At 42.2% G+C, this 576,716-nt stretch overlaps 13 protein-coding genes, 1 long non-coding RNA gene and 3 pseudogenes across 46 annotated transcripts in view; 9 read left to right on the top strand and 8 right to left on the bottom strand.

Moving 5' to 3' along the window:
- Positions 1-3,997, top strand: part of Vit (vitrin) — a 119,664-nt gene extending 115,667 nt beyond the window's left edge. For both annotated transcript variants that reach the window (XM_008764427.4, XM_039113076.2), the window contains 2 exons: positions 1,269-1,782; positions 3,323-3,997. In XM_008764427.4, the coding sequence (XP_008762649.1) occupies positions 1,269-1,782; positions 3,323-3,501 (693 nt within the window). In that variant the 3' untranslated portion in view covers positions 3,502-3,997. The remainder of the gene's footprint in view (positions 1-1,268; positions 1,783-3,322) is intronic.
- A 23,810-nt stretch (positions 3,998-27,807) lies between these two features.
- On the bottom strand, positions 27,808-114,673 carry Strn (striatin). 3 transcript variants are annotated; one of them, XM_006239622.5, is made up of 19 exons: positions 114,306-114,673; positions 79,189-79,292; positions 70,975-71,048; positions 66,202-66,280; positions 62,594-62,761; positions 61,041-61,176; positions 54,691-54,826; positions 50,380-50,490; positions 48,106-48,192; positions 47,500-47,643; positions 44,334-44,470; positions 41,878-42,053; positions 40,182-40,229; positions 38,905-39,026; positions 37,506-37,673; positions 35,865-36,005; positions 34,818-34,925; positions 33,738-33,824; positions 27,808-33,649 (listed from the first exon to the last, which is right to left on the bottom strand). In XM_006239622.5, exons 1-19 carry the CDS (start codon positions 114,537-114,539, stop codon positions 33,480-33,482), a joined length of 2,430 nt encoding a protein of 809 aa, XP_006239684.1. In that variant the 5' UTR covers positions 114,540-114,673; the 3' UTR covers positions 27,808-33,479. The 3 variants fall into 3 exon arrangements, with proteins under 3 accessions (XP_006239684.1, XP_038967753.1, NP_062021.2); NM_019148.3 differs by lacking the exon at positions 48,106-48,192 and having other exon boundaries at positions 32,886-33,649; positions 114,306-114,583; XM_039111825.2 differs by lacking the exons at positions 66,202-66,280; positions 70,975-71,048; positions 79,189-79,292; positions 114,306-114,673 and adding an exon at positions 62,851-66,156.
- An 11,836-nt stretch (positions 114,674-126,509) lies between these two features.
- Heatr5b (HEAT repeat containing 5B) lies at positions 126,510-206,534 on the bottom strand. Of its 4 annotated transcripts, none has more exons than NM_001191064.3 (36): positions 206,435-206,490; positions 205,210-205,357; positions 201,929-202,140; positions 201,117-201,225; positions 200,018-200,167; positions 196,737-196,908; positions 194,948-195,105; positions 193,131-193,380; positions 190,080-190,235; positions 189,319-189,569; positions 187,685-187,796; positions 186,985-187,137; positions 185,937-186,036; positions 185,203-185,312; positions 184,895-184,941; positions 181,661-181,836; positions 178,996-179,101; positions 177,101-177,291; positions 175,840-175,999; positions 173,464-173,653; positions 172,030-172,199; positions 161,218-161,362; positions 160,667-160,906; positions 159,989-160,240; positions 155,573-155,754; positions 152,606-152,674; positions 148,280-148,459; positions 141,447-141,684; positions 140,242-140,496; positions 138,513-138,640; positions 136,572-136,716; positions 135,607-135,873; positions 134,204-134,428; positions 131,019-131,170; positions 129,337-129,550; positions 126,510-127,386 (listed from the first exon to the last, which is right to left on the bottom strand). In NM_001191064.3, the coding sequence occupies exons 2-36, from the start codon at positions 205,333-205,335 to the stop codon at positions 127,082-127,084; spliced, it is 6,096 nt and encodes a 2,031-aa protein (NP_001177993.2). In that variant the 5' UTR covers positions 205,336-205,357; positions 206,435-206,490; the 3' UTR covers positions 126,510-127,081. The 4 variants fall into 4 exon arrangements, with proteins under 4 accessions (NP_001177993.2, NP_001401882.1, XP_038968376.1 ...); NM_001414953.1 differs by lacking the exon at positions 184,895-184,941 and adding an exon at positions 183,653-183,816; XM_039112448.2 differs by lacking the exons at positions 126,510-127,386; positions 184,895-184,941 and adding exons at positions 127,421-128,536; positions 183,653-183,816 and having other exon boundaries at positions 206,435-206,534.
- Positions 206,530-220,018, top strand: Gpatch11 (G patch domain containing 11). Of its 5 annotated transcripts, none has more exons than XR_010052099.1 (10): positions 206,530-206,809; positions 207,947-208,070; positions 209,016-209,087; positions 210,137-210,363; positions 211,069-211,110; positions 211,924-212,044; positions 212,161-212,251; positions 213,062-213,245; positions 214,754-214,835; positions 216,219-216,320. XR_010052099.1 is itself a non-coding variant. In XM_039112453.2 (10 exons), the coding sequence occupies exons 3-10, from the start codon at positions 209,041-209,043 to the stop codon at positions 216,272-216,274; spliced, it is 783 nt and encodes a 260-aa protein (XP_038968381.1). In that variant the 5' UTR covers positions 206,615-206,723; positions 207,947-208,070; positions 209,016-209,040; the 3' UTR covers positions 216,275-220,018. The 5 variants fall into 5 exon arrangements, 4 of the variants coding, with proteins under 4 accessions (XP_063118114.1, XP_038968381.1, XP_006239698.1 ...); XM_039112453.2 differs by having other exon boundaries at positions 206,615-206,723; positions 213,062-213,178; positions 216,219-220,018; XM_006239636.5 differs by having other exon boundaries at positions 206,633-206,809; positions 207,774-208,070; positions 213,062-213,178; positions 216,219-220,018.
- A 4,958-nt stretch (positions 220,019-224,976) lies between these two features.
- On the bottom strand, positions 224,977-260,945 carry Eif2ak2 (eukaryotic translation initiation factor 2-alpha kinase 2). 3 transcript variants are annotated; one of them, XM_008764425.2, is made up of 16 exons: positions 260,806-260,941; positions 249,311-249,461; positions 247,613-247,733; positions 245,187-245,323; positions 243,667-243,790; positions 243,264-243,328; positions 243,101-243,146; positions 242,194-242,225; positions 240,997-241,047; positions 238,595-238,717; positions 237,615-237,743; positions 235,780-235,960; positions 230,758-230,892; positions 228,413-228,514; positions 227,296-227,352; positions 224,977-227,215 (listed from the first exon to the last, which is right to left on the bottom strand). In XM_008764425.2, the coding sequence occupies exons 2-16, from the start codon at positions 249,424-249,426 to the stop codon at positions 227,093-227,095; spliced, it is 1,542 nt and encodes a 513-aa protein (XP_008762647.2). In that variant the 5' UTR covers positions 249,427-249,461; positions 260,806-260,941; the 3' UTR covers positions 224,977-227,092. The 3 variants fall into 3 exon arrangements, with proteins under 3 accessions (XP_008762647.2, NP_062208.2, XP_038968708.1); NM_019335.2 differs by having other exon boundaries at positions 224,978-227,215; positions 249,311-249,443; positions 260,806-260,938; XM_039112780.2 differs by having other exon boundaries at positions 227,120-227,215; positions 228,366-228,514; positions 249,311-249,443; positions 260,806-260,945.
- Positions 230,888-235,718, top strand: LOC120103477 (uncharacterized). Its single transcript, XR_005505711.2, has 2 exons — positions 230,888-234,984; positions 235,113-235,718. It is a non-coding gene; the product is annotated as an uncharacterized LOC120103477 (long non-coding RNA).
- LOC134479106 (keratin-associated protein 5-1-like) lies at positions 260,361-270,441 on the top strand. Of its 6 annotated transcripts, XR_010052197.1 has the most exons (8): positions 260,361-260,449; positions 260,779-260,925; positions 261,226-261,332; positions 264,093-264,141; positions 265,202-265,757; positions 266,254-266,320; positions 266,568-266,714; positions 269,117-270,441. XR_010052197.1 is itself a non-coding variant. In XM_063262590.1 (6 exons), exon 6 carries the CDS (start codon positions 267,428-267,430, stop codon positions 268,487-268,489), a length of 1,062 nt encoding a protein of 353 aa, XP_063118660.1. In that variant the 5' UTR covers positions 260,787-260,925; positions 261,226-261,322; positions 264,093-264,141; positions 265,202-265,757; positions 266,254-266,320; positions 266,568-267,427; the 3' UTR covers positions 268,490-269,071. The 6 variants fall into 6 exon arrangements, 4 of the variants coding, with proteins under 4 accessions (XP_063118660.1, XP_063118661.1, XP_063118662.1 ...); XM_063262590.1 differs by lacking the exons at positions 260,361-260,449; positions 269,117-270,441 and having other exon boundaries at positions 260,787-260,925; positions 261,226-261,322; positions 266,568-269,071; XM_063262591.1 differs by lacking the exons at positions 260,361-260,449; positions 269,117-270,441 and having other exon boundaries at positions 260,787-260,925; positions 261,226-261,322; positions 265,176-265,757; positions 266,568-269,071.
- On the bottom strand, positions 262,828-287,557 carry Sult6b1 (sulfotransferase family 6B member 1). The gene is made up of 7 exons (NM_001192017.1): positions 287,359-287,557; positions 286,166-286,278; positions 275,808-275,897; positions 272,531-272,657; positions 269,108-269,202; positions 266,647-266,803; positions 262,828-263,158 (listed from the first exon to the last, which is right to left on the bottom strand). Exons 1-7 carry the CDS (start codon positions 287,555-287,557, stop codon positions 263,028-263,030), a joined length of 912 nt encoding a protein of 303 aa, NP_001178946.1. The 3' UTR covers positions 262,828-263,027.
- A 16,003-nt stretch (positions 287,558-303,560) lies between these two features.
- On the bottom strand, positions 303,561-305,728 carry Hnrnpf-ps4 (heterogeneous nuclear ribonucleoprotein F, pseudogene 4; annotated as a pseudogene).
- A 4,065-nt stretch (positions 305,729-309,793) lies between these two features.
- Positions 309,794-314,391, top strand: Cebpzos (CEBPZ opposite strand). Of its 8 annotated transcripts, none has more exons than NM_001398646.1 (5): positions 309,794-309,817; positions 311,690-311,805; positions 312,400-312,444; positions 313,069-313,153; positions 314,171-314,391. In NM_001398646.1, the coding sequence occupies exons 2-4, from the start codon at positions 311,691-311,693 to the stop codon at positions 313,149-313,151; spliced, it is 243 nt and encodes an 80-aa protein (NP_001385575.1). In that variant the 5' UTR covers positions 309,794-309,817; position 311,690; the 3' UTR covers positions 313,152-313,153; positions 314,171-314,391. The 8 variants fall into 8 exon arrangements, with proteins under 8 accessions (NP_001385575.1, NP_001385574.1, XP_063117465.1 ...); NM_001398645.1 differs by having other exon boundaries at positions 314,129-314,391; XM_017594391.2 differs by lacking the exon at positions 309,794-309,817 and adding an exon at positions 309,914-310,535 and having other exon boundaries at positions 314,129-314,391.
- Positions 312,337-330,021, bottom strand: Cebpz (CCAAT/enhancer binding protein zeta). Of its 2 annotated transcripts, NM_001108701.1 has the most exon segments (16): positions 312,337-313,325; positions 313,887-313,968; positions 314,064-314,122; positions 314,941-315,027; positions 315,785-315,969; positions 316,177-316,234; positions 316,897-316,997; positions 318,147-318,213; positions 319,432-319,500; positions 319,607-319,709; positions 320,460-320,513; positions 322,336-322,424; positions 324,286-324,472; positions 325,030-325,261; positions 327,495-328,969; positions 329,855-330,021. In NM_001108701.1, coding segments are annotated over 16 exon segments (3,138 nt in total). In that variant the 5' UTR covers positions 330,011-330,021; the 3' UTR covers positions 312,337-313,191.
- A 105-nt stretch (positions 330,022-330,126) lies between these two features.
- Positions 330,127-341,304, top strand: Ndufaf7 (NADH:ubiquinone oxidoreductase complex assembly factor 7). 2 transcript variants are annotated; one of them, NM_001008318.1, is made up of 10 exons: positions 330,127-330,181; positions 330,461-330,624; positions 331,764-331,844; positions 332,832-332,942; positions 334,931-335,144; positions 336,044-336,102; positions 336,567-336,677; positions 338,314-338,457; positions 339,473-339,646; positions 340,045-341,304. In NM_001008318.1, the coding sequence occupies exons 1-10, from the start codon at positions 330,145-330,147 to the stop codon at positions 340,258-340,260; spliced, it is 1,311 nt and encodes a 436-aa protein (NP_001008319.1). In that variant the 5' UTR covers positions 330,127-330,144; the 3' UTR covers positions 340,261-341,304. The 2 variants fall into 2 exon arrangements, with proteins under 2 accessions (NP_001008319.1, XP_038967822.1); XM_039111894.2 differs by lacking the exon at positions 330,127-330,181 and adding an exon at positions 330,188-330,367.
- A 187-nt stretch (positions 341,305-341,491) lies between these two features.
- On the bottom strand, positions 341,492-417,427 carry Prkd3 (protein kinase D3). Of its 6 annotated transcripts, none has more exons than XM_039112128.2 (19): positions 417,269-417,396; positions 409,152-409,963; positions 378,565-378,703; positions 376,828-376,959; positions 375,079-375,236; positions 369,881-370,073; positions 369,279-369,356; positions 366,914-367,097; positions 365,866-365,989; positions 362,362-362,439; positions 360,778-361,054; positions 357,073-357,125; positions 355,582-355,654; positions 353,524-353,630; positions 349,948-350,109; positions 349,093-349,191; positions 347,052-347,319; positions 344,753-344,838; positions 341,496-344,160 (listed from the first exon to the last, which is right to left on the bottom strand). In XM_039112128.2, exons 2-19 carry the CDS (start codon positions 409,437-409,439, stop codon positions 343,987-343,989), a joined length of 2,673 nt encoding a protein of 890 aa, XP_038968056.1. In that variant the 5' UTR covers positions 409,440-409,963; positions 417,269-417,396; the 3' UTR covers positions 341,496-343,986. The 6 variants fall into 6 exon arrangements, with proteins under 6 accessions (NP_001019434.2, XP_038968056.1, XP_006239691.1 ...); XM_006239629.5 differs by lacking the exon at positions 417,269-417,396 and adding an exon at positions 416,902-417,111 and having other exon boundaries at positions 409,152-410,067; XM_063261804.1 differs by lacking the exon at positions 417,269-417,396 and adding an exon at positions 416,902-417,104.
- A 5,493-nt stretch (positions 417,428-422,920) lies between these two features.
- Rps17-ps9 (ribosomal protein S17, pseudogene 9) lies at positions 422,921-426,293 on the bottom strand (annotated as a pseudogene).
- Positions 426,294-453,196: 26,903 nt separating this feature from the next.
- Qpct (glutaminyl-peptide cyclotransferase) lies at positions 453,197-485,268 on the top strand. 2 transcript variants are annotated; one of them, NM_001399516.1, is made up of 7 exons: positions 453,197-453,350; positions 464,136-464,282; positions 470,696-470,974; positions 477,421-477,597; positions 479,408-479,507; positions 481,021-481,137; positions 484,671-485,268. In NM_001399516.1, exons 1-7 carry the CDS (start codon positions 453,228-453,230, stop codon positions 484,814-484,816), a joined length of 1,089 nt encoding a protein of 362 aa, NP_001386445.1. In that variant the 5' UTR covers positions 453,197-453,227; the 3' UTR covers positions 484,817-485,268. The 2 variants fall into 2 exon arrangements, with proteins under 2 accessions (NP_001386445.1, NP_001128029.1); NM_001134557.3 differs by lacking the exon at positions 464,136-464,282.
- A 16,156-nt stretch (positions 485,269-501,424) lies between these two features.
- Positions 501,425-502,399, top strand: Morf4l1-ps1 (mortality factor 4 like 1, pseudogene 1; annotated as a pseudogene).
- Positions 502,400-504,299: 1,900 nt separating this feature from the next.
- Positions 504,300-504,611, top strand: Atp5mgl3 (ATP synthase membrane subunit G like 3). Its single transcript, XM_039078179.1, has one exon. It carries the CDS (start codon positions 504,300-504,302, stop codon positions 504,609-504,611), a length of 312 nt encoding a protein of 103 aa, XP_038934107.1.
- Positions 504,612-576,716: the final 72,105 nt, after the last annotated feature.

Genomic DNA, 576,716 nt, shown 5'->3' with positions numbered 1-576,716 from the left:
TCTCACCCTCTGCTATTAATCAGGCCTAAACCACCCGAGATCTGAGACAGCACTCTGTCACTGGTCCGTTCCCTTTTGGAGTCTCCCCAGTTTACTCCTGCCAGTACTCTGGGGTCCTTGATCCAAATCCTTCCCCATTACCTGTTATAGCTAAGGCACTCTGCAGTGAAGGCCAACCTCCCTTCCTGGTCAGCTTGCTGTGACCTCCACATACACACTGTGTTCCTGCCAAACCGTGTCCCACCCACAGTTGGCACCACCACCGTCTCGCTGTGACTTTAAACAGGTTATCTGTGGGACTCCTCTCCACCCACTAGTCAGAACTCAGCTCTGTCTACCTAGCATCCATCTACCTAGGCTGTGGAAAGTTTCACGAACCCCGTTTAGGTGTTTTCAATCAATAAAAAACATTTCCCGGGAAAAACGTGTTACTTCTTGCTTAAACTAATTTTGCCATTATCCAAGTTCATTTGTAGCCACCAAGTCTGACCCCACCAGGTCCCCAGAGATTAGTAGGATGAAGAGTGATGACCCGCTTTTGGGACATGAGCCTAATCACTTCTAAGAACATCTAACCAACTTGCTCGGGGTCTTTTGTTTTCTGGAACAAGCTTGGTCACAGATAAATAAACACTCATTTGCCTAGAGGCAGGGTTCTGTGGCAGGCAAAACGTTGAGTTTATTCTGGTGCTCCAGTTCTCGGGGACTCAGAGACGTCTCTTCACAGCTGGCCCTCTGCTCTGTGATGAGGGGCTCCTGTGGCAACCAATTAAGGGACTGTAGGGCCATCGAGTGTGACTCCAACACACGTGACCCCTCGGTGACTCTGAATGCCTTCTGGCAGAGTACAGGGCTGCCCTGGAAGCATCCTGTTTGTGTATGAGAACAATAGCTTCATTTAGCCATCCCCTGCGATGGTTGGTACCCACAAAGCTACAATACGGCTGGCTTCCAGTGCCAATGAGTCGAGAAGCCAGTGGAGGTATAAATATAAAACTAAAGCCAACACTGCACATCTCCACTGGACCATTTTTCGCTGAGACAGGGTCCCAGCTGAGGGGAGGAAGGGGGTGAGGCCAGATGTTCTGGAGGGGTCTTGACCTCAGTGGTACCCAGCCAGGAAACTGGAATATAGAAAGGGTGTTCTGAAGGGTGCTCTAATACCGGAAGTAGAGCCCTAAAAAGCCTGCCTGGTGGTGAAGGGTGTTGTTGGCAGGCTGAAGGACTTGACTTCTGATCTGGACTAGATCCTTCCTTCCTCTCTTCAGGCAGTGTGCAGAACAAATGGCTTCTACTCCTTCAACGTGCAGAGCTGGCTCAGCCTGCACAAGACCGTGCAGCCCCTGGTGAAGCGAGTCTGCGACACTGACCGCCTCGCCTGCAGCAAGACCTGTTTAAACTCTGCCGACATAGGCTTTGTCATTGATGGCTCAAGCAGCGTGGGGACAAGCAACTTCCGCACGGTCCTGCAGTTCGTGGCCAACCTCAGCAAGGAGTTTGAGATTTCAGACACCGACACTCGCATCGGGGCCGTGCAGTACACCTATGAGCAGCGGCTGGAATTCGGGTTCGACAAGTATAACAGCAAAGCCGACGTCCTCAGTGCCATCAGGAGGGTGGGGTACTGGAGCGGGGGCACCAGCACAGGGGCTGCCATCCAGTATGCCCTCGAACAACTCTTCAAGAAGTCCAAACCGAACAAGAGGAAGGTAATGATCCTTATCACCGACGGCAGGTCTTACGATGACGTGCGGATCCCAGCCATGGCTGCCTACCAGAAGGGTGAGCACTCCTGCTATAAACGCGGGCCCAGAGGCATCTCGGAAAAGGCGGGAGGACCAGTGTCCTTGGTGCACAGGGAGGAACCGCCCTTTTTTTTTTTTTTTTTTTGTTGTTGTTGTTGTTCTTTTTTTCGGAGCTGGGGACCGAACCCAGGACCTTGCGCTTCCTAGGTAAGCGCTCTACCACTGAGCTAAATCCCCAACCCCCCTGGAACCGCCCTTTTATGTATTGTTTTTGTCTGTGACTTAAGAAAACATCCCTGTGACTTAAGAAAACATCCACAGGGAACTGGAAGGGTAGCACACTGGTTAGAAACTCTTGCTGTTCTTTCAGAGAGCCTGACTTCCATCCCCAGCACCACACGGTGACTCGCAATCATCAGGAACTCCAGTTCCGGATTGGGCGCCCTCTTCTGATCTCTGTGGGCACCTTCCATGAATACATGTACATACAGACAAAACTCATACACATAAACAGATCTTTCTTCTTTCTTCTTTTCTTTTTTAGTGTTCACAACCACAGGAAGAGGTAGAAACAGCATAGGGTCTCTGAGAAGAGGACACAGAATCAAAAGGATTCTGCTTAGTGGCTCCTCAAGTACCCAGAGCCTGCAAGCGATGGAACAGTAACTCTTTCTTTTACACAGTGTCCGCTAACGCCCCTTCCACACCGGCAGAAAGCAGCAAAGGGGGAAGTTGATTCCTCGCTTTATGGAAGATGTCAAACCCCTAGCTTTGTTGACTCCAAATTGTGTTCGTAACTTTTATAGACCAATAATGCTTTTTAAAATGTAATATGGAAAGCGAATGTTCATTTTTGTTTTGATTTTTGTTTTCTGATTTTGTTTTTTTCAGGGAGATTTTTTCTATCTGACTCAGGCGTGCCTCAAACACAAAATCCTCCTGCCTCAGCCTTCCAAGCACTGGGATTATAAGTATGTGCCACAATACTTAGATGAAAAATACTATTTTTGTCATGACAGTCAGTCTATTGCTGTGAAGAGACACCATGACCATGGCTACTTTTATAAAGGACAACATTTAATTGGGGCTCGCTTACGGTCTCAGTCCAGTCCGTGATCATCATGGCGGGAAGCATGGCAGTGTGCAGGCAGACAGGGTGCTGGAGAGAAGGAGCTGGGAGTTCTATATCTTGAACCACAAGCAGCAGGAAAAGGTTGAGATGCTAGGCCTTTCTTGAGCTTCTGAGGACCCAGTGGCATTGAATTAGGAGTCCATTCTGAACCAGGATGGCCCTGTTGCCACCTCTCTCTTCATTATGGCTATAAAAGACCCTAGGTTAAAATAAGGCCAAAAGACTATAAACTCTTAGGACAACAGCTACATTCATTCGTGGTTGGTGCTACAGTGTGGATAGTCAAAGTGTTTGTCAAATAACTGGTCACACTGTTTATTTCTAGAAACTAGAGGACTCCTTGGGGTTCTTGAATTCGTTTTCCTTGGCACATTTCTGGTCTGGGGTGCCCAGAAGGAAACAATGCCTGGGGGCATTCGCTTCACGCCATCTTTCGTCTCCACAGGGGTGATCACCTACGCAATAGGCATCGCATGGGCTGCTCAGGACGAGCTGGAGGTAATTGCCACGCACCCTGCCAGGGACCACTCCTTCTTCGTGGATGAGTTTGACAACCTCTACAAATTCGTCCCCAGGATCATCCGGAATATCTGTACAGAGTTCAACTCGCAGCCTCGAAACTGAGTTGGGAGCAGACAGAACAGCAAATGCTGTCTCACTGATCCTTGGGACCATCCCCGGCATGGTCCGTATTTGGGGTTGGGGGGATGAGGGGGCGAGGGATGGCTCCGAGAGAGCTTGGGAAAATGCACTGGGTGTTATTACTCTGCCACTGGTGGTGTAAATGCTTCAGAACCTACCAGTCAAAAGGCTGACTGTCAGCTCTCAGGTTGGGTTCAAATCCTGCATCGCCTTGTGTGTGCTGAAGAGTCCACATTTCCACAGTTGTTTTCTAAATACGTATCCAGAGGAGAGTACAGCTCCTATGACAGCAGAGGAGGGAGGGTACAGCTCCTATGACAGGAAAGCATTGAGCGTTTATGGGAAGTTTGTTTACGTTTCTCATTAGAACTCTATAACTGTCCATAAGTTTCTTTTTATTGTGTTCTCCCTTTTTTTTTTCCTTTTTTCTTTTTTGTCCTGAGAATGTGGGAACTGCTTAAATAAATGTTTCAAAGAATTGCGTGGACATTTTCTAATCACGTGATGTTCGTCATGAGGCCATACTTCACTGTTCCTTTTCTTGCAAAACAAAACAGAACAAACCGGAAGTGAAGTGGGAGGAGCCTGATTGAGCTTCATGGTCACGTCCTCACCCAAGGACACATCTATTAGCTCGTAAAATACAGATGCAGAGCATGCAAGGGAGGATTCAGAGATGGACAGGAGAGTGCATGCCTCTAATCCCAGCTACTCAAGACTGGGACAGGAGGCTCACAAAGTTCGAGGCCTGACTAGTCGATTTAACGAGGCCCTGTCTCAGAATATAAAATAAACACAGAACCGGAAGGAGTAGGGTGTGGCTCAGTGATGGAATACTTGACCAACATGCAGAGGGTGCTTGCTTTTAACCCCAGAACTTTAAAAATATTCAGAAGGTTCCTTAAAAAAGATGACTACATTTTATTTTATTTTACGAAATTATGTATTGTGCTGGAGAAATGGCTCAGCCATCCTGAGCACGAGACACTCTTACAGACAACCTGGGTTTCATTGACAGCACCTCTGAGGCAACTCACAACCATCTGTAACTCCAGCCTGCAGAGGATCCATTGTCCTCTGTGACCTCCAAGGCTATCAGACCTGCCTGTAGTGAACAGATACACACATGCATACTTGTACATATAAAATAAAAACAAATGAATTTTTTTTTTTACAATATGTCGACTGATGCTCTGGCTAGAAGCAAGAAAGCAATTCCCATGTCAACACCTGGGCCAAATATTTGCATTAATATTTTTTTAATTTTGAATTCTTTATAAAGTAAGAAGTTTTGCAAATAAATAAAAACATCACATCAGACATTGGGTCTGGTTAATTTTGGTGTGCGACATTTTTATGTTATAAATTGAGGCTATTATCCAGCAAGTGGGACTTAGACTATGTTGTGGGTTTGGTCTATCAGTTATATTATGTTAACTGCGTTCCCAATTTACCCGAGAATCGCACACTGGCTTGTGAGACGCTGACAGTCCCTGTTCCCAGTAGATTCTAATTGGTAAAGAAAGTTGCTGGTGGCCAATGCTGGGCAAGGAAACAAAGGCAGGACTTGGAGGTTCCTGGGCAAGGGACACAAGGGAGAAAGAATCACCATTGCAGGGGAGGAGAAGTTCCCGGCCTGAGAAGCCTGAAAGCTTCGGGAGACGCATACAACCACATAAGAATCAGGGGAGAGCGGCCCAGGCCCACTCCCCTGACTGAGTCTGGGGTAACAGACATGAAGTATAGATTTTAGTAGGAATAATTGAGGGATATCGGAGGGGAGGCATTAGCAACCTGGAAGTTTGGGAGTGACCCGACTGTTGAGCTGTTTAGGGCATATTAAAAATGGGCTCTATGTGTGTGTGTGTGTGTGTGTGTGTGTGTGTGTGTGTGTGTGTGTGTGTGTGTGTGTCTTTCATTCACAAATACAAAACATTTTGGACTTTAGAGTGGATTAATCAATTTCCACTTCAACACTAAGCTTACCAAATGTCTTTACACCCACACACAATACAACACCAGTTAAACCTAATGTGGTCTGGGCTGGGAGATGGCTCAGTGGGTAAGGTACTTGCTGTGCACGTAGGAGGACCTGAGTTTGGCTTCCCAGCAACCACTGAAAAGGTGAATGGATGGTCACACATCTCTACCCTTAGCAGCAGAGTAGACACAGGCAGCTCCTAGGGGCTCACTCACCTGGTGGTCAAAACAGCTCCATATTCAGGGGGAGATGATCACAATAATATGTTAGCAAAGCCACTGAGGAAACATCCTGATATCAATTTCTGGCTTCTATATGTGCCTATGTGGCTGAGCACACAGTACACACACACACACACACACACACACACACACACACACACACCACTTAACTTCTGGGTCACAGTAAAGAATCTATTAAAAGGTATCAGCAATTTAAGTCTCCTAACCATAAAATTTGTTTTGAAAACCAATCGCAAACATTTTTGCTTCCAAATTTCAAAGTATGAAAACAGTTTTTTCTGGAGGAGTTTGCTCATGGAATTACATGGATGCTCTATAAGCGGCAGACTCAGCTAAGACTAATTAAACTACAGAAGGACGGGGAGCAATCACTCTGACTGTCTTTGTCCACGAAGAGAACATACACAAAGGTGCTGGCTTGGTGTTTGTAAAACTCTCCCCATGAGTTCCAAATGCTCAGATGTTTAAGGCCTTTATATTAAACACTATAGCATTTGCATATGATTTCTGCACATCCTCTCTCCCGTATACATTATATCTAGATTAGTTATGATACCTAATATGATGTAAATGCGTATTTCATGGAGCTGAGGAGATGGCTCAGTGGGTAAAGTACTTGTCACACAAGCATGAAGACCAGAGCTCAGATCCCCAGTCCTGAAATAAATGCCACTAAGTGTGGCATCAGGTTTCTAATCCCAGGACATGGGTTGTAGAGACAGGACACCTGTAAGAAGCAGAATAGACACTCTGGCTGAGTCGTTGAGGTCCAGGTCCACATGAGAGACTATCTCAATGTATACGGTATTGTGAAATTAAGGAAGACATCCACATCAGCTTCTGGCCTCTATGCACATACATATGCATGTACTCCTCTCCACATATATATCCTACATGTGTGAATACATATGCATGGGGCATAAAATTTTAAATTATATACTACTGTATTGTTGGAGAAAATAATGTCTTGCAAATATTCAGTGCTGACAGAATTTTTTTTTAATATTCTTATCCAAGATGGGTTGAATCCATGGATATAAAAAACCAATTATTTTCCAGGGGTCTTAACAAAAAAAGATTGTCACCAGTAAATGAGCATTTTTTTAAAAAAAATAATGTAATTTTAATGTTTCAGTACCTTCATTCATGCAGGAAAAAACTACCCCAGATTAGATGATCCTTCCTGGTTTAAATCTGCTTGGCCCAGGGAATGGCACTGTTGGAGGTGTGGCCTTGTTGGAGGAAGTGTGTCACTGTGGGGGTGGGCTTTGAAAGACCTTCCTCCTAGCTGCCTGGAATCCAGTCTTCTCCTGTTTGCAGTTGGATCAAGATGCAGAACTCTCAGCTCCTCCAGCACCATGCCTGCCTGGATACTGCCGTGCTCCCACCTTGATGATAATGGACTGAACCTCTGAACCTGTAAGGCTATTAAATGTTGTTCTTTATAAGACTTGCCTTGGGGGGTTGGGAATTTCACTCAGTGGTAGAGTGATTGCCTAGCAAGCACAAGGCCCTAGGTTCGGCCCTCAGCTCCGGAACAAAAAAAAAAAAAAAAGACTTGCCTTGGTCATGGTGTCTGCTCACAGCAGTAAAACACTAAGACAGCCATCGATATTTCTTTCCTTATTGCTGTGATAAATGCCTGTCAAAAGCTTCTTTGCTTTTGACAGAAAAGTTCACAAAGGGTTAATGAGAGGGTATGTGGCCCACTGTGGTGGGAAAGCAAGGCACCAGGAGTGTAAGGTGGCTACTCACACTGTGTCCTTAGAAAGGACGCAGAGAGAGGAGATCCTGCTTGCTTCCTCATTTTTCACCTTTACTCAGCCTGGGACCCCAAGCCAAGGGAGGATGCCACCCACACTCACGGTCTGTCTTCCCTCCAACTTAAACCCCTCCGGAAGTTCCCTCGAAGGGTGTCACCTCTTAGGGGATTCCAAGTCCAGTGAGGTGAAGATGAACCATGACAGTCACCTGAGTGGCAGGTGTATATGTGTGTATATGTATTTAGATGGAGAAATGACACTTCTTCTGAATGGGCCACTGACTATGTGGTGCCAACAATTACGGGTGTGTGCTGGATAGAGGAAAGAACTTCAGGACGTGAAGACGCTATGAAGCTCCGATGTCATCAGACTTGTCTGTGCATATGTTCAAATCAGCAGAAATGATGACAGGAGTCAGATTGAAAGGAAAATAGTGATAGTAGCTATGGTATTTTCAGCCATTGATAGAAGGTTCTGTGAGGGGACAGCACTCACAGAACAAGACTACAACCAAGAGAGCTAAAGGGAATGTCTTGGTCAGGGTTTTACTGTTGTGAAGAGTCACCAGGACCAAGGCAAGTCTTATTAAAGGACAACATTTAGTAGCCTTACAGGTTCAGAGGTTCAGTCCATTATCATCAAGGTAGGAGGGTGGCAGCGTCCAGACAGACATGGGGCTGGAGGAGCTGAGAGTTCCATCTCTTGTTCTGAAGGCAGCTAGCAGAAGACTGGCCTCCAGCAGCTAGGGTGAGGATCTTAAAGCCCACATCTACTCCAACAAGCCCACACCTTCTAATGATGCCACTCTGTGGGCCGAGCATATACAAACCATCACAGGGGATGAACGTTTGGAAGAAGCAGTGGGGACAAACGAAGTGAGGGGCTATGTCCTCTGCCAGCTTGGCCAAAGAGGAGTCTGATGGAGAGCGTGGTTGAGTGTGCACAGAGTAGTTGGGAGATCCAGATCTTGGGGGTGATGGAATTACATGGGTAGGGGTGGCAATGGAGAGAGATTGGCTTCAACACCACTATGGCAACCCAAGCCACACCCAGTGCCATAGAGACAGGATGACTTTGAAAACCCAAGAATCAGTCATTCAGACACAGTCAGAACCAAAGAAGCAAAGTGTGCAGATATGGAGAGAAGGTATGTTGGGGGTGGGGACTCATTTGGCAACGCTTTGCTGGGAGTTAAGACCTGCACACTCCTGCTGTTCTGGTCTGCATTTCGCCTCACTCTCTAGAGACCCCAGGCTCTCCAGCCAATCTCTTAAAGCAACTGTACCTTTCACAATGTGTTCTTAACAGGAAATATATATATATGCACACACATGTACATATACATATACATATACATCATATACATACACATACACATATACATATATACACACACATGTACATATACATATACATATATACACACACATGTACATATACATATACATATACATCATATACATATACATCATACACATACACATACACATGTATGCTGACCTTTTCTCTCAGAGAAATGAGCACAAGCTTCTCTGGTACCCATGCCATCTCAACTCCATTCCACCTAATTTTCCCACTTCTGAGAAACTGACAACCCCTGGCAGAAGTTTGTTTGCTAAGGTTGAAAGCTTTGCAGCAAGGAGCTGAAAAAAAAAAAGATTGGTTCATACTGAAAAAGTTCAGATACTTCTGTTTCGGTTGGCTCTTTAAATAACCCTTTTTGAACAGGGCAAGTCCATCATCCTCATCTGCTGTCTCGGGGACCAGTGCAAGTTTACAGAAAAGACAATCTTCCTGTGTCCGAGAAACTTTTTTCAGCTTAAAAGTTTTCAAATAATGTAATTTTCCAGTCAAAGTCCCATGAAGGTCTCCCATTAGATTACAATATCTACATGAGTAAGAAGGAAATATTCTTGAAAGGATGAGTTAAATCGCCTCGGGACGAGACATTTATTCAGCCGGTGTCTTTGGGGAAATTGTAGTCCAGTGCTAAGCACAGACAAATGAATTAAAAATCTATAATTACTATCATGGGGTTATGCCTTGAATGCGTGACTAGCCATTACAAAGAATTTCATTAGAAATAAAATGGTAGTTATGCCCAACAGTGACTGTCATAAACTAAGCATTGTGTCAGGACTGCACATATGAACTTGCCTCTACCATTCGCTGGGGAAGTCTTCTTATTTGGAATTAAAGACCATTCCTCTAAGGCAGTGGCTCTCAACCTTCCAAACGTTGCAACCCTTTATTATGGTTCCTCACAACCTATAAACCTATGACCCCACAACCATAAAATTATGTTCACTGCTTACTTCATAACTCTGAATTTGCTACTGTTTTGAATCATAATGTAAATATCTGATATGTAGGATATCTGACATGTGGCCCCCAAAGGGGTTCCTTGGGAACCACTCCTCTAGGGCATGGTGCTGTCCAAAGCCATGGACTCGGTGTATGATAATATGGCCTGGGTATGAACAGTCCCCACGGAGACTCCTGTGTGAGAGGCTTGGTCCCCAGCTCATGGCTCCAATCAAGGAGAGATGATTGGATCACAAGGCTCTGAACTAATCAGTAGGCTAATCTGATGACGGATCTATAATCTGGTGTCATGGTTGGGAAGTGGGGCCTAACTGGTAGAGGTAGGTCATGAGGTGTGCCTCTCTCTGTCTCTTTGCTTCCCAGGCTCCATGATGCTTTGCTCCACCGTGATGTTCAGCCTCACCACAGCCCAGAGACAGGAGAGATGACTGTTAGCTGAAACCTCTGAAACTAGGAAACAAAGAACGTCTAGTAACTAAGACTCCAGCCCACCGTGCTTCTAATGACAGTGACATAAGATGACCGAAGTGGCTGCATCAGACATTCTCCAGTCAGCTGGAAACTCCAGTAAGATGGCACCTATAATACCATCAGGTACACTCTCCGGACTATTACCAGGGACACTGAGAAGAGTGTGAAATGTCTGATACAAACACCCCTTTCTCCATCACTCTCCCTGGTTATCTGACCAGCCACCCTGCTCTCACTTCTTCAGGTTGACCACCCTGATCTGTTGCCCACAGTCCCACGAAGTCCCTGCAGGGTTGATAGAACTCTTACCCATCCTTCAAGTGTCAGTCTAAATGCCAGCTCCCCTTCAGAGCTTTCTCTGACTTGCTCAGAGAGACGCAGGCTCTCTCCTGACCTGCTACTCTCCACAGACTCCTGTGATCCCTTCTCATTAGAGGACACAAGCATTACCGTGGACACAAACTCAAGGAAATGAAACATTGGCATTTGGGTCACTTGAGAGAGACATCGGATGATGGTGCCCGACCCAATGGCACACGTAGAAGCAGAGGCAGGCGTTTCTAGAAGAAATAGGATGGATGAGAGAGAGTCTAATTCTTCTCTAGTTGCTTTCCTTTACTGTCCTCATGTCCTTCTCAGGTCCCTTACTACGTAGCACATTCACTGTGTTTCTAGGACAAAAGTCCTTTGCAGGGCTCTACCTCAGGGCTCCACTGGTCCTTCCATTTTCATCCCTGAGGACGAAAATCCTTCTTGTGTGATCAGATTTAATTTTCATTTAATAGACATTGCTAGCGCCCATGACATGCCAGGCAAAAGGATTGATAAGAGGAATGAGACCTAGACCTTGACCCAGGAGCTTACAGGGTCATACGAGAGACACTCAGCCACACAGACATGTCTTTGCTAATGTGACAGGAGGCTGGCAAACATGGAGAAAGTTTCTGGGCTGAACTTTATGGAAAGACCCCATTTCATTCAGGAGAAGGAAAAATGGAAAAGGTATCCAAGGAAGGAGGTAACAGGAGCAAAGAGGAGGCTGTGTGAGCTGTGAGACAATGGTGTGAGCTGTGAGACAATGGTGTGAGCTGTGAAACAATGGTGTGGGCTGTGAGACAATGGTGTGAGCTGTGAGACAATGGTGTGAGCTGTGAGACAATGGTGTGAGCTGTGAGACAATGGTGTGAGCTGTGAGACAATGGTGTGAGCTGTGAGACAATGGTGTGAGCTGTGAGACAATGGTGTGAGCTGTGAGACAATGGTGTGAGCTGTGAGGCACAGTGTGAGCTGTGAGACAATGGTGTGAGCTGTGAGGCACAGTGTGAGCTGTAAGACAATGGTGTGAGCTGTGAGACAATGGTGTGAGCTGTGAGACAATGGTGTGAGCTGTGAGACAATGGTGTGAGCTGTGAGACAATGGTGTGAGCTGTGAGACAATGGTGTGAGCTGTGAGACAATGGTGTGAGCTGTGAGGCACAGTGTGAGCTGTGAGACAATGGTGTGAGCTGTGAGACAATGGTGTGAGCTGTGAGACAATGGTGTGAGCTGTGAGACAATGGTGTGAGCTGTGAGACAATGGTGTGAGCTGTGAGGCACAGTGTGAGCTGTGAGACACAGTGTGAGCCGTTAGGCAAGGGTGCCGAGTGAGACTGGAGAGAAAAGTGGGGCTATGGTGTGTGAGACCCTGAGGACTAGGGGTCTCTCTGTTGCACAGAACAGAAATTCAGTTCACAGTAGCTCAAGTAAGAGGTGGGGAGGCTGAACCTGGAGTAACTTGTCATCTCCAAAGCCAGAGACATAGCCGAGTGTCAGAAACAGGATAAGGGACAGGAGTAAGATAGGTCACCTTCTTGTCATACCTCTCTCCACAACTTCTGGAAATAGACTCACAGCTCTGCTGAGAGACAACGGAAACTTCCGTCTACTGAGGGACCAACCTCAAGATTGAGCGCCCCAGCAGGACCACCCAGATTCCCAGCTGGTGCTCATTTTATACAACCATAAGTTTGTATTTATTCACTTGAGACGGGATCTCACAATGCACATCTGGCTGATCTAGAATGCCTACGGAGACCATGCTAGCTTTGAACTCATGGAGATCTGACTGCCTCTGTCTTCCAGGTGCCGAAATTAAATGAAAACCAAGCAACCATCACCCAGTGACCACTGTAATTCAACAAGCCTATTTTATCCACCCTGAGATGGTCTCATTATATAGTCCAGGTTGGCCTCAAATGTATGATTCTCCTGCCTCAGACTTTCAAGTGCTCAGCCTAGAGGCATGCACTGGCAGGCCCAGCTTAATTAAGAAGCTTTGGGAGTCCAGGAAGCATCAGGCTGAGTCTTGTTCTGCCTTGTGTATTAACCAAGAAAGCCAATGTCTGCCTCTCTAAAACGACACGTCACTACCCTTAGCCCCCCATGATGACAACCTCTTGCTTGTTGCATATTATTGATTCTGCAAAGCTCTTCCCATGACCAGGAGACAGACATCATTGTTCTAGGATCCACTTCTCTCTCTCTAGGAGGGCCCCACTAAGGAAAGTTATTGAGCCACCAGCACACAAAACAAAATCAAAAGATCACAATTTCAAGACAAAAATTCCTTCCTTCTTTCATTCCTTCATCCCTTCATTCCTGTCTGTCTGTCTATCTGTCTGTGCTCTAATTGAAAAATACTGAGCTGAACTTTCTCCCTGCCTTCCCTCTGACACAAACCAGGCCTGTCAGCAGAAGGTGCCCCAAGTAAGCCAACGCTGTACTTGGTTTGGTAGCCAAGACTCTGCTAACAAAGACATCTCTTTTGAATAGCTCCTTTCTGGGACCCCTCCAGCCTCACACTTGCTTGAGGTGAGTGGCGTGTATTCAGGATAATGGCAAACGGGAATCTGGATTCCCTACAAAGGCTGCCCTGGTGCATATACCCATAGGGGCCAAAAGCCACAGAAACCACACAGATGCTGTTCACAAGACCTGAGATCAATTTCATTGTTGTCCCACTGACATCCACGGGCATCTGCAAACCCACTTCCTGACATCACCCTATTGATTTTTACCCATTGCCTTTGTTCCCTTTGGAACTGATGAAAGGGAGTTCCTTTCCCACCTCAGCAGGAGAGTTGTGCCACATTTTTAAACCAACGGGGGAAGTGGCCCAGAGGTTTCAAACTGCTGTGGTAATCACAGGGTAAGGTATGCACCAGGCAGGGTTGGGGATTTAGCTCAGTGGTAGAGTGCTTGCCTAGCAAGCCCAAGGCCCTGGGTTCGGTCCCCAGCTCCGAAAAAAATAAATAAATAAATAAATAAATAAATAAATAAATAAAATAAAAAATAAATAAATAAAAAACACACCCTTGATCCTAGAGGACAGCTGCAGCATGGAATTCTCCAGGGTGGCCTCCCAGCCCTGTGGTCCAAGAGAACATCTACCTCCTTATTTGTGTTTTTGGAGTGGGCATTTTTTTTGCAGTAGAAGAGCTGCTTGACCTCCTGGAGACCTCAGAAGTCATCAAGGAGCACTTCCGGCAAAATATTGGTGGCCCAGTGTCAGCTTCCAGGGATGCTGCCGGTGTAGGCCGCAGCCAACACGGCAGGGTCAGCTGGGTTGTTCACAAGCAGATCTGGAGCCTGCCTGGATTCTGCAGTGTACTAGTGTCAAGTTAACACCACTGAGTGGTTACCGTCCATGTGACTTCCCGTCCACTGAGAGAGGCCTCTTCCGTCAGGGAGAGGCCTGACTAGAGTGCCCTGCCCACTACAGCACTGTTTCTGTCTCCCTCCCTGCCAGCCACCGCCAACCCACTCATTTGGGTGACAATGGCATCTAATCATCGGCTTCACTTACAAAGCTCGGCTGTGGGCCAATCAAGTGGCTTTCTCCTTGGCATGTCATTGAACACACACAACATCCCTGCTGTTGAAGAAATGCTTTTCAAAACCTCCTTTCACGCTTTTTCTAGAAGACGTGGATCTTGAGTGTCTACCTACTGTTGGGGTCCAGGAATGGCCACACAAACCACTCAGACGCCTCTCTCAGTCAAATAGGGATGGTTTATTGAATGCCACATCCCAAAACTGATGGTTTATTGAATGCCACATCCCAAAACTGATCAATCAGGGCCACAGGTCAGACCAAGGAGATGATTTGCTGTTAAGTCAAGATCCTATAGGGCTTCTAAAGCCTGAGATCTACAAACATCTGTGCCAAGACATTTCACCGATCAGGACTTAGCGAAAGAGGCTTCCTTAGGGGCACGTCTGTGTTGTGCACTCACTCATCCCATTCCCCTTCCTTGTGGTATCCAACTGTGGCAGGGGACTTGTCTAACATTTATGTCTTAACTTGCCAGCCAGGACGTCAGTTCCTAGGAACTTAAACTTACTCGACCCCCACCCAAAATGAAAGTCTAATTTCAAATCATTTCTTATATTGGGGCAGGTGTCTGTATTCTGTTCGGGTCCATCCCAGGGGCAGCTTATACAAGCAAATACCATAAAAGCTTACACAGGGTGTAGGAAGTGCTACTGGGTGGTTGGTTCAGGTCCATACTTATTGTGTCTAATTCTTCACAGCCGTTCTACTGACTTCTATAGTCATTGGTTTCCAAGAGCACAGAAAATAACAGAATATGTAATCAGCTTGGGCATGAGAAAGTTTCCTAGTAACAGCAGAAACAACCTATGAGAAAGTTTCCTTATAATATTAGTAATAGCACCAAATGCCAGGCTAGACCAAGTAACAGTCACCTAGACCTTAACATTCCGTCAAGGACTTGATATTTTACCTAGACCTTAACATTAACTACGGCTGGGAGTCTACCATGGGACAAATATTATTTTTCATAGCTCGTTATGTCTTCAGTGAGTGCCCCTTGCTTTCCAAGGAGGACATCGAGACACAGAGGGGGAGTTAACTGAGCTCACACAGGTAGGAAGGAAAACTGTCCACATTTCCTGACTGCAGGTTCAGTGCTGCCTGACTAGAGTGCCCTGCCCACTGCAGCACTGTTTCTGTCTCCCTCCCTGCCAGCCACCGCCAACCCACTCCTGCTCCTCTCCCTCCCCAGGTCTCCTCAGCTCCACACACACATCTGTGTCTCTTCAGATAGGTTCTTTTAAAGTTGCTCATAGAATAACCGCCAGTGTGTGTATGTGTGTGTGTGTGTGTGTGTGTGTGTGTGTGTGTGTGTGTGTGTGTGTGTGTGTGTACTCATGCGTGTGTGCTCTGAGTAGCTCAAAAGTCCTCAGGAAAATCACTCAGAGGGCCTCTCATCACTTTAAAGAAAACATAGCTCATTAATGAATACACGTCTTTGAATTTCAGGGGACGCTGAACATTTGCAAGAACAAGGCATATTAGAAGCAGGTAGCTCTGAGGAATTTTTTTTTTTAATTGACGTTAGCTTTTACAGGGACTTTGGCTAGTTTCCTTCAGTGTAAGACTCTTGGGGACCTTTCCCAAACCCAGCTCCCACCATAGAGCATGAGGGGAAATGGTTCTGTCTGCCTCAGAAGCCTGGAGACTCTGAACCTCTACATTGGTCACAGGAGCAGCTGGCCTCTGACTCTAGCCTTGAGGGACCAGCAGAGATGATCTGAGGAGCACAGCAGGGGAGACAGTCGGTGAAGAGGGGTCCCACAATCCCTTCTGCCTCACAAAGAACCCTCCTCAGTCTCCCTGGCTTCCATGAACCTGGGACTTCTCCCAGACCCCTTTCCAGCAGATGGCTTTGGGCTTACAGATGGAGCCTCCACCCTCTCCAACCGGATGGCCCCGTCACTCCTATGCCTGTCACCTGGCTCCTTTTGTTTCAGTGTTGTCCTAAGGGACATGGAGCTGGCATGCTTACTGTGAAAGGAAGAAGCTATCTGAGAGCCCTTGGGTGCACTGTCTCTTATCCTACCCAGCCTGCAGCAGTGTGGCAGGCCACCCAGTGACAGGGAGCTTGGCCACACAACAGCCACTGTGGTCTCTGTTGCCCTAGGAAGTGCTGGCAGCCACATGGTGTCTGGGAGGTTTCTGATGGCTGCCATTCCTATAGTGTTTCGCCCACGTCAACAGCAGGTGACCTGCCAGGGAGTGGCCATGTGCAATCAGAGTCTCTCCCTCAACCTGTGACTTGCCAACTGCACTCACTTATTAGGGGTGCCCGCTCTCTCTCTCTCTCTCTCTCTCTCTCTCTCTCTCTCTCTCTCTCTCTCACACACACACACACACACACACACACACACACACACACACACACACACACTGGTCTGGGACTGACTACAGCAAAATTTTACCTTAGGAGGTCAACGTGTTAGAGACTCTGAAGGACCAAGCAAAGATTCTGGGGACATAGCTCACTCTGAGAAGAGATGTGAAGTGGTCCACGAGGCAGCTCTCGCAGCCTGTGCTTCCCAACTCCTGTTTTCATGAACAGGCAGTGGATTGAAGAAGTGCACTGAGGGATTAAAAGAACTTTCTTAGCTTTCCCTGAGTGAGGCACTGTCCACAAACCGTCTTCATTTCCTGGAAAAATACTAGGGATGGAAAAAGTTAGTTTGCCTTTGGGTTGATTTCTTTTCCAGTGAGGTATCTAAATAAATCACCTGGAAGCAGCCCGGTCATGGGCGTTTCTGAACTAAGGAGTCTTTATAAGTGTAGCTTTCAGTCAGCTGGTTAAAGAAACTCCTCAGTGACGTTTCTCATCCAGGGCCAGCCCGTTAACAGCTCTCCTGGCCTTTGAGGGTCAAGGCCAGGAAAAAGAAACCGAGAGGTCAGCCCCCTCCTGCGTGCGACCCTCTCAACTGCTCTCACATATATTATCCCAATTAATTCCCACACCGATGCCCCCAGCAGTAATGGAAATTAGAGACTTAGAAAGGTTGTGTAACTTATCTCAGGGACATACACTTGTTAAATATTAGATTCAAAACCAAATCTACCTCAGGAATTATTCAAGTACCATGAAAATAAAACCGACCACCTTAGCAACGTTTAATTGAATGATGCGCAGTTTGAGAATCACGTGGCCCTGAAAGCCAGAACCGAGTCACAGAAACTTCTAGGCTGCGGTGTGGTCAGACACTAGGCAGAAAAGAGAGACCCAGGCACCAAGAATTCACATGTGGGCATTTCCTCAGACCAAATGGGTTAACAGTAAATACGGTAAAAGTCATTTTCCAGTATCTTGAGAAAAATGTCTAACGTTCCCCTTCCTTTAATAAATAAGCTAAAAAGTTATGAACAAAATGATAGAATGATCTGAGTGTTAATTTATACCTTCTGATTAGCAGAGTGAAATGAGCCTTACTTGGTTAGCTTCGAAGGGTAGAAAATATGAAACATATTTCGAAGTCCATTACAAAATGTTGCCAAATCACTAATTAGAAAGAACTTTCCTGGAAGGAGCCAGAAGCCCTGGGGTTCTTTCCTCACAGGAGAATGTTTGCTTCTGTTCGGTTCTGGAAGCAGACTGCTCTCAGAGCCTGGGGAAGGCCAAGGCGTTTCTCATCAGCCCCAGGTTCTTCCTGGGTGGGAGGAGGCACTGTCTCACCTCAGTCACCTTCTCCCCAGATGCTGAAGCCGCCAGACCACACCTCAGGACTCAGGACAGGGCAGAGAGCACAACAGCGCGTCTTGTCCACTTTAGTCCTTTTGGAAGCAGAAGCATCCAGTGTGTTTCTTCTCCTGCTCTATGTAGACTCTGAGACGCACCACTGCTCACATAAACAGAAAGTGCTCAATCTTGCTGCTGGGTATTTCGTGTTGAACAGACAGAGGGGTTGTTGTCCGTGCTGCAGCTGAGCTAAACACTGCTGCCATTCCAGAACATCTATCTCTCCTGGTAAATGTAGGTAGGCTTTTTAGGGGTGAACACCAGAAGCAGAATTTCTAGATCCCATGGGTGACTATGGAAGCTTTAGTCGATTATGCCAAATGGTTTGCTGTGTTTGAACCCTCTGGTTACTCCTATTAAATTGGGGAAGATATGAATCTCAGAACAGAACCAGGACCTCATGAGTGTTATTACACATACTGACACTGCCTATGTCCCCAGTCCTCAGGAAATGGCTAATGACTAATAGGGCTCATGAATATAGATATTAAAACCCAAGGGGCTGGAGAGCTGGTTCTGAGGGTAGCAGAACTTACTGCTCTTGTAGAAGATCTGAGTTCGGTTCCCGGCACCCAATGTCCCCTTACAACCATCCTTAGCTCCCGCTGCAGGGATCTGATGCCTTCTTCTGAGCACACACCAGGCATGCACTTGTATAGGTAAAACAATTCTGAGAAAACACATTGTGCTCAAGCGGGCTTTATCCCAAGGGGTGCTCTGGGGCCAGGACTTTATACGTATGTACCCCAGCTGGCCAACAACCTTTGTTTTAAGGTTTTTACCTTTAATTGTGTGTGTTTGTGTGCAGGTGCCTCAGGGGGCAGCAGGTCCCCTGCAGCTGGGGTTAAAGGCAAATGTGAGGAGTCACATGTGGGTGCTGTGAACCAAAACCAGATCTTCTGCAAGAGCAGTTCGAGCCACCACTTCAGCCCCAGGCTGTAACTTTTGCGGGGGAAGTGACCTGCAGTTACCTCAGAAGATGCTGAGAGGGCATCTGATAAGATTCAGGAGCTATTCTGAAGAAAAGTGGAGCTGTCTTCGTGAGTACTGTGGAGATGACTGAATGGCTAGCAGCATGAACATTCCAGTGCTGTGCTGAAGCCGTCTCCACTAGGTCAGTAGCAGATGGGGCCTCCCGTGATCGTTACTTAACACCAGATGGGAGTCATCAAACATAGAAAAAGAGTATTTTTATCAAGTATTAGTTCTAAATCCCCAAGGCACTCTCGGGAATAAACTACTAGAATTAATAAAATTTAATATGTATGTTTATTATAAACAATATATATTTATGTAGAAACAATTGTTTTGTTATAAAACCTTAAAAACAGAAATGGGGAGTTCATCATAATGACTAACAAAAGCATAGTAGTCATTTTTTAAAAAACTCAAATCTTATTAAAGTTATGAATAAGATAGAAAAAAAATGTTTTTCTTACCTAAAAAAAAAGGTATCCTTTGTCAAAATCTCCAAAATGCTTCCAGCCACTAATAAGGTAAAATTGGAATAAATAACAAATTTCAAATTCCTAAGAATATGCGGGAATGTACCGAAAATAGGGGTGTAAACTGTGGGGTAGATTGTGCTGTTACACACTAAAACCACTGTAAATAAACATAAAGCTGCTGTAGTTAGATCCATTCACCGCCCTCTATACAGAGAAATAAAAGGAAAAACAACAGCACACCGAGAAATGCCATTCTAGATAGAAACTTCACCACGCTGACATTTTCATTCATTGAGAAAACCTTATTTAATAAGGGGGTACTGGATCCACAACTAGAAAATAGATAAACTACTTTCATTCCTTATAAAGTTGGAGGGGCTGGGGATTTTGCTCAGTGGTAGAGCGCTTGCCTAGCAAGCACAAGGCCCTGGGTTCGGTCCTCAGCTCCGAAAAAAAGAAAAAAAAAGTTTAATTGAAGTTCACAGTTCAATGTAGGGACTGGAGAGATGGCTCAGTATGAACTATTCGGGGGGTCACCAGAATTTGGTTCCTATCACCCACACTGGGAAGCTCACGGCTGACTAATTCCAGCCGTAGGTAGATTAGACAGTTCTGACCCTAAGCAGAGGCACTGATGGATATCACCTCTCCCATAACTTGCTTGTAATTTAAAACAAAAATTTAAATGTTTAAATCATTAAAAGTAGAAGAAAAAGCTTCAACCCAATTCCCCAAAATAGAGGGTACTCTTTGGATGAGACAGGAGATGGTGGACGTAAGTACATAAGCGTGGGGCTGGCGAGATGGCTCAGTGGGTAAAGGTGCTTGCTGCCAAGCCTGATGACGCGAGTTCAATCCCCAGAACCCACAGGGTGATAGAGAATGGACTCCTACAAGTTATACCCTGGCCCCCACAGAAATGCCGAGTCGTGTGAGCATCAATAAAAGACTGAATAAATTTTATTTTTATAGGCTTTTTTCAAAATATCTACATTTCATAAAATAATATAGTCATATCCTGCAGGGCAGTGGTAGTGCATGCTTTTAATCTCAGCACTCAGGATGCAGAGGCACGTGTAGCTCTGTGAGTTCAAGGCCAGCCTGGTCTACAGAGCGAATTCCAGAACAGCCAAGGATACACAGTGGGATCCTTTTTTGAAAACATATGTATGTATATGCATATATATATTCATATCCTAGTATAAAGTTTTGAATGGCAATAGGGTATAGATATCAACAGAACTATCACAGACTGGGAGAAAAACATATAAAAACATATAAACATATAAAAAGATATTTACATAAATATGAAAGGAGAACTTAAAAGCTTAAAGAGATGTTAGAAACAAGGCCAACATTTTTTGTTCACAAATTAGATTACTGAAAAGGTAGAGATTTGAGATGTGACTCTGAAAGCCCAACAGAGCTTGAAGTGAAATCCAAATGGTTGTTTCCTAAGGGGCCGTTCGTTGTATGTGATCAAGCGGCAAGGGGATGTACTCCCCCTTGAAATGTATTCCAACCATGGGAAACGTTAGAAAATATTTAAAATTAGCTTTGATAAATCAGTTAAATAAATAGGCCATTGGGACAGGAACTTGTTTAGGAATAAAAAGGAAAATAACTGAAAAGCGTCGCTGTGGACACTTGTTATAGTGAGGATCGGAGAGGCAGAGAACTTTGCCCTGCAGCTGCTCCCGCGATGGAGGCAGAGGGATGAAGTTAAGGTTCATCCGCTGACCTTCCCAGAGATCTCTGAGTGCACCCAACAGGTCGCAAATGCCTTTAAGGAGAGCAGAACAAAGACAGCAGTATCAGAGGACGGGGAGCGCCCTGGCCAGAGCTGACACTAAGAAGACCACACAAGGGCAGCAAGCATGGGAAGCGATAACCAGCCAGGAGATGTGGACTCCGGCGAATGCTTCTGAAAGATGCCTCTTCAGTCCTCTTGGGCCCTGAGCTAAGAATCCACTGGAGTCAGCTTGGAATTCTAACGTGTAGAACTGTGAGATACTACATGTTTAAGCTATTAACTTTGTGGTAATTTGTTATGCAAATCACTAGCCATAAGAGGCAATTCAAACCATTGACAAACTCAAGAAACGATGTCTAGAGATATAGAGGTCAGTTAACTGGAAACTAACACAGAAAACTACTACTACTACTGCTACTAGTCTCTCACCTTCCCTCTGGCCTTTCCTCTTTCCTTCCCTTCCTCCCTCTCTTGCCAGTGGATATAAAGAAAGCATTTCTACACACTTGCTGATAGAAACAATCTGGCTCTTTTAGGCACAATCTGTCAACATGAATGAAAAACACTAAGTACATACATCCTTCTGTACATTGAAGCACTCCAGGGAACCTATACATAGACAGAAAGCCATCAAAATCACAAATACACACACAGGAATGTTTATTATAGCATTAATATAGCAAGGCGATTATCCACCAATATAGGGAGAGGGTTAGTAAGTGATTATAGGCCAACACCACAGAACAAGGCAGTCATTAAAAGAATGGAAAAGTGTGTGGTGTAAAAGGAGTCCCACCTGTTATTGGATAAAAAAGTGAGATGCATAGAATACTTAATTTCGTTTACTTAAAGCATACGGGCTTACCAAAAGATCTTTTCGTTTTACTTATAAAGGGATACACATACACGCTAAGAGATTTAGGGCTGGGCATAGCAGCGCACACCTTTAATCCCAACATCTGGGAAACAGAGGCAGGAGGAAGGAGCTCTGTGAATATGGGATTAGCCTGGTCTACAGTAAGTTCCAGGACAACCACTGCTACTATTGAGAACCTGTCTTTAAAGAAGCAAATTAAGCAAATAACAAAAAGAAAATTTCTAAGTGATCCATGTATGTATAGACTTTAAAGTGCCCATTATGTGCAAGAAGTTATAAGAGGCAAAGAGCAGAGGAACATACAGGCTAAGTCAATGCACGCCCTGCTGCACACACATTTGGATGAACCGTGAGAGCTCTATCAGACAAGCAGGAGTGAAGGAGCATTGCGGAAGAGGGCTACTTTTGAGTGCACATCTTTAAATAAACATCCATTTAATGGTTTCTGTTAATTATATAGTTCATTTGTGCCACATTTAGTCAGAGATCATCAGATGTGACTTTTCTCCAGCACTTACCTGTAACATTCCATGTATTTTTTTTTTAAGATTTATTACATCGTGTTCTGCCTGCATATGTGCCTGCACGTCAGAACAGAGCGCCAGAATCTCATTACAGATAGTTGTAAGCTACTCTGTGGTTGCTGGGAATTGACCTCAGGACCTCTGGAAGAACAGTCAGTGCTCTCAACCTCCGAGCCATCTCTCCAGCTCCATATTCCTTGTATTTTGCTCATCATTTGTGTCTCTGGCAGGAATGGATGGTGTGTCAGGTGAAGAGTTTGCCTGGTCACTGTCAGGCTCCCCGGATGGCACACAGCAGACACTCAACTACAGTGGAGTATGGACTGCAGGAATGTCCTTGACAGGGTTAGAGACAACTCCTCTCCCATATACATGGTTCAGCCCAAGATGGACAGGATGAGAAGGAAGGTATAGTCTTGCGTAGTCTGTTGCTACTCAGGAGCTAAGATCCAAATTCTTCCCAAGTCAGGGCACAGACCTCAATCTTAGGGTCACACCCACATACTTAAGTGATCCGAGCACTAGCACATGACTGGCAGGGTATGTGTCTATGCGCATACATGTGGAGCCCACCCAGCTGCTGTTCCTTTTTTCTTTTTTTTCTTTTTTTCGGAGCTGGGGACCGAACCCAGGGCCTTGCGCTTGCTAGGAAAGCGCCCTACCACTAAGCTAAATCCCCAACTCCCCAGCTGCTGTTCCTAAGGACCTATCTTAGAACAGTTTCTTACTGAACTAGAGCTTGTCGACTGCAAAATGGCTGCCAGCAAACACCCCTCCACCCGCCCCCCCCCACCATCAACCTGTTTCTGCCTCCCCACAACTGCACCCTAACATTTAATATGTGGGTTTGGGGATGGAATTCGGGTCTCCAGGCTTGCAAGGTAAAACACCTTACAGGATTAGCCATTTCTCAGCTACCCCACCTCCCACCATTTTGAAATTATGTGGCCAGAATAAGACTGCGCTTGAGCTGGACAGGCAGTTTTGAGTGGGTGACTGAGCTTTCTCGGGGTTTCAATGATTAATACAGATCAGGAATTTTGGAAATAGGTTCTTTACTCATCCAGCCAACGAACATCTGAATCCTTTCTGAATACTATGTCACTAAGCGAAGTACAGAGTGGGTAAAGAGGGGAAACAAATGTGGTGCATGCCCTAAGGAGCTCAGGAAGGCAGAAGCAAATCTTGTTTTAATGTATCAGCTGATAAATGAGCAGCTCGTGACACACAAGATGTGAGCTGAGGGCAGGAGACCATGACGTCGTACCATACCAAACACTTTCGTACTTACATGCACTGCTGCAGAAAGTTCCGAATGCTTTCTAAAGACGATGCATACATTTCATCACCAATTCCTTGTTAATCTTTGTGCTCTCAAAGTAAACTTTAAGACACACAAAATAAAACATGCAATGTGCTCATCAGAAGAGACAAAGTGTGTATAAACTACACAGAGTGCACAACACTGCTTGGAACCATAATCAAGTCCAAATATAAGACTAAACACCTGCAGTCAGGTGTGTACTCTTAAGTCATCTCCAGAAATAAAGAGCTCAGGGCTTTGTTTAAAATGCTCACCACTGGAGCGTGGGTGTCTCTTCAACACACACACTTCATTTCCCTGGGCTGTTTAGCCAGTACTGGGATTGCTGGAACTTGGTATTGACTTTTGTTGTATAATTAATGCACAAGGGTTGTACACCAATCCCACCAATAGTACTGAATTTCATTTACCTTTTCTTTCTCCACATTCTTGCCAGCACAATGGGATTGTATCCAATCACTAAAAAGGCATGAAATCCTGCCATCTGCAACAGCGTGTGCAGGCTGAAGGCCATGCCAGAAGGGCGGGCACGTAAAATACGGACACCGCACTATCTCACCTATGCAGAAAAAAATGTTCCCATGCAAGTACCAATGGAAGGTCTCATAGTTGTTATCAGACACTGATGGAGCAGTGAGAAATTCTGGTGTTCGAAAGAGGACTTCAGAAGTATTCACCATATAGAATTAAGTTTAAGGCGATTACTCTGAGTTTATGTAATTGCCCTGAGTTTATGTAATTGATAACTATTGGATGTATACATCAATCAAAACATCACATTGTGCTTCATGAATATGCACGAGTGAAAACTGGAAAAGATCAAGCTTGGAAGGGTTAAGAGGACATCCGGCTCTTCCACAGGACCCAGGTTTGATGCCCAGCACCCACATGGCAGCTCACGACTGCCTGTAACTCTAGTCCCGGGGATCTAATGCCCTCTTCTGTCCTCCATGGGTGCCAGGCCTGCTCAACATGCCCAGGTATCCCTACTGGCAGAACACTCATGCACAAAAATCTAAAAAGGACGACAGGAAAAGGAATGAAAGGTGACTTGACGTTTGCGTTAGATCCAAGCCGGACTCCTGAGATGCACCAGGAAACTGAGCAGGTGGTTTTACTGAAGAACATCTTCCCCTTAAATAAATTCAGATTAAATGCTGCTGCCGTTGACTCTGCGTTCTTTGTGAGCAGCAACTGGCTGAACCTAACTCTGAAGTGTTAGCCAATCAGAGTACTCCTGAGTATTACACATGGCGTAGGCTTCACATTCACTTTAATATATACCTGGTGGTCCTTTATTTATTTATTTATTTATTTATTTTGGTTCTTTTTTTCGGAGCTGGGGACCGAACCCAGGGCCTTACGCGTCCTAGGCAAGCGCTCTACCACTGAGCTAAATCCCCAACCCTACCGGTGGTCCTTTAATTACCCGAAGGTTTTAGAACACTTGGTGTGATTTTTAAAAAAATAACTAAATCGAGCCAATGTAAGACAAAATCTTTACTTTTTTGAATAGAGAGATCATCTTTTAGCCATTTAAGAAGGACTGGAAGGCACAATGCCCAGGTGACAGGCCTGGCAGTTTTTCTTTCTAGGTGTGGCATTTTCTTCCTGTTATCATCCAAGTTACTCTGCAAACAAACTGCTGTTGAAATTGCTTTAGCTCTAACTCATGTTTGTTTACACACGAGAAAACCCGCTTGGTCACACTCACACAGGGAGGAGGAAGATAACAATGGGTTAGCATCCCACACACTGCCTGCAAGGCTGCCTTTCTCTAACTCCTCACACAAGTTTGCTTCCTGGGAACTTTCTCACTTGGGGATGGTGGGGCTTTCTAACATGATCCTTATTTGATGATGCTGTTATGAAAATGTCAGACAGCCTATTTGCTTACTATTTGATCTGAGACTGGGAACCTGGAACACGGACGCTGTGGCCCACAGAGAGCGCTGAGTACTGTGTAGCAGACATCTTGCTGGGAGCTCCTTCTATCTGTGAGCTAATTAGCTTCCTGGAGAGGAGAAGGTAGAGTGAGCATCTGGACCCCTCTCTATGGAAGCTGCTGAGTGACTAAAGCCAAGTGAGGAAAAGCCAACTGCCTGTGAAACAGGAAGGAAGCAGCCTTCCCTAGGAGGACACTGCAGACTGTTCTCACCAACATCACCAGATCTTCATTCAGGTCGAACTGCAGCTACCGTGACCTTCCATTCATCTAGAATCAATGTAAGATACCAGCAGCCTTATGACTCTGTGGGCTTCTAAGTTGTCCGCTTTTAGTGGAGTTGTGTTACGGCTTTGAAGTCTTAAAGATACAGTTCAGTGACAGTGCTGGACTAGTACCCATGAAACGCTGGTTTGGGTTTAAAGCCTAGCACTGAAAACTATATAAAAAATACCACCTTTATCATCACCCCCCCCAAAAAAAAGCTGTCCCAGAAAAGTGAGGATTGAAAAATTTCAGAGCCTCGTGCAGTGTTGCTTTACCAAACTGAATGCCCTAGCACATGGGAACTGCGAAGTTGCCCCACGATTATGGCACGGCATTAAAGATGCCAGACTCCCCGGGGGAAGGTTGACATCATTATGCAGGTGAAGGCAGACAAAATGACGCCTGTCATTGGAGGAGAAGGAAGGAAGGTAGGAACAGAGGTTTTAGAAGGGAGGGAGAAGCAGGAGAGGAAGTCAGAGGGAGGAGCTGGGAGAACAAGGCAGCAGATGTTAAGATTCTTCTCTGTGCACAGATACAGGTTGTTATGACTGTTTTTAAGGGATGGGTGTGTACAGGGTTTTGTGCTATCTCGATGGGCAAATTATATCTTATCAATTGGATCAGAGGTTATTCTGTGATGTGCTCTTTCATGTGGTGACTTGAGTTCAAGAGAGGGTATGTACAGTGGTGGGACCCACCAAGAAATTGGGATGCGTATGCCTGGCATGGTGACAACCCCGCCAAGGGAACCATGAGTGAACGGCCCACGGGCTTCCTGGGTCAGAAGAGCCCGGGAGAGAAAGTGCAGAGTGTATGCAGTACTTGTGGGAAATGGTGGCTTGGGTTTTGTTTGTTTGTTTTTTGTTTGTTTTTTTCCTTTTTACCACAATACCCAGGTGTTTCTGAAAATACCTTAAGTTCAGGACAAGGCTTTTTTTTTTTTTTTTTTTTTTTTTGAGAAACCCCACTATAGGTCATACTATTACTCTGACCCTAGACTGACTCCAGGGTGTTCAGCAATTCCCCCAAAACTCTTGAGCTCATTCTCTTGACCTCCCAAGGTAGATTATTCCAAAATGATCCCAGCAAATGTCTTGGCTCATCATGTTCCTATTTAAAAAGACAGATGGGAATTTCTCCAGTGCTGAATTGATATGTACACACCAGAGATATATTTCTCATCACCATGCCAATATATAACAAAACAGACTCGATGGTGCTGGAAGAGGCCACTATTAGATTCTATTGCATTGTGAATCTGGATTGTAAGGAAGACATCTCAAGTCCTGGACAGGCAAAGCCCTTAAAAGGGATGTTGACTTGTGGGTCAGAGGACATAAATGATTCTTGGTTGTAAGCAGCCCAACCAAGGGGTAAGAACATTAAATTTACATGTGTCTACAATTAAAACAATTATCTGAACACCTGAAAACATGAGATACTAAGTAAGCACAGATGTCACGTGTCCTGGAACATAGGACTGAACTAATCTCATGAGGTATTTTAATTTCACTGGCTTTCCCAAGGTCCAAAGTGCTCAGTCATGAGCTATCCCACCCTTCGGTGTGCACCCCAGGACGCTGTTACCTTGCACGTGTATCTATGGAGCATCGAGTCTGTCTGCTCTTCCGTTTCTCTGCATCCTTCTATAAGCCCTCTAACAAAAGCGTCAGGTATTAATGTATTTTAACTGATTCACTGCAAAGTTATGGCTACATTCCAAAGTTCACACAGTCCAATTCACGACACACCTATGAGCACATTGACTATGTTTGTACACTTTATTTAAAAACAAATAATACACTTAGAGCCACCAAAACTGGATATCAGTTAGCTTATCCACACCCTGGATTTACAAAGACACTGCTTGCACCACACGAATCCGCATTTGGATTTACATTAATTGATATTGTAACTAAAGTTGAAGATACCTGAATATCAAACGATCTGGCTCAGGGCTCACCAGTTGGGGTTTGGGCTGGAGGGAACGGGTTATTTAGGAATCTGAACTGATGACACCCTGAGATCCGCTCCAGTAAACTGATACTGAGAAGACATAAGGTAAGTGGTAGGTTTTAGTATTACAAAGAAGTGGTTCTTCCTAAAACAGGCATTTGATCATATAGCCGGGGTGGGAATGGGGGACACTCCTCAATCGGGAATAAAAAAGAAAAAAAGTGTGAAGAGGGCTCTACTTGTTTTCTCACAAGGGCCAACACCAGCCAAACACTGAAGAGAAAGCAGGGGAGTGGACATGGCAGACCGAAGACCTCCTAATGCTGCGTTCCTAATCTCCGCAGCTCGCCACAGCCAGCTCGAAGCTCAGTCTGAGACCCTCAGAAAGACCTAACGCACAACGGGTAAATCACGCTACACTAACAAGGCACTCACTGGTTCACAGCCTGGTAAACACCCAGGCAGACATTAAAGTTAGTCTAAATCAACATGAACTCTCTAATTTGCACCAGAGGGATGATGAGCATGTGGTCCCAGTTAAATGACACCTAAACCTTGACTAGCCAAGATCCAGAAAAATCCAGAAAAAAAAAAATCTTCAGCACTGCTTCAGGAACATCGTTAGAATAAAGGGTGGGTCTAAAGCTCTCCTTTGGTCTGACGTAATCCTCTCAACATTAAACTCATAGCAATAAAACTGATGTAAAGGTTCTGTTAAACACTTGGTCAATGTGGGGTCCCTTCCATGGACACAGAGACCTAACTACAGGCCTGATGTGGACACTGATTCACATTGTTTACCTGCTAAACAGATATACTCATCCTCTGGCCTTCCACTGAAATGGACTTTAAGAAATAATGTATTTCACACACACATTCTCTCTCTCCCCCCATCTCACACTCTCCCCACCACCCCCCCCTCTCTCTCTCACACACACACACACACACACACACACACACACACACACACACACACACACACTTCATCTGATACTACTTTTGTGCAACCAGAATCCCAGTGTCAAACATTCTAAGTACTGAAATATAAACAAAGAAGTAGCAGGCTTAGAGAGGCATTTTCTAAGTCAGTAAGGTGAATAATTATATACCTAAGAGCGTTGAAATGCCTTTCAAGAATAAAGTAAGCCAAATAAAACTAGACTTCCCTTTCCAGGTACACTTCTTGTTGTATTGAGACAAGGGTTCGTGTAGTCCAGGCTGGCCTTGTGTAGCCCAGGCTGGCCTTGAGCTCCTTATACAGCTGAGGATGATCTTGAACTTGTGATTCTCTTGCCTTCACCTTTCAATTGGTTGGATTACATAAGAGTGTCTATGGCTGGAGTTTCAGGTAAATTCACTAACGATCTGATTCTTGGTTAAAAATATTTCACAAGGGGCTGGGGATTTAGCTCAGTGGTAGAGCGCTTGCCTAGGAAGCGCAAGGCCCTGGGTTCGGTCCCCAGCTCCGAAAAAAAGAACCAAAAAAAATATATATATATTTCACAGACATAACAACCGGGAACCAACTCCCTCCGAAAAAGTACACTGATAGTATTTTAAAGCCGTCCTTAGGAAAACAAAACAAAGGAAACAAGCGACAGACCTAAACTAGCCCGAATGTTACAAGCTGCTCTGTGGCGTGCAGCTGAGATGACACAGCCCGAGAAAAGCACCGACAGATGATTAAGCTGCATCGACTATTATCTGTAATGCAGACCGCTGTTCTACTTAGGATGGCAGCAATGACCATGAGGTAGATATGAGAGGCCGTTTCAGGTCTTCACGACTACTGTTAGGTGGAGTTGAGTTAGTTCAAGTGTTTCATCTAAGAGCGAGATTTACTAGACCAATCCTCATCATCTAACAACTTTATGCCATACTCTTGTGAACAGGGGAAACACACGAAGCACTAGAAAGTCAAGGTTTACAAAATTACAGTATCAGCGAGAAGCCCATAATTCCAGGGAACCAATAATTTGTTATCTGAGATTGATTTTTAAAAAAAGGAGCTATTTATTCTTTAGTGAATTTTCTAGGAGTTCACATTCAAAACTCTTGGAAAGCACAGAAAGTGCTCGAAGGAGTACGGCAACTATATGGAGATGACCCCTCAAGTCCTAGAAGTTGAACAGATATATTAAACGACACTGACAATCACAAATCAGGATCTTCACAGATTGGTGCGTCCGTGCGCGCATGCGCACACACACGCGCATACACACACACACACACACACACACACACACACACACACACACCATCTCTCACACACTCTCTTCCCCCTCCCACCCCCTGACACAGATTCAATCTTCACCCTCACTGTAAGGCTGCATTTGTAGGATTTTTTAAAGGCACCTCTCACTTTCTAGCTATTGCCTTCTCGATGACACATTTTGTCAAAAAGCTTGAATGTTCAGTTATATGGAAATAGTTCAGTTCTGAGAATGGAATTTTTTCAATTCACATTTGAATAGCCAGGTTTTCTTACATTCAGATTTTAATAAACTAGAATGACAGTCTTTAAAACAAGCATGCTAGCCTATAATGAATATAGTATATACAGTATTTAAACACTTGGAACTATATATTACACTGTAAAAGCAAACAGCACAACAGTCGCCAGACTCATCAACTTGTGAGCATACTACCTCCGAAAGTGAAGACGCAAACAGTACAATGCACCCATGGTTTAGATAGATATATATAGTCTATATATTATATATATCCCTATAATATATATAATATATATTTATAAAATATACATACATTTTAGACATCTTTCAAATAAAGAATCATTATCTCCAAAAGAAATTTATAGCAAGAATACTGAAGGAATGAAGTCAGATAAACAAATAATTTCTCACCAAGTTCATTATCAGTGGTACAGTTCAATCCCCCTCTCAGTTACAACTAAATGGTTACAAAAGCTAAATATTTTGCATAACTAATTATCTGTTTAATGGCAAAAATTGATAACTTTGTTCAATACAAAAATACTGAAGGTCATCCATCACCTACGTGTCTATGGTTTGAGTAGCGAATGAGCTCTGAGTCACAGCTGCACCTGGAGAAGCACTGGAAGCCCCGAGTCACATCCACAGCACAAGAGAGCGAGGCAGGGCCCTAGCCTACCTGCTGACTTCCAAGTCTCCATTCCAGAGCAGCTCGCCCGAGACGTTACAATCTGGTAAGTATTCATCAAAGTATTTCAAGGATTTTGAATCTTGAAATTGCTCGTCTTGTGACTTTTCAATAGGATGGGGAAAGTCAAACACGTGTCCATGCTACCATCCAGTTGGAAGACCGCTTTGGCTCATTTCTAGGATGACAGCGAACAGGGCGGGTTTGGAGGACTCTCTCTATGTGCAGTCTTCAGTGGCACAAAGCACACTTCCTAAAGCCTTACAGCAGTTCTGCCAGTTCATCACACTTTGCCTATCTTAGGACAATTTCCCACCCAGTAACAGGAGAACTTCAATCTCACGAGGCAGAGCGAACAGGGCAGATTCTCCTGGGTTCTGGAGCGCTGGGGACGAGAGTAAGACACACCGAAGACTGGAAAGTAACTGAAGCAGTTTCTGTGGTCAGCCATCATAACTATGCCAATTCTGACTGGAATCTTCTAATATTCTACACATGTTAACAAATCCTTCTGTTCATTTCACAAAGAATGGAAGAATTTACCCGTCACAACGTAAAACTCTATCTGCATGAGGATTTGCCTGGTAGTTAGGTGTAACTCAATTCACCTGCATATACCAATCCATCTCTTAAGTCTGCTTGTTAACCAAAGCACAAGGATAAACAGCAGTTGTGTTAACTACTACAGCTGTCTATACAATAATCAGGGAACTTCAACAGGAGTCTTACAATGTAGTAGTAAAAGTCTGCCTGCACTGGGGAATTCTAAAGACAGATGAGCAGAAAACTTTAAGAAGTCAATTATTAACCATATCACCATGAGAATCCACTTCAAAGAACAGATCACCAGAAAAGCCATGGCTATGGCAATGGAATTATTTTAATGGCTCATAATATTTATGGGTATAGTATTTTTAAGACAGAGAGCCCATGGTGTACACATTTTGATAAAAAGGATGGAGATTAATTTGAATGTATTATTTATAGTGGTCTCTGTCATTTAGGACAGAGGTAGAGAGGGTGTGAAGGGTATGAGGCTGCCTTTGGTTGAGTCAGCAGGATTCTGAGACTTCCACAAGCTGACCATTTTAGGACATGGTTTTCTCTGGATACAGTATTGATCAACTGTTCATTAAAATGTGTGTTCCAATTAAACAATGCAGAGAGGGGAGGAGAAAGAACCTTGAAGACATCACAGGTACTAACATCTCCATCTAGATCTCCACAGAGTTCTTTTTCGAGACACTACTGAGGACATGCTGGGGTGCACTGCTTTACCAAGTGCAGTTGCAAAAGCAGCTGCCTGAGGTGACCACGTGCTTTGGACTACATGACACAGTCATTATAAACTGTCTATGGTAAGCATCAGACAACATGAAGGTGAGGGGCAGGTTAGAAACAGTGAAGATCGGTTGAACCAGTTGTATGGGTGCTGGGAAACGGATGCTAATAAAGTTTTCTCCTTTGGCAGAGAGTCACTAGGAAGTAAATTTATCAATTGAAATGATCACTCTAGTACATTAATGAGGTGAAGTTTTAGACAAATTGTAGAAATATGCCCTGTTTGCCCTTAAAAATAAACAGGATCTCAAACCTGGATGAGTTAAACACCTTTAGTAAAAGCAGACTCCATTCACCATTCCTGACTGCGAGTGCCTCACAGCTAAACTTTAGAATGTTCCATATCTACTTTCAAAATTGTAATACAATATAGAAATTTGCTTGCAAATTAAGTATTTGTTTAGCATTTCTGAATATCATATAATTAACATATTATTGCATCTCTTCCTCCTAACAGGTGGAAGGAACACTCTTCCCTGTGCTTCATGAGAACGGCTGAGAGGACAGCAGCGGGAGGACCTCATGTGAACACTGACACACACTGTCTCCTTCTACACAGTGGGGTTAGTAGAGCACACACAGCCGCAGAGCTGACTACCTAGTGTGGTAGCAGATGTCTCGGGGTGGAAGGATAGTTAAGTTTCCATTCTACTCATTCCCGGCATTCACCTCTAATTATCCATTACAGCATGCCCTGCTTACTCAAAAGGGAGAACGAACGCTCGGGCCCGCCTAGCGAGTGAGAACAACCTCAGAAATAAAAGTGCCTCTTTGGGGGGATCTGAAAGTTTCGGGCTCACAGGTTCAGCTGAGCTTGCAGCAACCTGAACAAACCTTAATTTTAGAAAACTGTATAGGAACTGCAAAACTGTACTTTAACAGAGGTCTCTGTGCTCCCTCAGCCAAACAAAAGGGCAGGGCGAGCTGGCTCCCGCCCTGGTCTTCCGTTTCCTGTGTGCGGTTGACTTGTAAGAGCTGCAGGGTGAAGCTGAAGTACCCCATCATACAAAGACCTTAGCCAGGGCGTCGGCTCCAGCGCTGGCTATATAGCATTTAGAAGGGTGGAATGCTACATCATGGATCGACTCTTCAAACTTTTTCCGATGAGCTGTGAACTCCTGGATACACGTCTTACTTTCTAAATTCCACAAGCGTATTGAACAGTCATGACCTAATGCAAAAGAAAGGAGGGTGGAAGGAACAGTCACCTCAGCATGAAAACGGTAAGGACAGATATAACCCCCAGCCGGTGCACTTACTGCCAGACATCAGGTACAGGCCGTTGGGATCAACCGCCAAACTTGTAACGGCTTCCAGGTGGGCCACCATCGAGTGGATCAGTTTGCCTTTGGAAAGAGAAATCGTCACTCTTTACTGGTGACTTTCTTTAGTAAATCACAGGCCGATTTCCACACTACCCTGGTGTCCCCAGTCTTCCCTGTCTGTGCACTTCTTGGATCAACCTCCTGTACAGTTCAAACAGCAGACATCTCCCTGTCTTGCCTTTGGTCATGTTAATAACACGAAATAAAAACAGGTTAAATTTCAGATGAGACTCTGTCTCTTAAGCCACAACAAATTCAGCCCGTTTTACACGTTCACTAATCACGAGTTAGACATTTCTAATCTTCTTGTGCACCCTTTAGTTACAAACTACATGAGTATGTTAGGACAGAAAGTTCAAACTTGAAGGGACAAAAAAAGAGAAAGACAGAAATAACACAAAAAAGAATGTGAAAATTAAATTTCTAGCAACTCATGCAACGAGCAAAGAGACGTGGCTGCACACACAGGCTCTTCCCACGTGAGCTCTTTGTGCACTTCCGTAGATGCTGAAATGCAGTCCACTGAAATCTGGGAAAGCCCCGTGCCCCAGCTCAATCAGAATTCAAATTCTAGTGTAAGACAGAAAAGATCAGCCCATGGAAAAACACACAGAACAAATGACTGGAGGGTTTTCATATACAACGCTCAATCAAGCTATTTAATACTGAACAAAAGAACACAGCTGTGGATGAGAGAATAATTTAAAGTAAATGCAATCACCAGCCTCTGCCTCCACGTCTGTTAACACTCACTCCCCGTGGACTGTTACAGACCATTTCTGATGGCGCTTAGGTTTGTGGCTTTAGAATATGCTCTCTGCTTACCATTAAACAAACTGAAAAACACTTCATACTGTATGACATAGTCTGAGGAGACAGGAATGGGATGAAGGAAACGGCCTGAGGAGTGTTCAGTGACCACTCGGTGACGGTTAGCGCACTCAGGGGGTGCTTAGTTCCTGGTCGCTCTTGTGGGTGTTGTTTCAGCACGGCTCGCCCTCAGTGAGGTCTCACCTGTGTTGTTATCGTAGAACTTGATGTGCCTGTCCTCGTGAGCAGTGATGCTGATCGGGAGGGTGGGGTGACTGATGACTCTGTTTATTTGGCAGGAAGAACTGGCCGCTAAAAAGAAGAAAATGAAAATCAATACAAATTAGTCAAAGCAATTTTTTTCATACAAAGGCAGAAAAAACAATAAACAATTCAACTTTAGTCTGGCTGTGGGCAATTACCCTCCAAATGTGTGTGCAGCTTGAGTGTTGTAATATGAGTCACCTGACTAAGTCACACTCCACGGCACAGGTAACGAAGTCAGGAGCTCCTTCCCACCCTGCTACACACTGATAACACCTTACACTTGGACTAGAGACACTGATGACCTCAACTCTCCACGCCTGCTACCTCAATAAGGTTCTAATAGGTGGGCATGGTGGCGCAGAGGCAGGAGGAGCTCTGTGAGTTCAAGAGCAGCCTGACTCATCTACACAGAGAGTTCCGGGCCAGTCAGCGATTCAAAGTGGGACCCTGTCTCAAAACGAAACACAGCAACCAAGAAAGTTCTATCATCACTTGGACACAAGTAATCTTGTTAAACCTCAGTTCCTTCTACACACAGAGCCCTACTCATAGAGTTGTGATCAAAATATAGATACCATCGTTCCTTGTCCCTTCTTTGCAACATACTAGAAAGAAATCCATCATCTTTCAACCCATCAGATTTTGAATTTTTATGCAGCATACTGACAATTGTTGCTGTGTACTTTTTAAGAGTTTCCAAAGAGACTAATTACTATACCCTCTTTTTCATTTCCATATTCAACAGAAAATGTCACCTGGCCGTGTGGAGCAAGTTCTTCATGTGAGGTTTTCTCTGTTGTTTGGTTTGGTTGCTTACATTGTGTTGACATTGAAACAATAGCAACTGTTTTAAAATAAAGTGTCCTCAGGCTTGGGTGCTACCACGCTCTAGAATTCAAGCATTCCTTATGGTAACTACAGAAGTTATACTTTTGATTAAGTTTAAAAATGAATACGGAGACTTTGAAAAACTGGTATACATACTTGAATCGACATTGGATTCTAACGTGAGAATTCGCTGCTGTGTTTCCATGTTGAAGATGCTTGTATATCCCTTGCTGAACGATGCTACCATATGGCTCGGGTCACTGCTCACCAGATCCACAGAAGCAGGGATTCCCAGTTCTAAGTGTCAGAAATAGTCAAAGAGAATGACAACTTAAAGGTCTACTTCACAAAGTGCTCAACATGCAGCAAAACAAACCCAAGAATGACCTATTTAATAAAACTTAATGTTAAAAGTTATTTTATACCTTTCAGTGGAGAGTATCTCTTTCTGACTGATAGCCTTAGTCTAGTCTATGTCATTACTCTGACCTGTTCAATGCTTTCTCCCCATTACTGTTCTAATGCACACATGGGAGACAAACTCATTTATAAAGAAAATATAACCACACAGACTATAAGTTTTATAGCTTCCATTTCCATTTCAGACAGGCACAGAACAACACATTGGGAACTCTGTATTTTACAAACCCATCTTGAAGAAAACAACAAGAAATCCACCTTGGGCTGAGGTGCAGGTCAGGAGAACCACACTTGCCTAGCACAGAGTTAAGTCTTCAAGGACTAACTGCAAGTCATGACAGCTCAAGAAAAAAGGTATTCTGTGGCTGGGAGTGTAAGACAGTGCTAGAATATTTGTCTAGCATGCAAATCACCACACAAATATAAGACGGTATTGTCAAGGACTAAGCCTGGAACTCATTTATACAAAAAACAGAGTGATAAAGCCAGTATGGTAACATATGCCTTAAATCGAAGCACTTGGAAAGTTGAGGCCCAAAGATAATGAACCTGAGGTCAGCCTGGACTGCACAGTAAATTCAAGGTGGCCCCGGGCTACACAGCAAGGCACTGCCACAAGAAAACAAATAAATAAAATAAACATAAAAATAAAGGAATGTTTCATTTGGTTCAACACCTAACTACAGCAAGATAATAACTCAAAAGTGACTCTGTGCAGAAGATCTAGAAGTAGACAACGGCAAACAGCAGCGAACAGCACTGGGTCAACTGGGCTGTCACGGAGCCCAACACTAAAACATAGGTGAGACACCACCACATGCGCACAGAAGGCTAGCGTGAAGCTAACACAGAGGTGAGTGAGGGTGCAGAGCCAATGACTTCACACATGCTGCACTCCAGGCTGCCAAGCACCATGAGCACTTGAGAAAACATTAGTTAAGAAACTCCTACCACAAACCTTGCAATTCTACATGGTCCCTGTTCCCCACAGTGAAAAGTTATGGATATTCATAATAAATCATCCCTAAAAGACCCAGACTGGTACAATCTACCCAGGGAAGAGATGGTTCAGCTCCAGAGTGGGCCAGCTACAGGACTGCTGTTCACCACAGGCATCAGGACAATCTTTTCAGTATCTTCACTGACAGTAAGTTATATTTCAATATTAACATTTTAAACCTCACTTTCTCATCAAATGGTATGTTCTTAAGAAATATATATCCATTGAAATTTCAAACAAAAATACTGTTGCTGCTTAAAAAATTCGAACAGAACCTTAGAAATTTATACAATCAAGAGTTCATAGAATCATTCATTTGTTTGCTTTTTTAGAGTAGGAGTTCAAGATCTGGAAAGTTTCATTTTGAAGGAGGGTACCTTGGTTATCATTAAATACAGTCAGCGCTGGAGCAACCTCAGTGGTGGTCCATAGACGAAGAGTGCCGTCTGCTGAACAGGACAACAAGCGCTGGTGGGCCGCGCTGTAGGCCAGCCCCCACACCGCATCCGTGTGGCCCAACAGAGGGCCTCTTAGAACCGAAGGATCTGTGTACAAGAAAGAGCAAGACCAGGAAGAAAACTGTAAAGGCATTTAGGTTCCGATGTAAAACAGAAAACAGAGCACCAGGAAACAGTGTAATATAATCTTCCTACTTCACCTTCTTCTTCTGAAATGCTGTCAAAATTCCATTTTTGGAAGTATACAAATATAGAGTTTGAAGATTCTAAATTAGAATTAGAAGCACAGCATTGCTTGGAATGAAAGCTCTGGTTTAATGACTCTGATACAAATGTAAGAAGAGAAGTCTGTTTGCTGATTTTATGTTCACTTCTCTTTGGTAGTAAAATTAAAATAGTTTTAATGACAAACATGACATGTTAAAATCTGTTATTAAAACTAAAACAAGATATTAAACAAGTTATTAAAACTTCTAAAGAGTTTTGCAAGAGAGTTTATGGTGCTATCTGGAGACAGTATCACATGGACTCATGGCATAACAGCTCTGCTCTTCAAACCAAAGGGCCCATCCAACCCATGCATCCCCGATCTGCACGGGTGTACTGAGGGTAGAGGAAGGAAAGACAGAGCTCAGCTTGGCCCAGAATGCATTAAATACACTAGGCAAGTCTAAATTCATAGCAATTCTCCTGCTTCTCCCCGTCAAGTTCAAGATTTCAGGCCTACACCTCCAAACCTAGTCAAAAGGTCATTCTTTAACCTTTAAAATCCTTCATAACAGGGGCTGGGGATTTAGCTCAGTGGTAGAGCGCTTACCTAGGAAGCGCAAGGCCCTGGGTTCGGTCCCCAGCTCCGAAAAAAAGAACCAAAAAAAAAAAAAAAAAATCCTTCATAATAAATATTTTTGGAGGTGTGGACTTTAAAACTAATTAGCTTCCTTCATTTTCCTCTAACAATTGACCAAGAGAATAATGCCAGTATTCATTTACCTTCAGCATCGTTTGCCCAAAACCGTAATGAACTATGATTACAGACGAGTTACAGTTTTTCCAGTACTTGGCAGATATCTAGCATGAAGAAAGCAAGCGCCAATCAAACCGGTACTTCTGTGCAATAAGACTGCGGAGGTAAAGTCTTTCCTCAAGAACAGCATGGTTTTAGCATGTTTTTACTTTTAGCATTCTGTACCTAGCTGACTCCTGCATTTACAGGTGTCCTTTTGAATGAAATAAAGACATGCTTCTCCTCACTAATTTTAAACTTTACAATTTTAGCCTTAATAGAGACTTTGCTTTGGGACTCCAGTGAGCCACGTACCATAAGAATCGTAGGGGTCGACGTTGGGATTGGTGGTGCTCCAGCTCTGGATGAGGCCATCAGTGCCGCCGCTGTAGCACTGCTCACCATTGCTACTCATGACCACACACAGCACCGGACCTCTGCAACACCAAACAAACCACGTGTGGTACCTGCTCTCGCCAACATTAATGCTACAGTACAGCCTACACTTACAATGCTTAATGACTCAAGTGCCTTTCCACTCTCCAGTTTGCAACAATGAATACAAACACTCTTGAACATTATTCGTTTTCCTTTCTTTGCAACCCCGGAGGTTAGTAAATTTTAGCTTTGAGGTTAAAGTCACAGAGTAGGACTAGTACTGTCCTTAAGCTAAGAATGCTTTTGATTCTTTTAAACGTAAAGTTATAGCACACACAACAAAACTAAGAATGTTACAAGAATTAAGGCCCTTAGTTCAATCCCCACCAAAACCCAAACCAAACCAAAAAGCCAAAAGAGGACAAAAAAAGTTCAACAGACAGCATACGGCCTGCTACACCTGAAAAAATACTTACTTTCCTACTCTTTATATAAAAAGATATCAATTTGTATGACACATCAAGTGAAGACAATGCCCCTTATACATAAGTAGAAGCAAGAACATACGTGGTTACTATAGAAAAACTCTTGGTTAAAAATATAAGTGGCATAAAGAGGACACCTAGGCCTCATGCCCAATGGGCAAAGCCTTCTACTTTCAAGCTATGTTCCCAGACTTCGTGTCATTTCTATGTAGGCTATGCTAAGGGAAGAAAAAAAATGTGATGAGAACTCCTTTCAAAAATTACTTTTCTTTTTAAGTGTGTGCATCTGCATGCGTGCGTGCGTGCATGCGTGTATGTGGGATCTCTGCATGGATGCCCAGAGGCCTGAAAAGCACTGTCAGATCACCAGAAGCTGGAGTCACAAGCTGTTGCGGATCCTTCGCCTGGACTCTGGGAACCAAACTCCAGTTTTCTGAGAAGCAGTAAGCACCCTTAACCGCTGAAGCATCTTCTCAGGCCCAATGCTAGCATTTCTAATACACCTAAACGCCTTGACTTCACTTTACAATGTGCACGCATACCAGGATCCATACTGGTATTTATCTTATCTGCCAGGTTCTTTGACATTTACAAAAAAAGCCCAACACTAACAGAAAAAATATATTAAATTACATAAGTGAAAGAACGTATGATATTCCAATTACAACTGTGCCATAAAGATGTTGACTTAAGAAAAAGCCAAGCTAAAAGCACAACCCACATACTTACTTGTGAGCCCTGAAGGTGTAGATAGGCTCCACATCTAAAGAAGTACTCCTAAACGGGAAACAGAAGACGAGGCTGAGTGCTCCGCAGCTGAGAGAAGGGCATGACTGACTACGTCATATATGTAAGTAAGATCCCAGCCTCAGGATACAGAGGCTCACCTAATGCCAACTACACCTCAGTGGCACCACGGAACTAGCACCTTAGTACAGCACCTTGGAGCACAGCCTTCTCACTGTCACAACTCGCCCACTAGTGGGAGGAGCACCACTCCCACGAGAGACCATGGGCTGTTAGGTCATTTCAGTTCCAGTTACATCATTAACTAACTAACTCAGGGAAGTCTTTATTACTTCACAACTTCAGATTATACTACATTTAAAGTAAAGCAGAAAGTCTAGACAGTACCAGCTAGTCGATGATGAAAAATGAGAATCTGAATATAAAAATAGTCAAAGCCAGAACTACGCACATGGCAAATGGTACTTTTACCGTCTGTGTTTTCATGAAGGTTAATACGTCTATACTTGATTCTGTACACACTGCCCAAGTCAATGATCCAATGCTCATTCATTACTGAGAACTGGACTCGGGGTGTTTAAATAACTTAACAACCAAGGATTCGTCACAGACACTGGTTATAGGCAAGAACTCACTACTTCCTACATCGCTGCAGGGATTTGTAGGTATGCCTTACTTATCTCCCCTCAGTCACTCAGAAGCTTAAAGGTAACCAGGTTACTGTTCTTTGTATGTGCAGATACCTTTGCTAATTTGTTTTCTTCTTTTCCTAAACAGGCATTTCCATTTAGCTTTGGGTGACTGGGTGGGCGGCAGCCAGAGCTCGCATGCTGTGAGCTGAGACTCAGAAAGGCGAAGGCACAGCCCATGAAGGAGTGAGCCCTCTGTGACCCGATCGGCATTCTGCTCAGGCTGCATCCATCCTCTTCCTGCATGACTCACAGCACTGATGCTAATGGTGTCTTTAAAGTGGGCAGATTTCTTCTACATGTAGTTCAACTTCTGTGATGTCCTGTGTCACAGTGTATTGTATATGTCTCTGTGTCACAGCCAAAGAGGATCCCTGCTGGCAGATGCTGGTTCTGGATGATGGATGGACCAACGGAGGGTGAGCTCCAGAAGGACCTAGCCAAGTAGATCTGGTCTAGCTTAGGGGCTAATGAAGCACTTTAAAGGAAATCATGCCTGTTGTCACTCAGACAGCACCAAGCCAAGGACGAACACCTAAGGATACACAGCAATGTCCTTTGGGTCAGACAAACTGGTTAGTGTGGAAAACTTGTTGTCAACATAGAAAAGTACCAAAGTACTTCTTCATTTTGTAAATCCGAACTTGGAAAATGATGGGCCAGACTGAGGTCAAAGGTTTGATAACTCTAAGTGTTCCTACTTATATCTCTTTATGTAACTGTGATCTTCATTACAGACAAGAGGCCGCACCAATAAGACAGCCACGAGAAGCACTTATGCGTAAGGACTGCAATCAGCAGTTCCAAACCCTTGGGAAACATCAGGTAAAAACAACCCCTTTCCTAAATGTCAGACCTAACATTAGACTGTCTGAGGGATTTACCTATATTTGGGAAAAGTAACAATTATTTTTAAAATGTATCTTTTCCTGTTGATAAACAATTTAACTAAAATCTTAGAAAAACAAGTGCAGGTAGAATGTTCTCACTTTTTAGCTGGGGCTGTTTTCTGCAGATTCCACATTTTCAGCGTGTGGTCCTCTGACGCGGTTATTAACACAGGCTCGATGGGGTGGAAAGCAAGGGCTCGGATGCCATCAAAGTGACTCCTTAATGTAAACTTAGGGTTCCACGTCTTCCTCAAGGCGTCTTTGTTATTCGCTATCTATTAAGAAACAAAAGATCAGGCTGAGATCGCTGATTTGCTATTATACTACTACATGGTGCAATCCTCAAAATAATAAATATACTTTTAAAGAAAACAGCCAAGCCAATTAGCAAAACTAGCAACGTGTGGCAGCAGTTTTCATGGGAGAAATACAAAACGATCAAAGACAGTTAACATAATTCAGTCTAAAATGCAGTAAATAATAATCCCCAACAGTTCCTACTGTTGCTAGCCTGGATCCTGAACGTCCTCCAGCGCCCAGATGCTGAAGGCTTGGTCAGCAGCCTGTGGCCTTCCTGGAGCGGAGAGGCTTTAGCAGATGGAGCCTAGACAAGACAGTAGGAGACAGCAGAACCCTCCACCTCCTCCTCTGCTCCCCTAACACCATAAAGCAAGTAGCTTCTTCTGACAGTCTCACCACACTTCCAAACAGACATGGACTGAGACTCAAATAACATGCACTTACTGAAAATTATTATGTCACAGTGCCCGAGAGACTGAATAATTAGAACTAACTCAATTCAAACTGTAAGAGAGAAAGTAACTGGGGTAGGATTTTTCTCTTTATGCCTGTGTCCTAGCTAGTTTTATGTCAACTATGTCAATGACTAGAGTCGTTTTGGAAGAGGAAACCTCAGTAAAGAAACGCTCCCACCAGCCTGGCCTGTGGGCAAGTGTCAGGCATTTTCTTGATCGATGACTGATGTGAGAGAGCCCAGCTCACTGTGGGCAGTGCCATTCCAGGCTGGTGGTGCCGTGTGCTTAAAGAAAGCAGGTGAGCAGGCCAGTGTTCGTCCACAGCCAACGATGGGCTGCGATGTGCGACTGTAGGTCGCCCAAGCCCCTTCAGGTTGTATATTCCATCTCAGCAATGCAGCCCCAAACTAAAACAGCTCGTTAATCCAACGATGGTCACAGTTTTTGAGACTTAATACTTTCTTCACCAAGACGGAAACAAGATTTATAAACTGGACATGGAAAATGTAACAGTGGCTGAGAATGGCGTCACACACCTGCAACTCCAGCACCCAGAGCTGAGGAGGAAGACTTAGAATCCAGGGTCATCACTGAGCTGCAGACCTGCTGCATTTCCTCTTTTCACACGCACTCAAGTGTGGACACTAGATGCCAAGTGAAGCCAGGGTGGTCAAACACTGGGACAGAGCCTGGTCTTCTCCAAGCCAAGTCTTCAAGAGAGAACCCAGGCACTGGCAAAATCCTGACTGAAGCAATATAAGACCCCAGCCAGGTCTACACCCAGACTCTGGGTGCAGAGAGATCAGAAGATGATGCTTTTAAAACTCTTAATGAGATTTTTTTCATAGTATATTCTGACTACGGTTCCCCTTTACCATTTCTTCCAGGGCCTCCCCACTTTCCCCTCCTATCTGAATCCCCATCCTTCCCTCTCTGTTTCTCATGAGAAAACAGACATCTGAAGAATAACAACATAGAACAAAAACAACTGAAATGGGACAAAAAGGGAAAAAGAACCAAAGAAAAATTACAAGAAACATGTATGGACACAAGAGACATACATGATCACACACAGAAATACCACAAAGCTGGAAACCATAATATATAGTCAAAGAACCTACGAGGTCAAAAAAAAAAAAAATCTGACAAAGATATATGAGACAAAGAACCTCCAAAAATGCCAGAGTTCATTTTGTATTTTTAAAAATGATTAGATTAGCAACAGATTACTGGCATATTTAATAAAACAAAGAACTACCTTTGGAAATAGGGTAAAGATACAATATCAATTTTTCCTGAGAAGGAAAAAAGTGAGCTTGCATTAGGAGTCCAGTTCCATTAGCCACTGGGTAAAGTCTTCATGGTTTGGTGGGAAGACAGAGGTAGGCAGTGGGAAATCTGCCTGTAGCCATTATGGCCTAGGTCATCTGGAGGACGGCTGTGTGAGGGTAAGGAGACAAGAAGTGAGCATGCAGCAGTGAACGGGCAGTGCAGGGAGCGCACACTAGACAGGGTACTCAAGGGGCAGGACAGGGGCCATGAGGAAGAAAGACATTGGCTCATCACAGGTGCCTGCCTCAAACAATGCACATTTTAGAGTGACTGCAGATGAAGGCAGTCTCTAACTTTAATCGCCAGGTTATTTAGAAAATGTTAGCTTATTTTTATACCCATCTTTGCAAAGTTTGAGATTCAAAGATTCATACTTGTGAAAATTTTACCTCTGCCATCTTCTTCTATAAACTCAACTATTAAATTTTCAAACAAATTAAATGGTGTAAAAACAAAATTGCTACTTACATCATAAGCTAATGAGTCTGCTTCATTGGCCACTGTAAGGCCTGCTAATTCTCCAAGCCCCAGCTCGCTTTCAAGGGCTTCATCTGCTCCCATGATAAATGACTTCCCTGAAGAAGGCGGGAACGTCAATGCTTCCACTGAAGGAGACAAAGTCCAAGTTACACAGCTAAACAGTTCAGAGCTAGTCTCGCTGCCTGCATTACACTTCTGCGGAGTGAACGTGTGCATGTCAACTTGGTCTACTTGGGGTTTGTTTGTTTGTTGAGCCTAGGCTGGTCCAGAACAAGGGCAATCCTCTTGCCCTGGCCTCCTAAGTGCTGGAATTATAGGCTTCAGAGATTATATCTCTCTTATATTACTGTTAAGAAATTTTGTAAACAGTGAAATTCCATGAGCAAAAAAAAAAATCTTAGACTACCTTTTCATATATCATCCTGTCAACAGCATCATCTAACTAGAAAAGTAAAAGAGATACTGATTTAGTAATCTACTGTCCTTTCCTTAATCATTATACAGAAAATAGTAAGTCTAAAAGTAAGTTTTCTCTTGAGGATGGAGAGATGGCTGAGTGGTTAAGAGCACTAACTGCTCTTCCAGAGGTCCTGAGTTCAATTCCCAGCAACCACATGGTGGCTCACAATCATCTGTAATGGGATCCGATGTCCTCTTGTGGTGCGTCTGAAGACAGCTACACTATAGTCATAAATAAATAAATATTTTTTTAAAGTAAGTTTTCTTTCTATTTGATATTTCATGATAATTATTCAAATAACATCTACCAGTTACTAAGTATATTAACAATTGGTTCTTGCTGTACATTGAACACTGTTGATCTCATTCAAAATAAAACCAATCAATTCTATAACCTGGAATATTGTAGACATTTCAAAGTGAAAACTGTACAATGAGCCTATTTGAGAAAAATTAATATACAGTGCAAAAGCCAGAATAATCTCTTGAAGTGAGACAAGTGACTGGTAGTTAAAGGCCCACTGAGGACACTACCTTAGTAATGGAGAGAATTACTACCTTAGCAATGCTTTGTCCCTTGATCTGAGGGTGACGACAAGAACAGTCAGTGGCTACTTCTGATTTGTGATGATTCAACCAACTGTTCCCATTTGTATGCATGTTTTATTTCCTTTAAAGATGTTTTAAAGTCCATTTCGGAACTTTAATAGCTGTCAACTGTGCTACAAGAAGGAGTGTCACTGTGTAATCAACTTGAATATTCTTGCTTGGTACCTCTGAACACAGCAGTTCAACCTTTCAACAAGTACCAATGAAGAACCAGTGAAAAGCAAAATGCAACTAAGATCTTATGAAAGAAAACTATTCCAACAAGGCACCAGGACTCGCCTTTCCAGAGGAAGATACTCTGTTGATTAGAAACATTTCGGACGAATTTAATAATTCGAAGAATTTGCTAAAGAGAATTTATCTTTAAATAAGCAAGTTAAGTGAGTTGAGTGCACTGTAGATAAAAAAGTTGTTTGCAGTGCTGCAGTTATGTTTAATAACAGGTACTTGTTGAGCACAGTAAATAATGGTTATTTCCTTTCAAACCAGTAGTGGTATCTGGCTGTGTATAACTTTAACCCCAGCACTCTGGAGGCCCAGGGAGATAAACCTCAAGGCCAGACTGGTCTACAGAATGAACTCAGGCCAGCCAGGGGCAGTGACAAAACTTAAAATCTGTCAGAAAAAAGAAAATCACTCAGAATAAAATAGAATACAAATTAAGCCACTGTTAAGCTACATGTACACGAGAGCAGCACCAACCAATCAAAATAAGCTGTCCCTAGAATGCTGCATAGCCTCTGAAGGGGTCAGGTAACCCAGGTGTGGGCAGACTGAAACTGTCCAAACGTAATTTTCAGGCCAAAATTCTAAATAACAACTCATGTGCACCAAGGAGACTAGGTATGTATTCAGCATGTGTCTTTTGTTTGTCCTATTTTTCATTTCTAATACTTTTATACGTGAAATAAAAATGGCCTAGCCCTGGAAACAGTTCTGGAACTGAATACAGCATGGCTTAGTAGTAGCTAATGTTCTAGGAAGGTCTAGCCGGCAGTCAGAAGAAAAAGCAATATGGACACCACGCCTCTACATGGGTGGGCATCTTGTTCTCCGAGTCCTCAGAAATGAAGAAACAGGTTACAGTGCTTTGGGATAATTAGCTTTTAGAAAACTAACAAGGACTCAAATACTGCATGGAGACTGTGGAAGCTTTCCTGAATGCTGGGTGAGGACTCTTTAGTAACAGGAGATTAAATGTAAAGTCAGCAGTCCTTCCTTCCCTTCCCTCCACCCCATCTCATCTCTGTTCACGTCTCTTCTCCACTCATTCCTTTACCCAGTGCTGGGGATGGACTGAGCTCTGCGTGAGGCAGACGTCCTGTCACCAGGTGACATACACCTCCAACCCTAAACTATGCACTTGTATATCACAGAACTGCACTACGAAAAACTAGAAACAACCAAAATAGTTCAAAGAAAGAATTTTATTTCAAATCTAAAGTATAATATATAGCATTAAGGCTGAGCTTGAAAATCATCAATATGATTTAATACTAAACATAAAACAGAACAGAACTATTCTACATGATGGCTATAACTATGTTTTTAAAAAGTATATGCCCATGAATAGGGACTTTTTCAAGGGACCAAGGAAACATTGGAAACAGAAAATATGACAACAGGTGGCTTTCCTTCCATTTTGTTGTTACTTTGAGACAGGGTCTCACTTTACAGCCCTTGGCTGGTCTGGAACTTGCTATGTAGAGCAGGCTGGTCTCAAACTCATAAGGAGCTAGTTTCCTCTGTCCCTGAGTGCTAGGGTTAAAGCATGTGTCATCATGTCCAGTGTCTGCATTTTTAAAAATGTATTTATGCTGACTTTCAAAGTGAACTAAACTTAGTACCAACTTTTTGACTGAATGCTGGCAGGTAGTGTGCCTGTTAGCACCAGGCTGACAGAGGAGCTAGGGAATATTCAAAACCGGAAACTAAGAGTTGGTTCTTAAATGTATGCCCTTCCCTCCAGTTCACAGACCGATGCTAAACTCACCCCCCACCCCCCCACCCAACTGCCTCAAGAAAGCGATGTGTACAGACTGTGAGCTCTGGGCGACTCAGTCAAGCTCTAGGTCTGCACGCTCACCTTCATCTGCCCTACTGATGTCCTGCTCAGGAAGCCTGGAGCTGCTGGGTCTGGAAGGGGAGCCAACAGATGGCTGCAAGGAGGGAAGTTCATCAACGTCTCTCAAATTAGCAAGCATATCTTGTAGTTTTGACCTATTGGGCCCTAGCCAAAAAAGGGCGGAGGGCAGAGGAGGAAAAAGAGAAAACAGAATCACTTATTTCATAAAAACTGCACAATAAACTTTGTCACATCTGCCAACATTTACCTTTAAAAAAAGATTCTACTAGATTGATCAATAAGGAGTAGTTATTTTTGAAGTTTTCAAATTTTAAGAGTTTATTATTTCTGGAAAAGAATTATATTTAAATATCTACTTTGTGAATTAAGTTAATGGAATCACTACATGTGAAAGAATGTCCTGTCCAATATGTATCATTAAAGTCATACTTATCTACAATGAAGCCAATGACCAGTGGTCTAAATGAAGCCGATCACAGGTCATGAATCAAATGTGAACTCAGCTGAACAGTAACACCCCTGCTTGTTTAAATTAAGTTACAGTCACTGCCTACATCCTGAGCTATGGAACCCAGAGCGAAGTCTCATGCCCTGTTGATTACTTACCTGGGCTTTGCTTCTTCATTCTCCCACATCCCTGTTTTGACTGTTTTATATAGGATAGAGGCTGAAACAGATCTTCGGTAGTTTTTCCTGTTACAAGTTTAATTAAGAATGGGAAAATCTTACCCATAGTCCGTTATGGTATTTCCTATACCAGCAAAGAATACAACTATTTCTAAGCAGTTTTAACTAATACCTAGAAAAATTTAAGATAGTATGACTGGAGTACACAATTTGACTGGATATACTTACACTAGATCAATTAAAAACATCAAAAAGTTTACACTGGGTAACAGAGATTTGAAAGGTGTCCTTTGGTTGTTTATAAATTAGTGTTTTATGACCAATTCAAAGCTTTAATTCATTTCCCCTCATCGCGGATCTGCACTTGTCCTCACGCTGCTTTCCTCAGGAACAAGTGAGACTGACAGTCGACCTCAGTCTACACTCCTTATCCTCAGTGCAAGGCGCTCACTGTCCCCAGAGAGGGACGCTGCTTCACTTGAAGCCCACGTACTCTAAGTCTAAATATGCATCTTAACACCCAGTGCAGGGCCTCCAATTGCTTCTGTTACCGGGAGTACTGTTCCAGTCAAATGGTGCAGCTTTAGATCTTAAGGGCTAAATCCCAACTACAATGCAGAGTAGATGAGTCACAGCAGGGGTGGCTACATTTTCAATGAAAAGATCTTTACAATCCAAGATACTCATTTTATAACGTAAGACCCAAAGAAATATAACCTGGAAATGTTTCTAATGGGCAGTACACAAGTTTTCCTCAACACTTTAGTTTAACTGGCTCTGACTTAGTCCTAAAAAGCAATAGCAAGCCATGTCTCAATATATCTCTTAAGTTTAGTGCATTGGAATAAAGGAATGAAACAGCCTTGCTTTAATGGTACCTTTCTCACTCTGATTTGATCTACTCTAAGATAACAGTAAACTATCTTATCACTCAGTGATTCTTAAACCTGTGCTATCATCACTAACGGACACGGAATTCATCGATTCAGAATTTATAAATTCTGAGATTTTAGTATTTAAATGTCTTAAAAATAATTACCAGATTGTAACCCAATGTCTGAAGGAAAGACTGCTCTGGATGTCTTATCACAATTGAAAAGCAAGAAAGGAATGCAGCATTTTTATCCTTCCAGTCTTTTGCAATTTATAAATACATTTCACACTAAGTTTAGATTTTAATCTGTTTATACTACTTTCACATCTCAAAGGACAAAATTCCTATTGCCATCAAAAGGAAAGCTCATTATTTACCATGTCAGTGAGTAGACGCACAGAAGGTGGTTTAATCTTACTCTCCCAAAAAGATGGTTTTTGGTGTTTTGAGACAAGGTCTCATATATCCTGGGAAGGTCTCTAATTCCTCGTATAGCTAACTCTGACCCTGACCTCCTGGTCCTACAGCCTCTCCCTCCAGAGTACAGAGATTACAGACATGAGCCAGCACACTCAGTTTATGCTCTTCAGAGATGAGGCCAGGGCTTTGTGCATGCATGCTAGGGAAACACTTTACCATCTGAGGTACATCCCCAGTTCCTAAGAAGCTGCTTAATATTATTCCCATCAAGGTTTTGATAGGATTTGCATTTCCTTAGATACATACTAGATCTACTGACAAACTTTTCATTTGCATAATGAGTTATATGATCCACAGGGCTAAAATTTCATTTTGCCTTCTGTTTCTGATGTGGCATATACTTTACTGAAACGAGGAAAAAGTTAATTGGTAATACTGCTATAAATTAAAGTGGCCAAAACAGTTAATCAGAAAACAGATTCTTTTAAATTGAATGTTTGACCGTGTGCCCTGTATAGCATATACAGATGAGAGCAAATGAACTTTGTGTTGGGAACACACAAGACTACTCAGGGGTAGAAATTAACTTTTTCTTATCTCAAGATCTGAAAGTATAAGCAACCACTTTGGTGACTGCGAGCAAACTGGGTTAAGTAAAATTTATATGTTTCGACCAGAAGTAAACATCTTTGTGAGTGGGCTCTCCTGAAGCCAACCCATCACTGTTCAAACGCACTGGCCGACATTCTCCCAAACCTTTCCATGTTTGTGAAAATCCCATATTCATATGTGACTTCTGTTTAAGTTCACAGTCAAACAGCTGCCGACTAATTTCAACCCCTGAGAGACGGTGAGAAGGAAAGAGGTGAGGAGCAGAAATGAAACGCTAGGAGAGCACTGACAGCGAACCGAGATGGGAGATGCAGAGGTGAACGTGTTTAGACAATGTTCCCACTTACTCTTCACCCCTTTCTTCCCCTTCCTCTCCTTTTTGTACTGCTCCTTCAGTCTGGTGATCACTCCCTGGTCCACATTCCAGGCCTCCGGCGTCAGACACTGATCTTCCTTTTCTAAACAGAGTGAGACAAACAGCCTTTCTTCAGTAGACTATCACATACAAAGGCAATGTGTGGAAGATACTGATTTTCTTCATGACATCACTCGCTTACACAAGTCATGCTTATACTCACATATGTGCACACAAAGCACACCTAGCAAAGATCAAGTCAGTGTCCTAACTAACAGAACATCTCCACTGAAGACGACAGAAGAGGTAAACCTGGTATTCCCTTAACTCCGAGAACGTTACAGCATTGCCAGTGAATTCCGTATCGCACAGGTACAGTGATAGAAGATTCTTATTAAGAGACTAAAAATCTTAATGGTGTTTCCGAGTTTAAGACAGGCCACTCAGGCCAGGCAGATCATCCTCGGAGGCGTTTCTTCTGCAGCAGACGGGAACAAACAAGACCCACAGCCAGACGATGTGCAGAGTGAGAGACTGTGAACACTCAGCCCTGAGTGATGCCTCCGTCAAATCTCTCCCCTTAGGGAACTCACAGGAGGAGGCAGAAAGAGTGTAAAAGCCAGAGGACATGGAGGACACCAAGAAAACACAAGTCCTCCAATCAGCATGAGCAAAGCTCACATGAACTCAGAGACGTCGGCAGCAAGCGCAGGACCTGCATGGGTCTGCACCACGTGCTCCGAGGATATACTATGGCTTCCACTTAGTGTTTCTGTGGGATTCCCGAATGTTCAAGAGTAGGTCTGTGATTATTCTGCCTTCTCTTGGGTTCTTTTCCTTCTGTTCATTTGTCTTGGCCGATTCAGATGTATTAGTCTCTGTCTAACATTATTATATTTTATTACTAAAATAGACCTTTTTAAAAAAGAAAATTATCAAAAGCAAAGAAAGAAAAAAGGGAGGCTTGTGCTTTGAGCATGTGGTTCTGATTTTATGAACAATGCTAGATCCACCACTGAGTACCATAGGAGCAAGACTCTTCACCTACAGGAAGACCCAGTGCACGGAGAGCACTTGATCAATATATTTATTGAATTATCATTGGAATTACCAGAAATCTATTTTGAAAGCAATTTAAGTTTACTCCAATTTCAAAAAGCATCTGTTAGATCTCTGATATAACATCTATCAGTAGTAGGAATATCACATTCTACCAGAAGGACTAATTTTAGAAAATGTTAATTTTTACTGTCTTTTTTAAAATGTTTATTTTATTTATTCAGAGAGAGAGAGAGAGAGAGAGAGAGAGAGAGAGAGAGAGAGAGAGAGAGAGAGCGCGCGCAAGAGAGAGCGCACACACATGGCCACAGCACGCATGGTCAGATGACACTTGCTGGAGCACAACTCCCAGGGGGAGGCTCCAAGATCAGACTGCGCTGTCAGGCTTGGCAGCAGGCACTTTCACTTGCTAAGCCATCCTGGTAGCTGTAAAGACTTGTAATTCCAGTCTGTAGGCACTCGCACCAGCAGCAGCAGTGATGGTAGGTCACAGACAATGTCAATTCACCTGCCCCAAGACCACTAGGCTCTTGACCCAGTACAATCAACCAGCCAACCATCAGCCGACCCTCACAAGATTTATTATCTACTTCCCTGAACTTATGCAAAATTCTGTGCTTTGAATTTTAATTATAAATCTTTAAAAAGTTTATTTTTGAGACAGGTCTTACTATGCAGTCTTAGCTGTCCTAGAACTCACTATATAGCAATCTGGCCTCAAACTCAAGAAATCCACCTGCTTCTACTTCCCAAGCTCTAGGATTAAAGTTGTGCACCATCACACCTGGCAATTATAAAATTCTTTTAAAAACAAAATAAATAAAAGAAGAGCAGGGGCTGGAGTGATGGCTCAGAGCGGTTAAGAACACCGACTGCTCTTGCGGAGGACCTGAGTTTTACTCTAAGTGCATGATTTACCCACGCACCACACGAGTAGACCATAGCGATCTACAGCTCCAGTCTCCGGGGCCTGACGCCCTCCTCTCATCTCCTCAGGCACTAGGCATGGACATGGAACACAGACATAAAGCAGGGAAGACACTTATACTGGTAAAATAAAATAAAATAAAATAAATCTAAAGACAAAAAATCTAAATAAAACTTAAGGCCAGGCTCCTGGCAAACAGATATTCTACTTTGAGACTTCTATGCACTCACTCATAACAGATCTAGCACACGACCACCATCTATTTCGAGGCACACTGAACTTAAATGTACATGTACTGGTGTGCACCAAGTGGCACTGGGCTGTGGCTCTGTGGTTGAAGAGAACAAAGCTATACAAGGCAGGCAGAATTTAGCTGTCTTTGCAGAAAAGCCAGTACTAACTATGCCTGCAAGGAGACTAGCAATGAGAGAGTCTCATCTTCAGCGACATGGAATCTCTCAGCGAGAGAGCTCACTGGGGCACAGTGCAATGCCAGCTCAACTACCGTACTTGGGAAAGTGTCATCTAAATACCTAAAATAACGAGAAATAAGTAAGCTCAGTCAGAAAAAAGCAGAAGAGAGACCGATAGCACTGTCTACTTGGTTTTCAAATTTTGGTGTTTTGGGAAAAAAAAAACAAACTCTTCAGATACATGTTGTGTTTCTTATTGTAGTTGTCAGAAATAGTTCTAGATTTTGCTTTAGAAAAGGAAGGGGGCAGGCAACAGCAACAGTACCTGACTGTGTCCCTAAAGGTAAGGTCTTAAAGTTAACTATAAAAACCCACTAGAATACTAGTATTCACTGCTGGGCAAAGGCCAGCCAGCACTAAAACATTGCCCCAACCCAGAAGCTGTACAGATGGACAGACAGCAGAGCCTAGATCCAGAGGCTGTACAAACAGATGCACTACAGTGCCCTTCTCTCACGGGAGGTTTCAATACAAATAAAAAGTAGTGACTGGTGTCTTGTTGTGGGCATCCACAAATACCTCTAACATGACAGTAGGTTTTGAATAGGTGAGAAGGTGGAGTTTACCCTGAGTAGAAAGAATGGGTCAGATCACTGCCTCATGCAGACCTGTGCTACAGGGGTACACACAGTGTAAGAGAAGCATGTTTATGAAGTGATCCTTAATAAGATGTTCATTGTACAGAGTTTCAGACATAAGTTTTTAAAAAACTCTATGGCTTGTATTTAAAACGTATGAGGCAGCCTGTTTCCCAAGCTTGCCCAAAGAGCATCTCCACTTGCTATGGTGATCAGTAAGTGTAAAGAAAGAAAAGCTTTAGTGTAAATCAGGAAGGAAAAGGCACCTTGGTTTTTCCTTTTGTAACTTTAACATTTTCATTTCTTTTCTTCAGAGAATAAATGTATTTTAAAGTAGGACTTAAATTAGTATTTCTAACGTCTGTAGCTAAAAGTATAAAGTACGATTTTGCTGGATATAAGTAGTCACATGTTGTAGAACTATAGTCTTGGTTCCAGCTCTTGAATGTACTAGATCAATCCTTCAAGTAGCTGCCTGAACAAAAGCTAGGAAAAAGTTCATAATGAGGTACATCTACATCTAAATAGCAGTCAACAATTCTATAAAATAGTATTTGTGTCATTCATAGCAATCTTTATGAACAAAATACTGAGTATTTCAAACATGGGCTCACTGGCTCATCTTTGAGAACATGTAGAAGCTGTACAGAGGCACGCCTAAGGTAACATTACAGTAGCCAGCAGCATTACATCCTCTCTATAAGTAACTGAGCAAACGCCAGTCCCTTCTCGTCTCCTTTCTCCTCTACATACATATGCACACACCCAGCAGAACTGACCGTCTATGAAGGATTTATCTCGATTCTTTAAGTACTAGAATAATCTGTCACAGAAGTTCCCTTCAAATGTTGGTTACAATGCTTGTTAACAGTTCTGGCTGTTTAGAGCTTTTTAAAGCCATTTGTACACCCCGACTGTGCCTCTATATGTCAAATCCTATGGAATACAAAAGTTACAGTTCTCTAACATAATGCGATGTATGTAGATGATGTAAGATTTATGAAAACGCAAGTGTTCTACTACATCGCCATGCTCAAGCTTCCCAAAATCTAAACCAGCAGGTTCTGCTTGTCTAAACAGAAGACAAAACAGCCCGTGTTTTAATTCAGTACTGTTTCATACTTCATTCCTTACACATTAAGGAGGAGGAAACAGCTATACAAGCTTCCTTACAGGTACTCACACGACTAGACACCGCCCTCCAGGGGAAGCATTAGTTCCTATACTTATTCAGAGCCCTGACTGGATCCAGTGTGCTCCCTTACCCCAGTCCGTTCCGTCGCCTGCACTTCTGGACTCGTTGTCTCCTTCCTCTGAGGCGACAAGGAAGTCAAACTCCTTCAGAGCTTCTTTTGTGTCTCGATCTTCACTGGTATCAGGTAATGGTTTTTTCCTAACAATCTAATGGGGAAGGGAAAACATCAAACTAAAATAAAAACAAATATTATGCATTTAATTTAAATAAAGAGACTGGATCCTTTGTAACTGAGTAAGCAAAGAAACCATTTTTCAGAATATACATACTGGCTGTATTAAAGAACTACACCACCTAACTCAGCCAGACATATTGTGTTCTTAAAAACGAGCAGAGTACATCTTAAAGCAGTAATTTAAACTTTGTTCAAAGGTATGATAGTGTATTTAAACTAAAAGAAATATACATATATATTGCTGGATAAGTAAGATTTGTACTTAAATTACAGACAGGTTGCACTCTTGTTATGAGAACAGTGAAATCTTACGTTTTTTAGATGCAATGTGTACAGTCTGCAGACTCTGATCTGATTGAAACAGAACACATTCTGTAAACAGTGAACTGTTTCCAAAGTAGAGCCACGATACCTCCATATAACTATGTCGTACCCTCACAAGCCCAGCTACATCTATAACTGAATCAGAAATGAATGCCTCGGGAATCAAAAGACACCGCAGGGCTCCTACATTATTTCCACTTTCCTCAGGTTCTCTAACAACTATTTTATGTCCTGTCTTACTATGTAGCCCTTGCTAGTCTTGAGGCTGAGCTGTTTCTGACTCCAGAATGCTGGGATGAGAAACATGCACCATGTGTCTAGGTCAATGGCTCTCATGAATACAATTTCCCTCCCTAAAATATTGGTATTGTAGAGTGAGAAAACTCAGGCTTAATACATGAATTGTTATGACTCACTTTTATATATTTAAAAATACCTGTGGAGCCACCAATCCCGTAGTTCTTAAAGGTAACCTTGCCAGTGAGTGCTGAGCCCAACATGCCTTGCTCTCTGTGGGTCTTTGTTATGCATATAAAAACTAAACAGGAAAAGCTTATTTCTCTAATTCTGATTACTTGGAGTATTACCCTAACATAAGAAACACTGTTAAGCTTACAGACCTTCTTTTTTTTTTTTTTTTTTTTTTTTTTGGTTCTTTTTTTTTCGGAGCTGGGGACCGAACCCAGGGCCTTGCGCTTCCTAGGCAAGCGCTCTACCACTGAGCTAAATCCCCAACCCCGCTTACAGACCTTCTTAGCTTACCACCCCGCTTACAGACCTTCTTAGCTTACCGTCATAACAAACCCGGGAGACCATGGCTGGTTCTGAGCAGAGAACCCAGAGTAAATGGGCTCTCTAATTACTCACAAGCCATTTCCTGAGAACTTGTTCTAGTTTTGACTGAGCAACAAAACTCAGGTATGAAACAATGTCTCTGAAGACTGGCACCAGTCCTGAGATGGCTCAGGGGTGAGTTTGGGCTGCTGTTCCAGAGGACCTGAGTTCATCCCCCAGGCCCCACACCACAGCTCACAACTGTCTGCACCTCCAGGTGGAGGAGATCTAATGCCTTCTTCTGACCTCCATGGACACTAGGCACACAGATGGTGCACAGACAAACAGGCAAAGCATCCACAGGCTGCCCTATCCTCACAGTTCCACAGGTAAATGTACCATCTACTCCTAGGATAGGAATCCAGCTGAAATCAGAAAGGCCACCACTAGCCATCACAAGATGGAAAGTCTGTGTCCTCACTGTCAGACAAAAAGGACAAGGGAAAGCCAGGAATAGTACCTGGACCTCAAATTAAATGTCTCAGAGTATTCTGGGCTTTAGTTATTACTAAACATGGTATTAAGTAACAAAAGCAACTGCTAGGGCAAACTCATGTCTAGGTGACCATCAACAAAAGAGCCAGCCATGGGGTCCACTGCCGTCATTACAGTCCCACCACCTATCAAGGGTCTTGCACTTTAAATAAACTGACCAAAACCCTATGATCTTAAGCTTAGGCACCAAAGAAAAAAAGAGCTGTGGTTGCAAAAGAAATATGTGATCAGTAAATAGTTAGGGGTAAAATTTATAATAGTACTACTTTCCTTCCCCACACAGGAGATTTTCTACTTAAGAAATTAAGGAGAGAAGAACAGCAAATGGAGATCATCACAGAAACTACAATTAGACGCAATGGAGATCAACAAATGGAGGGGAGCTTAGTGACAACCAATCACCTATATCACCGTTCCTGCATCTATGGCTCGGGGAATACGGCATGACAACCAATCACCTATATCACAGTTCCTGCATCTATGGCTCGGGGAATACGGCAATAGGAGCGGGATCGTAGGGAATTCTATGTAAGAAGGATCCTAGGGACTTAGAAAGTCCACGGTAAAGCACGCCCAACAGTCTGTCCTAGAAATGGCTACAAACAAGACCGGAGCAACAGCAATGCCAATGAGCATGTTAACACGAAAGGAGACGTTCTGCAGAGTTCCACTCCTAGATAAGGACTGCAGCAACTAGTCTCTGCGGGGGAGGGGAGCCCTTACTGGCTGCTCAGTGCAGAATGGTCAGCCCTGAAACCATACACACGTAACAAAAACAGACTCAGCAAGTTGTGTTTATATGTGTCTGTCACATGTATACAGACAACCATGCATGCATTAACAATAATGACTTTTAAATGAGAGGACATGGGAGGGTTTCAAGAGTGGGTAGCTAGGAATGGCTGGAGGGAGGAAAGGGAAGGGGAAAGGGATATAGTCTATAGTCTATTTCAACTAAAAACATTTAAAAGGATTTTAAAAGAAATATGAGTTAACAGGCTAGGGAGTTTCAAGTGGGTCAGGAAAAAAAAAACTTTGAAATTACCCCCCCCAAAAGATAGTTTAAAAGGGCCTAGGACTCTGTTACTAAAACCACACCTAAAGATTCTTAATTTCAAAAAAAAAAAAAAAAAGATTCTTAATTTCATTTTTTCCTCCTAAGTTCTTGAAGAAGGCAAATGCTTCAGCAGAAGTTATCTTTCACACAGAAGAGGGTGCATTTCATGCATCTACAACTTCAGATCCTAACTATGTGAGGTGACAGGAACGATCCGTTGGTGGCAATAGTTAGGGAAGAAGATGAAGAAAAGACAGAAATGCTCTAGACCACAGTGGAACCACAACCGTCCTAACGCTGTGACCTTGTGCTGTGCTGACCCCCAACCATAAAAAGATTTCACTGATACTTCATAACTGTAGTTTTGCTACATTTACAAACTGTGATGTGAATATGTGATATGCAGAATATCTGACATGTGTGATGACCTCTGTGAAACGGTCATTCTACTCCCAAAGGGTCACAATCCACAGGCTGCTGCTCTAGACAGCAACACAAGGAACAAGCAAACTTTGAGGTCAGAGGAAAAAAAAAAAAAAAAGGACAGGGTGTGGCTGTGGAGAAACCATGCATATAACAGCCTAAATGTAACCAACAGTAGCCATATTCTCTTAGTTTAGATCTATGAACTTTTTATTAAAAAAACAAACAAACAAAAAAAAACCCAAAAAAACAAAAACAACTTTTTTTTTTTTTGAGACAAAGTCTTTCTGTACAGTCTTGGTTCACTGTGTGAACCAGGACGACCTCAATCCCATAGATATCCTCCTGCCTCTGTCTTCCAAGTGCTGGGATTAAAGATATACACCACCAACCCTAGTCTTAGAACAAGGTTTTAAAAACGCTATTTGTTCTGAGCATTTTTTTTTTTGCAAAAAGATAATAATATATTTTAACAAGAAGGTTCTACATTAACATGGCTTTTATAATAAATGAATACATCATATGTTCCTTCTAAATTTATATAGTAATGATTATAATACAAAAGATTCTGCTTACACAGTAGAAAAGTTATATAGAGCAAATTGTATAGAATGAAAATTTATCAGTTTTCCCCTTGAGTTTCCCACTTTGATTTGAGAGCCTTTCCATATGTCTATGAGCATTTTTAACAGGACACATTTCAACCGTTTTCTCTGTGTAGATCGGAATACATGCGACAAGTCATGCGTGCCATTCTACACACAGGACTCTAACAGTCCTTTAGCATGTGTCTATCAGGCTGCAGCTGGGTGTGAAATCTAAGGTGATACAAGGTGAAACTTAACAGAACTGTTAAGAAACCCAGTCATTTATTTTTCTTCTCGGGCTGGGGTGGTGCATGTGCTTATTTAACCAGACCTTGGATTCAATACCAAGCACATGGTGAAGATGAGGGACAAGAGCTCCCTGAGCCCAGTATTTAAATGTGGAGAACAGGCGAGTCTGTCCCATGCATACTCATAATATCCTGTAATCTGTGCCATCAACTGGAATGCTATCAAACTATGAATTTAATTACATAAAAAGAAATTAAATGGTTAAACAACACTAAGAAACCAAATGGTTGGGCTGTTAAGATTTTCCGATCTGATCATTTAACATAGTTTTAATAATCAATTTATAGATTTTTTAAAAAAGATTTATTCATTTATTATATATAAGTACACTGTAGCTGTCTTCAGGGGGGGCATCAGATCTCTTTACAGATGGTTGTGAGCCACCATGTGGTTGCTGGGAATTGAACTCAGGACCTTTGGAAGAACAGTCAGTGCTCTTAACCGCTGAGCCATCTCTCCAGCCCAATTTATAGATTTTTAAAATCATTAAACTGATATAATTACCAATAAAGAACTTACAGAGTTATTTGCCACTGGGCTATGAATAAAGTATCCTATTAAGAAAATGGTACCACCATCTACACAATGGAATATTATTCAGCTATCAAAAACAATGACTTTATGAAATTCACAGGCAAATGGAGGGAACTGGAAAATATCATCCTGAGTGAGGTAACCCAATCACAGAAAAACACACATGGTATGCACTCATTGATAAGTGGCTATTAGCTCAAATGCTTGAATTACACTAGATGCCTAGAACAAATGAAACTCAAGAAGGATGACCAAAATGTGAATGCTTCACTCCTTCTTTAAAAGGGGAACAAGAATACCCTTGGGAGGGAATAGGGAGGCAAAGTTTAGAACAGAGGCAGAAGGAACACCCATTCAGAGCCTGCCCCACATGTGGCCCATACATATACAGCCACCCAATTAGATAAGATGGATGAAGCAAAAAAGTGCAGGCCAACAGGAACCAGATGTAGATCTCTCCTGAGAGACACAGCCAGAATACAGCAAATACAGAGGCGAATGCCAGCAGCAAACCACTGAACTGAGAACAGGACCCTCGTTGAAGGAATCAGAGAAAGGACTGGAAGAGCTTGAAGGGACTTAACTAAGGTACTTATTATAGTCTTCACTTTACAAACTAATAAAATTGTGCCAGACACATTAAGAAAAATTATGCCAGGCAACTTTAATCCCAGCACTCAGGAGGCAGAGGCAGGCAGATCTCTGAGTTCGAGGCCACCCTGGTTTACATAGTGAGTTCCAGGACAGTCAGAGTTACATGGTGAGATCTTTTCTCAACCCCCACCTCTGCAAATAGAAAAAGAAAAAAATGTGATGCAGCATGAGCCTTAACTATGGCCTCTGACACTGGATCCCTCTGCTTCACATTTCAACTTTCCTTCTTCCTAGTCTTAAGTAAAAGACAAAATGCACAGACTTTGCTTAACAAGCGTTAAGCACATCTTCATTTCTTACTTCAAAAAGGAGAAAAAGGAAGCAAGGAAAGGAGAGAGAGAAATGAAGGAAAGAAGAAAGGAGAGGGAAAACACTAGAGAAGGAAGAGACACTAACTTGGAGACGCTTGAAGGAAATGTATGGGAAAGTCAGTACACTTAAAGGCCGAATAAACAGTAGAGACTTCTAAACAAGTGAAGGAGAGGTCTGAAACTCTGTAGGGAGTGCACTGCAGCTCTCCTGAGAGACAGAAGCTCGTCTGGGAGCTGCTGCTGTGTCTGCCAGTTTACTGTCCTCACAGACAATCCTGAGCACTGTTAGAGCCTGCAGGGTTCAGCACACTCTGCAGCTCGACTGAGAGTGGCCTTCACTAATGCATTGACAAAGTCTAAGCACACTGTGGAGAAAATGCTCTACTTAAAACACGACGGAGATTAAAATCAGTAATGAAAACTTCCTACTTACCCCAAATTCATGAAAGGGATTTAAGGTTTCAAGATGTTAAGGACACAGATTTCTTTCTTTTTTTTTTTTTTGGTTCTTTTTTTTCGGAGCTGGGGACCGAACCCCAGGGCCTTGCACTTCCTAGGCAAGCGCTCTATCACTGAGCTAAATCCCCAACCCCAGGACACAGATTTCTAATACATGCATTATGGCACCTAGAAACTGAAATGAGTTCTACAACTCACGGTTGAAGTATCAATGACACTTTTCTCTCTTCCATCAATGTCCTCATCCTCGTCTTCATCACTGAAATCTGCAGCTGCATTTTCAAGGAATTTGAAATTGTCCAGCACGGAGGCAGAATCCGTTAACTCAGATTTTCTGGTTTAAAATATGTACAATAATACTCAGGTAATCTTTAAAGCATCACCAAAAAAATGAACTGTTGATAGATTTCTGCACCTCATGTTTGTATTACAATATGATCATATTACAGGATCCCCTAAACTATCCCATGACCCACACCGAGTCCCATCTACTACAGTTCTGTGCATTAACTGAAAAGGCAGAACGGTGAGTGCTTAAGCCCTCAATCTCTAATGGACAAAAGAGTCCCCTTCTCATTCTGCACAGACTGACCTCATGCTAACCTTAATGTGTTCCTTTTAAAAAATCCTATTTTAAGTAGCCCTGCCTTGTTTCTCTATGTTTCTTCTCCACAACTCCTCCTTGGACCTCTCATGTAAGCTTCTACAACTCTGTAACAAACCTAATGGCTTTACTTACAAGGGAAAATACAGCTATTCACAGCATGCACACGTTGTGCTAAAGAGAATTATATTACATTTTTAAAAGGTCTAAGGGCATTTGTTTATAAAATTCTTACTTTGAACCTTTACCTAATTCTATAGTTTTATATTCCAAATAACTAAAACTATGTTTCCTCAAAAGGAATTTATGGAGCTCAATTGAAACAATTCTTTTAGACTAAATATGAGTTTAAAAAGTATACATCAAAAAAAAAAAAAGAGGGGTTGGGGATTTAGCTCAGTGGTTCAGAGCGCTTGCCTAGGAAGCGCAAGGCCCTGGGTTCGGTCCCCAGCTCCGAAAAAAAAAAAGAACCAAAAAAAAAAAAAAAAAAAAAAAAAAAAAAGATCAAGGCATTCATTCTGCCTGAGGGGGAAAAAAAAAAAAAAAAAAAGAACTTAAAAAGTACACATCAGACTTAATGACTTTTCTAATAAAGAATAATCTCTTTACTGAATTATGCTTGTTATGTTTAATTAAAATTATGTCTATGTCAATGATATGTGGTCAGAAACAAAACTCGAATAGTTCAAATAACTTCTGAATGTCATACTTAGTCTATTAATTCAATATGTATGTATATATATCTACATATACATATATTTAAAATAGATACTTTATATCAAAGGAAAGATGAGTAACAACATCATGATATAAAAGATACAATTAAGGAAAGATTTACTTTCTGATCTCCGGTTCATCAATAATATATCATTCTTATAGATTTGTATTTAATTTCAACATCTTTTATGAGATTCTAACAGTGGTTGATAGAGCTTCAAGATATTAAAATCTATATTAAATCCTTAAGTTTAAAGCAAAAATACCCTAAATAAAAATTATATTATTGAATTAAAATAATCTTAAGACCTTCTAACTAAATGAAACTTTTAAAACATTTAATTAACTAAAATTAACTAAAAATCATCATGTAAAAGTTCAATATCCTGTATACCAAAAATAATTCAGTAAGAACTGAAGTTTAGCTTACCCAATCATTGCTGTCTCTTTAACTTCAGCCTCTGTGCCATTTATCACCGAGTCCTGGTTTTTGTCATCCTCCCTGTCAGTGACATCACTTGAAAAGCCCAACAATGCCCGCACACGCTTGGACTTCACATCTAGAATAGTATCTGTGTAGCCGACCTCCTGGAGATACCTGCACGAAGAGGACCCTTACAGTTCAGTCACACAGGAATTAGCATTGTAAAATTTAAACTGTAAATAAAAGTATTTCTTCAAACTCACTGACTACATAAGGCTTAACAGAACACTAGCACGTCAGTAGACTTGTTAATAATATTCCAGCTGCAGATGGAGCTGTCTCTTGCAGTACCAGCCTCTACAGTCACAGAGAAAAACGAAAGAACTGTACAATAACACTATTCATCTATCCTAAGAAGAAACAGTTCTTCAATGTATTTCAGAGCACACTTTTTTGCTTTAGGAAGAATGGAACACTCTCCTCCAAACTCTACCATTGCTATTTTAGAATAATGGCTCCAGTTGTTTTAACATTTCTTATGTGAAGTGTCATTAACTAAAATCTGCAGAGAATGGTTGCAGTGTGAACGGTTTCTTTCCATGACACAGAAAAGGATAACATTTTTTTTTTCATAATGGTCAATTTAAAAAGAGATGTTTCTGGCCTGAAAAATTCCAAAACAAAAATGAACAATTAAGTGGTGGGACATGAGGTATACACACACATGTGAATTTGTGTGGTTCAAGAGAGTTGGAGGCACAGAAAAAGAGCACAGAGCACACAGTGACATCCACGGCTCAAGCCCAATTCTGCCACTTACTTGATACACAACTTTCTCTTAAACTTGTTTCTATTCTCCTCAAGAAGACCTAATGTCACCCATGATATATAGAAAGCACTCTATCCCCAGGAGCCCCAGTGTTAAATGCTGGTGATGATTTTTTTTTAAATAATGTTTTTTTTTTATTAATTCTTTGAGAATTTTATAGGAGGTATCTCAATTACATTCACCATCCCACTTCTCCTCCTCCCAGTTCTTCCCAGACCCACCCCTTTCTTCCTACCCCACTCCCGTGGCATGTTCTCTTTTTGTTTTCAAAGAGACTATTTCAGAGCAGATGTTCTGGTCCTCTGGCTCTCTTTTTTTTTTTCTTTTTCTTTTTTTCGGAGCTGGGGACCGAACCCAGGGCCTTGTGCTTCCTAGGCAAGTGCTCTACCACTGAGCTAAATCCCCAACCCGATGATTTGTTTTAATAGACCAAGCGTGGTAGTGGTGGGACCAGAACAAAGGAAATGACAGCGATATCACGGTACAATGATGACATGTGGCTATTTATATAGGAGGTCTACTGAAGGAACGAGGAACGCACAGGTTGACAAGGCAGCTAGTGTAAGTCCCGCTTACTTCAGGACTTCATTTGTATGGTTACTAGAGCTGAAAGAAACCTCACAAAGATAGGCAATCAAATGGGATAGGATGTTTTATTAAATCGGGGGCTCACTTTTCAAACCCACTTAGTGTCTACTCTTATTTTTAAGTATCTGAAATTATAAATTCCCACTTTCTTGAATTTAATCAGATATTTTTGAAGGCTACTATAATAAGATGTCCTAACACTTAAAAAATTTAGGCTTATTTATTTTATGGGTATGAATGTTTTGCATGCATGTGTGTGCGCACCACGTGACTACCTGATATCCATGGTGATCAGATAGTTATAGTCACCATGTGGGTCCTAGAAACCAAACCGAGGTCCTCTGCAAAAAGCAGCTAAGGCTTGAATCTGTTGAGCCATTTCTCTAGCTCGTTTTTCTACTTTTAGTAATTAATATTTGATTTGTACCTCGCTTTGGCAACAAAATTAAATTAGATATATGTGCTTTAAACTGCTCTACCAGAGATGCGACGTTAAGTCTTATTAAATGGCCGATGCATAGCCTACTGATAAAATGACACCTTTTTCAAAAAGTCTGCAATGACTTTTTAAAAACACCTTTATTTACTATGAAATCACTTCTCATTAACAAAAGCAAAAAACCAGTCAGCATTTAAAACTTATTATACGTACACGGGTGCTCTGCATGCATGGATGTCTGTGCTCCATTTGTGTGTCTAACTGCCCTCCTGGGCTAGCAGATGTCAGATCACCTGAATTAGTTACAGGTGGTTGTGAGCCACCCTGTGGGTGCTGGGAATTGAACCCAGTTCCTCTCTGCAAGAGCAGGAAAGTGCTCTTAACTGTCTAGCCATCTCTGTAGCCTCCTATGGCACTTTAAGAGCACTCAGCCATGTAAACTGAAAATGCATAGGACTGGTGGCACTCACCTGCTACGGAAGCTACTGAGGAGGCTCAGGGAGGACTACTGCAAATTCAAGGCTAGCCTAGCTAATTTAGTGAGACCACACGAGAGAGAAGTAAGTAAACCAGCAAACAGGAGGTCGGTGTGGTACAGGAGAACAACAAGGTCCTGTCGGTACAAGAAGTAGGGCACTTGCTTGGCACTTAAGGGCCTAGGTTCAACTCTGATTACCAAAAATAAACTTTTAAAGAGAAACACATGTTGTACTTAAGACTAAAGAGAGAACAGAAACAAAAATCCACCTAATGGTTTAAATCTTTTCTAACTTTGTCTAGATCAGCGATTCTCAACCTATGAGTCGAGACCCCTTTGGGGATTGAACAATCCTTTCATAGGAGTCACATATCAGAAATCCTGCTTATCAGATATTTACATTACAATTCATTACAGTAGCAAAATTACAGTTATGAAGTAGCAACAAAAATAATTTTTGGTTGGAAGGCACCACAACTAAGGAACTGTATTAAAAGTGTCACAGCTGTTGGGGAGATGGTTCAGCAGTTAGGAGCATTGACTGCTCTTCCAGAGGTCCTGAGTTCAATTCCCAGCAACCACGTGGTGGCTCACAGCTATTTGTAATAGGATCTGATCTCCTCTTCTGGTGTGTCTGAAGACAGCCACAGTGTAATCATACAAATAAAATAAATAAATAAATCTTTAAAAATAAAGTGTCACAGCATCAGGAAGGTTGAGAACCACTGCTCTAGACAAAAGACAGATATGGGATAGCGTAATAATCTCTTCCTCTAGTTAAAAGGAATGGACGGCATTAATATGCTTAGAAAAATCTTAGAAATAAACTACTAATAACCCACACCAAAAGACTACAGGTCTAGTCTCCTATTGACATCAGAACCCCTGTAGAGTCCTAATTATGCATTTAGGGAAAACGTATGTTAGTATATGCACAATCTGGGCATTCAGAGCTCTTCGGTGAACTGAACAGGCTGGTACCGAACTGTGTGCTGGGGTCCTTGCCGGCTCATAGTAAAATGTCTGTTCAGAGATTGAGGAAAAGAAAATAATTACACAGAAGTCTTTTAACTCCTAAACTCCAACAGAGGGGGAAAGTGTTCAATATGCAAGGTGACGAGTAAATCAATTAAGGTGTCTGCTTTAACTACCTTACTACTTACCTACCACTCGCAGCAGCAACACAAGAGAAACAGGAGTTAAAACGACAAAGAGAAGCATGAAGACTGCAGCATGAAGCATCTCACCCAGCAGGAAGGGAGACCTGACCTGGTACTTACTGTCTGAGGAGCTGCCGGCCTTGCTTCCACATGAACTGGCTGTTCTGCTGTGGCTGCACCTCCGTTTCATTGCCTTCATCTGGAGAACATTACATCACCATGAAATTGACTAATTTTACATGTTCGGACAACCCAGTCCATAAACAATGTCCAATAAACATTTATAAGGTTAAGAATAGGAAAATGCAGCTTTTAAAAGGTATGTTTCAGGACAATATGAGTTGTTTCTTGACAGTTTTGATAACAAAACTCTGTATGATTAAGTATCTCCACCTGATTCCCTTTACAGCACCAGAACTAAGACGACAGCTTTTCCTCCATTTTCACTAGCCTGAGAAGTTTCCTCTAAGACAAAGTCCTATTGAATCAAGTTACAGAGTGAGAACCACATAAAAATACTATAAAACCTAGAAATGGTAGTTAAAAAACAAAACAAACAAACAAAAACCAGAAACCCCAACAATCTGATACAAACACGTAAAGAACGTGTCTCAGCTGGGACACAACTCCGTTGGTAGACTGCTTGCCTGGCGGGCTTCAGGCCACGGACTCTACCCGAGCACTGCATGGAGCATGGAGCCAGGCACGTGGCACAACGTTGTACCCCACACTCAGGAGGGGGAGAGAGAAGGATCAAAAGCTGACAGCGAGCTGGGGCTACATTAGACCTTGTGTCAAAACCAACAAAATTAACAGCTAAACCATACCTCCAGCCTCCTAATAAAGTTTGTTTATGCACAGCAACTAGACCTGTGAACTCCTACATTGCTCTGTAAAACTTACGGGGCAGGTGATTAAAATAAGTATAGATATTATATATGTATAATTTACATACTGTGGTTAAACATTCTGTTGTGGTAAAAATTAATGAGGATCATTTGCTATCAGTTCCCTAGACCCAGACCTCTCCTGGCTGTCTCCCTCTTAGCACCCTCTCCACTTGTGAGGTCTGGTAGGTGGTAGTTACCATGCCAGACACACACACACACGCACACACACACCCTACCTCCTTCTGTGGGTCCTGCGTGTTCTCATTCCACGCAGGCAACAGAACCAGATCCCCATGCTCCAACTGTCTCTCTTTTCTCATTTCTTTCACACACAGTCCTGTTTAGCTGGGTAAAATCAAAGTTCCAGAAACTTGTAACTTAGCAATTAGATTTGCATGTTAAATTCTCAATTCACAATTCATCCTCACAATGAACTTACAACCAATTGATAAGGATATAAACACCCACCTAGATTAAGATACATTTGCCAACAGAGATCCACCCCAGCTACCTGGAGGATGGAGACAGGGAGGGGATGACTCCAATCCAGGTGGTCTAGGTCAGTTTCATCTTGTCTAGGTGGGTGCTTTCTATCTTTATTAACTGGCAGTGAATTTATTCTGTGGATGTAGTGTAGACTGAGAATTTAACACATAAATCTGGTTGTTGGGTTACAGTTTGTTGAGTCATGATTTTACTGGGTAGCTGGGACCAGAGAGTTCCTGGCTGGCCAAGGCTGGCCAGGGCAACCAGCCATGGGAGTGGAGAGACCGCTGGGGTAAGAAGACAGCTAGGCTAACGTGGTGTGGTGCCACACTGGAACCAGCCGCCACTGAGATAAATTAAGGTTAGTTCTATATGGCGCTCTGGTGCCAGAACTAAGCCAGGGAGCGACCACCTGGGTCTGAGAGTACCAGGGGACCAGCACGGAGCGGTCATGCAATTTCAATTTTTACCACAACATTGTTTTGAAACAGACAATATATAACTAGGATAGTCTTTTGAAAAAGTGCCTGTTTTGTTTTGTTTTTATATTTTTTTCCTGACTTACAGGGTCATGGTTTGAAGCTTTGAATTAAATACTATTACTCACATTTAAGAAACTAAAAAAAAATTTTTTTTTTGGTTCTTTTTTTTCGGAGCTAGGGACCGAACCCAGGGCCTTGTGCTTCCTAGGTAAGCGCTCTACCATTGAGCTAAATCCCCAGCCCCTAAGAAACTAAAAATTTTAAAGAAGAAATGAAAAAGGCCAGTGTGTACTCATAATCCCACCATCAGGAAGGTCAGAAGACAGAAGAGCACCTGAGGCTTACTGTCTGTCTGTCTAGATGGATCTGTGAGCTCTAGGTTTTTAAGAAGTATGAAGCACTCCGCCTCCAGGACCCGATGGTGAGCACACCCCAAGACACTGCCCTCACTTCGGACTCCCAAGCCACTCAGATCACCATCTGTCTTTGAGCCCTTCCAGCTGCTCACACTGCCTCGTAAGAGACTAACTCACCTGAGCTCTGCCCGCTCAGATTCTTCCAATCAAACAATTAAAAAAAAAGAAGAATGAATAGTCAAGACACCACAAGAAGACCAAATCTATAAATTATGAACATAAGACAAGAAAAAGAATTGGAGGCCAAAGGCATGTGACACATCTTCAATAAAATCCCAGCAAACAGATGCCCATTCTGGTCTAAAGAGCACACAGAACAAAGACAGGTACAGAGAAGAACTTCTACACCAACTTACAGCTAAAACACCAAGTATAGGGGGTGGAGGGGACAGTGTGATAGTCTGAATAGATGTGGCTCCTATAGGCTCATGTGTTTGAATGCTTGGCCATAGGAAGCAGTACTATTAGGAGGTGTGGCCTTGTTGGAGTAGGTGTGGCCTTGTTGAAGGAAGTGTGTCACCGTGGGGCAGGCTTTGGGGTCTCATATGCTCAATCTACACCCCGGGTGACACACTGTCTCCTTCTGTTGCCTTCGGATTAAGGCATAGAACTCTCAACTCCTCCAGCATCATGTTTGCCTGCATGCCACCATGCTTCCTGCCATGATGATAATAGACAGAACTCCTGAACCTGTAAGCCAGCCCCAATTACATGTTGTCCTTTATAAGACTTGCATTGGTCATGGTGTCTCTTCACAGCAGTAAAACCCTAAGACAACATCCAAGGCTATAATAAAAATATTAATGATGATAGGCTGACAGGTATGCAAAGTAAGACTACCACATACCACAAAAATCAACAAATGACAGCAATTAATATCCATCTTCCAGGAATACATTCACATGTTAATGGCCTCAAATCCTTAGTCAAAAGATATAACTGAATTAGAACCAACTGTATCAGAAAACAAGATCCATCTTTCTGTTGTCTACAAGACACACACCTCACTCTCAAGGACTGATAACACTTAAGAGTGAATGGATGGGGGGCTGGAGAGATGGCTCGGAGGTTAAGAGCACTGATTGCTCTTCCAGAGGTCCTGAGTTCAAATCCCAGCAACCACATGGTGGCTCACAACCGTCTGTAATATACACTAAATAAACATAAAAAAAAAATGGAAAGAAGGTCTACAGATTAACCACAACAAAGTAACAGTAGGTGACTTCAATTGCCCAGTTTTACAGACAGGTCATCCAGACAAAAGATGAAGAGAAACATTAAATGTCACCAAATACCAAATGGACTTAACAGATACCTACAGAATATTCTACCCAAACACTATAGAACATACATTCTTCTCAACAGGTCATAGAAGTTTCTCTAAAATAGACATGTAAGGGGACTCAAAGCAAATCTCAACAAATTTAGAAAAATTGAAATAACTGCATGTATTCTATCAGACCACAGCAGAATAAAGCTTGATATTAACTGCAAAGTAGAGTATAGGAAACCACACAAAGTGACAGAGATTAAAAGCACAGTGAGTATTGAGCTTGGTGTGCTGGCAGAGGCCCAGAGGCAGATAGATTTGTGCACGAGACCTGCCTGGTCTACAGAGAGAGTTCCAGGCCAGTGGAGGCTATATACTGAGACTCTGACTAAACAAAACTGTCCAAAACAAAATAGGATACAACAGTAATGAATGATGAATAGACCAATGAAGGAATCAAGAAAGAATGAAAAGCATTCGTGGAATTAACTGACATGAAAACACAACAATGCAAAGCCTCTGGAATAAATGAGAGCAAACCTAAAAGGGGAACTTACGTCTCTAAGAATCTACAAACATAAACAAGGGGGCAGAAAGAGGGGCTGGAGAGGCGGCTCCGCAGCGAGGAGTGTGGACTGTTCTTGCAGAGGATCCTGAGTTCAAGTCTCAACATGTGTATCATGGCTCACACCACATTACCTACAGCTCCAGGGACCTAATGACCCCTCTGCTGAGCTCCCCAGAACCCTGCCACGTATGCACACGAACATCTACACACACACAATGTAAAAATGAAAAAGTAAGAAAAAGAGATCTTAGATAAGTGACTGTAAAATGTACCTCTATGGTGTGATAAAACAAGAACAAACCAAACCCAAAAGCAATAGGTGGAAAGAAATTATCAAAACTAGAGCAGAAATAAATGAAGTGGAAAAATGCAAAGAATGAATGAACTGAGTTAATATTTTAAAAGATAAGCAGGATTAATGAAGTCTGACTTGAAGTAAAAGACATAGAAAACCCAAATTAATAACACTAGAGGTCAACAGAGAGATTACAACAAACATCAACACAGGCGCTAAGTGAGGCTAGTCCACGCTACCCCGGCCTACCTGAACCTTCTGCTGTGTCAGAACACAGGCAGACAACTGTGAATTAAAAAAGGATGCAGATAAAAAAAAAAAAAAAAAAGGTGGTACAAAATGGTCTCATGACACTAAGTGACTAGCACCCAAAAACAAGACAGCAAAATTAACTGCAAAAAGATATTAACTTATATTTTCAATGTTTCTACGAAATACTAGACATTAACTTTTTATTACTTAAAACTTCCTTTACCGCCAGCTTACCAGAATCATAGCTTGGAGGCTTCATGTCTCCCTGATTCAGTTCTGTCCCATATTTCAACTTGTGGTATTTGGCTCTAACAAAGAAATGAGAAAATACAAGCCATGTTAAGACACATTTAAATAAGCTTTAAGAAGTGTGTGGGGGGCTGGGGATTTAGCTCAGTGGTAGAGAGCTTGCCTAGGAAGCACAAGGCCCTGGGTTCGGTCCCCAGCTCCGAAAAAAAGAACCAAAAAAAAAAAAAAAAAAAAAAATTGATTAAAAAAAAAAAAAAAAAGTGTGTGGCAGTCCTGACTGAGCATGCCCAGAACTTTGAAAGTTCCTAAGATTTCCGTGGTGTCAAATACTTGCCTTTTTTGTTGTTGAATCACCAACTGTCATTACAGTGAAATTAAAGGAGAACACTAGGAATCACATAAATTTTCATTTTGTACCTATAACGAACTATATAAATTCTAATTTCTGTTGTATTCAATTATCTTAATGACTATAACTGAAGTTATCATCAATGAATAAAAGAGGTCTAACAATTTGTTTTGTTACACTAACCTTTCTCAATGTTTGAACTTATCCTACAAAGAAGCATTCCCTATCATGTTACAGGTCTTACTTGGTAACTCTCACTCGCATACTCTTTTAGGTGCTATCTAAGTCAAACCAACCAGTAAAACCATCAGTGCTGCATGACCGTCAATCTGTAATGACTCCCTTAGTCAGCATACGTTTGTCTTTAGTCAGGAAAACATCCCATGATTAGGTCTGTCCAATTTCTTTTTAAAATTAGCAAAGTATTATTATTTTCAGCAAACTGGACTAGCCATTTAATTTAAGTATCTCAGATCTAGGCAAATGATACAATAAAAATCTGGATAAGGAGGAAAAAAATTTTTAAAGATTAACTAAGAAATAACATCAGCCTAATATATTTGTATATTTTAACTTATTTTCTCTACTGAATGAAGTTTTTTAAAGTAAATATTCAATGAGTTAAGATAGACAATAAAAATATATAACTAAAAATGACAATTTTCAGAAACAAAAGTAAGTAATGAAGGAAAAGAAACATAAACAAATTGAAAGCTTTTCTTCCTTATAAAAAATTAACTGCAGGGGGGTTGGGTGTGTGTGTTCTAATGGCTCACAGTTAAGGTCCCTGGCTATTCTTCCTGAGGTACAACTCCAGCATAGAACCCACATGATGATTCATGATTATCTCTAATTGTATTCCATGGATCCGAATCCCTCCTCAGGCACCAGACACACGAGGTACATATACATAAATGCATGCATGCATACATGCACACACACACACACACACACACACACACACACACAGGCAAAAGACATACACAAAACAAAAATAAGTTAATTTTAAGAAATGGATGGGGGCTGGGGATTTAGCTCAGTGGTAGAGCGCTTGCCTAGGAAGCGCAAGGCCCTGGGTTCGGTCCCCAGCTCTGAAAAAAAGAACCAAAAAAAAAAAAAAGAAATGGATGGAACACTTGCCGTACCATTTTATATAATTTATAATTAGAATAGGAAAATTATTCGTCCCAAAATATAAACTACCAAAATTCTTCACTCAATAATCATTATGTAGTCACAGAGAGACGTCACATTTTTTAATTCACTAGTTTTTATATAGAGGGGGTCTTAAGACAATTTATAGATTATAAACACCAAATTGTCTAGAACATGTTTCTCTATACTCTCAATGTGTCTTAATCCAATGAGTTCATTATTGAACTAAGTTTTTCCAATCCTGTTGATGATCAGTACACGGTGAGGTGCAGACATTAGCTTGATTTACAGTTATAAGTAAACATTATCAGTCTTCTGATTTCCCAGAAATATTTCCTCTACCATAAGACAAAGTACCAGTATCTTGTTAAGTCAAAATAGTAAGTTAATATAACTGGTCTGAGAACAAATAATAACATTTTAAATAAAAGTAGCAACAAAATTCTCTGGACCTTAATTATATTCTATAAACACACAGAGAGAAAGCATTTTCTATAGAACACACTGCATTATACTGCATTCTAGTGGTCTCAGAATAAAACTGAATAAAATATTAGTTTTTTTAAATAATCAGAAAATATCATATACGATATATGTTACAAAACCAGTCCTACTCTCTACTACTATCTCACAAAAATTTAGAAAATTAGAAAATAAAATATGTGAGTAACTGTTGTATTTAGGGCAAGCTCTGGCTAAAATCTGTGTTTCCTTAATAAATTTTTTAAAAAATACATTACTATAATTAAAAATGCTCAAATGTTCCTCAAGAACTCATAGCTTCCAGTTGTTTTGATCCTTCAAGTCACTCTGTTAACAACGTTCTTCATTATTCTTTCTGTCTCACTTGAACTACAAGACAAGGAGATCTAAACAGACCTCCTACCTCAGATAAACCTACACTTCCACCCTCAACTGGCCTTTGCTGAATAAAATAACATGGAACATGTTTAATAATTGTAAAAGACTAGCAAGGGGTTAGGCAGATAGCTCAGTGTTTAAGAACACTGGCTGCTTTTCCAAAGGACCAGGGTTCAATTCCCAGCACCCACATGGCAGCTCACAACTGTCTCTAACTCTAGTTCTAGGGAGTCTGACATCCTCACACCAATGCACTTAAATTACTTAAAAGACTAAGGAGCTTCTATTCTGGCTTCATATCTCACAAGCAGTATGTTGGGATTTAAAACCATGTCCAAGCACATCTTAAATGTTAATGCTAAAAAGAAATGTCCTCTGTGTAAAGGCCCGAAGCCAGGTTAGGTGTCTTCCACTATTGTTTTGTATGCTACTTTTTGAGACAGGGTTTTTTTTTTTCACTGAACCCTGAGCCTGCCATCTCAGCTCTACTAGTGGGTCAGTAAAACTCTTAAGTGCATATCTCTGCCCCCTGCTGGGGTTACAGGTGAATGCTGCTGTGCCTGATTTGTATTTGAGGACTGGGGATCTGAACTTGGGTCCTTAAGCTTGCACGGCAAGCATTTTACCCACTGAGCTATCTCCCCATCCCAGAATGATTCGTTTCAACAAACTACTGAATTCTTATCATATGCAAAGTGGTGTGCTAACTGCTAAAAAGAGCCTGCAGGTTAGAGTGAAGAAAAGGAGGACTAGAAAGAGGAGGATGCCTAAGACACAGAAAATGTACAGCACTGACATAAGTGCTATAAGCATACATCCGAAGAACGTAGGCAAAGAAGTGTCTAACTCTGTAAAGCGCGGTGTCAAATAAAAGGAGAAAAGAAGGCACTATGAGATTTTAAGTAAACCTCAATTAGTAAGATGTACAGGGTATTCTGTCTGGATTTTCACAAATAACAGCTGTGTTTAGGGCAAGTTCTAGCTCTAAAATCAGAAACACCCAGTGGGTCAAAATACAGCAAACACTAGGTTTAACAGGCAACAGAATTACTAGGAATGAAGTCCAAAAAGGACACCAGAAAAGAAGTACCTACTTACATAGGATTTGCTGTGAAACTAACCAGGGATTTTAAAGCAGGGATACAACATGATTATTCTTTTGTGCTTTGAACATTAATTCTGTTACCTAGAAGATGAATTAGAATTTGGAAATAAAGAAGCAAGATGACACTGGGACTCTTACAGTAAAGGTAAAAGAGAGCAGGCAGGGAAATGTGAGGAGAGTTGATTTTATGTAGAGCTGAGCCTCATTAGAATGAAAATCAAACACTGTATTGTTCAAAGGAATGTGTAGTGCTTAGCCTGTAAACTTTATTGTGCTTTAAGGAATGCTTTGATAAATTCATTGCTAGGTGAGTAGTCATCTAAGGAGTCACTTGTATTTTATTTTGGCTCTTTGGAAAGGGAAGCTGAGATCTACAGGGATCATTACTTAGTGGTTTGTCGGTGAGGTGCCTCAATGCCTTTAAAACAGACCAGGGCTATACAAATGTCACTGACAGTGAAATCGTACAGCAGAGTGGTGCTCCGAGTTCAGAATGGCCATTCTACCTGTAAAGCTTGCCTGGGATGCATGGTGGGCAAGGCTTTGAGCAACTGCCTTCATCTTGCTGGATGATGTCTGTACTTGTGGCTTTACTGAAATAAACTCATGTAACAAATTAAACTTAAAAAGTTAAATTAGGCCAAAGCCTATCTCTCCATGTTTCTGTTTCAAATTTCCTCAATCCATTCTTTTTTTACATTCCTGGGATTAGAAAATTAATTCCAGTATATAAAACACTGGAGTATTCTAGAATTCAAAAATGTATTTGTAATACCTAGTATTAAACTACTAAAAAAATAATTTTTCACTAAAAAGAAATCAAATGCTCCATGCTACAAAGAACATGGTTTGTCTTTGTTAGTCCAACAGCCTCAGGAAGTGTCACTGCTAGAGAAATGACGTGCAGTGAGGAGCACTAGCTACTTCTTTAGAGGATCCAGGTTCAGTTCTCAGGCCCCACATGCAGCTCACAACTTTCCAGGGGATCCAACACCCTCCTCTGGCCTCTGTGGATACCGGACCACACATGTGGCACATATATACATAGAGGTAAAACACACATAAAATACTGCTACTACTAATGATGATGACAATAATGACTCGTCTTTACGTTTCCTTGCAAGAGTGCATGGTGAGGTATGCCTACAGTCCCAGCCCAGACAATACACTGATTCTACAGCAACGTGAACTCTAGGCCAGCCGCAGCTACACATCAAGATTCTATCCAAGGGAAAAAAACTAATCAAACTTAACCAAAGGGGTTGGGGGAGGTGTCACTAGAGCAGAACTTCCAAATCATCCTTAAGAACACCCAAAGAACCCAAATTAGTTTTAAATCTCTCTGTTAAAAAAAAAAAAAAAAAAAGAAGACTGCAGAGTAGAGAAGACAGCCTCCTTGACTTAGCTAGTTCACCATCTCTTCTGCTCTGCAACCATCTGGAGACAGCAAAGTCTCCAATCTCCCTTCCCTCTGCTGCTTCTTCCTGTGACCCGGCCCCTATTCTTGTCACCTCTTGGAAGCCTGGTCAAGGGCATTAGGGCATTAGCAGGCGCGGAGAGTGAACCCCATGACCCTGTCAGCCAACAGCTTGCTTACAGACTACCTCCCTCCTCATCCAAGCACAGCTCTCCTCTTCCTCCTCCTCAGGCCACGCCTGTTTTGGCTTTTCCTCCTTACCCCCTTCCTAAGCACCTGTTTCCCAGGGCTCCAGCCGCTCTCCTCCCCCATGCTGCCTGCCCAGCAGCAGCAGCACAACCCTCCTGTGAAGTTCACCTTGTTCCATGCCACGGCTCCTTCTCAAGACAGAAGCCTGGAAGTCCTTCTTGACTTTGCTTTGTCTCTCAGTATGCCAGCTTCACATGTTTACACCTCCAACTGTTAGAGTTTTTGAACTTAAATGTGTGTGGCAGGTACTGCTATATTCCAGCACGTGCTATGCTTGTCACTTCTCCTTTATTGTAACTTCCCTGCCCTGATAAGGAGGTCTTTCCAGTACTGTTCAGGGAGAACATGTATTTCAAGTTTAAAACCTTTCCCTAGCAGTATGACCCAACACTGGAAATGGGGATGGCCCACTATGAAGATCTCCATCAGGTCACCTGAACAACAAACAGAATTTTTTGTTTGTTTGTTTCTTTTTTTTTCGGAGCTGGGGACCGAACCCAGGGCCTTGAGCTTCCTAGGCAAGCGCTCTACCACTGAGCTAAATCCCCAGCCCCACAACTAACAGAATTATACCAGCATCAAGTTTCACTAACAATAACACTTGCTTGAATAAGTTAGTATATGCGTGAATATAGTTATGATATATGTGATATAGATATGATATTTAATGATATATATATGATAGATATAGTTAGTATATAAGTTGGACAGTACTTTGTTAGATAACAGAAGGTCCTTGTTCTAAAAATAATACAAAATAAATCAAAAAAGAAAAAATAAATTATATATTAAACTAGTTAGGGAAATTAAGTAAATAATTTAGGGGGAGAAAAACAGCAGGCTCAGATGGCATAATTAGGCAAAGATAAATGTGTAAATTGGTAAATCTGGGTAAACAGTATAAAAAATTCTTACAACTCTCCAATTAGTTCAAGATCTTTCATGATCTGACTGTACTTGTCTCCATTTCTGGTCATCAAATAACAACTAATGTGTACTACATTACACACACTTACACACACACACACACACACACACACACACACACACACACACACTCCTGTTTACTTTAATATCAGTGTTTCTCAGTTCTACTGCCTTGTAGGTAACAAATGGTGTCATGGTAAATGTGAAGAGGGCAGGCTTTAGACTCAGTCTGGAGAGATCTGACGTGTAACTACAATTACTTTTCAGTCTCTAGGTCTGGACACTGTGCTGGTTTGGTTTTGTGAACCTGACACAATTCTAGTTATCTAGGGAAGAGGAAACCACAAGTAAAGCATTGCCTCCATCAGGGTGGCCAGTGGGTTTGTCTGTGGTCATTTTCTTGATTGAAGATGAATGCTGTGGACACTGCTAGTCCTGGGCAGATGGCTCTGGGTTGCATAGGAAAGCAGATGAAGATGCTAAAAAGACGGCTGAGTTGAGAGTGCTAGCTGCTCTTCCAGAGGCCCTGGGTTCAAATCCCAGCACCCACATGGAAACTCACAACTGTCTGTAACTCCAACTCCAAGAAACCCAAAACCCTCGACTGGTCTCTACAGGTACTGGGCACACATGTGATACACAAACACTCATGCATGAAAAATAACCATACACATACAAATAAATAATTTTTTTAAAATGGAGAAGAAAAGTAAGCAAATAGAGCAAGTCAGTAAGCAGAATCCCTCCATGGTCTCTGCTTCAGTGCCTCCCATGATGCCTTGCCCTATGTACCTCAGTGATGGGTTGTGTCCTGGGAGTTCTAACATGAAATAAAGCCTTCCCTCACAAGTTAGTTGTGGTAGGCTGTCACAGCCACAGAAGGTAAGGTAGCATGCACGGCAGCTCCTGACAATAGGACTTCTGTTACTGTCCGTCTCTCCCCACCTCTGGGGAAGACTGCAGTGAAGACAGCCTGAGGCCTTAGGCACTTACACATTACCATTTCTCAGCTTTTTTTCTTCCACCTCCCTAATGCAGCTTTCACTCAACTTAAGGTGTGGGGAAATCCATTTATTATTCATCAACAAGAGAAACCCCTCGTGTATCAATCTCTCAACATTTAAAATGGTTTTGTTATTTTATGGTGGTTTTATAAACAGGCCATTTACAAACTTCAAAAATGAAAGAAAAGCAAGTGACTATCAAAAATAAGGCAAAACATTACCAAAACAGAGCATTCTGATATCATGTTATCACATGTTCAGATTACTAAAAATAATGAACCACTTCAGACTGCTGACAAAAAAACAAAAACAAAAGCTAAGAAAGTTAAGTTGAAGAAACTTAAACCATGTGATAATTTTCAAACTCTCACATGTGACCTAGTTTCCTTTACTTACGACCCAAATGTAACACTACCAAAGTAGGAAGGCTTTCCTCCTGGAAAGATGACGGCATCTAAACAACAACAAGAACCTAGTTTATGAAAAGACACTCTCAGAGCATTTTTTTTAAATAATCTATTGCATTATAAAAAAAGGGAGACATTACAGAATTTTCTTTACAAATTAAAATAGAATATTACTCTATAAGTAAATGGTTGAGTCCTAGGCATACAGTTTAATGGTAAAGTACTTGCACATATGCACATGACCATGGGCCCAATCCTCAAAACTATGGAAAGAAAAACTAAGAAACAAAAACCATATTAAAAGGAAAACACAAAACGAAACAAACAAACAAACAAAGGATCAGATGAGCTGGGTCCCACAAGCCTAGACTTGAGAAGGAAGAGGCAAAGGTTATGAAGAAGACTGTGGCTGGGGTTGGAGCCGAGGCTGTATAAAACACACAAAGCTCAGTAAATAATAATAAAAAGTGGGAGTGGAACAGAGAGGAGTGGGCGACAGTCTAAGCAGAGAAGACACAGCTTCCTGTAAGAAGCGGTGAGGAGAATGTGTGTAAAATGTTCTACATCATGTAACCCACCTTCCTGAATTAAGTTACTGTTATTCATGTAAGAGTAACATCGTAATCATATAAGGATGTCCACTTGATAGTCATGGTCTTACAGCATGATTTTAGTTTAGGAACATGAGAGCAACAGTGGTGGGACACAGGATTTTTATGAATTACCTTTCCTGCTTCAGAGCATATTCCAACATTTTGATCCTCCTCACAAGATCTTTCTTCAAGTTTTCTTGGCCTTTCCTCTCCCCCTGAAGGAAAGCAATCTGAGCCTGAAAAGGAGAGAAAGGCAAAACTCAGTTCAGAGCAACTGCATTATAAAGAGGTTTTAGGAAAGCAGACAAGGGACACAAGTCCTTTTCAAATCTGTCACAATGCAAACTAAAGGGGTGGGGGTCTTGATTTGAAAACCTGTCCAAGGGAGACATATGTGCAGTCTACTTCAGACGAGGGGCGTGATGGTGTGTGGTGCCCATCTTCCCTAAGAACCCAGAAAACACAAAGCACACAAGTAGTTTGTACAAGGATACCTCGGAAGAACTTTCATTTTTATAAAGAATGAAAACAGGAAAGCAAAATGACCAAAATTCTTATAAATTCTTCCAAATTCAGAGTTTCATTATCAAGATCAAGAGAGCTGAACACAGCACGGAAGGGAGGAGGGTTCCATGCCCACCCTTCAAGGAGAAGACAAAGGCAGCTGAGGGACGGCTGGTGAGGAGTACTACCTTGCCCTTCTTGGGGAGTACAGAGGACGATGCCAGTTACCTGGACTTCAGTGCATGAATATACATCGGCCTATGGCAACACTAACTGGACTCTGTAGTTATGAAATGAAAAGACATGAAGTTGAGAGGAAGACAAGAGACATGTTGGAGAAGACTGGAGGGATGGGGAAGTGGAAGGGAGGGCGTAGGAGATGGATATGACCGAGACGTACTGTATATGTCTATGAAAGTCTATGTTTCCTGATACATCTAAATTTTATAAGAGTCCTTAACTTAATTCTACACACCCTACAAACAGTGAATGGCTTTCTCATCTCCTTGAAGGAAACGTAATGGAAAAGACGACCAGAGGTCAGATTCTCAACACACTGTGCATTTCATCAGGAGACAAATGACAAGCAACTTCAGCTTCAGTAGGAAAGGGACCACAAAGAGCAGCTTTTCAGGAGCTAAGACACTGAGGGTAAAAATAACATCTGTACTTAAAGAATTGCTGGTGTTGGAATGCTAGCTTATCCAAGCAATTTGAAACCTCTATACAGGCAGGAAAGAGCTCTATCCAAGATGTGTCAAAGATAACCACTGATTTACTTGCCCATACTCCTCTCACCCATTTCTGCCATGCAACCCAGAGACAGACGGCAGCGTTATTTGGGTATGTGCACTGCTTTCCATTAAAAAAGATAAAAGAATGACTTTAAAACATCCCCAAGAACTCTAAATATTGTCCAACTATGGTTTAGTAAATAAACAAACTTAATTCTATTTAATTTAAATAGGACTCAATTCTACTTATTTAGTACCATAATTAATATAAAATCCAATTTGCCAGTCTTCTCATATCCTTCAAACTATAAATAGGTAATATGATGTGTTTATTTTTATTTCAAAAATCTCTTAAATTTGTATTTCAATTAAAAAGACATTTTCCTTACTAATTAAAAGACTGACATATAGCAACAGGCCTTCCCATTTAGATAAACAGAGGAAAAGGCCCTGAACATCCACAGAATCTGTTCACTCCCCAAAGATCCTATAACACTTTAAATGACATATATGTATTACATATTATATGTGTATGCATATAGAACATATATATTCTAAAATGATATAAGTAGAATAATGGTACATGCACTTCAAGCGACAAAAATGAAAGCTCATCGCAAGACAGCGTCAGCCTGACCCATCTCCCGAAGACACCAACTGCGTTGACAGAGAAATATACACACACACATATATATGTGTATATATATATTAATAATAACATAAACTACAAGCTTCATCCTCTGTATCTTTGGCTATTCTCAATTTCCAGCATGTCACTGATGCTGGATGATTTTACAATTTAACCTAAACATGGTCTATACTGCAACTGAGTCTCCAACCCACTGGCAGCTTACCCGTCTCCCTACAACTTGTTTCCCTATTCTATCAATTCAGAAATAGACCGGATAGTGCTTTATTAGCTCTAAATATTTAGTGCGACTGAGACAAGAACAAGAGCTGCTGAAAGGCACTGGGTTGTAGACAAAAACTGCTAAATTATATCAGCTGTGTAAAGATGTTTAACATCTGAATGAAGTCAGGCATGTGTTAAATTGGGGAAAGTTGTCAGCATTTCCACGGGTGATGAAAGGCTATGGGTCCATCACAACTGATAAAGATCCACCCACGTAAGAGAGGCTTCCACATCAAAGGCACAACTCAGAGAAGAGAAGCAGACGGACAGTAACTCAGAAGACACAGAAAGCTTGTCTCCCCCACATGGGACAGCTTAACAAACTAGCCAAAGAAGGACAGGTCATTCATCAGACTGGCAACCTGGATACTTGCTGAAGGACAGTTGACCAGGACTGAGCTTATAGGAAAAGGTTCATAGCATTAGCAGATCTTCCTAAGGACATCTGGACTGTTACCTTGATGGGATTGATCACAGTTTCTGTTGTAAAAGTTAAACTGTGTATTAGCTTCAACATAAAGGGGGAAGGCATAAAGGAATTTTAAGCCACCAACATGGCTGCTCTGGCAAAGCATCATGTCTAAAGATCTGAGTCCGGGTGATCTGGCTGGAATGCAGACACACCACACACCTTTACCCTCTGGCTGTAATAGACACACACCCTTAGTAGACACCTTTAAGGTAAAATTAGTTTGTAGAAGGAAGCAGTCCTATTTGAAAGTGATGTCTGGTTGAGGGGCAGACAAAGTGAAAAATTAGAGAAAGATCTGACAGAATGAGTCAGGGATAGGATACACCCAACTCTCACGAGAAGGGCAGAGAAAGAGAAGCGATTTAAGAGCAGCAGAGGGCGTCAGTGTGGAGTCAGTGCTGTAAGTGCAGTGCAGCAGAGTTGAGCACAGTTAATCAGCTCCATTCAGTCTGTGCAGTTGCAGCCAGAGGACGAGAAGCCAGATCAGAACAGACTGCCAGAGTCAGTCTGAGGCCAAGCAGAAATATTCAGTGAGAAGGCAAGAGAGGCCAGATTGAATCAGTCAGCTTGGAGAGGAATTTATGACAGAATGGTGCAGTTGAATCTGCCAGCCAAAATTCAGAAAGAACTAGAAAGGGGAGCTTATTCAACAGAAGTCTCCAAGATGACAATTACACCAGGTTAATAAAAGTTACTTTTACAACTCACAGGTATGAGACATTTTTATAAAGGATGAAGGAGACACTGAAGAAACTCAACATGAGAGTCCTTTCACATCAATTTTCTTGTGATCTTCGAAAGTGTTAACTTATAAAGCCACAGAAAAACTGTTCCAGGTAGAAGAACTAAAGAGACCAGAAACCAGATACAAGGCATGATTCCGAACTGTAATGGATTGTGCGGAGACATTAGTGAGACAGACGATAAAACAAGAGCCTGAAAAGGACAAATAGATCAGTGTTAACTTTCTGATGTTGAGAGTGAGTCTCACGGGGCAGCACTGTTCGGATCAAACACTGAGGTATTCAGTTGGAGCCAGCAGACTATCAGGTTAGCTGGCAACTAGCCCTATAGTTCAGAGAAAAACAAATTCTTTGAATGGTCCTCTCAACTTTTCTTTCAGCTTAAGATTCTTCTTGTTGGCTTTTTAAAGAAAATTTGATACAAAATACAAATCTTGAAAATAAAAGATTCCATCTCAATCCAAAAGCCAACAATATATACGGAGAAATCTAAGAGTACTGAAACTAAGTTAGAAGCAAAACAAAAATATCCATTTCAACATTATCATTAAAAATGTGCTTAAATACTGAGAAAAACATAAAAATAAAGAAAATATTTGCAAATCATTTACAAATAATATAGCTGAACACTATAAAACTCCAAGAAAACAGTCATTAAAAGCATTTGTTTTTGTTTTTTTAACTATAATTACTGTGGTAACAAAAAATTATATGGACTTATAAGAAACTTTCATATTCTTTTGTTTGTTTGTTTGTTTGTTTGTTTTTTTTTTTATTAACTTGAGTATTTCTTATATACATTTCGAGTGTTATTCCCTTTCCCGGTTTCCGGGCAAACATCCCCCTCCCGAAACTTTCATATTCTTAAACAAGCTCAATATTACAAGATTTTATTTCTTCCTAAATTCATATTTAAATATTTTACAAGCCACCAGCAAATTTAATGTAAATTTTAAAACGCCAGACATGGGAATTCTAAAGTTCACATAGACATAAAATGTAAGCAAGCAAAATTACTTAAAAACTCTAAAATGTTTAAAATTTTTATGGCTGTTTAACGTTATGTGTATGGGTGTTTGCTTGCATGTATGTATGTGCATGCATGCATGGCTGACGCCTGTGGATACCCTTAAAGGGAGTTACGACAATTGAGTTACTGTGTGAGTGCTGGGAACCAAACCCAAGTCCTTCCCAATCACAGTAACGTTCTGAACTGCTGAGCCGCCCTCCTTCCCAAAAGCTCTAAGTGCTTAAAACATTACAGTAACACAGTCATTTCAAAAACCACACCTATGACACAAGGCAACCGAAAACAAACACAAACACAGACTATTGGAACTGAGAAGTGGTCTAAATGTATCCAGCTCGATGGTAGAAAGAGCACATGCTTAACACATGCAAGATGCAGTTCCTAGGGCTAAAGGAAACCATATTGCTGCCCTCTTCGTTTATATTTATGTATATGTACATCTATGTGCTAGTGAGCATCTATAGAGCGTAGAGTGTAGAGACCAGTGGATAACATTGGCTGTTGTTCCTAAGGTGCATCCCGAGGCCATAAAACACTAGAGAACGTGCCCTAATTTTTTTAAACATTAATTAAAAAGTTGCTGAAGAACTATTTTGAAAAATAAGATACTTCTTGAGAAACATCAAAACAAAATTATGAATAGCACAAATCACAAGAGATTTTTTTCTTAATACACTCAGAATACCTACAACACCAAGAACTCAATAGAAAAACAAAGAACATGTGGACAGAAGGAAATCTAAGAGTCAAATATACTAAAATGGTGTTCAAAACAAACTTAAGTCTGAAAAATGTCAAAGTACCACGTTTTAGGGCTTCACTGCTATGAAGTGACACCGAGACCAAGGCAATTCTCATAAAGGACATTGAATTGGAGCTGGCTTACAGTTTCAGAGATTCAGTCCACTGCCATCATGGTAAGAAACATGGCAGTGTGCAGTCAGACAGAGTGCTAGAGAAGGACCAAAGGCAGCCAGGAGACTGTCTTCTGCAGGTAGCCAGGAGAAGAGTCCCTTCCACACTGGGCAGATCTTGAGCATGGGACCTCAAAGCCCAGCCATAGTGTCGCACTTCCTCCAATAGGGCCACACCTCCTAATGGTACACTGCCCATGGGCCAAGCATATTCAAACCACTAATCATAAATATGAGCTAGTGACAGTGGCACATGCTTGTCATCTCAGCACGAAGGAGGCTAAGGAAGGAGGATTCAAAGTTGGAGACTAGCCTGAGCTAAACAAGACACTATCTTGAGTAAATACATATCAATTAGTTAATTAATGTAAAATCCCATTGCTCTTTTTTTTTATTGTGACTTAGGCCCTAATCCACTAGTAGCCTAGATTATACAAATTCAAGATCAGCCTAGGGAAATAACAAGGTCCTGACTCAAACTAACAACAACAGTAATAATAAATGACAGGAAACGCATTTATTTCCATGATGGGGGAGTGGGGTGTTATGAATCAGCTTCGCCCTCTAATGGACAGCATCTATTAGTCTGCAAAGAGACATATTCTTTAAACCAGCCATTTTTTTTTTCTATTCTTTTTTTTTCGGAGCTGGGGACCAAACCCAGGGCCTTGCGCTTGCAAGTGCTCTACCACTGAGCCAAATCCCCAACCCCTAAACCAGCCATTTTAGAGTGGTATGTTTCACGTTGTAAAATGGCAAATTAAAAACCAGGCAAGACTATGTGTACAAGGCATTTTCCATCAGGTTAAAACGTATTAGCAGACCTGGAGAAATGAGTGTCTCAAACAAGGCCTCTGAGAACATAGATGGTCCTGTAACAGTAAAGTCAATCTTGTTGTCTTCCTCTGAAAACAGTCTTATGACATAGGTTGCTGCTTATGGAAACAACTTCCTGCTATAAAAGGCACAAGTCTAAAGCACAACTGGTATACATCTATTTTTTTCTGAAACATAAAATTACAAGTAAAGTTTTTTTAAAATATAAGTTACAAGTAAATATTGCCAACGTTTCACACCAGACTTTTGTCTGAGTTGGCTTATTTAACTGAAAAGGGGCAAAGAGGGACACAGAAGGAAGAAAGGACTGAAAAAAAAGAAGGGGCAAGTGGGGGAGAGAAAACATCTATCCAGAGTAATAAGTGGCTCTTAGCACAGCAGCTGTAAATACATTGGCAGAGAACTATATACAAGACAGAATAAAAGGAAAGGGGGAAGGAGAGGGGAGGAACGGATTGCAGACATTTGACTCCTTAGAAAGAAAAAAGGTAAACTCATCGCTGGGCTCTAGACTATTCAAGTACAGAGTAGCTGTAAATGTTTCCCCAGTGTAAGAGGACTGAGAGACAGAAGATGACTGAGAGACAGAAGACCAAGAGTTTAAATTACGCTCAAATTCCCTCTACACCTCTTAAAGGTTGTCCCCTAAGCATGCCAATATGCTTTTAGAGTGTTTTAATTAAAAGCTATTACTGCCAAACACACTCATTTACCAACTCTAGTTCCCAAGCCACCTATTTGTAGACTGTTTTGGGATGTTATAGTCAAAATTCATTTTTAAGAGAGAAATAAAAAGGTGCACCACGACATACAGTGGGGTGCATCCCAGGGAGCAGTGTACGCACAGATGAACCAAGGTGACGAGAAGAGAAAATGAACCTCCACTTACAACACTCAAGGTGCACACACACTGCAGTGCGAAAGGACAACACACAGCAGCTTGAGAAATGCCTTGAAACATTCCCTATGTGCCCTGGCAGGAGAGCCAGTCTGTAACGAGAGGCAGAGGTTCTCAGAGAGCAAGTGCACTCCCCTCCAACGGTCTCTGAGGTGATGCACTCAGCTGTTCCCACCATAGGAAAACTCCCCATTACCATAGTTACACGTGAACAACCTTGGAGCTCGCTGCACTTAAAGCACAGGCATTCTTAATCTTCTGACTTCACAGATTAGAAAAACAACAGCAACCATTCTTAAAAATTTGTGAAATTTGGAGAAATTAAATCTGATAAAAGATGAGGTATAAAGCTATCCTTTTAAGTCTTATAAATAGCTAAAAAATCAAAATTCAGCATATACTCATTTTCTATTCAAGGACATGCACCTGATAATGGTAGTTCTGAAAAAGTTATTTTTAAAAAAGATAAAGTTCTGAAAAAAAAACTATTAAAAAAAGGTAAAATTCCATGACATATTAAGGTTTTTGTTCTTAATATATTATATCTAAGTAGAACTTTCATTTTCTCATCTATACAAGTAAACAAAAAAGATAAAACAACACTGGATGAATATTGGACCACAGTCTACACGGCAAAGCCAAAGTCAGTTAAGTCTGTTTGGGTAAGGGTGGTGTTATGGATCCGACCTAAGGCTAGGTATGCTTTCAACTTACATACTTTGTACTATATATCGGGCTATATCCCCAGCCCAGGCTTATTTGTAAGTCATTTTCGATTTTAATTAGTTAAAATGAATATATCTAGGTTGAACATCATCTGTATCTAAAAATCTGAAGTCCAAACTGTTCCTATGCCTGAAACTGTGTGAACATCAGAACACATCGTGGATTTCAGACTTCCAGACTAGGGACGTTCAGCCAGTAAGGTCCATGTAAAGCTTCCAAAATTAAAATATGTATGAACACATCTGAGCCAAGTATTTCAGGGAAAGTTGAGCATGGAATACAAATCTTCTGTCCTAACCTGGTTTGTTTATTTATATGTGTAGTATTAGTAAACAATTAAAACATAGAAAATGTACCCCAACTTTAACACTATTCAGCACTCTAAACTTTAAAGGGTTAGAATTCAAAATTGAAGCCAAGCATGGTGTTGCACACCTTTAATCTCAGCATTTAGGAGCAGGCAGAGGTGGGAGGATCTCTGAGTTCGAGGTCAGCCTGGTCTATAGAGTGAGTTCCAGGACAGCCAGGGCTACACAGAAAAACCCTGTCTTTCGAAAACACTTTCCAACTGTCTTTTTTTGGGGGGTGGGGAAGTGGGGGTGGGGTCAGTTGTTGTGGGACATAAAGGCCGTTCATTTTCATAAAAATCTAAAACGAGGCATTAAAAAATATGACTAATTGGAGGTTCTCAACTTGTAAATGCAGGTAACAGGAAAACTTAAATGTCAGCACTATGGTTTATTAAATGCTAAGAAGTGAACATAACCAAGTTGGGTCTCATGCTGCGTATGTTAGCAGAAGACCTTCTTAGAATTACACTTGCTCCCTGGAGAGGTCGGGGTATACCTATGCTCTCTGATCTAGGTCAGTAGGCAGTCCTCCTGAGCACAGCATGGCTGCCAGCCCATCCTTAAAGTCACAACCTACTGCTGTCTGGAGCACTTGTTAAAGTAAGACAGCTGTTCTGACCGATGGGCTCTAGAGTGGGGCCTGGGAACCTGCATTTGTACCATGTACTGCAAGGCCGTGCTACTACAGAACTGAGAGGCTGGATTTGGAGCAGCTCTGACTTACACTGACACAGTTAGAAACCAAATAAGCAGGGCACTGTGGAGCAAGAGATGGATCTGTCTCAGTCCAGCTCTTTTCTCCCCCCAAATTTGCAAACAGGCCCACAAAGACTAGCTTTCTAAGCCTCTTCCAAATCCCTTACTCATGACTATAGTAACAGCAGTCTCCTGATAAAGAGATCAAATCTAGCAACATGTCCTATCGAATGTTAGAAACATCTACCGGCCACCAGCTTAAACTGTCGTAAAGGAGAATACAGAAAAGAAAAACTAAATGTTCCTGCTGGTATGGTAGCACATGCCTCTAATCCCACCATCAGGAGGCTGAGGCAGGGTGATCCTGAGTTTGAGGCCAGCCTAGGCTACATAGTAATGGAGTTCTATGGCCCGCACGTCAAGGGCCTGTCTCAAAAGAAAAAAAAAAAAAAAAAGAATCCTATTCACAACACGCTTCTAGTGGGGTTAGGGTCTAATTCAAGTGGCAAAGACAAGTACTGCCGCTCATTCAGCACTATTAACTGAGCCCTACTTGATGTCCAACACAACTACTGGCACTGCGTAATAGAACTGCCTGCCTGCAATCCCCTCCATTAGTAAATGAAAGAGAGACATGCGGTCAGGGTGAGCCTGTTAACTTAAGTCCTAGAAGAAGCAAATCTTGCATGAAATATATAGTCACATATATTTTATACATAAATATATAAAAGTAGATATAATTCATGCACAGAGAACCAGAACCAGACACCGACAGAAACAGTGATCATAAAGTGAATACAAATAAAATACAGCAGGATGCCCATTTACCTCTGGAGACACACACAATTGATATTCCACTCAAAAGTGAATTTCTAATACGGTATTTATTCTACGATGAGCTTTTCCTTTTGAGCAACTAATGAGCCTGTAAAAACTTTCCTCACAGAAATATTTCTTGGCCAGTTTTATACATACCTGCAGAGAATTCACAATAGAGGAATCTCGATGGCTGAAGCACTTAAAGAAATGTTCAAAGTCCTAAGTCATAAGGGAAATGCACATCAAGGAAATGCAAATCAAAAACCAGTCCTGAGACTCCATCTCACAAATCAGAATGGCTGAGATCAGAAACTCAGGTGACAGACAGCACATGCTGGAGAGGATGTGGAGGAAGGAACACTCCTCCATTGCTGGAGAACTTGTAAGTTTTAAGAAGTTTGCTCACTAACAAAGTCTTGGCAAGCAGTTGGTGCTGTTTATCATTAGAAAGCTCCAAGAGTTCTAAATGTTTTAAACCAATAAAATTACTTGCCCTGGGCTATACCTCAGGCAACATTCTCCAGAGCCCAAGCCTAAGATTTAAGGCATTGGCCGATGTTCCAGCCCCTTCATTTGTAGTCTAGGCTGAAGCTGCCTTCAGAGACCCCCATGTCTGTGCCTTCACCTCTGCACACCGTCTCTCCCCTCTATAACCTCCTTTTATTTTCAAAGTATTCCAGTGTTCCTCTCTGAGATGACCCAGCTCATATTACTACTTCCTTTGAAACACAAAATACACTAGTTTCTACTTGAAAATAAAAGTTCTCTGTACATAAGTATACAATTAGTACTTTATGAAAATTAATACCTTTTATTTTAAGTAACTTTTTAGGCAACGTTTAAAAATCCTCCATGAGAAATCATCTATGTTCTTAAGTAGGTTTAGAACATAATTTAAGATAGAATTTTCCAGGTCAATATACCAAAATACTTGTCAAGACAGCAAGATTCAGAACAAACTGGGGAAAGAAAAAAGTCAGTTAAGAAGAAAAGTGAGCGCTAGGAATGGTGGTATATGCTTGTAATGCCAGCATGTAGAGGCAGGAGAATTACCATGAGGAGTTCAAGCCCAGCTGGCTAACACAATACAAAGTTGATCAGTGTTTGGCAGCAAGACCTGCTTTAAAACAAAACATAGAAAGGAAAGAAGGAGCCAGGCTTTGCTAAATAAAAATCACAGTATTTATCTGAAAGTTAATAAGAACACATCCTAGAGAGATAGTTGAAAAATGGAACCAACAAGCAAGTTAGTTAGAAAATACCTACTCCTGACAGTCAGCAAGAGAAATAAAAGACATACTTTTAAATACAACTTTATTGCCAGTAAATGTTTCAACAAGGAAAATCAGTGGCATAAAGAAAGGGAGAGGGAGGGAAGGGAGAGGGAAGAGTGGGGGAGGGAAGACGGGGGTAGGGAGTGAAAAAAAAAGCTAGGTCAATAATTATAAACAGGTTGGTATACAAATGATGAGAATAAATGAGTTGTTTTAATAAGCCTACAAAGTAAGTGTGAACATTTATTTACTTTAAAAGGTTAATTTGGGGGGCTGGAAAGATGGCTCAGTGGAAGTGACTGCTCTTCCAGAGGTCCTGAGATCAAATCCCAGCAACCACATGGTGACTCAGAGCCATCTGTAATGAGATGCCCTCTTCTGGTCTGAAAACAGCTACAGTGCATATGATAAACAAACAAAGAAACAAACAAATAAATCTTTTTTTTAAAAAAGATTGATTTTCCAAGTGCTCAGAGCTGGCTCGTGGTTAAGAGCACTGACTGCTCTTCCAGAGAACCAGAGTTCATTCTCGGTTCCCATGTCACGTGCCTCAAAATCATGTGTTACTCCAGGGCACCTGATGCCTCTGGCATGTGCAGGCTCCTGCCCCCACATGCACAAACCCACATGCAGACACACACACCTACACATAATTAAAAGTAACAAAAGTAAATCTTTAAAAAGATGTATTTTAAAAAAGATTTCTACCTTTCTAAAGGAAGAAAGACAAGGGTATCACTCAAAGGAACATATTACTTTAATAAATGTTAGAAGATTAAGGATATATGCTAATAAAGAGCAGTAATTGAGAAAAGCAGACTGTGAGAAACTTTCTCAAAAATATTCAGGTATTGCCGATGGGTCTAGCCTGAACCTTAACAGGATAAGTCTAGCTTGAACCTTACCCTATATCTGATACTCTCCATTTGCATGTATTTTCATAGATACTATCAGCCTCCAGTCTGTTTTCCCCTGCTGTAAAATTTCAGTCTCCTGAAGCCCTAACTGCCCTCAGACTCAGTGCATAGGCAAGGATGGTCTTGAAGTTCCCGATCCCCTTGCCTCCACCTCCCAAGGGTTGGAGTTACTGGCATGCGACAGATTACCTGCCTCTGTTATTCCCATGTTCGCATGTTAATTAGACAATCAATCTCTGCTGAATCTATTTTAATTTTTATTACATTTTTCATTTGTATGTGTGCATGAACACAGCATGTGTGTGCCTCTGTTTAACCCACGGACATTAAAGACAACACAGAGAGCTGGGTTCCGTCTGGCTTGGAATCAAGTGCCTCTACCTGAACTTTCTCCTCAGCACTGTGCTGATTCACAGGAGGCCGCTGGAGGACTGGCAGGCTGCAACTGCATTTGCTTTTACAACAAACATCTGAAAACACTGTATTTTTCTGCCAGAGTCTTGAGTTCAAATCCCAACAACCACATGGTGGCTCACAACCATCTGTAATGGGATCCTGATGCCCTCTTCTGGTGTGTCTGAGGACAGCTACAGTGTACTTATATGTAAGAAATAAATAAGTCTTAAAAAAAAAAACCCAAAAACAAAAACCCTTAACACAGAATTCACTTTCAGCTTTTAAATAGTGACTTTCCAAAGTCCTTGTCATATAACTAACTGCCTTATGATCCTCTTAATTCTCATACTGATACAAGGTGCCCAGACATTCAATCACCTAGCACAGCCTCTGAAATCTAGTCCTGCTACTTAGTGGTGGCAATTATTTAAGTTTGCTAAACTCCCACTTTTATTAGTAAAACAGAGCTAACATCCCCAAACTCAAAATACTATTGTTAAATTTTATCTACACAGTGCATACCGATGGTACTAGGACATCTCAGTGCGAAATCATCGGTTCATGTCCTAAAATCTGGGCCATAATCTTGAATGCCCACAATCTAGATGCCATAATTCCTAATGTTAAGAATCCCAATGGTAAAAAATTCAAAATTATATATATATATATATATATATTTGAGACTATGTCTCATTATATAGTCTTAGCTGGCCTGGAACTGGCTGTGTAGAACAGGCTAGTCTCAAACTCACACAGATCTTCCTGCCTCTGCCTCTTGACAAACTTTAAATTATCTAAAAAATGTTTATCTTTTTATATGGAGGTTTGAGAAATACATAAAACATATATAAGGTGGGCAAATGACAGGAAGGCATCACAGTTATGATAGATTAACTGCATTCACACGGAACAGACTAACAGCCAAGCAAGTCAGTAAGTAGCTCCATACGCACGGGGGCTTTATATCTGCATTATCACACGGGGGCTTTATATCTGCATTATCACACGGGGGCTTTATATCTGCATTATCACACGGGGGCTTTATATCTGCATTATCACACGGGGGCTTTATATCTGCATTATCACACGGGGGCTTTATATCTGCATTATCACACGGGGGCTTTATATCTGCATTATCACACAGGGGCTTTATATCTGCATTATCACACGGGGGCTTTATATCTGCATTATCACACAGGGGCTTTATATCTGCATTATCACACGGGGGCTTTATATCTGCATTATCACACAGGGGCTTTATATCTGCAACCTCACACGGGGGCTTTATATCTGCATTATCACACGGGGGCTTGATATCTGCAACCTCACACGGGGGCTTTATATCTGCATTATCACACTGGGGCTTGATATCTGCAACCTCACACGGGGGCTTTATATCTGCATTATCACACTGGGGCTTGATATCTGCAACCTCACACGGGGGCTTTATATCTGTATTATAACACTGGGCAATCTAAGCCTTTTGATTTTTAAAAAATATCCCACAACGGCCCTAAAGATGGCACCAAAAGTGCTGAGACAACGCCTTTAGCTACATAGCTGGATGCAAAACAAAACACAGACATGAGTAGGTATCCCTTACCATAGCAGTGATGACCGTACTGTGAGAGAAGAAAGGACACAAGCACCACCAACAGTCCGGAAAGAGAAAAGGAGTGAAGGCAGTGATCTGCGTTCAGCAAATCATGTTCAAAATCAAACCTGTTAGTTCAAAAATCATGCTGCAAAAACCAATGTAAGCGAGTGGAACTAGACCCCTTTCCTCCTGTGCAAAAAAATCAATGCAGAATGGATTAAAGGGCCTATATAAAGCCTGAAGCTCCAAGGCTGCCAGGGCAATCGCAAGCAAACACTCAACACAGAAGCAGGAGATTCTGAAATCACTAACAAAGAAGAGAGTAACAAGAACTGCCAAATGGGCTGCATGGTACTAAAAAGCTGCAGGAGGGACAGGAGAGTGAGAACCTGTGCCAGCGGGGTCGACAGATGACGGACGTCTAGAATAGACAGAGAACTCAGGAAACGCAAACAGCAGAAATAATAAAACTCCAATTATTAATTAATTAATGAGTCAGACAGACACTTCTCTAAAGACGCACAAATGGCTAACAACAACAACAAAAAATGTATGTTCAGCACCCTTAGGGATCAGGAAACCAAGATTCTACTGAGGTTCCATCCCACCCCAATCTGAATAGCCATCATCAAGAAAAGAAAAATATGCTAGGGAGAAATGGGAGGAAATCATACTCCTACAGGTAGGAATATAACTCAATGTAGCTGCCGTGGAAATCAAAGCCATAAAAAGATTCAACTATGCCACACACAGCCAGAATCAACATACGGTAGAATCCCCCCTGCATATCTACATTATTACAATACTATTCACAATAGCCAGACTAAAGAATCGGTTTAGATGTCAGCAGAGGACTGGATAAAGAGCAGGGTGTGTGTGTGTGTGTGTGTGTGTGTGTGTGTGTGTGTGTGTGTGTACAATGCCATTTGTAGGAATACAGGTGAAAAGGGAAATATCACGTTAAATGAAGTAAGCCTGGTATGAAGGCAAATGTCGAATGATTTCTCCCAAATGAGGAATCTATATTTGCATATATACATATACAAGAGTACTATACATATGCAAGTAGTACTATATAATGGGAGACAGGAAGGAGAGAAAAAGTTATAAAAAGCCAAGGGAGATAAGAGCAAAATACATGACATGCACATGTGTCATAATGAAACATCATTTGGTACAAAGAATACACACTAAAAACTATGAAGTGGAAACTGAGAGCACTACTCAGAGCAGAGCCCTTGTTAAGCTTATGTGTGGAAATGCAAACATACAAAGCAGAGGGGCACGGCCTTGTCTGTAGGCCTGACTGGACCTCAGCCTCCAAATCCATGACCCTCCTGCCTCAGCCTCCAAAGTGCAGGGATTACAGGGGTACTGCCATATCCAGCTAAGCCTCAATGTTTTAAACACACACAGAAGGTTTACACAGTCAATTGATGATACTGTGCCTGCTTTGGGGTCAAGTCTGTGGCAAATCCACTCAATGAACTAGAACTGAGACTTTGCACAATGTATGCCACTAGCTTATAGAAATGGTGTCAATGAACGAATATATAGGAGAGAGAGAGAGAGAGAGAGAGAGAGAGAGAGAGATTGATTGACTGATTTAAAAAAAAAAAAAACTAAAAGGAGACCAGAAAATCCTTGGAGTTCACCAGTCAGCCAGCCTAGCCTACCTGACAGGTCCGAGGGTTCCAAGCAAGGCTAGTGAGAAACACTGGGATGGGGGTGGGATGGGGGTGGGGGGTTGTGAGGGTAGGAACACCTGGGGAAACATACATGTATTTGTAGACATGTCTGTGGAAAGTTGGATGTGGTGGCACATGCCTGTAATCCCAGCACTCTTCGGGTTGAAGCCAGAGGACTTCAAGTTCCAGGCCAATCTAGATACACAGCAAGATTTTTCTTTTTCTTTTCTTTCTTTCTTCTTCTTCTTCTTCTTCTTCTTTTTTTTTTTTTTTTGATGGGTATTTCCCCATCCACATTTCAAATATTTCAAATGTTATTTCCCTTCCTGGAGTCCCGTCCATAAGACCACTATTCCCTCCCCCTCCCCTTCTTCTTCTATGAGGGTGTTCCCTTCCCCATCCACCCCTCCTTCCCCTCCCCCCATATTCCCTTACACTGGGGGCTCAACCCCGGAAGGACCAAGGGCCTCTCCCTCCTCTGGTGCCCAACAAGGCCATCCTCCACCACACAAGCAGCTGGAGCCATGGGTCAGTCCATGTATACTCCCTGGGTAGTGGTTTAGTCCCAGGGAGCTCCAGCCAGCTGGCACTGTTGCTCCCATGGGGCTGCAAGTCCCCTCAGCTCCCTCAATTCCCTCTCTTTAACTCCTCCAATGGGGGTCCCTCTCTCAGTCCAGTGGTTTGCTGCCAGCATCTGACGCGCTCCGGCTGTCTCCCAAGAGACATCTGTATTTGGTTCCTGTCAGCATCACCTCCTAGCCTCATCAATCCTATCTAGTCTTGGTGGCTGTATATATATGAGCTACGTGTGGGGCAGGCTCTGAATAGCCACTCCACCAGTCTCTGCTCCAAACCCTGCCTCCACATCCCCTTCCATGAACACCTCCCCTCCCCCAAGAAGGAGTGAAGCATCCGCACCTTGGTCATCCCTCTTCCTGAGCTCCATGTAGTCTGTGGACTGCACCATGGGCAATCCTAGCCTTTAGGGTGGACCAAGGACCTCCACATCAAAGCAGACACACTCAAACTAATAGAAGAAAAGGTGGGGAAGAGTCTCAATCATATGGGCTCTGGAGAAATTTCCTGAATAAAATACCAATGGCTTATGGTCTAAGACCAAGAATCAACAAATGGGATCTCATAAAACTGCAAAGCTTCTGTAAGGCAAAGGACACTGTCATTAGGACAAAATGGCAACCAACAGGTTGGTAAAAGATCTTTACCAATCCTACATCTGATAGAGGGCTAATATCCAAAATATACAAAGAAGTAACGAAGTTAGACTCCAGATAGCCAAATAACCCTATTTAAAAACGGGGTAGAGAGCTAAACAAAGAATTCTCAGCTGAGGAATGCCGAATGGCTGAGAAGCACCTAAAGAAATGTTCAACATCTTTAGTCATAAGGGAAATGCAAATCAAAACAATCCTGAGATTTCACCTCACACCAGTGAGAATGGCTGAGATCAAAAACTCAGGTGACAGCAGATGCTGGCGAGGATGTGGAGAAAGAGGAACACTCCTCCATTGTTGGTGGGGTTGCAGACTGGTACAACCATTCTGGAAATCAGTCTGGAGGTTCCTCAGAAAATTGGACATTGAATTACCTGAGGACCCAGCTATACCTCTCCTGGGCATATACTCAAAAGATGCCTCAACATATAAAAAAGACACGTGCTCCACTATGTTCATAGCAGCCTTATTTATAATAGCTAGAAGCTGGAAAGAACCCAGATGCCCTTCAACAGAGGAATGGATACAGAAAATGTGGTACATCTACACAATGGAATGTTACTCAGCTATCAAAAACAATGACCTTATGAAATTCATAGGCAAATGGATTACCTATGAAGTAGACACAGCAAGATCTTATCTCCAAAAACAAAGGGAAGGTGGATTTTGAAATATGAAAAAGCATGTGGATGATGAGTGGCCACAAGAGGCAGTAATCCTTCAGCTAGCTGCCCCAACAATTAGCCACACTTAGAAGTCTCAGAGTGCAATAGATAGTTAAGGTTTTCATTTCTTTAAAATGGGCATCACTTTCCATTCGCATCGGTTTTCTAAGTAGTACTGCTCCTTCTTAAAGTCTGTGGCTCACTGTACACTGATAAGAACACTGACAAATCACTCATACACTAACCTCCCCACGCTGGTAAACACTCAGAAAAACAACGATGTCCCCCCCCCCCCCCCCCCCGTTTCTAAGTATTCAATTCACCTGAACAATGCGGGTATCCAGGCGAATGTGGGTGTGTGTAGGTGTGCTTGTGAAGGTCAGAAGACAGCCGGTGAGAACCAGTTCTCTCATTCACCACGCGGGCTCCAGGGAACTCAGGTCCTCAGGCAGGGTGGCAGCACTTTACCAGCTAGCCATAGTTACAGCTATTTTTTAAACGTAGAGTTAGACTGAATGTAGAGTCTCCCAGGCACTAGACAAGTTTTCTACCCCTGAGCTACACTCCTGGCTCCCTACCCTTCTTATATAACCTCTTCATTTCCTTTAGGAACTGTGGTTTTCTTAACTTTCACTTCCAGAATTACAACATCAAGAATCTTAACCTCTTGGGATTGTCACTTTTAGGGTTTTTTAAAGTTTAGAGATTTTGATCTTTCCATATTCCAATATTCAGAATTCTAGCAATCAAGATTATGCCTTTTAGATATGGACAGCACCACCTACTTTAAAACACCTCAGAATTACACTTGGGGAAAATAATTGAAGTTTATCCAGATGGCTGTTATCACTTTCATTAATACAGGAAGAAAAACATTTATACAACTGTATACATGTATCATTTAAAAGAAAAGGCAAAAAAATGTCTTATACACTGAACGATTATATATGCATTACACTCAAGGAAACAGGAAAATTCTGATAATCACCCACAGACTAAGCAAAGTGGCAGGATATAAGTTGACTCCATGAAACCCAATACTATTTCTTTTTTTTTTTTCATTTTTACAAAATCAGCAGGAAGTACTTGGTATTTGGTTAGAGCTTCCCTATTCTAAATATATTCTAAAAGCAGGTCAATTATAAAAACTTGGAAAACTCAAGTTCAGGTAAGGTGGCCCTGAATCTTGAGGCCAGTGATGTAACCGATTCATTTTACAGCCTGGTTTTCACGCGTACAAGTGGGAAGGAAGGCCAGGGGTTATGCTTGGTCTCTTCCTCAGTAACTCTGCACTGCACTGTTTGAGTCAGGGTCCCTCACTGACCGTGGAGCTTGCTGACTCAGCGGGACTGGCTGCCTTCTTTGTCCTGCTTCCCCAGAGCTGGCATGACAAGCCTGCACCAGCACACTCAGCTTTCATGGAGTTTTATCCAACGCAGATCCTCATGTTTGCCCAGCAAGCACTTTGTCAACTAAGCCACTAGCCCACCCAATCTTTCAAAGTAACAATGAGACTACAAAGGCCGACTCTGTGAGGAGAGGGTAAAGATGATAAGCCAGTGTAAGAATGGTCTCAGAGACAGGGTTTGGGATCTCTAGAGAGCTGTGCGCTACAGAGAAGCAGCTCCTCAGGATATCCAGCTAATCCAAGTTCTCCAAAACAACTTTTGCTTATCCATTTCCCAGGTTCTCTACCAAAAGGATTTGGATAGAAGCTACAAAGATTCTGGTCAGTGGAATGATGAAACGCTGGTCAGTTTTAAAATCAGTACATAATTTCTTGTAAGCTTGATTAATAAAGCCTAATTCTCCAGAATCTGAAGCATGTAAGATAAAATAATAAAACTGTTGAGCCCTCATCAAATGAGGGCCAAGTAATTCTTCATCTCATACATGGCCTGCCCACATTCCTCTACAATAACTTTTTCCTGTTATATCATTTCTTAGCCATAGACACAGTATTTTATTTATTATAGTAACAACCAACAAGTAGATATATGAAATCAATTTATGAAGGACAGAGTTTCTACTATAAACCTGTAGAAATTTCTAAAATTCTAAACATAGGCTATAAATGTTGTCACTTAACAGTTATAACACTTTGTGTGGCTTGCTCTGCCTGCTTTCCTACACAGCTCAGCACCACCTACCCAGGGGTGGCACCATGCACAATCAGCTGGGCCCATCCACATCAACCATTAACCAAGAAAGCCTTGCCTATGGGCCAATCTGAGCAGGTACTGTCACAGGTACTGCTTCTCAGATGACGCTGGTTTGTGTTAGGTTGAGAACTCTAAGCAGGATATAATTTAACATGGAAGAACGAAAGAAACCCAACTGGGATGAAACATGGCAAGGATTAAAGGGTTTCTCCAGAAAAGGCAGAATGTAATGAAAAAGATCCAGTTGTACCAGAAATGAAGCTTAGAAATACTTAGATATATTTCTAGGTATTTTAAGTACAAGATAGTTACTGAAAGAAAGAAAATATTAATTGTAAAAACTTGAAACATGAGAAACCCAGCTATCACCAAGGTAAATGTAGACATGATAAACATCAAGAGTGCTCACGGGCATGCACAGGTACAATCTAGAAATATTTTCAAAAAGTTCTAAGTAAAATTTATCTGTAAAAAATTTTGTAGACGGTTTAGAAAGAAATCTCTGTATATTTTTCTATCATCTTGATTGATGTGTGTATACATATATATGTAATGTATATGTATATGTGTGTACATAGACCCACTTTAAATATTAAATAATTTCTTCTAAATATAAATATTAGTTTTTAAAAATAAGATTTAAATTTAACTTTGAATTGTAAATTTAAAGTTTTTTATTTTGTAGAATATTGATAGTTTTTGATAATTTATGTTCCAACTCTTTGCATATTTATAGAGTTTTTAAAACTAACACAGAATGATTAAAATAAACATACCCATAACTACCTGAATGTCAATGATCACAATGTTCATTTTCTTCTTCTAAAGTCTAATACACAAAATAAAATGTTATCAATCAGCGTTATTCAGTCAAAACACAAGAGACCACAAAGCAAAAGCAAAACAAAAAACTAGACCACAATGTAACTATGACACAAATTTAACACTAAGTATTTCAGTCTTTAGAGTCTACAAATTCCTAACTCAATTCCAAAACACCAGTGAAGAATTCAACAATTTTCCTTGAAAACTTGGGTGTTGAAAATGACTTTGGAACTGTCAAATGCAAGTCCAGTGCCTTTGGACAAACAGAACAGCTCTGCAGGAGTCTGCTATTCTGACCCTGGTCTCCACACAGCCTAAACAGTTCTCTCACTAAACAGTAAGGCGTGGCGCCACACTGGTACATGGAGCTGAAAGACAGCAGGAGGAAACAGCTGGGTAAGACCTGACTCCAGGACAATGAGTCGGTTTTCTTATGATTTCTATTCCTTATATTCTGCTCCTGTCCTTTACAAGATTGGTGAAATACGACTGAGCTTATATAGTATGTTTGCCTAATATTTTAATTTTTATTGCATCAAAGATGACAAAAACAGTCATTTGCCTAAAGATTTCTTCATCTTCCAAAACGATGATCGTATTCTCCAGCTAAAGTGTATTTTAGTCAGGAACAGAGTTGCCTTTCTAATCTCCCCCCTTTTGTTTTAATACTACTATTTTTATATTATTATGTAATCTCTGCCCTCACCCCCAACCCCCGCTTTTTAAAAATAGACTCCTACTCTGTAGTCCTGGCTGGCCTAGAATTCACTATGTAGCCTAGGCTGAGCTCAAACTTGAAAAGATCTGCCTGCCTCTGCCTGCCTGTGCTGGAATTAAAGACAGGTGTGCCTGTCTAATTCCCACTTTTTAAAGTGTACGTATTTATGGGCTATATGGCTATTTCGATATATGCATACACTGTATGGTAACATCATTACACATACTAAGATAAGTACAAAGGAAATTGCTAAAGCCTAAAGGGGACGAGAATGGCCCCTGCTCTTAACTGCTACATTCCAACTACTACATGGTCCTGCGTGTATTATCTGCTCAACAGATACTTGTTATCAATTGAACAGACCTAGAAGAAGCAATTAAACAGAGTAAGGTAGCACACTAAGAGCCTTGTGACAAAACAAGTACTTCAAGTAGATAAGACTTATGTGTAAGGAAAGGATCACAGTACTCCAGTTTAAAAATAGCATTCTAATATGTAGGAAATGTTAACAGACTTATACGGAGAGATTTGAAATATACCAGGCAAAACAATGAAAACGAATCATTTGAAGCAATCACTCTTTAATTAGTATTTAGCTGCTTAGGAGGCAGGAGAGCATATACCATGTCTACCAGAGGAGAAGCTGAAGGTGAAAACTTAGGAAGGCCCTTGCTTCAACCACTGGGCGTGAATTTCTAAAGACAGGAGTACTAGAAATAAAATGATTGCAAATGTTCTAAGAACTACAAAGCATTCACATGCCAATGCACGACTGAAAGAGAACAAGAAAGCCAAAGATTGAATGAATTGAACCAAGGTTAAGGGGCTGGGTAAGAGAGTGAAAAAAAGCTTTGGAAAAGTGATTTTTGAATAGATGATCAAACTTCAAGTAACAGGTCATCCCCCACATTTGCAAAAGCTGGGCAAGTCAGGTTTTAACTGAAAAGTATCAGCAAAGCTACAATGGTGTAGAGCATTCTAAGAAAGGAATGTATTACAGTAGCAACTCTTAAACTAATGTGAGGGGGGGAAGGACATAATGTGGAGTTCAGCAAGCTTCATAGAGAGAAATGGAAACAAAATCACAGGGGACTGAGAAACAGTAACCTAAAAGAGAAAGGAAGGAAAAAATACCTGAAGGTAGCAGATGTGGTCTGTTGGGAGAAATTTAGACAAGCAAAGAGAACAGGAGGCACTGACAACAGACAGTAGGGCTGAGAAGGGGTTTCCATTGTTGCTACGGGTTGGCTGGTTTTTAAATGGGGAAATTTACAATAGCATAACCTAAGAGGCCAGGAAGAAAAGTACAAACTGTTTTTGAACTTTAAAAATTCTACAGTGCCACATTTTCTTTTGTGAAAGAGGGGTTTTACTATGCTCTCCTGGAGTCACGAGAGCCTCAGGCCTCAGCATCCCCTGTATAGACTACATGACACACACAAGTCTGGCCCAATGGCACATTCTCTGTGAGGCTTCAGCAACCTGGGCGTTTCCTTAGTCCTGGGTGCTTTATTTTAGTCTCACTGATTTGGCTGGCCTGCACATTTCTTTTTTCTTTTTTCTTTTTTTCGGAGCAGGGCCTTGCGCTTGCTAGGCAAGCACTCTACCACTGAGCTAAATCCCCAACCCCTGGCCTGCACATTTCTAATAAAAAAAAGCAGGCTCAGACCTAAGAGTTTCATTCCAACTCTAGGACAACTGACAAATTTCTAGTATTTATCTAAAGGCTCAGAGTACAAAAAAGATTAAATACTGCAATATATTAGTAAGCAATATACAAACAAAATTAGAAAAGTACACATAAAGTAATGTCACCTAGATGTTTGTTTTCTAGAGAGTGTGGGAGCTATTTGGGTTTTGGCTTTTCCTTCTGAGTTGATCTTACTAAAAAGTGTAGTATGGCTTTACACAAGTGAACCTTCCTACAGCAACAAAAGAGACATAAACTTCTTCCCTAGCCTTAAATACTTTTATTTAAAATCAGACCACAGAGAAACAAAATATGCAGCTAACTATTTAGAAAGAATAAGAAGCATGGAAAATTTGAGGGTGTGGACTTAAAAAAAAGAGAGAGAGAAAAGAGAAAACTTTTACAGGACTCTGTAGATCATAAAGATGTTTTTGGACAAGATGCCAAAGGCATTTCCTGGTGGTCAGAGTTCAATATGTAAGAGGGGCTTGTGGGGAACAATCCTTATTCACACTGCCACAAACAAAACCACCCACTTGTAGCCATTTACTGCAGGAGCAGCCAGCGGCAATTAGGAAGGCAGTGGCATTCCTGAAATGGACCCTGTCAAAATGATCTCGCAGGCAGGGCCCCATGCTCTGCAGGACAAGAATGCAGACAGGCCTTGCTTCAAATGGCTCTTTCTGGTGGAAGTCACAAGGTAGAGGCAAAAAGAACAGATAAAGTATTTGTCTAATAACAGTGTATATGCTGTATATTTAGTAGTCCCGGAAAACATAATTATTACAGATGTCTGAGACACATGACCTGCTTTTAAGAATAAAAATTTGATGGGATCCAGAATAAACATAAGCATACATGTTCGTGTTGACACATATTCAATACTACTGTAACCGAATATGAGATTCATCCAATTAAGAATAACTTATTAGGGCTGGGGGGTGGTGGCTCACACCTGTGCACTTGGGAGGCAGAGGCAGATGGATTTCTGAGTTCAAGGTCAGCTTGGTCTACAAAGTGGGTTCTAGGATGGCTGGGGCTACATAGAGAAATGCTGTCTCAAAAACAAAACGAAAGAAGACGAGGAGGAAGGGGAGGAGGAAAGGAGAAGAGAGGAGGAAGAAGAGGAGGAAGGGGAGGAGGAGGAAGAGGAAGAGAAGGAAGAAGAGGAGGAAAGGAGAAAGGAGGAGGAGGAAGAGGAAGAGAAGGAAGAAGAGGAGGAAAGGAGGAGAAAAGAGGAGGAAGAAGAGAAGGAGGAAGAAAAGGAGGAAGAAAGAAGAAAAGAGGATTTATTGATTAACTATTATGTGCCAGTCACTCTGCCAGACCTTAAAAAATAAAACCCCCTGTAACTCAAAATCTAGTGAAGGAACAACTGTGCAGCGTATGAGACAGACAGATAGGAGTTCCATCACGAATCTCTGTTAACCAACTTTATAGACTAACCAGTAGGTTTTTCTTGTTTGGTAGAACCCCAGAGCATGTTCAATAGTCACGTAATAGCCATTCTTTACAGGTCTTCCATATATTTTGATTGTCATAGAATTGTATACACTTATCAAGAGTCAACTGGACTGGGCCTGGTGGTGCAAGCCTTGAATCCCTGCATTCCAGAGACAGAGGCAAGCAGACCTCTTGAGTTCAAGGCCAACCTGGTCAACAGAACAAGTTCCAGAACAGCAAGAGCTACCGTGAAACCCTGTCTCAAAAAACAAAACCACCACAAAAAAAGTCAACTGGTTTTCTTGTCAAAAATGTTCATGTGTTATGATTTAATTGAGTTTCACGGGATGACTTAGGAAGGGGAGGGAAGGCAAGGCAGGAAGAAGGCAGGGGTGGATGGATGGATAGGGGGATTCTGGGCAGGCAGGAAAGGAAGAGCCACTAAGAATAGCGCTATCACAACAGATGTGGGAGAAACAACTGTGTTAATACCAGGGCACAAAAAACCCCGGGATGTTTTCACTCAGTGTGCTTTACTGAAGGAAAACCAAAACTAAACATCATAAACAGTATAATTTGTGGCTTACTTGAGAATAACACAGAACTGTAAATGGTTTTTTTTTTTAGCATTTTATTTATTATTTTTATGTATGGTGTTTTGCGTGCATATATGTCTGTGCCACGTGCATGCAGTGTCCTTGGAGGGCAGAAGATTTCCTGGGACTAGAGTTACAGATGGTTGTAAGCCACCATTTAGGTGCTGGGAATCGAGCCCTGGTCCTCTAGAAGAGTAGCCAGTGCTCTTAACCACTGAGTCACCTTTCTAGCCCCTTTAGCTGGTACTCATTAAAATAAGTGAAGGACAAACCTGGTCTTACATTGACAAATAACTATACAAATATATTGTACCCTGAAATTTTAAAGATAATGTGTTGAGCATCTTTTCTAGCAACAGGATCATCCGCTGGTCTGGACCGCATTAACTGCTTCTGGTGTATATATATTCTCAGAGTACACGCTCCTGTTTGTGTGTAGAAGCCAAACACACAACAGTTACTTTTCCAGAGAAGGTAACTGAATCTTGATGATGATCAGAATTTAGTAAACAAAACATTTCTATACACTGACCAAGAAGTATGAAAGAAAATGGAAATTATCAAAATATGTCCCACTTCCTGCGCCCAGAACCGTCATTAACCTTTTTCTGCGGTATAACATTAACCCTTTCTCATTTTTTTACCTGTTTATTAAGGAATGGTTAATACCTTCTACATCGAGTTTTGTAGGATTTAAAATAAATTGTAAGTTTAAAATACTGGCAATGTATCTGACACATGGCTCTCAGTACACAGACCTTCACTGCTTAGAGGGTGATGAAGACAGAGAGCAAGGCAGCGTGCTGACCTACTGAGAGGACGATGCCTTCCTTGACTAACACTATTCTCTCAGGTTCATTAACTGCGCCGACCCAGATCTCCAGGCTCCTCCTTGCTCCCTTTAGCCTCACAGGAATCCACATTCCTTAGGAGCAGGTTTGGGTTGCGCCTATAATTTAAGCTTCTTTGCTCACTACACAACCTTCTCATTTAGGAAGCGTAAGCAAAACAAATAAAAAGAATGAGAACAATTCACACAGTGTGGTACTTTTCCATCAAGAGAAACTGGTATTACCTTGTGGAATCTGCCGTCAGGTCTGCTTCTCCAAAGCAGATACAGTGTACTGGGTCCAATTTCCATCACATACAGATGAGGGCTAATGGAGCCTGTGTGATCAGTGGTGAGACATTCCCTTGGGCCCTTCCTTGGAAAGGATCTCTCCAGTGTATTTACGCCAAGAACACATCTGCCACACCCAAAATACCTACTCCATCAAACTTACTCAATACTTACTGCCCAAGTGTCACCTTCCTCCACTCCTACCTAGGCCCTTGTTTTCCTTCCCACTCCATCTCCCGAAAAAAGTGATCCTTTTCACATGGCCCTCAGCTTACTATGCAATAAAATGTCCTTCTAAGCACGCCAACATTTTCTACTGCCCATCATGTTGTTCAGATAACGTTATGTAATCAAAGTTAAACCTTAACTTTCGGCATAAGAGCAAATACACAGTTGACGTATTCATCATTCTGCCCTCACACAGCACACATAGAACTGGCAAAGAAAAACCTAATAAACAAGACACTATGCAAAATTCCATGACACATACAAACTATACTGAACTACATATAGTCATGTGATCTAATTAATGTATCTAATTAAACTACTAGCCTTGGAACAAAATTCGTAGGCTCCAAATTTGAAATTTTTTTTAAAAAAACTAAAGTCTGATTTCAGTATTCCCTACACAAAACGTAAAAGTGGTAGTTTCATCTCCACCACTGCCTATGTAGGCAGGCATGAGGGCACGTGCTGGAACCCCAGTATGCAAGAGGAGCAGAAGTTAAAGGCCATTCTGCACGACACAGAGTTTAAGCTCAGCCTGAGCCACGTGGGATAGGGTGGGCTCTAGATAACACACTTAAATACTTCTGAGGCACACAAATTGTTTAAGACTTATTTTGAGACCCTGACAATATTAATTTATTCTGTATATCATTAACTCTCCAAGTTGAAGGAAAAAAACTTTTCAAGTGATGAGAATTTATATTTTGATAGCTACTCAAAACATGTATAATCATAAATATTATGATTTATCCAGTTCGTTGAAACCAGAAGCAACTACACAGAGAAATCAATAAAATAGGAGGCTTTGGTCAGCAAACAGGCCCTGGATTAGGGACTAAAAGTCAGTTCAAACTAAGTCTATACTTATATAGACTGAGACTACTTATATTCTAAACTTCCTTAAGGGACAAAATATTCTTAGTCTAAAGAATGGGCAGAAAATAAGCGAAACACAGGGTTGGGAAAGACACTCAAGAACTCTACAATTACAAACGCTTAAATAAAACATTCAAACAGTATCCTAACATCGTCTAAGAGCTAGAGAGCTGTGTAGTTTTACTCCTGTCTGCCAGGGCCCCAGGCTTCTCTTGCCCCTTTCCATCTTCTGTCTTCCTCTATGCCCAGTGCACAAGCTTGGCGCCCTCTACTACTGCCATCTCTAGCATCATTAGCATCAACGCCCCAGTTACAGTTCTCAATCCATACAGGACAAAGACAGGATAGAAGCTACTATGACAACCGAATCATTTAAACTGCTGGCTTCTAAAGCACGCTAAATAGACAATATAAACTAATGCCGTCTGTGGAGAGACATCTCAACTAAGTGGAGCTAACCGACTAGACTACCTGTATGCACTGCAATACCACAGGCTTCATTGTTATCATGAGCAAATGCACAGATGCATGCTCCAATGTGGAAGTTAGAAGACAGCAGTTGGTTCTCCCTTTACACCACGTGGTTGGCAGGCTTGGAAGCATACTTCCCAGGTAAGCAATCTCACTGGCCCATACTTCCTATGTCTTAAACCTTTTAACTATCCGGCTTGATTTGTGTACCCACACCAACAGTTTATAAATAAAAGAGAAGCCTACAAAAACTGAAAGTCTTAAGCGAGAGGGGCTGTCTGGCTCTAAGGACAGCGTCTCACACTGCCAAGTTATGATGGTTAAAGACTGTGTCATCATTTGGAAAGGCACCCCAGGTAAGAATCTCCACGGATCCCAAGGGTGAGGTTGGTTTGTTTTCTTTTTAATGGACCAAAACTGAAACTTGGACACCATTGGCAGATTTCATAACTCAAACGGCATAGCTGCATCAAGTAGCAAAGGGAAAGCCATCCGGATTATTTACTCTGAGACCACAAAGTGAAGAGTTTCTTGTTTTCAATCTGCCTAAAGGACAACTGCTTTGGAGGAAAACCATTGGTCTTCCCTGCCACTAGAACTCCAAGATCTGTGAACAGAGCGGTGCGGCTGGCGCAGACTGGGCTACACAGCAGGGCCGTGGAGCAAGAAAAACCAAACAACAGACAAGGAAGTTTAGGACTGAGCGGGTATATCTCTTCATATAAGGGAGTGCTCGGAGTATGACTGTTTCCCCCGAGATATGTATTGAGGGCATTCTTATTAGATTTTGAAACTAAAACCAGAGAATTCAGCAACTTTTCCTACTGAAAATAGCTAAAAGTTCTGGACGAAATATTTCAATTTTCTTTAAAGCGACCTAAAATTGACAAGATAGCAAAAAATTATCTGATCCAAATTAAAGAGACTGGGAGGAGTCAGTGAGGTCAGGACACAGGAGCTTTCGTATACGGACCCAGCAGAACAGGCTACAGAACCTGAAAGGCAAAGCCCAACCCCAGCCCATCCAGACTGGACACTGACGGGCGACATACTGCACATTTACATTAGACACTAAGGGGTTTATGACCATCAGGAAAGACAGTGAGTGTATTTGTTCTCAAGTACATTTACAACCCAGGTCTCAGCAGACAGAAGTCCAAATGCCTCAAGCAATGACTTTTGTTTAAACTAGTGCTGGACTAATAATGCCTCCAATTACCAGTAATCTATAAAAAAAAAAAAAAGCAAATACAGAACCTTTGAAAACTCAGAATACTCTTATACTTTTCCAAGGACAGTGAGCAGTACACCAAGATAAGGCAAAAACACAAAGGAACAAGTCACTGTGAGCAAGGAGCACCCAGACAGTCCACTCAAACCCAGCACCCGGACAGTCCACTCAAACCCAGCACCCAGACAGTCCACTCAAACCCAGCACCCAGACAGTCCACTCAAACCCAGCACCCAGACAGTCCACTCAAACTGAGCAACTTTGGAGACACCAAATTAAAAGTCACACACACACACACACACACACACACACACACACACACGGGTTTAAAAGGTCATTCTGGAAATACATGCAAAGAACGAGACACCATCAAAGAACAAAACAAGAACCAGCCTGCAAAAGGAACCAAAATGAGTGTCAAATGACCCAACCTAAAGTCACTGCATAACTACAACGCACTGAAATGAACTGAAGAGCGGATGACGGACTGAGAGAAAAGTCAGAATACATTACCCAGAATAAAATGTGAAAATATAAAGATGAAAAGCATAGAGAAGGAAGATACGTGCACACTCAGAAACCCAAGAGGGCAAGAAAATGCAGCCAAGGGTCTATCTAAGGAAACTATAGTCAGATATTCTGCAAGAAGAGATTTTGAGTATAACAAAATGCAAAGCAAACAGAAACCCATGCTCCCAAAAATTAATGAAAGATAAAATATCAAAGACAGAGGGAAAATGTAAATGTGTCCAACAAACCAGAAAGCAACAAAAAACACATTAAAGTCTCTAAAATGTTTTAGATTAAAAAATAATAATAATAACAAAAACCAGTAAGTATCAGTATGACTGATTACTTCAGAAGGCTTCCTAACAGAGACGCTGAGGCTGAGTTCAGCTGAGTGGTAGACGGGGTGCTTAGCATGTGCCAAGCCCTGGGTTGAATCTAAAGGAAGAGGACAAAAGAGGAGGAGGAGAGGCGGCAGAGGAGGTAAGAATCTGAAAAGACTTTAGAAAGAGAAAAGCCTGTCAAAATATCTGGAGACAGAAGTGACACGGCTTTTCAAAACCTACTTCATTCCTGGTCACTTAACCTCTCTCATTACTTACAAAGTTTGGAGTTACTTCCAAAGTTCATTCCACCTCAAAGATTACCCTGTCATTGTATGTCTATGTCAGTGGGAGGTGATTCAAATGATAATAGGCTGCTGCCTAAAATAAATGCTAGCTATCATCAGAAAGAACAATGGAAATTAACAGAAATTATATCTCAGTCTATAAAAAGCACCCATATACTGAATGCCAACACATGTTGAAAACTGCCAAACTTTATACACCGTGTGTGTGTGTGTGTGTGTGTGTGAGAGAGAGAGAGAGAGAGAGAGAATAGAAACAAACTAAGCATTTATCTTCAATCTTTGTACATATTTGAACCACAAAAAAAAATACTAAGAAATGCTCAAAAAATGCTAATGCTAGGGCCATAATTTCTATGATTCTGATTCAATTGGTCTGGATGAGGCCCAGGGAACAGATTATTCTAAGATTGCCATTAAGGTGAAGAAACACTGAAGTGAAATGACAAAAGCATATGTTTTAAAAGAGTAAAAACCCCTGTAATCTTTCCAAAAATATAACTGAAGATTATGAAAATTTAAATTATAAAGTTTAAAAACCTATTCACAAAATGGTGTAAGGAGGGTTCATTTGTTCCAAGCTTAAAAGTAATTTAAAAGAAAAGGATAAATCCATCTTATAAAATGGTTACAAATATCCACAATCTGTTATCCAAGATGTAATGCAAAGGTGAGATTGGATTCCTAAAGTTTAGCTGCCGCCATCCATTCCTGTTAAACGACTTTAATGCCAGCACCAGGCCCTGAATGTCCGACTGCATGGGCTCGAGAAGGCGCCATCGAGGTCTGGTCTGAGGTGAGTTTAAGATTGAAGATTGGCGGGGTTGGGGATTTAGCTCAGTGGTAGAGCGCTTGCCTAGGAAGCGCAAGGCCCTGGGTTCGGTCCCCAGCTCCGAAAAAAAGAACCAAAAAAAAAAAAAAAGATTGAAGATTGGCATTTTCTTGGAGGCAATAAACAGGAGAAAAAGTGACCTCGTGTGTTGCTACCATTCACTTGATTTACAGACCAGGCACCTACTGGAGACTTAAAAACGATCTCACTTAATTCTCACAAGGTAACTTAAGGCTCTGACAGGTCATATTTTTGGCATATGTTTTATAGGCATGAAATATAACAGTGAGCTTAGAGTATAGATTTATTAACAGGTCTGTCATTGTTGCATTTTGTGATACGTAAAATAACTGCTGTAATTAACGAAACGCAATCGTTTTTAAGTTCCTACATCTTCCATTTATGTGCTCAGTGGATCTCAGCTATCCTTCGAAGGTATGCAGGACTGAAGTGCTGAATTGTTTCAGTCCCCTTTTCCTCACACTCACATCCTACCCATGCGCGCGTGGCACACTGACTAGTGAGCTGTCTTCCTGTGTTCAGAACCTACTATGTTTTAATGATACATAAACAAACTGTACATGCAAAAAAACCCACCACTACCTCTCAACTCAGGCCTTAATTAATTTATACAGACTCCTAAACACCCTTCCTGCTTCTTCTTTCCCACCTCCTGGGGCATATTCTCAACTCCTGCTAAGGGTTCGTTTTAAAGATGCTCCTTTTTTCAATACATTCCAATGGTTGCCCAATCTGCAGAAGTGAAGCCCAGCGGTGGTTATTTTCTTGGTACTGGGGGTTGGACATAGAGCCCTGCATACTCTGAGCAAACCCTCTACCTCGGAGCTCTGGTCTCAGTCTTCTTTTCACTTTGCATTTGAAGCTAGACCTACTAAGAGTCCACGCTACCCTTTAATTCCTTCTGTAACCCAGACCAGCCTTCAACTTGTGATGTCTCTCACCCTATGTCTGCCAAGTAGCAGAGATTACAGGCCTGTGCCACCAGATGCAGCCAAAATTCAAAGTCTTTACAGGAAGCAGGATCAGTATCTTCCTCGGCATCATTTCTTCCACTCCTCCTCCACTCTGGCCACACTTGCCCCATTGTTGTCCCCGTGATATTCTAAGCACCCTCCCTTCTCTTGGCTGTTTTAACTCTCAGGTACGGCCTTGGAAGGATTCTGCTCGCTAACTCTCAATCTATGATGACTTCTTCCTATCCCTTTACTTTAGCAGAGCATGTAAGACTTTGCAATGTAGCAGGTATTCACTGTTTATCTGACCCTATCATTTAAATTTCACGAGATAAGATCTTATATCTTCTCCATGCCTAAAACAGGACCTGGCATGAAGTATATACTTGAAAAATATTTGCTAAATGAGATACAAATCATTGGTGCCAAGATCTAGATTCATAAACACTCCAGCCCAGAGCCTCTATACCACATGCCCTCTACTAGTTGATCTAAACAATTCTACCACTCCCACGTAGACAGAACCACAGCCTCCTCCTTCCACCTGTATATCATCAAAATCTACGGTCACTCTATTACCTGTTTGCTTTTCTGAAGGTAACTTTCAAATGACTAAGCCTAGGGTTGTGATTACTTCCCGACTTTCCACATTTACTGCTGAATCTTCTCAGGCTGTTCTAAGAAAGTCAATCTCCCCCATACTGATTAGGATGCAAGGTTCTTTGGGGTCTCGGGCACCATGTCTCATACGTGAAAAAAAAAAAAAACCTTTCAAATATTATTCTTTCAATTCCTTTTTCAAACACAAAACTCAGTAATACCTTGATAATCTCTGTTCTCTTGTGAATCATCAATTCTCATGGTTGGTGGGGGGATGATCCATTAACTAACATGGGAGAGGAGGAAAAGGAAATTAAAAAAAAAAAATGTTTTGATTGATATGACTCCTTTCTCCTTCCCAGCATCTGCAGGAGGGAGGAAGTGACACAGGCTGCCCAGACAGATGAGAACTTGGGCTGCCTTTCACAACTCACCCCTGACAACTTGAAGGAGCAGGACTGACAGGTTCCTGTAGGGACAAATGAGACTGAACCTTAAAGGCACTTCTGTTGACTTTGGTGTTAATGGCTTCGGAAGAGTTTTAAAAATTAAAAGGACACAGGTATGTGTCATTGCAACTCATTTAACTCTTTTACTTTATACTGTTTGTCCCCCCCCCCCCCCGCCAGGAAAAGCCCAATGGTACAGAAAGGGAAAATCAAATTTAATGTTGACCTAAAAGTACATGATTTTTAAAAATTGTAATTCTGCGAATGGTACAAAGACCATGTATTATTGCAAACCCTGTGATAATAATATTTATTTTATTTATAAAAAAAATTCTATGATTTTTTTAAAAAAACTTTCTGGAACATAAATCAAAAGACGCTATTTAAAAAAAAAATTAAGTAGTGTTCTTAACATAAGCAACAACAGGAATCTTACCTGAAGTTAATCTGGATGTGTGTGTAAAAATTAAAGACTAATTAACTTTAAAATTGAAGCCTCAGAGAATGAGCAAACATAGGCTAGTCCGTAAATCCCCATACCTACACACAGGAAGGCAAACATTGTCTTATTGCTCGTTTTTACCAGATAGGTGTCATTTGTTCTACATTCCCTAAACTATAAAATATGCTAAAATTTAAGCAGAAACAAACAAAAATCATTTCCAGCAACCATGTGTGAGAGTTGGCCCTTGACCTGAACCCCTCCATAAGTTCATCTGCAGAATGCATTGCCAGGGAAGGTAAATGTCAAAGCACCAGACTTTTTGTGTACTCTCAGTCACTTGGTTGGGTACGAGATCAGCCATCACTACAAGACTTACAAATATCAAACAGACTTATACCTAACAGTAGGTATTAAAAAGTCAGCAAAGAACACAAACCACATAACTGCAGAAACAGAAGAAACCATACAGGCCACTACCTTACTTCATTCGATTGCCCATACCCACCTCCCAAGAAGTGACTATACTCCTATATTCTTACTTTCCCTCGAAGAGCCCAACTATAGGCTATTTCACACAGCTTTATCCACTGACTGTTCGCCTTCTGCCTAAAACAGAATCTCCATGAAGGGGGCAGCAGCTTTTCCAGTTTCGTTGGCTGGAGTCTGAATACACAAGGCAGGCATTCAACCAGGCCTGAGCCATGTGCTGAATAAGTAAAGGATGAAACTGAAGCCCAGAGAGGTCACAGAATATCCTCAAGGTCACAGAGCTGGACGCAAGCATAGCCTTTATCAGAGACCTATTTACTATAACCTTGCCTGTTTGCTCCTTCTGTGGCCACATGCGCCTCACCAAAGCAGGATGCATCTGCAATTGAGTCTCTTCAGCATGTTTCTTTCTCTTTAATTTTTTTTGTGCCAAAAAAAAAAAAAGGGACCAAAAAAAGGAACACACTTCAAGTGCTTCACAAACTAAAACTGTACTTAAATTTCATAAGCATATAGGCTTAGCCCATAAAACAGAGAGGCACAACAATTCACAGCTCTCGAAGTTCCTCTGGAAATTAGTGTGTGTGTGTGTATGTGTGTGTGTGTGTGTGTGTGTGTGTGTGTGTGTGTTGGAAGTTTTATAAACAGTCAGAGAAAACCTACTTACCAACTCAGAATGGCCAGTGAAGTGTCAACCTTTCATCCTTCTCTGGCCCACAACAGCTCCTCTCAGATAGGCATACTTTCTTTACCTTGCAGGTTATGAAAGGGGGCGATGTAGCACTGAGGCCCCTTCAGTTCCCTTTAAAGTACATGTCAGGCTTGCAAAGCACTGACCATAAAAACCAACTCTTGGGAAGTTTTAGATTCTGTAAAAAGGTGTCCCACCTCTGCCCATTTTCTGGCTCCCTTCAGTCAGATTGCAGTCCCTGCATTGAAACCTATGAATCCAAACCAAATGCGGGATGGGGTGAAAGGGCAGAAAGGGAAACACTTTCAGACATAAAGCTGATACTGCTTGTAACACCCTAGCCCTACGTCAGTTTCTCGCGGAAAGCCAAGGCCTCGCTGATACAACTTATGTTGCTGTCTCTGGTCACCTTTCTTGCAGAGTGAGTGAGTAGTAGTCAACTGCCAAAACCTTTTGCGGGGAATGTCTCTAGACCTAGGGTGCGTCATGTGGAGCCAGGATGATTTGCTCGGAGTCTCTCAAAACTACTGTCAATCCAATCAGTAAACCGAAAGGGACAGGCAACCCAAGATGTGGCATGGCAAACAGTGGAAACAACAAGCAAGCACGGGAGTTGAGAGTGGGAAACAGCCGACAAAAAGGCGCCGGGAGGGTAAATGGATCAGAAGGAGTGGGAAAACAGGCTCAAGGAAGTGGGAGCAGAAAAGTCAAAGGTGACTGGAGGAAGGGGGATGAGATTCTGGAAGTGATGGGAGCCAGGCAAGGGGGAGGGGACGCAAGCGGACTGGGGGAGGGGGTGAAGGGTCCGGGGCGGGGCAGAAGAGAGAGAAGAGGCGGGATGAAGACCGCCAGGCCGGGAGGGTCTTTACCTGCAACTCCGCCCGCTCCACCTCCCACTGGGCTCTCTCCACCTCGAAGCGGGCCCATTCGTGCTGCAGGAAGTGCAAGATCCCCGGGAGGCTGTACTGAGCTCGGGCCGCCCCCGCCGCAGCCGCTCCGTCTCCCGCCGCTGCAGCCTCCGCCAGAGGCCCGAGCCCCTTAGCACCGCCAGCTCCCGGATGGTTGTTGCTGAAGAAGACGCCGGGCCCCGCCTGCTCGTCCATGGCGGCCGCACGAACCCCGGGGAGCTCTGCCTAGGCGCCCAGCAGCGGCGGCAAACTGCGGCGGCCAGCTCTGCCTCCTCCCTCCGCCGCTCCCCGCCCACACCCCAGTCAGCAGGGAGCAGCCGCCCGGGCGCGGGGGCCGGGCGAGCCCGTGACGGGCCGGGAAGTGGGTCAACTGCGGCCCGCGGGGCTTGCCGGGAAATGTAGTCCTGGGGCGTGGCGAACCCTGCTTGCCTGTAGGCCTGCGTCTCTCGGAGGCGGGACTGAAGCCACGCCCTTTCCTTGCCACGCCCTCCCCTCGGGGCTGCGCGGGTTTCCTCCTCAGAGGTGTAGCCAGCCGATGCCCCTAGGGTCGCGCCGCGGCTGGCCCCTTTCATGCGGAAGTTCGCGGGCGGCGCTCCCTGTTGCATACTCACACGCGGAAGTTATCAAGCCAAGTACCAGCCCCAGCTGCACTTAGTTTAGGGCTTCCTGGTCGCTTTGTTAGGAAATAGGCTCTGGGCAAATCATCCGGTCGTCTGCCCCTTCGTCGCCCATTTGGGGGTTCATCAAAGCCTCAACACCCCTGGACTAAGGGTTGTCACCGAGCCTGCCTTTCATCTCCTGAGGGGCTCAGTGCTTGTTAACAGACCAGTTTTCCCTTAGGCACTCTGGACCTCTATCTTTCTGCAAAAGTTCAACATTTGCCGTGGGGGGCTTCTTCTAATTTCTAGTTTAACACTTAGTCTGAAGTATTGGTATAAAAGCCCCTTTCTCTGTAGTAATCCTGCCGGTAAATTCTGCAAAAGTTTTAGATCTCCAGTAACAAGTGCTGCCTGTTCAATCTCATTTTCCCCATCTTTGCGGCAGTTTTCACTCAATTCGCTTGGACAAGTATCTTATTGTCAGTTATATTCCGTGCCAGGAATATAAAGATAGATGTCATAGTTCTTGTCATCAAAAGGAGATTGACATACATGTAGAGTCACAGAGCCCTAAGGGCTACACTCGGAAGGAACAAAGTCCCTTTTTGCTCCACTGCACTCCTGAATACCCTGGAACCTTCCCTTCCCACTTGTTGCTTTCCCAATTTCTTGGGCAACTGATCTTTACACCAAAGGCACACCAGAATCCTTTCCTTCTAAGTGACTTGGCAGTGTTTTCCCTCTCTGAGCTCCCTGATAAAATTATCACTATAAATTTACACTACACCAACCCGAGAAAGGAAGGTGCCTGAAGAACATTTAAGAAATGAAAACCCAAATTAAGCAATTATTTAGTTGTCATTGTAACAAAAAATTGTAATTTTGTTTTGATCTGATGGACATGAAAAAAAAAAGATATAAGCTGGTGAGTGACTTGCAAAGGAAGGGCATCCTGTCTCTGTCCTCTCTGCTCCCCTTCTTCCCATGGCAACATGTGAAAAGGACAGGAAACACATTGTATCTGCTCTGGTTGCAAATAGCCATGGCAAAGCCCTCTTCACTCAGTTACTGAATGTTTCTGCTCTCTGAATCCATTCTTTATTATCATAAAAAGTTGATCCAGGCCTGGCCAATTTCCTCGTGTCATAAATTTGTTTGGCTCTAAACGTTCTTTGCCTGAGTCTCTCATTCACAGCTCAAGAGACTGAGGCTGTCCTCAATGAGTCCTTGAGTGACCGATGACTGCCAAAACTACACCCAGATTACCTGCCTGTTAGCTCAGTGACCTTAAAAAAAGTTGAGCCAGACATGGTGGCACACCCCAGAGACAGAGGCAAGCAGAGAGAAGCAGATTTCAGAGCTCAAGGCCAGCCTAGTGTACAGAGTGAGTGAGTTCTAGGACAGCCAGGGCTGCTCCCCAACCCCCAAAATTATTTACTTATCTATTCCTCTATCCACCTAATTTAAATTTTAATTAGTAAATTAAAAACAGGTTGATTACTCTCTTTTATCTATCAGAGCCACGGAAACATGAAGAGAAATTTTTTCTTTCTTTTTTTCCTATCCTTTCTTCCTCTGTTTTTGTTTCTTGAATTTTTGAGACGGGGTTTCTCTGTGTAGTCCTGGCTGTCTTGGCACTTGCTCTGTAGACCAGGCTGGCCTCCAATTGAGATCCACTGGCCTTTGTCTCCCAAGTGCTGTGATTAAAGAAATGTGCCACCACTACCTGGCTAAGAATGGAACTTTGTCATCTGAGGGATTTAAGTAACTTTATAATCTCAGATGTTCAAAATCAATTTTTTTCCTCTAATAGAAGACATGTCAGACAAGATCACTGCCTTAAACTGATTCACAAACAAAGACTATCGAATATAATGAAATGTATAGATAACAAGGCGCTTGCCATGTAAGCGTGAGAAACTGAGTGTGGACCCACAGCACTCACATAAACCACAAAGGCAGGCAATGACCTGTAACTCAGCACTGGGAGATGACAGGGTGCAGAGGCAGGTGAACCCATGGAGATAAGTGACTGGCCAATCTGGCCAAACAGGTGAACTCTAGGTTCAGTGAGGGATTCCTGACTATTTACAAACAAGCAAACAAACAAACAAATTCAAAAAAGCTGGGGAGCAGTGAAGGAATACTCATGGATTTCATGCACGCACACACACATACACATACTACGCTTGCACACTTCCCAAAAGTATAGGCATCCTGGACTACTACGGATACGTACTGGAGAATTCTTTTCATTCATATTCAAATTTGTTATTCCATACTTTCTTTGCTTTTGAGAGCAATCAGAATAGTATTGACGTACATATTATGGAAATAATATCCAACAAGTCAAAAATACTAAGAGTCATACTAAAATGGGATTATTAAACTTCCTTTAGAAGATCCGTGTGTGGTAATATTTTGTTGGTAGTTTAACAGAAATCAGTACATTTTAAAAAGTTTTAAGGTTCTTCTGCTTTAATAAGGCCCCTGGATCCCATATTTTCCTACTCTATGAGTTAGATTCTAAAACTGGTGTGTGGGGTGAAGGGCGGTGTGTGTGTGTGTGTGTGTGTGTGTGTGTGTGTGTGTGTGTGGTGTGCTCACTCGCACGTGCGTGCTGCCGATGTGTGGAGGTCAGAGAATAACTTATGGAGTAAGTTCTCTTCTTTCAGCATGTGGGTCTCTGGGGATGGAACTCAGGACGTATGTCATAGTACCTCTACCCGCTGAGCCTTCTCACTGGCCCAGTTCTCTCGGTTGTTATTAAAGCATAACATTTGTCTTACAAAATAACTGTGAGGTTATATAGGAGAATGAATTTAAATTTTTACCATAGTACCTACCGTATGGTATAATATAGTTCACAAGACTAATTGAAATTTAAACACACACACACACACACACACACACACGCACTTAAAGCCCCTGTAAATGCCACAATTTCTTCACTCAAACACCAGGACTTCAGCAAGAGTTAAAACAATCCTAAAACCAAGACTAATGCTTAAGCTAACCTCTGCGCCTCAAACAAAGCTCGTGGTGTTGTTGACATCCCAATATTTTCATTATACAATAAAGCCCAAGAGGCAGGGAAAATGGCTTCTTTTCTGAGCACACAGAGCAACTATTGAGGTGGTGACTTCTAAGTCAGCATAAGCAGCTTACAGTGAAGAAGGGATCTGCTAACAGGGTGCTTAGATAATAATGTGTGCTACGTTCTACTTACCCATGTATGAGTTTCTATAAAATGACAATTCATCCCATATTTTTTTTTTCTGTTTTTCACTAAAAATGAGTGGCACTTTTTCCTAAACTGCGTTTCAGAGAAAGGTTTCAAATTGAACTGGATGGCTCTGTCAGAGTTTTGAGCAGAAAAGGGAAATCGCTTGGGTGGAAAGAAGGGACAAAAGGCACAAAAAGCACTGTGGGGAACAGGACCTTGTACTAACCTATTGTCCGGTCTCTCATCTCTCCCGGTTTCCTTCCTGCCTGTCATCTATCAGGCAGCTTCTTCCTGCATCCAGCTTCCCTCAGACTTCTCAAAGGCACAGCCAGGGATGACTGGGAATGGCTGCTGCCTTGTGGAAGCGTGGAGTGCACACTGAGAATGAAGAAATCCCATCATCTGAAAATTCCCCTGGAGTACAAAAATTAAATCTGTGTGTGTGTATGTGTATGTGTGTGTGTGTGAGCCTGTGTGTGTCTGTGTGTGTCTGTGTGTCTGGGTGCGTGTGTGTGTGCATGTGTATGTGTGTATGCATGTGTGTATGTGTGTGTGCCTCTGTGTGTGCATATGTATGTGTATGTGTGTGTGCATGTGTGTATTTGTGTGTGTGCGCCTCTGTGTGTGCATATGTATGTGTATGTGTATGTCCCTGTGTTATATGTGTGTATGTATGTGTGTGTCTCTGTGTGTGTATGTGTGTATGTATGTATGTATGTGTCTCTGTGTCTGTATGTGTGTGTGTGTGTCTGTGTGTGTGTATGTGTCTGTGGGTATGTGTGCATGTGTGGGTGTGGGTGTGTGTGCATATGTGTGTATGTATATGTGTGTGTCTATGTGTGTATGTGCCTGTGTATGTGTGTGTATACATATGTGTGTATGTGTGTGTGCCTCTGTGTGTGCCTATGTATGTGTATGTGTGTGTGTGCCTGTGTGTGTATGTATGCATGTGTCTCTGTGTGTCTGTGTGTATGTGTCTCTATGTCTGTATATGTGTGTGTATATGTGTGTGTATGTGTGTGTGCATATGTATGTGTGTCTGTGTGTGTATGTGTCTGTGTGTGTGCCTCTGTGTGTGTGTATATGTGTGTGTGTCTGTGTGTGTGCATGCATGTGTGTGTGTGTGTGTGTGTGTGTGTGTGTATTGGAACATTTTTTGTATGCTGCCTATCCCTGCACTCCTTTCCAGCAGGTCCAGCACTCTCAGCAGAAAGTACTCAATCTTCCCTCACCCGGGTGATCCTCAGATACAGTCAGTCAGTCCTCAGAATAATGGAAACAGCACATTTTTCTTGTGTACACTGCATTGTATAAGAGAGGGGGGGGGGAGAGAAAGAGAGAGAGAGAGAGAGAGAGAGAGAGAGAGAGCAGGGCTTAATACCAAAAAAGAAAGAAAAGACAAGGACAAAGATGGATGAGGAGGAGGGGAAGGAGGGAGGAGGAGGGGAAGGAGGGAGGAGGAGGAGGGGAAGGAGGGAGGAGGGGAAGGAGGGAGGAGGAGGGGGGAGGGAGGAGGAAGAGGGGAAGGAGGGAGGAGGAGGGGAAGGAGGGAGGAGGAGGAGGGGAAGGAGGAAGAGGGGAAGGAGGGAGGAGGAGGGGAAGGAGGGAGGAGGAGGGGAAGGAGGGAGGAGGAGGAGGGGAAGGAGGGAGGAGGAGGAGGGGAAGGAGGGAGGAGGAGGAGGGGAAGGAGGGAGGAGGAGGGGAAGGAGGGAGGAGGAGTTGGGGAAGGAGGGAGGAGGAGGGGAAGGAGGGAGGAGGAGTTGGGGAAGGAGGGAGGAGGAGGGGAAGGAGGGAGGAGGAGGGGGGAGGGAGGAGGAGGGGGGAGGGAGGAGGAGGGGAAGGAGGGAGGAGGAAGAGGGGAAGGAGGGAGGAGGAGGGGAAGGAGGGAGGAGGAGGAGGGGAAGGAGGGAGGAGGAGGAGGGGAAGGAGGGAGGAGGAGGGGAAGGAGGGAGGAGGAGGGGAAGGAGGGAGGAGGATGGGGGAGGGAGGAGGGGGGAGGGAGGAGGATGGGGGAGGGAGGAGAAGGGGGGAGGGAGGAGGATGGGGGAGGGAGGAGGAGGGGAAGGAGGGAGGAGGATGGGGGAGGGAGGAGGAGGGGAAGGAAGGAAGGGGGGAGAAGAAGAGGAAGAACTTCCAGCTTCACATTCTTGCTTTAATTTTCCAAGCTCCTTAGTTTTTTCACAACACGACTGAACCCACCCTGTGTGTGCGAGATCCGGGTTTTACTCTGCAGCTCTCATACAGAGCTCACCCTGCTCACCGCATGTTAGTTAAGGGACTTGCAGATGGTCTCTGTAATGGAAAGTTCTGCCATCGTCCGCGATATCTCCTTCCCCACATTTCCCCTCAGCAGCAGGGCATGAAGCACCAAGAGCAGGAGAACGGAAGCCGTTTGAACCTGCTCACATTTTTACAGGACCTTATAGCAAACGTGACCAAGCTGCTGTGTTCAAACTTCATTTGTATGCAATACATAGAACCACCTCACGGGGAAAGGCGACTTAAATATAGTTCTTAGTATAAGACAATGGCCAAATTAGTGCTGCAATATTTGTATAAGAATGTAACCAGATTTTTTTTTTTTTTGAATGTAACCAGATTTAAAAACGTGAAAGGAGCCCCAGTACCTGGGGTGGGCAAGGGCAGGGTGGAGGGGGCATGACGCCATGGCTAGCCTCTATGTTGTATGTTGGCTTAACTGGTTTAAGGCATGACCTTTTTTCTTTTTCTTTTTTTTTTTTTTTGGTTTGGTTTTTTGTTTGTTTGTTTGTTTTAGTTTTCTTTTTCTCTCTTCCATTTACAGTTTGCCTGCCCCAGAGAGTGTTCATTTTAACTGTTTGTTTGTTTGTTTGTTTTCCAAGACAGTTTCTCTGTGTAGGGCTGGCCGCAGCTGTCCTTGAAACTCAGAGATCCCCTAGTCTCTGACTCCTTATTTTTGGGATTAAAAGTGGGTAGCACCACCACCCCCTGGCTTCTTCTTTTTAACTTTAATAAAATTGTCCGCCAGCTTAAAAACAAGGATACGCACAGGAAAAAACAACCAAGCAAAACTCTGCTTACTCTAAAATACTACAATCTGTAGCAAAATTTAAGCTGATTATAAAAAAAAAGAATAAGGGGGTTGGGGATTTAGCTCAGTGGTAGAGCGCTTGCCTAGGAAGCGCAAGGCCCTGGGTTCAGTCCCCAGCTCCGGAAAAAAAAAAAAAAAAAAGAACCAAAAAAAAAAAAAAAAAAAAGAATAAGTCCTAGGAAATCTACCCTCAGGAGTCTACAAAGTCAAGGTAACACTATTCCTTACTGGAATAGTAAGGAATGGGAATGAAGTAAAAACTGGGAATGAAGTCCTTATTTACACAATAATAGTGGCAAGTAATGGTCCATTGAGTAAAAAGAGGCGACAAAAACAAGGGGAGCTGAGGACGGCTCAGCAGGTAAGGTGTCTGCCAGGAGAAGGAAGTTCAAATTCCCAGAAGCTACATAAAACCAGGTGGGCCTGTAATCCAGTACCAGGTCAGACAGAAGTCCCCGAGCTGACCAGACTAACCTGACAAACTAGCCAGACTAGGCCGAAAGCAAGCTCCAGCCTCAGACACCCTGAGTGTCTGGTGCATCAGGTGGAGAGTAAGTGAGGAGGAACGCCCCACAGCAACCTCAGGTCTCCACAGGCATGTGCACACACGTGTACTTACACGTGCAAATGAACCCACACATCATACATATGCAAAGGAAAACTGCTGGGGTTATAGCTCAGTGCCAGGTAGCTTGCCTAGCATGTGCAAAGCCCAGAGTTACGGGAAAAAATGAATCACTAAATCTTTCCCCTCTTACAGAGTAATGTCACAGAGAATGGTCACGGAGGAAAGCAAACTAAAACATCTGCCATCTAGTTATTATGATATGGGGAAATTACACTCAAATAACAGCATAGATTTCTTTTTTCTAGGTAGTGAGAAGAATTTTTCCCTAAATGTTAATGAATGCAAATTTCATTATAATTGATTATTTTACAATAAGACAAAAACTCACCTTTCCTTTTTATTCTGACATTACTTTACATTCATTAGACGTAAAGCCCATAAAGCCCCCTTGTTTTTGGTGTTGTAAATGAGGTAAGAGAAGCATTTCCCCATGTAATTAGAAATGAATGAGAAGGAAGGAAGAGATTTAACAACCAAATCATTAATCGAATGTGTAAGAACCATGGATTTCTTTTTTTTTTTTTTTTTTGGTTCTTTTTTTTCGGAGCTGGGGACTGAACCCAGGGCCTTGTGCTTCCTAGGTAAGCGCTCTACCACTGAGCTAAATCCCCAGCCCCGAACCATGGATTTCTTAAGAGAAGTAAGAGTAAAGGAGAGTTTGCTTTGATGGAGCCCGCCTATCATCCACACATAGAAAGGCTAAGGCAGGAAGACTGTTGAAGTTTGAGGGCAACTTGGCCTACATAGCAAATTCAAGAGTGGCCAGTGCTCTTAACCACTGAGCTGTCTACTAAGCCCCTTCTTTTAGGTTAAAAAAAAAAAATAGAGAAAAAAATGACAGATGTAAAGCTAGGGAGATTAGTGGTGGAGAACTTAACGTGTTCATCCCCATGACAGCTATGGATATGCACATATTGTGTATGTATATGTAGTATGCTGTTGCAGGATATTCGATCACACTGTGAACCCCGGACCTTGCTGCTTACCTGTTTCTAGTTGTGGTGTGGCTTGGCCCTCAGCACACACCTTTAATCCCTCTGTCTGGAATACAGAACACCCTTAGCACACACCTTTAATCCCAAACTCTGAAGGTAAAGTTAGTTTGTAGAATGAAGCACAAGAGAACAGAGAAAAAAGAGGGGACTTAGGGAAGAGTGGTGCGGAGAGAAGAGGAGAGAGACAGTTTTACTGGAACAGTTGTACAGGTTGCAGTGGAAATATAAACTAAACACAGGTGAAGACAGAACAAGCCAGAGAATGAGAGGGAACCAGAGGTTAGAGTGTATTGCCAAAGGTAGTAGGAGGCCAAGCAGAGCAATTCAGTCAAAGCTGAAAGAAACCAGTTTGAATCAGTCAGCATGGAGAGAGAGGAGTTTTGAGCAGGATAGCTGAGTTGACCAGCCAGCCAGAGTTCAACAAGAGCTAGAAAGGATGAATTTATTTGGCAGTAAGTCTTAGAAGCTGAAAATATTCTACGTCTAGATAAGATAGGCTTAGCAGACAGGCAGTAAACCTCTGAGACAACAATTACATCGGGCACATAAAAGTTACTTTACATTAAGTATATATGTACATATATATTATATATATGTATATAATATATACATATATATAAAATATATATAATAAGGAAAAGCATGAACACAAGTTGGGTGTTATGTGAGATATTCCTCACTTGTGCACATACAACCATTGCACTCTTCATCACCAGCTTAGGATAATTTCCCTAAATTATGGTTAAGATATAAAATTCTTTTTAAAACTGCTAAGTTCATAAATAACAGCTTCAGAATATTTTAGATATGAGGGAAATATGGTATGTGATGATTAAGTCAGGTTTTAAAAATAATTTAAAGCCTCAAACAAGAAATTAATTTATAGCTAATCTCTAACCATTTCTGCATTGACCTGTTGTGCCCGGAAATGTTCGTGAACCCCAAAAGACCACCAAGGGGCCAATTCCAATGTAATTGCATTGGGGTCTCTTCATTAAATCTCCTGCTTGGGCCATATCATCTTCTCTGATGCAAGAGAATGGGAGGGAGTCCCGAGCCCACTTTCAGGCAAGCATTTATAGAAGAAGGGGGTGTCTAGCCTGGTACACATCTGATTGGGGGGCCATTATGGCCTTTAACGTAATTGGCTGATGCTGGGAACCCAACCATAACTTAACGTGCTTTCCTCCTGATTGGTGGTTGTTAGGAAGTGAGGGGGCGGGCTTGTAACCTGGAGGTGCAGATTTGTTGGGGAATAACCTGGAAAACTGGTGCTAGGTGCCATTAACTTGAGTTCAACCTTAGGTCAGGTTCTCTAAGGCGGAGACTGAACTCAAAGGATTTGGCCTTTCAGACCTAAGAATTCTAATTAAGAATGAAGAAAACGTGAGGGGTAGGAATATTATAATTAAGCAGGCTTTGAAATGTGGGCTAATTATACCTGTCATTCATTATTGGAGTGGATCTAGAGAGGCTTGTACACGCAACAAAAATGTCAGCTTCTTAAATTTAAAACAAGCTGTGCATGTGGTATAAGTGTTCCTGTGTGTGTGCGCTTGAGCGTGTATGGGTGCATTTGTGTGTGTCTTCCTGCCTCGGCTCCCTAGGGTGCATATTGCCATGCCTGACTTTTTAAGTGGGATCTGAATTCAGGTTCGCAATACTGCCGACTAGCATTTTATCAACTGAGCCATCTCTGAAGCCCAGCAGCTCTTGTCGGTGATGATCTGTCATAATTAAACTGTGCTACATCATATTTCATATAAGTATACACTATCATTTCTATACATGTGAAAAACTGCTTATCAGACTAAATACTACACACTATGCTGCCTTTGTCTTCACACTTGTGTGGGAGGCTCTTTACTGACTGAGCCATCTTCCCATCCCCAACCCCCTTTTTTTCCCAAGTAGCTCTGTCGATCCTGGAACTCACCCTGTAGACCAGGCTGGCCTGGAACCCTGCCTCCGAGTGCTGGGATTAAAGGCATGCACCACCACTGTCTCGTTCCCATCCCTAATTCTTTTGTACAGCTAAGATTTTCTTGTATAGCTACAATGACAGAGAAGAACTGGTTGGCAGTAGCTTAGAAGAATGTTATAGAATGGATAAGTGTATACTAACAGAGAACAGGGGAGGAAGAATTGGGGGAAAATGCATGATGTGTCTTATTCTGAAAGGCCGGGGGGAGGGGGTGCCAAGAACAGCAAAAGACAGGGTAAAAACAAGGATCTACACAAGGGTCACATGCACACACACATGTGCACCAAAATATTAGAAGAGTTTGGCAGGTTTTTAAAAAGTTAAAGAGTTATCACTTAAGCCAGTAATTCCACTGCTGGCTAGACGCTGATGAGATGTTAAAATGCATGTTTGCAAATCTATAGTCCCAGCTCTCAAGAGGGTAAGGTAGAAGGATCCCAATTAGGGGCCAGCCTAGAGAACAGAATGAGACCCTGTCTCAGAAAATACGTTCATGGAAAAGCTGTGCTTAACTGTTCAGAGCACCGTGACTTGTACGACAGTCTTGAGAGGGAGAAGGTGGAAGCAGCCTGAGTGTCCTTCAGGTGTTAAGTGGATAAAGAAAAGGTGTACATACAACAGAGTAGTATTCAGTCATTAAAAAGAACAGCAGGATGACCCAATCTACGGTGTGGATGAACCCTCAAGAAACCAGTCATGAAAGAGCCCGAGACTCCACATAATTGATGAAGGGCCACGATGTGAAATGTAGACAGAGCAGATTCGAGGGGGCAGCCTGTGATTGAGGGGAAGGAGGGGACCGAGATGACGGCTCTGAAGTAGTGAAAACATGGGACTGTGGTGAGGACTGCTGTGGAGATACGGAAGCCACTCGACTGTACACTTTATTTCCATGGGCTGAGCCCATGGCCTTGCACGTGCTGAAGAAGTTATCCTCAGCCTGAAGGGAACAGACACATTCAGTCGACAAGATTACACCACACTGGGGGCGCTTTTAGGAGGATTTTACCAAAAATAAAGACAAAAACAAAAAGCAAGGAGAAAAATGTTGGAAGTCCAAACTGAAAGGAAAATCAACGCTGTAGAAAAAAAAGTCAATCCGAGAAACCAACAGGACGAGCACCTTTCCGAGACGGGTTAATCGATCCAGGCACGGGAGCATAAACGGCAGGTCGCACGTTTCAAATGGCATTAACACTGAAATGTTCAGAAAAGTCACTTTGTTGATGGAGTCTAAACTACGTGGTCTGCTAAAACTGCTGATCAAAATGTGCTGACTGGTGTGGGGAGCATTCGCATAACCAGTTACCTGTGTTGCATGGTAAATTCATTCCCACCGCATGAGAGACCGGCACCCTAACCTGTAACTCTCTCCACGTGCCCTCAAGCACTTAGCTTGCTGCCTTATCCACAGCAGGCTCCAATAAATATTTGATGAATGAAACTAACCACCACGGTAGGAACCTGAGGCTCTGTAATTACACAAAGCATAAAGCAGGACAAGTTTCAGCCATTAAAAAGAAGTAGAAGAGCGTGGCACATTCGAAACACGTTAGTGGATCTTTACATGACAATTTCACTTCGGCTAACAAGACAGATATACACAAAGCATAACTTAGGCATTTAATGTGAAAGTCGAAAGCCCACCAGAAAGACCAGAATATTAGATGGAATGGTTAGAAAATGTGATTTTATTCATAGGATATTTGCCATAAAACAGACTTTTCTGTTATTTGAGTCACTTCCAACTTATAATCTGTTTGCTTTTCAATTAACTTATCATGACAAACGCTAAAAATTGACCCATTTTCTTTTCTTGATACTATCCAATGGCTGCCCAACTACATGATACAATTCTATTCTAACAAATTTAAAACACCATGGCTTAGAGTTAAAACCAATAAGTTAATTAGGGTCTAGGGGCATATGACAGTCCAGTGCATGCTTACAATGAGCAAGGCTCTGGGTCCAGTTACCTGTACCAAAAACCAGAAACAAAACCCCAACAGGAACAACAAAAATAAATCAACAAAAGAGAAATATCATTAGGATAAAAATGAAAATATATTTACCACATGATTTTTAAAAATCAGTAAGAGGTATAAACACTATTTCACTTAACCAACTGCAAAGCATTATAATTCCGATATACAGATAAAACAGTCCACGGCCTGGAATGACGTGGGGTTGTCACTAACTCCATGGAATGTAAATGCAGGTGAAGGGAAGGACGCACTAGAAAAAGCTTGTTTTCAGCTTAATGGTTGGTGCGGAGTGCGTGGCAGGGGCAGGCTGCCTCGCGGCTGCTTTGGCTTTGCTCGCCTGGCTGGCTCGGACAGCGGTTTCTAGTCGCGCTTTCAGCTCAGGAGCAGCCCCCATTACCGTCTTGAAAGCGTGTGGGTACAGAGGTCCAATATGCATTAAGTTCTGGAGTGCAAACTCATGAAGATCTTTGGAGATGGAACTTGCTGAGGCGAATGAGTTTTCGTCCAGCAGGTAGGAGATCAAAGTGGGCACCAGAAGAGCGAGTAACTGGACTCCTATAACAGAGGGCAGAAAAGACTGGCCTGACTGCAGAGAACGAAGCTTGACTGGTGGTTTTTTTTTTTTGTTTGTTTGTTTTGTTTTTTCCTTTTCTTTTTTTCGGAGCTGGGGACCAAACCCAGGGCCTTGCGCTTGCTAGGCAAGAGCTCTACCACTGAGCAAAATCCCCAACCCCTTGACTGGTGTTTTAATTTTAATTTTTATTTTATGTGCACTGGTGCTTTGCCTGTGTGAGAGTGTCTGAGCCCCTGGGACAGCAGTCACAGACAGTTGTGGGCTGTCATGTGTGTGCTGGGAATTAAACCCAGATCCTCCAAAAGAGCAGCCAGTCCAACCGCGGGGCCATCCCTCTAGCCCTGCAGCATGTCATGTTTAATAATAACAATATATTATGTGTAATATATAACAGTCTTCTGTGTGTTTAAGAGGAAACAAGCTGTGCCACGTCTCTGAACTAAATGTCTCAAAAAATAAAGGTCTAAAACATCAGTACGACTCAAGCATTGTCACCCCCATCTTCAAAGCAGACCAATTTGTAGTATTAGCAAGATGTGCCAACATTGAACACATTTTCACTTGGATTATAAACATTTTACACTTCAGCAAGACTTTCAAGAGACAGAACAAACATACAGTTAGTAAATATATGTAAAAAGTAACTTAATTTTTTTAACTAAAAAGTTAAGACTAAATGCTATGCAAAAATAAAGGTAGGGGTGGAGGTACAGCTTGGTGATAAAACACATGTGCCTGGTTTGATTTCAATTCACAGGGGTAAAAATGGTAAAATTACTTAATAAATAGGATCAGATAGACCAGGAAGATAGTAATGAGAAAATACACAATGACTTAATGAATGATGTTAATTTGATAGTAACATCTTTTAGGCTTTTTAATTTAGTCACATGACTTTATGAGGGTAATTAGGTTTTGAATTATCATTTAACTTTTCTAACCTCTTTGCAAATGTGATCTCTTTTCATGAAAAAGTTTCCCAGAAAATTGTGAAGATGGTTGAGAATTTTGAAAAGCTATAGTGTGAGTGGAGATACAGCTCAGCAGTCAACCACGTGATGAAGCCATAGGCCTGTCTCCAGCAGGGACAAAATGAAGTAAAGAGAAACCGAGGCAGTGAGGAAGAGAGGACTGTTCAGAAGAAGATGTTACAGGAAGCAATACATTAATTCATGTGTAGGTTACTTGGGTACAAAGTAGGGCTAATTGTATTTTTACATTTATTTTACTAACTATAAACTTTGTAACGGTAGCACTGGTCTTACTGCCCTTCAGTATTTAGAGCATTTTTGAACGGACTTGCCTTTCAGTTCCTTAACAGATGCCCACACTGAGATTTAAGCTCAACATGGGGGCAGAGCTGAGGCTCTGCCCGCCCCATGCCTGCACGGAGCCCAGGCTTGCATGTGAGGGTGAGCTCTTTCCCAGCTCAGGGAGAGGGTCTGGAAGGAGCAGCTTAATGTTTAATCGTAAGGTATTTGTTGAAATTTTAGCCTTCCCACAATTAAAAATCAAATTTTTGTGTGCGTCGCCATACGTTTCTGGTTAAATCAAGGCACTTTGCAGTTCTCAGGAAGCAAAAAGGTAAGTATCCAACCCTGAAGTATCTTATGACACTTGGTGCTTCTACTGCAGTTACTACAGAAGGCTTATGTAATTCGCATTTTATTTTAAAAATTCTATTAAATTAGTAGTTTCAATTCTTAAACTAGAAACATTGTTAGAAAATTAAAAACAAAACCACATGTTAAAACGCCCTCAGTAATTCATTGAGTTAAACGAAGCTAATACATTGAGCAAATACATCATGTAAGCAGACCATAACTGCTTCTCAGAAACTCACTGCTGCGAAGCCTGGCTTTAACATTAAGATTCATAAATAATACAGGTCTTCATTTCGGACTAGTGGCTTTTAATCAGAAAATACTTACTGTTCTGTTCTTCCCCAAGAGCAACCAATGTTTCAAGAACTTTAATTCCTTCTTGGACAGCCAGAAGTTCCGTGCTACTGGCTGGTCTGTCTCTCTCCACAGCTTTCAGCTTCCCGACCACTAGTGGAGCTAAGGAGTGGATGTAGGGAGTCGAGAGCGCACGGTTGGAATGCTGGAAGACTGAGAGGAGAAGCTGGTAGCATTTGGCTTGAACCTAGGTAAGATAGAGGTTTTCTTAATGAATGCATCTGACAGACCTTAGTCACACTGCACCTCGACAGCTGCTGAAAAGGAGAATGATGGAACTCAAGGCTAACTAAAGAACCCTGGGGATTAAATAAATTCCTTGTATATAAATCACCAGAACCATCAGGATTATCTAACCAGGATTTCTACTGCGCTGGGTTAGTCAGACACTAGGAAGTCGGATCTCCTTCCTATCCTTCCTTCAATGTATAACTGCCTCTCTAATGTTAATCCAATATAGTAAGGGAGGCTAACAAATGGCTGGCCTGAAATAAAGCTACAAAGATACACTATTTAGATGCATTAACCCATTTGATTCTTTGGAAACAACTGTTTATATCAATTTCTAGGTCTAGAAAGGAGATCCCCATTGGCTATACCTAGATTAGAAAGACTTCATATTAACTTTTTCTTTTCTTGTTTCTTGAGGCAAGTTCTCATTATATATCTCTAGTGAGTGTGGAACTCACTATTTAGACCAGGCTAACTTCAAATTTGTAGAGACTGGGTAGCCTCTGCTCCTGAGTGCTATGATTAAAGGCATGTGTCACCATACTCCTCAGAGTAGTAACAATTTTGTTAGGAAGGGAAGGAGTCGAGCGGCTGCTCATTAATGTTTGGGCAGAGGATGGCGTACACTTGATTTGGTACTTTGTGAGAAAGTAAACCACCAAATTCCTCTGCAAACAGAAAAAAGTCTGGAGGACAGTTTAAGAACAGAGGCCTCTGAGCTATGAATCTGAAGACTTTAAGGGAGCCCAGGGTGGAGGCAGGAATGTTTTATACTGATTTTCTTTTCCTGGTGTGCAGCATGTTTCAGAAGCCTTAACTTGGACTTTGACAATAAACCAATAAAATTAAGTTCATTAAAAGATGCAATAATGATACTGGTGCAGGCCTTTAGACCCAGCACTTGGGAGGCAGAGGCAGGTGGATGTCTGTGGGTTTACAGCCAGCCTGGTCCATAGATCTGGTTTCCGGATGGCCAGGCTTCACAGACAAACCCTGTCTCAGGAAAAAAAAAAAAAAAAAAAAAAAAAAAAAACAACCAGAAAAGATGCAACAATGTTACCCTTTAACATAACGCTTGTATCAATGAAATAAATACTATAAAACAAAGCCCATGTAAAGTCTCTCATAATTATGGCTAGGTTAATAAAATATTTCATTCATTAGACAATTTTGGCATAGGCGAGTATCCATACTGTCACTCTGAGTGCTTAAACACAGTGCTCTTCAACAGTTTTCCACTTAAAAGTTGTCCTACAGGCTGACCATACAGTTAGGCAGGTAAGAACACGTGTGGAGCACCCAAAGTAGCTGCACATACACAACACTGCACATACCTACAGAGTAACAGGTTCTTGTTGCATCACACGTCTCAGTGAGCTCATCTGGAGGCCCCTGACAAAGCAGGCTGTGCAAGGGTAACTCACCCATGGGTCACACGAGTTCAGGGCACTTTTAAATCTGTTCATGCAGCCGTTCTGTAGGGACTGCACTCCTATTATCTCACTGCTGGCAGACCACAGGAAGAGCGCAATGGCTGTAAGTGTGCTCACTTCATCCGGTGCGGGCATACAGTCATCTATGAAACAAAAGGTGAGCACTGTGGGGAGATCTGGGGATTACAGACGTGGACAACACTCTTAATGTTCACCAGAGTATGTCTCAACCTGAAAAAACACAGATTACAAAATCCTCGTTGTGGAACTATGGCAGGAAGAAATGTTTCAGGCACCCTTTTTAATTGGTTGTGAGAGCTTGACAGAAAGCAGGTAGCTAAGGCAGACTCAAAGAGTCTCTTTGCAGACCACTTCATTATTATAGAAAGAAGAAATGCAGCATTGTAGTGGGCATTGTGGCAGGCGCCATCCTGATGAAGTACTGAACGCTACAATTTGCCATGGTGCTGCATAACTCGAAGCCCAGGACATGGGAGGTGGAGGCAGGATTATTGACACAAATTTGAAGGCAGCCTGGCTAAAGAGTGACATCAGGCCAGTGTAGACTACAAAGCACAACTCTGTCTAAAAAAGCAAACACCAAGGGGCTAACGAGACGTCTCAGCAGTCGAGGGCACTGGATGGTCTTCCAGAGGATCTGGGATCAATTCCCAGCACCCACACGGCAGCTCATGGCTCCAGTTCCAGGGGATCCAATACCCTTGTATCAAACACACATGCAGGCAAAACACAAATGCATATGAAGTTTAAAAAAAATTTAAAAAGCAGAAACCAAGAGTTTCTTTTATTTTTAATATTTGTTTGTTTGTTTGTTTGTTTTTTTCTTTTTTCTTTTTGGAGCTGGGGACTGAACCCAGGGCCTTGCGCTTGCTAGGCAAGTGCTCTACCACTGAGCTAAATCCCCAACCCCCAATATTTGTTTGTTTGATTGTCCTTGGCTAACTGTCCTAGAACTATGTAGACCAGGCTGGCCTCAAACTAAGAGATGCACTGGTCTCTGCCTCCTGAGTGCTGAGACTAAAGGTACGGCCACCACGTCACGCCTACCCAAGAGATTCTTGACGTTGGGCAAAGCAACATTATATGTTGTCTTACATGACTAAGAAAGATATATATTACTTACTTATGTGATATTCCTGTTCAAAAGGTATAAATGAATGTATACTAAGAAGGGGAAATTAAACAACTATAAATTAAGGAAACACCGAAGCAGAATAAAACCAAACTAGGAACATCATAAAAGATAAAGGCTAGGGAAATCCCCAGATTAAACGTGACAATAATGAGAGAAAAAGGCATTCTTGGGACAACTTCTGAAGTTTGCATGTGAACAGAAATAACACTACATCGACGCTAAATTCCTAAGTTTAGTAATTCCTCTGTGGGTATTTAAGGAATTACTCTGTTCTTAGGATACCTATGAAGTACTTAGGAGAAAAACATCACAAAGACATCAACACGTTCTCAAATGGTTCAGTAAGGTTAATTAAGATGAGTAACAATGATGATATATGAATTTTACAGAGGGTCCTATAACGTGGAGGCCATATCTAGGACAAATCTACTTTCAGACATCTTATTAAAATTTGAAATTCTTTCAAAATCAAACCTTCTAAAAATGAAAAGCGTATTGCAACAACTTTTAAATCCCATGAGGATTTCCATGTATGAGCATAAATTACACACAATTTTTAAGTATAGGACCTCAATTCTTTCAATAAGAAGCACTCCAGGCTGGAAACGCACAGCACAGTGAGCGTGCCCTTACCTTCTAAGGGCTGGGACTACAGACAGGAGCCTTGATGCCTGGCTGTGGAGAGGTATCAGAAAGGAGTGTGCAAACCTCCCCTTCCTACTCTGTTTCACAGCTACAATCATTTCTTTTTTAAAAAGTACAATTTAAGAAGTTAAACACAGAAGAAAAGAAGATTAAAAACTATGAATAAGCACTTCCCCTAAATTAAAAACACTTATATTCACCAAGACAAGGACAATACAAACTGATGTATGGTGGTGAGATTAGCAGATGTTGCTGATGGAATCATAAATTCATAAAGCCACAGGGGACAGCAATTTGGCACTGTCTGATGAAATTAGTGTTAAATATGTATTTTCAGTTCTACATATGTACCATAAAAACATGAGGAATCTTTAAGGGTGTTTATCACAACTATGTTTGTAATTGTGGAAAATTAGAAATTATAAAAAGTACCCATTGACAGGTAACAAGTAACTGGCAAATTGATTGAAGAAATAAAGGATGAAACTTTACTTACATAAGTTTACTTAAGTAAATTAAAATATAAACAAATGCCATATATTGTTCATAATTACTTATCTCAATATAATACATGTATATATATACATTTATTAACTAACTTTCTTTATTAATAAGAAAGTCCTTATTTCTATATACAGACATAGGATAAAATATTTCAATATCAAGCTTGTAGTTCAGTCTGCGGATGAGTTAGAATAGTCATAAATATTCAGTCTCCTCTTTTATTACTCTTTATTTGAACATAGTGCCTCATTACGTTGGCCCTGGTTGGCCTGGAACTCACTATGTAGACATGAGTGGCCTTGAGCTCACAGAGAGAGAACCACCTGCCCTACCTCTTACATGGTAGCAGGCATGCGTCATCCTGTCCTGCTCCTATTTTGTCACTTTTATTGAAACACATAGGCAGACACTGTGGAGTATTTCTGTAATCTCAGGAATCAAGAGGCTGAGATGGGACAATCATGAGTTTAAAGTTCGCCTATGCTTCATAACAAGGCCATGCTTCAAAAAATAAAATAACAACAAAAAGAAGGATGAGGAGGAGAGGGGCAGGGCAGATTCCAAAGGGAGAGAGGACAAAAAAACCCAAAAACCCAACAACCTGTAAGTAAGCATACATAGAGCAATACATGTCAGTTCTGGGTCCACACTGTCTCCTTTCAGCCAGGCAGATGCTACAAGCACTGAGGACAGGGCTGTTTAGAGCCCATACCCCAGAAGACGCATTCACATTTCAAATCTGATGCAGTGAGACACCCCTAGGACTGATCCAGTGTTGTACAGCAGCAGTCTCCTGACAAGGTTATTCACGTAATAATTTATGAAGGAAAACACTTAAGACATTAAAACTTTGAAAACTCAGACAGGTTACCTGGTTGGGAATATTCCAGGATGCAGGCAAGAGTGCTCCGGATTAGAGCTGTCCACTGTTTCTGAGTTTCCTCTGTTTTGGCCATAGAAAGTGTCACAATACTTTTTATCCCCTGAAGAGCTGCACTGACTGGGGGAGAAACATGGTTGTCCACAGATTTTATTGCTGTGTCTTTCAATATTCTTGCAATTAAGAACAGAATTGTAGGCAGGATTGTCATACATCCTGAAATAAATCAAATAAGTTTTTGCAACTTCTTCAGTTCCTCATGATAGCTGTTTCCATCACACAGACACACGCCCCACAGACACTGCTATGAGACAGTCGATTGTGCTCTCCTTCCCTCACACGAGGCCTCATGACTGCACAGGCTGGCCTCACACCCCTGCGCTCAAGCCATCCTGTCTCAGCACCACTATGCCTGGCTGACGGGATTTAATATTATTTCTTTCCTTGCTATTATATTTGTTATTCAAAATTTACTATATTACCATCATAAATCAATGTTTAAAAATAACATAAAGTGCCACATTGATTTTAAAACAGAAGTGGTGTTTTCTTTTTTGCTTCAACTGAATCTCAGTTTTCTTACTTCCAATGTAAGCTATTTAACATTGCCCTTCACAATGGGGAGAGAATGGAGGTCAGAAAACAGCAGAGGACTAGTGACATATTTTGAGTAGCCTGGAACATAATTCTCAGACATGTAATTACTTCAGTATGCGAGAGTCAGCTCAAGTAGGGAAGATGACCTACTGAACAAGCAAGTGCAGATGAAGCAGCCTAGAGCCTGGCCTGCCCTCAGTGAGGCTCCTTCCACGTGACCGCAATGGAGAAGTCACTGCTCATGCTTGTCACGTAAGAGCCAGGAAGGTCTGCTTGGGCTGAAATGGACCCACACACTTTCTGGTACTATTTTTACTTTAAAACCAAGGGAACGTCTACTCCATGCCACAGTCCTTCATATCTACAGCAGCTATCACCTTTATTAGCCACAGTTCTTTTCAGTGCTCCTCACGGTTGACTGTCACTGTCCTCAGGCATGCATTAGTTTTTCAGTGATACTCATCCATGGGAACCAGATTATCACACAGGAGTCGGTCGTTCTTCCCTCCCGTGGCTGTCTGTGGGTGTCATGTCTTCCCTCAACCTTCAGGTTTCTGTTTGTTTTATGATATTGGGAATCAAAACCAGGATGAGGACTTTGCACATGCTGGGCAAGGCTACCTCAGGTTGTAATTTTAGAAATTTTAGTCTTTCCCAGGCTGTTAAAGGCAAACTAACTCTTTAAAAAAACTTCTCATTTAGCAGTTGAGACTTAAGAAAGGAAAAAGAAACTGTTAAAATCCAAAGAAAGCGCATCTTTCATATAGCACACTCTCAAATACTGATCAATACCATACCAGCTGGTGAACAGAGTGATGGCAAGTCTGAGAGAATGGTCACTGTGGCTGCCACCAAGCGAGCGCTTTCTTCGGACAGGTGAGTCTTTGTGGCCACGTGACTTGGAGAGTCCGACATCTTGGTACTCAGGTGTGGCATATGCCGTACTAAAATGAACATCAGCAGCTCCATGGTTGCAAACACAAGGGACTTTCCAGGAATGAGGCCGCCGGTGTCACCCCCTTCTCCTAGTGCAGGACAGGACTCTTTTTCCATATCCTCTTCATCTTAGGAAAAGATATAATTTGTGATATTTCCAGCAATAATATACATAAAGTGATAAGTATGGTATACACTATTTCTAAAGGATTTATAGGTAAATCTGTAGCTGGTGCCATATGCTCTTGGTACAATGCCCTGGTAGATGACCCTCCCTGAAAGCCATGGGTACTCCATCTCACCTGGAAAGCCAGTACTAGGCATTTTATTAGGTTTATATTTCATAATAGGAATAACAAATATGCTATATGAACCACAAAAAATTGATACCTTTGAATGGAAGAAGCTCAAAATTAATAATTTTTTTAAATTTTAATTTTGTTTTGAGACAGGTCTCTAGCCCAAATTGACCTTGAATCTGCTGTACGGTGGTGAACAGACATTGTACTGTCTCATCTTTTTGTTTCTACCTCCCAAATGCTGAGATCACGGACATGCCCAGTATGCCTGGTTATAAAACTAGGAGTACAGAACTGGAGAGAGGACTCAATAGGTAAGAGCACTGTTTGCTCTCCCAGTGGACCTGCGGTGAATTCCTGGCACCCACATGGCAGCTCACAACCATCTGCTTAACTCCAGTTCTAGGGAACCAGTGCCCTCTTCTGGTCTCCGTGGGTCCCAGACATGCAAGTGGGAAAAACAGCCATACATGTAAAAGAACCAACTCCAAACCTTGGGGAACAAACAAGGTTGCTTCCAGTCTTACTTAGAGCACTTCTCTTTTCTTGTAGATAGTCCTGCGCGGCCCTGACAATCTGCTGCACGACTCCAGTGACCAGCAGTTGGATGGACGGTGGGTTCCAGGTCAGTAACAGGCGGTGCAGGACACTTAGCAACTCAACACCAATCAGCTATTATAATTAATACAAATATGCTTAGTTAATTTCAATTTCAAATGACAGATGTATACTATTAAAATCTGAGAAACTATACATGCAATAATAATTTTGTAGCTAAAATTTAATATATAGGACTAGATAACTAGTGCTCTTTGCACTGTAATAAAATTGAGAGGTCACACTTTATCCTATAAGATTTTCAAACAATATATAGTATTTAAATATTTAAATATGTTTTATATTCAGATATTATTATTCTCCTACTGGAATAAAATGCCTAAGCTATTGGTGTTGCTAGAATTCAGTGTCACCGAAGTTCCTAATTGTCCTCCTAAGCTAAGGAATTGGTGGTGTGTTTCACTTCAGCAACTATTACAAACTGTAATCTTAAGTCTCAATAATTTTCTTTACCTGATTACAATGAGATTGCTGCAAATTAAAAATTAAAGAGACACTCAATTCATTCAAAACTTTTCTCCATTCTTCTCTTAGGCTAAGAAAGCCCCCACACAGCTTGGGGTGCTGTTCAGTCAGAAAGTGCTGGCTCAGCACACAGAGGCTCTAGAGACAATCCCCACAAGTACAAAGAAATTCGAAATCAAAATAAATCCAAGGCTGTTCCACTTTTCTTCACATGTTCTTCACTTATCCCAGCAGACTTCCAGGGACTGACAGAGACCTGTGCCTCTCCTGTCAAGCCACTCTCCTCACAGTAACTGAATGTTCTAGGCTTTCTTACTGAAAGCCCCCAAGGCCTCCTCTGCCCTTGCTGCAGTCTGTCTGTAGCTTTCTTCCCTTCTACACTGTCCCTGTCTCCCACAGAGCACCCCTTGCCCTTGAGAGCCGCTGGCTTTTGCTCCTACTCCCACTCTCTGGTCCCCATTGTCCATCTAGTTCCTTCCTTTTTGACCCATAAATGTCGTTGATCCTCAATTTCCCAATATAGTCCTCTTTTCATCTTCATTCAGTTTCCTAGATGACTATTCTTTGGGAAATTACACTGAGAGCCCCATAGCTCTCATGTCCCCCATGCTTCCCTTCTCAGATCTCATAAACCAACCTCTACAAGGAAAAGTGTATAATCCTTCTATATCTGTCTGTCCACCTATCTATTTGTCTGTCTGTAAGCCATCTATCTGTCATCTATCTATTGATCTATCTATGTATCTATCATTTATCTGCCTACCTATAACTGAGTTATATCCTTTGCCTTGCTTCCTTCCAAATGATCCTTCCAAACAAAATTAATCATTCTTCTATTTAAACATTTTTAATCATTTCCATTCACTTTCAGTATAGAGTACCAACTCCTTTGTCATAAAGAAGGCTTCATTCATATTTGCCCTTTTCAGCACTCCCCAGCCCCAATCTGATGACATCTACCTGGTTTACATCAGCAGTAGTAAACGACTGTAGTTCCCTTGAACTTGTCATGTCCTCCTGGATCCCGGCTTTTGTATCTGTGTTGTTCTTTCTCAGAAGGAAACTCCTCCCGTTGGCAGTTCCTCTCTAAGAGCTGACTCACCTATCCTCTCTAGCAAGAAGTGGCCTTTGCCTTGGCATCACAGAGCTGGTGCCTGACCTCACGCTCACTAGTCCCTCTCTAGGAGGGGAAAGCCATAGTGTTTAGCTGCAGTCCAGCTCTGTATCGTCATCCAAGAGTCGGGAGAGAAAAAACCCTTTTTGGTCATATTAGTTACATAATCTTGTTAGAAACTTACAATGTGAGTTCCAATGTGAGACATTTATTCCAAGGTAGTGTAATTAAAACAAATCCCACAATTATCCACTATAGAAATTCACTGTACCTGATCTTCTGCAATGTGTATTCGTGCATAAGGAGAGCCCAGTAAGGTGTGTAAGGCCTGCAGGCATGCTGTAACGTGTTCAATGGGCTCCTCTGGTCGAGGGGAACAAAGAAACTGTATACTCACACCTGGAACATACACAAAAACATGAGTTTTCATCACAAAACACTTGTGTTGCTTTGATACAGTATTTTCCCCAGTTTACTACATATTTATTAATACCAGAAATTAAAAATGTTTTCTAGGCTAAGCAGACAAACACAATATGGGGTTGTAGTGTTACAATTCGATAAGTATTTAAATTAGATATGCCATGAAGATAATCACTTCAATTTCTAGAATTAAAAAAAATATACAGTACATTAGCTAGGTGGTGGTGCACACCTTTAATCCCAGCACTCAAGAGGCAGAGACAAGTGTAGCTCTGAGTTGGGGGCCAGCCTGGTCCCCAAAATGAGTTCCAGGACAGCCAGAGCTACACAGTGAGACCCTATCTTAAAAAAAAACAAAAACAAAACAAAAAATTATACTATATTAAGAATACATTTATGGGCTGGAGAGATGGCTTGGGAGTTAAGAACACCGACTGTTCTTCCAGAGGTCCTGAGTTCAATTCCCAGCAACCACATAGTGGTTCATGCCTCTTTTAGTGTGTCTGAAGACAGCTACAATGTACTCACATGAATAAAATATATAAATCTTTTTTTAAAAAAGAATAAATTTATAACTATTTTACTACTTTCATTAAAGAGTTGCCCAACAACTTTGTAAACATACATTTTTAGGATTCTGTGTATCTGTGTGGGTTTGTTCATGTGAGCATGCCAGCCTGCAGAGTCAGGGCAGAGGGTAATGTCAGAGCCGCTGGGGCTGGAGCGGTTGGGAGCCCACCTGAGGTGGGTGTTAGAAATGAACTCAGGGGCTGGGGATTTAGCTCAGTGGTAGAGCGCTTACCTAGGAAGCGCAAGGCCCTGGGTTCGGTCCCCAGCTCCAAAAAAAAGAACCAAAAAAAAAAAAGAAATGAACTCAGGTCCTCGCTAAGAGCGGTAAGTGCTCTTAACTGCTGAGCCATCCACCTCTCATCCAAGGTTTTCAAATGTCAAGCTATACGCAAGGCTTGTCCAAATAAGTGCTCTCAGTGTACAAGGCTCTGGGTTTTCATATTTTTAACTGTGAGATCTACTTAGAAATTACATTAGTTACACCTTACTAGTTGTCTTTTCATGACCAGAAAACACAAGATCACAAATTTCCTTCAGAATATGTAAATACTTAAATAAGAACACTTATAGATTAAAATTATTTAAAACTAGATCATAAACATTTTTCTTCATTGGATAATCTGTTAAATGACAATACAAAGAAAGTGTTGAATAAAAAACCCTAGATTTTTTTTTCCTTGAAATTCAATACTGTTCTGTGAATGAACACTATGGCTAATCTTTTTTTTTTTTTGTTCTTTTTTTCGGAGCTGGGGACCGAACCCAGGGCCTTGCGCTTCCTAGGTAAGCGCTCTACCACTGAGCTAAATCCCCAGCCCCAATGGCTAATCTTTTAGAATAGTTTTGGATGATTTTTAGACAAAAATTCATTTATTTTATAAGTGGAGCTGAAAAGTCCTTTTATAATTCTTTCTTTGAATTGTGCTACAGAAGGCTTTATACAGCATTACAATGAGAGCTACAGGCATTCTGCAGTGGCCAACCTGAAATGTATCACAGGCACCTACCTAGGATCAGGTGCATTCTGTCTTTGTTAACTTCTGGCAGGGGTTTAGCACTAGCCATGGCTCCTGGAACCTGGTTTAAACTGACAGCCGGGGAGCGCTTCTGTCCTCCAGATACAGCTGTGGCTTCTGTGGACTCCTGACATGTAAATCCTGTGCTGTTTAACCAAAGTGCCACTGCATGGAGAATTGGGGCCCAGGAGTTCCGGTAGTGAAGTCTCGCTGTATCGATGGTCTCGGGAGTGTAAAATGCTCCTCCTGTGAAACAGCCAAAGCAAGTAAAAACATACTTACTGTCTGCTACAAATGTCCACACAGTTAAGAATAACTTAGGCTATCTGTGATGCCTCATACAAGAGTGCTCAGGCAACGAGCTCCTCCACCTTCTGAGGCTCCCGAAGCTCAGCTGGAGGCACCTGTCCCTCCTGAGGCCAGCTTTCCAGCCTCTCCTCTTGGAAGCCAGGGACACCATGCATCCTTATGCTGTCCTCCCCCATGGGACTAGCCACACTTCTTCACAGCACCGTCTCTTAGCCCTGTTCTGTGCTCTCCTTTTCCTCCTCTTCCTCTTCCTCCCTCCTCTTCCTCCTCTTTCTCCTCCTCCCCCTCCTCCCCCCTCCTCTCCCCACCCCCATTTCTACTGCCAACACTGAGCTCTACTCTCTCCTTGCTATCATGTGCCTGATGGGAAGAGAATAAAGGAGGACTCAATAACGATCATTAAAATATCCGAGAGGAAGGTTGAGTTTTTGAGGAGGAATTTTACCTAAACAAAAAACATGCTCATGATGGTGTCTCTATTGATTTCAATAGGAGAAGTAATTAAATGACATAAGCAAAGGCTTTAGGAGCACAGCTATGGCTCAGGTAGAATTTACATGAAAACACAATCGCCAGGCAGCACAGTATTATACTATACTTGCTCACGGACAGAGGTCGCTCGTTGCTTCCCACAGCGATTCAGAGTGCTCTGCTTGTACTGCCGTCACTACAACAGTGCTACCATTTTTGTTTCACCTAGTACACTCCTTGCTGTCATACCCTGAATCACAAAATCAGTATAAAGGACATACTCTGAAGGAAATAATTCTGAATTTATGTCCACAAATTTCAAGATGTCATTATGCTACTGTTGGTTCTAGCCTCTGCCAAGTCCATTTTATTATTAGTTTGAACTCCATGGGCAAGCTAGTGCAGGCCATACTCACCATCTGGGGGAAGCTGACTAGAGAACTCAGCTGGTAAAGTCAGAAGTGCGTAGTCTTTCAACGCGGCCAGCCACAGGCGGCTGAGAGTTGGCAGCTCGGGCTGCACTAGGGTTATTAAACTGTCGGGAGGTAGTTCGTCTATGGTGCCAAAGTCATCATCATCATCATCAGTATTTTTCATTGCTCTCTTCGGTTTTGACTCTGCTTCTTTCTTAATATTCATAGCAACCACATATACCTAATAAGACATTCATGAGTTGAAAATATGGCTTAGGATAACAATGGGATATTTTAGATTGTTCTAATCATGCAGCTACATGAGCAAGGAAAATTGGTATCAATATTAGAACATATATAACCTTCTGAATTCATTTTTTGGGTTTTTTTTTTTCAAGTCAAGGTTTCTCTGTGTAGCCCTGGCTGTCCTAAAACTCACTCTGAAGACCAGGCTGGCCTGGAATTAACAGATCTGCCTGCCTCTGCCTCCTACTCCTGGGATTAAGGGTGTACGCCACCACTGCCAGGCACTTTCTGAATTCTTGATAACTACTAAAAGTGCCTTTACCTCCTGCTTCTGAAGAATTTTTTTAAAAATTTGTCTGATTTCTAATATTCCTCTGCCAGCATGCCCCTTAAGTTGGCTTCCCTGAGTTAATCTGGCATCCTTGGTCCATGTTACACAGTCTCTCCCAGCACAGAGTATGACTTCCTGTCTGCTGCCTCCTTCCCAGGCTTACCAGACACAATCAAACAGCATTCAAAGAAAAAGATGGAGAGAAGGGAGGTGGCCAGAGAAAGGATAGCTGTAGTAAGTGAGCGACACTTAGCAATCCTGCAGTCACCACAGATAGCCTGTCTCAGACTATGATGTACTTGCCACTGTACTATCTGTGTCCTCTGTAGTCCGTGACCTTTTTAATTAGACACGGAACAGCAACTTTCCTAAAGCACGCTCAGGGTACTTCCTTGCTGCATTTCTTTTTTGTTTTACACTCATATTTAGGCTCTGTGCGAGTGGTAATACAGTGCTGGAAAACATTAATTAAAACAGGGAAAAGGAATAAAACAGTCAAGAGAAAAGCTGCACTATACAGAGGCCTTGGAAACGTTTCTCATTCTGTAGCACTGTCCCTGCGTGCCTGCTGAGGACGCTAAGGCACGCGCCTGTACACTGACAGCCTGACAGGCTTATCTACCCTTCACACAGTGAGAAGACAACGAGAGCACAGGCAGAGAGTAATGACCACAGATTGCAGCTTGGTTTATAAACACCACATCCATGCTTCTCAAGGGGGCTTTCAGGGGGGAGGTTACTTTGTGTTTGACACAGGGTCTCACAGTTACTCTGGAGAGCCTGGAGCTCACATGTAGACCAGGTTGGCCTCAAAGTCATCTAGGTCAGCCTGTGTCGGTCTCCTGCGTGTGCGATGAAAGCCATGCATCGCACACCCATATGTCCCACTCACTTCCCCAGCTTGCTCCTGCCCCCCCCCCACCTTAACTCTTCTTTAGTTAAACTGACATCCTAAGTAAGTGTCAGTAAACACTGTAAATGTAAGCAGCGATCCATTCGAGTCCTTGGTTGGCACCTTGTTTTTGTTATCATGCCAGGAACTAAGGCAAAAAGACAAAAATACCTACTTTCCCCTATAAACTCAAAGATACAATAAATACTGAGCTGATAAAATGCTGAGGAAACACCTGAAGTTTGCTTTTAGGCTGGGTGCATTGCCTTTGATCTTGGGAGCTGAGGGAAAATCTGGGTCTGAAGCCAGTTTGGGTTACATTGTCTTAAAACAAACAGCAAACAACAGCTAACCATAAAGGAAGACTGAGGAAGAGAAATGAAGTCCCAAACTTTGTCCAAGTAGGACGCTCCCTAGCACGCCCATGTCTGGTCCTTAGGGGACACATGATGGCTTCTGATGGCTGAGTAAACCTCAGGGGCCGACCACAACCATGGAGCAGAGCAGAGGCGGGCGGAGTGTGCACAGAGGAGCCTCGAGGACAGGAGCAGGGCGGCAGGGCCTGCATGGGACAGTGCTGAGCATAGGAGCACAGGAGAGGAGCCACTGCAGAGGTTTCCCGTCCGACAGACGTGTTCCTCTGTAACTTCCACTTTAATACCTGCTGTAAGAGGCTGGGGAGCGAAACACTGCACACGATAGCACACACGTACGATAGCACACGTGTAATCCCAGTACTCAGGAGACTGAACCCGGAAAATCACTTCAACTTTGCGGTCAGCCTGGTCTATATAATGAGATCTAGGCTAGCCAGGGCTACATAGTGAGACGTTACATCAAAAAAAAAAAAAAAAAAAAAGAAAAGAAAGAAAAAAAAAGGAAGATTAGCACTTGAGAGCCAAAAAATGCCTTATAAGCCCAATACTCATTTTCATGTTCTTTCTTTGTAAGTTATGAATTTGCTGCACAGAGGACTCTTTAATTTCACAAGTTAATATACAGTTTTCTCACTCTTCATAATCATATTCTAATGGCTACACTGCATACAGCATAATGTGCCCACTAATTTCCCTACAGTTGAACAAATTTTATCATGTTTTCTTCTGACTGAAGGTCACAGAACCTAAACACATAGCAAAGTACATTTTCCTCTTCATGCTACAGGTAACGCTAAGTAAACACGGTGATGAACTTCTCTTTGCCCGAGAAAGGGATCACAGGAGTTCCAGGGTCAGTGATAACAATGTTTCCATGGCTCTCAATGGAAGAGCAAGTGCTTCCTTGTAAGCGTTGCTGTTCTGGCTCTGCACTTGGAGGGCAGAGGCTTTAAGGCCAAGTAAGACAAGTTCTGAAGGTGGCAGTGATTGGAATAACTGCTACCCGTGGCTTTAGAGGAAGTAATCGCAATGGAGTGTGTCACTAAGGAAACGAAGAGAGTGGAGTTCTTTCAGAAACTTCAGGAGAGCTGACACTCTCCTCAACAATGAAAGGACTTCTGGGGAATCACCATCCCTGACCTCAAGCAGTATTACAGAGCAAAAGTGATAAAAACGGCATGGTATTGGTACAGAGACAGACAGATAGACCAGTGGAATAGAATTGAAGACCCAGACATGAACCCACACACCTATGGTCACTTGATTTTTGACAAAGGAGCCAAAACCACCCAATGGAAAAAAGATAGCATTTTCAACAAATGGTGCTGGTTCAACTGAGGTCAGCATGTAGAAGAATGCAGATTGATCCATTCTCATTGCCCTGTACAAAGCTTAAGTCCAAGTGGGTCAAGGACCTCCACATCAAACCAGATACACTCAAACTAATAGAAGAAATGGGGAAGCATCTCAAACACATGGGCACTGGAGAAAATTTCCTGAACAAAACACCAATGGCTTATGCTCTAAGATCAAGAATCGACAAATGGGATCTCATAAAACTGCAAAGCTTCTGTAAGGCAAAGGACACTGTTGTTAGGACAAAATGGCAACCAACAGATTGGGAAAAGATCTTTACCAATCCTACAACAGAGAGAGGGCTTATATCCAAAATATACAAAGAACTCAAGAAGTTAGACCTCAGGGAGACAAATAACCCTATTAAAAAATGGGGTTCAGAGCTAAACAAACAATTCACAGCTGAGGAATGCCGAATGGCTGAGAAACACCTAAAGAAATGTTCAACATCTTTAGTCATAAGGGGAATGCAAATCAAAACAACCCTGAGATTTCACCTCACACCAGTGAGAATGGCTAAGATCAAAAACTCAGGTGACAGCAGATACTGGCAAGGATGTGGAGAAAGAGGAACACTCCTCCATTGTTGGTGGGATTGCAGACTGGTACAACCATTCTGGAAATCAGTCTGGAGGTTCCTCAGAAAATTGGACACTGAACTACCTGTGGATCCAGCTATACCTCTCTTGGGCATATACCCAAAAGATGCCCCAACATATAACAAAGACACGTGCTCCACTATGTTCATAGCAGCCTTATTTATAATAGCCAAAAGCTGGAAAGAACCCAGATGCCCTTCAACAGAGGAATGGATACAGAAAATGTGGTACATCTACACAATGGAATATTACTCAGCTATCAAAAACAATGACTTTATGAAATTCATAGGCAAATGGATGGAACTGGAAAATATCCTGAGTGAGGTAACCCAATCACAGAAAAACACACATGGTATGCACTCATTGATAAGTGGCTATAGCCCAAATGCTTGAATTACCCTAGATGCACAGAACACATGAAACTCAAGAAGGATGACCAAAATGCGAATGCTTCACTCCTTCTTTAAAAGAGGAACAAGAATACCCTTGGCAGGGAATAGAGAGGCAAAGATTAAAACAGAGACAGAAGGAACAGCCATTCAGAGCCTGCCCCACATGTGGCCCATACATATACAGCCATCCAATTAGACAAGATGGATGAAGCAAAGAAGTGCAGGCAGACAGGAGCCGGATGTAGATCGCTCCTGAGAGACACAGCCAGAATACAGCAAATACAGAGGCGAATGCCAGCAGCAAACCACTGAACTGAGAATAGGACCCCCGTTGAAGGAGTCAGAGAAAGAACTGGAAGAGCTTGAAGGGGCTCGAGACCCCATATGTACAACAATGCCAACCAACCAGAGCTTCCAGGGACTAAGCCACTACCTAAAGACTATACATGGACTGACCCTGGACTCTGACCTCATAGGTAGCAATGAATAGCCTAGTAAGAGCACCAGTGGAAGGGGAAGCCCTTGGTCCTGCCAAGACTGAACCCCCAGTGAACGTGATTGTTGGGGGGAGGATGGGGAGGGGAACACCCATATAGAAGGGGAGAGGGAAGGGTTAGGGGGATGTTGGCCCGGAAACTGGGAAGAGGAATAACAATCGAAATGTAAATAAGAAATACTCAAGTTAATAAAGATGGAGAAAAAAGAAAAGAAAAGAAAAGAAACTTCAGGGGGTGAGAAAAGACAGCCAAGAAAGGAGAACACAGACAAGACAAAGCATGAAGGTGTGAGGATCCCGGAGGGCATAACTGATAGCAGAGAGCTCTGAACTTTCATACGAGCGCCTGACTGGGATCTACTCTTGTCCTCCAAGTTTCCACTTAAACATCACTTGCTCCAAAATCTGCAGCTCTGAGCCTACAGCCTGCTTAGTGCCCTGCCGTTTGAGAACTCTGGATCTCTCCTCTGGTGGCTCTCTTTACTTTCTGTTGCATCTCCTGGTTTTGAGTTTGTCTTGCTAAGTACATGCAGCACATCTATCCTGGTCTTTACTATCCTGCCTGAGAGCTGGCATTCCATAACATACTGCTGGATAAAGGGGAGCGGCCATCAGACAAGTATGCGCCCTGGATTAAAGCCAAACTACAGTAACTGTAAAAGTAACTGCAGCAGGTGATGTTTGTTATGGGTAAGATAGCAGGTATTGCACACGGTCCTTTACACCAATGTCTAACTGACTTTACATTATGATCCTATGAAATATTTAGTCATTTCCGAAACTCTAACGTTAAAAAACAAATGGAGCTAGAGACATGGCTCTGTGATTAAGAGTACTTTATACTTGTGCAGAGCATCAGGCATGCATGTGGAATACATACATACAAAACATTTATACACATAAAAATTAAACATAAAATAAATATTAATGTGAATAAAACGATTTTTGAATAGGCAAGTAAGTAATATCCAATGTCGCACAGTTCACATAAATCTAAGAACTGGAGGAGTTGGCAAACAAACTCTCTAAGTGAAAAAACAGAGGTAAAATAGGTCTGAGTGAACAGACCTAGGATATGCTGGCATCTGAGAACGAGATAAAAGAAATGAAATGAAGTGGTGTGTAGCAATTCACAGTCAGCAGGAAACACTAAGCCTGAGGTACAAATTGCTAAACAATTATATAAACTACTCCCACTACAAAAGAACTCCAAATGAGTGCACACTACTCATTCTGTTTTGTGGCCTTCTGACCTAAGTTTTAAGGCATTTATTTATCTCAGTTAGGTGCCAAGCACGATGGTTTGCACTGTTATACTGCATGGCTTACAGAAGATACCATTTCCACTTTTCAATGATAAGACTGAGGCGGTAAGCCAGCTGTCACTTGAAGAAGTCACACAGATGATAAATCTTAAGATAGGACTTGTTCCAGAGTTTGACTCAGTAGTTAATGTTCTTTACCCTGAACATTGCCAAACTCCCCTGGAGGTCCATCAGTCACAAAGGCGAATGTGCAGAGGAATAATAATAATTATAATAATGCTGCAATAAAAGGACCTTCCATGGTCATCGGCGCACACAGTGCTACAGACAGCTGAGGACTGATTAAGGAAGAGTTGAGATTGGAGAACAGTTTTATTTTTTTAAAAAATAAAATCTACTAAGTATTATCTTTTCAAGATTTGCATTAATTTAAAAAACCTAGACAAAAGCAATCATTTTATAAAAATAAGCAAAAAAAAACAAAAAAACAAAAAAACAACATTATTTTTGCCAAAATACCAGACGGATCCCAGGGATGTTTCACAAGACGGCTGGGTCTGTAGTCTAGAACTTGGAGAGAAAACTCATTCTTATGGTACTTCCCTGATCTAGCACATTCTCTTTCTCTGAGGGACTACGTCTAAGTCCCTACCCGAAGCCCAGGGTCCTGCCTTCATCTGAACTGAGCCTGCAGTGTGCTGCTCTGCTCATCACTGCCAGGCCACAGGCACAGGCAAGAACGCCAGTGAGAAAAAGGACTGCAAAGGACTCATCGACCAGGGTAGGAAGGCTTTCCACGCTGAGGGCCAATTTTCACACACAGAGGGCTCTCCAGTGGGCTCAGGGATGGAGGAATGGTGAGCTATAAGAGGCCATGTTTACCTCTGCCCACGCCTTAAGAACAGCCAGCTTCTCCATGGTGGTGGCACTCTCTCGGTACAGTTGACTAGGAGATCCCTTTCCAGCCTGAACTTTGTCCAGAGAGGAAACGAGTAGATTATGCACCCGACGGAGGTCATTGAGATCGCTGACAACACCACTTCCAATCCACGTGCTGCACACCTAGACAAGGAACAGTGAAAATTACTGCGTACAGAGTACCTGAAGAGCGCAGTGAGATGTGCTTCTTCATATCCCCGCACAGAGAACAAAAGGGTTCATTCTATCCCCACTGCAGAAAGCAGAGCAGCACTAAGTTTCCACTCCGTTTGTCTGTCTGACACAGAGCTTTGCCGGGCACTACGGGGTGGCTTTGAGCTTATCTCCTAAGTACAGGAATTACAACTGTGTGCCACCATGTCCAGATTCTATGTTTCCACTATTTAACAAAAATTTAAAATAAATAGTTTTCTCCCTAAAGTAGTTCAGTCTTGAAAATTCTTCAACAATTATCTGTTTACCATCATCAAACTATCAAATTAGTTATCATGAAAGGCTTTTTTAATAAGGGGAAAAGAAACTATAGAGTTTTATAATTTCAATATTACACTCGGTAGATAGGAAGGAGAGAAGATGCTTAGACATCAGGAGAGCTTGTGTGTAAAGACACAAGGATGTGAGAAGAGGAAGAAGTAGAGATCAGGAAAGCTGAGGTCAGACACGATGAAGTTTACATATCCTATGTACTAAAATCAGATGGGGATCCGTGGCATTAGATTTATGCTTTAGAAGAAGTATATACAGGACAATAAACAGCATATTCAGTTTCATGTCTCCTACAGGACTGCATGAGACAGACATGACATGGGTGGAACTGAGAATAAAAGGAACGTTGGAGACAAAATACTGCAGGGTGTTACACCATGAATGATGGGCACAGGACACTGAGAGGCAGGGTGGGGAGTCAAAGCTCCTAACCCTGAAGAACAGAAGGAAGGGGAAACCACCATCAGGAGTGCTGCCATAAAGACCAGCAAAGTTCAGTACAGACAAGTCAGCATAAGTTTGATTCCAAACACTTTCACGTGTGAGTTCTAGGTACTACTAAAAGATTTCAGGACGGATATTCAGAAGACAGATGGAAACTGTTCTAGACTCCAGGAGCAAGTGGGAGGTAACCATTTAAGACTAGAAACTTCTACGCAAAAGCAATAACTAAAGTAAGATTGGGAGGCAGATTTGTTTAGAAGAGAATATCTTAAAGGCCTTCTATCAAGACAATGGGGGGAGTGGGTATACTGAAGGGGTAAGCAGAACAACAGAAATAAATGGAAACCCAGGAAAATAAAGGAAAACCATGTGAGGACAGACACTGAAGTCAACAGAAGGATGCCATCCAAGAAGAGGCCTAGACAGGGCTAGCTTTGGCAACTATATTTATGTCCACGACTTCTGGGTAAAAGGGAGGAATGGGCAGGATGCACCTGAGGGAGCACAGGTAGGAAGGGAAGGGTTGGGGCCGAAGCACACTGTGGACACACAGACATTTCTATTAGGGAACTCATTAGGAGTCACTCAGAGACAAAGGAAGACTAAAATCTTGTCCAGCTTTGGGGGCGGATAAGTGTGGTAAGCTCAGGTTTTACTGCCAAAAGGATTATTAAAAACCACTCTGGTTTCTGGAGGATTTGGGTTTCAAATCATGGCTAATGGACTTGTGTTTCTTTATTTAAAACCTTAAAAACTGACAAAATTATTACAACAATTTTATTTGCTTAAAATTTTATTTTCAAAACCTGAAAACTATGTTTAATAAAAATAAGAACACTTAACAACATTGTTATTAGGGCACACTTCTGGCAAGATAAATCGCCCACCACAATGGTTCTGCAAATAGCAAGTTCAAAGTGACATGCACTAAAGTAGAGTGTCAAAGGAAATCAAGTTGTTGATTCCTACAGAAACTAAACATACTGGAGATACAGGACTTTAGTGCAATTTGGTTAAAATGTAACTAAAAGTCAGGGAATTTTGTGAACACCAGAAATGTCGCCCTAAGCTTTCCTTGCAAAACTCCTACCTACTTCCTCTTCTTTAAAAAGTCTAGGGCAGCTGTTTTCAACCTTTGGGTCATGACCATTTTGACAAACCTCTATCTCCAAAAATATTTTCCATTGTGATTCATACCAGCAAAATTAGTTATGAAGTATCACTGAAAATAGTTTTATGGTTGGGGGTCAGCACAACATGAGAAACTGTATTAAAGGCCCCCAGCATTAGGACACTTGAGAACCACAGATATAGGGGCTGAAGTGATGGCTCAGTGGTTCAGAGCTCTTGCTGCATTTGCAGAAGACCAGAGTTTGGTGCCCAACGCCCATGCCAGGCAGCTCATAGCTGCCCGTAACTATAGCTCCAGGTGATCTGATACCGTCTTTTAGCATCTGTGGTCACCCGTGTGTGTACGAGCATATACACATACACATACAGAAATAAAAATGTAAGTGGGTTTCTGTAAGATTTTGTGTCTTATACCTGGAAATTGCAAGTAATGCTTATGGATTTGTTTATAAAGAAAGACAATGCAGTGAAGATTCCACAAAACCATATTCAGAGAAAAGACCTTGGCCCCCATGCCAAACAAGTGGGCATATATTTTACATTTTAGGCTCCAGTGAAATATTTAAGGTTCATTGTGATTTCTGCTATAACTGGCTGCTTTGCTGCCTCACAGAAACATCCAGGCGTCCTACACGTGAGGCTTTCTCTTGTCTTTCTAAAGATTACCCTGATTAGAAGTCTCTTCAGGTAAAGTTATTCTCACCAACAAACCAGAACCTTCTAAGCAGCTCTTTCCTTTGTAAAGTAAAAGAATGTGCGAGGCACTGTCCCACCAGTTTCAAATTAAGTTTCCTCGTGCAAGTGGGAAGGAGGCCAGGCATTTGGACCTGCCACTAGGAGACAAAAACCATTATAGAAAAAGAAACAAATAAGCTGAAGGGAAACTCAACACTAGGAGCTGCTCACTTGTGAGATGAAATTCTAGCAGCCTTCATGCTTCTAGCAATCAGCAGCTCTGTAGGAAGACCTGCTGCTGCTGTGCTCAGAGCACCCTCATCACTCTGTGGAAGACCTGCTGCTGCTGTGCTCAGAGCATCGTCATCAAGAGGGCAATTGCGCACGACTACTCTCTATGCTTGTTTGTCAGTATCCCAAAGGATTTACTTTCACTTCAACACTTCAACCATAACACAAAGATCTATCCCTTATAGCTCTGGTCCTCTTCTCTCTGTCCCATACTGTCTGTGGAAGAAGTTAACTCCCTGAAAGAGCACCATTAAGGCAACAAATACCAGAGAAACCAATTCAATAAAAAGAAGTAAGTCCATTCAACCAGGAGAACAAAGGACTTCAAATGAGGCACTGCGGTGAGCAGAGACTCCCGGTGAGCAGAGACTCCCGGTCACATGCAGTGTGGGTATGGAGTCTAAGCAAAGGTGAGGGCCATGGCTCTGCTCTCCAGCAGACTGAGGAGGAGACAGCTAATGCTCTCTTAAATGTGAGGAAAAAAATGCCATTTTTCAAAGACTAGAACTCAGTACAGGAATCCTTCCACAGGGGAGCATGGGAGAGGAAGGCACTTAGCACAGGGTGAGGACATATGCTTGGGTAGCTCTGTAGCTGTGGATGCAACAGCGTGAGACTAACTCTTGTGGGCCGATGGTGCAATGTCATTAGTATAATGTGCAGCTCTTTTTAGGGTAATCGGTATCCAGGAATCCAAGAAGTCTCATAACCTATGGGCAGGAATGTTTAGTACCTGTTACTACCCTCCTCCGTTATTACAGATTTTGTATCTTATGTTTATTTTGAGTCTCCTTATGGTGTTCAGAGGTCTGTTCACTTGGAGAGAATGTAGGGGCTAAGTATCCAAAGCTGAATCCTGAGCTATAACAAAGAGGAGTGTGGTTAACGCCTACTGTTTTAAATTTAAAAGGGGGGAAACGAGGGGTAGTGAGACGGCTCAGCTGGCAGGCGCCCTCTATCAGACAGGGAATCCACAGTGGAGGAGACACCCAACACCTACATGGTGTCCTGACTTCCACACGAGGACAATGCTTCATTCAGATCAAATAAGTGAATGGATGGATGGATGGATGGATGGATGGATGGATGGATGGATGGATGGATGAATAATTTTATTTGAAAATTTATTTTAAAAAGGAATGAACACTATTGCATCTCCAAGGTAAAAATAATTTGATTTTTCTCCCTTTAAGTGAAATCTAAGACCTCTAGGAATTTATGGAAGGCCTGCTTTCTTCTTACCTGGCAAGCTTTTGCTATTATGTCTGATGGCGTATCTTGTGAAAAAGCTGGTCTTAGGGCAGCTCCCACCTAAAAAAAAATGAGCAAATTTTTATTTTAGAGACAAATAGAAAACAGAAAGCCTTTTGAGTCATTGGAGGTTAAAACACCAAACACACATCTATGTTCCTCTCTTTTTTATCACCTCCTCCTTATCCCCTTAGTTTATTATAAGATTAAACATAGCATTTGTCTTTGCTTCTTAGAAAGTTATAATATCAAATCTATTTGGAAAGGATGCCCCTAGGACAACCTTCTTTTTTTTTTTTTTTTCTCTCTCAGAGCTGGGGACCGCGCTCTACCACTGAGCTAAATCCCCAACCCCAACAACCTTCTTTCCTTTGCTTTTTTTCTATTTAAAAGTAAATGGGACTTTCTGATAGTCTGCTGTGACTTTTGTTTCCTCCCCACCCCCATATGTAGTTTCTAAACATATTCCTAATAGCATCTATGTATCTTTTAGGCAAATCTCATGGAAGTGAGTCAATTTCTTTAAATAACTGTCGAACAATAAAAATTAAGAGGCACTAAAACACCTCCAAAAGTACCTCACTCAAAACTACTGGCTTTTAGGGGTGGGTAAAAGTGGCTGCCAAGCAAGCTAGGCCATCTGCGCTGGGTACCCGAGAACCACGGGCGAGAGAACGGACTCTTATCGTCTTCTGACCCCATTCATACATTTACTGCGTATACAAACTCTCTCTCTCTCTCTCTCTCTCTCTCTCTCTCTCTCTCTCTCTCCTTCCCCTTGCTCCCTCTCTCTCACCATACACACCGTAGAAGGTGAAGGTAATATGCTGTTAGCTAGCTTTTCTATTACCACTATATCAATAAGTAAGGCATACAAACAAGCTTTAAGGAAGTCAGCATCAGCCATGGACTCTCAGATAGATGCTGAGATGTAATGTGTACAGGCTGAATGAAGACATTACATGAAGTCTTTCGCTACACTGAGATTTCTACCAGCAGTCACTATATTGTTTACACAGTAATCTGGTGACAATCACAGGTTCTTTTTTATGAATAAAGTCATGACAGACCTAATAAAAGCAAAGAGTCAATACTGACCTCACAGCAGTTAATAGCTGTCCTTTGGTTACATAAGACAACGCTCTTATTCTTTGGAAATATAGTTCAAATGGCTCAAGGGTAACATTTTACAGAGTAAAATAGTTTGAAATGACTTAGGAAAAACCTATATGTACATATGTGTGTCTGTGGAAAGAGAAAAAGGCTTGGCAGGACAGAGAGAGGAAGAGAAAGTCATCTTTCAAACAAATTAATCAAAATGAGTAATAGATAAATATGGGGGAAAGATACAAATGGTTTTAGAATATTTTCCTGAGTATTTGAAATTATTTCTAAATAAGAACACTAGAGAAATAGTTTAGACGTTAAGAACAATGGTTGCCCTTCCAAGGTCCTAAGTTCAATTTCCAGCAACCACGTGACGGCTTAGAAGCATGTATAAGGTAATCTGATGCCCTCTTCTGTCATGCAGACATACAGGAAGACACAACACTCATATACATACATACATAAATAAACCTTTTAAAAAGTAGATGGGAGCATGTTACTTGTTTTGGTTTGTTTTTGAGACATGGTCATGTAGCCCAGGACGGCCTGGAATGTGACCTACTCTTACTCGTACCTCCTGAGACTATAGGCCCCTCACTAATACACCGGGAGACGTAAGACACCCTCATTCTGTACGGAGTAAGCAGCTGTGTACAGTCACTTGCACTAAAGACAGAACTTTCCACCTGTATTTACATATTATTCACAGCTAGCGCTCTCTATCTATCTATCTATCTATCTATCTATCTATCTATCTATCTATCTATCTACCTACCTACCTACCTATCTATCTATCTATCTATCTATCTATCTATCTATCTATCTATCTATCTATCTATCTATCTATCTATGTAGTCTAGCTTTCCTGGAACTCACTATGTAGACCAAGATAGCCTCAAACTCACAGAGATCCTCTTATGTAGACCAAGATGGCCTCAAACTCACAGAGATCCTCTTTCTGCCTCTGCCTCTGCCTCTGCCTCTGCCTCTCCTCTGCCTCTGCCTCTGCCTCTCTGCCTCTCTCTCTGCCTCTCTCTCTGCCTCTCTCTCTGCCTCTCTCTCTGCCTCTCTCTCTGCCTCTCTCTCTGCCTCTCTCTCTGCCTCTCTGCCTCTGCCTCTGCCTCTGCCTCTGCCTCTGCCTCTGCCTCTGCCTCTGCCTCTGCCTCTGCCTCTGCCCCTAGAGTGCTGGATTGAGGGTATGCACCACCACCTGGTTTGAATGCAAGTTTTAGGCAAGACATTTTGTATCTGGAACCAAGTTTCCACATTATTTCAGTTTTTAAAAAAGACTTCCATTTTGCTTCCCAATGTAACTTTCTCATAGCCTTTCCCCCGTTACTAGGATTAGGTTATTGTGTGTCTGAAATCTTAGAGTACAAATCTCAGGAGAACAAGCTGATGTGCTTAGGATGTGGTAAAAACAATCTCATAAGTCTGCTCCTTTCAGTAGTGTCTTTGGCAGCTGTCACCAGGAGTCATGTCCTCACTGGGCTTACAACAGGACATTGCTTTTATTTCTAAAACTGTTCATCAAGCCTTAGCGTCCACAGATACAACGGCAGCAAATCCGTAACAATTCTGTGAATGTTCTCTTTATCATTCCAGTGGCACAGCATGGCATGGCTGAACATCTACACACAAGACCGGAAGGCAAGGCTACAAGTTCTATTCAGGTTTCATCATTAATGTGCTCTCACAGATTAAAAATAGTTACAACAGTTGGACCCTTCTCCAGTTGAAACTTTGAAACAAGTCATAGAGCTTTGAGTTCCATAGGAAAAGAGAATGTAATTCCTCCTTTAGTGACCCTCACAAACTTCAGTTAGAGTATAAATCAGCCACAGAACTTACATTAGCTTGATACTGCTCCAGGATCACATGACCTGGAAATTCTGGCTCAGGCACAGATGCAAATTTCTTGATAATGTCTTCAAGTGCCTGGAGCCCAGCCATTCGCAGTTGGTTGCTATGATCAGTTGCAGCCATGAATGCCATTCGAATCAGGTCAGAGAGATGTAATACCAAGAGGTCATCTGCAAAGGAAAACAGAATGTAGAAGGGAAAGTTCACCCAAACTAGTGTAATGCACAAAAATATGAAACAATTCGACAAAGTGCTTATGATCCACAATGTCTAAAGCATAAAACTCAAGAATCCCAGAGCAGCAGCAGAGCTTTAACATGCAAACACAGACAACTACAGGATATACACTGGCAGCTGAAGCAAAATACATGAGTAATATGGCTTTCCCAAACGGCCTTGTAATTCCCTCAGAACAGACACGGGCAGAACTTTTCTGTAAAGGGTCAGATACTGACTATTTTTGGCTTTGCAGGCCATATTATCTCTAAGGCTCTGCTGCTACACTATGAGAGCAGCCAGAAAGTACACAGTACAGCAGACAATGCTATGGAAACAACGGTGATGATTCCAGTAAACTGTTTACAAACACGGCTGTGGGCTGCATTTCAATCACAGGCCATAGCGACAATCTCTACTGCAGAAAGCACAGTGTGTAGTCAGGAAATTTAGCTACAAAATTATTTTAAGAGACTTTTTAAGAGAACAGAATGGGAAGGGAGTCTGGTACTTTTAACACCAGGCCAAAGGTTACCCTGGATCTTGCTTAAAAGCAAATCTCAAAGGAATTCAAGTGACACAAAGTGCAATAATTTTACTACATCCCAGGACAAAGTTCAGCACTATTTAAAGAAACAGCAAAATTGAGCACTAGCTTCACAGCATTTACAGTGCCAGCATCTGACAACAATGTACCAAGAACATAAAGACCAGAAAAGAACCTAGCTCCAAGTAGAAAGAAAAGACCAAGGACCAGGAACTGGTTCAGATATGAGTGATAACAGAACTGGCAGGCAAGGTTTTACAGGCACTGCACACTGCCACATGGTAAAGGGTCACATGGTAAAGCATGACCTCCATGGAGCAGGAGTGAGTGGGGGGCATGACCTCCATGGAGCAGGAGTGAGTGGGGGGCATGACCTCCACGGAGCAGGAGTGAGTGGGGGGCATGACCTCCATGGAGCAGGAGTGAGTAGGGGTGGGCATGACCTCCATGGAGCAGGAGTGAGTGGGGGGCATGACCTCCATGGAGCAGGAGTGAGTGGGGGGCATGACCTCCATGGAGCAGGAGTGAGTGGGGGGCATGACCTCCATGGAGCAGGAGTGAGTGGGGGGCATGACCTCCATGGAGCAGGAGTGAGTGGGGGGCATGACCTCCATGGAGCAGGAGTGAGTGGGGGTGGGCAAGACCTCCATGGAGCAGGAGTGAGTGGGGGGCATGACCTCCATGGAGCAGGAGTGAGTGGGGGGCATGACCTCCATGGAGCAGGAGTGAGTGGGGGGCATGACCTCCATGGAGCAGGAGTGAGTGGGGGTGGGCAAGACCTTCATGGAGTAGGAGTGAGTGGGGGTGGGCATGACCTCCATGGAGCAGGAGTGAGGGCATATAAGGCATACAGTATAACAAGAAATATGCTAGGTGACATTAGGACAAGCTAGGTACAAAGATCAGTCAACTTAAAATACAGGAACCAGAAGAAATGATCACAGTTAAGTGCTCTAATCTAGAAGACTGAAGGCAGTCTTTTTGAAGTACTAGCAATTCAGTGACTCACCCCACCCCCAAAGAATTATTTAAATTGGATTTTGTTGTTACTATTGAAAGGTTAACAAGACAGGTTTTGTCAAGTTCCTATCTTAAAAAACCAAATTTAACATTTGAAGTTTAAAGAGTGTATGTTGGGGTGGGCACTAAAAGCAAAGAGAAGGAAGAGCATTTGGCTGGAGGTCACCAAAGCTCCCTCCTCTAGAGGAGGTTAAAACAAGCAACCAGCCTTGTGAGGTAGATAAGCCACTGACAGAGTTTGGGAGAAGAAATTTCAGGTAGAGGATCTGAATTAAAATGGGTCTACTCATGCTATGTAAATGTCAATAAACAAAATGTAAATAAAAAGACAATAATTCATAAATAAAAGATGGGTGGATGGATGGATGGATGGATGGATGGATGGATGGAAGATAAAAAGGACAAATTTTCCTTGTACTCTGTCAGCTAATCCACCATGTCTAGGAATCTATCAAACTCCAAATTAAGCAACTGTACCTGACTGCTTTCCCTAACAGTCTCCGCCCATAAACCTTCCTTCTGTAATTTGAGGTGAGTGTGTAGGGGGATGTAGAGAGGAGCTGGGGGCTGGGCTGGCAGGGCTTCTGTGGCCCCGGAGTGACCATTCCTCTAGCTAAAGCACAGGGCTCAGCAGATGAGGATGCGATCCGAAGGGCCTGGAAAGCACAAGCACCAGGTTTGCAATTTTTCAGAGTCAGAGTTGGCTCGTGTTTCATCCCAGAACCTAAGCTGAGTCCTGAGACCATCCAGCCACAGCTGGGAAGTACCACGAAGCACAGCGTGCATGCAGAGTGCCACACTGTGAGCAGATTCTGCACATGAGGGGCATCCTCCTCTTGGATGGACGAGGTAATGCATACCATGGAGGCCCACAGAGGCTACAAGAGTGCATCAGATTCTCTGGCACTAGAGTTACAAGCATTTGTGAGTCACTTGATGATCTGAGCTTTGAACCCAGGTCCTTTACAAGAGTAGCAAGTGCTTTTAACCACCAAGCCATCGCTCTAGCCCACAAATGACCTTTTTAAGAATGTTGCCTACACCTCTGTGAGGATGCATCATACACACAGGATTCATAAGTCTACATCTCTACCATCTAGACTACTAGGTTTTTTTCAAGGTATGACTATGGTTTTGATTCTTTACATCCTCAGTATACAGTAAATAGGGCTCAGTTAATATGGACTAAACAATGGCATGAATACCGACTCCATATTTACTGTTTCCCCTGGGCTCGATGTTCTGATTTACACTTCATAGACTGTGCACTGCTATACCATGCAAGGCATTTTAACATATATACATCTATACTGTCTACTTAACACAGTCAAACCCAACAGGGTAAAAGGGAGACAACTACATACACAGTAGGGAGCCTCTTCCTGGACCAATTCTTTCAACTTCTCCAGGTCTCTTTAACTATAAAATGAAGATATTTATTACTGGGACTAATACTCACTTTGTGAGTTCTCTATAATATTTGATCCAAAGGAGATTCAGCACAAAATGTTACAAAAGCTAAAAACAATGACATTTTCAGTAATAAGCATTTTTCTTTTCAAAAATGCAAAATAATTTTCACATATTTTCATGTGTGAACTATGAGAGTTTGAAATACACTGTGGACTCATGACTCTGACTGTCTCTGTGGCTAGGAATGGCCACGTTCATTCGACTGTGGACCTGAAAGCTGTACCGTCAGAGCCCGTCTGTCAGTCAGTCTGTCAGTCAGTGTGGGAATACGACTAGGGAATAAGGATGACTAGAGGAAAGGCAGAAAGAAGGTGCAAGAGACAGAGATATGAGGACTGCAGGCCAATACCATGTCAGCAGAAGTGTATTTTCTCAGGGTCTTTTAAAGGTAAACAACTCAAAGTATGACCAACTCCAGGAGGATAAACAATGACAATGACAAATGTTTACGTGGTGAGTTCATGGCACACAGTATCTGTGTCTAACTGAGGCCATTTCCTTCGGGCTAGAACAGTCTCTCAAGGACGTACGCGTCCTTGGAGGAACTTGGCAGGGTTTACCTCACGTCTTAATTAAAAAACAAAGACAGATGGGGCTGGAGACATGGCTCAGTGGTTAAGAGCACTGACTGCTCTTCCAGAGGTCCTGAGTTCAATTCCCAGCAACCACATGGTGGCTCACAACCATCTGTAATGGGGGTCTGGTGCCCTCTTCTGGTGTGTCTGAAGACAGCGACAGTGTACCCACATACGTGAAATAAATAAATAAATCTTAAAAAAACAAAAACAAAGACAGATGTCGGCAGATCATTCCTGATTAATTATAAGCAAGAATTTAGTCAGTTAGCTCTGATGTGCTCCCCACATGTCCCGTCTCTTTTACAAGTAAGTGTTAAACTGAGGAGCATGTTCTGAGGAAACATATATTGCAAGCATTGTTATTCTAGTATGGTTGAAAGAATAAAATTCATATACACAGATATCTAAATATAAACAAATATTCTAAATACAAACAAGTAGTATAAGGGACAGACACTATGGTCAGGTGAAGCAACTTGCGAGAAATAAAATGCACAGCCTAAAGCATGCCTCAGAGAGGTGAAATATCTCAAACCTATCAACAGGACTTCCGGGAAAAGGAGAACTTACTTTTTGGGTTTCGTAGTTTAGCAGACCGTGCCAAGGCAAGATCGAAGTGAGCCTGGTCTGCGTTCTCACACAGGTTGATGATTCGGCATAGGCAGTCTGCGGCAAACACCCGAGTGGCCCATCGAGGAGCCACGAAAGGCTTTGACTTGTCCTCCTCGCCTAGTGTGGTGAACATGGCGTCGTCATCCATCTCATCTTTCTTCTCAGACTCTTCATCTTTCCCACTGCTTAAGAGCGTTGCCGCACTCATATCTACAAGACAGAAGAGCACTGTGACTCGTCCCAGGGGATGCTTGGAAAGATGGCCACCTCTCATTCTCTGAACGAGCAAAATTGACAAGCACCCTCTGTATCCGGAACCGAGAAACACACAACATCAGTTATTCAAACGTACACTCCACTTTAGGATTTAAAATGAACTACATGCTTTGTTGTACAACAAAGTAACGTGAGCTTTCTCAGATGCTAAAATTGAGGCTGAGCTTGCAGAAGAGTTTAAAACATATTTCAAAAGCATCTTAGTTTACACCGTGATCTAACCTTCGACATTCGATAGAAATTTGTGAATGAAAGTTATCAATATTTTTAAAAGTAAGCTCAATAGAGAAGTATATCCATGCTTATATATCAGAAACAGAACGATCTCCATGGCTTTAAGAGCACCGTTTACATACGTACCACTGGAAGCTGCTAAGACGTCTTTACAGAGCGTTAACCAGTGAGAGAGCTTCTCGACTGCCAGGGAAGAAAGCATGTGCCCCAGCGTGTCGTGAATATCAGAGCACAGTTTTCGGTCGGTCTCTCGATCTAGCATTCCAAAAAGAAGTCCCTCAAGCCCCGTGTCTGTGATATTAACACCCTGGTGCCGGCAATGGATGTCACTGCGAGAACTAACTCCAGGTGCGAAAGGACTGACATCTGAAAAGGAATTCCACAAGCAGATTTGTGTGATCTCATATGCTGTGAGTAGCAGTACACAAGGACCAAGCCTTACACACGACCCACAACAGTGTGAAGTGCTTTTAACTATGACCTCCGCTTGCTTACTGTAGTATTAAATTAATCTGAGATTAATGGTTAACCTCTTGTTTCTCAAACTGATTATTCTGATCTCTTAGAAATATGAGCGATTCCCCATAATGTATGTTTTTAATCATGTTAAATCCCAACTACAGCCCCCGTTACATGAAAGTTTTTAAACAAGAGAATTGTCCAATCAGAGGACTCACTGCCACCGCTGATCTCTTTGTCCCCTGCATTCTTCGCCAGGCTCATGGCATATTCACACACTTCTGCTGCTTCTCTTTGTGCAAGTTGCCGGAGACAGGCCACAGCCGCTCGACGGAGCAACAGATGGGAGCTGCATAGGTGAACCTGCCAGCATAACAAGTCAGGACAGCATTCATGGCTGTCACCCTTAAAGTTCATTCACATTGAAGACTCATCTCTGGGAAGCTTGACTTCTAAGAGGCTCCTTAATGAAAGACCTTGGGTTTTTCAAATTACCATCAGGGGCTGGGGGATGATTCAGCAGTTAAGAGCACTTGATGCTCTTCCAGAAGACCTGGAACCCCAGCACCATATTGGGCAGCTTACAAACACCTGTTAATTCCATCTCCAGAGGGAATGGACACCTTTGGTCTCCTTGGGCACCTGCACACATCATGTGCCCCACACCCACACTCAGACACACAAACATACACAATTAAAAATAATAAAATCTAACCTTTAGGGGTTGGGGATTTAGCTCAGTGGTAGAGCGCTTGCTTAGGAAGCGCAAGGCCCTGGGTTCGGTCCCCAGCTCCAAAAAAAAGAACCAAAAAAAAAAAAAAAAAAAAAAAAATCTAACCTTTAAACAAATACAACACAATCATACAATGGCATTTTTTGCAGGATGATCGTGTCAGTGAGACACACAGAAAATATATCACTACCAAACTACCTATGCTGAGATCTGTTCTCTAGAGCCCGTATTAAATGGAAACCCAGGAGTTTATGCACATCATAAGTTCATGCATTGTCGCACTGAAATGTTGCCATCTACAAGTCTACAGAAATCAAATGCAGTAAACGGAAAGTAAGGGGCAAAGCATATAGTAAGAACTAACAGTGAAAAAGAATATTAATTAAAATAAATAAAGGAAAATCAAGCAAACATGAACACAACCAAAAAAAAAAAAAAAAACCAAAAACCAACTAAAAATGGAGGCATGGTTACAGACGTATCCCACTGCAAAGTCCCTACAAAGATAAATACAGTGCACTCCAATAGCCAAAGTAAAGTCCAGAGACGCAAGTCTCAGTCCTGGGTGCTGGTATGGGTTTGAGTCCCACCTCTATTGATCCTATTTGTAATATTCACAGGATTACAGTAAAAATAAAATATAACCAGTACAGACATAGGTTAACTGCTGACTAAATGCTGTCACCATGTTACTGTAAATCTGTATCCATGCACTGCGTTCTTAGAAACAAATAAGCACCTGAGAAATAATCTGAACCACACAGACGGACTGGGGAGTCTAGTATGCAGAACACAAATTCCTCTACGATGACAGTTTCTCTCTATGCTATCAGAACGGCATTGTGGGCTTGGGGAGACAGGTCAACAGTTAACAGTGTTTGCTACTCTTTCAAAGAACCAAAGTTTGCTTCCCAGGCTCACATCTGCCTGTAACTCCAGCTCTAGCAGATCAGATACCCTCTTCTAGCCTCTGCCATGCAAGCATCCTTCCTACATGCATATACACACAAGCCAGCAAGCACATGCACATAAATTCATAATATCTTCTTAATTTAAGATATACTTGCATAAACCTCACATGCCATGCTTGGTTGATATCCTTGGAAGGCCTGCTCTTTTCTGAAGGGAAACTAAGGAGGAGTAAATAGGGGAGGGGGAAGTAGGAGTAGAGGAGGGAGGAAAAACTACAGTAGGGATATAATATGTAAGAGATAGGTAAATAAGTAAATAACCTTCAAACTCTAGGTTTAAGGGGGTTATAACTGTCCCCTGAAAGGCTCTGCCAGCACCTGACTAATACAAATGCAGATGGAGTTAACCACGGGACTGAGCCCAGGGGACCTCAGTGGAAGAGTTAGGGAAAGGAAGTAGCTAGCCCCCAGAGGAAGAATAACAATACCAACTAATTGGACCCCCAGAGCTCCCAGGGACTAAACCACCAACCAGGGGTCCATGGCTCCAGTTACTTATTTGTAGGGGGAGATGCTGATACTAAAGTCTGGTTCCTTAATTGGTTCTTAATTTGGTCAATAAAGAAGGCAGGAGTCAATTGCTGGGCGAAGGGTAATGGTGAGATTTCTAGGTCCCAGGAGGAAAAGGTGACTTGAGGAAAGAGAAGGGGCTTTTAGGCTAGGATCTGGAAAGAGACGCATAGAACAACCATGTGAGATCTTGGGGAAGCTAGAACCAGTGGCCTCTGACACCAGCATACAGCCAAAGAGGTCGGTGGAGGCTGGCTGATAAAGGCCAGCTGATAAGCTTATGTCACCACAGAGCAAAGGTGGGGAGGGGTAGGGAGAAGGGGAGGGAGAGAGGGAAGGAGAGGGAGGGGGAGAGGGGGAGGGAGAGGAGGAGGGAAGCCAGGGCAGTAGCTGATGGCTTGGAGACACTAGCAGAGCCTAGAGGGAGCCAGTGGAGTTCAGACAGCAGCTCGAAGCTTTCCTGGGTTGGGTGGGGATGGTTGTGATCGATCCTGAGCTAAGCTGGATGAAACAAAGGAAAGCGGGAGAGGTCAGAGCTCTCAGGAAAAGTGGTAGCATGTTATTATAATTACATGCAACACATATGTAACAGAGGACTGACTTATCTGGCATCAGTGGGAGGGGAGGCACTTGGTCTTGTGAAGGCTCGATGCCCCAGCATAGGGGGATGCTAGTGCAGCGGTGGGAGTGGGTGGGTGCATGGGTGGAGGAGCCTTAGAGACAAAGGGGAGGGGAGATGGGATGGGGGGGTTGCAGAGGGGAGACCAAGAAGGGGGACAACATTTGAAATGGAAATAAAATAACGAAAAATAAAAAGATATACTTGCATAAAGCCAATCTATGCAAGCTTAAGAAAAATAAGACGTAACTGAAGGGAGAAAGTCCCGATAAGTCAATATCTATTTTTCTTTCTATAATACAAATTTCCCAGGCTTGCACACAGCGTAACTAGAAAGCTTAAGTGCAGCTGTGTCAATAGGGACATGTCACTCAACCACAGCTTTGGACGTTTTATCTGTATACTGTGTCCTATCTTACACATCGGTCTTCAAGAGTCACTTTAGGAAGAATAATATAAAACTTTAATCGTGCGATAATTACAGACAAAGAAAATACACTCAGCAAATATGCTGACTGGCCAGCCAAAGTGAAGTTGAAATAAAGCATCCCAGTTTACAAAGTGTTTTGCTTTGTTTTTTGAGGCAGGGCTCATGTAGAGCACACTGGACTCCATCTCACAATATAGCTGAGTCTGGCCTTGAACTCCAAATCCCCCATCTCTCCCCACCAAACACTGGGACCACAGGCGTGCGGCACCACACTTAGTTAGTGTCTCTGATGTGTAATCATCCCTTTTCTCTTTACATCTGTGACATCAGAGATGCAGCAGTCAGTGGTATTTTCCAGGGACTTTCCACATTGAACTGTAATGATACCATGGCTGTAAGTCTTAAGACCACCAAATGGATAGCTGGAGAGATGGCTCAGCAGTTAACATTGGTGGTCATTCCTACAGAGGACCTGGGTTCAGTTCCCAGCACCCACATAAACAGCTACTGTCATAACTGCAGTTCCAGGTCATCTGAAGCCCTCCTTCGGCTTCCGTAGGTACCTGTAGTATGTGCTGCACATAAACTCAGGCAAGCATGTGCGTGCGCACACACGCACACACACACACACACACACACAGAGAGAGAGAGAGAGAGAGAGAGAGAGAGAGAGAGAGAGAGAGAACAGTTAAGAATAGATAAATATAATTCTGGACACTATTATGTCACTTGTCTACTGGACTGTGTACACGGCCTCTGCCTTAACAGTCTGGCTTCATGCTTTTTGAGTTATATGAATAGAAAGTGATCCACATCCAGCAGAAACCATGTTGGGAAATCTGACTTTCACAGTCAAGCCACATGTGACAGGCCCTCTAATGATGTTCACCACCAGCACCAACTGCCTCTCACAGTCGGCCATGAGGTCATTGGCATGAGCAGCCAATATTGGACACAATTCACAGTTTTGTTCAGCTATGCTGTTTAGTAGGTTAAGTGTCATACGCGTATTTTCAAGTTCTGATATTTTTAACTTATGAAGGATTTATTCAGACCTAATTCTTTCATGAGCTAAGGAGCATCTGTATTTGCATAAATGAAAAAAATCAACCATCAATTATGAGGAAAAATAAAGTTCAAGAAAATGATTGCTCTTTGGTCAATACACATAATGTCCAATTAAGTCTGCCTTTTCAATATCAAAGCTTAAGATGACATTCATATAGAAACTTAGCAGCAAATGGCATTATAATACCCATGGTTTGTTCTGCCGAGATATTTAATACAATAAAGTCATCTTTGGCAAGGTTTCTAGAAGGAAAAAAAGAAAGAATTGAGAATTCATGCACTGATCTTACAGTTGGGGATAGCCTGGCGATATAAAATGTCTGACAAGACTCAGGAGGACGGTACCATCAACGTTACACAGTTGCGTACTGACAACAAGTGACACCGTTGTGCAGTGCTCTGGGATCTAGATCTGTTGTCAGCAGAGGTGTTCACTGTGGGGCTTGGTCTGCAGGGCTGCTGCTTTCACAGTTTCCAGGTTTCTACACCATAAACAGTTCTACCGTCTCTGAGTGGCATATGGCTTCAACAAGGTACATTCAATGGTGGGTGGCCTTCTCAGCAATGACACATCAAAGCCTGTTTCTTTTTTTGTTTTTTTAAGCTGGCCCTCACTATATAGACTAAATGGGCCTCAAACTCATAAAGAACTGCCTGCGTCTGCCTCCTGAGTGAAGAGATTATAGAACGCAACACTGTGCTAGGCTAAGGAACATTTACTTCATCATAAAGACAAACTTCAAAGTTAAAATCATTCACTGACATTTCTAAAATTACTCTAGATGTCACAAATGCAATGATTCTGTCTGGACAAGAGGAACTGTGGTCACTTGACAGTATGGTCATGGGAAAGACAAAGCAGCTGTTTCCAGCGACAGAAATGGTAATTCAGCATGGCACTTGTGCCTTTACAAATACATTTGAATAGTTCTAGTCTCAAACATATTAGAACTTATTAAGAACTATGACAAAATGTACCCGTCAATATACTTGCTGAAAAAAATCATATTCCTTTTGTTTTAGATACTATATGTGGCTTCACATAATATGGCCATTTTTGGTGACAAGGACAGTAGAACTGGTGTGAATTTACTCAAGTCTGAATTCATTTCACCACTTTGAATGAATTCACATGCAGACTATTTTTCAGCAAGTGTCTTAGCATCTGGTAAATGCAAACTGCATGAGAGGCTTTGGGCAATGCTTCAACAAGGCAACCACTTGAATACCCCTCTTCTCATCTCTAGTCTGCTATGCCACCCCCTCCCCCAGATGACAATAATCTCACTTGCCCAGTCTTCTGGAAAAGGTTCAGGAAAATACTCCGACGTGCCTGGTAATAAAACCCCAGATATTCCATCGTGGACTCGGCCTGGAAACACTATCTTGTGCTAAGAACAGGAGGCTCGCTGTGGCCCCTGTGGTTAGTGATAAACCCACTCAGCTGAGTCGGGTTCCCTTGACCCTCTCTACTATGCTCAGCCAACCTGGACACCAGGATAAAATTCAAGGAAGAAAAAATGGGGTACAACACTTGCCCCAAGCGTGAGGACCTGACTTCTATTCCTAGAACTCATGTAGGAGGTGGGCCCAGCAGAGCTTGGATGTGTGATCCCAGAGTGCCTACTGAGAAAGTGCAGGTGGAGCCAGGAGCCTCCTTGGAAGCCTGAAGGCCACCTAGCCTGGTGTACACACATACACAAAAAATAAGAGACAGTCTCAAATAAGATGGAAGGCTGCGACCTAGGCTGTCCTCTGACATTTATATGCACATGATAGCACAAACATGCTCACACTCACACATAAAGTGGTAGCACAAACATGCTCACACTAGCACATAAAGTGGTAGCACAAACATGCTCACACTCACACATAAAGTGGTAGTACATACATGCTCACACTAGCACATAAAGTGGTAGTACATACATGCTCACACTCGCACATAAAGTTGTAGTACAAACATGCTCACACTCACACATAAAGTGGTAGTACATACATGCTCACACTCACACATAAAGTGGTAGTACATACATGCTCACACTCACACATAAAGTGGTAGTACATACATGCTCACACTAGCACATAAAGTGGTAGTACAAACATGCTCACACTCACACATAAAGTGGTAGTACATACATGCTCACACTCACACATAAAGTGGTAGTACATACATGCTCACACTCACACATAAAGTTGTAGTACAAACATGCTCACACTCACACATAAAGTGGTAGTACATATATGCTCACACTAGCACATAAAGTGGTAGTACAAACATGCTCACACTCACACATAAAGTGGTAGTACATACATGCTCACACTCGCACATAAAGTGGTAATACATACATGCTCACACTCACACATAAAGTGGTAGTACAAACATGCTCACACTCACACATAAAGTGGTAGTACATACATGCTCACACTAGCACATAAAGTGGTAGTACAAACATGCTCACACTCACACATAAAGTGGTAGTACATACATGCTCACACTCACACATAAAGTGGTAGTACATACATGCTCACACTCGCACATAAAGTGGTAGTACATACATGCTCACACTCGCACATAAAGTGGTAGCACAAACATGCTCACACTCACACATAAAGTGGTAGTACATACATGCTCACACTCGCACATAAAGTGGTAGTACATACATGCTCACACTCACACATAAAGTGATAGCACAAACATGCTCACACTCGCACATAAAGTGGTAGCACAAACATGCTCACACTCACACATAAAGTGGTAGTACATACATGCTCACTCTCGCACATAAAGTGGTAGTACATACATGCTCACACTCACACATAAAGTGATAGCACAAACATGCTCACACTAGCACATAAAGTTGTAGTACAAACATGCTCACACTCACACATAAAGTGGTAGTACATACATGCTCACACTCACACATAAAGTGGTAGTACATACATGCTCACACTCGCACATAAAGTGGTAGTACATACATGCTCACACTCACACATAAAGTGATAGCACAAACATGCTCACACTCGCACATAAAGTGGTAGCACAAACATGCTCACACTCACACATAAAGTGGTAGTACATACATGCTCACTCTCGCACATAAAGTGGTAGTACATACATGCTCACACTCACACATAAAGTGATAGCACAAACATGCTCACACTAGCACATAAAGTTGTAGTACAAACATGCTCACACTCACACATAAAGTGGTAGTACATACATGCTCACACTCACACATAAAGTGGTAGTACATACATGCTCACACTCACACATAAAGTGGTAGTACATACATGCTCACACTAGCACATAAAGTGGTAGTACAAACATGCTCACACTCACACATAAAGTGGTAGTACATACATGCTCACACTCACACATAAAGTGGTAGCACATACATGCTCACACTCACACATAAAGTGGTAGTACATACATGCTCACACTCGCACATAACGATCTTTAAAAAAAAAAAAGTTTTCAAAGAAAACAATGGAGAGAGAAGGCATAAAAGCCAGCAGGTTAGTCTGTGTCTTCCTCCGTTGCCTGTCTGAGCCGCATCGGGTATGTAACAGATGCCATCTATGGCTTTATTGCTTACACTAGGTCACAGCTTTAGCAGAATGCTCAGTTTCCTATTACAGAGGGCAGTGTGCACTAATATTCTATTGTCTTCTTTCTAGGTGCATTTTGTAAACATGCTGTGTACATTTGGTCCTACCCCATGACTTACTCAAACTCCTTAATGGCCTGGGACTCGCTGGATTCTAATAGGGGCAAGTTTACAGAGTAAAAGGAAATATGCCACACCAAGCCCAGAACCTCCTATCCTGCCCTCTTTATTATCCTACAGGGTTCCTCCTTTCCCTCCAGCGGCCCCTTCCAATAGTGACATCTGCGGTGTCTTTCTCCAGCTTCCGTTTGGCTTCACTCCTCCCTATCCAGATGAGGCCTCACTGGCTATCATTTTAGCACCGCCTCATTAGCACTCTTCTGTCCCCTATGCTGAGGCTTTTTATCTATTCTGAATGCTCAAAGTCTACCTATAAGATGTAGAGGTCTACTTTTTTTATGATCTTCAGCTCAGACATTTACAGATCTGAAAAAAATCATGATTAAGCAAACTTGATCACATACCGGAGTCATAGAGTGACACTGATCTATCTATACTGAACCCCCTGTCCTACCAGACAATCTTACATCCTCCAGCTAGTTCCATTTCCTGTACTCCATTCTCCTGACCTTAAATCCCTCACTCACACAAGTGAGTCTTCCCTTTCTTTACTGCTATGAAATCAGCAGACACATCCTTCATTTCCAGACACCAAGTCTCTAAGCCCATCTTCAGCTCTGTCCTTCGCCTCTTAGTCAGGCTGCACTGAAAGGGAGATCCCATTACTTACACCCTGGAAACTCTATTCCACTAAAATCCACTTGAACTATCAATTATCCCCTCTCTTTCCTGGATGCTTAATACCCCCTCTACTGGCGCCCTCACACCAGCATGGCTCAGGCTCACACACTGAAACCACAGGAAGGAAAGTCTCTCCTACCCCTAGACTTCCGGACACTGCCTTCTTCGTATTTTACCTTTTTTTTTTTTTCTCTTCTTTTTCTTTTTTCTTTTTTTCGGAGCTGGGGACCGAACCCAGGGCCTTGCGCTTGCTAGGCAAGTGCTCTACCGCTGAGCTAAATCCCCAACCCTGTATTTTAGCTTTTAAAAGACATTTGTTATTCTTACTGCATGTGTAGGGTGTTCTGCCTGCATGTATTTCTGTGTACCATGGGCAGACAGTACTTGAGAAGTCCAGGTCCTCTGACAATAATTAGCCATCATGTGAGTACTGGGAAGTTGAGCCTGGATCCTCTGGAAGAGCAGCCATTGCTCCAGCATCAACATCCCAAATGTCTACAGAGAATGTCTACTTGTGCTCCATCTCTAACCCAACGTACTTTGGCTTCCACTGCCATCATTCTTCCAGTGAGTTCTTGCTACAAACAATCATGTGGCAAAAGCCAACGGGCATGCTACAGCTCTCCTCAAGCCTTGTTGGTATTTGATGCAGCTAACTGCTCTCCTGCTGCCCTTGGCTTGTGTGAATGCACACCTCTACTGTCCTTCAGCCTTTCTTATGTCACTGCTGTCCTCCTGGTCCCCTCTCCACTTCCTCTTAGTTCTCTGAGAGTCTTCTTTTCTTTTATAAATCTACAATGGGTTTCCCAATCAGCACTCTCGCTGCTGATCTCGCCTACTCCCATAGGTCATCTAAACGACTTACAGTACCAAACTCACTTCTCTAAGCCAGTCTTGTGCTTGGTGGTTTGGTTTGATTTGGTTTGTTGACAGTTTTTCTGTGTAGCTGAAACTATCCTGGAACTCACTCTGTAGACCAGGCTGGCCTTGAACTCACAGAGCTATGTCTGCCCTCTGCCTCCCAAGCAGGGATTAAAGATCTGTGCTACCACCCCCTGGCTCAATCCATTCTCTTTTAACTGAGCTCAGACACCTACAACCAAATAATGATATCCCACTTTTCCCAACCCTGCCCAACAATGCAAATCACGGGAAATTCCTTTACTGTGCTCAGGACAAAACCCTAGAACATCTTTCTTGCTTTTCCCTCAGGGCCAATTAATCAACTCATTCTGTCAATTCTTCCATCTAAATATCATTTGACTCCATCCTTTTTGCAAACAACCTAAAACAAATCATTATCATTGTTCTACAACAGCAAGACTCTCTTTACAAGCCTGTGTAAAGCAGAGTCCAGCCTCTATTAGGCAGCGAGGATAGAATGGAGAAAGTACAGATCTGATCATGTTATGTCCCTGTGGAGTATAGTGGTTCCTTATTATAGAATAACGTCCAAGGCCTTTCTCTCTATGAACATCTGCATGTCTGCCCCCTGGCTAGCTATCCAGTCCCCCTTGCTTTCTGAGGTCCATACTTTCAGCTCCTCCCAGGTCTAAGCACACAATAACTGGCCCTTTAAGCATATTGTACTTCTCAGATACAGGCCTTCCATACTTTTCCCTCTGAATACTCTGATACTGCGCTAATCTACAGACTAAATCCTAGTCTTCCTAACACACCTTAAGTACTATTTCTCAGGGAACTAAGTTCTCAATGTCTGCCTTATGATAGGTCCTGCATTACACACTCCTTATGTTAACCACGCCTTTTCTTTTCTGTTTGTTGTTTGCCAGGGCCTTTTACCACGAGCAACAGCCTCGACCTTCTGCAGCCTTCCTAGCCCTTGTCTTGTTTGTAAGTAGCTGTTGTTCACTGTCCCTGTTAGCTGTAAGCCTCGTGAGAAAGGCTTGATCTTGTCTGATCTACACAAGAGCCTCAGTAGTCTTCCTGGTACATGACATACAACAGGCAGTCCATAAACATTGGCTGAGTGGACACACTTAAGATTGCAATGACAACAGCAGATCTCAGAAGCCATCATTCAAGCAATAGGAAATACAGTTCTGAGAGAGTGGGACTGCACATACCAAGTCCTTCACTAGGAAATAAACAGTTCATTAAAGTATTTCATAAATTTAAAACAAAAAATAAATAAAAGATAACTATTGAAATGTAAATAGTAAAACGTATGGCCCAGCCAGTATAGCTTTGTTTTGGTCTGGTTTGGTCTTTGGATGAAGACACTTTAAAGCTCTAATATAAATGGTAAATGGCATGGCTGCGTACTTACACAAAGGCTAGGGACAAGGCTGGACAGATTGACATGTCGTGGGGCAAACATGTGAAGCTGTTGAAGGCAAGAGATGGCGGCTGCCTGCACTAGAGAGTCAGAGTGGTCCTGGGTGATGGCACAACCCACCAAGCAAGAGGAGCGGATGGTGGAAATGGTCGCTGCATTTCCTAAACGGAAGATAAGACAACGTAAAATGCAGCTGTTATTAGTGTCACAGAAAGACTCCTAGAAAGTAACCGTCTTCCGGGGAAACCCTTCTTCCAATCCTTACACAGACTGTTTTGTGAAAAACCACCTGAATAGTCCATAGTATTTGCAAGGTAATAATTCATGTCTCAGATATTAATTCCTTTAAAAAATCACACTATCCTTTATAACCACCTGCTAAAGAACCGTAAGGGTTCTCATTCTATGGTTCTCTACTCAACAAACACAACTACTTTCATTATGATAACTTTTACTACTGCTTGCCTAATAATAAATGTAGACAAGCTGTCCTTGAACTCACAGCCTCTGTAATGCTGGGATTAAAGGTGTCCAGCATACTCTTGGCTAACAGCATTTTTAAAAGTCTTGGGCACAGAAAAATGAAATTTTGCTTGGACACCCCCTTTCCCCCAATATTGGCTTTAGAGGTAATTAAGGAAAATATATTACATATTTCTTGTATAGTAATTTAGTTGCCTAATATAGGTATCTGAAATTGCCTTTTAATGTAAGGTAAAATAATTACATGTATATATACTAGTCAAGGAAATTATATAATCATGTATAAAACCATGACCTTGAGGAAGTTCACAGCCCCTCTCTGTTTTCAAATTCTGTCTGTAAGGAATTCATATCACTGAACTGTGTCGTCATTAAATGACACAAATAGAAATAGGAAGTTGACCTCCTCAAGACATAAATAAATGGAAAGAGAAGCAGGGATTCTGAGTATATGCGCTCGGGGTCCAGTCGTGACTCACTGAATTCAGTGTTGAATTCAACATCAGAAGATCCAGTTCCAAGTACAGCAGCAGTCAACCTTCTATCAACTTTTTCTCCAAACTAGGCTGCCTCAGAGACAGGTGACGCACCCCTTAGGAGTCTTAGAGTCAAAAGGAGTAAGCCCATGGAGGCAGAGGTCAGCACTCTGGGCTAAAAGAACTTCCTTTTCATTTTGTGGGGGAAGGGGGTGTCCAAGCAGAATTTCATTTTTCTCTGCTCAAGACTTTTAAAAATGCTATTAGCCAGAAGTGCTGCTGTAGACCTTTAATTCCAGAGGCTGTGAGTTCAAGGACAGCCTGTTCCACACTTTTGGAAAATACAAATGTGTGCTGGACAATGGTTACTAAGAAGTCTTGCGAGCCGCATGATAGTGACATTGAGGGAAATGGAGGGACAGTAGTTGCCCAGACACGGTCTTTAACTTAAGATGGTTTTGCTCACCCTGCAGCTCAGGTCCAACAGTAGTTATGATCGCCCCCAAGCATCTGCCCAAACACTGGTGCACTTCCGTGTGTGAAGGTGGGACTGTCAGCAGCAGGGTGAGAACCAGGGACAGCGTGGGCTCCACGTACCCACGGTACATTGGGCCACTAGAATCCACTATCAGAGCAAGTGAATGAAGAGACCAAGTCTACAATAAAGCATAATTGCATTTTAGTTGAAGAAAACAATTACAGTGTATTTAGTCAAGTAGACTAAATTGTTATATTCATATAAATATCTCTACTATGTTTTGAGTGAGTCTTACTGTATCCTGGGCTGGCCTTGAACTTGTGATCCTCATGCTTAGCCTTCTAATTGCTGGCATGTGCCACATAAACGGCTTATGTGTATACTTGTAAAGCTTCACTGCAGCTATATTTGCTTAAATGTAAAATGTTTGAGAAACAACAAAGGTCCAAAACAAATACTCAAGGAGTAAATGTGATTCAATGAGCCTAGGAGCATGGGTTGGGGTAAAGGAGGAAAAAAGGCGGGATATGAAGCTAGTTAGGTCCTAACCAGCGAATGAAGGAAAGAAACAAGGAGTAAACAGTACAATGTGCTAGATGTGAGTTATGAAAGCTCAAGGTAAGTGGACGGTGGTGGACAGCGATCATCCTAGCACCACTGCAGACCCAGAAAGACGGGAGAAGAGGGAATATGGGGAGAGATAAACCACACTAAAGACACTCTTAAAAAGACATACAGAAACCTACTAGTGTAGAAGCTTGTGTGTGTGTGTGTGTGTGTGTGTGTGTGTGTGTGTGTGTGTGTAATATATGGAATATATTTCCATTACCTTTAACAGGGCAACAAAGCCCCTACTAGACAAGAGCCCAGTGCCAGGTGTGAGTTACTTCTGAAGTTATCGGCCACTGAGGTCCCATAGACACCCCTCCCCCAAACATCACAGGCTTCTGTCATTGTTCCAGGTTACCCTCCAGAACTTGAAAGTCAGATCCTATTGCTGAAGAAATGACATGTTTGAGTGATAGAACAGAGTGAAATCACACTGGTTTGGACCTAGAAGCTTCATCACTACTGGCTAGCTTTCATAGTCCTTGAAGGTTCTACCAGAAAAGGAAAATAATCACCGGTCATACAGTTACAAATGCTGCAAGCTAGAAGAGTGGGTGGTCTGGTAAGGTGTGCCCACTCATACAATAGTGGCATAAACATCATGGAGTAAACAAGTACTTCGAACTGGATTTAAGTTCCATTCCATAAGATGAAACCCATGCTTGCCACCACTATCAGGCTAAGAACCTATGCTAGATGGGTCATAGGTGGTAGGCTGTCTATTACTATTGTGGGGCTACATGTGCATAGCATACACCTGATTGCTAATGACTTATCGTCTACAAATCAATGCACCTCAGCCTGCATCTGAGAAACTTCTATTCGCAGTGGGTGGTAATTTACACAGTAATCCACAACTGGCCAAAGTGGAGGGGAAAAGCCCTGCAGAATTCTTATCCCTGAGGGATTGTATAAACTGCATCCCAGCCTCCAAAGCTCAGGGGTCACTGTGGAAGAAAGAAGAAAGATAGTAAGAAACTAAGGGAACATTTTCTTTGGGACATAGAAGAGAAGCTGCAGATCTGAACGCCAGCAGCTTCAACAGCACGTACAAAACCTATGCAAGCCTAAGCCAGGCTGAATAACAAACAGGAGAGAAGAGGTGGGCACACTATTCCACAGTAAGCCATGGAGCTAGTGCCATGTTGGCTGCAGGGAAAGGGGCAGACAGTACTCTCTAAGGGTGTAGCCCCTGGCAAGCTGACTCCCTTCCAGTAGAAGACCACACATCAAGGATATATGGGAAGTACAAATTAGTTTTGAAGGATTAAAAACCAAACCAAACCAAAAAACCACAAGGTTGGGTGGGCAGGGAAGGAAAGGGTGAATAGGGGAAGAGTTAAGAGAAGATGAATATGATCAAAATATATTGTATGAAATCCTCAAAGAACTAATAAAAACATTGCATGAATATCATATATATCATATATATAATATATATGTATATATATTATATATATTTGTGGTGTGTGTGTTTAACTCCCAGAAAGAGGCAGACTCTGAAGAGTATGTTGAAAAGCAAAATTCTTGCTAATGATCTATTATAAATAAACTCCTAAAATAACAAAGAGCATAATACATAATTCCTAACAACTTATCAGTCCTAGATCTTATTTAAAATTACAGGCATGACGGCACATGTCTACTCAGGAGGCTTAAGCATGTGAATAGCATATAAGTTCCAGGTCAGTTTGAGCAAAACAGGGAGACCTTGTCTCAAAAGTAATTGTAGAAAAATACTCCCATACTGTCTACCTGAACTTCAGGGGATGTCCCATCTTGAGCGAGAGCCAGTAAAATGCTGACACTGGTCTTTAGGTGTTGTCCTGATCCTATGCCACCAACATAACGATGTAAACAACCGAGGGCCAGTGAATGACCAGTCCTGGATACAACATCTCGAGCTGACTTCAACCTGAGAAAGATGACATAACAGGGACTGTCCTCTCCACTGCCCTCTAGTGACAGTCTCAGGACTCATACATGCACAGCAGGGACTGTCCTCTCCACTGCCCTCTAGTGACAGTCTCAGGACTCACACATGCACAGCAGGGACTGTCCTCTCCACTGCCCTCTGGTGACAGTCTCAGGACTCACATATGCACAACAGGAAAATATTCTGGAAACTAATAAATAATAGTCCTTATAATGGACTTTGAACAAGAAATTTAAACAGATTTGTGGGACCGAGGGTGTGGCTCAGAGGCAGAGAATGTGCTTAGTGTATACAAAGTCCTGGGTTCAACCCCTGTTACCACAAAGAAGAACCTGCATTCGGAAAATACACAAGATATCTCTTACTTAAGAAATTTCCTATATTTTGTTTTGTTTTTGAAGTGCTCGGGACCAGATTCAGTATCCAGGAAATACTAAGCAAGCATTCTATCACTGAACTATGCCCCAGCTGCTTATAATTACAATCAAAGTCTCTATAAAACAAGAAAGTTTCTACATATATATGTGTGTGTATATATGTATATGTATATATATTTGATTTATGTTTATTGATATGTATGTGAATTAAGTATGGATGCCCACCGACACCAATGGAGGGTGCTGGACTTCCAAAGGTGGAGTAGCAGGCAGTTAGCTGGGAAATGCCTGATGTGGGTGCTGGGAACTGTACTTGGTCTTTTCAAAGACACAAGTACTCTTAATTGATGAGCCATTTCTCCATCCTCTAAGATGTACTTTTTAAATAAGTTTTAAAATTAAATATTACATATAGATTTTTAAACAGTTGAATTGCAATGTATTTATTATGTAAACCTAATTTTTAACTCCGAGTAACAACATTAAAAGCCATATTTCTCACCTTAGTCGGCCTTGTTTGACTCTCTGGGGTCACTCTTCATAACCGACATGCACAACAATCCTTAAAACCCTTGAAAATTGTGTAACCAAAAATTGTCACATGCTGTAAACCACGTGGAAAGGACATAGCCTAGGTAACAATTACTGACTACTTAAGAGACATCTTAGACTAGTGGAGAAACTTGCTAAGAGATGCACTTACTTGTCAAAGCTATATTGGGCCATTCGGGCAATAAAAGATGCTTCTCCCACCACCTGAGCCATTCTTCCAAGGGCTTCTCCTGCTGCACACCGTAAGATGGGGTTTGGGTTGTCAAGAGCTCCCATAACCAGTGTCAGAGCAGACTTACGAACTTCCTCAGGTCCTAAAGTACTCTTGTTTTCAGCTAAGCCCTTCATTGATGTTTAAAAAAAAAGAGAATAATGATATCAATTCATAATTCAGGTTGAATAAAGAAAAAGATATGCTTCAATTTTAAGAAATACAGATTTCTTCATACATTATTTTTCTCAAATACATATGTTATACCTTGGGCTAGGAGCTACTCAACAGACTGTGATCACTTCCTGTGTGTGACTTCAGAACACGGTGATTAACACTCAATAGTCCCGCTGGGCCCAGGATCACAACCCACGGGAGGATTTCTACCCAAAGTCTAACACGCAGTGCTCTTGGGCATGAAGGACTCTATGGTTAAAATGAGCATTTTCAGCTGACTACATGCCGGCACGGTAATGAGTTTGAGACTTGATCCCTTTATATAAAAATTCAATAAAAAACAAATACTGTGTGGCTCCAAACTGTGGTCCTAGCTACTTGGGACGATGAGGCAGGAAGACAGCAGTTAAAGGTCTGCCCATGTACACAGCAAGCTCAAGACCATGCTGGGCAATGGGCTGGGGACAGCTCAGTGGTGTGTGCCTAGAACATACAAGGCCCTGGGTTCAATCACCAGTGCCACAGAAGATAAATAAGCAAAACACAGACCTCACGGTTGTGAGTAGAGCGTACAGTCAATATACATGCAAAGTCAGACGGCGGCAGGGGTCAGCATCTGCACGCTGGCACAGGCTTGTTTTCTCTTACAGCTATATCTGCGGCTTTGCAATTTAATTCTTTAATTGTTTTATTTTTTCACTTTAGGAATTTAATTATTTTACCTGAGATGAAAAACTAGGTCCTGGTGCCAGTAGAAACTGTTAACTATGGCAGAGGCACTAGCCATGTCTGTGTAGAGCGTGCATGTGATCTGTAGGCAGTGCTAAACCACTCTATTCTCCCTACCACTAGTGGCCACCTCACCACCTCACCACCACACTGCCTTTTTTAAAATGCTCAGACATCAGTGTCAGCTTCTAAATCGGGGTCCATCAATGGCTACATACGGAACCCAATGATATCTCTGTAGCCTTTTCCCTCCCCAACACCATGCTTGAAAGCATGCCTGAGGAAAACTTGTTCAGTCACTTACATCTTCTGTTGTACTGAATGTTATTACTCGAGCACCATTTTATAGTAATTCTAGCACTAAGACAAAAGTTTTTCAGTAAGTCATGAAGGCTTGATATCATTTATGAATTCTGTGAGCATGGCAGACACTTGTTATGTATTTCACAGTGTAGAAACTGACGTTCAGAAAGGTTAAGAGAACTGCATTAAACAAAGATAGTAAACGCCTAACCCAGAAAGCAATCTCTCCGCACTGCATTCTTTCATTTATGAAACGCATCCTATGCTGATTTAGTTTAAATCACAAGTGGTAATTAAGATTTGTTTCATAAATCTTCATTAGAAAATCAGATCTCATGAAATAGACATCTTGGAAAATCCCATAAGAAAGTATTGGGATTATACTTCACTTAAAAAATGTCAAGTTCGAATTGAAATCAAAACTTTTGAATTACTAAAATATAAAATATCAATTTAGTTGTAATAAACACAATATAAAGTTTCAAGTAACTTCATTAACTAACATAACTTCACCATTATCAAGAACATGACTATAGAAACGTAAGTGCTATAATAATCTGATATGCCTGGCCTTTTAAAACGCACTGATAAGTTCCGGCACATTTATGTGCTCTAAGAGCTCCTACCTTCAGTGCACTAAGAACAGCAGTAAATATATTGAGTTGCACAGCCTGCTGGCGGACACCTTTGGCTTGCTTAACACATTCAGCAAAGTGATCCAGCATTTGCAACCTATAGAAATGGGATAAAGTCACATCAGTAGTTTTTATTTAAATATGGCTTAAAAACAGAGATAAGAATATAAACCAGTTATTTATCAATTATGCCCCCAGACTGTATCCATTTCATTCCCACAACTAATTCAAAACCAACCTTTATCTCCTAAATTAATATATACTCATGTATTTGACTAAATAGAACAAAAAAGGACACTAAATATTAAATTTCAATTAGCAAAACAACAGTTCATAATTCCAGAGGCCTTAAGCATTTACACCAGTGTGCCCAGCAAACCCCCTGGATTACAGTATATGATACAGTCAGCACTGTGAATGCCCACCAAAGGCCTATGTGGAAAAGCCTGGATCCCCAGGGTAGTGCTGTTAGGCAGTGGCAGGGCTGGTGGGAGGCCATTAGTGCACTGGGGACATGCCCTTGGGGAGGAGTGGGACCCTTCTTTCTCTCACTTTGCTTTCCAGACATGAAGTGAGCAGGGTGGCTCTGTGATGCACTTCAATCATATGCAGCTGAACGGGAGCACGGCACGGCAGCCGTCTGATCACAGAGCACAGTCTCTAAGCCTTCAGCCAAACAAAGGGACTCTACATGTTGTGTTTCAGATACTCTAAAATGACTACTGTTAGGTCCGTGAGTCCCCCATACACCCCCCCCCCCCGGCCCATCTCTCTTTAACAAGGTTTTTTTTTTTTTCTTTTCTTTTTTTCGGAGTTGGGGACCGAACCCAGGGCCTTGCGCTCGCTAGGCAAGCACTCTACCACTGAGCTAAATCCCCAACCCCTTTAACAAGGTTTTATATGCTGTTTGGCTTTTCCTTGAACTCTTTCTCCTGCTGCTTCAGCCTCTCTAGAACCCGAGTTGCAGAAGTATGTCATTTCACCTTGTCTCCTCAAAGTTTTAATAGAACAGAATAATAACTATTATCTACTTCTGTGTATAATTTTTAATTGGAAAGAAAAGAGGGCCATAATTTAAAAAAAACTCTTATTATATATTATATATTAATTTAGTGTGTAAGCACATGGATAAGTGTGCACGGTATTCATGGAAGTCAAAGGCTGACTTGTGAGAGTCAGCTCTCTCCTGCTGTGTGATATAGGCTGTCAGTCATGGCTACGAGTCTCTTTACCTGCAGGGTCAACTCCTCAGGCCCTGTAGAATTTTTTTCCTTTCTTTTTTATTATTTTGATATAGGGTCTCTCTATATAACATAGGCTAACCTTAAACTCTGTGTAGCCTAGGTTCTGGTTTGTTTGTTTGTTTGTCTGAATCTTTAAAATCCTACTCAGGAGCTGGGGAGACGGCCCAGCAGCTAGGAGCAGTGTGGGAGACGGCCCAGCAGTTAGGGGCAGTGTGGGAGACGGCCCAGCAGTTAGGGGCAGTGTGGGAGACGGCCCAGCAGTTAGGGGCAGTGTGGGAGACGGTCCAGCAGTTAGGGGCAGTGTGGGAGACGGTCCAGCAGTTAGGGGCAGTGTTGCTCTTGCAAAGGACACAGCTCCCAGCGCCCACACAGTCGCTCACCACATTTAAACCTCTAATTCCAGGGGATGCAGCATATTCCTGACATACTCTGGACCAGGTATACTATACATACATACATGTAGGGAAAGCACACATATATATAAAGTGAACAGATAAACTTAAAAACATTTTTAAATGTTCTTACATAGAAGAAAACAGCATCCTGTATTGTACCATTCCAGAAGCTTTGAGACATTTCAAGAAAGGCTTAGCTTTGACCAATTCAAAAACCACAAACTCTAGGATTCGAATGTGCTTAGATTTAGAGCAAGGATGTTAAGTGTATAAATAATATATATAGTTTTTTCGGTTTTAATGCTGTTTAACATTTATGTGGTAATCATAGTATTTAATGATATCAAGCTTAAATATAAAAAACAAAGCAACTGATCAAGAAACCTATACATTTAAAGATGTATTATTACTTTTTCACATAAACAATATTATTTGAAGGCATATTTTATAAAAGTTAAGTAATTTGAAAGGGTCTTATATTAATTCATTTCTTTGCTTTTTAGGGAATCACGAATATACAAAACACTGCTAGAGTTAGGAATGGTGGCTGTGGATATAGAATACAGCGGACTAAAATCCTTGTGCTACAACAACCCCAGCTCTGCTAGTTTCTTGTGATCCAGACTTGCACCAACTCACAGACCAATCAGAGTCAACTTCCCACATGTGTACTTGTTCAGGAACAGAATTATGAAGGAGACAACTCTATTTAGAGGTACAGTTTAATTTAGAAACTGCTAAACCATTAAAATGAAAACTTTGTTGGTTACGACATGGGCCACAAAACAGGGGGCACTAGATACTAGTGCTCAGAGCCAAATTTTAAAAGACCTTCAAGTTACATGGAATTTGCAGCCATTTTATTTTTATCATGTACATATAAATTATGCCATTACATTTATGAGAGCATTGCTTAAGTAACAACCTTTGTTATTGTGAAAGCAGCTGCGATGGAAAAATCTATTCTTAAACATAACTTATATTTGACTCAAGTTACCCAGCTAACTTTACACTAACCTGTGTTTATAAGAAACATGTGGAAACACAACCCCAAAAAGAGCCACGGATGCGTCAATCACGGAGACCCCGAGGGGGAGAGGACCCGGCACGGCTTCACCAGCAGGTATGCGTAGGTAAATGGAGGAAGGGTCGTGTTCCAGAGCCCCGCTTCCAGACGCACTGTTTGGCTGGAGCTGTGAAACAGAAAATGAAGACCATTCACAGTCTGCTTAGGAAATGCACTCACCAAGCACTGGACATCAAGAAGACAGTGGTGCAGGAATAAAATGTGATTAGACATGACAGCTTTTAAGCAGATGAAAATGTTTTGTCATTGAAAATGTCATTATCAGAATCATCTTACTGAGTCATAAGGAAGTCCATGTTCATCTTAAGCATTTTTATGCTGCCCACCTGAATATGTGAGCAAAATCGTATCCATTGTAACAGAACCTACAAAAATGACTTAAAGCAGAATTCACATTCTTTGTATTGTTTTTAAGGTAGGTTCTTCCCATGTAGCCCTAGCTTAGACTCTCTGTGTAAACCAAGTTGGCCATGGACTCATAAAAGACCTGCCTACCTCTGCCTCTCTGCTTCTCTGACTGTCTGCCTCCCTGTCTCTGCCTCTCTGCCTCTCTGTCTCTCTGCCTCTGTCTCTGCCTCTGCCTCTCTGCCTCTCTGTCTCTCTGCCTCTGCCTCTCTGCCTCTCTGTCTCTCTGCCTCTCTGTCTCTCTGCCTCTCTGTCTCTCTGCCTCTGCCTCTCTGTCTCTCTGTCTCTGCCTCTCTGCCTCTCTGTCTCTCTGCCTCTCTGTCTCTCTGCCTCTCTGTCTCTCGGCCTCTGCCTCTCTGCCTCTCTGTCTCTCTGCCTCTCTGTCTCTCTGCCTCTGCCTCTCTGCCTCTCTGTCTCTCTGCCTCTGCCTCTCTGCCTCTCTCTCTGCCTCTGCCTCTCTGCCTCTCTGTCTCTCTGCCTCTCTGTCTCTCTGCCTCTGCCTCTCTGCCTCTCTGACTGTCTCTCTGTCTCTCTGCCTCTCTGCTTCTCTCTCTGTCTCTCTGCCTCTGCCTCTCTGACTGTCTCTCTGTCTCTCTGCCTGTCTCTCTGTCTCTCTGCCTCTCTGCCTGTCTCTCTGCCTCTGCCTCTCTGCCTGTCTCTCTGCCTCTCTGACTGTCTCTCTTCATCTCTGACTGTCTCTCTGCCTCTCTGACTGTCTCTCTGCCTCTCTGTCTTTCTGCCTCTCTGACTGTCTCTCTGTCTCTCTGCCTGTCTCTCTGCCTGTCTCTCTGCCTGTCTCTCTGCCTGTCTCTCTGCCTGTCTCTCTGCCTCTCTGCCTGTCTCTCTGCCTCTCTGCCTGTCTCTCTGCCTGTCTCTCTGCCTGTCTCTCTGCCTGTCTCTCTGCCTGTCTCTCTGCCTCTCTGACTGTCTCTCTGCCTCTCTGACTGTCTCTCTGCCTCTCTGACTGTCTCTCTGCCTCTCTGACTGTCTGCCTCTCTGCCTGTCTCTCTGTCTCTCTGCCTCTCTGCTTCTCTCTCTGTCTCTCTGCCTCTGCCTCTCTGACTGTCTTTCTGCCTCTCTGACTGTCTCTCTGCCTCTCTGCCTCTGCAGCACTTGGATTAAAGGCATGTGCTACCATGTCTGGTTAAATCTGCTTTTCTGGATTTTTTTTATTTAATAAGAATAATTTATTTGGTTCTAACTTGTCAATCTATTAAGTCTCCTTTCTTCCTAACTTGTTACAAACCTAAATCAAACAAAAAACTAGCAACAAAAAAGCCAGTTAAATCTGAGTTTTGTCATTGCCACAGCCAAATATCTAAATACGACGATACTGAATGAAGACGTTTGCCCAATTCTTCTACTGGCCTTTCCCCATCTGTCCACCGCTAAGATGCGACTGTGTCTGTGAAAGTGGAGTGAGAGCTTCTGTGGCACAGGCTAACTTCTCCTGAAATGACAGTGTATCGTGGGACCACTGCCTGAGGTTATCCTGGTGCGTGCGTGTCTTTTCCCACCTGGTCTTCAATTGATTTATGGTCGGTCTCTTGAAGCCAGGAGCCCAGGAGGACACTGTCATCATAGTGGCAGAGGGAGCGAAGGAGGGAAGTAGTTGTGTTGGCCGAGTTGTCAGTCAGCGTGAACTCTGCCACCAGCTCCCTAAGAAGGGCATTGAAGGACCCTAAAGTACACAGCAGCAAAGCAGATTAAAACAAGCTTCATGTCCGCAAAGGACAGCAATGTGTTTAACACGAGTGAACTTAGTTCCCATACCTTTGGAAAACATCCATACTACTTTTTCCTTTTCCTTTCTCCTCTCACTCTCCCCTCCCCATTCTCTCTCATTCCTAAGAAGACGGGGTCTCACTGCACTGCCCAGCAGGCCTTCAATTTCGGAGCTCAAGTCATTACCTACTTCAGCCACACAAGCAACTGAGACTACAGGCACAGGCTATACTATGCCAATTCTAAAATTATATTAATCGTTTTAATACTGATTTCCCCCATAAACAGATGTGAGGAGCCTAGGGCTTCACAAATGTTAGGTAGATGCTCTCCCACAAGGCTAGATCTCCCAACTCTTCACTTTTTAATTTAAGGACAGTATACCACGTAGGCTAGCCTTAAACTCATTCTGCAACCAAACAAGTCTGAAACTTGTGACCTTAGTGTCTCGGCCTAGCAAGTGGCTAAGATTACAGATCCATGCTACTAGGCCTGGCATGCGCTGGTTTTAATATACAATAACAGTATTTTCCCTTCTATTATGATATAATGTAGTTTGAGCACAAACTAAAAGTAATAGAAAAATGCAAACAGTGAACAGAGCATTTATTTTAACGATACTAAATGCTATATGACATCATTTGCTAATGATGCATGCAAACACTTAAACAGGACCCACCAAAGTTCTTAGGCTTAGTTGTATTAGAGAACAATTGATGGTTAATGTTATCACTTTGTGTATTTCATTTCTGCCAAGTAAATTCTTATTCTGTCTTCGTGGATACCTAAATAATTGTCAGTGTTACAATATGGAGTAATTGGGAATTCTGATTTAAATATGGACTCTAAAGGCCAAGTCAGTTGGGTTTTTTTTTTGTTTTGTTTTGTTTTGTTTTTTGTTTTTTTCCGGAGCTGGGGACCAAACCCAGGGCCTTGAACCCAGGGCCTTGCGCTTGCTAGGCAAGCGCTCTACCACTGAGCTAAATCCCCAACCCTGTCAGTTGGGTTTTTATCCAAATTATGGCATCAGTTACCAGCTCTAACACGTAGGTAAATGCTCTCTTTACCTGAGATTCTTGATCTATAGAACAGGTAGGATGTTTACCTCTTAAGATGGGCTAGAGTCACAGCAACATCATAATATATGTAAAGAGCTTGGATGGGTGACAGAACGCAATGTACAAGTTAACAAATGTGAAAGCATTTATGTGAAGAGAAGTCAGATGGTGGCTGTTTCTCCCAAGGCAAGTTTGAGGAGGAGTCCCGGTGGCAACTCTAATACTACCAAGAACCCAAGAGGCGCACTGAAGAATCTTTATCAGGCATTGCATATTTTATTTACCTTCATAGGTTTTTGGAGGTAATAAAGCCAGGATATCATAGAGCCTTAAGCGGACCATTGCAGCACTAGCTTTCAGGTGGGCTCCATGGGCCTTAATTACAGATGGAATGCTGCAACATCGAAAGAAAAGTTGGGAACCGTTAGTTGTTAGAACAATCATTTTGCATTAACAGTTAACGAGGTCATTTAGGAACGCATTGATAAATCTCAAAGTACACTGACAGACTAATCCATTTTCAGTATGCTTTATGATCAATAATAATAAAGCTAGCAGAAACACTTCAGAATTCAATGTGTTCTAAACCACACCATTGACTTTTAAATTCACTTTACAAAATAAAGTTTAGATGCTTTTTATATGAATTGAGAAGTACAAAGACACTAAGTACATTTTTATTTAATATATAGAATAAGGTGTCTGTGAGTATCAGAGTCTGTCATTTAGTACACACATACATGTGGGTAGGCATGCTGGCCCATTTGAAATGCAAATAGTTTCGATTTGGAGGCAGAAACAGGATCCTCAGAGCAAGCTGGCTAGCAAGACTAACAGCACTGGGGAGCTCTGGGTTCAAGTGAGAGTCCCTGCCAGTATATAAAGTAAAGAGTGACTGAGGAAGACACCCTCCATCAACTTCTGATCTCCACACATACGTAATGTGAACGTGCATACATATACACACTCACCACAAACACCCAAATAAGATGTTAGCTTCATGCAAACTGTGACTTACTGTGACATCATGGTCATGGCACATTCAATAGGAGTCATCAATTTCCTAACCGCATCCTCAGTGAGCAGCTCAGGACAGTGCGCAACAAAACTCCTCATGGCTAGAGAAAGTAGTTTGAAGGTTTAGAGAAATCTTTGTGAGCCTGAATAAACTTTAAACATTAGATAGTGGTAAAGACATCTACAGTTCTCAATTTCTATAAAATAGAAGGCTGTGAAGCCACGTCAATTAAAAGCCACAAATACAAAAAAAAAAAAAAAAAAAAAAGATCAGAAAAAGAGTGGAGAACAGAAAGGGAAGAGGAAGCCAGGTTAGGGAGATTTTGAAAAGGAGTTCAGATGACAACAAAGAATGCAGGTTTAAGGCAGGACAGGAGTGAGCAGATACTCCACAAAGAAGAATTTCTTTCCTCAAACTTTAGCAAAATAGCTATGGCTAAGCATGCCTCGGCTGAGGAAACACAACGGCAGCCACCTGACCCTGAATTGTCCTCTCCGACTTGGGGAAGAAACAGTTTTTATGCCAGGTAAAACCAAAACACAGTTCAAGTCCGAGGACAGTCTAGTTCCCAAATAAAATAGAAGGTGGGCTTTTCCTGTAACTTGCTGACCTCCAGACAAACCCCACTGCAACCACCTTTTCTGAAATGCTGATGCCTGAACAAGTCGTAACATTTGCACATTGCAAAATCATTCCCAAAGAAGTGATTTTCATAGTGCAAAGGGTTAGCTCTGTCCAGCTGAGTTTCTGTTTGCATCGGATCTCTGGTAGATGGGCCTGTAACCACTAAGAATAAAGGTGCATGGGTCCCAGCATTCACTAACCACTGCAATTGGACTTCCTGAGTCTTGGGTTAATTTTTACTACTTAATAGTAGCAAACTGGAGTTATTTATACAGTTTCTGTAATCTGAAGTCCACACATTTAACAACAGATAGTAAAATAAAAATTGAAAATGATTTTTTCTATCATGCACATTTTAGTGACAAAAATATCACTAAGTAGTAGTACAAAAACATTGTGAGAGCGCAATGTTTTCAGTTCTTACCACATAGAGCTCCAGCACGACCTTCCAGAGTTACCTGCCAGGTAAAAGAATCCCCTCGGGCCTTCTCAGCCTCCAGCTCCTTCAGGGAGCGAGGGAACACATTCCGCCACAGCAGCAGCATCTTGGGTAGGTGGTAACGGACAACCGATGGTCCTAGGCAGGGAAGTGAAGAGTAAGAAAATGCAATTACAACACATACAAGACAACATCACACAAGGTGGGGTCACAGGGCAGGATGATGCATGCCTGCTACTCCAGGACAGGGGATGTAGAGGCTCCATGACTCAGAGTCCAAGTCAAGCATCAACTACATAGGAGTCTGAGGTCAGCCAGGGATACCATGAGATCCTGTTTCAAAAATGTAAATACACCAAAAAAGTAGAACAAGGAAGTCAGAGAGGAACAAGGCTCTAATACACGTTTCGACACTTCTATTTTTTTTTCCCTTTTTTTTTTCCTTTTTTTTTTCCTTTTTTTTTTCCAGAGCTAGGGACCGAACCCAGGGCCTTGTGCTTGCTAGGCAAGCGCTCTACCACTGAGCTAAATCCCCAACCCCAAGGGAAATGTGAAATTTAATTTGAGAAAAGTTTGAACTAAAGATGTAATTACTGGAATGAGATATTTACTCCCAAATAATGGATAATTGATCAATCTGCTGTATAGTACAGCAGCAGCTAGCAGTCAGCCAGAACGCTTATACCTAAAGTCATGAGTGCTCCCAGAAGAAGCCAGCCAGCCTGAGTGCGCTGCAGGGACAGCCTGCTGTTTTGAGCAGCAGTTCGTAAGAGATCTTCAGCAATGCTGACCACCATCTGCAAGACAAGTTTCAAACTGGATTTTAATTTAAAGTCGCTGACGAATGTGCAATAATGAAACAGCCAGCTGGTATGTGTTACTAAGAGTGAGGCTGTCCCTCCTGCTCTTGTTACCAGCCAAATACTAAGCGACTCTGCTTCGGGCACGGATGACACCGAGGAGAGCCAGAGTGTGGTGGTTAGAATAATCTCCGGAGTCACACTGCCTAACTCCATCTTCACTGCACCAGAGTGACCTTCTGACAGTGGCAATCCGACCTTTTGCCTTAGTTCCTGCCTTGGTAAAACAGGAGTGCCGACCTCTCTTTTGCCAGGATTAAGCATGTGCACAGGACTAAAAATGGTGCTGGCCTAGGTAACCACTTATTAGCTATAGTCTTACTGGCACTACCATCCTACGTCACTAACTTCCTGAACTCCGATGACTCCTTAAGCTCCTCTTAGAGCACCTGCAGCCTAGACAGAGAAGACGTAGGAAGAATGAAGGCGACCCTGGGCATAGAAACAAACAGGATGAAATTTGATAGAGTGAAGAAGAAATTTTACTGTAAGGAAGGCCAGAAAGCTAAAAACCAGGAGAGTTAATCTGAGCAGAAGAGGGGGAATTCAGAACGGAGCGGCAGACCACAAATTATGAGTTATAACTGCTTGTCAATCAGACAGAAGATTCTATTTTATTCTGAGTACCAGGTAGGCCCCTGTGACCACTAAACACATGTGGAATGCTGTGAGGAACATGGAGACAGAGCACTCCAAGAAGAAACAAACAAACGCCAAGTTGATAAAAGCCACAGGCGGGCGGTAGCCTAACATGCCAGAGAAGAGCAGAACTTAGAGCTGAAGCCCAGACAGCCAAGCGAGGCCGCAGACAGCATTCCACACACACGGGAGTCCTAGAGAATAGGTGTATTACACACTGCGGTGTGTGTGACAGTAGACATGGTAGCATACGTTATATGTGTGTGTGTGTGTGTGTGTGTGTGTGTTTGTTATATATGTATGCTGTATAATATATACACTAGAAAGAAAATAAGAGGAAAGAGTAATGAATTATTAAGAACAATTTAACTTCTAACTATTGTCAAATACAAAATATGACAATAAAATATTCCCTGCCACTTCTAGACACACTGATGTGGGTTTTTCTTTCTTTTTAAAAACTGAAGGAACACAAGGCACAGGGCACCGACCTACAGCCCAGTACTCAGGAGGCGAGGATAGGACACTGCTTGAACACTGGAGCTCAAGCCCATTGGGTGACATGGCAACGCTCAGATACACACTTAAAAAACCAGAAATAAAAGTTCTGAGTTTTAAATGATATAGAAACTGCAGCATGGTACTATACCCAGATCAAACCCATGTTCCCAGGAGACTCACTGTACGGTGCACTTAGGGTCTGTGCACTGTAGCTTATGTTTCCAGTTCTCACTGACCGCCTGGCTCAGCTCTGAAGACAGCAGCACTCCAGTAAGGAGCAAGGCCAGCCCGCCCGCCTGCACACCGACGTCTGTCCTACCTTTCCTTTGGCGTGAGGAATGCCCAACGGACACTGATGCACGCCTCCCAACAAAGCAGCCATTGCAAAACTGTATCCACTAACAGCTTCTGGGGACGTCTTGAGGTTGTTGAGCCGCTCTGCACATCTATCCAGAAATGGTGTCAACTGGAAAGGCAAGGCCACCGCCACACAACGCAGACACCATGCAGCAGCCAGCCGAGCAGCCATGCTTGGGTGAAGGAGCACTGAGGTCACAATCTCCAAAAGCCCTAGGAAAAACCTCAAACATTACTCCTTACCAAACAAACACAATTCTGTATAATTTAATAATTAAAATACTAAGCCTCACACTTTCACAGTTCCCCAGCTTAGCCAAAAAGCACATATGTGGTTCATAATATAATATAATATAATATAATGTAACATAATCAACACACTTCAATTGCACCCATCAATATATAAAAGCTGAAGTTGGGAGCATTGGCTCACACCTATAATCTCAGCACATGGGAGACAGAGGCCAGCAGATTCCTGATTTTGAAGTGATCATCTACACATGAGTTCTATGCCAGTTAGGGCTACATAGATCCTCCTTCAAACAGTAAAAAAGTTATTATAAAATTAATTATATGAAAGTCTTCAATGAATTTTGGTCAATTAGAATCAATTCTCACAGCTGAACTTTCTTAAAACTTTTAGAATTTTATTCCCATCACTGTGAAGATTAACTTCAATAAAGCCCAAAGATCTCTAGTCAGGATCATGAGAGGACGCTGTACCTATGGATGCTTCCTGAATAAGAGGGGAGGCGGTGGCGTTCAGGCTCTGCACCAGGCTCCCGAGCTCCTGCAGGGCACAGACCATGACGTGCTGGCTGGCGGCGATGTCTGCGGCCCCAGACTTGTTCTCACTGCTTGTATCGTTCACTACTGCTTCTGAAAACACAGACCAGGCATCCGATGGGTGAAACGATGCAGTTACTGCTTAGTGGCAAATTAAATAACTCGGTACTCAACTGAGCTGCCTTTAAACTCTTGTGTGCACAGCCCACATGTGGAAGTCTCAGAGCTACTTGCTGGATTTAGTTCTCTCCTTCCATATTTGTTCTAGGGACTGAGCTCAGGTCATCAAGCTTAGTGGTACCTTTGACTGCTGAGTCACCAGCCCTGAACTGACATTAAAACACTGTTGAACAGAGTCACGACAATGCTAAGATGCATACTGTACATAATCTATATACATATTATATTATATATAACATATATATATATTTATTATATGTATGGTGCTTCCAAGAATACAAACACAAAGAAACGGAAATCCATGATGTCTTATAGAAGCAGACTCAGAAACATGGATTTACCTCAGTGGTAAAGAATTTGACTTATACGCTTGAGGTCCTGGCTTCAGTTCACAACACCACAGAAAATAAACACAAACAAGCCAGCGACAAAAGCAGGCTTGGAGGTACAAGACTTGGGCTGTACTAGCAACTTCGAGTAAGCTCTGTGATGGGAGTGCTACTCGACTGCTGTGTGGGGTTTCCTTCCTCATCGGCCTACAGCTGTGCTGAGTAGCCAGTCGACAATGATTTATAGAACGTAACTCATCCTGTTACAGAATGAGTCTAATAAGTAGCTGTCATTGTTAATTACTGTTATTACTACTCTTCAAGTGCCCCGTTAGACTGGAGTCATCCCTGTCAAATTACTGACCAGGAAGTAGATGACGGCACAGGACAGGGAACTTAGAATTCATGAGGAAGCTCTCTCTGGTCCTACTTACTTTCATGTCTCCTCCCAAAACCTTTTAATAGCCACAAGAATTAAAATGTGCGATAACTAAATATGTCTTGACAAACTATTCCTAATTGAGAATACCTTATGGTCCATAAATCCCTGATATAATCACGATACTTAATTCAGTAATTAGGCTTTTAAGCTAATTTACAGCCATAAAACTAATAATATTTCAATGACAATAAAATGTTCTCATTTTTTCATTCACTCTGGACTGATAATAAAGATACACAATACAAAATGATAGTCCTAGTTCATCCCTTTTTTCCTTGTGGGCATTTCTGGGCTGGCGGGCCCATGAACTCCACTTGTGAGCTGTTGCAGCCAGCTTGCCAGTCCATGGTTGCCACAGCACTGCTGACTCTGGAGGACTGAAGCACTATACTCAGCCTGTGAGTCTTCCTGTGGGTCTTCCTCCAGACGTCAACATAGGGGAGATCACTACTTAGACACAGCTAAGGAAATAACTCATTAATTCAAACAGCCTTCATTAGCAATTTTCACTTATCTATCCCTATGCTTTTAAAAAGTTTAAGTAAGCTATTAAAATGGCAAAAATAATAACCAAACTGAAAATTTATTTTGTTCATATTATAAGACAATTAAATGATTTTATACTGATTATATCTAGTTATATCCTTATTTTTAAAGATCTCTTTTGAGCAATATAATTTGCCTCATTAAAAGCTAGCTCCTGTTTCTAATAAGATAAACTAAATTGTCGTATACAATTTGTGCCTTGCCTTACTTTGGTCCCAAGGGCATTATCAGGTCTGCAAAGTCAGGAGCTTTGTGTCAGCTTTGTGTCACTCACTAAAACATTGTTATTGCTCTCGTAGCTCAGATATTAATAACACAGAGAGTATGAAACCACCCCATTCTGAAGAGGATTTCTTCCCAGGAGCTCCTTCAGTTGAGTGTAGAGTGTAAGTCTGAATTGCTGTAGCAGCGGACACAGCGATGTAGATGCAGTCTACATAGCAGAAGAGCTGCGAGAGAGGATGTGGAGTGTTCCCAGCAGAGAGGGTTCACTTCGATGTGGCGAACAAGCCAAATATCCTGATCTGAACATGACGTGTTGTAATAAGCACTAAAATGTCACAGTAAGTCCTCGAAAACAATTTGTGGGTCAAATAAAATTTTATATAAAACATATTTCTTAAAATTATCAACTATTGACCTTTTACAACATGTCCTACAAGCGGTAATAGTTATCTGTAACTATCACTTTCTAAGTCTTCATATTAGGCCTATTAAAGAAGAGAAAGAAAAAACAGGAAAAAAACATATATTTACATAACAAGAGGCTTCAAGCAGGAAAATGTCAACAACTTATCCCACAAAGATAAACATAGACCAGTGCATTCTGGGAGACTTAAATGTAGCACAGGCACTAGGAAAAACCCAAACCCAAACCTCACCAACTGCTGCTCATTTTTAAAGCTCTGTTTCAATACAATTATATGCTTATTTTAATCCTTTTAAAAAAAATCTCTCAATAAAGCCAACTATAAGGAGTTGGAACACCGGCTTAGGACAGGAACACTGGCTGCTCTTGCTCTGGGTCTGTCCCAGCACACACATGATGGTTTACAACCATTTGTGACTCAGAATCAGAGGGTTCTGAAGCCTCACTTCTGACCTCAGCAGGCACCAAGCATCCATATGATACACATGCGAATTTGCAGGCAAAACTCATAAAATAAAATAAATAAATGTGATTTAAAATTTATTTTAAAATTACTATGAAAAACAGTTTCTAAAGATACAAATCAATCAGAGCTGTTAGTACTTATTAAGAATAAGAATCCTAGCACTCACAAGCCTGGGAGTAAATTTACAAGTCTGAAGCCAACCTGGGACACATATTGAGACCCTCATCCCAAAACAGAAATGAAGGGAGAGAGAGGAAGGGAGAGAGGGGAAAAGGGAGGGATGGTAGACAGAAAGGAAGGAAGGTGGAAAAGAAGGAAGAACTAAATTAAATGTCTAGGGTCATCAGCACACACTACGAACTCAGGCCCCACTCACCCACGGCTTTCATCTGCTTCCCGATGGCCTGGCAGATTTCCTTGGCAGCTGCTATCTGGGCTTTCTCACCCAGCAAACTGCCCACAGTGGCTCTCAGGATGAAGGAGACACATCGCCTTGAGTACACAGCGTCCACATGTGTTTGTGTTGCTCGAGGATGGGAAACCAGATCCAGTACGTGGGACAAGAACGTGGCAAAGCTACGCTCCAGCCACTGGCCACCCAAAGTCGTCACGAAGACAACATAGGCCTATGAAAACGTTAGGACACAGCCTTAGGTACCGCTGGGTAGACAGAAAGCAGCGCAGAGAACGACGGCGAAACAGAGGCAGCAAACTCAAGTTAGACTTGAGATTAAACGGCAGAGGCAATTTCCCATCTTTTTACTTCTGCCAAAGGAATCACTGGTAGAGTCTTTGGAACAATTCTTTTTGCTTGGTTGTTTTTGTTCATTTGCAATCAGGGTCTCATGGAGCCCTAGCTGGTCTGGAACTCACTATGTAGACCAGGCTTGAACTCACAAAGAAATGCCTGTCTCTCCTAGGATTAAAGGCATGCGCTATCATGCCTGGCTTGAATACAACAATTACTGAAGAGACCAGGCATTGTATTGCATGCCTGTAATCTCAGCATTCGGGGGATCACCTCAAGTCCAAGGCCAGCCTGGGCAAGAGTGAGAGACTGTATCTAACAGTCAAAGCCAAAAACATAAGAGTCAAGAAAAAGTGAGCCAGGAATAACAGAGGGAACGTGCTAAGGTGGGCAGGAGAGCTGAACTCATCGAGGATGAGACAGTGATGAGCTAGGGAAGAGAAGTTACCATTCCAAACAGACACAGGAGCTGCATTGCTCCTGGAGAGTTCCCTGAGATACACACTTTACGTTTGTGTCAGGGACAAGACCACTTCACGTGACTGACTAAGACCATGAGCCATGCAAACTTACTAGATGCTATCAGATCTGAAAACATTAGTCATTGCTTGGAAATTATAATTCCAAGTCACATTTAATCTTATAATTCATTACAGATTAGCCACTGACAAATCCAATTAAAGCATAAACCAATCAAATCACAAGGAATATGGAGACTATTACAGTCTAAATGCCTAAACTACTAATGCCTAAATATAGTTCTAAACAAAGCCGTCTTACTTTATTATTTTTAAAGGACTATACTGTTCTAGTTTCACTTTTGTTGTTGTTCTTTTTTTTTTTTTTTTTTTTTTTTTTCTTTTTTTTCGGAGCTGGGGACCGAACCCAGGGCCTTGCGCTTCCTAGGTAAGCGCTCTACCACTGAGCTAAATCCCCAGCCCCTAGTTTCACTTTTATTATTTCGTGTATATAGTTTTGAGACAAAGTCCCCACAGTGGAGCGTAGGCCGGCCTTGAACTGAGGATCCTCCTGTCTCAGCCTGTGTCTGCACTATCATGTTAGGCAAAGCTTACTTTATAACTTATTTGTTGTGAAATGAAATTTGAGAATTTTTTATATACATATAGTAGAAATAGACATTACACATCAAGAACTTACCTCTCAGACCAGGGCTACAGCTCAGTGGTAGGTATTTACTTCCCTTATGTGTATAAGGCCCTAAAATCAATTCACAGTACCCCCCCCACCTCAAAAGAGACAGAAAAGACAAAAGGAGAATCTACCTTTACTTTTAAGTATGCAATGAGATTGGAATCTGGATTTAATCCACTGATTGGTTAAAATGTTTCAAAGAAAGCAGACTGTTAAAATGTCCTCATATGCTATTATGACAGACTTCCATGCAATGGTCCAGACAGAGCCGGCTCACACGTATGTTTACAAACCTGTGTCACTCCAACTCTCACTTCCCGATTAACAGACCCTCCAACTTTCAACATTTCTCCACCACTCTTTAGGAAACCTGACCCTCCACGCAGAAATCCCGTGGCCATGAGTTCCAAGACTTCATCAAACGTTGCTCGCTTCACGTTCTGACGCATGACTTTAAGGAAAGAAAGAGCAGATGAGGGTCTGCAGCACAATGACTCATCTTTCCACTATTCTAGCTTAAATTTCTAGTAAGCGCTTTATTATAAGGAAAAGGTTAGTGTCTTATCAGCAAACCTTGAATCCATTTTGGAAGCAAAAAAAGCTAGATGGAAGGAGCCAGGAAGAAACAAGTCAATGCATCGATGTGACCGTGAACGATGGGGCTACATCTGTGGGGCGCGGTAAGAACACCAGCCACCACTGCAGACAGGCGGACAGTCCTTACCCCAGTGACGACACAAAGAACCTTTCCTTTTCTTTTTTCTAAAGATTTCATTTAAAATTTTATGTATGTTTGAGTGCATATATGTCCCATGTGCAGGTACCTATAGACCTCTACGGAAGAGGGCATCAGATCCCCTGGAACTAGAGTTACAGGTGGTTGTGAGCTGCTCACTATATGTGCTGGGGGAAGAAGTCAGGTCCTTGGGGAGAGCAGTGAGTACTTGTAACCACTGAGCTATCCTGTCAGCCCCCACAAAGACCTGCGCAGTAGTTCCCAGTGTGGTAAACTCCAAGTACCTAGTTACAGATGACAGAATCTTTTCACCTACAGAGCAAAGATGAACCTTATAAAAACTGTGTGGAGAGGCAAAGCTTGTGTCTATGTATACAGGATGTGGGACGAATGCTTGGGTTTTAGTTCCATATCTACACAATAGAACACTTTTTTAGAACACACACTACTTAAGTCTCAATATAAATTAAATATAAATTAAATTTATAAGTCTCAATATAAATTAAAAAATAAATTTTGTGAGTGAGAAAATTCCTCATTTATAAAGTGATAATAATGATGATTCTTAAAATTCTTGGGGCTTTTTTGAGAGTCAAATAAATTATACAGTTGAGTTTTTATACAGAACATAAAAACGTTACCTCACAGGTATCATATAATGAAAAGCATCTCTAGAGGTGTAAAGCCGAATCTCAAACAGCTAATAACTGTGAGGTCTGGGACATAAACCTATCGCATCTAACTGTTGTGGGGTTGGGGTAAGGTGAGAACAACAGTGGAGCTACAGTTACTCAGAAGCCACTCCGTCATTTGTTCCCCCTGTTACATGTACTGGCCACAACCGGTCTGTGGAACTGTGCAGCTAGTGCTGCTCCTGACACTGACTGGTAATGTTCACGTTAAACTGAGGTCGGCACTGAGGATACGCGAGATCTAATACCAGACGCGGAGAGAAAGCAGCACGTAAGACGCCAGACTCCTATGCTTCAAACATTATACAAACCATTTCATAGATATGCCAAAAACACGCTCCGTGTTAACGCGTACACCATTATCACAAAAAGTGTACCAGGGAGTGTCGTTTAGGTTCTTCTGTTTGATGAAAAGGATAGTTAATGATTTAAATCCCTTTAAAGCGGCCTCCATGAGTAATAACTACTTTAGAAGAAAGCATTTTCGGTTGGGGATTTAGCTCAGTGGTAGAGCGCTTGCCTAGCAAGCGCAAGGCCCTGGGTTCGGTCCCCAGCTCCGGAAAAAAAAAAAAAAAAAAAAAAAAAAAAGAAGAAAGCATTTTCCAACCTTCAATACCTATAAGAGTCGAGCTCAGGGTCAGCCAACAACGATACCTGTTGCCTGCTTTGGCATCAGTGCTGTAGCCATGACTGTCCCTAGGAGTTTGGACACTGCGACTCGCACCCCATAATTTGAGTTTTCCAGAGCCTTGAAGCAGAGGGTAGCTATATTTTCTAGTTCAGCAGTCCACATGAAAACAGCTTCATTCTGTAGTTCCAGAAGGCACTAGGATTAAAAACAAGGCAAAAGTAAATTACAGTCAGGCCTTCTATTCCACAGTGGAGTAACAAACATGACCAAACTAATGCTGGCTCCTAAAAAGCCCAAAGAACTGGGCAAACATATGAACGGTTTTCAGAACTGCATGCCAGGCAATGGGAGGAAGGACACTGTTCTATAAGGAAAAAGAAAACCTGAAAAAAGCAGCAAATACGGAAATGAGGATGGAGAGAGAAGCAGTGATCCAACAAACAGAAACACGGGGTTGGGGATTTAGCTCAGCGGTAGAGCGCTTGCCTAGGAAGCGCAAGGCCCTGGGTTCGGTCCCCAGCTCCGAAAAAAAAGAACCAAAAAAAAAAAAAAAAAAAAAAAAAAAAAAAAAAAAACAAACAAACAAACAGAAACACAGTCTGGGTGATTTGCTGTTTGCCCCTCCCCCATGCAGTATTGGGAACTGAAGCACTACCACTAAGTCCAGTAAAACTGAAAAAAAAAAAAAACCCAAAAACAGAAACAAAACCAAGGCCACCAACTAATCTGATTAATATCCGATTGTTTAAGAAAACGAAAAAGACATAAATTACCAAAATTAGGAAAGAGAGAGATAAAATGACTATAGATTTACAGTTCACTCAGTAGTAAATTCATTAAATATTTCAAAAATAGAATTTGTAGCTTAAAATCTTAAATCCTCATAAAAAATTATGAGAAGAGGGGTTGGGGATTTAGCTCAGTGGTAGAGAGCTTGCCTAGCAAGCACAAGGCCCTGGGTTCGGTCCCCAGCTCCGGAAAAAAAAAAAAATTATGAGAAGAAAACCATGGGGCTAGATGGTTAAGTGGTAAAAAGCGCTTAATGTTTGTATAGAAGACATAGGTACAATTACCAGTACCCACACGGTGGGTGACAACCACCTGTAATTCCAGCTCTAGGAAATTTCTGTTCTTTCACATATGAAATAAAAATAAATACATATTTTTAAAAATATAAAAAACTGAATAGTAATATCCCTCATGGATAAAGATACAAAAATACTACACAAACATTTAGCAATTCTAATACAACATATCTAAAAAGGATAACACTTCTAGGAATAGGGAAGCTGAGGCATGAAGGTTTCAAGTTGAAGACCGGGGTGGAATTACACAGTACAGCATTTAATAAACACCAACAACAGAAATAACACGAGAACCAGGGTCAGCAATACACACCTGTTCTCACAGCTCTTGGGAGGCTGAGGCAGAAAGACTGCCCATCTGAGGACAATATAAGCTACAACACAGTAAAACCTGTCTTAGGAAAAAAGTTCTGGGCCGGAGAGATGGCTCAGTGGTTAAGAGCACTGACTGCTCTTCCAGAGGTCCTGGGTTCAAGTCCCAGCAACCACATGGTGGGTCACAACCATCTGTAATGGGATCTGATGCCCTCTTCTGGTGTGTCTGAAGACAGCTACAGTGTACTTATATATAGTAAATAGATCTTTTTAAAAAATTTATTAAAAGAAAAAAAGTTTTGACAAATATCCAGGATATAGTCCCGATAAAACATCTTGGCAAACAATATACGCAGGTGCAGTAGTTTGGCTGAGAATGTGCTCCCTGGGCTCAGGCATTTGTCTGACTTGGTCCCTAACTGGTAACTGTTTGGGGAGGTTTAGGAGGCGTGACCTTGTATGAGGAGGAAGTCATCGGAGGTGGGCTGAATGGTTTAAAGACTGCACCATTTAGAATCTGCTTTCTCTCCTTCTGTTTGCAGTTTAAGATGTGAGCTCTCAGCTTACTGCTCCAGCCACCATGACGGCTGCTGCCAAGCTCCTATCCCTCTGGAATGCTAGGTCTCAAGCAGGCCCTTCTTTCTTTAAGTTGCCTTAGGCATGGGGTTTTGTCACAGCAACAGAAAAGTAATGAAGACAGGAGGGTATTTTCCAAACATGATAAAGGGCATCTAGAATAAACAATGGTCAACAGGCCACGTAATTATGAGAGTAGAATGCCTTTCTGTCTGAGATCAGGAACAAGACGCAGATCTGCTCTCAGGGTTTCCATTCAACACGATGCTGAACACTCTCAGTGCAGTAAGACAAGAACAGTGATGCAATCTCCAATACTGTCATGGTTTGAATGGGAAATGTTTCCCACAGACTCATGTGTCTAACTGTTGGTCCCCAGGAGGTAACAGTATTTTGGGAGGCTGTGGAACCTTAAGGAAGTGTTGCTTACTTAATGGAAGTGGGTCACTGTGTTAGGGGTGGGGGAGTACCTGAGTACAGCCTAGCACTGTTTTCTGTCTTCTTGTGTTCCCTGGATACCACTTCATCTTCCCCAACCCCCCATGATAGACTGTATTCTCAAATCACAAGGCAGAAACAAAACAGAACAAAACAAAACACCCTCTCTTAAGTCAGCTCACAGGTTTTTGAGAAAGTATTTGTAAATTAATGTTTTGTGTAATGAAAATATAAACAGTCTATGAAACACTCTCAAAACTCAGTAATAGAGAAACTCAAAGTGATTGGTAGTATTTATATACACTTTCTTAAAACAAAATATGGATGATAAACACCTGAAAATATGCTTTCATTAGTCATTGGAGAATGCAGGTCAAAATCATGAGATGATCAATCCCACTTATCAGTCAAACAAAAGCTGTGGTTAGCACATACTGAAGGAGTAAAGCAACAGCAATGTCCTACAGCAGCAAAACAAAGGGCAGAAAACTAGAGCCATAAAAGTACTTAGAAGACAGGCAGTTTTTTAAAAAGGTAAACATCGATCTTAGCCATTCCAAACAAAACACACTGACCCCAAGAAAACCAGGTCCACAAAACAAAACAAAACAAAACCAAAAACTGCACACCAATATCCACAGAAGCTGTGTGGATAATAGCCAAAGCTAGGTAAAGGAAGAAGAAAGGTGGAACTAGATAAACATCCATGCATCAAGCACAAAATAACAGAAACTGAAACGTGAACATGAATCTCAAAATAAGCATCCCTCTATATAATTCTAGAAAATGCACATATGAAGACAAACCAAAAATGCTCATAATTTAAGAAAACTTAGCTGTTTAAGAGCAAGTGCCATAGGGACAACACTGTAAACTGGCTGCGTACTGACCTTGGCCACTGCACATCGGACAGCCATCGACCTGTCGGTGAGGAGGGATCGAGCGTTCTTGTAAATGTCTCGATGAGAGGAAGCTGCTGCACCACCCAATCCAGTCAACACTTTCCGCAGACTCATTAAGATCTCACTTCGCCCTTGAGACTGCACGTGACCATGAAGCAAAGCAAAGAACCACAGTGAAGCCAATGCCGTGCTTCATAAGAACATACAGAGACACGACAAGTCTCCAGCCCGGCTGGCTTATCTCTAAATTGAGACATCACGGAGAAGCACTGAATCAAGAATTCTACAAAGTGTCTGGAATGTAAGGACAATTACTAATATCATCCGAGAAGTTAGTTCTCCTGAACAGAGAAATGAGATTGCACGCCGGGGGCATGGTTCAGTGAAAGAACGCGTGCTACCCCCCACATTTAGTTCCAAGCACCCTCCAAGAATTAAATCTGAGTCTTGAGCTTACTCTACGTACCACTCACCTGAGGTTGACAAGGAATCTATACTGAAACTGACAGGACAAAAGAAAACGATTTCATTTGATGTCATTGTCAATGTTGAACTCTGTCATCTTCAGAAATAAATGTTAGGTCTTAAAGCCTGTTACTTGTGACCTTACTTCAAACGAAGTAGTTGCAGAGGAAACCGTATAAAGACGAAGTCGCACTGGGGTGGCTGGTCCACCGCCTGGGAAGGCCAGCATTCTGACAGCAACCAAACGGGGGAAAGAAGAGGCTGCCTGGAGACATGGCCCCGTGACACTTAACCTGTAGGTGCTAGAACTGAGCTAGAAGCCTCGGTTCTCCTACGCTGCAGTGTGCAGCAATGCGTTAAGGCAGACATGTGAAACTGATACATTAGATAAGACACAAACGATGTCAACAGAAAAACAGAGTCCTGTAAAAACTAACAGGTAAACCTACTCGTTTAAAAAACGGTGGTGCCCCCCTCCCAAAATTAAGGAGATGTGATCATCTGAAATTACTTTCCTAAGCATCATGAGGATCATAGCAACAAAGCAAGGATCATGGCGACAGAACAAAGCACCTTTACCACGTGCGACGGGCAAGGCATTAAACTCTTGCTGCAAACTCACCTCTGCGCTTTTCAGAGATTTCAACAGATTGTTCACTGTCTCTGGAAATGCACTGCCCAGCATCCTTCCCATCTTCTCGTAGAATGCTCCAACACAAGCCACTGCTGCCCTGGAGAAAACGGTCTCGCTGCTTACCAATACAATCTCTGGGTTGGCCTGATGGCTCAGTGGGTAGAGGTCTATTTCCAGGACCAGCAGAGTGGACAGAACCAACTCCCACAAGTTGTCCTCATATACACAATGTAAAACACACACACATACACACGCACTAATAAAAGTACAAAAAATTTAAATACAGTTCATTATACTTTTCTGCTTTTTAAAAAATAATTTGTAATTATCTACAGCATTTTAGGGCCAACTTAAGCTAGTTGTCATTAAACTTATAGCGAAATGGTCTCTGCCTCAGCTACTCAAGTTTGCCCGTCTAATGTGTGAGCAGTTAAATGAGCAGGCAGGTCTGGACTCTGAAATCACTTCACCTCTTCAGCTGGCTGGAAGAAAAGTGAACTGGACTTCACCCATTCCGGCCCCCTTCCCTCAATAACTCTTCTCTTTCCCTCTGGGGCAAGAACGTGACTTCCATATGACTCGATCAAAAGACTCCTGACACCACAGCTCACACCGTCCCAATTCTCCCGGCTGTGTCCTTAGCCTCAGTGGTGATGGGTGTGAGGGAGTTCAGCCCTCCTCAGACCGAGGCAGAACTTCCGGCCAGTACTGTAGCTCAGGTCCCATCACCTGGGGGGGGGGCTTCATGATATGGAAAACAGGCAAAAGGGAACGCCAGATTCCTGTAACCGTGTACTTACAATTTTGTTGGCAAGTAGGCCGCAGTGTCATCCTTACTTCTGATAATGTCGTTACATTTATCCAGTGTCTGGAAAACTGTGTAAGTATCCCCAATGCTATAGAGGGCTGCGAGGTTTTTAGCTAACAGTTTTCGAGTAGGTGGTCCAGGCGAGCTGCTTATTAGTCCAGTTAATTGTTCAACAAGCTTTTTCTGTTTTTCTTTTACATCTGTCTGTTATTTAAAAAAAGAAAAAGACCAGCATTTTTCCTTTGCTACCCTTATTACTTTCTATTCAAAAAATATTTAATGCATATAGTGCTCTAATAATTAAAATCGACTACAGATTTTAATTAGGCATAACTCACAAATGAAACCTTTTATGAAAATAAAACTCCAGTAAGAAATGTTCCGGTCTTTCCTATATTAAATCCTCATTCCTCTTCAATGTCCAGGCTAGATTTCAACAAAAATGATTACTGTATGAGCCAGTTTCTGACCACCTTAGGAAGTTAAATCACTACTAGATGCATAGATGACTGATTTCTAAGTCTCCCTTGAAAAGAAGATGTGGTTGTCCATAAAGTTATGGGTTAGCAATCAGAGTTATGGTTAGAAACCAGAGAAATTTTGGAGAGATATAAGCAACAGAACACAACTCCAAGATTTACACATAATCAATATCTAGTCAATATCACCCATTACTTAAGAAATATGATGCAGTTCCTACATGCCATGTACTAATCTAGGCCCTGGGAGAAACAGTGCACAAAATAGACGGGGTCCTTATCCTCGTGAAATTTACATTTTGTGGGGGGGGGCAGAATGTAAATAAGTGAATGGTCTGAGAAAACGTCCCTCTACGGTGAAATGGTGAGCTACGCAGCTAACTAAAAGAATATCCCGGGAGTACAAAGGCTTTACAGATGAAGTATGACTCCCACGAGGACGGCAAGGTTAGGTTAGCTGGATGGAGTAAGAGAAAACGGTCAAAGATGAAGTCGTAAGAAAACAGATGACGGTACCGATACACTGAAGAACAGGAAATTTATGCCGAGTGACTGTTTTAAGCACAGAAGGATTGTACTCTAAATATTTTGCCCAATTCATTTTGACTGTTAAAATTGTGTATGCTGTGTGTGTGTGTGTGTGTGTGTGTGTGTGTGTGTGTGTGTAGAAGCATGGTGAGCAATTAGAAAGCTGATACAATAACCCAGATGAGAGACACTGGCAAGGCAGATGATGGGAAATACATGAACTTTAGGTATACTCATGGGTAACTCTCTTAACAGTTGCTAATCAACATGACATAAGGCATAAGAAGGGAAGGATGACTTTAGGGGGTTGGCAAAGGACAGGTTTGAAATCAATAAATTTGTTTAAATGTGTCAACTCAGAGATGTTTGTATATGAGTGGATGAGAAGGAGGGTAGAGGGAGTGAGAGGGAGAAGAGGAGGGAGGGGAGAGAGAGGGGGGGAGAGAGAGAGAGAGAGAGAGAGGGAGAGAGAGAGAGAGAGAATGAATAAGAATGAATGACTGAATGAATCAACTCATGCTAGCCTTGAATTCACCCTGTAGCTGAGAATGACGGACCATCTCCGTCTGCCTCCACTTCCCAGGGCTGGGATTACTACTATGGCCACCACACACACACTTGCTTTATGTGGCACCTGGAACAAACCCAGAGCTTTCTGTATGTTAGAGGCAAGTATTCTAGTAACTGGGCTCCACACCAGCCCAGGAGGTGTCTTTTCAAGGCTGGGTGTGTAAAGTGGCGATAGGAATCATAGGAGTATCACTGAAAGGTTAGACTGACAACTCTCACAACAAACCCGGTGAGAGTTAAGTATCTAACATGGAGGATAAGCTACGTGAAAAGGCAGAAGGGAGCCAAATAAAACACACCCTGACCATTGCTGTGGGCAGTTTGAGTTATGTGCCAGCTCGAAAGAGACCTTTCATTGGACATGCCCAGTTACAGAGGATTTAAGAGACAAAAAAATTTTTTTAGTTAAAGGTTACTAGGGTATCCATGTCTTTCTATTACTGTCTTTCTAGCGATTAATGTGAGTTTAACAGGCAGCAACAACAGCATATAGCACAAGTCTACAACGGCCACGACAAAAGGAAGAGAACCTGGACGAAACCTGAAAGCCAAGAACTCCCAAAGGGGAACCTAAAATTGATTCTCAGTCTTTCAGACGAGAATAAATCTGTACCCAGAAATAAAAAGAACTACTAGTTGACCGTCCAAGAGGCTGTACTGGAGTACACCCACCATATCCAGCATTTCAGCACTCGGGCAGCTAATTTGGGAAGACAGCTGGATGTTTGAAGCCAGTCTCAGATACACAGCAAGTCCCGAGCCAACCAGGAAAACTAATAAAACCCTGTCAGATCAAGTAAAATTGAAACTAACAAAGGAACAAAACCTTCTAACTCCCTTCCCTCCATTCCAGAAGAAAGCTAGAGGCTTGCTTTCTGAAAAAGAATGAGACGGGGCATCTTTGGACAAGAAGGGTTGGGCACCCCGGGTTGGGGATTTAGCTCAGTGGTAGAGCGCTTGCCTAGCAAGCACAAGGCCCTGGGTTCGGTCCCCAGCTCCGGAAAAAAAAAAAAAAAAAAAAAGAAGGGTTGGGCACAACTGTGGACTGAAGTCACTGTACTAAAACAGGAATTAAGTGAATGTTTACATAATGAATGGTGACGTCTTTAGGCTTCCTATCCCAATTCTTCAATCCCAGACAGTAAACTACATTCCCTTCAGGCAGCAGAGTAGAAAGGCATCTTCTAGGGAACAATTAGTCTACAGAAAAACACTACGATAAGAAGGTCAGGACTAGCCTGTTGTGATGTTCAGTGTGTAAAATTCACCTTTTCCAAAAACGTTTTAGGATTCACTCCTACACTTTCTCACTTGAAGAAAGCATCTAATGTTAACAAAAAAAAAAAATGTCTTAAAGCACAAAACAAGCTTGAATCCGAGTGTCTCTGTAGGAAGTAAAAGACAAAGTAAAGATCTCTTATCACAGAGACCTTTCCAGGCACTGATTATAAGTGACACCAGCCACGGTGATGTTTTAATCCGGTTACGTTTGCACTGCCTAGACAGACATGAAGCATGAAACAAGCAGGATTTAGACAGGGCTTGGGTTTTACTGCTGACTAAGAAAAGGATAAACCAACAATTCCCTTAGTATAACATCCTCCAATTCCTGAGGCGAATGACTCAAAACATTTTCGAAACACAATGTCTTCAATTTTCTTTATATTAACCTCATGGCAGGGGGGGCAATACTTACCTTGTTAGCAGCAACTAGGACTTTGTCAAGAAATCTTAACCATTCGAAGATAAACACTGGTCTCTTTGCTTCCGTGATCTGAGCCAACGCTTCTTCATTTAGCAATAAACTGTGAGCTAACTCCATTATTGATGTTCTTACTTCACACCTTAAATGAACAGATTAATTTTTTTAAAAAAAGTAAAATATATATGTAAGAAATTTTTTTATTTATGTGAAGGAGTGTTTTGCCCACATGTATGTATATGCACCACATGAGTGCCTGGTGCCCACAGAGGTCAAAACAGGGTGTTGGCTTCCCCTGGAACTGGAGTTACAGATGGTTGTGAGTCGTCATGTGTGCACTGGAAACCGAACGCAAGTCCTTGTCAAAAGCAACAAGTATTCTTTTTTTTTTTTTTTTTTTTTTTGGTTCTTTTTTTCGGAGCTGGGGACCGAACCCAGGGCCTTGCGCTTCCTAGGTAAGCGCTCTACCACTGAGCTAAATCCCCAGCCCCAGCAACAAGTATTCTTAATCACTGAGCCATCTCTCCAGCCCTTGCACGTAAGGAGTTTTTAATATTAAATGTCAAGTTTCATAAATGCAACCACTAACACAGGGAAAGAAAGCGTGGTTTCACTTCTCATTAGAGAACTAACTTTGAGAAGACAATGATATAAAAAAATTAAACTGTCGATAAGAATGGAATGAAAGGAAAATGTAAACACTGCAAAAAGGCATTATTCTAGAGCGGTTACTTGCCTATCAGAACATAGGTTATAAACTCATTCTACCATGAGAACCCCCTAGAACTGAGCTCCCGCAAACATCTGAGAGCCTTCTCCGTCTCCTGCAGAGTGTTACAGGCACCTTTACCCTTTCCTCCCCACCGGGATCCAGAACCACCAGGGTTCTGACCGGAGGGGGCGGGCCCGCCGGGGACCCCACGGCAGGAGGGCCCGGGACAACCCCTCGCCCCGGGAATGCAGTGCTCTCGGTCTGGGTGCACTGGGCCGCTCCGAGGACTCCGACAACTGGGGGTCAGTGGGATACGCAAGCCGGGGTCCCGGGCCGCCCTGGGATGTCAGCCTCACGTAGGAGTCCTCGAGCTGTAAACCCCGAGGCTGAGGCTCCCCGGCCTCAAAACTCGAATTCCATCCTCAGCCCTCTGAAAACGTTCCTGGGGCACAGGGATCGCGGTGCGTGTCAGCCTGCAAGATCTGACAGCACGCGGGACAGCCTCACCTCCTAGACTAGTCTGGGCCGACCAGCTGAGCTCCGCACTGCCGAGGGACCCGGATGCCCCGCCTCCCAAACCCCTGCCCCCAGGAAGCCGGAGGACTACGCATGCGCTAGATGCTGGTCATGCGCACCGGCACTCCCCACGCCCTCTTAACCCCGCCCATCCTAGTTTCCCAGCGAATCTGCAGTCAGGGACAAGTGGGCTGTCTGTGAATCTTGCGCCTATCGTATGGCGCATGCGCAGCGCGTCCTCAGCCGTGCTGGGTACCGGCATTAAAGCTTCGGTCTCAAGGTATGCGGACTCCCGGGAGAATGACTGAGGTCGGTGCAAGTTGGCCGTGACTGCCGATCATACATACCGTCAGCTGCGTCCCATCCGTGAGTGGTCGTTTTGGTGGGTGGGTACAGGAGGGAAGAGCCTGCGATGCTGTAGGCACCCATAGAGTTCACCCATCTCTGATTTCAATAGCCCTTGCTTCAAATTCGGCGCCCCGTACTGAAAAAAGCTAGCCGCACCTATAATGTTCCAGTTGAGAAAATGGTTACTCCATTATTTCGCAACATCTCATTCCGGTTCTTTGACACACACCACCTCCAACCATCAACAAATGCTGTGTGATCTCCCGCCTCAGATAGACCCAGAATGCTGGCCACTAAGCTGCTGGGACTCTTAAGTGATGGTTCAGGCCACCAGCTTCTCTGCCTGAGTCATCTATCCACTTGTGGGGTTTTATGCTTATGTTTGAAGGAATTGGATAATGCTAGTAGTGTATATTGTCATCATAGGAAGAGAACCTTCACCTTCTAGGGCCCAATTCCTTATTCTTCTTAAAAAAAAAAAAAAATGTTTACTTATTATGTATAACGTTCTGCCTGCGTGTATGTCTTCAGGCCAGAAGAGGGCACCAGATCTCATCATAGATGGCTTTGAGACACCATGTGATTGCTGGGAGTTGAACTCAGGACCTGTGGAAGAGCAGATGGCGCTCTTAACCTCTGAGCCATCTCTCCTGCCCCCTTATTCCACTTCCTAACATAACTTTCTCGCCAGTAATAATTAACAACCTCAAGCCGTATAATTTAGTGAAACTGCAGTGCCCAGCTGTGAAGTTTCAGTGTGATTTTTATATGAAAATTATAAGTAAAAGACGGAATAACTATAAACGGTAGAGCTTTAAAAAATAACCTGTAGGGGTTGGGGATTTAGCTCAGCGGTAGAGCGCTTGCTAGGCCCTGGGTTTGGTCCCCAGCTCCGAAAAAAAGAATAGAAAAAAAAAAGTAACCTGTAATCCCTTGCACTTTTTGTAAAGTAAAAAGTAATACTTTCTGTTTTATTACACAGGGTCTCATTGCCAGGTGCTGAAATTACACCAGAGGACCACCATGTCTGACTGTAGAGTTAAACACTTCCCATAAAAATAATCCAGTTTGAATTAGAGATTTAGCTCAATTATAGAGCATATTCCTTACGTGTAGGAGACTCTGTATTTGATATCCATCTCATTCTGTTTCAAGAGCAAGATCACAAGCCTGTATTCTTCGTGGTTGTGAACGAATTATTTAGCCAAATCGAGCCTCAATTTTCCCATCTGGAAAGTGGAACTGATTGTTCGTATCTACTGGGCTGTTCATGAGCTAGGTAAGTGCTAACTGCTATATGTAAGAATGCTTCAGGTTGGTCTGATCCAGCTCAGGCTTGACTAATTTCCCAAGAGGCACTCTTAGTCAGATCACTCATTTGTGCCTCGGATCCTCCCAGGTGGGCACCTCTGTAGAGCTTCCTGAGTGTTCTCATATGTGAGCACTGACTTCAGTCAGTTAATTCATACTACCGGCTTTACAGAGTGCTGTGTTTAGTGTGACCAAAGTCACCCAAGCCTAGCAGTGGTGGGACACCCCTTTAATCCCAGCACTCAGAAGGCAGAGGCAGGTGGGTCTCTTATGAGTTCAAGGTCAGCCTGATCTACAGAGTGAGTTCTAGGACAGTCAAGACTATATAGAGAAACCCTGCCTCCAGAAACCCAAAAACAAAAGTCACTCCAATATACAAAATCCTATTGGTTACATGAATTGCTCAACAAAATTTACTATGAGCAGGCCATCTTGGAGAATAGTACACGATTGTATGAGAGTTTGTCTCCTAACTGGAGAATCACAAGTTCAAGGCTAGACTGGTCTACATAGTGAGTTCCAGGCTAGACTGAGATACAGGATGGCCTGATCTCAGAGAGAGGAAAAAAAAAGAAAGTACACGAGTCTCTGGTGGTCTAGTGGTTTAGAATGGCTTACAGCTGGCTCATATTTTTGTATACTTGGTTCCCAATTGGAGGACTTCTTTGTAAAGAATTGTTGGAGGAGGTGTATCATCACTACAGTGGTTTTGAGGTTTCTAAAGCCCGTGGCATTCCCAGTTAGCCTCTGTTGGACTGGTGGCCTCTGTGTTGCTAGGACCTAGGGTGCTAAGATTCTCTCTCTTTGTATACCAGGGAGCATCATGAAGCATTGCCACTGTCCGTGGTTGGCTTCCGTTTCGATAAACTAAGACGATGACGATGAATCTTACTTTGTCCTACTTGATTGGCAGGTGGTGTGGCCATAGGAAGGAGAACATGGCGGAAGAAGAGGACTATATGTCAGATTCCTTCATTAACGTTCAGTAAGTAAACGTGTACACCAAATATGACGGTATTCAGGTGGCCGAAAGACGCCTATAGACGAAAATAAGGGCATTGTTTGGGTAGCGGTGGTGGTCACGTGTGTTTGTTTTGAGACAGGGCCTCGTGTAGCTTGGGCAGTCCTCCAACTCACCATGCAGCTCCTTTTCCTGCCTCTGCCCCCTAAGGGCCGAGATTCCCGGTGTGTGCATCAGTGTCTGGTTCTTGCAGTTTGGGGATTATACTCAGGGTTTCATGCATGCTAGGCAAGTACGCTGACAACTGGGCTAGTGCCCTAGCTCAGGGTGTCATTCAATATATATTTGAATTTTTAAAATATATATTCATCACTGGGCAGAGGGCACTGCACCCATGTGGAGATCAGAAAACAACTTTTGGGAGCCACTTCCCTCCCTCCACGTGGATTCTGAGAGCCAAACTCAGGGGCTCAGGCTAGCACAGCAAACCTGTTTACCTGGAAAGCCATCTTGCTATTCCAGGACATTGCTTTTTAAATATGGCATTAAAATCAACCTTACTGCCAGGCGGGCGTGGTGGCGCCCTCCTCGTGGTGGGAGGCAGAGGCTGGTGGATCACCCGATTGAGTTTGAGTCTGCCTGTTTTACAGAGAGGGTTTCAGGACATCCAAGGCCTCATAGAGAAACCCTGCAACAAACAAACAAAAGTCAGTCTTCTTGCTTGGTGGAAAACACCCTGTGTCTGTACACAGTTAGGAGGCTCTTTCTCATCTCTGTCAGCACTAACCGTGTTACTTCTCCTCGCTCTCGACCTCCTTGGGTGCCCTCTCCTATGTTGTAGCCTTGCTTGCCTCCTCCTCCCTTTGTGGAATCTTGTTCTCCCGTCCAGCCTTTAGTCAGCTTCACTGTTTATTGTCATTGACCCCTTAGAAATATTACTCTAAAGTCACTCTAACATTCTCAACTTTACACCGCCTTCAGTGTCCCACAGCCCGGAACTGGCCTTCGTCGCTCTGCTGCCAACAGGGAGCAGACTTCCTGCACTCACCCGCACCGTTCCCGCTCTTTTTCAGAGAAGACGTCAGACCCGGCGTGCCCATGCTGAGGCAGATCCGAGAAGCCCGGCGAAAAGAAGAAAAGCAACAGCAAGCGAATCTGAAAAATAGGCAGAAGAGCCTGAAGGAGGAAGAACGGGAAAGGCGTGACATTGGGCTGAAGAATGCGCTGGGCTGCGAAAACAAAGGGTTCGCTTTGCTCCAAAAGATGGGGTACAAGAGTGGGCAGGCTCTGGGCAAGACTGGTGAGTCATGTGCGGAACTGGCTCGGGTCTGATGGAGACCTAAGTTGACAGTACTTAGGATTTTTGGTGCCAACAGCCCTTTCAGAGATGTCTTCTCATGTCCATTTAAGATGCCTCCCGTGCCTACATGAACTGCTTAGCCTCCCACCACACCCTTGAAGGAACTGGCAGGCGGCTAAGAGTGGAGGCTGTGAAGAAAGGTGGCAGGTGATGGGTAGGGAAGTACAGTGGTTAGTTGTCCCCCCCACCCGCCCCCATATAGGAAGACTGTTTTCTCTTGAGGTTTCTGTCCACTAAGAATATCATGCCTATTATGTCACTTCTTAAAATGGCATATGTCCACTGAGGAGGCAGAGGCAGGTGGGTCTCTGTGAGTTCAAGGCCAGCCTGGGCTATCTAGTGAGTTCCAGGACAGTCAGAGCTACATAGTGAAAACCTATCTTGAAGACAGACAGACAGAAAGACAGGCAGGCAGGCAGGCAGGCAGGCAGAAAAGGCTAAGTAGTCTTACTCAGAAGGAGGTATTTAAAGGCAGGAGAGGTATTCATTGACAATGTATCAGCTGACGAATTTTAGTTCCCGGAATTCGGTTTGGAGTTTTATGAGGCTGGGAGTGCGATTCAGGGAACAGTGTAACGCTGCATACTCTACTGACTGACCTGAACTCTGTGAAAATAAAATATTTCTTGTTTTTTCCTTTTGTAGGAGATGGTATTGTTGAACCAATTCCCCTCAATGTCAAGACAGGTATATAACCAAGTCATTTTCTAGTATATTATAACCGTAACTTAGACTGTTTTGCCTAATATGTTGCGTGATGGTTGCCCTTATAGTTACTATATCAGAAGCCTGTGAAATAGTAAAATGTTAAACTTCTAAATCTTTCTATAGTTATTTTTCTAGGAAAAAAAATTTTAAAGTAAGTTTTAAGGAAATAGACGTGCTGGAATATCAAATTTAAATCCTAAAAATACACCTATAGTCTCAGAACTTAGGAGGCAGACGGGGGAGGCTGCAGGTGGGGAAGCCAGTCTGCCTACACAGTGAGGCCTTGCCAAAGAGTCAAGGCCGAGCGATGAGCCCGTTGGTGGGGTCCCTGCCCACCCCGTCCGTGGCCCTGCCTCTGACCCCAGAGCCACAAGAACTGGGGGGAAGAGTTACAGCTGTGGGGAGAGCAGCGCTTTCTCATTTATTGCAGTGTGCTAAAAATGTCCTACAGTGGATTTATCAGTGACAGCTTTTGTGCCTAATTCCTTGGATTAATTCAAGAGAGGAAAAAAAAGGCCCACATTTAAGAAAAATGTGACAGTTGATATTTTCCTAATTTTTAAAAACGTGTGTAGCATCACTGTGTTGGGTGAGACTGATCTTTGTCAAAGTCGAGCCAGGCATCTGGGCCTCGAGAGCAAGCAAGGACCAAGCCCCTTCTGTCGCCATTTTAATGACTCGAGCTTGGATGATTATATCCAAGTGAGGACCGCACCTCCTCCCTTATCTTGAAGCTTAAAAAGCCAATCAGTAATGTCCTAAGTCCCTCATCAGGCTTTTGTCTATGACCAGGCAAAAGTGGCATAGGTCACGAGTCGTTACTAAAGCGGAAAGCAGAGGAGAGGCTGGAGAGCTACAGGAGGAAGATTCACATGAAAAACCAGCGTGAAGAAAAGGCGGCCGAGGAGTTTCGGTAAAGCTGTGGCCTCGACCGCGGTTTGCTTCCTGCCCGCCTCACGGTGGTGTGCCCCTCGGCGCTTGGGTCTGTAAAGCAGTCGAGAGTGCAGACACCATCCTTCCTTCCATCAGGATGCGACTGAAAAGTAAGCAGGACGAACTGAGGCTCGAAGGAGACCTGAGAAGAAGCCAGCGGGCCTGCCAGCAGCTGGATGCCCAGAAGGTATGCGGGCATCTGCTTCCAGTCCCCTGGGGTTGGCACCCGGAGCCGTCCCACTCTTATTTTCATTAAGGAGAAACAAAAATCAGAACAAAAGCCCATCATGCCCTGTGTAGATATCTTCTCTCCCCGGAAGCTGTCGTCTGATGTGCGCCTCCTGCCGTGGTGACTGGCCCGCTAATGACCGACTTAGCCCGAAGCCCACTTCCTTAGTTGTCCAGCAAGGGTTAAATAGCTTTTCTTTTACTCACAGTATCTTTGCTCATGCCTGGAATGTGTAGGAACTCTGTTCCCCATAATGTTTAATTAACCAGAATAACCAAGTTTTAGTCCACGCCTTGCACTTTTGTGTGTCTTTTGGGAAAATCAAGGTGGGACGCTTTCATTTCACACAGGAATCATTTTAAAAGAAATCTTTGCCTCTTACAAAACACAGCGAGTACTATCAAAGTAAAATGACTTTACTTAGTCTCCAATACTGGTGTAATTTCCATGTTGCGTAAGTATCTGAGAGGAATGTCCAGCCTCACTGTACTCCCGTCATCTTACGTGTGTCCTGACACATACTGACCCCCTCCTTCCTACTCACTGTACAGTTTTATACCCAGTGCCCATCTCTCCTGCTGGACTAGAGCGGGAACCAGGAGACCAACTCCCAATTGTCCTTTCAGTCCTCACTGTGGTCCAGCGCTCTTCTGAGAAATGACACTCATAAATATTATTTGGAAGAACAAATTCATGTTAACACAGGCACACTTAAGACAAAACAAGTATACCCAGCTGTGTTTTATGAAAATAATTCTGTATTTTCAGAATATTCAGGTTCCCAGGGAGGCGTGGTACTGGATGAGGCCTGAAGAGGAGACTGAGGAAGAAGAAGAGGAAAAGGAAGAGCAGGATGAAGACAAGTGCCCAAGTGAAGATCTGAGTGTATGTGTGGGCACCATTGTTTGCCGTAGCAGGTCACAGCCTTGACACTGTTCACACTCGACGCTGGGTAATTCTTTGCTGTGGGCAGCATGGTAGGATGTGTAGCTGTACCACATGCTGCTTGGCTTGGGTTCTAGCACCCTGACTGGGGGTGAGGAGGGAAGGAAGGAAGGACAGACACACAGACACATAACAGGAAAACCAGGGTAAGGGGGAGTGCTCACCCAACAGGTTACCTACCAACCCCAGCAACCTTACAATCCAGCAGGTTTAGGGACAGCACAGGGTGGGCCGGGCTAGCGGTCTCGATAGCATTGTTGAGTTGTAAGGACACTTTGTGCTATAACACTCCAGAGGCACAGGCTAAACTTGCCAGTGTTTCTGCATGCTGGTCAGTCATTCTCAGATCCCTGCAGAGAGCTTAGATGTTCCCCTTGAGCCTCTCCCGTGAGGCTGAGGCAGTGGAGTCCTCACACGGCCTCACCCAGAACTTCATTCACTAGACCTCCTCTGTTCCCCACAGAGCCCCATACCTGGTCCCCACCCTCCAGGTACCATTTGTACTTCCCCTCATGACAACCAAAGAATGTCTCCAAGCATCACTGAAAAACCCCCAGTTGAAAGGATTGTGTTTCTAGCCCAAAAATCAAAATTTCCTAGAATTTTTCCATTTAGCTTTTGTCCACCCTCTTACCTGAGCTTCAGTGTAGATGACAGATTCACTGCAAGTGCAAACGATTGCAGTTGGCTTTGTTTCCGGTTTTATTTCTAAAAGTGGTGCTACTGTGTACCTCCTCTATTCACCAAACAGAAAATAAAATGAGAAGGAAGTGTGAAGGAAGCTGGCTCAGGAAGGGAAGGCTTCTGCTGCCGAGCCTGAGTTCAAACCCTGGGACTCACACGGTAGAAAGAGAGAACCAGCTCGCCCAGGCTTTCCTCAGATACACGCTCGGAGGCACCTGCCCACACATGGGCACACATGCACAATTAGTTCTCAAATGTAATTACTCAGGAAAGTAAGTCCTGTGGCTACTAGTGTGGGATTTAACCAGGCAACATTCCTGGCTTTGAGCACACATTCCTGACTCACTGTGAGGCCTCTCATGTGTGTAACTATGGGAGCAGTCCTGCTCACCTGAGGGACTGATTCTTGATAGTAACAGAGTAATAAGACTCTTAGCTATCCTCTAGGCATAATGGCACTCACCTTTAGACTCAACACTCGGGAGCAAGCAGCAGGTGGATCTCTGTGAGTTCAAGGCCAGCCTGGTCTACGTAGCAAGTTGCAGGCCAAAAAGAGACCCTATCTTTTTTTAAAAAATAAAAACCAACAATAACAAAAACCTTAGTATCACAGAGGTAGCCAAAAGATGATTTCATGTTCCCCAGTTGTTTCTTGTGGACAAGTAAGTGGTTGGTTAGTCAGCTGAGACTATCCCTCTGCTCCGACCCCTGCAGTAACTGAGAGAGCACCACAAGAGTTGAAGCCTGGCCCTAAGTAACCAGACTAAGATCCGGAAGCAAGGTCCTGGTCAGTGTGAGCCACTGACGTATGTGCCTGTGTCCTCTCCGCAGGTGCTAGAAAAACTGCAGATCCTCACTGGTTACTTACGAGAAGAACATCTGTATTGCATCTGGTGTGGGACAGCCTATGAAGGTAAGAAGATGATTTATACTTTATACTTACTGCCTGTGCATGCTTGTTTATTTTTAATAAAACTCACATTTCCTACGAACAATAGAAGCGTCTTATTCCATTCAAATAGCAATGTGGGACTGGTGTTGCAAAGAAATAGTGACTATAGGAGTGATTGAGTTGGGGGCTGGAGAGATGGCTCAGCGGTTAAGAGCACTGACTGTTCTTCCAGAGGACCTGGATTCAATTCCCAGCACCTGCATGGCAGCTCAGTTTATTCTGTAACTCCAAAAATCTGACATCCTCACATCGTCACGTAGGCATACATGCAGGCAAACACCAATGTACATAAAATAAGAATAAATAAATTAAAAAAAAAAGAATCAGGTTCTTACTAAAATCCAGCACTTAATTGTTCAGTGATTGAATGTACAAGAGGGAATTTTCACCATTTTCTTACTAAAGAAATCATTTTTTTTTCTTTTTTTTTTCCGGAGCTGGGGACTGAACCCAGGGCCTTGCGCTTGCTAGGCAAGCACTCTACCGCTGAGCTAAATCCCCAACCCCTAAAGAAATCATTTTAATTCTAAAGAATAACTTAAAGGCCAGGCATGGTGGCACACATTTTTAATCCCAGCACTCAAGAGAGGCGGGTGGATTTCTCTGAGTTAAAGGACAGCCTGGTGTACACAGTGAGTTCAGCCCAGCTAGGGCTACATAATGAGACCCTGTATCAAGCACCATTCCCATCAAAAACAAACAAACAAACACCTTGAAGATTATGGGGTTTTTTGCTTATTTTTGAAGATTCACGCTTTGATAGATGCTGGAACTAGTTTTTATTTAGGCAGACTATTGGCCCTGACTCCTAAAAGCCAAGTGTGTGGAAATCCATCCTGTTCTCTCCATTGTGAAGAAGAAATTGCTTTAACCATTGCCAGACATTTTAACAGAGCCAGCTGTCTCATTGTCCATTTCACCCTGACTGACTTCTAATTAAGGACTTTGTGTTTGAGAATGAAGGGTTTTTTGTAATTATTTTAATCTCTTAAGCTTTTATGTGTGTAGGTGCTATGCTTGTATGTACATCTATGCACCACATATGTTTCATGTTTGTGGAAGCCAGGAGAAGGCATTGGATCCCCTGATCCTGGAGTTAAACAGTTGTGAGCCACATGTGGTGCTGGGAATTGAACCCAGGTCCTCTTGAAGAGCAGCCAGAGCGCTTAACCACTGAGCCACATCCTCAGCCCTCATCTCTTTTTCTTATTATCATTTTAATCTTTTCCCCATTTATTTTGTGGAATAAATAACAAGCATGATTGGTCAAAAATATTAGATACTATCTTACAAGTTTACCATAAATTTGTATTTATCTTTTTATTTCTCACATATAAATTTCAGATAAAGAAGACTTATCTTCCAATTGCCCAGGACCAACCTCTGCGGATCATGACTGAGATTGTTCCCAATAAAGTAAAATTGTTTATATGGGTGGGGAAAGAAGGCCTTTGTATAGCACTTAATTCTTTCAGAAGCGGGTTCTACTTTGGATAAAATTGTTCACTGATTTAGGTAAATGTCACTTCCAAATACAAGTATCATAGACATGAACAATTACTTTACGGTGGTATCATGATGCTTATAGAGTTTAAGGGTCCCGACAGGTAACATACTTAGTCCCTCTTTACTTTGGGTAAATTGAGAAGATCAGGGGATCCAGAAGAAATCAGTGGTCTGCTTTAGGGCGTGAGATGGGCCTTCATGGTAGCAGGACTGCCAGACCTGTGGAAGCTCCTGAGTTCAGTCACCAGCACCACGAGTTAAGCTGTTGGCATGAAGCTGGGATACAGAACAAGGCCAGCTCTTTCGAATCAGACTACCAAATAGTTATTTGGAGAAATGGCATACCTGTCCTCTACCTGTGGAGCCAACTTTGTGTTCCAGGGCCGGTGTCTTGAAGAAGTAGTTTCATCCTGGTTTGTCTTTCAGAGTAAACACAGCTGTTAAAAATACCAGATAGCATTTTCTAGACGTTAGTTTTCTGGAGTAGGGGCACAGGCTGAGTAGTCCCTGTCAGATAAAACACTTCCCTGTTGGAAAGGAAGGAAGGAAGGAAGGGTCAGAGGATCCCATACTCCTGGGTCATGTCCATGGTCAGACATCAAAGTCATGGGCCTTTTTCCCAGTTCATATGCTCAGGGCTCTCCTCTAGTGGACTCACAGGGCAGTACTAAATATCCACTTTTTAAACTCCAAGAGTACTCGGCGGCCTGCCCGCTTTCCGAAACACCACAGCATCACAAGGGAAAGCATCCCAGAGGAGTGGTCAGCTCAGTGCAGCCCAGGACAGTGGGAGGACTAGGGGAGAGCCAGCTTTGCCTGGGTGACCTTGTGACATTCTGGCGGCACTACACTAAGCTCAGGTTCTGAAGGATGGACACGGCTAGGACATGCAAAGCTATGAGGAGGCAGCTGCTCCGGAACTCGGCTGTTCTAAGCATAGAAACAGCAGCCCAGGAGCAGTGGGTGGGGCACTGAGACCGGCTGCCTGGATGAAGTTTGGGGACTGATGATTTGTACATGTTCGGCTGAGGGACTGGCTCTATTAGAAGGTGTGGCCCTGTTGGAATAGGTGTGTCACTGTGGATGTGGGCATTAACACCTCACCCTAGCTGCCTGGAATTCAGTCTTTCACTAGCAGCCTTCAGATGAAGATGTAGAACTCTCAGCTCCTCCTGCACCATGCCTGCCTGGATGCTGCCATGTTCCTGCCTTGATGATAATGGACTGAACCTCTGAACCTGTAAGCCAGCCCCAAATTAAATGTTGTCCTTAGAAGAGTTGTCTTGGTCATGGTGTCTGTTCACAGCAGTAAAACCCTAACTAAGGCCTTAGCATTTCCATGTGAAAAACACTCTGTGTAAGGGTCTATTTCTTTATGTTCATGGAGTGGCACAGCTATAGCCAGGAGGCATATGGGTGGTTTTCTAGAGTTGGGAGATGATGAATCTATTAATGGAGAAGGGTTTCTTTGAAGTGACAAACATGTTTTAAAATTGAATTCAGTGTTGGTGCACCTCTGAACAGAGCAAACACTGTCAGATTGTCGATGTTGGGTAAATGAGTTGATTACAGTGGGAACTATAGCTCACAATACTTTTACTACGTTTTTAAAATTAGGTGATAAGGGTTGAGTGTAGGCATGGGTACCATGTGTGGAGACCAAAGGACTACTTGTGTAGGTTGATTCCTTCCTATCACTTAGGTGCAGGGGATTGAACCCAGGTCACCAGGCTTGGCTGTAAGTGCCTGTACCTGCTAAGTCATCTCACTGTCCCGAAAACTTTTTGTTTGTTTAAGTCGAGGGGAATTTCAGGTACAAACAATGGAAAGAATACGAATGCTGGAGCGTGTTCAGGTAAAACTGAGCATCTGTGTGGCTGCGCCTTAATCTGGTAATGCCAAACATAGGATTCGTGATGGCCGCCACTGAGGAGCACAGCTGCCAAATCTCGTCTCTGACCTCCAGAACTGCAGGAAGTGACTATAAGGTAAACGACCAAGTCTGTGGTAAAACACTGCAACAATAGGAAAGTAAAATACACCACAACTACATTAACATCAGCCAGGCTCTACATACTCTGGAAACATTTGGTTTGTGCCACAGAGCGGCTACAGCGTTCAGATAGGGTGGAAGCCAGTGCTGGTGTAACTGCACCCATCTAACCACGGGGACGCCGTGAACTACTTCCGGGGTAGAGGGCATTCCGCAGACATATAACTAGTTCCTCAAGCGAATGCCAAGAGCAAAGGGAGCAGAGTATACTCTAGAGTAAAAGGACATGGCAACCAAAAGCAACCTGGGATCTTCCTGATTTTTGAGATTGTTAAATCGAATTCAGGTTAATTATGTGATAATTATATTTCTTAGTTTGTCTGAGTAGTTGTATGATTTTGTTAATACTACAAAGAACTTGTCTATTACAAGTCAACTTTTAAATATTTATGGCTGCAACTGAGATTCACTTTAAAATTCTCCAGCCAAAGAAACCAAAAGGGAAGGGTGGGTGTGACAGCAAAGGTGAAATGTGTGTTAAAGCTGCACAGAGATCTGCACAGACTCATTCTTGTGTGCTCGAAGGTAAAATTGAGAGAATTAATATGGAACAGAAATAGTTCTTATGGTAAAATGTTAGCGTGCCAGAGAGTTCTGGTGACCATTCAGGTGGGAATGGATGTTCTACGTCTGACTGGTGAGTCTGCAGATGATGAAGGCTCGGCAAAGCTGACAATTCAGATCTCTCCTGTCACAGCCATGTACGCGGGGGATACTTAATGGGCACGCAGCTGTCCCACACTTAGCCTCTTTTTTTTTTTTTTGGTTCTTTTTTTCGGAGCTGGGGACCGAACCCAGGGCCTTGCGCTTCGTAGGCAAGCGCTCTACCACTGAGCTAAATCCCCAGCCCCCACACTTAGCCTCTTGAAAAGCACCTTACATTTCATTTTAAACTGGGTCCCATGATTATGCAACCAGCCCTACATGTATAGAGTAACACATAATGTATGTGTGTATTCTTGATTATGAATGTATCTGATATAAATCTTTGTTACATCTACATGTATGTGTTTGTTACATATGTGTATTTAATAGAAATGATATATTTACTCTGTGATAAAGATTCCCTAGTGAAACTAGGTAGAAGTGTTCCTTTCCAAAGTGTACCTAGAATTAGCAAGTGAGGCCCTACTCTGCCCAGCTGCTTCTCTGATTAAGATACTTGGGATTTCCTGGTTTGGAGACTGAGAAAATATATCCTTGGAAGTAAATAAAAATGCGAAAGGTAATATACGTATTTCATAATGTAAAAATACCAGTAAGAGAAGGGTAGAATGTTATACTCTTCCTGGCCATATTATTTGGTATTCCTCTTAAATGTAGCTTTGTTCATTAAAGCTAATATTAGCCTGTTTTAAAAGAGATTTCTTTATACCTAGAAAATTTAGAAAATGTAAATAATATGCCAGATACCTATATTTTCACTTATATTTGGCAGTGGCTAGCATCAACCACAGCTACTGCCTTTTCTTCTTTCTCTGTAACTCCAGCTTCTTCTGATGCCCTGTTTTAGCCTGGGCTGTCACTGTACTCAGATACAACGACATGGACACACAAATAAAATAAATATTTCTTTAAAAGAATAGTTTCTGCTCTTGCTCTCTTGCCTTCTTGCTCTCCCTCTGTCCTCTCCCTCCTGCTCCCCCCTTTCTTCCCATTTCCCTTCCCTGCCTCTCTTCATGGCTGGTGGTCTCTCCTCCCATCCCTTTCTTTCCTCTCCCCCCACTCCCTACCCTCCCTTTTTCTGTCTCTACTTCCCTCTCAAATTCCCCTCCCCATTCCCTGAATAAACTATTCTATACTTAAAAAAAAAAAAAAAAAGGAATAGTTTCTTCAAGGGTGTGTGTGTGTGTGTGTGTGTGTGTGTGTGTGTGTGTGTGTGTGTGTGTTAAAATTTAAGGAAAATCAATTACCTAATAGAATAACCACATTCCGGCCTAATAATCTCATGACCTCACTGTTATTATGATGGTGTGCATCTTTCCGTTGCAGAAGTCCATGTTCACCATTATAAACTCTTGCCAATATTCTCTCCTCCCCACCCCCACTGTAGTTTTAGCATCTGACGCTGAACTTTGCCTTACCATACCGCACTAGCAGTCAGAGGACACAAGAGATGCTTTAATGAACGTAGAAAAAGCCACATGCCTTATAGGAGTCTCTCGATGCCTCTCACCTTCTGGTAAGCCTGGATGTGGCTCTGTTTAAAAATCCTAAAACAGGGTTGGGGATTTAGCTCAGTGGTAGAGCACTTGCCTAGCAAGCGCAAGGCCCTGGGTTCGGTCCCCAGCTCCGAAAAAAAAGAAAAAAGAAAAAAAAAATCCTAAAACAACGGGACGCTTTTTTTTTTTTTTCTTTTTTTTCGGAGCTGGGGACCGAACCCAGGGCCTTGCGCTTGCTAGGCTCTACCACTGAGCTAAATCCCCAACCCAACGTGACGCTTTTCTTTTCTTTCTTTTTTTTTTTTTATTATTAACTTGAGTATTTCTTATATACATTTCGAGTGTTAGTCCCTTTCCCGGTTTCCGGGAAAACCTCCCCCTCCCCCCTCCCCTTCTTTATGGGTGTTCCCCTCCCCATCCTCCCCCCCTTGCCTCCCTCCCCCCAACAATCTAGTTCACTGGGGGTTCAGTCTTAGCAGGACCCAGGGCTTCCCCTTCCACTGGTGCTCTTACTAGGATATTCATTGCTACCTATGAGGTCAGAGTCCAGGGTCAGTCCATGTATAGTCTTTAGGTAGTGGCTTAGTCCCTGGAAGCTCTGGTTGCTTGGCATTGTTGTACATATGGGGTCTCGAGCCCCTTCAAGCTCTTCCAGTTCTTTCTCTGATTCCTTCAACGGGGGTCCTATTCTCAATTCAGTGGTTTGCTGCTGGCATTCGCCTCTGTGTTTGCTGTATTCTGGCTGTGTCTCTCGGGAGAGATCTACATCCGGCTCCTGTCTGCCTGCACTTCTTTGCTTCATCCATCTTGTCTAATTGGATGGCTGTATATGCATGGGCCACATGTGGGACAGGCTCTGAATGGGTGTTCCTTCTGTGTCTGTTTTAATCTTTGCCTCTCTCTTCCCTGCCAAGGGTATTCTTGTTCCCCTTTTAAAGAAGGGGTGAAGCATTCGCATTTTGATCATCCGTCTTGAGTTTCATTTGTTCTAGGCATCTAGGGTAATTCAAGCATTTGGGCTAATAGCCACTTATCAATGAGTGCATACCATGTGTGTTTTTCTGTGATTGGGTTACCTCACTCAGGATGATATTTTCCAGTTCCGACCATTTGCCTACGAATTTCATAAAGTCATTGTTTTTGATAGTTGAGTAATATTCCATTGTGTAGATGTACCACATTTTCTGTATCCATTCCTCTGTTGAAGGGCATCTGGATTCTTTCCAGCTTCTGGCTATTATAAATAAGGCTGCTATGAACATAGTGGTGCATGTGTCTTTGTTATATGTTGGGACATCTTTTGGGTATATGCCCAAGAGAGGTATAGCTGGATCCTCAGGCAGTTCAATGTCCAATTTTCTGAGGAACCTCCAGACTGATTTCCAGAATGGTTGTATCAGTCTGCAATCCCACCAACAATGGAGGAGTGTTCCTCTTTCTCCACATCCTCGCCAGCATCTGCTGTCACCTGAGTTTTTGATCTTAGCCATTCTCACTGGTGTGAGGTGAAATCTCAGGGTTGTTTTGATTTGCATTTCCCTTATGACTAAAGATGTTGAACATTTCTTTAGGTGCTTCTCAGCCATTCGGCATTCCTCAGCTGTGAATTCTTTGTTTAGCTCTGAACCCCATTTTTTAATAGGGTTATGTGTCTCCCTGCGGTCTAACTTCTTGAGTTCTTCGTATATTTTGGATATAAGGCCTCTATCTGTTGTAGGATTGGTAAAGATCTTTTCCCAATCTGTTGGTTGCCATTTTGTCCTAACCACAGTGTCCTTTGCCTTACAGAAGCTTTGCAGTTTTATGAGATCCCATTTGTCGATTCTTGATCTTAGAGCATAAGCCATTGGTTGCTCTAAAGTTCAACCTGAGACCCCTCAGGGTCTCCAAGGACACCGTCCACGTTATCATCCAGCATTTCCCTGCTGCTGTTGGCTGCGCTGCTCAGTGTTCCCTGTGTACATCCGTTCCAGAGTTTAGGCTCTGTCCCTAGCTCATCTTGCCCCAGATGGTCTTGTCTCTCTCTTCTGAATCATTCACTCTCGGGGGTTTCTCAAGTGTCATTTCTAAGGCCTCTGCCTCTGTCCAGATGGAGAGTTTCTTACTGCCGCCAACAGCACAGCTATCCTTCTTAAAAGCTTTGTAATAACAGATAACAAGATATAGAAGATAAAAAGACAGAGAACCTTTCTTACCAGCCCCATCATCCCCTCCCCTCCTCTCAGCCAGCCACTTAGGAACTTAGTATCGCTTCTTCCCTCGTCTGCCTTTTCCACCTCAACCTATTTGTTGAGATTCAAAAAAAAAAAGGGGGAGTGGGGTTAAAAATGATCTTGTTTTGAATGTTCTGTAATGTTCTGTGAATTTGTGAATGGTTTCCTACTGTAGACATTTGTTAAATATTTTTTCATTTGACAGGCTGTTAATATGCTGTTACTATATCTAGCTTTACTTCATTTTCCAATATGTAAATATAATTTTAAATCCATTCTCTTCTTGAAGGCATCATGGTTGCTTCTTGTTGACAGGACTTCTGTAAACATTGTTAGCTACTTTTCTTGTCACTAAAAACCCAACAGATGCAACTTAGGGGAGGAGAGATTTATTTATTTTAGACTCAATTTCAGATGATACAACCCTTCCTGACAGGAAAGAGTTGGCAGAAGCCTCAGTTCATGATGGTGGGAGTGTGTCCAAGTCTCTCTCTGTTGGCTCACGGCCATCTCATAATTCAAATTGCATTCAGTCTCACCTCAGTCCCATGATCTTAACACTCAACTCCCTTCAAAAGTTCAAGGTGCTTTGAGAAGCAAAGAAAAACTCTTAGCTGCGAGACCCTTTAAGACAAATATTAGAGCAAACAAAGACACAAAGTAACTATCCCTATTCTACAAAGCAAGTCTGAGCTAACAGCAGGGAAAGACTGGACCTCTGCAAGGCTGGGCAAACAAAAGCTGCAGCGTCTGGAATACACAGTAGCATTATCTGAGCTCCAATGTGGGTTCCGGTTTCATCCCGCCTTGGGTGTGGGAAGGCCACTTGGGCAGGAGAAGCAGGAGATGCTCAGCTCTGGCTGCAGAGGTATGGGAACTCTGCTGGGCAGATGAAAAGTGGAGCGCTAGATTGCATTTACCCTGCACCTGCTGTCAGGCTCCCATTACTGCTCTGGGTGGGAAAATGCAGCCTAAGATATGGGAGCCTGCAGCTGGGGTTCCCAAGCTCCCAAGTGTCCAGTCACCACTGGAAACGATGCAGAGGAGTCGGGAACAGAGGGTCGGGGTGTCCACAGGCCTATGGTAAGGAGCCTGGAGCTAGGGGCATGAGTTGGTCACTGGATGGTGGGGAGTTGGGAATGGATAGGTCCTGGGGCTGAGAGCCTAGGGCAGGGCAGGGGTTGGGGGTGGGGGATAGGGAATACGGTTTAGCTGATCAGTGGTGATTGTCCTTAGCTAATTGTCTGGGAGCATGAAGGGGCCTTCTCAGGAGGCTTAGACGACATGGCTTTCTAGACATAGGCTTTCTGCATGCTCCCCACTGAGGTTCTTGATGAGACAGTCCTTGGTTCCAAACTTTATTGATTGTTCATCGTGGAAAATGGATACATACCAGGTCCCCGAGATGGACAAGAGATTGCAATTGCAGAAATGTCCAGGAAGGGAAGCTTACTGGCTAACTCTCAGGGCCTCTAGATACCTCCTTTGCATGGAGAACTCTGTTCTGATCTATGTGACCTATGTATGGAGTGTGGTCCTGTCCAGCGGCCTGGTTGGAAACAGGTGAAGCTCCTACCATCCTCTCTGGGTTCCAGGGCTTCCAAACCAATCAACCTTACTAACGTTCCTGGCACAGTCCACTGCCCCACACTCTAAAAAGTTCCTTACAGCCTGGCTGCCTGAAGCATGCATGGGCTTTCTCTTAGGCTGGCTCCAGTCAGTATCTACAGCTTCTTCAACAGATGTTCTATGTCCTTGTCATCTCCCACATCCTGGGGTTGCAGTTAAAACTTGGGTTTTACTTTTTTAGCTTCACATAGACTCTCAGAGCCTTTCTTCAAGGAATCTGACCACCCTATTATACATTGCCCTCACAGGCTTGTTATAGAACTATGGGACAAGCGTCTCTACCCCATGACCCTTGTGCTTTCCTGCAAAACCAGCATCATACAGATGATGCTAAGTCCTGCCGCCATCTTGAAATGTAAACTTTGGGCTATGGCTACAGCATTCTCCAAGCTCCTATACAGCTGAAACAGAAAAACTTCTCCCCTATGTATTCCTGCTTGCCGCAGACCACCCAGGGGAGTGTGTCAGCAGAGGGACCAAGGCTTGGATTTCAGGTAGAGAACGAACTCGGCGCAACAGACAGACACAAACTCGAGGTGTGTGTTGTTGTAAAAAGCTTTACTTTTTGGCATAGACTTAAACAGTTAGAACAGATACATCATAATTGGCAATCATCTAGCTCTTATTCATCACCTCACCAAATGTCCCTTGCAAGGAGGAAAGCGGAACATACAGTCTAGAAAACAATTCTCAGCTGAAAACAATAGTTTAGAAAACTGCAGTTATACTGCCAGACTGGTGGGCACCAGGTATGTATTCATCATTTACCTTTGTTTTAATAAAGTTTAAACTCTATTATATTTATGGCCCCTCAGAATAGTAAGGAAGCTTTTGTAACCATAGTTAACTCTTGTTAAGTTTGTTCAACTTGTTGGAAGTTGTCTATGATCTTTTTAAAAGAATCATTACTATTCTGAATCATGCTAAACAAAACTTTCCCAAAAGGGGGGAAAGATTTTTCTGGAACAGTCATGTTCTTAGTAACTGCAATTAATTTCTCTCCTATTTTCTGGGAACTAATGGATACAGCAGTTGAATTCATTGCAGCCATTGAGTTCATCAGGACCATGATGGTGTGAGACATTTATTTATTTCAGTGCCTGAGACATCTAAAGATACATGATCATCTGCCCACCCTGCTATATTCCTAAAATCAGATATTGTTGACAGGCTTAAAATCGCTAAGATCACCAAGGCTAGAACACAGAAGGCAATTCCACTGAAAGCATAGACCCTGGTCACCATCTTTTTGCAGGGAGACTGCCAGGACCTCCAGGAGGACAAGCCATTCCAGGCACAGGCCTCTGTTCTGCATAGAAACGAAGCACAAGAGCTTCCTGTCACACAGACTCCACTGGAGTGGCTGTGGCACCTGCTGGAACTTTTGACACGAAAGACCTTTAAAGGGCTTTTACTTTCCATGCTGTGCAGCCGCCCGTGGCTGTAGTCTTGTTCCTATAATGGCAGCAATGGAAAGTACATGGCTTCCCTCAGTGCACTAATCGCTTTAACAGCTTTGCACCGACCTCGTCTTTGAAGGCACTCATTCCCAGATCTTTGTTCTCTCACTTCTTACCCCTCACTCCTTCCTAATTTGCTCTATAATTCTAGCTATGAGAAGGAGATAACCACCATGCCACAGTCTGAATGTCTTGAAATTTCCCTCACCAGTCTTTTGACTTGTACACAAATGTCCTGGCATCTAGTCCAATTCCCAATGGGTTCCTTTTTGGCAAAGACTTCTGAGCTACCAGAATTAAGATTGACGTATACCATCTGAGGACTTCTCTAGCCTGCTGCTTCAAACTTTTCCACATTCTTCCCACAAACCAGTCCTGAAAGTCCAAGAAACCGCACAGTAGGTTTATTGCGACAAAACCCCATTTCTGGTACCATTTCATTACTTTTCTCATCACAACGACTAAACTACCTATGAGAAGCAACTTAAGGACAGATGGACAATTTGGACTCCCACGTTCAGAGGTTATAGTTTACATGATAAGGCATGAACAGCAGAAGGTTTGGAGTGTGATCAGGATACAATACACATATGAAACTGTCAAGAAAATAACTTTGTAAGATTGTTTTTGAAGTAACAAGAAAAAAAAACCTATTGTAGGGCCTTCATTGATCCTGCTTGGAGTTTAATGATAGACACTGAGACATCTGTGTATAAGGCTGTTGGCCTGTTTTCTGGGGCAGTCTCTCAGTTAGCTCATCTAACTTAAGCCTACTACTCTGCCATTTCGTCTCTCCATGTGGCTCTGTCTCTCAATCTCTCTACCTCCCTGTTTCATTCTAGTCCATGTCTTTGTGTCTCTGCCTGCCTGTCTGCAGGTTCTTCTCTCCCAGCTCTGGCTGCCAGCTCTTTAGTATGTCAAAAGCCTTAGGCCTTCAGTTAGCATTGGGGGTTAAGTGACCTTCTCCACCGCGGCTTGGCTTTCTCTTCGGGCAGACGAGAAAGAAACAAACATTTCCATATTTGGCTAGCCAGCCACAGGTCCGACAATTAACAATTGAGGAAACGGGCATACTTGTTCATAGCCGATAAATACAATGTCTTTGGGTCACCCTTACCAAAACCTGTCTGGGAGAGTGTTAAGAGAAGAAGTTCATTGTTCTCTGACATTCCACTTCAGACTGCAGTTAAAAGCCCTAACACGTGTTTCTTTTCTTTTTCTCCGAGATGTTCTTCCACTCAGCCAAAGTCTTCAGGATTTCAGACGTATTGGGTCGTTCCCTGGGTTTACTTGAGAGTAATTTCTGTAGAAGACTTTTCTGTTAATTAGAGTTAAGAGTCAGTTATCAGGAAAGAAAAGAGTGGGAAAAAATTAAACTGGCTGCTTTCAAGTACTCACTTCCTTGTTGTCGAAAATATCATCGGAGAAGACGCCATTTCTTAGAAGTTGGAAAAACTGGAATACAACGAATAAATGTATTTACTAAGCAGTCGTTTGCATAGGAAGAAAAACTATAAACACAGGAATAGCTGGAGTCACACTAGATTTCTAAAATTTAGGGTGGTTTCCTTAGTCTAAGAAGCAGACAAAATGCCCCTCCCCAAGCCTACCCCAGTCTAGGAGCATCCTCAACAGTCAGTGCTTTGAAGTGCACGAAACTCATCCCTCAGTCCCTCTGTCTCGGAACGCTAGGCAGTACATCCTTCCATCACCTCTACTTTAGGGAAGATAAGGCTCTTGACTCCAGGCAAGCCTTTTTTTTTTTTTTCCTGAGTTTCCAACTAGGATGTCCAATCGCCTGCTGTCTCCAGGGATTCCCCACCATCTACACGACAGAGTCCAAACTCTTTCCAGCCCCACCTGGGGAAATCACCAGCTTCAGATAAGACTACACCGCCCGTTAGTCCCAACACACACTGCTCATTCTGATCTCCGTGCGGGGTAGCATGCTTTTTATTTCAGGTTGTTAGAGTGGATTAACTCTGGTTAGAGGTCTTCTGACTGCTATGAGCATACCAGAGCATGCAAACACATGTTTTGTGTGTATGTATGCATATGCCTTTAAATAACCCCTCCAAAAAACAAACAAAACAAAACAAACAAACAACCTGACCCTTCAGTACCCAGCCTACATGTTTCCATGAAACCTAAATTCAGACTTCTGGAAAGATTTTTCTGTCTTCTAAAAATAGCCATTCTCTGATGTTATCTTTCTTTCCTCTTACAAGATGAATCACTTGAGAAACTGGCTTGCTCCTTTTTATATCCAGGTAGCACTTAGAGCAGAAACTCCCCCCTAATCAGTGAGATTTGGGTTGGCAAACTTGAATGGGAATCCTATGGGCTATGCACATACTCTAAAGAAAGCCAAACTTTTCAATCTAGAGCAAAATGGCTGGCAACACTTGAAAGAGAAGCTAATGTGGTCATACACCCCCTCACCAAACGGCAATAACCGTAGCACTTACGGGTTGTCAATGCTTTCACTTCCTTCATTCATTGTTGGGATATTTACCTCTATTTTCTCTGAATCAGTTTTGCATATGTGAAGAAGTTCAGCTAGAATAAGGCCCAAAGCAAAGATGTCCACTTCCTTTCCATATTCCACTAACGATGACTGAAAGCCAAAAATACATGTGTCTTTGTTACTCATTTAATATAAGCCTCCATGCCTTTTGAGGAAAAAAAATAGCTATAAGTGGTATATTACATTAAAATGGCTTTTGAACATTTGTAGCAGATGTGACCTTGGTCTTCATGGGGGTACCCTATCGATTGGAGCGCCGGCTGTCTCTGACTCCTTAGCCTTGCACTGGCTCCCCTTCCCTTACATGAACTGCTGGGCCTCAGAGGGAGAGGATAGGCCTAGTCCTTCTGGGACTAGATGTCTCAGGGTGGGTGGTGCCCAAGGGAAGCTTCCCCTTTTCTGGGGAGAAGGACAGGGGATAATGGGAGAAGGGATTTGGAAGAGCTGGACTTGGGAGAGGTGTAGGCTATGATCGAGATCTAAAGTGAATCAACATAAATAAATTATTGGGGAAAAAACAAAAAAAAATGCCTATTTATTCTAGATCTCATGAAGTTGAGCACCAAGATTAACCATCACATAGAAATAGAAGGAACACAATAGAGGCTATAAAACAAACCTACAGCTAATTACTTACTAAAGAGCAAAACCAAGAACATTTCCACCAGCACTAAGAGTAAGACAACGGGATGGACTTTCTCCACCCACATTCAATCTACTTCTTGAACTCGTAACCAGACAAGAGAAGATAGAAAAGAAATTCAGACAGGAAAAGAGGCCAAATCCTCATTTGTAAACAATACAATCCTGTACATAAGAGACTCTAAACTTTCTTTTTTTTTTTTTTTTTTTTTTTGTGGTTCTTTTTTTCGGAGCTGGGGACCGAACCCAGGGCCTTGCGCTTCCTAGGCAAGCGCTCTACCACTGAGCTAAATCCCCAGCCCCGACTCTAAACTTTCTAACAAAAACTCCTAACTGACTACAAAGTCAACATCTAAGAATCCTGGTTTAGGACTGGAGAGATCACCCAGGTCTCGACTTTTGCAGAGAACCTGAATTCAATCCCAGCATCTGTACGGTGGTTTGCCTATCTGACTCCAGTTCCAGGGGATCTGACACTCTCTCCTGGCAACTGTGGGTACAAATACATTCAAACAGGCAAGTTCATACACAGGAAATAACTTTTTAAATGAGTAGGTTTTTTTTCTGTTTCATTGATGAATATGCTAAAAGAATCAATTCATCTTATTGACAATAGCTTCCAAAAAATTATACTGTGCCTGGTGGTGCACACCTTTGATCCCAGCACTTGGAAGGCAGAGGCAGGTGGATCTCTGACTTAGAGCCAGCCTGGTCTACAGAGTGAATTCCAGAGCAGCCAGGGCTGCACGGAGAGACCTAGACTTCCTATGCTGGTGAATGAGCAGAATTAAAATATTGAAAAGTATTATAGTGCTAAAGGTGACCTACAAGTTCACTATAAACCCCATCAAAAATCCAATGACATACTTAACAGGAAGAAAAAAAAAATCTTAAAATTCATAGGGAAGAATAAAAGACCCATGGAGAGCCAAAAAAATCCTAAATAGAAAACACATGACTTGAGGTCTCACTATATTTGATTTTAACTTATATTAGAGACTTAGTAATGAAGTGTGAAAGGGACACAGAAGAAGCATGTGGATCAACTGGATAGATAAGAGACCCACAATTAAACCCACGTGCCTCCCCCATTTTGACAAAGATGCGAAATGCAGACATCGAAAAGACAGCATCTTCCACAAATTGTCCTGGAAAATAAGATATCCACACCCTCCCCTCCCCCCCGCCCCGTGTGTGTGTGTGTGTGTGTGTGTGTGTGTGTGTGTGTGTGTCTGTGTGTCTGTGTGTGTGTGTCTGTGTGTGTGTGTCTGTGTGTGTGTCTGTGTGTGTGTCTGTGTATGTGTGTCTGTGTGTGTGTCTGTGTGTGTGTGTCTATGTGTGTGTGTCTGTGTGTCTGTGTGTGTGTCTGTGTGTGTGTGTCTGTGTGTGTGTGTCTGTGTATGTGTGTGTGTCTGTGTGTGTGTGTCTGTGTGTGTGTGTCTGTGTGTGTGTGTGTCTCTGTGTGTGTGTGTCTGTGTGTGTGTGTGTGGTGGAGAGCAATCAGACAAGATTCCTGACATCCTCTGGCCTCCATATACTCATGCACAGACATGCACACATCACACACATGTACACACACCTACATAAACTCGTGCATACAGAAGAGAGAGACAGAGACACAGAGACAGAGACAGAGACAGAGACAGAGAGGTGAAAGAGGAATTTAATAGAAAGGAAAGGGCTTTCTTTACCTTTTGTTCTGGACTCATGTATTGAGGAGTTCCTGTATACTTTGTTCGAGGATTTCCATCATTTTCCAGGGCTGTTGCAAGGCCAAAGTCTCCGATCTTAATGTGTTTTTCATCCACTAAAAATATATTACCTGGCTATAGAAAAAAATTAATTAGTATATGCCAACTGGATCAACTATTTTTTTTTTCTTTTTTTCGGAGCTGGGGACCAAACCCAGGGCCTTGTGCATGCTAGGCAAGTGCTCTACCACTGAGCTAAATCCCAACCCCTGGATCAACTATTACCACAGATCCCAACTACATTTGGGGATGAGACAGGGTTTCTTTGCCTCAGCTGTCCTGGAACTCACTGTGTAGACCACACTGGCCTAGAACTCAGAGCTCTGCCTGCCTCTGTCTCCTGAGTGCTGGGATTAAAGGTGTGCACTACCAATACCACCGGCCCCAGCTATCTTTTATGCGGACTTATAAAGATTGCATTTATCCTTCCACAGGCCTCCCAAATCAGGGAAATTAAAACCTCGGGTCTTTAAAACTGCCAAGGGAGGAAGGAAGAAAAGACACCCAAACAGTAGCAAAGCATATCAGATCAGCTGTCAAGTGGAAAATTCAGTTTGCAAGGTCCCAGGAGAGGGACCCAGGACTGGAGGGTGGGCGTGAATATGAACCATTGCTTTCATATATCCAGCCCAGTGAGAGGTGCAAGGACTGGGAGGTAGGGCTCCCCATCCCAGAACAGGGCTGGGCCGCCACCTGAGGGAATTCTGCAGAAATGACTCAGGATCTGATGGGAAAACTCTCCTCAGTTCCCAGCGATACTGCAGGATAGCCCATGCAGACTTTCTCTCCAATTCTGACAGCTTTTAGGAAGTATGCCCCCTCCATCTTGTTAAATAGATGCTGATAATGATCACGAAACACCTTTTCTATGCATTTCCTTTGGTCATTTTGTTTTCGTTGCTGCTGTTGTTTGGGTTGAGGAGACTGCTGGTTTTTTTCTTAGAAGGTTTCACATATCCTATGCTAGTTTTGAACTCAGTAGGGGGCCAAGGATGACCTGGAACTTCTGATCCTGTCACCTTCGCATTCTGAGTCCTGGGAGTTAGAGGATGAGCCACTATGTCTGGTTTATGCACAACTGGGGATGGAATTCAGAGCTCCATGCACCCTAGGCAAGCACTCTAACGAATGAACTACATCTCTAATCACTCTAAGATGCCATTTTAAACATATTTAAAATGCATAGGACAATTTTGTGACATTGATTTTTTTCTTTCCACCTATGTGGGTTCCAGAAATTGAACTTAGACCACTAGTCTTTAACCACTGAGCCCAAACACACATACACACACAAACACACACACACACACACACACACACACACACACACACACACACAAATACATGCACATACAACAAAAGAGTGGCCACATGTGCTAAATAACTAAACAGCACTGAGTGAAAACAGGAAGATTGTTGGTGACAAAATATTAATATTTTGCCATTCTTGCAAAAATTAGACATTCAACACAATATTGGACTACACACACACACACACACACACACACACACACACACCCCTATGAGAGGGCCAAGGTAAGAAACGAGGGATAAGATGAGCCCAGAAAAGGTCAAAAGGAGCTTCTAAGGAGCCCTGTGCAAGAATTAGCAACAAGATTCACGTTCAGTCAGTCGTTTTGAACCTAAAGTCAGCAGAAGAAGCAGATTTGTTTGTGGGAGAAATGGAGAGACAATGTTCCCAAGCTAAACTGAAGTCCCAGCAGCAGAGCTTTGCCATACCCACAGATGAATGGGGTAGCTCTGGCTACTTCAGTACAGCAGATGAATGGGGTAGCTCTGGCTACCTCAGTACAGCAGCTATAGCCTAACTCTTAGAAACAGGAGTCTGTGTAAACAGCTAAGCTGGGTGAGATAAGGAGTAATATCAGATTGCTTTTTATTGAACAGAAAACACAATGAATGATGCTCGATCTTGTTTAATCCAATATAGTGTGAGGTTAAGGGACAGGGAAGATGTGTCACCTTCATCCAGGGAGCAGAAGACAAGTCTGAGATTCTGGTCAGGGCTGATCCCTCTGGTACTAAGGTAAGATACAGAGAGCAGAGGAAGCCCTCTCTATAGAAACCACTATGCCCCCACCGATAACGCTTGAGAGTCTAACATGGTGAGAAGTGGAGGCCTCGTGTCAGAATGGCTCCTTTGGGTAAACACTGTCCTTTGGGAGACACCTGCAAACAAACGTATCTTTCTAATCTTTTCTGAGAAGAGAGGAAGCAGCATTATAGCTTTAAAAATGTCCATGAAAGGACCTCAGATCAGGATGAACTACACCCAGAGAAAGACCTTCTCTGTAAATAGAAAAGACCACAAGGAAAGATGGCTTCCTGACACAGGACCCAGCCAGAGCAGATGCAGGGAAGCTAGCGGATGAGTCAGGAACATTCCAGAACTCATTGTGCACTCTGAGGAGGGCCCGAAGGATACCCAAACTTCTCACTTATTGGCAAGTGAAAAGTCGTAACTTAGTGTATACATTTTATTATACACTATATATAATTATAGTATGTAGAGTAAGTGCTTTATGGTTTATCCTCTTTCTCATGCTGAATACTTCAGAACACGCTAACATGAATAACACATGTTAATAAACATTAGCATATCCTAAGGAAGGTTTGATGACACGTTCTTAGATATTTTGCAAATTCCTTCCATATCTGCTTTTAGAGAATAGGCAGATGGGCTCTCGACTCTGTTTTGCATCCAGCCTGTTGGGATAGGTTTTGAGTGAGTTATGTGTAAGAAGCTAATTGTTTGTTCAAGTCTATGTATGACTTACACGGAAGTGAAGGGACGGTGGACAAAAATGAAAATGAAAATGTTTTGAGATGCGATCTAGCTGTGCAGACCAGGCTGGCCTCAAGCTCATCATCCTCCTGGCTCAGGTTCTCAATGTTGGGATTTCAAGCATGTGTCATCCACCCTGGCTCTAATTTATCCTTTAGAGCATAACATTCCTAAAAATGTTCTAACTTTCAAGAGCGCTTTCAGACATTGCTACAGAGAAATATTAGGAATGAGTGGACTCGGATATCAAATTATTATGCTCACGAATGCAAGGCAAACAGAAGAGCCCGTATGTTTCGAAGAACCCGTATGTTTCGAAGAGCCCGTATGTTTCGAAGTCCACTTAATTTTAACTAGGTTCAGCAAGCAGCTACAAAGAAGGGTACTCATTTTCCCAGAGACTGTTTTGAAGCATTCCCCGTTCAGAATGTTTGAGACAGGTAGAATACACAGACAGCCAAGTTCCACCTAGACAAGGAGACGAGGCTCTTCTGCCTAGCGCAGAAAAGGGCTGAGGCAGGGTGATTTGGAAAGGCTAAGTAATCAGGACAGAAGGGGGCATGAGAGGCTCGGCCTGTGAAGGACACAGAGCAAAGCCATCAGGCGGGACTTGGCGTGGCAGGTGTACCAGCTGGTTTTGTGTGTCAACCTGACATAAGCTGGGGTTATCACAGAGAAAGGCACTTCAATTGAGGAAATGCCTCCATGAGACCCAGCTGTAAGGCATTTTGTCAATTATCGATCAAGCGGGGAGGACCCAGCCCATTGTGGGTGGTGCCGTCCCTGGGCTGGTGGTCCTGGGTTCTGAAAGGGAGAGGGGGGGGAGGGAGGGGAGGAAGGAAGGAAGGAGGAAGGAAAGAAGGAAGGAAGGAAGGAAGGAAGGAAGGAAGGAAGGAAGGAAGGAAGGGAGAGAGAGAGAGAAGGCAGAGTAGCCACAGGACAAAATGGAATCTGACACTATGATTCCACACTGTACCTTTACAGGTTATTATGAATGTTCTTAAGGGATGGATGTGTACTGGGCTTTGTATGTATAGGTGGGCAATTATATCTTATCAATTGGATTTAAAAATAAAAGAAAGAGAAGACAGACAGACAGACAGGCAGACAGTAAGCAGCACAGAATTAGCTCCTGCCTTCAGGTTCCTGCCCTGTCTGAGTTCCAGTCCTGACTTCCTTTGGTGATGAACAGCAATGTGGAAGTGTAAGCTGAATAAACCCTTTCCTCCCCAACTTGCTTCTTGGTCATGATGTTTGTGCAGGAATAGAAACCCTGACTAAAACAATAGGTTTGCGATAAAGAAAGCAATCACAGGGCTGTTTGGTGCCTCTCCTTTCTTGCTGATGAAAAGGAAATCGGGGTTGGGGATTTAGCTCAGTGGTAGAGCGCTTGCCTAGGAAGCACAAGGCCCTGGGTTCGGTCCCCAGCTCCGAAAAAAAGAACCAAAAAAAAAAAAAAAAAAAAAAAAAAAAAGAAAAGGAAATCGAGGAACCTAGTGGTCCAGACCATTAAAGCAAAGACACTAAGGGATGATGTATGCACATTATGAAAGCTTGGATGGTTTTCCTCATCATGGGGCAGACTACCCCAGTCGAGCCAACACGAAGCTGTGGACTCTTTTTTTTCTTTTTCTTTTTTTTTTTTTTTCCGGGGCTGGGGACCGAACCCAGGGCCTTGCGCTCGCTAGGCAAGCGCTCTACCGCTGAGCTAAATCCCCAACCCGAAGCTGTGGACTCTTTAGCTGTGCCTGCCCTTGGGTGCTCCCGCTGAACCACAGTAGAGCAGAGCAGAGCCACAGCAGAGGCTGGGTTGGGGCAGCCTGCTGGACCTTGCAGCCACAACAATTTTTCAGAATATGAAAACTGTCATTGCTTTCAATGAGGCAGTGACCGTCAAGCTACACGTAGCCTGAGAGGAACGAGACTTCTAATAGGATCATTGTCACAATAAGTTCATGGGCCACAGAGACCTGCCAAGCAGTTTCAGGGGACAGCATTTGGGTAAGTAAGCTCCAGACCCACTTGAAGTCCAGCAGATTAGAGAGATGTAGTTTTATCAGGACTAACGGCCAATCAGAGATGGAAAACTAAAGAACACACATCGTCGATGCTGGCAAACTGTGTTTATCAACCAACAAAGAAAATTTCCCCCTTACCTTAAGGTCTCTATGAATTAAACCTTTCGAGTGTATATAATCCACTCCTGTCACTATTTGTTCAAATAACTCCAAAACCAAAGCCTTGTCCTCTTGACTCCGATTTCTCTTTTCCAACCACTGCTGCAGAGTTCCTTTATCACAGAATTCCATTTGGATAAAGAGGCACCGGGTCTTGTATCTGGATACAAAGTTCACAGTACATTAAGAGTAGCAACGAAAATAAAATAAATTCATTTTTTAAAAAGTTCTACCATGCCTTATGAAACCCCAAAGCCTCATGTCTCAGAATAAAAATCTGAACATAAGAAACTTGAAATAAAACAAACCACTTTATGTAAGTCATCATTTCCCAAATATCCAGGGCTTCAATTGTTTACCTATTAAGTAGGAGCCTGTGTGTTCCTTAATGCTGAAGATCTTTAATCACTTTTGATAATAGATATGAGTAGTATTAATGGCAGAAATCTTGGGGTTTTTTTTTCTCTTTTATATAAAGTAAATTTGGAGCATCTTAATTTGTCATCGGTTAACTGAACATCTGTTTTACACAGGGCACAGAACACTTACAAAGTGAGTTAGGTATTTTCCTCATCACCTTAGGCATCAGAGTCTCACAAGAGGTAGAAGAAAACAAAGAAAGAAACAAAAAACAGGCCTAAGATGAGAGCCCACTTAGAAACTCCAACAGGCACGCCAATAAATTGGTTGCTGTATAAGGTTGGGGGGCTGTTTTCACTAAGCACAGTTTCAACACACGAACTAAGTTGCCTTCCATATTGCATTTATATTTTCGGAATACACATATGCTAGAAAATATGATGGTGTTGCCAATAATTCGCTTAAAGCTAATGAAGTCTTTTGCCTTCTGATGGTCAGCAGGTCCTAGAGTTCTCAATGGCACAAGGAGGACCAGGACACTGGAAGAGATGGTGAATGGTAGGTAAGGTCTCCAGTGACATCCGGATTTCAGTGAGAAGACTGTCCCCATGAAATCTGCATGGCTTTCAAAGGCAAAAGCCAGGTCGTTAGAATCTCCAGTGCTACAGAAGGGGCTGAGCCAAAACCAAGAGCGAGTGAGGCCATCAGGGCATGCCCTGGGCAACTCACCACCCCACCACTGTGGCATAGCTACATTCCAAAGGCGTACAGCCAAAAGCAGTTTCAGAGAGTTTCAGCAGCGGAAGACAAGCCTTTTGGAGTCAGCATCTACGTGTTAAATTATTCTGTACTCTTACAAACTATAGCACCAGCTATATGAACAACAGGGGGTCAGGAACGCAGAACATACAAGAGCTTAGAAAGAGCTGAGGAAAACTTAAAAGTTTTCTTTTAAAATATTTATTTTGATAGTATGATGTGACTTTGTCTCTGTGTGGGTATGTGTACGTGAATGCTGGCACCCACAGAAGCCAGAGGATAGCCTGGAACTGGAGTTACAGGTGGTTGTGAGCCACCTGACGTACTCCCAAAGGCCATCCAGGATCTACTGATCCATCTCTCCAGCCCATTAAAAAAATGCCTTTAAGGCGAGTTTGAGCTAGGCTTCCTGGAAAGGGCCTGTGAGCACAGTACTTGACGCAGGAGGCCCGTCCTGAGGCCAGCCTGGGGTATATAGTGAGTCTAAAACAATGAAACTAAAAGCAAGTTTGGAAGACGGAGAGGAACAGGGAAAGATTATTGATTGTCTCCTTGTCTGTAGAACAGGAGACCACAGAGTCTTCTGAAGGCTGTTCTGGAAATTAATGGGGGGAACAACAGCCTCCTCCAGTGGCCCCCACACAATGCCAAGTTCCTCCCATCCCATCCCATCCCATGCCTTGAGAATTTCTTACCGACTTGTGTCACCGTTTGTGCTGTTCTCGGGATCATAGTCATAGTCCTCTCCCTCCCAACAAACTCGGTATTGAACAATGTTGGCGTGATTGAGTTCTGCTAGTGCTTGTACTTCACGCTTTGCCTTCCTATTTAAAAGGACCCAGAAAACACACGTGCAGTTACACACCCCTGACAGCTACAGAACGCCTGAAGTGATGGAAGGCCACCACCCAGGCTCCCCTCTCTGTTGTCACTGTGGTTTCCGTGACAAGTTTTAGCAAGAGAGCCAGAACCCAAAAGTTCAGCCAAAACCATAGCAGTTCTCATTCACGATGTAAAAGAAAAGACAGTGGCTTAAATGACAGACATCCAAAAGGTAAACACACATCATTTGTATCTTCTTTCGACTGTCTGTAACAGTTTCCAACAGCTACATCATAGTTGATATTCTGTTTAGAAGATGTGTTAAGATCTTTGGCACTCACAAACGAGTCCCATTTGGGCACCAAGGGTAGGCAATCCAAGCAGCAAGGTAGAACCTAATTTAGAATTTTCAATGTGTGACAAAGATAAGTCGGGGAACTAGTTTGTGCAAAGAAACCAAGATCAGTACAACAGAAGCTTTCCAGGGATCTGGTTCAAGAGCTACACCGTGCTATTCTCTTGAAATCGCCCTGTGGCTGGCTTTATGTCAACGTGATACAAGCTTGAGACATCAGAGAGGAGGGAGAGCCTCAAAAATGGAAAAAAATTGAGAAAACCACTTTAAACCAAATAACACAACAGCTTTAGGTTTCAGTCCTGTCTCAAAATGATATAAGCATATTTTTACACTGAAATAATACCCACTGTATGATAGTCATTTCAGAATACACCAAATTCTTGTAGTCAGGAAATTAAGGAGGACCAGAAAGAAATCAACAAGCAATGAAGGACTTCATAAAGACGAGGGTTGGGAGTTCAACACTGTGTTCAAAAAATCAAGACAGGTACTCACTTGGTGTTATATGTAATGCGCTTAATAGCATACGTCTTTCCATCGATTCTGTGTTTTGCTTTGAAAACTTGGCCAAATCCACCCGAGCCAATTTCTTCTATGTCTTCAAAATCTTTGCTAAACCTAGGTAAGATTGATATCGCCGTTACTCTGAGCTTTAGTGTTTCATGTAAGACGAAAATGATCCTTCTCTTCTTGTTTTTAATAACATATGACGGAACTCCTGAGTTACCAAAAACACCTTCCTCTTCCTCCTCTTTACCTCCCTTATTAAGAGAGAATTCAATATAACAGATCACCCCCCTGTAGGGCACGATGAAGCATCCTGCATCGACTACAAAGAAGAAATGACCACACACACACACACACACACACACACACACACACACACACACACACACAAGTATTAAAGTTAAAAAGATTCACTCAGTGTGTGTCAAAAGTACCGCAGAGAAAGAAGCCCAAGGTTGCTTGTAAGACCTGTTTCTTTCCCTCTGTTTCCCCCCATCCCATCCGTAAGCCTTGATGAGCTTTCCGGCCCACAGCACCACAGTCTGCAGTGTTTCTTCATTTCCACCATCTTTACTTCAGCCCAGGCATCAGGCTCAGGCAGTGATGGCTTGCTAACTGACTTGCCCGACTTTAGTTGTGAAAACTTAGTCTGATAGCGTCTCCCTCTCCCCTGAACCTTCTACAAACCTTACCTTTGCATTCAGCAAAAACCAGGAGACCTGTAAATGCCCCACTAAGCGCCAGGTAGCATGTCCCCAGTTCTTTCATCCCACCATGCCGTGATCTTTTGATCTTTTCATTACACTTCTAGCACATGCTTTCTCCACAGAAAGGTAACCTTAGGGCTTTCTTTCCATTCCTTACCATACTACTGTTCTTCTTTAACCCTGGCCATATTTTGCAATTACAGTGTGTGTGTGTCATATAAATATGTGAATACAGATACACATGTATATATATATGGGTGTGTGGGTGTGATTGTTCACATGCATGTATGTGTATGTGTGCATGCATGTGTGTGTGTGTCAATGTACGGGGCGTATGTGTATGGTGTGTGCATGTGTATGTGTGTTGTGTACATGCGTGTATGTGTGTATAAGTTGTGTGTGTGCATGCACATGTATGGGGTGTGTGTGTATGGTATGTGCGTGTATGGTGTACATGTGTGTGCACATTCATGTGTATACGTGTGTGTATGGGGTGTGTGTGTGTGTGTGTGTGTGTGTGGGCATGTGTGTAAGTCAGAGATTGATGACAGAGGTCTTCCTTAGTTACTCTCCATCTTTTTTTATTTTGTTTTGTTTTTGATTTTTGAGACAGGGTTTCTCTGTGTAGCCCTTGTCCTGGAACTCTCTTTGTAGCCCAGGCTGGCCTTGAACTCAGTGATCTGCCTGCCTCTGCCTGCTGAGTGCTGGGATTGAAGATGTGAACCACCATTGCCCACCTTGCACTTTACTTTTTGAGGCTGAATCTTCCCTTGAACTAGGAGCTCACTGACTGGTTAAGCTGCCTGTTGACTGACTTCTGTGGATCCACTTGTCTCTACCATGCCCCCCACCCTGGCAGTGTTGGAGTTACAGAGGCATGTGCTGCTACACCTGTCTTTTTATAGGGCACTTGGAATTCAAACACAGGCCCCTCAGCTTTGCACAGCTGATCCATCTCCCCACCTCTAAATATAGGGATGTTTAAATAGAACCATTTCCCTAATGCCGGTGGCCACCTCAAAACTTTCAGAGGAAGAATTCTGTTTGTTCTTACCATAAGCCCACAACAGTGGCAGGTCAGTATCAGGCGCTGCTTGATAAGCAGTCAGAATTTGTATGCGATGTTCTGCTGCCTCAAACAGGCTTCCTTCATCTTAGGTATTTAATTTTCCTATTCTTTTTTTTTTTTTTTCGGAGCTGGGGACCGAACCCAGGGCCTTGCACTTGCTAGGCAAGTGCTCTACCACTGAGCCAAATCCCCAACCCCGGTATTTAATTTTTATCTACAGAGGATGAACCCCCTTTCTTTTTACCTCTAGTGAAATCTCATGTGAAGCTAGAAAACAGGTCTTGTTTCCCTCCCCACGGGCATTTCTCTCCTCCCTCCACATCTTTCTTCCTCCCTATCCTTTCTTTTCTCTATTTTTTTTCTTCTAAATCACTGACATAAAGTACTACTTGCTTTCAGTTTTAAGAGCATCCATGGATGTCGGAAACACTGCTAACATTACAGAGATCTGCATTTGACACTTCCACTTGGATTCCTAAACCTTCCTTCCACAAGACCCTCCTCGGACCTGACTAGGCCACAGCTGTCAATTACGTGGGTGAAAATAGAGGTTGTAACTCAACTGTAAGCAGCAGTCTCGCAAGCACGCTTCCCGTTAGACCAACTGCACTTACCTGTCGTCCAAGGTATATTTATTTCTTAGCACGTCATCAGATGGCACTTTTCTAAAATTGAGACAAAAATGGAAAACTCAGACAAAGCGGTAACCTATAGAACTTTAGAGCAGGCACCACGCTACGCACTGGCCATTTTCCGTTTTGCATCAGTCACCAGAAAGACAGGAAGGGAGTGTTCAGTTTCTTCAGAAAAAAACCCTTCCTTTTGATTCCCTTCTGTTCTTTCCTGCCTCTCACTTGCACCTGAGTGTGCTTGCCACTGTAATGCTGTTGTCTCCCTTTCTTCTTCAGACCAGGATGGAGCTCTCCCGGGTCCCTCCCTCTGACCTTCATGCCCCTCTGATGGTGAGCCATCTGTAGTGAGCTGTTCAAACATCACCTGAAATTAGCCACACAAAGCCATGCTGCCGCCCTGCCTCTTTACCCTCAAGTTTTCAACCTGCTGAACTCCGTCAGGCCAGGAGTCTTGGCTAATGGAGTGACTGGGGTCTTCCTCCTCGTCCCTCACCCAGCCACTGTCTTCCTGCAGTCAAGTCTACCTTCCCTTCCTAACCTTTCTCACCAACTCTCCCCTCCCCTCTTGACTGCCTCAGGCACCAGAGCTGTGGGCTGGATCAGGTGACAAGTTCCCGTTTCTGTACCCATCCTCCTCAGGAGTTGTATTTTTTTCAATGTAGTGTTGGGAAAACACTGATGGCTTCTTGTGGCTCCTGCTGTCACCCCGCCTACAGTTCCAATGACATCTTTATTCTTCAGTGAAAGAAACCAATTCCTAATGGTCTATATAAAATTTGTTCTTCAAAAAACAAGTCATTACACTATCTATACCCCACCAATCTGCCAAAAACGGAAAACAAAAAACACACTTTCCGTAAAAACACTTCCAACTCCAGATCTTCAATAGTGTTCGAAATAACACTCTACTGTCTCCAGCTACATCCCCAAAGGGCTTTGTGTCTACAGTATACTGTGTGTGTGTGTGTGTGTGTGTGTGTGTGTGTGTGTGTGTGTGTGTGTGTGTTTCTCTCCTGCTAAATTGGTTTATAGGTTTCAAGTTTTCCACTGCATCTGAACTACCACCCAGATACACATGTCTAACGCTCTGTCAACACCATAGACAATAGGTGAAGCTGACAGACAGAGTCTGAAAGAGATTCCTAGTCTGAAATATGTTCAGTGCACAATGATACTCACACTCCTGATTTCCTTTTTTCTCTGAGACCATTCTGCAACAAAAGGAAAAGGAAACTGTTCAGAGGAGGAGAGCGATCGTCTTAGTTTGGGAGCCGCCCCTATGACCAGGTTCCTTAATCTGCAGGGTCACCAGCCTCCCACATGTCCCACAGGTTTCCCTGAGTCTCCTACCAACCCTTACAGCAAGGCTGTGGCATGCTGTCAAATGGTTGTTTTGATTTGCACTTTCCTCATCCCTAGGGGCATAAAGCATCTTTTCCCACTTGCTGCCCACTTAGGGGTAGCACATCCCTTCAGACAATATTTATTTTACTGAATCAATCGTCTTTCTCTTACAGAGCTGTAGTTCTTAGTAAATGCGATTTTTATTAAAAAAAAAATGGCCTGATTTTTAAGTTTACTTTACTGATTCTCAGTAGGAGTGGAAACTACACCAAATAGTATCCAGTTGGGTGGGCGAGGAAAAAGAAGATAGTAGAAATGTTAAAAAGGACAAGGGTAAGGGCTGGGGGATGGTCCAGTGGCAGAGCTTGGCTAGAATGCCTGAAGCTAAATTTGAATCCTAGCATAAGGAAGGATGAGAGGAGAGGGGGGAGGGGGAGACCAGAGAGGGAAGGGGGAGGGAGGGAAGGAGGGAGAGACGAGGGAAGGAGAGAAGGAAGGAAGGAAGGACAGACCACAAAGTAGGTGGGAAAGGATGGGGGAGAATGGGAAAAAATTTTGCACTTGAAGAATAGAAGTTAATATGAGTGAAAGTTAATAAAGAGAACAGAAAAGGTCGATGACTCTGAATATCATAATTTAGTAAGGAGACGTGAAATTGAAATGTAAAACTTATGGAATGACGAAGATCATATTTAAGTGAGAAGAGAAAATAAAATCGGAAACTTCAAGGCTGGTATCGTACCATAAATATGTCCTCGAAATCCCTTCCAGATGCTGACTGAGAAGCACTAGAAGAAAAGAGTAACTCTGATGAATTCAGTCTAGCGGGAGGGAGGTGATAGGGACCAGACCCTCAAACATGCCCCGCCCTCAGCCCACGCATCCCATCTGCTACCCAAACTCACGAGTTACTTGTTATAGACGAGCTGCTGGAAAAGTCACTGGATAAAGATGTGACAAAGCCAGTTTTCTGAAAGAAGAGACAGATAATTTACCCCTCTCAGACGATCCATCGCTACTGCACATACTCTCCCCATAGCTACCATGTCCACAATTGCAATCACAAAATTAACACATTTTTTTTTCATGCATGTTTGGGGCTAAGTTTCAAAAAGCAATCCTGAGTTGCCACAGAACTTTTATGTCCCCGACCCTCGTGGCCCCCATGGTTCGTGGGTCATTGTTGGTACACAGAATGGAGGATCCATTCATTCTGCAACTAACTAATGTTGTACAAGTAAGTTAACCTGAAGTCAATTTCAAAGGGAATCATAATTGTACAAATTAAGTCTAATTGACAACACATACCGATGGGCTTTTCTCTGACAGCTTCTGATACGCATTTTTGGCAGCCAACTGCTTTGCCTCCTTTTTGTTAGCGCCAAAACCAGTACCATACGTAGTCTGCCCGATTTTGCATTTACAAATAAATCTAGGAAAAATGAGAGTATTCATTCCCACATCGAAAATATTGTCAGTCTAATGTACAATTTGAAAAGGAAAGGCCCCAACAGACAAATAAAGGCCTTACCATCAAACTGAGAATTTTTCTTTTAACCTTGATTTATATTCCCTACCTCACATAATTTAAACCTCACTGAAATGGCCGCCAATCTATATGAATAACCAGGACATTCTTGTTTACGTTTTCCAGGTAACATCTAATCCTTTCTTGCTTCATTGAAAGATCGGACGGCAAAACACCAAGTGATGATTGAAAAACAAACTAACAACAGACAAATGAAATCTTTTCGGTTTCAGATAAAAAGTTGTAGAGGGAAGAGGAGAGGGAGAGATCCAGCGCCTTTTCCAGAGCTGCTCAGATAGGAAAGAAAACAAGTTGGTAGAAAGGGGCTCACGGAGGCTAAGCCACGAGGGTACAGTGCTGTGCCCTTTGGGGAGGGCAGCTCATTGACAATGTGTTCAGGATTCTAACCCTCGTTCACACAGCATGTCCCTCACAGCTGCTCTCTTCACACAGTAGGACTAAGTCCAATCCTGAGGATCCACACTATCTGCCTATCTACTGAAGTGTGGAGAGCAGACACTCAGACAAGCCACTCGCTCTCTGACTGAAACTGGTAGTCATTCCATGCACAGACAGAATGGTTCTCACAGTTGCAGTTGCAGCTACCTCGGCCTCAGGGAAGGGAAGAACTCTGCATGCCTCATGCATAGGCGTCCTGAACTCTTAAAAGTTTAGCGGAACGATTGTTCATGTGCACCTCAAAAAAAAACCAGCAGTCCCCTCTTATCGACGGGGGCTACTGGATGACGGAAACCATGGATTATATCGAACCCTAGAAATACGCATTGTTCTTGTACATTCCTATGATAAAGTTTACCTCACAACCTAGGCATAGTAAAAGATTAACAGCCAATAATAAAATAGAACTACTAGTGCAGTACGCCCCACGTCTAGGTTTGCGAAAGTGGTCTTCTTCTCAAGATAGCTTTCTATGCCAAGCTCACCATCTAGTTGACCAAAGGTAACTGAAATTTCAGAAAGTAAACCCATGGGGAAAAAGCAGCCAAGTTTGATTGCAATAGACCCTATAGCCTCGGGAATTTTTTTTTAATTTTCAAATTTATTTTTTTTTTTCGGAGCTGGGGACCGAACCCAGGGCCTTGCGCTTCCTAGGCAAGCGCTCTACCACTGAGCTAAATCCCCAGCCCTGGAATTGGATATTTTAATTAAAGAGATGTTTATAAATTACTTAAAACCTCCCATAATGATTGTATAGAAAAGGAGCAAATATTTCTGGGAAACTGTGTAGGAAATGCTTCCGTTTCTTGGCTCACATACAGTGAAACAGTAGAAGTCTCACCTGTGAGGCAATTGGGAGTCGGGGTCACACAGTTCAAAATTTACAGGCAGATTTTCCTTCTGGGCAAAAGAATTGACAAGGCCAATGTAGTTCCCCTCTATTAAACCTTGTTCAGAAGCATCCGTGTGACTATCCACCTACAAAGAAAAAAAAGATATGTAAATCCAAATCATGAATTATCATAGGAAATTACCAAATAAGTAACGACCACAACTTACATGTTATGAATTTCCTAGTTATAGGTTCTTTTTAAAAATGAACTATATGTCTATCAGTAAAAAAAAAATCTGCAAAAATAAAGTCTTTTAATTTAAAAAATCCTAAATAGCACATTAAAAATGCACATATTTTTTGGTATATAACATGTTTTGAAATATGCATAGCTGAATTCAGATAACTACCACCTTCCACGCCACCACCCCCCCTTCTTTTCTCTTTTTTTCTTTTTTTGGAATGGCACACACACTTAAAATGTACTTCCCAAGCCATCTATAAATATGCTATTTGTCAAGTCATCCAGTTTCCTTTTATAGCTTCATTAAGAAAAGCCAGGTGAGCAATCTGTTATCCCAGCCCTTGGGAGTCAGGCAAAATGATCAAGGCCAGCTTGAGCCATATAGCAATCCTGAGGCTAGCCCAAGCTACAAAGAAAGCCTGGGGCCAACCTGAGCTACACAGAGAGCCTGAGGCCAGACTGCCTTACCAGCACAGAACACACGGGCCTAAAGTTTTATTTTATTATCTTTATCTTAAAATGTATGTATATGCGTGTGCCTGCCTACAGCATAGGGCTGCCTGAGGAGGCCGGAAGAGCGCTGGGTTACAGGTGGTTGGTTGAGCGCCCCCAACACGCTGAGAATCTAACTCTAGTCCTCGGTAAGAGCCGTATATACTCCGGACATCTGAGCCCTTTCTAGCCACACATCCCCCTTCTTCTTCCATGGGGAAAAAAAAGTATTTAACACTTTCTAACATGCTCTGTTGGTCTCAGCTTGATGGAAAAGACACACACGCAGAAGCAACATTATTATGATCTCAACCCTCACTGTTTCCAGCAGATCAGGGTTGGTCCAAAGTTTCTCCTCACTAATCTTACCAAAGGGCTAGATTTGGTAATTCGCTTCATTGATTTTTATTATTGTGTTCTTTTACACAAATTCCCATCATTGTTATTATTGTCATTCTTCGACTTTGAGAGAAGAAAGCTAGCCTATTTATCTAAACTTTTGACTAATTTTTTCCTAGCTTAATAATAAGAGAATTGGTGGTTTCGCTTAGCTACTTTGAATTGATTGTAAGAATGGCATTTCGAGTACGATTATGCGAGAGTAAGTTGGAAGGTAAAACTTTCTCATCTCACGCATGAATCACACTTCGTGTCTCATTCTGCTCCCACGGCTCCAGCCGCCTGGTTTTGACATCGTCATAGAAAAACACAAAACTTTTTATCATCTGCCTCCGTGATTTTAAAATCCCGCTCCCACCTGTCTTCCCTCCAATCAGTGCTTTCATAAGGATCAGTGTCGCTCATGGTACTTCTGTATTTCCTTCTATTGATGAAATTAATCTTGTCTAATATCGTGCCTTTATTTCATAAAAACTTTCTGCTCAAATATCTTGGATAGCTTTGTTTATTTGATGTTAGAGAATTGTACCCAGGGTCTTGCTCATGCTAAGCACACAGAACCATACACCTCTCCCACCTCCCCAGAGACCAAAAGAGTCTGTTTTGTTTTTGTTTTTTTTTTAAAGATTTATTAATTTTATGGATCTGAGTACACTGTCACTGTCTTCAGACTCACCAGAAGAGACTATCAGAACCCATGACAGATGGTTGTGAACCACCACGTTGTTGCTGGGAATTGAACTCAGGACCTCTGGAAGAGCAGTCAGTGCTCTTAACCGCTGAGCCATCTCTCCAGCCCCCCCAAATGGGTCTGTTTTATTGTTGTTGGTTTATGACATTTACTGTTGTTGGTTTATGTGTCATTTATGCTGTTTGCGCCTTCAGGGATGCCATGTCCAGTATGTTGGCTCTCTGTCATCTCCCTCAAGGAAAGTCATTCTCCCTAGCAGGTCTTGCACGGCTTTCTCTGTTTTGTTTGCCTCCTGAGGTGGAAAGGTCCTGTCCTAGCCCTTGTCAGCCCAGCCCATCTCCTGCTGAACGGTCTCATCTTTCCTCATGATTCAGAGCATGTAAGTTGGCGCTCAGAAGTGCACAGCTTTGTCAACAAATTTCCTGGTGTGTTTCTCACTCAGGAGAAATGCAGATAATAAAAAAGGAAGTAAAGCTTTGAACAAATGGTCATACCCTGACAGTCATAATTTCTCCCTGAGAGAACACACACACACACACACACACACACACACACACACACACACTCTTACACATTCCCTTTAACTAGGGGTGGAAGGCAGTCACTCACCTTGTTTTCATTATCAAGTATTTCGACAGCTAATTTGGCAGCATTATTTTTCGCCTCCTGCTTTGATCTACCTTCACCTTCTGGAAATTCCCTCTCTTCTATTATAACTTGAAATGTAAACCTGGTTAGAAAAACAGTATTTGCAACACATTTCAGTTTGTAATTTAGCTAAGGACAAGAGCTCCAGTTGCTACCACCCCACAAGTACCTTTCAGGATTCGAACCCATGCTCACTATAGACTTTAAACACCTACCCCAATAACAATATCTTTTTAGAGCAGGGAGAAGTATATACTTTTTTTCTTCTTCCTTTTTTCTTTTCTTTATTCTTCTTGTTATTTATTATTTATTTACTTACTTAGATACAGAGTTTTACTGTATAACCTAGGCTGATCTCAAACTCACAACAATCTTCCTGCCTCTGCTGCCTAAGTGCTAGGATTATAAGCATGAGCTGCTATGTATGTATGTGTGTATATATTTGTGTGTATGTATGCATGTATGATGTATGTGTATATGTATGTATGTGTATATGTGTGTATATTTATGTGTATGTATGTGCATGTATGTGTATGTATGCATGTGTATATGTGTATACATTTATGCATATGTACGTGTATATGTATGCATGTGTATATATTTATGTGTGTATGTATGTGTGTGCATATGTATGTACGTGTATGCATGTATGTGTATGTGTGTATGTATGCATGTGTATGTGTGTATATATTTATGCATATGTATGCATGTGTGTATGTATGCATGCATGTATGTATATATGTGTATATATGTGTGCATATGTATGTATGTGTGTATATATGTATTTGTATGTATGTGTGTATGTGTGTGTATGTATGTATGTGTGTGTATGTATGTATGTATTTCTTTGGTGTGGGGGTGGGTTGGAGTGTATATGTTGCCTGTCTAATCATGGTAGGACATGCTTGTTGGAAGTCAGTGGACAACTTTTAGAAATCTAGTCTCTCCTTCCACCATGTGGGTTCCAAAGAAAACCTCTGGTCCCTAGGCTTCGCTGCAAGCGTGTCTACTAAGTCATTGCTCCAGTCTCCACCTTTCTTCTCCAGGCTTGAGGTTACCAGGCTCTACCTCACGGACTCTCACAGGTCTTGGGCAGCTTTGCAATGGAGCTCAAGCACCAATGTCTGTATTGTACCAGAGCGGTCTCTTCTACTTTACAGGGACAGACAGACCTCTTATTGTCTGTCTGCTTCTTTTACTAAGTCCTGAACTCAGGACCTGTGTGTTCTAAGCACATGCGCTACTATGGAGCTACACATCCACTTCCTGGGTCATACGTTCCTCCCACCTTTTTTTAAAAGTGTGTGTTCACTAGATTGTATGGTCTATGTACATGCTGCGGGAGTGAATTAATTGCCTGTGCGTACCCAGAGGTCAGAGAAGGAGTCCAGGTAATCCATCAGTCTCTGCCTTATTCATTCTCTTACAATGGGGTCCCTCACTGAACTCAGAGCTAGACTGGTAGCCAAAAGAGTCCCAGCCATCCTCCTGTCTCTGTCCTGCCCAATGCCGGATTTTCAGGGATGCTCTTAGGCACATTCAGCTTTTTATGTGTGTGCTAGGGATTCAAATTCAGGTCCTCAGACTTACACAGTAAGAACTCTTACCCACTGAGTCATCTCCCTGGACCTAACCACACCTTTCCTGAGAGCGGCCTACCTTCTGTCGTGTGGAGGTCCTGTAACAGAAATTTCTTTATATATAATCTTTACTTTGTGTATCTGGGAGTATTTGTTAAGTTTGTCCACGTAGAAACCTGGTGTATCACTGGCCATTTTTCTTCCCCGGTGACCTGCAAAGGAAGAGGCACCTACACATGTGACACTGACAGACATCAGAGCTGGTGTTTCCAACCCACTACTAGGAGACCACAGGAGACAGGGGTTCTTTCTGCAGGACTCATCTCAGCCCAACACGAACTTAGAAAAAAAATTATGTCAAAAAATCTTTCTTTCTCTCCTCCTAGACCATCTGCTTTCCAAAACTACTGGCCCTGTCCCTTCTTCTACTCCTGACTTCCAAGAAGTGAGATGTTCCAGTCTGTCCACCTGCCTGAGAAAGTGTAAAATGTACAGGAGTAGAATTACAGCTTTTATGGTCAAAACAAGGCTATATATACACACACACACATGACAACATATACACATGTGCACACATGCACAAACTATGTATACACACGACTGAAGTGGAAACTTAAGGGTTCTTTGGCAAGTTGGTTGGATGGTGCTTTGTTGGGGCAAACGCACGAAGGAGCAAATGCTTGGCTGAAGAGGACACAGGTAAAAAGAAGTTCTATTAAGACACACACGTGAAGACACGTGATAAAAGATTCTTTACTAACAACACACATGTACTGCTCTACATGTGCGGTTGAACTACATTTGTCCGGACTCCATACAGAGAAATGCACCAAACAATTTCCGATGGTTCGTTACAGTTTCTTCTCACTTCCACAGACTCGGGTTGATAGGCACAGTGACGTCAGATTCAGGTGCTGAGGCAAAACTAATGGAGGACACATAATGTTTGGAGGGATAAAAATGGACTCGATAGACAGCAATGGGGCTGAGCTTGACTTGCTTCTGAAGCTAGCCGTGCAATGCTGTAGGTGTTATGCCTTCCCTGATCTTCGCTTCCCTGAGAGAGGCACAGCTGAGAACTTCTCCTGGTCCCTCCTGATGACTTCGTGCTGAGACTGAGGCCTGGCTGTCTCTTCTAGGTAGTGTCACCGCTGCTGATTCCTGTTTGCTATCCCAACTCTACCGAACAGAACTACTGGTGTATCCATGAAGTGTTTGTGAGTGGATCGAGCTGCTGCTGCTGCTGACCTGTCAACTGAACTGCCAATTTCCAAACAACATAGACAAAAGTTACTCCAAAGAACCTTTCTAAACAGGTCCACTTTCCTCATATTCTTTCTTTCCCACTACTTCTGATGATGGGTGGTGGGCTAAAAGAAAGGTTAAAACATTTAAGAAGCATCATTAAGGGCTGGTGAGATGGCTCAGTGGTTAAGAGCACTGACTGCTCTTCCAGAGGTCCTGAGTTCAAATCCCAGCAACCACATGGTGGCTCACAACCATCTGTAATGGGATCTGATGGTCTCTTTTGGTGTGTCTGATGACAGCTACAATATACTTATATATAATAAATAAATAAGTCTTTAAAAAAGAAAAAAAGAAGCATCATTAAAAATAGCTTTCGAAAAAATTAAAATTACACTTGACTGTGTACCTATACGTACAACACTCATACACATATAACTATGCACATACACACACACACACACATACACACACACACACACACACACACACACACATATACCTATGTAGAAAATAGGCAAAGAACTTGAGTACTATTTCCCCAGTGAACACACGGCAGTGGCCAAACAAAGAAGTGAAATGTTCCCAGGAGAAAGGAAGGACAATATTTCTGGGTAGAGATACATTAGGCCTGATTTAACATTATACAATGTTATCAATATTACCAAAATATCACCTAATGCCTAATCTAGAAGTTTTTGTTTCTATGTATCCATTTAAAAATGAATTGGAAAATTTAAAACATTAGGCTTAGTGGGTTTGGAGACAGCTGCTCTGGTGTGTAGCATTCACAAAGCCCCAAGATTGATTCTCAACACCACATGAAATGTAATTTTACTTTTTAAGCAAAACTCTTCACATTGTAAGGATTTTTAAAGCAGTGGTTCTCAACCTGTGAGTTGTGACCCCTTTCACAGAGGTTGCCTATCAGATATTTACATTATAATTCATAATAACAACAAAATTACAGTTATGAAGTAGCATCAAAATACTATGGTTGAGGTCACCACAATATGCGGGTGTTAAAGGGCCACAGCATTGGAAGGTTGAGAACCAGTATCTTAAAAGCATCATTCTAGGGGTTGGGGATTAGCTCGGCGGTAGAGCGCTTGCCTAGCAAGCGCAAGGCCCTGGGTTCGGTCCCCAGCTCCGAAAAAAAAAAAAGAAAAAAGAAAAAAAAAAGCATCATTCTGATCTTACGAGAATCCCAGTAGCTCATTCATTGTCATATCCAATAGTTCAATTTCGGTCACTTGTTCCCACCTCCATCCCCCCCCACCCCTTAGCTTAGGGCTCTGAGACACCTGTTCTGTGGGTTTCCTCTGTTCTTTCAAGCTGCGCCATCTCTGCCTTCTTCCCTGGTTCCTCTTCATCTTCTTTTCATCTAAATATTGTCCAGGGCCCAGTGTGCAAGCCTCTTCCTACTCTGTATTTACCTTCTCTCCTGGTGATCACCTCCAGGCTGTGACTTTACATTCTACCTACACAGTGATGGTTTTCACCAGGGTTGGCAAGGTGGGTCAGCAGGTAAAGGAGCTTGCTGCAAAGACTGACCATCTGAGTTCGATCCCTGGGCCTTCAGCGTAGAAGGAGAATCGACTTCCACGAGTTGTCCTGTGACCTGGACAGGCTCCCTGAAGCACATGTACACACACACACACACACACACACACACAAATAATAAAAAATATAAAACTAAATAAATAAGTAATTACAGCTGGAAAGATGAGCTCGCAGTTAAGAACACCGATGCTAAACAGACCGGATAAACAGTTCTCTGCACCCAAATCCCGTGGGAGGGAGAGCTAAACCTTCAGAGAGGCAGACAAGCCTGGGAAACCAGAAGAGACTGCTCCCTGCACACACCTCTCGGACGCCAGAGGAAAAAGCCAAAGACCATCTGGAACCCTGGTGCACTGAAGCTCCCGGAAGGGGCGGCACAGGTCTTCCTGGTTGCTGCCGCTGCAGAGAGCCCCTGGGCAGCACCCCACGAGCGAACTTGAGCCTCAGGACCACAGGTAAGACCAAATTTTCTGCTGCAAGAAAGCTGCCTGGTGAGCTTGGGACACACGGAAGCAGAATTTCTCTAGGACCGGGCACGTTCTGTGTTTACCGGAAGTCCCACACCCGCGGATCCCGTCCTGCAGCAGCTCTCTGCTCCCAGACCCGGTGAGAGAGAGACCCAACCGCCTGGTCAGGTGGGCACTCCTGAGGCTGCAGAGCGGAAGAGACCACCAACACTGCTGACCCCTGCCCACATCCCTGGCCCAAGAGGAAACTGTATGAGGCCTCTGGGCTCCCGTGGGGGAGGGCCCAGGAGCGGCAGGACCCCTGCCAGAGACACCACCGGACCCTGAAGGAAACAGACCGGATAAACAGTTCTCTGCACCCAAATCCCGTGGGAGGGAGAGCTAAACCTTCAGAGAGGCAGACAAGCCTGGGAAACCAGAAGAGACTGCTCCCTGCACACACCTCTCGGACGCCAGAGGAAAAAGCCAAAGACCATCTGGAACCCTGGTGCACTGAAGCTCCCGGAAGGGGCGGCACAGGTCTTCCTAGTTGCTGCCGCCGCAGAGAGCCCTTGGGCAGCACCCCGCGAGCAAACTTGAGCCTCGGGACCACAGGTAAGACCAACTTGTCTGCTGCAAGAAAGCTGCCTGGTGAACTCAAGATACAGTCCCACAGGAACAGCTGAAGACCTGTAGAGAGGAAAAACTACACGCCCGAAAGCAGAACACTCTGTCCCCATAACTGACTGAAAGAGAGGAAAACAGGTCTACAGCACTCCTGACACACAGGCTTATAGGACAGTCTAGCCACTGTCAGAAATAGCAGAACAAAGTAACACTAGAGATAATCTGATGGCGAGAGGCAAGCGCAGGAACCCAAGCAACAGAAACCAAGACTACATGCCATCATCGGAGCCCAATTCTCCCACCAAAACAAACATGGAATATCCAAACACACCAGAAAAGCAAGATCTAGTTTCAAAATCATATTTGATCATGATGCTGGAGGACTTCAAGAAAGACATGAACACACTTAGGGAAACACAGGAAAACATTAATAAACAAGTAGAAGCCTACAGAGAGGAATCGCAAAAATCCCTGAAAGAATTCCAGGAAAACACAATCAAACAGTTGAAGGAATTAAAAATGGAAATAGAAGCAATCAAGAAAGAACACATGGAAACAACCCTGGATATAGAAAACCAAAAGAAGAGACAAGGAGCTGTAGATACAAGCTTCACCAACAGAATACAAGAGATGGAAGAGAGAATCTCAGGAGCAGAAGATTCCATAGAAATCATTGACTCAACTGTCAAAGATAATGTAAAGCGGAAAAAGCTACTGGTCCAAAACATACAGGAAATCCAGGACTCAATGAAAAGATCAAACCTAAGGATAATAGGTATAGAAGAGAGTGAAGACTCCCAGCTCAAAGGACCAGTAAATATCTTCAATAAAATCATAGAAGAAAACTTCCCTAACCTAAAAAAAGAGATACCCATAGACATACAAGAAGCCTACAGAACTCCAAATAGATTGGACCAGAAAAGAAACACCTCCCGTCACATAATTGTCAAAACACCAAACGCACAAAATAAAGAAAGAATATTAAAAGCAGTAAGGGAAAAAGGTCAAGTAACATATAAAGGGAGACCTATCAGAATCACACCAGACTTCTCGCCAGAAACTATGAAGGCCAGAAGATCCTGGACTGATGTTATACAGACCCTAAGAGAACACAAATGCCAGCCCAGGTTACTGTATCCAGCAAAACTCTCAATTAACATTGATGGAGAAACCAAGATATTCCATGACAAAACCAAATTTACACAATATCTTTCTACAAATCCAGCACTACAAAGGATAATAAATGGTAAAGCCCAACATAAGGAGGCAAGCTATACCCTAGAAGAAGCAAGAAACTAATCGTCTTGGCAACAAAACAAAGAGAATGAAAGCACACAAACATAACCTCACATCCAAATATGAATATAACGGGAAGCAATAATCACTATTCCTTAATATCTCTCAATATCAATGGCCTCAACTCCCCAATAAAAAGACATAGATTAACAAACTGGATACGCAACGAGGACCCTGCATTCTGCTGCCTACAGGAAACACACCTCAGAGACAAAGACAGACACTACCTCAGAGTGAAAGGCTGGAAAACAACTTTCCAAGCAAATGGTCAGAAGAAGCAAGCTGGAGTAGCCATTCTAATATCAAATAAAATCAATTTTCAATTAAAAGTCATCAAAAAAGATAAGGAAGGACACTTCATATTCATCAAAGGAAAAATCAACCAAGATGAACTCTCAATCCTAAATATCTATGCCCCAAATACAAGGGCACCTACATACGTAAAAGAAACCTTACTAAAGCTCAAAACACACATTGCACCTCACACAATAATAGTGGGAGATTTCAACACCCCACTCTCATCAATGGACAGATCATGGAAACAGAAATTAAACAGTGATGTCGACAGACTAAGAGAAGTCATGAGCCAAATGGACTTAACGGATATTTATAGAACATTCTATCCTAAAGCAAAAGGATATACCTTCTTCTCAGCTCCTCATGGTACTTTCTCCAAAATTGACCATATAATTGGTCAAAAAACGGGCCTCAACAGGTACAGAAAGATAGAAATAATCCCATGCGTGCTATCGGACCACCACGGCCTAAAACTGGTCTTCAATAACAATAAGGGAAGAATGCCCACATATACGTGGAAATTGAACAATGCTCTACTCAATGATAACCTGGTCAAGGAAGAAATAAAGAAAGAAATTAAAAACTTTTTAGAATTTAATGAAAATGAAGATACAACATACTCAAACTTATGGGACACAATGAAAGCTGTGCTAAGAGGAAAACTCATAGCGCTGAGTGCCTGCAGAAAGAAACAGGAAAGAGCATATGTCAGCAGCTTGACAGCACACCTAAAAGCTCTAGAACAAAAAGAAGCAAATACACCCAGGAGGAGTAGAAGGCAGGAAATAATCAAACTCAGAGCGGAAATCAACCAAGTAGAAACAAAAAGGACCATAGAAAGAATCAACAGAACCAAAAGTTGGTTCTTTGAGAAAATCAAGAAGAAAGATAAACCCTTAGCCAGACTAACGAGAGGACACAGAGAGTGTGTCCAAATTAACAAAATCAGAAATGAAAAGGGAGACATAACTACAGATTCGGAGGAAATTCAAAAAATCATCAGATCTTACTATAAAAACCTATATTCAACAAAATTTGAAAATCTTCAGGAAATGGACACTTTCCTAGACAGATACCAGGTACCGAAGTTAAATCAGGAACAGATAAACCAGTTAAACAACCCCATAACTCCTAAGGAAATAGAAGCAGTCATTAAAGGTCTCCCAACCAAAAAGAGCCCAGGTCCAGACGGGTTTAGTGCAGAATTCTATCAGACCTTCATAGAAGACCTCATACCAATATTATCCAAACTATTCCACAAAATTGAAACAGATGAATCACTACCGAATACCTTCTACGAAGCCACAATTACTCTTATACCTAAACCACACAAAGACACAACAAAGAAAGAGAACTTCAGACCAATTTCCCTTATGAATATCGACGCAAAAATACTCAATAAAATTCTGGCAAACCGAATTCAAGAGCACATCAAAACAATCATCCACCATGATCAAGTAGGCTTCATCCCAGGCATGCAGGGATGGTTTAATATACGGAAAACCATCAACGTGATCCATTATATAAACAAACTGAAAGAACAAAACCACATGATCATTTCATTAGATGCTGAGAAAGCATTTGACAAAATTCAACACCCCTTCATGATAAAAGTCCTGGAAAGAATAGGAATTCAAGGCCCATACCTGAACATAGTAAAAGCCATATACAGCAAACCAGTTGCTAACATTAAACTAAATGGAGAGAAACTTGAAGCAATCCCACTAAAATCAGGGACTAGACAAGGCTGCCCACTCTCTCCCTACTTATTCAATATAGTTCTTGAAGTTCTAGCCAGAGCAATCAGACAACAAAAGGAGATCAAAGGGATACAGATCGGAAAAGAAGAGGTCAAAATATCACTATTTGCAGATGACATGATAGTATATTTAAGTGATCCCAAAAGTTCCACCAGAGAACTACTAAAGCTGATAAACAACTTCAGCAAAGTGGCTGGGTATAAAATTAACTCAAATAAATCAGTAGCCTTCCTCTATACAAAAGAGAAACAAGCCGAGAAAGAAATTAGGGAAACGACGCCCTTCATAATAGACCCAAATAATATAAAGTACCTCGGTGTGACTTTAACCAAGCAAGTAAAAGATCTGTACAATAAGAACTTCAAGACACTGAGGAAAGAAATTGAAGAAGACCTCAGAAGATGGAAAGATCTCCCATGCTCATGGATTGGCAGGATTAATATAGTAAAAATGGCCATTTTACCAAAAGCAATCTACAGATTCAATGCAATCCCCATCAAAATACCAATCCAATTCTTCAAAGAGTTAGACAGAACAATTTGCAAATTCATCTGGAATAACAAAAAACCCAGGATAGCTAAAGCTATCCTCAACAATAAAAGGACTTCAGGGGGAATCACTATCCCTGAACTCAAGCAGTATTACAGAGCAATAGTGATAAAAACTGCATGGTATTGGTACAGAGAGAGACAGATAGACCAATGGAATAGAATTGAAGACCCAGAAATGAACCCACACACCTATGGTCACTTGATTTTTGACAAAGGAGCCAAAACCATCCAATGGAAAAAAGATAGCATTTTCAGCAAATGGTGCTGGTTCAACTGGAGGGCAACATGTAGAAGAATGCAGATCGATCCATGCTTATCACCCTGTACAAAGCTTAAGTCCAAGTGGATCAAGGACCTCCACATCAAACCAGATACACTCAAACTAATAGAAGGAAAACTAGGGAAGCATCTGGAATACATGGGCACTGGAAAAAATTTCCTGAACAAAACACCAATGGCTTATGCTCTAAGATCAAGAATCGACAAATGGGATCTCATAAAACTGCAAAGCTTCTGTAAGGCAAAGGACACTGTGGTTAGGACAAAACGGCAACCAACAGATTGGGAAACGATCTTTACCAATCCTACAACAGATAGAGGCCTTATATCCAAAATATACAAAGAACTCAAGAAGTTAGACCGCAGGGAAACAAATAACCCTATTAAAAAATGGGGTTCAGAGCTAAACAAAGAATCCACAGCTGAGGAATGCCGAATGGCTGAGAAACACCTAAAGAAATGTTCAACATCTTTAGTCATAAGGGAAATGCAAATCAAAACAACCCTGAGATTTCACCTCACACCAGTGCGATTGGCTAAGATCAAAAACTCAGGTGACAGCAGATGCTGGCGAGGATGTGGAGAAAGAGGAACACTCCTCCATTGTTGGTGGGATTGCAGACTGGTAAAACCATTCTGGAAATCAGTCTGGAGGTTCCTCAGAAAATTGGACATTGAACTGCCTGAGGATCCAGCTATACCTCTCTTGGGCATATACCCAAAAGATGCCTCAACATATAAAAGTGACACGTGCTCCACTATGTTCATTGCAGCCTTATTTATAATAGCCAGAAAATGGAAAGAACCCAGATGCCCTTCAACAGAGGAATGGATACAGAAAATGTGGTACATCTACACAATGGAATATTACTCAGCTATCAAAAACAACGAGTTTATGAAATTCGTAGGCAAATGGTTGGAACTGGAAAATATCATCCTGAGTGAGCTAACCCAATCACAGAAAGACATACATGGTATGCACTCATTGATAAGTGGCTATTAGCCCAAATGCTTGAATTACCCTAGATCCCTAGAACAAACGAAACTCAAGACGGATGATCAAAATGTGAATGCTTCACTCCTTCTTTAAATGAGGAAAAAGAATACCCTTGGCAGGGAAGGGAGAGGCAAAGATTAAAACAGAGACTGAAGGAACACCCATTCAGAGCCTGCCCCACATGTGGCCCATACATATACAGCCACCCAATTAGACAAGATGGATGAAGCAAAGAAGTGCAGACCGACAGGAGCCGGATGTAGATCGCTCCTGAGAGACACAGCCAGAATACAGCAAATACAGAGGCGAATGCCAGCAGCAAACCACTGAACTGAGAATAGGTCCCCTATTGAAGGAACCAGAGAAAGAACTGGAAGAGCTTGAAGGGGCTCGAGACCCCAAAAGTACAACAATGCCAAGCAACCAGAGCTTCCAGGGACTAAGCCACTACCTAAAGACTATACATGGACTGATCCTGGACTCTGACCCCATAGGTAGCAATGAATATCCTAGTAAGAGCACCAGTGGAAGGGGAAGCCCTGGGTCCTGCTAAGACTGAACCCCCAGTGAACTAGACTGTTGGGGGGAGGGCGTCAATGGGGGGAGGGTTGGGAGGGGAACACCCATAAGGAAGGGGAGGGGGAGGGGGATGTTTGCCCGGAAACCGGGAAAGGGAATAACACTCGAAATGTATATAAGAAATACTCAAGTTAATAAAAAAAATAAATAAAAAATAAAAAAAATGAAAAAAAAAAAAAAAAAAGAACACCGATGCTTTTCTAGAGAATCCATACTTGGTTCCCAGCACCCATGGCAGGCAGTTCAAACCTCTTTGTAATTCTAGCTTCTGGGGATCTGGCTGGCACCTTCCCTGGCCAACAAAGGAATTGCATTCCTATGCACATATACATAGATACCTAATTTTTTTTAAGTAAATATTTTTTTTATGAGTGTGAGTACACTGTCGCTGTCTTCAGACACACCAAAAGAGGGCATCGGATCCCATCACAGATGGTTGTGAGCCACCATGTGGTTGCTGGGAATTGAACTCAGGTCCTCTGGAAGAGCAGTCAATGCTCTTAACCACTGAGTGATCTCTCCAGCCCAATAAATTATTTAAAAAATAAATATAACAGTTTTAACTGGAAAAAAGGAAGAAAGGCACAAGAATTATAATAAGGGCTTGGTACAGATGAATAAATGAGTCCATCGGTGAATGAATGCCAAGGTACCTTCTAATCCACGCTCCCAGTAGTTGGAACACTCTATTTTATTTACCTCTCAGGATGGGCTGGCCTTCTGTGATGCTGCAGGGGCAACTAGTATCACTCCACCTCACAACCATATTCACATATTCACTGCTCTATAAAGGAATCAGGATGCTCACCAGGAAGCAGGTTCGGCGGGGATCTCAGTCGCTCGCCCAAAGAGCAGTCCATCAAACGCTACCTGCCTGTCTCACCTATGTCCTGAAGACCCTGGTCTCTCTCTTCCCTAAAGACTGTAGGGCCCCAGAAAGCTGAGCCCCTTTCCAGCAGCTGCTTCCCATAAAACATGCATGATTATATATCACCTTAGCACACGATATATAAAGGAGCAAACTGCAAACACTGTTTGGGCCCCTCCAAGTCCACGGGGCAAGCCCAAGAACCTGCACGGTCTGCACAAGATTCTAAGGCCCCGGGCACTAGCTTGGAGAGTATCTTTAACTTCTAGGAGGCAAGGCACGGTTAGTACTGAAGGTGCAACAGGGACTTTCGTTTCTCTAGAATCTAAGGTTATTCATGAATTATCAACCTTTTAACATACATGTCCTGGACCACCTATCAGGGATTAGGTGCTGGGCTTATACAAGCCAGAGAAAACTGCTCTTGGGATCTTACTGGTAGAGGGAAAAAGACAAATTCTGGTACTAAGTACTAGTTGAAAAAATTGAGAAAAATACGGGGCCGGGGGCGGGCTGCAAGGGCAGCGTGGAGTTTGAAGCTTAGGGAAGGCTACTCATATAATTGGCCCTGTGAGAAGGATTGATTGGATAGACAGAGAGATCTGTCCATGAAGTCATTTGGGGGAAGGGCTTTCCAGGAAGTAGAAACAGGCAGTGGCAAGGCCCAGGAGTTGGAGGGCACTCGGCTGTGGCCCAGAAGCACCAAGAAGGTCTGATAGTGGTGGGCACAGGGGGGAGGGGGAGGTGCCTGACCATAGGGGGCTGGTGTGAGGGAGGTCAGAGCCGGAAAGCAAGCCTCAGGGTCAGACTTGAAGGAAACTCGGGTGCACAGAGAACAAGGTAGAGGATGGAACAGGACCCGGTTGTCACAGAGGACCGCTAATTGGAATGCCATAATTGTGCACTGAATTCTGGGCACTAAGTCTTGGCCCAGAATTCAGTTTCCGGGTCATTCAGGCTTCTATATTTCCCTCCAGAGTTTCAAGTCATCAACTTGTCATTTTCCTTCTGGGTCCCTTTTCCTGTAACTGCTATCCAGGAGTGGGAAAATAGCCCGAGGTCTTACCGACTTTCTGGATCCGGACAATGGCCCGTGCCCTGGCGCAGGACTCGAATTGTGCTTCAGGTGCTGCCCCTAAAATCTCGTCGCCCTCCGACCACTGTCGCTTCTGCCGGGCAAGTCCAGGTCAGGCTAGTTCTCTCTGTTTCGTTTTCCCGGCGGACTCCGCCTTCCCGCACTGCTCCGCCCCTCCCGCACAGGCTCGCACCCGCGAGAAGTCAGGTAGGCGTGTCGCCTCTGTTCCCGGGCTCCGGAGCCAAGGTCCGACCGAATTCGGTTCAGCTACAGTTACTGCCAGCTCTTTTGCTGGCTATCATGCTGGGAAGGCTCTACCGGAAGAGAGAGGAGAAACAAGTCTCCTGCTTGTTGTGCGTAATAAGCTCCTGGATCAATGATTACAATCTACTTTTCAAAATAAACTTTTAGGATGCAACTGGACACATGGATGCTACCGAATCCCAGTGTACAGTGGGAGATACTGAGTAACTCGAAGAGGGACCTGCCAGGCTATGTCTGTGACAATGTACGTTCAGGTTTGTAAATATTAGTTTCCTTCCCTTTCCACACTGTGTCAAGGAAGACACAGCCTTCTTGACAAAATTGGCCAGGGGGTTGAAGGAGTCTCTCTTCAATCTATTTGTCCAGACCTTAGGAGGTACCTGCTAGCCCCTTGTTGCATACCACCCACCAGGCCAGGCCCCTGTTAAGATCCACCTGCCCCCTGAAGAGCCACAAGGAATATCTTATCACAAGGCAACCCAGCAGTCCCTGGTTAATAAGGAACCTTGCCTGTGCTGGAGAGATGGCTCAGCAGTTAAGAGCACGACTACTCTTCCCCAGAGGTCCTGAGTTCAGTTTCCAGCAACCACATGGTGGCTCACAGCCATCTGTAATGGAATCCGACGCCCTCTTCTGGTGGGTCTGAAGACAGACAGCTACAGTGTATTCATATACAGAAAATAAATAAATAAATAAATAAATAAATAAATAAATAAATAAATAAATAAACGAAAGAACAGGAACCCTACCTTCCTGTCAGACTGTAACACACTCCCAGAATCAAACTTGCTAGCCCAGGACTTGAGGGTTTAGCTTGTAGCACACTGCCCAATGGTACATCCCGGTGCCTACACTGAGCTAAGCATCATCCCTATGAGGAGAACTCAGGAGCTAGAATTAGAACCAGGAAACTCATCTGAAACAACATCTCAACTGGTGAGAGGTGGGAAAGTCCTAAGACAGACCCTAGCCTAAGTCTATACTTTTCTTGTGGCATGGATTCTGGGTGTAATTTGAGATATCTAATGTGAAACCCCAGTGACCAGATCAGCCTGTATAAACTCCCACTCCCCACCATAGCTCCTTAAATGAGCACTTGACTACCTAGGGAGACGTTGACAGCAGATCTCTGCAGGAATTTCTTTACTGAACGTTCACAATGGATGACAGTTACTCTCCCTTCCCACTCCATTCCGCATTTCCAAATATCCCCTTATCGCCGTCATTTCTTCCGGTGTTTTCCTGTTGCTTTGTTCGATGGTCAGGGCCAGGGTCTGATTGAAGCCCTAACTGGTCCAGAACTTAAAACTAGGCTGACTTCTCACCTGTAGTGAGCTTCCTGCCTCTTCCTCCTAAGTGGTAGGACGATTGAGAAGCACCAGATAGGATAATCTTTCTGGAATATTCTCTACATTCTCCTGATAGTTTATGGCCCCGCAACAGAAAAATCTGCATGGTACCAAAACATACACTTTAGCCTTGACTCAAAGATTGTATTAAGTAGCAGTATAATGTCTCTTGTGCAAGGCACACGCCGAGTAGATGACGATGAATTTATCTGGAATCGACTTGCAGTTGGTCAGTGCAGAGTCAGGCTTGGATTTCACCCACCATTAAGTCTGAGGTAACTACTACAACTACTGGATCCACAGGGAGAGGTTTCCTAATGAGAAAAGCTAAAGAAAACTTACACACGGCATTTGGAAGCCCATTTTGTCAGCCCCAGAACAACACACTGACAGCAATGTTCCAATTGTTCAAAAGAAGGACAAACTTTAATTCGAGATCAAAAAATGTCAGCTATTACCACTATTCCTAGATCTACACTGTTAATAATTACATTACATGTTTATTGTCATGCAACTGTTTGAGTGCCTTATTATCTAATTATATAAACCCAGTTATTATTAGGGCAAAGAAGACGTGTAGGCCAGCCAGCTTGGCCAGAATCAAGCCAGGCAATATGAGTCATACTTCAGCTTGTCTCCGAGGGAAATGCCTGCCAGGCTCTCTTTGAATCTTTCATCCATTTCCTGGTTCTGGGTTTCATTGAACAAACTTTTCCAATCACCAACTTCACCTACAGCACAGAAAGCACAAAAGACTCAGATATATGTTAAGGTATTTCTTAATTTTATCCTCTGTTCTACCCAAATTTACCCTTTTGTTAATGTAGTGTTTTTCTTCAAAAGGTTAAACACAGCACAGCTGTGTTGGCTTGAATGAGAATGGCTGCCATCATAGGCTCATATATTCGAGTGCTTAGGGAGTGGCACTGTTTGAAAAGATTAGAAGGTGTGGCCTTGTTGAAGTGGGTGTGGCCTTATTGGAGGAAATGTGTCACTGGATATCCACTTTGACATTTCAGAAACCCAAGCCAAGCCAGTGGTCCACAATCTCTTCCCACTGCCTCCAGATCTGGATGTAGAATTCTCAACTACCATGTCTGCCAGTGTGCTGACGTGCTTCCTGTCATCCTGATAATATACTAAACCTCAGAAACTGTAAACAAGCCCCGATTAAATGTTTTGTTTTATAAGAGTTGCCACAAGCCAGGCAATGGCGGCACAGGCCTTTAATTCCAGTGCTTGGGAAATAGAGGTAGGCAGATCTCTGTGAGTTCAAGGCTAATGTGTACAGAGTCAGGACAGACAATGCTACACAGAGAAATCCTGACTCAGAAAACAAGAGGTGGGGAGGGAGAGGGGAAGAAGAGAGGGGGAGGGAGGGGGGAGGGAGAGGGGGAGAAGAGAAAAGGAGGGAGAGGGGGGAAGGGAGAATGGGAAGGGGAGGGGGAGAGGAAGGGGGAAAGGGAGAGAGAGGGGAGGAGGAGGGGGAGAGGGATGCCACAGTCCTGGTGTCTCTTCATAGCAATAAAACACTGACTAAAACAATTGTCTTAAAAGAAAACAAAACAAAAAATCGCTGTAGGCATGATGCTTTTGTGCACCGTGTAAAGGCGATCCTTATTATTCAAATGCTGATTTCTTTGCCCCCAAATCTGATTGCCCTAGGACATGCCACTGTAACGCTTATTCTGAGCATCTCTTGGTTCAAGTTTGGGTAAGCATTGCTCCCCGTTTATTCTCTGACTTGTCAATAAAAGCTGACCAGCTAATGGCTAGGGGAATAGAGAATAGAGCTGGGCTTCCACCAGCCAGGGGGATGGAAACAGGGTGGTGGTGGGGAATGGGGGGGGTTGGGGGGGTGGGAGGTGGGAGCAAGGAGTCCAGAGAGCCAGGCCAATACTAAAATGCTAGTACCCTGGTGATTTTGGCTGAGAGGTAGCCAGATTAGTCCAGAGGATTAGAATAGATTATTAACTTCCCAGTTATTGTGCCGTAAATCTTAATTAAATAAACCTTAGCGTCCCTGGTCTCGTTTATTTGGAAACCAGCTGGGATAGAGATAAACTGCTACTTTTAAAAATGAGCCCACAATTTTCTTGTAAGATCAACACTGCCCATTGCGGCGTCTCCATGGGTGGTGTAGTAGCTATGGCGGGCTAAACTTACACATCTGGGTGAAGAAGACTCCACCTCGTTGGTCAACCCACATTCTTTCCCAACATCTGGGGTCTAAAATCTTATAATTCCTCCTTACTAAAGTTTCTCAGCTACCCAAGTACATTTTTAAAGTTAACATTTTACTTTGGGTTTGGTTAACATGTCAGACACTGAACTTTTGTTTTTTGAGAAATTTAATACTTTAGCCAGTTATCCAGAGGCCTAGGCAGGAAGATCATGTGTTTAAGTCACTGGGGGCTACATAGTAAGTTCCAGGTCAGCCTGAGCTACATGGTGAAACTCTGTCTCAACAGAGGTCCAAACATATTTTCCTGACATACTGTAAGTTTGCTTATCAAGCCAGGAGATCTGAGTTTGATCACTGGGACCCCGGTCATAGAGAGAGTAGATTGACTTCTACAAGTGGCCATCTGACCTTCACATGAACACCATGGCATGCACATGTGAGCCTACATACATACACATACACATATACACAAATATACATACGCACAAACATACACACAGAAGATAAATAAATGCATGTAAAAAGTAAGTTATTTCTCTCTGTGGAATCTTTGGATCTTATAGTTCAAATTGCAAACCCTGCGTTGCAGACCCATTGAAATGTGTGCCGATGACATGGGCTCAACAACATGAGAAAATAGTTATGATGCATTAAGGAACTGAAACAGGACACAAAGCTGTCCCCAGAGGTCATCAACTATACCCAACAACCACAACAAAGGCTGGACAGAAACACACCAAGAAGTAAAACCTGGCTGGGGGTGGGGGTGGGGAGAAGTTTTCGTTTTTGATGTCACCTGTAAATGATTTGTGTTTCATTGTTTTCATTGTCATGCCCTTCCATATTTTCCTGCCCTTTCGACTTTCTACAAGACACCTCAGGTGTACTCCATTCGTTATAGGAGTTTTTCCTATTCTGAATAACATTTGGTGAACCGTGTGTTATTTTCCCCCTTCCGAAAGCTAATAAATTCAGGCATGAGAATCAGAGTTGTACAAGGATCCAGCTGTGGCCAGGTTCTTATTCAGGCTATTTCAAATGACTACTTCAGTTGACAAAGTAACCGAAGAAAGTAGACCCAGCTGAAATGCAACAGTGTGAAAAAGCCAGACCCTGGGGCTTCAGCTTTCTACTACATTGCAAATGTAAGTCTTTTGTGTCCTTTTTGTTATAAAATTTAACCCCAACACAACATCCCAGTACATAACTAGTGTCCATGTTAGCTGTGGTCGCCCTTGCTGTTCCGGAGTGCTCGTGTGGCACATGAGATGGCTCAGTGGGCACAGGGGCTTGCCCCAAAGCTTTAACAACCTGAGTTCTAGCCCCAGGTTCCATCTGGTGGAGGGATTGGACTGAATTTCAAAAATTGTCCTCTAACCTCCTCATACACACACACACACACACACACACACACACACACACACACACACACTGAATGCAATAAAATATGTTAAATATTGTTATATTTTCATGAAATATGCAATAAAATGAAAGTGGAAAGTCCTAACTTACAGAATTATAAACTTGGGTAAGAACTTAGAGTACTTTAATGAAATTAAGCAAACCATCTGCCAAGTACCTAATTACCTACCCAATGACCATTTTCTTCTTTTTCTCTATTAACAAAACTCTGATTTTAAGTGAGTTACAACCTACCTAGCTCAAGAAAGAAAGCTACATTTGCAGCTACTGCTATGGGAGAGAGACGGTAAGGAATGCAAACAGCCATTGCACAGGGCTTGGTGGAAGGCTCTAGAAGGGGGCTGGTTAGCTAAAGTACAGGGTTCCTTCCTTTCCTGTTTCCCTTCTCCTACCCAGAACAGAATGTTGGAGCTCAAGCTGCCATCTTGCCATCACTGAGCCCTTAGTGCAGTAAAGGACAACTCTGGGCTCCCTGGGTCCTGAATTCTTATCAAGGGAGAAGAAAAAACCCCTAAAATCTTGTTTTGCTTCAGACAAAGTGATCTGACTTGCCCGTTAAGTGCCAAGTCACTCTGAAGCCACACAACACCCCCAAAATGAAAGCAAGGTTACCTTTGCGGAAGAGGAAGGGCCCGATGGCACCGTGTGTCTCCTGGGATTTTGCTCGCATCGCCTGGAAGGTACTCTGGGCCGAGATGGTTTTTATTTGTGCATCGGTTAGAGAGAAACCAAGGAATTCAGAGATCTGTTTTATTCCAACAACCAAGTTCTGGGGGGAAATATTTGAAAGACAAACACCTCTCAGTGGGATTTGCTGAGGCCACGACTCTCTTACATCAGCAGTGTCCGTTTATTTAGTTTTGAGACAGCTTGTTATGTACCACGGGCTGTCTCTGAACTCCTGCCCCTTTTACCCCTTCCTGGGCTGAGCAAACCTTCGTCTCAGGCATGGATGGGGAAGTAGGTCTCTCTTCCTGCACTCTCCTGGCTCCAACCCATTCTCACACACCAGCCGCAACCATCCTCTCACTCCTCTGCTCTGGGTGAAAGCCAGTCACTTTACAGTCACTTTAGGGGGCCTGCTCTTCTGTTCCTCACTTTGTTACCCAGCCACGTGACACACACGACCCCACTCACTCCACCTGCCTCTTCTGTGCATGCTAATCACCCCCAATGCACTGCTACCTGGGGTCTGTCTGTCTGTTTATCCATCTGTCTCTGTGTGTCTGTGTGAATCTGTGTGTCTGTCTGTGTGTCTATGTGTGCGTCTGTCTCTGTATGTGTCTGTGCCTCTCTGTGCGTATGCGTGTGTGTCTGTGTGTGATGTGGTGTATGCGTGCATGGTGTCTGTGTGTGTCTGTGTCTGTCTGTGTGTCTGTGCATCTGTCTCTGTATGTGTCTGTGTCTCTGTGTGTATGCATGTGTATCTCTGTGTGTGGTGTCTGTGTGTGGTGTATGTGTGTGTGTCTGTATGTCTCTGTGTATGTCTCTATGTGTATATGTGTTTGTGTGTGTGGTGTTTGTGAATGTGTGTCAGCTTCTTGGCCTTTTGGCTAAGATCAAGTATGAGTGTGTGTCTGTGTGTGCATGTATATCTATGTATATTTCTCTGTGTGTGTATCTCTGTGTCTCTGTGTGTGTGTGGTGTATGTGTGAATGTATATCTCTATGTGAGTGCCTGTGTGTCTATGTGTATGTGTATCTGTGTGTGTACATGTGTGTCTGTGTGTGTGGTGTTAATGATTGTGTGTCTGTGTGTCAGTGTGTGTGTGTGTGCATGCATGTGGCGTATGTGTATGTCTCTCTGTATGTGGTGGTGTACATGTGTGTCTGTGTGTGGCGTATGTGTGTATCTATGTCCGTGTGGTGTGTGTGTGCATGTGTGGTGTGTGTGTGTCTCTGTGTGTCTGTGTGGTGTGTGTGTGTCTGTGTGGTGTGTGTGTCTCTGTGTGTCTGTGTGGTGTGTGTGTGTCTCTGTGTGTCCGTGTGGTGTGTGTGTGCATGTGTGGTGTGTGTGTGTCTCTGTGTGTCTGTGTGGTGTGTGTGTGCATGTGTGGTGTGTGTGTGTCTCTGTGTGTCTGTGTGGTGTGTGTGTGTCTGTATGGTGTGTGTGTCTCTGTGTGTCTGTGTGGTGTGTGTGTGCATGTGTGGTATGTGTGTGTCTCTGTGTGTCTGTGTGGTGTGTGTGTGTCTCTGTGTGTCCATGTGGTGTGTGTGTGCATGTGTGGTGTGTGTGTGTCTCTGTGTGTGTCTCTGTGTGTCTGTGTGGTGTGTGTGTGCATGTGTGGTGTGTGTGTCTCTGTGTGTCTGTGTGGTGTGTGTGTCTCTGTGTGTCTGTGTAGTGTGTGTGTGTCTGTGTGTCTGTGTGGTGTCTGTGTGTCTGTGTGGTGTGTGTGTCTGTGTGTCTGTTGGTGTGCTCCCACTGCTTTCCTCAGCTTGGAATGTCCTCCCATAGCTACTTACTTGGCTCACACCCTCATTCCATCCCATTCTTTAATCAGTCACAGCTTCTTCTTGGCAACTCCTCAACCATTATGCTCTTGGATTGATCCAGCCTTCCAACTGTCCATTCTTCAGTTTTCCTTCACATTCTACACACAGGTCAACCTCCTTGTGTCCATTACCACTGGGCATAACGACCTTTATTCTAGAAGCTTCTCCAGGGCAGTGAACCTTGTTTAGATTTTTCACTGATGTATAACTTGGGCCTAAAGCTGTGCTGAGCCATCTCTGACTCTATGTTTGTTAAGTGAATAAACAAAATCAGTCTCTCGAAAAATCACAACCAAATGCATGTTCGATTAAATTAGCTGAGACCTACCTATTGTTTCTTCAATCGCTAACACAGACTGTCCATCACAGGCAGGCGAGGACGCTGTTATTAAGCTGCAAACATTACTTTATTTGCTAAGTAAACAAATTAAAATCTTATATATAGTGGGCTTTTTCTAGTTTTGTGTTATGTATCTAGAACTTTTTTTTAAAAAAATTGTACACATTGTTAGCTCTCACAACCAGACATTCTAAATACATGCTCTGTACTGCCCTTGAATATTAATTACCATAATCTCACCTCTTTCAGGTCTTCATATAATATGAACTTCACATTTTCCTCATCAATATGTTTGTTCCAATTGATTGCAAAATCAAAGTAACTTCCCCAAGAAACTAAAAAGCACAGAAGAAAAAAAACTGTAAGACACTGTACATAGCTGAGGAAGACAGACCATGCCTGTGGGTGAATGGTCAGTCAGGAGAGATTGTGCATACTACAAGTCTGTCTCCAAGAGGTAGAATACACATGGCTCGCTGTCCTCATCCATTCATGTCTTGCTCCCTGGAACATTTTCCCTTAAGGATACAACTGAGCAAGTTGTAAGAATGATCTGACCAGAGCCATAAGATTCCTCAGAGATGACGAGGTAAGAGTTTCTTTCAGTGTACAATTCAAGATTACGTCCATCCTTGAGGAGAAGTCATCGCGTCAGGAGCTTGGTCAGCTCATCATGATGTCCATAACGTGTTCGTCTGCCTCTAGACGTTGGATTTCAGAATTTTGCAAGGAAGAAATCCTGTCCAAGTTATGGCTGTCACACCTTATTGCTAACCAATTGAGCAGAAAGAATGAATGTGGACAGTGGAAGAGATTCTTTATGTTGTCCCACAAATCACAAAAACCATCACTGAATGTTCTCTTGTGTTACATACGTGTGGAGCGGTATTATATATGTATGGACAGTGTTAAGGATTTGCGGTGTCTGACGCCATGAAGTTCTAGACAACAGAAGCATGCTCAACAGCACTTCACAGGCATCTCCTAGTGAGTTTTCCTTGCTGCCACGACACGATCCAATATTTTTCTTTTCCAGGGAGCTGGTACTGTTTGTAGTGTCCACGTATGCGGAATGCTGCGGGTTTGCTATATCAAACACCTTTAAAAATGGTGGTGTATCGATACAACGTGGAGTATTAAAATAGAGATGCCCATATCCATGGCATAAGTGAACCTGGGAGGCATCATGCAGACTGATAAAAGGAAATCAAAGTACTGGTCACATCCACATGTTGGACCTTTTTAAAGGTTGAATGATAGAGAACGCAGGATGGTGCCGGAGATGGGGAGGAAGGCAACGGGTTGATGTAAGACAGAGTTACACCGTTGATGTACCTTTGGAGCTCTGAGTTTTGTAAGTCTAGTGAGCTAATGTACGGCACGAGGACTACAATTAGGAACCCAGTGTTGCTGAATGAACTAGTGAACTAAGGGAACAGCAATCGGACGTGGCTCTCTATACACAACAAAGCGGCTGCGTGACGTGACTGCTTGACCTCGGCAATCAGTTCACACGTGTACGTGTAACAAACACAGTGTCCACCTTAAACGTCACTTAAAGATTGTTTTAGAGACGCGGTTCTGTCGTGTGAAAGCCTTTTTCCTGGGGAGAGGCAGCATGCATGGCTACTCATCCCTGAGAGAACCCACAACAGACCACCAAAGTTTCTGGTTTCTGCTTCTTCCAGACCCCGGTTTGTTTCAGGGTCTTCTTTTCAGCTCAGTCTCACTCCCTCTGAGAGGGACTCTCAGATTTCATTATTTTAATCTGAGAGAAGACTGTGACACCACATGTAGCATCTCTTAAAGAGAACAGACACTATCGTCTCTTCTATGGTCATTTAGCTACCATTAAAAAGAGATACATGTAGACCTCTGGCCACTGTACTCATAGACCACTTAAACAAGCGGGGTGATTAGCAATTGGCCGAATAATTTTGTTCGTGTTCTCAGCTGTACAATGGGCCTTACTCTGGTGGGTCATGAGTCTTAAGGGAAAGCACTCCTATACAACAAACACCTAGTTTAGTATCGGAAGAAGCAGTGATAGTTAGAAATTAATAGTGACTATTTCATCATGTAACGAGGAAGGGATCACAAGGCTCCATAACTCCCCAAGGGACTTAACAGTTAATAATGATGGGTGGGGGTGTGTGTCATTTTCCTCTGTGGTGTTGCGGTGTTGTGGACTGACAGGGTGCCACGTTGGAATGGCTCGAGGACAGCCGGTCAGAAAATAGATGGGGGCAGCGTGGAGCCCCTGAGATAAATTAGCGCTAGTTCCAATGGCCCACTGGAGCCAGAACTAGCGAGAGAACGCCAGGGTACCGGCAAGAACCGGTTACGCCAGCAACACTGTGGTATAACCACACACACACACACACACACACACACACACACACACACACACACACACACACACACACACACGCTCCAGTATAGAACTTCCCGTCCATGCTCATGCAAGTTACTGTGAATGGAAGTTACTGGAAAAGTTCTCCACAGGTTCACATATTTGGATTCTCGGTCCCAAGTAGGTGGTGCTGTTTGGGTAGGTTTAGGAGGTGTGGCCTGGCTGAGGAAATACGTCACTGGGGGTGGGCTTTAAGATTTCAAAGCTACATGCCATTTCCAGTTCCCTCTCTTCTTGTGCTTGCAGTTTGAGACGTGAGCTCTCAGCTTCCTGCTAGCCACCATGCTTCTCTTTGTCATGATGCACTCTTACCCTTTTGGAATTGGAAGCTCAAATAAACTCTTCAATAAGCTGTCCTGGCCATGGAGTTCTATCACAGCGACAGAAAAGTGACCAGTGTAGCAACCCTGTTTAAATTCAGCAAGTCACATGTGCACAGAAAGCGTGGAAATAGGGAAAACTGTTGGGAAGAAGAAAAGTTTCAGTGGGGAAAGGAGCGGGGACAAGACAAGGTCATGGGGAGAGGGAAGACTAAAATTCATTATACGAATATGTGAAATTATCAAGGAACAAAAAAAATCAATAATTTCAAATAGTAGTTGTCGATAATTAGAGATAAGATGTTTACATAGTCTAACAAAAATGTCTTAGTGTATCTACACAAGTTTGTGGATTTTTCTTTTTTATCTTTCTTGGGGTTTTTTTTGGACACTGATACAGTGAGTTGAGGGGGGAAAACTAGAAATACTTTTCTCCATTACTCTTAAAAAACTTCTATGACCCCTCAATATTCATGGTCAACAAATGAGCTCTCCAGAACAGTGGTGTTCAACCCGTGGGTTGCGACCCAAGTTGGGGGGTGGTGGTGGCTCAAAAGACCCTTTCAGAATGGTCCCACAAGACCCTAGGAAGTATCCGATATTTATATTACAATTCATAACTAGCAAAATTGCAGTTACCGAGTAGCAACAAAAATAATTTTATGGTTGGGGGTCATCACAACACAAGGAACTATATCAAAGGGTCTCAGCATTAGGAAGGTTGAGAACCATTGGTCTCGAGTATCTTTGAAACCAGAGAGGCAGCGCACAAGCTTGATGCATGAAACTGCTGGTGGTGCTGCTGCTGCTGTAAAACCTCATTTAAACGTAACCTTTCGGGTCCAAGATCTTCATATATCTTACCTCTTTATATTTTCGTATTTATGTGTTCACCTGTTGAAGATGAAATTTTTTTATTAACAGTCATACCTTGTCCCTTTATGAATTGTCGGAAGAATTCATCCCAAGAGGCATAGCTTGGAATATCGGGGACATCATTATGGAAATGAAAAAAAGACACTGCTGTATCCTTAGGGTTTCGAAACATCACCAATATCTAGAGAGCAAAAGCGAAGTTAACTTATGTAGCTTTGTGCTGCACTTTGGAAAGGAGAAACGGTGAACAGTGTCATAATTGTGTCAATACAGAGAACAAGAGGGACCATGGTAAATCACGGATGGGGGAAGGGAAGGGCAGAAGAGTAGCACCGAGAGCACCTTTGCTAATAACGAGTTTCCTAAAAAGGCAAACAGAGACATTTCCCTAGCAGAATCAAGAAGGATGACTTGAAAGGTAAAAATCCCAAATAAAGCAAAAAGTTGCAAACTAGTCCTTAAGGTCATGAACGTGAGGTGCAGAGGCTGCGTGTGTCTGTGAGAATGCAGATGGAGTTGGATCTCTCTTTCTCAGGTCTGTCTTCTCCAATGACCTGTGATGCCCTTTGGATGATAAGCGTGAAGGGACTGTTGTAAAGAGAAGACTGAATCCCTGGGGACCCAGGGACTGTGGGAGGGGACCCAGGGGTTGTGGGAGGGGACCCAGGGGTTGTGGGAGGGGACCCAGGGACTGTGGAAGGGGACCCAGGGGTTGTGGGAGGGGACCCAGGGGTTGTGGGAGGGGACCCAGGGGTTGTGGGAGGGGACCCAGGGGTTGTGGGAGGGGACCCAGGGGTTGTGGGAGGGGACCCAGGGGTTGTGGGAAAGTGCATGGCTGCTCCGTGTGCACTGAGGACCTCAGACACATCCTGGCATCCTAAGACGGTAACTGAGCACCGGGCTGAGCTTTGAGACTCTACAGTAGAAGCGGGGTAAAGCAGAGCAGATGTCAGGTGACTTTCTGAAAGGGGGAAGACACACCCCGCACCCACCCACCCCACCCCCACCCTGGAAAATTTCTTGACTAAATAAATTTGAGGCCCCTGTAAGCAGCAGCTGAACCCAGCAGGGGGCAGCGCCAGCCCTCTGCGGAGTCACTGAGGAGGCAGGCTGCTAGTCAAGTGTTTTCGGCCGCTTTCCAGAGCTTTTGTGGACTTCGGGTTTTCTGTGAGAATTGGAAGGCTACAAGCAATAGCAGCTGGGTCCTCAAGTGCAAAGGGCACTAGCTAATTCATGGGAACATACTTAGAGATGTTTAAACTAGGGTGGGAGAAGTCGAGGCTGGGAAGAGTAGCTCCCGGTTTTTATTCCGTCAGATTACAGAACTATGCAAGGCATCATCAGACCTACCCTACGATCTCTCCAATCAAAAAGGGAAGAAAAATAAACGCTTTGAAAGTGTCCTTACGATGTAAACAGGTATAATTCTAAGACACTGGGACTGTCCCTTGAAGCTGTACCAAACTTGGGAGCATCTCACTTTCTCTGGCTCTCCATTGAGAATCCTACACTCATACTCTTAGGTTTTTCTTCTCTTCCTGAAGGTTTTTCTTTCTGCTAAAATATCTTGATTTTGCTGTTATTGTTGTTTAAGACGGGGCTCCCTGTTGCCTGGCCCGAAGTTTGCTATGTCCACCGCACCTGCCCCTGTCTCTTGTGTGCTAGGATTAAAGGCATGTGCCACCACCATATTAAAATATCTTCAATCAAATCTCCAACTTTGCATCGTGCTGACCTATCCTAAAATATTTTACTCCATCAAAGTCATAAGTCCTGGTTAGGCCTGGTTCCGGGCCCCTACAACACGAGAAGAAGGCTGAATATGTCACCATGGAGCGGGAGTTCTGTCCCCTCACTGTTGACAAGTCTATCACAGAGATACTCGAACAGTAATCAAACTGTTCACAGTAGCAAAGAAATGAAGCCTGCACAGATGACCATCAACAGATGAACGGATGGAGGAAATGTTCACAATGGAATTCTAGTCATCTACGAAGGAAACTGAAGTCGTTGACGCTTGCAGGAAAATGGGAGCAACTGGGAAGCATGTTAAGCAATATAAGCCAGATTCGTATAAATAGCACACACACTCTCACATATAGTCAGAATCTGCAAATGAGTGTGTGTGTGTGTGTGTGTGTGTGTGTGTGTGAGTATGCATGTGTGTATGTGGGTGTGAGAGGAAGTATGTATGTGAGTGTGTTGTGAGAGAGAATGTATATATATTTGAGTGTGTGTATGTGTGTATGTGAGTGTGTGTTTGAGTGTATATATATAGAAGTATGTGAGTGTGTGTGTGTATGAGAGAGTATATGTGTATATGTGTATACATGTTAGGGAGAGTGTTTTCTCACATATATTCAGAATTTACAACTGAGTGTGTGTGTGAGTGTGTGTGTGAGTATGCATGTATGTATGTGTGTGAGAGAGTATGTATGTGAATGTGTTGTGAGAGAGAATATGTACGTATGTGAGTGTGTGTATGTGTGTATGTGAGTGTGTGTGAGTGCATATGTGTGTGCATGTGAGAGTTTTCTCACATTCAGAATCTGCAACTGAGTGTTTATGTGTTTATAAGAGTGTGTGTGTATGTGTGTGAGAGAGAAGTATGTATGTGAGTGTATTATGAGAGAATGTGTTTGTATGTGAGTGTGTGTGTGTGTGTGTGTGTGTGTGTGTAGATCATGAAAGTAGAAGGGGGACCATGAAAAGGGACAAGAGACCTCAAGGGAGGAGGACAAAGGAGTCCGTGTGATAGGAAGGCAGGAGGGGATCCACAGAGTAGGGGTAGAAGGGTGGGAGGAGTGGGGGAAATGGAGGCTTGCCTTGTCACTCTTGGTGTTAGATGTTTCACCAAATGGTAAGAGTAGTCAAGGCAGCAAGAATTCTGTCGGGTGATGTCATGTAATGGTGGCTACTTTATGTGAAGCTCCAAAATAATACGGTTGCAGATGTCACCAGAAAAAAATTGTTCATTCTGTAGGATCATAGTCTTCTGAAGCAGTGAGATGCTGAAGCCTATCAATTGTAAAGCCAATGATAATAAACTACACATTTCCTCAAATGCTGAGATGCATTTGACTTAAATGGAACCATAGCAAAACATCCGAAGAAAGAGACGACAAAGGACATCCTACATTCTGCCTCTCACACACTCAAATTCCACCATTACTGGCACTGCCAAAAGCAAGGTCAGAATTCCAGAGAGATAAAAGGGTAGCCTGTATGTATACATAAAAATTTCAAATTTGCACACACATACACACAAGCTAAACACTCATACATAAACAGAATACAAATAAATCTTTTTATATGTTTCAAATTCACTCACCTTGGCTTTGCTCTTGAAGACAGACTGTGGTAGCTTGTCACAGTGGAGGTGAGTTGTCAGAATTCTTGGTGACGGAAGCCGTTTCATCCTCTACAAAATACGCACCATAGAGCGAGGGTGTGTGTGTATAAGAGAGAGAGAGGGTGTGGATTTGTATGTGAGAGACATGCATAAGAGAATGTATGTATGTGTAAGAGTGTATATCTGAGTGTGTGGGGAGAGGGTGTGTCTGTAAAAGTGTGTGTGTGAGAGTGTTTTAGAAAATGTGTGTATGAGAGATTATGTCCATATGACTATATGCTTGTAAGAGTGTGTATGTGAGTGTTAGAATGTGTGTGCGTGTGTGTGTGTTAGAGTGTGTGTGTGTGTGTGTATGCGAGTGTTAGAATGTGTGTGTGTGTGTGTGTGTGTGTGTGTTCATTCGGTCACTAGAAGCACGGTATCTAAGTGGTGGCTTCAAGCACTCTATAATTACTTTAAATTCTCCTCCCCTATATGTTTTTCATGGAAAAATCATAAACAAATCATTAATCTCATTAATTATTTTATTGGATCCTGCTTTCCGTCTTAAATTGTTGTGACATATCCTTTACCCTTTATAACAATCACATCGAATTCTCTCTGTTCGAGCAAGTTCAGAACCTGTATTTCACTGTTTTGTTTAGTTCTATCTCTTCTGTATCAAGGCCTTGATAGAAATATTCAAGTTTCCCATGGTTCCTAAAAATCCTAGGGATCTACTTTTTAAACTTTTCTTAGTGTGTATGATTGCACTCCCATGTAAGCACATGTATATATGTAAATGTGGAATATATATATGTGTGTGTATATATATATACATACATACACATTTCTATGTATGTATGCTTGTGCATGCACTCTCAGAGGCCACAGAAGACACTGAGTGACCTGCTGTGTCACGGCCCACACAGTGTTCTTTTGAGACAGTCTTGGACTGAACGTGGAGGTAGGTTGACAGCCAGAAAGCCCCAGCAACTCCCCTGTCTCCATCCCCTACAGCAATATATATATATATATATATATATATATATATATATATATATATATATAATACAGTGGAATTATAGGAACACTTGGCCTTTTATGTGGGCACTGAGCTCTAAACTCTGGTCTTATGCTTGCACAGCAAGAGCCCTCACATTATCTTTTTAGCTCCTAAATATATTTTTCCCTTTTATGGCTTTCAAAGACAAGGTTTCCCTGTGTAGCTCTGGCTTGGAATTAGTTCTGTAGACCAGGTTGGCCTTGAACTCAGAGACCACCTGCCCCTGACTTCCAAGTAAGGGGATTAAAGGAGTACCATGCACTCAAATATCCCAACAAAATATGAAGGCCAAGGTTTCCTAACTATCTGAGAAGTTATTTACGAAATGTCTGTCCATTTAAGGACTGTAGAATAATTGATTTTTTTTCTGTTAGCTATTTCTAATGAGAACTAAAGAGAACGAAGTTTTATGGCCATGTGTGGGTGTGGTGGTTTATGTCTGTAATCAGCACTAGGGAGGGTGAGGCAGGAAGTACACATAATAAACTCCAGGTCACAGGAGACCCTGTCTGCAGAGCAAAGACACAAGTGCCACTAAGTGGTGGAGGGTTTTTAGCTCCAAATCAGCCCTTTATAACTGCTACTCTGAGGGCAAGTTTGGTCAGCTCCACATTTGAGGAGATCACTCAAAGCTTTGTAAGCTGTGCTATATAGCTTCGGTGGCAAAATAATTTGTAGTTAATTCTGTAAGAACTTATGAATACTTTGACTTAAAGAAGGGGGAAAAATCTAGACTTTGACAGTGAGTCCAAGTGGTGATTTGTGGTGCTAATGGCTGACTTACACTAAGCTGTCTTTCCTGGTATTTGAAATAACTTAGTAACATCCATCCACACCAATCTTTCCAGGCTGATATCGGAGCCTCTATTTTAGAGATTAAGGTTAGGCTTTGAGGCTTTAGATGCTTTGTACAGCATCAAATAGGTGGTCATTTTCAGATTAAGCGATAGTTTACTGTTCCTCCTACACCGCGGCCCCCAAGTCACACAGGGACTCATGCAGAATGACAAAGTAGGATTAGAGGTATAGACAGGAAAGTATTTGTCACGGAACTAAACAGATAACACTTTATTCCTACAAATGAGTAACATAGCCCAAGTAACCAATAGGAAGACTGGCTGTACGTAGGGCTTCTTCAGACAAGCTTGTATGTGTCTCACAGGAAAGTTCTCTGAAGATAGAATTACTATGAGCTTAAGCTTACCTTCTCACTGATTTCTGTTTAAAATTAAAAGGCGCACATTTTAAAAAGTAGACATAACTAAATTATAATTGAAATAGAAATCTGCCTCTAAAGTATTTGAAAAAAAATAAACATTTCTCATAAAACTTCAGATATGAAACCCCAAAAGATTTGACAGAGTTCCAACATTTTTCTGGCAATTCTGGAGCTAAGCAAGTGGGTACTATATTACAAGAACACAATTGCACCTCATTCTGCATGAAGAAGCGCGCGCGTGCGTGCACGCACACACACACACACACACACACACACACACACACACACACACACACACACACTGCTAATGGTTTGCTCTTAGTTAACCTTCAACCTAGATGTCATCCACACAGCAAACAGAGGCGCATGGAGAAGGTTAAGTCTAGACATCGTTGATGTTTACCAACTGGTTAGGGTTGATCGGAGCTGCCATGTATTCAAATGCTAAATACTGTATCCCAAGACCTGGTTGCCCCATCTGGCACAGCCAAGTTAGCTCACAGCTAATTCCAAAGCTGCAGGAAGCTTCTTCAAGCTTTACTCTGAGCACCAGTGATGTGGCTTAGGGGCACACCAGACAAATGATGGTCTTAAAGAGAGAAGCCCAGAGCCACCAAAGTCAGAAGACAAAACTTGCCTCCAACTAAGGGGAAGAATTAGCCACCATAGACACCTGTTGGTCCTAGGAGCCTACAGACATAAGAGCCAACTTCCAAAGCAACAATGGGACTTAAAAGTCTCAAACTTCTAAGCTGGGTATAACATATAAAGAAAAGGATAAAGTGTCTAAAGAGAAGGAGAGATTGTGTACACACACACACACACACACACACACACACGGACATATCCACACACGGACACACACACACACACACACACACACACACACACACGGACATATCCACACACGGACACACACACACCACACACACATGGACACACACATACAGACACATACACACACACGGACACACACACACACATACATACACACACATACATGGACACACATACACACACACACACACACACACGCACAAACAAAACAGGAGAGAGTGTCACGGGACACCTGGATTATTTATACTCTTGCTGTATTTACCATCATAAAGATTATTATAATTTTATCTATCCTTTTAAAAGAGATCAATGTAAGACAAACTTTAAAAAGAGAGAGACTGAAAAATCAGATGCTAGATTACAGGCCATCAAACAGAGATTAGAAGATCTGGAACAAACAACAACAACAGAATAGATAGTTCCAGAGGAGAAAAATCCCCAAAATCAGAATGGCAACCCATAGAGATGCAATGTATTAAAAATAAGAATCCGGAATCTGCTCATGGATGATCCCTTAAGACCATGTCAAACAATAAAATATGTTTCATCTTGTAGAGTTTGGAGAATTGAGATAAGTACATATTTTGATACGTCTTGCAACTGATGTATATTTGAAATTCCGAGGGGCTTCTGCCCTACTTCTGAAGGGGCTGGTTCTGAGATTGCATATTTATTGGAGATGACGGCTGTTTTGGAAATGCCTTTGATGATCAAAGCTAATGATGCCCAGACATATATATGTCCTACATAATACAACAATTTTATGAAGCATATGGCATGAAGCCTATCTACATAAAGCTTACAGTCCTACAGGTCAAGCCACTATGAAAATATCCAACAAATGTTCGATGCAGTGCTCAGAGAACAGAAGGGAGAGAAGGAATCCTGGGGATCGAGTAAATGAGGCTTTGCTGGCTTTGGTTGTTCTATTGGGTGAAGGATGCGTGTCATTATAAAGAGGTTGGTTAGTAAATGGTCGTGATTAGGAAAAAAACAAAATATGAGATTAAACTCTTTACTTTCCCATTCTCTATCCTTCTTTCTTTGATAAAAGGAAGGGGATTGAGAAGAAAAGGGGGATATAAAAGTATCATAAACGAAAAATAGGATAAAAGGGTAGATTATCAAATCTACTCTTCACGTAGAGCTATTGCTATTTTTTTTTTCTCTTTTCTTTTTTTCAGAGCTGGGGACCGAACCCAGGGCCTTGCGCTTGCTAGGCAAGCATTCTACCACTGAGCTAAATCCCCAACCCCTATTGCTATTTTTAATAAGGTTGGTTTTTTTTTTTACATTGCTATGGGTTATTGTATATTGATACAGACCTAAGGTTTTCATTGGTATAAATCTTTGTATATGGATACAAAATTTAAGGTTAATTTTGTTACAACTTAAGATATGAATATTTCAACCCTTTTATAGATACTGTACCTATGCAATTCATTTAAAAATACAAGGTTTAATTCCAGTCCCGTTAAAGCTGCTATTACAATCTGTTTAGGATATTTAAGGGGCTGGAGAGATGGCTCAGTGGTTAAGAGCACTAACTGCTCTTCCAGAGGTCCTGAGTTCAAATCCCAGCAACCACATGGTGGCTCACAACCATCTGTAATGAGATCTGATGCCCTCTTCTGGTGTGTCTGAAGATGCAACAGTGTACTTATATATAATAGATAAATAAATCTTTTTAAAAAAAGGATATTTAAGAAATACAAGTTGATAGACAGTCAAACTCATGGTCATGTCAGGTACTAGTCTAGATCATCACAGAAATATACATTCTGGATTGAACAGGTAATAATAATTAGAAACAAGCAAAGTTTGTTTGGTCAGATAGATGATCTTCCAAAACCTCAGGGATTCACAGAGTATGACATTTAAAGATGTTTTTTATTAATTTAAGGTCTTTTAGACATTGAAACATGTCAGCTCCTGGCAGCCCTTCATTCCACTTCAAAGAAGACGATGAGCTTCAAAGGACTCCAATTAGAGGCAAGCTAACCACTGGGCAAAGAAAATGCCTTAACTTCATCTCCTGACCTAATGCTGTCCCAAATGGGCAAACTAGAGTCAAGCTCTGCCAAGACAGTGTAAGCAAATCCTTTATAATTACTACTTCACAGATCTGTCTGTCAGACATACTGGGCCCGAAGGCTGAAGACAGATGCTACAATGTTACAGAGACCTGTTAGGGGACCGTTCAGCCATCCAACTGTGTCTGTCACGGCTTTAATTTTGGGAGTTGCTTGCCTGTACTTCCTGTATATTCGGGTAATATTTATTTCCTTCTCAAGTCACTGTTGGGGTCAAAGACTAGATAGTCATGATCTCACATTTAAAGATTTATTTATTTATTATATATAAATACACTGTAGCTGTCTTCAGATACACCAGAAGAGGGCATCAGATCTCTTTACAGATGGTTGTGAGCCACCATGTGGTTGCTGGGAATTGAACTCATGACCTCTGGAAGAGCAGTCGGGTGCTCTTAACCGCTGAGCCATCTCTCCAGCCCCCATGATCTCACATTTAAACTAGAATAGTAAGCAATTTAGGAAAAATGTTTAAGAGTCTAAGGAGATGCTTTGAGGATGGTAAATGCAAAATTTGGAGGTTGGAGGACTTGAAAGCTTAAGTTGCAAGAAGGTGTTTAAAGGTTAGTAGATGAAGGTTAGAGGGTTTAAAAGGTATTTTATGAAGGTCGGAGGAGATTGCAAACTGGTGTTTTAAGGTTGGTAACTGAAAGTTATGAACATTAAAGAATTTAAATGCTTGAGACAGTAATGAAAAAAATAAATGATTTAAATACAAAACTCTAAACCCACCAAGTAGGATAGATTAAAAAAAAATACTTTCTCCCAAGTTTCCAAATACAAATGGACTGAGTATTATAAATATAATTATTACACCATAGATTTCATTATTGTTTCATAATTGTTCTTGTTGTATGTAGTTTATTATTGTAAGAAAAAGAGTCTTTTATTTAGAAAGGGGAAATGTCAGGATTTGCCTGGTGCTGCTATGTATTCAAATGTTAAATTCTGTACCCCAAGATCTGGTTGCCCCAAGACAAATGAATTCTTAGGTACACCAGCTTTTGTTGTGCAAACCTCGTTTCCCAAGTTAATTGGTCCATAAATGGATAAAGCTTATGTTTGGGCAGTAGAAAGAGAAAGGTGGGTTTTCAGTTAGCTAGCCGGGAGCCGCAGGTAGAGAGGGAGGAGAAAGAAGAAAGCACAGGGAGAGAGGAGAAAGTGGCCATTAGGGGAGATGGACCATTAGCATGTGGCCAGGAGAAACAGCAAGTAACAAGGGACAAATGGCTGGGAAGTAAGTTAGGACAGCTCTAAAACCTGACCAATCTAGGCTTATAGCCTGTGAATAAAACACTGGGATTTTGTATCTTTTACTCAGGATAGCTAGGATATAATAATTTATTTTACACCAACTCTGCCCTTGCTGCCCAGAGGAGACAAGCAGTGATGCCATAAATCTCAGAGACAAGAGGGATCATGGCAGGGGCAGGGGGGGTTGGGGGAGGGCAGGAATAAACCTTGAAATGACTGACCTTTGTTTTCCCTCCCTATACTATCAGTAAGCTACAAGGAAGGCAGCTCTTTAAGATGTTAATCCACTATCTTCTCAGGTTAATGGTTCTCCTGAATGAAGAAGCAGAGACTTAAAATTCAGTTCATGGCTTTTGGCTATTCTTGGGCAGCACAGATCCAGTTACACTAGGATACCATGCCTCATTCACTTCACTGATTTTTTTTTCAATTCTATTTTATTTTATGGGCTAGAGAGACGGGTGGTTTAGAGCACTTCTTGGTCTTGCAGAGGAACAAGGTTCAATTTTTAGCACACCCATGGTGGATTGTAGCCACCCATAACTTCAGTTCTGGGGTATCAGACACCCTCTTCTGGCTTTCACGGGCACTGTGCATGCACATAGCGCACATATATGTGTGCACGCAAAACGCAAATAAAATTAATTAATTAAATATAAAAATGTTATTTTCTGTGTGTGACTAAATTACTTGGATGTATGTATGTGCACCATGAATGTGTCTGGTGCCAACAGAGGCAGAAGAGGCTGTCAGATTCCCTGGAGAGGTTGTGAGCTACCATGTGGATGCTGGGAACCAAGCCTATGTCCCCTTCAAAAACAGCAAGTGCCGTTAACCTCTGAGCCATTTCTCCAGGCCGACTTCAGGGAAGGTTCTGAAGTGGAGTTGGAATCTTCGAGGACGCCTTGGCTGCTGCAACAGTCATTTAGGTCTTTTCACTACAGCTAGACTTTTCTTCAACAGAGAGGGGAACTTTCCTTTCATAATTGGCACTAAGATCAAATAGGGAAGGTTCTAGAAAGAGCCAGGGCAACACTTGGCTTTCCATTCACATTAGTGTAGCTGGAGAAGCAGAAAGCTTCCGCTGAGGTGTAAGAGGCAAGCATACATCCTGACTGGTCTCTGCCTGCATGCCTCCCGCCTACACCCAATCAGAGGCAAGCATACATCCTGACTGGTCTCTGCCTGCATGCCTCCCGCCTACACCCAATCAGAGGCAAGCATACATCCTGACTGGTCTCTGCCTGCATGCCTCCCGCCTACACCCAATCAGAGGCAGGCATACATCCTGACTGGTCTCTGCCTGCATGCCTCCCGCCTACACCCAATCAGAGGCAAGCATACATCCTGACTGGTCTCTGCCTGCATGCCTCCCGCCTACACCCAATCAGAGGCAGGCATACATCCTGAGAATTTCCTGTCGTCTATATACTTCCTGCCTACACGTGGTCAAACACATTCAGTGCACTTGGGTCAGACAAAGCTGTCTGGGGAAATGAAAACATGTGGCTTGTCGTCTCACACAAACCATAGATAGCCTTCGGCATCTCAGAAAGTATCTGTCCTGGGGCAAGGGGCTTACAGGTTAGAGGCACTTTGGGTTTATGGATCCCTTAAAGACGTTAATTAAAACTTAAAACATAACTTTGGATCTCATATGAGGAACAGGAATACCACATCTCCTAGGAGAGGAAAAGAAGCCCCAAGGATGAGTTTCCTTCAGAGGCAAACCCTCACAAATCTAGACTGGCAACTGGGTGTAGTGGAACATAGCTACAAGCCCAGCACTTGGGAGGAAGGCAAGGGGGTCAGTAGCTTAAGCTCGTCCTCGGCTACAATGAGAATTTCGGGCTACCTAGGGCTACATGAGACCCTGCTTTAAAAAAAATCTTGACCTAGAATAAAAGCTCTGATCAGCATCACAGGGAGTAGAAACCATTTGCGATAACTTGTTTGAAATGAAACTATGCGGGGCTGGAGAGATGGCTCAGTGGTTAAGAGCACTGACTGCTCTTCCAGAGGTCCTGAGTTCAGTTCCCAACAACCACATGGTGGCTCACAACCATCTGCAATGAGATCTGGCGCCTTCTTCTGGCCTGCAGGCATATACGCAGGCAGAACATTCTATACATAATAAATAAATCTCATGTATAGTTGTATATAGAGCACTGACTGCTCTTCCAGAGGTCCTGAGTTCAATTCCCAGCAACCACGAGGTGGCTCACAACCATCTGTAATGGGATCCGATGCCCTCTTCTGGTGCGTCTGAAGACAGCTACAGTGTACTCACATAAAATAAATAAATAAATGAATCTTTTAAAAAAGAAATTAAAATATATTTTCCTGGAGGAACAATCTCGAGTGTAAGGTGAAGCGGACCAGCCAACATTTCAAATCCCATTTCAAGCATAAAACAAGCCTGTTTCCACGAAGGAGGTAGGTAGCAACATTGGCACATAAACTAGAAAAGATCCTGACCCAGGACGTAGTAGGTTTTTTAGAGAAAGCTGGGCACATGTTAGTATCACTTGCTAAGGCAATACCAAATGTCCTCATTGGGAGCAAGGTTATGTGACATCTGGTTGGCTTTTCTCTCGGTGTCCTATCTCTTCCCTTAGCAAAAACTCACGTCTACTCTTCTGGCCCTAAAGCCAGAGCCCCCTATGTCTGAGCCTCCATTGGATGCCCTTGAGCAAGAACAATCCTCCGCAAGTTTGGGACGCTGGGTCTTAACGGCTACTGAGTTCTCTTCTGCCTCTCAAGGTGCCTTGGGTGGCCGCCTGCACCGGGGTTTGGTGCTTTTTTTTTTTTTTTTTCCGGAGCTGGGGACCGAACCCAGGGCCTTGCACTTCCTAGGCAAGGGCTCTACCACTGAGCTAAATCCCCAACCCCGGGGTTTGGTGCTTGCCTCCTGCTTAGCCTCAAGTTCTCAAACAGCTGCCATTCAAACTTCATTTTCTGCTACTTTCCCCAACACATGGAAATGGGCTCCGCTTTACCTTTGGAACCTTGAAGTTTGTATTTGTCATGCATCTAGAGTGTGGTCACTTACCAGACGCTGTTCCCGAAAATCCCTATACCCTGGTTTCTTATGTCTGCTCTGGGGAGGCTTGGTGGTGAATGCTTCCGGAAGTTTTACTGAAATGGTTCCTCCTTGGTCCAGCCTTCCTTCCTTTCTGTATTGTGATGTATCTGGGGTGTCTAAGTACAAGGCCTCAAAGCAGAGCCTCCCTCTGATCCCTTACTCCTGGGCAGTGAGCGGAGCTTCCTGAATGCTGGTGTCCCAGTCAATTCTGACTGGAAAGAGAGGGATGGTAACAGGCTGAGAGCTCTGTAGGCGCTTTCAACGCTCACCCGCTCACCGGAGGCTGGGCTCCTCTGTCCTAACTACCGCTTCGCGATTCCTCATTGGTCACATACACAGCGGCTGTAATTAAAGTAAGGAAATTGAAAATGCCTCTGCCTAGCATCCTACCCATCCCCGTATCTTCTGGCTTTAGTTCACATCCTGGGTGTTCTCAGATTATTTGCCTGCTAAGTTAAAAAAAAAATGCTACTGCTAGTCAAGTAAGAACAGCTGTGTATTAAATTCTTTCGGAGCTTGAATCGGAAAGCTCAGATTGACTTTTTGGCCTTGCCATTTATTATCTTCATCTCGGGCAAGGTTGGCAGTTTCATCTTTTGTCAACTGGTGATAAGGTTGTGTTGTAAGAAAATGTGATAATCCTGGAAGAGGCCTGAGGATGTGGTAAGCAAGCGATAACTCGTGATCAGCGATCACTGTTAGCATCCTCTTAATACTTTCTGAACTCAGAAGGGAGGAAGAGTACAGAATGGGAGAATATACCAGTGGTTGTGTGCTGTACATCGAAAGATCGTGTGTACTAACCTGGTATTTTTCTGCGTCACCACATTCAAGAACTGGAAATTCTGGACATGCGTATTTCTTTTTAGAAACGGCAAATATTAATTCACTGACAATATGGAGAATCCAGTTTGAACCTGTTAAGAAAAAAACAAACGAACAGAAAACAGAAACTCATCAAGGAGTTTTACTAATAAAGATATTTCACCTCAGTATATAGCTGAGGAACATTTAAATTTTCAACTCTCCCATGATGTCTACATTCACTTCTTTAGAGTTTGGAAGAACCTGGTGCTGGGAAGAAATAATTTTGGAGAAAGAGCATTCATGTGTACTAACAGGAACTTTAATGCATTTATACAATTATTTTTTTTTCTTTTTCTTTTTTTTCGGAGCTGGGGACCGAACCCAGGGCCTTGTGCTTGCTAGGCAAGCGCTCTACCACTGAGCTAAATCCCCAACCCCATTTATACAATTCTAATTGTGTCATCTTCCTTTCCCCTTCCCCTCTCCCTCTTACCTTTCCTTCCTTTTGGGGGCAGTGTACCCCACATTGGCTTCTAACTCATGAATCCCCTGTCTGGGCCTCATGAATATTGAGATTACAGACATTTGACACCACGTCAGCCTCAGATGTGTCCTCGACATGATTCATTTTGAACTTAGAATATGTTTCTTGAAGAAGAATATTTATTATGTTAGAGAAATGTTGGGTTTATATACTATATTTCCTCCTGAACAGTAGAGTAAGTTAGATTCTTAATCTTTATCTTAATCTTTATCCTCCGATCTTTACCCTCCACTGATGACGGGCCTTCTAAAACTGATTTGAGAAACCAGAGAATTGATGCTAGATCCCGAAAAAGAAAAATCAAAACAAAACAAAAAACAACAGAACTCCACCACATGGAAACCATTATATAAATGACAGAAATGGCCTCCTTCCATTGTCTGTCAAAAAGAGACCCATTTTGTTATTTCGACCCTGCCACGCCTCCTACCACCCATTCCATCACCCGGCATGACCTCTATACCCGGACCTCTTCCTCCAGGATGATATATACCAAGCTGTCTCAGTTGTTGACTTTAGAACGCATGCGCTCTCCTGTCCTGGTTCCCTCCGTGCTGATTTTCCGTGAGTTCCATATGGAGGTGGAAGAAGACGCCTCCCTCCCACCTTCACCCTCTCCCACCTCCTTACAAAATACGCTCTTTACCACACTTGGGGTAGGACGCTAGCAGGATGTCGTCACTTCTGGCTTCAAAGGCATCCAAAGCTCGGAAAGTTTCCAGAGTGCACATGGTAACTGGGTAAGGGATCCCCTGGTGGGTGAGAAACAACTGGGACAGCGCGGTCTCTTTCGACTTTTCTAAAGCGTCATCAATGTACTCGATAAACTTGGACTTTTCAGCCATGCTGGCTCCCTGCTAACGAGTCCACTCCCTGTCACCCAGGTGGAGTGACTATTTGTAATCGTCTTTCCCAGTCACATGGGAAACAATCACCCAGTTCTCATCCTGTTTGAATATCCTCCCGACAAAGGCGAGCCGCAGGTGCAGACAGGCCCAAGCCCGAGGACTGTTACCCTAGAGGCTTCTTATATTACTACTTAGGCATCCCATCCCAGGAAAAGAAGAACAAAATCTCTTCACAGAAGATTAATAGACACTAAATATCCAACAAATAAATGCTTAATAAAACCAGCCCGTCATTCAAGTTGCCTATGAGAAATTCTCAGAGCGAGACTTCTGGTTTCCTTTGGATTGGCAGCTTTCCGAGCGCATCTCACTTGGTGTGGCAATTAAAATCACAGGGTAATCTAGGTAAGTGATTAAAGCCCCAATGTAGGGCTATTCCTGGGTATTGGGCTTGGTTTTGTTATTTATTAAAAGACTTGTAAGTCTTGTCTTTACCCATGTAGCAATACCCCTATGGTTCATAGAAGGGAGCTACTTCGTGAGGGGAAGAACTCAGTGCAGGGCCATCTTCCGTCCTCTGAGCTCCGCTTTCCGCAAGTCAAGGGCTCTAGAATGAGAGGATCACTCTCCTCAGAGGTCTCTCCAGCACCACTTTTTCTCTTGGATCTTGGGGTCTACAGCCATTGTCTCTCACAGCGCGGGGTGGCCCTGAGGCCCATAGAGAAGGAGACTAAGATATGTATGTCCTTAAGACAAGGCATTGCCAGTTCTTTATAGCCCTTTTCTCATGGCTTTATGATCTTTTCACAGCATGAAATCACTGTATTCTGATTAATATAGAGTAAAATGTCATATAGGCATTTTTTAGGAGTTCACTCAAACACTTGCTCAGCCCTGACTCTGTCTGTCCACCTCAGTACCTTCTGTATAGTCAGGACACATCTAGCCTGGGGCAGACAGCTGCCACTATGTCTTCAGATGCACCAGAAGAGGCCATCCGTTCCCATTACAGATGGTTGTGAGCCACCATGTGGTTGCTGGGGATTGAACTCATGACCTCTGGAAGAGCAGACAGTGCTCTTAACCACTGAGCCATCTCTCCAGCCCTAGAGTGTTTTTTTTTTTAATTTATTTATTTTAATTTCTTCTGTTTGAACTTCCGGTTGGGATGAATCCATTTGCAAGCCTGGCATCACTTCAGCAGTTCACTGAAACCCTGCCAAGGCTTAATGTTACCCTGGTTCTGGGCACCACACAGAAATCCACCTCAGAAAAGCAAGGACTGCCAGATTTCTGTTCTGATGGCTGGGCTCCCTGAGTCAGAGCTCGTGGGATCATCACTACTACCCAAGTGGAAGCCCTCAGGATGGAGTGACTCTGTGTGTGTCCGACAGACACAGAGCCTACAGCACGCTAGCTGCAGCGATTGGCGTCTGGGCCGTCAGGCCTGACTGCCTGCTGCATGCAACAGCAGGTGAGCCAATGGCAGGCAGTGCAGATGCTGCTGGCGGCTGAGCTCCAAGTGCTGGCTTGAGCACAGCTCTCATCCACGGTGCCAGCTGTCAGGAGGGGCTGTGCAAAAAAAAAAGTTGCATGTGTTACATGTGGCATTCTAAGCAAGTGCCCATTCCTTGTCAAGATATGCCTAAGGTTGACTTAAAAAAGTTATTGGGCAGCTCACAAGCTTCTAACACCCTTGACTTTTTTTTTTTTTATTAACTTGAGTATTTCTTATATACATTTCGAGTGTTATTCCATTTCCCGGTATCTGGGCAAACATCCCCCTCCCCCCTCCCCTTCCTTATGGGTGTTCCCCTCCCAACCCTCCCCCCATTGCCGCTCTCCCCCCCACCAGTCTAGTTCACTGGGGGTTCAGTCTTAGCAGGACCCAGGGCTTCCCCTTCCACTGGTGCTCTTACTAGGATATTCATTGCTACCTATGGGGTCAGAGTCCAGGGTCAGTCCATGTATAGTCTTTAGGTAGTGGCTTAGTCCCTGGAAGCTCTGGTTGCTTGGCATTGTTGTACATATGGGGTCTCGAGCCCCTTCAAGATCTTCCAGTTCTTTCTCTGATTCCTTCAACGGGGGTCCTATTCTCAGTTCAGTGGTTTGCTGCTGGCATTCGCCTCTGTATTTGCTGTATTCTGGCTGTGTCTCTCAGGAGCGATCTACATCCAGCTCCTGTCCGTCTGCACTTCTTTGCTTCATCCATCTTGTCTAATTGGGTGGCTGTATATGTATGGGCCACATGTGGGGCAGGCTCTGAATGGGTGTTCCTTCAGTCTCTGTTTTAATCTTTGCCTCTCTCTTCCCTGCCAAGGGTATTCTTGTTCCCCTTTTAAAGAAGGAGTGAAGCATTCACATTTTGATCATCCGTCTTGAGTTTCATTTGTTCTAGGCATCTAGGGTAATTCAAGCATTTGGGCTAATAGCCACTTATCAATGAGTGCATACCCTGTATGTCTCTCTGTGATTGGGTTAGCTCACTCAGGATGATATTTTCCAGTTCCAACCATTTGCCTACGAATTTCATAAAGTCGTTGTTTTTGATAGCTGAGTAATATTCCATTGTGTAGATGTACCACATTTTCTGTATCCATTCCTCTGTTGAAGGGCATCTGGGTTCTTTCCAGCTTCTGGCTATTATAAATAAGGCTGCAATGAACATAGTGGAGCACGTGTCTTTTTTATATGTTGGGGCATCTTTTGGGTATATGCCCAAGAGAGGTATAGCTGGATCCTCAGGCAGTTCAATGTCCAATTTTCTGAGGAACCTCCAGACTGATTTCCAGAATGGTTGTACCAGTTTGCAATCCCACCAACAATGGAGGAGTGTTCCTCTTTCTCCACCTCCTCGCCAGCATCTGCTGTCACCTGAGTTTTTGATCATAGCCATTCTCACTGGTGTGAGGTGAAATCTCAGGGTTGTTTTGATTTGCATTTCCCTTATGACTAAAGATGTTGAACATTTCTTTAGGTGTTTCTCAGCCATTCGGCATTCCTCAGCTGTGAATTCTTCGTTTAGCTCTGAACCCCATTTTTTAATAGGGTTATTTGTTTCCCTGCGGTCTAACTTCTTGAGTTCTTTGTATATTTTGGATATAAGGCCTCTATCTGTTGTAGGATTGGTAAAGATCTTTTCCCAATCTGTTGGTTGCCGTTTTGTCCTAACCACAGTGTCCTTTGCCTTACAGAAGCTTTGCAGTTTTATGAGATCCCATTTGTCCATTCTTGATCTTAGAGCGTAAGCCATTGGTGTTTTGTTTAGGAAATTTTTTCCAGTGCCCATGTGTTCCAGATGCTTCCCTAGTTTTTCTTCTATTAGTTTGAGTGTATCTGGTTTGATGTGGAGGTCCTTGATCCACTTGGACTTAAGCTTTGTACAGGGTGATAAGCATGGATCGATCTGCATTCTTCTACATGTTGACCTACAGTTGAACCAGCACCATTTGCTGAAAATGCTATCTTTTTTCCATTTGATGGTTTTGGCTCCTTTGTCAAAAATCAAGTGACCATAGGTGTGTGGGTTCATTTCTGGGTCTTCAATTTTATTCCATTGGTCTATCTGTCTCTCTCTGTACCAATACCATGCAGTTTTTATCACTATTGCTCTGTAATACTGCTTGAGTTCAGGGATAGTGATTCCCCCTGAAGTCCTTTTATTGTTGAGGATAGCTTTAGCTATCCTGGGTTTTTTGTTATTCCAGATGAATTTGCAAATTGTTCTGTCTAACTCTTTGAAGAATTGGATTGGTATTTTGATGGGGATTGCATTGAATCTGTAGATTGCTTTTGGTAAAATGGCCATTTTTACTATATTAATCCTGCCAATCCATGAGCATGGGAGATCTTTCCATCTTCTGAGGTCTTCTTCAATTTCTTTCCTCAGTGTCTTGAAGTTCTTATTGTACAGATCTTTTACTTGCTTGGTTAAAGTCACACCGAGGTACTTTATATTATTTGGGTCTATTATGAAGGGTGTCGTTTCCCTAATTTCTTTCTCGGCTTGTTTCTCTTTTGTATAGAGGAAGGCAACTGATTTATTTGAGTTAATTTTATACCCAGCCACTTTGCTGAAGTTGTTTATCAGCTTTAGTAGTTCTCTGGTGGAACTTTTGGGATCACTTAAATATACTATCATATCATCTGCAAATAGTGATATTTTGACTTCTTCTTTTCCGATCTGTATCCCCTTGACATCCTTTTGTTGTCTGATTGCTCTGGCTAGAACTTCAAGAACTATATTGAATAAGTAGGGAGAGAGTGGGAAGCCTTGTCTAGTCCCTGATTTTAGTGGGATTGCTTCAAGTTTCTCTCCATTTAGTTTAATGTTAGCAACTGGTTTGCTGTATATGGCTTTTACCATGTTCAGGTATGGGCCTTGAATTCCTATTCTTTCCAGGACTTTTATCATGAAGGGGTGTTGAATTTTGTCAAATGCTTTCTCAGCATCTAATGAAATGATCATGTGGTTTTGTTCTTTCAGTTTGTTTATATAATGGATCACGTTGATGGTTTTCCGTATATTAAACCATCCCTGTATGCCTGGGATGAAGCCTACTTGATCATGGTGGATGATTGTTTTGATGTGCTCTTGGATTCGGTTTGCCAGAATTTTGTTGAGTATTTTTGCGTCGATATTCATAAGGGAAATTGGTCTGAAGTTCTCTTTCTTTGTTGTGTCTTTGTGTGGTTTAGGTATAAGAGTAATTGTGGCTTCGTAGAAGGTATTCGGTAGTGATCCATCTGTTTCAATTTTGTGGAATAGTTTGGATAATATTGGTATGAGGTCTTCTATGAAGGTTTGATAGAATTCTGCACTAAACCCGTCTGGACCTGGGCTCTTTTTGGTTGGGAGACCTTTAATGACTGCTTCTATTTCCTTAGGAGTTATGGGGTTGTTTAACTGGTTTATCTGTTCCTGATTTAACTTCGGTACCTGGTATCTGTCTAGGAAATTGTCCATTTCCTGAAGATTTTCAAGTTTTGTTGAATATAGGTTTTTGTAGTAAGATCTGATGATTTTTTGAATTTCCTCTGAATCTGTTGTTATGTCTCCCTTTTCATTTCTGATTTTGTTAATTTGGACGCACTCTCTGTGTCCTCTCGTTAGTCTGGCTAAGGGTTTACCTATCTTGTTGATTTTCTCAAAGAACCAACTTTTGGTTCTGTTGATTCTTTCTATGGTCCTTTTTGTTTCTACTTGGTTGATTTCCGCTCTGAATTTGATTATTTCCTGCCTTCTACTCCTCCTGGGTGTATTTGCTTCTTTTTGTTCTAGAGCTTTTAGGTGTGCTGTCAAGCTGCTGACATATGCTCTTTCCTGTTTCTTTCTGCAGGCACTCAGCGCTATGAGTTTTCCTCTTAGCACAGCTTTCATTGTGTCCCATAAGTTTGGGTATGTTGTACCTTCATTTTCATTAAATTCTAAAAAGTTTTTAATTTCTTTCTTTATTTCTTCCTTGACCAGGTTATCATTGAGTAGAGCATTGTTCAATTTCCAAGTATATGTGGGCATTCTTCCTTGATTGTTATTGAAGACCAGTTTTAGGCCGTGGTGGTCCGATAGCACGCATGGGATTATTTCTATCTTTCTGTACCTGTTGAGGCCCGTTTTTTGACCAATTATATGGTCAATTTTGGAGAAAGTACCATGAGGAGCTGAGAAGAAGGTATATCCTTTTGCTTTAGGATAGAATGTTCTATAAATATCCGTTAAGTCCATTTGGCTCATGACTTCTCTTAGTCTGTCTACATCTCTGTTTAATTTCTGTTTCCATGATCTGTCCATTGTTGAGAGTGGGGTGTTGAAATCTCCCACTATTATTGTGTGAGGTGCAATGTGTGTTTTGAGCTTTAGTAAGGTTTCTTTTATGTATGTAGGTGCCCTTGTATTTGGGGCATAGATATTTAGGATTGAGAGTTCATCTTGGTGGATTTTTCCTTTGATGAATATGAAGTGTCCTTCCTTATCTTTTTTGATGACTTTTAATTGAAAATTGATTTTATTTGATATTAGAATGGCTACTCCAGCTTGCTTCTTCTGACCATTTGCTTGGAAAATTGTTTTCCAGCCTTTCACTCTGAGGTAATGTCTGTCTTTGTCTCTGAGGTGTGTTTCCTGTAGGCAGCAGAATGCAGGGTCCTCGTTGCGTATCCAGTTTGTTAATCTATGTCTTTTTATTGGCGAGTTAAGGCCATTGATGTTGAGAGATATTAAGGAATAGTGATTATTGCTTCCCGTTATATTCATATTTGGATGTGAGGTTATGTTTGTGTGCTTTCATTCTCTTTGTTTTGTTGCCAAGACGATTAGTTTCTTGCTTCTTCTAGGGTATAGCTTGCCTCCTTATGTTGGGCTTTACCATTTATTATCCTTTGTAGTGCTGGATTTGTAGAAAGATATTGTGTAAATTTGGTTTTGTCATGGAATATCTTGGTTTCTCCATCTATGTTAATTGAGAGTTTTGCAGGATACAGTAACCTGGGCTGGCATTTGTGTTCTCTTAGGGTCTGTATGACATCAGTCCAGGATCTTCTGGCCTTCATAGTTTCTGGCAAAAAGTCTGGTGTGATTCTGATAGGTCTGCCTTTATATGTTACTTGACCTTTTTCCCTTACTGCTTTTAATATTCTTTATTTTGTGCGTTTGGTGTTTTGACTATTATGTGACAGGATGTGTTTCTTTTCTGGTCCAATCTATTTGGAGTTCTATAGGCTTCTTGTATGCCTATGGGTATCTCTTTTTTTAGGTTAGGGAAGTTTTCTTCTATGATTTTGTTGAAGATATTTACTGGTCCTTTGAGCTGGGAGTCTTCACTCTCTTCTATACCTATTATCCTTAGGTTTGATCTTCTCATTGAGTCCTGGATTTCCTGTATGTTTTGGACCAGTAGCTTTTTCCCGCTTTACATTATCTTTGACAGTTGAGTCAATGATTTCTATGGAATCTTCTGCTCCTGAGATTCTCTCTTCCATCTCTTGTATTCTGTTGGTGATGCTTGTATCTACGGCTCCTTGTCTCTTCCTTTGATTTTCTATATCCAGGGTTGTTTCCATGTGTTCTTTCTTGATTGCTTCTATTTCCATTTTTAATTCCTTCAACTGTTTGATTGTGTTTTCCTGGAATTCTTTCAGGGATTTTTGCGATTCCTCTCTGTAGGCTTCTACTTGTTCTCTAAGGGAGTTCTTCACGTCTTTCTTGAAGTCCTCTAGCATCATGATCAAATATGATTTTGAAACTAGATCTTGCTTTTCTGGTGTGTTTGGATATTCCATGTTTGTTTTGGTGGGAGAATTGGGCTCCGATGATGCCATGTAGTCTTGGTTTCTGTTGCTTGGGTTCCTGCGCTTGCCTCTCGCCATCAGATTATCTCTAGTGTTACTTTGTTCTGCTATTTCTGACAGTGGCTAGACTGTCCTATAAGCCTGTGTGTCAGGAGTGCTGTAGACCTGTTTTCCTCTCTTTCAGTCAGTTATGGGGACAGAGTGTTCTGCTTTCGGGCGTGTAGTTTTTCCTCTCTACAGGTCTTCAGCTGTTCCTGTGGGCCTGTGTCTTGAGTTCACCAGGCAGGGTGCTGCCCACGGGCTCTCTGCAGCGGCAGCAATCAGGAAGACCTGTGCCGCCCCTTCCGGGAGCTTCAGTGCACCAGGGTTCCAGATGGCCTTTGGTGTTTTCCTCTGGCGTCTGAGATGTATGTACAGAGAGCAGTCTCTTCTGGTTTCCCAGGCTTGTCTGCCTCTCTGAAGGTTCAGCTCTCCCTCCCACGGGATTTGGGTGCAGAGAACTGTTTATCCGGTCTGTTTCCCTCAGGTTCCGGCGGTGTCTCAGGCAGGGGTCCTGCTGCTCCTGGGCCCTCCCCCACGGGAGCCCAGAGGCCTTATACAGTTTCCTCTTGGGCCAGGGATGTGGGCAGGGGTGGGCAGTGTTGGTGGTCTCTTCCGCTCTGCAGCCTCAGGAGTGCCCACCTGACCAGGCGGTGAGGTCTCTTTCCCACGGGGTCTGGGAGCAGAGAGCTGCTGCGGGCTGGGATCCGCGGGTGTGGGACTTCCGGTAAACACAGGACGTGCCCAGTCCTAGAGGAATTCTGCCTCTGTGTGTCCCGATCTCACCAGGCAGCTCTCTTGCAGCAGACAAGTTGGTCTTACCTGTGGTCCCGAGGCTCAAGTTTGCTCGCGGGGTGCTGCCCAAGGGCTCTCTGCAGCGGCAGCAACCAGGAAGACATGTGCCGCCCCTTCTGGGAGCTTCAGTGCACCAGGGTTCCAGATGGCCTTTGGTGTTTTCCTCTGGCGTCTGAGATGTATGTACAGAGAGCAGTCTCTTCTGGTTTCCCAGGCTTGTCTGCCTCTCTGAAGGTTCAGCTCTCCCTCCCCCACCCTTGACTTTTGACTCACTGAGATTTACACACACACACACACACACACACACACACACACACACACACACACACACAGAGCTAGGCTGAGTGTGGTGTCACACATTTTTGATCCCAGCACTTAAGAGGCAAAAGAAGGTGGAGTTCTATGATTTCTCGCCAGCCAGGACCACAAAAGGAGACTCTGTTTCAAGAACAAGCACAGGCACACAGATAGACAGACAGACAGACACATGCACACAATACATGCATGCACACATGCAAACAAACAAAACACATAAACCAAAACCCAAAATAACAACAACAACAACAACAACAACAACAACAACAAAATAGTTTAAAAAGACAAACAAGGCAGAGGGGGGAAGGGGGACAAAAAAGTGTACAACAGTAATTAAATAGGAATAAAAGTGAAAATACAAAGCAAAAAGACCCCTAAATTTGTAGTAAAAAGAAGAAAGCAGAAGCACAGGGTTGGGTAGGGGGTGGAAAGAAAAAGTTCGAGGAACTTCTTAACTTCTTTTGGAGTCTTCAAAACGTGGATCCTACCAGTTACCTGCCTGGAGCAGGATGTCAGCCGAAACTGGGCTCTTGTCTTTCCTGTGGTTTGGGCTGATGCCGACCATTTGGTTTGTACTGGATGAGTGACCAGTGTTTCCCAGAGCTGCCTTTATCTCCTTCCTTCTTCGTATACCAGGGGCCTCCTCTGGCCACATGGAGTTTTGTAGTCTGTGGGCACATTCAGTTTCTCTTCCTTTCCTAAGGGTAAGCTGGAAGGTGTCTCTCAAGTGTGTTGAGAGCGTGGAAAGTTCATTAATGTAGAAGACCTATTTTCAATATCCCTTTGTAGTAGTCAATCCGCTGGAGGGACTGGACACTGCAGCAGTGGCTGACAGGTAGGTGACTCTCGAAGTTGGTCCACCGTCTCACCTTAAACTCAGGGTTAGCCAACTCCAATGTTCCTTCCAGTGTTAAGATCTTCTCCAGGCCACCGGCAGCAGGATTATGCACACCACAGCCTGGTCCAAGCCTTCTGCAGTCTGCACCTCTCATCTTGCCAGTATCTCTCTTGCTTCTCACTCTTGTCTTCTCTCCAAGGCTGCCATTCACTCTGGGGCACTGATGGGTCAAGTTCATAGTCTCTGACTCATGGTTATCATCTGTTCTTTGGTCCTTGAGGTAACACCTTTCTGCAGGAGACACAGAGGGCTTTGTGCTCATAGACAAGCATTAGGAGCACCTGGAATGTTAAATACACAGGGTCCTTCCTTCAAGGGAGTGAATGCAAAACTACTTTGTCCAGAAGGCCGGGAGCGGACATGCTTACTAGACTGGTGACCTTTGCATATCTGTGTGGCTAGAGACCTTATTTCATGAGATTCTCCTTCAGACCCTTATCATAGTTTTTTCCCCAATCAATCTTTCTCCCATCTTATAGGCTCTCTCTTTTGTTTTACATTAGCTGCATTATGTTTCTAATTGTTAACATCTATGATTCAGGAAACCAAGGATGAAATTCTATAGTCCTTCTTACAAAGTTACAGAGCTGTTGCTTTGAATATTTTTCTCCCCTGGATTTCTTTTTAAAAGATTTATTTATTTTACGTATATAAGTACACTGTACCTGTCTTCACACACACCAGAAGAGGGCATCTAATGATCCCATTACAGATGGTTGTGAGCCACCATGTGGCTGCTGGGATTTGAAGTCAGGACCTCTGGAAGAGCAGTCAGTTCTCTAACCACTGAGTCATCTCTCCGCCCAAACCTTGGTGTTATCATGAAGCATCTCTGGACTCAGTATTTTTGTAAAAAAAACCTCTGTTCTCCATCGTCTTCTGATTGACTAATTAAAGAGCTGAACAACAAATAGGCAAGCAGGAGAGGAAAAGACAGGGAAAGAGGGGGGGAGAGAGAGGGAAGGAAAGAGAGGGGAGAGAAGGGGGAGAGGGGGGAGAGACAGAGACAGGGGGGAGAGACAGGGAGAGAGAGACAGAGACAAGGGGAGAGATAGAGAGGGGGGAGGGGGAGAGAGAGAAGGAGGAGAGAGACAAGGGGGAGAGAGAGGGACAAGGGGGGAGAGAGAGAATGGGAGAGAGACAGAGACAAGGGGGGAGAGAGAGACAAGGGGGAGAAAGAGGGAGAGGGAGGGAGGGAGAGAGAGAGTCAGAGAGACAGAGAGAAAGAGAGAAAGAGAGAGACACAGACAGACACACAGAGAGAGACAGAGAGACAAGGAGAGAGAGAGAGAGGGAGAGGGAGGGAGGGAGGAAGGGGGAGAGAGAGAGAGAAAGAGAGACAGACAGACAGACACACAGAGAGACAGAGAGACAAGGGGGGAGAGAGAGGGAGAGAGAGGCAAGGAGAGGACCAGAGGACTGGAGAGTCACCATTGGGACATGGATGAAGAAGGAGGTGCCAGGGAGAGACTAAGACCTCAGAGGCAGGCAATAGACCCCAGGGCTGGGAAGTAGCCTAAGGCCAGTTAGAATAGCTGAGTAACTGCCCAGTGTAGTGCCTGAAGCTCTTAATAAATATAAACGTCTCTGTGTCATTATTCAGAGCAAGGGAAGGCATAGAAAAGCCCCTTCTTATACAGTGCTGGGAGGAGGCTGAGGAGGGGGGAAAAGGGATGAGACTACATCAAATCTCTCTGTGAAGTACATATGACACCTTCCATAAGGATAGATTCTGTAGATTGAGAAAAACAAGCTTATGACAATGGCCTGGGGCAGAGCCTGGTGTAATCAATGGCCATGGACAACACAAAGGTCACCAGGCTCCAATGCATGCCTGCTCCCAGCTTTGTAGGCAAATAACAGGTATTGAATTCTTTCCCTTGAAGGAACAACCCTGGGTTAGCATTCCAGGTTCCCCTAGAGCTTATCTGTTAGCAGAGGGACCTCTGCCCACACCATGGAAGCTCTTTCTTTGTCTACTTGGAGCAGCCTGCTTGTTTTTATTTTATTTTCTTTACCCATCAGCACATGAAGGCAGCATCTGTCTCATCTACCATGCTACCTGGAAGCTTCCTTTTCCACATTCGTGTGTCAGGCATGAGAGTGGGGGAGCCAGAGTTGAAGGAAAACAAAATTTCAGGGGCTGGGGATTTAGCTCAGTGGTAGAGCGCTTGCCTAGGAAGCACAAGGCCCTGGGTTCGGTCCCCAGCTCCGAAAAAAAGACCAAAAAAAAAAAAATTTCAGAGGATGGTAGACCAACAAAGAAAGAAATGAGTTACCCCAGGCAAACCTCAGGTCACAAATGTCTTTCCTGTGGCCTCTATCTCAGCACTCCCCATGAGCCAAACATCCAAGCACATGGGTCTTGGGGGACAAACCAATCCTAACCATACACACAAGCTACATTTTCTCCCCTCTCATTTTCTTCTCCACACCTTCTCCTTGTCTTTCATTTTTCTTCCTAACCCTTTCACTAAGGAATATAGCCTTTTATTCTATGTAACTTTGCTTTAAAGCAATGCTAACTAGTTAAGACACTAACCGTAGCTAGCTCTTCTGTGTGTTAACATAACTGCTGACACCGTTAAGCGCCACACCCCCTGCCATACTACTGAACCACAGGAGTGATTCCTTCAGTGTTGGTCTACAGCAGACCCGTGAGATTGCCTTTACTTCAGTATCATGGTTGACTTGAGGCTGGTGGGGGCAAAGTCTAATCAAAGTTGCAGACCAGGCAAACGGCCACGGGGAGACTTTCTCATCTCATGTTTAGCTGTGTTAGCATATGCTTTGTGCGTCTCCACCTGATGGGAGAGAATCGAGGCCACGGAAGCTTTTGCTGCACTCCTACACCAAACAAGAACCATCAGCTCATGACGGGAACTCAACTGCTGCCTGAAGCTATAAGGACTTTCCTAAACACAGCGGGACTTCTCAGAGCCAGATTTGTTATCTTTCTATCTTTGTTATCTTTGACTAATGAAGCTGTGATGGTTTGCATATGCTTGGCCCAGGAAGTGGTACTATTAGATGGGGTGGCCTTATTGGAGGAAGTGTGTCACTGCGGGGTGGGCTTGGAGACCCTCCTCCTAGCTGCCTGAGGATGCTCAGGCTGTCCCTGGCTTCCTTCGGGTGAAGATGTAGAACTCAGCTCCTCCTGCACCATGTCTGCTTGGATGCTGCTATGCTCCTGCCTTGATGATAATGGACTGAACCTCTGAACCTGTAAGCCAGCCCCAATTAAATGTTGTCCTTTATAAAACTTGTATTGATCATGGCGTCTGTTCACAGCAATAAAACCCTAACTAAGACAGAAGTTTAATTGTGAATATTATTTGCTCTTGCTACGATTTAAAAGGGAGACCCTCACCAGTTCCTGGAAGAAAATGCTATCTTTTCCTACTGCTGTGCTTTTCTATCATTTTTTTTTCTTTTTTTCGGAACTGGGGACCGAACCCAGGGCCTTGTGCTTGCTAGGCAAGAGCTCTACCACTGAGCTAAATCCCCAACCCCACTGCTGTGCTTTTCAAAGAGCTAAGGATATGTTTTATGGAGCCAGGAATGGTGCGGTGGGAAGGGGGTGCCTCACTGGACCCACGCTTAGGCATCCCTCCCTGCTGACCCCAGACACCAGCCATGTGATGGTGTAGTGTAGAATAAAGTTTATCTGAGGGCCTGGAAAGGGGAGTTGAAAAGGGAGTAGACGCAGAGAGGGGGGGGGTTAGAAAGAGAAGAGGGTCAGAAAGAAAGAAGGGGCAGAGAGAGCGAGGAGGGGCCAAACAGTCCCTTTTACAGCAAGCCAGACCTATCTGTCTGTTGCCAGGTAATTGTTGGGCAAAGCCAAGAAGAAATGCTAACATCTACATCATCATTAAACCTTTCACCTGTCTTTTAGGGCAAGTGATGGACTTAGTCTATTGGAACTCCTCAAAGACAGTTAGCACTGTAGACGCCAAGGAGTCTGGACATAATCCACGGTAATAGCAGTACTAAAAAAAAAAATCTGACCTTCTAAACACAGGGATTTCTATAATAATAGGGCATATACGTTTCCTGAGTTCTGGAAGAAAATCTAACATTTTAGGGGCAAACGCTATACTAAATGTATACATTGATTTTATTTCAATTTTTAGAAATGTAAAGAATCTTAGACACCTAAAGCATACTGGGAGCAAGGCTAGAGATAAAGCTAGATATAGAATGCACAAGGCTGCGTGTTCTAGGTTCTGCAATACTCCAAGAAAGAGAGCGAGGGATGGAGCGACAGAGAGAAAATATGAATGAATATAGTACATGTGGGGAACCATTTTTGGTCTCCATTTTATAATGGGCAAAGAACTGACCACAGAGGAGTCCTAGTCAGAAACGGAGATCTGGGTTTGATTACATTTCTGATGATTAATTCCAGAAGTTTGTGAAAAGCTGAAAATCAGAATTGTGTTTACATCTTTCATACATGATTCCCACTTGAAGTCATTATGTTACATAATAGTGGGGTCATCTTTCACTGTGGTTGGGAAGGTGTAATTAATAATCCGTCTCTCCAGAAAGGAAAGAGGAACTGGCTAGATGCCCTGCCCATCTGCTCAACAGGATTAGCCCTCACATTACAAACATTCTTTGTTTCCCCTGGGCTAGAATTTAAGACTGATTTAAACACGGTCTTGTTTGTTTGTTTCTTGACGAATAAAACATTTAAGGAGACAATGGTCAAGATCCTACTGACACTAATACACGTAGTTATAGGAGGATTTGACTGTGTGGAAGAGAGGACGGGGCAGAGATGTGTAAAGTAATTCTAGTTTCTCCAGGGTCAGGTTAATCTGAAAATTCTACACGCTCAACTCTGAATTTCCAGTCATGTGGTATGAAAGGAAACAACATATGGAAGTGTAGACTAACCTATTTCGTATGACTGTGTGATGCCCACTCTGTGATGCCCACTGCGTGATGACCACTGCATGAAGTCCACTGCGTGATGTCCACTGTGTGATGTCCACTCTGTGACGTCCACTATGTGATGACCACTGCATGAAGTTCACTGTGTGATGTCCACTGTGTGATGTCCACTCTGTGATGCCCACTGTGTGATGACCACTGCATGAAGTTCACTGTGTGATGTCCACTGTGTGATGTCCACTCTGTGATGCCCACTGTGTGATGACCACTGCATGAAGTTCACTGTGTGATGTCCACTGTGTGATGTCCACTCTGTGATGTCCACTGTGTGATGTCTAGTGTGACGGCAGGTATGTATCCGTGTTTAGTTCATGTTATATGAAATACCACCTTCTAAGTTAGCCTCTTGTATCTTATCAGTGTCAGGGGTAGGTCACCACAGACACTGGACTCGGGTTCTGGGACATGGATATATTGATACATATTTAATGTTTCCTCTTGATTTCCAAAATAAGTCACTGTTTCTTTTTTGTCTTCTTCTAGACTATATAGACTTATATTCCCCAAATGAGGAAAATGAGAAAAGAATGGGGTGGTTAAAATAAGAGCATAATAAGTAAAGCAAGCAGAGATTGAGTAGCAGAGGGTCTGTGTGAGCAGGCTGGCCTCAGGGCTATCTTTTAAGGCAGGTAGTAGGATCCCCTGTTCTCTTGTTTTCTCTAGGCCTTGGGTTCTTTAGGATGAAAGAACCTAAGACCTTGTTGTTTCTTTTTCCTTTTTCTCTCTCTTTTACAAAGGAGGAGCTATTTTCTGCAGTACGCTAGGATTGCACCTTGGGACTCTTGATGTCTCATCTCTTTCATTTAGAGAGTTCACCAAGAGCTGGCCCATTCTTTAGAGTAAGGGTGTCCAAATTTATGGCCTTTTTGGATCACATTGGACAAAGAAGAATTGTTATGGGCCACACAAATAGACAAACACTAATGGAATCTAGTAAGCTAACAACGATTCTGTGTATAAATTTCATGATATCTGTTGCCGCAGAGAAGCCCTGCACCCCAAATCCTCATATGGTGACCCTAATTACACATCACCCTGTTTAGAGAGTCTGAGAATTGTTCTGTGGGTCCCATTCGTGACCAGCAACAAAGAAAGTGAACACATCTAAGTAATAAAATGTCATTGGCCTTATTATAATTACAATTATTTTATAATACAATTATATTATTGTTGTTGTTGTTGTTGTTAAATGGCAACCCAGAATGGTCAGAGAGTGAACTACTTGACACGTAGTGCATTTGATATGTGACGCAGTGATATGTGGGTGGGTGGAAGTGGTTACAGTTCTCAGTGAGTTCTCAAAGTGCTGATAGTCCACAATTTCCCTCTTGGTTGCTTCAGGCTTTGAGAAGAGTTGCTCACAACAGTAGGTGATATCGAGCGTTGTGACTATGATGTGAGAGATATGTGTTTCAGGGAAGACAAGACTTGTCAAAGCCTAGGAAAGAAAGGCAGCTAATTTTTCCCTCAAGTTAGATGGCTGACTGACTGTAACTTTTAATCACCTGGGTGGTTTTTGTCTCTGAGGCTTACTGCCTCTGTCTGCTAACCTAGGCCTAGTTATGGAAGCGTCTACCCTCTGTACAATGTTGTCCTCTGTACAATGTTGTTTAGACTTAGAGTGTTTCAGCCCCTGAGACTTGCTGCTGAATAGGGTCACCCTTTCTTGTTCTGTCTGATCTCGAGCTGTTCCGGCTCAGACTCCTCCTCTTTTTTTTTTTTTTTTTCATTGTGAAAAAGTCTTTATTTTAAGAAAAAAATTTAGTTAACAAAAAATTTAACAAGTTTCACTTAGCAAAATACACCCAAAAGGAAATCACAGTACAAAGAAAGCTTTAAGTCAAGGCCTTACCAATTCCTACAGAATTAGTATTGTGTCTCAATTCTCAAAACTAACTTTTAAAAAGCTTAAACTTAACCTAAAGATTTTAAATGAAAATATAAACTAGAATGAACATGAGAAATGCTTCTCTTTGTATCAGGGATCTAGCACCTTGAGTTCTCCAGAAAAGTACATGCCCCCAGTGTGTTCACTGTGGTGTGCTGAAAGATCCACTCAACATACTTAAACTACTTAACTCAGATAACATCACTCTTAAGTATACTACCAAAAATGTTAATTGAGAAAAGCGGAAGAAAACATGTTTTTAGTTTACTCAATATTACATTCTAGAAGAAAAGTTTGCATGAGAAACACTGAAGAGGTAATTTTTTAATCCAGATTTCACAAACTCATGGTGCAAAGTGGGTCCCCCAAGCTTCCTCTAGAGTTATAAACTGCTCTTGACTGTTTATTGGCTGCCTGTGAAATTTTCTGATTGAAATAACCCAAATGTTCCTACAATACTCATCATATCCACCCATGCTGTTCTGACCGCTGTAGCCGGCCCCGTAACAGCCACTCACTGACTGGCTCTCCAGGCCACTGTAAGTTGCCTGGGCAGCTGACACACCCATGCCTGCATCACCTGGCTGCACTAGGCCCCACTGCTAGCTCCTGTTGTTGAATTCAGGAAGAGTTGTATGTATCTGTGCTGCATTTGGCCCTGTCCTTGGACATGGCTGCCACTGCTTCTTCATGAGTAGCAAACTCAGCATCAGCTTCTCCGGTCACTCTTCCATCAGGACCAATCTCAATATGAACTCTCACAGGGTTGAGTGGAGAGAAGAAGTTGTAAATGTCGCTCTCCGTTGCTTTGTAGGGCAGCCCTCTCATGTGGACGCAGTGGCCGGTGGTGCTCTGCACTGTGAACTCGCTGTCTCCGTATCTGTGATCATACATTCCTGAGAGACAATAGCTGAGGTCTCTCCCAAACAGGTCAGTGGTGAAGCCATAGCCATCACTGAGGCCACTGTGTTCTTCATAGCCCCCAGAGCCTGCACTATGGCACCAGACCTCATCCTATCCAGGCCTGCCTGTCTCACAATGCCAACGTACCTCCAGGCTGTGCCAGGCCTGTCATAAGGCCCAGGCCTCTGCACAGACATAAACTTCAGAGGTGGATCTGAGTATGACCTAACTTCCTCCTGACTGCTCTTGAACACTTCAATATACCTGTGCCCTATTCTCTCCTTGTGCTTCCCTAAAGCTTTCTCGGCTAACTCTTGTGAGGCAAACTGAACGAAGGCCTCCCCTGTAATCTTGCCTTCTGGGTCCACAGGTAGTGTGATCCCGTTTGGCACAATTTCCAACCCTGAGAAGAACTGAACGAGTTCTTCCTTTGTGCATCCAAACGGGAGTCCCCGAAGCCTCACAAAGCCATCATTGGCACTGTCGGCGCTGTTTGGACCACTGTGCTTCAACACCCAATCCATCTCGGTTCTGTGTGACTTGAACACCTCAATATACCGGTGTCCCATGCTTTCCCTGTCTTTTTTCAGAGCCAATTTTACATCATCTTCTGACTCAAGTTCAACAAAAGCCTCACCACTCTGCCTGCCTTCTCTAGTATAAATGAAATGAACACCTGCGACCCCATCATGAATTGTGCGGTCGGAGAGGAAGTTTTGTACGTCCTCAATTGAGTAGGACCAGGGTAGGCCACGGAGTTTGACCACATAGCCTTCACCTCCCTCAGGGCCCAGCATCATGGACACTTGACAGGGTTGATGTCACACAAGCTTGGGCAATTTTTTGTAGCTTAAAGAGCCCCCACAGATGCCTTCTGTAGGAAACACAGAATGGAAGATAACAAGTTTTCCACGGGAGGAAGGTAGAAGTGACTTCTATTTTCAATAACGAACGCGGCTTACGAACCCCAACTCCACCCGACGCCTTAAAAACGCAGAGGGCTCCGGGGAAAGTCCAGGTGCATCTTCTTTTTGTTCTCAACCTTCAGGAAGACGAGGCGCAGTCTCAGACTCCTCTTTGTGTTGACGGATTCAATCTGGCTTCTCTCAGCTTCCCCTGAATTGCTCATACTAACTTTGTCGATCGGTTCTAATCTTGTGACTCCTTCTCATTCTCTGCTCATTCTGTCTTCACCTGTGTCTAGCTTGTTCTCTCTTCAACCTCTGTACAGCTGTCCCAGTAAAACTGCTTCCTTCCCCTCTCCTCTTTTTATTTTATTTTATTTTATTTTATTCTCTGTGGTCTCTCTCTCTCTCTCTCTCTCTCTCTCTCTCTCTCTATCTCTATCTCTCTATCTATCTCTATCTATCTATCTATCTATCTATCTATCTATCTATCTATCTATCTATCTATCTATCTATCTATCTTTTTTTTTTTTCTTTTTCTTTTTTTTCCGGAGCTGGGGACCGAACCCAGGGCCTTGCACTTGCTAGGCAAGCGCTCTACCACTGGGCTAAATCCCCAACCTCTCTCTGTGGTCTCTTAAGTAGCTTCCCGTTTCTCTTTCTTCATGTGAGAGTTGGGCATATCCTGTTCTGTCAAATCTCTCTCTGTTTCATGTAGTTGCTTGTATTAAGAATGCTAATCTTTTCCCCCTAAAGTCCTTCTGCAAGAGAGGGTCTGCAGAACTTTCTGGGAGCCTGCCCCCAGCTGGTTCTGATTGGTAAATAAAGACGCCAGCAGCCAATAGCTGCGAGGGGGCGGACAGAAGCGGGGGTTTTAGGATTTTCTCGGTTAGGACTGGGAGGAAAGGAAGAGGAGGCCCACTATGTTTGAGGAGAATGTGGAGAGGAGACAGAGGCCACCATGAGGTAGAGAAGCAAGGCAAAGGAAGTGTGACCCAGAGGGATGCACCAATGGGTCCGGGGTGGCCAAGATGGGACCTAGAAATCAGTAAGTAGGAACGCAGAATTATTGGCAGGAGGCAGATTCTAGCAGCACGGAGGGTAGGCAGTCGCCCAGTAATTGTTCTGATGAGGGGACATTTAGTTATGGGTGTGTGTGTGTGTGTGTGTGTGTGTGTGTGTGTGTGTGTGTCTCATTCGGGACCATAAACCACCGAGGCGGGTAGCAACCCTATAAATAGGCTTTACTAATAATTAATACAACAGATTTATCACTTTGTCTATCACTCAATTAGACATCACCTTCAAACTTAAGGTGCTTCTTTCTACAAACTAACTTTGCCTTCATTGTTTGGGATTAAAGGTGTGTGCTAAGGGCCTGTCTATATTCTAGCCAGAGATTAAAGGTGTGTGCTAAGGGCTGGGCCACACCACAACTAGAAAGAGTTTTCTTCCAGTAATCATCAGTCTTGTGATCAAATATCCTACAACAGCTGACTGTAGCTTTGTACGGTCTGTTTATGATTGACAGGCAACATATCTACATTGACTGAAAACAGAGTTGGAAGTTTGACCAAGATACTATTTTTCTGGGAATTTTGGAATCTGTTTTAAATTCTTTAATTTTCAAATTTATTTTATGTGTTTGAATGTTTTTACTGCATGCATGCATGTGAACCACTTGTGTACCTCATGCTTTTGAAGGTCAGAAGAGAACATTGGGTCACCTGGAACTAGAGTTACAGATAGTTGTGGGGGTTCTGGAAATTGTACCCAGGTCCTCTGCAAGAAAAACAAGTACTGTAAATTGCTTCGCCATTTCTCCAGCCTCTTAAATTCTTGTATCAAATAAATAAGCTGCATATTTTTTGCTGGTCCTGAAAGCCCTGTTTAGTCACTGTATCAAAAGGCAGGAAATTGTTTTTCTTAATTTGAGAGCCACAATTTCACTTTCATTTGAAACCTTATTATGGTTTGAAACATTGTATTAGTAAGTTGGATTTCATCTTAAGGACAATATAATTCATTTAAGCGATGAGTGAAACTCACTGGGAATGCTAACTTTGCATGATGGGAGCTTTCATCATCAAGTTCTGGAATAAATTCAGTTTTGAGACCATGAGCAACTTGACACTCTGTCTCAAGTAATAAAACCTGTTTGTCATTTGGCTTTAACTGAGTCACCTCATTTCTGAAAAAGTAAATGCTGTTATTTTAGCCAGCATCAATGTTTTAAAAGTAATCCTAAGACTGGTAATGAGTTAGTCATTCATAACATGAAACCTGTGGCTTTGGCAATTTTCCTAACATACACTTGTAATACTTTTGTGCATACATTTTCTTGATGTGCTGTATAATGACTCTCCATTAAGTGTAAGTACGAGGTGGCTTCTGCATCACCTTCTATTAGTTTTACAAACGTGTCTCACTCTTTTATCTACCATTAATGGGTTATCAACCGTAACAGATAAATTGACAGTGGACGACGAAATTGGGCTTTACATATATTTTATTGCCCCATGTAAGTTTCTTGGCTTAGTTGTGTCTCCTAAATAAACCATTAATTATACCACTAAATAAACCATTTTTTGAATGACATTGCATTTGTCAAAAAGACCACTAATGAAAATGGCTTGTCCAGCCATGTCTTTGTCACTCTGAAGAGACACCATGACCAAGGCAGCTCATAAGGAAAAAGCACTAAACTGGGAACTGGCTTAAAGTTTCAGAAGTTAATTTACTGTCATCGTGGTGGGGGTTGTAGTGGAGCTGGAGACGTCGCTGAGGGCGCCACAGTCTGATCCGTAGGCAGCGAGAAAGACTGGGTCTGCTGTAGGCTTCTGAAACCTCAAACCACACCCCCCAATGACGCACTTCCTTCAACAAGGCCACACCTCCTAATCCTTTTTTTTTTAATTTTTTTAATTTATTCATTTATTATATATAAGTACACTGTAGCTGTCTTCAGATACACCAGAAGAGGGCATCAGATCTCTTTACAGATGGTTGTGAGCCACCATGTGGTTGCTGGGAATTGAACTCATGACCTCTGGAAGAGCAGTCGGGTGCTCTTAACCGCTGAGCCATCTCTCCAGCCCCACACCTCCTAATCCTTATAATCCTTTTAGACACTTCTACTCCCTGATGTAACTTTTCATTTTTTTTTAAAATTCTATTTTTAATGATGGTTCTTAAACACTTTAACCTTCTTTGTAACCCATCACCCACCAGAGGCAGTGGGAAAGAAAGGATACAGGGGAAATGGACCTTTTTAGAAAGGTTCATTGGAGCAACTCCCATCTATGTTGTCTGGAAATCAGTTCAGTTCACAGGTTATCAGGTAGTGGTGGCTCCATTCACTTGCAAACACCTCGCAGACACCTGCAGTCCAGTTTGGTACACAGTCGGGTAAGCAACAGCAGTGACAGGACCTAGCAGAGGCTGAGTCAACAGGAGGGACCAACAGGAACACCGAAAGACGTTCTTGGCTGTGCCTTTCTCAGAGAAGTGAACATGCAAGACCCACAAGTGTTGCATAGCTAGCTGTACCAGCAAGCCAAGCCAAGCCAAGCCAAAAAGAAAAAAAAAATCCCATTATGCAAAAAGTCTCATGTTTTTTACCTTGAAGATTTTGTTAGGCAGTATTCATAGCTTCCTAGGTTGGACGGCCAGGGATCAGACATTTTATTTGTTTGTTTGCTGGTTTGAGACAGGGTTTCTCCGGGTAGCCCTGGCTGTCCTGGAGTAGAGGCAGGCAGATCTCTGAGGCCAGATTACATTTTTACAACAGTAGTAGTATGGCATTCCATGCTTTGTCATACACGTGGTCCCTCAGAGTCATTCCTATTTCCCTTCTCCTATCTTTCCTTCCCCTTGGTAAGTCCGATTCTTGACTACTGGGCAGTACGATGGGGCAGCACTTCTCAATTTTAATGTGCAAAGGAATTGTATAGGAATCTGGCTAAAGCGCAGATCCCGATTTAGGGTCCCACTTTTCTGGCCACTCCCTGGTGATGGGTTGTTCCTGTTTTGATACATTTTGGGTTTGGAGTGGAGGAAAGAGGATCCATGTGCAGAGTGTCCTGGGTTCAAAGGTGAATTCTTTCTTTTGCTTGGGTGTGGCCGTGGGCAGGCTAACCTTGTCTATATAAAACGAGCATCTTTCCACAGCTATGAAGCCAGGTTAGGTTCCTCTGTGGGGCGTGGTTAAAGTTGGGGGCGTGGCGCTGCGACCTTGCGCGTGCGCCGTCCGGTTGCCAAGGCCTCAGGTAAGGACAAAGCTGTGTGCCCCGTGTCCTTCATTCCCCAGTGTTGGGCGCGTGGGGTCTGTGACATTCTTGGGTCTGGGGAACACTCGAGCGAGACTCCCCCGCTGGCACAAGAGCGCGGAGCAGGCGGGAGCGTTTCCGGGTCGCCGAGCCGCGGCGCATGCTGGGACCAGGACCCCGGATAAGGCTAGGCGCTCGCTGTTGGAACCTTGCCGGGCACTAGCCCCGGGTCGCAGCACCGCCCTGCCGGTCGACTTTCCTTCCTCGGGTCAACACTGGAGGACACACAGGGTTGCTTCACCTGCGCTGGAGCCCCAGCCGCTCCTGTGCATGAAGGCCCGGTGGTCTTTGGTCTCCCTGGGCCATCTTGTCTGAACAGTGTGTCCCTGGTGACAATCGGGCTTTATTTTTAAGTAGACCAGCCCCGAAGCGCAGGACCTTGGAATATAACATGTCCATCTGTTTTTAAGCAAGTAAATGTTTTATTAATAGCGTTATTTGGACTGTTCGAAGAGAGCATCACTCTCTTCCGATCAAAAAAAGATTTTGCTCAGATTCCTTAAGTTATGGCACAGGCAGGTGTGCCGTGTCCTTGCCCCGAATCCTTAAAAAAACGTCCTTGGGAACGCAGAACTGAGCGGGACTGTCAGTGATGTTGCAGAGTACTGGGAAATCGAGGAAGACAGCTCTTTCCCTCCTGCCTCATCCCCAATTATATGTACGTTTTTTATTTGCTTCGTTTCAAAAAATGAGAATACTACCGTGTTTTGGTCCCTGAATAATTCCCATTATTAAAGTGAAACAGGAACGTTGGAGGAGGGACACATGGTAACATAGTACAGGGCGAATCCTGACAGTGTCTAATTATTTTCATGCTTAGACACCATGAAAGGGAAGTAAAGGCAGGGGAAAGGACTGGCTGACCACGAACATTATACAACAGCCTCAGCATCGAGGACGGAGAAAATATCAGTGGGAAGATATCAGAATATTAGATAAAAAGACGAGTAGTTCTTTTCTTGATCTGAGGTTATAGGGAAGCAAGAGTTGTAAAGCACGGGCTACCTTTTGTATATCTAGCAAGTCAAAGATCTTATTTGCTGTATAACCTTTCTTCAAAGACACCTTTTGACTGTTGGAAACTGGAAACTGAACCTACTATTCATGCTAATAAGCTTGTGTGAGCCAACAGCAATACCCCTTTCTTGGTTTGTTTTTGCATATGGGGAGGGAAGATTCCAATTACCTGTAGCTTTGCTATTTACTGGGTCAACTCCTTCATGGGCCAGGGCTTTGTATAAAAACTGTCGGGAATGACTTCAATGGGGAAGTTTACTGCAGTGCCACCCTAGGCTTGCGGAGTGAGAATCTTGGGAATGGGAAGTGGTCTGAAGGCTTAGGAATGCCTTGGGGATGGTGCATTAAGTGTTCCAACACTCAGGGATTTGTCTAGGGGACAAGACTGAGTTAATTTATTGTCTGGTTTCACATCTGACTAGAAAGGGCATGACCGGGGTACAACTTAACAAAATAACCTTCCTCTTGCAGGGAAGTTTCCAAAACGGGCTTCAACTGCTGTTCCTAGTATTAGATTGTATTATAATTCCTGTCAGCTAAAAAGCTTTTCTAACCTACTTACCCATTCTGTATCAGACACTAAAAACCCTTAGTTCTTCCAGTTTGGCTTTGTAAGAAGGCCTATGCCTTCTCAGAATTTCTGTGATTTATCACATTCCTTAGGCATGGAGATTGGAAACTGAATGTTACATATTACTTTTGAGTTTCATACAAGCATTGAGACTGGGAATGAAGTTTTTCTTTATAGTGTGGCAGCAGAAACTTGAACATGGGCATTCATGTTGTTAAATTTAGGATGGCTCGGACCATGGAACCCCTGGCAAAGAAGATCTTTAAAGGAGTTTTAGCTGCTGAGCTCGTGGGCGTTTTTGGAGCTTATTTTTTGTTTAAAAAGATGAACTCGAGCCAAGGTAAACCGTTCAGCAGTTGTTTTCTAGCAGGGGATGCACTAAATGTTGGTGGCATTTCTGGGCAAAACGTTTCTTGAGATTGAAGGTATGACGGTTTATGGGCAGGAGGGGAGCGAGCTGTACAATAGGTGACTCGCATTTGACTTGCAGACTAGGAGTGTGCAGGTTTTACCTGGGGAGGGTAGAACAAGCGTCCCTATTCTGGCTCAGAACTGAAGGGAATGGATGGGGGGCAGTTTGGCCTGCCTGTCATACTTGTAGAAAAAGCTAATACCACGTGGGTGGTGATGGTGCACACCTTTCCCAGCACTTGGGAGGCAGAGGCAGGTGGATCTATGTGAGTTCAAGGCCATTCTGGTCTATAGTGAGTTCCAGGACAGCTAGGGCTACTAAGAAATCCTGCTATGAAAAACAAAACAACAAAAATAAAGGCTATATTTTAAGATGAATAAAATTTATATACTATCCTATAAGATTACTTCTTGGATTAGTAGTTGGACCTTAGTACAAAATGCTAATAGACACTAATATATTATTAAATTGTGGTTTAATATGTTAATACAGTGTTTTTTTTTTTTTTTTTTTAAATATCAGATTTCAGGCAAACAATGAGCAAGACATTTCCCTTCATTTTGGAAGGTATGTTTTTTCTCAAGTAAAAATTCAAGTGTAAAATAACCTATAAACTCTGTGGTACTTTACAACTTTAGAGCAAGTGACATTATTTTGTTATTATTTTCTGACACTAGTTGCCTCCTGGGACCACATAGTAGGGACTCACACCTAATTACTTAGATGAGAACAGTTAGCTCTTGTTTTAATCCTCATTACCTTTTTTATTAATTAACTTTCAGACTTTACAAATACCCCACAAAAGTTATTATTTACCCCACCCTGCAAACTGGAGTTTTAATTCTCTCAGTGGTTAAGAACAGATTCCAGAGTGAGACCTAAGATGGGGATGGGCACAAACCAGTTACTGCTGTAAAAGGCTGTGTTCTCAGAGATGCTGCTTTCTCTGGGGAAGAGCCAGTGCCTACCTGGACAGTTAAGAGTTGACCACAATGACGTCATGTACCTAACTTAAGCATGGCACCCGGTGCCTCAACAAGCAGCTCCCAGTGGTCAGGAGAGTGGTTACAGCTCGAGCAGGGAAGGAGCCCTGCTGTCCCTTTCATTGTTATGAAGTAATATGGAAGAATTTTTTCAGTATAAGTTTAACTTTATCATAATTGTATAAATGACAGCACCTTGTTTCCACAGTTTATTACAAATCCATTGAACAGTCTGGAATGTATGGGGTTAGAGAAAAAGATCAGCAAAAATGGTTGGATAGCAAAAATTAAGGGTAAGTATGATCTTAACTTATTATTCACTCTGACGCTGTCACTTCCTTTGTCTTTTGGGTTTCTGAGGGGCTTTCTTTTTCCTGAAATTCTTCTTTTTCTTGATGATACTTTTCACATCTCTGTTGTGGAGCCAATCATCACGCTCAGCTTCCCACTTGAGCTGTTTGAAACCTTTGAGGGGAGAAGACAGATGAGTCTGGGCCCTGTGACCCCCAAAAGCTCCCAGACTATAACTGCATTCAGGCCAGGAGGCCTGCGATTTCCCACCCTCTGTGTATCTCCACCATTTGTTGCCCTCCTCTACTGTCTAGGTGAGGATTTTATAAATGAAAATACAGAAGGATTTATACTGGAAAATTGTTCTTTTCTGTTTTTTGAAAGAATAGAAACTAGTGATTATAATAACATCAGGAATAATTACAAAGTCTTCAAGCCTGTAGGAGTAAACCTTTAGCCAAGTCTAAACAAAATAGAAATCTTGAATCTCCAAGAAAAAACATGTTTGGGTTGGTAGTTTGTGTGTCTGGTTTATGCCTTGCTATGTGACAGGCAAACTTTCTGCCACTTAAGGACATCTTCAGGGAAGTCCCATTTAAAAACTTGAATGGCACAAGGTGACCTGGTAGTGCACAGTTGTAATCTTACTGCTCAAGAAGATGGATGCTCAAGAGCCCAAGGTCAGCCTGGGCTACAGAAGACCCTGCTGTAGGAACAACCAAGTCAGTTACTCACTTGCATTGTCTTTGTTAGCCATGGCGTTCATGCCAGTCGTATCAAACTTGGAGCCCATATTTTCATCCAACAGATGACCAAACTTGAAAAACAGAAAGGAAGGGAGGCGGGGAAGGCTATTAGAACCTTGAAAAGAATGTAAATAGCTATCCTCTTAAGTCAGGATGTTAGCCTCACCTCTTCAGCAGAGACAAACAGGCTGGAGTCATTGAAACTTTTCTTCTTTTTCTTTTGTCCTTAAGAAAAAAATGTGTAGGTTACTCAAATGTGCACTGATTTTCCAGATCTGGTCCCCGACTAATGTTTATCTCTACAAGAAACCAACGGTATCACTCAGGATTACAATCCCACAGCTGACATGGATGGAGTTTCTACTGTGTGAAACAAAATATAAATTGTAATTCAGATCTTATTCTTTGGCCTTGAAAAAGCTGACTGAAGAATGTTTACTGTATTATCAATAAACTTTTATTTATACTACTAAAATAAAATGTATTAAAAACTCTCCTATAGTTTTGAATCTGTAGACATTTTAAGAAAGTTAAAGTGGTAAGATAGATAGGGCTCACATGTAATTGAACTCTTGAAACATGACTGAAAAGATCATCTAGAGACACTTCAGTGTGAGAGGTGGGGCTTGGGAACTCTCCACATTTACGAACTCTTGTTATAATTCTCAGTGTGCCTTTCTTGGCTGGGAGATGGTTTAATCAGTATACTTGTATCACAAGTGTGACGGTCAGAGTTCAGATCTATGGCAGCCATGTAAAAACCTGGATGGGAGTGATGTGACGTCAGTGAGGAAATAGGAGGCAGAGGCAGGCGCATGTCTAGAGCCTCATGGGACAGTTAACCCAGCCTCAGTGCTGACGTCCTAAACCTAAGAGAGACCCTTGTCTGAGACAAATGGTAGAAGGTGCCTGAGGACTGATCTTTAAGAAGATTTTCTAAACGATATCAAACCAGCTCTGAAAGCACTTTTCCCCAATAGTAATTAATATGCAGGTCATATGGTGGCTGCTATGGTTTGAAGAGACCACATGCATTTTCTTACCTTGAAATGACCCAGCAAAGTCAAAATCATCTTCACTCTTCCTCTTGCTTTTCTTAGTACTGGCTTTGGGGCTGGCTTCACCAAATTCTGTTTCCCAAGAAAGTTTGTTATTTTTTTTTTCCTACTTTTCTATTTTTCAGAGCTGGGGACCGAACCCAGGGCCTTGCACTTGCTAGGCAAGTGCTCTACCACTGAGCTAAATCCCCAACCCCAAGAAAGTTTGTTATTAAACCATTTTAAAACAACAAGTCTGGAAAATACTGATTTAGGCCTGGTACATCTGTTCCCATGAGTGTTCACTCCTCCAATCCAACAGAATGGGCTTGGAGGATACACGGCACTCTGGTCTCTCAGAGTCCCAGGAACATAATTTACTCAGTGACCATCAATGAGACCAACACTTCAACCTTGCATAAGAAAGAACCATCTGCTGCTGAGGCCCAGAAGCACCATGTGAAGCAGAAGGACAAGAATACAAGGACTTCGCTGTGGTGCCCTGCTCATTTATAATCCACACCCGTCATCTTTCTCACAGGGGTATATGACTCTATGAAGAGAGCTTTCAGAAATCTCGGAGAAAACTGCTTCCGTTTGTTGACAGAAGAGGCTCTAACCCAGAACCTCACACATTCTAGGAAGTGCTCTACGACTGAGCTACACTACCAGTCCTTATTAAATGATAAAAAGAGTTAAGTCATATAACCACTCAACTGCAACTGGACAGAAAAGCTGTTAACTAAAGTTATTTCAATACTGATATGTGTGTTCTTCAGATATAGATACCTAGCCTAAGAATGAGCGAGAAAGCCGTGTAATTTGTGACTTAGTTTTTTTCAATGTGTACCTGGAACATGGTCACTTTCGTCATCTGACACATCCATGAATGTTCCTCCATCTTCATCAATTTCAAAGTCTTCATCATTCATACTTCCTAGGGAGACCTCGTCGTCATCCAGGTCACCGAGCTCATCGTCACTGCTCTCCGAGTCTTCCAAGTCATCTTTAGCTCCTTTTATTTTTTTCATATTACTGGGGGTGGGGTGGGGGGTAGAGACAACACTTGTAAAGGAGGCCATGTTTTCTAAAGTGTGCTCAGGAGACTAAGCCTGAGGCATTCTAAAGGTTCCAGCCCAGTGAACGGTTTGCTCTTGGATCTCATAATTTCTAGGCTTCCTCTTCTGATGAACAATAATCTGGGAAATACCGGGAAACAGTAAAGAGAAAGTTGAGTTTTACCTGGCAAAATCCATATCATCCTTTCCAGGCGTGAAGCAGTTGTCATCTTCAAATGTGTCTGCCCGAGAACAATACAAAAAATGTAAGAGAGAGCAAGGGACTAGAGGACACACATTACACCCCAGTCAGCCGCGACACAGAACCAGGACTTCACTACAGCATAATGTTCTTATCAGGACTGCTGCTGGTTTGTCTTATACAAGCCTATGACTCAATGACATCTTTAAAATGGGGTCTGTTAATTTTAATTTCTGTCTATAGTTCTTTTCTTGAAAAAGAACCTTAGTGTTTATTTATTTTGTTTTACCAAGTATAGGATATAGCCGTAACAGCAAATAAACCCTTCCATTTTCATGTAGTTTCATTGATTACAGTTGAAAATCCCCAAGCTCCGAGGATTATAAAGAAAAAAATGATAAAGCAGCAGACATTGCTACTCATAGAATTCTGAGATTATGAAAAATAAACAGCTCTATATCATCAGAAACGGTTTCAGAAATGAAAACACTCTTCTTGCAAATAGAATTCTTACATATTATAGAGCTCAATAATTATTTTTCTAGAACAAATACGAGTAAGTTACCATAGGCTATATCTTAATCATCCACTACAATCTGCAGACCAATGATTCGTAAGTACTAAGTTCACTTATACCACTAATATTATATAGTCAATTAACAAATAATAATTTTATAAATTGAGTCAACAAAAACAAATTACCAATCATATTTTCAAATTCTTCATCATCAACATCTTCTATACTGTCTTCATCTGCATTCCGTTTCTGTTTGTCTTTAGTGACAGCAACTTTTTTGTAATACCTAAAGTAAAATGTGTATTATTTGTCTATATAACTTATGACTAAAGACTAATTACAACTCAAGTGTGTTATGGATACTGAATGGACACAAATGAGTAAAATTTGTATTCAATATAATAAGTGTTTTGAGTTAAACAAAATGGCCATAGACTCTTGAAATGTGACGCATTATACCTTTCTTTACTCTTTAGAGGGTCTTCCATGCAGCCTTGGCTGGCTCTGTACACACAAGCCCTTGTTTCTTCCTGAGTGCTGGGTTGCAGGTATGAGCCACCAAGCACTTCTAAGTGAGGTAGAAGCAGCTTGCAAGACTTTATAGTGTCTTATAAGCCATTTCCTCAAATATCTTAACATAGCATCAGAGAGGCCTCAAGGTGTGTAGAGTGTTGTCTAGCATGAACCAGGCCCTGAGTTTAATCCCACATGACAGGAAAGTAATTGCATGGTAAAAGGTTAGTTCATCCTCAACACTACTTATCTAAGTATTAGAATATGGTGGTTTTAAATGATCTAAAATCGTTAACAACTTATCAGCCCACCCAAAGTCACAGGAAAACTTAAGACTTTCCCATTGGCATCACACTCATAAAATTATTCACAGTAAAAGTTAAAAGCAATTTAAATTAAACCTAATTAACTAATCAATCAGTAACTTGATACCATATTACAAAGCACTAGAAACATCAGTAGCGGCTTTAAAGATCAATCAGACCAAATCCAACTTCACTCAATGGATCCTTCTGCTTGAAGGATCATGCTCTGAATAAATTACTCCCGAGCTACTACTATATTAAACTAACAGACTAAGAAAGAGTTACTGTTTGGGAGGTAGAGGCAGGAGGATCACAGCTGGAGGTCATCTTAGGTAATATTCAGAAGGATTAGGAGTTAGGGTTAGAATTAGCTTGATGCCCCAGAGTGGGGGAATACTAGAGTGGTGAGGGGGTAGTGGGTGGGTTAAGAAGCACCCTCTTGGATACAAGGGGAAAGGAAGATGGGATGGGAGTTTTGCAGAGGGGAGACCAGGAAGGGGGACATTTGAAATGTAAATAAATAAAATAAAAATCTAAAAAAATAATAAGATAAAAAAGCAGTATACCAAATATAAACATTTAAACAGTACCAAAGAATGCTGAACTAGGTCTCTTACCTGTAGAAGAACACTTCATCCACTGGGATCTGGCTTTCTTCTTTTGCAAGGAACTCTTTACTATTCACTGCAGAACGAAGCATTTTATTATGCCCATTCCTGTTACTCACATGCTCAAACTATATCCAACGTACTGGCAGTTCTGAAATCTTGACTTTTTTTTCTTGAAAGGGTTTTTCTGTGAAGCCCTGGCTGTGGTATGAGTCACCACTGCTGAATGGTTCTGAAATCTTGCAACAAGACAGTGTTGGGTAAGAGGCCCACAGTACAAAGCATACCTCTGAAGTGTGGACAAGCCTCAGAATCCTAAGCTCTTGGCTGTCCTCTAGAGGACACAGCCAGTAGAGCAACAGGTTCTTGTATTGCTCTCCAAATGTACTCAAGACGCAAGTTTCAAAAGAATCAAATTATTTTAAATAAGATTTATATGTACATGTGTGGGCAAAGACGTATGACTGCAGGAGTCTGCAGTAGCCACAGATGTTATATCTCCCTAGAGGTGAGGTTACAGGTGGTTGTGAGACACCCTAGATGGGTGCCAAGAACCAAACTTGGGTCTTCTCCCAGAGAAGTACTTCTAACCACTGAGCTAACCACTGAAGCCCCTCGAAGAGTTCTGCTTCTACCCACACGCCGGACTATAGCACACTCTGGCTGTCTCAGAGGAAATGTACAACAATGCTTCTAGTTTTAAAACCAAGAAGAAACCATCAACAGAACTTTCCATAATTTTACTTAATACTGAGGAAAATAAAAACAAAAAAGAATTCGAGGATATTAGCTTTTCTTCTAAAGAAATAAAACTTCTGATTTGATTTGAAGATTTGGTTTGCCTTACAGTCCCCATTACCTGAGTAATCCTGCTGACATTTCTGGATTTCTGGGAGGAAATAACTAAAACTTCTAACTGTAATGCTTGAGTAGATGAGGGTGGGATGTGGTGTGTGAAGAAATGTTCTGAATAGAGAAGCAGAACCGCGTCTGGAAGATTACATGTCCACAGGGGACATCAACTACACTGCCAATGGTGCTGCATCAAAGAGCCTGCCGTGCAGTTTGGTCAGAAGAGTTTAAGATGCTCTGAAGAGTACCAGCCGTGAAGTGAACGCGCTGGCTTCTAAGGAGCTTCGTGCTATGGGCAGGGCAGAATACAATGGGGTAGCTGCCAAGGCTGGGCAATGGCTGCCAGAGGGCCTATCATTTATTTACTGTGTTTATCACGATAAAGTAGGCCACAGAATATGGCGTGTGTTGCCCTGTGGGATGCTGTCCTTTGGAGTCTTACCAGCAAGATCCCGCACATTCTTCATAAAGTGCTTCCTTTTGGGTTGCATCACCACGCTGTCGGTATTTTCTGAAATGCAAACCATGACGGTCGGTCTAATGGGGCAGTTATACATTCATTCCCTCACTAAGTCCCAGCAAGCAAACCAGAGCGCCATTAAACAATGGAGGCCTACCTTTGCCTTTATGTAGCTTTGGATTTCGGTATACAAATCGGTCCAGGAATCTCATGAGTGTGAAATCCTGCAGTGGGTCCCCTGAATACTGAATGTGATTTCCCTGAAGGGTGGAAAGATGATGGAGGAGTTACGGATTTAGTTGAAAGAACCCATCCATCCATTCATCCATCCATCCATCCATCCATCCATCCATCCATCCATCCATCCATCCATCCATCCATCCATCCAGGAAAACCAGGAAAAACCTAAGCTGCGGTTGCATCCCGTCTGAGACACATATGAACAATATTTGTCTTGTACACCACACTAAAAAACTATACACAAACACCTATTTTATGATCTACTGGTGACTTTACAGGCAACGTACAGGAGACTGTAACCATTATAAGACTCTGACTGAAAAAGCACATCCAGGAAGCAGAGGCCACAGCATGCTTTCCAGGAGAGGCAGCCTGTGATAAGAGCCGCTGTTTACTGAGGGGCTGTACTGCCATCCATCTCAGCATGAGATTCGCACTTTGTTCTTTCTGCTGGACATTGGTCCTCAACAACAGCAGAAAAACACCAGATTCTTCACGGCAGGGCAATTTATACCATCAACTACTGAGGACCGAAAACTACAATACTTAGCCAGGTATGAAGGCACCCTGCACTTAGAGGCAGGCGGTTCTCTGTGAGTTCAAGACTAACCCAGACAAACTGAGTTCTAGGATAGCCAAGGGCTCTGTCTTAGCAAACAATACACACACACACACACACACACACACACACACACACACACACACCCCACAAAACTACCCCCCCAAAACTCTATAATATTTACACATTTTAGAGAGTATTTTATACTTACCTCAAGGATAGTCTTTGCAAAGAGGGCCACAGAAGGGTGGAAATGTTGAGATAGCTGTATAAGAAGAATGTAAGCGTCATTATTTTTAGTCAGTTTTTTTCCCCCAAAATTACAGGCTATTTGAGAAAAATCTAGAGAACTGAAACTTAAGCAACACAGAAAGAATCATTCTCAAATATTTGGTTTCCAAACCATGTGAGCACTTAAAAATCTGAAAGTTTAAGAACTTCTAGCTAAGAAGGTTGTTTTATTATTTACTTTATTAGAAGGTACAATGGGAATCTTGAATGCTTGCAGTTCCTTCACATTACTAAGTCCAGGGATGGAGACAGCTCAGCCCTTCAGACACCTGAGGCACTTGGAGGGATTCTAAGTTCAGGTCCCAGCACCCACACAGTGGCTCTGCACTGCCTGCAGCTCCAGTTCCAGGGGATCTGACGCCTTCTTCCGGCCTCTTGGAACCAGGCATACAAGTGGGCACACTTACGTACATGCAAGCAAAATGGTCATACACAGAAAATGAAAATAATAAATAGCCACCACGTATTAATACAAACAACATGGTTGTAAAAAAGAATCACATTTCAGAACACAAATTACAAAATTAAAAAGTATTAAAAAGTATTACTAATTCTAAAAGTATTAGTTAACCAACAGAATGTTGGTTCAGGTGAACAGAATGCAGTGCATTTTCAATCGTTCCCAGTGTTGTATAACATTTGAGCAAATATGAAGAGAACCTAGCCTCAAACAGATCTGTGGTTAAGAAAGGAGTTAATAAGTATTTCACCAAAGTGTGGGTTTCCTTTGACACTATACCAAAGGCAAAATTAATGGCCAGGTGGAGTCAACCGCATCAAGTGGCTTTAGGCATTTGCTACTTAGAGTTAACTGGTCTATTATGAACGTGTAGACCTTCCCCACATGTGAATTAGGAACACTGTACACTGGTCATTTGAAAAACCCTGGATGAGTAGGGCAGTTCCTCCAAATGGCACAGAATTGCACTGTTAGTGTGAACACTAATTTCATCAGCCAACTTTGTAGAGAGGCACGATTGATCCTGAGGCACTGCTTGAGAATGAATTCTGTCACTCGCTACAGGTACTGTTGGGCAAATGAATCAAGAGTATGCCAGTCAGTCTATCAGCACGCAGCTCTGTGATCAGGGACAGCTGACCAAGTTCCACCTTGAGACATGCTCGACCTCCACACTTAGGTGCAGCAGGAGTGGGAATGCGCACTTTCCGTTTACACAGGGAACACAGGCATGCATCTAGGTCGACAATGAGAGCTTTACCATCCTGGTGGGTCTCCCTCCCCTTAGGTACTACAGGAACATGCAGAGAAGAATATATCGGAAGTCGGCTACAGACACAGCAGCTCTGAGTCAGTTCACCTGTCTCCTTTATATCATCAGTGCTGCGCCAGCAGGGACAGACAAAGGACACATTGGCACCACCAGGACAGTAGCTGTGGTCTTGCAGACTCAAAGGAGTGCTGTGAGAATCTGCACTCACATTTCAAGAATAACTCACAGGGGAAACTCACTGTCTTTTGATCACAGGAGGTTATCAGAAACCTAACTCCTCTTCTTCATTTACAAAATAACATAGTAAAGACTTCTATTCTCACACCACGGCAGGGCACATTAGAGAGCCACACGCAACAATCCTTGTTTGGATTTGTAAGCTAGGTGTAGTGTTTTTATTTACATGCACAGCAGTGAAAAGTCTCTGTAAAGTGGACACAGCACTGTTCTCAACATCATGTGCTTTTACATTAGCTTCATCATTTGCAAGTCAAGTTTCAATGTGTAAAACCCAGGAAAGCAAGAAGAAGCACAAACAAATGGAGGTGGTTGAGATTACTTTACCTTTCTGAGCTCCCAAAGATTTGTATGTTCAGCTCCACAGAATAAAGGATTTCTACCGAAGGGATCATATGTCTTTATCTGCTTGCCACCTAAGAACACAGTATTTGGAAATGCTTTATTCCTAGTTCAGGAAGACACTTCAAAACTATCACAACTAATGTTCTCACAGAAAAGACCTAATCTTCAAAACTGGTGGTAGTTTGGTAATCCAATACTAGATTTAAAATGCCAAGTCCTTTCAACAATTTACTTTGATGTCTGTCTACACAAACATTTTTTTTCCTGAAAAAACTTTGCAACATACTGGCCCCACCTTCCAAATGACCGATCTCTTCGGTTTTTCAAGCATCCAGAGAAAATGCTGAGAAAACAGACATTAAATAGGTAAGATGGAAATAACCTAAGGAATACGTCTGGAGTATTTTAGAGCTGTGCAGTTCCAAATCCTTACTGTTAAGCTGTATTTGGGAAGATTTTTTCTTGGAACAGATTTATATGTTTGCTGAAACCCCAAAATAAAAGAGACTTACTTTCCGTTTTTACTTTTTCTTGTTAAGTATATGCGTGTGCAAGTGCCACAAGGCTGCCGTGTGGAGATCAGAAGACAGTATTTAGGAGCCAGGTCTCTGTCCAGTTCAAGATCTGGGACCCAGAGACTGAACTCGGGCCCTGAGGCTCAGGGGCGAGTCCTTTCCCTTTCCTGGACGACTGTCTCACGGCCAGCAAGGCTGGTAAGTCCACTGTCAACGGTGTAGCCCTAGCACAAGCTTGCCGCCTCCTGAAGGACAAGAGTTTGTGCTTCACACAGATAAATCCTTTTAAGAGCCTCCCTCTGACACCAGCGCTCTCTTTAACATGTCCAAATGTGTTGGGGATTTAGCTCAGTGGTAGAGCACTTGCCTAGCAAGCGCAAGGCCCTGGGTTCGGTCCCCAGCTCCGGGGGAAAAAAAAAAAACATGTCCAAATGTACACTCAAGGCTGAGCTACCATGGTCCTAAGAGAATGGGTCTGTACTGCCTTCCTCACTCCAAGGCTGGCCTTCTTTTTTCCTTGTGGTCTCTGATAAAGACCACATTTATAAACTTTCTTTTGGCTCTAATATTCTATTAACTGACTTATTTTCTTCTGATATGTGTGTGTGTGCCTGTATAGTCACTTAGGGCTTCTATTTCTGAGGGTCTGTCTTATCTATCTTAAAAACTTGCTGTAAGGGGCTGGAGCGATGGCTCAGTAGTTAAGCACTGGCTGCAGTTCTAGAGGACCTGGGTTCGACTCCTATCACCAACATGGTGCTCACCACTGTCTAACTCCAGTTCCATGGCATCCAATGCTCTCTTATGGCCTCCTGGACACTAGGCACTCACATGGCACATAGGCATATGTACAGGCTAAACACACATATACATAAGTAAACAATTAATAAAAGATCTTTAAGAAACAGCAAAGGATGGATATGACAGCCACACAAAAAACAAGAGGGGCCATAAAGCTGTGGTCAAGCACAGTTCCATTAAACTTTATGGAAGCCACACTCGAGTGCCTTCCGTGCTTTGACTAACGTGGCTCACCGAGGCTTAAACTCCTATTTAGACTGGACATAAGTGATTCACCGAACATCTAGCATTTCATTGTTTTCCACCGAATTCCCACAGCTCTGAAGGCATCTGCTTGATTTCCAAGATATTTCAAGTGTGTAATTCTGCTAATGAAGATTACCTGTGATTCCCTACCATTGAAATTTCACTTCATGGTAGCAAATGAAGTTCAATACTCGCTCAGCCACACACAGGCCCTGGGCTCCACCTCCAGCACTCACACTCCCGTGAATGCACGCACACACACATATACTTGCACGCGCACGTGGCACACCATACTCACAGGACTGTGAAGATAACAGAGGAAACGAATTCTTCGTTTAAAAGTTCAAGGGAACAAGCCAAAGGACTTCACCTTTCAAATTGTCAAAGTGCACCCAGGAAGCAGCCTTCGGCTTCTCGGTTTCTGTGCTGCTCTCAGGCTCAGCCTCCTTCGCCTCCACTTCCTCCACCGCATCTGTTGCTGTTTCTCTGTCTGCATCGGTAAACTTTTCATCGTCACTGTCATCTCCCACGTCAACGAAGTTTTCTTCATCAGATTCCTAAGGACATGGATCAATGGCTGTTAATCAATGGGAACAGCAATGACGTCTGTACTCATTATGTGATGCGGAGTTTCAAAGACTCACTGCAACTCTGGTAAAAGGTGAAGAAACACCAGTCAAGTAAAACTCTAGTCATGACTGCCACTCAGGTGAAACAGAAGACTGCATTCTCTTCCTAAACAGGAGAGATTTTAGAACCGAATCCTCAAACATCTGTCATGTTATAAACAACGAAGACTGGTGCTATCGGTATTTATTTCCTCTTCATAATGGAGGAATCAGACAGGTCTACTCAGTCTATAATCACCGAGGACTACCTCATATGACTGCAGTTTCTACTGGAGGGCAGTTTCTCATGTAATAGACAGAGGGGTCAAGCAACCTGCCCATGGATTTGGTCGTCCGCCTGGCAGTGAAGCCGAGCCCCTGAACTTACACTGTAATGCTCCAGGGAAACCTCGTCACCGTCAGTGAAGCCAAGAAAACCACACCCACAAAAGCACCCGCCCAATACCCCAGCACCCACTAGGGTCGAGCAGCAGTAAAGAACACACCGGATGATCATCTAGCTGGCTTCTTAAATCTGGTTTTGCTTTAAGAATCTCAGACACAAGATATAAGGCTCCACAAATGAATGGTGGCATCTGTGTGCAGGTAACCTGAAGTAACCTCTTCACAAAAGCCTTCACCCGGCGTAGCATGATGTCAGCTTTCAAAGATTTGTAGATCAGGTTAAGAAACATCGCTTGCTTGGAACATGTCGTCAACCCCGGATCTAACATCTTTCTGTAAATGAAGTCAAGGTCAAATGTCCATTCATAAAGTCATCTTTACATCCAGTAGTCACATTTAAAGACTCTACAACCAATACAAAAACCTCGTATTAGGGTCACATTTTCTGCATATGTTAGAATAAGAAACTATTTCTGTCTTATCAGATAAAGTAAAAATCAATGACCCCAAGAAAAAGAACACACTGGTACAAAGGAAAGAAATCATCAGGTAAGAGCCACCTGTTTTGTGACTTTTTTCTCCTTTAATAGTTTTTTATACAGATACAGACCCCACCTGAAAGGTTACACAAAAGTCAATTAATAAAAACTGATACCCACTCAATCTGCTTTTAATCAGTTCTTAGAAGGCAGAGGCAGGCAGCTCAAGTTTGGCCAGCCTGATTTCCATAGCAAATTCAAGGGTAGCCAGGGCTACAGTGAACTGCTAACAAAACAATAAAAACTGTCACCTATGAAGCAGTAGAGGTGATGGCCCGAGTGTCTTTGCTCACTCTCCAGGTGAGCAGGGCAGCATCCCTCATATGGAGACCACAAATGAGTAGTGAAAAAGGAAACTGTGTCCTTAAAATGTGACCCAATGGACTAAGTAAGTATCCTTCATACATACCATCCCAGTCCAGAATGTTCTCTGCATGCCCACAGTCCCTAAAATAGGTTCCGTTCTTCTAATCTCTCAGTCTTATGCTCTGTGGTTTCCTATACTGAGTCTGCCTCAGTTTTCCTGCCTTTTCTCCCAAGGTTCAAAGGTATCAGATTGCTGTATTACAAGCTTCCTCCATATACTGCTTTCCTTGAGGGGTCCAATCAGGCACGGACTAAACCCCTCATTAATTATCCCAAATAAAGCTTCTTCCTATACAGCTTTCTTGGAAATTATATGTGTGTGTGTGTGTGTGTGTGTGTGTGTGTGAGTCAGAGGACACCCTAGTGTTTGTTCTGTCCCTCCATCATATGGGCACTGGGGACTGAACATAGGGGGACAGCCTTGTCAGAAGGACCTTTTATTCCCTGGGCCATCTCCCTGGTCCTAAAGCTCTGCTATGTAAGGTCCCAGTCCTGTCATTCACAAGCTGACACTTAGGAAATGCTTCCTCATGGGGATGTCAGGCCATGAGACAGATGCACATCCTGCATTTCACTAATAAAATACTTTAAGAAAAATGACGTTAATCAAGTAACCAAAGGGCTTTACTGAGAATTAAATAATTTACCCAATTTTAACATGGCAAACTACTACTTGGGATTCAAATCATTGTAAGTATGGCTTAAATCTAAACTATTAATCATTTTACATAACTATTCATCACTTTACATTTTCCTTCATAAGTTACAGATGTGCAACTGTTAAAAAAAAAACGAACACAAAAATCAAATTAAAGGCTGGGTGTGATAGGCCATGCCTTTAATCCTAGCACTCAGGAGTCAGAGACAGTTGGATCTCTATGGGTTTCAGAGCAATCAAAGCTAAACGGTGAGAGCCTGTTTCAAAAAATTAAAAAGCAAAAAGAATAGATGGGTTCCTCAGCACAGCTTGCTGACATATGTAAGACAGACCCAAAGTGCTTACACTGTAGGCAACGCCTGCCTTGGTGAGACACAGGACAGCTGTACGATTCAACAAACAAACCTTGAAGGCTGAAAAAGTACAACACAACCAAACCAAGCTAAACCCTGAAATCCGAAACTCCTAACACGCATTCTTCAGCACACTTCTAGTCAGGTGCAGCGTGGGATGTCTGTGACGGGGCCATATCTTATATACCCAGAACATGGGCAGCAGATGTAAGCATTCAAAAATGAATGAATTACTCAACAGCGGCAGGAAGAACTGGAGGGAGATTTAGAATGAGTACATTGGGGAAAGGGATTTCAATTCCTCCTCTGGTTCTAGTTCCTTACTTTCCCCCAAGACTTAAAACAAATAGAGCAAAGTGTTACCTTTTGAAACAGGAGTCAGAGTGTCATGTGCTCAAAGCTGGAGAATGCTTAGTTGTGGGGGGAGGGGGATGCTATGTATGAATACATATATAGATACATATATGTTTACCTACACACACACACACACACACACACACACACACACACACACACACCCACCCACCCCTTTTATATTTTTGGTTGTGAGCCTAGCCTTTAACGGCTGAGCCATCTCTCCAGCCCCACCCCTTTTATCTTATACTACATAGCCACACCACAGCAAGTTTTCACCACACTCATGCACTTACTTGTATAAAGCTGTGTAGTATCGGTCAGATATTGTCTGCTGAGAATTCATTACCTGGAAAAGTAGCATTAAAGCCTGCACACTAGTATTAAAATTTACAACATGCAACACTTTGAATAAAGTGTCCACCTGCTCCCTCACTCTGTCGTCACCTATCTGGGAGTAAGGGTACGCTCTGTTCACGCCTGTTAAAATGGCACTGAGCATTTTTGATTCAATGTCTTTTTTCTTGATACAAGTCCGAAAGAAACAAAAATAAAGAGTTATTAATTTGTTAGCCAGCTCACTTTCTTCATGGGAGAGGACCATTTGGTTTAAAAAGCAAATTGCATAATACTGAGCTTTGGGGCTGATATTTGAGCGAAAGAGTAGCCGTTCTAGTTCTCCACACACGACTCCCTTCATATTGGGATGCTTCCGCAGCAACACTTCTAGCAGATGGGAAGCTTTGGTGGCGATTCTGTTCTGAGGGTCTCCCAGCTTATTTATCACCTGCACAAGAAGAGCCTTTTCCTCCTCGGGTTTATCACAGAGAAGCTCATGGGCCGCTACCAGGGCTCGGGTTTTGGTGGTTACCAGGGAATCGTGACTTAAAGTCTCGAGGACCTGAACAAATTCTGCTACCAAGTGCTTCAGTTGGTGCTCGTAATACCACAGGATCAGTCTTCTATCTCTTGAGTCCTTGTTGCCACTGGACAGCTCTTCCAGTTTGTGAAGGGGGCGCTGGCTGAAGAGCCGGAGCTTCCGACTGTCCGGAAGAAGGTCGGTGATGAGCAGCTCCTTGAACGTATCCAAAGCCATGAGGCACTGCTGCTTGCTGCCCTTCTTTCTAACAAGGCTCAAGAGGGTTTCTACAAACTGGAGTGTGTGAACAGCGTCATCCTGGATCAGAAGGATCATGGCTGCCATCCTGTCGGCTAGCGTCCCCGATGACACGATTGCCTTCATCCAGGTGGAGGAGCCTCCCTTTTGATTGCTTGTCTTATTCTTGAATAAGCCGACTTCCTGCTCGTACAGCTTCTCGGCCAGGGCTTTGTACTTGGACACTACATCCCAAGGCTGTGGTTCCAAGGAAAACTCACCGCTGTATTCCATGTCGTACCACTTGCCCCCAGGCTTGAGTAACAGCGCCTGTCTCTCTAGAAATTCGAATGCATCGGGCTGTTTATCCCTCTTCGCTTTGAAGACGGTACTGCTCTCGGGATGCTGCTCTGGTACGCTTTTATTTTTCTTTTTTCCTTCTGCTGCTTTCTGTTTCTTATTCTCTACCTTCGGTAGTTTTGCTTCTTTTTTGCTGGTGTTTTCTTTTTTCTCTGGTTCATCCTCTTCAATCAGAGACTTCGAGTATTTGGCCAAATTCAGATTCTGAATAAATGCCTCCAATTCACCTTGTTGGAGGTCGTCGATGGTTCCCTTTTTGCCTCCATCTACTACTTCTTCATTTTCATCCAAAGTAGCCAGCATAAGGTAATCTTGCTGCAGAAACACATTAAGAAAAAAAAAGCCATATTACAAACCAAGAACTTCACCTTTAACAACCATCACATGGGGGTTGGGGATTTAGCTCAGTGGTAGAGCGCTTGCCTAGCAAGCGCAAGGCTCTGGGTTCGGTCCCCAGCTCCGAAAAAAAAAAAGGAAAAACCAAAACAAAACAAAAAAAACAACAACCATCACATGCGAATTACTACACTATTACCTGGCAAAATCAGAGATATCCAACAGGAAAATGCGCAAAAGCTATGTACATCATAGGGAAAAGGATTTTGAAGAACCTTCTTCAAGATATGTAATGCGTCAGGTGAGCAAGGTTAAAGGTTTATGAGTGGGCAGGGGTATGGCTCAGTGGGTCAAGTCCATGCCAAGCAAGGCTGGCGACTGAGGTTCGATCCTCGGAACTCACATAAAGGAGAGAATCGATTCCAAAGTTGTCCTCTGACTTCCACACGAGTATGTAACAACAAACACACAGTACTCCTTCCAATAACATAAAATACGTTATGAGACAGTGCAGGGAGGAAAAGGAACTTTCATAAAAGGCTAATGTAAACTAGCATGTCCTTTTAGCGACTTCAATCCAACCTATAAGGCATTTTTTTAACCAAGCAGATTTAGATTACGCATACACTAATGTTCAAAACCCATGTCCACGTGGTTAGAATTAGTTCGCCTACATTTTAACGAAGTCAGGAGTTAAAACACAGTTACACAGGAGAAAACATGCAATCCGAATTGTTTCTTTTTACACTGAGGAACGGTAAAAGTAAAAGTGGGAAGCACTTAGAACAAATCGGAGGCTGGGCTGCGGGTCCCACACTCCCGGCAGCCGTGCGCATCCCCTTTCCCCGAGCCTGAAGCGGTTACCTTCGTGCCTCCGAGGCGTAACACCTCCTCCAGAGAGAAGCCATTCTTGGCCTCATCGCTATCCTCCTCGTCTTCCTCGTCTGGATCTTCTGTCACCTCTTTGGGACGCCAGGGATTCTTGGCAAGGAACTCTAAAGGTTCCTGGTCCGCCGACATTGTAGGCTGGACACGCGAGCGCAGCCCTTAGCTCACTTCCGCTTTCCGGTGACGCACTTCCTATTTAGTGAGCACAGTAGGAAATACCCTTCAACTCCGCCTCCGGGGCGGAGCCAGGCCCCGAGGTGGTTGGAATGAATGCTTTGGTGAGACGCTGTGTGGCCCGCACGGGTAAGAGTCTCCTTGCAGAACCCCGTTTCCATGGAAACCGCATGGCGCGAGTCCTTAGTTCCTCTGTAGCTTCTTGGGGCTGGAGCTGGAGTTGGAAGCCGGTTCGCACAGAGGCTTGGCTGTGTGGAGGAGCTTGTAGTCATGAGTTCAATGCACACCTCCATCGGGTTCTGACGTTGGGGCGAAGTTAGTGATGTGAGCTCGCCTGCCTTGCAAGCTTTCGGCGCGTGTAAGTGAAATGGAGATTTCTAATGCGGGGGTCTTAATCGTGTTTTTCAGGCATTCCCAGTATTTGGAGAAGGAAGTGCTTCAGCTCCGGGAATGAGCCGGCAGAAAGCAACCACGTGACACCGATGCTGCGGCATCTTATGTATAAAATAAAGTCTACAGGTCCCATCACTGTGGCCGAGTACATGAAGGAGGTTTTGACCAATCCAGCCAAGGTAAACATAGGGGAGCGTGAAGCACGAAGTGTGTGTACAGAGAGGAACCTGAATGTCTCCAGAGGTCAGGGGATGAGCCACCTCCGAAGTCCTTGGAATGTAGTCTAATCTGTCATTTGATCGGGTTGTGTTTAAGGGCAGTGCCAAAAGAAGTCACTACAAATTTCTGCAGAATTTAGGTGACAGAATGTAGTTTGAATTAAAGGAATGATTTTCTAACTGGGTTGCATTTCCTTGCCATAAGGGAAACACTATATAAGGTTGACCTTGAACTTGTAGCATCTTCTTGTTTACCCTCCTGAGTGTTGGGATTATAGGTGATCTCCACTTTCCTGACTCTAAGAAAGCTTTGAATGTTTCCTGAAGGTTAAGCATTATGATAAAACTTGGGGTATGAAGATAAGACAAGGCCTTCTCTCCAGACCTTGTAAGAAATATATATATATGTGTATATATATATATATATATATATATATATATATATATATATATATCACTGGATTTAGTTTTGGGTTGGAAGTCTTTGGAGAGAGAAGTCAGTGAAGATGCTGTTTGAGTAGACTGAAGAGGTAAGGATGTTGAGGAGAACTAAAATGGGAAGAAAGTGAGACTTTGCATTGGCATGAACTTTAGACAAGCAGGGCCTTTGTTTTAAACCTACCCTTTTATTGAGATTCATCAGTCATATGAACGTTGTGTAAGTCACTGGTATATAGTTGGATGGCTCTCTCTCCCTGTGTCTCTCATGCACACACTAATGGATTTTTCACACAAATCACATTTATTTAGGTTGCACAATGGTCAAGAAAAATTGAGGAACAGAGTATCAGCAACAGGCAGGGCTAACTGGGGAGAGAGGGCTGCAAGGATGGGGAGAATCTTACTGTGCTGACTGGGAGACATGAACATTGTATGTCTGCAGCCCTTCTACTTGAGTAATTGCTGTTCTGAGTTTTGCAAAATGACTACTACCATGTAAAATTTAGGTAAAGACTCTGTCCTTATCTTGATTATTTTAGGAGAGAGAACTTCTTGGTAAATAGTGACTTCACTGTATGAATTACATAACGCTGTGGGGGAGTACCTTTGAAAGCCTTATCTGAGAAATGAATCTTTTCCATTTCTTCTCTTTTACTCAGGGATATTACGTGCACCATGATATGCTAGGAGAAAAGGGAGACTTTATTACTTCACCTGAAATAAGTCAAATCTTCGGGGAGGTAATACTCAGCGTGTGGACCGTAAAAGAAGTGAACGTTATAGATGCTTGAGAACAGAACAAGCTATGCTCATCTGTAACAGGGTTTGGGGTGTGTGTGTGCGTGTGTGTGTGTGTGTGTGTGTGATTTATCAACTATTTAAAATTTTAGAGGGAATGGTGAGAGAGCATTTGATTCTTTTTTTTTTTTTTTTCCGGAGCTGGGGACCGAACCCAGGGCCTTGCGCTTCCTAGGCAAGGGCTCTACCGCTGAGCTAAATCCCCAACCCCGAGAGAGCATTTGAAAAACTCAGATTTCACTATAGAAAAAGAAGTGGAGACATGTGAAGGACAAGGGAAGATAGAGAAGGTCTGAGAAGAGGAAAACCGTGAACAATGTGATTGAAAAGGGAGAGAGAGAGAGAGAGAGAGAGAGAGAGAGAGAGAGAGAGAAATGCCAGCTATGACTTAACCATGTTACAGTGGAGCCTCCCTGTAAGAAACAGAGTTGCGGTTCATTTAGTTCCCTAAAAGTGCCTTTGAAGACTTAAAAATAGGAAATAGTACATAAACAGAAGTAGAATCTAGGCTTGAGGAAGTAAATTATATTTAAGGGTTGTGTAATTGTGGAAATCACAAGAAGAGATGGCATAATTGTCGTGTGTCCTTTTGTTCCCAACTCCAGTACCTTTCTGTAAGTGATTGCTCATTTGCACCGTGGGGCTTAACACCCTTCGCCATGATAGTAAGCTTCCTATGCAGCGTATGTCCTGCCAACCCCAGTGGAGGTCCAGTGATTTGTGTGTGTGTGTGTGTGTGTGTGTGTGCGCGCGTGCGCGTGCGCGCGCGCGCGCGCCCGCGCATGTGCATGCGTGTTTGCATCTGTATATATCTGTGCATGTCCAACAATCTATATTGAATTATTTGTAAATGTTTTGCTTTTTAGTATGAAGTATGTGTGTATGGAGAGTTTCATGGTATAACGCTTCAATGTTTTTTCTTGTCATAGCTACTCGGGGTGTGGTTCGTTAGTGAATGGATGGCCTCCGGAAAGAGTACAGCCTTCCAGCTGGTGGAACTTGGTCCAGGTCGGGGTACCCTCACAGCAGATATTTTGAGGGTAAGCAATAAAAAGACGTCTCTTAAGTCACATCTTTCTATTTTTGAGCTAGTTTTCAAATCTTATTAATCTTCTGGGTTTTCAGTCCTACTTTCTAATTCCTGTATTTGTCAACTAAAATCCAATGTCAGAGTAATGTGGTGTCCAGATGTTGACATTGGGTGACTGCCATTACTTTTACCTTATCTTTGAGATGGGATCTCTCACTGAGCTGGAAGTTTGCTGACTTGCTAGGAAGCCCCAGTCATTCTCCTGCCTCTGCCTTTCCAGGATTGGGATTAAAGGTGCGCAGCACCAGGACCGTCTGCATTTTGATGGGGCCAGGGATGAGCTCAGGTCCTCAGACCTGCAAAGCAGATGCCTCACCAACCAAGCCTCTCTTAGCCCTAGTGGGGCATTTTCTTTCACTGTTCTCTCCTGTACTTTTCCCCTAGGACTTTGTAAAAATATTTTAAAGGGATATATAGTAATATTTATTAAACTTTAACTTTTTCTGTTTTGAAACTCATCAATATTTTTGAAGGTAACCTGTATGTTTTTTGGCAATCTAATGTAAAAAAAAAATCATTACAGATTTAATTTTTTGATTTTTTTTTTGCTTAAAATTAGGAATTGAAGAGTTTTTAAAATGACAAATAAAAATACTGATTATATTTTAAGGAGAAAAAAAGCCCACTCATGAAGCTTCCGAGTCTATATATATTTTTAAAATTGACAGCCATTTGAATATGAAACATTTTAATGAGGTTTTTAAGTAGTATTTTTTTAGCTAGGTGTGGCAGAGCATAACTACTTTATTTTACTTTTATTTCAAAGATTTATTCATTATATATAAGTACAGTGTAGCTGTCTTCAGACACACCAGAAGAGGGCACCAGACTCCCATTACAGATGGTTGTGAGCCACCATGTGTTTGCTAGGAATTGAACTCAGGACCTCTGGAAGAGCAGTCGGTGCTCTTAACCTCTGAGCCATCTCTCCCTATAACAGCTATTTTAAATTTGATCTTTTGAAAGGAGTTGTTGTTGCAAAGTTTTTTTTTATATATTCTTTTATTTCAATCACTGCCCCCCGACCCCCCAAAAAAAAAAAAAAAAAAAAAAGAAAAAAAACTGCCTGGGTCAGACGATTAGTCTGTATCTGTACACTTCCAAAAGTAGAGGAAGCCAGAAGTGGTCAATGGGCCACTGAGTGCTAAAGGTTGTTAAGATGTGTACACCCCCCCCCCCCCATATTTTCCCCAGTGCCATTTAATATGCTTCTGAGGATATAGTTTCATCATGTCCCCAGAGAGGTTTCTTTAATAGACACCCAGGCTTTATTCAATCAGCCCTGTATACATTTTATTTTCTTGGACTTTTTAAGAGTACTCGATCTGAAACATTGTGTGGATGGTAAATCTTTTTATTTTTATTAGTAAATTGTTACTCGGAAGCCACATTGCAGTTTATTTCTTATATAAATGGTGCTTATTAACTCTAATAGGTGTGGTTCCCACATGTTACTGGAGAATGACCTGGGTCAGGGGTAAATCTTTGTTGTGAATCAACTAATGGTTGTGGTGAGCAGTCAGAAACCCCTTCTACTTGACACATTGTGTTTGCCAGTGTGTGGTGGTTTGGCCTCCATAGGCTCATACATGGGAATGGCTCGGTCCCTCGTTGGTAGAACTGTTCAGGAAAAGATTGGGAAGTGGCCTTCTTAGAGGAGAGATATCTCTGGGGATGGGCTTACAAAGCCTACACCAGGCCCGTTCCTTCCCACTCTCTGCCTCCAGCTAGCTTGTGGCTAACATGTAAGCTCTCAGTCACTGCGCCAGGGCCATGTCTGCCTGGCTGCTGCCTATTTCCCACTGTAATGACCATGGCCTCACCTTCTGAAACAAATGAAGCTCCAGTGAAACGCTTTCTTTTCTAAGTTGTCTTGCCACTGTGTCTCCACAGCAACAGAACAGTAACTAAGTCACAGTCTTTTCTTTTTTGTTTTAGGTGTTCAGTCAGCTTGGGTCTGTGCTAAAAACCTGTGACATTTCAATACACCTTGTAGAGGTGAGCCAAAAGTTAAGTGAGATCCAAGCACTGACACTGACCGAGGAGACAGTCCCTTTGGAGAGAGATGCTGAATCCCTAGTGTACATGAAAGGTGTCACGAAGTCTGGGATTCCAATCTCCTGGTATCGAGACCTGAAGGATGTTCCTACAGGTACACTTAACACTGACTAAAGGCAGAGCACTGGTCAGAACTCTCCACAGCTCTGACAGATGACCAGCTTTTTACCACAGCCTCAGTTACCACTGCCAAGGCCCTTAGCTGCATAGAATAGCTGACTCTTCTTTGTCTAGCAAAAAACATGATAATATCAGATTGCTTAACATTACAGAGTGGTGTTCATTTTATAGAAACCCAAACTGTAAATCTCTCTGTCCTTTGTAGTATTTCCCGTTAGCTAGGATGCACCGACAATGGCCTGAAGCAGCTGAAGAAAGTGACTGGAGATGGGTTTAGTCACTAATCTCTCGAAAAATCTATACTTGCCCAAAGGCAAGCAAGGTGTGGTGGTTTACCAGTCTAGGAGTCTTTGACAGTGTGGAGACAAGATCCTCAGCAAGACACCAAAAGCCATGTCTGGCATTAAGTTCACATTCCTCCTCAGATGACAGATTTGATTCTCATTGTTCTTGGATTCAGTGATGAGTAGAAGACTCAGCTGATCATTGAGTATTTTTTCTTTGTATGCTGTTCACAGTGAGCTTCCCATAGAGTTGTGGTTCTTAACCTGTGGGTTGAGACCTCTTTGGGGGTTGAACAACCCTTTTATAGCGGTTGCATCTCTGATATTCTGTACACCTGATATTTACAGTTCATAACAGTAGCAAAATTAAAGTTATGAAGTAGCAATTTTATGGCTGCGGGTCACAACATGAGGAACTGTATTAAAGGGTCTCAGCGTTAGGCAGGTTGAGAACCATTGGCCTGGATGGTGGTATGGAAGCATCCCGGGTTTCAGTGCTGAAGAATCAGGCACTTTTTTTTTATGGTTAATGTTCGGTAGTTAATTGCTTTGAAATGCCACTATTTCTTTTTCTTGTATTTTTAAACAGGATACAGCTTTTATCTCGCACATGAGTTTTTTGATGTTCTTCCTGTGCATAAATTTCAGGTATTGATGGGAAAGTCGTGTTTATGATTAACCAAGGGCCTTAAAGCTGTGCTAGTGAACACAGTGTGTATCCACTGCTTGCCCAAGTTAGTATTAGGTGGGATTTTCTTGACTATGATTGAGAAGCAAGCAGAAATATCAATCAGAATCTTTATTCTCCTGGGAATGTTGCTATGAATTCTTAGTCTTGGGCGAGAGAACCTACAGTGGGAATGACTGTCTTGAGGATTTACTGACAAGACTAGAATTTCCCTATATCCATCTGTGAGACTTTGGGTTTAGTGATGGGCTGCATCATAGCAGCTTGTCACATAGTGTAGTCGTTTGTCCCAGAAGCGCCTGCTTGCTCATGCCCCATCTTCCAACCCTGTGCTGCTTGCTTCTCGTGAAGGATTTGTTATCCCTTCCTTAGAACATCGTGCTTTAAGTGCTTGCAAACGCTTACTTTGATGTGTTTTGTTTAGAAAACACCACATGGATGGAGAGAAGTGTTTGTTGATATCGACCCACAATCTCCTGATAAACTGAGGTTCGTCTTGGCGCCTTGTGCGACTCCAGCAGAAGCCTTCATACAAGTATGAATTTGAGTTTTCCTTCGTCTGTCTTCCTAGTTGCCACTTTCGCTTCTTCCAGTGGGAAGCTGGAGCGCAGCCCATGAGGCGCTTGGTGGTGGCAGTCACAGTCGCAGTCCAGAAGCCCTGTGGGCTACGTTGTCTCTCGTGTGTCATCTTGCTATGTAGGAAGATGGGACTCATAAGCATTTACTCAGCCAAGTGTCCGCCTCTGTTCCCTGATGACGAATGATGCCATGTGATCTGCTTAGCAGGGAACATTCCCTGTGGGAAGGCAGTGAGCTGTGGGAACTGCTGAGGTACCTGAGCGGCATGCGGTGCTCTGTTTTCACCGCTTTCATCACTGACAGCTGTTGGGTTGTACTCGAACCCAGACCTACCTTTGACCCCACACCATGAACAGATACCTGCTGCCTTCTCTTGCCTTTAAGGAATGGTCTCCAGAGCTTTCTATCTTGGGACTGAACTTAAAAAAAATATTTTACTTAATACACTGGTGTTTCACTTACATGTTTGTGTGAGGGTGATGGTTCCCTTGGAACTGGAGTTATAGATGGTTGTGAACTGCCACATGGCTGCTGGGAATGGGACCGGAGTTCTCTGGAAGAGTCCAGTGCTCTTGATTGCCGAGTCACCCCTTTAGCTCCAGGGCTGTGTAAAAAGGTCCCCAAATAGCACTTGCTTCTCAGGAATATCTGAGCTTCCCATTTATTTCCTCTTCCCTACCCTAGAGAAACATTCTATGTTCTAGATCTTAATTAAGAATTTCCCAAAGTTTTCAGTTTTAAAAACAGGGTTTTGAAAACATGCCCACCAACCTGTTTTCTTTACAAAGTATGTTAATATATTAGACTAGATACTTGTGAAGTTTCTTTCATATTCTATGTCATTCTACCTGAATGACAAACTTTTCCTAGAAGTAGTCTCTTTTAGTTCTTAACCTAACTAGGACTCACTTAAGTATCTCCTGTCATTTGCATGGGGCCATGGGTGTCACCTGTCATTGTGAGGCTTAGTCTGTGGTAGTATGGGGAATTAGCAGGGCAACCTGAGGCATGTTGGCAGCTGGCTGGCTCTGACTTTTATAGCTACACTGTAGGTTATTATGCTGTTTTCAAGGGCTCAGGAGGCAGTGTGACAGTGGGTTTTCATAGTGAACATGAAAATAGCAAATTTTACAAGAATTGTCTCTAGTTCATCTGCTGCTTGGAAATACTGGACACCACTGGAGGGCTTTCTGTCTTCATGGAAGGCAGCACAGTTGACTCCACAGGATCTGACTTCATCAGATGCAAATAAGTGGTACTTTTGACAGGACTCTGGAGTCCCTGTTAACGTCAGGTCTTGTTCTTCATGCATTCAGCCCAATGGACTATGTTCTCATTATTAGTGCGGAAAGTGCTTGTGTAATGGTATTGACCATGTGGTAGGTTCAGAGTATCGAAATGTCTTCACACCTAATGTTCACCACGAAAGAAACAAGTTCTGTATACCGAAAAGGTTGCCATGTGAAACTCTGGCCAGACCATATTCTAGTTGAATTCATTATAACTAAGAAACGTTCACTGTAGAAATGTGAAAGATCCTGAGGAAGCAGCTCTTCTGCGTGGTGTAACGAGTCTAACTCTTCCCTCACCAGCGCGATGAAAGAAGGGAGCATGTGGAGGTTTGTCCTGATGCTGGGGTTGTCATCCAGGAACTGTCCCAGCGCATTGCATCAACTGGAGGTGCTGCCCTGATTGCGGATTACGGTCACGATGGAACAAAGACTGACACCTTGAGAGTATGTGTCACGCAGGGCATGCCTTATCAGCATCTCCCTGTTAGTCTGACGGTCACTAAATAGTTCTTAGCTTTTATGGTGTCTTTGTTGCATTAATGTTAATTATGCTGTTATAACTACCCATAATTTCGGATCTTACGTCGTTCGTAGCACCGGATATGCACTGGATATGCACTGAGCCTAGTAAGTACTGGAATAATTTAATTTTAGGGAACATTCTCTCACATTAATATTCAACCCTGTGTTCATTAAAAAAAAAAAAGAGCTACTTTGCATGTTTAACTTAGCAACTGCAAACTGTTTTAACATATTTTTCTTTTTAGATACTTCCTTTCACCCTTCCTAAACATTCTTTTGAAATGTTCTTTAAATGAAACTAACCACGTTGAATAGTCCATAACTGGAATATATTTAGCCAGAGGCTATTACTTATTTTCTAGATCATTGGTTCTTTCTAACTTTATTACTGTTAGGAAGTCTTGCTGGGTGGCGGTGGCACGTGCCTTCAGCCCCAGCCCTTGGGAGGCAGAGGCAGGCAGATCTCTGAGTTTGAGGTCATCCTGGTCTACAGAGTGAGTTCTGAGACAGCCAGGGTTACACAGAGAAACTGTCTTAGAAAATCAAAACCAATCAAACAAAAAGGGTTCTTACCTGGGAGTGTTCTCTAGCCTTCCCTCTGGGATTAGGTAGAGCAAGTCTGGATGGCGTACACACCATATCATCAGACTCTGTGAACTGAACTACCTAGGTTCTGATAACAGGACTTGCCCACAGCGTTAATGGGAGCGTTAAAAGTGACAAGGTTAGGCACTCACGCCAACTTCACAAATCCTACTGCCCTTTCCATAGCTTACTTTGTTTGAAGAAAGGATGTTACTGTGTACAGTTTAAACCAGACTCAGGACATACTTTTCTTCTTAACACTGACAATGTAAAAGATGGATTAGTAGGATGTCCTTTCTTTATTCTCAATAATATTAACTAAAACAGAGTAAACACTGTTCCTATCCTCAAGGGGTTTTATGAACACCAGCTGCACGATGTCCTGACAGCTCCTGGAACAGCAGACCTGACAGCTGACGTAGACTTCAGTTACCTGCGCAGAATGGCACAAGGACGAGTAGCTTCTCTGGGTCCCGTGGAACAAAGAACATTTCTAAAAAACATGGGCATTGATGTGCGGCTGAAGGTAACGGTTTATCTCACTAACACTGAATATCCTAATTCCAAAAACTATTTGAATTGAGCTCTGCTGGCTTTAATGCTGCCGTAGCAAGCAGGCCTGTGTGCACAGGCAAGAGCTGGGGTGTAGCATAGCTGGCCAACTTTCTGTATGAGACTGAGACTCCCAAGAAAACCATGTTCATGGGTATGAATTGATACCTCCTCTTCTGAGGACGTGGAGCTGTTACAGAGCAGATCACCCAGGATAAAGATGCAGATGTAGACACTGGATCACAGCACTCTACAGTTATAAGACACTGTGATCACATCTGGGGAGTTGCTGTACTGGATCATTACATCATTAGTGCTACGCTGGGGGAGTCCTTCTTCCGGTGGTGTTCATTAAAGACTTTCCCCCCTCAGGTTCTTTTGGATAAAGCAGGTGACCCATCCCTGCAGCAGCAGCTACTTCGGGGATACGATATGCTAATGAATCCTCAGAAGATGGGAGAGAGATTTCACTTCTTTGCCTTGCTGCCTCATCAGAGACTTCATGTGGGAAGTCAAGGAGGGAAGGCCTGCCAGTCAGAAGCCCCCTCGACCTCTGTACCTGGGTTTGATGAACTGGTTTGGCACTGATATTTCAGCTGCCTTGATTATCAGAATAAAAGAAATTCACTTTGCATACTGAAGTTGACTTAAGTACTCACACTGTCAACTCTTTTCAGTCGATGGCCTGTTTTATATGAACACAATCAAAACGGTAAAATGTTAAAGGTTATAACCAACTCCTGGTATAATTGTTTTCAACCCAGTGAAGCAGTTTATTGTGAAATTGTTTCCTTTATCAAATTACTGTATTTCTACTTACTTTTTAAAAACATATGAGCACTGATTGGTTTGCTATTTTCAGGGATCCGAGTCAACAGATCTGGATATTTTTAAAGGGCAAAAGGCAGTGTATTCTGATAGAAGGCTCTCTAAGGTTTAGTATTTGAAAGAAGTCAGATGTGAGTTTCTAGAGTTAAGATCCTGTTTTTGCTGAGGAGATAATTAACTGAATATGCCAGTATACACTTGGTTCTCTGGTCTGTGGAGTGCACAGATGAAGGCAGAGTGACTGGTAAGGAGTCAGCAGTTCTCCATTCTGGAAGCAGGATTCAGAATACACATGCTTCTGTGGATGAAAGTAAAGACTGATAACTACAATTTTAAAGAAGTCATAAGTCATAGTTAAAAAGACTGCAGCAAATCTGACTTTTACTGAAGTAAGAATTAAGAGCAATGTTAACTATCCAGGAGGAACAATTTCCTAGGCTGAGCTCATTCTGTTGTATTTTCAGGTCAATACACAATTTTAGTTCTGTATTAAATTGGTCTGTAGAACCATTCTATTTATCCTGTAAATGGGCATTCCTTATCAGCAGCAGTCCTGAGGAGCTGAGGTGGGAATGGTATTAGCCATGCCTCAGCCTGTGGTAACTGCAGTGAAAGTCACTGATGGAGTGGTATGCCACTGACTCATTTATTCCCGTTTCCGCTTAGCCGAGCGTGGCCTTAACCTTCTGTGTCTTCGTCTGTGAGAGGGACCAGGCTAGAACACTTGAAAGAAGTAAATAATTACTTATATTATTCTTTGTGCTGGCATCCCAATAAACGAACCCTCTAGATAATTATGTCAAATGTGGTGTACAACTGAAATGGCTTTTTAGAGGGTGGGTGATATGTAAGCATATTCAGTGCTCATGCAGCATTGGCTATGTTCACAAAACTGTCCCATTACTCAGGCCCAGGGGAAATATTATAGCCAAATAAAACTCTCTTGAGATCTCTGTACTAGAGAGGGTCTAATGTTCTCACATAGGGAAGTATGGTGATAGAGAAATACATTTTATTATCAAGTTTTAAGAATATTTACAAAAGTGGGATGTAACAAAAAATATAAAATGTACTAAACAGTGTCATTATACACTACTTTGAAAATTGTCACATGTTTCTAAGAAACAATTACTTTTTATGCAAACACAGCTTGGCTTTAAGACAATGACAAAAGTTATGCAGGTTACACAGTGGAGTATTACTCAACTCCCAACTACGACAGTGCCTTTACAGTCTCTCTTTAAACAGCATAGGGCTTCAACGAAAACAGAGTGCAATTAATGTCATGGCTTGTAAAGTCTGATTACAGAGGTACAGCAACCCAGCAGTCACTCCAGTTAGTTTCCACACACACAGTAAAGCCACAGTGGGCTAGTGACACACACTAGCTCCATCTTGTACATACTGGTCAAGCAAACTCAGCAGAAATGAAAAATCCATTCTTACAAGTTTTTTAAAATTACTCTTCACAACTGCTGTATGAAAACAACCACAGAGACAGTTTGGAAAGTCTTCTGGAAATGCTTACAGATATACAGTACATTGCCAATGGCTGGGACGGTTGAAGGGACATGAAGGCCTCGGTTTAAATCCATATTTACTCAGTGACCTTCAACAGCTAACCGTGTGCCTCAACTTCTTTAAGTGTGCTTAGCCTAATGTGAGGACAGTTTAAAGCATAAACATTTACAACAGAGGCACCCCTAATGTCTGTGTTTCTTCAAGGACATTTTACATGTCAGAAAGATACCTGCAGCTGCTCTCTCACCTGCCAGGGCACTTAGTTTTAGTCTGTTCACACACCAACTTTTTCCTTTGCTATCTCGGGACCAGTGGGAAGTGACGACACTGGCGTTCCAGATTGTCAGAAGCGGTCACACAGCCCAATCTTCACAGCCACATTGAAAGAGGCAGTAGGAATTTATGGTGTCCACTCTCCAGACTGAGAAACTAAGTGCTCAGACAAACTGTCACCTGCTCAGCCAAACAGATCTACAGAGTACAGACACTAAAACTTAAACTCAGGTTTTCTGATTCCAAATTTTTGCTTTTAGCACAGAAAGGGAGAAATAAGAAAAACTGTTCTTGGTGACTAGTGATGAATGAAGAAACAAACAGCTACTATATTTCTCACAAGCAGATAGTCCTGGATCCTTTTCTTTGGGTAAAGCACAGATGGGACTATCGCTAATGTAGAAATCTGAAGGGCACAGAACTCAAAGGTTTTTGAATTTGGGGGGTTTCAGATTTGTAAGTCAGGATGCTCAACTAGTAGAGTCTGCAAACATTTCAGTATCTGGAAACTGAAGCCCTCCCGGTGTAGAGCAGCGGAAATAGGGATACTGAACCTGTATTAATAACTACTACAAAACGGCTGGCTCTGGAGCTGAAGTGTAGGATGTTCTTACTCTTCCTTCATCCGCTGTACTGGTAAACTCCCGATAAGCTGGACTTTCCTGTCTGACTTCAACCACTCCTCCAAACCGTCTAAAAATACAATGCTAGGGGTTGGGGATTTAGCTCAGTGGTAGAGCACTTGCCTAGGAAGCGCAAGGCCCTGGGTTCGGTCCCCAGCTCCGAAAAAAAAGAACCAAAAAAAAAAAAAAATACAATGCTAATTTAAAAAACGAGATATTTGCAAATCCCACCCAAAGGCTAAGGGAAGAAGGAAATGATACTGCTTGTTGTGTAGTGACATTTACTGACCCCGTACTAGCTTTCCTCTTTAGTATGTAATTTTGTCTATAATTTATTCAGCTCCAGGTAAGGATAAATTAGTTAAATGCAGAGTTGTGCCCACACACTGTTGGCACACCATATTAAGATGGTGTCAATTGAGAATATACGTGCTCAGTGGCACAGCCGAGTGCTCACCAGCTAGTTCTACTCATTTGTAACACCAACTGTTCAGTTCTAGTGACTACTACGACATGGAAAGAGTCACGACTTATGTCACACAGACCGTATGTAAAGAGGCATCCACCACAAGGGGAGCAGTGCAGTGTTCTGTTTGTAGGGGTCCAGGAAGAATCAATGCCTCCAACAGTGGACAAATACTAAAAGTCCTTACAGCAAACCATATGTTGTTAGCCTCGTGGTTACTGCTTAACTGCAAACCTGTTGAGTAATCAACCTTATAAACAATAGCTAGACAGTCATAGGCCTTTAAAACAAATGATCTAATAACAGCAAAGGAGAGATAAATTAGGTGCTAGTTCACATTGTGCTAATGTGAAGGATTAGGAAATTACAGAACCAGTTATTGCTTATGCTATAAAAATTTATAACAAGTTCCATTTTGAATTTCTTACTCAGTTTCCCTTCATGTACCTACTCGTTATGAGCTACAGAATTGATGCCAGCACGTCCTTCTATGTCCTCATGATGCTGCCGCCTTGCAATGACAGTCTGCAGAGAGCAACAGTCATGCAGCAAAGTATCCGTCTTGAAATGAAACCCTTCCTTATAGGATTAGCCCACTCACAACTAAGGACCTTCCTCCATGTCATCCGGGTTGGGGGCCATAATGAAATGTTTTGGGTATTCGAGATTGTGCGTGTATGCATGTATTTCCCAGCGAGCATCATCACTTTCATGTGTGATGTAACGTTCTCCAATGCGAGTTTCGAATTCTCTGAGGTCAAGCCAAGTCTGATAGTCCTAGGGAAAGAAAATGACTATGAGCCACAAAGAGACACTGCCAACAACCCCTTGTTCATAACCTGAGCTGCAACAACTGACGACTCCTAGTCCTTCCATCTAACTAGTACTTCAAACTGGCAACGTTCAAGGTAAGCCTTAGACTCTAACTGAAGTCTCCTATCAGGCTGCCTTACTGAGCAGCCCGGTGGCTTGTTCAGTGTTTGCGCTGCCCTCCACGTCCTACAGAACAGCTGCACAGCCGCTCTGCTCACAGCAATGTCCGTGATAACCCAGGGAGGAATCAGACGAAACAAAGAAAAACTTTTAGTGGACATTTAAAGTAAAATATGCTGAACATGTTGACTTTAAAAATGCACAAACAGCTAAGTACTTATGACAGGCCGATTCACTGTTTCTGTTCCTGGGTGTTCAAATGCCTATCAACACTGACTTGAGTGGCAGACAGCACAACGTCTAGACGTCCAAGTCACAGCACGACAATGACTACAGAGGCCTAGATTATCCCAAGATGTGCTGAGCCTGCTGCTCCTAGAGTGGGTGCATGAGTGAAGACAAACTCACAGGAGAGTAAGATGCAGCCTGCTTTTACCTGTAGCCAGGGATGACTGAGGGACTTGTCAACGCTGTAACGTTTTCTCATCTTCACTTGAAGCAAGTTGTTTATCAAATCAATTGCTAGATGAAAAGCAAAATTATATATGAGTTTGGGGTACCCAAACCTGTGATTCTGCCTGCAGGAGAGCAGACCGACTCATGTAAAGATGGCAGGGGGAAAATACGCTTCTCAAGTGTACAGAAGTAAACACAGAAGTGACTCAAATGCCTCCTGTGGTGAGTATGAGCCAACTTTATGTTACTAGGTGGCAGTCAGTGCGGTTACACGCACACACTGAAGCCAGATTGCCAGGCTGAGGTGTGCTATACCACAGTGTGACTTGGTCTGTTGCTAAACTACTCTGTATCTTGATTTCCTCATCGACACAATGAAACTGTTGGGAAGATGGCATCAGCTTGCTATAAAGCTCAGGATGTGTTCAGCACACAGGTGCTAAGCATTCGTTACTGTTACACGAGGATGAACAAAGCAGACTGGCTCCAGAGAGGTTTTCCTCTTGCATGATATCACAGCGCTCTCCCCCACCATGTGGTGTGAAGAAGTGGCAGACGTCACCCTTCTACAGATATCCCCAGAAGGAAGTGGAGAGCACAGCAAAGGTCACATGTCACACTGTCGGCCTTCGCAAACAGGTGAGGGGTGATCTGGTACTTACACCGACACTTAGCACACTCTACTTGGTTGTCTGGAGAAACTGAAATACTGCCAAAGCAAGGCAACCACGAAACCATATACTGATCACAGCCTTCGATGAAAGCCTTGTCCCGATATGCAAAGACTTCCTGTGAGTTATTAACTTCTGTGCTTTAAATTCTTCAAACTCTTGTCTGTTCTGTCACTGGTGCTCAGTCTCTGATCAATTACAGAACTGTTTCATCCAACTTGCTGGGTCACAAACTAGGACACGGCCAAGCGAATGACAGGAGAGGTTTATGGACCACACTGCTTTAGAGCTCTGAGAGCTGTGAGCATCGAAACCTCCTAGTGGATCTCAGCTCTTTGTTACAAAGTGAACCTGGCAGGCTGCTGCTGGCTCTCCTGTTGTTCCTGACACTCCTTCCAGTTTAGTGGAGTTATTTATCAAACTGTCATCTGGTCCAGTATATATGGAAAGATAAAACAGACAAGGCTACTCCACTCATAGCTACTCCTCAGCACTACATCTACTACACGGGAGAACTGTGCACTAAGGATGGCATACTCCGTCAGTAATTAAAGAGGACCAATCTCATTCCTTTTCCCTGCCTCTGCTCCTCACCCCTTCCCTGAGAAAAGGTCTTGTAGAAAGCTTTGAAACCTCCCCAATCCTGGGGTCACTAGTGTATGCTGACAGCCCTGGCTCACTCTGACATGTACAGAAGGAGGCATTACAAACTGGAAAGCCTTCACTAGTCATGAAGACTATAGCAGGAAGCTTCTTGGTAAGAGATCAGAGGGACTGAAAAAATGAACTGCAGATATAAAAGCTCATTCTATGTATAGAGTACATAAACTGAACATGTCTATTCAAGGGATTTACAATGTTCTGAATATTAGAATAATTAGTTACCAAAACATGTCCTTAAGACAAAATGCTCAAGTGTTAGCATGAGAGGATATTTATATCTTGGAGGAGGGGTAGGTCAAGAAGACACACAGGCCAATCAGAAGGTAGCTTTGAAGAATTGAAGAGGGTTGTATCAGGGGCTGTGGGCGGGAGGAAAGACATGCAAGACACAGAAAAAAAACTAGATTTGTGTGTGAAGTAGAGGTGAGACCAAAAAGGTGTTTAACAAGGGCCACATCAGAAACCTATAGTGGCTATGGCTAAAGGGAAGTCAAATAGATGAAATAACTGTTTCCTGCAGACGGATCCAGTAGCAGCGACTGAATCATCAGACAGACCAGTGGGCGGCACAGGTAAAAAGACACTTTAGTAGTTTCTGGATGAGGCTGTTGGGACCTGGATTACTGCCATGCCTAAAAATTTTGAGGAAAAATAGATACAAAACAATTTAGAAGTAGAGTACTTGGCCTTGCACAGTGGCACACACATTTAATCCTAGCACTTGAGAGGCAGAAGCAGACAGATCTCTGTGAGTTCAAAGCCATCCTGGTCCAGAGCTACAAAGTGAGACCCTGTCTCGAAAATAAACGTTAATAATAATAAGGCACTAAATACAATAGAGTGCCCAAAGACTGGTGCTGACTCAGGGAGATGAAGAGACAGGATGATTTTGATCACAAAGATTTCAGACTAATGGTGAGAACCAGAAACTTAATTCTCTTTTACCTTCGCTGGAGATTTCTCGCCATGGATTTGGTGGGTACATAAATGCAGCATTTTGGATTTGGTCGTTTATATCTTCATCTTCATTGAACGGGAAGGTGCCACTGAGGCTCACATAGACTATGACTCCCACCGACCACATGTCTAGGGAACGGTTGTAGCCTTTGCTCCTGAGAACCTCGGGGGCTAAGTAGGCTGGAGTTCCCACCACTGACCTCCGGAACGACTTCTCACCAATGATGCGGGCAAACCCAAAGTCACATAGCTTCACCTGGAAGTTGAATATACAAAAGCTTATCAATTAATGTAGCAATACCTGTTCCTAAGTATGCTCAGTGCACTTAACCAAAGGTGCTGACTATGCAGACAGCTGTAGGCAGGCACACTGCAATGCACTTCCCCAGAGGCAGACAGATACATTTGTAGCTCTGTGACACAACAGCAGTATGAAGAGCTATCCTGGTGCTTATTTTAAAAACGATTTGTCCTCTACCGTAAACTGCCAGAGTCATGGATTCAGTTTTGTTGTTTTGATGAAATGGAGGGTTCTGATCTTCAATTACTCCAAGAAACCCCCGTATGATGGCTCTTCCTGGCTGTCAACTTGACTACATCTGGAATAAACTACAATCCAGAAATGGAGGGCACACCTGTGCTCCAGATTTTGAGGCTGGAAGACACAGGCTTCTGACCCAGATACCTGAGGCAAAGTGGCCATGGTAAGGTCATGCCTTTAGTCCCAGGAGACTAGGGTAAGCAGATCTCTGAGTTCAAGGTCAGCCTGGGAAGATGCAAGCTCCAAATACAGGCGCGGTGGTACACACTTTAATCTGGACCACACCTTCTGCTGGAGGCCTACTCGGGGACATTGCAAGAAGGAGAACTCACTCCATCTGCTTGCACTTACTTGTCAGCACATATGCTGGAACCTACTTCAGGATTCCAGTCTAAACAGATGAGCGGCTGAAACAACTAGCCTTGTGAGACTGAAAGACTACTATATCCTTGGAATTCCCATTCACAGCTGCCCATTATTGGGTTAGTTAGACTGTATGTCATTACAATAAATTCCCTTAAAATATAGAGATATTCCCTAAGTTCTGTGATTCTAGAGAACCTTGAGTAATGTGTTTCAGTTTTGAATCCTCAGTGTCTAGACATATAAAAGTACTCAAATGTTTTGCTACATAAAAATTAAGCTACAGTATTTCGAAGCATCCTTCATTTTGCTTAATTTTAGAATATCTGTTGGCAAAGATGTTACATATCAGCAGGAAAGTAAGCAAGACTCACAGATGATAATAAAAAACAGCGAACCTCTGAGCTGCACGTGCTTTCTGTGCTGACAGACCACTACTCCTGTTGGCTTAGAGTTGAATAAGGTTACATATGAACACGACCACAACAACTGCCATGTTCTCTGGAAGCATGATGGGCTTAGCAAAGCTCAGGACACTTAACCTTGTTGCATCATTTTAGATTTTGTTTTGGTTATTAATGATTGCAGTTATGCCCAACAGGCAAATAAATGCAAAGTACTTCCCAGAGGCAATGCTCTGACTGACAAAGCGACTTGGCAGGTATAAACTGGGAGAGGGGTTTGGAGTGCACACAGCCACAGTGCAGACAACTGCTGGAGAACACACTTGGAGCATATTCAAATGCTGTTTGCCGTTTGTAGTGTCACATGATACATGTCGTATGAATAAGATTTACTGAGACGTAACTGACTTTGGTGACCCTCTATTCTGATATTTGAAGAGCATAAATAAATGGGTAGTTGTGAGTCTCATATATATAATTAAAACCTCCCCCACCCCCCGCCGAGAAATCCAAAAGTTTGTTTCTTGAGACCTATTTAAGTCTGAAAAAGTGTCAATAAATACCAGCAATATAATAATAAAGTCTGAATTTAAATGATTTAGCTGCTGCCTCAAACTGGCAGTCAGAGACTATAATGGTATGCACATAGAGCTGTTCTGTATCAGGAAGAGCTTTTGTGAATGTCACTAATATTTCTTAACAGGTTCTGAGAATGTCTCACCTGAGGAAAAGGTTCTGCAGATGCAAGCAGCACATTTTCGGGCTTTAAATCACAGTGCACGATATTCTTAAAATGTAGATTCCTCAGGGCAACAAGTATCTGTTAGGAAAAGGTTTTGAGGAGCAACTGAGAGCGAAGTAAGATGACCAACAGGTATGAGACCCTCCCTAAACCCCTGACTTTACATGGTAACCTACGACCTGGAGGGAAGACACACGGCACGGGGCGGGGGGTAATCGGCGTCCTTGCAGAGGACCAACTTCAGTCCCGATACCCACAAGACAGCTCCTAACTGAACTCTTGTTCCTCTGACCCGTTCTGGCCTCCACAGGCAACACACACACAAACACACACGCGTGCGCGCACACACATATTCATACATTAGGCAAAACACTCATACATATAAGATAAAAATAGAACTTAGAAGTGATCCTGCTCCTGCAAAGGGCTTTTTTTTTTATGCCTAGAAAACCAATGTGACTTCTTGAAATGAATAATCATTTCAAACTCTACTATATTTAATCAAGATGTAGCTAAAAGTATTACTGTTTTACTTCTATTAAGGCTACTAACCCTTAGTTTCCCAATGTATAAAAATGGGGTTGTCTAACTCTCTTAGTTTTACTGGTTTCTTTCTTTCTTGTTTAGATTTATTTATTTATTATATATGAGTACACTGTAGCTGTCTTCATGCACACCAGAAGAGGGCATAAAGACCCCATTACAGATGGTTGTGAGCCACCATGTGGTTGCTGGGAATTGAACTCAGGGCCTCTTGAAAAGCAATCAGTGCTCTTAACCACTGAACCATTCTCCCAGCCTAGTCTTACTGGTTTCAGGGTAGAGTTACAATACCTGTGTGACCATGAATTTAGTAATCCGTTCTGGAAGTCGACTTTTTTCACTGGACAGAATCATTTCCAACATATCTCCATGAAGCTTTTCCATCACTACGAAGACTCGTTCTGGGGTTTCAAACATACATTCCAGATTTACAATCCCAGGATGGTGCAGATTCTGAAGAGAAGTGGAAGGGTATTTGGATGATCAACTTCAGTAGAAATGTGAAATCACGTAAAAGACTACAATGAGTATATGAAGATACAATATGAAAAGAAAAATAGTTTACTCTCATTCCTCCTCAGAGCTTCCTTTTACATTAGAGGGAGACCAAATGCAGAGATCAACTGCCCATGGGGTACTCAACACCAACAGGCACATCTACATCACAGCTCCTACACTGAGGGCTCAGAGCATCATGGAAGGGCTAGAGGCCCAGGAAGCCTGCTGCAAGATAGAGTCTGTGTGTGATGGGGGCAGCACCACCAGGGAACATGGCACCTGGACTGGGAAAATCTCAGAAGGCCGACCCCTAAATGAAGAGCTATAGGCAGCTAATGACTGCTGGGAGAGGGAGTCAGTCTGCTCCAGGGACAAGCACCTAAGAGCTACAATCCCAAGCAGCGAGCCCTAAACACACATGAGCAATACTAAATGAAATAGGCAGACCATATTCATAAATTTATATATATATGCAATAATAATAACTAATAAAAAGTTTAGAAAGTAAACTAAAAGCATATAAAATAAAAACAATAAGACTCACAGGTGATTTTTCCAATTATGTACTAGAAACTAGATTCACTGAAGGGAGAGACTGTCTTCCATGCTTCCATTAAGTCTTCTTTGCAAGACGTTTTGTAGACTAGCTTAGGCTACATCACTTTTACATGCCTCCTCCTCAACACAGAACTGACCCCTGGACTCTGTGTGTGTGTGTGTGTGTGTGTGTGTGAGAGAGGGGGGGGGGAGGGAGGAGAGGGGAGCGAGAGAGACAGAGACAGAGATGGAGAGGGGAGAGAGAGAGAGAGAGAGGAGAGGGGAGCGAGAGAGACAGACAGAGACAGAGATGGAGAGGGGGGGGAGAGAGAGAGAGAGAGAGAGGAGAGGGAGAGAGAGAGGAGAAAGGGAGGGAGGGAGGGAGGGAGAGAGAGAGAGAGAGAGAGAGAGAGAGAGAGAGAGAGAGAGTATATACATGCAGAACGGCAGCAAGAATGTAAACTATAGTAAGGTTACCTTCAATCCATGTGAAAACCTATCTGGAATGCTCACTGATTAAATACTATGAAACTAATTTTAGTAAATAAGGTATTATGTGGAAATTTTGTTTTACAAAGTATTTGTGATACAAGTTTACACTACATTCTATTTCACATTCAAAGCATGCTAAATTTCATCTTTAAACTATTTACGCATACAGATTTTGCTGAGTCTATACACTGTCAAGTGACAACTAAAGTCACAATTTTGGACGCACACAAACACACACATGAACTCTGTCCCCCAAATACATAAGCTTTTATGAAAGCAGACTATCTAGGCAACCTAAAACACCTAATTATACACTGATACAAACAAGCAGTAGTCACTGTGTGTATTAACTGAAAATTCCTAAGTTAAGTATTCACTCTAGTGCTGTTTGTGATCAAAGCCAAAGAGAAATCAACACTTAGATGAAGATCTTTATGTTTATTGTTTTATGTATTAGTAGGACAGCAAGATTTCAAAATTAAATATGAAAAACACCAACCACACACTCTTATACAGAGCCTATGTAAGTGATATTAATATTCTACCTAAAGTTAATTTTGTTGGCAGAAGTTTGATATAAGCCTAGGGACTGACTGATCGGGAACTTTTGATTATCATTTCTCTGAAAACAAGAAGTAATTGTTACTAGCAATAATAACGTAAGAAATATATCATTAAAATTTGCTTAAATACTGCTTTCCTTCAAAGAAGAGTAGTAGGGTATATTACTCTCACACATAAGCAGGTGAAGGTCTGAGAGCATTAACTACTACATGGGTATTTTTTAAATAGTATGCAAAAGCCATATAATAAACTGTTGCAGGATATTTGATCAAACTATGAATCCTGAGATTATGTTATTTACTGGAAACCTCTGTTTCTAGTTGTGGTGTGGCTCAACCCTTAGCACACACCTTTAACCTCTGGCTGGAATACAGACAGGCCTTTAAGTACACATCTTTAATCCCAAACAATGAAGGTAAAGTTAGTTTGTAGAAGGAAGCACCCATGTATGAAAGTGATGTCTAATTTAGTGGTAGACAAAGTGGTGAATCAGTGGGGAAAGATTTGATAGGAGAGCATATGCCCAACTCTTAGGAGAACAGAGAAAAGAAAGGGTGCTCCAGAGAGAGCAGTGTAGAGAAAAGGAAGAAGGGGGCACTTTTACCAGGAGAGTTTTACAGAGACAGACTGAAGAGAGAACAAGCGAGACACAGGTGAAGACAGAAGGAGCCAGAGAATTAGAACAGATCGCTGGAGTTAGTTTGAGGCTAAACACCAATTCATTCAGGAGAGGATGAGAGAGGGGTCAGACTGAACCAGTCCACTTGGAGAGGAGGCGGAGCCAGAACAGTTAGTTGAATCAGACAGAATTCAGAAAGAACTAGAAGGGTGAGTTTATTCAGCAGCAAGTCTCAGAGGCTGAAGACATTCTAGGCCTAGATACAACTGTATAGAGACTGGAAGCTTCTAGGACTAGGTTGAGGTTAGTAGGCAGAAGCAATAAACCTCCTAGATGACAATCGCACACAGGAGAATAAAAAACATTTTACAATGAACTGATGGGTACTGCAATATTATTATTTCTTGTAACATCCAGAAGATAACAATCAAGCTAAGTTTTTATCTTCTAGACAAATCATAAAGAAGATAAGAACATTAGGTTAAAAGAAAAATACTTTGATTTATATAGCACATTTTGCTAACACATCTTTAGAATATGCTTTGATAAGCTGAGCACGGTGCTGTGCATCTGTAATCAAGCACTCAGATTTAAAGCCAGAGGACAACCACGAACATGAGATTTATCTTGGGGTACATAACAACCCTTGGCTTCAGCAAAACCTAAACAAGAAAACAACAACAAACATCCCAACCAAACAAAACCAAACACCACCAAACACAGTAATGCAGTACAGGAAACCTTGAATCAACAGAACAACATATTACTGCTAAAAGGCACACTTTGTTTTAATCCATGTTCATTTTTAGGGTAAGTAGCATATTTATATCATATCTGAAAATCTGATGAACAAGAAAATGACACGATAAAAATACAGAAGTATCAGTATCTCTGAAGGAATTAAAACTGAATTTCCCTTTATTATTTTTAGAGATTTAACTCAGAAAAAAAGATTCTAATCAAACTAGCATTACAAAATAAAATCATAGCAGTGCCCGTAAACTTTTATACATTATAATATAAATATAAAAAACTTACTGTTTAGTACTCAGAAGATCCAAACAAACCCCAAACATATCCTTGTCTGCATCATCTAAATATCCATTCAAAGTCTCACAGACCAGCAGTCAAGCCCAGGTAAGCCACTCTACGTTTACCTGTAAAATAGCCACTTCATTCCGGAGCTGACTCTCTTGCTTTGTGGGGAATCGCATCTTATCGATTACTTTAATAGCCACATCCCTTCCTGTCTTTCTGTGCTTTCCTGTTAAAGAATAGAAAATAATCAACTGGCAGCTCACATAAAACAGAAAAGCTGCATTGGATAGGTGTCCACAGACAGAAATTTTATGTATTTATTCTTGCATTTTTCTTTTGTTCATAGTCTTTTCTATGTTAACAAATGCGTTACTTCCCTCTACATACTGCCTGTAATAAGGTGATCTCACAACCTGCACGCGCCTGCTTGCTGAGAAGCAGCAGACCACGGTAAATAGGTGACAGTTTTTAAATGCCCCGATCGGAGACTGTCAAGATGGAAATAAAGTACTAATGAAGTGAGCAGAGTGATTAACTACAGCAAACTCTAAACTCCAGACCTTTAAATTCTAGGTATGAAATAAGTATATAACAGTATCTCAGTCAGTAATTAAAACAAATTAATTACTTTGCATTTATTAAGTGGAGTCACTGTTCACAAGGTGAAAATAACAGGTACATTTCTTAGCTCCATACAACACACACATGACCTGTTTTCTACCAGTTTATTAACATAAAAATTACTTACAACTGTTTCAAGAACATGGCCCTAAAATTCTGACTACTTTAAAAGACTAGACAACAGGGCTTGCTTGGTAAGATGCCACCAGTACTTCAGACCAATTACTCTTCCCTCAGTAAATTCTTCCAGAGATCTCACGAGTATAAAACCAACAAATCTGAAGTTGCAAACCACAGATGTGTGCATGTGTAAAACCTACACACCTTCTGGGTGAGGCATAATTCCACGCAGATACTTGGCCTACAAGGAAAGCAGACACCCCTAAGGCTACCCTCAAAGCTCAGCAGGAAGATGAGAGAAGCCCAGTGTTACAGGCACTCTGGCAGGAGGATGCCCACATGGCAGGGGCACGGAGCAAGCACAATGCAGTGACTCAGCTAGGCAGCTGGATGGTAAGACGAGCATTAGAGCAGTGGTCCTCAGCCTGTGGGCGGGGTCCTAACCCTTTCATAGGGGCTACCGAAGACCATCTGCACATCAGATACGTACACTATGATCCATAACAGTAAGATTACAGTTATAAAGTAGCAACAAAATTAACTTTACGATTAGGGATCATGTTATTAGGAGGGTTGAAAAGCACTACAGTAGAGAAGGTCCTTCAGATGAGGCTGGAAACCAACACATGTTAACAAGGGAGCAGAGGATGGAGAAAGGTGCAGACGTAAGGTACGGGGGCATGCAAGCTGACTGCAAGAAAGAACAGTGATTAGAGCGGAGGCTACACAAGCAGAGACTGTAACAGCTTGCGTACTCTAAGAACAATGGACACAGACCACAGACAATGGGCTTCTGAAAGTACTAACATCTGATGCTGATTTTCTGAAAGGTTCACTCCAAGAGTGGTTGGGGAGAAGGGTAAGACTGAAGGAGGAAGCAAGGGATGCCAAGGGTCTCACATTCTATCTTGGAGCACAGCTTACGGAGTTCTTTCATGGGCATGTTAGTTTTACTTAATTCCAGTAAGCCTATGAGCAGTGTAATTCAGTTTACTACCTTTAATAGGCAGATGCCAAGATTCTGAGACTCATAGAAGCTAAATGGTTTTATCTGTATTCTTAATCACAGGACAGAGTAAGAGTGCAGTTCTTCAGACCTGAGGATATTCAAGTCAACAGGAGATGAATGCTGACTGTGCTTTGGGAACTAGGGGTGAACACACTTCAGTGAACAGAGTACACACCCAACAGGAGCACACTTGGACATATGAGCTGCGAGAAAAGACAAAGACTATTACGAGGTAACTTCCTGACTCTGCCACTCTTAGTTTTGCTACTGGAATGAAGAGAAACTTGGTTTTACAGAAAAGGACTTAGTTGGGAGGATGTAAACCAGCAGTTGAGGAAAAGGGCACTTAACAGAACTGTGAGCTAAAAGAATGACTCTTCAAACCTCACAAGTTAGGAAATGTTTATCAAAGGCTGTAATTGCTTACCTCCATAAACAATGCCAAACTGGCCAGAACCAAGCACCTCATCGGCAAAGATCTGATAAACACTGCTGATGTCCTAGAGAAAGCAAGCAAGCACAATGTTCTCCACCAGCACATCAGTGTCTGACTCAAACACGTACTTTCACTTTCATGTTAGAGGCAAAAACATTTATGAAGCACAGAATATTTTATGACGCATAGGCTTTCTGGGTTTTAAAGAAAGGTAGCCTGGTATTATAGTGTAATTAAATATGCAAATATAACTTATTCCTTAAGAAGACCCTTAGGAGCTGGGTGTGGTGACACGTCATTAATCCTAGCATTTCTCCCCAGCACAGGCAAGCATATCTGTGAGTTCAAGCACAGCTTGGTCTACACAGTAAAACCCGTCTCAAAATAAAACCAAACCAACCAAACAACCTTCAGGGAAAAACACTTTTGAGTTGAAAATTATTTTCATATTTAGTAATGACCTATGAAAAATTAAGAACAAAGTTTTACCAAAAAGGAGACTACTATCTTTGATTTAAAAAATCAAATCAAAACAAAACAACAATAAAAATACTTAGGCTAGGGTGACAGCTCAGCTGGTAAAGGTCCTTAGTTTGATTCCAGAACCTCGTAAAACGATGTATGTGGTGCTTCACGCTTCTAATTCCAATGTAGGGAGGCGAGATGCTGACCCTGAGAGTTGCTGGTCACCCAGCCTGCCTAGTGAGTGAGCACCAAGCTACCGAGAGACAATATGTATGCACATGCTCACACTCTACATAGGGTGGAAGTGCTCAACAGGAAGGATGGCTAAGGTTTCCCTGCTTCTCCAAACGCATGTGCACTTAGACCCACATCCAAAATAAAGACCTAGATTCACGCCAGGGTTGAGCTGACTCAGTGTGGAATTCTAACAGAGATCACTCACTGTCTCGGTTACTGTGTGCTGCTCTCAGAACATTCAAACACTGTCTTGTGAAGAAAACGAGTGGGACGGAGAGCAAGGTACCAGGCTCTGCGACTTTGCAGAGTCAGGATCTGATGTACACTGCATTGGGTCCAAGATGGCTCCTGGAACACTAGTAAGATAGCCACAAGGAACAGAGGCCAGGGCGGTGGCTGCTTCCCTGTCTTCATAGAAGCTCTAACAAGTGATGATGCTCCCCCGACTCCTGTGTCACCTCATCAAGCAGGGTTTTCATTGGAGCATGGTGACAAAGTGTGAGATATGACTAGCTGAGGATTTAGGGGCTTGGAATTGGCTCAGACACTGCATGTAAGCTTTTATGCGCTGCACAATAAATTCAGATCTGCACCCTGATGCTGCTCTCCAGAGTCTGATTCCTGGGATTCGGGATTCGTCATGTGACTCCATCGGCTCTCACCTATCCTTGGTCCTGTTCCTATACTTGGGGACATAGACTTAATCCTGATAAGATTTTCACATTTATTCCCTTACTTTAATTACCCAGTCTGCATATATGGGCTATAATTATTACTTACTACATTCTCCTGAATCTGACAGTTAGACACGGAGATACTGGTAGCCAGATCTTCTGTAAAATTTAAGAATGAAATATGAGAAAAACACAAAGTGGTTAGTATATGACTTATTATTTACTGAAAATCCAAAGTTTGCCAAACTTAAAAATACATCGATGTAGATAATATATGCATTACAATGTTATATACAATACTAACCCATCAACAAGAAACTGACTAAATAAAATGACACATCCACACAAATAGTAAACATTTAAAAAACAACAGGGGTTGGGGATTTAGCTCAGTGGTAGAGCACTTGCCTAGGAAGCGAAAGGCCTTAGGTTCGGTCCCCAGCTCCTAAAAAAACAAAAAAAGAAAACAAAACAAAAAAGCAACATAGACCTCTGACATGATGTGCTACTTAGGGCAGTTGTCGGCCAGGGCTCAGTGTTAGGGCATCTGCCTATTATGTGTGAAGTGTGAGGCCTGGATTCAATTACCAGCACTGCCAGGAGCAAAAGAAGAAAAAACCAAGTTGTAGTATAGCATAGCAGTGTCTGACTTAAACTAAAAATGCTTCGTCTGGTGAGGGAGTGATGTAGGCTGGGGTGTAAGGACTGTAATACATCTCTGTACTGCTTATATTGTTTTAAAACATAAAAAAGCATGCATCAGGACAGATGGCTTAGTGGTTAAGAACACTGGCCATTCTTTCGGAGGACCTGGTTTGAGTTCTAGTATCCACTGGGTGGCTCACAACCACCAGTAACTCTGGTCTCAGGGGATTTGATATCCTTTTCTGGCTTCTGGAGGCATCATTCACATATCTGGTATACAGACATATATGCAGGTACATAGACCCCCATGCACATTTAAAAAAAAAGAATTCATTACTTTCATTAAAAAGTTTAAATTGGGGGTTGGGGATTTAGCTCAGTGGTAGAGCGCTTGCCTAGGAAGCGCAAGGCCCTGGGTTCGGTCCCCAGCTCCAAAAACAAAACAAAACAAAAAAAAAGTTTAAATTAGATAAATTTACACAGTGGTACTGAAATATGCCTTTCATGTATTAGAGTAGGTATAAAAAAATTTATACCTGAAGAGTATATGACCTTCTATTTGTAAAAGGAAAAATAAAATGATGTGGTAGTTAGTATGGATTTCCATCCCACTAGTCCTCCCCAGTTAAGACATCTATAGCAGACTGCTGACAATGGTTTCTTGAGGGCAGAGACAGGACTGAGATAGGAGGGACCCTTTATGTATCCCAAGGACTGCCTAATGTCAGGTGACATATTCCTACATAGTTCTGATGAGTTGTTGTAGTAAACAAAGAATGTAATAAGAAAAAGGGAAACATAGAGACAAGCAGAACAGCTATTAAAGACCAAACACCTTTAAGACAAAAACCAGAGAAACAAAACATGATGTTTCCTTCACAACTGCACATATTAAAACACAAGACAGCACTAACATAAGCAAATTCTTCATCATAAATAAGTAACACAGGTTGGGGAATGGCTTAGTGTGCAAAAGCAGTTGGATCTAAGCTTAATCCCCAGCATCTATTTTAAAAGGCCAAGTATGGCCTTCTGCAGCTTTGTATGGTGTGGAGACAGAAGGATTATGAGAGCCTGCTGGCAAGTCAGTCTAGCCAAAGGCTAGCCCGTTTCAGTGCTCTCAAGGGAATGAGCAGAGAAGAACAGAAAAGGACCTGATACTCCCCTCTGGTCTTCATAGGCACACTCAGGTACATATACACAAATCTACAACACACACACAAATGTACACACCATACACATACACAAATGTACACCATACATGCATGCATACATGCACGCTTGCACAAGAAAACTATTTAAAAATATTAAGTCAATTCAAAAATATTTTAAGTCATCCAAATCTCCTAGTTTTTAGGGACATTGTCTCACTATGTAATCCAGGCTGGCCTGGAATTTCCTATGAAGCTCATGCTGGCCTCAGACTCAAAGACATCACCTCCTTCTACCTCCCGGAGTGGAGCACAGCCTGTAAGTAATTTAAACATTTCAGACTGATCAAGAAAAGGCGCACCAGCAAAATTACTGTGCCTGCCAACGCCCACACAGTAGAGTGGGTTGTCTCCTAGTTTCATTATCTTCTTTTCTCTCAATGGCCTTCTCTAGCTGGACCCATCCAGTTTTAATTTCTCTCGGTTTTAGACAAAACAGGAATATCAATTAAGTCTCAGGCACGTTGCCAAGTGCACTGTGTGCGTATTTATTATTCCTCCCACTTTGGATGCGGAATGTTAGAGTCCAAGATCACACAGCAAAGTGAGCGACAGAAGTGTGCGCACTCTCCCTCACTGCCCCTCTTACTCTAGGAATGTGCCTTGGAGACTTTCAACTAAGCCTTTGGAAGTTAAGAATAAAATGTGTGCATACATGTCTCTAATATTTCTGGGGAAAGGGTTCTTAGTTTTGATTAAATGTTAGTTCTGTGTAAACTGCCCAGAACCATCCATCTACCATCCTTCCTCAGGATGTAGCAAAGGACATGATGATTACCTCCTGTGCGTTCTGAATATACCTGTCTCCCCAGCACCGCCTCCTCCTCTTCCTTTCCCTTACCTCTGCCTATCCTACCCTTGACTGCAGTCCAAACTCCAAATCAAGTTTTCTATTGTGAGGCCTCTGCTTTTCCTATCTGTACCTCAGTTTCCACAGTAAAGCATTCCCTACTGTCCCTGTCCTGCATTTTGCTACTGCTTAACATTCACATGCTCCTCTCCCTCTAAATCGCTTTATTATTTCTGCTTTGGATTTTAGTTTTAGGCCTAATATAATGCATGAAACAGATGCATAAAATAATACAAGTAAACTGAGATAAACTATATTTGGAAAGTGGCTGATACTTATCTCTATAGAGATATATCTGTCTAATGATGTTTCTCTATAATTCTCTATAAACATAATTCCAGTGAGGTAAGAGTTGTACTATATTTTAATTTTTTCACTATTAAATATTTACTCGATTTAGGTTTAAAGTTTTGTTGGCATAATAATCCCCTCCCCCTTCTTTTCCTGAGACAGGATTTCACTATGACCCTGGCTGACACCATACAGACCAGGCTGGCCTCTAACCCGTAGATCTGCCTGCCCCTGTCTCTTCTGTGCTGAGATTAGAGGCATGTACCACCGTGGCCATTTCAGTATTTTTTAAAATTTCTATCTTGACTCATTTAAAAGTAAGATCATTCTGACTTAACAGATTTTATGGGTATAATGTAAACAGAGTACTTTGCTTATGTTAGCACAGAAAAACAAAACAAAACAAAACAAAAACCTAATACTAATACCGAACCTCATGAGACTTCATAGATTCTAAGCCGCTAAGTATTGTAACACCGTTCTTTCTGTCTTACGGGCTGGCTTCACTCAACAGGAACAATTCCACAATAGCTACTATTATAGAGCAGCAAAAAAAGATACCCATCTCAGACTGGACAGCAGGCTGGTAGAGGCAGCGTTCGGTAGCTAGCTGTGAATATACTTGAGTCATGGCATGTGTTTGTGTATGAACGATATTCAGCATAACTTCATAAAGGTTTTAACTAATGGTATTGGCTAAAGACAAAACTTAAGCATTAACAATGCAGAATGGAAAGCAGGAAAAAGCACAGGCTCACGAGTATATCCACAGACGCCTAAAATAAAGCGAAGCCGCCAAGGTGCTCCCACTTACTGTGGTCCTTCCCCTGGCCTGGAGAAGTGCAAACACTTGCTTGAGGAGTAACGGGCATGAGGGCCTGGCGGATCGCTTTTTCCCAGCTTTGTGCTACATCGAGTCCCACTCCAGTGGCAGCGAGAACAGGGTTATGAGTGCTGTTCCCATTGTTCTCACCAACAAAGTATACCACAGTATCAGTGATGATTTCAAAACAGTGTGGGTTACTGCCTTGTGAAATGCTGGTGAAATCTTGTGGCGAAGATATGCGGAGAATTTCTGAAAGTGGAATTTCCTGTAGTAAAAAAGTTGACTATTGAAAAACTATGAATACATATTTATTTTATTATTTAAAGATGCTAGAAGCAAAGGTAAGCATTTTTATGAACGCTGCCACTAAGACAACACAGTGTACAGCATGTGGAGCAGGCAGCCAAGCACTACGGTATGTCTGTCTTAAATGATTGGATTGTGCAGTCGTGCTAGAGGCAGAGCACGGAGTGCTAGACTCAGGGCATGGAGATGTGCAAAGGGCTTGCAAGTACGTGGACCTGTCAGATCCCCAGAGCTGGAAGGTGGCAGGCAGGGACAGATGGATCTCAGTAGGCTCACTGGCTAGCTAGTCTATCGAGAACAGTAAGCTCCAGGCTTATCCTAAAAAGTAAGGTGGAGGGGCTGGAGAGAAGCTCAGTGGTTAAGAGCACTTTACTCTTGCACAGGACTTGGGTCCAGTTCCTAGCATCCATGTGACAGCTCACAACTACCTGTAATTCTAATTCCAGGGGACCCAATACCCTCTTGTTGCCACTGTGGACAACAGACATTCACGTACATTTGGGCAAACTCATACACATAAAAAAAATTTTATACTTAAAAAAAAAACCAAAAAAAAAGTGGACAATAATAGAGAAAGATATCTGGCATCTGCCTCTGGTCCCATATATGTACTGTGTGTGCACAGGTACAAGTGCATGTTCACACATACACACACACGTACGTACACCATGAAACACTATAGCAGACCTTGGAGATGTTGGCAGAAAAGCATTTAGGAGGTAGTTTGCCTCCACACCCGACACCTGTCAACTCACTGTCAGAAGCACTCCACACTGCATCTCCAGCGACCACTCTGGGGGCGGGAGAGGTGACCCAGCAGCGAAGGGCACCTGCCACTCTTCCAAAAGACCCAGGCCCAATCCCTAGCACACCATGGCAGCCCACAACTGTCTGTCATTCCAGTTCCAGGGGATCTGACACCCTCATAGAGACACAAATGGACACCAATGTGCATAAAATAAAAATAAGGTTGCTTGAACATTCTTTCTAGTCTATACATGGGTCTAAATTATTTAATGTTTAGTCCAAGTAATAGGCCAAAACCAGACGACTGATTTTTTTGGTGTGTATGTGTATGTGTGTGTAAAAATGGAAGTGGAGGGCAGATGCTTCAACAAGGACCTAATGATGACCTCTATAAACTTTATTAGGCGGTCATAATAAGTACATTCACATATAAATGATGTTAACCATATAAAACTTTACTGAAACCAGAAAATAGAGTATCATGATATTTTAACATTTTATAAAATGCAAAATCCTTACCTTATAATATTTTGATCCAGATTCATTCTGAAACAATGTTAGACATTTGCTGTCAAGTCTCCAATAATGTCTCTTTCTCTATTAAAAACAGAAGTCAGAAAATGTGGTTCAAAAATGTTTCCTTCCAACATACTTACACTTTTCCTTTACTATCCATTCCTCTATTTTGAGTAGGTTTAACTATAACGACCCCACAGTGACATACCACATTTCTTACTCTTACCCAAGTGAAGTATGCTGTTAGGGTCCTTTCATACAAATTTATGTATGCACACAGAAATATCTATACATCATTCACATGCATAGATTTATGTAATTTACTTCTATGCTAAGTTTTTGGATGTTGTCAAAAAACAAACACAGAGCTGTTCCCCAAGCATGGTCAGGCAAGGGGTTCTCAGGTCCCAACTATCCCTGCTCGCCCAGTTCCTGGTACGTACAGATAAGGCTTTCTGGATGCAGAGCCCCTATCTCCAGGAGCTGAGAGGCCCAGGCTGTGCTCAAGCTAAGTCAGAGGGTTTTTTTGGTTTTTGTTTGTTGTTTGTTTGTTTTTGGTCACGGACAGCCACATAATTGGTCAATGTGCTGAGAATAAAAGACTCAGGGCTCAGTCCTAAATGGGACACCATCAGGGCTCAGGCAACATCACACAGGAGGCAGAAAGAGCCAGATGGGGAGGGTGCTGTGAAATCCATCTTCAGGGAACAAACTCGTATACTCTTAAGTAGATGTGGTTACCTGCATAAGATCTATACAAAAATCAAGCCAGACAAAATCCTGGCATGGGTGGAGTACATGATCTGTAGGTCTCACCCCTTAAAATCTTTAAGAGTGGACAGTTGCTGGGGGAGGGAGAATCATTTTTCCTATTTTTTAAGATGTGGCTACTGGTAGGTTTTCATCTTCCACTGGGTGGCTAGACACTCGGGTATTTATCTGTAGTACTCGCTAACTTAGCGGCTATCACATACAGACACAGAAGACATGAACTGAAAGGGGGATGTGCTAGAGGGACATGGAGAGAAATGGGGTAGATAGGGTATTTCCTGTATACAAATAAAAAATTCCCAAAAATATAGAAAAAATTAAAAAGATATAAGAAGACTGTTTTGGTAGTGTTAAATAAGACTTGAGCTAATTTGTATTCTTACCCACGGGGTGGATATAGTCACAGGGGTAATTACCTAGACAAGCGGTTCTCAACCTTCCTAACACTGTGACCCTTTACTTTAATTCCTCATGCTGCGGTGACCCCTAATCATAAAATAACTTAGTGTTCTCCATAACTGCTGTTATGAATCATAATGTAAATATCTATTTTCTGATGCTCTTAGGTGACCTCTGTGAAAGGGTCATTCGACCTCCAAAGGGGCTGTGATCCATAGGTTGAGAACCGTTGACTTAGACACTTTCTAAACGTTTTGATCTCTCATGTAGCAAAAAGCAAACAAACAAACTGTTGTATCAGTCTAAGTTAAAGTTGATATTTTTATTATAAACAAAACCACACTTTATGTGTAAGAGTAATTTTATTTCCTTTTTATGTGATCTCTCTTTTCATATTAATTTGCTTTTTTTATTGTGCTGTGATCTTTTTCATTATCAATTTGCTGGCTTTTTCACATATTCTTTTTTTTTTTTCCCTTTTTCTTTTTTTCGGAGCTGGGAACCGAACCCAGGGCCTTGCGCTTCCTAGGCAAGCGCTCTACCACTGAGCTAAATCCCCAACCCCATATTCTTTTTTTTAAAAAAAGATTTATTTATTTATTTTATGTATGTGAGTACACTGTTGCTGTCTTCAGACACACCAGAAGAGGGCATCAGATCTCATTACAGATGGTCATGAGCCACCATGTGGTCACTGGGAATTGAACTCAGGACCTCTGGAAGAGCAGTCAGTGCTCTTAACCACTGAGCCATCTCTCCAGCCCTCACATATTCTTGATTTGTTCTTATTTAAAGTGTAAGTTGAAATACTTTTTCCAGCTTGTCATTTGCTTGTTTTTGGAGTTGCCAAACACAGAATTTCTTTCATGACATTGGTTCATGGCTCTCCCCTGTCCAACACAGAGGCTTTATAAAATAACTATTCTAATGTTTCTTCCACTGGTTTAACCTGAAAGCGTTTAAACCTTTTGATTCATTTGTTTTGTTACATGTGAAGTGTGTTTATGCTATGGTCATTTTTCCCAAATGACTATTTGTTACCCTAACAGTATTTATTGACTTATCTATCATGAGACACACTATTAAAGCCTCAGATGTGTGTATATTACGTTCCTGTAGAAAGGACATGGACAAAGCAAACGAACACACACACGGCTGTAATCTGTACTGCGGTCAGCACATAAAACTTTACTGAACTAGCTGAATGTATCAAACACTTCATGTTTTAAAATAATTTTATTCTTTGTGTATTTTATAGATGCATATAATGTGTTTTGATAATTTTATCCCCATTCCTCCCCTAATTCTGCCCAGATCTCAATTTTGTGTCCCTCTTTAAAAATAACTCCAGGCCCAACTGCTGCCATCTGTAACCTTCTGGATGTGGGGTGTGTGCATGGCTGACCCACTAGGAGCCTTAGCCTTAGGAAGATCTGTCCCCGCCCCCTTCCCCAGCCCTCAGCCAGGAACAGGAGCCTCTGAGCCCCTCCCACTGTAACTGCGACTGGCTTCGTCCGGTGCAGATAGCCACAGCAGTCTTGTCATGTCCAGAAGACAGTTTCCCTGTGGTCCTCCCAACTCTCCCTCTCGTCTTTCTGCCCGTCTTTTGCAATGGCCCCTGCGCCTTGAGGGACGGAGGTATGGTACCACAGCAGCGCTCTTTGGGGCTGAGTACTCCACGGGAGCTACTCTCTGTTCTCTATCAGATGTGAGTTTCTCCGGCAGCTGTCCTCTGCATAAAGGGACTTTCCCAAGGAGATCTACTGCAGCAATCTAACTTATTATTCTAGAAAGGATTACTAGGAAATATTCAGCAAATTTAAATGGCTACTGATTTACTGACTGCTACTATAAGCCAAGTATTGCCCTAAGTTCTCAGATCCAGTAGATGACTTGGGTGTATGAGGAAGTTACTACTACTAAGCGGACTTTACAGACACTGAGGTATAAAGAACTGGGCTATGGCATGCTCACAGTTTCACTAGCAGACTTATGGCCAGCTCTGAGGCCAGGATGCTCAATTACTCCACTCTGCCGAGTCTTCCTCTGCTCTGTCCTCTGTAACTTTACAATCTCTGTTTATATACATTAAAGCAACTGTTTCCTACCTTACTAAAGATGACTATTCCCTTGCAATTCTAACTCTGTCCATCTTTAGCGTAATTACACTGTGCGTCACTACGCTGGGGTTCCTTTGACTATCATTCCAGCACAGCTTTTACACACTCGGCAGTGTATTTAACATCAGCATATACTTCCTCTCATCTTAACTTTGGAAGTGCACACAGCAGAAGCCCTCGCCCAGCTTCCTAGCATGTTCACACGCGTGGTACTGACCAGGTTGTCCCTGCTGGTGTAGTGGACCATCCACCCTTCCTTCACCACTGTGCTGCTCTTCCTCTTTGTGTGCTTGATGGACTGGACCACCCTCATCAGTGGGATATTATTGCTTGTGGATGGACTAGAAAATATTTAAAATTTATGATCAATATTTTCAATATCTAGTTTAAAAAAAATCACACCTCACCAAGTTTCTAAAACATAACTGAGCTAATATTTTTCAAAGGATTGTAAGAAGACAATGACTTAAAAAGAAAATAAATTTTCTGTTATACTAATACATAGTGAACTTATCAAGCTACTGTAATACTGTAAATAGTCATGCTTGTCAGGATCTTTCTGGAAGGACATGGCCAAGCATGAGAGGGTGGGGTAGGGATGGGGGGTGGGGTGGGGGATGATGGGTGGAGCAGAAGGAATCTTCCAGCCAGATGATTTGGAGCCTGCGAGGTCATTTGGGTTTGCTGTTGAGGGATTTTCTTGCCCTAGGCAGAAAAATAAATTCATAAGGCAAAACAGGTTTACTCAACTTTACATGGCTCAAATTCCAAAATAAGTCGATCATATCAGAGAATAATACAGTTAAGAGAAATACTTATAGGTATTAAGAAAATTAAAGTGTAATAAATAAAATCAGGTTATAAATAGCTGGAGAAAACGTGCAAATATATGTGTATGCAGGCATCTTAGGATATATTCTTCACTGCTGGACCGGTGACCTGTGTGTGTGAAGAACCGGGCTGCTTCAATTAATGGTTTAATATGGGCACCTTGAGGTAGTTGGTCTACAGTGAGATATTTTATCCAGACCCTATTGAAACAAAGTCCTTTTCTTTTTAAGAAAGTAAAGATTGTATTGCTTTCTATCTTGAGTTGAGAGCAAAGATAATAACGTTTACTTCAGAAATAATGTGGCACATGCATTAATTAGCCATGATTTGGTTAGATTTTAAATTATACTTCAAATTCCATTTACAGAAAGGCTGCCTTTCCTGACTGGAGAGCCCGACCTGCCTTGGCCTTTGGCAGCAGTGTAATGCATTACCTGATTGTCTTAACCGGCTCCTCATCTCGCTCCACATCCAGATCGGCCGCGTCGAGGAAGAACATTTTGTCTTCGGGAGGGGAGGGCTCCTCTGAGTCATCCAAGCCCCTACTGCCATCACTGTTCACATCATTACTGTCAATATCCATCGGCATGTCTGTATCAGTTCCCACACTGGAAGGCTCTAGGAAAGGTTTAAAAGAATTGCAGCTCAATAGTCATAGAATATAAATGCATCTAAGATCAGTTTTAAAGTTAACTAGAAAAAAAGGTTTAAAACTTGACAAGAATATCCTTGAGATTCAAGGCGAGGAAGTCTTTATTTGTTTCTTACTTTTTTGTATGTGCTGGGGATCAAATCCGGGGCTTTGCAAATTCTAGGCAAGTGCTCTACCACTGAGAAAGTATGTAAAAACATTAGATAAGGGAGTTGTAGTCAGAATATTTAAAGAAATTCTATAATTCACTAATAAAAGACAAGGCATTTACTTAAATACTGATGGGCGCTAAACCCATGCAGTGGCTTTGGAAGTCTGGTTGGTCTCCAAAACATTAAGTACAGAGTTACCACGTCGGCCGACCTCCTTCTGTACCAGGTATCTACCCAAGTGAAATGAAAACATATGTCCACAGAGAAGCAACACTAAAGTGTGCATAGCAACATTATTCCTAACAACCCCAAAGGCAGGTACAGCACAAAAACCTACTAGATGGTGACTGCACAAATCAAATGCACTTATTTCTCTGTGAGCCATATCCTTTGTCCATAAGAACTAAACTGGCAAAAGCTACCATATGTGTGAACTCTGAGAATACTATGCTAATCAAGAAATCAGCCACAAGCCTCATAGTGATTGTATGACTGTATTTATGTTCAATGCCTAAAATACAAAGACATAAAAGTAGAAAGTTGTCTACTGGTTGCCAGAGGCTATTACAGTGAGAATAGAATGGGAATATGAAGTATTTAATTTTCGGGAGAATGAAAATTGGATAGAGTAATGGCCATATAGCTTTGTGAATATAAGTGAGTAAATTATAAAGCAAGCAAACTATATGTCAGCAAAGCTGCTAAAAATACACCATCAAGTTATTATGATCTATAAATGAAGAAAGGATTAGTATGTCAAATCATCACAAAAATAAAGCATTTGAAGAGGCAATGTGGCGGGGGTGGAGTGGGTACCTAAATAACCAGCAAATACTTGAAAGGTATTCACACTCATGAGTAACCAGAAAATTGCACATTAAAATGAATATACAGTATTTCATATCCATTTATTAAAAGGTAGGAAAGCACAAAAATACAAATGAGTAAGCTATAAAACTAAAGAAGACTTTAGGCATATGGAAAAACTAATCGTACTCTACCAATAATATTAACTATCTTTTACCCAAAACTTGTCTATTAAATCTACCTTCTGAGGTAATGGTATTCAGAAGTGGGACCTTTGGAAGAGATCACATTCTGACAGCTCTGCCTTACAATCTGTATTAGTGCCCTAAGAGCTTTTTCACACACTTTAGCATGTTACCACATATCTAAGTGGTGTCTTCCACGAACTAGGAGGCAAAAGTCTCAGTAAACTCAGAATCTGTTGGCATCCTGGACTTCTCAGCCTTCAGAACCATGGGTACTAAATTTTTGTTGTTTATAAACTGCCCCACCTATGGTACTTAGTATCAGTCTAAACAGACCCAAGACAACTGACAACCATGAAAAAAAAATACAGAAAATGTTAATTAAATTCTCAAGGAGTTCAATTTTCAATCATTATCCTATTCCTAAAAAATTAGTTACATTTACTTTTATCGTTAAGGAAAAATTGTGTTGGAACCTTTCAGCATGTGCTATTCATTCTTTCCTTCCAAAAGTAAATGTAACTTCACTAGCATTGCTCTACTTAGGAAGAGAGGGATAGATTACTTGAGAGAAGAAGACAAATGAGCCAGACATGGGTTCAAACTCTAGCTCTGTCACTTCTTGGCCTTAATTCTCAGGCAAACTAGTTAATGTATTTGTATCTTAGACATGTATCAGAATCACCTCAGAGGGTTGGTCTTACATTTAAAAGTCAATAAATAAAGAATAAAGATGACAGCCAGATTTAAAAAGTGATCTGGAAGTTGATATGCAGCACCCCTGGATCCTGGGGGCCACAGTAGCAGGATGGCTAAAGGAAGGCCAGAAGGCATTCACTACTCAATGTTGTGTCACTGATCCCTGTATTCTGCTAGTTATTAAGTCAGAAGACAATCTTAAAGAAAGCCAGTAAAATAAAATATGTAAACAACCTTACCCAGATAGTACAGAGTCATGACCTTTTCTGGTCTTTTATTAAAGTTAAAAAAAATATAATTTTACCTCCATTGAAAGTAACTTCGCCGAGGCAGTCTCGTGGTACTTTGGATGCACAGCGTTTGTGGCAGTTGAATTTGCAATCTAAAATATAAACATCCAGCTTATTATTTAAACAGGTAGAATCAGATATTACACTTCCTTTACATCACTCAGAAACAGTGACTTGCTCTGAGAACTCAAGTCTTAAGCAACAGTCTGGTTTTAACTTCTGATGCACCTACTCTGCACCTTAACTGGACCAGAGATAAGCTTCTTCGTCTGTGTGATGAAGTTAATGCCATTTGTACGATACAACGACTCTGGTAGCTCCAGGTCTCCTCCTCTTACTTCATGTATAATCTAATGGCATGCATAGATTTTCTACTTACCAGCATGTGATCTTATACTTAATTAATTTAACTGAGAAATAGTACTATGATTTCTCATATAGTTTTATAGAACACTGTAGATAAAGTTTAGTGTGTGTGTGTGTGTGTATCCCTCTTTCTTTTTAAAGTAACCACAAGAAAAAATTTTTTAATAATGTTACTGACACTTAGATATTTTAGACTTATATTTACTATAAAAATGCACATGAAGTGTACCAGGAACGCAAGCAACCCTACCTTTACACTGCAGTCCTTGGCGAAAGAGGCCTTTGAGCAGCCGCTTGCAGTACTGACATATTGTGGGTCGGCCATAAGAGTGGACAGCAAACGTGTGTGGAACTTTGACCCTGCACATTACCATCTTTTCCATCCAGATCGGACGACCACTCCAGGACGGGATTCTCTTACTTGGCTCTTGGTGAGTATGTGACTAGAACAAGTAATTTCTGTCAGTATAGGTCAATCTTAAAAACAAAGTACTGGGAGCAAAACTTAAACACAATTTATTGATCTTGGGGAGGACTTTTGTGATGGGTCCTGGTAGGAGAGGAAGGGCTGACATTGGGTTGCAAAGGGAATAAATAAATTTAATGATAATTTAAAAAAGATAGTAGCAATGCAGGCTGCAGACTACTGTATAGAAGTACTCATTTGACGTAACAGTGGGCAATTCACAAGGTTGTTCAAGCACTTGGTTATTTCTCTACATTTTTAGAGCGCCACAACATGTACCCTTTAAGAAGAGAAGCTCCTTGTCTAAGTCACAGCTGGTGGACGCAGGGTCAGATAATGAGTATTTGATGACGAAGTACCTGTCCAGCCTTGCCTTCCATTCCCAGGGAAATCCCCAATGGCTTGACAATTTCCACCTCACAGGGCTGGCCTAATGTTTGTTCTGCACTGGGACTTACTGACTTCTCTGCTTAGGTGGGCATTACTGCAAATGGCACTTTCTGTAGTTTACTTTACAATGGTGCTCATTTTACCACCACCAAAGGCAGATTTCTCAACCAATTTAATAGCTTTTTTCCATTTCCCAACCTACACACACACACACACACACACACACACACACACACACACACACACACAGGCTTGTATGAGAGGCACATTTTGCACTTTACAATAAAACTGAAAGCTGACAATGACTTCCCAGCAGATGCTAATCCCCATTGAAAGCTGATCAAGCTGATCAATCACAGGAGAAGCAAAGACTGGGGAATGCCTGTCAGCGCTCACACTGCATTACTGCAAATAGCCTGGAAAAAGAGTTACTTCACAATTTCCCAAAAATACTGGAATATGTCTCTAGAAATTTGAACTAAATGGTTGAAGAAAAAAACCAAAGTAGCATTAGTGATAGTAATAGATCTGAAGCCGACCCTTGATATTGCAAATATTTTCCAATGTTTTTGGAGGATTTTTTTTCCTCTAAGCAAAGCTAAAAAATTAAAGAACAATTAAAAATGTCTGTGAAGCTTGAGAGATAAGTAGATTTTTGTAACTACAGCTCTCTCTAAACAAAGGGAATGATCAACCTAAATTACAGGCCAGTTCAGGGCAGCTCATTCCGTTTATTGAAGACACGTATGCAGTGACTATTATATGCTAAATGCTATGTTATATATCTGGAAGACGATCTAAACATAATCATGTTTTGGACACCTCTGCAGATGACTGAAGGGAGTACACTCCAGCCCTCGTCTTCACTGTCAGGGGCAGCCCTCTGAGCTTGTTCTCAGTGTGCCAGTCTCCTCTGCACTTCCTCTCCTCCTGCATCTTCTATTTTTGGTCCGCCTCAAGTTCAAATCATACAAGGCACAGTAAAACTGATGTGTATTAGTCATCCAATACAGAGGACACCCCTGTAAGTAAGACTTTTATTTGCATGGCCGGTTAGTACCTTTGTTCATGTCCTGCTGGTATCTTCAGGGCATTAGGGACATGGTACAGAGCATGTGTGCCAGGTACAATTGTCCCTCTGTAGCAGTAGCAGTCACAGGGTTATTTAAATTCTATTCCCATCTAAATATCAAAGTGGACTGAGAATACAATGAGTAGGTTTTCTGCACTGAATCCCTGAAATTCTTAACATTTTCCCTACCTCCATGTGCCTTGACTGACATCAATCAGTATGACCCGAGTCTCAGTGACTGCCTCTGGCAGTGATGGTGGCAGGAGAGGTATGGCACACTCAATGAGCAACTGAATGGGACCACTGACATCAACACAACAAGAATTGAGTGAAAATCCTAGCCTTCTTTTAAAGTCTTCTAATTGCAAATTAGTATTAGCTTAATTGTTTTTCTGTTTTAATGTGTAGCCAGAAATTTTCTAAAAGTAACTTACTTCCAATTGGCTTAGTTGTAAGCTAATTAATTCCTAACAAAACTGTGCAACATCATTGCCAATTATCAGACAGACACAGACTCTCTCTGTCTCTCTCTCTCTGTCTCTCTCTCTCTGTCTCTCTCTCTCTGTCTCTCTCTCTCTGTCTCTCTCTCTGTCTCTCTCTGTCTCTCTCTCTCTCGGAAAGAAAAGCATAAAAAAACCATCAACTCTGCACATTGTAATCAGCACTGGAGAATCTGTGAGACAAGTTCCTCTACTTTTGTGCACCAGCTCAGACCTGAGCTTTCTTTCTAGTGTCATTCTGTCTCTCAGAAATATACTGAGATGAATACTCAACCATTTCACCTTCAAACAGTCAGTACTTGTGGATCCTTAAACCTTATAGCTTTCATTCTAACCAAATTCAATAAAAATTCTGTTCTTTCACCTCCTTACAGTGTCTTTTATGATCATGATAGAAATAGCTTTGTGCACACAGACGAAGGCAACCTCAGAGTTATGTTAATAGGTTCTACTCCCAACATACCTGTTTCCAAGCTCATTTCCCTTATTTAGTGAGGCTTTATATCTTGGCATCCAACCATCCATCCATCCATCCATCCATCCATCCATCCATCCACCCACCCACCCACCCACTCATTTTTAGAAACGTATTCCTCGTTTCCTCTAAGAAAACTGGGATGAAGTGTGCCTCTGACGATTGTAATGCAGACCTCTGAGCAACAAGGTAGGCATGAGGAGGCTGAAGAGCTCTTCACTGCCCTTGGTTCAGCGTCAGGGTTGCTTGCACCTTCTAACTGCTCTGGCATACGCCCCATCCACAGAGGCTGGTCGTCTTCTACCGGGGACACTGCAGGCAGGATACATATGTGGGAAGGAAGTGGGAACACACCTGCTCATGAGCCAGATGACTGAGATCAACACTAGAGATCAGCAGGATGCTCACCGTCACACTCAGAACAATAATTCTATTTTTCAGTATATTGAGTATCTAAACAACCTAGTGATGACTTAAAGTGTTCAAGAGATGTGTGTAAGTACATTATATGCAGATATCCTGCCAACTTCTAAAAAGGGGTTGAACAGTAATGGATTTCAGTATCTGCTGCAGGCTCTAGAACCAATGCCCTGCGATTACTAAAGGGTGGCAGTGCTTCCCTTTCCTCTGCCCTCTGCCTTCCCCTAGGCCAGGAACGACCAACTGAGGGTAGCTGCCACCAGAGCATCATTCGTGGGTTCTTAAAGCAGTAACTTATCATTCCCTGATAGGTTCCCTCTGTGGTTCAGTGTATGAGACACACCAATCTCCTCCCAAGGCCTCCCCTATGTCTGTGCACAGCTTCTCCTTCTCGGCCTCCATACACACATTCCTTCTACTCTCTCCCTTGGGTGTTTGCTGTTGTTAACCAGGGTCTCACTGGCCTAGAACTCACGATCCTTGCTTGAGTATTGGGATTACCTTTCTTTATCTACTTCAAAAGTTTCTTTCAGTGGCTAAGTAGTATATGAACAGGAGAAGTTTTAGAGTAGGATTACATAAGTTTTACTTTTATTAAATAGACAATAGCCCAAAGCTTTGCACTGTGCTAGTGTACAGAAGTCCTGATAGCAGTTATATATAAAAGACAGAGGCTTTAAAACCAACTCCTGGCAAGATTACAATTTACAGATATAAACCATTCCAAGTACTACTAAGCACATAAATCTTCAATAAACTACTGTATTTATCCTTGGAAAGAAGAATACACTTATTAATCTGCCCTGTGACTCTGGAAGGCACTTACCCATTGTGTCTCCGGAGTCTACCTCACACTTTGGGAACAGGCGTGCTCATTCATTCATATCACCTGGGTACCAAGTGCTGTGCTAAGTGAGTCACAGACTGAACTTTACAGAGAGAATTTCTGTTTTCATGAACCTCGTTACATTGTCTTTTATGATTATGATACAGTTACATCTAAGGATCTGCTTCCAGTATGCCTTTTTCAAGCTTAATTCCTTACGCAGTAGAGCTTTACATATTGGCTTTACTTATGTGTTTATTTATTTTTAGAAATTTATTTCTCGTTTTCTATAATTTAGTACACAAACACTTGGCAGAATGTTAGACTCACAAACAAGGTTTCAAAAGTGTGATGGCACTATAAAGACAGACTACTCTGTAGGTCTAGGTAAGTGCCACCTCAGACTCGGAACAGGGGAGGCGGGACCCGGCTAAGCATGTTCTAAGAGCTTGGCAAGAGTTTAAGAGCCACTGCTGGCTTCAAGCACTGCCCAGAGCAAACTGCGGCCCGTGTGCAACAAACTTTCAGTGATGAGAAATATCTGAGAGGGAAAGACATGTTGTGACCGTGGGTGGCGCTGTGGGTGCCGATGCAATAAGAACAGAAGGGTGCACATTCTGCATGCCATGCCAATCTTCAGTGGAGAGCTGCTTCCTCCTGCCATCACTGTGCCTGTCAGACTCCACATGCATCAGCCCTTTTTAGACAGACTAGTACCAGCAACTCTCCAGTACACTTCCAGACAGCTGTCCCTCAGATTCTGAGGCTTCTAGTTTCTAAGTAGCCATTAGTTTTTCCTGCTTTCCAGTCTATAGATGATCTTTTTGGGACTACTGAGAATCTGATCACATAAGCCAATGTAATATATTCTGTCATTTAAACACACACACACACACACACACACACACACACACACACACACACACACACGTATAGGTTTTGTTCATCTGGAGATCCCTAATATAGTTATCTAGAGGAGAGAAACATGGAAACATGACTGGAGTTGTGTATTAGGAAAGCTGGCATTATCGTTACACGTAAGATTAACTGAAGTACAGATGCTGGGTGCAGGATAATGAAAGCAGGCTCACACAGTGATCTATACAATAACGCAGTCCCCAGGAGTGCACGGCACAATCCACTGCTATTGGAGAGCCTTGTCTTTATTACCACATTTAAAGTTCCTTAAGTGTAGGAACGTTACTGTCCTCTGGTATCACCTGTTCTGGGATGTCATAGGCCTTGTAAAATCACTGGGAATAATTAGTAAAATGCCTCCCATGACTTGAGAATACATACCTCTTCACTGAGCAGGGGCACACATTCAGGCTGCAGGGGTCTCGGAACTGAGAGGCCAGGTCCTGGCAGAGACACATTTGACAGACGTCTCTTTCTTACTCCACTGCAGTTATTTGGAATCTTGAAGGCACATCGTTTATGATAATTTAATCCACAGCCTAAATATATTTTAAGAGTAAAATATAAAAATTTTAAATGTAACTATTTGAAATGTGACACATAAAAAACAGTCTTTATTTCTGCCAGTAACAATACCAACCTTAATTAAGAACTAAGATAACAGATGACGTGGAACATAACAAATTCAAGAATAAGAACTGTATAGAAAAGTTTATTTAGAAAAGTTATATTGCCTGGAGTAGTGAGTCTTGACTTGTGATAGCTAGCACAACCCCCTGGAAGTTTATTAGAAACATAAATTACTAGGCTCACCCCTGAAGCTACAGACTCGGAACAGTGGAGGTGGAGCCCGGCTAAGCATGTTTATGAACGTGGCAAGGGTTTAAGAGCCACTCCTGGCTTTAAGCACTGCCCAGTGACAAACTATATGAAACTCAAATCTCAATGTTTCTGAACATAAAATAATAACAAATGCTAATATAGAGTATCGGTGTCATGTAAGTATAACACACAATTGTACAACATAAAGGCTGTATGTGTACCATGTGTGTGCAGGGATCTGTGTATGAGTATGGAGGTGAGAGATGAACTTCAGCTCCCATTACTGAGGAGACCTATGTTGGGGCAGCATCTCTCACTGGGGCCTGGAACTGTAAGAAAGCCCCCCTTGTCTCCTAATTTGCCAAGAACATGTCACCACGCCCAGCTTTTACAAGGGTTCTGGGGACTGCACTCAGGTCCTCATGCTTGTGTGGCAAGCCCTTTACTAAGACATCTCCCTTACTTTATAAACATGTTTTATTGCAACACAGTCTATTGTTTATTGACATATTTTTTTCTTTGTCTGAATGTTTTGTCTTCATGTATGTATGTGTATGTGTGTATATATATGTATGTATGCGTGTGTATGTATGTATGTATGTGTATATGTGTGTGTGTGTGTATCTCACATACATGCTTGGTGCTCTGGGCATGAGATCCTTAGGAACTAGAGTCACATATGGTTGTGAGGCACCGTGTGGGTGTTGGATATTGAACCCGGGTCCTCTGAAAGAGCAGCCAGTGTTCTCGGCTGATGAGCTACCTCTCTGGTTCCTACAGTTAGTTCTATACTACAGCAGCAGAGTTAGACACTATAGAAACCACACACCTGCAAAGCCTTTGTAAAGTATTTGCCTGCTGGTATTTTACAAAAAAAGTTCACTGACCCGCCACTGCTTCTTGAAGAGACTTCTGTCTGATGAACTGCTATGCCCTAGCAAATCTAACTTACCAAATTTACCACTGTACAGAAAAAACTAAAAATATAATAAAACTCTATATTGTAGGTGGCTAATAGTTACTAAGCCACTGTTCTGTCAACTATTTTATTCACGTTACCTATTTAACCATTTATGATACTGGAAGAGTATCTTTCACAGAGAAGGCAGTCTCCAGAGAGGTTGCCAAGTTGCCTATGCAGAAGAACCAGTAGGTGGAGGCAAAGGAAAGACCAGAGAGTCCTCATCTCTGCGATTCTAAAGTCTTACTACCCAGGCACCAACTATGACTTTTGTCTTTCATTAGGAATTCACAAATGCAAATGTAAAATCCTCTTTCAAATTAATGCAGACATTTAAAAGCGCTCACCTTCACATTTTAATCCTTGACGTACCAATCCCCAGAGCATTTCACCACAGTAATCACAGAAAGTAGGTGCTTTGTAAGAATGGACATAGAGAGCATGAGGGCGGATCTGGAAGTCTTCTACTGTGGCCAAAGCTTAAAAAGAAAGAACAATACCAAAAGTATTAAACTATATTTTATAATTGCAAATTAGTTAGGAAGGGTCACCATATCCATTTATATGGAAACACAAGGAATGTCTCTGAACGTTTCATTTGACTACAAAATAAATTATTTTTAGCATTTAATAAACTTGTGATTTAAAATGTTTAATGAAATAAAACTTATTTATTGCATGTCACATGTTAGGGGAGGAGCAAGTGCCATGGCCTATGTGGAGGTCAGAGGAGAACCTGCAGACGTGAGTTCTTCCCTCCTATCATGTGTGTGCCAAGGATCACATTCTGCTAAGCCTTCCTTCTGGTCCAATACTATGATTTTTAAAAACAGTTCTTCTGGGAGTCCAGCAGCTTTGAATGAGTGAAGTTCCAAAGAGGCCAAGTTGGAAACCTGTAGGCTAGGTACTCCAGAAGCACTGTCTCAGAACAAGATGGTAAATACCTATTACGTCTTCTTCAGCCCATTACAAACTGCTTAGCTTAGGGTGCACTGAAAAAGGAAACACTGAAGTAAAATGTAAAAATAAAAGTGCTATGGAACGTAACCTCATTGTCACAGTGTTTCTGTGAAAATAAGACATTGAGTTCAAAGATGTCCAGGACTCCTCTTTTCTCCATGAGCCACGGAGCAGTAGATCAAACGCCGCTCTCTCACGTCACCTGAAAGTCACTAGTGAGGTGCCTGCGGTTTGATGAAAGGTCCACAGCCAAGAAAGAATGAACGTGACCATGACCTTAGAGGAGAGCAGCACATAGATCTCCTGTGAGTGAAGGGAAGAAAGGTGGGCTGTGGTGTAGAATGATCAATGCAGGGGGCCAGGGAGATGAAGAATCAGAAACACAGATGAGAGCTGTAAGGACCAGTAGGGAGACACAGTGGCCGGAGAGGATCTCAAGAATAGGCTAAAAGAGGGTAGAGGGAGGGTAGAGCGAGCAGGCTCTGGGTGTCTGGCTGACCACTTGCTTCCTTTCTCTTATCAACCTTCTTCTCTTGCCAACTGAACGATGCCTTCCTTGTGGCATTCCTCTGCCCCTCACATTGCTCAGTGACTGTCCTGCTTACTTGATGTTGGGGAAGTGAAAATGGTGGGAGTTAGGGAACAGGAAGGGCAAAAAGGGGCAAGGCGGTAATGAAAATGGGAAATGTCCATTGGGGACAAGAAGGGAAGAGATGTTTTTGTAAACCACACAAGTAACCAGCACTGCCACTTTCTCTTCCAAGTCTTTAATATTCCTCTCTTTATCCAGATTCTCTTTTCGGAACCTCTGTTCTCTTCTCCACGCTCTTAACAGAAATGGGAAAAGAAACAACTGTAGTCCCCCTTTATGTTTCTGACTCGGAGGAAAGCACTTCTTTTCAGTTTAACTGGCAATTCCTTAGCTTCAAAACTCGTAAGAAATTCAGTTTTCCTTTCTCATAGTGCTATAACCTTCCCAAAAGTGAAAAGCATGCAGAAACCATGACCACACATTACAGAAGCAAGCAATCACATGGTGACGGAGCCAAGTGCAGTAGAACATAGAACTAGTGTAGAAAACACTCTGGGAGAAAAGACTAAGGGAGAAGGAGCCATTTGCTTACCTGACAGGACAACTTCTACAAGATCCCCTTCATGTATTTCATCTGCTGAGGTAATCAGCTGCAAAATGTTTTCTGAGTTCATGTTGTGGCGAAAGAGAAGAATTTTATCATACATGCCAAAGAATCCACACTCTGGAAACTGAAGAAAGACAGCCCTGCATCAATATTCCATAGCTTCTGCTGTTATAAATATTCTATACAAGAATTTTAAAGTGTCTTAGCACAGTGCTAGTTACTAACAACTCTTTTAATATTTAAAAGGTGAACCTTGTACTCAAACATCCTGGTTAATTTTAAAGCTCAAAAACAGAAAAGTAAATTTGCAAATAAATAATCATTACCTTAAAACACATGTGTCTTACAAATTTCAGATTTCTACTTGTTGTAAGACAACGTAATCTTCCACGGGTCAGTTTGTATCCTGAGAGGCAGGCAGCTGTTTCCATTCATTAGAGCTGTACTGCTCAACACTCGGTCAGCTACTGCTCTTCTTTGGATAGGATGTGTAAAATGTCCATGCGTTAAAGGCTTGCTTTTCATACTGCACTCCTAGGAGGTTCTGCAGCCCTTATGTGTCATGAGTATGTGGGGCCTGGGGACAGGGACAGTCCTAAAGGGGACTGTACCCTCTGGTGTCTTCTGGACTCTTTCCTGCTCTCACTGAGGTAGACAGTTTTGCTTCTGCTATGGTGTGCTGTACAATGCAATGGAGTCAACTAATTGTGGGCTGAGCCTATAACACTGAACATATTTTTCTCTATAAAACTGATATCTTAAATATTTGCTATAGCATAGCGCTGTTCACCGTAGTCATTTGAATCTGAAATAATTAAAATGAAATAAAAAATTTATCTCCATAGTCACACTAGCCACACTGCAAAGTACCTCGCTGCCATGGTAACTGCAGCAACTATACTCAAGATCACTGAACTAGACACCCACACCGTCTCAGGGCTGAAGACCAAGTAACTCTAACAGCAGCGACAGGGTACTGACTTTTCAGTTCAAGCACGCATCTAGCACTTTAGTCCGTTCACTGCAGTTACAAACTGCATCATCAGCGCGCTACACAGAGGCTTGAGGATTTCCCCACATATGCCCTAAACAGACTATTCTCATTTACAATACTTAGGGCATTCATATGTGGAACAAAATATGAAGATGTGTGCCAGTATTTTGAAGGAAGTAGCTAATAGTTAAACGTTTTTGTGTGCTTAAGAAAGGGTCTCCGTATGCAGTCCTGGATGGCTTAGAACTTGCTACCAAGGCCAGGCACCCTCTCGATTTCTGGGATTAAAGGCATGTATCATATCTGATGAAATATTAGGAATTTTTAATATCTGCCTTACAAAATTATTCCATTTTTAATCAATTAAAAGTATAAAAGATGTCATCTATTTTACTAGTGCCTTGGAACACACTGTTATAGAAAATTCCTTGATTCTCAGAAGATAACACCACAGTTGTCCTTTAATAAACAGTATGGTGTGTTACTGGCTCGAGCTCAATGATCTGGCATAAATCAGTCACACCAAACTATATTGCAGGGATGTTGAAGAAAAGATGGCTCTCGTACTTCATACGGTGGCACTACTTGGTGAGGAATCACAAAAAGACATTTCTTGGGTTTCACAGTGTAGCATGTAGTTAACCGTGTTTTCTTATTTACTCAGCTCACTGGGGAAAAGCACGACAAATTTACAGCCCTCTCTTGGCAGCCTCAGATCTTACGGCAGATGCTTTAGTTATTTAGTTGGGTATTTTATAATTCCAACTCTACCTTCAATTATTGAGTTATCAATAGTATTTATTAAGTTTAAACTATGCTTTAATGTATAGCTAACGTGGTAATTATCTTTAATTGAAAAGAGAGAAATAAAAAATTATTTTGTCTAAATTCTAATTAAAAATTTACTAAGCTAAATGATTAAATAGGAGACCAAAGCAGCTTTAGAACTTAGCTGCACCATTCCCTCAATGTTAAAAAAGAATTTCATATTCCACCCTCATAAGAAAATAAAATCTCAAACCAGTATTTGAAAGAATAAAACTGATTTTAAAAATAGCATTCCTGTCATATTTACTAAATACAAGGTATGGATAGCAGTTGTAAGGAGAAAACAGTCTGTATCTTCCAAACACCTCCCAAAAGCTTACAATCTAACAGGGGAAAAATGGAAACACTTGCAGATATTAAACAACAGGATAGTAAATGGCAAGTGAAACACAAAACTTCTAGAATAAGGGCAAATAATAACGGAAAAACTTCATCAGTCCTGGTCATAAAACGGGACAATGGTCCTGCTGGCTTTACATGATGGTCTCAAAATTGAATTTGCTGATGACTGCGTCTAATTCCTAGCACTGTAATTAATGAATACCAACAGTTCAAAAATATTTTATATTCTAAGAGGGAAGAGACAACGGCCAAAGGCAAGATGGTAAGGATCCAAGCTATTGTCTAGAAACAGAACTCAGGAGACTGGGGCAGGAAAGAGCTGAGCAATCCCTGAAGAGAGACTGAAGCTTTGGTCAGGATCTGACCAAATCTACCAGATCTGAATTACACAGTAAGAAATGGGAAAGAGGTGTTGTTTCTCTCCAGAAAGAATAGTCGGCCAGTCATCTGGTCACTAACCCTGACATAATCAGACAAGACAAGTCTCTTCTTGTAATAACTCAAAGAATTAACTAAAAACACCAATCAAAAAAGAAAGCAACATTTAAATGCATTTACAGCCTGGAAAAGACATAAACAACAGTGCAGTAGACATGCTACCTAATGGGTAACAGGAGCGGGAGCTGGGGATAGGGTGTGGCCCTGGTGTGTTTCTAGCATGTGCACTGCCCAGGCCAAGCCTCAGCACCACACAGATGAATGAATACACAAATGCCCTGGCGCTGGTAAAAGAAAGAGTGCAGAAAATATTACAAATAATTATTTAAAATAAACATATGTCAAGAGGCTGAAAGATGTTGGTGATGTCAGTCAAGTCATTTCCAGTAGACATCTTCACAAGATACCTATAAACCTGACAAATCACTGAATGACTAGTGCAGTGGTTCTCAACCTGTGGGCCTTAACCCTTTGACAGCGGTTGCCTAAGACCATCAGAAAACACAGGTATTTCTATCTACAATGGATGACATGGATATTTACATTATGATTCATAACAGTAGCAAAACTACAGTTATGGAGTAGAGACAAAAATATTTTATGGTTGAGGTCACCATAACATGAGGAACTGGATTAGAGGTTCGCAGCATTGGGAAGGTTGAGAACCACTGGACTAGAGAAAAAGGTATAATGACTGGCTTGTGAAAAAATCCTATTTATTAAAGTATCATATATGTGTGTTTGTTAAGTAGTTACAAATTGTGTGAAAGCAAATGTCAGAACCAAAATAACAGAAAATAGACTGAAAAATAAGAAGAGATTAAATATTGTCACTGAGGTTGAGGGGCTCACTCTGGCCGGTCTTTAAAAAGCACTGAGGTCTAGAGGCACGGATATAGTAAAGATAAACATCTACGAAGAAACAGGAAATGGACCACAAGCACATAGCTTTAAAACATCTAAACAAGATACAAAATAAACAGAAACAATCTGCTAAGGAAATGAATATACACATATTTGCTACTCATGGGTTTCAAAGTTCAGATGTCAGGTCTTCACAAGTAAGAACATGACTCAACTCTGCTCATGCATGAGAAACATTAAAATTTTAAAGAAACTCACTTCCTCTCAATACCCGCAAGGCTCAGGGAACATCACAGAGAAGGGCCTATATAGACTGCAAGAGCAGAGGCGGTAGACTGGAATGAAACAACCTTCTGGATCTGACAGGACCTCTGTGCCTATGAGCTCTCAGCAGCTATGGCTGCCTGCACAAGACCTGCACGAGATCAAGCCGGCCAACATTCCAGCACAGAGCAGCACAGATGGAACCAAGAAGCTATAGACAGGTGACAGAGAGTTAGTGTTTAACGGCATGGCTCCTAGTAGGGCTGCCCATGCTCAAGGGCCTAAGGCTCCACATGTAGGAGAGAACGAGGAGCACAAATGGATTCAAGTAACTAAAAGAAAAACTGAACCCAATGTTGGGAGTGTAGAGAGGTGGGGACAGATCTGAAAGGAGTTAGGAGGAGGAATGGAGCTGAGTATGATAAAAATAAATTCCGTGAAAGTCTCAAAGGATTAATAAAACATTAAAAAATATTACAAACATGATGTTTAGGCTTTCTTTTCAAATGGATGCCTGAGCTTTAAAATTACTTTAACATGTTATTCATGGGCTGGAGAGATGGCTCAGTGGTTAAGAGCACTGGCTACTCTTCCAGAGGTCCTGAGTTCAATTCCCAGTCATCACGTGGTGGCTCACAACCATCTGTAATGAGATCTGATGCCCCCTTCTGGTTTATCAGTGGAGTTCATTAAATAAATAAAATTTTAAAAAATGTTATTCACCCAGTTTTCCCATTATTAATTAACACTTTATAGAAGTATGACACATTTATAGCAAATGTCATATTTTATTTAGATTTCCTTAGCTTTATCTAATGTCCTTTCTCCTTTCCAGGATCTTCCATGAATCTATATGACCTTGAGCTGTCAGGTACTAGTAGGGTTTTTTTGGATCTAAAAGTTTCTCAGACTTTGGCAGTTTTGGAGAATCTGACTGTGTTGCTCGCTGGTTGTTGAGTTTTATAGGATGACTGCGCTCAGATTTTTATGTTCTGGGGATGAAACGTAGGTCTTCACATTTACATAGCAAGCACTTTACCCAAGGCCCTGAATTCAAATCTTATTAACTGCATAATCTTTTTTTTTTCTTTTTTCTTTTTTTTCGGAGCTGGAGACCGAACCCAGGGCCTTGCGCTTGCTAGGCAAGCAAGCGCTCTACCACTGAGCTAAATCCCCAACCCCTAACTGTATAATCTTAACTATTGTTTTTCTATCTATAAAACAGAGCATACTTGGCAGTTACCATGACAATTAAACAAATTATTGTAACATAAAGAATCTGAATTCCTGACCAGTTGGATGTGCCATATTAGCCATTACTGTTTCCAATATTTTGTTATTACAAGCAACAGCCAGTGAGTAATCGCATGTTTATACCTTTACTATTTCTGGAGTATATGTGTGGAAATAATTTCTCAGAATATTTCCTAGGTCAAAGTATACATATATATGAAACTTTTAGACACTGATCAATTGGTCTTCACAAAGACACCAGCTTATACGTCTACATGCAAAACATTAAGTTTGTGGAGCAGAGGAGATGGCTCAGTGCTTGCCCCTCAGGCAGAGAGAGGACCAGAGTTCAAATCCTAGAACCCATGTGAACAAAAGGTGGGTCTGACGGTCTTCTGCAATTGGAGGGAGAGATGAGGGGTCTCCAGAGCAAGCTGACCATCAGGACTAGTCACATCAGTGAGCTTGGGTGTGATGTGAGAGACCTGCCTTGACGAAAAAAGCAGAAGAGTAACTGAGGATGACTCGACATCAACCTCAGGCCTTCACATGCTTGTGTACACATGTGCACCACATTTGCACACATGTGGGCCCACACATGCAAAAGTCATGCAAATACACACATAAACGTAACACACATGAAAGGATTTGTCACATGCTACTTTCTAAGTTCATTATCACATTTGTTACTCTTGTATGAAAAGTGGTACTTCTGTGTAGTTTCAACTTGTACCCTCCCCCCTTTTACGTATGTGAGTTGGTGCTGTGCATCTGCATGCATGTTCTATGGGCATGTGGATTATTTAATGGGGCAGGTTCCAGCAAGTCCAGCCAGCCTGACCCAGGATTCCCAGACTCTTCCCCAGACAGCTGCCATCTCCTGCTTCGGTGCAGATTTTGGGAATCTCAACTCTGGACCTCATGTTTACAGGGAGAGAGCTTTATCCATGGAGCCATTTCCCTTGCCCTGACTTGTGTATGTCCATTCTACAAGGCTGGCATTTTTCATATGTTTAAGATATGTTATGAGAATTCATTATATACATTTTTGCCTATTTTTAATAGTCCACAGATCCTCAAAACTCCAAATTCAACTATTGCTCAGAATTATTTTTCCTCTTCCAGAATGATTCTCAGTACATAGGAGCTATGTGAAAGTCATAGTCAAGCCAAGCACAGGGGTACACACACGCAATCCCAGCTTCTAGGGCTGGAGGCAGAGGAGCTGAGGTTCAAGGTCGCCCTTGGGTAAACAGGGATTTGAAGGCTGGCCTGGACCACATGAGGGAAAAAAGGCATGAACAAAACATTAAAAGCCACAAACAAAAGCACTTTATATTTCAAAACCTATCAAAAATAACCAGCGGTGAAATACACAGAAAGCAGAAACTTTTCAAAGAGAATGGCTTGTTTTTCTAAGCTGTACTTCAACAGAATAAGGAATAAAGGAAAAGGCCACTTTCCACTCAGTTGTATAATTTTTTTTTTTTTTTTGGTTCTTTTTTTCGGAGCTGGGGACCGAACCCAGGGCCTTGCGCTTCCTAGGTAAGCGCTCTACCACTGAGCTAAATCCCCAGCCCCCCAGTTGTATAATTTTAAAAGGAAAAAAATATTCTGGCAAAATAACGCAAACTAACTCTTGATTCCATCTGTGAATCTGCTGCTCGCAGTCATGGGGCAGCAGAGGGAGGAGAACTGCCCCGTCACTGCTATCTTCTATTTGCCTTTACGACGTACGACAACAAGAAATGGTCTCTCATCTTCTGCACACCCCATTCTCATGCAGGAGAACAAGGGCTCTTGGGACAGGGAACAGGGCTAGCAGGGCAGCACCCTAGGGTATGTTCAGTAGCTCTCAGTAGCAAGGCCAAGCTCCACGTGAGCTCCGACAGAGCTCTCAGCTCTCTAGGACACTTCTGCCCCAGGAGGTACACGGCACTGTCTTTGTGCACTCCTAGTTTCCAGCACTTGGGTTTGTGGACATTTAGTAGGTACGGTATTGCAGACTGCACACTCAGCTCCATCGTGCGACTCTCTGGCCCCAGTTAATGATTAACGCTCACGCTGAAGAGCCCTGATGCTCTAGGATGGAAGGAGTCAAAACTCTAGAGCCTGGGAATGTGGACGGGAGTTAGTAACCTGACAACGCACAGCCCACGTCTTCTTCCTGTCCCTACCCCAGCCCTGACTGGAGGAGGGAATGGAGGACAGCTAAGAAGCTAAGCGTTTAAAGCAAATTAAAAAAAAAAAAAAAGCCACTGGCCTGTTCCTAACAGTGCTCTCCCAGTAACTTCCCAACTTACTTTTTTTTTGTCAGTAGTTCCTCTGCCTTGTGCAAAATGAAGGTTTTCCCAGTTCTAGACTAACGGCGGCTAAACACTGAAGCCTTGTCTCATAAAATCTCATGCCACCAACTTCTGTTAGTAAAGTGTCAGATAAGGTACGAAGCTTGCAAAACTTTTATTTTACTTGGCAATACATCAATTTGAATGTTAACAAGCAACTTCAGAATTCAATACTATCTGAGTGAATTATTTACCTGTCATTAGGCATTTTTAAAAGGTAGTATAAAAATAAGAAACCCTTAGAGTTTTAACACATACAATTTTGTTTTCATTATAGGTAAGTGAAGTACACCGATTTTGGTTAGAGGTTGATACACACATAAGTATATATGGAATACTAAATTGATTTTTAAACTTAAGGCCAAGCATATCTTTACAGTGTCTTTAAAACCTATACTAAATAACAGAAAACACGTGCTAAGGATGTTCTCTTTCCAGGTTTCCTCAGACTCCCTAAAAGCCCAGAACTTAGTTATTTAACTGGCACTCATTAAAAATTCTGTTGACTATTGTCAGAAACAAGACTAATATTAATTTAGCACCAACTCTGAAAAGTGCTTAACCATAGGGAAGAGTTCCAATGCTTGTTTTCACTTAAGGCCAAAATCAGTAGTTTAGAGGAGTCAGTGAGGACTGGCTCAACAGGCACTTGAATGGACGCTTCCCTTTCACCGACGTCTCTAGTTCACAGTTCTCTGGATATCGCTTGCCAGCAGAGTTGCTCAATTTAGCTAACACTTGCACTTCTGACATAAACCAGAGAAATCCTTTTTCTTTTTTAAATACACTTTCACCCCTTATTTTGTAATTAGTTCTGAATTGTCTTTAACACCTGGACCTTTTCTCTTTCAGCTATGATTGTAATCTGAATGTGCAGCAAATTAATTTTCCCTCCAGTTAAAGTATTTAGTAATAACTGCCTGACACTGTTTAACCTAGATAATGTGTGTGTGTATATTCATATGTGTGTGTGTGTATATATATATACATATATATGTATGTGTGTGTGTGTGTGTGTGTGTGTGTGTGTGTGTGAAAAAGATTAGAATGTTGCGAAGCTACTGCAACACAGCTGTAGTAGAGAGAATGGGAAAAAACAACACAGAATGACAACCAGTTTTAGAAACAAAAGTCACAGCTGGGGTTCTCAGGCACTACGACAGAACTGAAAATTACACTTGATTCATGTTGATAGAGACAATAGATTCATTCATTCAGACCAAATCACCCCTCAAGTACACTGAATATTCGGTCTTCAGATCTAGTATTCAAGTGATCAAAACTAAAGCCAAGTATTTTAAATCACCTAAAAGCAGACAGCTTTAGTCAGAATTTTAATTTTACTAAATGCCATTATAGCTCAAATGAACTGCTTTCTACCAACTTCCCTTCTCATTCCAATTGCCTCTAGTTTTTTCCTTCAACAAACTAACAGCAACAATAGCTTTAGAGGGTATCGTTTAAGCCTCTTACCAATATGAAAGCAAGTAAACAGGGAGCTAACATCCACTGGGTACTCATCGCGTACCAGACACTGTGAGCGGAATCTCCCATTTTAAATAAGCACATCAGAACTGAAATAAAAAATAAGGTTTTGTTGACATGATGTAACTAAATGCAGTGACTCTGATGCTCACTAAGGTTTAGGAGATCTACAGAACCAAGGAGCTTTCTACATTGAAATCTGAAGCCATGGGTGTATTTTCTGAGCATTATGTCCCAGGGCTGCACTAAGAACTTTGTATTTAATCACCACAACTATTTATAAAGGTAGATATTCTAATCTTAGGCTCTCAGAAGAGAAAACAGGATCGGGAGTTAAGCGACTTGAAAAATACCTATCAATAGATAAGGCTAAAATGAAAAGCTACATTCCCAGTCCCTCTCTTGATTCTTAAGTTCTGAGGTAATGAACTTCCCTATCTTAAAAAGAAAACCTTGCATTAATAACAATGACAATACAGTGTCAATATTTGGAATCCATGCAGGAGCCACTGCTGTACTGTGAGCCAGGGTTTTGCCATGTTCTCTCAGTACTGATTTTCTCATAATCGGACACTCAGCTGATCTGATTGGCACACTTCACCTGCCTCAGCCCCAGTTCTACTGCTGCTAGATGGCATTCTAAGGTTTGACTGCCAGTTCTACTATTTCTCTGTGGCTTCCTGGCAAACACACCCTCTTCGGTTTATACAAGGTAGAAATTGCACTTGTGTTCATTTTGCTTTGTAAACTATGAATAAATAGGAGTCTAGGAGTACGAGGGTAGCTCAGTGGTAGTGTGCATGCTTAGCATTGCCAAGGCCCTGGGTTCAATTCCCAGCACACCATATACACACATGTTCTTATACAGAATAAGGAAAATGTCCATTATTTGCATGACTTTGTTTTTAGTATAAAAGCAAATATATGTTTACTGAGAATAAGGCATTCCTCAGGAAAGACATGAAGAAGCTAGCATTGACCTCCATGTAGTATGTTGGAAGACTTTCAAAGCTCAAAAAAAGGAAGCTAAGTCTTGGCTTATGCTAACAAGAACAACAAAAGAAACTCCACCTCACTCCACCCTCAGGATGTGTCATGAAATTGGATGAAATTCAGAAAGTGACCACTTTTAGTCATATCTAAGTTTTACACAAAACTCAACTAACAGTGACCTACTAGCTAAAGAGATATTTCTTGGGGAAAAAAAATCTTGCTGCTTATGCTGATGTAGCCGTTGTCAGTGTTTAGGCAGGTCTATGCTTCATACAATCCACGAATCACTGTATGTCTATGAGAGTCGACCACTTAGTCTGTACTCCTTTAAAAACTACTTTAACCATGTTCTGCTGTGCTTGTTTACGAATTTATTGAATCATCTTGTGAAATGCACTTTGTGTCATCTGCCCCAGTGTTTAGTGTGGTCGCTGTGTTTCTCTCCAACATGTGAGTACTTTATAGGGGGAGGGTGCTGATCTTATCACACTTGCTGTGTTTTCCACCCAGATTTTTGTCTTATTATTTTTATAGCTGACATTATGGTTTGTTGACCTAGAAGTGAGTTATCCTGGTACAGAGCAGTCAGCCAGCTCCATTTTACATTGACTTTCCTTTGACCCAGGTTTGCACATTTAATTTACTCCCTCTAGAACTTACTGTGTGGGGGTCAGCATTAAGTGCCTTCCACAGTTAAAACGGGTTTTCAAAACTCAATTTATGGGAAAGTGACCCCCTTTAAAACGTTTGTTGTTGGTTTTTTTTTTTTTTTTGCCATGACTCCTTTATAGCATATACCTAAAATAAATGTATCACAGACTTTTCTAATTCCTGCTTAAGTAGCATCAAACTCCAATTACTGCAGCTCCCTTCCTAGTTTTCAGATTTTTGAAATTAATGTTCTTGACGACTTTAGAACAACACCAGATAAATTTCTGACTAACATTGACAGGAGAAAAAAAAATAAGATCTTTAACTTAAAAAGAGTAATTTGAGAAGTAAGAATTATATACTATTTGTCCCTTTTAAAGACAAAGCATTCATGTTACCTTTTAAAAGACATTTTAAAATATTTTTAACAGTTTTTTTTATGAGCATTGACTGGTGTTTTGCCTGCATGCATCTCTGTGAGATGTCAGATCTCTTGGAACTGGGGCTACGGGAGTCGTGAGTTTCCCTGTGGGTACAGGGAATTGAACGGCTCCTCTGAAAAAGCCAATGTTCTTAACCACTGAGCCATCTCTCCAGCCCTAACAATATTTCTTTTAAAGTTCAAAATTTTTATTATACTTGAGATAATTATCACTAAGTACTGTTTTTTTCTAAGGTTTTTTTGATTCATTATTATTTTATGTGTTGCATGTGTATCTACGAGTGTGTGTATAGTATTTGAGTTGTGTGTGCATGTATATAGTGTTTAAGTGTGTATGTGTATGTGTGTGTGAGTGAGTGTATGCCATGTGTGCTGGTCTGTGAAGAGAACAAGGGAGGGTGTCCGATTTCCTAGAGCTGGAAATACTGGGAAATAATCTCTAGTTCTCCGGGAGAGCAGGAAATACTCTGAACTGATGTGCCATTTTTCTACCCCCTTTTCCTCTATTGCTATTTTATCTTATGTGTATGGATGTTTTACCTACATGTACATCTATGTGCCATGTGTGTACCTGGTGTTCTTAGAGATCAGAATAGGATACTGGATCCCCTGATACTGGAGTTATACATGGTTGTGAGCTGCGAATCATGCATATGAGTGCGGAAATTGAACTGGCCCTCTAGAAGAGCAGCCAGTGCTCTTAATAGCTCAGCCACCTTTCCAACCCCATCTGGCCCCTTTTTCCTTAATGGAATTATTTATGTACTTTGGGTTAGTTTTCCTGTCCCCTTCTGATATCACATGGCCTTCTATAAGCTCATTCAATTGTTACTATGCCCTTTGGTTCTATAGGACCTTCCTAGTAGTTTAATCATTGGAGATGTAAATTCAACACTAGAATATTTTGATTTCATTGTATCTGATAATAGTCCTAAGTATATGGAAATTTGAAAAAAAAAAAGCATTTACTCAGCTACTGCTCAACCACTAGTTACCTCAGCTGAACTCAAAATTATGAGATTCTGAAGTCACATATAGTTACCATTAATATAAAATAACCAAACAAACCAACATTCTGAGAAATACACTGAACTATTTCTAATAAATCATGAGCTTACACATGTAGTTCAATAAAAGCATAAATAAATTATACAAGTGATACTATCAGCAAACTCTGTAACTTTCCACACCAATAAAGGAGCACTTGAAGTGCTAATAGAAAACCGAGTAATTCACACATTAAGGAAACCTTTTTTTTTTTTTTTAAATCCCTGTCCTTCCTCCACCCCATGTATGCTCAGGCTAGCCTCAAATTCAAGATCCTCCTGCATCAGTCTTCAGAGTACAGAGGTTATAGGACTGACATCATACCCAACTGAAACAATTATCTTCTACACGATACAACGTAAGATTCTGACATGTAGACATTAAATAAAGCACAAAACAAAATTAACATGAACCTAACTTGGTAGCAGCTTTTAGCTACTTGTAGATCTCCACTGACCAATTCTACAGACTGGACAGAAAGGACCTCGTATCGTTATGGTTCCCAGTTATCTTTGTTTTAGAGTTTGGAGACCACTACGATCAAATGAGTAGGTAACATTGATAAGTTAGCATTTACTATGTAACTACTGTGTTAGGTAATTGGCAAAGCACTTTATAAACACATCTAGGACACATAAACATGTGTATACACACATTATTTTCAACCTCACTTTTCACATAAGAAACCAAGGTCACGTAACTCATAAGTGGTAAAGATGAACTTCAATTTGACCAAAAACCTATGCTTTGAAGCAGGACATCATGCTGTTTTTCAGGAGTTTATTCCTGTATTTGACTAAGAAACATTTGGATGTTTGTTTATTGTGGCTACAAAATGTCTGACTTCATAGAGCTTAAAGATATATGACAGGTATGTCCACGCTGAAGGGCGAATGCAATCAGCAGTGAACGCTAAGGCGCAGGCTATCTAGGATGCCAGTACTTACAGGAAGGGTGATCCAAGCAGTGGGGCACTGAGCACAGTCCTAACTAACCAGCCAGTATGTGTCTGAAGCTTAGGAATGCTGACCACACATATGCCTTGGGAGTCATCACTGTTTTCTGTAAGTAATAATGGCTTACAGAAGCAATCACATATTTCTGTCACCTGCTCTTTGCTAGTAACCACAGATGTTTGTCTAGCTAGCTGCTGGGAGTAAGGGGAAGAGGTCACCATGAACTTCTTGAGTAACTTGGGCTAGCTTACATAAAATTTATAGCACTACTAGGAATCACAGTCACAAAAATTTATTTATTTGACCACAAAAGAGAAAGAGGAGTTTGCGCGTGTTTAAACAACTCGTTTCTGCTTACTTGCTAACTGCCACAGACATTAACAGCATCTTGCTTTATCCACGCTATAAGCTACCGGAGAACAATGGCAAGGCACTACCTACATCTCCAGGTAAAGAACTATAGTGGACGGTGGTATGAGCACAAAAACAAAGTTTAAAACAGGCTCTCCTAATTCTCTAACAAGATAGCAGTGATCCCTAACCTGACATGAGCTCATCTTTTATGTAACGTGATTAGGGGGAAGGAAAGAGCCTTCCATTCTGGGAGCCTCCACAGGATCTAGCACCGTGACTGAACAAAGTAAGAGCACCACAAATATTCATCCAACTGAAGCAGTAAGTAGTAGATAACGGAAACCTAGGCAACTGACAAAAGTATCTAGGTCTTTATAGACTGCCACACAGAAAGCAGTCACTAGCTTTTATTTTCTATCTAGATTCAACTCTCTTATTAACCTGGAAATAAATGTTGAAGTTTTGAATTCCCAGAGTATAAAAAGCATTCCTTTTCTGGTGAATAGGAAGTGAGATGTTAACCCCATTAAAACATATAATTTAAATATTTCAAAGTCCCTTCACATTATCATTTACTTGTCTAACTATATTGATTTGCATGGAACCAGAGGGTCTGAAGATTTGCTGAGTTAAATCTGCATCATTCAGGTAGGCATTCTAGAGCTACTGGGCTTGAGAAGTACGTTGGTGAATTAACAATTTATGGTGCATGTCAAGTAATGTAACCTTAGGCAGAAGCATACATAAAATAATGTTATTTCTTGGCTGACAAAAGTACTGTGAACAAAAGCTTATAGAAACCAACCCCATATTTCTCCTAGGCACAATAGGTCTGCAACTGCTAATGTGGTGTTTGTAGTAACTTTGTGCAGCCTGACTACAGTGAATAATGAGAAGTGAAAGTATGTAGGAACAAAATATATGACAATAATAGCACAGATAAAAAGAACAGAAATATAGGGTTCTGAGGTACGTAAGACATTCTAGGCTAACTTAAAAATGTTTATAGCGTATCAAGTAAAATTAAAAAAATTCAGATGTCTATAAAATGCCAGATAATATTTCAGGCTTAGAGGGCCATATGGAATCTGCTATACTAACCTCTGCTACAGACCTATGTAAATGAAGGTAATGCTGTGCTTCAACAGAACTACAGGAGGTGGCAGGCCGGTGTGATGGTTAGATTTTAATTGTCAACTAGATAAAGATCTAGATTCCCCTGGGAAAGGAGTCTCAGTAAGGGACTGTGTAGATTAGCTGGCTGTGTGTGAGTGTGTGCAGCCATCCCTGGGCAGGGCATCTTGGATTGTGTAAGAGTGAACAGAAAGAGCTGGGCACTGCAGGCAGCGGTAGCTCACTTGTTTTCTGCTCTTGACTGTGGATGCAATGTGACCACATGCTGCAGGGTCCTGCTGCCTTGCCTTTCCTACAATGATGGACTGTCACCTGGACTGCGAGGCAATAAACCCTTCCTCCATAAGTCAAGGTGTTTTATTGAAACAACAGGAAATGAGACAAAGGTAGCCAGATTGGGTCACGGGATGTAGATGGCTGACCCTTACACTAGGGCAAGTGCTAAAAGGAATTTTTAGAGAATACCAAGCCAAACCAAATCAAACAACCACCACCAAAACAGGGGAGGAGGGAAAATGGAAATACTTAAAAGAAGGCAGAAAAAGTCCCAAGAACAGAAGGAACACATATAAAAAACAGAGCAATTCTGTCATACAGATGCTTCTTGACTGATGAGGCACATCAGAATATACTTCTCATAGGCTGCAAATATTAAACTGAGGAGGTATTTAATTTACCTAGACCAGCAAACATAGAGTTTAACTACTGAGTACACTGTAGGATATCAGTTGCTACCCGTAGTAGCTGGCTACTAGCTGTTGGCACCTAGCCTTGTTAAAGTGTTGTACTATAACATAGGCTTTCAAAATCTGAAGTATAATTTCTACTGTATACATACTGTTTTTGTTTTATCATGAAGTGGAGATGTCCTAAGTAAAGTCTTTGTAAGTAGGAGAAATTTATATATTTTAATGACTCTATATTATAAATTATATTAAACATTAGTGATCTTAACACTTAAGTAGTTGACTGAATAAACTTGAAACATAAAATCAACTATGAAGCCTACATAAAACTATAAATGAAGACAGAGGTATACAGTGTATATATGTACATCTATATGCACACACATATGTGAAAAGACATCACGACGTAAAAACACTAATGAAAAGTTATTTTAATACTAAAACTTCAGAACAAGAAACAATTACCACAAATAAAGAAAAATATATTGAAAATTGGGGAAATATAACAAAAGCTTAAAAAAAATCTAAAATGTGAGCTAGACTGATGGTTCAGCAGTAATGAGTACTTGTAACTCTTTTCAGAGGACCTGAGTTTGGTTGCCAGAACCTATGTCAGGTGCCTCTCAACTACTCCAGCAAACCACTGACTTCTTCTGTTCTGACAATACCTACACACGCCGAGGCATACACTCATATATATATATACATATATATATATATATATGAATAAAAAATCAGAGATGCATGTACAAGAGTAATTTTTTATTACATTTCTCATTTAATCATTTATTACATTTATTCATTTAATCATGTTTTTCCCTCCCAGATCCTCATCTTCCTACCCACCCAGAGGCTCATCTGCTTGCATACTTGGTCCTAGCTGGAACTGTTGGGAAGGATTTGGAAATATGGTTGTATTGGAGAAGGTGTATCACAGGGTGGCTTTGATGCTTTAGAATCTTCCTGCCATCCCTGCTCCTGTTTGTGGATCTGAATATGAGCTCTCAGCTGCTGCTCCAGGGCCACAGTGGCCATGCTCCTGTCTCAGAGGTGATGGACTCCTATCCCTCTGAGTCTGCAAGACCCAAATACACCCGCCCCATAAGCTGCCTTGATTATGATATTTCAGTAAGAACTAAGATAATATGCAATAATTACAAAGTAGTCTATGGAGAATTATATATTATAAAAAAAATCAATGAGTTATACAAATTTAAATTATTCCTGTTCTGTTTGTGCATGCACACACGGCCATGTGTGGAGGCCAGAGAACTGACATTGAGGCTTCTTCCTCAACCACTTCTCCATCTTGCTTTTGGGGCAGAGTCTCTACATGAACATGGAACATGGCATTTTAGCTGGTTAACTGGCCAGGGAGTCCTCGGGACCCAACTGTTCCCACCCATCCTGCACTAGTGCTGCAGGTCATAATACAGTAACATCAGTTAAATAACGGCTAGTTCACCGAAAGCAAAATTGGTAAACTAGGAGCCAAACAGATCAAGGAAAAATAAAAAATTAACAAGAACCAGCCCTGATCAACGCCATGAGTGAGTGGAAATACTACAGACTTACTGAGGCACTAACAAAATACAGACTAGTGACTTTGCAAACTAAAATTAATTTCTTTTTATACTCAAGGCACTGAATCTATTGTTTTCTACTGCTGTAATGTGTACCATGACAAAAAGCAACATGGGGAAGAAAGGGTTTATTTCACTGTAAAGCTTACATCAGTTCATCATGGAGGGAGGTCGGGCAGGACAGAGGCAGGAGCTGAAGCTGAGACCATGGAGGAACACTGCTTACTGGCTTGTTCCTCACTGCCTGTTCAGCTTGTTTTCTTATACAACCCAGAAACGCGCCCAGGGGCAGAACTGCACAGTGAACTGGGCCCTCCCACCCCAATCATGAATCAAGGAAGTGTCCACAGACTTGCCTAAAGGCAATCTGATAGAAGCGGTTTTTAAACTGAGATTCCTCTTGACATGTAAGTCTAGCTTGTGACAAGTTCACAAAAGACTAACTAGGACACCAAATTCACCAAAGAAATATTAATCTGAATAGTTCATGTTTATTAGATACAAAAACTGAGTTAAAAACAGCACAAAGGAAATCCTTGGTCTGGAATGGTTCACTGGTCAAGTCCATTAACACTAACAATATTACTCTCATTTAAAATGTTAATTTATATGAACTTAGCAGCTAGAAGAAGAGGAACATTCTCTTAATGTTGAGAAGCCAACATTAGCCCGAGGAAGGGACTGCACCTCAATGGTAAAGTGCACGCATATCAGTATCCCAAGATCCTAGCACCCTTCTTAAAGCCACATTCTGCTGACACCCAAATCAAAGATATGGAAAAAAAAGTAAAACTATAGGCTTGTGTCCCTTATGAACAAAGGCAGAAAGAGTTAAGAAAGTATTAATAGGGGTTGGGGATTTAGCTCAGTGGTAGAGTGCTTGCCTAGCAAGCACAAGGCCCTGGGTTCGGTCCCCAGCTCCGAAAAAAAGAAAAAAGAAAAAAAAAAAAAAGAAAGTATTAATAAATCAAATTAGAAAGACTGTGAAAAAGATAATGTGTGGTGACTAGGTGGTTTGCTCCAGGAATGTAAGGCTATTTAACATTCAAAGATTCAGCTAAGAAAATGAGCCATGTTAAGAGACTAGGAGAAAAGCATATACCTGTGAGGGAGAGCGGAAGTACTAAAGGCACTCCCTAGAAAAAGTCCCATCCACCATCTGGAGGAGGCTGAGACTCCTCTGACCTGATGAAGGACACCTTCAAAACATACACCACCCTGATTGGTCAGAGGCTGAAAGATTTTCCTTTTACAAATGGAAACAGGATGCACATGTATTTCTATTCAAAATTATCCTGGAAATTCTCACTGCCAAAGCAAAGAAATATAAAAGCAAAAGCCAGAAAAGAATTAAATATTATTGGAAAAATGAAAGATTCCCTAAAGACAAAATGATCTATACAGAAAACCCTAAAGAATCTTCAGAATAAAGTTAAATGTGCTTAGGAAAGTTAAGGACATATCATAAAAGCCTGTACTTCTATGTAACAAATGAAAAATTATAAAAGGTTATACTAACAATAAAATATAAAACTCTTGCTAAAAGTAATATCTACAAAGTTTTAAAAGCCCTTTTCAGAGTGTAGAGACTGGAAATCTGGTTTTAAAATGTATATACAAATGGGAAGGAAAAAGGGACAAAGTTGAACACTTCTGCCTTTGACTTCATAGGAGTTTTGCTTCTTTTGTCTGCAAACTGAAGAATTCAAAACAATATGAAATTGGTATAGAGACAAATATTCAATGTTTAGGTATGCCCAAAATCTGTATAATCAACTGTTTTAAAACAAAGGGTACTGCGTAATTAATTGTAGAGAGGAAAAAATTTCCAACGTGTAACACACAAACAGATGAACTCTGACCCTAATGCCACACCATATATACTGTTTACAGAGTTAACTTGAAAGTCACACTCCTCATGTTAGCATTCCCACCCCAACGGCCACAAACATCACATCAGAAACAGGATCTTTGCAAATGACCATGTTGGGATGAGGTTATCAGTGTGAATTCTGAGGTAGCATGACTGTGCCCCTCCAACACTGAGGAAACTAGAGAATGTTCACAGGAAGTGAAGTAGGCAAATGCAGAGATGAATACTAATGGCCTTCTTACTTACACAGAATCTCTAACATTAGAATTCAGAGGCGGAGAACAGACTTCCAGAGGCTGGGGGAGGGGACATTTGTAGCACAAGAAAATATTAAGGCAAAAGATATGTTATAAGCTTGTTTTAATTATCTGTTTAAAAACCAAATCACTTTGTATCAGGGATGTATGAAGAACTTTTACACTACGGGACAATATAGTCTAGTTTGCTTCCTGTTGCTGTGATAAAACACTGAGAAAAAACAACTTGGGGAAGAAGGGTATTATTTGGTTTACAGATCACAATCATAGTCTACTAGTGAGAGAAGTCGGATGGAGTCATGGAGGTAAACTGCTATTGCTTCCCCATCACTTGTTTAGCTTGCTTGCTTGCCTTCCTTCCTTCCTTTTTTCTAGAGCTAAGAACGGAACCCAGGGCCTTGAGCTAAGTCCCCAAGCCCAGCTTCTTTCTTATAAAACACAGGGCAACCTGTCCAAAGTGGCTGAGCCGTCCCATATCAATTCTAATCAATGCCTCAAAGATGTACCCGTGGGCCAATTTGAAGAAGACAATTCCTCAATTGAGGTTCCCTCTACCCAGGTAACTCTAGTTTGGGTGACAAAAACAAAACAAAACAAAAACAACAAAAAAACCAAAAAACTCATCAGCATACAGTCGGGATAAACTTTACATAAGAAAACATAAATTTCAAATATATCCACAAGGATATACAAATTAAAATCAGAAGGAGGAGGCATTACTGTACAGTAACCAGCCTGGATAAATTAAGAGATATCTGCTGATATCAAGTGTGAGCGAGGATACGGAGCTTGTCAGTTGGGACAGTGTACAACTACCTTTGACAATCTGTCTGGTAAGGTATTGCAAACACACACCTACTAAACCACCTGGCCATTACACTTCTAAGTAGACATACAAAAGCCTACTCATACTTACAGTTTGTAATTGAGATTGTATGAGAAGGCTGACAACAACTTGACTCATAACCACCAAAACTGCAAACAATTCCATTGTACATTAATGAACAAAGAAATTAAGGTTTAGCTAATATGACAGACAAATTCATCAATGTAAAGAACTATAGCAATGCAGTAATTAATATTACTTTCTAAGACATTTCTATGTGATATAATACAATACAAAAATATTAAGTTCCAAAACATGCTTCTGGTTTCCATCTGCACCCAAAATTGACCCTGTCCCACAGTGCTGTGTTCCCAGATCCCGCTGGGAGAGAGCTGGTCTCCCAGGTGTGCTGACACACCTGAGAGCACAGACAGGACCACCACTTCTGCCCTGAGAGACAGGTCTGGAGCCCTTGGGAGGCAGGAGCAGAGGAGCAGTCTGGGACAGGATCCTTCCCGCTTCTGTCTGTGTCTGGAGCTGACCCTGAGCCACAGTCCTCTGTGCCCTGATCCCACTGGGAGAGAGATGGTCTCCTAGGAGTATTCACACACCTGAGAGTGCAGGAGGGTCAAGCCACTGTCAAAGACAGCAAGACCAGCTAACAGCAGAAATAACCAGATGGCGAGAGGCAAGTGCAAGGACCTAATCAACAGAAACCAAGGCCACCTGGCAACTTCAGAACCCAGTTCTCCAACCACAGCAAGTCCAGGATACCCCAACACACCAGAAAAGTAAGATTCTGATTTAAAATCACATCTCATGATGATGTTAGACGACTTTAAGAAGGACATAAAAAACTCACTTAAAGAAATACAGGACAACACAGGTAAACAGGTAGAAGCCCATAAAGAGGAAACACAAAAATCCCTTCAGAATTACAAAAAAGTACAATGAAACAGGTGACGGAATTGAACAAAATCTTCCAGGATCTAAAATGGAAATAGAAACAATAAAGATATCACAAAGGGAGACAACTCTGGAGATAGAAAACCTAGGAAAGAGATCAGGAGTCATAGATGCAAGCATCACCAACAGAATATAAGAGATAGAAGAGAAAATCTGAGGAGGAGAAGATACCATACAAAATATTGGCACAACAGTTCAAGAAAATGCAAAATGCAAAAAGATCCTAACCCAAAACATCCAGGAAATCCAGGACTCAATGAGAAGATCAAACCTAAGGATAATAGGTATAGAAGAGAGTGAAGATTCCCAACTTAAAGGGCCAGTAAATATTTTCAACAAAATTATAGAAGAAAACTTCCCTAACCTAAAGAAAGAGATGCCCATAACCATACAAGAAGCATACAGAACCCCAAATAGATTGGGTCAGAAAAGAAATTCCTCCCATCACATAATAGTCAAAACACCAAATGCACTAATCAAAGAAAGAATATCAAAAGCAGTAAGAGAAAAAGGTCAAATAACACATAAGGGCAGACCTATCAGCATCACATCAGACTTCTCAACAGAGACTATAAAAGCTAGAAGATCCTGGGCAGATGTCATACAGACCCTAAGAGAACACAAATGCCAGCCCAGGCTACTCTATCCAGCAAAACTCTCCATTACCATAGATGGAGAAACCAAGATATTCCATGACAAAACCAAATTTACAAAATATCTTTCTACAAATCCAGCCCTACAAAGGGTAATAGATGGAAAACTCCAATACAAGAAGGGAAGCTAAAACATAGAAAAAAGCGAGAAAGGAATCTTTCAACTAACTCAAAAGAAGAGAGCTACCCAAACATAATTCCACCTCTAACAACAAAATCAATAGGAAACAACAATCATTGGTCCCTAATATCTCTCAACATCAATGGACTCAATTCCCCAATAAAAAGACATAGAATTACAGACTGAATATGTAAACAGGACCCAGCATTTTGCTGCATACAGGAAACACACCTCAGTGACAAAGACAGACACTTCCTCAGAGTGAAAGGCTGGGAAAAAGTTTCCAAGCCAATGGTCCTAAGATACAAGTGGGAGTAGCCATTCTAATATCGAATAAATTTGACTTCCAACCAAAAGTTATCAAAAAGAAGTAAGGAAGGACACGTCATACTTGTCAAAGGAAAAATCCACCAAGATGAACTCTCATTTCTGAATCTCTATGCTCCAAATGCTAGGGCACTCACATTCATAAAAAAAACTTTACTAAAACTCAAAGCACACATTGCACCTCACATAATAATAGCGGGAGACTTCAACACCCCACTCTCATCAATGGACAGATAATGGAAACAGAAACTAAACAGAGACTCAGTGAAACTAACAGAAGTTATGAACCAAATGGATTTAATGGATATTTATAGAACATTTCATCCTAAAACAAAAGAATATACCTTCTTCTCAGGACCTCATGGTACCTTCTCCAAAACAGATATAATGAGAGAAATAATCCCATGCATCCTATCAGATCACCATGGACTAAGGCTGGTCTTCAATAACAACAAAAATGACAGAAAACTCACATACACATGGAGGCTGAACATGCTCTACTCAACAATAACTTGGACAAGGAAGAAATAAATTAAAGACTTTTTAAAAATTTAATGAAAATGAAGGCATAACGTACCCAAACTTATGGGACACAATGAAAGCGGTGCTAAGAGGAAAACTTATAGCTCTGAGTGCCTCCAAAAAGGAACTGGAGAAAGGATATACTAGCAGCTTGACAGCACACCTGAAAGCTCTAGAACAAAAAGAATCAAATATACGGAAGGAAATAATCAAACTTAGGGCTGAAATTAACCAAGCAGAAACAAAAAGAACTATATTAAGAATCAACAAAGGGGCTGGGGATTTAGCTCAGTGGTAGAGTGCTTGCCTAGGAAGCGCAAGGCCCTGGGTTCGGTCCCCAGCTCCGAAAAAAAGAACAAAAAAAAAAAAAAAAAAAAAAAAAAAAGAATCAACAAAATCAGGAGCTGGTTCTTTGAGAAAAATCAACAAGATAGATATACTCTTAGCCAGATTAACCAGAGGGCACAGGGAGTATATCAAAATTAACAAAATCAGAAATGAAAACAGAAACATAATAACAGAAACTGAGGAAATTAAAAAAATCACCAGATCCTACTACAAAAGTCTATACTCAACAAAACTGAAAAATCTGGATGAAATGGACAATTTTGTAGACAGATATCAGGTACCAAAGTTAAATCAGGAACAAATAAACCATTTAAACAACCCCATAACTCCTAAAGAAATAGAAGCAGTCATTAAGTCTCCCAACCAAAAAGAACCCAGGACCAGGTGGGTTTAGTGCAGAATTCTATCAGACCTTCATAGAAGACCTAATACCAATACTATCCAAGCTATTCCACAAAACAGAAACAGAAGGAACACTACCCAATTTGTTCTATGAAGCTACAATTACACTTATACCAAAACCATACAAAGACCCAACAAGGAAAGAGAACTTCAGAGCAATTTCCCTCATGAATATCGATGCCAAAATACTCAATAAGATTCTTGCAAACCGAATCCAAGAGCACATCAAAACAATCATCCACCATGATCAAGTAGGCTTCATCCCAGGGATGCAGGGATGGTTCATTATATATGGAAATCCATCAATGTAATCCACTATATAAACAAACTCAAAGAAAAAAAATCACATGATCATTTCATTAGAAGCTGAGAAACCATTTGTCAAAATTCAACACCCCTTCATGATAAATCAAGTCTTGGAAAGATCAGGAATTCAAGGTCCACACCTAAATATAGAAAAAGCAATATATAGCAAACCAGTAGCCAACATCAAACTAAATAAAGAGAAACTTGAAGCAATCCCACTAAAATCAGGGGCTAGACAAGGCTGCCCACTCCCTACTTACTTAATATAGTACTTGAAGTCCTAGCCAGAGCAATTAGACAACAAAAAGAGGTCAAAGACATACAAATTGGAAAAGAAGTCAAAATATCACTATTTGCAGATGATATGATAGTATACTTAAGGGACCCCAGAAATTCCACCAGAGAACTCCTACAGGTGATAAACAGCTTTAGTAAAGTGGCTGGTTATAAAATTAACTCAAACAAACCAATAGCCTTTTCCTCTACTCAAAGGATAAACAGGCTGAGAAAGATATTAGTGAAACAACACCCTTCACAATAGCCACAAATAATACAAAATACCTTGGTGTAACTCTAACCAGGCAAGTGAAAGATCTGTATGATAAGAACTTCAAGTCTCTGAAGAAAGAAATTGAAGATGATCTCAGAAGACGGAAAGATCTCCCATGCTTATGGATTGGCAGGATTAATATAGTAAAGATGGGCATCATGTTGAAAGCAATCTACAGATTCAGTGCAATCCCCATCAAAATCCCAAGTCAATTCTTCACAAAGTTAGAAAGAGCAATTAGCAAATTCATTTGCAATAACAAAAAAACCCATGATAGTGAAAACTATCCTCAACAATAAAAGGACTTCTGGGGGAATCACCATTCTTGATCTCAAGCTGTATTACAGAGCAAAAGTGATGAAAACTACATGGTATTGGTACAGAGACAAGAAGGTAGGTCAGTGGAATAGAACCGACACAGAAATGAACCCACACCTATGGTCACTTGATCTTTGACAATGGAGCTAAAACCATCCGGTGGAAAAAAAGACAGCATTTTGAACGAATGGTGTTGGTTCAACTGGAGGTCAGCATGTAGAAGGCAAATCAATCCATTCTTATTACCTTGCACAAAGATCAAGTCCAAGTGGATAAAGGAACTCCACATAAATAAAACCAGACACCCTCAAACTAATAGAAGAAAAAGTGGGGAAAACCCTTGAACACAGGGGCACAGGGAAAAATTTCCTGAACAGAACACCAATGGCTTATGCTCTAAAATCAAGAACCAACAAATGGGACTTCATAAAACTGCAAAGCTTCTGTGAGGCAAAGGACACTGTCATTAGGACAAAACAGCAAGCAACTGATTGGGAAAAGATCTTTACCATCCTACATCTGATAGAGGGCTAATAGTCAATGTATACAAAGAATTCACGAAGTGAGACTCCAAAGAATCAAATAACCCTTTTAAAAAATGGACTACAGAGCTAAACAAAAAATTCTCAACTGAGGAATATCGAATGGCCGAGAAGCACCTAAAGAAATGTTCAACATCCTTAGTCATCAGGATAATGCAAATCAAAACAACCCTGAGATTTCACCTCACACCAGTGAGAATGGCTAAGATCAAAAACTGAGATGACAGCAGATGCTGGCGAGGATGTGGAGAAAGAGGAACACTCCTCCATTGTTGGTGGGATTGCAGACTGGTACAACCACTCTGAAAATCAGTCTGGAGGTTCCTCAGAAAACTGGACACAGTACTACCTGAGGACCCAGCTATACCACTCCTGGGCATATACTCACAAGATGCTCCAATATATTACTAGGACACGTGTTCCACTATGTTCATAGCAGCCTTATTTATAATAGCTAGAATCTAGGAAGAACCCAGATGCCCTTCAACAGAGGAATGGATACAGAAAATGTGGTACATCTACACAATGGAGTACTACTCAGCTACTAAAAACAATGACTCCATGAAATTCTTAGGCAAGTGGATGGAACTAGAAAATATCATCCTGAGTGAGCTAACCCAATCACACAAGAACACACATGGTATGCACTCACTGATAAGCAGATTATTAGCCCAAAATTTCAGATTACCCAAGATATAATCCACAGACCACAGGAAGCTCAAGAAGACCAAAATGTGGATGCTTCAGACCTTCTTAGAAGCAGGAACAAAAATACAGGAGGAAACCGGAGACAAAGTGTGGAGCAGAGACTTAAAGGACATTCAGAGACTGCCCCACATGGGGATGCATCCCATATACAGACACCAAACCCAGACAATATTGCAGATGCCAAGAAGTGCATGCTGACAGGAGCCTGATATAGTGGTCGGCTGAGAGGCTCTGCCCAATCTTGACAAATACAGAGGCGATGCATGCAGCCATCCATGAACTGAGAACAGGCTCCCCAATGGAGGAGTTAAAGGACTGAAGTAGCTGAAGGGGTTTGCTACCCCATAAGAAGAACACAATATCAACCAACCAGACCCCCAGAGCTCCCAGGGATGAAACCACCATCCCAAGAGAACACAGGACTAGACCTATGCTCCTTCCGCATATGTAGCAGAGGATGGCTGTGTTGGGCATCAATGGGAGTAGAGGCCCTTGGTCCTGTCAAGGCTCAATGTCCCAGTGTAGGGGAATGCCAGGGTGGGAAGGCAGGAATGGGTGAGCACCCTCATAGAAGCAGGGGGAGGAAGGATGGGGTAGGGTATTTCTGAAGGGGAAACCAGAAAAGGAGATAGCATTTGATTAGGTACCAACACCATCACTCTTCCAGCTCAAGTTGGCTGTCACTCTGTACCTTCCTTATAAGAACAGGATCTCAAGTTTCACTCAATGCACTTTTCCTGTAACCCACTTCATCTCTAACTCATCTTAAAAGTACCTTTAAGAATTTTAATATTTTTTTATTTGTGTATGTGCATGCGTATGTTTGCAAGTTGGAAGATAACTTCTGGGAGTCAATTCTGACTATACCATATGGGTCCAAGGGAACAAATTCAGGTCATTGAGCTTGGCAGCAAAGACCTTTACCTAAGAAGCCACTTTATCAGCCCCCTTCAAGCTCCTCAAGGCAGCAGAAGTGAACAGCTTGCTTTGCTGCACAAACCCCTTAGTTAAATCTCTACTCTCGGAAGGATCCAGTGTGAATGCTTTTGTCGCTGAGGAAAGGCAGCAGGGTGCAGAAGGCTTGAGTTAAGACAGACCTAAGTCTGATCTCTGATTCTCATCAAATTATTATTTTTCTAAAATTTCAGTTTCCTTTTTTACTAAATGAAGATCACCTACACCCTTGTAACTCAGTACATCTATGAGTCTGTGGTGGTTTGAATGAGAATGGCTTCCAAAGGCTCATGTTTGAACACTTGGTCCCAAGCTGGTGGAGCTGTCCAGGAAAGATTACAAGGTGTAGCCTTGTTGAAAGAGGTGTGTCATTGGGGGTGAACTCTGAGGTTTCAAAAACCATGCTATTCCCATAACTCTGCCTTGTGGTTGTAGATCCTGATGTGAGCTCTCAGTTGATGCCCCAGTGCCATGTCCCTGCCATGATGGTCATAGGATCTAACCCTCTGGAATCATGAGCCACAAACTAAATGCCTTATTTTATTAGTTGTTTTGGTCATGGTGTCTTAGCACAGCAAAAGTAACTAAGATAGGATCTATAAGAAGGGACCACCAACATTACCGTAATAGAAATGTATACTCACACAAACCTACTGAATCAAAATAATACTCCTTAGACTTCCCAGGTAAATCTCACGCACATTAAAGTTTCAGATGTATCACAGACTGCTGTGTAGATTAAATGCATCTAAAGCTCTTGATGCCAATTAGGCACTTAATAAATGCTAGCACTTGTATTTCTTTTATTGAGATTTATTTTAGTTTTAATCATGTGTCTGTGTGGTGTATGTCACATGAGTCAGAGTGCTCATGGAAGTCAGAGACATCAGATTCCCCAGAGCTGGAGCTAGAGGTGGTCATGACCCACCTGATATGGATGCTGGGAATCACACTTAGGTCCTTTGGAAGAACAGTGTACTGTTGTAACTGCTGAGACATCCCTCTAGCCCTAACACTTACCATGTTCCTTTCCCCTGCCTTTGGTTATCCCAATCCTTCTGTCTAGAATATTGTCCTCACCTCCTCATTCCTTGCTGCCAGATTTCCAGGTTCAGTATTATTTTCTATATGACTCAGCCTTCTACATTCTTCATCAGCCTACAAAGTACACTTTTTACTTCACATGTCATGCTACTTCTCATATCTGACACTAGTGAATGTGGTCTCCTCAGTAGAATATAAGCTTCTAAGGGTAGGGACAATGTTTGGTCCATCTAATCCCTAAAATGTAGCTACTGGTCTATTTTTGAAGGCTCTACATAAGAGAGTTTATCAAGAATAGAAACTAAAAGAACAAATATGTCCATTAGATAAAACTACCCAAATAATTATAAATGAAACCATTAAGTGCCAGTCACTTTTTCTAGAATTTTAAATGTCAGCCATTATGGCACTGTTCGTTATAAAGGCTTCAGCACACACAAGGGCAGTTAGCTTCAAGGGAACTGGATTCTACCGTTACTGACTGTACTATCTCTTTACTGGAAGGCATTTCACAAGTGAGCAATGATTGATAATGGAAAATCAAAGCAGCTGTCTAAAGCACAGCAGTTAGAAATGGAAGCTCTGAAGGCTTTACAAAGTAGCTTATATTTTCTGTGCTTTCACTTCCTTTTTGATAACAGTGGTGACTGATACATAATGAAGCTGTGAAAAATTAATAAAATATGTATAAAGAGCCTTGAACAGAAACTGACAAACCAACAAATGGGAGTTATAATTATTATTAATTGTAGTCAATTTTATTTATTTTTTAAATCTAAAGCATTTATTTACAGAGGAATTACCATCAGTACTAACTTGAAAGATAATCTGGTACATAAATTATAAGTATTAAATAATATCTTTCTTTGGAGGTTCAAAATAATCACTCAAGTAGCACTCAACTAATTATTTCAGAACCTGAACCTGTACATACACAAGCAACTAAATGGATCTAAAGAAAGATCTCTAAGACAAGAGAGAAGGTAAGAAATGCTGACAGCTTTTTCAAATCTCAAGTGAGTTAGGGATCCATGAACATATCTAGGGTGGTGCTTTAAGATTTCTCATCAACCATTCAAGACTCTTCTCTCATGTATCTGTCTCCTACAGAGAAGACCCAAACCTCACAGTTAGAGACTGGAAACCACCCAAGTCAGGATCTCTTGGCCAGTATCATCCTGTAAATAATAGATCCGATTCTATAACAAAACTATAGAGAATCAGTATGTCTCTGTATAAATGTGTGAGGTAAATGAATTCATCCAAGTAAATAAATGATCAGAAATAAATCAAGTTAACTAGCTCACGTAGCCATTATGTAATGTGTCCATATTTTAATATGCTATATATGGTGAATATATGCACACATATTTTATCAATTAAAAAACAAAAATTGGGGCTGGGGATTTAGCTCAGTGGTAGAGCGCTTACCTAGGAAGCGCAAGGCCCTGGGTTCGGTCCCCAGCTCCGAAAAAAAGAACCAAAAAAAAAAAAAATTGAAAATTCTGAATGTTGAAAAGTGAATAACAAGTCTCACTGAACATAGATTATAAATTCTTATGCTCGCAAAAGAAGTTATCTGTAAGTTTCAACATCACTGTTAAGTTTAAAAGTCATAAAATAGCTACAGAAGTGTTTGTAAAAAGCTTACGTGGTATCTAAAGAAAGGGGAATAAAACTGAAGGCATTGGAAGGTAGTTCTGGGCAAGGTGGTCTGTGTCTATAGTCCCAGATAACAAGAACTGAGGCAGGAGAACCCCACAGTACAAAGACCAGCCTGGGCCACAACAGTAATACCCCAACTCAAAACTAAATGTGTTATAGTAAGTAAAAACACGTGGAAACAAGTCAACAGAGCTGCAGATCTAAAGTCACTCTTTCTTTAGGCCATATCTACACCAGCAAGTCACTGTTAAAGCACAGGCCCATAGGCTATTATCTATAATGTTTTTGGATTACTAACTACTTTTAAATTAGAAGCTAATGACAAACCATATAAAACACAGGAAATAAAACAAAAGATGAAGAGCTGAAATTCAAAGTTGTCCTTCTCACTGAGAGACCATGTATGTCTCAGTCAGTACATATTTGTGCATGTATGAGCCTGTGTGTTTACACAGGTCAGTGGTTGGCTTTGTGTCTCTTCCTCATTCATTCCTCACCTTATCGTATGAGATGGGGTCTCTCATTGAATCTGGAACTCATGCTTTCACTATCGCGGCTGGCCTGTCTCCCTTCACCTCCCTAGTGCTGGGACTAAGACGTAATACTGCTGAGCCAAGCTTTTAAGTGGGCGCTACAGGGATTTGAACTTAGGGCCTCATGCTTGTGAAGCAAGCATTTTATAAACTGTGCCACTTTCACAGTCCCCAAGAGAGACATTTTGCAAACAGTGTACACATTTGTTTGAAGCAAGTCGTTGTCCATTAAGAATAAAATAAAAACAATTAATATAGCCCATATAAATAATTCATAAGTAGAAATCATACTATGTTATCCACTGAGCCAAGATTCATTAAAAAATGATACAGGTCAGGGTGGGTTGGTACCCAGGGGGGCCTCCCCTTTCTCAGAGGAAAAAGGGAGGCGAGGGCGGAGAGAGGGGCTGTGTGAGGGGGAGCTATGAATGGGATTTAAAATGAATGAATAGATGAATGAATGAATGAATAAATGGGAAAAATGGACAAGAGGTGCTTATAAAATAAACGACCATCTTGAGTAACCTGTTATACATTCCAAAGTGATTTACCTGTTTGAGAGGAAGAGAGTGTGCTTCTGTATATAACAAATGGTAGTTCAGTAGATTCTGAACTCCCTCAGCACCCAAAGTGAAGGCAAGCGAACTTATGAGGGCAGATGATGGGCACCTGGAAAGCGCAAGCTCCAGCAGCTATGCTGGCCCACCTTTCTAGTATGTCACCTCCTGACCCTTTTCTCTGAAATTACATGAAATGTCAGAGAAGCCCTGGACTATAAAATGACACTATTTTGGGGTAACTGATATTTTTAAATTAGGATGTAGGTTCCCTTAGATACTGAAATTTCACACTTTTTGGCTCACAGTCTATTAGAATACTGCCCAAACGCTCATAATCAAGACATAAATTACTGATGAGTCCAAATGTGTTCTCTCATTGTTTCATGCATAAACTATAGATGTGGGAGAAACAATATTAACTAGGAAAACATTACTGATATAAACAGCTGGCACAGTACCTTCTGATAAACAATGGAGCACACGAGGTCTTTGACAGCGGAGAGAGACAGTTCCTGGGCTTCGATGGTAACACTCTCTCGTGTGAGGCCAATCTGAAGTAGAAATGAAACGGTGTGCACCGAGCCTCTAGAGTTTGTGAGTGACGCGGCACTGAAGCTGCCATTAGAGAGCCGAGCTGAGAGTCCTGTCTTGGGACTTGAACACGGAGAAGGGGTTGGAAGCACAGCAGAAACAGTTGCAGGGAACACAGATTTCTGGGCTGATGGAGGGGAATTATTTGCAGACATCTGCCTTTCTTTAATCTATAAAAATAGTTGTCAATGCTTTTTAAATGGTTCTGGAAAAGTTTTCAAAATAGCAGTAAAAAAAAATGGCTATGGTTTGGATTTAGATGAAAGCTGCTTTCTTTCCCTGGCTGAGCCACTCATGCTGTTGATGACAAATTCTGTTGCTCCGAGTTGAATGCACAAAAGGTCCTACTGCTGTCAATGTCAGTCCCATCAAGAATCTTGTCTTTAGGACCACACCCAGATCTGTAACCCACTTCACATCACCATTATCATCAAAGGAACAGAGTTGATACTGATTATTTATGCGACATCTTCATTTCTTTTAAATCTGTTCTTATCTTTTGCTTTGCATTTCAGAAAATACAAATTGAATAGTCAATCTGTGCCAAGATATGAAATCTTCCTGATTAAAAGTAGTTCCAGGTAATCTATTCCTTTAGGGATTGACGGGACACCACAAATGATCACACCTTAATTCACCCTCTCATCTGTACTCATTTCCATCTTGTGGCTGAACTTCCCTGTGATGAGGTGAAAACAAAAAGCTTGTCAAATAGCACAAACATATTTCTTTGGATGAATGGACCCAGAGAGAAAAGATGGTGCCTTTGGAAATGCTGTCAACCTAGAAGAAAAAGTTAAAAGGGTTTTTAATGTTTTATGTTCACTTGATATCAGTTTAAAATGTAAGAATCCCTATATCTTTAGTGATAATTTTGGGTGATATTTTTTACAATTCATGAATACAGCCCAATGGGTAGTTATTTTAACTTTAGTTACCACAACCATTTTTTATTACAGTTATAATTTCAGAGAGATTCCCACTTAAAATAATACCCTTGTCCCTCACCCCTGACTCCTGAACCCTGGTTGGGGAGGAGGGGCAGGTTACATAGTGTATTCTTCTTTTTTGTAGATAGGATTAGACTAGGTTGCCTAGACTGGTCTTCAACTCCTAGTTCTCAAGATTCTTCTGTCTCAACCTCCCAAGCAGTTGACACTAAGACATACCACTGCACCCAGCTGTATGTTATTGTATTTTAAATTGTGAAGATCAAACACTGTTATTGCACAACTACAGAACTCAATTATGATAAGAAACTGAGAAAGACAGAAGGGACAAAACAGGAAAAGTGAGACAAACATTACAGACATAAAATATGATCCAAGTCATATGAAAAATACAGAATAATTTCCCACTACAGGAAAGCTTTAAGTAGTCTTTTATGTTTTTATATATTAAGAGTCTACCGAGGGGTTGGGGATTTAGCTCAGTGGTAGAGAGCTTGCCTAGGAAGCGCAAGGCCCTGGGTTCGGTCCCCAGCTCCAAAAAAAAAAAAAAAAAAAAAAAAGAGTCTACCGAGAATACAGCTCAGTAGCAAGTACAAGGCCCTAGGTTTTCCCCAGTACTCCCATCCCTGGAAAAGAGACTATTTCTGCCAAAATACAAGTCCTGGACTGCTTTGTTCACAAATGCCTTCCAGAAGCCTGAAGAAACGAATGGGGATGTACTGGAGTCAGCGAGGAACTATGACTGCTGATAAACTATGAAACACAGGAGAAAGTGAACTCATCATTAAGGGATTTCTAACATTGGGGGAAAGTACATGAGTAAACTACACGTTATAATTTTTAGGAAAACACAGTTCAGAAAAATTTAAAAAAGAAAAAGGCATAACCCTTCAAGGCTGAATAAAATGGCTCACAAGAGATGAATCCTTCTAAATTCTTTGTAGCCATAAATAATTACAATGATGAAAACTCAAAAGCATCCAAAGTGTATAGAGTGGAAATGAGTATATGGGGTTAAATTAAAATGAATGATATGTATGAACTGAAGAACAAAATCATACAGAAACAGGAATACAAAAAGATATAAGCACTGATAGTAACATTTGAGCAAATGGCTAGAACTCAACCTCCTATTTCATAGCATGGTAATGTTTTTTCAATTAACAGGGAAATGTCATTTTTGCAGATGAGAAGACCAAATCACATGGCTATGAACACAGTGCAAATTAGAACCCAAGTCTCATGCTTTCTTACCAGTACTGTTTTCACAGTAATTACTGCTTCTTAAAGATGACAAGGAACTGAGAATCACTGTTTAGAGAGGAGGGTGAGAGATTACACAAAAAGACTTTCTCAACTTGTATCTCACTTATCTTCTCCCAACAGTTTTCAAACTAACACAGAGAACTGAAACTTGGACTTTGTGAACATGAGAGAATTAAGTGACTTTATCTTTTAATGTCTTTTCTTTTGAATCTCACTATGTAGCCCAGGCCAGCCTCAAACTCATCATGTATCCGTGGATGGTCTCAAATTTACAATCTTTCTATCTCCACCTCTTCAATGCCGGGAGTCTAAAACTTTGTGTGAGTGCAAGTCTCTGGGCCAAGATGCCCACTCCATACAGCAGTGAGCAAGTGTGACCATGACTATTATGCACTAACTCTGCAGAAGGAGCTCAGGGTGAGAGAGACAGAGGTGCTCATGGCCTTTGATGGGGAGGGCTGCTTCAAGTGCTGAGCACTGAAAAGCAGGTAAGCACAATTTAGCAACTACCAAACAAACTCAAATATCCTTTGCCAGGGGCTGGAGAGATGGCTCTGAGGTTAAGGGCACTAGCTGCTCTTCCAAAGGTCCCAGGTTCGATCCCCAGCACCCACATAACAGCTCACAGGTATCTGTAACTCCAGTTTCAGGAGATCTATACACTCTTACACAGACATGCATGCAGTCAAACACCAATGTAAATAAAATGTAAATAGTAAATGTGAATAGTTCAAAAGAAAATCCTTAGCCAGATGCAAGAAGAGATGGCTATTCAAATGGTTTGTGAATAACCAGAATATAGATAATGTTCCCATCAGTCGAGTTTCAAACCGAACCAGAAATGCCAAGTCCACCACACTTACAACTTCATAAAGACTAGACTTCTCAAGTGGAGGAAATACGTACCGACTTTCGCTGAACTCTTACTAGCTGATATCTAACACACACGAGTGTAAACACCATGTAGTAGCACCTATTAATCTGCACAACCAGCCACTTTAGAGTTGAGAAAGAGAAAGTTCAGAGGCTCCTCACTCAAGACTACTATGATCTCGTGAAAACAGAATTAAAAGCATCTTCCCCACTGTCTTTGTAAACACGCCATCTGAGTTTGAGCTGGATATCAGTGCAGTAAGGAAACTGTTGTTGTATGTCAACGTACACGTGTGGGGTCCTTGGGGAAATGTGCCCAAACCACTCTCAGCTCTGCATTTTCATGAGATATGAAATGGTAAAGACAAAGACGATCTGTTATGTAATCTTCAGGTTGGAAAAACTGAGCAGATGGAGTAAAGTTAAAGTGAAACTTAACAGAGATAAATTCCAAGGTAAATGTGCAACATTAGAATGGGGAGGTGCTACTCTGGAAGCCACTTATGGGGGTGGGCTATGTTTCTGAGGCTTCAGATAAGTGCTGTGAGTATAAAGGGTTGACTAAAAGAACTAATACAATCCTAAATCCTCTGGACACTCGAGAGCAATGAGCATTAATCTGCACACACTTTTTAGTCTATGTTACAGTAGACTGTATATTCACATGTATGTATGAATTCACACACACACACAGAGAGAGAGAGACAGAGAGAGAGAGAGACAGAGAGAGAGAGACAGAGAGAGAGAGAGAGAGAGAGAGAGAGAGAGAGAGACAGAGACGGAGACAAAGAGACAGAGGAGTCAGAGAGAGATCCTATAATCCATATGTTTAGAGTTACAGATTTTTAGGTTTGGGAAGGAGACAATTGCAAACATCCAGGTAGCCATGAGGATAATGGCATGTGCTAAGCATCTACTGATCAGGATGAATGGTCCTCAAATATCTGAGGAAGTATTAAGGGAGAACTGTTTTTATTCAGCATTACTTTAGAGAAGTACAAAGAAAATGACAGCACCAGAGGGACTGGGTTATAAGGACTGACACCTGTCAGAGACGTACTAATAATAGCACTTGGCTTACTGTAAAAACTCAAGACTATTCAGAAGTTTTACAGCAGTTAGATAAAAGATATCTTACTACTAAATTTATTTTTAATTATACCACTTGATAGTAACTAATTAACACTAACAATCTAATAACACACTTGATTAACTTACTAGAGACACAAGTTCCTTATAAATTATATATAACTTGGTATAAAAGTGATCTTTTAAAGTTGCAGCATGAATACAAATATACCTGTCTTAACAGCTCCCACCCACTCAGCCCATATGTCTTCTCTCTCCTGGTTTTGTTTATGGAATCTTGATTTGACATGTAAGAAATCTAACAATTTTAATTTACACAAACTTTGGTATGCTGTTTAATTTCCTTGTACTTATGCTTCATATAGAAAATAGAGTTTAAAAGTTAACAAATGGGGGCTGGGGATTTAGCTCAGTGGTAGAGCGCTTACCTAGGAAGCTCAAGGCCCTGGGTTCGGTCCCCAGCTCCGAAAAAAAGAACCAAAAAAAAAAAAAAAGTTAACAAATGATACATCTGGCTGATTTATATACTGTGTGTTAGATGTGTTGTTTCTAATAGTCATGAGAACCTCTAAGCCAGAATAGTACTGTCTAGTTGTCGAGAATTTATAAGTTTAGTTGGCATTTTTTCAACCATTCTCTTAGATAGCTGTCACATATCTCATTCAAATGAACTTACGAATTCTGTCACCACTGAATGGAATCAAAAGGTATTTTGACCTCAGTGTGCCGAATTGTCATAGACAAAGTAAAGCAAAAACCTTGGAGGCTAGGTGACTGGGCTGAGTTATACTTCATGGTAGTGTCACAAGCGGATCTACCCCCCACCCCCTGCCATCATTTCATCGACATACGTTATGTTCCAATCTCAACCAAGTCTCTAGTCAGAAGTTCTACCAGCAGGAGTTTCAGTCACTGCGGACCTACAGAACCCTTGGCATTTGCCAGACAACCAAGACATCAACGTTCCACAGCAGTAGCAGAAAGAGACATGGCCACTGCTCTCTCTGGAACTCACAGACATTAAACACACATCTGCATAAGAAGCTAGGTAATTACAAACTATGGGATGCAACAGAGCATGTGCCAAGGAGACACAGTTTCAGCTGGGTCTCAGGGAAGGTCTCTTTAAAGAAAGAGAACCAAACACATTAACTACCACAAGGAGAGCTCTCATTACTTAGGGTAGCCAGCCCTCTGTTTGTATTCGGCATGCTACCATGAAGAGGGAAAAAGTTTTTCCTCTATAATACCATGTTTACCTGACTCCCAGGAGTAAAGGGTTGTCCAGGCTTAACCTCACTTTGTGTACAAGGAATGCTAATAACGTGCAAGGTTTCATCCCAATTCTCATGAAAATATGCACGTGTATGGTATGTACTGCTTTAACATGTAAAAAGCATGTGAGTTTTTTTAGTGACACAGCTGGCCAGTTAATGCCCATGTTTTACCTCGAAAAAGGTCTGACTTTGCTTAACGCTTGTATATTGTGCAAAAACTCAGGCATTTTTATAGATTAAATAAAAAACATCTTTGGCAGTCTCTACATCTATTGCATACTTCAGAAACATTCCCTCGGATTAATATAAGACTGTCTTTCTAAGAGCTTGGCACTCCACTGAATTGCTCCCTCTACAAGTCTACTTATCAGGGTAGCAGTTCAACCTCAGCCCTTCCACTGTCCTGGAGAACACAGAGAGGGCACAGCAGGCAGGTTCTCTGAGCAGGCAGAGAAGCAGGCCCTGAGAAGGGTATCCAGATACGGGAACATCAGTCTGGCAAAGCAATTCGAAGTCTTGGATAAGCTTGTATATCTTCAACCTGCACCAGTAGTGGCTAAGAAATCAGATTGGCTAATTGCCAACGAGCACTTTTCATGTTCGGCCACTGTAAGATAACCACACAAGTGGAGAAAATGTCTTATCTACATTGAAATTAAAACTAAAACATCTCTTAAGTACCATATCCCAATTTTTCCTTTTAAAATGACTGCTCCAAAGAGGCAAGTTCCGTCTGAATTCCATAACCCAAGAGACTCAAAGAGGAGATGTGATTATTAAATCCAATTATGTTCTTAACCAAGTTACATATAAGTAACTATATATCAAGTCCTGAATGAGTTTCTTTAAGAACAAGCAGTGAACTCCTCTATGGTTAATATTTTTTTTTTTTGCCAACTTTGGAATTTTGTTGAAAACTGTCAGACCCTTCTGTGAAAAGTGTACTTTAATAGCTCTTTCCCTCTATCTGTATGTATGAGGTGTTTCCAACTCCCCTAACTTTTAAAGTTTAACTTACTGTGGTGTGTGTAGCAGTGTTTAGATGACAAACAACACACAAACAGAAAGAAATGTCTATTTTAAACAGGTCATCTGATAAAACAGCTTATAAAATGTGCAAGATTAAAGGCTCATGGCTATAAAGCTTTAAGGGGCTGGTGAGGGGGTGGGAGGGTCCTAGAGAGACAAGGGGGAGGGGGTCAGAATGAAACTGCCAAATACATTTAAGAAAGATTCTTTTAGTTGTAACACTCTTGAAATGTTAATTGCCCTAGCTCATCAAAGAGGCCTTCAAACTCATAATCTCAGGCCCGTGACATTTATAAGAACTGTCCTAAGAAGCAAAATCTATTGTGAAGGTTCCTGTGAGACATTTTAAAAATAATACATTTACAAAAACTTGAAACAACTTTCTTGCTAGGGAGGAGAAAGTGTTCCTATAGAGCAGATCTTACTTATAACTGAGTCTGGGAACTTCATGGAAGTCTTCTTGAAGCAAATCCATAAGTTTGTTTACCCTCCCGGCATTAAAAGTTTAAACACGAGCCGAAGAAAATCAAAACTGCTAAACCTGCAACATCAGATACAGAGTAAAGGTATTTTTTAGTGTAGTAACGTTTCTCTAGGATACAGACGGAGGCAGTTCAAACTTTTGTTTCATTTGTGCCTACAGGTTTTAAAGGCCCTGTCCTACAAAGTAGTTCTTCGAGTTGTAACTTATCCTCTTTAATCAAAGATAACACCGATAGTCTTATTTCCTGTGGGGACGGGCGTGGTTGAAGGGACAGTTATGTCCATGCCATCAATCTGTGTACGGAAAAGTCTGCAGGTCGCCTGTAGCCTGATTTATATTCGTGCTCGCTGACAGCACGGCCTATACTTCTGATTTCGATGATGTGAAATAAAATACCCGACACGCAATCAAGTAATGTCGTGTATGCTTATTATTATTATTATTATTCTTTTTTTTACTGCTCCACACTAGCGAGTGTTTCACCTCAGGGCAAAGCTCCCCAGGGAACGAGAACCTCTTGGAGCGAGGCTGCAACTGGCAAGCCTAAAGGCAGTCAGGAAACTGGGGTCACCATCCTCCAAACCCCGGATACTCGCCCCTTCTAGCCCCAGGACCAGGAAAAGTGCAGCAAAGAACAGGGAAGGCTCACCGCTCGGCGCCGCGGGCTGTCGGACTAGTTTGCGGGGCTCGGAAAGAGCGGGTCCCCGAGGGCTGGGGCGCGGTGGGTCACCCGCAGCCGCGCGACTCCAACTTGGCCTCGGCGCGGACCGCGGAACTTGGCCGCGCCGGCGCCCCCGGCCGCTCGCGGAGCACCGCCCCGACTTCCCGCCCAGCTTCGGCCGCCGCCCAGCCCCGCGCGGGTCCGAGTCCCGCCGCCGCCGCGTGCGATGGGGGAGGGGCCGCGCCACCTCAGCCCGACGGGTCGGGAGAACAAAGCGGTGGCGGCGGCGGAGGCGGCGGCGGCGGCGCGAACTTTTTTCGGTGTCTGCTCCGCGCTCCCTCAAGCGACTACTTACAGAGGCGGGCTCGGCTGTTCTGGAGAAAGTCGGCGCGCGCCAGCGTCCGCGTCCCGGAGCAGGAGCCAGCGAGGCTTCACGCGCCTCGCACGAACCCGCCCGCCGCCCGCGCCCCTTCCTCCTGCCCTCCCTCCCGTCCCGTCTCCAGGCCGGAGGGCGGGGGGCCGGGGCGCGCGGGCGGGGGCGCGCGGCCCGCGCGGGGCCTGCCGGGAGCTGTAGTTCCCCGCCGCGCGCTGTGGTGGGTCTGGCTCTGAGGGGTCGCGCGGAGGCTCTGAGCCCCGGTGAGGTCCCCGTCGGGCGCCGAGCTCGGGGTTGCGCAGGACTCGAAGGACGCGCTATGCTCGAACCTCACTTTGCTGTCCGCTAGGCGATGGAGGACGGCGAGAAGAGGTGACCACCTGAACGCGGCGTCCAGAGTGGAGGACCTTCCTTTCCAAAGTTGTCCCTTCGGCGTTCTCGGTGGCTTCCGTCACTTCGCTCCCCGAGCTATACAGCAACAGCCCTTCACCTGCGACACAAGTCAAACTTGGAAACGCTGCTTGCACGTGCCCGTGTTTCCTCTTGTGCATCTTTATACGGGTGTGTTGCCTTCAATACCAAAAGGGCTGTCGGCAGTCATGGAACCTCAGAGGGAAGAAGACCCTGTGTGTTAAATTATAAATACTTGATGAAAGAGAATCATCTGCGCAGTACAGTCATCGACAAGAAAACTAGATAGTTCTCCCACATCGACGTCTTATAGCTTCAAAGTAAAATATATTGTCATAGAGGGGTAAAGGCCACAACGTCTGGATTCAGAAAGCAGTGTGGGTGGGGGCAGCTTTTGAGAACACAGAGAGATAAACCTAAATGGACTGCCAATTTTGATACAGAATCTGTAATAGTAATGGATTTGAAATAAGTGAGACCTCCCCCTTCCCCCAGAGATAGAAATGAAGACCGAAAGCACTTGCTAAGATTCACTAAAGCACTGACCCGGCTGCTAGCTACAGCCCATCTCCTAGGTAGTGAGGCTTTTAAAATAAAAATGACCTGGGGAGGGTCAAGGGGTGGGAGGCGGTTCGGACATTTCTCTGGAATTGGAGGCTGCCAACATCCACTAGCATCTAAGTCAGTCTGATTACATCTTTGTACTTAAAGTCCTGCCCTTGCGAAGGAAGGAAGGCAACCCTAATTAAAAACAAACAAACAAACAAACAAACAAACAAACAAAAGGTCCAGTTCATAAGAAGGGGCTCAGTTGAGTAGGTGATAGATTGTGAATACGATCAAAATGGGGTGTGTGTGTGTGTGTGTGTGAGAGAGAGAGAGAGAGAGAGAGAGACAGAGAGAGAGAGAGAGAGACAGAGAGAGACAGAGAGAGACAGAGACAGAGAGAGACAGAGAGAGACAGAGAGACTTTAAGATATTCTGGTATTCTCTTACTTTAAGATTAAAAAAAAGATCCATTCCAGTGTACCTTCTTTGTAAATGTTCCCTTGCCTAATTCTTTCTTTCTTTCTTTCTTTCTTTCTTTCTTTCTTTCTTTCTTTCTTTCTTTCTCTTTTCTTCCTTTCTTCCTTCCTTCCTCTTCCTTCCTTCCTTCCTTCCTCTCTTTCTTTCTTTCTCTCTGTTTCTTTTCTTCCTTCCTTCCCCCCTCTTTCTTTCTTTCTTCCTTTCTTTTTCTTTCAATTTCCCTACAGATGTTTTAGTCCAGCCAGAAATATCTTCTCTCAGCAAGACCCCCCAGGATCTCCTCAGAGCCATCTGCATCCAGTTTCATCCCACTCTAGACTGTCATTTTCTGTTGTGGGCCTTTAAGAAAGTTACTTTTCAAAGGAGTAACTTTCTCAAAGAATTAAACTGCTGCTCTACAGAGATTTAGGTGTTTATGTGAGATATATACTTTACATATAAATATTTCATTGAACTGCACGTTCACTGTTTTGCTTTTTGATTCCATTCTCTGGTTAAGTCTTTCAGCAGGTCGTTTGGGGCTAAGACTGTCTCATACCTGCAAACCTGTCTTTCCTGAACAATTTTCCCACATGTTCTCTTCTGGCCTAAGTGACGAACGTTGGTTTTCTTAAGGAATGTTCATTATCCCGAAGAGAACTACAATCTGAATGTTCAATAAAAGCTCAAGACTTCTCAGGTTTTTTTTTTCCTAATGGAAACAGAAGTTTGTATTCTCCCCTTTCACTGGATTTTGTTGTAAATCTCCCTGTTCCCACATTTAATGTCCCCTCTTCTCCTTAATGACATAATCGTTCACATGTGTTACCTAACACAAGCGAAGAGGGCCTATGTGGTTATGACTTGAGAGAGCAGAGCTTCCTGATTTAGAATGCAGAGTCTTAGAGGCAGAAAACCACGACTTGCTGAGAACTCTCTGGAGGAAGTAGCCATTATTTTAAAACTTCGGCTGGGCTTAATTTATACTGCACAGCTACTGGAAACTCATTTTGTATCTGTGTCTTTTTTTTTTTTCCATGACCTTGGACCGCAGCTGAAAAATTTATACAGCATTCAAGTGTCAATACAGAGTCGATAAAATGATGATGGGGTGTCATGCTGCAGGCTCTTTATTGACAGACACACTAGTTACAGTCGTACAGCATCCCACCTGATTCCATGACGATTGTTTTAGAACAGTCTCAGTTTAGGTTACCCGAGTAGACTTTTGATTAGTCAGTCCTAGACTAGCTCGAACTATTGCATTCTTGGCAGCACATTCATAAGGGTTGTGTCCATCATCGTTTTGATTTTGCAAGCTGTAACTGCTCTATATCCTGATTGTCCTGTAGACAGCTCTCCGGTCACTTACCACATTTCTTTGCATCTTGACTATGGGTCTGCCCTGGCCTCTCCTGAACTTGTGGGAAAACGCGTTTCATTGTTATTCATTCATCACTTAGCACAGGGCTTAGTAGATGTTTGTTTGTTTGTTTATGAGATTAAAATATTTCTACTTAGCCCTGGCTGTCCTGGAACTCACTGTGTAGATCAGGCTGGCCCCACACTCAGAGATGTGCCTGCCTCTGCTGGGATTAAAGTCATGCATCAGTTCCAAGGGTTTAGTAAGTTTTTAATTAAACTGGTAAAGTTTTTCTTTGTTATCATGATTATATTGGTTAGCTTATAGTCCAAAAATATCAAATGTTAAGCCCTGCAACAGTTCCCTACTGCTTTCTAACAAGGACCAAATTGATAGGATTCAAAGACTGGTATCAATACACCATTAATTGCATACCAACCCCGAGTCAGATATATTCATTCTTTTTTATATAGATTTCTCTGTTTATCCCACATTACCTCTCTATTATCATTAATTATACCTTTATTAGCTTTATGTTTTTCATTTAATTTTATATACAATAACATCGATTTTATATGTATTTACGAGAGAATATAGTAAAAAGAATTTGACAAAGAAGAAGAGTAGAAAAAGCTAATAACTAAAGGAAGAGATAATCGTATATTTTACCTAGGTTTTCTGTCTTTTTCATATAAGTCAAAATTCAGGCAATGGGAGAAAGAACACAATTACCTTGTTGTCTTGCACAGCGATTTCTGTTTGTCTTTGTGGCTTTCCCAGAGAAAAAGAAGAGAATCTGTAAATGCTTATGAATCTCTTAAAAGTGGAACTAACATCAGATTCCCTTGGACAGTCGAGGGTTGAGCTTTAATTTAAAGCTCTGTTGCGAGATAGTGTCCACTAGTTACACCCCAAGAACCAAACTGAAAAGAACAAAGGTCTTAGAAATGTATCCCATCTAGACTGACCAAAACAAAGAAGCCCTGGCTTCCTCACCACATGGGAACAACTCAGAACTCCTAAGCAGGAGTTGGGGTGGGACTTTGGATGCACTCCAGTGTAAGCTCTACCATTTATCTTTATCTTATTCAGAATGAATTTTGCACAAAATGAGGGTGAACTAATTTTATACATCATGGGATTCTTGTGAGAACTGACTGAAGAAAGCAGTACACGTGTGAATAATCTGCCTTGGTATGTGTCACACAATCAAGTGACACTTAACTGGAGTGAGTGTTGACTCTACCCTGTAAGTTGTCACAGGGATTAAGTGGAATAATGCGCACAGAAAACATTTTTCAATTGCCAGCTCGCAGAAAATGCACAATAGGTACTATTTATGATACCATTATAAGTCATATTAAAGAGGTTTATTTGTTCTTTTGTTCTCTCTCTGTCTCTCTCTTTAAAAATCTCTTCAGAGAAACAAGTTGCTCAACTTGATTCTGTGGGTGTTGATTTAAAAAAAAAAACATGGAAAGCTAAGGAGGCACAGGAACCTGATGTAGAAGGACTTCCTTTCTATTTCATCCAAGGAAGGCCCCATCGGCCTCGGGCGGCCAGAGTTGCCGATTTCTATGCTACTGGCTGCCAGTGATTTGGTGGACTATAAAATCTCCGAGTAGATAAAAAAAAACAAACTCATTGAGCTTTATTTTTACTCTACTCAGACTGTAGTGACTTGAATGTTTTAACTTGTACCCTGAATTATCCCTCAAATTTAAAAACTCTCAAGTACCTGGCGACACACTTCTGATTACTTAACTCGATGTTAAACTGCCTCCGCTCCTTTCATGACGACAGCGGGACTTAGCTGGAGACTGACTGTCTTTCATTTAGCCTGTTTGGTTTTGTTTCCCTCGAGACTTTACAGCCTTCGACTTACTGATCCAGTGAGCATTCGGAACCACTTGTGTGTCTCCCCTATGCGTGCAAGGCATTCGATCCGAAGAGGAAACAGCTCCGGTTGAAATTAATTAACTGAGATATGGACAGACCTATATCATAGAGAAATGTAAAAAGGTATAAGCAGAAGGGAAGGGACTGAGGTAGAAGCTGTGAGAGAAACTCAGCTCCTGTGTTTGTAACCATGATGAGACAAACAGGCCCGTGCTGTCGCCGTATAAGAGTGGAGCACGTGGAATCCCGTACAGTGCTTTTGAAACTTAATAATAACTAAGTGATCACCATAAGCTCTGCCTCGCTGCTTGTGTATCCTTGTTTGTTCCTTGTTTAGTCACCCACTGGTGCTGAGGACTAAACCGAAGGACTCATGAATGCTAAGTGCTAGCCACTGACATTATTTTGGGGTGCAATAATTCTTTTTCTATGTTGAAGAAGCTTACTGTACAGCACTGCGTTGTGTTTGGCCGATGGCGACTTCACTCTCATAGTTACAGTGTCTCCTGGTCTTTGCTGTGCTTGATTGAATGTCCTGTTTGCTTTGTTTATCATGGCCCTAGGAGAAACACGCCATACCAAACATACCACACATATAAACTTACACGTGGGAACTGGAGCGATGGCTCAGCAGATAAGAGAACAGCTGCTCTTCGAGAGGACTAGGGTTCAACTCCCAGCACCCACATGACAGCTTAAGTGATCTATAACTCCAGTTCCAGGGGATCTGACATCTTCACATAGGCACACATGCAGGTAAAACACCAGCGCACATAAAAATCTATCATTAAAAACATAAACAAACCAACAAGCTTACAAGTGTACTCTGTAGTACCAGTGCATTTGTGAAGTCTGATGTTTGTAGAATGAAGACACATGACACTTACTTTTAGAGTGTCTTGTTGTCTTTTTGTTTTGTTTGGTTTTCAGGTTTATTGAAAATACGGCCTAACAGATTAGACAGCTCCATGTGGTGTTTTGAAATTCGTCCCAACTGAGTGACTGGAGGTTAGAGAGGCAGCCAAAGTCCAGAAGCTTCATTATTTCCTTGGTGTCAGAATCTTCCTCAATGATCTCCTGATCTAGGTATGAGACCTCAGGAACATAATTATCTCTCCTCTCTCTTCCCCTCACAGGACCTCTCTGAATCCACTTCATCAGATCCGTGACACAGTTATCTTGTTCTGAAGTCTTTTGCTGGCAATGAAGGTGATTTCCTCGCACACGCACTTGTTTGGGGTGGAAGTCATCACCCAGGTTCGTGTGGCACTTCTCAATGATGACTCGGGCCACCTTCTTCACAGTCTTTGTGCAAACGCGGCCTGTGTTGATGGTCTTGGTAAAAGAGCTGCTTTGTTGCCTTTAAGGGTCCCACAACTAGATTTATATTGCAAAAGAATGAATATACTATAATCAATAATACTGTATACTAACCGGAGATTTGATAAACTCATGGAATCCTACAGATATGTGCGGAATCGTGCTGCTTGTTTATTATTTCATATTTCCCTCATATTTTCAGCCTGTAAAAACCTTGAATAATAACTTTTACTGACTCCTAGATATAATGGCATTTATTTCCTGTCTGAGGCATTGCCTTATTTTCTTAAAATCACAGGTATTTATTCGTGGTGTTTGTGTGTGTATGTTTGTGTGTGTGTTGTGTGTATATGTTTGTGTGTGTGTTGTGTGTGTATATGTTTGTGTGTGTGTATGTTTGTGTGTGTGTTGTGTGTGTGTATGTTTGTGTGTGTGTGGTGTGTGTGTATGTGTGTGTATGTTTGTGTGTGTGTGGTGTGTGTGTATGTTTGTGTGTGTGTATGTGTGTGTATGTTTGTGTGTGTGTGTGATGTGTGTGTGTATGTTTGTGTGTGTGTGAGTATATGTGTGTGTATGTTTGTGTGTGTGTGTGTGTGTGTGTGGTGTGTGTATGTTTGTGTGTGGTTGTGTGTGTGGTGTATGTGTGTGCGTGTGGTGTGTGTGTACATTTGTGTGTGTTCTGTGTGTTTTGTGTGTGTGTTGTGTGTGTATGTTTGTTTGTGTGTGTGTTGTATGTGCATGCCTGCACGTACAGGACAGAGGAAGATGTCAGGTGTTTTTTTCTTGTTTTTTGTTTTTTTTTTTTACATCATTTTCGGATTTATTACACTTACACAGAATCTCTCTCTCTCTCTCTCTCTCTCTCTCTCTCTCTCTCTCTCTATATATATATATATATATATATATATATATATATATATATATATATATATATATATACACACAGAGCTACACCGGTGGCCAGGTCCTCTTTTCTCTACCCTCTGTAGTATTGGGGTTATCCAAGCCATGCCTAACTTCTTATGTGGGTGCTGGGGGTTTGAAATTAGGTCCTCACTCTTGTGAAGCAAGACTGCTTATCTTATGAGTCATCTCCCTAGCCCTGTTGCCTTATTATCTGATTGGTGTTGTTTTTTCTCTATTCTGAAAGCAATATTGAAAAGAGACCATTTTGCCTTAATGTAGGATGAAGATGCCCAGTCCTGGCATGGTCACTCCTTTTTTTTCCTTATGAAATTTCTTTCCAGTTTTCTTTCTAAAATTACCTCTTCCTTTCCTTCTAATTTGTAATACATGTTTTTATGACAAAATAAACATACATTTTGAAAAATGATTATTCAAAAAATTATTTTTCAAGACAGGGTCTCACTATGTAGTTCTGGCTGTCCTGAAATTTGCTGTGTGACCAGACTGACCTGGAACCTATAGAGATCTGCCTGCCTCTACTTCCAGAGTGCTGGATAATCAAATTATTTTGCTTTGTCCAGATTTCTAGGTTGAAACTGACATGGTCTGTGTGATATGTATCTGAGTTACCAACTGATAACCTAAAAGACCAAGCATTGTCAGTGACAGAAGGGGATTAGTCTTGCTATAATTGTACCCTGAAATTTAAGCTTCTTTTTTAGGGGGTAGAAATTTAGGTATACTCTGGCTGATGATCAGCTCTGTTGAAATGCTTTTTCAAACATTAAAACTGAAAGTGGATTTGTTCATCTAATTTATGAAATGAATCATGTAGTACAAATAGGCTATAGTCTTCAACAGTGTTATGACCACAACATGTGCTGTTTTAGAATTACAGAAACACTCAAAATACTTCACCAATGTTTATAGATATATAAATAAAACAAACTAGTATGAAGTTAGTCTAAATTTAAACCCAAGTCTAGACAAAAATTAAATATATGTATATATATATATATATATATATAATGACTTAGAGGTAGAATTTGAATTATGGTGCTATATTGTTACTTCCAGTTAGCATTGGCAGCAATAGCTATATGTGGAATAACAAACATTATTTTTAAAGGCTGTTGCTATTTCTCTGGATCTGTGTCACTTTTATTTGTTTGTTTGGTTCTGGGATTGAACCCAGGGTTCCATGTTAAGCATGTGTTTCACGGCTAGCTACACTCCTAATACCTATTTACTTTCTTAGCATTCTATTTTTGGGCCATTTAGAAAGCAATTTTAGAGTATTTCTTCCTGTTTCACTGGAGATTTCTAAGTTTAACATGCGTCTCAAATACAAGCTTTTAAAAATATATATTCCTTGAAGAAGGACTTGGGGGTGAGGGGTGGGGGTGGGGAAGGGTGTGTCCCTGGATCTCTTTGTCCCTCTTCCCACTGTGTTGGAAGAAGTAAACCTCCTTCTTTCCATTTTCATCTTGGCTCTTTTAATTGTTTATTGAGGATGAGTGGCCAGGCTTCAAATGGCACAGGATATGACCCCTGCATTCAACAACTGACCCCTTTCAACACAAAGTACCAAATACATCACTAGTTAACAATAATCTTTCTATTTTTGGTCATCCCCAAGATCTCATATTAATAAATATCCCAATATCAAAGTATTAAAAACCCAAACACTTTAAAAGGTCAGCCTTTTAAAAATCCAAGGTCTCCTTAAAAACCCAAAGTTTCTTTAAAACTCTAAAATCCCTTTAAAAGTTCAAAGCATCTCAACTGTGGCCTACTGTAAAATAAAAATAAATACTTTCTTATTCCAAGTGGGAAGAACCAGGTTACAATCACAGTTTGAACAGAGCAAAACCAGGTCCAACAGTATAAATAATTCAGTGTCCAATGTCAGGAGTTCACTCACAATTTTCTGGAGTCCTCCAAAGGACTTACCACAGCACATTTCAAGCCAGTTCCACTCAATGGCTTCTGCTGTCTGTGGCCATGGTCCTGTGGGACTGCTCTCTCCAAAATCCTGCAGCAACTGGGCTGCACTTTGGTTACTTCCTTCACCTGGGTTCTCTTCACGGTGCCAAGCCCCATCTTCTCTCTGTGACCCCCATTAATCCTGGAGATCAACTGCTACTTGAATCTTCACCAGTGGTTGCTCCTCCCCCTCTCTTCTCATGACCTCTTCGTTCTTCAAAACTAGTCCCACAAGGTCAGGTTTGGCTGCCAGTATAGGTACTATACTGTCCACTTGTGGAACAGTTTCTGTGTGCTGGCCCTGAAGAAACACTTTCCAGAAGATTTCCCCTCAATGGTTCTGGTCTCTCCTTAATCACCAGTAATTTCCCAACCCTAGCTAACCAACGTCCATTGTCCTAGTAAAGCAAAGGTTTCACCTTAGTTATCTTTTTTTTTCACTTTCTAAAATTTTTTTTCCTTTTTTTCTTTATTAACTTGAGTATTTCTTATTTACATTTCAAATGTTATTCCCTTTCCCCGTTTCTGGGCCAACATCCCCCTAACCCCTCCCCCTCCCCTTCTATATGGCTGTTCCCCTCCCCATCCTCCCCCCATTACTGCCCTCCCCCCAACAATCACGTTCACTGGGGGTTCAGTCTTAGCAGGAACAAGGGCTTCCCCTTCCACTGGTGCTCTTACTAGGCTATTCATTGCTACCTATGAGGTTGGAGCCCAGGGTCAGTCCATGTATAGTCTTTGGGTAGTGGCTTAGTCCCTGGAAGCTCTGGTTGGTTGGCATTGTTGTTCATATGGGGTCTCAAGCCCCTTCAAGCTCTTCCAGTCCTTTCTCTGATTCCTTCAACGGGGGTCCTATTCTCAGTTCAGTGGTTTGCTGCTGGCATTCGCCTCTGTATTTGCTGTATTCTGGCTGTGTCTCTCAGGAGAGATCTACATCCGGTTCCTGTCGGCCTGCACTTCTTTGCTTCATCCATCTTGTCTAATTGGGTGGCTGTATATGTATGGGCCACATGTGGGGCAGGCTCTGAATGGGTGTTCCTTCTGCCTCTGTTTTAATCTTTGCCTCCCTATTCCCTGCCAAGGTTATTCTTGTTCCCCTTTTAAAGAAGGAGTGAAGCATTCGCATTTTGATCATCTGTCTTGAGTTTCATGTGTTCTGTGCATCTAGTCACCTTAGTTATCTTGATCTTTTGTCAAGCACAGACAATTCTTCATCCCTAGCTGAGCATAATCAGATTCTTAATTTAAAATAGCAAAGGTCCTGACAGGGTCTACAACAAACTCTCAAACTCCCCTAGGCAGTGAACCTTTAATCAGATCTGAGCTCCTGGTGGGTGGGAGCACGTCTTTGCACCTGCACACACACACACACACACACACACACACACACACACACACACACACACACACACAGCCCTTTTATATTTTGATAGACCTTGACTAGCTCAATGGCTGGGCACTTCCAAACCTCCCTACGGCTAGCACACACTCTCATCTGGTATTTTTGAGTCATGGCTTTCTAAATCTACATTTTATCTTTGCTGACCTGTCTCCTTCTGGGGATCCCTCCCATGAGGCCGTTTTCCCTTTGCACCTACATTGCTGGATGATTTCTCTCCTGCAGCTCTTAAATGTGATCTCTCTGCTTCCTAGTCATGGTGATTCTGATTCTTCTTTCCTCTGCATTTCTTGACCCAGAATCATAAAAATCTTGCCTCTTTCACCCTGCCCAGCCTTTGGCTGTAGTCTCTTTATTGGTTAATCATAAACCGATTGGGGACAGGGACCCTCAGCATCTGGACATTCAGATTCCTGTGTGGTTTTGGGAGCTGTATTAAGGCAAAGCTTTAGAACCAATCCCCAACATCTCACCCTATTTATCCAATAAAACAGGCTCTTCTCTCAGACATAATTTGAGCATAACCATAACTATTATGTCAATTATAAAATATGCTATATAATTAACATCCAGTTCACCAGAGTTGTCATTTAGATAAATTACTCCACCATCTATTCTACCTTAAAGATACTTGAATTATGTTTTTTTTTATTAACTTGAGTATTTCTTATATACATTTCAAGTGTTATTCCCTTTCCCGGTTTCCGGGCAAACATCCCCCTCCCCCCTCCCCTTCCTTATGGGTGTTCCCCTCCCAACCCTCCCCCCATTGCCGCCCTCCCCCCATAGTCTAGTTCACTGGGGGTTCAGTCTTAGCAGGACCCAGGGCTTCCCCTTCCACTGGTGCTCTTACTAGGATATTCATTGCTACCTATGGGGTCAGAGTTCAGGGTCAGTCCATGTATAGTATTTAGGTAGTGGCTTAGTCCCTGGAAGCTCTGGTTGCTTGACATTGTTGTACTTTTGGGGTCTCGAGCCCCTTCAAGCTCTTCCAGTTCTTTCTCTGATTCCTTCAACGGGGGACCTATTCTCAGTTCAGTGGTTTGCTGCTGGCATTCGCCTATGTATTTGCTGTATTCTGGCTGTGTCTCTCAGGAGCGATCTACATCCGGCTCCTGTCGGTCTGCACTTCTTTGCTTCATCCATCTTGTCTAATTGGGTGGCTGTATATGTATGGGCCACATGTGGGGCAGGCTCTGAATGGGTGTTCCTTCAGTCTCTGTTTTAATCTTTGCCTCTCCCTTCCCTGCCAAGGGTATTCTTTTTCCTCATTTAAAGAAGGAGTGAAGCATTCACATTTTGATCATCCGTCTTGAGTTTCATTTGTTCTAGGGATCTAGGGTAATTCAAGCATTTGGGCTAATAGCCACTTATCAATGAGTGCATACCATGTATGTCTTTCTGTGATTGGGTTAGCTCACTCAGGATGATATTTTCCAGTTCCAACCATTTGCCTACGAATTTCATGAACTCGTTGTTTTTGATAGCTGAGTAATATTCCATTGTGTAGATGTACCACATTTTCTGTATCCATTCCTCTGTTGAAGGGCATCTGGGTTCTTTCCATTTTCTGGCTATTATAAATAAGGCTGCGATGAACATAGTGGAGCACGTGTCTCTTTTATATGTTGAGGCATCTTTTGGGTATATGCCCAAGAGAGGTATAGCTGGATCCTCAGGCAGTTCAATGTCCAATTTTCTGAGGAACCTCCAGACTGATTTCCAGAATGGTTTTACCAGTCTGCAATCCCACCAACAATGGAGGAGTGTTCCTCTTTCTCCACATCCTCGCCAGCATCTGCTGTCACTTGAGTTTTTGATCTTAGCCATTCTCACTGGTGTGAGGTGAAATCTCAGGGTTGTTTTGATTTGCATTTCTCTTATGACTAAAGATGTTGAACATTTCTTTAGGTGTTTCTCAGCCATTCGGCATTCCTCAGCTGTGAATTCTTTGTTTAGCTCTGAACCCCATTTTTTAATAGGGTTATTTGTTTCCCTGCGGTCTAACTTCTTGAGTTCATTGTATATTTTGGATATAAGGCCTCTATCTGTTGTAGGATTGGTAAAGATCTTTTCCCAATCTGTTGGTTGCCGTTTTGTCCTAACCACAGTGTCCTTTGCCTTACAGAAGCTTTGCAGTTTTATGAGATCCCATTTGTCCATTCTTGATCTTAGAGCATAAGCCATTGGTGTTTTGTTCAGGAAATTTTTTCCAGTGCCCATGTGTTCCAGATGCTTCCCTAGTTTTTCTTCTATTAGTTTGAGTGTGTCTGGTTTGATGTGGAGGTCCTTGATCCACTTGGACTTAAGCTTTGTACAGGGTGATAAGGATGGATCGATCTGCATTCTTCTACATGTTGCCCTCCAGTTGAACCAGCACCATTTGCTGAAAATGCTATCTTTTTTCCATTTGATGGTTTTGGCTCCATTGTCAAAAATCAAGTGACCATAGGTGTGTGGGTTCATTTCTGGGTCTTCAATTCTATTCCATTGGTCTATCTGTCTGTCTCTGTACCAATACCATGCAGTTTTTATCACTATTGCTCTGTAATACTGCTTGAGTTCAGGGATAGTGATTCCCCCTGAAGTCCTTTTATTGGTGAGGATAGCTTTAGCTATCCTGGGTTTTTTGTTATTCCAGATGAATTTGCAAATTGTTCTGTCTAACTCTTTGAAGAATTGGATTGGTATTTTGATGGGGATTGCATTGAATCTGTAGATTGCTTTTGGTAAAATGGCCATTTTTACTAAATTAATCCTGCCAATCCATGAGCATGGGAGATCTTTCCATCTTCTGAGGTCTTCTTCAATTTCTTTCCTCAGTGTCTTGAAGTTCTTATTGTACAGATCTTTTACTTGCTTGGTTAAAGTCACACCGAGGTACTTTATATTATTTGGGTCTATTATGAAGGGTGTCGTTTCCCTAATTTCTTTCTCGGCTTGTTTCTCTTTTGTATAGAGGAAGGCAACTAATTTATTTGAGTTAATTTTATACCCAGCCACTTTGCTGAAGTTGTTTATCAGCTTTAGTAGTTCTCTGGTGGAACTTTTGGGATCACTTAAATATACTATCATGTCATCTGCAAATAGTGATATTTTGACCCCTTCTTTTCGGATCTGTATCCCCTTGATCTCCTTTTGTTGTCTGATTGCTCTGGCTAGAACTTCAAGAACTATATTGAATAAGTAGGGAGAGAGTGGGCAGCCTTGTCTAGTCCCTGATTTTAGTGGGATTGCTTCAAGTTTCTCTCCATTTAGTTTAATGTTAGCAACTTGTTTGCTGTATATGGCTTTTACTATGTTTAGGTATGGGCCTTGAATTCCTATTCTTTCCAGGACTTTTATCATGAAGGGGTGTTGAATTTTGTCAAATGCTTTCTCAGCATCTAATGAAATGATCATGTGGTTCTGTTCTTTCAGTTTGTTTATATAATGGATCACGTTGATGGTTTTCCGTATATTAAACCATCCCTGCATGCCTGGGATGAAGCCTACTTGATCATGGTGGATGATTGTTTTGATGTGCTCTTGAATTCGGTTTGCCAGAATTTTATTGAGTATTTTTGCGTCGATATTCATAAGGGAAATTGGCCTGAAGTTCTCTTTCTTTGTTGTGTCTTTGTGTGGTTTAGGTATAAGAGTAATTGTGGCTTCGTAGAAGGAATTCGGTAGTGCTCCATGTGTTTCAATTTTGTGGAATAGTTTGGATAATATTGGTATGAGGTCTTCTATGAAGGTTTGATAGAATTCTGCACTAAACCCGTCTGGACCTGGGCTCTTTTTGGTTGGGAGACCTTTAATGACTGCTTCTATTTCCTTAGGAGTTATGGGGTTGTTTAACTGGTTTATCTGTTCCTGATTTAACTTCGATACCTGGTATCTGTCTAGGAAATTGTCCATTTCCTGAAGATTTTCAAGTTTTGTTGAATATAGGTTTTTATAGTAAGATCTGATGATTTTTTGAATTTCCTCTGAATCTGTAGTTATGTCTCCCTTTTCATTTCTGATTTTGTTAATTTGGACGCACTCTCTGTGTCCTCTCGTTAGTCTGGCTAAGGGTTTATCTATCTTGTTGATTTTCTCAAAGAACCAACTTTTGGTTCTGTTGATTCTTTCTGTGGTCCTTTTTGTTTCTATTTGGTTGATTTCAGCTCTGAGTTTGATTATTTCCTGCCTTCTACTCCTCCTGGGTGTATTTGCTTCTTTTTGTTCTAGAGCTTTTAGGTGTGCTGTCAAGCTGCTGACATATGCTCTTTCCTGTTTCTTTCTGTAGGCACTCAGCGCTATGAGTTTTCCTCTTAGCACAGCTTTCATTGTGTCCCATAAGTTTGGGTATGTTGTACCTTCATTTTCATTAAATTCTAAAAAGTTTTTAATTTCTTTCTTTATTTCTTCCTTGACCAGGTTATCATTGAGTAGAGCATTGTTCAATTTCCACGTATATGTGGGCATTCTTCCCTTATTGTTATTAAAGACCAGTTTTAGGCCGTGGTGGTCCGATAGCACGCATGGGATTATTTCTATCTTTCTGTACCTGTTGAGGCCCGTTTTTTGACCAATTATATGGTCAATTTTGGAGAAAGTACCATGAGGAGCTGAGAAGAAGGTATATCCTTTTGCTTTAGGATAGAATGTTCTATAAATATCCGTTAAGTCCATTTGGCTCATGACTTCTCTTAGTCTGTCGACATCACTGTTTAATTTCTGTTTCCATGATCTGTCCATTGATGAGAGTGGGGTGTTGAAATCTCCCACTATTATTGTGTGAGGTGCAATGTGTGTTTTGAGCTTTAGTAAGGTTTCTTTTACGTATGTAGGTGCCCTTGTATTTGGGGCATAGATATTTAGGATTGAGAGATTGGATTTTTCCTTTGATGAATATGAAGTGTCCTTCCTTATCTTTTTTGATGACTTTTAGTTGGAAATTGATTTTATTTGATATTAGAATGGCTACTCCAGCTTGCTTCTTCTGACCATTTGCTTGGAAAGTTGTTTTCCAGCCTTTCACTCTGAGGTAGTGTCTGTCTTTGTCTCTGAGGTGTGTTTCCTGTAGGCAGCAGAATGCAGGGTCCTCATTGCGTATCCAGTTTGTTAATCTATGTCTTTTTATTGGGGAGTTGAGGCCATTGATGTTGAGAGATATTAAGGAATAGTGATTATTGCTTCCCGTTATATTCATATTTGGATGTGAGGTTATGTTTGTGTGCTTTCATTCTCTTTGTTTTGTTGCCAAGATGATTAGTTTCTTGCTTCTTCTAGGGTATAGCTTGCCTCCTTATGTTGGGCTTTACCATTTATTATCCTTTGTAGTGCTGGATTTGTAGAAAGATATTGTGTAAATTTGGTTTTGTCATGGAATATCTTGGTTTCTCCATCAATGTTAATTGAGAGTTTTGCTGGATACAGTAACCTGGGCTGGCATTTGTGTTCTCTTAGGGTCTGTATGACATCAGTCCAGGATCTTCTGGCCTTCATAGTTTCTGGCGAGAAGTCTGGTGTGATTCTGATAGGTCTCCCTTTATATGTTACTTGACATTTTTCCCTTACTGCTTTTAATATTCTTTCTTTATTTTGTGCGTTTGGTGTTTTGACAATTATGTGACGGGAGGTGTTTCTTTTCTGGTCCAATCTATTTGGAGTTCTTTAGGCTTCTTGTATGTCTATGGGTATCTCTTTTTTTAGGTTAGGGAAGTTTTCTTCTATGATTTTGTTGAAGATATTTACTGGTCCTTTGAGCTGGGAGTCTTCACTCTCTTCTATACCTATTATCCTTAGGTTTGATCTTCTCATTGAGTCCTGGATTTCCTGTATGTTTTGGACCAGTAGCTTTTTCCGCTTTACATTATCTTTGACAGTTGAGTCAATGATCTCTATGGAATCTTCTGCTCCTGAGATTCTCTCTTCCATCTCTTGTATTCTGTTGGTGAAGCTTGTATCTACAGCTCCTTGTCTCTTCTTTTGGTTTTCTATATCCAGGGTTGTTTCCATGTGTTCTTTCTTGATTGCTTCTATTTCCATTTTTAATTCCTTCAACTGTTTGATTGTGTTTTCCTGGAATTCTTTCAGGGATTTTTGTGTCTCCTCTCTATGGGCTTCTACTTGTTTATTTATGTTTTCCTGGAATTCTTTCATGGATTTTTGTGTCTCCTCTCTATGGGCTTCTACTTGTTTATTTATGTTTTCCTGGAATTCTTTCAGGGATTTTTGCGATTCTTTCAGGCATTTTTGCGATTCCTCTCTGTAGGCTTCTACTTGTTCTCTAAGGAAGTTCTTCACGTCTTTCTTGAAGTCCTCCAGCATCATGATCAAAAATGATTTTGAAACTAGATCTTGCTTTTCTGGTGTGTTTGGATATTCCATGTTTGTTTTGATGGGAGAATTGGGCTCCGATGGTGCCATGTAGTCTTGGTTTCTGTTGCTTGGGTTCCTGTGCTTGCCTCTTGCCATCAGATTATCTCTAGTGTTACTTTGTTCTGCTATTTCTGACAGTGGCTAGACTGTCCTATAAGCCTGTGTGTCAGGAGTGCTGTAGACCTGTTTTCCTCTCTTTCAGTCAGTTATGGGGACAGAGTGTTCTGCTTTCCGGCGTGTAGTTTTTCCTCTCTACAGGTCTTCAGCTGTTCCTGTGGGCCTGTGTCTTGAGTTCACCAGGCAGCTTTCTTGCAGCAGAAAAGTTGGTCTTACCTGTGGTCCCGAGGCTCAAGTTCGCTCGTGGGGTGCTGCCCACGGGCTCTCTGCAGCGGCAGCAACCAGGAAGACTTGTGCCGCAGTTTCCGGGAGCTTCAGTGCACCAGGGTTCCAGATGGTCTTTGGCTTTTTCCTCTGGCGTCCGAGATGTGTGTGCAAAGAGCAGTCTCTTCTGGTTTCCCAGGCTTGTCTGCCTCTCTGAAGGTTCAGCTCTCCCTCCCACGGGATTTGGGTGCAGAGAACTGTTTATCCGGTCTGTTTCCTTCAGGTTCCAGCGGTGTCTCAGGCAGGGGTCCTGCCGCTCCTGGGCCCTCCCCCACGGGAGCCCAAAGGCCTTATACAGTTTCCTCTTGGGCCAGGGATGTGGGCAGGGGTGGGCAGTGTTGGTGGTCTCTTCCGCTCTGCAGCCTCAGGAGTGCCCACCTGACCAGGCGGTTGGGTCTCTCTCTCACAGGGTCTGGGAGCAGAGAGCTGCTGCGGGCCGGGATCCGCGGGTGTGGGACTTCCGGTAAACACAGAACGTGCCCGGTCCTAGAGAAATTCTGCTTCCGTGTGTCCCAAGCTCACCAGGCAGCTTTCTTGCAGCAGAAAAATTGGTCTTACCTGTGGTCCCGGGGCTCAAGTTCGATCGTGGGGTGCTGCCCACGGGCTCTCTGCAGCGGCAGCAACCAGGAAGACCTGTGCCGCCCCTTCCGGGAGCTTCAGTGCACCAGGGTTCCAGATGGTCTTTGGCTTTTTCCTCTTGTGTCCGAGATGTGTGTGCAGAGAGCAGTTTCTTCTGGTTTCCCAGGCTTGTCTGCCTCTCTGAAGGTTCAGCTCTCCCTCCCACGGGATTTGGGTGCAGAGAACTGTTTATCCGGTCTGTTTCCTTCCGGTTCTGGTGGTGTCTCAGGCACAGGGGTCCTGCCGCTCCTGGGCCCTCCTCCACGGGAGCCTTGAATTATGTTTTGATTTTAACTTGCATTACCATCTGAAAAACCATCCTTTCAAATCTATATCATCTTCCTCGATGTTAAACAACTTAAGTTTAATCATGAGACTATAACTAGTCTTTGATCTTGTCAGAAGCCGAAGAATGAATTAAATTATTACCTGAATATTTGGGGAGCAAAAACATAGCTTCTAAAACTTAAACAAATTGTAGAGCTAACTGACTACTTGGACAGTCCCCTATTCCTCAAAATGTCAGAACATTGGTTTTCAGCCTTCTAGCTCAGAATCATCTGACAGACCTTGAATGGAGCAGGAATTATGAAGTATTGGTTTACTCTGTCTTGGCAGAGCTGTCAACTGCCCTGCATTGTGTGTCCTTTCCTGGACAGTATTTTTTTTGGCTGTAGATGAATTAAAGCAATTTTTGTCCAGTGGCTACCTTGTCATAACTGGAGCAACTCCATATAGAGGTTTTGATGCTCAATTTCTTCTTTGAACTGTGAAGAAAGAACTGTCAAGAGCAGACATGTTTCTAGTTAAATGATCTTTAATGCTTCCCTCTCAAACTTCCCTCTGAAACTTCACAAGTGAGTCCTCCATCATCCACATTGCTCTCAACATTCTTCTTTCCCAAGCTCCTACAGAAAAGCCCGTTGAACTTTCTTAATGTATTTTCTAGTCCAAAATTCAGAGCTTCTTCCTTCCACAGTCCTCCCCCAAACAAATTATTCAATTCTTCACTGCAATACCCCATTCCTGGTACCGATTTCTGATTCAGTTAAGACTACTATTGCTGTGACAAAACACTGTGATCAAAAGCAACTCAAGGAGGAAAAATTTATTTCACTCACACTTCTGTACAGTTAGGCAGAAACTCAAAAAGGAAGCTGGAGACGGGATGCAGAGGGAGTGAAAGACTCAGCTGACTGGCTTGTTCCTCATGGCTTGCTTAGCCTGTTTTTCTATGAAACCCAGGACCATCACCCCAAAAGTGGCTTACTCACAAGAAGCTGAGTCCTCCCACGTTAATCAACAAGTAAAAAAAATGCCTTACAGACTTGCCTACAACCTGATTTATGGAGACAATTTCTCAATCGTGGTTCCCTCCTCTTTAGATGACTTCAGTTTGTGTCAAGTTGACACAAAACTAGCCAGCACAATAGCAAAATGATGTTCATGAAGGTGTAATGACACATGTTTTTTTTTTTTGGGGGGGGGGTTGCCATTCACAGTGAGCAGACCAAGGGTGGAGAGAAAAGATGGGAGCTCTCATCCACTGCTGGAGTCATTTTATTCCAGAGACATTTTCCTGTCTTTCCTCTTCAGCCAGCTGCTTTATCTCTACTTGGGAAACAAAGGCATATGCTGGGCTTTGTTTTGGATTCTCAAGAAAGTGTATCTCCTGAAAAGCAGCTTCTGAGAAAGGAACCTGAACTTTTTGTTCATGATTTTTGAGAATTTTGAGATGCTAGGACATTACCTAAAGGACAATCAGAACATACTTCAAGTCGGTTTGACCTAAGAGTCACTGCTTAAAATTGGGACTAAAGGGTGTGTTGGCATGAACTTCTTGATATCTTTCACTCACTCCCCCACCACTACCCTGTATCAAATCAGACCAACCAGGACAAATCTTTTCCTGGCATTGTGGGACAACGGAGAACAAACCAGCTGATGGTTCATCAGCAATGTCTTCAGAGGATATTGTTCAGAGGCACGGGGAAGTTGTCAGAACTAAAAGTCATGCTGGATGTGGAAGTGGAAACCACACACTCGGGAGGCTGAAACAGGAGGATATTAAATTTGGAACCAGTCTAGGTTTCATAATGAAATCCTGTATCAATCCAACAAGACAGAGTTACATGTGTCGGCTCTCCCAAAAGCCCAGAACCCTTATGAAAAACAGTTCTTACGCCCGAGTTCACATTGATCCCTCCTTGCATTCTATTTGTTTCAGATGTAGACATTTTCCACATCAAGATTAAGGTGCCAAAACAGAAAGTGGGGAATTAGAATAGTGTGGCAGAAATAAAGAGACATCTAAGTCTCTCAAAGTATCAGATTACCGAAACAATGGATCTCGCAAAGGAATGGAAACTTCCCTGAGAAATCTGATCCTGGGGAGAGTAGAAAGCACTGGCCAGAGGGGGAGCTTGTCTCCCTGAAGGAGATTTCACTCACTTGCCATGACCTGGCCATATCGAATACATGCTGAGTGAGATGAGTCACCCTACCCACATTGCTGAGATACTAGATTGCACGTATGCTTTGCTGATGTAACTCCGAGCCGAAAGTAACTGTGCACCATTTGAATCAGCCAATCATGTGTAACCGCTTGAAATCCCCTGGCTTTCCCTATATAAAACCCTGCCTTTAGAGGCTCGTGGTTGGCTCCTCTATCTCCTGCGTGAGATGCGTGTCAGCCCGAGACCTCGGTGTCGGCCCAAGATCTCGTTAATAAAGCTGCCTCTTGTTGTTACATCAAGATCGGCTTCTCGTGTTTCCTGGGGCATGCCATCCCGAGACTGGAGCGAGAGTCTCCCCAATTTGGGGTTCTTTCACTTTCATACATATACCTTGAAAATTACTCATGGAAAGACTGTTCTTTGAAAACTTAGGAGGAGATAATTAATAATCACAGCTAACATTATTCCAACAATATAAAATGGAGGGGACTTTTTTTTTCAATAAAGACCGATTATATTGTTTGTGGCCTGACCAGTAGGAAAACTTCATGATGTCATAGTGTTACAACACAGACAAATAGAGTATAATTCCTTAGAAAATTCACAAACTGTTCCAAAGCACAAGGGAATTGAGTGTGTCAGCCCGACTTTTGACTAAGTTATATTTTGGTATGAATTAAAAAAAAAACATATTCTTTAAGCCCCTCTTCTAACTGCTATATAAGCTGCTTAATCAAAAAGAGCGAAAACAATACAAGAAACACTCTGCTTTAAAACCTGGAAACAAAATCATTTTAAAGATGTCTCAAAGTCAAAGCTTAACTTAGCATATGAAAATTGTATTTTAATGACTTCTCAAGTTTTCTCATTTGAAGAGTTGCTTTGTTTGAGGTGTAATTTGTTCTACAAGGACTCATGTGCTGAAGATTTGCTATCAGTGTGACAATAAGAGAGGGAGTGGACCTTTAAGAAACTGGACGAGTCTGAGGTGATTAAGCTCTGGTGAGGGTAGTAGCTTAGGAAGGAATTGCTAGCCTTGGATAACTTTTTTTGCTTTGTTTTTGTTGCGTGCAATGCCGGGGATCAAACCCAAGGCTGTGCACCTGTTGAGCATGTGCTGTGTCAGCCTTCACTGTCATTCTTATGGGCCTCTGGTGAGTGAGGCCTTGCTGTGCTCTGGGTTTGCCTTGATGTGGGATTTCTCCCTCAGGTGGGAGAAAATCATAATGTCTCTTTGTGATGTGGTCAAGATGTCTTCCGAACTGTAAGAAGCTTTCTTTTCCTTTGGAGTTACTCAGCCTCAAGGATTTTGATACAACAGAAAATAGTCTAAGAGAAGGGTAGGCTAAAGTAGATTAATTAGTTCTGTTTGGCCTTTGACAAGTAACTGCTCTGTGCTTTAATATTTTTGATTCACAATGAAAATGATGGTATCACCAGTATACCATTTTTCAGAGTTCAAAGTCTTTAAATGTATATTGTTGTTGATACACCTAACATCCCTGGCCATATTTTCAGTTATATCATAAAACCGAATGTAAGTAAATTCCTTTTTGCAGATCTCGCTGGGTTGGAACTTTTCATGCAGCCACAATTGGACTTGAACTTGCAGAATCCTCCTCCCTCTGGAATTACAGATGTGGACCACTATTTCTTTTTTTTTTTTTTTTCTTTTCTTTTTTTCGGAGCTGGGGACCAAACCCGGGGCCTTGCGCTTGCTAGGCAAGTGCTCTACCACTAAGCTAAATCCCCAACCCCTGGACCACTATTTCTGACTGGAGGTAAGTTCTTAATCTAGAACTTCCATATCTTTTATGAATTATCTTCAACATAGTAGAAATTGGTGTTTTGCCATCCCATTGATCTCACAAGATGCAATACATATTTATATATGGCATATATAAATGTAATATATAAATATATGCTTATATGCTTATATATTATAATATATAACACACACATATATACATATTGAGGATAATAAATATATAAGGTAATTGAAAAAACAGTCAATATATGTGTATTTGTAAGCATACACACACCAGATACATACATACCCTATATGGATGGGTTCTTCTCATGACAACCACTTGATTGAAACTTCACTTGATCATCTTGACATTGTGCATCTCAGAGCTGTCTGTTCTGTGAGAAATTGAGTTTTTCAGTTCTTCATCTTTGATTCTGTCCATGCTTATTTCTTTGAGTGCATAAACATTCCTCATTAGGGATTAGTTTCTTTTAATCTCGAATATTTTTAGTTTTCAGAGCCCTCAGAGAAAATTTAGTAAAAAAAAAAAAAAAGCAACAGTTATAAGAAGATGCAAGAAATTCTGTTGGAAACTCAAGATTTGCACGTGTAAAGTCGGGCATGGTGGTACACATTCCTTTAATCCCAGCACTCAGGAGGCAGAGGTTGGTGGGTGTCTGAGTTTGAGGCTATCCTAGTCTAGGTCACAAATTCCAGGTCACTTAGCCAGGACTCCTAGGTGAAACCCTGTCTCCAAATGGAAACAGAAGGAAAGGAGGGTACAGGAATGTGACTCTCCCCCTTTCTGAGAGAAGAGTGAACGTTCTAACAGAGTGAGAAGACACAGGAAAACCAGAGACCAAGGGCCCCTTGTCCTGACTTCAGTTTCTATCTGGGGCTTATCTCTGGTCTTAGGAAGGGTGTTGGGAAGATTCACATGAAACATGGACTCCTAAGATTTCCGAGGAACAGCAACAAAGCAAAGCAAAGCAAAGCAAAGCAAAGCAAAGCAAAGCAAAGCAAAGCAAAGCAAAGCAAAGCAAAGCAAAGCAAAGCAAAGCAAAGGCCTCACTGTACTTCAGGAGGAAATAGTTTCATTTCCCTTTCATTATTGAAAGCCACAGTGGACAGATTTGGGCAGATATGATATGGGTTTCTTTCATTCCTCACGACTCTCAAAGGAACAAAGGAAGGCATGCTTCAGGCTGGGGTTGGAACAGGGGCCCAAGTGGTGAGGGACAGAGCCACTGAGTGGGGACTTTCGGGTCTAAGTTGCTTATTTCATAGTCTGTTCATGAATGTCCCGTTTCTAATCTTTGTACTTTTACCCCCAAGACCTTACTACATAGCTACTATGTTGTCTAACGTTTTGGTTAATCTGACGTGTGGAACTTTTGCTAATGGGTCTCTCAAAGCGCGTGGCTCAAAGCAGTGCTCCTCAGTCTTAGCTGAGCATTGGGATCACCTGGGGGAGCTTCTAGACCAGCTCATGTAAGACCACACGCTACGAACGACTCCAGTGTGGATCCACAGTTGGGACCATTGGCTTAATGTGTAATCTCTCCCAAGTAGAATAGCTTTGAGAATAACGGTTCGTAAATGCTTTGGTCTCAAGAGCCCTAACGTTAATAACAATATGAAGAACCACAAGTAGCTCTTATTTCTGTGGACTATAGTCTGTCAGTAGCTGTTGCGTTGAAAAGTGAATACTTTATTAATATTTAAACATGGATTCATTAAAAATAATGAAAGCATTGCACATTACATAGCACATTTTTTTTTAATGAAAAAGGAAACAAACAACTAGATTTTTCCAAAACCAAAAAGGTTTTGTAAGAGCAGTGGCATTTGTTGAATACATTTAAAAAAATCTTTAATATCTAATTTCTTAGAAGATTCTGAAACTTACTGATAGGTTCAAGCTCTTATTTGTTGAAGTATATTAAGAAAACCTGGCCCCACACACATGTGTAGCAAGAAGAAGGAAAAGTATTTTAACAGAATTTTCAGATAACTATTGAAAATCTTCACTGTTCATTTGAAATACGACAAAGATAACCTAAAAGTTAGTTGCCATGGGGAATCGTGGGTGAACTTCTTTACTCTGGTAAAAGCTCCTGGTCCCATTAACTTTGGATGCATCATTTCTTTGTGATTTTATAACACAAAACAATCGGCTGGGCATCTGATAAATATTGATTCTCTGAATCAAACAGATATTTCAAATGTCGAACTTTTCATTATATATTATAATTATGCTTTTAAAAACCACTGGTTTCATCAGGAAAAAACACTGTGCAAAAGGAAACTCTTGAGCTTACGGTAGCAAAAATGATAACAAAAAGTTCTCCAAGTCTAATTTTTACCTGAAAGATCCAATGTTATCATTGGCAACAAAAACTGTCAGTTATTGTCCTGAGGGGATAGACACCATTTGTTCATTTTCAACCAAATGTCTGCCAAGTACCTGTCTGAATACTCATAATTTATTAGCCATTGTTCTTTCAATTAGAAAGTGGTACTTCATGAAAAAAAAAAAAGCAAATGGTTCACAATGCATCTCAAACAATGGCACAGCTGAGATAAGGACTGCCCCTTCAGCCTGTGACAGAAATGCTTCATCTCTACTTCCTGTATACAAAGGGAGCACGCCCGTGCTGCCAGTCAGACGTGCCTGCATTGATCACCTCATCTTGAAAAAGAACCCGTCCAGAGATGATGCTTCCATAGCTGAAGACAAGCACTGTGGGGGAAGTGATGGAGAAGGAACGAAGAGAAATAAGACTGAGGCATTCCTAGCTGAGGGGATCGAGACTTTCCAGGAGGCAGTGCACTTGGGGCGACTCTACACAGAGACAAATGGTCTCCACAGGATGGGAAAACAGAATGCCTAGGAAGTCAGGTGGTTAGATTTGCAAAAGACAGTTGAGGAGACGAGAAAGAGCATCGTGGAAATCAGCAAAGGTTTGTTTTTTGTTTGTTTGTTTGTTTGTTTTTAATTCTACAAGGGTTCAGCTGAGTACTGACCAACAACACATACGAAGATGCTGCTCAAAGCAGGAGGAAAAACTGGAAATGGAGCAGAAGTAACAAGTCCTGGGTGCCGATAGAGTCAGGCATATTTCGTGTTTCTGCCATTCATTGGCAAAACCTCCATAACCAAATAACGAATTAGAATGTCAAAGAGAGTATTGCCTCAGCGGTGGTTGACACGAGCCCCAGACTGCTCACTGCTCTCCTATCGGCTAGCAAAGTTTAAAAGCAGTTTTCTGAAAGATTAAAATGCTTCCAACTTAATCAACTGTATTCTAGGACAAAGATGAAAACTATTCAAGGGAGTACAAAACAGATTTCCAGTGTTAAAAAATTAAATTTGCCATGCCTATTCTCTATTAAAGATGACTAGGTAAGCAAAGGGATAGACATAGTCAGTCCATGGGAAGGAGAGAAAATACTACCTGTGAAGATGATACAGATGATACGTGAGCAGAGGTGGATGAGCATGTCTTTTAACTAGAGTCCACGCATCTAGAAAGGCAGAAGAAAATATATGAAGACACAAGGCAAGCCATGGTGGTATAAAGAGAATCTGCAGCAATCATAACGTGGATTGTCTGAGGTGAAAAATAGCATTAAAGAGACAAGGAGCAGATTAAATAGTGCAAAAGAAAAGAGTGGTGAACTTGAAGAGAAAAAAAATAAAAGTGAAAGAGGCAAGAAAGACAGGAAGGAAGGAAGAAGAACAGAACAGAGCAACACATAGCCCCCAAGAACCTACTGGAGAACCTTAAACATATTACTACACGTAATAGTCCCAAAGGAGTGTGTAATATGTACAGGAACAGGGAGAGGATAGACATATTTGAAGAGGTTATAGCTGATAATTTCCCAAATTTTATGAAAACTTAAAACCCCTTGACCAAAGAAACTCAGTATATCTGAAGCACAAGAACATAAAGAAAATTCTACTAATGAATTACATAATTAAATATAAAACTTGTGAGAACGCTTGCTGCTCCTCCAGGGGACTGGAGTTAGGTTCCCAGCACCTACATAGGGTGCCACCTCCAGATCCGAGGAGATCTAACTCCCTCTCCTGACTTTCTTAGGTACCTGTGTGCTTCTATGCACACACACAAGCAGACACACCGATATATACATACATAAATTTCAAAAATATCTTTTAAAAAAGAGAGTGTTACAAGTTGGGCATGGTGGTGTGCATCTGTCCTCAACTTCAGGAATGCAGGTGGCAGACACAGATAGATTTTCTAAGAGTTCAAGGCTGTCTTGCTCTACATAGAGAATTCCAGGGCTCCAGAGCAGCCAGGGCTACATAGAGAGATTCTGTCACAACAATAATATATATATATATATCAACAGCAGCAGCAATATAAAAAAGAAAGAAAGAAAATAAAAAAACTAGGTTAGAAAATAGGCATTATATACAGCAGCAAAAAGATAAGGATGGTGGCAAAATTCTCCTCCAACGTAAAACAAATCAAGAGGGTGGTGTGGCAGCATCATACTTAGAACACTGAAAAAAAATCTGTCAACATAGATCCTATACTCGGGAAAATACTAAAAATTAATGATGATTAAAAATACCTTTTCAGCGTACACAGAGAGAGAACCAGTTGCTATTATACCTGAAACACAAGAAATATTAAAGATATGTTTCAGGCACAAAGAAAACTGCTCCAGATGGCTGTACACATCTACACAAAGAAAGAATAGTAACTAGAAATTGTTAATATGTTTATAAGAGACTCAGACACACTCCTTTTAACACTCTTTCTAAAAGTCATTGCTTGGTAAAAAGACAATCTACTGGGGGGGGTCACCTAACATATGACTAAAATAATACAAAGACTGAATTCCAAAAATAGAAACATGGAAGTCTGTTGTGGTTCACATATGACAACACCAGTGATTCTTTAAGATTGTAACACACTAGAAATGTAGAAATTCTAAGACTTATTATAAATTCAAACACATATATACAAACTCCAATCTCTTCCAAACAAACAAAAACCAAAAACCAAAATCAAAACAAAACAAAAAACCCCCCTGAGTTTCATAGCTGAGTGGGGACTTGAACTGACCATTTGCTGTGATGTCCTCTGATCGCTGCTGCCGGGTCCTATGGAGGAAGCTCAGCAAATCTTCTCAACGTGCATGCAGTAACTTATGAGGAGGTGCTTGTGAGCCTCACTCGGGAAGAATGGGCTTTGTTGAAAGCCCTGTACAAAACCGTGATGCTGGAGACCTACAGGAACCTCACCGCTATAGGCTACAATTGGGAAGACAATAATTGAAGAACACTGTTTGAAGTTCTGGAAGGCATGAAAGTCCTAATCTTCAGTGGCTAGTCCCACCTAGCCCCTGCCAAACATCCATGATCACCAGTCTGTAATGGTGGCAACAGGGCTCAGCTCCTCAAGAGACCTGACATGGCTGCTGTTTTCTGCTCTTTCTGGGACCTGGACATCCTGCCTGTACCTTCTGCCTAGCAATTGGCCCATGAATTTCTTTACTGAGAGATCAAAAACCAATCGGGGAACAGACATTAACATCAGAACCACCACCTACAAACAGTGACTTCCCTTGTCATCAACAAAGTGAATCCCACACAGAATGAGAGTCCAAGCAAGAAAGCAAGTGGTCTTTTTTCCCCCCTCCGATATCCAAAGATCCCAATAGTGGGTAATTAGCTTCTACATTCTTAGTCCTCAGTACTAGGATATGAGTTGGAGAAGTGAAGCACGTACCAAGTGAAAAGAGCCATGACTCTGGAATCCAAAGATTGTTATTCGTACTGCTTATAAGTGCTAGAGAATCTCTGTGAGCATAAGTACTTGTGAACATGGGTGTCAAATTATGTGGTGTGTGGATGATTGCTCACATCCCTTTGTCTTCCAATCATTAGCACCCTAGCCATGCAGTACAGGTAAACAAGGTAAAGAAAATTTCCAACCTTTGAGTGGTATTATTCTGAGTAAGACAGAGGCACAAGAGTGGTGGCTTCTTCTTCTTCTTCTTCTTCTTCTTCTTCTTCTTCTTCTTCTTCTTCTTCTTCTTCTTCTTCTTCTTCTTCTTCTTCTTCTTTTCTTCTTCTTTTCTTCTTCTTTTTCTTCTTCTTCTCTTCTTCTTCTTCTTCTTCTTCTTCTTCTTCTTCTTCTTCTTCTTCTTCTTCTTCTTCTTCTTCTTCTTCTTCTTCTTCAAACATTTATTTATTTTATGTATATAAGTACACTGAAGCTGTCTTCAGACACACCAGAAGAGGGCATCAGATCCCATTACAGACCGTTGTGAGCCATCATGTAGTTGCTGGGAATTGAACTTAGGACCTCTGGAAGAGCAATCAATACTCTTAACTATTGAGCCATCTTTCCAGCCCAAGAGTGGTGTCTTCTATGAATGATAAGCAAAGCTCATCAATGTACTAAAATGGCAAAATGATGCCTTCATATGTATGATGTATGCATGTTTTGCCTCAGCCATATTTGGTAGCTATGGGTAAGACTAATAAAAATGTTAACACACACACACACACACACACACACACACACACACACACACACCAACCTAAAACTAAAACCCAACAACCCCAAAGCAAAACAAAACAAAACAAAACAAAACAAAACAAAACACCCCAAGTTGTAGCCAGGTAAGTCAATGAAAGAGATAAAACAAAATAGTCTTTAAAAGTCAATTAATTGCAGCAATCATAAAAGGTAGTAAAAATGCCAGACAGAATACATAAAATGTAAGTGGTAGAGTAATACACGGAGATCTGATCATGTCAATATCCATGTTGATTATAAGCACCTCTTTTAAAAGCCATCTACAGTTCAATATTTAATGGAGAAAGGGGTTGGATAAAATGGCTCAGTGGCTGGGGTGCTTGCTGCCAAGTCTGACGACCTTAGTTTAATACCCAGGTTCCGCATGGGGGATGGAAAGAACTGAATCCAGCAGGTTATTTCTTGACCTCCACAAAAGCAGCATGATCTGCCTCCCAGTGAAGTGAATTTAATAACATTTTACTTTATCCAATGTGTACACATCTTTTAGTCTACATGCATGTCTATGCACTACATTCATATCAGGTGCTGTCAGAGGCCAGAGGAAGGCATCCGATCCCCTGGGACCAGCATCACAGGTGGTCATGAGCTGCTATGTGGGTGCTGGGAATCAAAGCTGTGTCCCCTAGAAGGGTATCCAGTGCTCTTAATTGCCGAACCCATTAAAAGATAATAAAAAAATCTTTTAAAGGAACTTGTGCTTCTACAAAATTTGCTTTTAAAAGGAAGTATAAAGATGAGAAATACACCATATTAATATTTATCAAAAGAAACCTCAAAGAATTATACTACCATTTGAAGAAAATAGGTTCCAGAGCAAAAAGTATTACCAATTACAGAGCCACTTAGCGATGATAAGGGATGATTTTTAAAAGGACATTATACTTGTAGATGACTATTATATGCTCACTAGGAAAGCTTAGAAATGAATATTGTAACAATTTATAGAGCTGCAGGGGAAAAAGACAAATTCCAACTGTAATTAGACATTCCAGTGCCAGTTTTTTGAGTAATTGATGGAAGAAGTAGGCAAAGGGCCAGGTATTGTGTAGATTTTGGCAACACATCAGCCACCTTGACCTAAACTGCACTAGTAGAACACTCTTCCTTATAACAACAGAACACACCATCCTTTTCACCCACACCAGGAACATTGACAAAGACAGCTCTAATTGTTATGAAACGGTCCTCAAACGGAAAAGAAAAAAAAACCTTTATATATTCTCTGAATATGATGGAATTCAACAGGAAGTCAGCAGGGAAAACCTTTAACTGTTTGAAATTTGGGTAATACTATTTAAATGATGAATGGGTAGGAGGCTGGAGAGGTAGCTTAGTGGCTTGAGGTGGCTTGCTGCTTTGCCAGAGGACCAGAGTTCGTTGCCAGCACCAATACAAGGCAACTTGTCACCGCTCCACCTTCAGGAGATCTGACATCGTTTTCTGGCCTCCATGGGCACCTGCATACATGTGGCAAATGCACACACATGCACTGTGTAAAGAGGAAAACCATGAAGTAATTGAATTGGATGCCACATGTGGAAAGTAACTAAGTAGCATTTAAGGGCGAATTATAATAACCAAAGTCCTCTTGTTAGAGAATCGAAATGTGGTAGGTTGCTGACTTAAACTTACACAGTCCATAACATAAATAAAAAAGAAACAAGAAGAACGGAGGCAATAAAGACCAGGACAGAAATGAATGGAATAGAAAATGAAGCAGAAGCCGAACAGAGAAAATCCGGCGACATCAGCCATCTTTCCTTATGGTTACAATTAGAGACCGGCCATGTGGAGCATCGGTGGGAATGTGGAGAAGCCGAAATTCTCATGCAATGCAAAGTTGCATCTGCATTGTGTATCGACTCTAGGAGACAGAGTGGCTGACGGGCAGCTGTCTGGGATGAGGTAATGCAGGTATAGATTACCAAGGAAAGGGATATTTTGGAGGTAGTAAAGATTTCATTTTTCTGGCCATGAGCTCAGGTGTATATGTATGTTAAAACCAATCACAGCTTATATCTAAAATGTACAGTTTAATACATCATAATTATAGCTGTTATTTAAAACATGTGCACTTGGAAGTTGAGATTTAATAAACATAGTGCTTCCTAGTGTGTCATCCATAAAAAATTAAAAAAAATTTTTACTTATTTATTTGAGAGTGTGTGTGTGTGTGTGTGTGTGTGTGTGTGTGTGTGTGTGTGTATGTGTCTGTACTAGTTTGTATGTGGAAGCTTGGAGAGAGTCTGTGATAGCTTCTTCTATGACTCTACTATTCAATTGAGGAAGTGTCTCTCTTCGAACAAGCCCTTATAGCCCCCTTGACTCTATTTCAGATTTCATCTGAAATGAGATTTTTTTTTTTTTTTGGTTCTTTTTTTCGGAGCTGGGGACCGAACCCAGGGCCTTGCGCTTCCTAGGCAAGCGCTCTACCACTGAGCTAAATCCCCAGCCCCTGAAATGAGATTTAAACACTTGGGGGAAATGCCCTGTTTATTATGTGATTGCTAGGATCCAATCTACAGTCTTCATGGTTGTAGAGCAGGCTCTCTTAACCATTGAGCTGTCTCCTTAGTCCCTGGCTGGATTCTCAAGTAATACCAGCTATTTTAATTTTCACTTTTTCCTCTTACGTCTTTAACTCTGTGCACTGCAGTGAAAGAGGTGACTACAGCATCTCTTTTCATTATATATATTTAAATATTTGTGTATTTCTTTCTTTTAAATTTTTTATTTTATGTATATGTATATGTATTTTATTTTATTTTATTTTATGTACACTGCAGCTGTCTTCAGACACACCAGAAGAGGGCATCGGATTCCATTACATATGGTTGTGAGCCACCATGTGGTTGCTGGGATTTGAACTCAGGACCTCTGGAAGCGCAGTCGATGCTCTTAACCACTGAGCTATTGCTCCAGCCCTGTGTAGTTCTTCTATTATTTTTACTTCTGCTTTTGCGGAAAGGTCTCATTATGTACAACATCTTCAACGTTTAAAATGTAAAACTCACTAGTTATTTTCCATAGGAAGAGTTTGAAAATAGGAAACGTGCCATCGAGAAAAAAAAGTGCAAAGGTCAAGGATTTTCAGAAGCTTCTAGAATGAAATAGGAATGGAAGAATGAGTGAAGAAAGGCAGAAGAAGAATATTTGTTGTGTCAGAGTCAAGAAAGGCTCTTTACTCCCACCCCTGTTCCAGAGACAGCACACCTTCTTGTGCTGCACCAGACTGAGCACTGAAGCACAATGGGAAAGGTTGGAATAAACAGGTGGGGCCATGTTGGGTGCCTGGTCACCAGGACTGCCTTCATCTCTGGCAAAGTGGATGTAGTTGCCATAACAACCCTTTCATTGACCTCAGCTGCGTGTTCTACATGTTCATGTAGACCAGTATGACTGTACCCATGGCAAGTTCAAAGGCACGGTTAAGACAGAATGGGGAGCTTGCCATCACCTCAAGGCCACCATCATCTTCCAGGAGTGAGATCCCACCAACATCGTGTGGCAGATGCTGGTGCTGTGTATGTTGTGGAGTCTACTGGTGTCTTCACCACCATGGAGAAGGCTAGGGCTCAGTTCAAGGGTGGGGTCAAAAGCATATTCATCTCCACCCCTTCTGCTGATGACCCCATGTGACAAGTGGCAACCACAAGGCATGTGACAACATAGTCAAGATTATCAGCCTTTTTCCTGCCCCACCAACAGCCTAGCTCCCCCCACCCCCATCTGTCTGCCAAGGTTATCCATGATAACTTTGACATCACAGAGGGATTCACGACCATAGTCCATGTCATCGCTGCCACCCGGAAGATTATGGATGAGCCCTCTGGGGATCTCTGTGATGATGGCTCTGGAGCTACCCAGAAAGTCATCCTGTATCCACGAACACTGCCAACCTATGGGCAAGGCCATCCCAGAACTGAACAGCAAACTCACCATGGCCTTCCGTGTGTCTTTCTTTTTATTTTATTTATTTTCTTTTTTCCTTATTCACTTTACATCCTGTAGACTTTGCAGATTTTTAATCATACCCAACCTGCTTTCAAATCTCGATTATGGAAATTTCACATAATAGCCTTACAAATCTTGAGATGAGATTTATACCTTAGCAAATGTTGTGAGACACCATATAGTTGCTGGGAATTGAACTCAGGACTTCTGGAAGAGCAAACAGTTCTCTTAACTGCTGAGCCATCTCCCCAGCACGCCATGTTTCTGTCCTCAGGGTATCCACCATGGATGTGCCATCTGGTGACAGCTGCCAAGAATAACACAGGCATTGGAGGGCCGACTAAACGGCATCCTGGGTTACACTGAGGACCAGTGTAGGGGCTGGCCTTGCTCTCAGTGACAATGTTGTAAAGCTCATTTCCTGATATGGCAACAAATATCGCTATAGCAACAGCGGGTTGGGCCTCATGGTCCACACGACTTCCAAAGAATAAGATCATCGACCCCAACGGAGCAAGAAAACAGAGGCTCTTGATTACTGAGGAACGCCTGTCTCAACTCAACTCCCAACACACTGAGCACTCTTTTTAGTTTCTGTTCTAGATCCCAGGAGAAGGGGAGGGGGCTTGGGGGCTCTATTGTCTTGAATACCATCAGTAAAGTACCTTCGCCCCAACCTCCAAAGGAATCAAGAGCCGTGAATGTGGAAGGTAGGGATTTGTAGAGTCATGGGAAGTTGTGAGAAAAGTTTTTACCTGAATAAAAACTCAATTGGTCAAAATCAGTCACCACATAAATTATTTAATGCTTACAAGCTTTAATATTTGCTTCAAATGCACTTGAGTGCCTTCGGGTGTATAGAGATACGCTGCTTCGATCTCGCTTTAGGGAAGGTCTGCTCCAGCTGTTGGAGGACTGCTGGCTCCAGCTTTCTTGACAGCAGGGTCTCTTGCAGAACTCCCTCCATCGGGACAGGCTGATAAAGCCCCAGCCATTTTGACCCATGACAACCAAGACTGCTATTTCCGTTCCACAGCTCCCTAATGTGCCCGGGTCCCCCTCCGCCCTCTCCTGTTTCTCCCGTGAGGGTTTGTCTCAAGGGCACTCCCTAAACACATCCTACTTTCTAAACAGCTTCAGAGCCTGCTTCCTGTGGATGCCAAGCTGCAAGAACACTTCACTGAAAAATATGACCCAGCTCAGAGAACTCTGGGGAAAGCAACCATTGCCAAGTGATGTATAAACGTTTCTAGCTCGAGTCATTCCAGTTGTATTTTGAGTGGCTTTTCCTTAGCATGCTGTTGTGGTAAACATTTTCTTTCACATAAACTTCTACCACCCCCCTCTCTCTCAGAGCCATACTGTGAAAACATAAAAAGGCCAATAGAGAAAACGAGATGGCGTCTTCATTTCTTAACCATTCAAGGTTGGCTTAGTCACAGAGAGGAAGATCATGGTTTATTCTGACCACTGAACAACAGCAACAGCAACAGCAACATCAACAACAACAACACCTTCTAAAGTGGTCTAATTGTGAGAACTGTCCCTGCACGGTCCCCCAACCCCACCTAACATTAGTTAGGCCTAGATATTTAAACTGCCACTCGAACCCCAGACCTGAATAGAGTTATAGCAATCTTTTAGACTAGCAGAGATACGCTTCCATTCTGTTATCCCTTGCAGGTCCAGATGGGGGACAGGACATTGTGTTCCTAGCTCTCCTTAAGAACACTCAGTAGCCAAGCCAAGGAAGGCGCATGCGCGCGCGCGCGCGCGTGCGTGGGTGCGTGTGTTTCTGAAAGATTTCAATACTCTTAACTTTGGTTTTTAGGAAACAGTTCCATGTGTCTTCGTTCTGATTTTTCTAGGAATTCTGTGTAGCCCGGAGCTGACTTGGGGCAGAAGAAACTCTTATCCTCACCGTGGATGAAGAACCCACCTTCAAAATTTAGGCCAGGAATCTATGAACAACACACCCCTCCCCTCAATTTTCTTTTCTTCAGTGCTGAGAACTCGAGCCACGGTTCAAAGTACCCTACCACTGAACTACCCTGCCAGCTCTGGTTGCTCCCCCTTCTCTGCTGTGCTGGGGACTGGGACGTGTGCTTTACATTGAGACCCAGATCCAGCCAGTTTATTTGTTCATTTTTATGTTTAAGATGGGATTGTCTAGATAATAACGATTTATGATGAAAAAAACCAAACCAAACCAAAAGAAAGAAAGAAAAAAGAACCAAACCCAGGGTTGCCTGCGGGAGATTGTTTTTAGTATTACCCTATCCATACCATAATCCATGAACTTGCAATCCCTTATACACAAATGGCATAACATTTACATATACAATGAACACCCTCCCACAGACTTTAATCATCCCTAGCTTGCTTATAACGCTTAATGCCATGCAAGGAGTATTAAATTCTTTAAGGAATATGGTGTGTGTGTGGGTTGTTAGGGTACAGCACCGATCCGAATTCCTGTTGTTTCTGATTTGTGGTTCGTTGACTGCCCGGTGCAAAGGGCTTGTGGAAGAAGACCCACTAAAATGTGACTTGGGCTTTTCCTTTTAGAGACAGCCATAAGAAAGAGTTACCTTGGGGACCACTGCGATATTGTAAATCTCATATATTTCAGGAATTATTTCGACCTTACTTGTCAGTTTGGTCATACAGTGCTCTGTCTCTTAAAGGAAAGGTCACTATTTGTGAGAAAAGAGACACAAGATGAAAATGGTAGGTAGCTTCTGGAGAGGTGGTTCTCAACCTGTGGATCCAACAACTCTTTCACGGAGGTCACATATCAGATATCCCGCTTATCGGAGAGTCTCGTTACGATTCTTAACAGTAGCAAAATTACAAGTATGAAGTAGCAACAAAAATAATTTTATAGTTGAGGGTCACCACAACATTTGGAACTGTATTAAAGGATCAAAGCATTAGGAAGTTGAGAACCACTGTTCTGGAGGGAACTCTTTTCCCAGGGGCTTCCAGTCCAGGGCCCCCTTCCTCTAGGTCTCAGACCACTTAGAACCTGGGACAGTGCCTGGTACAGAGCGTTGCACAAATATTGATTCTGTCAAGTGTCATCCATGAATAGATGCAGAAAACTATTTACAGCCCTCAGGGCCTGTTAAACCTTTTCGCATCTATGGCATTGGGGACTACACAAAGGCTTTTCCTTGTCCTTCCTTCCTTCCTTCCTTCCATCCTTCCTTCCTTCCTTCCTTCCTCCCTCCCTCCCTCCCTCCCTCCCTCCCTCCCTCCCTCCCTCCCTCCCTCCCATACTTTCTGAAATAAGGAAGTAGCTTTCTTTGTTCCTTGGATTTTAAAGCTCGTGTCACCAAGGGAAGCCCAGTCCCCTGGCTTGCAGGCTTCTCGGAGAGGAGCAGTGCTGGTTTGTGCTAGCGCAGCGCAGCGGGAGGCCACAGGAGGCGACTGGGAGGCAGACAGTCAACCCAGGGGTGGAGAAGAGGGAAGGCAGGGCGACCGGCGCGCGTTCCCGGGCTCGTGACCGCCGGCGGCCCCGGGAATCCGCGCCCACACATTCTTGCAGAGATGGCAGGCGGCGAAGACAGGCGCGTCGTGGGCACCCGCCACCTGCTGCTGCTGGCGACCATCCTGTCCCTGACAGCCGGGATTCTGAGTCCGGTCTCCGCTGTTGCCTGGACGCAGGAGAAGGTGAGGGACTGCTGCTGCGTTCTGTACCTGAGTGGCTTTTGGAGGGTGCCAGAACCTGGGACTCCGCCACCTTCCCCTGGACTAGCGGGAGGTGGGTTAGGGATGCTGTCCCCTTGGCCAGGCACCAAGTCCTCACTCAGCTCCTGGAAAGCCAGAGCTCTCTCTCCCAAGTCTGGGCGCCAGGGCTGGTCTAGGGGCTGCGCTGGAGTAGCCTGGGGGCTGGGTGATGTCACCCGCCTCCCTTTGGCTGCGCTCTGATGGGGCTGCTGCTAGGCGCAGGAAGTATGTCTCACTGGCCGTGGAAGAACAGGGACATTGGGGGCGCCACTGCCCAATCGCGACCCGCGAGGCACGCGCGACACGCGTTCGCTCCTGGGTGCCTAGACTGAGCGTCTAGGGGTGTGTGTCCCCGCGGATCCCCAGCAATTGCATTCAAGGATGCTCCATGGGGAATTGAGTTTCCTTGTGGACTCTGCGCCAGCGCATTGTTAAATATTTAAAAGAGACACACACTGTTTTCAGATAAATGAATTCAGTTGTGGAAATCTCATTTAAGGAATTCAGGATAAAAATGATTTGCCAAGTCGCTTTGTGAGAAGAAATAGATTCACAACTACTCCCTTTTCTTGTGCAACAGTTTTGAAATCACGAAATTGCTACGAGCTGTGCAACTGATGATGGTTTTGGAATAAAATGGCATGTCTTTAAAGAAACTTAAGAAAAGCATCGGTCTCGGGATATAAACTTCCGACAGCATTACTAAACGAGTATTTTAAATGCTTTTTGCATTTCCGCACGTCCAAAATGCTCATTCCTAGTTTGTCTCACGCACTTGTGTATGAATGGCCCACTTCAGGTGAGTGCAGGCTCAGCCAGCTTCTCTTCAGGACTCACAACAGATCCCCATTTACAAGGGGAGTCTGGAGTGGGTGTGGGGAGTCAACACCGCACAACTTCAGTCTCTCCAGGATGAGAAAAACCACTTCCTCAGAGGCTAGGAAGTTCTTCTCAAGAAGTTGAGCAAACCCTCTCCTGAAAGGCTTTGGGGTACCTGGGAGTTCAAGCACCGAGAAAGGACTTTAAAACCAGAATGTGGCACCACCAAATTTATCTTTTAAGACACTTTCAAATGAGTACACGCAGGGCCTGTCTGTGGGCATATGTAACAGGCAGAGGTATTTCTAGGTGGGAGAACATTCTGTGATTTTTTTAAAAAGAAATTTCCTTTTGATTTATTCTCGTCTCATATTTTAATCTCTATGACAATTTCCTCTCCCTCTGCCACCCCCTTTACTCTTGGTTCACCCCCTCCTCCACCTCTCCTCAGAAAAGAGCAGGTCTCTTAGGGACATTAACAGACAGGACATAAAAACCTACATTAGGACCAGACACAAAGTCCCACATCAAGGCAGGATGAGGCAACCCAGTAGAAGAAAAAGTGTCCCATAGGCAGGCAAGAGAGTCCGAGATAGCTCCTGCCCTCACTGTTAGGAATCCCACAAGAACACCATATCCTATACGCAGAGGTCCTAGGTCAGACAGGCTCCCTGATCTCTAAGCTCACTTGAGTTCTGGTCAGTTGATTCCATGGGCCGTGTTCTTGCAGTGCTCTTAAAATGTTTTAAACTAATCCAGATTTAACTTTCGAGAACTGTCTTTTGAAATATGAATTTCTTGTTTTCTTTATCTTAAGACGCTTCTAACAACTGTTTCACTGGGAAAGCAAATGCTCTCAAGTGGCAGGAGCAAATGACAGTCAGCCATGACTGTTTCTCAGTTAATAGCTCCCCCTTTCCTCCTCGTTCTAAAAGTCTCCATAAAGTCTTCTGGGAGGCCAGCTACACTTTACAGCCTGGGAGATGAATCAGCCTACACTTAAATGCACACCTTCCTGCCTTTTATGACGTTTGACTGTTTAATCAGACAAGGCATGCTCTTGGTGCACTGGTGTGCCAACAGAAGTATGATAATGAAAGCGTTGGTTTTGAAATCCATTACCTGTGTTTGGAAACAGAGGCGTGTCCCTTGGAGCATCCGATGAGCAAAGCACACCAATCCTGCTTTATGGCTGTCTTTAGAACCACGATTTGACGCCAAGAAACCTTCCACAGAAACAAATGACCACAGTCCTGACTGGGCCCACGTGTGTGTATATGGAAGGATATTGGCATGAAGTTGCCAGATAGATAATATGGCCTCACGTGAATCTCACGGTAATGGAGAAGAGTGTGCTTATCTCTGTTACAGACTGGAAATCAGGAACCCTGATCTTCCAGTTCTGCTTTACTCTCTCTTTTTTAAGGTAGATAAATATTGGCTGGCTGAGGAACAGTGTCTAGATAGCCCAGGAGTGTGTGTGTGTGTGAATCTGTGTGGGATTTTTTTCCCCACACTCCTAGATTCCCAGTTCCTTGACCTCTCTCCTCCAGTTTTCAGGTTATCATTATGCTGAAGGGTGATCTGTATCTAGAATGACTGGTCCCGAATCCCACTCTCCCTCATCCTCAGTCCTGGCTCTTTGCTACAGACCCATTCTTTTGGTTTAGTGGTTTGTTTGTTTGTTTGTTTGTTTGTTTGAAATCTTATTAAATTAGTTCTCCTTTAGAGAACCGCTGGCTATGGAAGTGCTCCCTACGTTTTAGAAGGAATGTTAGCTCCAGTGAACTAAATGGTGCAGCCTCACTTGACATGTTCTGGTTGTGAATGTAACATGTACTCATGTTACGAATGTTACACATGAGTACATGTTACACAAAAACACAAATCAGTGTATTCTTAAAAGAAAACAAGCATCACCCCCAATCTCATTCTTCAGATAATTCCTTTTAATTTTTGGGTGTTCATTGCTCCCCTCAATGTATGTACACACACACACACACACACACACACACACACACACACACAGAGAGAGACAGAGAGACAGAGAGAGACAGAGACATAGAGATAGAGACAGACAGAGAGACAGACAGAGAGAGGAAGAGAGAGAGACAGAGACAGAGAGAGACAGAGATAGAGACAGATAGAGACAGAGAGAGACAGAGATAGAGACAGAGAAAGACAGAGAGATAGAGAGAGACAGAGAGAGACAGAGACAGAGAGAGACAGAGATAGAGACAGAGAGAGACAGAGAGAGACAGAGATAGAGACAGAGACAGAGAGAGAGACAAAGAGAGACAGAGACAGAGAGAGACAGAGATAGAGACAGAGAGACAGACAGACAGAGAGACAGAGAGAGACAGACAGACAGAGAGACAGAGAGAGAAAAAGAGAGAGACAGAGAGAGACAGACAGACAGAGAGACAGAGACAGACAGACAGAGAGACAGAGAAAAAGAGAGAGACAGAGAGATAGAGAGAAAGAGAGAGAGAGAGTTACAGACATTTCAGCTTGTTATAGGGATTGAATGAGTATGTAAAACAACACAGTGGCTGGCTTACATTAAAGACTCCATGCATGTTAATTTTTTGCAGTCAGCATTGTGCATACAGTTCCGTGTGATTAATAGTGTGCCATGAATCTTACTGTAAGCTGATAACACTCCCTGAAAGCATAACCTGGTGATTGCAAAACCATCATCAGTTGATAACTTATTTCTTTGTCTTGAATGTCGAGGTTGCTTGCAAATCTGTACCAATAAAACTGAGACATGATGCATTTTGACTGGAAGAATTTCCCTTTACGGTGACAGTGCTGAAGGAGGAAAACTCAAGACATGTTAGAGGCGGAGAGGCAAAAACTTGGAAGGGCCCAGAGGAAGCTCTCACAAGCTGTAAATGGTTATCTGCCACACCTCCTGTTTCTCTGCTTTTGAAGCACTTGCTTCTCTAAACACCCAGATTTCCCCCTCACTACCTTTACTTAGCCACTCTTCTACCTGTGAGTGGAAACTGGAGAGTCCAATGCAGGGACAGAGAGGTCCATGAAGACCTCTAGTGTAGGGAGAAAACCAGCTTCATCTCAGAGTTTCTACTATCTTGTGGTTTAGGAACATGGTACCCGTTTTACCCATTAGGACATGTTTCTCTGACATAACTACTCAATGAGGAGTTGGGGCTGGTCCCTCAATTGTTGTGTTTCCTTCTCAGCTCTGATTTTAAGAAGGAAACCTATTTGCACTGGACAAAAAGGTCAGTTCCCTGCTCCTTTCCCTGCTGTGTCTACACTGTGCATGGCTCACACACGCATTTCAGTAAAGGTTGGCTGAGTAGAACTTGCAGGTAGCAAAAGTTTAATCTGAGGACCGTCTGGAATGTTCATAAAAGAAGTGTGAATTTGCTGTGTCTCTGCCATGGTCTCCCTTACACCCATTTTTTTGGCCTTTCCGAATTATGTAATGAAATGCCTGGGGCCAGGTGATTAGACGGGAGATGCTTTGGGATATCTGATTCACGGGTTTGTTTTTTAGCTGATGCTTGTCACCTAGAGCAGACTTAATTGTCCTTTCTGCCTGGATGAAAAGACAAGGCCCTGGGTGTAACAGAGCCTCTCTCCTCTGAGAACGTTGGCACCAACAGAAAAGGCTGAAGTACCTTTCAATTGAAACGTACCTAGAGTAAGCCTGGGATTTTTCATTTGCCCTTGGGCTTTATGCTGTTCTGTTTTGTTTGTTTGGGGCCAGAGTATCACTGTGCTGTCCTGTTGTAGGACTGTAACTCACTGTGTAGGTCAGACTGATTCCAGACTTGGAGTGAGTCTCCTGTCTCTGGCTCTTGTGCTGGGAACCACGGTGTGCACCCCCATGTCCAGGTTCAGTATTGTGTTGGGTCCAGCGCCCGTCCTCCGAGCCTATCTTTCCCACTTTTGTCTTTCTCATTCTTGTTTTGAAACAGGTTTTTGTTCTTAGTGAGTTCTGAATGTAAGAGTCCTTTAGTTCAGTGGTTCTCAGCCTTCCTAATACTGTGACCCCTTGATAACATTTCCTCATGGTGGTGACTCCCAACCATATAAAATTATTTTTGTCACTACTTCATAACTGCAATTTTCCTATTATTATGAACTGTAATGTAAATATCTGTTTGTAGTTGGACTTAGGTGACCCCTATAAAAAGGTTGGTTGAACCTCCAGAGGGGATCGAGAAACACTGCTTTTGTTGACTGTATGCTGTTTAGCCTGTGCAGGCTGTATGTTTTTCTGCAAGGACTTACTTGTGAATCGGGAAGGTTTGCACAACTGATTCTAGTCACTTTGCTTTCAATGCTCTTCACCAACTCGGAAGTCTGTCATTTTTGTGATTTTTCAGATTCATCTGGTCCAGAAAGATGGGGGAAGTGCGCTTATGAAATTGACCATTTTTGTTGTATAGCCCAGGAGGTTGAAGAGTGGAGGAGAACTTAAAAGTGCTTTTTCAGGAGTGTCCGTGGGTCTGTCCCTTGCACTTGCTATCAGCTACTGAGAATTTTTAAAAAACCTCATCTGACAGGCAGCTTTCATAACACAGTATCATTTGCAGTTGGCAACCGTGATACTTAAATACTGTACGCCAATTTGACAAGACTCTAGAACCTAGGAGACAAACCTCTGTGCATGCCCTGGGGAGAATTTCTAGATTGGGTTGAAAAGGTGGGAAGACACATCCTCCAGGTGGGTGGCCCCAGCCCATAGGCTAGAATCCCAGACAGGATGACTAAAAGGCAAAAAGAAGTCAAGCAGCAGCATTCATCTCCTGCTTCCGGGCTGTGCTGTGAGCAGCTGTCTTGGGAGCCCGGGCACATTTACTTTGTATCCAGAGCATTCAAACTGAGCAAATTGTACCTTTCCTTCCTTAAATTGTGACTGTATGGCAACAGCAACTGGAAAGGAGCAAACACAGAGACCATAAAGGGTTATTTATTTCATTCTTGCTTTTCTTAAGTCTTTTGAGATTTTTTTCAAGCTTCTGCAGAGCAGGCATTTAAACATGACTTTGATTTCCTTTCACTGTGGGCATGAAGTAAAGGACTCTTCCCACAGGGACTAGGTTGGCTCTGGGGTTTGGGCAGTGAGCAATGACTAGAAAAGGAGCCATTGATAAGGTAGTTGTGTAAATAAGGATATTGGTTCATTTATTTATGAGGTGTGTGTGGCAGGAGGGATGACAAAGGACATCTTGCTGGGGTCGGTTTTCTCCTACAATATAGATTCTGGGTATTGGATTCAGGTCGTCAAGCTCCACAGCAAACACCTTTAACCGCCGAGACATATTGCTGGCCCCTGAAACAGATTTTGACACGAAAGTTTGTATTTGTCACCATTACTGTTCTGGGCTGATGAACTGTGAATTGTCAGAAGCATTGTGCAGAAATTTAAAACGGGCAAAGATCGCAAGCACGGAACTAGGACATCTTGATTTCTTGCAACTGGTAGCTACCTGGAACCAGGACATGTCTTGTCCCCTTGTACCAGGCAGCCACATGTCACTTCTGTCTTTTATACCCGCCTACGCATTCACCTAGTTTAGCATTTATGCCGACGGAGACATGACTTTTACTTCTTTACTATATAAACACGTTTATCGCCAAGAAAAATGCCTTATCTGTCCATTACTTGAAACTACCCTGTAGTTACCAGGCGCTCAATGTGAAACACACCGTTGTGACTCTGGAGAGAGACAGGTAAATGGGAAAGAGTAGCTCTCCCAGGGCTCACGACTTATGTGGAATCCAGATATTAAACACGGCGCCTTGAGGATGGCCTTCAGGCTGGAGCATGGAGAAGACAGGAGTTCTGAAGGTGAAGAGGGAGGGAAACAGTTTGAAGGGCAGACTGTATTGCTGGGATGCGAAGACCCTAAGGAGTAGAACTCGAAGTGCCTGGATGCTAGGGTGACCAAAGCAAGATGAATGGGAGCCTGCAGCACACACCGGGGCTTGCAGGCAGTGGGAGAGACGGCTATTTGTTGAGAAGGACCAACCATGCAGATCTCCCTTTCTGCCGCCATTTTCTTTGGTTCCCTTTTCACACTTTTCTTTTGTCCTTTAGATTCAGCTTTCTTCCTATGCTGTTTAATATCTACCTGAGGATTTAGACACCGGAGGTACTAAGGAGTCTAAAGCCTTCAATAACAAGTTTGTTTAAGAAATACATTTATCTATTGTACAGAGCTACCTAAGGCCATTTCCATGCACGTGCGCAATGCCCTTCAAGCATTATGCTGTGCTGTGCAAGCATTCCTCCCAGACACACGCAGAGTCCCCTTTGTCCCCCAGTTTGATTTCCTCTCTCAAGTCATCTTATGAGTTTATAAGTTTATAAAGTTTCTAGTCGAATCTTTTCCCTCCAGTGAATGACATATGAAAGAAATACACTTCTTAACGTGTGTGTGTGTGTGTGTGTGTGTGTGTGTGTGTGTGTACCATTGCACCTATGTGGAGGTCAGAGGACAACATGCAGGAGATGGCTTTCTCCTTCCGCCAAGTGGGTTCGGAGAATTGAACGTAGGTTCCTAAGACTGGGCAGCAGGTGCCTGTACCCATTGAGTCATCTCCCTGTCCCCTAGAAATATGCTTTAAAATGTATTATTCCCAATAAGAAAAACCAAGGCCTTAATATATTTGGGCACAGTATTAGTATTCAAGAGTAAAGGCAAAGTGTGGAGATGAGGCAGAAGAGTGAGCACTGGGTTGGAAATCCTCCCGCCGCATTGTTTTTATGGATTTACCTTTAGCTGTCTACAGTTGGCTTTACAGACCTCAGTTTCCATTGGTGGATATCAGGGGGTTGGACTAGATTACTAAGTGACTTATCCAGGTCTCACATTCTGCACTGCTTTACCGTACAATGAAGAAAACTAGCGCCTTGGATATTTACCAGGCAATCTGCATGCACTTAGGCTCATTTAGTCCTAAGTCCCTTTGGGTGTGGGTATTATCACCTCCATTTCTTCAGACAAGGAAATGGAGCCTTGATGAGGTTGGTTAAGCAACACAGCCAGAGTCACAGCTAGTGGTGGGTGCTGACTTGAGAGGCTATAGCTGGTCCAACAGCCTGTGCTCTTTGCATGGTAAACACTGGAGAGTTACATCCCAAAGTGCAGAGGGAGAGAAGCAACGAGGCAGCAGTGGTCTCTATTTCTACAGTGTCTCATTAGCTGCGTGGGTGGTTCATATGGAGAGAATTACCTGCCTGATTATTTTCACATATCTAGTTAACACTAATCCTGGAAGCAACTGTAGGATGGGCAGTTTCTGTTTTGCATTCCAAAGAACTCAATGTCCCTGTGTCAGTTTCCTCATTCCCATTAGGGAAGAACTTGTTTGATCAACCATTCATTTTCCTTTGAGGAGGAGTGCTACATCCCCTTGGAGTGTCTGATAAACTTGTAATGAAAGTCTGATTCATCATTTTGAGTGTCACTAGAAAAGTTCAGCATGTTTAAAGACATACTTACGATATGCATTTGAACATTAGGTCTATTTAAATTTTAAAGTTTTATTTTAATATATAAATGTACTAAAGAGTATTATAAGATTATTAAGTCGATGCTCTACAAGAGTTTCTATTTAGCCAGTATTGCAACTGTCAAACTCATGTTGAGAGGAATATTACCCAAGTCCACACTGATAGCAATTGAAGGCTAGAAAGAAGGCTCATTGTGTAAAAGTGCTTGCTGTATAAGCATGAGGACACGAGTCTGAACCCTCAGAGTCCATGCAAGAGTGAGGGGAGTAGTGTAGGAACTCTGTAATCCTAATGCCTATGGGGAGATGAGAGAATGGGACAGCAAAAGCCCCAAAGCATGTAGGCAGTGAGCCTGCTGTACACACTCAGTGGACAAAACAGCAGAGAGACACTGTTCTAAACAAAGTGGAAGGTGGGGACCAAGACCTGAAGTTGTCTTTTTACCTCCATAGAAACATGATGTCACACAATGCGTGCACACACTGAGATTTAAAATGCAATAGATAAAGAAATGCATGCATATCACTTTATTTTTAAAACGTTTTTTTTGTTTTATATTGTGTATGTCCTACTTAGGGTTACTGTTGCTGATGAAACATTGTGACCAAAGCAACTTGGGGAGGGAGGAGAGGGTTTATTTCAGCTTACACTTTCAGGTGATAGTCCATCACTGAGGGAAGTCAGGGCAGGAACTCAAACATGGCAGGAGCTGATCCCTTGGAGTGGTGCTGCTTACTGGTTTGCTCCTTGTGGCTTGCTCAGCCTGCTTAGTTATAGAGCCCAGTATTACCGGCAAAAGGGTGGCACTTCCTACAATGGGCTGGGCCCTCCTCCATCAATCACTAATTACGAAAATGTTCTACAGGCTTGCCTCCAGCCCTATCTTAGGAAGGGTTTTCTCAGTGGGGGTTCCCTCCTCTCAGATGACTCCAGCGTGTGTCAAGTTGACATAAAACCAGCCAGCACAATGTGTATGTGTGCAAGCGCCTGTAAATTATGTGTGCCTGATGCCTACAGAAACCAGAAGAGGGCATTGGATTCCCCAAGGCTGAAGGTTTAGATGGTTGTAAGCCGCCATATAGACACCGGGAATTAAAACTGTGTCTTGTTTAAGAGCAGTCAGTCCTCTTCAGCCCCAAGGGATATAATTTAAAATATTCTAGTAACTATATTGAGAGGTTAAAAGTGAAACTAATTTTAACAAATATTTCACTTATAGCATAGTAAAATTTTTTTCATCACGTAACCAGAAATATACGAATGATGTAATTTCTTCTTTTTATAAAAACGTCTTAGAAAGTGAAATATTTTCCAGGTGTGGTAGCGCATGCCTTTAATCTCAGAGCTTGGTGGTTGCAGGCCAACCTGGTCTACATAATGCACTCCAGATCAGCCAAGGACACACAGTGAGACACTGTCTCAAAAACAAAAACAAAAGCAAAAAATAAAAATTCCAACCCCCCCAAGCCTTGAAGTACACTTTAATTTTCTAGCTACCTTTCAAGTCTTAATAGTCACGAATGACTCGTAGCCTCCTGTATTGGACAGTGCAGATCTAGAACAACCCTATTTACTGGTTTTTTTCCTGGGAAGTGAGAAATGACGAGAACCGAGTCTGCAGATGGGAGCTGGAGCTCTTGCTCTAGCTTCCCTGTTTGTAGTTCTGAAGTACTTCACTGCCCGTTATAAAGCAGCCCCGCTAACAGTGCGTTTCTTTGCTGTCTCCAGCTTTCTTAGTATTAAATTTTCTCCAGATGATAGTCTCAAGGTTGTTCCATTTTTGTTATTGTAATGTTGATGTATTGATATAGGTTTCCTCTGTGTAGTCCAGGCTGGCATTGAACTTGTAATCTTCATGCCTCTGCCTCCTTAGTGTTGATACTCTGTACAGTTGCTATTCATTTTTCAAATCACGCGCACGTGTGTGTGTGTGTGTGTGTGTGTGTGTGTGTGTGTGTATACGTGTGTATACCATGGTGTGTGTAGGGAGGTCAGAGGATAACTTGCTGGAATCATTACTCTTCTTACACCATGTGGGTCCCAGAGATAGAACTGAGCTCTCCAAGCTTGTTGGCAAGTGCTGATCCCCTGATCCATTTCACCAGCCCATAACTGTTATTTTTAAACCTCAGCTTTACAATGCAATTATTCAGAAAGGTCATCTGAAGTCACACCAGTTGTAAGTGTGTCTTACCACGAAAGCATGCCTTTCAATTTTGTTTTTAAAACATGCCACCAAAATCCTGAAGTTTGAAGGGGACAGTTTTACAATTGCACCCTTTACCTCCTACGACATAAACCTTACTCCCTTATTTTGAGGTTTTTTTTTAAAGCTACTAATCACAAACGTACCGTGCTAAGCCTTAAACACATGCAATCAGACCTAAGTGCTTTTTATTTGATCACAGAACTACCACCAACCAGCACATCTGAATTCTTCATCTCTTCGACAAGTGGCAGAAGCCACCAGCATTTCTGAGATGTGGCAAAATGACTTGAGACCACTGCTGATAGAACGATATCCTGGATCGCCCGGAAGCTATTCTGCTCGTCAGGTGAGAACACAATGCACACCAAGAGGTTTTAAATACTTTGCTTTCCCGTGAGGGATAAGATGGCTGCTTAAGTTCTGAGTCACGTATGACATTATCTCATTACTCACTATCAGAGGTAACCAAGAAAGGCCAACACCTGAGAGTGTCTATTCTGAATTGAGTGATACATATTTATTCAAAATTACTCTATGTGTGAAATCAATGTCTTGGCCACAGCAAGAATAGTTCAGGACACTAAGGTCCCTGCTCTTGGTCACTTCAAGGACACATTCCTAGCTTACTAACCAATTTTTGTGGACTCTAAAATTCAGACTTCAGCAGCTTTTCACGTGCTTGCATAGTAGTTCCAGGGCAAGAGGCCAATGATTAGATTCTGTCTACAGTTGAGCTTCTCAAACATTTACTTTGACCCACAGTAAAAACATATGCTATATTTTACAGACGAAGATGTTTAACAATATATTTAGCTGTAACAAATGTTTTTGGAAAATTGTTCATGTTACTGTCCATAATTTACTTAGATATTGTAAATTCTACCTTATTTCTAGGCTCATTGATTTTTACCACTGCTGCTTGGAGGACAGTGCTGTAGAGGGAAGAATAAGCCATAAGCAGGGGTAGACCTTGAATTTCTCTTTGTCAATCTGCCTGAACCACATGAAATCCTACCTCTCAATGTTTGCTTTTTTCTGAACTCATCTCATCGAGGGGACAGCTTGGGAAGGAATGGGACTGGCCTCTCAATGCCTCTTACTAAACATTCTACTTGCTCAACTTCTTAGACAAAAACCTTGGCAACCACTACTATGTCTAGAGACCAGCATGCTTCATCTACCCGGCTCCTAGCTCTTCCTTTTCTTCTGTGTAGCTTCTGCCTCCCGAGTGTACCCCTGACAGATGTATGTGTTGGCTTTTTTAATCCCCTTCTTTTCATTTGAATAGATGGGTCACACATGTGCACCCACCCAAGGGTTAGGTTGGATTCCTGAATGAAAGATACCCCCCCTACCAGTTAATTTTAATATACCTTGACTAGCTCAATGGCTGGATGTTTCTACTCCTGAGTTAACACCTTTTCAAATCTGTATTTCCTCTCTGCTACCCCAACACAATTAGGGAAGTGGCCTGTGTGGCCACTTTCCCTGAGTCTCACATGTCAGCAGGCCTTTGGGGCTGGTCTTTCTTCTTCCCTGTCATGGCTATCTCTGCCCTTTCCTTTCTCTCAGTCCCTAGCCTGCACAAATCTAAAGGTCCCTCCTCAGTCTACCTTCCCAACCATTGGCTCTTTACTGATCAATCAGAAACCAACTGGGGACAAGGACCTTCAGCATTTGGACATGCAGATTTCTGATTTTTTGGAGGGGGAGTGGTCATAATTGGAACCAATCCCCAACAAAGCCCTAACAGACTTGGTTATTTTAACATTCAGAAACACTAAAGAATGGTGATGATGATGATGGTGGTGGTGGTAGTAATGGAGGAAAAGGAGGAGGAGAAGGAGGGGGAGGAGGGGCAGAAGAAGAAGGAGGAGAAGGAGGAGGAGAAGGAAGATAATGAGGCCAACTTCTCTCCTTAACTCCTTTCCTTTTCTTTCTTTTTATTAATATATATTTTTTGATACACAGTATCACTTTATAATCCAGGCTGGCCTAGAACTTACGATGTATCCTGGGCTGGCTTTAAATTTGAGGTAATCTTTCTGTCCGATTCTCTCAGGATGTAGGATTGCATTTGTGAACTACCATGCCTGGATGGATGATGGCTAACTTTCGAACAACACATTTAGTTCCCACAACAACGCCACATTCCTATCCCAATATACTTATTTAAAAAGATCTGAGGCTTAGCTATCTGCAGCTATGTGTATGCTAGCAATATGAACTCAGATCTGCTTGATTTTTCTATCACTAGAGATTTGGGAGGAATTAGATCAATGATAAATGAACCCAATAACTTCAGCTCTGGGTCTTCCCGTAGCATACTGGAGAGTGAGGTACACATTATTTATCTCACATTTTCTCAAGGCCTCATGTCCTAAGAATTTTCTTGAACGTGTCAGAATGTTTGCTTCTCAAAGTCCTCAGCTCTTCATCTGGAAACAATCTGGGTCTATGATACTCACTTGACCTAACCTTTCCCATTTTCAAACTCTGTTGACTCAGAAGGCTATGTACATGCAGAGATGCACATATGTATACTGGAGGCCCAAGTTCCTTATTCCTAGAAGGCCATAAACATAGTGAACATTGTTGAAACTGTGTCTTCTATGGATATATAGCATAGACAGTACGCATAGGTATTGTTATGATTTAAAAGATCCAGGGGCTGGAGAGATGGCTCAGCAGTTAAGAGAGCAAACTGCTCTTGCAGAGAACCATAGTATGGTTCCTAGCACTCACATTGAGTGGTTCAGAACTGCTTGTAACTCCAACTCCAGGGAAACTCAACAGCTTTGACCTCACATGCACATAACTACACACAGACACATGCATAAAAAATAAAAAGTTTAAAGAAAGAAAGATAAATATCCATCTAAGTGTTCCCGAGTCTACAGTAGCATTGACCACTGTTTTGAAGGGGTAGAAGCAAATGAATTGGTAGCATTTTTAGAATGTGTTGGGCAGTAGGCAGGACTGCCTGTATGTGGCCTGACTGACATAGCAGTAGATAATAACAGGATGATCATGTTAGAAATTTTACTTTACCTTGCCCCTTATGGAAGAGCTGGCCCTGCCCCTCCCCAACCACCTTTGGCTCTCCTCAGTTGATGGCTTCTGGTGAGGGATACAAGCAGAGAAAGACTCATCCTCTTCTAGGGTGCTGGCCACTAGGAATTTGACCATTTCCCAGGGAGTATATGGGTAACACAAAATGGACTTGTGTTTTCCTCTTTTTAATGGGGAGACCACTGAGGAGAGGGTTGGGAATGGGAAGATAGGGAAGTGAGTGTTATCTGGATGCACAATGTGAGATTTCCAAATAATCAATTAAACAAATAATACAAAAGAAATTTTACCTAAGTCTTATTACTTTTACTAAGAAAATTGTTATTCGTAATCTATGATGTCCCTTAAGTTGTGGAAGAGAAAAAGCTTCTTCATTTGAAATTGAAAAAGAGACAATTATTGTGAGGGCACCTTGTTAAGAATCTTGTATTGAGTAGGGTCACAGCCTTTCATTCAGAGCCAAATTTAAGCAGCCCTGGTAACAAAAATTGTTCCCTTTAGGCCTCTTGGGAACTAGGTCAGGTCTCTGTAGTTCATAGAGACACACAGTTTTGATTTAAGAAGATTCTCAGCTTTCGAACCCTGAGGACTAGATACAAAGTGATTTGTGGGTTAACTCTTATAGTTACAGGATAGATGCACATCTCTATGAGTTCTTTTGGAGAGAATGTATTTCAGAGAGTTGTGTCTTAAAACTTGCATTTATGACCTTTGATCAGCAAGGCCCAAACTGACTATTGAATTTAAATTTAAATTTAAAGATATAGCTTATTCATAAAAAATAAATTGAAGGCATTAAATTGTGGGCATTTCAGTGATTTTCAGTGTAGACACAGAAAGTAAGCCAAGCCACAAGGGTAGCCAATTTTCATGAGGGACAATAAAGATCTTTTTCTAAAAGAGACAAGCTAGAGAAATCAGGGAAGCAAGAGTGTGTGGAAAGTCAAAACTGAATTTCACGGAAAGGTGTGTAGGCATGTTTATTGCTGGTGCACAGTCATCAATGGAGAACTCTGTGTGGGGTATCTTCAGCTTCGATCCCCAGAGGCTTGTGCAGGGGATAGCCTAGAAGAGAGTTAACTGGGAGTTCACACTGACAGGGTCTGAATTCTCACAATAGTACACTTGCAGACTTAGTGCAAGTACTGGAGAGTCCCCAGAACAATCCTGATCTGCTGCTGGTAGCACAGTTCCTCAGATTCTCAAAATTAGAATTGACATTTAATTCCATTAGATCTAGGACCATATATTAATCTTAACCTAGAATAGCTTCCTCTACGGCCTCACCCAGAATCAGAATGCCAAACGATAGTCTTTCTATCTCGACCCTTCATCATTCTGTAGGACCCAGCCTTTGATCCCTCAGAGTCAAGTGTGAACTGCTGTTTAGACCTTAGAAATATTGTGATAAAGGCAGTGGTTTGGGGAACCTCCTTCAGAGACTTCTGGTGGAGATTTGGAGACTAAATAAATCTGGAAGCTAAAAACACCACTGAACATTGGTGTCTTAATTTCATCCTAGTTACTAAGATAAATGAAAATATTTATTTTGCATACAAAAGGTTACTTCAGCGACAGCTATTTGGGGCTCTTGCTGATTGTTTTTTGTGGAAGTTGTTATGCATATAGATGTTAGGATCATGGCCAAGCGTGGGGAAATTGAGTTGAAGAATGAGGTTCTGGGTGAAGCTTCTGAACAATGCTAACAGATAACCTTTAACAGATCCTTTAAAATCCCAATGCATCTCTCAGGCTACTATCGGTGTTAAGAAGCCATTTTATGGAGTGGTTTGTCATCTGGACACCAGATGTGCTGGAGTTAAACAAAGTCTAGGGATAACTCATTTTTATCCTCTTCAGAAAAACTCATCTTGGATCACAGTGCTTTCTTTCTCTAGCGAAACAATGAATGTTCTATACCACGTGATTTTATATATCCTTATTACATTAACTCACATCAATTCAAGTTCCCTATGATAGACTACTGTGAACAAAACGTAGTATAGGACTTGTGGGGGCATAACAAAGTAAAGGACATATGAGAGCGGGTTGTGAAAAGACTCTAAGCGTTTCTTTTGATGAATGGAAAAAGCGTGCCTATAGAGCAGCATCTGAAAAGCAAGGTGAAGGATGCAGAGCACTGTTTAGGTGAAAGTCTCTCAACTGCACACACCAAAGGGATTTGTCTATTTGCCTTTTTCAAGATCGATGATGTGCCACAGAACCTCCACCCACTCTGTTTAAGTTCCCCTCTTCTTGGAAGCTTCCTGCTGGAATCTGTGCAGAGCTCTTTGTGCCTGTGTGTCATGTTACATCAGCAGGCTGCAGGCCACACAAGACTTGGCCAGAATAGAAAATCCTGTATTTCTTTGGGAGGGAAAAAGAAACCCTCCTGTTTGTTTCCAGCTATTATGAGTTATTTGTTCATTTATCTCAAGGTCTCTCCTGTCTAGATGTTAATTGTGGGACAAACTGTCAGTGATTATAATGGCTCATTTGTGGTCGGAGGTTTAGGAATGTTTTTTTATTAAGGTACCTTACAAAGATGGAAACAACACCAGAGGGAAAGGAAGAGATAGAGTGAGAGAAACAAGTCCAAGGAAAAATAAGGACAGAGAAAGAGCAGAATGAGACAGCAGTGAGCTCGCTTTCAGTCTCTGGCATGGTAGTCCTTTCTTCACTTCCTACTTCCTGCCAGTCACCATGCTGCCCGGGAGGCCCAAAGTGGCCTTGAGGCAGTGCTGAGCGATTCCTCTGGACTACAGATCTGGACCTACCTTGGATACAGAAAGAAATCTGAGATTAGAGTTGCCCATTGATTCTTACTGTAGGTAGGATCTGACCATATGCCCATCCATCAGTTGCTATGAGAACTTTCTCTAAAGCTCTCAGCAGGCAAGTGCTAGTATATTCCCCCAGTGTTCAATACTCATGAAGCATTTCGGGACTTAGACCACATATGCTCATGCGCACATACACCCGCAGCGGCCATTTGTAATTTGGCACATGCGCACATCCACCCACAGAGGCCATTTGTAATTCCTTGAAAGCTTAGACTGGAAGTTCATAGATCCGATATGTTGATTTCTCAAACAGAGCACCTTGGCTTCTTACAAATGTTAACAGTAGTCTTTAGGAGTGCAGAGCTGAGTTTGCTCCCTGAGTCGTAGATGTGGCCACGACAGATTGTTAAGTGGACAAAACAAGGGTAGAATGGTATAAAAAGTATTCTGCTTTTCCTACAAAAGAACACACTCCTCTTTCAAATATATGTGGTTGTATGCTGGTGAGGTTTGTGCAATCCAAGAGAAGTATGTAGAAAGATCCACATCTGACTGCTAGTGTTGGTAAATATTGACAACTGAACAGGATGGATAAGTAGGCTAAAGGTTAGGAGAGAGGGAGACGACCTCTTCTTTCAAGGAGGAATTGCTATTAACTAAAATAACAACTATGTAGTAATGCTATTACTATCAATAAACATGCAAGGCATGCATGCCATTACTACTAGCACTTGGAATGATGAGGAAGAAGAATGATCACAAATTCAATTCTAGCCTAGGGCCTCACCATATCCTCATTTTCAGTCTAGCCTGGGCTGGCTGTTGTTCCAACAGCAACAAAAGAAGGCATCACATTTGATTGTAGAGACACAGCTAACCAATGGGAACTGTTTGTTTTGCTCAGCACATCATGCAGCGAATTCAGAGACTTCAGGCTGAGTGGGTCGTGGAAGTCGACACCTTCCTCAGTAGGACGCCCTACGGATATCGGTCCTTCTCAAATATCATCAGCACCCTTAATCCGGAAGCGAAACGACACCTGGTCCTTGCCTGCCACTATGACTCCAAATACTTTCCTCAATGGGACAGCAGAGTGTTTGTGGGAGCCACTGATTCAGCCGTGCCGTGCGCAATGATGTTGGAACTCGCTCGTGCCTTAGACAAGAAACTCCATTCCTTGAAGGTATCTGCTTTCTTTTTGTTGACTCCTAGGATAAAACAACAAACAAACAAACAAACAAACAAACAAACAAACAAAGTCAGCACCAACTCCATGAATTCTAGACTCCTTGGGGTGAGAAGGTCATTTGGAAACTTTGGGGTACATTTTAAAATAATTTGTTAAAAAAATATGAAATGGAAGAGGTATTATTTGGAAGATCACATACATGACTTGAAGTGTTTACCATGGGCATTAATTCACAGATAGATGATAATGGGTTCATTAACTGATTCAATATATATATATGCACACATACACACACACTCTGGAGTTTGGGGGGTAGAGTTATGGGAGATCTCCAGTGTGTGGCTAAATCAGGCATACCAAGATGAAAAGCACATGGCAGAATTGTGTTGTGGTTGTACCTGTGAATCAGGGCTCAGTTTTACACAGCGTAGCAGAGTTTTTGTTATGCCTGCAGCTCAGAATGCTTTTGGGAAACTCAGGTTTGATTTCCGATTGTGTTCTTAAGGGTACACGGGGTGGGAGGCGTTGGGGAGGGTGCTAACCTAGATGAGGATGGATTATTCTGATACTGCTCAGTAAACATGACAAAGCGAATACAAAAGCTTGGTTCACAGGCAACCAATGCTTCCCCACTACCCTGGGCTTTAGCTTTTGATACAATGAAGGTAAAGAAATGGAGGGTTTATCTTGTAATGGAAGTAATAGAGATATTTGGTTCTGTTTTTGCTGGATATACTGAATTTGAAGAAAGCAAGGATTGTTTATACCCTCTTCATATCCTTTTCACAGCTCTGTTTTATTTTTCTGAGCCTTCTGTAATGCCTTTGTCCCAGGACCTGCCCTCATTTGAACTGGTAACCATTCCTGAGGGAATTCATAAGCAGGCATGCCATTTTTTTTAATACTTTCATTTCTAAAAGAAAGACATGGAATGAGTGAGGTGAGACTTAAAGACATATTCCTTCTCGTCACAAATAAATTTAATGCTCCAAATAAAACAGCATAGCCATGGAGCAAGAGGGTGGAACCAGACTGCTTGGTACCAAAGCATTCTGTGCATGCCCAAAGCAGAGGCTTTCTGGCCAAGCCCAGCCAGAGATGTTCTGTCCAATAAGAGGTAGTTTTCATTTTCTTCAGGCGTAAGGGCCCACGCCTGACCCTGGAAAGTCAACAGCCAGATGACACCTAAAAGCAGTGGAATGACTTACATTGATTCATTCCGTTCTCAGCATTAGTTTACTTAGACAGGAGTAGACTCTAGTGAGTACTGATTCGAAGTCCCTTGAGGCAAGCTGTTCTTTTGTTTCTTTTTACAAGTGGTGGGAAAAGAGTCATGGCCTGCAACTTCTACTAATTTAGCTTTATGCCTGGATACCAGGAAGATCTTTGTGGCCTGACGTTTTAGTATTTTTTCTTTTCAGTAATTGGGTTGAAGCCAAGGTCTCCTGCGTGTGGGTAAATGTGCCTGTTCTACAGCCCCAGCCCTAGGTTGCTTTTTTCTTTTCTTTTTTTTTTTTCTTTTTTTTTTCCGGGACTGGGGACCGAACCCAGGACCTTGCGCTTCCTAGGCAAGCGCTCTACTACTGAGCTAAATCCCCAACCCTTGCTTTTTTATTTTAAGATAGTATCTAAGTAAATTGTTCAGACTGGCCTGACCCTCTCAGAAGTCGAATAAGACTTGCAGTCTTCCTTTAGCCTTCTGAGTAGCTGGGATTATGGGAATGTGCTACCAACATGGCTTTGAAGGTTTTGTTGATGATATTATAAAGGCTCAACTATTATGGAATACAAAGCATCAAATTTCCTAATCTATTTGGGAGGCATTCAAGGCTAGCCTAATTTAGGTCAGAGTTCCAAGTCAGCCAGGGATACAAAACAAAACAATACACAAAGAAACAAACCTCCCAAGCCCTTATTTTTTCTTTTATCTGGTACCACTCTAAAGCAACCAGGGAAACTGTTTTTGAAGAAACTAGGGAACGTGTGTTAGTAGGAACCACAATATGGAGACAAGTGCATGTCACAACAGAATGGGGAGAAAGCCACACTCCTTGTGGAAATGGGAAAGCTTCAGAAAGTACCAAAACCCTAAGGGGAGGTAGTTAGAGGTCTGGTACACTTAGGAAGGCAGACGTGAAGGTGTGTGTGTGTGTGTGTGTGTGTGTGTGTGTGTATAAGAAACATACAGATGTATAGATTCCCAATTCGTGCCAGGCAGGGAGGTGAATGTTCTTTTAGCTCTCAGAAAATGTCTAAAGAAGTTAAACCAAGGGTATTTTGGACTTGGGAGGACAAGCTTTAAAGAAGGGCCATGATGAGGAACCCTAGGGAGACCAAGCAGATTATTAGGTAACTATCAGATTGAACAGCGAGGTCTTCAGGCTTTCTTCCATTCCTAACACCAGAAAACCAGCAGCAGACAGAGGACTGGAGAATCTGTCTCCAGAGAATGCAGATGCTACTGCCAAGGGGGACATTTGGCCATCTTAAATGAGAACAGTGAATAGACACCAGATTACTCTAAAGTGACTACAGTAGAGCCAACCAATTTGTGTCTCCAGTGAACATTTTAGTACCTTGTTCTTCAGGACAAACACACACCAGGCGTGGCCAGATGTTGGAGAACAGTTTCCACTGTAGAAGAAAACAAAAAAAACTAATTATGCAAATTGGAACAAGAAATTGGAGGGAATAGGATAGATGCAACAAGGGGCAGCAGAAGATAGCTAGATGCTATTTAAACATCCTTAGAGATGAGAGAATTTATATTCATAAAAGTCTTCAATAACATAGTAATCACGTCATAGCAAAGAAGTCTTGGAAATTTGAAATTAAAAGTACTATTTTCAAGAAAGGCACAAAGGACATAGGACTCTGAAGTAGAGGAAATATCTTTTCTAGAAAGAAGGAAAAAAAACCAAATAAATCAATGTTTCTTCGAAGGATCATTCCAGGTCATATAAAAAGCTGAAAGTGGTGCTGGACTTCTCAGTAGAAACCCTAGAAACTAGAAAACAATGAGGTTGTGCCTGAAAAATTGTAGCGTCTGTTATGTACATGCATGCTCACATGTGTGGGAGTTGTCTATTAAACATTTGTGTGGAGATGTTAATTTACCAGCTGATTGGTTTGGAGATCAGATGTGAGAAAACACACACACACACACACACACACACACACACACACACACACACACACTTCAGAATAGGTATCCAAGAATAGATGCCAGCAGGGATAAGACAATTAGGGAGCAAGTCCTGGTGCTCTTTGCCATTCAGAGGGAGGAAACATGAAGGAATCTTTGTCCATTCACTCTCACATTTCATACTCCACCTCTCCCTAACCTGCAGTTCCTTACCTTGCCCATCCCCACTCCCAAGTTATAGACTCAATTTTTTCTTGCTGGTCTCATTAGATGCCAAGCTCCCCACACATGCACTAAATTCCATCTCCTGAAGGAGGGAGGCAGAACGTGTTATTCTAGGAGTCAAATGGAGGGATTTTACCCAGAATAGAGCATCAGTTCTGCTGGATGCTGTCAGTAAGTCAGGGGTGATGAAGACTGAGAGTTGACCTTTGAATTTAGAGATGTGTAGATCATAGGTGTTCTTGGCACAGCTTTCAGTAGATGGAGTAGATGAAGCCTGGAGGGATAGACTTAAGAACAGACTTCATGAAAATCCTGGGGGAGGTTTGGATAGATGTTACAGTACTGTACCTAAATTGACAAAATTGATAAACTAGACGTTATTAGTGTATATCATACCTTATGGTTTACGTAACTGTTATAACTATGTTCAATGTATATCTAAGAGAAAAGGCCTTTTTAATGGACAAAAAGGGTGAGATGTGGATTTGATTTAAAGCTCATATTATGGGTTCCCAAATTACACCGACATTTGCTTGTCTACAGCCAGTGGCTGGGCAGGGAGACAGAGGCAGGACTTTGAGGTTCCCAGACAAGGAATGAGAGGGAGAAGGAGACTCACCATTGCTGAGGAAAGAGAAAGTCCCAGCCTGAGAAGCGTAGGACAGAGAGACAGAGAAACTGCCAACATGTAAGAGTTGGGAATCATGGCCCAGGAGGCTACAGGCCTGGGTCCATGTCTGCCAAGATAAAATATAGGTTTTAGTAATTAATAATTCAGGAATATTGGAAGGGAGAGTGTGTTAAGAAGGGTTGGAAGTGGGCTGGAGAGATGGCTCAGCCTTTAAAGGCTAGGCTCACAACCAAATATATAAGAAGGGTTCGAAGTGCCCAACCATTGAGTTGTTTAAGACATATTAAAATAAAAGGCTGTGTGTGTGTGTCTTTCATTTACAAATCCACAACATTAGGGCAGTAGGAGAAGCATGCACACACCCTTCAGGAGTTTAGATCGGATTAATTTATTACCACTTCAGGGAGACATGATTCATTTGGTAGAGCAATTGCTTTGTATGTTTGGGGTTCCTGTTCAACACCCAGAACAAAAAAAATGGTGCTGAAGAATAAGACTCAGAAACACTGCACATATAAAATTCTTCCGGTGGGTTTTTCTACAAATGGGAAAAAAAGGCCAACCGCTAACAAAGATAGCGAACCCATAGAACTATCCAGCAGAGACAGAAAACCTGATGTAGGAGAAATGGCGTTTGCTAAAGCAATGCCCTTGAGGACATAACGCCCTTGAGGCGTTTAGTGCATATGTGGGGAGATTGGTGTCTAAGGAGACTGGCAGGAAGGAATCAAGGCCATCACTTGGGAGTAAGGATGGTTGAGCTGGGGAGCTGCAGGTTAGGGAAGGAAAAGTGTGAAATGCTCAGGGTGAGTGAATGACTGTATTTGTGTGTGCACAGCACAGTACAGAAAGGCTGTATCAAAACTTGTGCTCATGGATTTTTTTTAAAAAGAAATTTTATTTATTTACTTATTTATATGAATACACTGTAGTTGTGTTCAGATGCACAAGAACAGGGCATCAGATCTCATTACAGATGGCTGTGAGCCACCATGTGGTTGTTGGGATTTGAACTCAGGACCTGTGGAAGAGTAGTTAGTCAGTGCTCTTAACCACTGAGCCATCTCTCCAGCCCCAGGCTCATGGATTTGAGCTAGGAAATGGCATGGTGGTTCATTTTTTTTCTAGCCAGGTTCAGCATCTGGAGAATAGTTACAGACTAGGTAGAGGACGGTACTCCACATTATTATTACTTTGTCCCATGAAAGCATGACTATGAAGGGAGGCAGGGAGATGACAGTGTACTTAAGGGAGGGACTGGAGTGATTGCCAGAAATTTGGCCCAAAATGGAGTAAACAGGGTCATTAGAGGAGTGTAGCAGTGAAGAGGTGAGATTAAGTGGGCTTGGGGATTTGAATACCAAACGGACTGATCTGTATAGGAGAGTCATAGCCCAATTAAAAAATGTAAACCTTGTTAGTTTTCCTAAATACCGTCTCTCACAGAGTCTTGCTTGATGTCCCAAGGACTCCATCTCTCAATTCTCCCGACCCTCAATGGATGTATGTTTCACACTTGAGCCCCTTGGCACATTACATACCATACTTATGTATTTGTTTTCTCTTTCTCCTCACACGCCAAATGCATAGGATCTCTCAAGAGAAACACTAGAATTCTTCTGTCTGTCCCTACAGTGTTCCTAGGGCAGACTCTTGAACTTAGATCCAATCACAAATTTCAGACTCCAGTGAGGTGAGAAGGTACCCAGTTGTTTTAGGTTGGGTTCCCAGGAAGCACGTTCCGAGGCGGAACATCACCTGAGGAGGAGCATTCAGGTCAGTGAGTAGGGAGTGGTCTTGGATCACCACTGGCAGCAGGGAGAGGAGTGAGAAGGGATTAGGAGGAGCAAGCAGTGGAGCTGCAGTTCTGGTTTTACCACAGCCTCAGCTAACTTCTGGGAAGCCATGGAGGTGGTGGCCCATAGCGAGGCTCAGGGGTCTGAATATGCAGTCATGGGATAAAGGATGCTCCCAGAAGGTGCATCCCAGGAGAGGCTGCAGCTGGGGCAACATATCCACCCGAGGGGGAGATTCAGTGGCAAGTCACCATGCTCCTCACAGCAGCCCCACAGTGTAACAGCTTGCTAGGGAGTGAGGGCACATGCAAGGCATTTCGGATGGCGCTTGCGTTGGAAGTGGTGTCAAGCAACTTCTGGCCCATTTTCATTTGCTCAGACCTCTTCTCTTCATGGAACGTCTGTCTTTCTGCCCAGTTACTTTTTTAATCGACCGGAGCATTTTTTTTGCCCTTCGTTTCCACTGATGATCGTCATGAACCCATCTTTCAGGATGTACTGTTCATAGAGGTCCCTGAAGACAATCCCAGGTCAATATGTCCTCACTAAGTGCTTTTGAATATACAGTCTGGGAGCCTGTGATTGGTCAAAGCTAGTTTCCATTGGTTTTATTTTATTTTTTCGAATTGTTCTTTTTTACCAGGATGTCTCCGGTTCCAGGCCGGATCTCTCGCTCCGGCTAATTTTCTTTGATGGGGAAGAGGCCTTTCTTCACTGGTCTCCTCAAGATTCTCTGTATGGGTCTCGGCACTTAGCTCAGAAGATGGCATCAAGCCCTCACCCTCCTGGATCAAGAGGCACCAACCAACTGGATGGCATGGTCAGTCTGAGTAATTCCTTGGCTCTGTAGCTCAGTCCCTGTCTCCAGAGCAAAGGCTGCTGAGACCAAGTAAAGACCTAAAAGAGCCACGAAATCCTCAGAGCACTGTTTATTGTGGAACATTCCTTGGCCAGCACTGGATTTTTGAGGAATCCCAGACCTAGAGAGAACGATTCTGTGTTAGAAGCTGTGTTTGGCTGAGCTTAATTAAAAGGATGTGAAAACGAGATTAAGGAGCCATTAGATTCAGTGTGGTTTAGAGAGAGCAGCCGCCCCACCAGTGTGCAGTATGGAGAGAGAGAAAAGCCCTTTCCAGACAGAGGAGGGTGGGAACCCCGGCAAGGGGGAGGAAAGAGGACAGAGAGGAATTTCCCTTGTGTTTAAAGCACTACCGTGGCTGCAGTGTGGATGCTTAATTTGTTGTGGTAGATTAATGTAGCATTTAGGATGTGAGGGTAGAGACATTTTGAGGATGCTTTAAAATTCTGCTGCAATTACTAAATATGGGTCCAGCCTCTAACCTCCATGATTCTCCTTCTGTAAATGTCCTCCTGTGACTCTCTTCCCGTACTTGACCGATCTTCACTCCGTCACCAAGTCCATACCCCCCCCCCCCCCCCCCCCCCCGCTTATGCTACTCTCGGGAAGTCATTCCTCCCAGTGTTCTCTATTTGACTCTGACACACTTCCTAAATCCTGCCTTCACGTATGCCTGCTGATTGCCATCCTATGAATCAAATGACCAACCGGTGTCCTCTAGATTCTTTAACGCTCCTTATGTGAGCATGACTTTCTGGGGTATGCGGACAGCTCACTCTGAGTCAAAGGCAAATGGTCATCACTTGTTTACTCGTGCCTGAGCCGCTCAAAGGGGTTCAGACAAATAAGAGTTGATGCAGAAAGTTAGTAGTTACCTATCAGCCCAGATATACCATCCACAGTGATGGAAAGAACCATCCATTTCTCAAACAGAGACCTAGCCAATCTCATGAACTTGTTCCTATTTCAAACAAGTGTTTTCCCAAATGAATGAATATATATTTCAGTTGCACATATGTGTATGTGTATATCATTCATGTATACCATGTCTTTGGAATCTTCAAACCTGAAAACATTGATCTACTATATGTCAGGTTTCACAGTAGGCAGTTACCCACACAGTATTTCACTTATTTTGCTAATTCTGGAGGCCTTAATCTAGGTGGTGGTCTTCAGGAAGTGAGTCCTCACACCTGCTGATGTTTTATGGCTAAAATGAGCTAAGAGAAATTGGCTTAATTTGGCAGGCTAGAGCTAGGAGACTTCGGAGAGTAGCCAGATGGATCTCCTTGTTTGCTATACAAGGAAATAGCGATCCGGTAGCATGATGTATACAGTTTCCTTTAAAGGAATTCTTACATCCCTGTATGAGTCATAGTTTCTGTCATGCTCACCTATCATTACAGATTAAAGTTAAAAATGCCCAATGATAATGGCATAGATTAGACAGGTTTGAACTCCCACGCGAACACAGAGCAACCGTATCCTTTTCTCAAACCGTAAAATATGCCTCAAATCTCCCTTTTTAGTTTATTTTACTTATGCTCTTTCGATGCATAATACATCCTCATTTAACCATGTTGCGAAAGCAAGATCTGCAGTGTTCTCTAAAATGGTTAGCAAATAGCGTTACTAACCCCCCTTTTCATTTAAAAAGCTCTCTGTGTGATTCTTGATTATTAAAATGTGTTTAGTTTTGACTGTTTTTCTCTGCCGATGGGTCTGAAACATGCTTGGGTGACTATGACAGAGCAGTATTTTTCTCTCTTAGGATCTGTTGGTCTTACTGGATTTAATTGGAGCAGCAAATCCAACATTTCCTAATTTTTTCCCCAAGACTACCAGATGGTTTACTAGACTTCAAGCAATTGGTAAGCATCACAGTTACTAAAGAGCAAAGCGCCGTTTCTTCCTACTGGCAAGCACCACACCTTAAAACTCACAATTTATGATTTAAATGTGTTATTTAAATATTTAACCTACCTCGCTGGCATTTGTCTTGCCCTACCAATTAGTTTATTATTCCTAATTCTTCAGCAGTCCCAGTTTAGTTTCTTAGGTGGAATTCTATTTTGAAATGCAAACGTCAAAACACTCCATTTATAGATTCTTAGAAATGATGCCAAAAGATACTCTGGAATTTAATTTAATTTTCCATCTCAAATTCATCTCCTTTGTCTTTCCCCACCAAGGAGTCCCTGTGCTTCCCTTGCGTTAGCTACTTTCTCTTTTTTTTTTTTTCCCCCGGAGCTGGGGACCGAACCCAGGGCCTTGCGCTTCCTAGGCAAGAGCTCTACCACTGAGCTAAATCCCCAACCCCCTGTGCTTCCCTTAATTCCGTTTCTGAAACGCACACATCAATAGATTGTACCTAAGTGTGATTAAAATCTATTGCGCTGTCCTTGTTTGTGGAATTTACATTTTAACTATTTCTTTAATTGTATAAGAAAAAAGTAACCAATGGATAAGGAAATATAAGTATTGATAGATAAGAATACTATATTTGGTGGTAGTTGGGGCTTTTTCAATTTTCTTAAAAATCCCATTGTACTTGCTTCCTAGTTGATACTGTTTTACCCTTGAAATTTAACTATCACAAAAATGAACAGTGATCCCTGGAATTATTTCCTTGTTTTATCATCTCATGATATCTGACCATTTTGTAGCAAGCAGCACATGGGTTATGTACATGAGTTATATGCAACAAGACAGGAGTGATGGGTTGTGTAGGCAGGTCAGTCGTTCTCAGATCTCAGCACACATCAGAATCCCCCGAGTTCATGCGAATGCATGGATTACTGGACTGTACCCTGGATTTCTGATTCATTAGGTCAGAGGTCATGGTGGCTAATTTGCATCTTTCCATTATTCTCTGGTGATACTGAAGCTGCCAATAAGGAACCACACCTTGAGAATCACTGACAGACGTCACAGTAGTCTCCCCACAGAGTGGCCAGGATGATAGACTTCATCTTACTCCATTTGCATAGGCCCCACATCCCTCCATAGGCATTCCCCATGCACTACCTGGTTCTATGAACATCTGCACCTGAGTTTTCCCAACACCTTTGACTCTTACTTTCTCATTCTCAATCTCCATTTTTCTATTGAGCATCAACTCTTAAAGAGGTTTTCACCAGCACCGCCAGTGTCATGTGTTCTATTCTCCTCTACTCCAAAGTGATGTATAGGTGCAGAATAGACTCTTACTGTCATGGGTGCAGTGTAGACTCTTACTGTCATAGATGTGGCTGTGTTTGCCGATACATATCTAGAGAAAAATTCCACGCGTGATAAGATTTCAAGCTCCCTAAATAAGGTCGTATTCTGAGTCTTGAACAGAGACAATGAGATGCTCATCTAACGTCTGACTTCCGTCTACAGAACAGCAGCTCTCTGAGTTGGGTTTACTCAAGGATCATTCTTTGGAGAGGAAATATTTTCAGAATTTTGGTTATGGAAATATTATCCAGGATGACCACATTCCATTTTTAAGAAAAGGTAACCGTGTGTGTGTGTGTTTGTGTGTGTGTGTGTGTGTGTGTGTGTGTGTGTGTGTATTGTTGTGCATTGTGTTTTCTCTACTGTGGCTACTGTATTTATTGTATATTTTATGTGCATTTTGAAATTTTTCTTTTTTTTTTTTTTTTCGGAGCTGGGGACCGAACCCAGGGCCTTGCGCTTGCTAGGCAAGCGCTCTACCACCGAGCTAAATCCCCAACCCGCATTTTGAAATTTTAAATATTATTGTCACATTCTTTCTTATCTTTTATTTTTATTTTGTGTTAATTGTATATAGTGCTTCATTATGACATTTTGTATAGATGTATATAATGTACTTTGATCATATTCCTCTCCCTTTGCCCTGTTGACCCCTCCCTCTTGTTACTCCCCGCCCCTTTCATGTGTTTTTTTAATGAGCCAGTGGGTTTTGTTAGGGTTGCTTACAGGGGCGGAGTGGATGAGAGTTTATTTATGGAAGTATGGGCACCTTACTAGTACGTTCACCACTCTATGTCTCTCCCTCCCACACCAACCATTGTAACTGTGTACAAATGCTCAGGGAGGGGTGAGGCCTCGTGAGATCTTCTACTCTCCATGACATGATGTTGTGGGCCCAGTCTTACAAAGATCCTGTAAAGGTCACAGCTGTCGTGAGTTCAGGAGCGCAGTAGCCTTGTCATGCTAGCATTTCATACCATCCTCCCGTCATGCTAGCATTTCATACCATCCTCCCGTCATGCTAGCATTTCATACCATTCTCCCGTCATGCCAGCATTTCATACCATTCTCCCGTCATGCTAGCATTTCATACCATCCTCCCGTCATGCTAGCATTTCATACCATCCTCCCGTCATGCTAGCATTTCATACCATTCTCCCGTCATGCTAGCATTTCATACCATTCTCCCGTCATGCTAGCATTTCATACCATTCTCCCGTCATGCTAGCATTTCATACCATCCTCCCGTCATGCTAGCATTTCACACCATCCTCCCGTCCTTCCCCTTCCTTCCATCTTTATCACCCTTTTCCTTGATGCTTCCCCGAGACTTACATAATATAAATGCCTAATTTATATCATGGCTTACCATTCAACAGTCACTTTCCTCACTTTAACCAGTTTTTTGCAGTCACCATTGCCTAATGTATAAAGAATCTTCCTATTCCCCAAACTATTTGGCAACCTGGTGCCATTAGATAGCTTTCTTTAATGGTGAAAGGTTCCAGGTCTCCAACCGCTGCATATAGTTGAGAAATTAATCATGAATAATATTGGTATATTTTGAATCACTAAGCCCATGTTCCTTAAGGTTGAATGAATGAAATTTATATATTAATGTTTTGACCCACATAAAAGTATTTTAAAAGATCTAAAATAGACACTAAATTAATTTGAATGAAAGCCCATCTTTAAAAGGAAAATACTTATTTTGCTATAAATAAGTTTTGACCAACATGTGCCTTATGAATTTATATCTATAAGATAAATGTTAGATAATTAAACAAATTAAGTGATAAGGAGACATCACCTGGTCTATATTGATGGAAGGTACTATTCAAATGCAGCTTGCAGTTCATTAACATCTTCTTGCCAGGTACTTGGACATGCCCCTAACTAAAAAGTCCCATCCCTAGCCAAGAAGCTATTTGCAATTTATACCCACTGAGAGAGGGGATTTCTTTTCCTCAGTGGAGTGACCCTGGGTATGTTAACCATTAATCAAGATAAAATGTACTCCATTTCGTGTGTGTGTGTGTGTGTGTGTGTGTGTGTGTGTGTGTGTGTGTGTGTGTGTGAGAGAGAGAGAGAGAGAGAGAGAGAGAGAGAGAGAGAGAGAGAGAGAGAAATTGGGAGGGTAGGGACATGGGGGAGATCTTGGAGATGCTGAGGAAGGGAGAAAAATGATCAAAATATATCTTATGAAAAATTAAAGCTAATAAATACAAATGAAATAAAATGAAACAAAAGACCATTCCTTTATCAGCTCCTTTCTTTGGATTATCAGATGAAATGATAGAGCCCATTATTGTTCATTGATATGGAAGAATATGTGTCATGGAATGTCCCTTTCCTCATCTTGCCCTTTTCAGTAAATGATCTACATTTATCCGGCTGCTCAAGTCAGCATGCTGGGAGCTGTCTTAAATTCCACTGAGTTTCTCTGAGTTCCACTTCTGAATCGTGCACTCATGGGTGTTTTAGTCTTAATGATGGTCACTTAGGTTGAATCTTATATACAATGCTGAACTTACACAATAATTCCCATTTCTCCCAATCTGCAGCAATCTAGGAGTGATAGGAATCATTAAATGAATTTGTTAGTTTGGCCACGATGCCATCCATTCATGGCTTCTCTTTTCTCATGACAGACATTCTGAAATATTGACAGCATCTTTGTTTCTTCATAACCGTAACATAGTTAGGAAACCCCAGAATCCTCTGGCATCCTGCCTTGCCTTGCATAAAGTTAAGCTATATTCTTGCCCTTCATTCAACTTTGATGTGGCCTGGTTGGTAAGAAAGATATTCTGGGGGGGTTAGCGAGATGGCTCAGTGGTTAAGGGCACTGACTGTTTTTCCAAAGGACCTGGGTTCAATTCCCAGCACCCATGTGACAGCTCACAAATGTCTGTACTTCCAGTTCCAGGGGATTTAACACCTTACAGAGACACATGGAAGAACACCAATGCACATGAAACAAAACCAAATAAATTATTAAAAAAGAGAAAGATATCCTGTGTCACAATGTGAAAGTCTAAATTAAGTTAGTGACTTTTAAGTAGCCTTCCTACTGGTCTCTAAATTTTTACTATTGCTTCTCATTTTTTTTTGCACATAAAATAGAATTATCTTTTAACACAGTAAATCAGATTATGTTAATACTTAATTGTTTTAATTCTCCTGGCTTGCTGTCATATAGAGTAAGACGGAAAGCTTTATCATGGCCTAATAAAGACTTCCATTTTCTGATTCTGTTTCAAAATCATCTCTCATTTGTGTCTCACTTCTTTCTGTGGTTTGGCCACATTGGCTGTTGTGCTCTTTCCGTGCTCAGGGTAACCTTGAGATCTTTACATTCCTAGATCTGTGCCTGGCCTGCTTTCTTTTGGGTTTGTGCCTCTATCCAAATGTTAGCTTCTGGAGAGGCTCTTCCCTGGTTTTAAATAGCTCCTTATTCATCCAGTCCCCCTGCCTGCCCTCCATCCTTATCCTCATACCCTGTTTTGTGATTTTTGAAAAGCTTTAGCATCGCCTATGACTATGTCTTGTATGTGTCCATTTGTTTCTCCACTAGAATATAAACTCCACATAGGCAAGGTCTTGCCTTCCACTCCTGAACCAAGAGCTTTGCAGGCAATGGGTGCCTTATCGTTCCCTTACTGGATTAATTGACCTTTGTTTGACAAACCTTAATGTGCTTGTGAAGCAATGAATTACCGAGTGGCTTATGGATCTTTCTTTGCCGGCAAATGTCACTTTCTAGTTCACCCCCTGGGAATTCTTACTCATGAGTTGCTCCTCTCCTACAGGTGTCCCAGTTCTTCACCTGATAGCTTCTCCTTTCCCTGAAGTCTGGCACACCATGGATGACAATGAAGAAAATCTGCACTCGTCAACCATTGACAATCTCAACAAAATCATTCAGGTCTTTGTGTTGGAATATCTTCACTTGTAATATGTGAATTTAGTTTCTGGTAATTGCTTCTGCAACAACTTCAAGACATCGTTTAAACCATCTGACGCCAGATAAATGTTGTGTGTCCTATAGATTCATTCTGTAGGTGTCTTTGAATATGCGGTCAGCAAATTGTAGAATTCTATGACGCCCTCACTAAGTTTCCTCTAGAGACAAGAAACATGTAAAGAAATAAAAAATAATTTTTGAAACTCTTTTGGATGAAAACTTTAAAATGACATTAGATTCACTTACCAATGCCATAGAATTGCAAACAATTCTTAAGTACAATGACGTTGTACTGTATAGTGGTAGTTTTATATGTGACGTTATATAGTGTGTTATATAATATGTAATGAAACACAGACATGTACTTTGACAGTCCTAAAGTTTCTTTTAGAAAAGCTTTGTGGAGTTTATTTCTTGGGAATTAAAGTCTAAATTAAATTGTATATTGTGAATTTGTTTTTCTTGTGCATAAATGAGAAAGTGTACGTTTTAGTGCATGGTCCAGTTTTCTAGACTTTTGCACCTTTAATTTACTTTTGTAAAGATGGTATAGTTGGTGACAAAAACCATTACAAACAAGGTACAATCCCATTGCATTAACAGAATAACTATTGCCTTTTTGGTTAGTCTCATGCTTTACTGCACACATTTCTTAATAGGTAGAATCAAGCTATATCTCTAATTTGGGGGGTTCCCCCTCTAATGTAATTATAAGACATGTATTTCCTGTTTGTATCTTGGGTTAAGATAAAAACAGAAAAAGACCACAGAGTATACCTTCAAGAGTTAATATTAAGAAATCATAACAATAGCACATAAACTATGAAACTTTTTTGTGTGTGTTTTTCTGGTGTTCTAGTTTGGTAGATAATAGCATTTTTTTTCCTGGAGACACATAGGCATCCTGAGTTATCTTCAGAGACAGAAAACAATTATCTATTAAGTATCAATCTTGAGCAAGTGAACACTTAGGGAAATCGATCATTTCATAAAAATGAAGTTAGTTGGGGGCCACTGTTCCCTACATTCAGGGCGGAAATGGAGTGAATAGTTGTTCTTCTAAGAGTGGGTATAGAGTGTCAGGAACAGGATACGTTTGGAAATATTTTTGGTTTTAAGTTTAATAACAGTGGAAGTAATGGAAAGTGATTTACTTGCTGAAATATAAGTTCTAGGCAGGAGAGAAAGTATATAATTTTAGTTATGGGATTACATAATTATTCACAATGATATAATTACTATGCTATATAAAACATTGGAATTCCATTTTTTACACCATTAAATTTTTCTAGAGTTTCTCTTGCAATGCTGTTTCTAAGGTTATAAGAGATACTGCGCCTCTGTAACCTAACTTTAAATTTGTTCTTTTTCTTAGTTTACTTATTTTATTTTATGTGTACAACTCTTTGCCTGTCATGTGTACGTGTGCATCATGTATGTGTCTGATGCTCCTAGAGGTCAGAAAAAGGCATCGTATTCTCTGGAACTGTTACACATGTTTGCAAGCTACCATGTTGGTGCTGGAAACCAAACCTGGGTCCTCAACAAGAACAAGTGTTCTTAACCACTGAGCAATCCAGCCCCACCTAATCCTCCCTCTCTCTCTCTCTCTCTCTCTCTCTCTCTCTCTCTCCCTCTCCCCTTCCCTCCCTCCCTCCCTTCCTTCCTTTTTTTTTGAGACAGTCTCATGTATGTGAGGCTGGCCTTGAACTCACTATGTAGGTGAGATAACTTTGGACTTCTGGCTATCCTATTTCCAACTGAGATTACAGCAGAGGTTACAGACATGCCTCTTTGCATGTAGTTTATGAAGTGCTGGGGATGGAACATCAAGGGTATGTTAGGCAAGTACTCTGTCAACCGAGCTACCTCCCCATCAAGAGCAAATAGTTACTGAGTGACATGATTCTGTGTGACAGAAAATGCTAAAAGTACTTCACATGTGCTTGCCAATACAATCCTCACATCACCTCAAGAGGTGGGTGGTATCATTACCGTTATTTTATGCACAGAACAGCTAAGTATATTCTTCAAAGTCATGGAACCAGTATATGGCCACAGTGGAATCTGAACCCAGACATTTAGTATCTGGCCTTAATGCTCATACATACTCTGTGGTCTAGAACTTTCCACAACATTGTTCATGTTAGACAAAGTGACAGTTGCCTGTTGAACATTTCACAGGGCATTCCCTCAGCCCAGGTCACAGTTCTCAAATGCTTTGTTGCTAAGATTCACTTCACAGTGTTAGCCATCAAAGGCATGTCATCTCTGTGCAGATTTATTTCCCAGCCTCACAAGAGCTATTTTTGCACCAGCCTGAACACAGACTGATATCAATGTGAGCGGCTCCAGGACTAAGGAATCTAAGCCATAAAGCAGGATTAAAGGCAGCTGAGTTTTCCAGATTAATTCTTTTTTTTTTTTTTGGTTCTTTTTTTTCGGAGCTGGGGACCGAACCCAGGGCCTTGAGCTTCCTAGGTAAGCGCTCTACCACTGAGCTAAATCCCTAGCCCCCGGCTAAATCCCCAGCCCCCTAATTCTTTTTAATATGACAGAAAAATAGTTAAAAGGACTTTGTGGAAGATACTTTTTTTTACATCAGAAAATAAATCGTTGCATGGATGGTTCATGGTTTAAGCAATTAATAGGCAGCAGGAAAATAAATCTAGTCAGGAGTCTGAACGAGAGCTGGCATTGCTGCATGCAGAATTCTACCTCAAAATGATTAAGCTCCTTTTGAGGCAGAGTGAAATTAATAGGAGAGCTACTATAATCTGTTGAGTTGGCATTCGTAGAATTATTTTAGAGGGGGTTGGAGGATGTGTTGAAATGAGATACGGGGAGAGCAAACACATAAGCAGGTTAATGCAGCAAAGGCTTGCTTCCTTGCTTTGCGGGAGTCACCCTTCTATTTTACCAAGAGTCTGCCTGGATCAAAGGGAAGCAACCATGATGTCATAAAGAGAGACATTTGGGGCATGGATTTTGATAGCAATCTCTGAAATATGTTTTGTGTAATTCACGCCAGTCAGAAACATTACTTTTTGAGAACTGCAGCTGGAGAGGTATACACACTCTCCCTCATTTGGGATTTTTCAATGTGCATTTTGGAGCATCTGACAGCCCCTAAGGGAACAGTTTGTATGTTTTGCCTATGAGTGATAACCTCGCCATACATACGGCTCTTTTTCTGCTTCAAGAGAAGTGAGTTCAAAGGGAAATATTCATAGAAGTGTATTCATAACTTCAGTAGCTTGAGGGCTGTGGCTGGAGGAGAAAAGACAGATCCTTACAATGGAGAAATGTTTTAGACAGGAACCAGTTGCCAGAAGAACAAAGCAGACCATGTTTGCAGCCTGGGCCCCAGCTCCTCAATGAGTGCATTTTGTGAAACTTCTTTGATGCATCAAAGAAATGCACTGATCATGGTGCTCCAGCAAAAATCACGTGAAAAGCTGAACGTTTGCCCCATCAAACCAACTGTTTGAGATGTGTTTACTTAAAGGGGCAGAGGACAGGGCTCTCGATTCTTCTACCCTGTAATGTGAGGACTGGTGCTATTCTGTTCTGATGAAGAGAACTTCTGAGTCTCATTGGAAGATGGGGACTGAAGGTACGGGGATCACAGGAATCAAGGGAAACTATTCAGTAGCTTAAAGTCAAGCTAATGTGGGATGTTACTTGCATTTGCTATCCACGAAGGCATAGGTCTTCTTCACAGTCAGGCTTCTTGCCTACTTTAGGCTTCCAAACTGAAAGTAAGAAGACTGAGGTTTCTGTCAGTTTCGGGGCTACCATCTAAATAGCCTGAAACTCTAGAAGTAGTTTTGAAGTGGTTTGACTTATTTCCGCCGTTAGCTTTACTGCTCTGACACCCACAGTTAATCCTTTCCAGTCTTCAAAAAGTAAAATGATTGTTCTGCGCATGAGGCAGAAGCCACGGTATAAATCCACGGTCACAGAGAGGAGAGATATTGGCTAGCTAATTGGGTAGTAGGGTCGTAGCGGATACTCCTCAAATCCTCTTACCCATGAAAACTGCCTCCAGAATCCTGGCAAAACATCCAACAGCAATAATTTATGATGGTTTTAAAGCATGCTGGATGAAAGGACTGCCTGTCGTGGCTGGATCCCTCAGCTTCAACTTGGTTGGCCTACTCACGCAATGTGAGGTCACTGCACTGGGCTCATATTTCAAAGGCCACACATGGAACATGGCCCAACTTCCCGATATATTCAAATTTGCCAGTGGAGGGTTTAGACTATTTGCCAATCAATATTAAGACCATATACTTGCTAAGAGGAGAAAGCGAAGTAGCTTAAAGCAATCTCCCCTCCCCCCAAAAAAAACCCTCAACATTACGAACACTACAGAGGTAGCAAAAGTAAAATTTAAAACTGATAAAATATAGACAACATCACTTATGAATAACCCAGGAAATGTTTCTGCCTCTCACCTACTTAACACTGCGGGCACAAAAAGGTCCTTAGCATGCATGGATTTAATAGTTGTGGGTTCGGCTAAGCAAGACTGACTGACATGTAGTGAGTTATGTTACTGGACCAATCCATGTAGAGCTGTGACTAACTCCCAGCCATCGATTTCACTGCTGTTCCTATGATGGCCGCAGGAGCATTTGGGCCCATTTCCTTGTTAAAATGAATCCCACATCTCTCCCCCAAGTTAGCTGTTCTTGCTGGAGACCAGAAGTATAGAATAATGATGGATGCATGAGTTCTGTCTCTCACTACCATCTTCTGCTGACGGAAGAACTCACCACGAAGACTACGGGTTTCACTTCTTTTAGGGGGGCAAATTATATAAAACAAAGGCAATTAGGTATTTAACTAGTTCTTTTAAGAATGTCAACAATCTATTTTAGATCGTTAGAGTCGTGTCAAGTAACTTATTGCCATACTTTTTGAAAGTCTTACCCATGATGTTGGTATTAGTGTCCTCCTTTTCTAAAGAAACAGAAATTGGATCCTTCTCTGTTGATGCTATGTTTGGATTTTAAGGACTTCAATTTCCCCATATATGGCATAGCTACTTTTAGGTTGGTTATAAAGGCATCGGAAAAAGGTTCTGATGTGTTTGTTTTCATCTAGAGATAGAAGTCCTTGGCTCAGGAGATTTCCCCCCTCCACCTCCTCTCTGTCTGTCTTTGTCTGTCTCTGTCTCTGTCTCTGTCTCTGTCTCTCTCTCTCTCGTGTGTGTGTGTGTGTGTGTGTGTGTGTGTGTGTGTTGGAGCATGAGGGTATTTGACTACATAGGACAATATACAACAAGGAATTTTTCTACCTCTATGCCCATAACATCATCAATAAGGAATGTTGACTAGTTTTCAACATCCCAGTTTGTAGAGGTTCAAAAATTTAGGACCCTGAAGAGTGCACCAACAAAGGTGAACTTCCCTGCCACAGGAAGCTGACAGTGATGGAGGAGACCTCTTCCAGACACCATTGACACCTGGGAGTCTAGAAAGCTGAAGACTGGGGTCAGTCAGCTCATGAGGTAAAGACTTGTTGACTATGAGTGTTTTAGTCCAGAAGTTCTGTTCAAAATTTTAGTTCAGTCAGTATTTTACCTCTTAACTTCAAAAATACCTACTTTTTACAGCACTCTCCAGATGCCCATAAATGTTATCAAGCTGATGTAGATGGATGAGCGAGGTCATTAAGGTCATTATCAAACCACTGCAGGGGCAGAGCTGAATTGATACCATTAGTCACAGACTGAATCTAACTTTGTCGAAGCTGAAAACTGGCCTTAGAAATCAACAACACCATAAATTTTGTCTTCAGCTTTTGGATTTTTTTATTCTACATTATTACCTTTCTTTCAGTCAAATTTGACATAACTGGACTGAAGAAGGATCTGGTTTCTCCAGAGGCTGCCCCAAGGGTCCAGGTGACACAATTCAGAAATACAGGCCTTTTATAAAGCACTTAAATAAATACACGAGCTCTATGGGGAGACCAAGGCTTAGCTGCAGACCTCCCTCCAACGGTCTGCTCTGAGAAGTGGTGTTTCTAGAAGAGACAGATATGGAGAACCAGTTGTCACCTGATGCAAAGCTGGACACCTCGGGAACATCCCTCGCATTGGCTTTCCTCTTCTTCCTCGTCTGCTTCCTATTCCTTTCTCTTTCACTTCTCTGAAACTGGACCTTCTCTTTCAGGCATTAGTCATAAGCTTTCTTCCTATACTTTGGTTTCTAGGGAGCCCAAACATGTTAGCCAGTTCCTGTTTTTAAAAACTAAAATATAATTAGATCACTTCCTCCTTTCCCTTTCCTTCTCTAATCTCTCCCATAATCTCCTTCACTCCTTTTAAAATTGATGGCCCTTTTGATTTTATACATATACACATACACATACACATATATACATATACATACATATATACATATACATGTATGCACACACACAGACACACATACACACATACATACCTACATATGTCAATGCATACAGCCTGACGAGTCCATCTTTGTTGCTTGTGTGTCTATAATTTTGGGGTTGACCACCTCGTACTGGTTAACCAGTTAGGGGTCTCATCCCTGGGAGAGGCTAACTCTTGCTCTGTCAGCAGTCACTAGTAGTTCTGTAGTTCTTGGTGCAGAAGTGAGAGCCTGTGAGATTCCCCCTTTTGTTAGCACGTCTGTCAATATTGTCATTGTTCAGGTCTCATTTAAGCAGTTGCAATGTTGAGGTGTCATGGGTATATCTTTTATGTCATTTCTAGCAGACAAAAATCTCACAGCAGATCTCCTGAACTTTTATCTCTCACATTCTACACTCTCCCATCCCCATATTCTGGGATGTTCCCTGAGCCTTAGGTCCAGGAGTTGTGTCTGTACAGTCTATTAATGTTTGCATTCTGAACAGTTGTGGTTTTCTGAGGTGATGTCTGCTTGCTGTAAAGAGGAACTTTTTGATGAGGAGTGAGTTACATTTGTCTATGGCTGTAATGTTAAGCTGTAGAATGAAGTTAGGATTTTTTCTGGCTGACTAGATTGGTAGGTGGTAGATTCCTTTTTAAGATTCATCACCTCGTTAATCCCATATAGTTGGCAAAGTTTCTATTGTCGGGAAGAATTTTCCTACTGCCGAGTGGGCCTTAAGTCTAGCTATGAGTGTCACTATTGCACACTCAGGGATAGCTCCGTGCTGGTCACTGCTGTGATTCATAGGCACCATTGCTGGATAGAACATTGCCTTCCTTCCATGGCAGCAGACACAGCACATTCAGGTACTGTGAAAGCTAGAGCACAGGAGGGAGGCTTTCAGGATAAATCCAGCTTGGGTCTTCGGAATCCTACGTCTGATGTACGTTGTGTCTTCAACAATAAGGACTTATCTTCAACCCCTGAGAGGCAACTAACTGTAACAGCGATAACCTCTTGTTTGGGGAGTCACTTGGACAACCCTAATCCATAACTGAAATGGAGGTTTCTCATGTCAAGTCAGTTCTTTTTAACGCGTATGGATGCTATTACTTTGCCTTTTCATTTAACATTTCTTTCTCCTCCAGAATGTGAGCTCACAAGAAGAGCTAGGACTTTGCTTCATAGCCTTCTGAAGCCTCGGTGATCAGTGTAGCACTTGGCACAGAATAGATACTTATATTAAACACGTGCTGTATGAATTTTAAACATGAGGAAATATGTCTGTTCTAATCTTGGACCTTTAGCCACTATGACTCACCTGTAACCCACATAAGCAGTACAATGTAATCTTCTGTCGCATTAGATTCCACCATCTTGGCATGTCTGGCTTTTGATCTGCCCTTAATAATTGCCTTCTTTTTTCTCATCTGTTACCTGCAGCAAGAAGATCCTCCTAGTTGGACTTGCGGACACTCTTCCCTCTTTAATCTGCACTCCTTGTAATAATCAGAGGAATCTTTTAAAGTCACGAGTACCATAGGAGCTCAGCACTGTATTGCCTGACATTCCTAGTACCATCAAACTGAATTAATAGGGATTCTGTAATATAATTGCACTAAAAGAATCACTTTCTCCCTTCCTCTGTCCATTGTGGCTCCACAAGCTTCTTCGCTGTCCGTGAACTTGCTCAGCTCTTGATGCAGAGAGGTTTCTGGACGGTGTTCTCCTCTATACACAATTCTCCTCTACTCTCAACTCAGTTTCTTTGTCTTTTCACAGAAGTCTCACTTCATAACCCCTCTTCTCTCTCTCTCTCTCTCTCTCTCTCTCTCTCTCTCTCTCTCTCTCTCACACACACACACACACACACACACACACACACACACACACACATCTCTTGGCATTCATCTTATTATTAGAAGTTACTCTCACTTTTGTGGAAATCTTTCTCAAGAACCGTCATATTATTTGAGCAAGGAGGGCAGGTCATGTATATGTTCATTATTTTATTCCCAGTAACTTGCACAAATTTTTAGAAGATGTTTATTAAATATTTAGGTATTTACCATACTTCTAATTTGTTGCCTTCAGGGCATTTAAAAGCCATTATCAGAAGTCACCTTATGGAAAATATAGCCTTTCATTTTCTGGTTTTGAACTCTTGCTGAGAAAGTCACCATCATTAACCTGGGCCTTTGCTGTTACGTCAGAAGATGTCTTTTTCTATGCTATTGTGGTCCACTGGCTGCCTTGGGCAACTACCTGGCCAAGCTCCAGTGATCATAGCCCCTGTCCCCAATGGAGGCTTGTCCTGTGCCCTAATTGAGCCATGAAAACTCAAATAAATGTATACACGATGATGACTTGGGACCTGCATCAGACTTTGAGAGGTTCATCCAGTCCAGTGCCTTCTCCTATCTGCATCTCCATTTCACATCACCTGACTGATTTTGGGACTTCAGATTGGTGCCCCAAAGGTCATAGAGGACATAGTTATTAGAAGAAGCAAAGCAAAACAAAACAAAAGAAACAAACCAAGATCTTGGCCTCTAGCCAGACAGATAAAACTTGAAGAATTTGATAACTACTGAGGTCAAATCTATAACATGGTTGAAACTAGGTACCCGGGGACGCAGCCACAAGGCAAGGCTTCAACCCACCAGAGAGATTGTTAGATGGCTTTGACCTCCTCACTCCAAGCTCAATGCTTTAGATTTGGCCTTCAGTTTCCAGCTGAGTCTGGGAGTCCTGTAGCAAAACTACCTGACTCGCTTCTCTCTTTTAGGAGGATGGCAGTTAAGAAAATGCCAGAGAAGAGAGATTAAAAAAGATCTCTGTGAAATAATGTAGAATTGGGCATGGTAGTGCATACCTGTATGTCCTGAACTTGAGATGTGGAGTCAGGAGAAACAGGGGTTCAAAGTCATTCTTAGCTACACACTGACTTTGTGGCTAGCCTGGACTACATAGGACACTGTCTTAAAAAATGACAAAGTGTGAAGAAGAACAAAGTTCTGAATACTCCTCAGCACTGGAGAAGTTTCTGGATGAGACACACTTGGTGTCAGAAATGGTACTGGACCAGGACTCCCAAGACTAAGTTCTATGTACAAAGGAGATTTCTTCACTAGAGAGGGACAGAGGCCATGGAGTAAGGGATGAATACAGGAGACAGAGGAAGAGGGAGAGAGGAAGGAAACAAGGGAGAGAGGGTAGGACATTTTCCAGAGTGGGATAAAGGACTGCCTTTAGATAGACCTCGCCGATAGAAGTGGCTCATAGAAAAATGGAGGTTTTATAAAAGTAAAGTGGGAAATCCCATGTTAGGATGCAGTACTTCATTTTAATTGGGCATGAGTTAGATGAGCCAAAGGGAGCTTTTGATTGCTGGACTTCAATAGTTTGATAGCTGGATCTTGATAGTCAGCCTCTGGAGGAGGAATTAGCTCAATAAGGGAATAAACCTGGTGGCTAGCTTTAAGAATGCAATCCAATGGTTTTTAGAAAGGCAGAGGGAATAAGGCAGAAGGGAAAGACCTGTTAGAGCCACACCCAACTCACTCAAGCTGGCCTGTGTCCCTTCACTTGGGTAGAAAAAAAAGGTCAGAGGAGGGAGAGGTGGGAGGGGAAGTTGAAGCACCTTCAGGCTTCAAGCAAGCAACTTGCTGTCAGCTCCCTAACATAGGCTTACTTGCCCTCATTTTGGCTTCTGTGTATCAGCATAGCCTTTGGTGTAGGCTGTTTCCTCTGGTAGCCAAGAACTCAGTCTAAGAAAATTTGCGTGGGCATTGTTAAAACCTCAAGGGGAGGCTTTCTGACTCATCTTCATACCTCGGTCTCACAGCTAGCTCTCCGGAAGGAAACTCCCTGGGTGGAGTCAATGTTACTTGCCTTCTGGTTCTGGTCCATTTTCCTTCCTGTGAGGGGGAATGTAGCAGAAGTGGGTTTTCGGCCCTCATCATCCCCTTTCATAGCCCTTCTTCCCTTTTCCAGCAAGCTCTATTTGGAGTTAAAATGGAAGGATAGCAGGCCTTATTCAAAACATTTTAAAAATGCAGGATCTCTAGACTGGAGAGATGACTTGCTGCTCCTCCAAGGGACTTGAATTCAGTCCCTAGCACCCACATGATGGCTCTCAGCTGTTTATAACTCCAGTTCCAGATGACCTTATACTCTCTTCTGGCCTCTCTAGGCACCAAGAATGCATGAAGTACACAGATACACATGCAGATAAAACATTCCATACATTTTACAAAAAGTCCCCAACCTAAAAATTAAAACCCTAGGACCTCATTATGTAACCCAGACTGGCTTGCACCACTCTGTGTAATCCAGTGTGCCTTTACATAATCTCCTGTTTTAGCTTCCCAAGAACTGGGATTATAGACAGATGCAGAAAACACTTTGGAGGTAGGTAGTGTTGGTGTATGACTTTAATCCTAGCACTTAGGATGCAGACACACACAGATTTCTCAGTTAGAGGTCAGCTTGGACTATAAAGGGAGTTCCAGGGTGGCCAGATCTACTTACGTAGAGAAAGCCTGTTTAGGAAAACCAAACCAAACCAACCAACCAAACAACCGACCACCCCCAACCACCATCTAAGCAACAGAACAAAAACCAAACAAAACCAACCAACCAACCAAACAACCAACCAACCCCAACCACTTTTTAATTAAGAGATTAAAGTTTGATAATGTTTCCAGGTTACAAGCTCCAATAGCAATGATGCCCAAGGAGAAGGTGCCAATTGATTTTCTCCCAGATGATTGACAGGCAGTGGAATTATGCCTGGGATCTGCACAACCAGGGCAGAGTCCTCTGGTCCTCAGCAGCTTCACGAATTCCTGCAAAAAATAGTCAAGACTATCTCCAGCATTAGTACCATTGCAAACCACAAAGAAAAATGGAGGAATTACACAGGTGAAGGAAAAGATATTAAAATTTTTACTAAACCTACTATTTCCAAATTTAAGAGAACCCTCAAAGGTGATAGACATATTCCAAGGGGCAGTGAAATTAAAAGCCACCCCTTGTCTTGACATCAGAAGAGCAGCATCCAGGCATGTAAGAGGACCACAAAGAAACATTCCAGAGGGAAGTGGAGGGAACAATTTGCCCTGCCTGCTACTGCTCCTGCAGAAGTCCATGTGCTGACTCCAATTTTTGAGAGAAAAGGGGCCACTGCTCCATCCACACAGGATAGGAAGCAACTTAGCAGTGGCCCCCATGATAAACCCCCAATCCTGTCCCATCTGCATGGGCTCAAACAACCAGGTCCCCATCAGACACAGGTTGAGGATCCCCCTGTAGGTACCTCCCCAAACCCCCACTTGGGGCAAATCTCTGTTCATGCAGCATCCTCTGCACTGATTGGGTGGTAACCACCGCTCCCATATCATGCAAGATGTCCCTCCCCCATCCTGCAGCAGCATCTCTCCAAGGTGGTTGGGTGTACTGCTTCTGTCATTCTCCTTTCCATATGAGACACCCCTCTCCAGACAGCACTGCCCTACACAATTGTTGCCAATCTCCAGGATTCAAATTGGACATAACGTAAGATTCAAAAATAGCAGAAGTAAAGGGAGCAAGGGAACCATAAGCAGAGACTGCTTCTTTCAGGCTTTTTAACTCATTAGAACTCAGAGGAACATGTTGCCTAATAAGTTGACCTGCCTTGTTGGGGTCCGGGACCTCAACAGCAGGATACTCTGCTCCCTGTCCAGGGGAAGGATCAGGAAAAATTACCCCTCTCCTTGGAGCCTTCTCTCCATAACACCACTCCAAGGAAGGATAGGGCTCATAGGCAAGAGGAGCAGTAGCTCCCTCTTCTTTAAAGAAAGGATTTTTACTAGGAGGACGAGATTCTGATTTTTTAGCAACCCTGCACTCATTAATCTTCCTTTTAAGCGCCTCTATTTCTTTTTCTAATGTCTATTCTTCACCCTCCTCTGAGATTGAATCGTGATCTGAATCAGAGGTTTGTAAAGACTTGTGAGAGGCATCATCCTGTGCCGCTCTGAATATTCTTTCTATCTCTGACATTCGTTCCTTTATTTTGGCATTAGTACTCAAGACAGCATTCTTGACTAATCTCCACAAAGAGAACATGGCAACAGGAATGCTCTTAGGGCCATCTCTCTTCAGTGTTTTTGGCAAATCTATCTTAACATGTTCCCAGTCAGGAATATTAAGTCTTCCTGAATGGACAAACCAGAGACTAGTCTTTTCTAAAGTTTTAATACATTCTTTAGCTGGTTTTTACCTTTATCCCTGTTCTCTGCTGTTTGAGCAGAGCTACTATTTGATCTGTTATCTGTAATGTGGAACTTGAGGTTCCCATGACGTGATCCTTTTACTTACTGCAAACTAAACTTCCTTTCTATTTGCTGCTGCGCCACTCACCCAATATGTTTCTTTCACTTTGCCAGCTGGCTTCCTGGAACAATCCCATCAGGGGTTCCTCACTTTCCTGATCTCGGTGGGACCTCCACTTGACAGTGCCTGTGCCTCCATGGTACCGAGAACCAGGTGTAGGCCTGGGGGACTTAACAGAAGACAAGGACTTGGGTCATTCATGCTAAGAAAATGCCAAAGCTTTACTGAGTTCACACAATATATATAGTCTTAGCCCCTGGTGGAAAAACCCCAGAAGCACAGTGGAAAAACAAGTTTATGTTCTTAGGATAAAACAGGAAGGAACACAGAAATAACTCAGGACTTTATTGTTTGGCCATTTTAACCATAGCTGCTACATTGTGTGCTACAGCCTTGGGCAACAAGCTGGTGGAGCAATTCATCCCACAGGGGTGGGGGCTGGGCCCAGCAGTCTCCTGTCTCTTTTGCTATTTCTCCTCATCTCCAGACTTGAGGGTGTTGAAAGACTGTACAGACTAGCAGTTGGTCCTCCTTATTATTGGTCTCAGTCCATGATCAAAGTCACCAGACTTCAAGTTTTGAAACAGTATTCTTGGATTCAAAGACAATTGCAACTCCCCAACTGCCTGTAGGTTCATACTGACCTTCTACTGGTAGAACAGGTTCACTTGGGAAACTCAGCCAACTCCTGATTTTCTCCATCTTGGTTGTCTGGATTTGTTCTACCTGCACCTCAGCATACCGTTAAAGCCATTGTTGACTTCTCTCCCACACCCCACACACAACTAGTCAGCAAATGGGCAGTTCAGGTCTATCTTCAAAGCACAACTAGAGTCTGGTCTACGCTCTTGATACCTTCTCTGCTACACCCTGGTCCGATGCTCCATCACCTTAGGCTCGAGCTACTGTAAGAACGTCTTATGAACACTTCCTGCTTCTATCCTGTCACCTTAGACCTCACTTCATAGAACAGAGTGACCCATTGGGAGAGTATGTGAGATCATGCCAGTTTTAAATTCAGAGTCCTGCCACAGTTGCTTATTTGAGTTGAGTATTTGCCAGTTTCTACAGTGACTCTTTGTGATCTGTCCATTCAAATATTCTGACTTCATCTAAGTCTTTCTTACTGTTCCCTCTGCACTAGCTACACTGGAATATTTGACATTACTTAGGCACCTCAAGCTCTGTGCCTGTGCTTCTGCTAGGTCTCCAAGCCTGCTTCCCCTGAATAAGACAGGATAGTTCTTTTTGTTCTGGGGACCTTTTAACCTCAGGCCTTTGGCATGTCTTTGCTTCTGCCCTATCAATCCTGGGTACTCTTGCTTTTATTTTGACTTTTCAGTTACTTGTTAGGATTTTCAGGTTGCTGTCTCCATCTGCACACACACACACACACACACACACACACACACACACACACACACACACATTGGCTAATGATGTAGAGATCCCTGGATTCGGTTTTACAGAGATTCGTATGTCTTTTGACTATGGATAATATTTAAAAATGGCCTGTTTTGAGGAATGGATACAGAAAATGTGGTACATCTACACAATGGAATATTACTGGGCTATCAAAAACAATGACTTTATGAAATTCGTAGGCAAATGGTTGGAACTGGAAAATATCATCCTGAGTGAGGTAACCCAATCACAGAAAGACATACATGGTATGCACTCATTGATAAGTGGACATTAGCCCAAATGCTTGAATTACCCTAGATGCCTAGAACAAATGAAACTCAAGACGGATGATCAAAATGTGAATGCTTCACTCCTTCTTTAAAAGGGGAACAAGAATACCCTTGGCAGGGAAGAGAGAGGCAAAGATTAAAACAGACACAGAAGGAACATCCATTCAGAGCCTGTCCCCCATGTGGCCCATACATATACAGCCATCCAATTAGACAAGATGGATGAAGCAAAGAAGTGCAGGCCGACAGGAGCCAGATGTAGATCACTCCTGAGAGACACAGCCAGAATACAGCAAATACAGAGGCGAATGCCAGCAGCAAACCACTGAACTGAGAATAGGACCCCCGTTGAAGGAATCAGAGAAAGAACTGGAAGAGTTTGAAGGGGCTCGAGACCCCATGTGTACAACTATGCCAAGCAACCAGAGCTTCCAGGGACTAAGCCACTACCTAAAGACTACACATAGACTGACCCTGGACTCTGACCCCATAGGTAGCAATGAATATCCTAGTAAGAGCACCAGTGGAAGGGGAAGCCCTGGGTCCTGCTAAGACTGAACCCCCAGTGAACTAGATTGTTGGGGGGAGGGCGGCAATGGGGAGAGGATGGGAGGGGAACACCCATAAAGAAGGGGAGAGGGAGGGATTAGGGGGATGTTTGCCCGGAAACCGGGAAAGGGAATAACACTCGAAATGTATATAAGAAATACTCAAGTTAATAAAAAAAATAAAGAAAAAAAATGGCCTGTTTTAATTTGACTGAGAAGCCCAGGAAAAAGACACTAGGTACTAAAAAACAGCTAAAATAAAAACTGTTTTCCACAGAGGCTACTATTATCTCACAGTATAAAGGTTTCTATAACAAAACCTAACAGGATGCTCATACATGGAAAAGACAAAAGGAACCCTCTGTCCAAAGTCTTTCAAAAAGAACTCCAACTTCATAGTTTTAGTAGGGCTTGCCCAGTTAAATTTTGTTAGGGAATGTGAACGTAAATTTTTTTTTTTTTGGTTCTTTTTTTCGGAGCTGGGGACCGAACCCAGGGCCTTGCGCTTCCTAGGTAAGCGCTCTACCACTGAGCTAAATCCCCAGCCCCGTGAACGTAAATTTAATGATGATTATGATAAAACAATCTACCTCGCCATGCTACACAAGTTATAAAAGCTGTCTTATATTTTCTATAAGGTTTACCTGGAAACTTACAAGTCCTAATAGTTTTACAGTATGCACACGGGCAGTGCTAATTTGCAGCATCACTTCATATGTGTAATTTGGATTCAACCCTCCCTTATTAAGGTGATGTCGCACACTATGATCTCAGCTAAACAGCTGCCAATGTCAAAGCTCCAAATGTGCCTACTTAAAACAATGGCAGCTGAACTTGCCAAGTGTTAATAGTGTACTTCGAGCAAGGAGGTGGCCAAGGTCACTGGCCCATCACCTGAGTATCCAGTTGCTCCTGGTATGTGATTAGGGCCCAATTATATCAAACACCAAGGGTTTCTGGGAGTATTCATTATATGAGTCATTAAGGTTTTCTAGGAATACAGGCTAAAAACTAAAATTGGGAAGAGGATCACCTATACAACAATAAAAAAACTGTTGGTATAGGAGCAAAGCCCCAAATATTGCCTAACACCCCTCCCCACCTTTAGAAAATTTCTTATCACAAATAATACACTTATTTGTTACTGTTATATCTTATGGTATTATATTTTTAATCAAGAGAATTGTTAAAATTGCTAAATATAATAATATAAATATAAACTCTTCCCTAACTTCTTGGTTCTTGTTCTAAAACCTACAACAAAAAGTTAATATATAGGCAATCTTAATTTGCTATACCATGTCATGTGTAAATTCTTAAAGTTATAATGGTCCATTCATGTTAATAAAATCTGATTTACAGATATAGGTCTAATCACATGTCTATGTTAATGTTGTTAAGCTTTATCTACTTAGAAAAACTAAATTGTATAAAAAAGTATAATATTTTATAAATGTAACTACAAAAGGATTTTTGGAAAATGAGATTTCTAAGCAAGTGCAAGGCCCTAGGTTCGGTCCTCAGCTCCAAAAAAAAAAAAAAATTGAGATTTCTAGGTAGTCAGGGGCATCAAATCACATATAAATGACACCCAAGCAGGACCCGAAGCCTAAATTCCAGGAGAGCAAGTGAATGCTGTGCTCTTTCATGGGCCTTGTGTTTATGAAGCAAAGTGTGTAAAGGTTGCCATAAAGGACAAACAAGTGAAGTATTTTATCCAGTACAGCGATTGGAATAAAGGTTGGGATGAATGGGTGCCCGAAAGCAGAGTATGAAATATGTGGACACCGATTGGCAGAAACAGCGAGGACTTCAAAAGACCAATCAGGAACAATATGCAGAGGGAAAGATGAGAGGGGTGCTCCAGGGAAGAAGACATCCGGTCTGCAACAGAAAAATGTTGACGTGAAAACAAAAAAGAACAAGCAGAAAACACCTGGGAACAGCGATGGTGGCAGTACCAGTGAGACAGACACCTCAGCCTCCTAGGAAGAAGAGGGCCCGGGTAGATCCGACCGTTGAAAATGAAGAAACATCATGAACAGAGTTGAGGTTAAAGTGAAGATTCCCGAGGAGCTGAAACCATGGCTCATGGATGACTGGGACTCAATCACCAGACAAAAGCAGCTTATTTTATCTTCCTGCCAAGAAGAATGTGGACTCCATTTTGGAGGATTATGCAAATTATTAGAAGTCTTGAGGAGTAAATACAGATAATAAGGAATATGCTGTTAATGAGTGTGTGGCAGGGATACATGAATACTTTAGTGCAATGGTGGACACTCGGGTACTCTATAAATATGAGAGACCACATTCTGCTGAAATTCTGGCCGATCACCCTGATGCTCCGATGTCCCAGGTGTGAGGAGCGCCACATTTACTGAGATTGTGTGAACTGGAGCGATGTTGGCCTGTACACCTCTAGACAAGGAAAGGCTTGCTTTATTACTGATCTAGCTGCATGATTTCCTCAAGTACTTGGCAAAGAATTCTGCAACTCTGTTCAGTGCCAGTGATTATGAAGTGGCTTCTCCCGAGTACCACTGGAAAGCCGTGTGAGGTGCTCTCTCTCTCTCTCTCTCTCTCTCTCTCTCTCTCTCTCTCTCTCTCATGCTTGGATCTCGGTAAACAGTTTGGTAATTAGTCCTTCTCTTGTTCAAATGATGCAATTGAAGACAGTGTATAACAGAGTTGATGTTTGTTTTCTGTTTGATTTTAAACTGAGAAAATAAAAGGAGTTAACTGCTCCTTTTTTCTTTCCTGTTTTCATTTCAAAGTTTCTACCAGTGTATCAGTGATGGACAATGGAGAGACACGCTGTAGAGCGTTTGCCTAGTTGACAAAGCTGCTTTTGCATGCTGGAGGTTCTGTTCCTTTGACACTGCACACTTTTATAATATGTGTTAATGCTCTATGACAAAAACGCTCTGATTCCTAGTGCCAAAGCTTCCCTTTAGTGTGTATAACTGAGCACTCATCCATCTGTGCTCTTTTTCTTTAATGGTGCTTAAAGAGTCCATCCTCCGCAAGACAACCATACTGTTTCTTAGGCGTTTTATCTTTGTTCAATTGTTAAAGAATGGCGGCTTGTTTTCATGGTTTTCGTATTTGTGTCTAATGCATGTTTTAACACGATAGACGCAATGCATTGTGTAGCTACAGTTTTATAGAAAAATCAATCTTGGGAGTTGTTTTTCAGATATTCAATAAATTTTTCTTTAAATTAAAAAAAGAGATTTCTAGTCTCTCTATGAACTGTATCTATGGTTTAAAGTTTATTTCAATACTAAGAGAGCTTCAATGTTTTTCTTCCCCCCTAACTATTATTTTTATTATTTGAGAAATTCACATAACTCACCCCAATCACACTCACTTCCCAGTCCTCCTAGATCCAACCCCAACTTGTAACCTTCACCACTCTCTGAGAGAGAGAAAGAGAGTGAGAGAGAACTAGAGAAAGCGAGAGAGCGAGAGCAAGAACGAGCGAGAGATACACAAATTCATTTTGTGGTAATCATAGAGCATGGTCAAACTTCCAATGGCCAGCCCCTTAAAGAAAACTGAGTCCTTCCCCTCCCCCACACCTGCCAGAAGCCAACTGTGGAGAGTTATACTTTAGCATCTTGATTACATTTTTAAAGAGTTCTTGTCAATGACTTGGTGTAGAGGATGTTTCTGTTCCCTAATGGGTTCTTGATCTGTTAGTAAAGAAAACCATGGGCCAATTACTGGGTGGAAGGGACAGGCAGAACTTCTGGGTCCCTTGGGGAGGAGAGAGAAGCAAGGGAGGAAAAAGAGTGTTTGCCATGCTTTGGAGGGAAAATAATGGGTCAACCATGAAGGATCTCAAAATGGACTGACCCCATATGCTGCTCCTATAGGCGGGTGGTCAGGGGAACTTAGCAACTGAAGTTTAGGGCAGGTGGAGAGACAGAAGAAAAAAATTGGTAAGGGTGTGCTTTTCCAGGTGGGAGATAACAGTATCCAGCAATTGTGCCAAGAAGGCAACTGGAACAGGAACAAACTGTGTGTGTGTGTCTTTTGTCAGAGGATTCAAGGGAAACTGGATGGGTGCTGGTAGCCCCTTAGAGTAAAAGCTACAGAAAGAACATGCTACAGAAAGAACATGCTACAGAGGTTGCATAACGTGGAAGGCAAGAATCTACTACTAATTAGGAATTCTCAGCTGGACCTCTCTCCTCTCTCTCTCTCTCTCTCTCTCTCTCTCTCTCTCTCTCTCTGTCTCTCTCTCACACACACACACACCACACACACACACACACACACACACACACACATACACACACACACACACACACACACAGAGAGAGAGAGAGAGAGAGAGAGAGAGAGAGAGAGAGAGAGAGAGAGAATGATACAGGTCTAGGAAAAGGGGAGAGCGGATTGAGCCACATGGTGGCTCCAGTGTGCAGGAAACTTAAATAAAAGAACACAGATCATGGCCAAGTTCATCTGTAACTTCGTGGAGAAGGCACCGTCAGTAATGGCCGCTGCCGTGACTTACTTGAAGCCTCGATTGGCCACATTTTTGCACTACGCCAAGGTTGAGCTGGTTCCCCCAACCCCTGGTGAAATCCCTACAGCTATTCAGAGCATGAAAAAAATAATTCAAAGTGCCAAAACTTGTGGCTTCCAACACCTTACAGTTAAGGAAGCCGTGCTGAATGGTTCGGTGGCCACTGAGGTGTGGATGTGGTTTTATATCCGAGAGATCATAGGCAAACGCGGCATTGTTGGCTATGATGTTTGAAGGTCAATCTTTAACTTCCAGTTTGAGTTCTTATATGAATGTTCTTGGACCATGTGTATTGCTATCTGAGTAAAATACTAGCTGTGGGAAAAAAAAAACACAGGAGGAGCCTCAGCTGGAATCCCCTGCTGTGAAAAAAGACAGGATTTACTAGAGGAAGGCAGAGAGAGGCTGCTGACCCCCAACAAGCAGATAACGGATAGAGATAAATGAAATTTAATTGTTTTTAAGGATAGAAATGAGATTGAAAGGAAACATGCTTTAGGGAAGACTTGAAAGGGTCTTGCCAGAAAATACTCAAATTCTGCGAATGTGGGCTCCACAGGAATTCTGGGATCAATATTTCTGGCATGACAGACTAGAAGCCTAAGAATAGGCTTATATAGACAGCAGGGATAAACTGCCTAACTTATCGCAGACAGTAGGAATTTACGCCTTGGGAATTAAGTAAAGAGTGAGCCTAGAAATAGACTCATACAGTAAGTAGACAGAGATATTAAATAAGTAATTGAGGTTTTGATTTCATAGACGGTTGGGGCAGGGGACAATAGAAGCACTGTCTCAACAGATGACATCAGTTTAGATTGCTTTATTTGCTTTGACTTGTTTTAATTATCACAATGAGTGTAATTTTGAGTTTGGTTATATTAAATTCCTGTGGGAGAGAGGTCAAGCTAAAGGTTTAATGATTTCAAGTTATGGGACCAAGGTCATGCTATTTTGGGAGAAAGGCTCTGCATTTGTGGTGACAGGAAAGGAGAATAGGTTCTGGAGCCCCTCCAGAGTGATATGGATCAGATATGACGAGGGGAGACCCCTGAAAAACTAGAAAATTTCAAGAGAATCAAACAGGACAGGTAGAGATTCTTCGTGCCATCCTTCACGTGGCATGAATGAAGGCTTACTATAATTAGTTATTAATAAAATTGACTTCCATAAAAGACAGCTGTCTTTCACCTGCTCAAACAAGGAGCAGAATTTCATTCTTAACTAATTTGTGCACCCTGCACAATCCATGTAGATATCTGAATGGTACTAAAATTTTGGTTGTGAGATTTATATATTACAGAATGTACAGCTTTGGTATGATTTATCCTCAGAGATGCTGAGCTGACCTGCTTGGACCACCTGTGTCACAGATTCTAGGTTATCTTGCCTCATACATTCAACCTTTCAAATAGATCTTGTCAGAACTTCAGTCAAGCCCCGAGCCTTCTAAGCATACAGAGACTGGAGAACAGATACTAAAGTTAGCTCTTTAAAAGTCTAACCAAAGTTTCTAATTTTCCTACCCCTTTAAAGAATTTTTGTCACCCCTATTCAGATGAAAGAATTTATGGAAAATCATCAACCCAATTCCCTGGGTTTGGGTTATTTTACAAAATATAGAAAAGTTGTCATTTAAGTGGTAATTTGGAAATGGTCATCATTTTGAACAGGGAAGAAATAGGAGGAATTGATTGTGTAGCCACAATCTTAATTGGTAGAAATCTTTATAGTTGATACAAGGTTGAAGTTGTAATTTTTTATATTGGTACAGCATTTATTTTGATACTGATTTAAGATTTTTATTGGTATGAATTTCTTACATTGAGACAAAATTTGGGATTAATATTGTTACTACTAGATAGGCATTGTACCTATGCAACTCATTTAAGACTACAAAGCTTTGGCCCAGTCCTTCTACAACTGCTATTACAAACTGTTTTTGTATGATTAAGCAATATGAGTCAAGGGCCAGAGAGCAAACTTATGCTTAATCCACAAAATGTAACATTTAATGTTATTTAATCATTTGACAATGATATATAGCTGTTTCTGACAGCACCCCCTTTTTGGTTCAAAGAATTGAGCATTTTTACCTCCAAGTGTGGTTGCTTATCGTGGCAAAGTAGCCACTGGGCAGAAATGGCCTATTTCATTTGCAGACTAAATACTGTCCAGGAAAAGAACACATTTTGTAGAATAGTCAACTGTTGGCTCTGCCAGCACAGGGTAAGCAGTCCTTAATAATTCTGCTTTGCAGGGGTCTGTCAGATGATCCTTGGCCAGAAGGCTGAAAACTATGCTGTAACATGGGGCTGTCCAAGTAGTTAACCGTCTCTACAATTGTTTGAGAAACTATGTTTTGTGCTTCCTATATACCCAGGTAATGTTTAAGCCATTCCCAGATTTCCAATGGGGTTCAAGACTAATTTTAGTCTGATATTCAAACTCAAGTTGTTTAACATTGAGAGAGAGAGAGAGAGAGAGAGAGAGAGAGAGAGAGAGAGAGAGAGAGTTTATAGAATGGATAACAAGGTTTCCAGGTGATGTTACAGGCTTAAATCTAAACATAATCTAGGGATAAAATGATAACTCTTTCAGTTAGGAATGATGGTAGAGTACTTTATATAATTGTCCAACATGATGGACTGAATGTCATTTGTGTATCATACTGTGTAACTTACATGATTGTTATGATTTTGCTCAATTTATGTCTGGGAGACTTTTTTTATTTCTTACTGAACAGAAAAGGTGAGGTGTAGGGAGTGGTTCTGATGGTAAAGTCCTATTTACCAATTGGTTCTTGATCTGTCAGTAAAGAAAGCCGTGGGTCAGTTGCTGGGTGGAGGGAACAGGTGGGACCTCCAGGCTCCTGGAGGAGGAGAGAGATGCAAGGGAGGAGAAGGGTTTTTGTGATGCTTTGGAGGGAGAAGAATATGCCAACCATGTGAGATCTTAAAATGGAGTGGACACACAGGCTGCACCTACAGGTAGGTGGTCAGGGGAGTTTAGCAACTGAAATTAAGGGCAGGTGAAGAGTTGGAGAAAAGAAATTGGTAAGGGTACACTTTTTCCGGAAGGAGAGAGCAGTGCCCAGCAATTGTGCCAAGGAAGCAATTGGAAAAGGAACAAACTGTGTGTGTCTTTTGTCCGAGGATTCAAGGGAAGCTGGATGGGGGCAGGTAGCACAATCACCTCCTGGAGTAAAGGTGGGTAGAGCTTAAAACTACATACTACACTTCCACTTAGACTGATTCTTTTTGTAGGTGTTGGGGAAGGATTCTCACAGAAGCCTTCTATAGTTTTGGAAACAGGGTTTCTCTGTGTATCCCTGCCTGTCCTGAAATTTACTCTGTAGACCAGGCTGGCCTCAAACTCAGATATCCCTCTGCCTCTGCCTCCCGAATGCACTGCCACCACCCTGTCAAAGTTATAAATGTTAAGACTCAACAGAGGTAAAATTACAAAATTCTAATTTTATAAAATTACTTGTTAATCTGTTAAAATAAGACACAGAAATTAATGATCAGTCCCTTTATAAATAATCAAATTCCTTAATGGACTAAAAACTATGTTTGTCATCATCCTAAGTACAGAGACAAGCTTAGAGGGAGAACCAATTTATTCCTCTCATTAAATAGTCTGTATATATTGTCTAAGTTAAGCCTGATCCAAGTAACTCAAAACAAGTTTAAAGTAAACTTAAAGCTTATTTAGTGTAAACTAATATTTAAAATCAGGTACTGTCTTAGTTAGGATTTTACTGCTGTGAACAGACACCATGACCAATGAAAGGTTTATAAAAGACAACATTTAATTGGGGCTGGCTGACAGATTCAGAGGTTCAGTCCATTGTCATCAAGGCAGGAGCATGGCAGCATCCAGGCAGGCATGGTGCAGGAGGAGCTGAGTTCTACATCTTCATTCAAAGGAAGCCAGGAACAGACTAAGCATCCCCAGGCAGCTAGGAGGAGGGTCTCCAAGCCCACCCTACAGTGACATACTTCCTCCAACAAGGCCACACCTTCTAATAGTGACACTCCCTGGTTGCCAAGCATGTGCAAACCACAAACCATCACAGGTACACTAAAAACAAAAACAAAAACAAACAAACAAAACAAAACAAAACAAAAAACTGATTATGAAAAATAAATACTTGTGTAAAATGGGTTCAAAATACAATCTACCTAGTTGGCAGGATGGCCACAAGCTCAAGTAGTTCCCTTTAACGTGAACAATGCCACCAGAGTAAGCTGAATGCTAGTCTTGTCTCAGGATAAGGATGCATGGAAAGATAAGACCTGCCCCAAGTCTGATGCTCCTCTTGCTGGCTGTGTAGGCCTGGCCAGCCCTGGCTGTATAGACCTGACTAACTCTGACTCTATAGACCAAACCAGAAAAGAAACCCTCCTCCGTATCTACAGGGAAGGCAAATTACTCCTCATGTCTTACATGACAGGGGAATGGATTCTCTTGCCCTGTGGAGGAGTCTACATTTATATCCCAAATGTCTCAAACAACAGAGGGGTGAAGAACAGTTACTGTGTCCTCAGCAGTTCCTGAACTGACTTTTGAGGATGCTATAAACATCTTGTATCTAAGCCAACCCTGCAACTGGTATGGGCTGCACACTCTAGTTCGATTGGCCAGGCCCTTTACCCTGAGTTCAATTCTTCCTCTTAGCAGAAGTTAATTCTAGGTTCATACCTTAACAACCCATGTGCCATGATTATAGGAGATGGCAAGACACTCCGTCATAGTGCCCACGGTTTTGGGTGTTTATTCAGACCCTCTAAGTGATGTCTTTAAAAGCTTTGCTAGACGTTCCTGCTAAAATGACTCAATCCCTCATGACCCAACCCTCTGCACAAGCTATTTCCTCTGCCCCAGCAAGATACTTCTTGACTTATTTATTTACTTCTGAGCCTTATCAGAAAAGGTAATCTTGCTGTTCAATCTTCCTTGAGGCCCGTATTTAAAATCGAGACCTTGATTTCTCTGTCTCCCATCCTGTCTTTATCTGTCCTGTCTTCCATGGTAACGGACTGCGTGATTTAATTATTTTTATTTTTAATTTAAAAATTAAATTAAATTTTATTAATTACTAATGAAAACAAAGCTTCATTTTAAAATTTAAACTTAAACCATCTGCCTTTTTGTAAAATATATGTTAACACTCCTGAAGTAGAGGCCTTTGCTTTGCTGATTTGAGAGCTTTGCCAGATGAGTGAGTCAACGGCAGTGCAATCAGGGACGTTCTCACAAATGAAAGGTGGACAGTAGAGCCGTGTGGGCGTTTGAGATCGGAACGGACACTGTAGGCCATGATGGTGATTCAGTAGCCTTCTGGGGACTGTTGTCATTGGCAAGAAGGCAGACTCACTAAATGACAGTTGGTCACCCTCTTATGTAGATCTTATGAACAGATATGACTTAGAGTACTCTGGTGGGTTTTTTTTTTGCCTTAGCTATCAAGAGGCTAATAATATTTCATAATGGAAGAGATACTTAAAATCATTTCCCCTATGTAGATATTAAAAAAATGGAAGGAAAAGTGAAACGTTCCAGGAGAAAATGTGTAGGTTAATTATTTCTGATCTTGGATGTACTGTAGACACACGACAGTGGTGACATGACCTTTCATTGTGGATGAAGAGTACATCAGCCTTTTCAAGACTACAGTCGTCAGGAATGCTCAAACTTGCCTCCATCCTCCTGCTTCTGGACTCAGACCCCTTGATTAAATTCTCATTGCCCTGTGCCTTGCTGACTTCCCCGGTTCAGTGTCTCAGTTAGAGCTTGACCTTATGGATATGGTAGAGAGGAAAGGGCACCAGGAGTCCTCATTACGATGATGCAGCTAGGAACCTCCAGTGTCTTGGAGGGACTTCCTATCTCATGACTGTGGTCCCTTCCTACATGAGATGTCCTGCCTCCCACTCTCTGCTTCCTACAGTGGTGGAAACTCAATTGTGTAGACCTTCGGTTTCCACAGAAGTTCAAAGGTTCACCAAGTACAGTTTAGAATATGTAATTTGGCCATTGAATAACAGGGTGGACTTCAAGTTTCTGGTTACCAGACAAGGGAAGTGGTGCTAAATGAAAACAGAAACCCCAGTGCAGGTCCTGGAACAAGGAACCGCAGTGGCTTAAGACTAGGCAGTGGGCCTCACTGTCCTTGGAAGTGAAGTCGGTGGCATTTCTTGTTACTTGTCTGGGCCAGTCACAGTGCTTTTCTGGACCTTGATATACTCAGCTGCAAATGACAGAGATGTAACTTCGTGCTCTGCCTAAAAGCTGTGCAGCCATTCAGAGTAGTGTTCAAGGGCTTTATCTTTGGACTTGTGGATGAATTCAAATCCTGGTTCTCCAATATAAAACACATTCAAGGGCTGGAGAGATGGATCAGCGGTTAAGAGCACTGACTGCTCTTCCATAGATCCTGAGTTCAAATCCCAGCAACCACATGGTGGTTCACAGCCATCTGTAATGGGATCCAATGCCCTCTTCTGGTGTGTCTGAGGACAGCTACAGTGCTGTATAAGAAATAAAAAAATCTTTAAAAAAACACATTCAAAATTGATCAGGCTACATTTCATTTCTCTCACGTGGATATTGGGGTTTCATTCACAGGATTTTAATGGGGTGAAATAACACTTTTAAAAACAGCGTGTGTAAGTATCTGCCACTGAATTATTCATGAAAGATGCTCATGAGTACGACCTTGCATGAGGCACTTTCTTTCCTATTTGTTAATTTTCATGTGGTAACGAAGGACCGGTTTCAATATGAATTTTATAAACACATTGCACCCTTTGTTTTCATTTATCCACAACTGTCTCCCCCTTCTCCCCTCAACACTTGTTCTTTCCTCTTTCATATCTCCTGTATTCTTCTGTCCTTTCTTATTTATCTCTTTCCCCTTTCCTCTTCTAGTCTATTTCCTACACACACACACACACACTCACTCACACACACACACTCACTCACACACATACACTATTTATAATAAATCTGTCTCTAACCTATTTCTCCAATCATCTCTACTTCTATCCATTTTTATGAAAATGTCATGGCTTCATTCTTTATGGCTGAATAAAATTGTATATATGCACAACACCCATTTCCTTTACTATCCATCTGTTGACGAACATGTAATCTGGTCCCATAACTTGTGATAGTAAATAGTGTTTCGACAAACATGGATGGATAAGTGCTTCTGTAGTATGCTGATTTAGACGTCTTTGGGTACATTTCTAGAAAAAACATAGCTGGGATCAATCATATAGTAATTCTATATTAGCAATTATTGAGAAACCACCATTCTGCTTTCTAGAACAGTCACAGAACTTAGCACTTTCCCTGTATACCATGCCTCCTAGCTTTTTTGGTTGTTATTTTAGTGATAACCATTCTGACAGGGTTAGTCTAGAATTGGTTTGCATTTTGGTTGGGGCTACTTTCAAGGGACAGTATTTCAGGTAAAGGTGGTATTCACTGAAGGTCAGCTGAAAGGCTCTTGTCAGGTTTAACGAGATTGGTAAAGATCAGGGGGGATGGAGTGACTTACTGGTGTGTGTAAGAGTCAGGACCTTGACATACTCCATGGGAGAAATGAGTCAGATATTCACAGAAGAGACAGAGTTGGATTCGTTTACTCCAGGGAGCACGCTTTTTAATCACAGCCACGTGGAAGAAAAGCCTCTACACAGATGATACAAACAGGGGCAGCTTCTGGCATGTGAGGATGTTCCCGGGGACCATGCTGATGCTGCCTCATCTGTCTGCTCTCACCGTCAGTTCTTCCTAACTTTGCCTGCTGTTAGCACCTCCATGAAGACCAGACCCTGCTTTGGTTTGGCCTCTGATGGGGCTCCAGAGGCCGAGCTGTAGTAGTCCACCCCGGATCTTCAACACTGATCCTTCATTCTTAGTTTATAGATATTGTTCTTTTAAAAAAAAGTCATCCGGGGTTGGGGATTTAGCTCAGTGGTAGAGCGCTTGCCTAGCAAGCGGAAGGCCCTGGGTTCGGTCCCCAGCTCCGAAAAAAAGAAAAAAGAAAAGTCATCCAAGTCATTTGCTTCACAAAAGTTCATATGATCTTTTAACGTTTTCTAAAGCAATTTACTTGTTACAGTAAAGTTGAAAAGTGTAGATGTGTAGAAATAAGAAAACAGTAATATTTCCCTCCCCCTTCCCTCTTTTCCTTTTCTTTTGTAGAGGTGGGCATTGGATCCAGACCTTGTGCACGCCAGGCAAGCACTCTGCCACCAAGCTCTTGGCCTTAGATTTCCTTCCATGAATCATCCGTTAGTATTTATAGAGATTTTTATTGTCAGCCATTATCCTATCCACACTCTCCACATATAATATGCTTTAATTATTTTAAAGAACATTTTATGCTAATGAAGTGATTTGAAAACAGTTTTTAATGGCTACATGATAGTCCATTGTATGAATAAATCAAAGTGCATTTATTTTAATTTCCCTCTGTATTTCTACACTTGATCTTAGACAAAAGGCTGAGAAGTGATCCCTCTGTATTTCTAATATTTTACTTTTTAAGTAAACAATACATGATAAAATTTTGCATATATATCTTTGTCCAGATATCTGTTTCCTTGACAGTAGACTTCACATGTAAGAGGGTGACAGTTGACTTATGGTACTTCTGGGATTTATCTGGGTTTAGGGCAACTGAACTAAGGGATGACTACTTTCTGCATAGACCTCAGGCTGCCAGTAGGTGTCGTCTTTGTCTCATGTTTCTTCTCGCAGCTTCTTATCCATTTATTCTCAGGATCATCTTTGAAGGACTGTGAAAGAATGTGTTGCTAGTTAGTTAATAGAATTAAAATCTGAATGTTGAAGTCTCTCCCAAGGGTCACAGCCCTGAGTGCCCGAGGGCCTGGCTATTTTTCTTTCCTATGTGTTGCTGATTTTATCCAACCCAGAAGCTTATGTGCTATTGACCTGCTACTGAGAGAAATATAATCAGCACAGCCAGCAAGATTCTCTAGGAAATGTGTACACATGTATCACACCACACACGCACACGCACGCACGCGCACGCAGCACGCACGCAGCACGCATGCAGCACGCACGCAGCACGCACGCAGCACGCATGCATACACTCGCGCGCCCGCGTGCGCAGAGAGGGGAAAGACTTTTGCTATTGCTTAATGGGTGCGTTCTTGAAGCATCCTACAACTAAAAATTCATAATAACCTTATAGAGATATTTGTTTTAGCCCCCTTTCCTAAATAAGGAAAGTGAGTCTTGGAGAGGTAACTTGTTAACATAGGACAACTACTGAGATGGTTAATCGTTATTGACGTGGTTAGATTTAGAGTCACTGGGGAGACTGAGGCACATGTTTGAGTGTGTCTGTAAGGATGTCTCCAGGGTGGCTTAACTGAGAAGGAATGATGGGCCTGAGTGTGGGTGACATCGTCCCATGGACTGGAGAACCAGGTGGAATAAGAAGAGAAAAGAGAAAGCAAGCCGAGCTATTGCTGGCTTTCCTGGCCTGCCAAGGTGTCTACTCAGCTTTTGCCATGCCTTCCTCGCCACAGAGAACCAATACCTCTGAAATCTAGAGTCCAGCACGTCTTTTCTCCCTTAAGTTGTTTCTTTATGGTGTTTTGTCACAATGATGAGTAAGTTGACGAGCACACACTACACTGAAGCAGAATTTAGATCCAGGCACACTTACTTTTTTAAAAGATCACACACACACACACACACACACACACACACACACACACACACACACACACTCTATCTGTATGTACATCTGCATACCAGAAGAGGGCATCAGATCATATTATAGATGGCTGTGAGCCACCAGCTGGTTGCAGGGGTTGAACTCAGGACCTCTGGAAGAGCAGTCAGTGCTCTTAACTGCTGAACCATGTCTCCAGCCCCAGGCACACTTATCTTCGAAATCTATGACTTTAATAATTTCCCCATGTTTGTTAATAAATAAATAAATTAATTAACAAACAAACAATACTGAAGCTCTCTATTAACCATCTGGGCATGGGTTCCTAAGACCTGTGTTTAGAAGACCTTCCTGGGATATTCATGTGGGCATACCAACTGTAGATGCCCATTTCATTTGCATCGGGATTGACTGGAGCAACTGGAAGTCATGGCTAGGGAGGATAGGTTGACCTGTGTGGATTGAGTGTTCAAGTCACTTGTCTTAGGACAGCAACAAAGGTCTTCAAACTCTGGGTCTGGCCTTACAGAGACCAGATGGTGTGTTTTGAAACTGTGAGCTTTGTTGCTAGGCAACCACTCTCCTTTCTTTTGCCAGAAAAATAGTATTAGCTGATACCTGGTTCATTCTTTAGCCTAGCAGTGCAGCATTCAGGCCGGTTCTGTGCTTTAGGGTTAGTCAGACCTGAAATTGACTTGGACTCCTGCTACTTACAGACGGTCTCTGAGACTGACCAGGTTACTTAAGCTCTGTGCCTCAGTTTTTACCTCCAAAGAGTGGGTATAACTATACCTGCCTCACAGAATGGAGGTGACTCTCTGAGATATGAACAGTATTAAGTGTCATATCCTGTGCCAAAATTGGTGACAAGAAGGAATAATATTCAACCAAGTAATGGGGAGACAATGTTATCGTATGTCTCTCTTTTTAATTATCCATAAATAGCCTATTCACATATACAGCAGAAGTCTGCCCATTGCAGTTGCTCAGTTTATGATTTCTTAGTCTATGTGTTCGTTTGTGCAACCCGTGTGGTCTGACCTTTCCTTGCTGCCTCCCAGTCCTGAATGGAACTGTTTACTCTGTGCTTTTGTAGGTTTGGAACCCGTAACTCTCTCCTTGACTTTACAGGGACTCATAGCTGAAACACTCACTGCCTTGAGTCTCAGAAGAGACTTTGGACTTTTTGAACAATGTTGGGACTGTTAACACGTTTAAAGCTAGACTGAAGGTATTTTCCATTCTGTGGTAGTCGCGAGGTTTGGGTCCCTGAGGTGGAATGTTGTGGTTTAACTCTGAGAAGTCCCTCAGGCTCATGTTTTGAAGGCTGTGAAGGTACGTACGAGGTATGGCCTGGCTGGTGGAAACAAGCCACTAGAAGAAGACCAATTCCTGTTTTAGATACATTTCTGTCACCTCAAAGAGTTCTCTTTTGCCTGTTTGCTGGCAGTCATTACTTAGGGTCAACTCTTACATAACATATTTTTCTATCTCTAGAGATATTCCATTTTTAACAGTATAAGTGTTATCATGCAATAAACATGAAATTGACACAGGGTGGTAAAATATGTAATCTTCGATGTCTGGCTTCTGTACTAAGCACATGGCTATAGCATGTGTGTAGTGTGTACTATTATATAGTACAGTATGTGGCGTGTACTATTATGTAGTACAGCATGTGGCGTGTACTATTATGTAGTACAGCATGTGGCGTGTACTATTATGTAGTACAGCATGTGGCGTGTACCATTATGTAGTACAGCATGTGGCGTGTACCATTATGTAGTACAGCATGTGGCGTGTACCATTATGTAGTACAGCATGTGGCGTGTACCATTATATAGTACAGTATGTGGCGTGTACCATTATGTAGTACAGTATGTGGCGTGTACTATTATGTAGTACAGTATGTGGTGTGTACTATTATGTAGTACAGTATGTGGCGTGTACTGTTATGTAGTACAGTATGTGGCGTGTACTATTATGTAGTACAGTATGTGGTGTGTACTATTATGTAGTACAGTATGTGGCGTGTACTGTTATGTAGTACAGTATGTGGCGTGTACTGCTATATAGTACAGTATGTAGCGTGTACTATTATATAGTACAGTATGTAGTGTGCATCAGTGGCTTTGCTTTTCATTGTTGAACAGTATCTCATTGTACGGCTATACAATACTCATCAGTTGTTGGATGTTGGATTATTTTTGTCCATTTAGCATCTTGAACACTTGTTCCGAGTTTTTCTATACATACATGTTTTCAGTTTTGTTTTTTTGGATATACCTAGAAATAAAACTGCTGGATAATGTGCTTAACAGCTGAGAGTTTCAGAGAAACTATTGGATTGTTTTCTAAAACACACACCATTTTAGTTTCTCTATGCTTTTACCAACACCCATTACTACCTGTCATTTTAATGACAGCTGTTCTAATAGATTGGAAATAGTATTACCCTGTGAGGTTGGCATCATCATGTGATTATCATGTGTAAAACTGCCTATTATATTTGCCTGTTTTTAAATACACGCACACACACCCATATACACAGACACACACACCACACACACCACACACACATCCCCTACACACACAAAATCTTACTATGTAGCCCTGGCTCTTCATATACACACAGACTGGTCTCAAACTCACAGGTCCTCCTGCCTCTGCCTCCTGAGTGCTGGGATTAAGGGTGTTCACCACCACGCCCTATTTGCCCTAGTTTTAATTGGCCTATGTGTTTTTTTCATTGTCCAGTAATGTGTCCTTACTTACTCTGAATATATTTTCTGAAGTTGATGAGTTACAAATGCCCCGCCCATCTTTGAGGGTGCTTCCCCAATTACAGTGAATTGTTTCTGGGCAGTGTATGTGTATGTGTCATGTGAATGGGGGTCAGAGGTTGACGTGCATGCTTTTCTTTATCAGTGTCACTGCAGTGTTTGAGATAGGCTCTCTCACGGAAGCTGGAACATGGGGTTTGGATAGACTATCTAGTCAGCAAGCCCTAGGGATCTTCCTGACTCTCCTTCCTCAGTACTGGGAATATGGGCATATATTACTGAGCCCCAGCATTTTTGATGTGGGTGATGGGACTTGAACTCAATTTTCAGGCATGGATGCTAAGCGCTTTACCAACAAAGTCATCTTCCCAGCCTCCTTTCACCTTATTGACAATACTTGAAATAGAAAGTTTTCGGAATTTGAATTAAGGCTGACACCTATTTTTCTTCTTTTGATTCTAATGCCCATGGGGTTTAAATGAGGAATGACCCCTACAGGCTCTGTATTTGAGTACTTGGTGCCCACCTAGTAGCATTGCTTAGAGTGGTTTAGGAGGTGAAGCCTTGTTGGAGGGTATGTCGCTGGGGATAGGCTCTGAGAGCTTAAAGCCTTGTTCTAGTTCCAGTTTTCTCTGTCTGCTTTAGGACTGCATTCAAAGATGGGAACGCTGTTTCCCATTCCTGCTGCCATGCCTGCCACTTACTGGTCCATCTTCCTTCTACAATACAGTCTTATTCCTCTGGAACCAAAACCCCAAATAACCTTATATAAGTTGGCTTGGGCATAGCAGTTTATCACAACAAAAAGTAACTCACACAGTGCCCTAAGAATCTATTGCCAACTTACAACAAGGTTGTAAACATTATCTCTATACTTTATTTTGAGTGTTTTATTATTTTATGTCCTATGGTTATATAACTCTAATCTACAGTAGCACAGAGCAAACATTGCTATCCCAGCCCCGCTCTTAACATTTCTGTTATTTGCAGCACACACAACCTCTTTCTTGAGCAGATTCACTTGGGAAGCAGCCTTCTTCAGTCGCTATTCCATTCTCTTGGCATCTCCTACATTCTGGGTGTCCACTTCAAACTTAGGATTCACTTCCATTGCTCGATCCAGGCCTTCAGAGAGTCTTGGAAGGTCAGAGAATCTGATCCCATTACATATTGTCTGGCCTCAATGGCTTTCCCCCCATGATCCTTGGGATAAGTCTCCATGTAACTCTGGCATTCTGCGTTCTTGTAAAACCGGGAACATGGAAGACTGTCTTGTGTCAGGCTTTCTTTCCCTGGCACTTTCATTTCAGACCAAAGTCTTGAAAATGAGTTTACAGTTTTACATCCTTCAACGGTTGATGGAAAGGGTCTTGTTCTCTATTACTACCCCAGGGTACAGTGCTGGGCCACTCCTCAACAGTGTTGATCTCTTAACAACAAGCTTTGTTTTGTCTCTAGCACTCACTCTACAACTTATGATTTATTTATTTAAAAAACAAGTCTTACAGTTCTGGAGACAGAGCCAAAGGCTTCATGGATGCCATGTAAGCATTCAAACACTGTCTTCCAAGTATCTGGGTGACAGTCCCGGGCCACTTTATCTACTACTTTCTCAGGTTAGGACGTTGTCTACAACTTTAACCACGCTCAGATTTCCCTGTCTTCTTCACGTTCTCCCTTCTGCTTAACTCTTTGCTTGGAATTCTCATTATAAATCTGGCTAAAAGCACTGAGCAAGACCTACACATCACAGCCTGGCACAATGCTACCTGAAATTTCCTCTGTCAAGTGAAGTCTACAACTTTCACTTCAGGTTTATGCAAAAATTTCAGGACCCAAACAAAGTGTTGCTCTTTTTTTTTTCTTTTTTTGCCAGAAGATAACACAAATGCTCCCTGTTCAGTTCAGTTCTTGATGAAATTTTTGCTCCTCTCTGAAACCTCAAGAGCATAGTCTTTACTTTCCTTCTGCTCTTCCAGACTCCCAGAAGAACAACCCTTCAACCTCTGCTAACAACAGTCTGGAACTTTCTTAGCCACTGTCTCCAAACTCTTCCACAGTCTTCCCACAAAGCAGTACCCAAAGCTCAAGAAATGCATAGGTCAAGTCTAGCAACGACGCCATTTCTCTGGTGCAAACTTTTTGATTGGTTACTTTTGCATTGCTATGATAGTTCCTAATAGGACAATGTGTGGAAGAAACATTGATCACAACTCATAATTTCAGAGAGATTCCCACCATTATAGTAGTGAATCCATGGCTGTAATTCAGTCTATGGCAGAAGGAGCTTATGGTAGAGGCACTGAAGGTTTGTTACTACCAAGCTATTTCTATCACCTAGACTACAGTCTTCAAAATATTGCCATGTGCACGGTTTAAAATAGGATTATGTAGGGGTTGGGGATTTAGCTCAGCGGTAGAGCGCTTGCCTAGGAAGCGCAAGGCCCTGGGTTCGGTCCCCAGCTCCGAAAAAAAAGAACCAAAAAAAAAAAAAAAGGATTATGTAGAGAACATTTCAGACGGATGTTAGTTCCTTACCACTTTCTACATATGAAATATAGTTTTACTCTCCCCGCCCCCTGTGGCAGAAAGGGAGACCTCCCTTTGTGCTACTGTTTGAGAGGGTCTAAGAGACCTCCAAAATAATACAGGCTATTGCTACTGCCCTTGGTTGCTTCTTAGAACTTGAAGGTAAGACCATATTGCTTAAGACACTGCACACTTTGGAAACAACCCCTGGAGGAATCTGGCTATATCTGATCCAGAGGCTGTCTCCTGAGGACTATCTCTCAGTACTGGAAGAAATTGTCTAAGGAAAGCAACCATTACACCCAGCTGAAAGTATAAATCCAACAGTGCAAGATATGATGATATCCCCAATGATGAAGATGCAGCCCTTAGATCCCGGGGTAACTGACAGGTGCCTTTTAGATTTACAGGGTCATGCCTAGTACTGTAAATCTAACTTGTAGCAGTCAGAGGCTCTAGAGGAGAATGTCCTACTGCCGCTTTTCCAAATGAAACCCTCCAACTGTATTATAAATACACATCCTTTCAGCCACAGACAAGCACAGGTCTCAGGTCTCACTAAAGGAGCCTCTTGTCTAACAGGTATGTCCAACCCCGATATGGAAATAATTAATCTATTAGAAGTTATACTCTTAAACATTCTTTACCACGCCTTGTCAGAGTCTTTAATAGTAGACTAGTTATTTATAAGGTTTGTCTTATTTATTAGGTATATTTCTTACATCTCATAATTTTTAAAATAACAACTTTTATTTCTTTAACAACTTTATACAATGTATCTTGATTACATGCCTCCCTTTTTCTGTTCAGTCTTCCCACTCTATTTGAACCCTACCAATATATCTCCTTCCCATCCTCGTGTTCTTTTCTTTTTGCTTGCTTTCTTTTTTCTTTCCTTTCCTCTCCTCCTTCCTCCCTTCCTTCCTTCCTCCCTTCCTGATATAGGGTTTCACTATGGAGCCCTGGCTGTTACTGCTATGTAGACCATGCTGGCCTCAATCTCACAGAGATCAACTTGCCTCTGGAATTAAAGGTATGCACTGCTATGCCAGAATGTCTTTTTCTTAAAAAATGTTCTTGTAATGTAGAGTCCAAAATTAATTCTTCCCATATACACATGGGTTTGAGGCCATCAAAGCATAGGTAATCTGCCAGTGGCCATATCTGCCTAAGAAAAATCACTTCTTCCCCTAGCAACCCGTCATGTGTCCATGGCTTCTCTGTTAGTGATGGAGTTTGTGAGCCCCTTCAGCTGCCATGCTGGAATGCTAATGGTCCAATCTAGTCCAGTGCTTGTCAGTGCTTGTCTAGGAAACCATAAGCTGTGAGTTAATGAGTCTATTGGCTGCATTGTGTCCTGAAGGTGGTGTTTCATCCTGCATGCTCCCCTCCTTTGGTCCTTATATTCTTCCTGTCCATTCTTCTGTAACATTCACTGAGTCTTGGGGGGACCCTTGTATATTTTTTTTGCCACTATCTTAAAAACGCCTTCTTCTCTTTCTGGCACCTTACATAATAAAGACATTTTCCTTTAATGTGATATATGTTCCTGAACCTTGAATACCATAAACATTACACACTTAAACACTACACAATAAATACTAGGGTTTATGGGAAAAACATGTTTGGAGTATATCTCAATACACACACACACACACACACACACACACACACACACACACACACCCAGCAGCCTGCATAGAACCTTCTAGCACTAGGAAAGCTGGCTAGAGGGAAGAAGTTGCCCACCAGTTTGAGACTGATTTCTGTCTCCTGCAGATGGCATGTAGTGTCTCCATAAGTAAGACCTTACCATGACGTTATAATGAATAACCAAGACACCTCTCTCTATTTTTAAAGCATGGTTGAAACTCTACTTATGTAAAGAAAACCCTAACAACTTCCCAAGAGTTCATCTTATCAAAGGATAATTTTCCAAAATTTTAAAAACACAGCTCACAAAGATGTAGGGCAAATGTAGGACAGGATAGCATGTACAATGGTTTTTATCATAACGGAGAAACTAAGTATTAACCAGCATTTCTTAACAGAATGTTATAATGAGATTTCTGGATTAGAGTTGAAAATGATGTATGACCCATAGAATGATAAAACTATAATTTTTAAAATTCTCTTCACTGCTGGAAATTAGCATATAACAAGGTATGGGCTTTTGACTGGGAGTAAATAGAAAGTTAAATACAGATGTATTTCTCTAGATAATCAAGTAGTCCTTGACCAGTATAAAGAGAGCATGCTCTCTTTCTTGGCTCGTTGCTAAGTTTCGGATAATTTTCCTTGACATGTGTTAGCTTTGTTGGTTTTTATGGGACTTCGCCTAAGCAAGAGAACTCACGATAGTGGGAATAAAATTATATCCTCCATTAAAAAAGAAAAGCCCTCAGCTTTGTTGTGGTATTGGCCATACTGCAGTTTAAGGCATTTTTTAAATAAACTCTTTACTGAGGCTCCTCTGCTGTGAAGTCAACCCCTGAGCTTCCATGAATTCTTGGTTAGTGGAAAGTTACACCCAAGCCCTACCCTACTGCAGTTTCAACCCCACTGACCCACAATTCCTTACATCTGGATCCAGTTCTGACTTAATTAAAGGCTTGTCAATGTTTTCAACCTTTCTTATCACATATTTTATATCTCCTATGTCATCTTTCCTGACCATACCAAAATATCTCTCCAGGTACCAGTTATTGATTATGTAAGTATGCTGTATTGTATAATGTGGTAAGATCTTATTTATGAAGACACCATATCTATCTGCCGGAGACAAAGAAATCACTCTTAAATGGATTGGGAAACTTCCATCCCCTGCCTACCTTTCATAGTGCTGGAAGGTTCTCTATAAGCCACTGGGGGATTAAAAGACATCAGTGGTTTCACCCAGAGCTTGACTCTGCCTTCCACAGAATTTACTGGCCAGGCAATATCTGCCTATCAGTGTCATGGGTATATCTGTTAGGGAGTATACTAGCTTCTTTTCTGGTTTTGTGGTAACACATGGGCAAGTAACGAATAGAAGGAAGAGTTGATTTTGCCATACAGTTTCAGAAGGTTAGCATCCACAATGACGCAGCAAAGACAGCGGGGCAGCAAGCCTGGTGGCTGGAGCAGGAAGTACACACAGAATGTGAAAGAGATAACTGGAAGTAGAGGGAGAAGTTTAACTTTTAAACCACATGATGAACCTCTAGCAAAGCGGAACCACCTAACCTGCTCTCAATAGCGCCACCAACTGGGAACCAGGGGTTCAAATGACCATGACTATGAGGGACATTTTTTATTCAAAACACCACATGGAGGGCGTAACCACTTTCTGATTGGATTGGAGGCCTTCTCTACAAGAAGGAATTTCATTCCTCGGTATTGAAGTCCCGGCCAAAAGCCCATGGCTAGGGAACTCATAGGCCCCAGAGTAGAACCTGCTGTTGTTATTATCTGAAGGTTTATGTTGTTAAATTGCTGTCTTAATTTTTCACATTTATACTCAGACAGAGCTGCGATGTTCTCAACCTTGGTTAGGGAAGTTTGTTTTTTCAGTGGACACAGATCAATGCATGGATGCTGAAACTGATCAGAGTACGTAGAGGAAGCTGAGTGTTCATTCCAAAGTAGAATACTGATACCAGCTCCTGTGGGGCAAGTGGAACCGTGTCACCAGACAAAAACTGGAAAGGTTGAACAGATTCAGAAACCCGGTATTCTCATGTCTGAGACAGGCAGGTGTTTCATCTGCTTCTGACCCACTTCCTGTCCTAGAGCACGTGACCATGACACCCCACGTGAAGATCGTGACCGCTAGTCAAGTAGCACTCAGTTTTCCATGCCAGTGAGGTATTTAGGTGGGCCAGCCCAGTCAATAAGCTTCCCTTTCTGAACATTCCTTTCTGCAAAAGGTATTTAATCTCTGGTGGTCCACCCTGAGTAAGTTGTGTCATGCATTCATTTTCACAATCAATAAACAATTTGGACAAGCAAGGACTGTCTCTTTCATCAAGAACTGCTATGGTGGGCGCACGCGCGCGCAATGGGCGGGGGGTGGGCTCTTTGTCCTACAGAGCCCTACCGCCTAAGTTTCTGCAAAGGCCCTCTGCATTCTTGGACACTCATCATTGCTGGTCCACACACCCCTCTTCCCAACTTACGCTTCCCAGTGGCGTTTGGGTATTCAGGAATTAGGGAAAACCTGCTTTAGCCTCAGCGGGGGTCCTTTCTCACCTGGGTTGGGACCCCATTTTAGGCTGAGTTCTCCCACCCCTGAGCAGTACGTTAGTGCTTCCTGTGAGCCCGACACCCATAAAATGTAGGGTGAAACACAGCCCGGTATCTAACCTTTTATGTTTCCTCTGTCCAAGCAGAGTTCACACACCCCAGCAGTGATGCTAAACATGGAATCACGAGCACCCTCACCCCTGGCCAGGGCTCAAGGAACATCCTGGAAGAGGAGAAAGAATGAAAAAGCCAGAAGAGAGGAAAGAGTGCTTTGAAATCCTGTCTTCTGAACACGACATGACTGTTATATTCATGAACTCACAGCGATGGTACATGCACAAGATCTGCACCAGATCTAGCCAGCCAAAATTCTGGCTTAGGTGAGGAAGGCATTATCTAGGCACAAGCCTTTAATGGGGAGCTGTAGGCGCATGCTCTGAGGGGACAGAGAATCATGGTTTTTTGTTTTTTGTTTTTTTTCTTTTTTTGTTGTTGTTTGGTGTACTCTTATTGGTAAGTTTTCTATGTTTCAGTGAATGGCGCCACACCCACCTATAAATGAGCAGCATTAATCGGTATTAGAATTAAGAAAGAAAAAAGGGAAGGAAGAAAGTAGGAAAGGAGAAAAAAGGAAGGAAGAAAAGATAAAAGAAGAGATGAGAGATAGCAAGATCTGGAGAATCAGGGAGTTTGCTGTGAGATTGTGCTTCCTAGGAATGCCAGAAGCCACACCCACGTCTCACCAACACGACTGCCTGAGCAGGAACTGAGCAAGAACAACAGGAATAGACACGCCGATCTGTGTGTATGGGAAGCTCAGGACGCCTCACAGAGAATTACAGCAACCAGGGGGTGTAAAGAGGAGGAGGAGAAATAAATAGTCTTCCCCAGAGAAGAGCACAATTAGGTATCTGATACCTAGTGATCAGCCCTGAAAACATTCATACAAATATAAGGACTGAAGTTGTAGTTATACATTTAGGATACACAACAACAATTGAAGAGAAAAGGCCATTAAATGGAAAGCCATCAGGGGAAGGTTCGAGGAAGCATCTGGAAAGAGGAAGGGAAGGGGGAAATGAGGCAATTACATCATCTCAAAATACAAAAGAACTAGTCTTAAAAATTCTCATTCATTGTAATTATTGCATGTGTATGCATGTATGTGATGTGTGCATGCACACACGTGAGTGTAGGGGTGTGTGTGTAATGTGTGTGGAGGTCAGAGGACTGCCTTGTGGAGTCTGTTCTTTCCTTTCACTTTTCCAGGCATCAAGCTCAGCTCATCTGTCTTGTGTATCAAGCACGTGACCTGAGGACCATCTTATTGTCCCGGATCTATTTCTTATCCCCCACATCTCTTGGGCTTGTACACTTACCTGTCTTCATCTGGCTGTGAGCACTGTGGATACATTTTTCAGGTTTATCAGTGTACGGCTATTCTTTGGAGCTCATGTTTGATCTGATGTGTTGCTTTTGAACTCACTGTGTTTCCCAGGGGAACCCTGAACTTTTCATCTTCCTCTCAGCCTTGAGAGTTCTGGGATTCCAGACATACACTATCACGCTTGGTTTAATAGTCTTAGTGATTAATCACACGTCTCTAATTAGGACTGGTTTTAATTTTTAGAAACTTAAATTCTAATTTCTAAGTCTCAACCGTATTTTTACTTTATTATAATTTCAAGCATGATCACTCCATAAACATGTTTCATATAGTTTATGTTTTGTATAAGACAGCTCAAATACCTATGACAACTACATGATCAAGTTTGCAGTGTTTTTTAATCGACTATTAGTCACGTCTTTTAGTCATATTTTTTCCTTGGTTCCATTTTAATGCATATGTATATTTGTGATTTTTTTTTAAAAAAAGCACGAGCTCATACTCTTGAGAACTTTTATCCATGGAAATTCTTTCAGGCCTTGGTCATGCTACTGCCTTCCTTAAGAGTGAGTTTGCATTTGGTCCTTCTGTGCGACTTGTGGCACTACCAACTTGGGACTACTTTAAACTAAAATCCCAACCTGGGGTTTTCTTGGGCCATATCCTCAGTATAATTTCCAGCTGAAGACTCAATTTGTGACACTTTTTGGTTATCCTTCTTGTCTACAAGTAATAGTTATGTTCCTTTCTGGGAGACCCTTGTGAGACTTCACCGCATTCTCTCTTTAGAGGACTCCTCCACCTGACACCTCATTTGCCTCAGAGTTTAGCCTTGCTGCTTTTATTAGTTGTCAAAGCTGAAGTCCTAGGTGACTACAGGGCAATATGTGTCTAAGGATCAGCTGCTGGCTTCAAAGTTTAGCTCTCTTGCAGATTTCTACATCTTTCAAAAATACCTTTGACCATGAAAAATTTTTGTTACTCTCTTGCCAGCTCAGCTTTTATGTAGTTGAAGAAATGCTTAATGTATTCTTTTCAGCTTTCTCCCATATACTTTCTTTAGGCCACAAATGTATATATATATATACATATATTTCCACAAAAGGTGTGTATATGTGTATGTGTTTATATATGTATATTTACATATATATGCATACCTTTTTGGCAAAATATATTGCATATACATGTACATATATCTATATTTGCCACATATACTACCCTTATGGATATATATATATATATATATGGCAAATATATATTTCTATTATCTTTATGGCAAAAACCTCACATTTGCCATGAAGCTAAGGTTTGGAGGGTTCCTTTGTAATTTAGTATATAGAATAAGATAAACTGGGTCTAGTCTGGAATCTCTTTGGACTTTTCACTGTTTACGACTTTAATTTATAATGGAATTTAACTGGAGGACTTTAGTTTTTCTTTAGAAACTTCACAGTGAGTAGACTTAAATTAATATAAATGATAGCTAGCCTATTGTTAATGTTTTGTTGTACTGTGTTTTACTATTCGTAGAATCATTGATATTTGGAATAATGTGGACTCATTTCCTGGAAAGAAAATAGAGTAAGGCAGCAACTTTTGGTCCTAGATGGGGAGTGGTGTTGGGAATAATTTCCTTAGTGGACCCTTAGGTCTCAGAGGCTTCTGGAGGCCACACTCTCATTCTCCCATTCTTCATTCATCACAGCCTTATCAAGAATGGAATCTAACGTGCACCCCATCTGCTTCACTGCCTCTCCTCTCTCGATACACTCCGAATTCCGCCAGAAGAACCAGTGTGATTTATTCGGTTTTTTTTTTCAGCCCCAATAAAGACTATTTGACGATGCTGAGAGAAAAGGGGACCAGAGCAGAGTGGATCACTGCTCAGCATCCTTTCTTCCTATCTGATGTGCCACGATGAAAGAAGACGTAATAAAATGACTGGAGTTGTTGAAAAGACAAATTCAGGCCATTTGTGCATTCAAGGGGAGCGAGGTCTTTGTTCCTGATGGTACAGGAGTGGTGAAGTCCCAAGCAGTTTGACTGTCTTGTCTCTGACACACGATTCTTGCACGATCCTGGGCGAGCCGCTTGGTGGTAATAACCGTTCTGTGGGGGTAGTTATTATAATTACTGTTCATGGGTGAGGAAACACAAGCCTGGAAACCTGGGTGAGATAATGTCTGCAAGGTGCTTATCAAACACTCAGAAAATGAGAGCTGCCATCAAAGCCTATAATCCTAGTGTGTGACCTGTCATCATCAAAGTCTCTAATCAAAGGCCTTACTAATATCTGGAAAAGACACATAGTAAATGCAGAAAATTAGACACAGAGATATTTACATAAGGTTTATATGGCATATCCTAAACATACGAGCCCATTAGTTGTGTGCGTAAGCTAAGAAATGACTCAACTCCTACTGTGTGTAGACTACACATGACCTTATGAAATTTACATAGGTATGTATGACATATGTCAAATTATGAGTGTTCTGCTTGTGTGTGCATATTAAGAAATGACTCAACATTCTTGAATCATCCCTCTTGTCTCAAGGTAGGTTAAGCCTGTAACCTTACCTATTATACTATATTTTCTCCAATCTTTAAGTATTTGACTACTGTTTCTATTTGTTGAAAATCCATAGGGTTTTGAAATTTAAAATTTGATGGTATTCTACATAGCTCTTGTTGAATCTAAGATCTGTTGATTCTATAAAGTAAGGATATGATTACTCCAAGGTATGGATGAGGGGAAGGTTTTTATTGTAGATATGAGGAAGGTACATCTGAAAGAGTCCAGAGCAGACAGAGAAAATACTACGTTGAACATGGGCACCAGACTGAATTGGACCACAAGAAGAGAGACAGAGAGAGTGAAAGACCAAGACAAAAAGAAAGTGCCAAGAAAGCTTGTGGCTGAAATGGCAGGGTTATATAGAAATGAGAAGCTAGGAGAAGGGAAGGGGGTGTGCTGGAGAAATTTAGGGTGGAGGTAAGGGTGGGAAGAGTCAGGATGCTAGCATGAACTCTATAACAGGTGTCTGTAATACTGAGAGAGCCTGACAAGAAAGCCCGGAGGCCAGCATGTGCCTTGGTGTGCTAATAGGCACCACAGTTAGCCAGTTGAGTTTATTTTGAAGCTGGTATGGATATGGTCTCTATTTTGTTAATTTTGCAGTTTGGGGATGTGTGAACACAAGAGACGGTGGCAGGGGAGTGTTTGTACTAGTGAGAGAAGAGTCCTAGGCCTAGGGCCTGAAAGGCTGGAGAGCATTCCCTTCATCCAGTTCCACAACATAAAGTTTAGTTCCCTAAGTAAAGCTGTTTATCTTTATATGCAGATGTTATCACTAGTGTATGTTCAAGGCACATAGCACTGGGCTACATTAGGACACGTACATACAAGTCTGCTTTGTATTTTAAGAACATTCCACCGTACCCGTCCACTCTCTCCTTCCTCCCTGTCCTTTAGTCCAGTGTTCCCCCAAATGGCTTTGCTTCTACTCTCATGGATTATATACATAATATTATATACGATTACACTTTTTGAATACTTCCGTGTATTAATTGTCAAAGTAATTCAATATTTTATTCTTTATCAACATTCAATATTTATGTAAACTAATGGAACCTAAAGAGGCGTTTTCAAAAACGATCCTTGCAAAAGTAAAAAAGAGCTAGTATTTGTATTTAGTTTCGGTTTCATTCGTTAAGATTTTAAGCTTAGTATACTTTAATGGTCAATAGACGTGCATGTATAATTGCATAGTGTGAAAACATGCTCTCCTTTTGTTAGTAAGAAAGTAAGTAAATTAATCTGGGGATTATGAGGGCTAAAGTAATGTTTTAAGTTTTAGTTACTGTACTTAAGAGATGGGTAACTTCCTGGAATGCTGAGGACTGTTGTTCACGGAAGGTAACCAGACAAACCTTGTGTTTCCACTTCTGCAAACAAGGTTGGTTGATCCAAGTTCTACTTGCAAACAAGGTTGCTTGATCCAAGTGCACAGGGTGTGTTTGATCGTGTATGTGGTAAGTAGGCCAGAAGTACATCAGGATGTGTGCTTGCTCCTGGTTGGACAAAAGCAGGAAGTACATAGTCTTGTGGGTTTTGCCTTTATAAGCACCAGACTAATGTAATTTGTGACCATTTTCTGGGAATCCTGGGTATGAACCTGGCCGCTCTCCATCATCCGGGGTAGTAATCAGTAAAGCTTGCTTTAAATTTGGCTCAACAATTGTGGTAGTGGTCTTATTCTCACTGGGTGGGAATAACAAGATCATGGAATAGGTTATACATGCAGATTAAACTTTCAGGCCTGGCGTGCTGTGAATAAGTGTGCAAAGTAACTTTTAGAAGGAACATTATCTACAGATTACATATCACTCACACCCACCCACTTACATATGGCCACTAGTTAAAAATTGTTAATTTTATAAAATAATGACTAGGACATGTCTAAATGGTGTGGTTGCAGTGCTGAATGAAATATGAGCAGAGGTCAGATGGGGCTAAATTTCTCCAGAAACGTTAGTGTTGAGTGTCTACAGCAGAATTATAGCATTTGGCTTGTTACCGCTTGTTCCCTCAAGTAAAGTATTCTAAAGAAAGATGCAATGCATTTCTAAGAGGATCACATGGAGCTGTCAAATGTGTCATATTCTAATTAAAAAATAAAAACAGACTTTCCTTTTTAGCTTGGTACCAGTTACTTTTGGTTGCTGTGATAAAACACCACAGCCAAAAGTGAATTATGGAATAGTTAATTTTTATTTATGGTTCAGGAAGGGGACCAATCAGGTCAGTAGAGGCATGGCAGTAGGCAGCTGGATCAGGAAATTTAGCTATAACATTTTCACCCACATGCAGAAAACAGAGTGAGCAGGAAGACAGGGTGAGGCCGTAAGCTCCCCGAAACCATGCCTAGTGACATTTCTGGACTTCCTTCCGTAAGACTATACCTCTTCGCAGAGTACCAACAACTTGGGGACAAGTGCATAAGCCCATGGGGATGTTTCTCATGCATCTCAAAATACGAGAGGTGTGTTTTAGGTTGAGAGGTGAAGGTCCAAGGGAGTCTGAGGAGATTCTGAGGGGGTAAAACAAGGAACCATTAGAAGCAGGTGAAAGAAAGAAGAGAGATCTAGCTTTTCCTGTTCAATTGTAAAGGGTTTTACAGCTAACTGAGATATGTGAATGAATTCTCTTCATGTGCAGAGGTGGAGAAGAGAGTGAATGCAGAGAGGAAGGCCTTCTCTTTCATCTCGCAGCTCTTGTAGCCCATGCGTTCTGTGTCTTATGGCAGTGCCCTAGTTCCCCGCTCCTGTTCTGGAACCATCTTATGTGTGTACCCCAGTTTCTCTTTTCTTAGAAGGAACCATTTCCATTAGAAGCCCGATCTACTCCAGTACAGACTCATCATTACTCACTACATGCAACTGTCCTACAGACAGAGCTACATTTGGAAGTCCATGGGGCAGGACTTCAATATGTCTTTTTAGAACACATGATTCAACAATCCCAGTCTCGAGTGGTCTGAGGCTTCTGAGGAGAGAGGTGGAGTGCTCCATGGTGACCCTGGATTTCAGGACTGTTAGTGGAAGCCGGGAGAATGGAGTAAGGATGACTTTTCTTAGGTTTTTTAAAGTCAGAACAAGAGACTGAAGACTTGAGACAAGAACCGTAAGGCAACGGGAAAGCAGGAAGCTCTCATGTCCTGAGCTTAGGCTGGATGCTTCACTGATTAACCCTGTAGAGCTGGTGCCTGGATGCTGCCACTCTGGGCCGTGCGTACTCCATCTGCGTTAATGATATTTTAGCTGTTAACTCTTGTGAATGTCATCCCTGGGAATAATGACTTAAATGAACCCTAATTCTAATTTAGTCAGAGACGGACAAAAAATTTTTAAAATTTGGTGGTAAAGAAAAGTTAAAGTAGCTTGATGGGAGTGTAAAATTAAGACCCCCCTTTTATTACTTTTTAAAGGGTAAGGTGTGATTTGAATGCATTTTCTGTTAAACAGGAGGGATCAATGTCCTTTTGTGGGTAGGAGAGTTTGGGACCAGGCACACTAGTACTGGGTCAATACTAAAAGAAAAATAAAATATTTCTGCTGGCAATTATTTCATTCCACATGTCTTTTATCCCAAATGTCCTCTAGACTCCAGTCAGGGCACCTGGGATGGATGCATGCCCTAAATCATGGATGCTTTCCTAGTTTGGACTTTGTCTTGGCCATCTGGCAGGAGTGGGTATTGCTGTTTCTTCCTCATGGGGACAGTGGCACTTTGTCACACATGAACATATCATTGCCAGAGGCGAGTGACTCAGGAGAGGTCTGAGCCAGTTTTTAATTTCTGTCTCTTTTTTTTCCACCTTCTATGTGTTAGTGGCCAACTGACCTAGTTTCTGAGGAAACAAAGATCCATTCATTCATTTGCCTTCATACTGTTTTTTTTAACCAGTAAAATTCCATCTAAGATCTGTATGTTTCTCAGTTCATATAATTGACTTAAATATGACACATATAAAAATGAATGGGACAAGTATGAAAGTCTGATAGGGCACTTCTGTCTTATGGACATCTTAAAAGTTTAATTCAACGACCTGGATCAAGCGGTTAATATTGTTGAATTTCCCCTATCTTCTTTGCATCACAGAATAGTGAATTAGTCAGGTCCTTGATAACTATCAATGCAGATGAGAGATTAGGTGAACCACAAAGCTGCTAGACTCCTGGAGAAGAGGGATCAGACATTGGCTTCCTCCTTGCAGAGTCTAGAGTCAAATAAGGAAAGCAGAGATCACTAATCCTGCCTATAGGAACCCAGGAAGATCCAGATCGCCTTACCCAGTTGGATCTCTTTTAGGCCCGGAATCCTTGACCAGTGAAGCGTAGGCATCCAGGTAGCCCTACTATGACTCATCTGTCTTCACCACACAGTCTCTTGTCATTGTCTCTGTCTCTGTTCAAATAGGAGCCTGGCTCTTTGGTAGGCAAATACATGTTGAATCTGAAGACAGGTATTTATCCAGTTACATGGTTGTATTTCAAGACAGCATGTTCCAAGAGTAAAACCTCACAGCGTACCGTCAAGATGGGGTGAGAGATGATGGAGTGGGGAGCTTCTCACTTGAGGTGAGCTTGAGTTCCACAAGGGAGGCAGCTTGCAGGTACAAGCTTCCAGGAAGGTTAGACAGCTAAGGTAACCAGGGGAATTAGGCAGAACAAACTCACCTGCCTCTCTCCCATATCAGGGGAACACGGGAGAAAAACTAATGAGGATAAACTTTTGGAGTACTTAGTGTGTTTAGGTTTGGGGATTAGAAGTGTAATCTTTCTTAAAGGTTTTCGCAAGACAGTCTGGATGGAGTTCTCCAGGGGTCTTCCTGAGTCTAAAGTCCAAGTTCTTTGCACAACCCTTACTCTGTTCAGTTACCCTTTTGCCTCATGGGGCACACTTCCAAAGCTAAGGAATCCTGGGGGAGAATACAGTCCTATCTGCTGCCTCCTCTTCCTGGGGCTGGGGAAAAGGTAGATTATGGCAAGACATTGAAAAGGCCACTCAAGACACTTTCTTTTAGGTTTGCTTGGGACCTGCTCTTGTTTGGGTCTTGGATGTTGCCTAATAATCATGTACACTAAAGGGTTGCTTCCTGGGGTAGTGTTGTTAGAGCACAGTGGAAACTCTAAAAGGTAGGCCTTAGTAGAAGTTTTAGATTCCTGAAGGCTTGTCCACTCTTCAGACTTTAATGAGATAGTGGGGCACCAGTTCCTTCTTCTGTTTATGCTCAGCAATGAGGGGAAGAGCTTTTTGACGATGGTGTATAGCGTCATCAGTGGTCCACAGCACTGAGGCCAGTCTGTTGTGAACCTGAAGCCTCTAAACTGTGGGTTAAAATACAATTTCCCCAAATATGTCAACTCAGATGTTGACTTGAATTTGAACTTTAGACTCAGACAGACCCCTGGAGGATTGCAGACTCTGCCTTTCAAAGTCCTTTAATAGACTTTGCACATTCCTAACCCCAAACCTAAACCCCCTAAGTGCTCTAAAGTCCATTTTTGAGTACTGAAATGTTGTTTCAAGTGAAATAGTCAATACTTGGCCTCAAATGACATGGACACACTAAAATTAGTTCAGGACTAATATAGGATTACAAAAACCATGTGCCTTGTGGACTCTTGCACCCTATCCTGGCTGGTTTTGACATAGTTTAGAATCATCACAGAAGGAGCCTCCATTGTGAAAATGTCTCTCTGAGATCCAGCTGTAAGGCATTTTCTCAATTACTGATCAATCCGGGAGGGCCCAGCTAATGATGGGTGGTGCTAGCCCTGGGTGCTGGATTTTATAAGAAAGCAGGCTAAGCAAGCCATGGGAAGCAAGCCAGTAAGCATCAGCCCTCCATGGCTTCTGCATCAGTTCCTCCTTGCCCTGCTTGAGTTCTTGTGCTGACTTTCTTAGATAGTAAACAAACGGCACTATGGAAATGTAAGCTGAATAAACCCTGCCCTCCTCAAACTTGATTTTTGATCATGGTGTTTCTTTGGAGCAGTAAAAGCCTGAACTAAGACATACCCAAAGGCTGGAGTTGAGAATTGGTTTGCTCTCAATTTCCTTAATGATGCTTTAGGGATGTTAGAAACAGAATAATCTTGATGTGACACAAAGGAACACCTGAACAAAATTAAAGTATCCCAGCAAGACAATTCTTTTTTCCATAATGGGTGCTTCGGAACCTCAGATGGTCTGATGCACTAGGGCCAAGATGGCATTGGTCTTCTGTCAGAGAAGGGGAAGTCCTTGGGTACCATCTCTCCTGGGACATCAAGTCCCAGCAGGACTAAGTGCATCCTCTCCCACTGAGGCCTGACCAAGCATTCAGCTAAGGGAAGGGAATCCAATGGCAGGCAACAGAGTCAGAGACAGCCCCACTGCATTTGTTAGGGTCCCCATGAAGACCAAGTTGTACATTTGCCACAAATGTGTAGGAGATCCTTAATGGTCCCTGATTGGTGTCCCAGGCTCTGTGAGCCCCCATGGTCCCAGCACAGTTGACTCTGTGGGTCTTCTTGGGATATCCTTGACCTGTCCAACTTGCTCACTTCTATCCCCTAGCCTTCTACAAGACTTCCTGAGCTCTGCTTGATGTTTGGCTGTGGGTCGCTGCATCTGTTTCCGTCTCTTGGCTGTTTGATAGAGGCTTTCAGGAGACAGTTGTGCTAGGTTCCTGTCTGCAAGCATAGCAGACAATCATCAATATCATCAATAGTGTCAGGTTGGCTCCCTCACATGAGACGGAGCAGTCATGGGTTGGTTGTTCCCTTAGTCTCTGCTCCATCTTTATCCCTGTGCATCTTGTGGTCAGGGCAATTTTTGGGTTGAAGGTTTTGTGAATGGGTTGATGTCCCCCTCCTTCCATTGGAAGTCAGAACTGGCTATAGGAGGTGGCCAGTTCAGGCTCCATATTCTCCACTGCTAGGAGTCTCAGCTAAAGTCAATGCACATAGACTCCTGCCTCATCTCCTACATCCCAGGTCTCAGGCAAGTCCCATAAGTGCCCCTCATCAATTTCTAGTCTCTCTTCTGTGCCTCTCCTCACAATTAATTCCCAACCCCTTCCCCTCCTCATCCCACTCTCCCACTCAGTTCCCTTCCTCCATCCATCTCTTATGTCTATTTTATTTCCCTTTCTGAGTGAGATTCAAGCTGCCTCCCTTGGGCCCTCCTTATTACTTAGTTTCTTTGGGTCTGTGGACTGGAGTATGGCTATTTCATACTTTATGGCTAAGGTCCATTTATAAGTGATTACATGCCATGTATGTCTTCCTGGGTCTGGGCTACCTCACTCAGGATGATCTTTTCTAGCTCTAGTCATTTGCCTATGAGTTTCATGATGCATTTGTTTTTCTAACTCTTTACTGTTTAGAATAAACTTTCAGTTATTTTGAAAGGTGGCCACTAGGAGATGCACAAGCTTCAGAGACCTTAGAACAATCTGTGCTTGACTTTTTCTTCCCTCCCTCCCTCCCTCCCTCCCTCCCTCCCTCCCTCCCTCCCTCCCTTCTTTCCTCCCTCCCTCTCTCCTTTCCTCCCTCCCTCTCTCCTTTCCTCCCTCCCTCCCTCTCCCTCCCCTTTCTTTCTTTCTTTCTTTCTTTCTTTCTTTCTTTCTTTCTTTCTTTCTTTCTTTCGTTTGCTTTTCCATATTTTCTCAAGCTTTGCAAGTTTCTTTTGTTCTAAATCCATTGAGAACTGAGGACAGAACATCTTCCCCAAAGCTCCCCAAAGTGATAGATAGATACATTTGCCTTTTCATCTAGTGACAGAAACTGAAGGAAAGGATAAGCCAGACTCAGGTGACAAGAGAGTTTAGGGTGAAGGTCAGTGCTGTCATCACAGCAGTAAAAGTGGTAATGGTTGCAATTCAGATGGCTATCTTTCTTGTGATCTACTTAGCACCCAAAACTATGGTAGTTTCACTTCTATCTCAATTTACTGACACAAAAATGCTGTTATCTCTACTTTGAGGAAGCTGAAGCATAGAGAGGTTAAGAATTGGATCTGAGCTTGCCTTCCTAGTATGTTGGAGAGCATGTAAACTAAAGACTGGGTATCTTCATCAGTTAAGTATAACTGCTTCCTGGTTATCACCTCAACAAGCCAGAAGAGAATCTATGGAACAGAAGTCAGACCAGCTCAAGGACTTTTCCTGAGTCTTAGCTGGCCTTGGGAGAAGTGTAGAGTACCCATTTCTTCTCCTTCTTTACCATGAAGGTATAGCATCTGCAAACTGCCAAGGGGAAGAAGAAGAGGAGGTGGATTGAATCGGATTCTCAACACAGAAGAAATAGTAGAAGACTGATAACAGGAATATTGCCTCCACTGGGCCCTTGGAGGTTGCCAGCATTGTGGGAGCTTGAACAAAAGCACTGTGTGGCTCACTTTGCCTTATTCTGGCTTTGGAGCTGTCTGGCAGCTGGACTGTCTTCTGAGGTAGGGAGCAGGTGCATTCAACTCCTTCCAGCCACCTACACCATTTTGCCCTAATAGAAAGTTAGTTGATTTTTCAATCTTATTCCTATAAGTACATGTTTTTTAATTCTCCATTTCCTTTCCAGGGTTCTATATATTTGCTGTTTTTATCACTGAGAGAGGTTCACAGTTGTCACTCAGATGGCCTTTGTATTTGTGCATACCCCACTTTATCATTCTCATCATTGGGAGCTGCCTTGGATTTCTGAGTTCAACAGAGCAGTGGAGCCCATATTCTGCTATGGGTTAAGACCCAGTCCTCAGGAGTGCTGAATAACAGGTGGAGGTAGTATGTTCATCTGGAGAGGGTGAGGGGCAAGACATGTCATGTGAAGCCTGCGGGAGTTATGGATGGATAGATGATCCCTGATAGACAGGAGAAGGTTCTTGGTGGGGTGGGGGTAGGTACATGGGGGTAAGGAAAGTAGATCCTCCTACTACCAAAAGACAGACTATAAGCAAATGAATAAGTAAGTTAGGTTCTAAACCAACTCTCCCTCTTTCTTCTATCTCTTCTTTTCATCCTTCTCTCATTCCCCTCTTTCATTATCCCCACTTCCCACCCACCCCTGTAGGTTTGTGGAGCCATTTATTTTGGTGAAGTTATAGTGGATTGCAAGGTGACTGTAAAGATAGAGTCAAAATAGAGTTCTTTAAGTTGGAAAGTGAACCCCTCTTGGCAACCATTCTTCTTTATCAATCAGAATTGGATAAGAAGAACCTTGAGAAGTTTTATTAATTCCAATATTTTACTGGGGGGATGGGAATTTCAAATGATGTTTTGAGTAAGAATAAGATTGGAATTATTGAATGCACAATTGTAGGAGAGTATTGGGTGGGTTTTTAACCTCTTGGGTTGTCATGGATACAATGAGCAAGGCTCTTTTCAGGCCACCTGGGTGGTGTGACCTATGATAAGGTCTTTAAACTTCATGTACATAGAATACACTCCAGACTTGTGTGGTAATAATTGTACAAAGCCAACCATTTATGACCTGATGGGGCTTGTTTGTATGTCTTAAACACTTTTAAGACAAATAAATTGTCTCAGGAGTCTATATTTGGTGGCCTATTTTTTTCATCTCTATGTACACAACTGAATTGAGCTGGCTGCTTGCTCTTGATACACATATAATGGTCTAATTGTCCCATATGCTAGGGGGTGTGTATGGAGCACACCCCGACCCTTGTGGGAACCCATTGAAGGGAGGTGGCTATTTGGATGTGTAGTCTGTAGTGGAGACAAGTTAACAACCTTGCCTGGGGCATTCCAGAGTTTATTTAACGATAAAATTGGCCTGGAGTTCTCCACTGGGGCTTGTAAGTTCTGTGCAGTGTGGGATGGGGTGAGAATGCAGTTAAACATACATCCTAGAGGCATTTTAACTTGGGAGGAAATAGTAAATCCCCTCTGTGATTTGAAAAATTGTGCCAGAGATTCTTTTTTCTAACCCAGTTCCTATGAATCAGAAAAATAAAATGATAGTTTGATATAGGAACACATTCGTCCAAGCATCTGATGGATGGCTGAAAAGTTCATCGCCATTGTCATGTAAATAAGCAAAATATAGTCATTGAATTGGTCTATACTCACAAATATTTTACTAAAACTAGTCACACTGATTCATATTGCTGTAGCCTAAGTGTGTCATTGGCCTGAAACTCATGATCAGTAAATTAGATATGAAAGTTTTAAATAAAGCAACACAGAGTCCCTGAACATCAGCTTTCTAACTTTATGATCTTGGCAGGCCTTAACTTCCCAGTTTTGTTGATGTTGGTGATCAATCCAAGGAAAGCATCAGTAAGGGGATGGTTGACTGCTAGGAGGACGACTCTGGTCTGAGATTCCATGCAATATCAATTGCATGTGTAACTGGGAAATAGAGTGAAATGTCAACTTCTGATGATGACATTTCCATTATCTCCTTACACCAGTAGACCTTTCTTTGCCCACTTAGAGCATTTTGCAGATGTTGTATCACTGACTAATGGGCTAATCAATTAATGGGGGTCTTGAAAGGAAAAGGGGCTATGGGAGCCATAGGATCTTAGTTTCTAGTCCTTTCGATATGTTGGGGCCAAGAGAAACAGTGAATATGGAATAAGGTAGAGCAGTTCTCAGGAGAGGGTGAGAAAGGCAGTGACTTGCTTTCCTTATGAATTCTTCCCTAGGTTAGATTTGTTGAGGAACATATATTGGTTGGCTTCTTTAAGCGAGATACAGTGTAGGTTAAGCCAGGCAAGCAGTGTGTTAAATGTACACACATGGAGACTGTATTGTTTTCAAATGTGGGATGGCCTTGAGAACATATTGTACAGTGAAGCTAGTGAGGAGACTGCACAGGCTTAATAACTTGGATGGAATATGAGCAAATATTAGAAGGAAGGGCCATCAAATGAAAAGGATGCTAAGTGAGGAAGTAGGGCTATCCATGGAAAGAATGGACCAAAATAGGCATGAAGGAATGTTCAACCAAACAGCTGTAATATAAACAATGTGTTAATATTGGCACACCAGTTATAGCAGATGCCCTCCAAGAAGTTAACAATGGGGAAGCTAGAAACGGGTGTTTCATAGGATGTGTGGAGATTCTTTATGATTCTTATTCATGTTTCCTGTAACCCCTACCCACCAAAAATGAATAAAGAAAATTTCTCTTTTTAAAAAGTGAGGGAAAATGTTGTGGTTAAGCTGGGCATAAGCCTTGATGCTAGAACTAACAAGTTCAGCACATGGCAGAGTTTAAGGTAGAATATAGGAGGGATGGTCAAAATCCACTGGAGAGAGAAGCACCTGCCCCTAAAGCCATGAGAGAAGATGTTACATTTTAGGATTTCCTTGGGTCAATGGAAGCACAAGATTAACAGATGTCCTTAGAGAAGAGAGTGTAGCCATAGCATAAAAGATGGAGATACTCTGAGCTTAGATGGAAGCTAGACCTGGGGCAAAGACTGAATGGTAGATTCAGGAGGGCTTGAATAACAAGAAGGCAACTAACAGTGTCAGCAATCACCATGCCTTGCTGAGCTCTTACAGCACACAGACACTGTGCTAAGTAAGCTCTTCATAGATTTTATTTCATTTGCTCTTGATGACAAGCAACAATTGTAGGCTATGTTTTTATTTCCACTTCTTGGATAAAGAAACTGAGACTCAGGGAGGTCAAATGACTTGTCTGGAACACTAAGTGTACAGTATCAGGGCCAGTGTTTGGAAACCAATGTGATTCTATTGCTATAGGCTGACTTTTGACTACTGCATAATTCCCCATGACTCAGTTGCTTAATAGTTACTTATAACTTTCAAACTTTGTAACTAAAATTCTTACTTAGGCACCATGAAATTGTGTTTTTAATACTTTGTCTTTAAGATTAATGTCCACTATATTTCTATCTCCTTTTTTCACCTCAAGGACTTGAGTCATAGGGGGATATTTGTTTGCCATGTGATGGTAAAAACCAGAAGTTGAGCTATGCTATCAGAGAACTTGAGTAAGAAAAATGCAGGGTAATAGCTTCCTTCTTCCTCTGTTAAGACAAAATAATCTACTAATCATAACTTATTCATGAAGAATATTCATAAATAAAATACATACCATTATCATTTAGTTTCAAAAGAGGAACAGGAATCCTTCTGAGAGCTGTCTGAAGTGGAGCGAAGAGCAACAGACTTTCTGAGCAGAGTCCTGTGCTCTGGCTCAGATCCTGAAGAAGGAAAGGTAAAGCCAGTGCTGTCCTTGTTATGAAGGAGAGCATGACTACACAAACAGATAGCTGTGCCACATGTGTGGAACAAACTATAAACTCTGCTTAAGGCACACATCTCATGCAGACTTCTCCAGAGAACTCACATTTCCTTTAGAAAACATTATAATACAAAATCTCAACAGCTGAGTCTTAATCTAAGCCAATATCCTGTCAGTGTCTATACACCGTGTGAAGATGGTTCAATGAGGAAATCAAAGCTGCATATGAGGACAGACTCACATATTCTCCTAGTACCACACAAAGCTGACAGCACATTCTTGGCTTCCTCTGGTCCTGGAAAGACATGGACAAGGAAGGTGCTCAATCACGGATGAATTTAACTTCAAGTAACTCTGGCTCTGGAGTCTTTGCTTTGTGCCAGATATGGTGATGACAGGCTGGGCCTTTGGGGTGCTAAGAAGACTTGGCCTACCCAGGATAGAATTCCTAAACTGCTCAAAGTTGGTTTGCCCATCATGCCTTCCAGAGAAGCTCAAATGAACTCTCAGAAACTTTTGGTGTCCAAAAGACAGTGTAATGAGAATAAATACAAACTTCCTTTTGCCATGTACAATGCCCGTCTCCTGGGAAGCTGAATTATGTGGCATCTATCAATGTGCACTTAGTGATAGTCACATGGCTGTGAAAACAAGATGTGAGTAGTGTACACCAAACATATAAACTATGATTAGTTTCCTTCTCAGTTCTCATCAATAACTCACAAACATGATCCCAACTGAGATAATTCATTGTTTTTTTTTTTTGGCAAGTATTAGGTGATTATTGTGTACTTAGGCAAAATCTAGGTACTAGGGACACAACAATGAGCAAACATCTAAGTCACCTAGAATTAGTGTGTGTGCATGTGTGTGAGAGACAGAAACACACAGTGAGACAGAGATAGATAGACAGAGAGATAGAAAGATGGGGTAGAGAGAAAGAATAAGCAAATATTCACAGTAGCTTTCTATTTTTTATAGAGGATTCACACCAAAACAGTCACAGCGAGACACCTAAAATCTAATAATACACAACTTTACATATGCTGTATTTTTCCTGTACAAACATACCTGTGAAAAAAGTTTAACTTATAAATTAATCACAACAAGAAAATAAGAATAGCAATACTGAAATAGAGCAACCCTAACAATATATTATAATAAAAGTTAAATAAATGTGGTTTTTATCCTGCTTTCCTCCCCATTACCTCACCCCTTCTTTATTTGTACTGTATTTGTGTACCTCTGAGTTGTCCCTTGTCTTTGGAACATCTGAGTTGACATCACATTACTGTTGTATGTTGGGGCCATTATTGAATGAAGTTAGGAGTTCTTGCCTACAGCAAGTACTAAGTACTGCCTGCTGCATTGCTGGGACAACTTAATTTGATGACTGAAATGAATGCTTGGAGATGAATAGATAGGTAGTGAGGGTATGGCAGGATAGACACAGTGGACAAGGGGATATGAGCCTTCACCATGCTACTCAAGCCAGTGTACAATTTAAAACTATGAATATTTGCTCCTGGGATTTTCCATTTAATATTTTTGGTCTGTGGTTGGCTCAGATAATTGAAATAATGAAAAAGCGAGACTGTAGATAAGAGGGCACTATTATAAATAAATAATAAATAACAGTGTATATATAGTATGTTAAATGGTTACACATGCGGAGAAAAGGGCAAGAGGGAAATGGGATTTCTAGGGGACTAGGAGATTCAACCTTATTTAGAAAATTATTTAGTTTTCACTGTGTGTGTGTGTACATATGTTTGTATGTGATCAGTATGTGTGAATGTAGGGCTGCACATACCATGATGTGCATGTGGAGGTCAAAGGACAACTTTTGGGAGCTGGTTCTCTCATTACACCTTAGCGCGGCAGTGTCTCTCTTGTGACTGTTCTACTTTCGTGTATGAATTGTGAACCTAACCATGAGCTTCCAGTTGACTTCCCTATCTCTGCTTTGAATCTTGACATATGAGTTTTGGAATTATAGTTGCACCATCATGCCCAGTTTAGTAGGGGTGGTTCTGATGCTAAGGTCCTGTTCCCCAGTTGGTTCTTGATCTGTCAGTAAAAATGCCATGGGCCAACTGCTGGGTGGGAGGATAGTCAGGACTTCCGGATCCCCACAGGCAAGCTGGCAGAGAAATGGGAAGAGAGTTTGCTGTTGTTGGGATGGAGAAAAGTCAATCAGCCATATGAGAGATCTCAGGTGGAGAGACCACAGGCCGCTTCTATAGGTGGTCAGTTGGGGATGTTGAACTGGGACTAAAGGTAACTTAGCAACAACAGTTGAGGAATATTTAGGGTACTATTAAGAGCATTGGGGAGGACACATTAGCTGTGGGAGATTTATACTGCCCAACAATTGAGCCAATAAAGCAAATTGAAATTGAGCAACATGTGTGTCTGTGTTTTTTATCCTTGAATTCGAAGGAATGTAGGTGGGGGTTGGTAGCACGGTCCATTCCTGGACCTTAGATAGGGTAGAAAAAGCTACATGCAACACAGTTTTCTCACGGGGTTTTTGGGATCAAACTTAGGTTGTCAGGTTTGCAAGGCAAGCACTTTTATCTACCCTGTCATCTCACTGGCCAACAATTTTTGATAGTGTCTAATGTGGATGTCTGAGTGGGGACATGGCTATCTGGTGAAAGACTGTTTAAGGCAGCAGGGAAAGTGCAAAGTTCCTGAAGTAAAGCATGCTTACTAAGTTCACGAAGCATGCCAAAGGATACTGTATAGGGATACAGTGAAGGAGGAAATGATGTTGAGAAAGGAGGTGAAGGAGTGATTCACGGTGAGTCTGGCCTGGGATTTTCCTCTGAAAGGGGTAGAAGATGGATCAGGTGAGAAAATCATACAACCACAAGGTCTGAACATTCGAGAGACATGACCTGAATTTTATTTGAAAGGACGATTCTGGCTGCTTTGTTTAGAAAAGGTTCCAGGGTGATGAGGGCAGAAGTTAGATGACAGTGAGTTTTCTGAGGTTGAGACAGATAGAGGCTGAAGGTCAAAATAAGCTTAAGACTTATTCTGTATGAGGTCAGCAAGCACTCACACCTCAAAGGAACAAGTGTGTGAGGTCCACTAGATATCCAAATGGAGTTGGCTATTTTGTGCAAGTCTGGAGTTCAAAGGGTGGGTCTGAGCTAAAGATAAATCATGCTTTGATGGAGATAAGAAATATTTACTGGCACAAACTTAGGGTCAACAATCTGGTGAGTGCAAACAGAGAAAGGGCGTTAACATTGTTTAGAGGCTCAACCTTCACTCCAGATGTGGAAGACACACAGAATAATTCTACTATCTACCTGGAAAGATGGATAGTTAAGTTCAGAATGACAGAACTGGATAGGATATTATACACCATTTCAAGTAGAACCATGTTATTGGGGGAGTTAGGCTGAAGCCAAGAGACATTTCTGCCAGTGAGTTTTTTTGGTGACTCCAAAGTACAGAGGTGGCAAGTGTGTGTGTGTGTGTGTGTGTGTGTGTGTGTGTGTGTGTGTGTGTTTTCATCTGATTCATAGAAAGGATGGAGGTTCTACTCGTATATTAAGTGAGATCTCCTATTTATTAAAGGACTGCATGCTCTCAGCTAGTAATCCCTCCAGAGCCATACTGTCTGAAAATAGTAACTAGGCATGGAGCTGAGAGGGAACTTGAGTTTTACAATTTATTTTTACCCCCTCTCTTTGTTCCTTTGAGGTGTTGGTGACGTTAGGGCCTACAGAGAGTTCCTCTTCAGAGATTAGAGTTTATGTCTTGCATCTCATATGTTCGATGGCTGCATTTCCTATGCTGGTTCTCACAAGGGTGTTTACCCTGGAGGCTATACAGATTCTATAACAGAATAAAGGCTTTTCAGTGGAGCAGGGCAGGGTAGATTTGTAAAAAAACAACCAGACCATTGAATTTACTGAGACTAAACATTCAAAATCATAGCTCTTTTTCTTGTTTGTATTGACCTTGGGACTCAAAACTGCAGGACAGTGTCATTCACATTTAGAGCAAGTCTTCACACTTTAATTAGTCTAGTCTAGAAATACTCACATAGATACCCTCGGGGTTTTGTCTCCTGGGTGATTGTCTATCTTGTCAAATTGAGAATCCATCTCAACCATTATGGAACTATAGGCAATCTTTATTCTTCCTCCTCAGAGTCAACACCGAGACTGGGGAGATATACTCAAGGCCCCAAATAACCGATCTAAAGGCTATTGTATGGCACCGAGTTAAAGGAAAGCGTGTTGGGTTTATTAGGAGGCTGTCCTTCAAGCTCTATCCTGTAAGGATGTTTATAACCACTGTGGAAAGATGTACCTCTGTCCTTCTTGCTCTGCCTAAAGCACATTCTGATTGATCAAAAAAAAAGCTGATGGCCAGTAAGCTGAGGCAGGATCAGAAGGCGAGAAATCTGGCAGAGGAACTCGGGAAAATAGGCATGGGTGATTCACCATATGGACCCAGAGGAAGTTGGTAGTATGAAATTGAGGAGAGGGGACTAGTCATGTGGCAGACATAGACTAGTACAAAAGGGATAACTGAGTTATGAGCTAGTCAGGGAACAGGCCTAGCTAAAGGCCTGGGCATTTACTAATAAATCATAAGCTTTTGAGTCATTATTGGGGAACTGGGGCACAGGTGGAAAAGCCCCCTCCATGGCCAGTCTGCATTTATATTTATATGCTATTTGTGTCCTTTGAGATAACTGACAATGCCCTGTTGAGAAATTTGTCCTATATGATACAGATAACTCTTGCTATTACAACAATCCCACTCAAATTGCTCTTGACCTGTTGATGAAATGTATCAGCCAACCCATATGATTGCTTGAGAGTCATAGACAACCCATCACTTTTTTTTATACCCATCTCTTACAGTGAACTACAAGTGGTCATGTAGATGTCCAAACAATATCAAACACATGGGTTAGGTGAGACAATATTAAAACTGAACAAACTAAGGGGTGACTGTGGGCTAGAACAATCTGAGAGCCCAAGAAAGTTGTGAGTCTGAACTAAGGCCTTCAAAAATGCATAGAATTTTTTGAACAAAAGTAAAAATAGCCTGTAAGTCATTTTTAAGAATTGCATTCATATCTTAGCCATCAAATCATCTTGGAAAATGCATATTAGCAAGAAAATGAACTAGGAAATTCTGTTTCAATGAATCAGTTATCCATTTATATGAATCTTTTAACAGGAAATATTTGGGCTATATATTTAACAGAACTGTAAAAGTGTGAGCTCTGATGGTTTCAGGAGGAGAACTTTGCCTGATTTATGGTTTTGTGCAACTTTAATTCAAGAATAAAAATGGGCTTTTGATCTTTTTTTTTCTTGTCCCTTTAGAATTTCTAGCTCGGAGGATTTTCATGAGAAATTTATTTGCCTGGTTTTATCAAGCAATTGTAAAACAAAAATATTTAACTAGTGAAAGGTTCCTGAACCCGGTAAACCCATCAAGCCGATGGGATGATGGTGGTGACGCGGGAGTGAAACATGCACAGATGGCCACAACACAAAGTGGATTTTGTCCTCTTGAGAGCTCATGGCTGTTTTCTTCTCCCCAAATTTATTGAGGTTTCAAACATTCTGTTAAATTTTATTGGAATCTCCCTCATTTGTTTTCCTAAGTGTGCATGCTCATGTGTTTGTCTTTGCAGTTATTTTCAGTGCTAACATTCACAGCATCTCCTTGGCCAGCATCGCTGGAGGTCTCAGCTCAGTGTCTCTGAGGTCACCGCAAAGCTAAGTGCATATCAGCGATGTCAGTGCCCTAAATGCTGCGCGAAGAGGCAGGGATTGTCAGCATAGAGAGAGTCGGGTTGCCATTTGAATAAAATGTTGTACATAGCTTGATAGTGGGAGATAAATCAGGAACACATTAGCCTATGAAGGCTCCTGTAGGCTTTGCCCGTATCAGCTACAACACACTTCAAGTTTCTTGTACCCTAATTATATATATAAATAAAGTTGATTAATAAGGAAATCTCTATAAGCAAGAACAAGAAGACATTGGCAGGATGTAGATATAGTTCATTTAATTTATGAAGAACTAATAAATGGATCCGCGTGATAGCCCTTTAATACTTCAACTACATTTCCACTGTTGGTAGAGTCGAGTGTTGTGTTGAGACAGTTTATTACTCTCGTGAGTTTCCATCACTGCCAACAGGATAATAGAAACATGAGTATTAGTTTTATAATGCTAGTGTTTCCAAAGAAGAAATAGATTGATGATTATAACAAACTAACTTTTCATGTATTTGGATATATAAATATTAAAGACCCTGAGATGGATTATTTTAGAGAAACATTTCCAAACAATATGAAAAACCCTTCACTCTTGTTATAACTCTTAAAGTATAAAAGCATAACAATAACTTCTTTAATTTTTAAATATAAAGCATAAGGTTTTTAAGACTGGGTTGCAACAACTTTAAAAAAACAAAAACCACCATGACACTCAGTTAAATGTAGTGTACAGTTTCATAAATACTTGGGCTTTATTCAAATACATGTCATTTAAAAGTTCATCTGTTGAGAGAGTATATTTTATGTTTTATAGTTTTTCTAAAGTAAATTAAACATTTTATGTTACTTGTTAAATAGATGGATGCTTTCATGATAGATTATAAGTATTAGAGATTATAATAAAATAATCTAATGTATACAATTTTGTAATATACTGATATGATATTTAATTTATGTGTGTAATAAAGGGTTTGGCTAGACTTTATCCCTAGTTCTTGGGAGACAACCTCTATATCATAGGAATTTCCCACGTCTGCCATTACTCATGGCAGACCCCTCTGGCCAAAGGCTGCAGTGTATGCTAATGAGCTAACTTAGGATGCCACACCAAACAGACCAACCACAGGACTAGAGGGTTGTGTTTTGAGCCACCTAACCCCCATCTCACTCCTATCCTTGAGAATGAGAGGACTAGATATCACATCACACGGCCAATAATTCAGTCAACCATCCCTATGTAATGGAACCTTAGTAAAACCCTAGACACTGAAGTGAGGCTTAGCTTCTCTGGTTGGCAATATGCTTCAAGTGACAAGAGGCTAATGCATCCCTGAGGACAACAGACGCCTCACACCGGGATCCTTTCCAGACTTAATCCAATGTCATTTAAAAGTTCATTTGTTGAGAGAGTGTATTTTATGTTTTATAGTTAGTATTTCTTCCTCAGACTTAGTCCAGTGTATTTCTTCTTTTGGCTAGCTCTCATTTGTCTACTTTTGATATAATAAAACTCTAACTATTGTAATTCCTAAGTTCTGTGAATCGTTCAGAGAATATGACATTGTTTTTGAAAATTGAAAATATGATTGCTAAAACCAAATTTTAACAGAAGCAATAAGTGAAAGAATGAATTGAACTCAAAACTGAAGTAGCAGTCCTGGGGTGTCAAGGAGGTTAGGTAGAAAGAATTTTCTTTTTATTCTATTTATTTTTAGACTGTCTGCATTTTTTAAAAATAAAGTATGGATTGAACAAAAACAAAAGAGAAAACTTGAAAACTACTTCAATAATTCTACTTTTATTAATTATTTTAAAATTTCTTGGGGCCAGAGGGATGGTTAAGAGCACTTACAGGGGTCTTCAGTTCAATTCCCAACACCCTCAGAGTAACTCACAGCCTGTTTTCACCGCCATGAGCACCAGACACGCTTGTGGTGCACACGCATACATGCAGACACATAGGAAATAAAACAAATACTTTAAAAGTATTTTTTGGGTAATTTTATTTTTTGGTGATTATCAAAAAACCTAGGTGAGGAAAAATGTGTAGCTTATAATATTAATACATATATATATACCAGCAGCATAATAGAGATAACCCAAATATTAAATATGAGGATTAGTAAATTACCAAATGTTCACACGATGACATGCTATTGTGCTACTTAAAGTCATGTTGGCCTTCTTCTCTAGACATGAAGAAAGCATTTAAGATACAGGAAGCGATGAAGATAGAATTACAACTATACGTAGGGCAACAGACATAGTGGCACACGCCTGCCATCTCAGCATATAATCATCTCCCACCACAGATAGACACAGGACCCTAAATCTATATATGTGTTTTCCAGCCAAAATAGGTTAGAGAACTTTAAATCTTTCTTCATTAAAAAATATGTGGCATGTTACAAAGTATGAGTACCAATGCATTTTCACAAAAGTATCTTATCTTTTAATAGTCTATGTAAGAGATGAATTAATTGGTACTTTCTTTCATTCTTGAATCAAAGAAGATTCTTTACCTATGACTAAAAGGCATTTTGTCCATTCTTTACAAATTGCTATTTGATATTTGAAATATTCTTGTAACCTGTAGGCATAGTATCTTTTTTTCTCAAAAGTTATCCAACTAGAACCATTTTCTACTTCAGAGGCTCTGTGTGATTACTTCTCTCTTCACAGAGAGAGAGAGAACTTAGCAAAGGCAACTTGAGGAAGGAGAGGTTTTGGCTTACAGTTTTAGGAGACACAGTCTCTCATGGCAGTGAGACCATGGTGATCGTGGGAGCTTGTAGGTTATTTACATCATGGTCAGCCAGGATGTAGTGAGCTCAGGCCAAAATCTGGCTGAGCGCTAACCTTCAAAGGCCTGCCCTCAGATGAGTAACATCAGTAGCTGGGAACAGACACTTGTGTGGTGGACATCCACATTCAAACTGTAATGGGAGCTCCCTCTGTCATCCTTCTATGTGACTGATGAAATATTGCAGCTATTTTGAGAAATTAGAACATTACTTTATTTGGAATAATTTTCTTTAAAATGTTTATTTTTCAAAGAAAAATGGCAACAGCCAGTTGGAAACCTACTTATTCTTCAACTCCAATTTTGTTTCCTTTAAATTTAGAAGTGACTCACTGATTTACTATTTAAAACAACCCCTTCCCCTTAAAATGTTTACCATCTACTCGTGCTGAGTCCTTCCAAGGAGATTGCTCCAGCGTATATCTCCAGGTCCTTGCTTTGCTCCTTTTACCAAAAAAAGGGAAACATAATTTTATCATGCCTCTTAAGGGCTCCAATCATCAAAAATAGGAAAACAATATTCTTTGGAATAGACAAATAGGTTGAATGGAAAAAAATATACACGAATGCAGTTTGGTTGGGGCAGGAAGGAATCCATTTCTATGTTCCTGGTAATCTGATCCCGCTCCAGGAATCCTGGTAATTCATTCTCCCTCTTGCACTTCTTTTCATCTTTTTAGATTATAATTACATCGTTTTCCCATCCCTGTTTCCTCCAGGCTACCAATGCATGCATCTCCTTTTCTCTCATTCAAACTCAAGGTCCCTTGTTCTTTAATTATTACATATGCATGTTTACACATGTGCACATGTGCACACACATATGCATATACACACTCCTAAGCATATAGGTACAACCTGCTAGGTCTGTATAAAGTTACCGGTGTTGGAGATGACCATTTTGTATTGGATACCCAACTATGGTGTGCTGTTCCCAGGGGAAGACTATGTCTCCCGCTCTCAGCATTCCTTAGTTGCCTATAGTTCTTTGTGTAGGGCTGAGGACTCTTGGGCTTCCCCTCATAGTATGTCTTTTAGCGCCTTTGTTTAGGATTTTAAAAGATAATGATTTTTAAAATGGTTTTATCTTTATTATTTTTAATATTCTCTCTCTCTCTCTCTCTCTCTCTCTCTCTCTCTCTCTGTACACGAATGCAGAGGCCAGAGATCAGATCCCCAGAGATGGAGTTACAAATTTGATATGGAAAGGCAGCAAGCACTCTTAGCCACTGAATGACCTCAATTATTCCCTCAGTCTAGATTTTTAGAAACTCATCAGTTAAATAACTTTATGTTTTAATATAAGAGTTTTCATCCCCTCCTCCTTCTCTGGCTTCCAGAAAAATTATAGTGTAAAAACATGGCTGTAAAGCCAAACTGGCTTATTGGAATCCTGGCTACATCCTTGTACTCCTTCCTTGTTTCCTGGCTGCAGCAAATACCTCACAGTAACAACCTTAGTTTGGAAGGAGGAGTTTCATTTGGCTCACAGTTTCAGAGCTCTCTCAGTTTCAGAGCTCAACTCAAAGTCTTGTTAGGGTTCCTATTGCTGTGAAGAGACACCATGACTACTGCGACTCTTTTTTTTTTTGATTTATTTATTATATATGAGTACTCTGTAGCTGTCTTCAGACACACCAGAAGAGGGCATCAGATCTCATTACAGATGGTTGTGAGCCATCATGTGGTTGCTGGGATTTGAACTCAGGATCTCTGGAAGAGCAGTCGGTGCTCTTAACTGCTGAACCATCTCTCCAGCCCTGACTACTGCAACTCTTATAAAGGAAAGCATTTAATTGAAGCTGGTTTACAGGTTCAGAGGTTTAGTCCATTGCTGTCATGGTGGGAACCATGGCAGCGTGAGGGCAGACATGGTGCTGGAGGAGCCGAGTATTCTACCTCTAAATCTGCAGGCAGCAGGAAGAGAGAGAGAGAGAGAGAGAGAGAGAGAGAGAGAGAGAGAGAGAGAGAGAGAGAGAGAACGCCACTGGGCCTGGCTTGAGCATCTGATGCTGTGTGCCCTCTTCTATTGCTTTCTAACTTACTGTTTGAGAAAGAATCTCTCACTGAACCCGGGACCCACTGATTGTATAGGAAGGTTCTCCATAAAGTCCCATGGAACCTTCTGTCTCTGCCTCCCAAAATTTAGTGTTACAGGTGTGTGTGTGTGTGTGTGTGTGTGTGTGTGTGTGTGTGTGTGTGGTGTCTCACATTTTTACATGCATGGGATTTGAGCTCAGATCCTCATGTTTTGCACAGCCAGCCCTTCTGACACCTCTCCAGGCCCCTTAGACTCAGCTAATTTATCTGTGCGTGTGGACACTAAAGTGAGTGGCATTTATAAAAGAAAACCCAGCATAGAGCTTAGACCAAGTTGGTCAACTGTCTATACTTCATCATTTTGGCATCATTTTTTGATCTCTCGTTTAGCTGAATTAGAATTCAGAGGTTGAAAAATCAGCTTACGTACTATTTTTTTGTGGCTGGCTATTGACAATGAGCCCCCTTCCTTTTCTTTTATCTGTGACATGGTGTGTGTGTGTGTGTGTGTGTGTGTGTGTGTGTGTGTGTGTTGTAAAGGAGATTACTAAGTTATCTCCCAATCTTCAGTGTGAATTTGGGGCAAAAACCCTTACTTGGATTTTTGTGAGAGGGATTTTTGCCTCTGTAGGGGTGAGAGTAGATCAGAATTGGGAACATTTTCCTCTGTGTCTGTGTCCAACACTGACACTTCTGCCTTAGGAAGTCGGGTGTGTTTGTACACCTTCGGGGAACAAGATGTAACTATATTTTTCATTTTGCTTGGAGCTTAAGGGTCTTCTGGGAAAAACATGTGAACTTTGTCTATTTCTTTGGAATTTTGACATGTATTAACTTTCTGAGATACTTGGGAGGGGGGCGGGTCTGAAGGGAGCCAGAATGAGCAAAATCTGATTTAAGACATCATTTTGTGTGAAGAATTTTGGCATGTTGGGCCCTGTTTCAGGGTTGAGCATGATATTGGAGTTCAGAGATGAGGCGAGCTTGTCCTTCCTAGAGTCAGGACCTGGCCCTCCAAGCCCCTTACACTGCCATGAGGATTTCTTTATAATCCCCTGGTCCCTGAAGCATCCGACTCCATATACTAACAGAGTGGGATGTGATACAGTGCGAGAACCAGAGGGACTCACTGGCTTGTTTCTACTGTGGAGAGAGACATGGGAAGAGCAAGGACAGACATTTGCAAATGACCAGTGTGGTGTCGTGGATTTGGTCTAATGCTTGTGTTTTGTTAACTGGGTCCCCCAAATTGCATGAGAATCCTCAATAAGAGGCTGAGGGTTCCTGTCCCCAGTTGGTTTTGATTGGTACATTAAGTTGCTGTGCCCAATGGCTGGGCAGGGATACAGAGGTTGGGCTTCAGGATTCCCGGGCCAGGGACCGAGAGAGGAGGAAGTAGATTGAGCTGCCATGCCACCATGTTGGGAAAGGAGTAAAGACCAGGCCTGAGAAATACAGAAAAGAGAGGGTAGCAATCATGTAAGGGGCAGGAACTGTGGCTGAGGAGGGCTGCAGGACTGGGTCTAAGGCAGCAAGAATGGTCTATAGATTAGATAAGTAATAACTCAGGAATATCAGAGGGGAGTGTGTTAGCTGTGTGGAGCTTAAGAAGTGGCCTGGCCATTAAGCTGCTTAATGAATATTTTTTCTTAATGAATTTTAAATATAAGGCTCTGTGTGTGTGTGTGTGTGTGTGTGTGTGTGTGTGTGTGTGTGTGTGTGTGTGTGTGGTCTTTCATTCGGGAACCCAGAACATTGGGGTGGATAATGAGGAAGATACATCACCACCGAGGGGATGATTTGAGCAGAGATTAATTGGGAACTACAAGAAGTAGTTGTTGTGGGGTGAGGAAATGGACTGGGTGAACTTGGTGGCTTCAAGGCTTGAGGGTGACAAAGAGTAGAGGACAAGTGGAGGCTGTCATCATGTGCGTGACTTTCTGCAGGAGTCAAGGAAGCCCTGAGTGGATGTATAAGGAGTGGGGGATGTTTATCGTTGACATGGGCCCTGCCAAGGACATCAATGCATCATACCCACAGACATTGGCAAAGCCTGTGTGAGGTTCAGAAGGATGGCAAAGTCTTCCTCGTCTAAGTGTGAATTTAGTTTGACAGTGTACACAGAGTAGCAACCCCAGCTTCCTCTACCCTTATGGCTGCACCCTAAGAGTATTTCCAATAACAGAGACCCCTCCTGAAATTAGCTACCACCCTATCTCCCCACAACAAGCTGAGGTTCTGGGTTGTTGTACAGAGTTAGTACATCCCACGCAACCCCAGCTTTTCTGTCTCTCTTTTCTTCATTCCTTGGTTCCCCCGGTCATGTCAAATCCCAGTCATGTAGATGTGACAACTTCCCACCTCCTTATTTACGACCCCATTTGGGAATTCATTCCAAAGACCTACCACATAGTAGACACTTAAATTACAGTCCTGAGAGTTTTTAGAGCTGGTTAAGAAAGGACTTTTTTTTTTTAAAAAGAAGTCTGGGCCTCTAGCTGGTGAGTAGGGATGTATGCCAGGAAGATGCAATGGTGGCTTTGTACTGGGTATAAAGATCAGAAACTTACTGTAAATTTTTTTTATTCTGGCCTAGGACATACTGGTTGTCTCCAGTCTTTAGAAACATGACTTGCCGTTGGCCCTTTTTTGTTTATCTTATCTGTGGCAAATATTGCATCCTACTATGTGTATCCTACACTAAGTGTTATGGAGGCCATTGTCCCTCCCTTTAAGACTCGTGGTCCATACAGCCTGCTGTCATGATTCATCTTGTATATGAGGACTGCTTCCACAGTGCTTGGATATTTTTACACAGATAACATGGGTGGTAGACTGGAACAATTGGTGGGTGTACTTGGATGCACTTGACTACATTTGGAATGAACTAAAACCCAAGCAGCAGTGCATGCACATTAAGGATTTTCCTGATTGGAACATTTGAGGTCAGAAGAGCAAGCCTGAATCTAAGCTGTAGCTTCCGGTGGCAGCCACAGGAAAGGACACGGAAGAAGCATTTGCTTTTTGTTTGCTTGCCTTCACTCTCCCTGGCAAGTTCATCTTCCCGCTGCTGAGACATTCGTGGTACTAGACCCTACATCTTTGGGATTCCAACATAGACTGAAGACCAGCTGAGACATCCAGTCTTGTGGACCGAATTGTTGTTGGAGTCTTGGCCTTTTCCTGGGGGAGATACCCATTGTTGGAGTAGCCAGATGACAGTTTGTAAGCTCCTCTAACAAATTATAAATACATATATAATAAATTTATATATAATATATATTCTATCAATTCTGTTCCTCTATAGAACTCTTAGCTAACACAGGGGCCCGAGAGATGGTTCAGCAGATAACGCATTTGCCATGTGAGCTAAAGGACCACAGTTTGGATTCCCAGAGCCACTAAGGAGCACACTGGAGGTAGGGACAGAGGTTCTGTAGAGTAAGCTGGCTAGGAAGACTAGCTGTATCAATGAGCCCTGGGTTGGACTAAGAGGCCCCCTCACCAAAAGTACAAGGTGAAAGGGCATTCAAAGAAAATTCCTAACAGCAACCTCTGACTTTCCTACACACATGCACACACAAACATTTCCACATACATCTGGGTCTACCCACATGTGAACACACATGAGTTCACATATGGACACGAGGAAATTACTTTCATTTTGTAAATGCCATTTTTTATTTGAGAGCCACTAGACAATACAAAAAGAAGGAGGGGAGGAGAAGAAGGAAAAAGATCTCTTGATTAGATTCTTTAAATTTCTTAAATATTTATTATTTTATTTTATGTGCATGGATGTTTTGCCTGCGTGTCTATATGTGCACCACATGCATGCCCGGTGTCTGTAGAGGCCAGGAGAAGGAGTTGGAGCTGAGTTACAGACGCTTGTGAGTCAGCGTGTATGCGTTGGAAAGCAAACTAGTGTTCCCTGGAAGAGTAGCTGCAACTCTTAAATGCTGAGCCCTTTGTCCAGCCCCTTTGGTACAGGCCTACGTTCTCCTTTTATGCACAGTTATTCTCTCAACAAACACCAAGTCTACTGCACTCACAAAAATGTTTATATTGTTTTGTGATTTGCTTAATAGCTTAGTAATACACTATGAAAAATTTCCCAAATAGACTTAGGGCCATTTCTTCGTTGAGACTTGCAAGTTGCCTGGTACCTTTTCTTTAGGATACTCTCTTTAATTAAAACTTACTATTATTATTTTTTTTATGTACAACTCTTTTCCCTTGCCGTCTCTAAATGCGCTTATTCCAAGAAGTCCATTTGTTAAAAATTATGAACAGAAGGTTTAAAAGTGGAGAAGTCTTTCTTTCCATTTAAGAACCACAGAAAAATGCGCTGAATGTATATTTGATATTATCATCTGCTTCACAGATTTCTTTGGCTGTTCTCCACTTTAATTGTTTTGCTCTCTGCCACGAGTCTGTGTGAGGCTCTCGGCTAGACTTCCCTCAGAGGATGTGGCAGGAGAAAGCTGAGAGGCAGTGGAATGTGGCCTTGGGAGGCAAGGAAATAGCCGAGATAAATAAGATTGCCCCCAACCCGGGGACTAAAAGTTTGTGGGACATCGGTCTTATTCTAGTTAGGAAGCAGAGCAAGATTTTCTGTGGAAGTGACTTGGTCTTTCTCTTCAGACCAAACAGGATGGAAAGGGCCCATTGTTCTCTCTCCATGAGTCAGGGCTTTCTGGTGCACATTAATTAGTAGGTGTTATACTTGATCATCCCCACAATGGTGGCCAAGCAAAGTTGAGAAATGGTATATTCTAGATCAACACATTTTTTGGATCACAGGACTTCAGGAGTTTTCAAGAGAAGGAACAGTCATTTTCTCTTACATATTCTTTCTGTTTGTGGTACACAGACCTTGGCAACTTTGGGAAATGCCAGCCTTAGACCTATAGTCCTCCTGCCAATAGTGATGTCAGGAAAAGATCCACATTCTGCTGCATCCTTCTGCTCAGTGCTGTGATGTAGCCATATTGATTGACTTCAGTTGAGAGCTCCTGTCTGATGGGGAGAAGCCACTCTTAGGGATTCTTAGGTGACACACACAGACGGCATGCTTTTCGTTGAGTACAGTTGTTTCTCTCCCTACCCTGCCAGCAAGGTCTGCAGCAGAACAGGTGCGTCCCTTTCTTTTGCATGTCCCAACCCCTTTTCCTTTATAGGGGCTGTCATCCTAGAAGGAGACCCATGAAGCCCTTCTGGAGCCAACTGTAGGTTCTCTAACTGCCCTCCACACCCCAGTCACCCTTCCTGGATCAGTGATTTATTGCTACAATCTGAGGCTTAGTGGATGTCTTTAATGAGCCCAAAGATCTTGGGCTGTTCTTGGAGCAACTTCTAACCACAACTATTCTTAGAGGGGTTAAAAAATACCAGAAAACTAAGACCCCAGAAGAGTGAGTAGAAGAACAGTGAGTGTTTAAATAAAAGGAGGCAGGCCAGCATTCCTGGTCATCTATAAATTAAAACAAACAAAGGAAAATCACATCCAACTGCAGTCAATTGCTCCTGTAAGAGAAGGAGTGTAATTCAAAGAGGTTTATGTGTTTTGGCAGCCGATGGAGTGTGTGTGGGAGTTTAAAAGCATAGAATAACACGACCAGGAACCAGCTCCAGTGCTTGGGCAGTTCAGGCTTCCTCACTTCATCCAGATAATAACGCACCTTGAGCCAATTTTCTTTCTCCTTCCTTCTTTATCCCTAGTTGATCCCTCCCATGACTGAGGCACTAAGGGTTGCTGGGGGGGGGTGGGAATAAAAAGGGCTGCACATGTTCAAGATAACATCTTCCATCATCACAATTGGGAGCCACGTCGAAGCACAGCGGTCCATTGTGTTGTCTATTTTTATATGACGCCTGTGTGTGGTATAGGATTTATCCCCATTTTGAAGAGGAGGGACTGGGAAAGAAATATCCAAGATCTTATACCTGAAATTATAAAGCAAACTAAGAGCTGAGCCAGGTCAGGACTCTTCCAGTCTGGTCCAGCTCTGACTGAGAACCTTCTGGGCTGTTGCAGTGATTCCGTGGGCCGCCCATCACCTCTTCAATGAAAAATGACTAACAATTAGTTGCAACGGTTTGCTCACTATAGGTTAAATTAGAAACAAACAAACAAACAAACAAACAAACAAACAAAACTACTTCGTATTTGTGAGAAAACTGAAGTGAATATCCTCTTAGCATTGGGCATGGACTGGGATTGTGGAAACACACTGATAATCGCCCCACTGAGAAAAAGCAAAAGCAGAAGTTATTGATCTAGAGTTTGGGTCACAAGGAAGTCGGTTACCACCTCTTGTGCTTGATGGAAACAGTCAAGTAGGCAGAGTGGGTAGGGGATGTGGGGAAGCGTTATGGTGGGAAGAGGAATGCTGGTGGCATGCCCAGACTGGGGGATGTAAACTGTATTGTTATACAGCAAAATGAAGGGAAAACCAAAATTATCATACTGGTTCCTCAAAAGCTGTTAATTACTATTTTAAAACATTTTTAAGTTATGCCAAAATTTGACTAAACTTGTGTTATCTTTCTCTGGGGAGCAAATGCATACTACTAGCTTAAAAATTTTTGGAAGTGCTCTAAATTGCACTAATTCAAATAAAAGTGTATAGTCTTTGATCTAGAATGTAAAATAAATCTGATTAAAACAGTCAGATGAAGTTTAGAGAAATATGCATTGTAACGTTTTCACAACTGTTCATCAGAATGAAAGAATTTAGCCACAAGAAAGCAATCGCATTGTGATACATTCAAACACTCTCCTATCAAAAAGTGTCAAAAATGATAGCATATGTTGATCCAGAAAGACATCCATGGAATGCTGGGAAGTTTCGAAGTAAAAGAGTGTTTGTATGTATGTACACGTTTCCACTCTGGTGTTTTATACATGTAAATGTTCTTATGTATAAACATCTGGAAGCCCACATAGCAAAAGCTAACCATGGCTTCTATGGGTCATTTGATGTGGCCTTATCTTTTCTTTTAAATTTTATCTCATTATGAGGCTTTCTTTTGCATCCAGAAAAGTAGTAATTTACTTTAAAAGTTTATGTCTGTGAAGAGAGATGAAAGACAATAAAGGAAGGATGATTGTCTTGTGTACTTGGGGCCTTGAGTTTGATCCCCAGAACCAGGAACATAGCAAAATCAAACAAAACAAGTTATCTTTCTGGAACTTCTTTGGAATGAAAAAAACACACTTCCTCTCTAATAAGCATAAATACATTTATAGCAATTACATAGTTTATATAAAATTATTTAATATAAATGCTTATAAATGTGTGTTTAGAGTCCAGTAGCTAAATACACTTATTTATACAAATGTTTATGTGCATACCATTTTATAATATGGTTAGATTTCTTTTCCAAAGAAGAGAGAGAAACTGCATACTGGTGTATTTTTCCCCTTAGAAACTATTGTCCTTCCCAGGTGGGAAAAGTCATTGCCTTAGTCCTGGATCTAACAACTAAGCCTGGGGGTGGGGATGTGGGGGTGGGGATGGTGGTTGCATAGCAACTACCATTGGTATAAATGACTAGTCTTGGTTCTCTGGGGAGTGATATTGATTTGTATAATCAAATGGTACATTCAGATACTTTTGTGGTTCCAACAGAATAAAGAGCTGCATGACTGGGACCTTTTAGGAGCTTTGTGAAAATACAACAGATAGGACAAGTCATGTTCAGTTTGTTCCACTGGAGATGGCGGGCTAAATACAGTACAGCTGTGAGCGGAGAAATTCGACAACATGAGTTCCTTAGGTAATGATTAATTTTCTCCCTCTTACCCGTTTTCACAGAATTCCTACTAGGTGTTAGTCATTGAACCACCCAGTAGGGAGACAATAAAGATAATATGCAGTCTCTACCATCTGAGGGCCTACACCCTAGCAGGTTAGAAAAACACGAAAGCTAGCTCGGCCCCATGCTCAGGAATGGAAGTAGGCACAGAGGTGTTACACAGAGAATGGCTATCTAATGCCACCTGAGGAATGCTCTGTGGTTCATTCCTGGTCACTAACTGTGCCTTGGCATCAGGGGTGCAAAGACGAATGAGTGAGCTTTGGCCCTTGGCTGCAGAATTTTGGAGTCTGACAGTAGAGACAGATGTAAACAATTCAATATAAATATGTGTCGTAAGTGGTTGGTTCCTGCAAGCATGAAAACATGGGGTCACAGTCCAGTGGATTAATGTCTGGTTTATATAAGGAGATCAAGACCAGCTACGAGATAAGAGATAAGACAAAAAAACACCCCAAACAACAATAGCAAAACCAAACAAACACATTATATTGCCTCATTTGATGTTGGTGAAGAGATTGTCATCAGAAACTGAGGGTTGGGGGTATTGGGATTTGTTTCAGGTTGGTGTCTGAACCTTCGTGGTCTGTTATAACAAAATGGCCTGGACTGGTGGCTTAAACAATAGCTGTTTGTCACCCACCCCCGCCCCCAGGTCTGGATGCTAGCAGTGGAACATTAAACTCAGGCAGCATTGATTCTGTGAGGGCCTCCTTCCCGTTTTGTAGATGGCTGCCTTCCCAATGTGCCCTAGCATGACTAGGGTAGCAGCTGAGAAAGGGAGCTTGTAGACCTCTACTTGTATCTGTGCAAACCCCATTCTTAGACCCGTACTTAACCTTCTTTACTTTTCTTGGATACCTCACATCCAAGTCTAACGCAGTTTGGTTTACAGCAGAGGAACTGCAGAGGAACATAAATGTTCAGTGCACAGCAATGAGGCTGCGACTTGAGGTTCAGTCCTAGTTTTCATTTATCAACCTGACACAGGCTGGAATTGTCTGTAAAGGGGGGGGGTCTCAGTTAAGTAATTGTCTTTATCAGGTTGGTTTATGGGCACATCTGTGAGGGATTATCTTGATATTGGATAAAGAAGAGCCCATTCCACTCTTTTGGGGAGAGGGGTACCCTCTCCTGGGCAGGTGGATTTGTGCTATTGTAAGGAAGGTAGTTGAGTGAACCAGCAAAGACTATTCCTCCATGGTTTCTGCTTGAATTCCTGCCCTGACAGTCCTCAAAGGTAGACTGCGACTTGACTGTACAAGTCAAATAAATATTCCTTCTAAGTTGCTTATGGTCAGAGTGTTTCATCACAGCCATAGAAAGCAAAATAGGTCAGAAGAGTCCTACCTTCCTTTTTGCAACATGCGTTTGAACGTATATTTGTGTTTGAATGTATTTTCTGTACCATGTTGGATCTAAGAGACATGTTGTTTTGTTTTCAATGACTGTCACAACACGGAGAATGGAGCAGTTCTGATGATTGGATCTCTAGTTACTCTGTTCCCAGTCTGCCTTTAGTACTCTAAAATGCATGCTTGTGAACAATCCACCAGGGCTCTTTGGGACTTACTGCTTGGGATCTCCAGTTTCAAGGACAAGATAGGAGGCTGGAAACAGCACAATCCTGTGGAGATTGGAGCTGGGATATTTGGTGAGTAGCATGGTCCATATAGGGCACCTGGAGCAAGTTTCCATGACCTCACCAACAGGAAGATCCAACCCTCTTTATGGAAGGATTCTTTATGGAAGTAGGGAAGGGAAGGCGGGGCCTACATAGCATCGAGAACTAGAGTTGTGGGTTTTCTGTTTCTCATATTTTTCTATCGGGAGAGCAAAGTGCATCCTCTCTCTTGATTATATGGGTCAGTATGTCTCCCTTCTGGCATGTCCCAACTGCCTTTGCTATGCTTTCGAATTACTGGGGAGGTATTTAAATAATATGCTCCTTTCTATGCCCTAGAAATTGCAATTTAAATTGAGTGAGATGGAAAGTTAATTTTTTTAAAGCTCCCCATGTGATTGGCTTGTGGGCAGGGATGGAAATTTGATACGTTCTCTGTCCCATTTTCAAGGGCACAGGGCATCTACTGTGACTTGTCAGTTTTTGGCCCTCTCACCAATTTGATCATTTTAGGGCCTATGGAGTAGACAGATACCATGTATCTGTCACGTTCAAATGGAAACCCAAGACTGCATTTGGCTTTTAGATTGGGAGGTGTCAGGTAATAGTAGCAGTAGTAGGCTCTGGACAAAGAAAGACCAGGCTTAGGGTGAAGAGTTAAGATGAGATGTGTTTGATTCCTTGTTGTTTTAGGCAGACAGATTTTATTTACTAATTCATTGGACACATTTTTGTGGAGGGGGTCACTGTATGCCAGGCACTGTGCCTGGCGCCGTGCCAGGTGTGTTGTGCATTAAGCAGTAGTGCTTGACATGAGACAGGAGCTGCTCATTCTACCAAAGAGCAAAGGAGCTTGGCCTTGGCAAATGACTCTTTGGAAAAGCGTCCATGGTAAGAACATCATGAGACCAGGAAAGGCACAGCAAAGTAGTTTTCTGTGCTTTGCACAACTCACAAACGGAAGAGATTGAAACAAATTTGTTTTTCCATTTAAAAATTGACCCCAGTCTGGATTGGTCATCCTGTTGGGAAAAAGGTTTATAAACTCTCTCCAGGGATAATTATATCAGGAAAAAAAGCTATGGTTGGTGACTAGGAAGAGATAGTACACGGCTTTTAGAATCCTGAATTCCACTACAGGGAAACTGACTGTTCTGATAACCACAGAGCTCCGTCCATTTCGGCACAGGGACCTTCCATCAAGAGAATCAAGCTGCAAACTCACATTCTGGGGATTTTTCAAATATTAGTACTAAGGCATTTTTCCACTGTTTTGTTTTAATTCAAGTGGGATTTTATTTAATACTTAGAGGTCATGAGTTTTAGATCCTCAGGCTTGATTTAAAGTCTAGCCATGACAGATAGTAAACAGTGGTCTCATTTTCTTATAACCACAGTTCATGACATTGTGGTAAGAAACTAAACTTGGTGCCTGAACAAAAGGGAAAGAGCGTGGCCTTTAGACCCGAGCAGGGCCAAATATTCTGGTTCTGTCATTTACTTAGTTGAGATCCAGTTCAAGTTACTTAACCATTCCAAGTCTCTCTTCACCTTTAAATGGGGATAGCAATGTGGTCAGTGGCAAGTAGGCAATCGGTTCTTGATGAATAGCCCTTTTTCTTCAGGTCATACTGTGCATTAGCCAGTCCAGTATAAGGAGGTGGACTGTATGCAAAAGGTCTCAGTGGAAAAGGAGGCTTCATAATTTCTGTCACATATTATAAATACAGAAAGAAGAGACTAGGGTACTGTAGGCATGCAAATCGTGTCTGATTTTGTGCGTTTGTGAATAGGTGAATGCAGGCAGACCTTTTATAGTGTTACGCTGAAGAGAAATGAAAAGCAATACTTGTCCCCAAGGCCCAAGCTCTGTGTTGGGCACTTAGCTTGTGACATCTTGTTCTTTCTGCACAATTGCTCTTAGAAAAGTTAGCAGCACTTCCCACAAACAAGGAAAACTGATGAATGGAGAGGCCAACTGCCATTCCACAGTCACAGTCAGTGGCAGAGTTGGGACTGCGAGTTAAGGGTTATTAGTAAATTACAGATGATAGATGATGTTACATTAAGAATATTGCTGGTTGTGGCTGTGCACACCTTTAATCCCAGCCCTTGGGAGGCAGAGGCAGAGGCAGAGGCAGAGGCAGAGGCAGAGGCAGAGGCAGAGGCAGAGGCAGAGGCAGAGGCAGAGGCAGGGGCAGGGGCAGGGGCAGGGGCAGGGGCAGGGGCAGAGGCAGAGGCAGAGGCAGAGGCAGAGGCAGAGGCAGAGGCAGAGAGGCATCTATATTTTGAGTGCATACTGGGAACTTGTTGAATTAATGAATAGCTGTGAATGTTTAACTCTCCAAGGAGGATATAGGAATACTTCCTGAACAGGACCTTGAGACAAATGAGTGGAATAGAGTATCCTAAAAACTCAGGATGCTTTGGGTCTGTGGCAGGTACAATGTGATTTTTATAGTTAGAATTAGAATAATTGCCCTATATTTTATTAAATAGATAGGTAATTGTTTCATTCATTGGTTTTGTCTTTGTTGGACATTTTGGTGAGCATAGCTTTTCTTTATTATCTTCCGAATAGTTTCCTGAACACCGTTTATGTTTTGGGTGGGTCTGCTGGGTTCTGACACTTACGTTGTAACGACACACAAGGGCTTGAAGACTTATCATGACTTCGGAATTCCTCTCTAGGAAATACACTGAGAAAAATCAGAATGTGTGCTTCATAGGATGGAAACAGCACTCGCTGGCTTTTCTCCAACTGGCTTAACAATTTTACCTCCTTGACCTTCAGTGACCACATGATTTGCTTCCTGTTAAGAACAGGAAGCTGAATCCCTTTCAGGTCCACTTTCATCCTACCTTGAATGACTTAGTTCTTTTACAAGTGTGAGTCTATAGCTGGCCACATTTCTCTCTGTCTCTATGCATTTATCCAGGCGGAAGTGTGGTTGAAGTGGTGGTAGATAAAGGATAACATCCCTCTGTTGGAGATGTGGAGATGAGAGAAGGTTCTAGACCTGTCCCCTCAAAAAATGTTAGCAGTTTGCAGCATTGCCAGAAAGGATAGCGCTTAGAAAGTGAAGGCTTCTGTGTTGAAAAACAAAACCTAAACCTCATAGTGACTATTATGTTCACACTTGAGATATCTGGTACTTCTAGGAGTAGTGAGAAGATGTTAAAAGGTGGTGTTTTTGCTGAAGGGAAAACTTACTGGGGCCGTGAAGAAAACCCAATAAACAACACTGGGAAAATTACTACCGAAAGCCCCAGAACCACAAAGCTCACAGGGTCCCCAGAAATATATCACAAAACACCTCCTGGTCCACGACTTAATGAACTTTCCAGAAAAGATCCAGTTAAACTTTACATGGAGTGACCGGGGTCAAGGGAAACCGAGGTCAAATCTCTGGGCTCCTCATGTTTCTGGCTTCCCGTTTGATTTTTATCTCTCCTGTCAAGCAATAGGACCTGGCCAGAGTGGGACTGAACATTACACACAATGAATGAACTTTCAGGAAGTCCGGGGAAGAAGCCAGGTCATTCCTCTGGGTTAATGCTCTTACGCTGTGGACCATGATGTGGGCATGAGGGCACTAGGAGGCTGAAGCAGGAATCTTGGCCTAGGGATTAGTTTCAGGGAGGTTTGTGTGAAAGTCTTTACCTTTGGAAGATAATACTAGCTCAATTATTTCCTATGGAAACTGGAAAATAAACACCCACTGTGAAGTAAACACAGGCACACACTTACTTCTTTATTTGTACTCTTTTCCTGACTAGAAAGGGGTGTGTGTGTGTGTGTGTGTGTGTGTGTGTGTGTGTGTCCCTGTGGTTGTATTTTTTGGATGGCGTTTGATCGGGGAAAGGCACTCTGCCCATTTTCTGCCGTGGAAGGACTTACTCCTACCAGCGAGTAGTTCCCTCTGGAGCTCAGCCTGCGCCGTCAACATGCCGATGCAACGAGATTGATGTGTTTTGCTCTGGAATTATTTTTCAGATCTGTTTGGACCAGTGCCTGGTCTAGAGCCACCTCTTACAGGAATATCACAAGTCTCCACTGAGAAAGAAAGAAGTCCATGTTTCAGGTGTACCTCCCGCTTACGTCATTGTTTAACCATAGTCTTTTAGTAAAATATTTTTTTCCCCAGTAGCCCCAGAAAAAGACTTAAGTCCCAGAAAAAGAGAAATGTCTTTTACGCCTGAATCTAACCACTCCTGTAAAGGAACCCGGCTGTCTTGGTGGAGATGAATACAATGTTACTCAATGTTACTCGTCTAGGAGGGAGCTGATGCACACAGACAATGTGTTCCGGGGAAAGGGGTGTCGAGTCCTCCATGGATCAGTCAGACCAGACTAGAGCAGGCCTCCACTTATTAAAAAGGACAGTGACAGTCCACTTCCTGCTTCTGTTGACTTTAGGGCCGGCCTCAAATGTGACACTGCATTGCTTAAGGTCTTACTGCATGCCAAGCCAGCCAATGGTTTTGTCGATCAGGCATTTGGGAAAAGCTACGGTGGCTGAAAGGCTTCTTTACGGCTTGTAGTAAGGAGATGGCTGTGGTCTAGAAAAGCAAGTGCCCATAGCTGGTAGAGACTGGCTGGTGGGTTCTCCCAACTCCCCAAACCGTGTCGTGTCAAATGTTGTCATTTGGCAAATCTGATCTTCCTTCCATCGTGGTGCCCGATTCTGGGGCTGTTTGAAAGGTTGTTTGACACAGAGGCGTATGCCAGCAGCAAACCACTGAATTGAGAATAGGACCCCCGTTGAAGGAATCAGAGAAAGAACTGGAAGAGCTTGAAGGGGCTCGAGACCCCATATGTACAACAATGCCAAGCAACCAGAGCTTCCAGGGACTAAGCCACTACCTAAAGACTATACATGGACTGACCCTGGACTCTGACCTCATAGGTAGCAATGAATATCCTAGTAAGAGCACCAGTGGAAGGGGAAGCCCTGGGTCCTGCTAAGACTGAACCCCCAGTGAACTAGATTGTTGGGGGGAGGGCAACAAGGGGGGAGGATGGGGAGGGGAACCCCCATAAAAAGGAGAGGGGGGAGGGGGATGTTTGCCCGGAAACCGGGAAAGGGAATAATACTCGAAATGTATATAAGAAATACTCAAGTTAATAAAAAAAAAAAAAAAGAAAGGTTGTTTGAAGCCCTAGTGTTTACCGGAGAGGCCAAGGGAACTTCCCTTTTCTAAATTCACTCAGCAACAATACATTCTCAATTTCACTGCCTTTCTGTCGATCCGAGTCACAGACTCGCTTTCTCAGGGGAGAAAATTTAAGGTCATATTGTAGCACAGGTCTTTTATTGTGTATGATAATGATCCAATATCTGGACATGCTATAATTTATGTATCCATTCTCCAGTCAACTGACATTTAGGTTGTTCATATTATTTCTGCAATTATGAATAAAGCTGACTGAATATTTATGTGCAAACATTTGTGCCTTGTATGAGTTCAATTTTTAAAAATCCATCAGGACTTCTCTTAGGCCTTCCTGGTGGCTGTCGTGTTTGTACACACAAGGCATGCACATGTTACTTGCAGATCATAAAATGTGTCCAGCAGTCATGTGACTTTCTTAATATTTGCAAGTCTTTAACAGTCTTATTGATTTTTTGGACGGTAAAAGCAATTTGTTTTAGTTAGTTTCCCCTCAGATCTCTGAGCAACCTTTCAAATAGTTATAGAATCCATCACCAGGCTGGACCTGAATTTGGTGCCCAGCACCACATCTACCCAACTGTCTGTAACTTCAACCCCAAGAGATCAGATGTCCTCTTCTGGCTCCCATGACCCACACATGCATGGAAGACACACGCATATAAATAAAGATAAAATAAATACTATTAAATCCTAAGTAATCTAATTTAAAAGCCTAAGCCTATATGAAACTAAAAACTGATAGATTAACAATATGGCTTCAGCCTTCCTCTTTCTGTGCTTCAGTCCTCAGACAAGGCTGCATGCACTTTTAAACTGCTGAGCTGTCTCTGAAGCTGCTGCACGGATGTTCTGAAGAAATCTCTGTACAGGTTCCCACGCTTTCTGTTCTTGGGCTTCTTGATTACTTTTGTGGATCTGAGGATCTATGAGGTAACATTTTCTTTGGGGGCGTTGCTACAGTGTTCGTGTGTGTGTGTGTGTGTGTGTGTGTGTGTGTGTGTGTGTGTGTGTGCTTTGTTATAGTGAAGGTTTGACAATTGGAGATTCTCTCAACTTTTGTCTAAAAATATTTTTGTCTTGCTTTTGTTTAAAAAAATTGGTTATTTTATTTATTTACATTTCAAATGTTGTCCCTTCCCCGTTAAACCTATTCTCTCCCCATCCCCCGCTTCTATTTTTAAAAATAGTTTTGATGCATATGGATGTTCATGTTTTCTTTCTTTTCCTGTAGCATTTTAAGATGTCACCTGTGTCCACTCTTGTCATTGTCAGTGTCACTGAGTCTCTGCTGTGATGTCACTGCCATGGTCATTGTCAGTGTTACTGTGTCTCCATTGTGATGTCACTACAGTTGTCAGTGTCACTGAGTCTCTGCTGTGATGTTACTGTGTCTCTGCTGTGATGTCATCCCTGTTGTCATTGTCAGTGTTACTGTGTCTCTGCTGTGATGCCACTATAGTTGTCAATGTCACTGTGTCTCTGCTGTGATGTCACTGCCATGGTCATTGTCAGTGTTACTGTGTCTCTGCTGTGATGTCACTGCCATGGTCATTGTCAGTGTTACTGTGTCTCTGCTGTGATGTCACTGCCATGGTCATTGTCAGTGTCACTGTGTCTCCATTGTGATGCCACTATAGTTGTCAATGTCACTGTGTCTCTGCCATGATGTCACTGCCATGGTTATTGTCAGTGTCACTGTGTCTCTGCCGTGATGTCACTGCCATGGTCATTGTCAGTGTCACTGTGTCTCCATTGTGATGTCACTACAGTTGTCAGTGTCACTGTGTCTCTGCTGTGACGTCACAGTTTACTTCGTCCTTCTGTATTGTACATGCCCCCTTCCACTATTCTGTTTCTAGATCTGGGCAATTTTCCTATGATGTGCCCTAATATTTTTCTTTATACTTACACTTCATGAGCAGTGCTGCTTTCAGATCCGAAAGGTTTTTCCATTTTCATTAAAACTTGAAAAGGCTCAGGTCCTGTTACATGTTGCTCCTATGTCTGTTTGCTGTCTCCAATGTCTCCATTTCTACTAGCTGTGTTATTTTTAAGTCCTTGGATGTGTGTAATGACTCTCACAGTACTTGCGAATCATCACCTTTGTAGTTTATGTGTACATTTCTGTTGACCAGCTCTCCCCTGGCTCTAGGTCCCATTTTACTATCCTATTTTTTTTTAATTGACTGCTTTCTTTCTGTATAAGATACATGACAAGGAGCATCCCTTTGTGATATCAATTATTGGAACTTTCCTCTGTCGGGTTTTGTCGGACAGTCAAGTCCTGTGTAGATTGCTTGTTCTCTTGGAGGCTTGTTTTTAGTGTAGGCCCACAGACGCCTCATTGTGGCCTAGCTTAGCCCTAGCCCTGCTGGGTGCCTTCTGAATGCTCCGCTTGTTCCGTGCGGCGTCTTTAACTGTGGGTTAGAATCTGCATGCCTCACAGAAACTACTCAGCCCACAGATCCTTGGTCATGTTTTTCACATACAGCTCTTTTCTGCCTGGTTCACAGTTTCTAACCACACAGATGCAGAAGTGGAAATCCTGCCACAGACTCTAGAGCCCCCTACATAGATTTCTGGAGCTTGCTTCCAATATAAAATTTCTCTTTCTGGTGCTCTGCCTTGCATGTTGAAGCTGCGTCAGTTTCTCCAAACTCTTCAATTCCCAGAGACTCTGTGGTCTACTTGGATTTCATTTTCTTGTTCCTTATTTAGTATACAGGTATGAAGCAGGGTGTTGTAGCACATAAAATAATTTATTTCCTTTCTTTCCTGAATTGTGTGTACTGTTGAAGCCCATTTTGAAAATAATTCCTCCCCTCCTCTCCCTCCTTTCTTTGTCTCTTTCCTTTCTCTCCCTCCTCCCTCTCTTTCTCTCTACACACTTCGATGTAGCCCAGGCTGACCTTGGATTTTCTGTGTAGCTGAGGATAAAGCAGAACTATTGATCCTCCTGCCTCCACATCCTTAGTGTTGAATTACAAGCATGTGACATCACGCCCGGCAATGCGTTTTGTTTTTTTCCTCATATACATTGCTCCACTGAAAAAAGCAGTTTCTAGGAAGAACACGAGTCTAGTACCCATCACTATATTATATACTCAACAGACCTTATAAAATTCTATTTTTAGCCAAAGTAAAACAATCTTCTTCTGTTACTCTTCCTAGTCCTGTATGATCTGATGACTGATGAGCTAACAAAACTATTTTAACTCAGCGTTGAGAAATTAAGAATTTTCAAGAAGAGAATTAGATTTTTAGAGTTACTTTGATGTATTTTTTCCTTGGCTGAAGTGTGTGTGTGTTTTTTTTTAACAAACATCAAAATAACCTGAAATTTTGAACTCACTCTACTCCTGTCTATGGAGGGTAAACCCGAAACAGCTGGAGGAGAGACATATCTGGTTAGAAGGGATTATGCTACTCTGAACTGCCAGCGACCACTTTGTGCAGAGCCATTTGTGTGGCACATGGAGAAGAGTCTCCTGGCCAGCCCTGTGGTTTTGTGTTCCTAGGGTTTGGAAGCTTGGACTTAGAAAGAGCCGTGGTACCTGGCTGACAAACCAGCCATCATCAGCGTGCTAACCACGTCCTGGCAGGTGGTCTGCTATGCTAGCTGGCTTCTAAGTGATACACAGACAGGCCTCACAGACACATCACCACTATCTACACGCACTGAAAGCACTGCAGTCTGGAACTGGAGCAAGTCCATTGCTTCCTGTTTGCACTGGAAATAGACCAAAGAACAGCTTGAAGTCTCTTGACTCGGCCCAACTCCCATCATGCAGTGCAAGACTGTTTGCTGAGAGATTAGAGTCTTTAGCTGGGTGGGCTTGGGAAGATCTATCTACCCATCTACTAATCATCTATTATATATCTATATATCTATATCTGTATGTCCATCTTAGCTTTTTAAAGGTATATTTATTTTTTCTTCTTATTTTTATAGAGTTTCAACATGTAGCCCTGGCTGGTCTGGAATTGACCGCGTAGATCAGGCTAGCATCAAAATCATAGAAATTCACTGGCCGTTGCCTTCTGGGTTCTGAGATGTGTTTCTGTGTGTGTGTGTGTGTGTGTGTGTGTGTGTGTGTGTGTGTGTGAGTGCGTGTGTGTGTGTGTGTATAACTTATAAATTATGTGACGGTTTAATATCGAGATAGAACTAGTGAAACATAATGTTTTGGAATATTTTTATTTATTCTCTGACAATTTCATACATGTATAGACAACCAATTATGATAAAATCCAACCCTAATACCCCCCAAACTTCCTGCACCAAACTTCGTATCTTTTCCTTTATTAAATAAATTTAAAAATTTTATAATTCAGAGTCTGTTTAGTGCTTTCTGCATGGCCATGGGTGTGAGACCATCCACCAGAGCATGACCAGCTACAAGCAGTCTTATCTCAGAGAAAATCATTACTCCTACCCTGGTAGTTATCATTTACCATAACTTCCCACCTAGGGGTGGGGCCTCATGGCACCCTCCCTCATTGTGCTGGAATGTTGACTCAACTGATCTTAGGCTGGTTGCATATACGTGACTGTGGCTACTGTAGGTTCATGGGTGTGACACCAGGCCATGTCCAGAAGACGGAGCTGCTCTCTGCCCTCTGGGTCTTACACTCTTTTTGACACCTCTTCTGTGATATTCCCTGAGCCAATGAAGGGTGGCTACGGATGTCAAATGTACGGCTGAGCACAATCACTTATTTCCCAGCACCTCGACCCGTTATGAGTCTTTTGGGTACTTGTCGCTACTGCAGAGGTTTCTCTGACTAAGGTGAAGGTGAAACTAATGTATGGGTATAAAGAGAAACATTTAGAAGGCAGTAAAACAACATGCCGATTTATCCAAAAAATAAAAAAGTAACACACACTAGGAGGTTTCCCTCATAAGGGTTGTAACTCCCACCCAGCGATGGGCTTTAGGGATGAATTTCCTTCTGAGGGCCAGGCCTTCCTTACATTCATTCAGAAAACAGTGAGATACCTCCTAATAGTCATATCACCACTGTACCGGGAGGCACATCTTGCCTGGTAGATCAGTACTTTTGCATATAGGGTCTACTATTAGGTAATATTGCTGATGGCTTTTCCACTCCAGTGGCTGGCAGATGCCTTCCTTCTTTGGGACAACTAGCTGGCACAGATGTTTCCAGGCAACCTGTAGCTTGACTTCTCTCTATCATTCAGCCAAGGTGTGTTGTTTCTTCAGCAGTAGAGTTTAGCTATGGTGGGCAACTCAAAGTTGTGGCAATAGTCTGTTGTTTGGGTGATCTCCCTGTGGCCTTCTAGACTCACAGGGAAGTAAGTGACTCATAGGAAAGTGTCAGATATCTGGAACTGACATTTTAATTTCATAATCCATGTCCTATGGGAGAAGCATTGTCCACCCATGTACTTCTGTCCCAAATACTTTTTAAAAAAAAATCACATTTTTGAATTAGCTTATAAAGAGGTGTACTTCCACAGGTAGACCTTTCTATATCCCAAATTTTGGTCTCAAGATTGGTTAACATTTGAATCCTACCTGATGCCTTTTGTCATGCAAAAGTAATTTATCCTCCCATCTTCCCTATCAGACTCCCTCCTCATTGCCTCAGGAGTTAGGTGAAGTCAGGTTCTCTTAGGGGCAGGAGTTTGAATGCAAATGTGGCCTGGAAAGATACCACAGAGAAGCCAGGAGAACTGAATGATCGACTAGTGTGGAAACTGGCTGTTAGCTTTTTCGTCACCGTGGCCAACATCTGAGAGAAACAGTTCAAAGGAGGAAGGGTTTGTTTTTGCACCTGGTTTCAGTGTACGCTAGGCTGGCCCATGTTTCTGGGCCTGTCAGTAAGGTAGAGCTTTATGGCATAAGGGAAAGTAGAATATAAATGCTTCCTTTGTGACAAGTAATAAGAAAGGTCCAGGGGCAGGTACCCTGCACAGGTAGACCCCAGTTGCTCACTTCCTACTTAGGAGTACAGGGTATAGTTGGAAGAAATCCCAAGTGAATCAGTTAAAGCAGCATGGAATAGAATAGTTAGGGATCCGCTTGTATTCAGTGATGTAGGTGGATTTAACAACGATTCTGGATGCACTGTGTTAGCCTAATTGTAAGTGACTCTGAATGTTTGTTATTGCTTGACTGAAGTTCGGATGGCACGCGTTGGCTTACATCCTTTCAGTGTGAGGTGTCAGAACCTCTGTGACGTAATGTAGAGTAGAGGTCAGCAAATCCGTGGGTCAAATCTGTGAGTTAATAGTGACTTTTATCATTGTGATATCATTGTGAGGGAGGAAGAGTAGAGGGGAGTAGGAAGATGAAGGAAGGGAAGATGGAGGGATAGTAAACACAGGAGCCAAGGAAAGACTGGATATAAACTGTCTGGACATTCCCCAGAAGACTCGTGAAGTCTTCTGACACAAAGGAAGTCATCCAAAGTGGTGCATGTGTTTGGAATTTATATGACGTCATATGTGTTTAGAGTTAACAATGTGCAAAACCATCTTCTCTACATTTTGCAAATGTGTTAACAGGTGGGTGTTATGCCAAGCATCACTGGGGAGAAGAGGTCATCCATTGTGTCCCTGGTTGCTCTGAGGGGAGAGAGAAGCTCTACAAGACTCTTCCTTACCTACTCTTTCACAGTGTCCTTGGTATCCCTTGTAGGATGGTGACATGGGGTTCAAAAGCACTGTGAGCCTTTGGTGAGGATCACTGTCTCTTCTTCCTTTAGTGGAGCTAGAGCTACAGGGATAAAGGAGGAGAAAGTGTGGACAACTGGAGCCTACTCTTCAAGACACCTTGTTCTAACTGAGGTAAGATTCCCTATGATAACGCAGTTGTGCGTAGCTACACATACTTTCTTAATACTGAAGCTGATGAAATAGTTGCTGATTGGGTATTTAGTTTCCATAGTTACCGCCGTTCCTTTTTTTTTTTTTTTTTTTTTTTTTTGGAGAAATCTTGTTTCTTTTCCAGCTTACCTTTTTCAATTCACATACTTTTAATAAAGGCAGTGTTTGTATTTCCTGTCCTTCCAATGTCAATGAAAGAATTTATTTTATAATGTGCATGAGCTGGCAGCTCCTCAGAAAATAAGCATTGTTGTCAGAATGAAGTCATCTGTTTGGAGAGCAAAGCCCTCAGATCACTCAAGAGGCGGGAACCCGGTGCCCTCTGCAAGCTCAGCCCTTTGGCACACACAGCCATTGTCAAGACCTGTTTCCAGAGCAACTGAGTTCTCTCTTGAAATGGCTTGGCAGCCAACAAGCTCTTTTTCCTGGGGGTCTGGGGTAAGTCCTTTCAAGGACTGTATTTTAAGTCAACTTGTTCCTGATGGAAACCAAGATCACTGCCAGCTCAAGAATGTAGCATTACCCTAAAGTGGGCTCACCTAATAAATTTTTTATAGTGTGTAGACCATGGTATGTGTTTGGGGGTTGGGATCCACTTATGTTCCCATCATCCTAGAAACATGATCCTGAAGTCCAAACAGTATCTGGCCCTTTGGGTTACTTTCAGGGTAATATTGCATTTGGACACACTGTATGATGACAACAGCTTGTACGGGATAGACTGCATGTATTTGCCTGAATCGATTTTGGGATAAAAAGCCGTTTGGTAGCAGGGACTTTGCTTTCTGATTGTGCCATAGTAAAGAGGAGAGAGAGAGAGAGAGAGAGAGAGAGAGAGAGAGAGAGAGAGAGAGAGAGAGAGGGAGAGAGAGAATTGCATTTGTATGTATATATACACATGGAGGAGAAAGGTCACACCTAGTGTCTTCCCATGATCATGCCCCACCTTCATGTTTGGAGACATGATTTCTTACTGAACCTAGAGTTCCTGGGTTTGGTAAGACTGGCTAGCCAGGGAGCCTCAGGAATCCACTTGTTTCTGCCTCCCCAGCCCTGGGATTTACGGTATCCATTACCATATTCAGCTTTTTCAAGTGGGACTGGGGATCTGAACTGAGGTTCTTGTGCTCATGTGGCAAAGACCATACTGACTGGGGCTATTTCCCCAGCCCTTATTTTAGCTTTTAAATCTTTCAAAAGTTCTAAAAACAAAAAACAATAAAAGGCTTAATTTAAAAACGGAAGTACAGGATGAATTGCTGGGTCAAAACTAACAGGAGTGGAATTTAATCTAAGTGCAAAGTTCCAGTGATGAGGGTTAAACAACCAGCTTCTTAAATGACTACCAGGTGGGAAACTCTTGATTGTACGAGGAAACCTAACTCATACCTCTTCCCACCAATCCTCCCCGGAAAAGCTGCTCTCTTAGGCCATGTGTAAACAGAATAATTTAAATCTCATTAAGAAGAAAAAAAAAAAGATTAAACAGAATCCTTCATTGTTGAATGGTATCCATTAATTAAGGGGAAAAGAGTGAAAGCATTCTAACTATGCAGCTGAACCAACAAAATTTGATATTTGGGCCATTAAGACCCAAAGTCCAGGTCAATCACTGGAAATAAAATTGGGCATATACAGTTAATGAGAACCTAAGGGAGGAAATTCACATGGCTATGCAGTGCAAAGGAGAGGTTCTTGGGGTCCCAAACACAGCCTCCTCTGAGCTAGGCATGCTGCATACACTTAGGCACACTCCTGATTAAATTTGGGTATGGTTTTGGTCTTCCAGGGAACTCAAAAGGGAAATGTGTCTTCCACGGTTACAAGCTGGTGACTGCAGCTAATGAAAGGTCAGACCCAGCAGAAAGATGAGACATAGCTGATTCCCCAGGCTTTCCGTGTGCTGTGATGGGTTACAGTTTTGAAACTGTAGACGCTTTGAAGCATCTACATGATTATTACCACTTTCCCTAGCTTCTCCACTGTGGTCACTGAAGACTGGGGGAAGAAATTGTTAGAGGTTCCTGGCCACAGCACGGCAGCATGTATTATCTCTTCTAGAAGCCCATGGCTTTCAAAAAGTTCTTACCTTACATTGGAAATAATTCTGTCTTGAGTGAAAATCGGTGAAGGGAAATCTGGGTGAACTGCTTGCTTCTGGTGTCTCTTCTCTTCCCTGGAGAAGTCGGAGTCTGTCATCATCCAGGGACCTGATTCTTCTTTCCTTCCAGTGTCGGGGGACATTGAGTGTCAGGGGACTTCTATATTTTCTCTCTGCTATTCTGTTGTTCCTCATCTGCCCCTCTCCTGCTCACACTTCTGGGCTTACCTAGAATATTCTCTATTGTATACATGGCAAGCCTGGTTCTTTAGTGTGCACTCATACTCTGGCTGTTTTGACCAGCTTGGCGTTCTCCATCACACCATTTCATTGTTGATCCTGATATAGATTCTCATGACATAATCTGCGGACCCTCCTGGGGTGCGCAAATCTCAGCTGGCAAAACCAGTCCTTCAGGGTTTCCAGGCTCCTTCACTTTAATTACTCACTCCAACACCTTCTCTTTGCTCCTACCTCTTCCCACTTTGACCGTATGTCATTCCACAGAAAGCCAATTGGAAGATGGAAATTGCCTGCACTGAGTTTACTCAGTCATTACAGTCCTAAAAAGTATTTATTAAGTGCCTGATTGTGCACGGTGCTACAGAAAAGGGGCTGACCCAATGGCGTGAAAATAATAATCCCTGGCATTTCAGACAGTGAGTGCCATTATCTCCTTTAGTAGACCTACATGGGTGTGTACATCGTCCAGATTCATCTTAGGAGAGGTGGGAAAGTTCTGCCAAACGTGCGCTTGTGTGTGAGTCTCCATCAGGCTAGCATGGAGTTTTACGCTGTGACATAGCTTACTCTTAGCCTCGTGACAACACTACTGCTTTAGCCACCCCCCAAGCTCTGAAAGTACAGGTGCCAGGCACCATGTCCATCTTCTAGACCCATTTTTTTTTCTTTATTAACTTGAGTATTTCTTATTTACATTTCAATTGTTATTCCCTTTCCCGGTTTCCCGGCCAACATCCCCCTAATCCCCCCTCCCCTACTTTATGGGTGTTCCCCTCCCCATCCTCCCCCCATTACCGCCCTTCCCCCAACAATCATGTTCACTGGGGGTTCAGTCTTGGCAGGACCCAGGGCTTCCCCTTCCACTGGTGCTCTTACTAGGCTATTCATTGCTGCCTATGAGGTCAGAGTCCAGGGTCAGTCCATGTATAGTTTTTGGGTAGTGGCTTAGTCCCTGGAAGCTCTAGTTGGTTGGCATTGTTCATATGGGGTCTCGAGCCCCTTCAAGCTCTTCCAGTCCTTTCTCTGATTCTGGAAGACTCATTTTTAAAAGATTTTATTTTCGTATTTATTTTATGTGTATGTGTGTGATCGTGCACACATATGTGCAGGTTCCTGCAGAATCCAGAAGTGTTTGTTGCATTCCCTGGGGCATGGAGTCTGTGAGCTACTCCACGGGAGTGCTGAGACCCCAACCCAGGTTCTCTGTAAGAGCAGCAAGTGCTCTCAACCTCTGACCCATCTCCTCATCTTGTATATTTTAAACTTAGAAGCCGTGATTTATTTATTGCTTTGGAAAACATTAAAAATGACTAAAAAGAAATCTGAGGTACGTTCTCAATTTCTGACTGAGTTTTGGAAGGTGGACTCTCTTTGTTCCTTAAATGTGTTTTAACTGAGCTCTCCTAATGGCTTTTGTATGAAAGCTAAGGTATTTCATAGCCAGAGTCTATTGGATGGTGATTTAATGCCTTTGCTCCGTGTTTTGTTTGTTTGTTTGTTTGTTTTGTGGTTATTTCTATATGTTTAATGGCAGGTATCCTGGCCCTTTTCTGACGGTGTTAGTAGGTAAATGGGAAAATGTTTATTTATGCCAAGTCCTTGTCCTCTGGAGCTGCAAATGAGAGAAATTACCATCATCCAGCAACCATGCAACACCCCTGGTAGGCTTTACCCTCCTCTTGAGAAGGGAACATTCACTTGGTGCATGGTTGGCTAGCACGGCAGTTATAAAAGCTTGTGCAGCCTGAACATTTTGAAAAGATTACCCTCCGACTTAAATGTGATCATGAAACATCTGTGAATTCAATGTTCACTTCAAGGAAAATGCTGTTGGCTTCGTCTTCTTCTCCAAGTCGTACTAAGCACTGAAGCACAGGGAGGTCTCCCTGAGCTCTCATTATTTCTTCTTCAAGTGTCTTTTCTTCCTTTCATGTTTTGGGGTGAAATTAGGATGTCAAATAGTATGGGCTTTAATGAAGACTATAGTAAGATTCTTCCAATTGCTCTGGCTTTGTTCAAAGACCTAACTTCTTTTTGTTGTGTTCCTTTAAAACAAGAATGCCCAAACCCTTACAGATGGCAACTACACATTTTAACAGACAAACTGGTCTCAGAGTTTGCTAGAGGGTGAGTCTACTTTGAACAGTTTTGTGAATGGTCTGGACTATGTTATTGCCATGTGGTGATTTCTGAATTTCTGATGTTACTGTAATTTGGTGGGATCTCAGTGTTTACAGGTTTCTGTTGGCCCCTGCCTCAATGTCATTAAAACAAAACAAGTGGCCATGTTGGAGATAAGTGGAAACATCCCTGGTGAGGCTTGGGGCTGGATGACTGTTAAAATGAAGTTCATCTTCCTCTTTTTGCTGAAGAATGAATAGATACAAACCGATCAAAAGCTTCATTTGCTGGGCGCAGTGGTTCGTTTTCTTGGTCCTGATGTAGGAGGATTGCTGTGAGTTTGAGGTCTG

Source organism: Rattus norvegicus, chromosome 6, assembly GCF_036323735.1.
Source record: "Rattus norvegicus strain BN/NHsdMcwi chromosome 6, GRCr8, whole genome shotgun sequence".
In the NCBI taxonomy this organism is placed as follows: Eukaryota; Metazoa; Chordata; class Mammalia; order Rodentia; family Muridae; genus Rattus; species Rattus norvegicus.
This window is presented reverse-complemented; position numbering and strand designations above follow the sequence as displayed.

What these genes read in the sequence shown, in the direction of transcription:
- Gpatch11 (XM_063262044.1), top strand. Translation starts at nt 209,041, where the DNA reads ATGGCGGAAGAAGAGGACTATATGTCAGATTCCTTCATTAACGTTCA. An exon ending in TCCCCTCAATGTCAAGACAG is followed by an intron (nt 211,111 to 211,923) that starts GTATATAACCAA and finishes GTCTATGACCAG; the next exon opens with GCAAAAGTGGCATAGGTCAC. An exon ending in AAGGCGGCCGAGGAGTTTCG is followed by an intron (nt 212,045 to 212,160) that starts GTAAAGCTGTGG and finishes TCCTTCCATCAG; the next exon opens with GATGCGACTGAAAAGTAAGC.
- Sult6b1 (NM_001192017.1), bottom strand. Translation starts at nt 287,557, where the DNA reads ATGGCTGAAAAGTCCAAGTTTATCGAGTACATTGATGACGCTTTAGAA. An exon ending in TCTTCAAGAGCAAAGCCAAG is followed by an intron (nt 272,658 to 275,807) that starts GTGAGTGAATTT and finishes TTTGCTCTCTAG; the next exon opens with ATATTGGTGATGTTTCGAAA. An exon ending in TATATGAAGACCTGAAAGAG is followed by an intron (nt 266,804 to 269,107) that starts GTGAGATTATGG and finishes ATTTCCCCCCAG; the next exon opens with AACTTGGTTGTTGGAATAAA.
- Cebpzos (XM_063261395.1), top strand. An exon ending in AAAGATGAACTCGAGCCAAG is followed by an intron (nt 311,806 to 312,399) that starts GTAAACCGTTCA and finishes TTTAAATATCAG; the next exon opens with ATTTCAGGCAAACAATGAGC. An exon ending in ATTTCCCTTCATTTTGGAAG is followed by an intron (nt 312,445 to 313,068) that starts GTATGTTTTTTC and finishes TTGTTTCCACAG; the next exon opens with TTTATTACAAATCCATTGAA.
- Prkd3 (XM_039112128.2), bottom strand. Translation starts at nt 409,439, where the DNA reads ATGTCTGCAAATAATTCCCCTCCATCAGCCCAGAAATCTGTGTTCCCT. An exon ending in TGTAGAAGTTGTCCTGTCAG is followed by an intron (nt 376,960 to 378,564) that starts GTAAGCAAATGG and finishes TTTCTTTTTAAG; the next exon opens with CTTTGGCCACAGTAGAAGAC. An exon ending in CTGCAGAACCTTTTCCTCAG is followed by an intron (nt 347,320 to 349,092) that starts GTGAGACATTCT and finishes TTCAACTTCCAG; the next exon opens with GTGAAGCTATGTGACTTTGG.
- Qpct (NM_001399516.1), top strand. Translation starts at nt 453,228, where the DNA reads ATGGCAGGCGGCGAAGACAGGCGCGTCGTGGGCACCCGCCACCTGCTG. An exon ending in TTGCCTGGACGCAGGAGAAG is followed by an intron (nt 453,351 to 464,135) that starts GTGAGGGACTGC and finishes ATTTGATCACAG; the next exon opens with AACTACCACCAACCAGCACA. An exon ending in AGAAACTCCATTCCTTGAAG is followed by an intron (nt 470,975 to 477,420) that starts GTATCTGCTTTC and finishes CTTTTTTACCAG; the next exon opens with GATGTCTCCGGTTCCAGGCC.
- Atp5mgl3 (XM_039078179.1), top strand. Translation starts at nt 504,300, where the DNA reads ATGGCCAAGTTCATCTGTAACTTCGTGGAGAAGGCACCGTCAGTAATG.
- Heatr5b (NM_001414953.1), bottom strand. Translation starts at nt 205,335, where the DNA reads ATGGAGTTAGCTCACAGTTTATTGCTAAATGAAGAAGCGTTGGCTCAG. An exon ending in TAAACTACGAAACCCAAAAA is followed by an intron (nt 155,755 to 159,988) that starts GTAAGTTCTCCT and finishes TTTCCTTTGCAG; the next exon opens with ATGACCTCTTGGTATTACAT. An exon ending in ATCACTCTGTTCACCAGCTG is followed by an intron (nt 134,429 to 135,606) that starts GTATGGTATTGA and finishes GATTTATTTCAG; the next exon opens with GATGTATGACAATCCTGCCT.
- Eif2ak2 (XM_008764425.2), bottom strand. Translation starts at nt 249,426, where the DNA reads ATGGCCAGTGATACACCAGGTTTCTACGTGGACAAACTTAACAAATAC. An exon ending in GAAAAAAGGAAATCAGGAGT is followed by an intron (nt 241,048 to 242,193) that starts GTGAGTATCATT and finishes TCTCAATTTTAG; the next exon opens with AAAAGTGCCATCTGATGACG. An exon ending in CTGATTCAGAGAAAATAGAG is followed by an intron (nt 227,353 to 228,412) that starts GTAAATATCCCA and finishes GTTGTATTCCAG; the next exon opens with TTTTTCCAACTTCTAAGAAA.
- Cebpz (XM_039112455.2), bottom strand. Translation starts at nt 330,010, where the DNA reads ATGTCGGCGGACCAGGAACCTTTAGAGTTCCTTGCCAAGAATCCCTGG. An exon ending in TACGCCTCGGAGGCACGAAG is followed by an intron (nt 328,970 to 329,854) that starts GTAACCGCTTCA and finishes GTGTTTCTGCAG; the next exon opens with CAAGATTACCTTATGCTGGC. An exon ending in TACTACACAGCTTTATACAA is followed by an intron (nt 325,334 to 327,494) that starts GTAAGTGCATGA and finishes TATTGGTTGTAG; the next exon opens with AGTCTTTAAATGTGACTACT.
- Strn (XM_006239622.5), bottom strand. Translation starts at nt 114,539, where the DNA reads ATGGACGAGCAGGCGGGGCCCGGCGTCTTCTTCAGCAACAACCATCCG. An exon ending in TGGAGCGGGCGGAGTTGCAG is followed by an intron (nt 79,293 to 114,305) that starts GTAAAGACCCTC and finishes TCTCCTTTTCAG; the next exon opens with GCTCAGATTGCTTTCCTTCA. An exon ending in AAAGAGACAGCAATGATTGG is followed by an intron (nt 61,177 to 62,593) that starts GTAAGCTAAACT and finishes ATTTTAAACCAG; the next exon opens with AAAATCTGAGTTAACGGATT.
- Ndufaf7 (XM_039111894.2), top strand. Translation starts at nt 330,223, where the DNA reads ATGGCGCGAGTCCTTAGTTCCTCTGTAGCTTCTTGGGGCTGGAGCTGG. An exon ending in CCTGAAGGATGTTCCTACAG is followed by an intron (nt 335,145 to 336,043) that starts GTACACTTAACA and finishes ATTTTTAAACAG; the next exon opens with GATACAGCTTTTATCTCGCA. An exon ending in TTCCTGTGCATAAATTTCAG is followed by an intron (nt 336,103 to 336,566) that starts GTATTGATGGGA and finishes TGTTTTGTTTAG; the next exon opens with AAAACACCACATGGATGGAG.
- LOC134479106 (XM_063262590.1), top strand. Translation starts at nt 267,428, where the DNA reads ATGTGTCTGTGTCTCTGTGTGTATGCATGTGTATCTCTGTGTGTGGTG.